The 518,717-nt window shown below is 42.9% G+C and overlaps 15 protein-coding genes and 5 non-coding genes across 44 annotated transcripts; 8 read left to right on the top strand and 12 right to left on the bottom strand.

Moving 5' to 3' along the window:
• The first annotated feature begins 4,159 nt into the window (after nucleotides 1-4,159).
• On the top strand, nucleotides 4,160-9,784 carry LOC116429498 (ras-related and estrogen-regulated growth inhibitor). Its single transcript, XM_031982501.2, has 4 exons — nucleotides 4,160-4,381; nucleotides 5,179-5,401; nucleotides 6,586-6,772; nucleotides 8,977-9,784. The coding sequence occupies exons 1-4, from the start codon at nucleotides 4,177-4,179 to the stop codon at nucleotides 9,157-9,159; spliced, it is 798 nt and encodes a 265-aa protein (XP_031838361.1). The 5' UTR covers nucleotides 4,160-4,176; the 3' UTR covers nucleotides 9,160-9,784.
• LOC116429497 (BBSome complex member BBS2) lies at nucleotides 9,732-14,965 on the bottom strand. Its single transcript, XM_031982500.2, has 11 exons — nucleotides 14,505-14,965; nucleotides 14,293-14,412; nucleotides 14,033-14,221; nucleotides 13,773-13,955; nucleotides 13,478-13,700; nucleotides 12,725-12,936; nucleotides 12,491-12,661; nucleotides 12,004-12,108; nucleotides 10,263-10,575; nucleotides 9,942-10,196; nucleotides 9,732-9,876 (listed from the first exon to the last, which is right to left on the bottom strand). The coding sequence occupies exons 1-11, from the start codon at nucleotides 14,727-14,729 to the stop codon at nucleotides 9,782-9,784; spliced, it is 2,091 nt and encodes a 696-aa protein (XP_031838360.1). The 5' UTR covers nucleotides 14,730-14,965; the 3' UTR covers nucleotides 9,732-9,781.
• A 103-nt stretch (nucleotides 14,966-15,068) lies between these two features.
• On the bottom strand, nucleotides 15,069-16,308 carry EMC10 (ER membrane protein complex subunit 10). Its single transcript, XM_031982503.2, has 4 exons — nucleotides 16,067-16,308; nucleotides 15,730-15,993; nucleotides 15,391-15,657; nucleotides 15,069-15,314 (listed from the first exon to the last, which is right to left on the bottom strand). The coding sequence occupies exons 1-4, from the start codon at nucleotides 16,124-16,126 to the stop codon at nucleotides 15,216-15,218; spliced, it is 690 nt and encodes a 229-aa protein (XP_031838363.1). The 5' UTR covers nucleotides 16,127-16,308; the 3' UTR covers nucleotides 15,069-15,215.
• Nucleotides 16,309-17,490: 1,182 nt separating this feature from the next.
• Fsn (F-box synaptic protein) lies at nucleotides 17,491-21,327 on the top strand. 2 transcript variants are annotated; one of them, XM_031982506.2, is made up of 4 exons: nucleotides 17,491-18,184; nucleotides 18,388-18,661; nucleotides 18,739-18,829; nucleotides 19,052-21,327. In XM_031982506.2, the coding sequence occupies exons 1-4, from the start codon at nucleotides 17,880-17,882 to the stop codon at nucleotides 19,144-19,146; spliced, it is 765 nt and encodes a 254-aa protein (XP_031838366.1). In that variant the 5' UTR covers nucleotides 17,491-17,879; the 3' UTR covers nucleotides 19,147-21,327. The 2 variants fall into 2 exon arrangements, with proteins under 2 accessions (XP_031838366.1, XP_076223368.1); XM_076367253.1 differs by lacking the exon at nucleotides 18,739-18,829.
• Nucleotides 21,328-21,420: 93 nt separating this feature from the next.
• Nucleotides 21,421-25,916, bottom strand: LOC116429500 (transmembrane protein 164). Of its 3 annotated transcripts, XR_004235511.2 has the most exons (7): nucleotides 25,061-25,906; nucleotides 24,435-24,774; nucleotides 24,238-24,354; nucleotides 24,086-24,164; nucleotides 23,903-24,003; nucleotides 23,483-23,827; nucleotides 21,421-23,318 (listed from the first exon to the last, which is right to left on the bottom strand). XR_004235511.2 is itself a non-coding variant. In XM_031982505.2 (6 exons), exons 2-6 carry the CDS (start codon nucleotides 24,750-24,752, stop codon nucleotides 23,540-23,542), a joined length of 903 nt encoding a protein of 300 aa, XP_031838365.1. In that variant the 5' UTR covers nucleotides 24,753-24,774; nucleotides 25,035-25,916; the 3' UTR covers nucleotides 21,421-23,539. The 3 variants fall into 3 exon arrangements, 2 of the variants coding, with proteins under 2 accessions (XP_031838365.1, XP_031838364.1); XM_031982505.2 differs by having other exon boundaries at nucleotides 21,421-23,827; nucleotides 25,035-25,916; XM_031982504.2 differs by having other exon boundaries at nucleotides 21,421-23,827; nucleotides 25,061-25,905.
• Nucleotides 25,917-44,512: 18,596 nt separating this feature from the next.
• ss (aryl hydrocarbon receptor spineless) lies at nucleotides 44,513-217,196 on the top strand. 2 transcript variants are annotated; one of them, XM_076370352.1, is made up of 11 exons: nucleotides 44,513-44,807; nucleotides 114,495-114,685; nucleotides 182,343-182,461; nucleotides 196,568-196,657; nucleotides 208,137-208,346; nucleotides 210,657-210,951; nucleotides 211,023-211,164; nucleotides 211,271-211,738; nucleotides 211,928-212,929; nucleotides 213,414-213,691; nucleotides 213,968-217,196. In XM_076370352.1, exons 1-10 carry the CDS (start codon nucleotides 44,686-44,688, stop codon nucleotides 213,625-213,627), a joined length of 2,853 nt encoding a protein of 950 aa, XP_076226467.1. In that variant the 5' UTR covers nucleotides 44,513-44,685; the 3' UTR covers nucleotides 213,628-213,691; nucleotides 213,968-217,196. The 2 variants fall into 2 exon arrangements, with proteins under 2 accessions (XP_076226467.1, XP_076226472.1); XM_076370357.1 differs by having other exon boundaries at nucleotides 211,928-212,843.
• Nucleotides 72,547-72,618, bottom strand: TRNAD-GUC (transfer RNA aspartic acid (anticodon GUC)). The gene has a single exon. It is a non-coding gene; the product is annotated as a tRNA-Asp (tRNA).
• TRNAM-CAU (transfer RNA methionine (anticodon CAU)) lies at nucleotides 207,002-207,073 on the bottom strand. The gene has a single exon. It is a non-coding gene; the product is annotated as a tRNA-Met (tRNA).
• Nucleotides 207,477-207,548, top strand: TRNAM-CAU (transfer RNA methionine (anticodon CAU)). The gene has a single exon. It is a non-coding gene; the product is annotated as a tRNA-Met (tRNA).
• On the bottom strand, nucleotides 207,881-207,952 carry TRNAM-CAU (transfer RNA methionine (anticodon CAU)). The gene has a single exon. It is a non-coding gene; the product is annotated as a tRNA-Met (tRNA).
• Nucleotides 217,197-217,331: 135 nt separating the features above from the next.
• LOC116429532 (uncharacterized) lies at nucleotides 217,332-225,193 on the bottom strand. Of its 3 annotated transcripts, none has more exons than XM_076370361.1 (11): nucleotides 224,628-225,193; nucleotides 224,333-224,521; nucleotides 223,683-223,939; nucleotides 223,283-223,454; nucleotides 222,935-223,116; nucleotides 222,625-222,861; nucleotides 221,745-221,847; nucleotides 220,582-220,644; nucleotides 220,161-220,255; nucleotides 219,913-220,069; nucleotides 217,332-219,833 (listed from the first exon to the last, which is right to left on the bottom strand). In XM_076370361.1, the coding sequence occupies exons 1-11, from the start codon at nucleotides 224,719-224,721 to the stop codon at nucleotides 219,049-219,051; spliced, it is 2,334 nt and encodes a 777-aa protein (XP_076226476.1). In that variant the 5' UTR covers nucleotides 224,722-225,193; the 3' UTR covers nucleotides 217,332-219,048. The 3 variants fall into 3 exon arrangements, with proteins under 3 accessions (XP_076226476.1, XP_076226474.1, XP_076226485.1); XM_076370359.1 differs by having other exon boundaries at nucleotides 220,582-220,653; XM_076370370.1 differs by lacking the exon at nucleotides 223,683-223,939 and having other exon boundaries at nucleotides 220,582-220,653.
• Nucleotides 225,194-227,678: 2,485 nt separating this feature from the next.
• LOC116429530 (pleckstrin homology domain-containing family G member 5) lies at nucleotides 227,679-360,949 on the top strand. 15 transcript variants are annotated; one of them, XM_076370290.1, is made up of 20 exons: nucleotides 229,008-230,896; nucleotides 231,017-232,234; nucleotides 232,930-233,312; nucleotides 235,569-235,656; nucleotides 236,068-236,149; nucleotides 240,063-240,168; nucleotides 326,220-326,465; nucleotides 340,125-340,228; nucleotides 343,924-344,060; nucleotides 352,409-352,491; nucleotides 355,179-355,458; nucleotides 356,622-356,767; nucleotides 356,844-357,155; nucleotides 357,757-357,906; nucleotides 358,077-358,337; nucleotides 358,652-358,903; nucleotides 358,976-359,196; nucleotides 359,421-359,591; nucleotides 359,669-359,898; nucleotides 360,287-360,528. In XM_076370290.1, the coding sequence occupies exons 2-20, from the start codon at nucleotides 232,075-232,077 to the stop codon at nucleotides 360,526-360,528; spliced, it is 3,654 nt and encodes a 1,217-aa protein (XP_076226405.1). In that variant the 5' UTR covers nucleotides 229,008-230,896; nucleotides 231,017-232,074. The 15 variants fall into 15 exon arrangements, with proteins under 15 accessions (XP_076226457.1, XP_076226449.1, XP_076226405.1 ...); XM_076370294.1 differs by having other exon boundaries at nucleotides 231,340-232,234; XM_076370309.1 differs by having other exon boundaries at nucleotides 229,008-230,038; nucleotides 231,424-232,234.
• Lztr1 (Leucine zipper like transcription regulator 1) lies at nucleotides 356,123-366,230 on the bottom strand. 5 transcript variants are annotated; one of them, XR_012999274.1, is made up of 11 exons: nucleotides 365,928-366,227; nucleotides 365,614-365,847; nucleotides 364,913-365,221; nucleotides 364,701-364,815; nucleotides 364,438-364,604; nucleotides 363,820-364,381; nucleotides 363,311-363,761; nucleotides 363,065-363,243; nucleotides 362,704-362,988; nucleotides 362,445-362,627; nucleotides 356,134-356,568 (listed from the first exon to the last, which is right to left on the bottom strand). XR_012999274.1 is itself a non-coding variant. In XM_031982563.2 (10 exons), the coding sequence occupies exons 2-10, from the start codon at nucleotides 365,718-365,720 to the stop codon at nucleotides 362,508-362,510; spliced, it is 2,295 nt and encodes a 764-aa protein (XP_031838423.1). In that variant the 5' UTR covers nucleotides 365,721-365,847; nucleotides 365,928-366,227; the 3' UTR covers nucleotides 360,943-362,507. The 5 variants fall into 5 exon arrangements, 1 of the variants encoding a protein (XP_031838423.1); XR_012999286.1 differs by lacking the exon at nucleotides 356,134-356,568 and adding an exon at nucleotides 360,642-360,745; XR_012999288.1 differs by having other exon boundaries at nucleotides 356,123-356,568; nucleotides 364,913-365,117; nucleotides 365,614-366,230.
• Nucleotides 366,231-366,662: 432 nt separating this feature from the next.
• On the top strand, nucleotides 366,663-368,300 carry LOC116429482 (uncharacterized). The gene is made up of 4 exons (XM_031982479.2): nucleotides 366,663-367,134; nucleotides 367,318-367,504; nucleotides 367,586-367,767; nucleotides 367,846-368,300. The coding sequence occupies exons 1-4, from the start codon at nucleotides 366,997-366,999 to the stop codon at nucleotides 368,044-368,046; spliced, it is 708 nt and encodes a 235-aa protein (XP_031838339.1). The 5' UTR covers nucleotides 366,663-366,996; the 3' UTR covers nucleotides 368,047-368,300.
• Nucleotides 368,301-368,396: 96 nt separating this feature from the next.
• LOC116429483 (nucleolar protein 16) lies at nucleotides 368,397-369,490 on the bottom strand. Its single transcript, XM_031982480.2, has 3 exons — nucleotides 369,293-369,490; nucleotides 368,896-369,217; nucleotides 368,397-368,823 (listed from the first exon to the last, which is right to left on the bottom strand). The coding sequence occupies exons 1-3, from the start codon at nucleotides 369,391-369,393 to the stop codon at nucleotides 368,698-368,700; spliced, it is 549 nt and encodes a 182-aa protein (XP_031838340.1). The 5' UTR covers nucleotides 369,394-369,490; the 3' UTR covers nucleotides 368,397-368,697.
• Nucleotides 369,491-370,587: 1,097 nt separating this feature from the next.
• LOC116429488 (uncharacterized) lies at nucleotides 370,588-372,403 on the bottom strand. The gene is made up of 3 exons (XM_031982486.2): nucleotides 372,373-372,403; nucleotides 371,072-372,036; nucleotides 370,588-370,915 (listed from the first exon to the last, which is right to left on the bottom strand). Exons 1-3 carry the CDS (start codon nucleotides 372,382-372,384, stop codon nucleotides 370,885-370,887), a joined length of 1,008 nt encoding a protein of 335 aa, XP_031838346.2. The 5' UTR covers nucleotides 372,385-372,403; the 3' UTR covers nucleotides 370,588-370,884.
• Nucleotides 372,404-373,277: 874 nt separating this feature from the next.
• Nucleotides 373,278-374,306, bottom strand: LOC116429490 (uncharacterized). The gene is made up of 2 exons (XM_076366846.1): nucleotides 374,171-374,306; nucleotides 373,278-374,090 (listed from the first exon to the last, which is right to left on the bottom strand). Exon 2 carries the CDS (start codon nucleotides 373,996-373,998, stop codon nucleotides 373,663-373,665), a length of 336 nt encoding a protein of 111 aa, XP_076222961.1. The 5' UTR covers nucleotides 373,999-374,090; nucleotides 374,171-374,306; the 3' UTR covers nucleotides 373,278-373,662.
• A 667-nt stretch (nucleotides 374,307-374,973) lies between these two features.
• Nucleotides 374,974-375,055, bottom strand: TRNAS-GCU (transfer RNA serine (anticodon GCU)). The gene has a single exon. It is a non-coding gene; the product is annotated as a tRNA-Ser (tRNA).
• A 144-nt stretch (nucleotides 375,056-375,199) lies between these two features.
• mal (molybdenum cofactor sulfurase) lies at nucleotides 375,200-378,741 on the top strand. The gene is made up of 7 exons (XM_031982483.2): nucleotides 375,200-375,909; nucleotides 376,006-376,162; nucleotides 376,236-376,895; nucleotides 376,954-377,927; nucleotides 378,005-378,202; nucleotides 378,266-378,483; nucleotides 378,556-378,741. The coding sequence occupies exons 1-7, from the start codon at nucleotides 375,816-375,818 to the stop codon at nucleotides 378,739-378,741; spliced, it is 2,487 nt and encodes an 828-aa protein (XP_031838343.1). The 5' UTR covers nucleotides 375,200-375,815.
• An 862-nt stretch (nucleotides 378,742-379,603) lies between these two features.
• On the top strand, nucleotides 379,604-383,936 carry Rab27 (RAS oncogene family member Rab27). Its single transcript, XM_031982488.2, has 5 exons — nucleotides 379,604-379,748; nucleotides 379,886-379,956; nucleotides 380,219-380,333; nucleotides 380,847-380,959; nucleotides 381,291-383,936. Exons 1-5 carry the CDS (start codon nucleotides 379,605-379,607, stop codon nucleotides 381,472-381,474), a joined length of 627 nt encoding a protein of 208 aa, XP_031838348.1. The 5' UTR covers nucleotide 379,604; the 3' UTR covers nucleotides 381,475-383,936.
• Nucleotides 383,937-518,717: the final 134,781 nt, after the last annotated feature.

The following is a 518,717-nucleotide window of genomic DNA, read 5'->3' on the forward strand; positions in this document are numbered from 1 at the left end:
TATATTTACCCGTTGGATTTCAATTTGAAATGCAACGATATGAGGATCCACGAGGAGAGAGAAAGAACGCGAGACATTCTTCGCGCGGCGATATCGCACCGTGTTAAGAGACTAATGGATTTATCAGCGGAACGTTTTCATTACGTCGTGATTTTCATGTTAACACGTTGCTAAACGTTTCGACGGAGTTGATTCATTACCCGCCGATTACGTTAACGCCTTCGGGAACACTATAACGTGCTTGAATAATTCATCGGTCGACGCGTGTAGGCTCTTGTGTCGACTTGTAACATCATCACGCTTGAATTGCTCTTTCTTTTTTAAATCTTCCACGACACACAGGTCAACTCAAAGAGTCGCTTCTTTTTAAAGATCCTTGGAATTCGATTGGTTAGGTGTCAAAGACTCAAAGCAGCGTTAGAGCTTCGAAGCTATTGAAGCTAGATAAAATTCAAGGACAATCTTCCGAGGAACTTAGAACTTAAAGACTCAACCTTCATATTTCTCATTTACTCAATCGTCCTATTCACAGCTTCAAAACCACTACAACCCATAAACATAGCAGACAATCTCAAAAAATCTTGAAAAACCTCAGCATCCGAATCATTAATCACACCAACTACATCGCATTCGAAAGCCCAAACTCTCCTCTTTGATTCGACACCTAAATCATCGACATCACAAACCCCGTGCATCATTCCCGCCAAAAAGACCATCGGACGCTAGTGAAAGCCGGTCGAGCGGCGCCTGTAAAAATGGCGGCCGGAGCGGACGTCCGCGTGGAAAGTGCGCCGTACCACGGGGAAAGTGTTGCGAAGAGATTGCGGCGGTTGCGATGACTCAACCGCTGTGTGTCAATGTATCCGTACACCCCGGTATCTCGCGAACGTCGCACTTTAACAGTGGAACTACCAGATAAGTCAAAATGACCCATTCCTAAGTTCTTTTACAATTATTGGAAAAACAGATCCTTCTAAGACATTCCTAAAGAAACTGTTCAGTAATACGCAAACTAAGTTACTCGTGATCGAAGTCTCGATAGATGCTCTTAGGGTTTCTATAGAAGAATTTTGAGAAGTCAACTTGAGTGCTGGGTAGTTCTAATGTTTGCACGTTTAAGTACAAATTTTAATGATCCGAAAAACGGAAAACGCAAACGCGATCGGGCCGAGATCAGGTCGGGATACATAACGTGAACACGTGTTTTATAAACAACTGAAGAATATTCAAGAATATTCAAACTGACCGATAGTGTGTATCGAGCCTAAGAGTGCGACAGCGTGCAAGGGGCCGATAAAACCGAAGATCCCGCCCGCCCGCCCGCCTGTCTCTGTGGAGCTCATTACATAAAGTGTGCTGCACGAAACGGCCGTGCGCGGAGAGACGCGTGCCGGTTTCCCGGTCCCGGTGCCTGGTCCCTATCAGGCCCCGTCGGGGTGCATGGCTGCTCGCTGAGACCCGGTTTTATTCCACGGTCCAAGGAGGATGGCCCGCTTATTGCGAAACCGGCCATTAAATGTCTGACCTAACGACACACTGATACCGGAGCATCTGTGATTAGGACCGTGTATAACGACCTTTGCCGAGTTCACGTTCGCTTGGCGCCATTGGCGAACCATCGGCCACCGCACCGGCGGGGAAACGGGGGCAAGGAATTTCGTGCACTCGTGCCCTGCGCGCTGCGGCTGGTGGGTCTTCGGTGCGGTACGCGCCGGCTTTTAACGATAGAACTACCGGTCGAATTGATTTGGTTGAGTTTTCTTGTTACGGGAAGATTGAGGGGTTTCAATTGATTTATAAGTTGGCAGATGTAGCTCTGTAGCTTAGGTATCGATTGTCGGAGCTGGTCGATCTTCTTTGCGGCACGTAGTAGCTTTTAACTGATGGTTAATGGGCTACAGGTTAAACTGATGGTTTTGAGGTTTCTTCTTTACGGAAAGCTTGAGGGATTTGAATTGATAGGATTCTATTTGATTTATGAGTTAGTAGATGTAGCTCTGTAGCTTAGCTATAGATTGTTGGAGTTGGTCGATCTTTGTGACACATGGTAGCTTTTAGTGCTAGAACTACCGGTTAAACTGATCCTTTCGAGGTTTCACGGAAAGTTTGAGGGATTCGAAATGATAGGATTCCAATTGATTTATAAGTCAGTAGCTATAGTTCTGTAGCTTGCGTATCAATTGTCGAAACTGGTAGCTTTTAATACTAGAACTGCCGGTCGAATTTGTTTGAGTTTTCTTATTATGGGAAGATTGAAGATGCATCTATTGAGATGTCGATCGATTCATATTCAGTCACTACATCAGATATATAACTCTGTAATTCACGCATCAATCGTCGCAGCTGATTGATCTTTTAGATTTCTGTAGTTTCCTTTATGAAAACTCTAGGAATACATCTATCGAGATTTCTATTGACTCGTAATTCGGTTGGCGTCTAGCTGAATCGATTTCTTTAGCGATTTCTCACACCTGAATTGCCGGAGTTGATCGATCCACGTTGCGGCACGCTGCGGCCTTCAACACTAGAACTGCCAGACGAATTGATTTTCTACCATTACTTTTTATAGAGTCAGTAAGAATGCAGCTACTGACATTTTCATTCGTTTATAATTCAGTTTGCGTGTCGCTAAATCGATTCGACGGTGAACCATCTCTGTGAATAATTTGACAGAGATGGATCTATGTATCTTCCCGCTAATTATGAAAGAAGAGATCATGAATTAATTTGGCGGCTCTTTTATCTACAATCTCCAGCGTTAATGTTGTCTAGCGTAAATCACGACGATATATCTCGTGTGACGAATACAGGCCTACCGTGTAATATATACACACGCGTAATCCGAGAAACACTCTGGATCGATAAAACGGCCGTTGCAAAACCGGTTACTATAATTGCGATTATCTCGGCGTTACGCAAAATTATTGGCGTACATGGCCTGCTGGTAATTCACGTGGCCGGCGCGATTAATTTTAGCTAATTTATCAGAGTTACCGGTAACGTTGATTAAACTTCCTCGGACAGCGTAATGAGTTAAGAAATTTGGTTAATTCGTTCGACCGTGAAATTGCGCGAACGGTATATTATAATTGAATGTATTTCACGTATCCGTTGTAATTGCAAATTGTTCCAATTACATTTCCTAAGTTTCCAATTTAAACCTCAGAGATTTCACATTCAAATTCAAAAAGGAATATGATAAACGAATATGAAAGAAGCAAATGAAAAAATAACTATCATATACAGTACAAAAGGATTTCATTCAAGATGTCTCGCAGTAAATTAAAACAACATACATAACAAATAAATATCAGAGAAGGGATGTTGAAGATACATATATATTTATTAGATATATATATATATATGTGCATCGTATCTAATAAAAACAATTCTTATAGTCTCTAAAGGAATTAATCTTGAAAATATTTACCCTTAGCACTCCAGATAGTTTTGTGATATGTCAGCAACTCCTGCCAATTTTGATAGTAGTCCTACTGGAAATTAACAATGTTATAACATTTCTTAGACCTTTAATTCCCTTCTCAGTACAAACTTTATATTTGGAAGATCTAATAATCTTAAGATCTCAGATATCATATCATTATGTAATATATTTTAATCCTCGGCACTCCAGGTTGTTTTGTAATCTATCAGCAACTGCAACTAATTTCTATAGTATTTCTAGTGAAAATTAGAAATGCTATAACATTTCTTCGATCTTTTATTTTCCTTCTTAGCACAAAATTTGGATGTGTGGAAAATCGAATAATTTTAGGGTAGTCTTCTTAAAATTCATTAAAATATTTAATATTACTGGTGCAATATTGGAGCATAAGAGTTCAAAGGATTAATTCTACGTTCGAAGACTTTTCAAATTTAATTCTCCTCGATGAGGCTACGCGCGAGAAGCTTCGCCGAGCGTGCTGGAAAAATAAGATGCGACGGAGAAGACGCGGATGCAACGCAGGATGCAAGGGAATTCACTCGCCTGAAAATACTGTATCGCTGCCGGGGACTCACGCACACACCGTTGCGTGTCTAAAAGTATTTCGTTTGAGCAACCCTCGTGGAAAGGACAAACGTCACCGATCGATGTGTTTATCAAACAGAGTGACCGGCGTAGAAAAGGGAGGCTCAGCGCCCGATGGACGTATAATAATGGGTCTATTAAATATCATGGGGTGCAGGAGAGGGTTCATAATCGATGAGCCACCCCGGCGGCAAAACAGTGACTTCGAAGTCATGGAGAGGTTCAGTCCACCAGCGGCGTCTCTGAAGAAACGGATCAGCCCACCGATCGCGTGGAACCTCGGCTTGACCAGCAAGGAGCCGAAATTAATTAAGGTTATCCTGCTGGGACTACAGGGAGTCGGTAAAACTGGTAAACTGGCGACGAATTTTGTAATAACAGCGTAACCCTCGTCTTTCCTTTCGATTTAACGTACTAGTTACCGACGTTACACGTTTGCTATGTGAATTTTGTATTTTGCATGGGCAGAGTTAGGATATTTTTAATTCGTTCAAATTTTGTATTTTGCATGGGGAGGGTGAAGATATTTTTAATTCTTTCAAATTTTGTATTTTGCATGGGGAGGGTAATGTTTCTAATCCTTTCAAATTTTTAATTTGGAAGGGGAGGGTAATGTTTTTAATCCTTTCAAATTTTGTATTTTGCATGGGGAAAGTAAAGATATTTTTAATCCTTTCACATTTTGTATTTTGCATGAGAAGAGTTAAGATATTTTTAATTCTTTCAAGTTTTGTATTTTGAATGGGGAGGGTAAAGATATTTTTAATTCTTTCAAATTTTGTATTTTAAATGGGGAGGGTAAAGATATTTATAATCCTTTCAAATTGTTATAACAAGATGGTATTCTTGTGATAGACGTTTCAATGATCGATATATCCGAATATTTGAAGTATCAGTGAAAAAGTATAGACCTGATTTTGTAACGACTTCGAAAATATCGTTGATCAAATGAAGATGGGTAAATTAGAAGAAGTTGATCCAATACACGTTGCGTTTGATATACTGTCGTTATAGAAACTGTTGAACAAATTCCTGATGGAAGAGTATCTATCGAACTACCATTGAAACAAGCTATTACTTACTAATAACTTAGTAATCAACGCGTTTGTCTGTCGTTTATCTTCTCGGCACGATTGAATAATTCACAGCGCTGGCGGTGAGATTCGCGACAAAGCGGTTCATCGGCGAATACGATTGCACCACCGAGAGGATCTACAAGGTCGACAACTTCCTGGACGCTTCGTGGGAGCTGACCGACCCGCCGGGATTCCTGCCACCCCCGACCGAGTTCAAACTCCGATTAGCCGACGCTATAATCCTCGTCTACTCTGTCTCGGACCGCGTCAGCTTCGACGAAACCTCTCGTCTTCGGTGAGAATGAACTTTAACACTAGAACTACCGAGTATTCACTACAGTTGATATATAATCCTTACAAATATCGTATCGATACATCTGTTTTCAAATTCTTCAGACATCTTTTATAATATTCAAGTAGAACTATTAATTTTCAAAGCCACTTCGTATACTGAATACTTCAAAAACATCAATAACTGTAACTGAGAAAACTAAAACCGTCGCTTTGGGTAATTCTAGTGTTAAAGCAATTACACACACGGTGTACAATTGATGTTTTAACCCTTTGCACTCGAGAGGTGACTCTAGTCACCATTTGATTTGATATAACAAAATTACAAAGCGTTATATATAATATTAACACTAGGTTTACGGAACGCGTCAAATTGACGCATATTGGATTTTAGAAATATTATTTTGTAAATGTTTACACCGATTTTGATTGATGCGATCACACTGACATGCGCGCCAATTACCTACTATCAAATCTCCAGTTTCCACAATCTAAATAAACGAGCATCAATTCTTTTAGGAATAATAGAATGAAGTGTACAATAAATGCCCGTAAACCTAGTGTTAAGTTCTGTATAATGCATCAATATGTGAAATACGTGTATAAAACAGCTTTGTTTCTCAACGTATGTTTTCTAATTCGTTTCAAATGGTGTCGTCTATGTGTCACCGGAAAATGTCGAAGGTTTTCTAGTGAAAAGCTTCGGAGTGTAAAGGGTTAACTATCACCGTTACACCTGTCATTCGAATAGGTTAAACGAATCGCCGAAAGAAAACATCGACAAATGCCACGGATAATTCGGTATCTTTGTTTTGATCGCGGAGGAGACCGACGAATTTCGACAGTCAAGGTCGTTCCCCCTTGGCCGCCAGTCGGCCAAGATAAAAATATTGTGTCTGGCGGCATAATCGTCTCGGCCGGCCGTGAACGAAGACAATACGCGAGCGCTTTCTTTTCTTTCGTACGAAGCGCGAGCACCGAACAGGTCCGAGATCGGTCGGATTCTTTGAAGGAAATAGAACATGGCGGAATAAGATCGTCTGAGGCCTTGTCAGCCAATTAGTTTCGCGTCGGCGATTGCCGAAGGCTGATACACAGCCGATAACACCCTCGCCGGGACGGTATATAGAATTATCGTTCTTGAATGAATGGGTCGTTAATTCCGATAACGGATCGCGTTCCTTCCAGATTTTTGGTCTCGCACGCAAGGAGGACCAGGAAGGTGCCGCCAGTGGTGATCTTAATCGGGAACAAGGCGGACCTGTCCTATACGCCGGGCGAGAGGGTGGTTTCCACCTCGGAGGGCCGGCAAAGGGCCGAGGAGATCGAGGCTCATTCGTTCCACGAGATCTCCGTCAGGGAATCCGTCGAGCAAGTAATTATCTCCGGTCGATATCGATTTACTAACTCCGCTGCGCGATCCTCCGTTTATCTGCAGATTTCAAATACTCTTATTTGATTTTGTATTTATTCACCGAGACGAGAATCAAGCGTAATGAATGGTTTCGGTGATATCGTTGGTAACATGGGCACCGTTCGGTACTTTCCTCAGATTCGAAAGTGACGTTCGAAAGCTTAGAGAAATTTAATAAAACTTGAACATGGTAGAGTTGATCACCTCGCTCTACGGAACATTTTTCTCTAACTTCGCTGCGTTATTCCTCTCGAACTCCCACGAAACGCCTTTCGACTAGATCATTGGTCTACCTTCGAAATAACTATCACGTCTATTTATATCCAGCAGTTTAACAGGCTAGAATTAGAAGAGAAGCTTCCCTTTAACGATCCCTTCAAGGAAACGTAACATTCTTGAAAAAATCCACCTGTAGATCAACCGAACTCCACACAATCCGCACACCGAGACGAAAGATCATCCTTATCCTCTCTTTCATCCTACCTACCAATCATGAAAGAAGAAAACTAGTAAAACTTCCCTCATTGAAGGTTCTGAATTGACCGAACTCCGAAATCCTCTCGCAGAAGCAAGAGACAGCGATAAAAAGGAAAACCACTCGTGCGATCCTCCCCTTTCACGATCGTGAGCACTCTCGATCACTGGGAAACGAGGAAAAGGGCGACGATCGGTCCCGACGAGCGAGAGATTGGGAAAGTGTCCCGAGTCCCTTCGTCCGGATGACGCGGCGGCTGCGTTTCCGTGCCCCGAAATGCGGCCGATTGACGTAGCGCCGCGTCACCGGCTTGAATTGCCCGAAATATTGGAAGCTGACGCGTTGACGCTCGTCACCCGCGACAACTTTCTTTCGTTCTGTTCGCGGAAGTAGGGTAGAAGAGAGGGAGAGAGCGTAGTTCTCCGGTCGGCCGACGCTCAATCGACCGCGCGCGGTCGCGCTCGCGCTCGCGCGCGCTTATTTTTCTATACGATTGTTTACTCCGGCCGGGAAACCGGTCATGGCGTTTACGCGTGATCAAGAAGTCGTAAACAAAATCTGTATCGCGGGCGAGCTGGACGAGAGAGTGATATCGGGCCGACATCGGTGCGTACAATGTGTACGGTGGCTTTTATCGGGGGCCGCGCGCGGCGTGCCGCAATTAAACGTATGTTTCACAATCAATTAGCCCGGGTGACCACCGTAAACCGGTAATCGATAGTCGAAGGTCTCACGGCGATCGTCGTTCAGTGTGTTGATCACGGTGGTCACTGGATTCGAGTCGCTTGAAAATAATTCATTACAATTGATTGGAATGACTGATTTTCAAGTTTGTTTGGTAATGTATGATGTTCTTTGAAAGGAACGTGTTAATGATCGAGATGACCGAGGTCCTGTGGGAGGATCGCGTGAATTGGAGTGGAAAGAGGAATTTTAATATACTGTGGTGGTAATGGTATTAATTTATAAGGTTATAGAGTTACTGTTTCGACAGTTTTTAGTAAGTTTCGTAAAGAGAGGGAGAAACTTAGGCAGAACGTTCCATGGGTCGCGGAGAGTTTAACATGGGAGATGTTCCGGTTTCTCGTGACGTGTCAAATTGTTTCACCTTTCGGTGTTCAACCCTTGTGTTCGAGTGAAGAATTTCGTTTTGGAAAGGAAAGACCTTCGACTCTCGAGCAACGAATGATTTATTTTGACTCAGTGATAACCGTTTCCGTATTTGTTTCCTTGTATGTATTATTCCATTATAGAACAAACTATCCATCCATTTTCTAAGAATTAATTATTTCATGTACTACTTTCGATATTGTTAAACTTGAAATGTTCGTGATCATTCTATTCGTTTGACAATAAACGGTAAATTCGAGAAGTAAAAAGGCAAGCAACGAAACGGATTAATGGACGTTCACTGAAAGATTAATGAGAATATGTTTATATATGAATTAAAAAATGTTTAAATTGGTATATAAATAGTGAGAGGATTCGGTGTGCCTATTGGCAGAGGGACGCGCACGATATCCATACACGTGCCGCTAGCACTTCAGGGGTGGGAAAGAAAAAACGGCACAAGTGATAATGTTCGAACGTAGCCTGCGAAGAAAAATACTCCCGTCATAGTGGCTGAATAGATAATCTCGTTGGTTATGTAACGATAGCAGTAACCGGTCCGATTATTTTTATTCGACAGGTCATGGCCATTTTCACCGACGTCTTCAAACTGTTGACGGAATTGCCGGGCAATTCTGGACAGCAGACGAATTCCTTCAGGGTGAGGGCGTCCACTGACGGCACACTAAACGCACTGAGGCGTCCCTCGCCGGTGCCCCTCAAAAGAAGATTCAGCATCTCCGTGAGAGGAACGATCCACTGATTACTGCACAGAATACTACGTCTTTTGCAGAAGAAACCGAAAATGAATGTTAGATTTAACGAATAACTCGGAAGAATTTTTAAGCTAAAAGAAGAAAACAGCTGTACTTTTCTAGCAGTATCTATATAATTATTTCATAACGAACCGAGCGACTTCAATGGAAGAAACTTGAAGTCGATATTCGCGGAGAGAAGTTAGATGTTTCCATGAAGCTGGATAATTATATCTGTCCCGGTGGCAGTAATGACTGTAATCGCTGCGAAACTGAAAATGGCATCCTACGCGTCGGTAGACGTTTATATAAATCCTTAGTTCTCGAGGAAATTACAGAACTATGTTATACAATGTTTTGCTGGCAGGAGTATTATTTATAGCTGAGCGTCTCGCGAGTCGTGTGAATGTTGTTCGTAGTCCAACCGTTAAAGAGAACCTCGGTTATTTCAATGTCGAATGGTTGAAGAGTTTTGAAAGGACCTATATCCTGTGATAGAATTTATTAAAAATACACTCTCGAGTTTGGTCCCTGGGACAATTAGACTTAACTGTATGTAACGATGGCTGATGTACTCTGTAAAATATCTTACCGTGCTAACGGTAACAATAAAAATCGGTACGTAACGATTTATTCGTGTCTAATCGCCAATAAAAGCGCCTTCGGATTATTGTCCTGGATGGCTGATCTACAGTGAGCCACCGTGTTCGATGCATTCTTGCCGACTAAAATCAAGTCCAGGAACTAAGTAATCCCTCGATTCGCTGAAACGAAGAAAAGAATCGCTCACCTCTTAACCTAGCTGCCCGCTGCACGCCAAGATTCAGCTCCTTCAAGTTCGCTGCCAAATCCCGGTAACTCTTCATTCGGATTTCGTGTTCCTTGATCAGATCCACGTTGACGTTCTTCAACTGCACCAACCTCTTCCTCATTTCCTCGACGTTCTCGAGAATCCTAGCATCTTCCAAGCGAATTATGATGTTCTTCAACAGAGTGGTGTCACTGGCTGCCTCTGCCTGCAGTCTCGCGTCGATCTCCTTCAAATCTGTAACAGGATTTGCTTCGTTCAGCTAAGATTTACGTAATACGAAGCACGACGCTTCGAGCGCACCTTTGACGCGTTCCAAAGCGTCCACGAGCTTTTTCTCTTCGTCTGGGAACGAGACTTCCGAGGACAACTCTCTCAGGCCTAGATACAGGGACAGGGATTGAATAATGTCCCCCGCGAACGTGGAATCTTCCGTTTGAATGGTCACTTTCCCAGTCATGTCGGCTTTGAAACAATGAATTCTATTGTCTCTCATCCCTTTGAGCCACGCTTCAATGCCCCCAGCGTTTAGCCCGTCTTCCTTGAGCTCAAACTCGTTGGGGAGGATCAGGCTCTGGTTCAGCCAGAGGGCGATCCTTTGAGGCCTCTCTGCGAACTGAAAGGACGTTACTTTCGTCGGAGCTCTGACAGTTCACTTCTTAACCCTTTCGCGACGGGTGCCGTGTATATACGGCAGTCACTTATGACTTTACAGCGGCTGACGCTGTCTAGATACGGCAGTCACTTATTGGTTTTTTTATATTATTATTTTATTTCAATAGCGAACTCAAAATAAAGCTATAAATACGTTGGTGGCGAAGTATGGTTCACTTGCGCTTTCGTGAACGACGACAAAGTATGATCAGTCGCGCCGTCGCGAAAATTGGCAAAGTATGGTCAGTCGCACTGTTGCGAAAAGTAGCGAAGAATGGTACAGGTGCGCCGTCGCGAAAGGGTTAAATCCTTTGCACTCGGGAGGACGCTTAATAACTATTTAATTTGAATAGTAGTTTTGATACTTTCACGGCCTGGCGTGTTACATTCATTTCTGGCTTTCGGATGACAGCCGTGTCCACTAGGAATTTATTCCCAACGTTTCGCCAGCATTGCAGCTGGCTTCATCAGGGAGCTAAAGGCACATTGATCCTGATGTGTGCCAAGGAAGAGTCTCTTTAACCCTTTGCACTCGAGAAGTGACTCTCAGTCACCACTTGATTTGATACAGCAAAAGTATAAAGTTGAACATTTAGTATTTTAAATGAATCTTTGTATTGCTGTGTGAAATATTTAAATAAAATAGCTTTGTTGCTTAATTTATCTGTGAATTATCGTTAAATTAGTTTCGTCTGTATCTCATCGAAAAATGTTGAATATTTCCAGTGAAAATCATCCGAGTGCAAAGGGTTAAATACGTACTCTGTTCATGTTCCGGATCAATGGTCACGATATATTTTAATTGGTCAGTTGAAGAATTAAAATAACTGGTGACCATTGATCCGGAACATGAACAGGGTACGTATTTAACACTAAAACTACCGAGCAGTTCAATTGACTTTTTAAAATTTTGCTACAGAAACTCCAAGAGAGCATCTGTTTAGACTTTAATTGATTTACAATTCAATCTGCCTAGTGCTAAATGAATTTCTTTAATAATTTCTCGGAGAAACATTTATTATCTTTCTAATAATTGCACAAAGAAGATTGTTGGGAACAAATTCCTAGTGGACACGACTCTCACCCGAAAGCCAAACATGAATGCACTTAATTTGACGTAGTAAAACTGTAAAATCTGATATTTAATGTTGAACTTTGTACAATGCCTCGGCATGTGAAATATTGGAATGAAACAACTTTGTTCCTCGATGTACTCGTGATTTCCCTTCGAGTTAGTTTCAAAGAATATCATCTACCTCGTCAAAACACGTTAAATATTTCCAGTGAGAAACTTCCGAGTGCAAAGGGTTAACCATTTCACTCAGTCGAGAAGTTTCATCATTCCCTGGATAATTTCGACGTAAATGTTCCCAACGGAACCAACATCTACCTCGGCAATGACGAAATTCTTCTCGAAGTCCTCAGCAACGTGTCCCGGCTTGTCAATGAGTTCGTACATGCAAAATCTGGGCAACTGACGTGTCATCTCGAATACCTGAGTGGAAAAAGGACTCCGGTGAGAAGAATAGATTCAAAAGATGTTATTATTAACTATTAAATATTAACCCATTGCACTCGAGGGCTCCGCTATGGAGACAATGCAAATAATTTTCAGTTCATAACATAAGGACAAAGACAAATCGTAAAAACTATCGTGTATAGGATATTAATCTTACAATTTTTTGTTTTCCATATTTATAACATTTGTATCCACAATCAATTAAAAAAACAGTAACATACAACAACGACTTTCCTTTTAATGCGCGTATCATTCACTTATAAGTGAATATGATCTTTCCACTGAAATTGCTTCGAGTTGCTGGTAATATGAATGAAAAAAGCTTCGAGTGCAAAGGGTTAATATTATTATTATCTACCTGCATCAAATCCGCGCCGCTGGGTCCGACGCACACCTTCACGTGTATGTCCACAGGCGTGTTCTTCGAGGGTCGTAATTCTATCTCTAACTCCCCTTTCGGCCTAGGAGGGTGAACCACTAATGTCTCGCCGTCGAATACACCCTCGGTGAAAACTATCGCGCAATGGATCTGGAATACATTGTTTTGGGTAACAAAGGGAACGTCTTATTGGAATGATGCGTAGTCGTTTACCAATAATCCTGGTCCCGATGCAAGGACAACGCGCGCAGCACCGTTAGACGTCATCAAAGTCACCGCCAGTTTGGTGCTGTGATACATATTTGGAACAGACGCAGCCCTTTGTCTCAGCTCCATCTGCAGAACTTGCTTCTTGGCCAGCAGTTCACGCATAGCTTCTCCAGGCTCTGGGGTATCCATTGTAGAGCCAGAACCATAACCGCGAACTGGAATCAAAAGAAGCTTCGTTTAACCAGTTAAGTGTGGAATTTAGTTTGAAAAATCTCTCCTGGTGCACACAATAAAATCAAATAATGAAGTGTGTACTCGTTAAATGCAGGCCAAATACACTTGAAATATATCCTAACGGAAAACTAAAGCGGAACGAAGAACTACATGTTTGTCTCAAAAAATAAATAATCCATCGTTGAAGAAGTTAGCATCATTAAGAGTTTTAAGATGACGTGTACACTCGTCAAACACAGTTAACTGGTTAACACGTCGAGCCACGAGAATTTCTAGCGTTTTGAATAGTATTACCTATTCTTTAATAACAAAGACAACTGATGAAAATAATTATTAATAATTTTGTATTAAAGTAGTCATATTATGCTATGATCTAGCTACTTATGTTACTAAATATTTTTATTTAAAATCGAGCTTCTTATTGTAATTCTTCAGCAATTTGGAAGCTCATTGACCACTGTGGCAGTCAACTTGTTAATCAACCTTTAATAAATTGGGAGTGTTGAGATTCGCATGCAGTACCTTCACCATTGGTGGATACCACAACTAAGTCAGGCTTGCCGATCCTCCTGTAATCGGCTTCCACGATTCCGGCGATACCAGCGGACAGTTGAATTTTAAAGATCACCTCCCCGTTGTTAGGTGACCTTGCGTCGACCTTGCCATTATTCCAGCCTGTTATTATTTCCGGAATTCCGTCCCCATTCACGTCGAAACTTTTCGTGACTACCACTCTGTGCTTCGACTGAAAAATTCATGAAATCTTGTATTAGTGTTGTGATTGTGTTAGTTATCAATGTTCGTCGATTGAACTCACTTTGACGCGCCACAATCTTTGCGCCATTTCGTAAACGCCCAACGTCCCGTTTCCAACTGAATAAACGAACTTTCTGTTGGGAAGTCCAGTCAGGGTGGTAACTGGAGCAGTTTCTTTAGCTTCCCAGAGCACATTTTCCTCTTTGTACACCTTTATCTCGAAATCCTGTGTACCAGTGATTAGCTGAAAGAGGTGAGATTAACTTTGCACTGACAAGTTTAGGTGGTAAGTTCTGGCAAAGGATGTTCAATAAGATCCACCTCGTTCTCATTATCTCCATCGAAATCAAGGACAGCTAGGGATGTAACAATGCCTTCTACCACTGTCCAGAATATTTCTGTACCTTGTGAATCTAAGATAGCCACTGAACAATTCCCACCAATGATTGCAACTTGTCTGGGAAGCCAGCCCAATTTGCCAATGACAATACATCTAGCACCATCGGACATCTACTTAGAAAAATTGATTAATTTATGATCTGGTTAAACAACTAATCAGAAATTGTGTGCACTCTGTGTACCTCTTTATAGAAAACATCGGAATTATCCTCAATATTAAAGGCAAGAATGTAACTTGCTGTTCCAATTAGAAGAAGGTCTCTATCATCGTCATTAAGACGGCCAGTGCACAACGCTGTGATCTAATGACAGGTATCAAAATATTGATCATTTGAAAATACTACAAGCCTTGTAACATGATAAATTTGTGGTTGACTTTCCAAGGTAATTGTACCTCGGTTCCTATTTGAAGATCCGCTAGTTCTCCGCTCCATGATAATTTTCTATCAGACTGCTCATAGTCATTGCTCTTTATCTGTGGCTGTCTGTGAGGACTGTGGACTAAAATATTACCACCAAACGTTGCCGCTGCTAAGCAAGCGTGGGAACCATCAAATTTGCCACAAGTCACCAGCCCAGGCTCCATGTGCTTCTGAATATTCAGAGAAAATGCTGCCATCCTAGACTAACTGGGCAGGTTGCAAACACTCTAATGCAATGTGCTGAGCCCTGTGACTGAATCATTGGGAGGTGGATTATTGATCCCTTGGTACACCTGTGAACCTCACCTGGTGTATTGAACTATATCTGTTTGTGTATAGTCACAGCAGTTTTCTTTAAACTAGACAGTAAATGCTTGAACAGAATTTTTTCAGTGTTTCCAATGTAATGTTTGTTCTGTATGTAAGAAATAGTTAATTTAGTATTTAATAGAAATTTCAGGCATGGAAATATAAATATATGTCATTTATTTTTGTGAAGATCACATGTAAAGAAATAAAAGTAGATTTAGTTAAGTTAAAGAATTTATTTAGAGGAGCATACAATCATAATCATTGCAATTGCATTTAAGAAAGTACATTGTAAACTTTATAAATAAACTTCTCCCACACAAACACACTTAAAGACACAATGCACACTTGAATGCAACAATACAGTTTTTACATCACTGTCTTTGGGCACTGCCACCTGATGTTCCTGCAGCTTCGGGATTGGTTGCAGCAGATAGAACGATAAAAATAAATGCTAAGAAAATGTACATCCACTGAAATGTAGAAGTAATAATATGTAGCACAAATAAGAATAATATTACACATTCTATTTAACTAAACAAAACTCACATATCTTGAAAGATAAGGTCTATTGTCTTTGGCCTCTCCCCTTTCTCTTGCTTCTCTCTCTCGTTCCAATTTCTGAATATAAGTGGCAGTGTCTGGAACTGGTCCTCCATCGGGGTACTTAACAACTACATTTGTAGTCCACATATTTGTAAATGGATTCTCAGTACTACAGGGACCTGGTGATGTTTGACTAACAACAATTGGTTCGCCACTGCTATCCAACCATACCGTTATAACATCTTCAAGGTCTGAGCCCAGAAGATAACACTACATGCAAAGAAAATAATATAAATAGCATAATAATATAACCAAGAGAACTAAAAACACCAATACACTTACCGCAGGTACAGAAGTTAAGAATGTTATCTCATTTCCTGAAGAGGTTCGAGTTACAGCCTTAAGTCTATATTTGCCATCATGTTTGGCAAGGTTTTTTAACTCATTTATATGAGCTGGTAACAACCCATTTTGTCCTACAACTGAAGCACCACTACGTACACTGGATACTGTGATGTTTCCTCTTTCTATATAAATCGGCTCTGGTTCATCATTAAACGCATGCCACAATCTTAACTGCAACCATCCATCGTAATCTAGTTCGCTCTAGAATTTTACGAAGTACCTTCGTCAAAATAAACATTTTTATCAATAATTATATATCTCAAGTTTTACTAACCCCACAAACCAGTGACGATGAGCTGGCTAATAAACTAATTAAAACATACACCAAATACATTTTTACAATTTTATATTCTTTAGAAAGTAAAAATAAAGTCAGGCCGGTCTCATTTTACAATGTCAACCTTTCTAGACGATTTATTTATCAAATAATGCCAACGGCACAAGTATGTTTTAATACTGCAATACTATAAACACAGACCAGGTATAGGATAGACATAACATGCAATGCAAAATTCTGTCACACGCTCACGGGGGTGTTACCAGTATCCCTTACTATTTTCCTGGCACATCCTGTCATATCGACTGGTTTCGCATGGCAGCGCTATAAGTGATAGGAATTAGAATCAAAAATATTGAAACAAACTTAGGATATGTAGGTACCTAACTCAAGTATGAATATTTGAACAGTTCGCTTCATCGATCCTGAACCCGCTCTATCAGTTGGCGCTACCTAACGGAGACAGCCTAACACTATTTGGCTAACAGTTTGAGCATTCTCACAATAGATAGCGCAATGAACAATTAATAATAACAATTAGATTTTCTATATAAAGAAAACATTTAACTCAGTTCCGAATTCTGAAAAGTAAAAACAAAATCCTAGAGTCAATATTTCTGCTGTTGCTATTGTTCCTGCGTGTCCCCTCGTGAAACCCCATGAAACCCCATGAGAAACACTCACTCAAGAAACCTCTTGAATTAAAAAAGAATAATCGGTAATTTAGAATATGTGACACCAAGCCCCATAAGCTTACAATGTTTATCCTACAATTATGTATATAAACAGTTCTATGTGGTTTTCAATGAAACAGGTAAAAGTAGTTATGGAGAGGGTAACTTCTCGTGAGGGGAGTGTCACTAGACTGTCGACAGGCACCAATTTAACCCGTTGAATGCCATGGGGGTCACCGGTGACCTCCAATCAAATTTAATTACTATAGTTCACTTAATGAAACGATGATTATTTGAAAACATTTCTATGTTATAAATAATGCTATCCAATACGGTGACATTCAACTTGATGAACGTGCAATAATAATAATGCAATTCAATCCAATGATTTCATATTATATCTTTTTTTCTATTATATGTATTTTGCTTTATGAAATTGTGCGGCGTTCAACGTGTTAAACATCCTTGCCTTAACACAGTGGCGGATTTTAATGTAAATATGAGATATATATTACATGTTAATTGAAAGAAGATACCGGAAGCTATACGAGTTTAATAGGTCAGAGTAAAAGACTTCTCGCACCCTTAAAATCGTAATGAACTTTATGGCTCAAGTGTTGCAGTCTGTATATTTTGAATTTCTACAAAGTGAATAATTAAATAAATAAACACAAACCTCACTGTACGAGGAGGAGCATTCAATTCGTCTAGGGATTTCAATTTTTATGGGGACACGGTGGACATCTGTTCAGAATACTTTATTTCCATGAATAACGTCATTAGAATTGATTGAATTATAATTAAGTTAATATTCTTCGAAATGAAAATGTAAAAGTTATTGTTTAATTCGTATAATAACATCTGCAGTACTTTGGAATGAATAATAGTATCCTCATGGGGTCATCGCCATCTCTATTAGGCCTAGAATAGCCTTCAAAGAATTGTTTATTTATCAATTAAAATAACTGAAACGAATGTTAGAAAATGAAAAGTAGGAAAGCATATGCTCTTTTTTATCGACTGTAATAATTTCCATGGAAATCAGCATTTATGTTTGATATGAGACCTACACAGAAGCGCAGAGCGTTGTTTTGCGCGTGTGTGTTTTGCTCGTTTACTCGGTCAGAACCGGCAAAATGGACGATATAGCACTGCGAGCATCTGATCATGTTTTAGAAGCGATTTTTTCTTATTTAGATCTGCACACGCTGAGAAATTGCGCGCTGGTTTGCAAACGATGGAACAGATTTTTAAATGACGAAAACAATGATGCGTGGAGGATACATTGCATTCGAAAGTTGGCCCAGGAAGCCCTCAGCTCCGATATATTGTCATCGGTGCCCACCTACAAATCCAAATTGCGTGCATTTTATCACGCGTGGAATCCCCTTGACTGCTCACGAAATATTTATATTAAATCTAATGGATTCACTATGCACAGGTAGAGTTAAGATCACATAATTAACGTGCATTAACGTGTTAGGTAAATAAAATAGCTGTCATTGACAGTAGAGTAATGAATAGTTATTAATGAGTTCAATGTTGATTACATAGTATTGAATACTTGACGAGTGAGCTTTAAAAGATAAACAATATACTTGGTTTTAGTAACAAGCGCTTGAAAAGGTAACAAATATGTTATAGGAACCCTGTGGCGCAAATCACAGATGCTTGCAGGGGTAAGATTGGTTTCAGACATGGTAGACACGCTTGGGAAATTATTTGGGAAGGACCTTTGGGCACAGTAGCAGTTATAGGAATAGCAACTCGAGAAGCACCATTATTATGCCATGGGTACGTGGCATTAGTGGGGGCTGATGAGCATTCATGGGGATGGAATCTAGTAGATAATCATCTAATACACAATGGAGATGTACAAGGGAATTATCCATTACTTAATAATGCTCCCATGTACCAGGTAAGTTACATTTAGCTAAGAAAATTCATAGAATGTGAAGAGATATACCTTAAGGTGTACAATTTTATAATTAACAGGCTGGGGAAAGGATTAGAGTAATATTAGATTGTGATGATAACACGCTATCTTTTGAAAAAAATTATGAATTTTTGGGAGTGGCATTTAGAGGTACTGTATCACAATATTTGATCTACTTTTAGTATTAAATAGATTAGTTATAGTATAGTCCTTCAGTTAAACGGCAAAAGTATACTTTTAACTGAAACTTCATTCGTAGAATATTTTAGGATATTTGAAGTGTTCCCTTTCTGTTTTGTATGTTTGACAACTATAGTATTTTTAGTAAAGTAGCGCTTCTCAGTAATGTTAATGATGAAATTGTATATATAGGGTTGCCAGATAAAAGATTGTATCCATCTGTATCCGCTGTATATGGAAATACAGAGGTAACTATGGTATACTTAGGACCACCACTAGATGGCTAACACTTTACTTCTAGTAGAGAAATGTCGTCAGAGGTTTTTTCAAGTCTGTTTGGTGAGATCTGGATGCAGGCTTCTCTGCATTATACCAAAATGTCTACTATAAAGTAGAACTAGCACACTAATGAACTGTACAATACTCTTTATGAAAAATGTGTGCCCGTTCATTCAGTCAGTACATTGTAAATAGTATTAGCATTCCATTTAAATTGATAAATCTGTAGCAGGGCTTTATACAATCACAACAGTCAGAAGTTACTCAGCAATGAACATCAATCAATTTTTCCTGGCACTATGCATCTATTACTAGCCTACGCAAAGAAGTTCTATGCATTTTATAAAGTCATTCAGTTCTAACACGTAGGTACTTACGAAAGTATTCATCGATATTTTCATTTAAATAATTTGTCAACGAGAAAGTTCCTTCGCGATGTAGATGCGTGCCGCTCAAATGAAAATAAGTCAGATGAATTTCATTGTTTCTCCAGTCACATAGATTAATTTTAAGTTTACGGCGCATGTACATAGGACTAAGAATTAACAGATTCTTTACTCTTCCACACAGTATTGATATTCATGTTGTTCTTGTATAAATACATGCTTCATATGTATAAATCTCTGGCCAAAGAAATGGCAATTTCAACTTGTTTCCAAGATAGTCACTTGCCATGGCATAACAAGTCTGCCATTCATATTATCTTTATGCCATTCGCGTAATATCGCGATAATTATAAATAGAGTAACTGTGATTTATTTTATTTTTACTAGTGTGCGTATTTTTTTACGATATTCGTGTAGATGTCCGAATTATTTTTTATTTTTCCTAAGGCTGTTAGAAGGATCCGCGAGAAAGGTCGACTTGCCATTCTAGCGAAAATTCGTTACGCTTAATTATTATTTTTTTTTTATTTATTATTAATATTTATACACGTTATAGATTATTACCAGTTTTCTAATATTAAGAACTGATTTTTCAAATGCCGTACAATAGAGCTTAAGTAGTGAAATCGTTTACAATGATTCCACTGAACAGTATACAGGGTGTTCCACTCGAAGTGTTCATAATTACCATTCATTTAATTATGAAAAGCAATGTCTGAAACAGCAACTTCAGTAGTCACCGACATCTCCGTCAAAGTGGAACTTACGTTACACGTTGAAACATCCAAATAGATAATCTTAGAAAATCTATTATGTACCTGTGGAACTCATCTACACGATATCAAGATTTCGTTTCCCTTTTTTTCCCCCTATTACGTGCTGTGTTCCGTGTACGATTCGTTCGTAAGAATTATTTATGATTGTGTGATAAGTGTACAATAACGTACATTTAATGCGAAACCAAAGGTTCTCGATGCTCTTTATGTATTTAACGTTCGTTAGGAAAGTGTTGCGTTGGATTGAGTGTGAAAATTGTAAATCATGTTCTGCAATGTCTGTACTTACAAGATGACATGTCTTAGAGGTGTGCATAACGCGTAATGTACATATTTATTATGGTCATTGTGCTTGTTAAGTGTAGCGTTTGTAAATTACTCTCTCCTCCCCAAACTGTTGTACAGGATTATCAATCAAGGATACAAAGAGAGAAAAAAAGATATATATGTATAAATCTTGTTTGGTATATGTCGGATGAGCTCATCTATTCAAGTAGCAAATGTACCACGGGTCGCGGACTGATTTAGAATTTATACCCATTTCGGAACGACGACAAAACGGAAAGTCAAGTTTCTGTGAAAACATATGAAGATTACATGTGTTGTATAGCGGTGCCTTATTATGATTCTTTTTAACGTAATCTCGATGCGGTTGCGACGCGTACACTAATAGCAATTAAGCGTTACAACTCGAACAACGTCGGCCCGTTGCAAATGTAGATTGTACATGTGAAACAGTTCCAACCATTCGCGTAAAATGCATACATTTTGTAAATATTCGTGTCCGAGCGCGCATACGAGTCATGGGGAATCATACAGCTGCCTGGGAAACCTGTTCCGTACAATCGTTTAGGAGGAGGAGGAGTAAATTAGTCAAAAAATACAATTAAGCTTGGAACACCGGTATGCTGGATATATACTCTCTTATATCGGGGATACGAGTGTTTTGAAAGAAAAGAAAAGAAACAGAAAAAAAAAGGAAAATTGTACATCGCTCTGTAAATAAATTATTTTATTTTAATGCTTTAATGTTTGTATCGTTGCACAATGCATACCACGAAGTTTATGCGAGTGAATACTTCAGGCGGCGGGGAGGAAGAGGCACGTGTCGTGACGAGACTTTCTTTTTCTTTCTTTTTTTATTTGAAACATTTACATGTGAATATTTCGTACAAACGTTCTCCCGTTTCAATCCTTCCCTATCAATCGTCACAATTTCAAATTCATCTATGACTGCTACCGCCGTTGAAACAATACTCTCCGTAGCTTACAAAAATATAACAATAGCAATCTGTTGTAACAGTATGCGATCCCTTAATACTGTGCAACTTGTATAAAGGGTAGGTTGTTATTCGTGGTACAATCGAAAAATTAATGATCTTTCACATAAATGTACCACGTTCCTTTGATTCCTCTTACGCGAACAATCATTGCCTTATCGGTTATAGTACGAATTACTCTCCACCCTGTATAAATATATTTTGAATTGGATGCGAAATCAGGAAAGACTTAAAATCATAATGGTCTAAACTGTAGCCAATGTTGATAAGATCGATACTCTAACGATCGTAATACCTGATAATGGAAATATCCAAGTATCAATGATTCTCTTCAAATCAAATTAGATTCTGCCCATTATGATAACAAATCTTCTATACACTCAAACTGCTGTTCATGCATTTTTCGATCATTCTTCGCAAATTAATAAAGCTACGTTTAGAAAAAGCAATGTATACGCACAGTTCTTTCTGTGTCAAAGTATAATGTATGCTAACTTTCTTGCTACATTTTTTCCATGAGACTGTGATCTACTAAAACACTTACAATACTTAATATTACATCCTTGATACATTTCCTGCAGATTCTACTGTATACTGAATACCGATTCAGCATCTAGTTTGAGTGTTTTCTGTTGCCCAGTTCCGTTTCAATCGCTATTATAAAACTCAATCGAGATTCTAAGTTGGATGTTTTACGAGGCCTTAATTATTATACATACAATCGACGCGTATTGTATTGTTGGTGTATTGCTTGCATTCTTTTATATAGAGATACATATGCTCTGAATTAACAGAATGGTTGTGCAAACGGTGGAAACAATTAAAGCCCAACCATTAATGTTACACTATTCGGTGGAAGCCTATAATCAATTATTCTCTTGCCCCAATTGTTAATTGTAACACGAAATCTTTAGGTGACAAATTGTGTCACTTTTTTTTAATTTTGAAAATAATATTGTATATTTTTTTCAATAGGTAATATTTGTCGAAACAAATATAAGCAAATGTTCCCTATTAGGCCACAGTAATATAAGAACTTAAGATATAAAACAAATAAATTTCAATTAAGAATTCAAATTTGTTTGAATATTGTATTATACCACAGATGTATTTTTATTTGATCCACTTTTTGTCTTGTGTACTTTAATCAATTTGTGATCTAAACTGATTTCTTAATTTATATATTACTATATTAATTTTCATCACATTCATTTATATTTTGGCATAAGACAATATATTCTGACTAAAGAATTTCTGGCAGTCAGAGTAAAAAATTGAGTGAACAATTTCACGGAATGTATCATACAATTCACAGGATAATTGTATTGAACTGTCTTTAAAAAAACATACCATAGGGGAGAAGATCATACCTGAAGCAAATAAGTATATATGTGGAATTTAATAGAAATGGAAAATAGTGAGGTAGGTTCCATAACGATTAAGAAAAATAAAGTACAATCTATGAAAAATCTCATTTGCTACAGGGTTGCACCATTAAAAAATACAAATTTGTAATAGGAAACTGACCCGTAGATACTTCTATTTAAAGACACGGTAGGAATTCGATTTATCGATCTATCGATATATCGAGACTATCAATGTTTCATAAGATGAAACCTTATGCGGTTTAACGTATTACCACCCGGTTATAATACCTAATTAAAAGTTGTTATGCAATTCTTTTCAATTTATAAATGACTAGATATTATTTTTCTTGCAATATGCTTATCTAACACATCTGAAAAAGAATTACAAATACGTTCGTTTCAGAAAAAGATCCTGTATCTTTTACAGGCAGTAATTACACAGTTTATAGACACTCATACAAACACAAAGTAACTTGTGTTTACATAATTACTAATATATAAACAGATCTCATTCTTTTGAATTTTAAGTACTCACTTCATTGTAGTAAAATGTTCGCGGTGGTCACGTTGCTATGTATCGGCGCAAAGTGAACTAGTTCACGTGTGTATGTCCATTACCTGAGGTACTTGAGGTACTTTCACATAATTTTCTGTTTTCTTCGTACTTGTTTCTTTTTTTTGGAAGTGGGTATTCAAGACTTGATTTTACTTTCGTTGGTGGAAATTTAGTTAAAAAGAAATTGGATGTATAGCAAAATAGCTTACATAGTAAAGGACATAATAGTCCTTGATGAACCACTGTCCATAAACGATAATACTGCCCTTCAAAGGGATCTAATACTGCTGGACACAGCATATGGCTCAAATTCACTTGTATGGGCTGTAAAATGACATATGTAATATAATAAAGTACGGTAAATGAGTATATTTGATAAAAAAAAAATATGCTACACACCCAAGAAAGAGCCTGAAGAATCCAGAAATGATACACTAAATTTAAACCATAACTAAAAACCACCCAGCTCATATCAGACAAAGGCTCAACATTGTAAACACCTACAATGAAACATTCAAATATATTTGCAATGTTTGCATATGTATCAATACATTATACAGCTATTATTATGATAATGACTACCTCCAAGCCTTAGCAAATAATATGGTATTACTACCATCAAGCCATGCTGCAAGTAGTACAATGCTTTATCAGCAAATATCTGGAAGAATGCATGCCATTGTCAATATGAATAATTGGAATAATTTTTTCAAAAATACAAAATGCTAACTTACTTTCCTAGATTCTGTCTCTGGAAACAAGTAAGCTAACAGTGGTCCATTCATAAAGTTTAAGTGTATCCTGAAAAGCTTTGTGACAGTTGGGCTAGGAGCAGATGCCAACAAATATAGCTGTATTAGATAAAAAAGAATTATGATTTACGTGTAATCATACTCCTTTACTTTGAAGATACTCTGTTCCTCTATTTTACCTGTACTGCTGTTGTTATGTGACAAGGATTAAACAAATATACAACAGTTCTGCTGGTTAATTTGAAACCGATTTCCATCCCTAATATTAGGGACATCATTATCAACAATAATCGTTTGCCAACTCGGTCATGGTCTGCGTATGACACTTCACTGGGTAATTTCAGACGTTTGTAACCCCACACAAGAAGGCTTACTATCAATATAGACACAAACGATGTTTCAATTATCCTGTGCTCTGGTGTCATATAATATGCACATTCTGGGCCCGAGTTACGTGGTATGGAAGCATTGACACCGTCATAGCTCCATTCAAACATTGTTGGAATTCTGATTATATAACTGGAACAAAGCCAAACATCACAACAACGAAATGCGCAGTTTAAAATTCATATTAATTGCAAGACGAGTTCTCAAAACTTCAACATATCATGGCTGTTCCTGTTGTAATGACAGTTTCTAACAAACTGACGTTCTCATGTTTCATAGTGAACAGTAAATTCAACGTGTCATCACGTGAGAAGCATTGATATGACGTTAATTCCAACAACTCGCCACATTTTAATGGCACATAATACCATATAATTATTGATTCACTTAACAGAAACGTGATCTGCGAGCTACGTACGTGTTTCCTTGAGTTTCTGCGTTCGCAAGGCCCAATCGGAACACGCTGAGATTCAAGAACACTTTAAATTGATATGCAATGTAGACAATAAGGCGCGTTAAGTATAAACATTGTACTTCGAACGTATAATCTCTACGCTACCGGGGACTATAGCCATTCTATAGCATTCTACATTTAATGCAATATGGCCTCAGTTTAGATTAGGGTAGGTAAATGTGACAAAATCAATGTTATACGTGGTCTCTCTAACAGATGGCATTGAAATGTCTATCACTGCACAGAGGGTAACGGGTATTAGCAATTCCCGCAACCCTCAAGGGTATCTTGGATCGGTACAAGAACATTTCCCGTTTCAACTCAAACCAACATTTTTCCCTAACTCAGCATAATTTTCATTTTTTCGCAATTCGCCGACTTTCACCGATAATCTCATAGTCATCAATTATACAGAAACGTACTGTCCGCTGAACAGCAAGAAATAGATATACTTGCATAACTGCCGGGCGACGATCTAAGTCTCAGGTGAGTATTTATAAGTCGCCGAGCTTGCAAGCGAGAGGGAACGTTTAAGAAGAGTGGCTATTAGCAAAGAAGTCACTCAACACTTTCGATGACTGGCAAATCCTTGGGTTGATAAACACGTCAGCTCGTAGATGTCGCGTGGCTGCATGGAATGTTGCTGGAGTATCCTCGGGGGAGCAAGATCACGCAACCGATAAAGCCCGCGCTTACAGTTACTATTAATTAGATTCATGAGTCAGTAGAAAGCCATCCGACCGAGAGGAATAAATCACTGATAGAATCTACAGAATTAATCGATTAGCCGGCCAGCTAAAGCGTTCGGGTATGCTAATGTCGCGGACGGCGCTTAATTAAAATTGGGAACGCGAATTACTCGGACGTTGCACGCGTTATCAGATACGAGATCAGCCTTATCAGATACGAGAAACTTGGTGGGGGTGTCGAGCGACTCGATTTTCTCCGGTCGGCGCGCTGCAAGGCCGATCAAGGTCGCGAACCTTCTCAAAGGGGTACATTTCGATGGAAAGCAACAGGAAACGCATCCGATCAACCGGCAGGACCAGTTCTCTTCCGAAAGCGAAGAGAAACTTGAAATCGATCAACCGGATAGTTAGGGGTGGTCAGATTTTCCGACAGCTCTATCATCGCACGGATGCGTGCGTGGCGATGCAAAGGCGGAGCGCTGCGTATCGCTGTATCGGAGCATTCCGCGTCGTCAGTGGTCGAACGTGTCATGTGTGCCCGCCGTAAAGTGAGCAGCTTGGCACTTGTAGTTGCAGCCTTTAGGTTTGAATAAGGGGAGGAGCCTTGCTGCATTTCCAACGCAATTATCCCCATTCTCCCGCGGCTTCCATTCCTGTTTCGTGCGCCCGTCCCTGTCTATCTAGAGTGCACACAATGCGGCGCCATCTTGGTCGCGTGCATTCCTCCGTTTTCTCGATTTTTTTCCCCCTCCCCTCCGCCCCGCCGCCCCTCGCCGCGCGTCCACCTCCCCCTCGCCGCGGTGTCTCTGTCTTTTTTTTCCTCCCCCTTTTATTCAGACCAGTCCGGATCCGTCGGGAACCAACCATTCGCCTGTCGCAACCGTCCGCTAACTGCCCGCACCCGCTTCTCCGCGATTTCGCTCTTTCTTTCTGTAGGTGTTGACTACGGAGCACCACCTCACACCCGAAGAATGGCTTTCCTGGGCAATCAGGCCGCTACTATTGCGACGACCGCGGCTCCGCCGCGATCTTTTTCATTCTTCGACGCACCCCGGGCTACAATCATTGCTGCCCGCCTCTTAACCGCGCACCCGTGAGATCCGGAGCCGTTGTTCCCTTCGAATGTTGGGAATCCTTTCAGAATCTCGCTTGACGGGTACCGAAGATTGTCAGAGTCTCGTTGAAACCTTGTCGATTCCCCGGTGTAACTGGTATTGTCTGATAATGACTGATATTCTCCGACAGGATCGTGCAATTGCCGGATTATTAAACGCAAGACATTCGCACGCATGCATAGATAGTGCGAGATTCGATTGTAGAATCAAGAGATTATGGAGCATTTTCACGAACATTCATTTTACAGACAAATGCTTGATCAGGTATGCTCCAGACGCTACGCTCTAGCTACCGATGCGAACGATTAACTTATCAATTGTACCTAACCGATGTATCGTGACTAAATTCGTTGGTCACCGTTTCTCACGGAGCTGAACGAGTTGAATTAGCTCTTTACGCAACCACTTGTTTCACGGTGAGATCAGAGGGGAGGAACGCGCGTTTAAGGACACCTCGCGTACGCGACCAGAATCCGTATTCCATGCCAGCGAAATCCTGGAGTGAATCTAGCTAACGGATCTCCGAGCATCGTCGATCGTTAAACAGATTTGCCGTTACGAGGCCGTGTTTCAACGCGATGGCAGTAAACAGTGCTCGGTTTGTCTCGTTATGACTGGAAACCGCTGCGCATGCAATTTCCGCGGGACGACGGACGCCGGAGACAGGATGGAGAGCGGCAAACGCGACGCTAGAGCGTGATAAAATTCTCTTTTTTCCTTTTTTGTTTTTACCTCTCTCTCTCGTTTCATTTTCCTCTATCGGCGGACGCGCGCGCGTATGTGTGCGCGTCCGTGGGAATACGCAGTTGTCACGTTATCGATACCCACGAAAGTGGCATTAACTGGGCTGACGGTTATCGACGGCGGGGGATCACAAGCAAGCCGACGTGTATTATTAAACGCTGTTAACTTTATACACTTGTGACATACGTGCCAGCCTCATTATCACGATTTAAGCACGTCCGCCTATCGCGCCGCAGCGCACGGTGAAATTGCGGCACGTAAAATCGTTTCGCTGGAACCGCGCGCGGTTTAGACAACGGACAATCTTGATCCGCTGAAATGCGACCGCTCGGTTTTCCCTCTTTCTCTCCTTCTGTTTGTCCTTTTTTCTATTTTGTTTCGTTTGTTCCGCGCAGATCGCTCGACGGGATAATGCGAGCGACGAAGGAAGAGGAACGAGGGAAAACATGGTCACGTGAAACAGAGCTCGATGGATTGCGAGGGAAACTGTCCAGCCGACACCGTTGAACTCACGTAACACGGGGTGAACGAATAAAAAAGATTCCGTGTGGATTATCGTTCTATCCGGTTGCGAATTTTACGTAGATTTTGGGAATGGCACTAGGAATCAATCGAAATTCGTTGAAATTGTCTTTGCCGCGAACTGGCAAACGCTATGCAAACGTGGAGAATAGTAGTGTGATAGATTTGACAGCGGTACAGTGAAGAATTCAACAGAATTCAAAATTAGAGGGCAACAGTAACAAATTTTCAGTAGAAAAGTTACAAAGAAGAATTCTTTGGGAAGGTGTGCAGAACCTACCGAAGTTTACGTAGCATATAGCCGTTTGGGCTTTTAAATCGTAGAAGGTATTCCGTTAGTTTGTTAACTTGAATATTCCTTGAAGAATAAACTAATTGAAGTGCATACGATCGCAAAGATCGGATCAGTTATCAGAGGGTTGGCAGGGTGGTAGGCGATGATGGGGCTCGCGTGTAGAATAACTTTCGTTTCGAAACAAAACCCGGGGAACTGGATAGGTTCAAGTAATTTTCAAATAATTACCTGTCCAAGCCGGGTCTAGGAGGCCCGATCCCTCGGCCGTGCGATGAAGGAGAATAAATGTATTCCTTCTGGCTAGCGTGATGGCCTCCACGGCTACCGGCGCGGCGTCCACGGTGAGGAATAATTTTCGATGGCGGCCAATGATTTTCGAGCGTCCAACCGGACCGCTTCGATCCACGATCCTTTATTCATCAGAAATCGGCACAGTGAAAAAATTTCGGGAGCGGTCGGGATGATGGTTGGCCCCCAGACGTCGGGCTGCGCCATTATGGCGTCGCTAGATGACGACGAAACAATGCCCGTGGAACGCGAGAGTTGAAGCTTTCGAGAACCTTGAGCGTAGAAAGTGTGCAAACGTTTAAAAACTTTGGCAACGTTAAAAATTCGTCGAAACTTGACAGAGCTTTACTACGATCGTTGTATCGAATGTATAATTAGGAAATTTCAGGTTTGAACGTTGTTAGAGATACTTTTGCCGAGGAGTAACAGTTGAGACAGTTATAGTTAGCTGGTTGACTGTCGGATTTTCGAAGATTTTCTTTTGAATTTCAACAGGAATTCTCTTGGATTCCTGTCGCACAGTGACGGTTAGGCAGAGGCTATATCTATAACTATTGCGAGTTACTGAATTGTTTGAGAACTAGGGCAGCGTGACATCCGTGACACTAGTCATTAAACGTTGCAGCGTTTTCCAGGCTATTAAAAGAACCCGCTGTTAATTACTGGATTAATCATAATTATTAACGCTGCGCATAGGTACCGACTTACGTACGGCTTGCACACGCCGTCGTATGCAATTCTTTTTCGTCGGTTCATACATTTCTTAGTTCTATAGGCAACGAACGACGGGATTTCTATGACGTTGCAGCGGAAACTTCAACGTCGCATAAGATAAATGCCAGAGGTAACGAGGTAACGATAGAGAAGTTCTGCGAGTAATATCGATCGTTTGCTCTGTGAATTAAGAATGCTCATAATTGCATAGCTAGGTGAACAGCGAGAGTCCGCTAGTAATTCTGTCTGTTGCGAAGTCAATGGGACGTAACACTTCGAAGGCGTAACCCGAGTAGCCGTCGGAAACTCGTTTAACACGGTCTCTGCGCGACAAACGCGTATATTCTAGGTTTATATCTATCGAAGCAATTAAAAGTATAGTTTTTGCTCGGGAGTAACTTACGTGTAGACATTTCTGCGAGAAAAGTAATAGAAGGAGTGCATAAAATCCACTGAAACCACGAAACGAAAGAAACGCTCATTACTATATTATCTATAAATATTCTAAGAACATATTAACTCATTTAACCCGGTCCAAATCATTTCCAAACTCTAACACAAACAAACAGAACTTTACGAAATTCGAGAAACTCAGTACAAAGAAGTTCCAAAGACAAAACTCTAAACGATGATAATAGCAGTTCAAAGTAGAAAGTGCCGATATTACAAATAGACGAATAATCAAAGGTACCTCTATCAACGACGAACCGAATCGAAGAATCCAATAGAATCGATCGTACCTCCATTTCTAAACGTGAAACGTGAAACTCCAGGAACCAGAAGGAAAGAGAACCTCTCGAACGTCCCCGGCAATTAGACACGCCGCCATGATGGCTTTCCACCTGCAATTTCCAGAGAACGATCCTCTCACAGGAAGCGAGATAACGCGGAATAAGGCATGCACCGGCGAACCGCGAGTGCTTACCAGGAATCGGTATAGAATCTCTGTACAGCGGTGGCCTTGAGACCATTTTACTCTCAGGTCCTTTCATCCCAGGCATAACTCGTCGTTCAAGCCCAATTTTCTCATTATCGCACCTCCGTTCTGCAATTCCTCCGGTTCTCCGCACGTCCGGTTTCGCAACGACGACCGCGAGCGGCGCGGCCCGGCGCGGCGGTGCGATGGCGGCCATTACTGCGTTCCCCGAGATCCACGGACCCGTGTATCTCCGGTGTATTCACGTGGCGTGATCTACCAGTAGGAACCGGCCGCGTCGAGGGATGCACGGGAGCGATCATCCTCCATGTCTTGGCCCCCAGTGCAATTACGTTCTCCCGGGCCTGGGCTCGATCGTTAACTCCCATCGCGTTTTCTTTTTCCCTCCTGTTCCCGGGATTGATACGCGGAGGATTACGAACGCGATCGATGACGGAACGTGGCGGACATACGGTGAGATTCAATGAAGACACCGAAGATACTGCGAGCTGATGGAAAGTTTCAATGGCGAGATAAAGTCTTCCGATTGTACCTAACTTGAAGGTAGCTAAAATTATGAGAGTCATGGAAAACTTCGATGTTTGAATCGTCTGTGCTACATCAGTGATATGAATTGATAATCCTGATGCGCAACACTGCTAAAAGAGAGTAAGAAGAGTGTCTCCAGGTGTAGCTAGTTATATTAATAGTAACGCTCTTAATAGAGAGTATATCGTCGAGAAACTTTCAATTGGAAAGCGAGGATCGAGCATTAAACAGGAGAGGAAGCCTAAGAAAGGATGAAACCGATGATTATTCGATAGAGCTCGGCGCAATTATAATACAAGAGAAAATTGGTATCGGCCCGGCGATCGGACCAGGCGAATTAGCCCGGACGTTGAAAGTGATTTCCTTGTCAGGAGCCGAGACAAGCTAGGTCGGACGAAAATCCCGGGGCCCCTAATAAACGCCGTAGGCCGACGTAGACGGCAAACCGATGCGATGCTGGTCTCGTCGCCGCTTTATTGGCCTCGTAGGCCAGCGCACAGGAACCGGCCGAAGTTCCCTGGAAGGAAGCAAAGGCGGCATTGCCAGTCGTCCCCTTTCTGTGATCGTGAAATTGGCCTGTTAAAGCATTACTACGAATCGGCGGAGCAGCGCGCCATTCCATGGAAGCTCGAGTCATCCGCTAATCGTACAGGTCAGCCGGCTTCGTCTCGCCGGGACCCGGCCGAAATCTAATTGAACCCGGCCATCGATCGGCCTCCCAGTTAACCCCATCGCTCTTTATCCCAGAAGAAGGTCCGCCGTTTCAACGATTTTGTTTGGACTTGGTCCACGATGATTCAATGCGAGGGATTTGGGCGAAACGCGCGCAACGGAGAAATAAAGTTCTGTCTTACAAGAAGATGGATGGAACTATAACGGCTTTATTCTAAAACAATCGCAACTGCGTGTTTTTTAAGGTAATGCAAGACACTCGCGTGTCTTTGATACTAGAGCGACTTTCCGAGCGCAACAGGAGAAGGAAACGAATTCTGCAGGTGGCAGGGCGAAAGTGCATACTTCAGGCGAATCCGGAAATGTTGCTACACGTTGGGCAACGGGTGGAAAATATTTTCCAGTTCTGGTGTTGGTTCGGCATCGTACCAGCGAAAGGAAAAATGCAAGAGGCACGCAGCAACGCTTGCGTCAAGAACGAATGCTTTAATTATTGCAAGCAGTGGAGCGCGTTGCGGACCGCTCGGCCATCTTGTTCGCTGCCTGACGCCATCGCAGGGTGTGCCGATTTTTTTGCGCACCTTCGTCCGTCGATCTATCAATCCTTCTCGCATTGGTCACTTCGCATTCCGTATGGTTGCGTTGCACAATGTCCTTATAAATCTACTAATTTTATGGGACACGCGCGTGATCTAAGGAAAGAGGTATTTTCATGTTTATACGCGTCGAGAGGAACGAACTAGCGTTTCCATTCGTTTAAACGCGGTCTTACGAGTATCTTCTAGTATTCCATTAACGAAAACTATTCTTTACGAGCATAGAAATGTCCGTATACCGAGGGAAAAGTGAATTGTTCCGTTGTTACCTGGGGATACCAGAGGAATCTACTTCGATAGGAAGCTTCTCGATGCAATTTACTCCACCAGCGCTTCGAGGTGAAGCAGAGGCGCAATTAGTTACTGGAGCAAACTAGAAAACCGCTATCCGAACAGGAAGAGAAAACCGCCGAATTAACCGAGGCGTTCCGATGGAACCGCGTTCGGCTTTCGTTTCGCGAATTAAATGCAAACCGGCCGCCGGACGTGGAAGCGTTGAAGTCCCTCGCGCAGCCCGCGGAATCTCGCCGCGGAATCTCGCCGCGGAATAATAAAACGACAATTAAACGGTCGCGGTACGTACGAAATGAAATCTCGAATATCGGAATTATGCGCATCGCGTGCAACGCCCATTCGGTTTCTTTTCGTTCGGTGGCTCTTCCCTGCGCCGTGGCGCGCTGCTGCGTTACACGGCGCAAGGGAAAAGGATCGAAGGGATATGAAAAGGAGAGAAGGAAGAGGGGAAAAAAAGGGAGGCGGCTGAAAGAAGAGGAAAATGAGCTGCGTTCCGACGACTCGGTTCCAGCGAATCGATTAGCCGCATTAAAATTTCTTTCGGTGCTTAATACCCACGTTCGCTCGTTGCGGACGTCGGATCGGTTGACTGCGAAATTACGGGACCCGGTTTACGATTACTTTCATGCCCGACGTCTAGGGAACGGTTTTATCGATATATCTTGCGGCGGAACAACAAGCCGTTCGAAGTTTTAACAATCACGCGGAAAGCGGCGGCGAACGTCGTCACCCCCCGCGAGCTTGTCGGAACGTTATTGCTCGGCCTTGCGCCGTGGAAAGGTACGAACCGATAATGGCAGTTACTGAGAAGTATGCTAAAACTTCTTGATAAGGAATATTAACGTCAACGTGCGCGATATTCCGTTTCCTATCTGCACAGAAGATAATCATAGTCGAACTGTTTAGCGACATATGTTAAGCTAAAACAGGGGACGTTCTTAAAACACTCGTTTGTGATATGCTGACCTTAGTATGCTTTTCCTTCAAAATTCAACTGAACTATTTATATAAATTGTTCTACGAAACGAACATAGACTTTTAGGGTGTCGAAGCTAGGAAAGAATATTTCCGATTGTATCTTATACACGCGTCGAGCGAAATATGTCTCATCAATGAGCCTATTGAACTGATCAATCGATCTTTGCAATGAAGCACTCGATCCATTGAAAAGCTACACTTGCCATTCAACTTACCTAAAACTACTTTCAACGCCTCTCCAACAAGCATTACTCTTTTCCGCGCAAGAAACACTTCGAACTGGCGTATTCTAGATGAAGCTATTGTCAGATCCCCCAAAAAATCAGCCAGTGTTCACCAGATCGGAGGCAGGAGAATCACGTGCTCAAATCGAGCAGGGTCCCCGTAGCTAGCCTGTAATTCCGTACGCGATTACCAGCCGCAGACGAATTTCCACGGCATTCAAACGACCAGCCTAGCCGGCGGGAAAAAGGACGAAAAGGAGGAAGAAGGCGGACGATCGTAAAGGAAGCAAGAAATGCCGGCTTCTTTCTCTTCCCTCCTCTTCCCACTTTCGCGGAGAACAGAGGAGAATGCTCGCGATCGTATAGGATGGTCGGCGGTCTCGTCCCGAGGGACAATCGGGAAAGATGTCTAAAAGTAGTCCCGGTGCTGTGAAAGGTAGAACACGAGGACTCGGGGAACGCGGTCGAAACGGGCCGACGAGGCGAGACGGTCGGGGGGACAGTTGCCCGGCAGACCGGCTGTCAATCAACCGCGGGCTAGACTACCAATTTCTTCGCTCATAATTTCTGATAATTTCTTCGGGTCGAAGCGAACTGGCGCGACTGCTGCCGTTGCTGCTGTTGCTGCTGCTGCCGGCCGCTGCTCCCTCATCCCCTCGCCGGCGTCCACGCACCCGGTCCTCCGTCTCTCCTCTCTGATCCACCGCCACGAAAATCATCATAAGAAGGTAATTGCATCGATCACGTGTACCGGGCGGCTTATATTTATCCTTGTTTCATTATAATAACAATGTAACGCTCGCCGTGGCCCCTCCGGGACCGGGGATAATCATCGGTTCGGCGCACCGCTGCCTTGCGCCGGAGTGGATACATTTTTGCGGCCTGCTTTTTGTATTTACTTCACGAGCAATTAGGTAAACGTAATACAGGGCCGACGGTAGCGAGCTTCGTGGATTCGGATTGGTGGACACGCTGGAGGATGGAAGGTAATCTTGAACTTGGTACCATCCCTCTTGCGCCGATGATCATCCTTTGAATTAGCTGAGATCTTTCCGAGTAAACTCAGTAGCAGATCGTGGTACTTTATATTTCAGGGTGTTTCTAAATGAGTATCAGTGCGCTTTTCATTTCGTGTGGATACATTTTTGCGGCCTGCTTTTTGTATTTACTTCACGAGCGATTAGGTAAACGTAATACAGGGCCGACGGTAGCGAGCTTCGTGGATTCGGATTGGCGGACACGCTGGAGGATGGAAGGTAATCTTGAACTTGGTACCGTCCCTCTTGCGCCGATGATCATCCTTTGAATTAGCTGAGATCTTTCGGAGTAAACTCAGTAGCAGATCGTGATATTTTATATTTCAGGGTGTTAAATGAGTATCAGTGCGCTTTGCATTTCAAGTCAAGAGAGTTGCAATGATGGCGCAACGTTTATTATCGAATAGCTTTTCAGATATCGAAGCAGGTTCTGGCTACGAAAATCTGACATATCTACCGATTGTCTGTTCTTTGATCTAAAAGTCGAGTTCAGTTTCGAAGAACCTGTCTCGTTGTTATTCGGTGTTGTCCCCATGGTTCCTGCTAAGTCCCGGTGATTCTTTGAACTCAGGAATTGCCCGTCGCGGCACGGTTTTAGAGGTTCAACGTTCCCCGGTGGCGCAGTACTTGTCCCAATGATCGCATGTCCCCGGCCGAGACCTGGCGTCGAGCATTGCCGCCAATTTGCGGGGATCCACGGTGGCAATGGTTCAACGTTTCGCCGGTCGTGCCGGCTTGCCTTTGACTTCTGATGCGCCGCGGCTCCAGCGACCGAGATCAAAACAATATAGAGCCACGCGCGGCTCCGTGCGAGCCGCTCCAATATAAATAACCGCTGGCAACAGATCCTATCGGGCTAATTATTCTCATTAAAATGGAAAAGTGCGATCGTTGAATTTGAAGGAACTGCCGGCAATTAGATGGCTCGCTACGCGGAGGAGGAGCCTCGAATGCTGTTCCTCTCATTGGTTCACGTCGCTTCCTGCCCGTTGACAATCCGGCGACAGTCCGCGGTACGATCCCGCGCGGAAGATGCTCGAGAAACTTCCAGTCCGCGGGAATCGGCGAGAAGCCGGATGCACGCCCGAAGGAAGAGTTTGAAGAATGTGGCAGGTTCAATGTTTGCTGATGCCCTTTCATTTGCGGTCTGTCGTCTATCACGCACGAAGCGGTGCACGGCCTCAAGACCGGTCCCGGGGAGACCTGCCGGTTCTGCACGCGAAACATAGTTGCACAAGTGTCTTCTCGGGCAGAAAACGCGGATGAACACGGAGTACCAGGCTCCGGCGTCCTCGGTGCACGAACGCAAATTCACGGGGATCCGTCCGAACGGTTTCCGAGGAACTTGATACGCAGAAGTAGCCAGGTATCGTTCCGACATGAGAAAACTCACCGTCGATTCTCGAAACCCCTTCGATCCGCGTTTGCGGAAACACGTATCTAATCGAGTATAAGCTGTTTTCCGATGTACCAACTGGAAAAAGGGACGCCTTCGTGTAACCCCTTCCGTGCAACTGGAGGAACGCTTGGTGATACTTCTGCGAACCTAATGATTTGCAAATGTATCTCAGAAATGATGAAATGCAAACCTTGGCAAAAATGTATGAAAATTACTTCATTTCGAACTTAAATCAGAGACTTTCGAATGTTACATTGATCAAAAATCCTAATAATTTTACTGAAGGAACATGAACGATTGCCATACTTTCCCATAGAACGCTGTTTGATAGCAACAATCTGGTACAAATCTCGGACAATTAAACGAAAATCCCTGAGTCCTCGTAGATCCCCGTATCTCTCGAGATAGTCTATGGGAACATTAACTTGCATAAACGTCCGCGATCTGGCAGACGGAAAGACCCTTTTAGAAAGGGTTTCTTTCTGCAAGAAAGTACGGAAACGCGGTATGCGCCCGATTAGCGCGCACGCGCGGATCCTGGGGGGTTGCTGATGGTAATCGTGGTTCCGCGGGGCGCGGCCACCGTGATAAGCCACGTTTTCTTTCTTTCCCCGTGGCTTTTTTCCTTTGTCCCCCTTTTTTTCTCCATCTTTTTCTATCAGGGCCACGGTGGCTCGCAGCTCGGTGGTTGACTACCCCTGGCCAACCCGTTGCACAAGTAATTATTCATAGCACGCAATTACGAGTGGTGCGCGCGGCGTGTCGCTGGTATCGCGGCATCAATTGCGCCGCCGCTCGCAGCCCTGATTGCGGGTTCACGTCTCAAAACAATGATTTATCTAATTAAGCCTCGGTTTTGCATTGTTAGGCTAGGCTTTTGTTATACGTGCCGCCCATTATCCCCGGCCGTCCATTATTCCCGCGGCACGGAATAACGACAGATCGCCTTTCCGTGTCGCGGAGGAACGCCGCGCGTTCGGAGACACGTGAAAATCGAACTGATTCCCACCCGAACGCGGAACTTTAGCCATCGACGGTACACCATTTTTATTTCGAGTCGAATGCTCTCCTGTAATTTCCCTTCTGCATTTTTGATCGCCGCCGGCGATACAACCTGCAATTATTCCGGTGGAGTTCGCAGCCGAGATTGCGTACTTTATCCGTTGGTAATGCGATAGAATTAACCGGGAGCGCCAGTCGCTTCTCCTGGTAACAGATGGCGCCACGATGGCTCAACGGGGACGGGGCTTTCCCGCGAAAAATGCACTTCGAGGTGGCTGCGCGATTACTTTTACCTGGAACACTTAATTAATGCAGGATCGCCGGCAATTATTATTTATTTTTTCTGGAGTCTTCTTTCGGGTATGTATTCTGTGGTAATGAATGTTAATTAGCGAACGATATATCGTTCACGCTAACATTACCGAGTTAAATCGACTTTTAGAAACTCCAAGGGCGCGTCTACTGAGACCGACACTTGACCTGCCATTTTGCCTGAATTTGAGTGGTAACATTTTTTCCAACTTAAAAATTTATTTTTTTGATGTATCGAACGAACTGAATTTTGTTAGATGTATTAAATATAGGAAGAACAGTAGTAATTGTTATGAAGAATTTTCACCTTTTAGTTTCTGTTTTATTAGGAAAATTGTTTTGATTGTATGGGGGTTGTGTTTATTTGGCAGGCGTGTTAATTGATTTGTAATTCAGTTTGCCTATTGTTAAATCAATTTCGTCGATTGTTTCTCCGAGGAACATCTGTTATCTTTTTAATAATTGCAGACATAGAAAATTAGGGGTAGGTCATTCTCACCCGTCTAGTAGTTTTAGTGTTAATTATTAATGGGAGGACGCTAAGCAACGTTTAAGTTCGTTCAGAAGAATACAACGAACATTCAGATTAGAAATGGAACAACGATATTCAGTTTTCAATTAGAATATGAGATGGAGTGTGTTTAATGATACTGATTAGTTCGGGAGATTGAAATGATTGATTTTTTAACAATGATATTTGTAAAATCGATGATAAAGGATAGTGTTAACTATTCTTAAGTTAGTTGAAGCAACGAAATATAAAAGTGAACCTAAACTCATCCTTAATATTGGATCTTCGTGAAATCTATTCATTTACAGCTGATTTAAAGTGGTTTCAGAGCTTCGGCCGTTCGACTTTCAATTTTATACCGGGAATTAATAGGGATTACACGGTGGCCTCGAATAGTATCGTTTGCGATCGATCGGGAATCGTTTGATTGTTTCGGATTGAATAAGTGGCGAGTCATCACAAAGACCACGAGTAGAATTAATGATTAGTTTCAGAAAAATCGCCCATTGATGGGCCTTCTTTTGTAATGAATGTAACAAGAGACGAAAGTAAACGCTGCCGGAATTCGATTTCGACGATGTGCGCGGGCATTTGAATTTGTGTGTGACTTACGTTTATACGGCTAAATAAATGGACGCCGCTGATGGCAGAAGAATAAAAGATAGATGCAAAGTGTACGGAGAACAAGAGAGATAGGGCGAGCTTAAAAGTAGCGATGGATTTAAGACCACATGTCTGTTAAATTTAGCAGGGACAAGATTCTCGATGGTTAAGTCTTCATGTTAACCCTTTGAACTCTGTAGGCTCCAATATTGCACCAGTTACAATATTAAATATTTTAATGATTCTTAAAGAAACTACCCTAAAATTATTCGATTTTCCACACATCCGAGTTTTGTACTAAGGAAAATAAAAGATCGAAGAAACGTTATAGCATTTCTCATTTTCGCTGTAAATACTATAAAAATTAGCTGCAGTAGCTGATAGATTACAAAACAACCTGGAGTGTTAAGGGTTAAAAGATTTCCGTCCATGAACCTACTTAGATGCTAACATTCTACAATAAATTGTGATCTCGTTTAACAGATGTAGTACACTTCAAATATTCTCGAAGATAAAAACTAAGTCTTTATTCTATCCAAAAATTGGACCGTTCTAAAAGTACAAAATTCGACAAGCAACAGCAAGCCTCAAAGGTTTGATACTTAAAAGATTCTTAACACGTTAAGTGCTGAGAGTGTAGAAAATAATGCGACGTCAACTTCTGTAATTGAATTACGTTATTATCATTGCAGGTTTATCTCGTCGAATGTCACTGCATTAAGTGGTATTACTTATAATATAGAAAAATGTTCAAATAATCATCGTTTAATCGAATGAGGTATAGTAATTCGATTTGGTTGAGGCCATCGGTGACTCCCACGGCATCCAGCATGTTAAAGATCCGAATAACCTCGCTTGAAGTTATTCCAAGAAAAGAATGAAACGCAGATAGGTTTCCGAACGGTCTCGGATTTGAATAAATAAATTTCATCTCGTGTAAATTTGTTCGGGAACTCGTTAGAGAAAGAGAGCCGGTCCGTCCATCGGTAAGCAACGAGAGAATTAAAGATAGTCAGCTGCGGGAGCCGGTGCTTTAGTTGCGTGTAAAGGAGTTCCTCCAACGGTAGCGTCCATGCCTGAAATGCATGCGTGAAATGAGTTCTTAACGCGAATGAGATTTTTCGTAAGAAGGTGTGTAACGTGTTATTAAAACAAGACCGACGCTGTTACGCTTGCCGTCCGCCAGTAAATAAATAAAAAGGCCCGTCATTTCGCTTGAACAATTACGGGCCGCAAAAAAAGGAAATGTGTATCCCTTGAATTAACGTTTTCTTCTTTTTCCTTTGCTGTTGTTGTTGTTGTTGCTCTTTTTTCTTCTTTGCTTTCCCCCTTCATTTATAGCGGCGATACTTCAACTTGTTTGCAGTCCGTTACGAAATAGTGTTCTTTCGATCGTATTCAATATATATGTATATATATCCACATTTTAATGCAAGTCGTTGCAATAAACCGTATAAAAATGTTCGACGGTGTACCAGATCTCTGGCTAATGACGCGTACCAACAATATAACGCAAGAACAAAATATGAGGACGATGGTAATTGCCAGCGTGTAATTCGCAATAGTGAAAAAATGACGACCGGGCAATTACGGGAACGTTTAAAAAAAATTGTTATAGAAAAACCTTGGCAAGTAATAATTAGCACTCGTATGATTGCTATAATTACGGCCGTGCATTATACAGTTAGACGCAGAAAAAGAAACCATTCGGCATGGATATTAGATATGTTTCGACGCATTTTACGTAATGTCGCTGGCGAGCAATTGTCGATTATACATTTCAAACGATGCGCTGGTTTCTGCACTTGAAACAATAGTTCTCGTTCCTTGGCAATATTTCCTTAAATTGCTAGTCTCGATCCAGGAAATAATTGTTATGTTTTAATCACTCGGATTACTGATATTACACACAGGTATTCGCGAACACCGATCGCTACGAATAATGGCAGTGTATCGACGAATGTAATAACAGTAGTTTAAGCTCATCATCTCTCGTAAGTAAACAAATTATTATTTACACGAGAAATCACGTAGAGATTAAGATTGTAAATAGAAAATGGAGACAGTTACTTCAGACCAATTTCAGAAGACATTTGCAAGAACAAAATGGAGGACATCCTATCGTTCCACCATAATCTTCTATTCTATGAAACTAACAGAATAAAAGTATCTAATTCCTAGCACTGATTTTAATATCCCCATCATTTCTTCCTTACATGTAGCTATTTAATCAAATAGCTATTTTCCTAACATCCTCATGGAGAAGTAAAACCAATAGTATATGGCATATGCTCGTGTATAGTGGTTATGTAACAGGAGAACGAATAGTGAGGACAAACGAAAATTATGGGAATTTAATGTCCACGATGATAAACGAAACCTAAGTAGGAGCCAACCAAACAAAAACAAGTTTACAAAGTTACAAATTCCATTAATGGCGTCCGGAGTTCCGAAAGTTAGATTTCCAAACGCGAGTTTTCGGATTCGCGCGATTTATCGCCTAATTGCCCATGGGAACGGGAATGCGCTAGTTATTCGTTCAATTACTTACGAACTTCCCCATACCTGCGATGCCGGATCGCCGAGGGGAATTCGTGTCAAACATATCAAAAGTGGATACGCCTCCGACGATCAGTCGTCGGGACATCCCTGTATGTGTCTCTCGCATGCAACCCCGGTTTCGCGCGTGATAGAATATCACGGCCGGCTCTATGAACGGTTTTCACGTATCGCCCATCGAACTTTGTCGTTCCTCCGGCGACAGCGACACCGGAAACAACGCCGCCGCCTTGTATCGAGGTGATCGTCTGTAACAGGCGAAGATAAAACGACCGTCGAATCGCATGTCACCGAGACGTTCCGATCGGTCGCAATCAATTTCGGCGGATCCGTGGCGATATCGTGTGTTTCACGGTGATCGCCGGGAAAAGTGTGCAACATCGGCTGTCAGCCGTCGATCCCGATCGCGGGATCGGTTTCCGTTCGAACGCCACCTTGATATCAGTGGCATGTCTTCGGACGGTTCTTGGATGGCAGACATTGTTTGTGTCTCGCGATCTGATAACGCTCACGAGGGGGAGAGCCTTCGGATAGAGGCTATAAAGTCCCCGCGAATTTACGGCGGATTGTTTTGTGCAGACACCTTTGATGGGAACTAATGGTGTTTCGAATGTCTTATGAGCGATGTTGGGGGAAAAGAATGTGTAGGTAGGAACGCTCGGAAACGGAAAGAATGATAAAGAAATATAACGTATGATTTCTAGTAAGATGGAATGATAATGTTGCACAATTGCGATTATGGATCTTGAAGTTAGAGTTTGCATCGGACAGTTGTTTTAAACGATCATTACTGGTGCTCGTAAGGATGATTCAGATTGCAGAAATTTATGTATCGCTCTTTGCGAGGGAGATGACTTTCTTTTAATCCTCGGTACCTTGAAGTCCGACGGATGACTCGAGTAGACTGCAATCAAGATTGTATGGATAAAAATGCACCAGGCTTGGAAATTTGTTTCCGGCACTTGGTGCCATATTTGAATCTCGACGGTGTAAGTTCCAATAGCAGAAAGACGGAAGACATCTTCGGCGCAAGGATGCAATTTTCAAACAACTCAGTGACTCAACTGTTGAACACCTGAGGAACGATTCCTAAGTAGCTGATCATCGAAACGAATTCAACTGACGGTTCGTTAGTGTAAAAATATTTGCACTGAACATTAACCACACTAGCCCCATGCTCTACACTTGTCCCAAAACGTCCAACATCGAATGGGCCACAATGAAGCCCTACCGTCAAATCGGCACCATCGACTCCACCAACTGACAGTCCGCAGCCATCGCATACCCGGCAAAGAGATCACCGGATAAACCCCGAGACAAGCCTCGAATTTAACGAGTCAGCCCTCGCCGAGACATTACGAGCATATCGGATAGAACCGACGAAATTCCCATCCCTGTCCGTGTGCACTCTCCAGACCAGGGACCAAAAGGGAGAGAAACGGAAAGGGTCGGAGGAAGAGCCGCAACGATGCGTAGGAGCGGCGAGCGGGTTGAACAAGGATGGGACACCATCGATGGAATAGGTGTAATCGTTTAACGCGCACGATGGTATCTACCCGAGCGGCGCGGGTTGGGCTTGTTAACGCCATGCTGGCAACGGGATTGGCCGGCGCGCTGGGTCGGTGGGCGTGGCGTCGGCAACGGGAGGGGATACCAGGCGAGACCTTTAGGGGTTTTGTTCCCCACCACGCGGCCGGCTGTGTCTGTGTTCTTGGCCCACACACGGAACGCTCGCGTCACAGATCTATCGTTCGTGTGCTATCATAACCGTGGCGGGGCAGGAGAGGTCGGGGGGGCCGGCCGGTTCGCTCCCAGGAGCAATTCCTGGGGTGGAAGGTGGCGGTGGCCGGTCCGACGATCCCTGCGAGGTTACTCCTCTATCGAGGAGGTGAGCCCACCACCACCACCGGCCGCCTTGGCTACCACCACCGATTCGTTCCGATCTATGCCACGGTCTCCTGACTTATGCTACGCCCGGCAGGGCCGCCAGTACACGACACGCTTCTACCAGGCGAGCACACCGGGTGTGTTTTCTCCGTGCTGCTCGCTTGCTCGCTCGCTCGCTCGCTCGCTCGTTCGACTCTCTCTCTCTCTCGGTCTCTCTCTCTCCGCGGACCCCGCGGATCCGCGTCCTTTTTTTCTTCCTCAGCCGCGAGTCGTGTCGCGTACACCGCGTACGGAAAAAGTACCCCCGCAGAGGGCTGGCGAGGGGTGGGGGGAGCGACGAGGACCGAAGGGGGGAGTGAGTGTCGGCGGGCTCAGTTTCCGCGCGCACGTGACGCGATCCGATCCGAGAAGCGCGTTTCGCCCGGACTCGCGATAGATTGATTGTCGGCGCGGTTATTTTTTTCCCCGGTGCGCCCTGGTTTTTGGTTCTCCGTTGGCTACGCGGTTCTGAGAACCACGCTGTGTCACGTGATCGTGATTGTGAACCGTTGGATCCTCGACGAGTGGTCAAGAGGATTGTAGGATAGCTAGCAAGTGAGAGTGCACGAGTTGAGTGATATAAAGGAGGTACAGCCTGGTGAACTCGCCGTGAACGTGACGAGTATGTTGAGCTTACGTGACTTTGGATCGGACGCGACGCCGCGCGAGCCGCGATCCAGGCCCGCCGAGGCTGGATCGTGATCGCCGCTGTGACATTGGACGGGGTGTGCTTTAGAGGAATCGACTGTTTTCCGTGTTCGGGGATTGCTCGGGAAGGGGTGATCTCCCGGTGACAGTGAACTGGTCGCTGAACGATGTGCATCGGTCACGGTGGAGGCTGCCGCTGCCCGTCGCAGTACGAAACTGTCAGCGTGCCCAACGCGATGAGCCGATAATCATCGAGTTACGGCATCGGGGTCACTCCGCTGCGACACTAGTGTCTAACGCATTTGAACGGTGATCGGATCCTGACTATCAACGTTGTAATGCCTATCAGCGACACCCAATGACCCCTGTATGATACCAATCCGGCAACCTTGTGTCCTCAGCGACGCGCTACCGCGAGCAGTTCGATCTTCGATGTGATCGACAGACCGTCTGAACGATACCATCGTCCAACGGGACGCGCCGTTTTAACCGAGTTCCCCGGTTTGCCCGCGAAAAACTCGCGCGAAAGGAAGATCAGAGCTGTTCGTTATCAGGGAACAGCTGTCGCAGCTGCATTGTCCCGACGCCAACCGGGATCGGGAGTCGAAAGCTCGACGCCGGCAGCTGGTCAACCCGTCAGTGACAGACGACGATGACGTAGCGTCGCCGGAAACGAAGGGCGTCACGGTCTGCACGGTGTACGCGCTGGACAGGACCGCCTCGGCGGGGCTGGGGGTGGTCGGGGGTGTCGTCGGTGTCGCTGGCGGTGGCGGAGGAGGCGGCGGAGGGGGCGGAGGAGGAGGAGGAGGGGGAAGTGGCGGCGGCAGCGGGAGCAACGTCGGGGGTGGAGTGCAGGGGGTGGTCGCTGGGATTTGTGGACCAGCGAGCGCGTCCCTCGCGGCGGCGACGGATTACGTGACGGCGGCATGCTATCCCCCGGGATCTCAGCTTACCCTGACCGCCTCTCACCCTCAGCCCCACGTCGTTGATCCCGCGATGACGCCCACCTCGGCGCCGGTGCCGACACCGACCACGGCGTCGGGACCCAACAACCCGGTCGCCATGAGCCAGCTCGGGACCGTTTATGCTACCAAACGGAGACGCCGGAACGGAAAAAGGTTGGTAACGCCCCCTATTAGGCTTGAACTTTCAGCGGACACTGCGTTCACCGGATCTCTATCCATTAACGTGTCTTTTCGTCGCAAGTATTTTGAAGGATTCAGTTAGGGTACCATCAGATTTGGATTATGTGCTATTTTGGTGAACATTGGTAATGCTTTGTGTTAGGCTTGTACTTGAGGTAGACGTTGGGGAATCGTGTTAGTAGAAAGATTTTTGATCTACTTTTATTGTGAATATAGTATTAGAGAAGATGCAATGTTAGTATTGTAGGATGATCAGGTTGTTGCAAGTATTGAGTGGTGAAAGGTATTTTGAAGAAAATAATGAACGCAGGAGAGAGTTCGAAGTACAAGTTCCAGTTGACTGTACGTTACTTCGCGTTTGGAAAATGGTTGAAGGGAAACCGGGGGTGACAGAGGCGCTAATTTGTTGGCCATTGAGGAGTACGATAGCCGCGAAGTATCGTGACGCGGCGCATATACAATTCATGCGGCTAAAGCCGGCGCTAATGGGATCGGCGGAGGGTGGTTGCGCGTAAAGCGCATCCGATGACTGACTTAACATTTCTCGCCACTTCAAAGACACACATTTCATCCGATTCACCGGGCAGACAGCCTATAGACTGCCTTTTTCATGCGAGCCTTATCGATTATGCGCTAACGCGACACGCCATCTATCTATAGATCGTAGATTCGGTACACGTACATGGAATGACCATTATTACTCCGCCAGCTGGAACGTAAGTAAATGGATTTTCGTCTCTGAATAGAAACTGATAAGGATTAGCAGGAAAAAACAAGATGGGTTTAAAAAATACCCGCATAGTTTATTCTCTACAATAGATTCGTTTCATTCGTTGAAGGTTCAAATGACGATCCACTTCAACTGGAAATTGAAAGCCCGTCATAAGTGGATCATGGGATTGTGAGCAATTAAAACGACGTCGATGCCTATTGTACGAAAGCAAAGTGTAGTACACATTATCAATCGATAACAGAGACCATCTTCTTACGGCGTCTTTCGACTTCTTTGCTATCTTTTCCTCTCACCTTTAACGTTACAGAAAGTAAAGGATTCGATCAGCAATGTTAACGTTAACATCCAAGCTGCCTGTGTCAGACACAGAAACAGCGAAAGCAGCATTGGCGAAGTAGAAAACACACGAAAATAGTGAAACAGATAGTCGTGTTAACTCAGTTGGCGCGCGCGTCCACGCCGCGCCGGTGTGCCAGACGCGCATAAATATGGCGGGACACACGATACATACACGTGTGTAACGTTCGATACATCAGGAGAAAGATAGACCGGGGATAACCGGTGCTAAGCTGACAGAGACGGAGTGCGGCACTGATTGCGAGGAAGGGGAGGGCAGCACCTCCGCGAGCGGAGGAATATCCGTCTGAACTTTGCTCGGATCGTTTGCATACGTTACTCGTAATTAGCCGAGATATACTTGAATGAGCGTCAGCTTCTTTTTTCCTTCTTCTCCTTTTGCCCTCCCATCTTTTATCGCTCTCCGCGAGGGAACAGAGACGTTTTAGGGCACGTTTGCAGCGGAGCCGCGGCGCTCGATCTGAGCAGCGATGAGGGCGAAGCGTAGAAACACAAGCTTTTGTTTGATAATGGAAGCATTTACGTTGAAACGACGCGCGGAGGCATGTCTAGCAATTAATCAACGATACGAATAATACATAACTTTGCATACGAATGTTTTCATTAGAAATATTCAATATTTCCTGATGATCTATAGACGATATTTTTTTGTTCACCGACTTAACGAGCATTCGCATGTAAATTAAGGAACAAAATTACTTTGTTTTAATACCTCGCATAGTAACGCGTTATCCTCTTTAACTTCAGCAATTTCCAGTAGATTAGCTATAAACATATCAAAGATATTTTATTTACAATAAGCTTCTTTGTTCGGTACACTACTTTAGCGTCTATTACAGTTCCGTTGTAAACGTATCTTTGTAAAGCGCCCCGCGCGACCGCCATTCTTACGAGTGACCCGGTCGCGAGGCGAGACAACGGAGTAAATGGGATCAGAACCGATTTCCCGCGCGATCGGCGCGATTTGAGAACAGGGAGACCACCGAGCGAGGAAAAGCCGCAGGGAAAATGTTATCGAGCGAGTTTTACAATTATAATTACGATTGTTTATCGACGAACTGCCATGCATATGCATACATACGGAGGGCCGGGTAACGTGCATAAAAAAGACGCGTGACATAATCGACCGATAGGGTAATTTAAACCAACAGCGCAGCTTTATTATAACCGCTCGCCGTTCCCTAGTTTGCGTTCTGCGTTCGTCGATATTTATATTTTGCCCCGTGTTTCCTCGTAAATGTGTCAGCTTTTCAAGACGTGTCGGGTGAAATATTGTTCCCGCGGCTTCCGGTGAGCGAAGGACTTACATCGAGATACAGTTTCTTTCCCGAGTTCGCCGGATTTAGTTCAACATCTATGATATCGAGCTGCGAAGCCAAACTCAACGTGTAAAACACCAAGCTGTGAAGTTACAACGTCTGTGCTGGCGAACTATAAAACTAAATGCAACGTCTACGATAACAAACTACGAGACCAACCACAATGTCTAAAACACCAGCTATTACACCAACGTGCAACCCTTAAAATATTTGACGTTTAACCCCTCGCGGACGAATGTCGACGATTTTCCGAGATGAAACTTTCACTCGAAAATTAAGTCACAAGCAGATGATCCAATTACTCAAACAATACATCACGTAGTTTTCTTTTCCATCATTTAAGCAAGTGATATAATTGAACTTCACCCGCTGAAGGTTTCGTATTTCAAAAGAATCTTCGCAAGGGGTTAAAATATCAAACTATAAGACCAAACTCAGTCTGAAAGGTAGCAAATTATACACCAGACACGATCGACTCGTTTAATCCTCGAATCCCAATACCTTTTACTCGGTCCAAGCAGTTTCATTGTACAATTTACCATCGGCAGTGATTCTGGCAAGGGAATAAAGGTAACAGGGTTGATCCCCTGATCGTTCCTCGATCCCCCAAGGATCCAGGAACGTGTCACGTCCGGCGATCGACGGGTACGTTCGCGGGTACGTGTTAGCGAAGCCTCGACACAGATCGCGGGGATCACGGACGGGCATAATGGAGTTTTAAACGGTGTTTCGAGGTGTACGGGCAACGATTCCCTTCTCGTTCCTTCCCGCCTGTTCCCCTTTGATACGATAAAGAAGAGAGGAAAGAACGAGACAGGCTATCCGGCCGAGAGAGTGGCCCCGGGGCGATCTGTCTGGTTCATTCTCCGCTTCTTCTTCGACTGCTTCAGCTTCCACGGATCTAAGGAGTCCTTCCCTCGGGCCTCGCTGATTCTAGGCGAAAGGATGTTTAAGGATGCGTACGTTCCTTCGGCAAGCGCTCTCAATTTCGGTGTCTCAAAGTCTTGTTCATCGACAGATCAAACTTAGAAACTCTAGCAATAAGATCACTCGAGAATCCGTGTGACACTCGACTGAAATCATTGTTGTACCTTAACAGACATGTTGCATTTAGGTCTCAGTCTTTGTCAGAAGATTCATCGAGTCGATGATTCCGTCAAGTCGGTGCGCCTCAGTTCTGCATCAGTTTATCGGGAAAGTGTAGGTTTCCGATGGACACCATTTGATCGCTAACGATCCGTGGCGAGAGGGCCAGAGCCCGAGTTTCCCAAAAATTCCCGAGGGTTCGGGGAAGAAGGTGGCTCGCGATACACACGGTGCTCGCCGTGGCCTAATGACAGCAACTTCTATAATTTGGAGTTTTTGAGCGAACGGCCAAATTACCGGCGAACCGAGGGATTACTGTTATTACATGCGGCCGCGGACTCAGTCGAAACCTGATTATACTTTAGCCAGTCTCTCTCTCGATCTCGGACTCGTTCGACTGTCAGCTCTTCGCTCTCGTTCCAGTCGGGACCACGGCTCGCCCGGGATATCCTACCGGGCCTCCACGCGATTCCTCAAACGACCCTTCAACCGCGCAACCCACGTTCCGCCGAATTTACCGCTGGACTCCGCCGATGATCATTTTTCTCCGCAGCGTTTGGGTCAAACGCAACGCTGGAGAACGTCGCGTTTTCGAACGTTCACGCGTTCGAGGTTATTGAGGATTGTAGTTCTCGAAATGAGTGAATCGTAATTTCCGATTTTCAAGTAGTTCTCAGAGCTGACGAATTCCGATTCTTTGGTGTGTAATAGGTCTTTAGGTGCTAGTGCTGTTCTCGTAGCTGGCGAATCTCAATTTTCGACTGTGTTATAGTTTTTAGAGTGATATTGCGGCTTTCAAAGCTGGCGAATCCTAATTTTTTAGTGTATAATAGTTTCCAGAGTGATATTGTAGCTAAAAAAGCTGGGGAATCCCAATTTTCGACTGTGCAATAGTTTTCAGAGCGATATTGTATCTCTCAAACCTGGAGAATCTCAATTTTCCACCATGCAACATTTTCTAGTGTGATATTGTAGCTCTCAAAGCTGGGGAATCCCAATTTTCCACCGTGCAATAGTTTACACAGCGATATTGTAGCTCTCAAAGCTGGAGAATCTCAATTTTCCACCGTGCAAAAGTTTCTAGAGCGATATTGTAGCTCTCAAACCTGGAGAATCTCAATTTTCCACCGTGCAATATTTTCTAGTGTGATATTGTAGCTCTCAAAGCTGGGGAATCCCAATTTTCCACCGTGCAATAGTTTACACAGCGATATTGTAGCTCTCAAAGCTGGAGAATCTCAATTTTCCACCGTGCAAAAGTTTCCAGAGCGATATTCTACCTCTCAAAGCTGATAAATCCAAATTTTCCATCATGCAATAGTCTCCAGAATAATATTGTAGCTCTGAAAACCAGCATTACCTAATTCCCGACTGAAAAATAGCTGCCAAGGCGCTCTTTAGATTTCAAGGCAATCGCCTGATACCGAAAACTTTAGCCTCCATCCATCCTGAATGCGTTAAGGCATCCGCAGCCTTTAATCGCAGCCTCGGACGAGATCGACGTTCCACGGATTCTAATCCGCAAAGCGGTGGAAGCTCTTGATTTCACGTTCGCAATGGGCGATCTTTTAATTACGCGGGGCTTAACCGTGGGTCCCACTAACAGACGTTCTGTTCCGAAATTGCCACGAGAGCAACTAAAGAACCATTCGCCGAGAGGTCGATGATTTCTTGATGGACAGCAGCCGTCGTGCCGGGTTTCGGCTGATTAGTTCTTAAGTAATTGCCGCGCATCCTTATGGTCTTCTAACGTGCGTTTATAGCCTTGTAATGAACCTGCTTCCGAGACCTCTGCTCCATTCAGCCGGCCGGGGTATCTCCGGGCCCGAACCTCGCTGCCTTCGAAAATATGCTCGGCTGTCCATTAAGCAGTTCAGCTTCCTTTCTTCTGCGTACGAGCGAGCGAATATGCGCAGCTGATACTAAAAATCTTCGATTTCTATCTATCCAGCTTCGATCTCTCTTCCAATATTAACCCTTCGCGGGCGAAGACTGTTTAAAGTACACAAAGCTTGGAACACACGAAGCTAAATTATTCGAATGCTTAAACAATAAAAAAGGGAACTATTCACTGATCACTTGCTCAAGTAATTAAGACATTCATTTGCAACTTAGTATTCCAAATATGAAAATTTCATCCGAAATGTCGACGTTCGTCCGCAAAGAGTTGAACCCTCTGAAATTTTAAACTTCCCTGAGGGATTCCGCAGTGCACGTTGTCTGTATACAATGAAAGACGACGGATTCGTGATTGGAAACCGGAGAGGTGACAGATTCGTTGTGATTCACAAAGAAATTTCCTTGGTTCTCCTGACGGACTGATTTACATCCTGAAAGCAGAGCGAGACCCGAGTGCCCGACGGTGAACGACGGTTAGATATCGTGCGATCGGGGCAAGATTTAATTCCGTAGCCGAAGGAGGATATCGTTTACCTACTTTCTACGTCGCAGCGAGGCACAAGCTGTAATTTAATAGACTCCCCTCGCGTTAGCCGGCGCCGTGATGCGTTTCGCTCGTGCGAGAGATATGTATAGCCCGAGCCGCGACAAGACCATTATTGCTGGAACACTCATAACTCCCGTAACCGGCCACACCCAACAGATTTAACACCTCGTATCCAATTATAACGATGCCCCGTGTCACGCTTATAATTGGTGCCCCATTACATATTGCCCTATCGCTTCCGACCCCGGCCCTGTGTCCCGTCATCCTTCTATCGGAGTTTCGGCTGTTGTCTCGGGGCCTAACCGTTTTGACGCTTCACTCTGCGGGCTGTCTTACAACTTATCGTCTCGAACGGGATCCTGTCAAACTGTAATTTGCTGACTGAAAGATATAAAATTAACAGAGTGCTACAAAGTATTTCATCTACTCAGAGTATCAGTGTACAAAGCGAAACCATTGTGAAAGCTCGTTGGAGATTCAGACTTATTTATATGGAAGAGATACCGAAAGACACGCGAAATCATTGTAGAAAGTATGGTTTCTATAAGGAGTCGCGATGAAAGGAGAACCACTGAGCGTTCTCAGAATGTTCTAGCAGCGTCAAGTGCGAAGATATCGTGATCACTCGAAAAATGTCTTCAACGAGTCCCATAATCCTCGTGTATCCTTCGTCAAGGCGCAGTTTCGTGCTCCTATCCCCTGAAGATTCGCCTAAAGGCAGACGCCATTGAGAACGAGTTAAGCTGCCAGTGGAAACAAAGTTTCCACGAAAAGGACATAGGTGGTAGACGGCCGAGCTCGTCGATTAAACAATCGGCGGGACGCGCAGTGCATCTTCCACCCGCGACCAGGGCTGCTGGGCCCGTCCGGGGCCCCGGCGGTGGTGAATGGGCCGCACAGCAAGGAATATCCGTCCTCGCGGTTACGGCACTGTGAATAGAGCCATAACGAAGTGGAACGTGCAGGTGAATTTATGCCGCAGGAACGGAGGAGCGCCGGTCTCGCTCCCGCCTTGCCTTTCCCGGCGATGCAAGGCGCAACGAGCGCGGACCAACGGGATGCAAAAAGGCCCAGGGTTTAATTGGAGGCCGGGCGACCGATCGGAGTCGCTCATTAGGCTTTGTTAACACTAGACTCACGGAACGCGTCGATTGAACGCATCGAATTTTATTATTCGGTACACGTTGATTTTGATCGATGCAACTAGAACGCGTACCCTAATCGTTTCAAGTTCTGCCAAGGTCTTGAACATCGACTTTTCTGTAAACTGTAGAAAACATGTTTGTCAAGCTTGTGTTGAAAAGGAGAGTGTAGAAGAGTATTGAACGTTCTGTTTTAGAAATGGCAGTGATATGATTATTGGAATTATTGAAATCGCGGAGGATTGATTAGAATGTTTTGAATATCTTTTGGTGAAACCAGTCGAATGGTATTGGTCAAGGTGGACGTATAAAGATTATCAGCGGAGAGTAGGGTGTGTAGGTGATCGGTGCACAGAGAAAGAAATGGAACCGATGATTCCGTGGCGAAACACAAGCGGCCCTGGGTCGAAACGATGCTCCGATCCGGCTTTGGGCCTGTGCTCGGGGCGAGCTGGCCCGGTACGGCGCTGTGTGTTTAACTATTCAATAATTCATCCCGCCATTCATCACCAGCCAAGTGTAAAATTTATCTTATTTTTATGTATTGGCCCCCTCCAGCTCGCCACCATGTATCAACTTCTTATTAGCCACGATTTGTTTGGCGCGCGGGGCATCCCGACTGCCTCTCCCCTCTCCCGCCGTCAACGGATCCCCGCCAGTGTCCGGGCAACGACAATGACCAGTCCCGCCGAGACTTAAACTGTTCCAACTGCGGCTGGCACCTTTGAACCTTTGAGGATCAATGTCGTCTGCTGTCGACATCGGGCTTTGCTATCAAAAATTTCAAGTTGTACGCAAACAATTTGAAAAACAAGCGAAATAATGCTGTTTCTGAAAGCTTTTCTTCTTCTCTAGTGTTCAGGATTTAGCTGTACAATTCTATAGCTGTACAATAGATTTGATATAGCAAAATTATAGTCTTATGTATAATACTTTGCTTCATAATGCATCGATATCTGAAATATTGGAATAAAATAGCCTTGTTCCTTAACGTACGTTTTCTGGTTTATTAGCTTCAACGTTCTTCACATCTCACTAAGAAATATTGCACGTTTCTAGTGAAGAACTTAGAGTACAAAGGATTAACCCTTTGAGGACGAATGTCATTTTGACGATGTCAGATTTACATTTGGAATGCGAGGTATCAAAGGAGTAATTGGATTATTTAAGTCACAAGATCAGATGATAGGTTTCTTTCCTCTGATACTTAAAAGTGTACAATTTAGCTCTCTCTGCTGAAAGTTTTTGAAAACAATTTCAATAATCAGCAAAATAGTGCTGTTTCTAAAAGCTTTTCTCCTTGTCTAGTATTCAGGATCTAGATATACAATTCAGCTGTCTATAAAACAGCTTTTTAACTCTTTGATGACAAACATTATTTTGACTCTATCAGTTAAAAGTACAGTGTACAATTTAGCTCCTTCTGAAAGTTTTTGATTCCTTGAGCAATCCTCGTTCGCAAAGGATTAACACTAGAGATCCTCCTTCTCGGGAGATTTCGCAAGTGACAGCCTTAACTGGAACAATCGTCGAGTGCTAGATTTGAGTTACTTAACGCAGTCTGGTCGTCTCGGCAGGGCATTCAGTGTTTGTTTCACTCAGCAGGTGTGAAACACGCAGTTTAACACCCACCGGTTCCAGAAAACCGTTCATTAACGATTGTAATGAACGTGGCCGAGTATTTTTCAAACGATCATCGTCTAAACGGCGAGCGCGCTGCCAACGTGACCGTGGAACGCTGTTCCTTAATCGAATGCACGCCTCTTGTATTAAGCGTTGCTCGATCGTACTTCATGTTTACACCGAGTAACTGGCAGGGATTTGCCACCTTCAAGGCTGCGTACTTCGAACGTGTATCCGTGATGTTCAAGCTCTGTTAGCTGGGAAGGTGTGAAAAATAATGAAAAGAGCGGGGAATGGAAAGGAAAAGTTACGGTGAGCACTTCGGTGAGGGCACTTAGCGAATTCTGATGAGAAACAGGGGAATATCCAATGATCTCTAGACTTATTTTGCAAACGTCTCGTTCCTGAAACTAAAACAGCTTTAAAACATCCAAACATTTCAAAAATACCCTATGGACCAGCTTCGCGAACCCTAAACTTACCACTCAAAGTATCTAAACCTCGATACTATCAATCCGCTCTCGTTTCAAAATATTTCGCTTCGTTATAATACACGTGTTCACGCAATAAATCCCGACTTAATCTCCTTCTATTTCCGTTTACGGAAAACAAAAGCTAAGAAAAGGATTCCCAGGCGAAGGGTCTAACAGATAAACCACCGAAAAGTGCAGCCTAGCGTCACTAATGCATTCCCCGAGTCATCGTGCAGAAAGAGAGCCAATAAACCGTGAGCCCGCCACAAGGAAATCACAAAATACGAGGTCAGAACGATTCAGCCGCATTCATTCCGCATCTCCAGACACTTCGGACACGTTCAACTGGCTGGAAGACGTCCTCCCCGAAGTGGTCCTGGTGCAATTACGATCCTCGAGGCTTCTATCCGCGCGGCGAGAAAAACGGACGTCTGAAAAAGCAAATGACAGCCTCTGGTGACGTAATGACAATGAGCTGGCCGCTTCCCGGCACCGGAAGTACCTGCTACGCCGAGGACCCGAGCACCACCGGTCGATGTCATGTGCCATCGTCTTCTTCGGCCCTCGCCTCTCCGTTCCACCCTTTTCTCTCCCTTCTTCCCTCCCCTTCTCCTCCCTCTCTCTCTCTATCTGTGACGAATAAATGACTAAATTGCCGAGGGAACGGGGGCTAATTATCGACCTTCGGCAAAAAGGAGCATCTCCTTCACGGGCGTAACATCACGGGGATCGTTGTCGAGCTGCGTACGCGTCCGGCCAATTTTGAAAGTTCGACTAGCGTGATTACCGGCTTTCGGAACGGAATGATTTCCTTCAAGCTGTCAGGAGGAAGTTTGGCAGAGATCGAGGCCGGGGGGAAATTTAGGCGTGCATACCTACCTTGAAGAGGGAACGTGTGTGTGCCTAACGGCCGATGTTTCGCGAAAAATCGAATTCCGAAGAGTGCGTTCCGAACGGGAGGGAAGCGGAGGACGCGTCAGGAGGACGCAATTCCGCGCGAGTAATCATCGAAAGTACGCGACAACGGTGTTCCACTATTTCGTGTAATTAGCTTCGTCGACGGTATCATTAGTTCGAGCATCGTTGTCGCTCTTCCTTCGCGGTCTTCCATCCGAGTATGTGCATTGTCCTCGTCAGACGGCGCGTTCTGACCTCTTTCTCGACGCTTAGGCGTGGCTGCGTTTTCAACGCGGTGAAATAAAGGCCTTTTTTTAAATAATACATTACTTGCTAGATAGCATGATAGATTATAAGCGAATTCAAACTTCCTTCGATTGTTTCTAGTGATTCTGTGAATTTTTACTATTTGTGAATGACTTACGATACTTGGTTTATATTATTTTTGAGATGGGATCAACTCTTCGTCTCCCTAGGTTCAGTAGCTCTTTCAACCTAAATCATCTTATCTAAAATTAATTTGATCCTAAGTAATTTGAATTTAGCGTCTTTTATGTACTTTCAGCTTGCTGCTCTTTGCAGAGTCTTTCAACTAAATTCGGCAGTTTATTAAGAGAGGTTGACGACCCCTGTCCTAGATGGAATACGTTGTTCAGGACAGGCCGTAACGTACGCGTCAGTTAGTCCGTCATCGTCGTCCGATCCCCGTGATTTCTGCTATCCGCTCGTTTCGCTAGAATTTGCATTCGGGGGGAACGCGAAATTGGGCGGTGCAAAGATAGAGCTAATGCTCGCGGGGCGGACCACCTCGGCCCGTGTAAACACAGGGTAGCCCGACGATGCGTTTCTGGCTTGATCGTCTCTTCCTCGCCGCTGCGTTTGACTTTTCACTCGGAATAAGAGCAACCGCGGGAACCGCGATAGCCGGGGCCGCGAAATTGCGAGCGTTTCCAGTTTTCTCCCTTGAAACGAGCGATTTCCGGTCGAACCGATCCTGCCACTGTCTTGTATTACTCCTGGCGGAAGGTGTTCAATAAAAATCGTTAAAATCGCAGAAGAAATTACACTGCTGTGAGGAAGAGAAAATGGCAGTGTATCAATGTTCGAGAAATAGAATAGAACAATCGATATACGAATGCGAGAAGCGATAAACGAAGAATTAGAGATAGAAAGATAGAATAATTTAAGAATCTTAACTTCGTTACCAGCGTCAGTGAAGTATAAAATGCAAAACTCTTCAATGAAGACAGTCACTGCATGGCCACGCATCGAGATCTCCGGCAACGTAACGTAGAATGGCAGTTCCGTGTCACTTAAAATTCTTCGGCGGCGTGTCCTTTTCCTAGAAACAAAGGGAATCACTTTTCTGAGACAAAGGCGAACGGAACAATGAACAATGTGCCAATATATGTGATCGAGGAAAAAGAACCACGGTGTTCCATCGGCGCAGCCATTGATAGTTCGCGTGACGCGGCTGAACCGGATCCGGGGGCCGATGAATTAAATGTTAAAATCGAAATGACAGTGTATTAAACGCGTTTTACGATAAAGATTCGACGGCGAATGGGGTGGGCGGAATCCCAGCACGGCAGGAATTAATTAATGAAAAGCGACGCGCTACAGATTGGCGTGAAATTGCCGGTTCGGCCGGCCAGAATTCGCGGTAAATACCAATATTCTGTCGCGCGGCCGGAATTTCGAATAAATATGGACACGACGATCAACGTATCATTTCTATGCAAAGTAGCCAGCGGACGCGGTGCCGGGGCTACTTCGGTATTGCCTGCTTAAAGGCCGATTCGCACGTACTTGGATGCGAGCCGCGGCGCGATTTTGTAATTACGCGCCGCGCACTAAACACCGAATAACAATCGAACTATCGCCGGCCCAGTGATTTCGTAATGGCGGCTCGGCCGTCGCGAAATTAGGACCCTACCGTGTGCACGCTGATCAACCGTTGCCTAATGGCCTAGAGGGGTGTCTTGTAAAATTTCTGCGTACCCCGGACTAAACAGAAGAATTAGCCGCAGTCATCTTTGTATCAGTTTCTCGACACTCGATCCTTCTCCGGTAAGAGCATACCGGGATGAACGGACGCTAACGACGGCCATATTGGAAGTCTACGAGGGGCGCTGTAGTCTACGCGTCCGCCATGTTTATTCGCAGCGTTGCTACTGCAACTTCGGCTTTCTGAGTTACAAAATAAGTAGCTTCTTTGATCCTGCTCGCTGAATCATGAATACTTTGCTTAATTGATACTACTACTGTGATCAATTAGCACTGCCACCAATTAACTATTTTTACATTCTCCAATTCCTTTTCAATTCAGTATCAACAATCTGGAAGCAAGACTAGGCTAAAGAATACGAGTAAAACAGTTCAAGACAGGGTTGAAACCTTCAGCACAAGAAACAATCGCAGGACCTTCAATCTAGACCCAAGACTACACTGAAGCGTACGTACAGAACAATTCAAGGCACAAAGGGTTAAAACCTTCAGCACAAGAAAATCGCAGAAACTTCAACTATCTAGATCCAACACTACACTGAAGCGTATGAACAGAAAAATTCAAGGCACAAAGGGTTGAAACCTTCAACAGTCTAGACGCAAGACTACACTGAAGCGTACGAACAGAATAATTCAAGGCACAAAGGGTTAAAACCTTCAGCACAAGAAAATCGCAGAATCTTCAATCTAGACCCAAAACTACACTGAAGCGTACGAACAGAACAATTTAAGACACAAAAGCCTGAAACATTCAACAATCTAGACCCAAGACTACACTGAAGCGTACGAAGAGCACAATTTAAGACACAAAGGGTTGAGATCGTCGCCAGAAGGAAGAGTCGCATCATCAGAGTCCTCTGGCTAGCAGACTTGTCTCCTAGTGTATGTAAATTTGCGGCGCAATCGCTGTTACAAATTCGAGGCGTAGCCTCGGACCATCCCGGGCCCCCAGCCCCGACCCGTAGACGTGTAATCTTCGGAGCTAGCCACTAGGCGGGGTAATAACACGCTCGCGATCGCCGCGGCACCGGTGTATCAAGATGCTAGGGCCCGGCCGGGGCCCGGTCCGTGCACGTAGCGCGAAATCGGTAGCAAGTACCCTAACAGGTGAAGCCACCGCTCCGAGAGAGCGGGAGGCAGCGGAGAGTGAATTTCTGGTGTATCGCATGGCCTCGGCCGAGGGGTGTTAGGGGCCGTTTATTTTAACCGGGCCGGCAGCCCGGCGTATACCGATTATTACGGCATTACCGTAGGTGTGTCGCGAGCCCGCCAGATTGATTGCCAGCCAATCGACCGACCGGGATCGGTGGAAATCTTCGTGGGAGAGATCCCAGTACCTCTCAAAAACTGGCTGAGCCGATTGGGAGGGCTGTCGGGTGTAATCACGGTTCAATGGCTCGAGATTCGACCCTTTGTTTTGTAGAAATTATTCGGGATACAATGCGGAGGATAATAAATGCGAGTTGCTGATAGTGGAACAAAGAAATATGAATAATTGTTAATAATAATATATAATACAGTAGAATTTTCTTGAGCGATACAGTGGAAAGACGGCAGTTAACTCTTTGAACTTTGTGGGATCCAATATTGCACCAGTTATAATAAATATTTTAATGAATCTTGAAGAAACTACCCTAAAATTATTCGATTTTCGTATATCCAAATTTTCTAAGTAGGAAAATAAAAGATCGAAGGAATGTTATAGCATTTCTAATTTTCACTGGGAATACTATAAAAATTAGTTGCAGTTGCTGGTAGATTACAAAACAACCTGGAATGCTAAGGGTTAATCCCTCGGTGTAATAACGCATGGAATATTGAAACGAAATAGCGTTAATTCGCAAGATTTTCCTTTATGGTAATCGTGAATACCATAAATATTTCCTAAACAGATGTATAATAAGGAATATTCTCGAGCGAAGGGTTGAAGTGCAGTACGTTGTTCCTCTAATCCCGACGAGTCGATTAACCTTTTGCGGACGAAGATCATTAAAAGTATAGGAAACCTTCTGCAGATTCTGCTAAATTAAACATTCAATGCTTAAGTCATAGAGAATAATGAAACTATGTACTGATTCCTTACTGTTAATAGCTAAATCATCTGTTTGTAATTTGGTATTCCAAGCATGGAAATTTGATTCCGGCAAAACACCGACGTCCACAAAGGGTTAATTGGATCTTCCGGGTACTAATTAATTTCCAGTAATCCACCACGGCGAAAGAAGTTCGATTACAGAGTATTACCGCAGACGAAGAAATGTACAAGAGAATAGGGGATGAAACCGAAGAAATTTCGCGTTGGGACCGGGAAAACAAGATGGACGCAGCGTTCGAGGGGGAAGAAAGAAGCCCGGTCCTTGAGATCTCGTTAACACGGCCAGGAATTATTTTTCTCGCGTGCCTTTAAAGCATCGCCGCCGTGGAAGGATGAAACGGGAGGGAGGACAAGAGCGAGAGAGGAGGACCAGTGGGAACCGCGGAACCCCGTTCCCGACGATCCCATAATTTCGGAATTCTTCTAAGTGTAAACGCCCACTTGATGTTTTCGAGCATCGTGTAATCGTAAAGAGCTGGCTACAGGACAATATTATGTGTCGTAACGTTCATATAAATTCCCGATGGCTCGGGCCCCGCACGGTTTTCACAATTTTTCTGCTCTTGTTCGTCGTCGTCGTCTTCGTCGTTGTTGTTGTCGTCGTCGTCGTCGTTGTTGTTGTTGTCGTCGTCGTCGTTGCCAGTGCCGCGCCAGCGTTGGCCAGTGCCGGGCGCTGCTCCGCCGATCGGTATTAATTAGCATAATTTCAGGCGTGCCGTCGGTGTGGCAGGTGGGACAGAAAGAGCGAGCCCGTTTCCGGCAGCCGCCGCCGTCACCGGCGACTTGATTTATTTAATAAAATTACAGACGAAAGACGAGACGTGCCGCGAGATCGCGCGTCGATATATTTTTGTTAACCAAATAACCGTAATGGAAATAAATTGGACGTGCATCCTTCTTCACCTCGCCGTCACGTTCGAATTTTTATTCGTTACTCGGTAATGAAATCGAGGTTAATTCGAACAAACGGATATAATAATCGATCGACGTCAACGCGTGCTGTTGGCGCGATTTCCGGTACAGTGAATGAATTTACTGCGCAGGCTCGTGGATTTTTATGGGAACACGAATTTTCGTAAAGGGTAAATACTGAGATTGTGGAAAGAATCGTTGTTATTAATATTGTAATGTTATTATTCGTGTAATAGTGTAGTAGTACTATTGAATCTAGTGTTATATAACTTTCTAGCCGATCGAGATCGCGATAAACGCGTCGGTTGCGTAGAATCAGTCCGGTAATGTAATTATAAAGTATAGAATGAGCGTTTCTCAATGAATCGCGTCGGATAAAATGCTTCGAGGTGGAAAAGGGACGACGGAAGAAGAGAGGGAGGCAACACATTGGATCAACGCTGATTTCGATCGTTTTTTGCCGTCCGGTAGTCGTCGGGCGTTTGAAAAATCGACCGCCTTTAAGAATAATCGGTGGATGTGGTTGCAACATGATAGTCGAGCGGCGGCGTGTACGCGCCAGTTACGCGACCGATCCGGTGTCGCCATTTTAGACATTTTTCCGTCAGGCTTTCTGCTTTTTCACCGCGGCCCCCGCACTTTCCATCCGCTTTCCTAAGCTGCGAGAACAATCCAGGCGAACCTATCGTACAGCTTTTATTCTAAGTAAACACAGGAATCGTCTCGTCTCACCTGAGACACATTTATTAATGTGTCGCCCCTATCTCAGATTATTACCCGGATCACCGCGATAGCGTTACCCGTATACCGTTCGATGACCGCAATTAAATTATAAATTTGTTGTTACTTAATTATCATTTGTCCGAGGAATTTCCATATAATTACTTTATTTATCCTTATAACCGAACCAGTTGGAGGAGACGTGCGGAACGGCGATGTTTTCATATGTTTGCCTGACCAATTAAAAGTGACAGTTATATTTATGGGTGCCAGACGTCATAAGGGTTCGAAGATTTTGGAGGATAAGGTGTTGAGCAAGTTCTGTAACGTTGGAACACAATGGGATATGTTTGGCAGAGAATTACACTTTGATATGTAGATTTAATTTCGAGTTAATCTCTGAATTGATAGAATACATTTCTATAGGATTTCCAAGCTGACAAACGAATCATACGAGAATGATTCGGTAAGGTTCAACCCCTAGAATTCCAATAGACATCTTATACTTCAACCGACCATTGCTTCGATCTTCTATAAAATTATATCCTAGTGTTTCAATGAAAACTATTACCTTCGTTTCTTATTACATCATTCGGTGATTTGTGTAAAAGCAATGCAACTATTCTAACGCGACTAAGTCCATAAGAAAGTCAGACACGTGTATAGGGTTAACGAGAGAATAACAGGCGACGTCTCAGCGATCCGAATATTTACCGAACGATTACCAGCTGTAAATAAACGGAATATATAATACGGTGGTGGCGAGATCGTGCGGCGACATGGTCTACGTGGAACGCACGCGTTCAGGTTCACCGAACGGTCCGATCGGGGACTCGAGTCGAATTCCATCGCGAAAGAGTCGCGTTTCGCGAATCGGAGGAGTACCTTTACCTGGTCTGGAGCCTGTTGCAGGAACTGCAATGACTGCTATACGATCTACATACCAGCTAATAGGTGTAGCTAACCGGAAAAAGAGAGTCACTCGACCATTCGATGTCCGTTTGTTTACATAGACGTGAGTGGCGTGTGCATTTTTATAGGGAGGATCGGATGTCGGGGCGTCGAGTTAAGTTACCGTCGGCCTTTCCTCTCCTTTCTAGCGAAACCCCCACCCGCCGGTTCACCCTTTTCTATCGCATGCCGCACCATTTTATCATTTTCATCCGTTTCGTAGCTATCGAGGTCGAACCGTTCACTTCGAACCGATTCTTTTTTATCAAGGGATCTAACGTTGTGCAGCGACTGCTTCACTTTGGGGCTGAACTTGACCTTTGTGTATAGGGAATTTTATTCTGATTTTTATATTTATAAATTCAATTTTTCCTGTTAATAATTACTGGGGATATAGAGTTTAGAATTTTTGAAGATTAGGAGTTTTGAAGCTTTGAGACATCAAACCTGAGAACTTTCAAGGGTTAGAACTGTAAAAGATTAGAACATTTAGAGCATAGAACTGTCAACGCTCAGAACTCTCAAAGCTTAGAACACACGCAGCTTAGAATATACAAAGCTTAGAACTCTCAAAGCTTAGAACATACAAAGCTTGGAACTCTCAAAGCTTAGAACATACAAAGCTTAGAACTCTCAAAGCTTAGAACATTTAGAGCTTGGAACTCTCAAAGCTTAGAACTCTCAAAGCTTAGAGCATACAAAGCTTAGTACTCTCAAAGCTTAGAACATACAAAGCTTAGAACTCACAAAGCTCAGAAGATTCAGAGCTTAGAACTCTCAAAGCCTACAACAGTCAGAGCTTAGAACCCTCGTAGCTTAGAACATTCAGAGCTTAGAACACTCAGAGCTTAGAACTCTTAAAGCCTACAACACTCAAAGTCTAAAACTCTCTAAGCTTAGAACTGCTCAAACTATCATCATTACCATCTTACCAAATACACCAACAATTAATCGACCATAGCTTCCCTATTACAACACCCCATTTTCATTCATGACCCTTCAATTTACTCATCAGAAGCAGTAAGAAACGCAACGAACGAATGACTTATCGACCTGCTTAACGCTCTAATAAAGTATTAAGAGGCAATCGCGTCGCACAGGGGAGGCTTGAATTCATTAAATGCCCGATAGTTTTCCAACGACTGACCAGAACGTCTGACTTACCGACAAATTGTTCGGTCTGGCCAGTAAAGTAGTTTAAATTACATCCTCGATTACGAAGTCGCAGCGGCCGCGTGGGACGGCGAAAGTCTGCCGGCCTAATCGTGCCTATGGCCGGGAACTTTCCAGCCTTTTGGATTTTTCGTTCCCCGACACTGTGACCGCTCGTGGGAATCGCCGTGTCAACCTGCCGTCGATAATCACGGGTCTGCTCCGACACTAGGCGGTTGTCGTTTGCAGAGGAGCACGGGTCAGTGGCTATACCTACCCCTGCAACCGTGAAAAATTCATGGTCGCGTTTCTACAACGCGTCCACCATTGCGGAGAACTTGGCTAACCCGACGTTTTCATCGAGATTCTTCAACTTGTCCGTTTTCCCCAAACTGTTATCAACAAACTACAAAAACAACAACAAGATACAATGACGAGAATCCTAAGAATAATAAGAACAAACCAAGAAGAATGATATTTTGAAGTAAAAATCTCTTTGACATGGAATTACTCGATACTCAACAGTAATTCTGTATTGATCTACTATTATTCAAACAATGAAATTATTCACTTGCAACTGATTTTAGATATAACCTAATGTTAAGGTGTTACTTCAAAATATTCGAAGCTCTGGACACTCGAAATTTTTAATATTTTATAAAACTTTCTATCGATCGAAACGAAAGCAGTACATTCGAATGAATTACAGGAAAAAGTACGAGGCAGTATTCTTGAAATTTTCAATATTTAATCTTGAAATTTTCAATATTTAAAGAAGACTACTTCATACTTTTTTCTGTAATTCATTCGAATGCAGTGCTTTCGTTTCGATCGATAGAAAGTTTTTCGAAGACCGTTCCTCTTATCATCTGTCATCCTTCAAACGCTGTGACGTATCGGATAGGAGCAACGCTCGATGCTTCACGCGTTCGATGCATACGCCGCTCTTCATTAAATCGATATGCTGCATTGCGCACGTTGTTACACGATTCTGTGCTCTTTACGCTACAACACAATTATTGTGTACGCCGCTCGGTATCACTGGTGCTCGCCACTTACACACGGGCCACCTTACGTTTGCAGTTCTCTTGTGACGCATTGTCGCGTAACATGCGACGCGTTTATTACCGTGTTTCATATATATATATATATATTTATATAAATGTATATTTCTGGTTTACGGCCGATCGAGACACAGCCGCTTACCATTAATTTAACGGAACGATCCACGGATCTGAAAAAACCGTCGTAACACTGATACTACAGGGCAATCACCAATTAGCTTCGATTCTTTTAGAAGATATACATTTATTAAGATTCCAATTGATCTATATTAATTCATTTAACCCTTTTTCCAATAATGATTATAAAATTAACTGTCGGAAATGTCCAACATTCAATTGAGGAAGAATAATTAAACAGAGAAAATAGTTGTAAGTTAAAATTTCAAAAGGTGGCTTTCGACACCTTGTGTAGAAATAGTGTTAACCCTTTGCACTTGAGAGGTGACTCCAATTGATTTGATTTGCAAAATTATAAAGTCTCATATATAATATTAAGTTTCGTATGATGCGTCAATATGTGGAATATTGAAATAAAATAACTTTCCTTCTTAATTTATATATGTTTCCTAATTAATTAATTTCAAAGAACATCGTCTGTATATCATCGCAGAATATTGAATATTTCTAGTGAAAAACTTTCGAGTGCAAAGGGTTAAGAGTTCCTCAAAGCACCTGTATCTTTTCAATAATTACCAATTGATTTGATTTGCAAAATTATAAAGTCTTATATATAATATTAAACTTCGTATGATGCGTCAATATGTGGAATATTGAAATAAAATAACTTTCCTTCTTAATTTATATATGTTTCCTAATTAATTAATTTCAAAGAACATCGTCTGTATATCATCGCAGAATATTGAATATTTCTAGTGAAAAACTTTCGAGTGCAAAGGGTTAAGAGTTCCTCAAAGCAACTGTGTCTTTTCAATAATTACAATGAACGACAAAAGATGAATGATGAGCCTCGAGCCTCATAGTGGTTCCAGTGTTCATATTCGCTGTAATCATTCATTTCACCCCAGATATATAAACTATATTCTCTGTTGAATAATGATTTCGAGTGATCTATCATTAAGAACATTTGGGAATCGCCGAACCAGTACTCATACATTATTCCATCACGATGTTATCGGGGATTACGCAAAGAAATTATTATTCTCCCGAATAATTATAATGAAACTGCAATAACCATAACAAAGGGAAACCGGAAACGCGATTAAACGTAGAATTATGAAACGGATAAACGTTCGGGTTACCGACACGTGTCGAAAAAAAGGAATTCACGAATTCGGTGTTTGCATGTGCGCCCGATCGCTATCTGCCGCGATGTACATCCTTGTAATTGAACTTAATTTATCCGCGGCTTATCGCCGACCAATGAGTCACGACTCAACTCGCGCGCGCGGGTGAGCCGCCGCTCTCTTCGCGGTTTCTTGGCGCCTTACGGGTTCGAACAGTTTTGGAATTAACCCATTAGCGCTAATGAGGGAATCTGAAGTCAATTAAGCACGCTGTGATAATATGGGGCCGATAAGCGAGAAACCGATGAATATGCAAACTATCGCGCGGCCACCTGCCGCATGCCTTCCCGTAGAGAACGAGACACGCGGGCACCTATATACGCAACGTGTTACGTACGCGCGTGCGTACACGCGCAAGAGTGCGCGTAGAAATGGAGCGCACGCGTGTGTGAGCGCGCGGCTCGAATTTTCACCGAAATCGACGTAACGACGAATAAAATACGAGCGGCGAACGCGGGGACCGATGTTAAGGTACGTTTTCAACGGAGCCACGATGATCGATTGACACTAGAACTACCGTAATAGTCAAAATGACTGGTTTCGATTTTTTTGTTCAGTATATATTGATATCTTCGAAGCATTGAATATTCGAAATGATTTTGAAAATGAATAGTTTCATTTGAGTACTGTAATGAATGCATGAAGAAACTGAAAATAATTGTTACAATTTTTATAGGAATTGCGTATTAATCGTATTAAATAGTAGTTCTAGTATTAAGTGATTGATTGACTTGAACTTTCGTGGGCTAAAATGTGAAAGTTCAATGTGATCGTAGTTTCTAAATCAGAAGATACATTCAATTATATCTAATGAAATATTAGATTTACCATTAACACTAGAACTACCGTACCAGTTAAAATGACCGGTTTCGATTTTTTTGTTTAGCAAGTATTGATATCTTCGAAGCATTGAATATTCGATGTGATTTTGAAAATGAATAGTTTCATTTGAATACTATAATGAATGCCTGAAGAAACTGAAAATGATCTATTGTTACAATTTTTATAGGAATTGCATATTAAGAGTATTAAATGATCGGTAGTTCTAGTGTTAATGCGTTGACTGCCACGAGAATTTCGAACGTTTTGTGTAACGATATCCTTTCCTGACAAAGGCGAATGGTATTAGAAATAATTAACACGTTGAATGCCGTGGGGGTCACCGGTGACCCCAGTCAAATCGAATTATTATGGTTCACTTAATTAAACCATGATTATTTGAAAACATTACTATAAATAATGATGACTAATGTGGTGATATTCAGATAGATGAACCTGCAATAATAACAATGCAATTCAATCGAATGATTTAATATCATATTTTTTCCATTTCAAGTATTTTGTACCATGAAATCGTGCACATTCAACGTGTTAATGACTTGGTATGACAGTATACGTGACACTATCATCTAGCTGTCATCTGATCATCAGTTTTCTTATTGTAATTGTATTTAAACAATTTTGAAGCTCCGGTCACTGATGACCACCGTGGCAGTCAACGTGATAACCCCATGCCATAAAATCACGAGTGAGACTCGCGATGAAGATTTCTAGATTAACTTAACAAAATCAAACAAAGATCAAAGCAAAAGACTATTTTGCTATTATCAATGTATTATCCTCAGATGAAATTTCTGCTTGACGTAGAACAGAAAATTTTGCTGCTTTTCTTCGAAATTGTCGGTAGTAAAATGTTACATGAGATTAGTGGAGAAAGTAAATAATACGTTAAGGGGTTAATGCTGTGATAGGAGCAAAATGACTTTCGAGATTGAAGACTTTTGTAATATCAATTTTGCTTGGAACTGTTACCAAGGATCTTTATAATTGCTGACCGTTGTGAAGAAGCTTAATTTCGGATTGAGTGTTTCTGTTAAGATTTAGTAATAACTGCTGTTTTCTGGCCTAAGATTATTAGATTTTCCACACTATAGATTACAAAACCATCTGGACTGCCAAGGGTTAACTCTTTGCACTTCGCGATATTTTTCATTACAAACGTTCATTATTTTCGGACGAAATATTAACCCTTTATACTCGAAACTTTTTCACTTGAAATACTCAATACCTTCCACTTAGATGAAGACAAGATTTCTTCAAATTAATTTATCAAGCAATCACACATAAATTAAGGAGCAAAGCTATTTTCTTTCAATGTTTCACGTATTGATGCAATATACAAAGGTTAATAGTAAATACAAAAGTTTATAATTTTACTGTATCAAATCACCCTGTGCAAAGGATTAACAATATTATTTGCAACTCACATAAAGAAACATCTTGCATAAATTATGGGGCAGAATAGTTCTGTTTCCATATTTCATGTGTTAATACCTTATTCAACATTTTATATTGAATATTTTATTTTATAATTTTGCTGCGTTCAATCAAGTGGCTTGGTTGAAAATCTAATCTTCCTAGAGTCAGTGTCTTAACACTAAACCTACTAGACGGGTCAAAATGACCCACTCCTGATTTCTTCTTTTTGCAATTATTAAAACGATAACTGATGTTTCTCTGAGAAATTATTCAAGAAATTGATTTAACAATACGCACACTGAATTGTAAATCGATTAACCCTTAGCAGTCCTATGTCAAATCAGACTCGACATTCTATTTTATTGCAACCTCTACTTGTTTTAACAATTTTTTCTATACTTATTTGTAGTATCACAATTGTACCATTTAAAGGTAACATTTCAATGACTCCCAAATATTCTGGAATAAATAAATAGAGCGTCATATTAAGCTGTAATTGAACGAACTAACGGCGACGTGAAGCTCAAAGTGAAAAACCAAGAGCACTTCGGACCGCAAAATGTTAAAGTCTCGATAGATCCACCCTTGAAGTTGCTATAGAGATATTTCAAAAATTCAGTTTAACTGCTCAGTAGGTTTAGTGTTAACGGTTACGATTTTGTAATAAATGGAAGCACGATTCATTACGGATGTTGTACTCTTCGATGATCGCAGGAAAAATCAGGAATGGTTCGTTTTGTAGCGTTCGGTAGTACACCGTTGAACGAGAATTATATAAGTATCGCAGCTCTAGCATAAACGAACCGGACAAAGACATTCTGTTATCCGTCCGATCGTCACACAGGTCTTTTAGTTTCTGTCGCAGTCTTGTTGTAAATGTGCCTTTACCTGCGGCCACCTTGTCGAGTATTGAAGGTTTTCGGTCCCGTGGCACGTTCTTACAGGCTACACGGTCCCCTTGATGCCTGTGCAATTAACTTGTTGATGATACCGATGATCGGACAAAGAGATCTTTTAAGGCAGCCGCGATATCGAGTGATTAATAGGTGGTACTGTTAGCTGGTAATGGGGCCGGGCACGATGACACGTTGCGCTGTTGCTCGAAAAAATGGCTTTTTCGCTCGCGTTTAGATTCTCGGTGTGGATTACTTTGGGCTTGACGCTCCGCGTTCGCCGGTGGTTTGATGGTTTTTTAAATGCCAGTGATTAAGGCCTGGTAATTTGTTTACAAATGCTACTGGAAAGCGGTAGAGGTCCGCAGGAGTAAGGTAATCTGTTACTTTTTGAAGAAGTATTGGTAAACTTTGATTTTCGACGTGGAATTTCAGTGATTTGGAAAGCCGCTAATAGGGTTTCGGTGAATGAAATTAAAAGGCAACGCTGGAATGAATTATAACCGTACGTTTCGGAGCTGTTGAGTTTCGAGATATCGATATTATAAAATTTTCATTGAATACCGTTGAGGAATTATAAATCGTAATGACAAGTTGCTCTCGTGGCAACGTTGGGAAATACTGGATGCCTTTTAAACACGAGCGCGTGTCGTTCCAATTAATAATCTTATAAATATTCTTTTATGCATGCCTAATAAACAAGCGGCGTAGATACGAGAGACAAGGATTGCACAATAGAACGGTTTGATACACAGCCGGGGCAAATGGACTTGTCAAGAAACCGTAAATTTAAATCTCGATTTATCTCCGCATGATAATTTATCTATCTCACGTTGGAAAGGTTTGTATTAATATTTATGCCCGAAGATAAGAGGATTATACTCCAAGTAAACGGGGGATCGGTATAAGTTCGAGGGAAATTGAAATATCAAATTAAGATAGAGTTAATCGTAGGATTTGCGGCAACCTGTCCGACAGGGAGAACGAGTTCTCTCGAAGCCGAAGCGTTACGGTAATTATACACAAAGACGCTGAAATGTAAATTCGTCGTTTTCGCTCGATCTGACGAAATTTTGTGAAACCTCCAAATTTTCATTTATCATTTCCCATCTTGTCAAACTTATGATCTTTCCATCTCATATATCTAACCACTTAGAATCTAATATTCAATTATTAAAGCACTAAATGAACACAATAAACAATATCGTTCTACGAGATTCTCTACAATACTAGAAAATCAATCTACATCTAAAAATTAAGAAATCTAAAACATTTCAAAAATTAGATTGTTTAAATCTGGATCTTATATAATGGGTAAATGTGAAGGTCTATAGCAATTAACCCTTAGCACTCCAGGTTGTTTTCTAGTCTATCAGCAACTGCAACCAATTTTTATAGTATTCCTAGCGAAAATGAGAAATGCTATAAGATTTCTTCGATCTTTTATTTTCTTTGTTAGTACAAAATTTGAATGTGTGGAAAATCGAATAATTTTAGGGTAGTTTCTTTAAGATTCATTAAAATATTTAACCCATTGCACTCCAGAAGCTTCTCATTAGAAATACTCAAGATTTTTTAATGAAATACCAACAACATTCTTTCAAACTGAATTAACGAGAAATCGTACATAAATTAAACAGGCTGTTTTATTTTAATATTTCACATGTCGACTGTACAAAGTTTAATATTAAATGTCAAACTCTATAATTTTGCTGTGTCAAATCAATTGGCGACTGAAAGTCACCTCTCGAGTGCAAAGGGTTAATATTATAACTGGAGCAATATTGGAGCCTACAGAGTTCAAAAGGTTAAAGCTTGACATTGTTCCACCGAAGGGACTCCCGAAAAAGAATGAGGTTAGAATTTTCTAGCGGGCCGCCATCTTGATTCGCACGCGAATCCCAAGTCCTCAATGCGACTCCGCTAATCGAGAAGAATTCTAATGATCTCCTCGTCCAGCTGGAATTTCCGTGATTCCCTTTCCGCGTGTTCGTTTCTCTTCCTTCGTTTCTTCGAAATAGAAACACTCGACGGGGAGATATGGAAATCGGGTGAATTTATTCCAAGTTGACGACGACACGCGTCGACCTTGTTTTTGCCACCGAAATTCGCCGGCAACCGTGGAAAATCCTGCTCGTTTTCATTCTCACCGGGTCGCCGTTAACGACACGTGAAACGAGACGATTTTTTCGGCCGAGTCTGGCCACGATTTTTCGTGACGAGCTACGGGATACCCGTGAGCAATCGTTTCGTGACGCTTGCCGATTTGTCTGCGGACTATTAGTGCCGCATTGGAATTTCTTCGTTTGTTCGAGTAATTAGCGGAACGCCCGGTCCACGAGATACATCGACGCATCGCGATATTTAACCCGTTTACCTATGATTTCTTTCTCAACTCTGATCGATACGACTACTTTGTCATTAATAATTTATTGGAAAAAGAGAAAAATTCTAGGCATATGTTACGCCTATATTTCCCTTTTAAGTATAATAGTTGATTACAGAGGAATAATATTTATTTTGATATTTATATTTATTTATGACATTTGTTGAATCATATTCAAAATCTTCATCACGAGTCTCACTCGTAGTTGTAGGACAAGGGGTTAATATCGCGGACCTGATTTAATTAATTCATCCTTTTTGTCTTACTAACCTTCCGACAACGCATGATGGCGATTTAATTATATAATAAGAATCTAGTTTTATCAGTAAGTTTGTATAATCACTTTTTTAGTGTTTCAAGAAACATATAAATTACATTTTGTTCTTAACACTAGAACTACCGAGCATAACACGATTAACCCTTCGCACTCGAGAATATTTTTCTCCATAAATATCCATTATTTTTTATGAAATGTCAATGATATTTTTTGCAATTAACATAAAGAAATACCTTGCATAAATTAAGTGACAGAACTATTTTATTTCGATGTTCCATGTGTTCGTACATTATATAAAATTTACTATTGAATTTTCAATTTTACAATTTTCTTGGGTCAAATCAAATGGCGACTGAAAAGCGCCTCTCGAGTGCAAAGGGTTAATATGTAATCGCTATAAAGATCGTAACAATAGATTGTCTCCAGCTTCTTCAGACATTTGTTATAGTATTCAAATGAAACTATTTTCAAGATCATTTCAAATATTGAATGCTTTAACCTTTCATGGGTCGAATTTTTGTTCATGATTATAACAAAATCTGTGCAGTACAAAATTAATAAATATTCACATGTGAATACGAATTAACAATGTATTCAATAGTTTCAATAATTTCATCAAACGAATATATTTCGTAACTTTCAAGTTATAATGACGTTAAACTTTCACGCCTGAGTGTATAAAAGTTGAAGTTAACTGATTACTTAATTTTATTCACCACTTCGAGTGCAAAATGAAATAAATCAACGAGATGCCAATATACTGATATGTGACTTTAAAGTTACATGGTTAAAATATCAATTTTGAAACAAAAATCGAAACCAGGTATTTGGACTGGTAGTTCTAGTGTTTCTTCACAAGAAAAGTATCCGAATGATCTTCGTGTAAACATGAGATGAGTGCTGGATGTACCTTACTTTAACACTAGGTTTACGGAACGCGTCAATTTTACGCAGATTGAATTTTATAAACATTATTTGGTAAATGTTTCAATCGGTTTTCGTTGATCCAATTACATGAATGTGAATCCTGATTGTCTATTTCTACATCTACAATTTGCAAAATCTACATGAACGAATATCAACTTCCCCAGGAACAATAGAATAAACTGTACAATAAATGCCCGTAAACCTAATGTCAAAAGAGTAAGCAGAAAGAAACTTATTTTAGTGAAGTTGTTTACCATTCAATCGTAAAAACGTCCCAAAAGTTTCCCTTAGCCATCGACATCTGCGAAGGATTTTCGAGGGTGTCTGTTTAGTGTCAAGAATACATGTGCGCTGACCTATGCGGCGCGGCACCGCTGACAATCAGGAAAAGGCAGTCGTGAATGAGCCGTGAAAGAGAGAGGTTCGACAGACCTGACCTGAGTGGCACGCTCGTGCGAGACAGATTTCCGTGTATTTCATTTTTCTTGCGCGTTCACGCGGTATATTATAATTAGATCGCGAACCTTCGTGCGTTTTTAGTGCACCCGATTGCTCTCGTGTGATTTCCTAAAGTGATTTCCATGTTTAAAATACTTCTACTCGTGTTATTCGCTTGTAGACGTATACTTTGATATGATTAATGAAGTATTTGCAAAATAAAATTTGTATTAAGAACGAAAAAAATTATCCTCCCCGGCGGGGAATCGAACCCCGGTCTCCCGCGTGACAGGCGGGGATACTGACCACTATACTACCGAGGATTTTTGAATGTCTAACAATTAAATTCTGCAGAAAATGTATTAACGACGTAGTATACCATTTTTAGTACTTGTATTTTCAAAATTGAACAGTTTTGTATAAAAATTTAATTGTATAGACATTAAAATAAGTCTTTAATTTGATTTACTGATAATTATCAGTTACGAGAATTTGATCGCAAGCATGTTTGAGGTTAAGTTTATAGTATTTCGAATATTTATTCAACTTCCAGTGTTTATAGATTAAATATTCAGAGTAAAATACTGGTGGGAGTATAATTAAACTTAATTAAACTGAAAGTCTATTTTTCCTAAATCTTTTCAATCTTTCAAATTTCATTGCGCATTGGATATTCGAGCTGTAAATTCGAAGATTTACAGGCTAATGTTATTCAGTATGCTGTATGTCATGGATTTTTCGTATTTAGTAATTCTTGGTGACCCTGAAATTTGCCATGGAAGATAATCAAAGGGATAAGAAGGAAAACGGCTCGTATCGAAGCGTATCACGGAAAAGCAAACAAAGCAGCGCTCAAGTTTTTCTCACGATACGTCGCGGGAAGAGAAAATGAAGATATGCACGGAGGAACGCAAATAGTAGAATGTTATTACTCGAGTCATTCATGGTCCCTATATAAGACGTCTGCAAATCACTTGCCAAGGGTCACGTCGTAAATTACGTTACCTCTTGTCCCGGGGTCGGGCGAGTGCTGCACGTGCTATTTTCCTATTGCTAGATTCCTGAAATTCCTCGGAATGTCTAAAAATTTATGTTACCTGATGAATATTAACACAACGGACCGGCTACTTTTCAGAAAACTTAATTGCGCGGATGGCAATTTTCACTGAGGTCAACTTACATCGCATAGAAAAACTCAGACATCATATTGTTGTGTGATATATTTTAAATAGATAATCAATTCGAATTAAATTTGATATTTTCTCAATACTGTGGTAATTAGCGAAGTTGCATAGCTAAGTGTCTTTATATAAAAACGAGATTTCTCATTACCGGCCCGCAATGCGTTAATAACCCACATATTTCATGTACACTAATTTCCATTTCACTCAGCCACTCCTCATTTTTTCTCATTTTCCTAATTTAATTTCTCTGTTGCGAAGATCGATGTGCATCGAAGAAATTTGATACGAGTTGAATTCCTCTTACACGTTTATCTACCAGCCGAATTAATGAGGAGAATGAATGATTAAAAACTGCATCGCTCATACTTAAATGCATGATTGTTGTAATCAGACTGCGAAGATTTGCATGAGTACGTAGTTCCGAGTTGAAAAAAAATTAGTTGGAACTGTGTTTCCTGTATCGGCGATTTTACTGCTCTTGTAATAATGCGCGTGCACTTTAAACTTACATAAAATCTTTATTTTACTGCAAGTTAGGAAACGCTATGAATGCATAAACGTCTGCAGTCCAGATGCAATTTAGCCGCGTTCTTTGCCAATTACACGTTGAAAGTATGTTGCAAGCATCGATGTAGGCGCCATTTGCACGCAGCGAAAAGACGATAAAAAATTGATTCATCTTTGGTATGTTCGAAGCCTCGCTTCAATGAAATCTCTCATGAAAGCTTTTTATCATTCCACGTTATTCACGTGGTTAGCACGAAACGAGATAAATTACTTTGAAACGCGCTTTAACGCGCAGTCGTAACGAATGATACGAGAGTTAGGAAGTTAATGAGACGTTTCTCTTAAATTTTGTTTATACTTCGCGAAGACGATACGGTGCACTTAGTAAAATGTAACTATGAAGACCGCCTGTGAAAGATACGCTGGCAGCGAACGCGTTAACGAACGGAAAATTAATTTACGAGGGGCGCGCGTCGCAATTAACGTCAGGCTCTCGGTCCCGCGGATCCTTCTCATCCGTTTTATGCCTCGCCTTCGGTCACATTTTCGTCCTTTTCGGACGGGAATAGGCGATCGCGCGAACGGCCGACCGGTAGCGGGTAAACAGTATTCCTTATTAATCGTCCAGATGCTTATCGCTGTTTAACGAACGGGTCCCCGAGTAATTAGGCTCCGCCGATGCGCCGTGGTGGGGAACGAGAAGTAACGAGGCACCTGCTCGTTTCCAGTTTCGCGTTAAAACGTCCGCGGCGAAATAAATTGGCAGATTAATAGTAAACGATGCCTCGTTCCTCTCCTGTCGGCCTTCCTTTCTCTATTTCTTTTTCCACATTTTGTCCAGTCAACTTTGATGGACGCCCCAAGATGCTCACCGCCATTGAACATATCATTATTGTGTAACGGACACAAGGAAACCTTTAAACTGGCAAATTGAGGGTTTGAATGTTTGAAAATTTCAAGGTCGAACTGAGACATTTCCATACTTAATCCTTTGCACTCGGAAATTTCTCACTAGAAGTATTTAACATTTTTTCACGAGACAAAGATATTCTTTGAAACTAACTCGAAGGGAAAACAAAAGTGTACCGAGGAACAAAACTATTTTATTCCAATATTTCACGTATCGAGGCATACGAAATTGAATATTAAATATTAAATTTTATAGTTCTACTGCGTCAGATCAAGTGATGACTGAGGGTCACCTCCCGAGTGCAAAGGGTTAACCCCTAGCAGTCTTGTGTCGAGTTAGACTCGAGATTCTATTTTATTGCAACCTCTACCTGTTTTATCAATTTTTTCTATATTTATTTGTATCACAATTGTACCATTTAAAGGTAACATTTCAATGACTCCCAAATATTCTTGAATAAATAAATAGAGCGTCATATTAAGCTGTAATTGAACGAACTGACGTCGACGTGAATCTCGAAGTGAGAAACCAAGTGCACTTCGGACCGCAAAGTAATAATATTAACAATTGTGAACGTACTAAAATTACGGTGCATCTGCATTAAAGAAAGTGGTGACATTTTCGGGGATTGAATTTATTCAGGAAATAACGAATTAATCAGAGCCGATCAGTATTATGGATGAATCAGTATTAACACGATCCAGTATTAAGGACGAATCCCAAGGGATTAGAATAAAACTGCTTCTGAGAAATATTTGCGAATAATTAGGCAACACGAGGAGTCCCCGACGAGTGTTCGGAAGGCAACAAAGAGGGTTGTTTGCAAACTTATGTAAAGGTGTTCGCGAATTGGCACCGAGCGCCGAGCAAACGAACGGGCACGAAGAAAGGGGAGGAGAGTAACGAGTTCATGGCTCGACGGCACGGAAACTTGTTCCTTTTTTCCCGAAAGATCACGCCAACCGCGCCATGTGTTCCCTTGGCCGTTGGCTTTCCTTCCAACGACGCTTTTGTCCCGCGTCATCTGCTCCGAGGAACGTCCGCCGTTCCGCGGCGCAGGAATTTTCATTCCTCCCGGCCGGCCGGCCGGCCGTCCGGCGCCATTTTGCTCCGCGATACCTGGCAGCGTTGACACTCAGAAAACAGCCGGGTTATATATCTTGATCGTCCTAGTTGGAAATCGGCGTCGACGCCACGATAACGTCACCCACGCTCGTTCCCCGCGATTTTTCCAGTCGAAGCGAACGCGGCGGTTTCAAGTTTCGATATTCCCGGTCGACCGCGACGCTGCCCCCCCCCCCCCTTCCCCCATCCGCCCCCGCCCGCCGTTCCCTTTTTCTACTGTTCCCTGTTTTTTAATAAAAATTTATGCGACCGCGCTTTTCGTTCGACTGAACACTCACGCGAGCCGGCTGCGGGCCGCTTATTACGTGAGTTAAAATGTGCCGGCCGTTGATAAAGCGTTTTAAATGCAATCATTAATTTCGCGTCGCTGTTACCGCAATTAGAATTTGCATTTTATAAATATGCGCTCGGCTGTACATTTCCCGCGGCCCGGCTCTCGTTCCCCGATTGGCCGCGAGTTCCTTCGACGTTGATCACGCGGGAAGTCGAACGGATTTCGCTCCCTTTCGGCGCGTTTCCTTCGATTTTCTCCATTCGCGCGAGACCCAGTTGTATATCAAGTTAATAAACACACGGTGTAGACTTCAGAAATGTGAACGGAATAATTATAGGATCCTTCGACACTTTCCTGCTCGAAGTGTTCTCGGTTTTTCGTTTCAAACAGCTGAACGAGCAGTTGAACGAAGCATGTTTCTAATCGAATCTGTCTCGTCACAGGGCCCCAAAGAATCAGCAATGAAACTTATGTCCCGTTTCCATCGAGCAAAATGATCCTTATCGCAGCGGGGAAGTTAAATTAATCTCCAGTGATCGGCAATCAACGTGCCAAGGCGTACCAAGGATCGTACCAAGGATCGTACTCGTGAACCTGTAGTTATCGACTATTGATTACTTCGACTCGTCGGAGAACGCGGTTATCATTCACGGGACGTTCCGATTCCGCGTCTGGTCGATCGACAACGGGAAAAACGTCCGTTCCAGGCGTGATCGTTTATGAAATAGAGGACGACGAAGTGTCGTGGAACGTCATTAACACGTCGCCCGTCGAAACTCCTTCTAATTTACGGTCCGTGGGCTCTGAACGGATTCCTTCGCCGATGATCAGCATCGGGGCCGCTAAACGTTCCCGATGGTAACGGCAGCCGAGTCCGGAGCGGCAGGTACAACCGTGGGATTCGCGCTAAGGATCCTCGTTCGCTCGAAGGACCTGCCCTCTGCACCCTCTTGACTGCCGTTCTCTTCAATCTTCCCTTAATAATTGTTTTTTGCGCTCGTGTTTACGAGGACCGGCCAATGATACGCATTACGCGTGGCGCTGATTGCTCGGCCCGGCATTAGCTTCCTTTTGCCTTCGAACTTCCTTCCACCCGTTACCTTTCCTCCTGCTCCTTCTCCTTTTGCCCCCTGTTCTTTTTTCGTCCTTTCGTTGCTCTACGCTGAGAAATGGACACATTCGTTGTCGAACGGCCGGAGCTGTTTCTATTATCAATTTCCGAGGGACGCCTCGTAGGTGGGCATTCGTTTTATCGTTCCCCGCTCACGTAACTTTTCTGTTATTAATTTTAACCCCTCGTATTAGAGAGTGTGACGACTTCTCACGTTGTATTTAGCGAATATTAAACCTTCACTGGCGAATCTCGACGTTTCAGCGAGATCGGATTTTCAGATTTCGCAAATCAATGATCTAATTACTCGAACAGCAACCAGTACGTAGTTCCTTGTTTTTATTATTTATCCGATCGATATAGAATTTAGCTTCAAAATTGCTTAAATACAATTACAATAAGAAAACTGTCGATTAAAAATACTTAATAACACAAACAGCTAGATGATAGTGTCACACGTGTACTGTCATACCAAGTCATTAACACGTTGAATGCCGCACGATTTTATAGAGCAAAATACACAAAATGAAAAAATATAATATTAAATCATTTGATTGCATTGTTATTATTGCACGTTCATCTAGCTGAATGTCGCCACATTAGGCAGTATTATTTATAATATAGAAATGTTTTCAAACAATCATCGTTTAATTGAATGAACTATAGTAAGTCGATTTGGTTGGTGTCATAGGTGACCCCCATGGCATTGAACGTGTTAACCCTTTGCACTCCGAAGTTTTTCACTAGAAATATTTCAACATTTTCTGATGAGATGAAGACGATATTTTGTAAAACCAACTCGACGAGAAATTCACCTGAATTGACGGACAAAGCAATTTTACGTCAATGTTTCTCAGACTGATGCATTATATTAAGTATAATATTAAATATCAAACTTTATAGCTCCACTGTAGGAAATCAAGTGGTGACTAAGAATCACCTCCCGAGTGCAAAGGGTTAATATTACTCCTTCTATATAATCACCGGTCACAAATGTTTCATACGAAATTTTGTATCTAACTTATTTATTCTGTTATCCGAGGTCTACCGATTTTCTCAGGAATTACCTGACAGGGAGTCCTGTCGGAAGGGGATGTACTTAGGACTCATTTCTCAGTTACTGGATTCCGTGTTCCTCCGACGAATAACTCGCGATAATACCCCATTTGTCTGTGATTCGTTATCGAATACTTTATCAGGATCAGTTTACTTAAGACTGGTTCTCGTGTGCCGGAGTTTGGTCCAGACAAGGGGTTACGGGAATGAGCTATTGAACGTGGACCCCTGGCGGCAGGTGGAATATAGTCAAGAATAACTTCTCGAATTCAATAAAGAAACTGGATTAATGTATCAATTAACAATCGTAACATATCACCAATAATAAAAGAAGCTAGCAGAATATAAACTCCCAGCTTTCAAATGATCCCTCAAACCTTTTCTACACTAACGAATCACAATTACTCAGGACATAAATTCCTTAGCCCACCAGGATCCCCATTGGAGATAGCAGAACAAACAGCTAACCGATCTAGAAATGAATTCCTCTTCATTCGGAAATCAATTCCCTAACAAGGATACTTATCCATGGTCGGTCCAGAAAAACAGCTTCCCAGCGTTGCGATCGGCGCAAAGGGGGCAACAATTACTCCCGAGTGCAAGCAGCAGAGCGGTAACCTGTTTCCAGGAAGCCACGAAATCGGCCGAACGATCCTCGGCGTCGAGCAGAGCGTGGCTCTCGAATCGGGTCGTCGACAGCGGAAAGGTAAACACGGCAAAACAGCCGGCAAGAAAGCAAACGGTGGGCTTTCCTGCTCTCGCAGCCTCTCTCTACCCGCCGTGAAACTAATCGCCGCTCGTTTCACCGATTATCTCTTATTCCCCCGGTTTCGCGTAAGTTTCGAGATGACCCGGGTCGTTTCGGTACCGGTAACTGCCGGACCGGGTGGCTCGCTCGCTCGCCGTGCCTTCTATGAAGCTGTTAGCTCCCCGCAAACGGCCGCGTTACCGGCGCGAACCGGCCCGTCGTGTTTGCGCCCTCTTCTTGCCGACCAGTCCGAGGAATCGCGGAGATTTCTGGCCGAGGGAAAATGGCTGAAAGCGGCTCCTGGAACCGTTCGCCGGATGACTCAATGTTCTCACGTTCTTGGATCCCGCTGGGCAGCTTCATTCGGGAATGAAGCTCTTTCAGACTTTTAGGGGAGATTCCTTGCGTGATTCTTTAACCCCTTGTCCTACGAGTTAGACTCGTGATTTTCAACATGATTCAATAAATATATGTATTATTCTGTTCATTCGAAATTAAAGGAACTGTAATTCCTCTGTAATCAACTATTATACTTAAAAGGAAATATAGACGTAATATATGCTCAGAATTTTTCTCTTTTTCTAATAAATTATGACAAAGTAGCCGTACCGATCAGAGCTTAGAAAGAAATCATAGGCCAAGGGGTTAACATTTTTCGACGAAGATGATATTCCTTGAAACTAACTCGAAGGAAATCACAAGTACATTGAGGAACAAAGCTATTTTATTCGAATATTTCACGTATCAATGCATTATACAACATTAAATATCAGATTTTATAGTTCAACCCCGTGAAATCGAATTACGACTGAGAGTCGCTTTCCGAGTGCAAAGCGAATTGGTACCATTATTACGTTACGCTGTGATCTAGTCACTTACGCTATTGTACATTTTTATTCGACAATCGTATTACATATTACAATTGTTTTCAACCTATCGTGAACAAACTAGAGTCGACAATCGTCTGTAAACCTGTAAAATGGGGATGATAAGGATTAATCCTTAGTACTCCAGATGGTTTTGTAATCTATCAGCAACTGTAACTAATTTTTATGGTACCTCTAGTGAAAATAAAAAATGCTATAATATTCCTTTGATCTTTTACTTTCCTTCTCAGTACAAAATTCGAATGCGTGGATAATCTAATAATTTTAGGGTAGTTTCTTTGATTCATTAAAATATTTGATATTATAACTGGTGCAATATTGAAGCCTACAGAGTTCAAAGGTTTAAAGTAATCAGAGAAAGGTCTCTAAGTTTGCGATGCCTCGTGTTATTCAAATTTCCCGCGGGTAAAGAAAGATGGCGGCTCAGCCCGAAAGACGACAAGAAGGATGGGGGAAACCGTTTCGGGCTGCCGAGGAATCGGAGGCAGGGTAGCCGGTATTCAGATAATATGCTAATTCCTTGACAGGTAAGTAAAGCACGTAGCAGATTAGCCCCCATGCTAACCTCACAATTCAGTCGAATCGGTAATGGTTATGGCCGTTAATGGCTACGTATTTCAAGTCGAGCGACGATCGTTTTACCTATACCCACCGCGCCGGCCTTCTCTTTGTTTGTACTCGGCCAGTCGACGATAGGTAATGCCACCCCTCGGTAGATATTCCATCCTACTAATTCGGTATGCGGTTACGTCTGTTATCTGCTCCTCACCGAAATCTCGTTCCTACCTCAGGTAGCAGAGGAGAAGTCGCGTCGGCGGAGATTCTTCGAGGTCAAGGGCACTTCTTCCGTTGCATTTTTCATCGAGATCTTCGTGAATCTGTTTCGTTTTACTTTACGGAACACGTTGGATCATCAACTGTGTACTGTCGCTTCCTTCCTCCAACAGAGGCTCTAATTTCCTCTAACTTTGTCATCCAGAGTAGAGTGTTATCGGTGCAATAGTCTTTGAAGTATAGAGAAAAGTTCGAAGATTTCAAAGCGTATAGCTAATCTAGATTTATGGTTAGATCTAGGCACTATATTAAAGAAGCACGCAAGAAATATAAAGTAGAATGTTATAAGTGCAATAGTCCAAAAGTATAGTTTTCGAAAATGGGTCTATAAAAGCTTTATGTCTAGAGATGAATAAAGGCACGACCCTTTGCACTCGAGATGTGACTCTCAGTCGCCACTTGATTTGATTTGCAAAATTATAAAGTCTTTTATATAATATTGAACTTTGTATGATGCATCGATACATGAAATATTGAAATAAAATAACTTTCGTTCTTAACCCTTTATGGGTCGAATTTTTGTTCATTATTATAACAAAATCTATGGAGTACAAAATTAATAGATATCCACATATGAATACGAATTAACAATGTATTCAATAGTTTCAATAATTTCATCAAACGAATATATTTTGTAACTTTCAAGTTACAATGACGTTAAACTTTCCTGCCTGAGCGTCTAAAAGTTGAAGTTAACTGATTACTTAATTTTATTCACCGCTTCGAGTGCAAAATGAAATAAATCGACAAGATGCCAATATACTAATACGTGACTTTAAAGTTACATGGGCCTACAGACGGTTAATTTATATATGTTCTTTCATTAATTAGTTTCAATGAACATCGTCTGTATCTCATCGGAGAATTGAATATTTTTAGTGAGAAACTTCCGAGTGCAAACGTTTAACTTTGCCACAACGGAGTAAGTGATAAAACGCCGATGGTTCTCTTAGCAGTGAACGTGTCGTCATTTCTAAGTGAACTGATCGGTAGAATCAATTTTGCAAGGAATTCCACTTTCTCCCGAACTGTCCAAGGATCGATTGCACAAAATCCGTCCGCGGGAACGTTATTCCGGCCGGGTTACGGGTCGACGAATCGGTTCCCCGGTCGAATTGATAGATCGACGTCGGTCAGGCCGCGCGCGGTTTTAAACGTCGACGTAAAATCTGGCGGATCAATAATCCCGATTCGTCCCGGATCATTTTCTGTTTTTAATTACACGTGGGTTAGCCCCGGGGTTAACCCCATTAAAACGCCGCGCGATCCGGCGGGATGCTGCTACCGTGACGTTTTGTTTCGTCCTGTTTCGCCAAAGATCCCATCAGACTCGTTTGCGTTAAAGATTTTTCGTGCGTGCCGCCGGCAACACCGGCAGGAAGCTGCCCGCCGTTCAACAGAACGAAAGGGGAGCGGTTTCTTCTTTTCCAATCGCTGACTAGTCCGCGCGCGATCAATTATTCGCGTGCAAATAGAACGCGTGCAACCGGTGCACACCGTTGACGCGCCGTTCGAAAGTGTTCCTTTGTGATCTGATGAAGTAATTAGCTTAACTCAGGCCTGGCCTCTGTGCTGAGAAGCAATGCAGCATGATTCTCGTCGTTCCCTTGATCCTAACTCGAATTGAAGCGACGCTACAATTCAAATTTCAAACCTACACCTGTTGTTCCATATAAAACTCTTTAGCGACGCAAGGAATAGAAATATAAAGGTCATATTAAGGACAGAATTCAAGACAAAGAACTAGGTTACTCGATCATCCTAACTGAAAGCAAAACGACTCCTAAGAGCACACCTATAATCCAACTGCAGAATAAATGGAAAACGGTGCATCACCGGTTCAGACGGCATAGGTTTTACTGTATTTTTATGTCTCCGTTATAGGAGCGATTCTTGAAATATCGAAAGCCACTGTCCGGGACAGTCTCGTTAGGCGACAAGAGGCGAAATATTGCCAGCCGAAAGAGACAGTGCAAAAGAAAAGAAAGGGCATACGACTCGGGGAAAATGTTAATGATCGCTGTCTCCCGTCCCGGGGAACGTTTAAAGCCGCGGCGAGGAGAACAGCCTTCAGATATTAATTAAACGGCGGCCGAACGAAAAAGCTCGTTCGGGAGAAGCATGAAACGAAGCGAGGAAATTAAACGGGGCCCCGTTCTGCGCGCTGGGCCGGTCCCCGGCAACCACACGGGCCCCGCCGGTGTTCCCCCGTGAGCCGGGCGCACGACGACTTTCTACCAATGCCGCTGGGCCGCGGGATTCGTGGCCGGCCGGTCGGCCGCCGCGCAACAATTATTATTATATCATCCGCGTGTCAGAAAGGTCAAGCGTGCCGCGACTACGTATAGGCATAATATCGGTGTCTATTGAACGCGCGCTGTTTCCTCCGCCCCACGTACGAGCCGATACGTAATTATCTGGCTGACTGGCTCGGACAGATATTTATGGGATCGAGAGCGAAAGATCGAAATCGATTCGCGGACCAGGCAACAACATCTGCCCGGTCACATGTCTCTTACCGGTTGTCTTCGGGGGATGGGATTGACCCTTTGCACTCCGGAGATCACTGTGGATTAGTTGGTACAATGGAATTAAGAACTTACGTTTTCGATAAGTTTCGTAACGTAACATTGATTGTAACGGATTGAGGTATTTAAAAGTAGTTTGGTAGCTAACTGTTGATCGTTCATCAGATTCATTAGGAATGTGGTTTTACACGATGCTATCGATACGTCAATCACTATGATTTCATTTTTACACAGTATTCACTGTTCGTTAGCTACACTACAATTTCAATCACGATTGCAAGGCAAGAGTCTATCTCTCACTGTAGCGAGTTCTAAGAGTGAAACTTTGAAGGGTGGGTTCACCGTTTAAACACGAATCACGAAAAGAATGAGCACCTATCTATCATCTTTGGCTGTTCCGCAACTCGACAAAGTTTCAAATGTAAAGACTGCCTGTAACCCTTCCTACCAGCCGAACAATAGAGCCATCAAATCCTTTATCCTACCGGGTGATCGTCTCTCTGCGTCGAGTCGTTCACTGGTAATCGTAACGCGGATGCGTTCGGCGTCGTCACTGTGCCATCGATTCGTAATCGCCGGAGGAGTTCCCCGTGCCAGCGAACTCCGCAAGTTTCGCGCAATTTCACCCGGCCTCTCTCTCCCTCTCGCTCTCTCTGTATACACAGATTGGCAACACGATACGGGTAAAGTAATCCCGTGGAGGAGTAATCACTGCGTTCCTGACGTATCGATCAACCACCGGATATCCACGGCACGTCCTGCTAGCTGCACCGAGAGAGCGTGCAACGGCGACCGGAGAAAAAGGGATACACACAGGGGGCCGGCGGCGGCCGCCTTCCTCGTCACGAGGAGGCAGCGCGCGCCGTTGCGTGCCTTCGACGCGATGGATTTACGGCAGGCTTCAATATTAGGTCGACACTTGGATATTAGTTCATTCGGGAGTTGCGTGCGCCCGGTAATCGCTGCGCCGCTGTCATTTTATCGAATCGGATCGACGATAATGCCCGGCGATCGTAGCCCGTGGAATCGGCGGGCCGCCACTTGAAATCTTTATTTCCGATGGAGGCCTTCTGCGTCCGACCCGCTGGAAACGCGCTGCATTACTTAATTAACCCTTAGCGCTCCAGGTTGTTTTGTAATCTATCAGCAATCGTAACTAATTTTTATAGTATTCCTAGCGAAAATGAGAAATGCTATAACATTTCTTCGATCTTTTACTTTCCTTCTTAGTACAACATTTGGATGTGTGGAAAATCGAAGAATTTTAGGGTAGTTTCTTTAAGATTCATTCAAATATTTAATATCATAACTGGTGCAATGTTGGAGCCTACAGAGTTCAAAGGGTTAACTCTTCGCGGACGAATGTTGACGTTCCGGCGAGGCGAAAATTTCATATTTGGAAGACTAAATCGCAAACGATTTAATTACTCGAACAACAAGCGATCAGCACTTAGTTTCCTTTTCTATTAATTAAGCAATTGATGTATAATACATTTCAAAGAATCTCCGTCCGCAGGGTTAAAGATGAATACGCGCGAAAGAGAATTTTCCTACTTGTTGGCCTTACTGTTCACTCCTACTTATTCGCATCTTATCTTATATAGTTTCAAGTACGCTTCGATAGTGTTATCGTACATAGTAACTAGTGATTAGTGGATGTTATCTTAACTTCTTCAGATAACGTTAACTCCTCGCGAATAGTTAGCAACGTGTCTGCTAATTACAATGTATGCACACTTATGTATCGATGTTCTTTCACACATCGCTTAATAAGATTCAATCTCTGAACCGAGCAACAGTTAATATAGTTAAACATAGTCAAATCCACTCTTCAAATCATAAAAATACATCATGAACACCCCGACAGAGACAACACCTGTTTCATACACAGTTGCTTAACACTTAACGGACGGGCCACGTAAATTCACGGTTTTATATTGTGATTTCCTAGGACGGGCCAGATTTACGTTGTTGCTTGAATCTTTAGTAGGCTGCATTAGTAAATATACCCGGAAACTGGGAAAGACAGGGTAGATTCGACCCGTCCGTTAAGTGCTAAATCTAGGCAAACCTCGAGCAACCACTCGCAGCGAAGAATCTTGTATTCAAAGCTTCAGCAAATCTTCCTGAAGCTTTGAGTTCGATGTCCAAGTTTACCGATCTACGTTAACACAGAGGGAACTCCCTGTCCAAAGACAATCGTCCAGTAAAGGCCAACCCGACGAAGAGGCGTTTCACTTCCGAGACATCGAACACGGACACGCGAAGACGCGCGTGCACCGGAGACCTTGAACCGATATACAGAAGGAGAGGAGCGGGCTGGCGAGCGAGAGAACGCGGGAACCAAGCGAGCTCGCAGTTGCGCCGCTGATAGGAAGGACAACGGACCGCTGGATCGCATGTCCTTTCGGCGGACGGATTTACGGGTCCCGGACGATACGCGGAGCTTATGCGCCGAACATCGGGGCTCATTCAGTAGCGATGGACGCACGGATAATGGCGTGCCGGCTCCGGAGATGTCGGTTAGGTCAGGTTTTTAACGGTCACGTGATCACGTCATCGTGCGTGCTCCGCCGGACAGAATGGACCACGCGAACCCACCGCCCCGGAACGTCACGAATGCCCGGGAGAGAGATGGATCTTCGTCGCCGGACCGTTTTATTGCCGGTCCGAGACGAACGGTCGCTTAACGGTGATCGGGTCGGATCGCCGGACGAAAAGACTAGGGCCGCTTGGTTGTTCGGGATCTTTCGACAAATTGGAAGACGGTATCGACTGGGTATTGTCTTCGTACCGCTTGAAAACTACAGCGGGACAGTACAGAGGCAGCAGGTGATCTTGGATCGTTGGGTGAAAAGACTAGAGTCGATTGGTTGTTCAGGAGCTTCTGACAAATTGGAAGACAGTATCGCCTGGATATTGTTTGTCTAGCACTTGAAAACTAGGGGGAGAGTACAGAGGCAGGAGGTGATTCTGCGATGTGGTTTGTTTGTAGCTTTGACTGGGTATGAGTAGCAAATTAGTATCGAAAATGAGATGAAGACAGTAATGTGTTAATGCTGGATAGACGTTTGATCTTTTGGATAGCTAGAGCTGTTGAATAGCTCTAGTTTGTTGGGAAGGTAGATTCGGTTGAATGTTGTAATTTATAAGAAGATCTTTGAATCGATCTTGTCTTTAGTTAGTGATTCCTAGCGAATGATAAGTTGCCTTCGGCGTGGACATTCGAGAAGACAGTCGCTCGGTTGAAGCTGCAAACGAGATTAGCTGATCAAACGTATTCGAGTTAAACAGTCTGTGAGGTCGGTGGACGTGGCACCCCAAACGGGGCGATGCTCGATTCACGCCTGGGCTACGTGGATTTGCGCGAGCGGGTTTCCAGCGGTCCTGCCCGTCCAGAATGATCGGTATCGACTTGCCTATCCGATTAAAACTGATCTGTGCAGCAGCGGTGTCGTCTTATGAGGCTAATCCGATCTCGAAAAACGAGCGGATTGCGGCCTGCCGAGGGCAAAACCCACCCTACAGCCAACTAACCAGATCACACGCCTCGGCTGGCATCAGGGGTGTTCAACATTCCGGCTACAATCGGTTAAATATTCGCTGAAACGGAAAGGCTGGATTCAGAGGTCCCCTACCTGGCCATTTCTCGATATCCAATGTCAACGAATAAACATTTTCAACAACATATCCACGAGAATATTATCCTTAACATTCTCGACTTAGATTCTACATCTTCTAGAATCTCTGTTCTAGCTCCAACGAACACGCTTCTCAATCAGGATTTCGCTCGAACTTCTTCGATTCCTTCGAAATCAACTTGCCGAAAGGATCGACGAGCAATAAATGTTGCCAGATTTTCGAAGGTTCAATCTTCACGATGAAAACGGGCTGAGAGGGCCAACGGAAGATAAACCGATGATGAATTGGGCGTGGTTTGCCCACCCCTGGTCACCGGGGATAGGCTGATCGGTAGGTGGCAAACGAGATTACCTTTGATCCCGAATCCAACAAACTCAGTCTGATGCCTGCTAACCGCAGCTCTTCTACCCGTACGCCTCGAATAATCCAATAGTTTTTTACCGTGCCGTACCGAGGCGAGCCGGGCTGCCTTACGCCCGATGCATCCTGAATTTTCCTCGCGGATACGCGCACCGGATTCCGGTAGCCGGCCGGTTTAATGCGCGTCCGCCACCACGGAAGACCGAGAAATGTCGGCTTCTCTCGCGACCTTCTCGATCCCCTTCCGCACCGCGGCTGGATTATTTTGTTGTTGGATTTTAAGACGCTTAATCGGCTGCCGTACCGCCCGCTCGCCCCCGATTTTGGTTCTATCCGGGGGGGACGGTTCTATCTGGCTTCGAAATCGTGGAAGTGTCTCTTGATCCTCCGGCTTTGCTTGATACCCTCCTACCAGCACACTTCCGCCATGTCAGACGGCATTATTTCCGGCTCGCTTATTGTTTACGACTGTGTCGTTAGCCGGTGATTAGAGTATGAGCCCTTGATTAAGCCTTTCTATCCAATAAACGATTCCATCAAAACGTTGCCAGCCTTTATATTAAACTTCCGAACGTTTCTAAGTATACAATCTTCCTATAAATAGTCTACAATCAAACTAATGGATGTCACTAGGAACGCTCGCAGCTTATATACTGTCTTGCCAATAGTTAGGGTGCTAAGCCTTTGAAGTATCATCGATATCTTCGCATAAAGAATATCCTTACTTCATATTAATCTCAAGACGAATGTATAGCTTCCTGTTGAATTGTTTGTATGTACGTTGTCCAGCGATTTCATTCGAAGCAGACGTTCCGCGAGCAGATCGGAAGCCGAAGTCCATTAGCCAGGGAAGCCAGCCGAGCTAACGGGGCTGGTTGTCCTCTTTAGTCGGCGGAAAACGACACCGAATCTGTCCGGTGGATTACACCGGTGTCACAAAGTCCCGCCAGTTTTTCCTCGCAGATTAGGTTGCACCCTTTAACTGGTTTGCATTTCAATCAATGCACTTGCCAGCCGTACAAAAGCTCCTTGCCGCTGCGCGGGCTCTCCAGTCCGCTCGCGATCGCTGCCGCAGCTCTTTTGCCGTCGACGAGGACCTTCTCGTGGATGTGTTCGGTTCGTGCGTCGACGCAGGATAAAATTATCGGTGACTGTGCAGGACAGTGTCTTTTGACTCTTTATTGGTGCATTCTTCTCGTGGATCTTTCGCGGAGATGATCGATTACGTGGGAACAAAATGCTCGGCGATCAGAGCTCGGTGAACAATTTGTGCTCTTCTTTTTACGTGGGGAAGATCTTCGAAAGACACCCACAGCGACCGCAGGGAAGGTAATATTTTCGCCACAGGATGTTCATTGTTGGAATGGCTGAAGAATCTCGGTGCACTTATATCCGCGTGATTCTTTTCTTATATCTACAGATATTTCTGTGATTATTTTATCCACTAGTATCCCCGACTATTTCTCGTTCCCCTCCGCGCTCGCTCGAGGATTCTTCAATCAAACACTATTGCAATACCTCCGGCGACATAAATTCAACCAGACGGTACAGGTATCGCGGGATATTACGGGGTAAATCACTTCGAATCACTTTTACCCATACCTAACTGTGCTTATACGGTCGTCGCTACCCGGAAAATCACTCGGTTAACATAAACTCCCCGAGAAATCGTTAGTTCCTTGAAAGCGTGTTAAAACGACCGGCGGCGGGTCGGAATTGTCATGTAATCAGAAGTAAAAGTTTAATGGAGGCTCGGGGTTCGTCCGAGCATACGGGGAATCTTAAAGACGAGAGTTGTTGCGTGTTCGACACGCTCACCTGCCACCGTTTGGAACAATAATGCTCACAATTTTGTCCGCCGACGGATTTACATTCCCGACGATCTGACATTAGAACTACCGAACCACGAGACCGAGTTATTTACAATTTTTCGAAAATTAGATAGCTCTCTCGAGATTCGACGCTGTTGGCAACAAAACGAGTTAACCACTTGTTCTACAAGTGAGACTCGTGCTGAAGATTTTCAACGTGATTCAACAAGTATATATATTACTCGGTTCACTCGAATTCGAAGTAAATGTTACTCTGTCATCGACTATTATACTTAAAAGGAAATATAGCCATAATTTATTTCCTTAGAATGATTTATAGTAAATTTCATAACAAATTTCCTTAGAATGATTTATAGTAAATTTCATAACAAATTTCCTTAGAATAATATAATAAATTTCATAACAAATTTCTTTAGGCATAAAATATTCCTCAGTATGCATTCCTTAAAATTTGTCTCTTTTTCCAATAAATTATTAACAAAGTATAGATTACAGAAAGAAATCATAGGTCAAGGGGTTAATTCTTCCACGAATATCCAATTTCTTCTACGATTCAAATACTAATAAATTATCGGAAGGAAAGAGTTAAAAGAATTCAGAGTGCAAAGGGTTAATGGGTATATAAAATTGTTCCTCCCGGTTTCCGGCGTACGAGATCCGAGCGAAGGCTCGCCGGGAGGGAATCGATCATAGCTGGAGACCCGAATAAGCCGTTCGGCCGAGATTTCAACGAATCGTGAGCGGGTAATCGCGTGGCGAGAACGATGAAACAGCGGTGTAAGTACACAGCAGGTTGGGGTCATGCCTCGCGGTACCTCTGTCACCTCGGCAGGAACGCCTTCTAAGAAGAGGAAAGATAACCGTGGTCAGTGACAAGTGCGAAGCCATTTCAAGCTGTTCGCGGAGCACCGGACGAGTTTCTTAACCCGTTTAACGTTCGATGCTCGTAATTAACTGCGCACGAATCGCCGGGAGTCACGGGTAGTTCGGGGAGCTGGCGGATGAAGCGACGGAATTGGCCAGGAATGTTGAAAGCTGTTGGCAAGAAGCGTAGATAGTATTTACTGTAGAGAGATTAGAAATCATCGACAGTGTCGACCGAATTGTTCGTTCAAAGTTGAGTCTATATGCCGCATCTAATAAGCTGGCTATCAGTGAAAGTTTTAGAGCTGCTAAATTGAACTTAACAAATATAAATATCTTTAAAATTTTGTTAATATTGCAGCTATCTGTGAGCAAAGACCTTTCCTTGTTAAAAGTCAACAATTAACCCTTTGCACTCGGAAGCTCACTTGAAACATTCAATACTTTGTAATTAGATGTAGAGAAGACTCTTTAACAATAGAACTACCGTACCAGTCAAAATGACTGGTTTCAACGTTCTTATTTCGTAATTATTGATATCTTAAAGCATTGAATATTCGAAATGATCTTGAAAGTAGTTTCACTTGAATACTATAATGGTCTGAAGAAATTGATAATAATCAATTATTACAATTTTTATAGGGATTACATATTAATCATATTAAATGCTCGGTAGTGTTAAAATGAATTTATCAAGAAAGCACACATGAATTAGGAAACAAAGCTGTTTCCTTTGAATATTTCACGTATTGACGCAGTGTACAAAGGTCAGTAAATACCAAGGTTTATAATTTTGCTGTATTAAATCATTTGGCGATTGGGAGTTTCTCGAAAGGGTTAAACGATTGATTAAATGAAACGACGACAGTAAGTTCTAAAAATCAAAGAGATTCGAAGTTTCCTCAAGACTGACGACAAAGGAATCATTTCCATTGGAAGACTAAAATGATCTCGAATCGTACGTTGTTCACCCTCAACCCCTAAGGTTATCTCTTCCCCACGCTACCGTTCGTCAAGGTATCTTTCGGGACACTGTCGCAGGACTCAAGCGTGAACGTGTTTTTCGAAGCTGAGTGAATTCTACGGGGTGGAAGGGAGAGAAAGAAAGGGAGATAGAGGGAGAGATGCCCGCGGCCAGATAGGTGGGAGTAAAAAGAGAGGAGAGAAGAGTCGCGGAGGATCGGCCGCTGGATGCCGCGCCGGTTCGGACAGGACTTGGAAGGATACAAGGTCCTGGTATGCGGCGATATCAACTCATTACCATGCCCGGCGCAGACAGCAGGGTGTGACTTTGCATCCATTAGGATAATTGCTCCTCTAAGTCTCCGGGTGATTTCTTCGCTCGCGCTGATTGCTTTACGCGCCCGTTCAACGCGACGCGCAGATTATTCATCGATTGGCGCCACCTTTTTAACCGCTCCCGTCCGCCCTTATCGCTGTCCACGAATGCCTCCTGCAGGATTCCCGGATTCTGGTTTAGAGGGATCATGGACAACACGGTTCTTTGGTGAAATTTGAAGATCGTTTTAGAATGAGTCTATCATGAATTAGTTCGTCTTTGAGTTTCCAGTTTTCGGTTCAAGAAGTTCCTTTAGTTTTGTGCAACTTCTATGGATATTTCAGCAGTGGATCTATTAGTTCTCTCTAGAGATGATGACACTTCTCACAGTTGATAATTCCGGTTTAGGGGATGGCGCGTTTCGCTCTGTGCATCATGGACAGTACGATTCTATGAAATTTGAAGATCAGCTTGTAGAATTAGTCTATGATGAATTAGTTCGTCTTAGAGTTTTCAGTTTCTATTTGGTTCAAGAATCTACAGCTGATGACACTTCTCACAGTTGATGATTCTGGTGTAGGTGATGACGCGTTTCGCTCTGCGCACCTATGCAACACGATTCTATGAAATTTGAAGATCATTTTAAAATGAGTCTACGACGAATTAGTTCGTCTTAGAGTTTCCAGTTTTTGCTTCAAGAAGTTCCTTTACTTTCATGCAACTTCTACGGACATTTCAACAATATATCCATTCTCTCTACAGCTGACACTCATAATTGCCGCTATCCCTCCACTCCCCTACCATATCAACACACCCCAAGCAAACCTCCCAGCCAACGATCCCCGCGCAACAGCGGTCCGAAAATTTAGTCATCAACGCAAATTTTCCAGAAGCCCGACGCGACGCCATGCGTCCAGCCCGGTGGAACACGAGAAACGGTTCCGTCGGATAATTAATTTCATCCTTAATGAGCCAGCGGGGACGTATGTTAATGCGGGGAGCGTAGGATATTTACATTTACGGTAGCCAGCACGAGCGTGGCCGCCGCTTTCGGACACTCGTACACGATCCACAACTGCACACAGCCCAAGGAAACGGAACAGATAACTCGTACGCGGTCCTCCGCCACCCCCTCCCCCCTCCTCCACTCTACCCGCTAAACGCAGAGCGTAGAGGTCAGAGACGTGTCCAGGACCCGTGGGGATTTCCTGCGGAACGAAGCAGCACGGGAATTAGGACCACTAATCTTTCCTGCTAGCCGAGAGAGCGACGAGAACCGGGCCAACAGCCGACAAATGCGTCTGCCGGGCCCCGGTTTCCACCTTCTTTCCCTCTTCCTTCATCCGAGGTTCTTTTTGCTCGTTCCGAGTGCTGCTGCCGGAGAGAGTTCCTTGTACCTTGTCACGGGAATTCGGTAGCACGGCCCGTCGACTCGGTTCCGCGGCCCCTTTCTGCCTCCTGGCCCCCACCTCCTGGCCCCCTCCTCCCGGCCCCGTTCAGCCGGATCGAGTGATTAAAGACGCCGTTAGAAAGCGTTTAGAGGAGGCCCCGCGTGTCGACTCACCGCTGACTCGTTTGTCAGCCGCCTTCTTCTCGGTCCTCCGATCTGTCCGGGCCGTTTCTGGGCCCCGGGTCTCAGGTGTCTTCCTCCCTGCCCCCGGCTCGCCCGTGAAATCGGTACCCCCTGATGAAGCTGCCGGGACCTGTCAGAACGTTGATTTACAACATGGGGCACCTTGAACAATACCCGCGGCACCTTGCTTCCGATTAAGTTATCGGCTCGAGGAAGGAACCTTCGTTCCGCGTTTGCGACGTCGTACCTCGTGCACGGGTGTCTGGTTGAATTAACTTTGTCCCGGTGGCTCCTGGAGATTCTTTCACTGAGGATACCTTGGCTATGGATATTTTCCCTATAGATCTTTCGGTTGATCGACGAATACTCGCGAAGTGTTAGGATCTTTTGGGAACTTTTAGTGTCTGGTTTAACCCTTTCCGGACGACTGTCATTTTGGCGAGATGAAACGTTTGTATTTGGAAGACAAAGCGAACGGACGATTCTATTAACCCCTTGCGGTACTATTTACTTTCGTTACTAAGCTCGTGTAACATTTTACTATCGGCAGTTTGCAAGAAATGCAACAAAATTTTCTATCCTGCTTGAAGTAGAAACTTCATTTGGAGACGATACGTTGATAAGAGTAAAATAGTTGTTTGCTTTGATTCGTGTGTAATGAACAACATTGGTTGTTGTGAAATTGGTATAGAAATCTTCATCACGAGTCTTACTCGTTATTGTAAGGCAAGGGGTTAATCGAACAGCCAGAGATCAGCATGTAGTTTCCTTGTTCTATTAATTAAGCAATCGATGTATAATTTAGCTTGATCTGATGAAGGTTTTATATATTCCGAGTTTTATATATTCAAAGAGTTAACCCTTTGCACTCGGAAGTTTCTCACTAGAAATATTGAACATTTTTTCACAAGACAAAGATATTCTTTGGAACACGAAGGAAATCACAAATACATTATGAACAATGCTATTTTATTCCAATATTTCACGTATCGAAGCATTATCCACTTGATTTGATGCAGTGAAACTATAAAACTTAATATTTAACCCTTTGCACTTGAAAGGTGATTCTCAGTTACCACTTGATTTGATGCAGCACAACCATGAAGTTGAATGTTCAATATTTTTAATTAAAATTAATAGCTTGGTTTTACAATTTACTCGTGATTTCTCGTTGAATTAATTCAATTAGTTAATTCATTAGTTAGAAAATGTATTCCTAACGAAATACTTCCGAGTGCAAAGGGTTAAATGTCAGACTATATGGTTTTACTGCGTCAAATCAAGTGGTGGCTGAGAGTCATCTACTTCACCAAAACGATTGTGTAGAATTGATTTAGTTTTGAAGGATTTCCAGAGAAATCTCTGACACACGGCGAATCAAAGGAATTCTACTACCCAGCTCGCAGTAGCGATGAGAATGTTCCTGTCGAGTATCTACCTGGCCGTTGGTAGTCTTCCGCTGAATTATTTCCAGCTCGTGTACACTTTGTAAATCTATTACTTAATCAACCGGCCCGCGAGATCCATGCAATTTTCCTGCTAGAGGAAAAAAGGGGAAGTATTCCGCAGACATTTCCCGCTGATTATCGATGTGCGGCCGGTATCTAGGCTTAAAGTGATAATTACCGGGAGAAAATTGCTATCCGTACGAAACGGGAAGGCGATCCCAGAGGCCTCCGCAGAAGGGAATCGGACCGGTTTACCGGGATCGGAGCTAATCCCTGCGCATCGGCGGCACAATAAATTTCATTATCGATTACATCGGGCGCAATTTACGCGTCACCTTAACGGCGTTTTAATGCGTGCAACTTCATCCGGCCGATAACTCCTTGCTGACTAATTCCCTCGTTAACCGAAATTTATTCGCGCCGCTGAGACGCGCCGGCCGGCCGGCCGTCCGGCGAAATTGCTAAAAAGGACCAACGATCGGTGTAATTGGGTATACCGGTGCCGTATCACCTGGCGATTATTCATCTTCCATGCCTATCGCGCCGATGGACTGAGCTATTTCTACCGGCGCTCTAATATGCCGTCCTCTCGCGCGGTCTGCTTAATCTCGCGCGTTTTATAGTGTGTTTTTCGAATGGGGAGGCTTGATCTGATAGCCGTCCGTAGCACTGTAATTTCTTGCCCGCGACGCAGGAACATAGAGAAATGAGCTAGATATTTATTATGACTCCGTGTCTCTTTTCTTTTGGATGGGAACCGCGGTAGATAGAAGACTTTCGTTTAAAAGATGATCGTGCGTGTAAAAGACATTGATATTATCGGCGTTATACCTTCAAGGAACTTCGGCGAGTTTAGACCGTGTCTTATCAATTACAAAATCCTCAGATATCTAAGATTCCAATATTAGAAATACTGATGATACAAGTTACTTAATTAAAGATTGAATCTTTCTAGAATCAATGTTCTTATTCGACTAATTTCTTCTTCACTAATGATCACTTCCAGGAGAAATTGAAAGAACGCCTATTAACCCTTAGCACTCTTGGCGAGTTTAGACAGTGTCTTATCAATTACAAAATGCTCAAGTATCTAAGATTCAAATATTAGAAATACTGATGATACAAGTTACTTAATCCAAAGATTGAATCTTTCTAGAATCAATGTTCTTATTCGACTAATTTCTTCTCAACTAATGATCACTTCCAAGAGAAATTGAAAGAACGCCTATTAACCCTTAGCACTCCAGGTTGTTTTGTAATCTATCAGCAACTGCAACTGATTTTTATAGCATTCCCAACGAAAATTAGAAGTGCTATAAGATTTCTTCGATCTCTTATTTTCCTTCTCAGTACAAAATTCGAATGCGTGGAAAATCGAATAACTTTAGGGTAGTTTCTTTGATTCATTAAAATGTTTATTATAACTGGTGCAATATTGGAGCCTACAGACTTCAAAGGGTTAACTCTTGCAATATCCACGTAATCCAAGGTGCATTGACTTTTCGATTCAATCGCCCAGCTGTACAGGGGTCCCCCATATTTATCAATTACCAAAGACAAACACGTCGATCAATTCTTGTTTGACTTTTCAGCCCCTATCAATTTTCTTCGATGTCATCCAGTAGATAGCAATAAGACGTTCTAGTTTCTAGAGTCAGATCACATGAACACCGGGCCGACTCCACACTCGCACACACACACATGTGCCGAACGTGTTGTACACGCGCGGAGACACACGTCCGTGACACACGCGCGGCATGCGTGTCCCATGCGAGACCGGCACGCCGCCGCTTCGTTCTCGCACCTGTTGACTTCTAACTCGGCCGGCTGATTAACGACTCTCCTTCCTAAATCACGCGGCCTCGCGATTTCTTACCTCGTCACGTGACCGGCCGACACCGCGACACGCTTTTTCGTTTCTCGGGGCCAGCGCGGTTCAGCATCGCTCCAGCCGACCCTACGCTGCAGCCTTTAGCTACCGGCCGAGCAATCGGACAAAGCTTCTCCCAGGCGAGCAAGATAAGTTTCACGGCAGTCCTATCGCAAGATCGCGTCTGCTAAGTGTCAACGGTTGGCAGTTTGTCACCTCGGAATTGAAAACAGTATTTGTGACGCTAGTTTCAAACTACGCGCTTTTATTTTGATATCACGCATTCTTTTCGAACGATTGTTTGGGTAACGTCGAATGCCGCAAGATTTCTAGGAAAATTTCACAAAATGAAAAAAATATAATATGGAATTATTTAATTGAATGCTTTCATTATTATCGCACGTTTATCTCGAATGTCACCGCATTATGTAGCATTCCCGTTTATATCCCTGAATTATAATAATTCGATTTGAATGAGGGTCACCGACGACCCCATGGCATCCAACGCGTTAATAAAAGTCAAATTAACAGGAACCAGAGAATGATTAATCCTTCGCAGTCGAACGCGACTTCGAGCTTCGACGTTCGAATTCCAGAGCTAAAAACGAGCGATTCAATTATTCAACGAACAAGAGTTTGATATACGGCGCCCTTCTTTGCTATCATTTAAGGCTTAAACGCGCAATTGACTTTTTACCGAGAGATCCTTCGGAAGTCGAAGGAATCCGCATCCCCGAGGGATAATCTATTGTCATATACTTCATTTTTCCCCGGGGGGGGAGCGTGATTCATGGCCGAATGAAGCTATAAAACAACTTTATTTCGGAATTCCCACTTTTATTCCCGATTCCTGTACGATTCCCCGCCAATTCTGTTTTTGTCCCGGCCCCGTTTTAATGCTCAGTTTTCAATTATTCTTAATGAAAGACTGGAGGGATACGTTCCCGGCACAGCTGCACGCAGCGCCGACCGCTGGCGAGGCACAAGGAGGAACGGACGAGGAGGGACGGAGAGAAAACGGAGTAGAGGAATCGCGTAATTGTCATCGCGGCGGAGTTGTTCTCGTGGAATCAATGATCGGGCTGCGCTTGTCCAGGTGATGACGACGTGTACCGGCACGACAGGATAATAATTTTAACGCGCGAAAGAGAATACGAGCGGCGTAATAGTTCATCAATCGTCGCGAGAGGGACTCCCTATTGATCGGGACCACACCTGCGTCTAAAAACCACCAGCGATCCGAGGGATCATAAACCGATCGGTGGCTGGCGAACGACCGCCGTTTATTGGCCATTCGACCAGTCTATAAAGCCAGCCACTTCTGCCGTTTACGTTTCGTCAAAAACGCCGTAACCCCGGCCTCCCTGCGCACCGGCTCCGTTTAGAAATGGCCGCTAAGTAGCCGGTACCGATCGAACGACCGAATAAACCCCGCGATCCCCGGGGTTTCGTGAACGGCTCGCTGGCGACCGCGACCCTGCGCAACCGGGCTGTCCCCGTGTCTATTAAATAATCGTGCGACCCTCTTAAGCCGGGCATAAACATTAATTATTCGTCCCGCGGTAATTAATTCGCGATTTAACGCCTGACCCGGTTCAATTTATTCCGCGAGACCGGGGATCGATGGGGACCTCGAGACTCACCGGCCGTTCGTTAACTCGCGAATTCTCGAATAGTTTCGATAACCTCCTCGCCGACCATTCAGTCATGGCGCCTGACGTTTTATAGATCACTCGGTGTGCCATTCGTGGAAATAATCGAAGGCTTCCTCTCCGGAGACAGATACGCGATTAGAAAGATCCTCCCAGGTTTTACGCAGCCACGCTGTCGCAACAGGAAATCAATTTATCCGCGGAGATCGCGGGGAATTCTCGTCTCGCGCCGGGATTCTTTGCGTCACGGTGTAATTCGAGGTTTAACGATCGAAATCTACAATCGTGTAACAGCGCGAGCCTCGGATTTAGACGACAGAGGCGGTTGGATGCGATTAATATTCTGTAAAATATAAACCATCGATGGGAACGATCTGAATATTACCGGCAGGAAATTAGCGGCGAACGTTGTACGCAAGGAACGTTCCGACGTCGGGCAGCCTCTTTCGAAACGGAAGTCGAAGGGGTTCGAACCTGTTCGCCAACGTATCCCCGGTAACACTCGGAACGATCGGAATGTATTTCCGATTACGAATTCGTCCAGTCAGCCTCCGGTGGCGATGAAATCTGACGGACGTCGGGACGCCAGATGAACCATTAGATAATCGACGGTAATTAGCATTTCGAAGGTATCGGACACGTATTTGGTTTTAGCCGCGCGGAACCCCCCTCGCATCTCATTAGGGAGGCAACCGAGGGGCATTGTGCGCGCCGATATGCATACTAAGGATACAAAATATTCATATTAAGACGCGTAAGTGGGCGCGATTTGCATGCGCGGCGTACGCGTTTCTGCGCCGCTCCGCGTCTAATAAGCCTACCGATGCAATTAACAGGCGGCGGAAGTTGGCCGAGCCACCGGCGGCCCCGCCGCGGATCGTTCCGTTCCCCTCCCGGCGCCGCGCCGCCCCTATCCCCACCGGGCCGCTATGAAATTCACTGTGAAATTAATTACCAGAGATTAAACGTTTCCCAGTGATTTAGAAACTCACCGCTATTCCCGGCTTTATGTAACGACTTTAATCATCCCGGCTTAGAGAGCTATCCGATGTTCGACTTTTTATTCCCCCCACCGTGTCGAGTCGGACGCGCTTATTATTGGGAGATGAAACGCCGGACGGGCGTCTGCGAGCTGAAACTATGTAGGCATAAAGGAATCGTCCGTCTGTTCCACTTAATTCCATTTAATTGAACCGTTCATTCACTGAAGTGAAGTCGTGAAGTACTTTCTATCGAGAAGTATGTTTTCGTGGAATTATAGGTACCAAGTGTTTCAGTGACACTGGAGAATGATTAATTAACCCTTCGCGAACGAAGATACTTTGAAACATACAAAACCTTTAGCAGATGGAGCTAAATTGTATATCAACCGCTTACATAATAGAAAAGATAGAAACTACGTGCTAATCTCTTACTGTTTGAGTAATTGAATCATCTGTTTGCGATTTAGTCTTGGAAACATGAACATTTCATCTCGAAATGCCGACATTCGTCAAAGGGTTAAGCCAGAATTCGGAATATTTGGGAAACGATCGTTTCGATCTGCGAACGACTCGTAAATCTCATCCGTCGTCGAGTTTGTCGAGTTACCCGGAGATTTGAAAGTTCCTCTGTGTTCCGAAGCGTTGTGTCCAGCCGAAGAATCCGAGGTTAATCGTGGAACCTTTAGAAATTGAGAAAAAGTTGGTGTACGGTGGAATTTTCGTTACGGTGTCGCGGTAAAACGGTATTTTTGCCGGGCCGCGCCCACCGACAGCCCGATTCGATACGGGATCCGCGCGGCGACGGGTTCCGCGAAACGTCCGCCGCGAATTTATGTTGCGGGGGCCGGGCTAGACAGGCAGGTTATTGCAGAAAATCGAAGATATCGCGGCGAGGGTATATCGCCGCTCAAATCCGCGCAATTAACGAAGATCCCCGCGTGGCTTTCCATTCGACGTCCCACGCCTTCGGGCTTTGTTTACGGCGGCTACCGGCGACGTTATTCCCTCCTCTGATCCCTATCGAAGCCGCATCCTCGCCGCGCGCCGCGCGGACCGACATGGATCTGCGATGGCAACCCTTCAACTGCCAACTGTTAATAAACGAGCGGCCTTGCTGGTATCTTGATTTTTTCGGGAATCTTTCGATCGTTTTTCTGGGACACAGCAGTCGAGCTATTGGACGTTCGCATTGTCTAATTGGAATTAATTTGCAGAATTTCTAAGCGAAGACGATCGCGTTCCTTTACAATTTCGAAAAATGTTCGAGGAATCGACCGATAGAAATCATTTTTAAGCGTTATAATCAATCAAAATGAAAACAGACATACAGAGTGATTGAAAGTGACATATTCAAGGAACAATTAATCCTACGTTAATTAAAAGTCGCAAGCTCCTATTGGGAAGGTTCCACTAAAAGATTCTGTACCTTGTTCTTCGGTGGTACAATTTGGCGAAGCCTGCTTTGTATTCCGCGCGAGCCGTCCCCCCACGAAATTTTTCACGTCGTAGCGGGGCCGCGCGGGCCTAACAAGGCCCAGCATGTCGACGCAATTTTAATTCCAGAAAATCCCTGTCGAGCGACGCCTATAAACAATTTAATTAACCAGCGCGAACGCGTTCGCCGGCGTTGGTACGCGCGGCGGGCAGTGCATAAATCAAAGCTCCTTTATTTGCACGGTTCGACTATTAATGAACCGACGGGGCTGAAACGGCGTCGGTTCAACCCGACGGAGACGACTAAATTAAATGAACATCTAAATCGTCGAATCCCGGGGACCACAAATCTCCCGGCTGCCGAAAACGCAACGGGTGCAGAACTCGAGGGCTCGGACAACTTACCAGGGCCCGGCCGCGGGACGGCCCGGGCCGGGCCCCGGGTCTCGGGCCCGCGCCGCCATAAATTCTCCGGTGAATTCGAAATTCGCTGCACCGGGCCCGTGCGATCACGCGAGAGCAGGTAATGTCGATGGCCGACTGATCGTTCGGGGATCTCTCTTCTCGGATTGCGTGGGACGCCGGGAGATTTCGATGCGTGGAGATTTCTAAGCGGAATCGCGGCCCGATCTGGCCCACCGTGGATCGCCGCTGGATCGTTGCCACTTTGGGTCACAGTTCAGGGGAACGGACGATCGACGCGATTCATCTTGGTCAACCATTCATGGGCCGAATTTTTGTTCATGGTTATAACAAAATCTATGCAGTAGAAAATTAATAAATATCCACATATGAATACGAATTAACAATGTATTCAATAGTTTCAATAATTTCATCAAACGAATATATTTTGTAACTTTCAAGTTACAATGACGTTAAACTTTCACGCCTGAGCGTATAAAAGTTGAAGTTAACTGATTACGTAATTTTATTCACCAGTTCGAGTGCAAAATGAAATAAATCGACCAGATGCCAGTATACGGATATGTGACTTTAAAGTTACATGGGCCTGCAGAGAGTTGACACGTTGAACGTACGATTTCATAGAGAAACATATGAAATTGAAAAAATCGAATATTGAATCATTTGATTGGATTGCATTGTTATTGTACTTTGATCTAGCTGAATGTCAGCGCGTTAGGTAGCGTTATTTAGAATATAGACATGTTTCCAGATAATCATCGTTTAACACTAAACCTACCGAGCAGTTAAATTCACTTTTTGAAGTTCCTTTAACTTCAAGAGTGCATTCATCGAGACTTTAATTGATTGATAATTCAGTATATCCTTTTAATAATTGCAAAAAGAAGAAACCAGGAATGGGTCATTTTGACCCGTCTGGTAGGTTTAATGTTAATTGAGTGAATCATAGTCACCGGACCACGAAATTCATCGTGTTAAAATTGCCTATTGATTCGTTTTTTGCAATTATTATGAAGAGATGCTTCTCTAAGAAATTATTGATATTCATCTAGCGATTCGCAAGCTGAGTTGTGGATTGGAATTTTAACGGTTAACTCTTAGAGTTCTTATTCAGAAATTTTGGAAGTCCGATTGTTCGATTTGTGTTGTTTTTAGTTACAAGAGGAATGATCGTAAATTTGTATGAATTAGGAACGAAGTTTCAACGAAGGGTTCACTTTGTTTACATCACAGCTGATTTGCATAAGGTATAGAGCACCCGTGTCCTATTCGGAGAACATGGAACCAATTTTCTTCTAATTGAGTAGCCAGTGCGCGCCGGTTGCGGGGATTCTGAGAAATCCAATTTCACGGGGCCCAGTTCCCGCGATCCGAAACGGAATAATCCGGCTGGCACTCGAAAAACTGTCTCAGTTCGTACACTCAATTAGTTCCGGCAGTCGTGTAGCATCCAGGCAGAGGTGTTCGTCCTCGCATAATAATTCCGTTTGTCACGCCAGTTACGCGCTCTACATAGCCACGCACTCCCGCGGTACGCCATCTATGCTAAACTAACCTAATATAGCGAAATGAATACATCAACGCCGCTTTTACCCCGGTGCTTTCCAATAAAAGCAACAAGACCTAACGGGAATGTCTCGCTTCTTCTCGATCTAGCAAGCACCGTGCAAAAAGCGATCCATTTCTCGGTGTATCAACGTTTCAACCTAAAACGAAGGTTCCTGGTGGGTCTGCCTCGCTCGCGATTCAAGATGGCGGCGCGTTCATTCGTTCGCGACCGACTTGCGCTGTTTTTCGTGATAAAAGCGATGAATTTTTCAATGAATCAATGTCTAAATTTGAGATAAAGATTTTAGGAGGAGTACTGTTGTTTACGATCCAAAATGGTGGCGTTTTCTGTCGTCGGTATTAATGAACTGAATTTTCTATGCAAAACGCGATGCATTTTTCGGTGAACCAATGTTTAAAGTTTAAATGACGATCCTGGGAGGATCAGTGTTTGCTTATGATCCAAGATGGCGGCGCGTTCAATCACCGGCGCACGGCTTCAGCCGTATTTTTCGCCGGGAAATCGCGAGCTCGTAATGTTAACGGTCCCAAATCGGCGTTACTAAGCTAACGGGAGCAGAAAGGATCGTTCTGGCGCGTGTGTTAGGCGCGTTAACAAACGGGCCCCAGTCACCGTCGGTTAACACCGCGCCGCGGCGCGAGCCCGCGTTCAACCAGAGCGTCGCGGACCCCGTTTCCTCCATCGTACGTCGCGAATTAATTGCCAAGATCGTTCCCGGATTAATTACCAGCTGCGGATCGGGCGGACACGCGGGAACGAGCACGCTCTTTTCTTGCGCATGCAATTTGTCGGCTAAATAGCGTTGTCGACGGCCGATCAGCCTCGGAACGCGACGCTCCTCGACGTGTTGACTGCTACGAGAAGCTCGAACGTTTCATTTATAACATACCCTTTCGTAGCAGGAACAAATAGATATAATTATTAATACGTTGGTGTCACTGAAATTTACTTTACGTTACTGAAATTTCGTCTATGTTGTGAAATATATCTTTCTTTCGATAGTTCTAATAGATTGTAGATAGTAGAATCGCGACTACAATCCGATTGTTGGGAAGTTGACGGAATGTTATTAAAGAATTTGGTAATGACGATATTCGCCGGAGTGTTAGAATAGAAAAGTGAAATAAAAAATGATGAAGGTCTTCTCCCAGGTGAGATACGATGTTCCATAGTAAGCACTTTTAGGCGGAACGGCCTTGAATTCTTGCAACACGCTTCTAACGATGACCAGCATTATTTACTTTCACTATCAACCGCTGTAATCATCTTTCGTTTCACCGAGTTTCATGTCCAGACAGCCTAATGAAAAGCGTAAACCGGTAGTAAATATCTAGAATTGTTCCAGAGGATCGTGCCGCGGGAGAGAAGGAAAAAGTTTGCGGACAAACTCGATCGGCTAACGAACCGATGTTTTCGACGGAGTAGCTTGCCATCTGCATTTGCATTCTGCGCCGCCGAGAAGCTTTCTTTGGAGACCGCTAATTCCGTGCCCGTCCGACATATGGTCAATGATTCGCCACAGGATGTCGAAAGTCACGCCGGCCGCCATCGGTGCGCTCTTTCTGCCCGGCCGCCATTTACGAAATTCGACGTTGACAGGCGAATGCACTTCCGCCCGTTTCCGGTCGAATTTCGTTGCGTGAGACGGCTGGTCTCGCGGAATATTCCTGTATCGCGGCGAGGAATCTCTCCGAGATCGAATAAAGAGAACGGAGGAACGACGGGTAACGAGGATTTGGTTTTGGAAACGCGGACGAGTGTTACCCGAAGTGAAACGTGGAGGGGGACGATGGAATCCCGGTGCATTGGCGGGGAGAAAGATTAATTCAGAGATAATTTTATTATGGAAATGGAGATAAATGTTGTTTGCCGAGGAACGTGAAAGAGAACAAATGAAATCTTGATGGAATAAAGGGTCGGGCGTTATGGTTCAGGGTAAAATTAATTTAGCTACTTCTAGGAGCTTTTAATTCTGTTGTAGCAATTAATGCAGAATGAACGAGGCAGAGAAACGGTGGATAGTGATAATTTTACCTTGGAGATACAGATAAATATTATTCGAAGTGAAATGTGAAAGGGAATAAATGAAATCTTGATGGAATGAGTCGGGCGTTTTGATTCAGAGTAAAATTAATTTAGCTACTTCTAGCTTTTAACTCTGTAGTGGTAATTAATGCAGAATGAAGGAAGAAGAGAAACGGTGGATAGTGATAATTTTGCTTTGGAGGTACAGATAAATATTATTCGAAGTGAAATGTGAAAGGGAACGATGAAATCTCGATGGAATATAGAACAGGGGTTGCTTCGATGGAAATAGAGATTAATTTAGGGGTTTCTAGGAACTTCTAGATCCACCCCAGCAATTAACGTAGAATGTAAAAAAAAAAGAAAGGAGAACGAACACCGACGTTAGAGACAGCGGGTCGCTTCCGGCGGACGTGGAACGAAATTCTAGCTTTTCCATTAAAACACAATTATCGCGGACAGCTACCACCCGGCTGAATCATTATCCCGCGGCGTGGCGAGTCGTAATTCCTTGGCCACGTGACCGATACCGATTTATCGCGCCGCGAGATCTGATCCGATAAGATCAGTCTTCGGTGTCTTTGCCGTCGACCGGTCGCCGTGTGGAAAACCGGCCATGTGAATGGTAATTAATAAACGACTTGGAAGCGACGCGTCGTGAATGAGCGACGACAACGGTTGATGAATTATTACTGGCTCATTATGTTACATTTTCTCGGTTATAAGATACCGGTCGGGGAAACTTGATGAATTTATCCCTGGAGTTGTTCATTAATTACGGCCGGGTCTTGAGTATAATACAGGTACACCTTATTTAAATGGTTCGAACCCTTTACAACTGGGGTGCATATTACACCAACACCAACGTAGTATACACATCCTGTGTTTTAGAGGGTTGCAGCAAGGCGAAACGGTAGCTGATATATTTGAGAATTCTACTGCGAGTCCGTTTAATATCCAATTAACAAGAAATCTTATTAAACGAAATTAAAATTATTGGAAATCGTTTCAATTTCTAAGAGATTTTGCTACCTCTGTCTAGCGTCCACATTACCAATTATTTAAATAATTCCAATGTTATTTACTATATTCCTTGAACACTCCTAATTTTCACAATTAACACCAATATTTAACTCCACTATCCAGAAATCAATAGTAGAAAAATTCAACTTTAGCTAATATATTTTCGAATTCTACCGCGAGTCCCTTTAACATTCAATTAACAAGAACTGTCATTTATAATATTCCTTGAACACTCCTAATTTTCCCAATTACCTCCAATATCTAACTCCACTATCCAGAAATCAATCCCAGAAAAATCCAACTTTCGCTGAAGCAACCCTCGCGAAACTCGCTTCTTGGAAGACACGAGCCACGGTTCAAGGTCGATGGCAGGCATTCCAAGGCATCGCTCACCCCCTAGCCGACCAAGGTGTGTATATCAACCCTCCCAGGAAACTGGTCTAGCATCCCTTCTGCAGTGGAAGCTTCCATTGCTACCCCATGCTGTCTGCCACCCCGGAACTTCGCTGGTAGAGCGTATCTACCCTCGAAAATCCATAGTGGACCCACCCTTCCAGGCGCCTGCGCGTCTCCCTGTTCCGTTCCAACGACCAAGCCGCCCTCCTTCCCCCGGCCGGTCTGCGCGTCTCCTCTCTGGGCTGGAAGGACGTCAACCAAGCAGCCAGCCTGAATGCGGCTAGCCCATCAAAGGGTATCGGAAGGGACGGGACGGATACGCGGACGCTTTTGTCCCGGGTTGTTGGATCCTGGGGTTCGAGAGGGTGGAAGGGAACCGGGGGATGCGGAGAATCACGACCGCCAGGAACAAAATGGCGCGCGAACGACGGAAATGGTTCCTCCTCGCTGACTGGACTCGAAGCTACCGGGAATTCTGATTTCTTTGGAACAAATGTTCCAACCCCTATTTTAACCTTTAGCACTCCAGGTTGTTTTGTAATCTATCAGCAACTGCAACTAATTTTTATAGTATTCCTAGCGGAAATTAGAAATGCTATAATATTTCTTCGATCTTTTATTTTCCTTGTTAGTACAAAATTTGGATCTGTGAAAAATCGAATAATTTTAGGGTAGTTTCTTTGATTCATTAAAATATTTAATATTATAACTGCTGCAATATTGGAGCCTACAGAGCTCAAAGGGCTAATACATTGCGTACAAGTATCGAGAAATCTCGTTTTTATATAGAGATAATTAGCTGTGCAACTTCGCTAATTACAGTATTGAAGAAATATAAAATTTAAATCGAATTGATTATCTATTTGACACTAAAACTACCAGACGGGTCAAATGACCCATGACGTCGTCTTTTTGCAATTATTAGGTAACAACTGTTTCTCTGAGAAATTATTAAAGAAATTCATTTAGCACTACGCAAATTGAATTGTAAATCAATTAAAGTCTGAACAGATGGACTCTTGGAGTTCCTACAGCGAAATTTTCAAAAGTCAATTGAACTGTTCGGTAGTTTTAGTGTTAAAATATATTACATGATAATATGATATCCGAGTTTCTCTATGTATAGTGACATAAGTTGACCTCAGTGAAAATTGCCATTCACAATTCAGTTTTCTGAAAATTAGCCGGTACGCAATGTGTTAACTCTATTTCCACCGAAGGTGTCCAAAGCCACCTTCTGAAATTTTCACTTAAAATCATTTTCCAATATTAGTCGTATATTCTGGATTGTTTTTTCGACTTTTTCAATAACGATTATAAAACTAACGATGGGAAATGTCAAAAATATTAGTCGGTACGCAATGTAATTGCTCAGCTATTAGTTTGCAAGTATTCTCGCTAGTGAATCGTACAATAGTTTTCACTGTTTATAAGCCACGTAGCTTTCGATTTGATAAGAGACACAAGAGTTGCTAAGTGACTTATTATTCCCATGAACACTCGTTCCAACCAAGAATTAACCAAGAGAGTAAACTAGAGGCCAGCAGCTAGACCAGCCTCGACCGAAATTCGGGGACTTGATGGATTCGAGGATGGCGTGTTAGAGCTTCCGACATTTCCACTTTCGCGTCTGGTGTTATTTAATAAAAATTTTGGTCCTAGGATCAACGTAGTCCTCGTACATTGTTAATATCTTGTTTCTGTCGATTGCGCAAGTGGCTGGTTGATTTGTTTCGGTCGTGACGTTGGTTTTGGTGTACGTTTGTGTTGAGGTTAGCGAAATCGGTGTCCCTGTTAAGGGAAAACTGCGATCGAAGGCAGGCTTCGTTGCCAGCCGGGGATGGAAAATTGCCGCGGGAGCCTTGGGGTAACGATCGCGATAACGTAGCCGGCCATTAAACAGCGGCTGAAGTATGCGCGCACATTTCGAGTGCGTAACCGTGTTACGGTTCGCGGAGCCCGACACGCATCTACGCAACCGGTCTAATATTAGCTGGCTGATGGAGACTATTCGGTGGGGTCGAACTACTTGACACGTTGTCACCTGGCCGCACAGGAATCGCGGCTCGCTAGCCGATTTCACTCCACGGTTCTTTTGCACCCTCGAAAATCTTGGTAATCGTTCGCCGCTAGTGAATGTTAACCTTTCGTTTAGGGGATGAAGTAATTTAACACTATTCCTACCGAACGCGTCGAAGGACATCTTTCGAAATTTTAACTTAAAAGTATTTTCATTAGTTGTGTATCGTGAATTGTCCTTTCAACTTTTCCAATAAAGATTATAAAATTAAAACTGAAATGGAAACTGATTGGATTGAGAAAATAATTTTGAGTTAAGACTTCAAAAGGTGTCCTCTGACACCTTCGGTAGAAATAGTGTTAAAAATCTTGCAGATAATTTTTGCGCCAAATTAATGTCAACATTTGTGTCTGTAATGATATTTTCACCATTATATTGTTTTCAACGTTCTTGATATAATAGTAATTGTCCATTAATTATCAATTCCTAGTTTATGATTTATCGAATATTGATATCCATCCCTTATTTTCTCGAGAGTTTAGTAAAATCACTTTCTATATGGAATGTAATTTAACCCCTTGCCGTACAATGACGAGTAAGACTCGCGATGAAGATTTCTAAACTAATTCAACAACAATCGATGTTATTCATTACCCACGGATCAAAGCAAACAACTATTTTGCTATTATCATTGTATTATCTTCAAATAAAATTTCCACTTGAAGTAGAATGGACAATTTTATTGCATTTCTTCCAAATTGTCGATAGTAAAACGGTACACGAGCTTAGTGGCGAAAGTAAATAGTACGTCAAGGGGTTAATAGTGATTCAACAGAGTTTATAACGTCGGAAGGAATACTAAATTACACGGGAATATATCTGCGTCGCAAGTTGCTATTGGAGGGTTTAATAAATTCGGATCTGGTTACTATAAAAGACTATCGATTAGCCGCGTTCAAGGTATTTATTCATACATGTATATATATAGCCGAAAGGTTCGGATAATTCTTAATATCAGTGGATCGCATGTAATCGGTGAAATGCCTAAGTTGTTCATTATCCAAGGTCATCAGCGGCATGTCGGTAGACCGGGCTGACGATCATAAATAAAGGTACCGTTCTACGGCAACTAATTACTAGAAGAATTACGATCCCGTGATTACTTGTTGCGGCGGGCGCGATTAAAATAATTATTCCGACTGCCTTGAGGACTCGCGGACGAAATTCAATAACGTTCGCCGCGGGAAACCGTAATTCCACCGTTTAATGGCAGCCGCTTAAGGGTTGCAGATGAAGCGATTGACACGGAAACTAACGAATCGCCGTTATAAAAATCCAGCTGGAAATTCGTCCACGAAATTCCTTGTAACGGTTACTATAAAAATCACAGTAGGACGCCATTATTTTGGCGTTGCAGCGTTGCCTCGTTTAGTCGAGTCCACCTTTAACCGAGCTTCGTGTTGTCCGCGTTGCTGTTCGGTGGCATCAAGATATTAATTTACTATTTGCAAAAAAAATATCGTATCCACGTCTGGGCAACGAAGAATGGCTTAATTTCATTCGGAAACGAATTAAATATGTGATTGCATCGAATTAAACTGTGCAATATTATATTATAAACGTGTGTTCTCGCGATTTTATTAGACGATTTACGAACACCTATTATCCGGGGGTAGACACGGTGTCTACGTTGCCTCGGGTAACCAAGATTTCATTGCATTTATAAACGATTTGCGAAGGCGATCGTAAAGCTGCTCGAAACGTGCATCTCGTGGAACAGGACGGGCGATGTTGTTGCGAAAAAGGAGGAGAAAAAAAAAGAAGAGGAAAAACAGAGGAAAAAAGGGGAACAATTACGTTATAATTACGGCGTTGTCGCATCGGTTTCATTCTACAACGATTCCCGGCGAACTTGCAGTTTCAGTGTGCATTGAAATGCAGTTTTCTGCCGGGCAAAGTGCACGGTTCGCGGCAGCTTTCTTCCCACGATGGGAGAGAACAAAAGTCGGTTACATAAACGCGCGCGCCGGCTCATTCATTGGCTCCCTTGGCACATTATTCTATGAAATCTATAATTTTTCTTCTTCCTTTTTCTCTTCCAGCCGTACGTCATCGTCGTACAGTCATCGCGATACAGTCATCCGATCTCTGTTCCGCTTACCCTTCGCCGGGACGATCGCGGAGCGCGTAATTATCTTGAGTCATCCGACGAAACGGGTGCAATTTGCAATATTGTTTAGCCGTGAAATCGAAACGGGAAGCACGCGGACCGATGTACTCGCTGGAGTCACTGCGACTCATTCGGTCTGTTAATGATCATGCGACCGTGGATAAATTAATATGCGACCAGCCGGTACCTTGAATCGTGCATTCTAATGAGTGTGATTTCGGATGTGGTTTAACTAGGAAATAGATGAATCGAGGATTGAATTATGTTGTATTGTGTTGTCATCGCGATGAAGTCACTTAATGCCCGCGCTATCAAGTGTCTTGCGTAGAAATTAATCCGCGCGCAATCATCTTCAATCAATGTCCCCGTTGAGTGACCCGGGAACACGATTGAATTATATTATCTCCGTATGGAAATTTAACGTCAGAGTAATTATCTGTCTCTCGATTGAAATCGACTCGGACCGTCCGATCACTCAATCATCCTCAATTTCATAATCCTCTAATGAAGGAATCCATCTCAGTTTCAAGGACACTACTCTTAAAAACAGTTCAAACTCAATCCAACAATCCAATTTTCGAACATCTCGATCCTTTAAGCTTTCTTGAACCATATTCGCTTCACTGATAATCCAAAGCTTCAGATTGATTGTAATCCCATCGAATCCACAGTCCCATTTTCTCCAATCATCCTCAATTTCTTAACCCTCTAATAAAGGAATCCATTTCAGTTTCAAGGACACTACCCTTAAAAACAACTCAAACTCAATTCAACAATCCAATTTTCAAACACCTCGATCTTTTAATCCTTTGCGGACGGAGATTCTTTGAAATATACAAAATCCTCAATAGATGAAGCTAAATTATATATCAATTACTTGAATAATAGAAAAATAGGAAAGTACGTGCTGATCTTTTGCTATTTGAGTAATTAAATCATCTGTTTACGACTTAGTCTTCCAAATACGAAAATTTCATCTAGTCGAAATGTCGATATCCGTCCGCAAAGGGTTAAGCTTCCTCGAACCATATTCGTTTCACTGATAATCCGAAGCTTCAGATTGATTGGAAACCCATGAAATCCACAGTCCTATTTTCTCCAATCATCCTCAATTTCTTAACCCTCTAATAAAAGAATCCATTCCATCTCGGTTTCAAGGACACTAACTTCACAAACAACTCGCACTCAATTCAACAATCCAATTTTCGAACATCTCGATCTTAAGTTTTCTCGAACCATATTCGTTTTACTAATAATCCAAAGCTTCAGATTGATTGGTATCCCATCGAATCCACAGTCCTATTTTCTCCAATCATCCTCAATATCTTAACCCTCTAATAAAGAAATCCATTCCAACCCCATTACAAAGACACTACCCTTAAAATCAACTCAAACTCAATTCAACAATCCAATTTTCGAACTGGATTGGAATCCAATTTTTCCAATTTTTCCATTTTTCTCCAATCAAGTTTGACACATTGTTTAACCTGTCGGTGGTGAACAAAGAGGAACGGGGGCCGGAGAAAGAGGTCGAAGAAAGAGGCTGAGGGGTTGGTGGCAGCCCTAGATGAAACGACCATGCGCGGATTTAAAAACTGGAGCCATAACCGAGCCGGGCACTGCCCACGTGGCACTCCTTACCTCTCTCGTCCTCGTCCCAATAATTAACTGTGTTTTGCACGCGGCGCGGCGGCGCGAGGAACTCGCGCGACGACCAGGAACAAAAGGCCTGGCCGGGCCTCCTAATGGTATCTGAATGAGAGACTATTCCACGAGGACCCTGCTCGTCGCTCCTCGTCCCCGGATAATGGATTCGGTGTCATCTAATAATTAATAGAGTTCTTCTCTCGGCCGCTGCCGCGCAGACGCGCTGCCGCGTCCCGTGTACGGCCCCGGCAATCTCATTCATCACGCTTTCTAACCCCTAAGCATTTTAATTAAGGCCGCGCGAGTTGTTTTTCTCTCTTTCCCGCGGCTAGCTTCGTTTTTTTTTCTCTCTCTCCCTCCCACTTCTTCTTTTCCTTCTTTTTACGTTTTTACACTTTTTCACTGGGCCGTGCCTCCATTTTTCCCGGCCACTCCGAGCGCAGTGCGTTGGGAACTTCGCTCTCTCGTAGAAACTATCGCCGAACGCTTTGTTAGATGGATTTCTTGAGCTTTTAGAGGTTCGGTGATTCTTTCGGACATCGTTGGGTGTTGGAAGGTTAATAACCTGGGAGGAGATAGTCGAATTTTCGTGGGAAACTGCTTTGATCCTTGTGCCACGTGTTTAATAGTACTTTGTATGATTCTCAAATGGAATTTTAGCGACTCTGTTTTGAAACTCTCACTTCAAGTAGATTTATTCGAACTTCATCGTCCTGAATGGCACTAAAGAAATAAATTTGATCCTTGTGCCATATATCTAATAGTACTTCGTATGATCCTCAAATACAATTTTAATGACTCTAGTTATCAAATGATATCAATGTTTTGAAATTTCTGCTTCAAGTAGATTTATTCGAACTTCGTCCTGAATGGCACTAAAGAAATAAATTTGATCCTTGTGCCACGTATTTAATAGTACTTTATATGATCCTCAAATGGAATTTCAACGATTCTACTAATTATCGAATGATACCAATGTTTTGAAACTTTCGAAGATTTATTCGAACTTCATCGTCCCGAATGAAACTAGAGAAATAAATTAATTAGAGCTCGAAGGGAGCGGAATGTTGATGGCTACCGAATAATTCAATGTTTAACGTTGAAATCGTCGAGTCCAGGTTCTCTGGTCGTCGGAACAGCGTAGTTCCGAGCGAAGTTTAATAAAGGGTAACTCGCATGTACTTACTCGGTTGGCGCAACACTGTTCCCGGGTGTAATTCGAGATAAGAACTGGTCCTGGGCCATCGCGACGCGTCCATCTCGTCCGGCGGGACTGCCGGGACAGCGAGCCGACGGGCTGTTAAATATACGTACGTACACGCGTAGGAATAATAATTATTGCTTAAGTACAGGGCTGCGAGTGTTCGCGGCGCGGTGTCTTTGATGGGGAGTTCCGTACTGGTTCGGTATGGGGTCCCATTCCCACAGTACTCGCTTCAATTAAACAAACAGTCCGAGCCTGATCCGTAAATGTTTCGATTTTCCATGTTTCTACCGGCTGCCAATGGCGTCGGGCTCGTCAACGATCAATTAAACGATCAACTCCGCGACGTCGACGTAAATCTTTCAATATTTCTCATAATCAAACGGACCTTACAAACATCTCAATAATTACTGACTGGCGACAGATTACGAATCACGTCTAAATTAAATGAACATCATCGACAAATTATCATTCTATTATCATTCTATTGCTAAATAGAGAGAAACGAAAATTTCAGTTACTGATATTCATGGTTCTGAAGTTACAACTGATTCTGAATTTAACGAATCGCCAGGGACTGTTTCATCGAAGTTACGCCAATGGTCGATCGGGCCTCCACGTGGTACCGCAGTTATCAATTTTTAGCCGTCATAATCGCCGGACAATTCTTGGTTTTTACGTTTACGCGGATGGAAAGCGGCGGAGGGAAGCGAAAACGAAGAGAACGAGGAACGTAATGAATCGAGAGTGAAGAGATAGAGTGAAAAGGAGGGGGATGACGGAACGAACGGAGGAGAGACGGAGACGGAGGGGCAATGGTACAGATGGGCGAAATACTTAGTAATAACTATACTTATCCGAAAGAATCCCGACTGTTGAGTGGGCAAATCGGTCCGCAGGGTTTCTCCGCGTGTCAATCAACCCTCCGACACTGGTCGTCTTTAATTATCGTGGATCGTTCGGTCGCAGGCCGCCTGTTGTTCGAGCCTCGAAGGTGGCCGGCGGTGCTCCGCCGTGGAATTCCTGAAACCAGTCGAACGCGGGGAGGCCGGAACGATTATCTCGATTATTCTGGCTAATTAAGGCGCGGTGATGCATTGTTGCCTCGCTTGCCCACACGGGATATTCTTTCGGTGCCCGCCCGATGTGTCAGATTTGACAGTGGCGCCGTTCGTTTTGGCGTTCCCGGTGGTTTCCGTGATTCTAGACACCTAGAAAATTCAAAGAAGATACTCCTTATATCGGGCAAATTGTTTATAGCAAGATTTATAGTTTGTGATAATTATGTTTGGATTGTAGATGATGTTTCGTTGGTAATCGACAGTTATTTGTTTTCCATGGTGCGAGACGTGGGAAGAGAACAGGCGTTTGGAGGGAATATTTTATGACAATGTTTATAGTTCATTTTTCGAAGAGTATCCCGTGATTCCACGGCGCTGCGTCACGAGACAATTATTTCCCGATGTTTAATTAACAAACGTTATCGTTGACCGCGTCATTACGCGGGGCACGGGTTGGTATTGCGTTTAATCTGACTTCAATTAGTTGATTATCGGAGATCGCGGATGAAAGATTTGTGACGGCTCGGCTTAATGGAAATGAATTTTCCGTTTGTTCCAGTTTAAAACCACCGCAAAAGGATGGCGTGACGAAGTCGAACCCCAGCAAACGACACCGGGAACGACTGAACGCCGAATTAGACACGCTGGCGTCGTTACTTCCGTTCGAGCAGAACATACTCAGCAAACTGGACCGGCTCAGCATCCTCAGACTCAGCGTCAGTTACCTCCGAACGAAAAGCTATTTCCAAGGTACGCTTCACGGTGATTCTATCCGTCGATTTGGATCCTTGTTTGTTTTCTGTCGCAATCCTCTATGCAAATTCTCACGGGCCAAATCAAACACGCAAATGCACATGGGTTTCACGAACTATTACTAATCAGTTTACCCTTAACACGTTGAATGCCGCGCGATTTCATGGTACAAAGTACTTGAAATGGGAAAAATATGATATTAAATCATTTGATTGAATTGCATTGTTATTATTGCCGGTTCATCTAGCTGAATGTCACCACATTAGTTAGCATTATTTATAGTATGGAAATATTTTCAAATAATCATGGTTTAATTGAGTGAACTATAGTAATTCGATTTTGTTGGGGGTCACCGGTGACCCCCATGGCATTCAACGTGTTAAATGCATTCAAATTAGAATTACATGACTACAACAAATTGGAAACAATCAGCAGTTTGGGAGATGTAATAAAAGAATGATGATTTGGAAAGATCAGTAAATATAGGAAAAGAGGTATGGAAATATAATAAAATTAATCAAATCATATAGATATGGAAAAATAAATAATTCATAAGTTCGAGAAAAATCAATAGGATGAAAAGATTACAGTAGCTGAACTCTCGATTCATTTTCAGATACGAGTTTCATATTAACACATCGAATGCTAAATTTCAGCTACTAAAAACGCGAGCGTCGGTGATTATATTGATACATTTTTAAACATCGATCAAACCAAAATTTCTAACTTGCGGAAGAGAATAAGGAATTCGATTTTGTAAATTTTACTTTGGATTTGTGTTATACACATCTAAAATGTTACACGAACGTAGGATTCCCAATTAACACTAGAATTACCGTACCAGTCAAAATGACTGGTTTCGATTGTTTTGTTTGTTATTGATATCTTCGAAGCATTGAATATTCGAAATGATTTTGAAAATGAATAGTTTCATTTGAGAACTATAATGAATGCTTGAAGAAACTGGAAATAATCTATTGTTACAATTTTTATAGGGATTGCATATTAATCGTATTAACCCTTTGCACTCGAGAATATTTTTCTCAACAAATATTCATTATTTTCTGATGAAATGTCAATGATATGTTCTACAACTAACATAAAGGAATACCTTGCATAAATTAAGTAACAGAACTATTTTATTTCGATGTTCCGTGTGTTGACGCATTATATAAAAATTTAATATTGAACTCTAAATTTTATCGTTTTCATGGGTCAAATTAAATGGCGAATGAAAGGATCTCGAGTGCAAAGGGTTAAATCGGTAGTTCTAGTGTTAAATAGACTAAATATCCCGCATTATCGCGGTGACGTGTGTTAATATTAGTAATTGCATTGCACGCGTGATTAACCCTTTGCACTCCGTAGGCTCCTCTCAGTCGCCATTCGATTTGGCACAGAAAAATCATGGAGTATAATATTTAACGTTAAGTGTCGTGTGATGCATTAATATGTGAAATATTAAAATAAAACAGCCTCTTTCTTCAATTTATGTACGATTTCTCGTGAAGCCAGTTTCAAGAAATGTTAACACACTATCGGCGGGTAACATCAAACTTGACTCACACGTATAGCGGGCGAAAATTAGTGAAGTATGAAAAAAGTACACTTTTTAGAAAACATGTAATATCTTCACATCTAATAGTAGGATTTCAATGAAATTCAGAAAATAGGTATCACATAGTATTTCGAACATGTCGATGAAATTTAAAAAAAAATTCAATTTTTAATTTAGCTTCCTATCACTTCATTTAATGTATAACATGGACCAAACAATAATTGTTAATTTTTGAAAGTTTTAAAAGTTCATGTAGTAAGAGAAGAGCTTAATAATGTTTAGGAATATTTTATTATTCAGTTTCTTATACAGTAATTTTATTGACTCTAATATTTTTTTAATGTATGGTATTTTTGAAAACACTCACCCCTATGAAGGGGAATCTGACAAAACTTACACATATAAGAAATTAAACTTTTCTTTTTATGCACTGCACGAGCAGGACATTACAAAATTACGACTGCCCAATATTAGTGACAATGAAAAAAAAGCATTGGTGAGTGTTTCACTAACACTTAGCGTACGTTCTGCATAAAAGGTATTTTAATACCCTTCCCGCCGATAGTGTGTTAACTATATTCCATTGGAAAGTGTTGGGTATTTTTGGTAGAAAACTCTCGGAGTGCAAAAAAAAAAATTATAAATCAGCTGATTCGGCGGTTAGGGGAGAGTACGTTGTCAATGCGCGGTGTTCATTCAGAAAACCGTCTCGCTCTCGGCCCTTTGTATCACCGTGGCCGTTGCACACCGAGATGCATTAGCATCCGACAACATCCTTCGCATCACGCGAATCTCTCGTTACTCTCTCCGCGGAAACAATAAGATTCAAAAACAATGGACAACGTTCTTCCGCGATTCGTCAAACTTCTTCGGAAACCCTCGCCACAACTATTGTAATCCCCCGGCGACCATTGTTGGCGGACGCCGCTGGGAAATTTATGGAATTTTCGTACGGGCGGAACGCGCCGCAGGAAAAACGAATTACCAGGCACACGCTCGTCTGGACGAACGTCTGGAAACGTTTTTTCTGATACCGATCCGAGGCGGTTCGTACCGTAACGAATACAATTGCGATTTAATTGACTTTCCTACGGGTATTACGATACAGCTCGATGGAAGAATCGCTTCCACGTGAGAATAGAGGATCGGTGGAGCAGAGATTGAATGCAATTATGTCTGAAGACGGCACGGTAAGTTAGAGGAAATGTATTTTAACCCTTCGCGATCGGTGGCGCCAACATACCGACGTTTAACGTTTGTTTTTGAAATCGGTATCGGCAATTGTTTTCTGAGTAGTGTCATTTTGCGAGAGGTATTGTGTTTATTATTCTTTACAGAATTCACATTCTAGAAAACACATTGACTTCAACAAATTTTTAACCCTTTGAACTCTGTATGCTCCAATATTACACCAGTAATATTAAATATTTTAATGAATTTTAAGAAAACTACCTTAAGATTATTAGATCTTCCAAATATAATTGTCGTGAATTAAAGGTCTAAGAAATGTTATAACATTGTTAATTTTCAGTAGGACTACTATCAAAATTGGTAAGAGTTGCTGACATATCACAAAACTATGTGGTGTGCTAAGGGTTAATATCGGTATATTTATTATAAAGTATCTATAGAAAAATAACTTTGCTGATAGTAAAAGGTTAAAATTCTCAAGCGATTCTGTAAAGACTCGATACAAATAAATTAGGTAAGCAAGAATATTCGAGCACTTATATTACGGTATCCTACATATCAATAAACCCTAATCGAACTAGCAGAACAATGTATTCCTAAGATGCACATCATTATCCAGAATACAATGATCTACCAGTAAACCGAACAAGGAAGAAGGTACGTAAAAGTCTCAATGAAATAACTACCAATAAAACCTCATTTCGATAATGCTCTATATCCCCGTACAAGAAAACTAGAAATCAGCCTCGAGATACGAGGGAATAGAAAAAGAACGAAGAAACGAACGAAACCGACGAGCGCACACTCGTTATCCCCGGTTAACAAGTCACAGGAACGGAAGAAAGCCGGGAGGAGCCTACGCGGAGGACTAATAATGTTCGCCAATCGATACGCTGAAAATCCGCCGTAAAAAGATAAGCCACCGGCGGGTTATTACGAGAAACTCGCGGCGCTCATTTGCTCGAAGGTTGTAATTTCAGTACAAAGAAGACTTTATAATCCGTTCGTGACGCGGAATCGTAACATCAGCGCGGCCCCCCCATTTGCATTGCTTATTCATAATTAGTCAAGATATCCGAAGCGGAGCTATGACATTTTTAAATTTTTAGGTCAGGCCAGATATCATGCGGGCCCGCGCGTTGCCAGATCGAACTTCGATAATGCCCGCCCCAATTCACCTTTTCGGGCTCCGTGTTTAGCTCGGCCACGATACGTCGTCCGAACGATTTAGTTTTCGCGAGAGTTATCGTCCACGTGACAGCGGATCTCGCCGGGCCGGGCCGGCCCGCCGAAAAGATAAATTCATTTGCATCGGGCTGACCCGTATTCACCGCGCGAGATCATGCCGTGACCGAGGCAGATTATAATATTGAAGGTTAACGCGAATATATTCTCGTTCCCGGGCGGGGGTTGAAAGGTTGTAAAAATCTACCTTGTCGTCGAGTGAACGATCTCGCGGCAGCGGAGAATTTTTTATGGGCTACCTTTCGAATTGATGGCTCGTGCTTCGGCTGCTTCGAGAGGTACAGTGTTTTGTTTTATCCTCTCGGCTTATCTTTTAATTTTATCTTAATACGTATTCATAGTATGTACTTTATTATCGTCCCGGAAGATAACGAATTCATTCTCGCCGGTTTCGAGTACGCGGAACGATGAGCGGAGAATTTGGATATTCGAAAGGTTGCAGGATGTAATTGGTACGCTTGAAACCTTGCTTTTTCTGTTCTGTGAACAGGGGAGATAAGGGATTTTAATTATTTCCCGCGTTCGGTGTTTCGATTACGGATTGGACACACAGTGCATTCGCATATGTTGTACAGAGAAAAGTGCAAGCCGAGTCAGGTGTCCCGCTCCTCCGCGGAACTTTTACCGCCGACAAAAGGAAACTTCTTCCTCCAGGGGAACCACTTCCTCCACATTGTTCGATCTAACGGCACCAACGGCCGAACAAAGTTGCTTCCGCCGGTATTTTCCGCAAGTACAGGAACTGTGCCAAAAGGTTTCCTGTCACGACCGGCGTGCCCCGAGTCTGCCCGCAAATATTTGCCAGCGTTTCCAACTAACTTCCGAGCACATCATATTCCAAACAAACTGCCGCACGGATTTATAACTAAAATTTCACGTTGAAATCTCTGCCTCGCGAACGCTCGTTAAAAATAAATCACATCCTTAACCGCCTAAACAAACACGAATTCAACTACGATTCAAAGAAACCAAGATAAACCTCCAGCTGATAACACTAACAATTCAACTTCCAATATTCACACAAACATTCAACACAAAACTTACAATGAAAATCTCCTTCCAATATATGCAACGATGCTCCATTTTCTATAAACACAGAAATCCACAGATAATCCCAAACAAACGACTACAAGCACTTCCACCAATTATCCCTCCCAGAGCATCTCGAGACGGTCGCAGACAATGCGGGGCTCTCCCTAAAATCGTCAAACAAGAATCTCGCCGATATTCGGTCGGAACGCCGAGTGTTATTCGCAATTAGCTGTAGCAGGGTTGCGCGCGGCGGAGGCCGAGTGGTGGGGCGTGCGAGGGGCCCGCGGGCCCGCTGGTAATGCACAAGAACTCCCAGGTATCGGGGCATCGGGCGACACTCTCCCGGGAGTCTTCGGGAAAGATCTGAGGTCCGACAATGAATACCTATTAAAACGGTGTGAACAATGCCCGGGGCTGGGCCGTGGTCTCGGTCTCAGGATCGCGCCGGTAGCAACAAGAGCGCTAAGTAGAGGGACCGGGCAACCTCTTGTGCCCCGCAGGTGATATACTGCGAGATCCGCGATATCGGGACGTAGGGCCCTCGCCGGGGCCCCGAGGAAGAAACTGGACACAACGCTCGGTTCTCTCTTTCTTTCTCTCTCTCTCTCTCTCTCTCTCTTCCTTTCGTTTCTGTGTCTTGGCAACACTCCGCAGAGCAACGCCACGCCATCCCCCGGGGCTGTGTCTCTCTTTCTCCGCGTTCGCATTCCTGTTCCCGTTTCGCATTCGCATTCCCGTTCGCACCCGAGAACTACGATCCGGATTCGTGTCCATTACCTTGCATACGCCGCGACCCGCTTGTCGTTCACCCGCCCCCGGATTCTGCTGTGGGAGCCGTGCTGTTTCGAGAGGAGGCCTCAACCCTGAGTGCTCTGATTTTGTCGCTGCGTTTCTACCTTGGCTTTGGGAAACGGAGGAATAGTGGGTGGCTTTGTTTTTGGATATTTGGTTTTTTGGATTTGAGGGAGTTTGAGATTTTGGGGATGCTATGTTTGAGGTAAATTAGGGGATCTTGAGATTGGTGATTGTGTTCTGGTATTTAAAGATAGATGACTTGAGTACATAGGTTTGAATTTTGAGGGTGGAATTTTGAGGGTTGAGATTTTGAGATGTTAGTGTGTTTGAGGTAAATTTAGGGATCTTGAGATTGGTGATTATGTCGTGGTATTTAGTGACAGATGTCTTGAATATATATTTATCTTTGAATTTCAAAGAGCATCGGTGCTTACATTAACTTGTTGAATTATGTTTCATACGTTCGTTAAATATAGATTATCGCTGGTAATTTCCCGGAATAAGTAGGAAATCTACATTAGCGGCAATCCCGCGTTCATCTCGTTTGAACTTAAAAGAAACGAAGGAACACTTAATCAATACTGATGATTAATAGTTCCTGTTTCTAAGTCGTAGCGAGTCTAACCTAGTATTAGTTCCAAGGGATTAAAGAAAGAGGAACGATCGATGATGGGCCAAGTGGACCAGTTGATCCGAACGAAGCGGAGCTCGAGCCAGCGAGGAAGAAGCATTCAGGACACTGGTATTATCAGAGTTTCCACGGCGGTGGTGGTCGGGGGAGCCGGGGGAGGGCCAGCGATCGTTCGTGGCCAGGTTCGCAGTACTTAGCGGCGTTAAATCGATAAAAGTGTAGAAGCCGCATTACGAGGGTTTCGTGTGGGCACACTTAGAGGCCGCGCACGTTCGTCGTGAGATTGGAGTTGCAGAAGGCAACTCCAGACCGGGGGAGGAAGATAATGGACGAGAGAAAGAGGAACGTCTGCCCATTATTCCGCAGCGATTCTTCGATTGGCCCCACCTGATTGCGATTGCAGATGAGATTGCACACCCGCGGCCAAGGGAACCCCGCTCCTGGCGCACAGTTGCATAATTCTGACCTGTTCCCTGAAACTTCTCCCGTTTCATCGAAAACGTTCGCCGGCCAGTAATTCGATTGACGAAAATTCCTGTCGAATCCGTTCACGACTGCTCCGTCGTCGTTAATACGTGTGTCGTTAGAGAAATTATTCTCTATTCCCCATGCATGGCTGTGACACTGCAGAATCGACTCTAATTCCAAGTTTCCCTATTCCTAACTCTTCTAGTTTATTATACGACATTCCCGAGATACGAGAAAAATTGTTATTTTAGTGGAAACTTTAAGGCTTGAGAAAGCCGACCACATTCTATTCTGAGCCATTCATTTCTCCTCATTAACCAGTTAACTGTGTTTGACGAGTATACACGTCATCGTAAAGCTTGATACTAATTCTTTCATGAATTCTTTATTTTTCCACATAAACATGTAATCCATCTTTGCTTTGATCTTTCATTAAAATACACTCTACGTCCATTCGTCCTGCGTTCGACGAGTGCCCGCTCCATTTTTCGATTTTATTGCACGAACGAGAGGTATTTCCAACTAAATTCCACAGTTAACTGCTTAGTAAATACAATTCTCTACTTAGGAATTCTAAATTGGAAATGCTTAGAACTGTTGCAAGATGGACCTTTCAACGATTGCTATACGCTAATGAACTATAAAGAATGCGATATTAACGAGGGATTCGGAAACATTAACTCCTTGCCGTACAATGGCGAGTGAGACTCGTGATGAAGATTTCTAAACTAATTTAACAAGAATCAATGTTGTTCATTATCCACGGATCAAAGCAAACAACTATTTTGCTGTTATCATTGTATTATCTTCAAATAAAATTTCCACTTGAAGTAGAATGGACAATTTTATTGCATTTCTTCCAAATTGTCGATAGTAAAATGGTACACGAGCATAGTGGCGAAAATAAATAGTACGACAGCAATCGACCTCAAAGATGACGAGAGTCAGAAGCAAGAAAGTCAAAGTCAAGAGTCGTTCCAGATGAATCAATGAAGTCGCTGAGAAGTCCTGGAAGGTGGTTCATTAAGTTTCCTGGCGGAGTGGCATCGTTTACTTGCCACAAGCTCGGTTCCACAAACTCCACCGACTCTCGGTTCCCGAAAAAAAGGGAGAATAAAAAAAAGGAAACGCGGTCCCCTACGCTCCGCTATGTAAATTAATTAGCCTCTCGGTAAACGCGCTGATTTTTCAGGCAGGCACGTGGTGCGTCCTCGCCTCCGGTTACTCAGCAGAAAGAAGAAGAGGAGGAGGAGGAAGAAAAGGAGAAGAAGGAAGGTGGCGGACGTTGCAGGAGATTCAGATAGCGGATCGTGGGGGTTGCACCTCTTTCGCTTTTTTACTGACGCTTACCGTTCCTCCCGGTCCCCCCTTGGACCCCCATAAAAGGTCCAAACCGACGAGTCCCGGTAATTAACCTTCTCAGCGTCGATCTTATTGCCCTGCGCCTCGTGTTTCCCCGGTTTTTGTCGCGACGATTTCGACGCCGGTTTTTGACGAGCCAATCCCGAACGAAAATCTCGCCCCTCGGTGCAGTTTGATTAATAATTAATTATCGATCGTGCCCGATAAGCTGCCGAGATGGTTTCTTGCGCTCTAAAGTGATACATAGAAACCTCCGCTTCTTATTCGCTTCTTCGAGCGTTGTTGATTTCTCTTAATTGAAAATCGATAGAAAATTATTAGTATATTTTTATGGTGCAACATAATGCATTGCCCTTTACTCGATGCGAAGGGTTGATTAGGATTACTGCAATTGCGATGTTATGGAATTCTCTTTTCGTCGATTTTTCGTCTACTTTAGAGACAGTTCGTAGGCAGTAAGTTTGACGGAGAATTTTTTCCCATGGCGAGTCAAACGAGAATTTACATTTGAAATTTAAAATATGATGGGAGCAGTTACCATTAGGCAGAATGCATCGCGCCCGATTGCGCGCGCGACAGGAAGAGGAGAGACGAATAAGACGGCTGATGGAAATGTTAGTTCAACGCATTAATAATCCCGCGGACTAATTACTGGCCGCGCGAGGGCATCAAATCCTCATTACGCAATTCGTCACCCTCCGACACCTTAATCAAAATCCGCCGCGCGCGGAATAATGGCGGAGTACTTTTCATCGTTGGATCCGCCGCTTTAAGACGCTTTCCAGTGACATCCCGAATATCTCTTTACTTCGTTTCCGATCTGTTATCAAAAGCATTTGCGTTCAACGTTAATTAATTTCTTAATAATCTTCCCTGTCCCTCTTTTATCCAACTATACAAGTCATCCGTATTGAATATTAATTAAAATTTCGATGATCTTCTCCACCGTTCCTCGTCGATCCACTATCGAAACTGCGCGAATCGGGTATTAATTAAAATTTCACTGATCTCCTTGCGATCGAGCCACAATTAACAGTTGCTTGAGACGGATATTAATTAACTAAGAATTTCAACGATCCCGGAGGAACAATATTTCCTCCGCGGCAGTTGCGTCTAAAACGCGGCGGACTGGGGGACGCGGTTCCTCGGCGCGCAGCTTGTAAGTACTTAGCGTCAGCGTACCTTGTAAACGCGCACCATGAACGTTGATGAAGAGATACACATCGATACAGTTACCTCCTCATCATTACGACTCATTTACATTTTTCATTTCGATCTGACACCTGGCGGGGAGGGACACACGGGTATAGCAACGTCGCGTGACGAGAGGCGGGGGGGGAGAAGGACGGCGAGGAAAACGGGAAGACGAAGGCAACGCGGAGCGACCGTAACGAAGTCCGCGAAGTCTGAAGCGGGGGAGGGGGGAGGGGGGGGGACTTCCGGAAAAGAGGAACACGAGGCGGGAGATGATAAAATATAAAAGTTAAACGCTGGAAATTGAAAAGGTTCGTGTTGAAAGGGAACCCGGGGCACAAACGTCAGCCAAATGGAATATAAACGAGGGGAGCCTGATTAATTCGAAACTCGAAACGTACTAACGAAACATGATGATTTATAACCGCGTTGAAACGTGTACAAATTGGTGAACCGCGGATCTCGCGCGTTTACGGCGTCTTTATTACCATAACAGATAAAAGAAGACGAGGGAAATGGAATAACATCCGCGCGTTATCGCGTTGATATTCTCGCCGTCTGATCCGACATTGCTAAACTCTTGTGTTCACGGTATATCGGCGCGACAGAAATAGATAATATAAATAATATAATATACACTCGGCATGGGAATCTTCATTATTCGGTTGAATATTACAAAGCAATTCGAGCGAATGAAATAACACGAAACGAAGATTCGTGACGATAAAGGGATAAAGAGCGAAGTAGTGGAAAGAAGGGAGGAGAGATACAGGAAACGGCTTGATAAAAAGAAGCAAAGGGACCAGCGTGTAAGACGCGAACGCAGCTTGTGGCTGATGGAACGAAGATGGCGGACGGCGAAGGGAAGAGGGAGAGAGACAGACGGACAGGAACGAAGGGAATTGGAGCAAGCGGTAAAGAAAGATTGACAGAACGGAACCCGGTATGCGAGAGGGGTGAAATCAACGAAACGGATCTCGAGCGGGCAGGCAACGGGAACCGGAAGTCGGCAGAGGGATTATACGGAAGATCGTTAATCGATTAAATTCGTCGGCGCGCAGTCGCGCCACCGACCAGTGCAATTATTTAATTTCGCCGATTATCTCCGGCCGCGTCCATTTTTCATGTCATTATCGCGATGCGGCGCTGCCTTTATGATTTCCCTTCGGCCGCGGGGCGACGCGGCGCGGCGCGGCGCGGCGCGAGCGTGAGCGCGATGGGAACCGTGCGTCATTGCGTATGAAGTCATCAGCCTCGGGGCGACGATTGAACCAGGGCCCCGCGGCTTTGAAAAGTGATTTCCATTCCGGTTGTCTCGTGCCGCGCTGCACGTCTTATTTTTATAGACACGCGACGGGAACGTCGTGGCTCCCTTGACCCTGGCTCGTCGTTCGCCAGTGTTTCTGGCTCGCTGATAAATTAACCCCTTTGCGTACTATTTACTTTCGTCACTAAGCTAGCGTGATATTTTACTATCGACAATTTGTAAGAAATAGAGCAAAATTTTCCACTCTACTTCAGGTGGAAATTTGATTTGAAGATAATATATTGATAATAGAAAAATATTTGCTTGCTTTGATCCCTGGGTAATGAACAACGTTGATTCTTGTTAAATTAGTTTAGAAACCTTTATTACGAGTCTCACTCGTCATTGTACGGCAAGGGGTTAACGATCGCGTCACGGAGATCTCTTTTCATTGGATCCTTGGTTTCGTTTCGTGTGATCTTCGTGTGCGGAGATTTGTAAATTAGGGGTAGTTTCGGTGGATTGGAAGATCGATGTTTAGAGATGATTGATTTCTGTTTGGATATTGTGGATATTTGGCTATTTGTTTAGTTTTAAATTGAATTTAGTGATATCGGATTGTAAGACAAGATCCGAACGAATGAACTCTTGTAATTGCTATAGAAAACTAAAAATAAGTTGATTCGACTGTTTGGTTAGCATTAATACGCGTTAGTTGCACAGATATGAAATAAACATTGAGTAAAATACTAATTAAATAGTATTAACCGTTTGAGTGCTGAGGAGCGCTATAACGTTCTTCTTGTGTTGTGCCAAAATTGCGGAGAGCGCGGAGGCGCTTCTGTTTATCAGGATCAAGATCTTTTGAAATAACACAATATTTGTGATCTCATTAGATAACTACTGCTATTAATCCTTTGCACTCGAGAGGTGATTCTCAGTCACCACTTGATTTCATTTGCAAGATTATAAAGTCTTATATATAATATTAAGCTTTGTATGATGCATCAATATATGGACTATTGAAATAAAATAACTTTCCTTCTTAATTTATACACGTTTCCTTGTTAATTACTTTCAAAAAACATCGTTTGTATCTCTTCGAAGAATATTGAATATTTCGAGTGCAAAGGGTTAATTTCTTTGCATACAAACCCAATCACTTCATTTTTGCTAAATATCCACAAAAGTTGTTTATCATCCAAACGGTCAATTAAATAAAAAAAGGTATAATACACCGCATTATTTCTACAAAGCCAATACAGAAACTCATAGCGAATCATCGAAAGAAAGTTTCATTCCATTCAAAGCACAAAATGTTCACCGATCATCGAATTCCCGGAGCTCGAAAGATCCTCGACCCGTTCCCTCGTCGAGATCGATCCGGAACACCAGTAGCGGCCATTAACTGGAGAACGATGCTCGTCGAGCGCGCATCTTTTTCATCCACGCTACGATCGTCCGTGATCAGCCCGCGATCGGCCGTTCCACGCGCCGATCGAGATACCGAAAAAAAGTTCGTTGGGACATCTGCCTGCGACACCCATCAAGCCCTTCCGATGAAATGACGCGGCCGCTGCATTTTTCTGATAGGGAACGGGCCCGGTTCACGGAAGGAATGGCACGCGTGCGATCGGTATCGGGCGTCCGTGCGGCCGGACACTCGGTCCTCCTTTCGGACGGGCAACATCCGATTTGCCTTTAATCGGTTCGACACCGAGCGGCGGACCGGACACGCGATAACTATCGCTCATTAACGTCATTATTAAAAATGCGGCAATTAGACCGGGGCGAATATCGACTTATATGGGGCGGGGAGCCGTGCGCTGTTTTTCGATCGTGCCGGAACACCTTTTCCCGATCCTGCCTCTTTCTTTCGGTAACGTGGATCGGGATCGTTAAGCGCTCGGGGACGTATGTCCACTGGTAGCCCCGGTTTCCTGGGAATGGGGATGATTTTTTGGGGGAAGCTCTCCGTCGACAGTTTTAGTAGTTAATGAAGGTTTTTCGGTTGATACTCGGTGCCCGGCGTTTCGTGCGTGTCTCGTTATCGACAGGTTGTTCGATGGTTATCGTTGATTTCGGAGAGATTCTGCTTCGAGATTAAGCAACTTGTTTAGCAATTGATGCAAGAGTATTCGTGTTTGATGCAGTTTTTGCTTGGAAAGTAGTGTTTAGTAATGTGATCGGTGTAAAGGATATTGTATGATTTTGTTTGATTTTACGGATACTTTGTGCAGCGTACAGTCGAATGTTGAATACGATTAAGATTAACCCTTTGCACTCAGAAGCTTTTCACTAGAGACTCAACACTTTCCTATAAGACGTAGACGACATTATTTGAAACGAACTAATGAGGAAACATATGTAAATTAACCCTTTGCACTCGGGAGGTGACTCAGTCATCACTTGATTTCCTACAGTGGAGCTATAAAGTTTGATGTTTAATATTATACTTCATATAATGCATCAATCTGAGAAATATTGACGTAAAATAGCTTTACTCGTCAATTCGCGTGAATTTCTCGTTGAGTTGGTTTTACAAAATATCGCCTCCATCTCATCAGAATATGTTGAAATATTTCTAGTGAAAAACTTCGGAGTGCAAAGAGTTAAAAAACAGAGCTATCTTATATAGATATTTCATATATCGATGCATTATACGAAACTTAATATTACATATGACACTGTAATTTTTTCTATCGAATGAAGTGGCGATTGAGAGTCACCTCTCGAGTGCAAAGGGTTAATTCACTGAGTAATTGAGAGTGAGAGAGAGTAAAAGAGAGTTCTCTTTTTGTGTTCTATTTACCTAAATCGAGATAAACGCGAGGAATGAGAAAAATGTGAGCACGAGATAGATCAGTGGAACGTGGTAATAGAATATCGTTAATGGCTTCTGATTCGGTGTATCAATGCAGTCTACATTTTATAATCGCCAGAACACGGTATGCACGATAATGGCCGCACCGAACTGTCTCGCCTGTATCAGTTTTATGCTTCCTTATATGATACCTGTAACAATATGATTGTTATTACGATCAGCGATGGTCACGCGAAAGGAAACGGACACGGGGTAACGTGACCACTCTACGGACAGGATAATTCACGCAACGATTAACCGGCTGGATAATCGAACGTAAGGATAATCACGGTTCTGGCGTCTGCGTTTCGTCGTAAAGATCCGTATCTTTGTGCCACGAACTGTTTAGACGGGCCCGCTCTAATGGATTATGATGGATACGTAAGTCGACAGTGGTTAGATACCGAAATGTAATTAAGGTGGAATTGGATGAAATTGTAACGGGAGATTGAATTAGACTAATAACGCTGTCGGAAATAAAAAGAGATATTAGGTTCCTTCGAATCGGTATCGAGCCGATCTGCGTTTCAAACATCGGATTTCAGTGAAAGTTTCACGAATCTGCTAGAGCTTCTTCATGGAATGCAAACTTCATTTACACTTCATCGAAAATTCAACGTTAACACGTTGACTGCCACGTCACCGATAAGGAGCTTCCAAATTACTTGAGAATAATTATAATTAGATAACTAATGTCGAGTGGGAATATTTCATACCGTAAGTTACTAGATAACAGTGTAACGTAAATATTGCGAATAATTAGTAACGGTGGCAGTCAACGTGTCAACACTTGACCCGTTCGCTGCCAGTCACGAATATACTCGTACCAAGAGATTGCCAGTTTGGTACAATCTTGGTTTTTTTTTATTTATATTTATTTATGGTCGCATCAACACTTGGCTCATTAGCGACTAACAGAGAGTTTACAAGTTGTTCATTAGAGTTAATCTACATATGTTACATAGCTAATAATTTTATGATACCGATTTTCAAATGGTATCCCAACAGCTTAAAGTAATCCTAGGTTCCTATTTACTTATATTTTATCATTGTATATTCCGATCACTCTCAAAAATCTTAGACTTTGTTCAATCGTCTCTGGGTTTCCAATAGTTTCTTCCAGTGATGTTCCTATGTTAAATGTTTTCCTTGTTTTAGAAGATTTGTCGCACTTTTGCATGATGTGTTCTACCGTTAAAACAATCTTGGTTGTATTTGAAATGTATCGTAATATAAAGCAAAATAAATTGAACAAATGAAATCAGACATTTTGTGCTAGCAGTGAATGGGTTACTACAAGATTTGTCATTGTTATAAAAGAGTAAGGAGTATTGTATAGAATGCCTAAAATTCTCATGGCAGTGAACGTGTTAACCAACTAATTGGGAGATTTCCCAGTTTTCACATAGCAACGTACTGCCTTTTATTCTGTATATTCCTTTCGTTATTTGGTAAGTCACGAAGTGGGATTATTTGCAATTCATCAAATACTCGTTAAGTATTCCTTTTATTGTCGCCTAAGTGTTAAGCAATACTCTGTAGGCCCATGTAACTTTGAAGTCACGCATCAGTATATCGGCATCTTGTTGATTTATTTCATTTTGCACTCAAAGTGGTGAATGAAATTAAGTAATGAGTTAACTTAAACTTTTATATGCCCCGGCGTGGAAGTTTAACGTCATCGTAACTTGAAGGTTACAAAATATGTTTGTTTCATGGAATTATTGAAACTATTGAATACATTGTTAATTCGTATTCATATGTGGATATTTATTAATTTTGCACTGCATAGATTTTGTTATAATCATGAAGAAAAATTCGGCCCATAGAGGGTTAACTAAAGATCTAACTCAACCCAACTACCTCCTACATTCGATTCAAAGATCCATTTAAATTCAACTAAACGATTCAAGTTTCCCTTTCGATTCAAATCATCCAAACAGAAACTGAATTTCAATCCAAAAGCCATCTCAATCGCAAAACAACCTATCTCCAAGGGAAATAAATTCTCCAGAAAATCCAGCGTTACCCGACGAAACCGAGAAACATCCTAATTATCTTTTCAACGATCAATCTCCGACAAAGTTGCTTCTCCGACCGTGTTCCACATCGTTCCGCCAGAAGCGCGCGGCATAAACGCAGCAGATTGTTCCCCGCATAGTGAATCTGTATAACCAAAGATCCATCCGCGATACCGGGATGATCGAGACGCGTACAGAAAGGTACCGACGCGGAGTCAAAATCGTGGAAAAGGATTTAAATTGACGTCCACCTGCCCGAGTTGCTCAAACACTGATGCCCTCGTACAGCGGCGTTTATGACGGCCGCAGATGGCCTGTGAGCCGCGGCGGTACGAATACAGGCGAAACGAAACGGTCTGTGGACAGGTTACGGGCTTAAAGGCCTGTATACATCACTGCGGGCGGCTGGAACGTCAGCCGCAATCGGACGGGATCATCAAAGGTGGTAGGAAAATCGATTGCCACGTGAACCGGCGTGGCCACTTTTCGCGCAGGGCTCCGGAGCACCTGTCCGCTTAACTACAATCACCGTTCCACCGATCGATCGCCGCTGAGAACTTCGCCTCGATCCCCGCGACAATTAAAAATTAATAAGCGAACCGAACGCCGGAAAAACCGGCCCGATCCTCCGATAATTGTGCCTCGTTAATTTGTTGCAACTTATTCCCACCCGTCTCCGTAATTTCTTGTTAATCGTTTCATGATATAATGACCCGTTAACCGGGGTCTGTTTGATTAAATCCGGTTAATGATCCGGTAGCCCAGTGGGAAGAAAAACGAGGAGCGCCGCAAAAGTGAGGGACAAAAGTATGAGAACCGGGCTCGTGATTAATGGAGAATATTCTCGGCGCGCCGCTGATCTTTATGCAAATTTCCATTCTCATGAGTTAATCGCATGAAAATCGAGGGAAAAATTTCTTTCGCGAAGGCTGCCCGCGATAACGGAATAAAAATGACGGCGAAGCTTTCGATGATTTACACGTCGCGAAGGGTGCGCGCTCGCGGTATTAGCTAATCACGGGGTATGATAAGTTTATTAATGTTGTGTGTTTTGTTGGCTTGAGATCTGAATGATCTTTTTCACTGAAGAGTCGTCATTTCGTTTCATACATCACAATTCTAAAGCTTGATACTCGATCATTCAACGATGTAATGTTCGTACGATGCAATTATTAAATGAAACGTTGAACTACTATAGTTCAATCCCTTCGATCGTATTAAATGATATTTATGTTAATCGCTCGAAATACCATTAATATCTCGCCAGATAAACGATGAATACGTTTAACGAAGGAAAAAACTTTCGAGCGGGTTAACATCGAAGAAAAAGTATCAACATTTTAGTTCCGCCTCCAATCTCACGGAAAGATCTGCGGATTTTCGTCGGTCTCGTTGCTCCCGAATCATTTATCATCGTCCCCTCGGGACTCTCAACAGTGTACCTACCTTCTCAACGAACTTTAATGCGGGAATTAGTATGCACGGCAAACAAACGAAGACGCGTCCCTTTCCCAAGAGAGAAACGCATCCGGTGCGGTGTACGCTCGGAGCAGAAGGGCGACGACGGAGGAGGCGTACGCAACGGCGAAAGCTCACCGAAAGCTGCTCCCGTGACACCGAAACGGAAGATCCATGGAAATTAGCGACCGATGCCCGCCGTCCGCGTTGCACGATGATGAACCCTGATAAGAGCGGCGTAAGGGTGTTATTAGCTGAAAATACGAGGAACACCAGCGAGCAACGGCGAGCAGCACTTTTATGGGGGAAAGGGAATCATAATTGCGAGAGTTTAGCCGTAATGTCGGCAATCATTTTAATTAAGAACAGCTTCCCCGGCCCGGCACCCCGTGCCACCCCTAACCTACCGGCCCCACCACGGTTCCAGCCCCGTTCCGACGTTAATTGGTATATTTTGTATTTTACCGCGGTGTCTTGTGCAATTGCCGCACCTCCCTTTGACCAATAACCTATGATGGCCGCTGCCGTGGGAGATACGGCCCCGACCTTGCCAAGTCGAACAACTGCTTTAGACAATTAGCGCCTTTTACAAGCGATACAGGGTATATTCAGCGTAACCGTACGTGCTTTCCCCTGCTCGTTTCCATGGTGGCCGCGAGACTGTCCTTCCAACGAAACTGGTGGTTACAGTGGTGAGCGGTTATTTAGAGTTTTCGGAAACGCGCTCCTCGGGATCCACATTAAGCAGGACATCGGTTTCTTCTGGCCGAGTCGTGAGAAGTCGGATATTAAGTTAATAATTTAATGATAGAATATTAAGGGAAGTCTCTGGCTTACGGTCGAGGGTAGAAGGAAATGTTCGAGATGAACTTTCTGCATGCTGAAGAAATTATACATGAATTTTGTACCCAAGTTCGGTGATACCTAGTAGAATAATGTGAAAAAAGAACGTCTAAATGTCTACGAAGGATTAAAAAACTCACCCCTTACAAGCACTGCAACTAGAAACACTACGCAGTGCTATTAACACGTTGGCTGTCACGAGAAACATCATTTATTCTTCTGGCAAAGATAAAAAGGAATTATCGATCATTTACTACGATTCTTATGTTACACGTTATCTAGTTATTTACGATATTAACACGTTCGCGGACAGTAGAAATTGTATGCAACCGCAAATATAGAAAAATGCAAATACTGTACTCCGAGGGTTAAAGGGCAGAATAATTTCCAAAAATTAAGGGTGTATAATTAAACATATGATAACGTGGCTTATAGATTTGAATGTTATAGCATTCGTGTCATTCTGCATCATAATGAAAATGAGTGGTATAGCCGTGTTAAACATGTTTATTCGACGTTAGTTGTCTTATAAATTATAATCGTTTTAAAATCATTTTGGTCCCATGATCACTGCGGCACCGAAAGTGTTAACCCCTTGACCTATGATTTCTTTCTCAACTCTGATCGATACGGCTACTTTGTCATTAATAATTTCATAGAAGAAGAGATGTTATGCCTATATTTCCTCTTAAGTATAATAATTGATTACAGAGGAATAATGTTTACTTCAAATTCGAATGAACTGAGTAATCTATATATTTGTTGAATCATGAAAATCTTCACCACGAGTCTCACTCGTTATTGTAGTACCTACGCAGAAATCTCCATCAAGATCGTCATGAATGATCCCAGATTCCTAATAGAAGTTCACGTGGCTATCAATGATCTACTTACATTTCGATCGAAATAGCTTCTCCATTGAAACGCAGCCCAGTTTCTCGTCGTTCCTTACGGATTTCGCCTTGTCGCGGTGTGTCCGAGCGATTTCTTTGGATCGCGGGTCGCACGGTGATTGATAAGCTATCGGGGAACGCAGACCCGTGTCCCGTTTGCCCGTCACGTGAGCCACGTGCGTGCACAGACAAATTTTTCGCCGGGGCCGACGCGGCGTTGCAGCTCGGCTCTCGTTGCAGCTGGATTTTCATATAAAAAATATATTCAGAACTCTCATGGTCGGTGAGCGCGTGCCTGAGAAGATCACTATCCGGGGCCGGCGCTGGTACTCAGCGAGCATGCTAACGACTAACGGGCAACTGGGTTCGTTAAAAAAGAACCCGGCCGATTTCTCCCCCTCGTGTTTCGCCGCGACTGTTCCGGGCGCAACGTTTTCGTTCCTTTCGCGGACGCTTCACGCCTCGCGGTCCGCGGATCCGTCGCCGAGACGCGCCATTTCCGCGGGACGATTGGCTTCATCTCAAATAAGGTTTTGATTGAGCAAGAAGGAAGTTGAGAAACGGTGAACAAACGTGGTGAACAGTGGATTCATTGGATACGAAGCAATCGTTTGAGTGCAATGCAATTTTCAGCAGCGTCTATAAACTGCGAAGGAAGTTCGCGGATTTTAGGGTAGTTAGGTGTAGACGAAAGTTTAGGAAATGTTAAATGGATATATATTTAACCAGTTAACTGTGGAATTTAGCTGGAAAAGCCTCTCGTTCGCGCAATAAAATCGAAACATGGAGCGTGTACTCGTCGAACGCAGGACGAATGCACGTAGAGTATATTTTAATGAAAGAACAAAGCGAAACAGAAGAATTACATGTTTATGTGAAAAAATAAAGAATTCATGAAAGAATTAGTATTATGTCAAACACAGTTAATTGGTTAAATAGATATATAGGTTATTTCAAAGTTTAAACTTGAGTTTTATAGGTTCTTTTACTGACTTCCGAGAGCGTTGCAAGGTTAAGTAAATATTAATATAGCTACTATTTCAACGCAAATATTTTCCAGCGTCCTCTGTATCCACTTCGCGAGATGCTCGGTTGAAAGTTTAAAACTGCACCGCCCGGTACTACCTTGAGAAGCGGTAATTAAGTTATGGTTGACCACACAGGTTGAATTATTCGCATACTTTCAGTTAATAGAGCGGCTACGAGGCTGGACGAAGCTTTCTCGTCAATGACGCGACGATCCTATCGCGAAATGAAAAATCTCCCGTCCCGGAGGCATGTGGAACCGAGACGTCCAGTGACCGTCGCCGCCGGTCATCGGGCTATCAAACATAATTATGGAATTAAGCGTCGAACTATCAGTTTCCTATCGCGGCGCTGGTCTCCTTCCGCGAACAAGATCCACCCGGCGGCCCCTGGTAAACGGTAGCATGCACGGAATACATTTTCATTAACATATTCAGGAAAAAGAGGCTAGTTGCGCGTAATTACAGAGAGCAATGGAAGAAAAACGAGCAGATTCGCCCGGAGAATCCCTTTAACAAGAGGATCCTGCCATCCGTAGCATCGCGAGCAACCAGTCCCTCTCTTTGCGTACGGAAACCGACCGTAGTCAGGGAGAGAAGGAGGCGGTGGGAGAGCGTCCTTAATGATGGACGGAGGAAGTGGTCCAAATAGAGACCAGCCTTGTAATATGGACCATCGCGGCGTTTCCGGTTGCGCGACGCGGAGCGTTTATACCGTGACTCCTTTGTTATCTCGTGTTCCAACATTGTTCTTCTTTTTCACGGCTCTCTGGATTCCAGAGAAGCATTTTAGGCGATCATTCTCTTTACTATCGCACCATCGGGTTCGATCTCTAATAAATATTTCTATTAACCCTTCATAGGTCGAATTTTATTTAGCGACAATAGACAAATATATGCAATATAAAATTAGGAAATAACCTGCAAATACAACTTAACATTCGATAGATTCAGATTATATTAAAATGAATGTATCTTCTGATTTAGAAACTACGATCACGTTGAACTTTCACACCTTAGTCCACGAAAGTTCAAGTCAATCGATCACTTAACACTAGAACTACTATTTAATACGATTAATACGCAATTCCTATAAAAACTGTAACAATAGATTATTTTCAGTTTCTTCAGATATTCATTATAGTAATCAAATGAAACTATTTATTTTCAAAATCATTTCGAATATTCAATGCTTGGAAGATATCAATAACTGCTAAACAAAAAAATCGAAACCTTAATGGTAAATCTAATATTTCATTAGATCCGATGATTGAAATGATTGAAAGGTAAAGTTTCGATGCTCTAATAAATCAATAAAACTAGGTAATATAGGTGCTACGATTGACAATTTCGAATTTGATCGTCTTCTCAGAATATATCTCTCTGATTAGTAGTCATCGATACATTTCTTAGGTCCCGGACGAGATGTTATGGAAATTATAACAGTTCGTAATCTGCTTGCATAGTAATATAATCAATTATAATCTACGAAATAATTCAACGGGCGGACAAATTCAATTTAAATATCTGAAAGAGGAGCTACTTAGCAGCAGCTCGTTCTAATGAAATTTACTTCGCCACGGTCGAGATGGCCGCGCGGCGTATATAAGCCGGCGGTTTCCCTTTTCCGATTCGACAACTCTTTTAGTCCGGAAAAGTTTCCTTCACGGTCCGCGTGGCCCGAGCCGCACACCGGTCGTGTTTCGTAAAAGCAGAAATAATTGCGTTCGTGTAGCTAAACGCCGGTTATCTGTTTTTACGGTGTATGATAGAACGCTTGCTCCAATTAAGGTGTAATATATTTAGGCTCCGTTTGTTTAATATATTACACGCGGTTTTCCGTTGAAAGCGCGCGCGGATCGCGCCGCGTTACGGCCGCCATATTGGCAGTGATTGATCGTCGAAACAGGCGCGCGCGGTCTTTTAACAGAAATTACACGTCCAACACCCGCGAACGAAGAAGGAGAACAGACGAACGAAGAAACGGGAGTAAGGAAGAACGGGAAAAAACAATTTGATTAAAAATGAAAATCGCTATCTTATCCGTTCCAATCGTTCGCTCTGCTTTCCGGTCGCGGGGCATTCGTAAATTTTTCATAGGACCATCGAACCGCTTCGATTACGGTTGTTAATGGTCTTCCTTTTCACGCGGCTGCGTCGATTCGTTCATTAATTAATTGATAATGTCTCGTGTTGCTCGAAAACATCGTTCACGTGCTAACCCAAATTCATCAGGAATATAATTTCGAGGAGAGAAAATTGAAATAAATAATAGACGATGTAGGGGAAAGAGAAAGAAAGAAACTGTTTGGCAAGCCAGCGAAGTTTTCATAAGGATCCTAGCGAGACGAAACGTTTCGGTGTTTAGAAAACCGCGGTAATTAAGTGCGATGCATATGCAGGGGCCGCAAATTACCTTTAATAATAGATGTTCGAACTTTCATCGGGGGCCTATTTATCCGAACGAAAAATCTTGGCAGACTGTCCGGGGCGGGTGTACTCGGAATGATCATCATCAGGCCATGATATAACGCGAGCCGCTGATAATAATTACCAGTTGTTATTACAGTCCAATTCGCTGTTGGGTTACGGATACGCGTCCATTCTAATTACCCGACGCAACGGCTGATTCATATTCATACGCCCCGGTGAAATTTTATGCGCGTGGCGTCTGAGACGGTATAGGCCGCTATCTACTTTATTAGCTGGCGCACACTTCCCGTCGATGCTAATTCACCTATATCAATCTTTGATATGAGACTTTTGCTGGGTTATGACGCAAGGCGAGCGGGCAGTAATCGCTGGCGGGTTTTCAACGAAACCGACGAGACTCCGTCGGACGAAGGCTTCAATTAGGCGCTGGGTTGCACCGCGAATGAACACGTTAAGCATAAGCCGTTGCTACTTCGCCGCTGCGGCGACTTCAGTCGGATCTGTTCCTGAACGACCGTTGAAACTTGTTGCACACAGTGGGAGAAAAATAACGTTAATGCGAGAAGATACGGGTAAGTAGCGAGTAATGAATTCATGAGGCTGGATACCATGGATTAAGAAGGCAGTGGTGCACGTACGAGAAACTTGAATGATCATAGATGACGAGGTAATTAATGAAGTCACTTAATACAAAGGAAGAGGGAGAAATTGCTTTTAAATTTACTTGTCGTTGGACGACGTTCCTCGAATATTCGAAAAGTGTTCAATTCGAATGAATTCAGAGACAACCGTAATTTCTTTGATTTGTGTCTAAAATTGAAGTAAATTCAATATTGAATTTGAAGGATTCCAAAGAGCAAATCGGAAGCTATATTCTAAATTCAATATTGAATTTGAAGGATTCCAGAGAGCAAATCGAAAGCTATATTCTAAATTCAATATGGAATTTGAAGGATTCCAAAGAGCAAATCGAAAGCTGTATTCAAAGCTGTGATAAAAGATCTAAAAAAAAGGACTATACACTAGAGGACTATACACATCAAGAATCGAACAACACCAGTGTGCAAGAGACACAGACAATTGATCAATTCAAGTTCCGTTTATTCAAGATCAGATTTGTCCCGAAGATCGACCGCGGAAAGAGCCGAAAATGGGCAAGTCGAGTGAAAACGGAGTAAACACGGCGCAGCTGCCGTAACTCCATCCGTAACCCGAGAAAGTATCATCGCGATATAAATATGGCCGAGATGCTATCGCCGTAACGTAGTGTACGCGACGACCTTCTAATTCCTCGCGAGGTATGCGCGCACGTGCACACGCACCTACCCGGCCACAGATATCGAGTGTAACGGTGGTATATTAGCCGAGAATTAACGACCGCGGTAATCAGCACTCGCCTCATAGCGTTCGCGGCGTTACACGGCCAAGGTTATTAACACCTTACCCGTCGACCACCCTGGATTTACATCGTTCCCTGCGCCCAGATCCCTCGGCACGATGGATCCCTGGTATCCTCGGGTTTCTAGCTGGTCACTCAGTCAGAGTTACCTTGGAAAACTTTCGAATATCCTCAAACAGAAAGAAAAGCTAAGAGAATTCTACAGAAAACTCCAATCTACGCGATGTCATCAGCAGTCATCTAAACTGATTGATGGATACTATAAGTATCCAAGGTTAACACTTCTCAATTTTCGATTCTAAGTTAGTGCCTCGGAAATGGCAAGGAGAACAATTCGAAGTGAGAGATGTTCACTCGAGGAGTCGAAGATTGGGATTCTATAAAGTATACGAAACCTTCAGCAGATGAAGCTGAATTGCCTAATTGCTTAATTAATATAAAAAGAGGAAACGACGTACCGATCTCTTCCTGTTCGAGTAATCAAATCATTCCTCGACTGAAATATACAAAATCCTCAACAGATGAAGCTAAATTATATATCAATTACTTGAACAATAGAAAAATAAGAAACTATGTGTTGATCTCTTGCTACTCGAGTAATTAAATCATCTGTTTACGACCTAGTTTTCCAAATACGAAACATTCATCTCGAAATGCAGACACTCGTCCGCAAAGAGTTAACCTTCAAAGTGAGCGATGTTTTCGTTGCTATTGCCGACATCGTTGAAGTCGAAGATCGAGAAGTGTTAGCCTTCAAAGTAATCGAGGATTGAAGTCGTAAGGAATTCGTTCGATCGATTGGAGGTTCGACGAACCGTAAAAAGATGTCAACGAGGAGTAGAAGGGGATGATCATTCACGGCTAGCAGGACGTGTCATCATCCGGCCACGAAGTCTTCTTCAGTGTTTCAGTTGGCCGATACTTTCTCGATCTCTCGCCGGTCATACGTGAACTTCTCACGCGAGCAAAGGGCGGGCGGATTGAACGCACGCACGGAACGGAACGGAACGGGCGGCGGCGCACGGCATGGCACGGAGCGGTGTGCACGATCCGAACGGGGCGGAGGAGGATCCATCGGTCGGGATCCACGATACCGAGGGCCACGGCCTCCAGAAGCTCTGCTCGGTGTTCCGTGTGCGGGTACAGCACGCATCACGCCAACACGCCATGCCGCGATCAGCTGGATGCCCGGAAGGCTTCTTGCCACTGCTGACCCAGTGAACGAGACACCTTTGCATGTGCCCGCTCGTTTAACTTCACCCCACATTCGCAGCCGACGCCGGCTTCACGCCAGGGACACGCGCTTTGTTGTCATTCATGCGGATTGATTCACCGTTTCGAGAGGATATCCCGTCCGCGTGCTCAGATTCTCCGCGCCGCGGGAACTGCTGCTTCCGAGGGGTACCTGTTGAGTGGTTCAACCTCTGCCGCTGCGAAGACGCGCCGCGTACGTCTGGCTCTGTTTCGAAGTTGCCGATGACTTGGACGAGATGCGTTTGAACAGTATCGTTCCGTAGAGAATTATTAATCCCTTGCCGTAAAATGACGTGTAAGACTCGCGATGAAGATTTCTAAACTAATTTAACAAGAATCAATGTTGTTCATTACCCACGGATCAAAGCAAGCAACTATTTGGCTATTATCGATGTATTATCTTCAAATGAAATTTCCACCTGAAGTAGACTGGGAAATTTTAAACAGTGTAAAATATTACACGAGCTTAGTAACGAAAGTAAATACTACGCCAAAGGGTTAACCCTTAGCGGACGAAGATTCTTTGAAATATACAAAACCTCCAGCAGATGAAGCTAAATTACATATCGATTGCTTAAATAATGAGAGAAAAGGAAACTACGTACTAATCTCTCGCTGTTTTAGTAACTAAGTCATTCATTTGTCACTTATTGCTTCAACTATGAAAATTCGATCTCTCTGAAATGTCGACATCCGTCCGCAAGGTTAACCCTGATCGGTCAATAGCTTTTCATACGTGATTCTCACCGGGTTGTAGCTGGTTTTGACAGGTTCACTCGTTGTCACGTGACGTGCGACCGGAGTGACGAAGACTGTTGTCACGTGAGAGGTGACTTACGACTGGTAAGGGTTAATAAAGGAGGTTAATGTAGCTGAAGTTCGATCAGATGCGTTTGGAAGGTACCATTCTGTAGAGAATTATTAATAAAACAAGTTAATGCAGCTGAAGTTCGATTAGATGCGTTTGAAAGGTATCGTTCTGTAGAGAATTATTAATAAAGGAAGTTAATGTATCTCGAGTATGAAGTTACTATCTACATTGAGGATGAATTGTTCAGGTCCTGTATTCAATTATGTGGACATGAAATGAGGATCGCTGTATTCCAGATGCTGGGGATCTCGAAACAGGCGTTCCTAAATTCTGAATGTAATATTCAATCTGTACGAAGCGTGCGTACGATAGAAACCTATTACATTCGCCAATTACGGTTAAACCAGTGTCCGTGGATGATAATCACAGTCGTCTAGACCTGTTCTACATAAACATAATTGATTGAAGTATTAATCCCTGTGGTTTAGCGAACGAAAGCGAGTCGGAACGTAATTAGGGGAAACTATATGTGGGATAATTACGTATTTCCTAGGTTAATCACTTAATTGTGCAAGTCGAGAGCGAGTCGATAGCGAGATCTGGTTAACAGGTTAACTGTCACGGTGGTCCCCGATGAGTGGCTCTCGCGAGTCGCTCGAAAAACAAGAACGATCAAACGATCGGCATCGTATAAATGTGTTTAACAACTCGAGCAGGTAAGTAGATAATAGTATAAAGCAAGAACAGCGATATATAATAATCAATAATCGCTGATGATGCCACTGATCTCTTCATACGAAAGTGTGGCAGTCAACGTGTGAACGTTTAATAGATTCTCGGTAATAGATAGACGAAGATAAATCGCCGCGCGAAAGAAAGCAACGAATCGCTGGCAATCATAGCCGAGAAGAATGAGCGCCGCGGTCTCAAAGGAGGGATCGACAATTAGCGAACTCATTGGAATTACATCGCAGCGGGGCGAGCACCGGCCGAGCGTTATCTCGCGTCTCTCCGTGTACGTCGGCGAGGAGATAGCTCGCTCGAGATGGTTAGAGCTGCAAAGCGGCTGTTTGCACGCGTGCTCGTCCGATAGCGATCAATTACGGTGCGTAACGCAACTCTTTTTACACGCCTCTCTGTTATTGTTCCCCGTTGCAGAAACACGCCGCGGCAAAAACCCTCGCAGCGACCGTTTCCGACTACATTCTACGCTCCCCCCGTGGCTACAACATAATTCCCGTTGTATTAGAACTGTTGTTCCGATGATTTATAGTACAATAAAACATTCTGCTACTCTTACTTTCTTCAACAAAGCAAGGGGGATCCTGCCCGCACACCGAAATCCTCTTAATGGTCGTTTCTCGTAATTGAATGGTAATTGCAGTGGGAATGGCGTTGAAGAATCGTTTTTTCTGTTCGTTTCAACAGTATCTTTGTATATCGAGCACAATTAGAAACTAGATTCTTCAGATTTCATTTAGATCAGAGGATCGATCGGCGAGTTTGCGTTCGATTAAGAGTCGATAAGTGTTATTGTGATGTTCATTAGCTGCCGCGGCGCAGCGGAAGAATTCATCAAAGCCACCAATTAGTCGTGTCGTTAACGTGCTCAACGGAGTGCCTGGAAAAATCTCGACAATGCGCCGGCAATTATAATGAACTGCTAAATTACAATGGTTTTCTTCGGATGATTATAATAATTCTCAGCCGGTGAACAAGGGTAACCGCTTCCTTTGATAACCGGACGATATCGGTGTCTTGTTCAGCGGCGTAACGAGAAACTGTTGATAAATCCGAAGACGTTTTGCTAACACCGCCTGTGGATATCTAGATCGGGAAAATTACGCCATACCGGCACAGAACCGCGATGATTCAGTTAATTACCGGTTTATGCAATTAATGTTTTTAATCGGTACCGACTGCGTGTGCCACTGCATTTCATAATGATAATAATGACCGGTGAAAGCGGTGCGCAGCGCCGCGCGCTTTATGCGCAACTTCCGAGATCCCCCGGGTTTCGACACACGATAGTCGTACCGGTTGTAAGCAACGCGTTTAAATATTTGGTCAATGATTGTTTTAATTACAGCCTTCGTAACCCGCAATTCCGGCAAGCTTAGAATTGTTCTGGCTGGTGTTTACGCGTGCTTAAAGATCGCCAGCGTAGAATTCCATTCAATTCAAGGATTTCCGAAACTCCCAACTTCGACGAATCAAGAATTGTTAAACACAAAGTTTCATTGAATCAAAGATCCTCTAATTAACGGTTTGCTCGACTTAGAAATTTCTATAAATTTTTTCTATAAATTGATCGAAGCGACAAATATTTCGTCACAAATTTATCCTATATAAATTTTGGACTCTCGTTTCAAAAATGATCTTTTGAAGTTCCATCCAGTGAATCTTAATTTCATCCCTAATATAAATTACGAACGCTGTACTCTCCCCCAGCGTCCCGCAGAAAATATACCGTTTCCTAGGTAAAGGTGATTCCAGTTCGATTACGAGTAGATAAGATACACAAAAAAAATCGCTAGAAGAAATATTTATTACGGTGGGGCGCGAATGGTAGGGCACGGGCGTGCAGATATTTATGAGCGACGCGGTGCGAAGGGTGGAGCATTTAAATGGGGTCACTCATACATCTCCCTTGCCTTCGACGGCACAAAGAAGTACATAAAATGCACTGAAAACGAAATCGACGAACGAGAGGAATCATTTCGTTTCATCCAGCATGAAATTGGAACAAATTTTACTATGCAGGGATAACCATGAAATGCGTGTTCTTAACTCTTTGTAGGTTATTCCTGGAACACGAAGAAAACCTTTTTTCTCTCTCCCCCTCTCTCTTAAACAATATTAATTCGAAAGAGCTAATTAACCGTTTTCTATCCACGATCAAATTTTATTCTCATTTACAAGTTTTACAAGTTTTCCAGTCGGAGGGCAGAGTTTACGGGCACCGATGAACCGCAACGATAATACAGCAGGATCGAATAAGTCCCTGGAAAATCTGACGTAAGCCTTTTTTGCCAGGACCCGAGCATCATCGAGCAGGATGCAATATTTCTGATTCTTCTCGCAGCGCGTAGACGCGCATCAATCTACAGGATGAGACAGAACCTTTAATCGCTCGTCAAGAGTCGCCCGATTATTTAAAGGCAGAGCTCTTTTGTAACGTCCGACCTGGCCCACTGACTAATAATCGTCATCGATCAACCGGTGACTTCACACGGCGCATTTAATGCGCCGTGATGCCGTCATGATACGCGTACTTTGGATTAGTTCCACGATCAGGGGTCAGGGTCGCGCGCCGGTCCATTCGTACGGGATCTCCGCAGATCACCGGCGCCATCTTGAATTCGCACGAATTTACTCTCTCGCGGCTGATGCGTTTTACTTGATGATCAAAATATTTCATATTCCACCGATCTTGCCACTGACTCGCATCCAGCCTTAAAATTAACCTCATCAACCTCATCCAACAATTTTCTCAAACTTCTCAAATATTAAATCCCCATCATCCAGTTACTCAAATTCAATTTCCACCCTCCGAACTTTACCCAAAGCTCCAACTACTCCATCACCGACCTCGCGGATCATCCCCATTCATCAAGCGCCGATCAGAAACCCAACAAACGAGCAATGCCCATTTCTGCCCTAAAACGATCCTCAATTCCAAACGCTACTTCCGCAACTGTCGTCTAACCGTATCCCTGGCCCCCCTCTCCCCGTGCGGACCGCGATCCCCCCGAAGCGACCGCAGAGCGCAGACCAGTCTGGAAAAAGAAACCACCCCGAGAGCCAGCGAATGGAAAGCAGCTAGCTCGTTCCAGCGAAGTGATTAGCGTCCTTAATGACGGGCGTCGGGGCGCACGTACACACCGGGTCAAACGATGAACGTATAGAAATATAAATATACTGTTTCCCCGGGGCGGCGCCGCGGGTAAAAGAGACCGAGAGCGGCGGCGCGGGGGCTCGAGGGGCGGAGGGGGCAGCGAGCGGCTCCAGGTAACCGCAGGGGTAGCTGAACGGAACACGGGCTGCAGTGCCAGCCCGTGTAACCGACACCAGTCATTCGCCTCCCCTATTTCACCACCATGTTGTGCCACTTGTGCCCCCCGCCACTTGGTGGTCCCTCCGCCCTCCCCCTCTGTAAACCAGACGCAACCCCTGTCCGTGTTGCTGCATGTTTCCCTTTCCGAGTCCTGTCCCAGGCCGCTACCACTGAAAACGATACGCTTGCCTTTTCCTTCGTCTCCGACCGTCGATAGACGTTTAATTGGCCCCCGACAGTCAATGGCCCCGGGGACACTCGCTAATCCGGTGGAAACGCTTGGCGACAGTGAACGCTGGGGTGACATTGTTTGGGGAATTTTTGAGGCGGGAAGCTTGCAAGGGGTTGTTCGGTTGGATAGATTTATTGGCTTGTGTTTTTAAGATTGGGGAGGTTTGACTTTGATTTGATTAATGTCGCCGTGGGAAGTGGAGGTAATGAATAGTTTACGAAGGAAGTAGGCTAATGTAACTTCGCCTCGTGTTTAGGGTTCGCTTGTATTGATATTCTAATTACTGTCGATGTTATTCATAGCATCGGACGTGTTAAGCGTGTTAATCACCGATGACTAACGCTGAGTTACTAGAAAACAATCGTACAATAGAACCGATGTCGAGTGAATATGTTTGACTAAGTTGATAAGTAATAATATTGTAACAGTAAACAAGTAACAGTTTAATTTTCTTCATCGCAAAAGAATAATTATAGAAAAACGTTGAGGATTTCCATGGCGCTTAACGTATTGAACAATCGAAATTTGCGTTCGGTCCTTCATGGTTTTCTCCCGTCACCCCTAAATTCCAGAAAATGTAACCCATTCATCCTCTTTTCTGCCTGGCTACCTAATACCTCTCGCCAATCCAATAGCCAACGCTCCGGCTCGTATATACACACGCGCGTAACTCTAATTAAATATCATTGGTCACGTACGTGGCATTCGATGGTAAACCCAGGAATCAATCACCATAAAGGGAAACGATACACCAAACACGGAGAAAGGGAAGAGACCGGGGCAATTCATTCGAACGAGCCAGCTAGCATGTTCTCCTTTTCACGGGTCATGAACGGGAGAGATAGTCGGGGGAGGCAACCCCCATCGGCTCTTTTTGTCCGACCGTTGCGCTGGCTTGTCCATCCAGACCGACAACATTTCGGCCCCCCTTCGGACAGCCACGGCGAAAACCGTGGAGGCGAAAAGGGACGGCCAGGTGGCGATGCGATGATGCGATCGCGCCATATGCTGCGCCCTCTGGGGGACTCGACGTATACGCGCCTACTAATTAATTCTCAGGCCTTTGTTCTAACACACGCGCGCGTGTACGCGCGCTGTCGGCGGAATTACTTGCGAGGCCTTTCGTTCTTTCGGGTGACGTCGAGCGACACCGCGAACCGCTCGATTCATTTAGTCGAATACAGTCGAATTCGGTTGAATTCTGTCAATGACTCTTCGAACGATGGAAGATACAGTTAATTCGATTGTTGAAAGGTAAATGAAAAGTTGGAAAGTAAACTGTGGATTTCAATAGTTCGATGTTCAGAGTCTTCTATATTAACGAGTATTAATTGATGTTCATGTACCGCTGTTGTTCAAATTGAATTGAATCCTCTGTATTAACAGCGCCGAAAGGGATCATTTGATTACGCGTTATGCGAGGCGGCTCGCCGTTCCGAGCGAGCCAGGCTTATCCGTTGATATTTAAAAGACAGTTTTACACTCGGAGTAATAAAATAACCGAGTAAAGTGTTCATTGATATCCTTTCTTCCCTAAACTGTGAATATTGTGTGCGATCAAAAGACTTTTTTAAGCGGCCGTGTGTATGGAAATGCGCCAGTTAAGAGCTGAGTTTTATGAAAAGTGGATTAATCAGTGCCAGCCCGCGAATTTATGCATTTATGGAATATGCAAATTTAACCTTGTTACGGCCACCAGTTCACGTATACGCTGAACGTGAGGCTGTGGCGTTGGAGTACGCGTATTGGTGGAACATTTTGTACGTTCTTCTCGAATTAAGCTTGCCGTTTCTCAAGTACATTCTTGATTCCCAAAATAAACGAGATCGCATCTCGTTCTCAATCAAATGTTTATGCACCGTGCTCGTTAAATAATACATCTAACAGCTGTAATCAAGAAAACATTGAAAGACGAATAGCATTAGCCGACATCAGAGGTCCGTTAATTATTTACCGATAAAGAATTAACGAATATAACGAGTCGAATGGAACTGTGACGCGTTAAGTTTCGGGATATTGTTTGCGTAGCGCTGGGGAAGATGGGATCTACCGCGATATAAACTTCTCGCCCGAGGTATGGCGGCCGAGATCGGATCTCGTGGATCGTGTGACGTGAATTGCTTACTTCGGCTACTTTGCTCGCCTTAATTTGGGTGTTCCGCGCGAAGATAACACCGCCTCGCGCAATTTACGGGGATCGTTTCGCGAGGCAGCGGCGCGCCGTCGTTTATTGAAAACGCTCGAACTTCGGAACCAGTCACGGATAATTAAGATATTCCTCTCGTTTTAATATAATCTTATCCGGCCGCGTACTTTCTAAATAAGGTCAAAAAGAGCAACCCGAGTCTCGATGAGCAACTTTGAGGCTGCGGATAACGATCTCGATAAAGAAGAAAGCAAACGGAAAAAGTCGAAGCGAGAAATAATACGATTTACCGAAACATTATTGCGGCAGGTGAATGGTATTTTAATGATTTTCGGTATTTAATTCCAACTGAGCCACCTTTTAAACTGTTCATTAAGATCCTTAAGTTTCTAGAGACTTCAATGCTTGGATAAGAGGATCGACGCGAACGCTACCGAGGAACTGTTACAAAACTCGAAAAATCCCAAGTAATGTTAGCAATGATATGTCAGCAAATTGTCTATTATCTTTCTAAAATTGTTCGAGTATCATTCCTATGAGGGTGCTTCAGTAGAGCTCGCAGCGAGGCGAGCGCAGTGTCTTATCGATTACCATCTCGCGGCATGGTGTCAAACTAAATCGCCGGGTATCAAGCTAAAATATGATGATCGTTGGCGAACGGTGCCGCGAAATGGGGCCGGCACGGTAATACGCCATCAGGATTCTTCCTCGAAAACGAGGAACGGATAGAACCGGGCAAAACAGCGCGGAACGAATCAGCCGCGGCCATGACACCGGAGTTCCTTAGACGCTTCTCTGCGATCCGTGGATGATCAGTGTTTGATTCACTGCCAACACGGGAGCCGGGGCTATTCAGGGATAAGATTTTCTTCCTAGAGAACGAAACTCGTGAGAAAGTAGGAATTATGGATCAAGGAATCATCGCGCGAACGCAACGGGCAGCGGCAGCTGAAGAACCGTCGATTACACGGCGTACCGGCGTGCATAATTAATCGGAAAGCCATTTGCGAAGTCTTTAACGGAATGACATATGTTAATTCGCAGTTTCGCGGATCCATTCGACCGCCTTAACGAGGACTAAACGGTTTAACACGCGAGCGGCGCGCGCGACCTATATTCCGTCAGCTGTACTGGGAAGGTATGGCTGCTGGTTATTATTATTAATTTATTATGTGAGACGAGCCTTTCAGAGAGGTAGTTACGGCGGACGAGTAACGATGGGATCTGCGAGACAGGAAATTAAGAGGAATGGGAGCATTATATCGAAAATGGATTACGAGGGTGCAAAGTTCGAGCACCTGTTGATGTACAGAAAGTTTATCGACGGGTTAGACGTGCGATTTGAAAGAATCGGATGGGTATCAGAATCGAATTAAAGAATCGTTCATGCAGGAAACGCGGCTGAAGAGAATCTGGAAGATGATTGAGAATCGTTCGTTAAGGATCGTTCATCTGTTCGGGTTCAATCGTAGCCAGCAGAGTGTGGGCCTTTATGCGTTTATTGCATGCCGTAATGTGCAGAAAGAAACCAACACGATTTCTATTGCATACTTAAGCGAATAAAGCTTGTTATAGGAGAAATGAATTACTATTCAATTCCTGTTCCCGTAAACTGATCCAGTAGAACGCGAATTTGCATAAACATCCGCGCTGTAACGGTCGGCAATAATTCTACACGTAAAAAGTATAATTCTCTAGGTTAGATACACCTCGTTAGCCGAACCTCCCATTAAAAATCGAGCCAATCCAATTTTTCTCACTTGTGTATTCTTCCTGGCAGGTACAGTACATAAATTCACCCTGCATCACTTTCTGCCGCGTCTGCGAAATTCACCTTCGACCTTCGATCGTCTGTTTCGAAATGATCCCTAAGAAATCATGATAAATAATCACTTTCAACACTCCTTCCATCGACAGTCTTCCCAACATCAATGCTAAACAACAAACAAATTCAATAACTCCAATAACAACGTCAATCCTCAAAACACGAGTGACAACGAATTCCCTCGAACATCTTCCTCAGTTCCAAACAACAAATTCTCAACATTTCCCAATTGACAAACTCACCCATCAATAGTTTTGCCAACATCAATGCTAAACAACAAACAAATTCAATAACTCCAATAACAACGTCAATCCTCAAAACACGAGTGACAACGAATTCCCTCGAACATCTTCCTCAGTTTCAACTAACAAATTCTCAACATCTCCCAATTAACAAACTCACCAATCTTCCCTCCTATTTCCCCTAACATAATCAAATCCCTCGACTTCCGGGGCCAGTCCTAATTAAAAGCACGCATCGAGAAAGAAAAAGGGCCGGTGGACAAACTATCGTTAAAGGGACCAATCCCACCGTCCGCGGGTCAGTCGTCTGGACCACGAAACGGCCCCAAGGAAATTCCGTCCGCGCCTCGCGATCGAAGCCGGGCCCGACCGGCCGGGCCCTCCTCCCCGCCTCCTCCCGCCTTTACCCCGATATCTCTCTGCGGTTTCGTTTATTTTAAGTCGGACGGTATTTTTCAAAAGCGATTCGCAGGGCCCGACCGACCGCACGGAAGGTGCAAACATCGGTTCCTTATTCACTTACCGGGGTCCCGGGGGAGGGGCCAAAAAAAGAGCACGGGGAAAGCGCGCGGCGGTAACCGGCTACCGCGCTCTCGGCCAAGAGAGTCTCGGTCGTTTTTCGAGGCTCGTGGTCGACGCATGAAAGCTGAGCCGCCGAACGCGGCTGCCGGGTTACGCTCAAAAATCCCCGCTGTCCCGCACTTCAATACCCCGGGCCGGAGATCCCCCGTCCGTCTGTCCTGTACGTCGGTCCGTGGGTCCGTGAGTCCACTCCCCACCCTTCCGCCGCCACCGTCGCCGCCGCAGGCCCGAAAAACGTCCTGGCGCGTATGTATGCACACGTCGCGCCGCCGAGCCGCCACGCCACGTCACTTTTCGCTGGGCCCAGGTACCTACGTCTCTCGAGCCGACACTCGAGACACGCGCGTTCCCCTTTTTCACTTCTTTCGCCCTTTCTCCCTCTCTCTCACTCTCTAGTTCTGCCTCTTTCCTTCTACTGTCCTCTCTTTGATATTTCCTTCTCTTGCTAGTGACCTTTCTTTCTTCATATTTCTTTCTCCTTCTGTCTACTCTCTTTTTCTTCGTGTTTCTTCCTCCTGTCTGCTGATGTTTCTTCATATTTCTTTCTCTTTCTTCCCACTGACCTCTTTTTCTCCGTGAATCTTTTCCTTTGTACTATTTCTCTCTTCGTCTCTTTTCCTTTCTACTCTCCCCTGTTCCCTGTGTTTCTTCCTTTATCAGTTTCTCCACAATTCAGCCTTTCCATGTTTCTCTCCTTTCTGTCTTTCTTCCTCATTCTTTTCTTGTCCTCTCTTTTCAGTTCTCCATCCCCGCGTAAGAATCTTCTTCCAGTGTTCCTTTTCCTCCCCCACCCTGCTCCTACGAGTCTGTTCTCGCCCCGAACCGATTGGCCAACGACTTCGAAGGTTCGACGTTCGTGGGAAACCGGGGCCCGCGTCGATCGGCCTCGACCCCGTATAGATCGATCGCGGTGCGCCCGCGGAACCGCGATCACGCTCGCTCGCCCGGAAGATCCGCCTGTCAACCCGCTCGAACGTCGCCTACGCTTCTGACCCTCCGCGGCCTCTGCTCTCGATCCTCCGCATCGATTAAAGGGGACTCGCTGGATCGAGGACCGCTTCCGCGGACCTCGGCCACGCGTTTTCGAGAATCTTGAAAGTCGAGTGTGTTCGACGTTTTGGTAAAGGGTTTCGTGAGGGTTGTTTCAGATAGGGACTCCGTTGAAATTGATTTGATTCTGTGGTATTGATTCTACAATTGTTACCTATCATGTATTCAGAATTTCCGGTGCGGACATTGTTAGAATGAGAATACGGGTAGCTCATGTTTAGCAAAATTACAGAGCGCAACAGAGAAAATGGAAAACATTCGATTACCGCTCAGCTTGTCATAACGTTGTTTGTTGCCCAGCCTTTGGGAAAGCTTGGGAACTATAGACCGAGGAAGGAGAATAGGTAGTTCACTGAGCGGCAACCCTCGAGTAATGTATTATTCATTCGAAGCGGTGCTACCTGCCTGTCCCACCCTCTATAATATTTTACTCATTACTAGACAACGGATTTTGTGCATTTATAGCCGTTATATACGTAGATCGAAGCGTTCAATCTAACCGACGATAGAATGTTCCACGAACAACCACGGAAACTCGCTAATCTCTTAGTCAACCGTGTTGCATAAATAAAATGAAATAGAAAGTATTATAGTACAGAGGAATAATCATCTCGCGAACGAAATACACCAATTTCCGATCATTCCTCGAAATCCGTATCAATCAATAATCCACAAATATCGAATTAACCCTTTGCACTCGAGAGGTGAGTCACCGTTTGATTTGATATAACAAAGTTGCATAGTGTTATATCTAGCATTAAGTTTTGTATAATGCATCAATGTGAAATACTTATACAAATGAGCTTTGTCTCTTAACATTAGGTTTACGGAACACGTCAAATTGACGCATATTGGATTTTAAAAATATTATTTTGTAAATGTTTACGCCGATTTTGATTGATGCGATCACACTGACATGTGCTCCAATTACCTACTATCAAATCTCCAGTTTCCACAATCTAAATAAACGAGCATCAATTCCTTTAGAAATAATCGAATGATGTGTACAATAAATGCCCGTAAACCTAGTGTTAATTGACGTATGTTTGCTCATTAGTTCGTTTCAAATAGTCGTCTATGTCTCACTGGAAAGTGTCGAATATTTCAAAGCTTCCGAGTCCAAAGGGTTAACATCTTTATGAAACCGAGCTCGACGCGAGAAGACACTCGAGCAAATTGAAAGGATTTACTCCAGAAAAAGAGGATACCGGTGCAAATAGAATAAAACGAGTCATCCGACAGAAACGAGAAAAGAATTGTTACGTGTAGAATCGAACTGCCTATTCAGCGCGTCGAGAGCGGCGATCATCGAGGAAATTTGATGATGCCCGCGAGGAGCGGATCCGTGGCCGCGCCGCGGGGCCCGCGACGAGGCGCCTTGGATTCTCGGCGAGAAGGAAAGCCTGAAAAACGGGTTGAGGCGACACGGTATCGCGTTTCAGCCTCCTCTTTGTGCTCCCTCGCCGTCGCTTTTCGAGAGTTAACGTCGATAATATTTCTTCGCGCGCCGGATCCCGGCAATAGCCGTGTAAAATGATTCGCTGTAAATCTATCATCTACCTCGGCCGCCGCCTCCATAAGAAGCACCTGGCGTATCTCACAGTATCTGACCGGTGACGGCGGAGAGGGGGGTCAGCGAGGGGAGCAGCGGCAGGCAGGGGGAAAGGGAATTATGTTCTTTCCTCTATACTCGAAAGGGCGCAGCTGCGAATGAAACTCCACGTGTTCCGCTGACAACCTTCGCGATTACTTATTAGCTGCTCGCCCGATCGAACTAATTCGGATGATTAGATTGGGATCTGCTTCACGGTGACGCGCGGATGATCGATACCCTCTTTCGGAGATCTTTCGTTAATATTCGATGACCGATGGGCTGGAAATTCGAAGCGTTCATAGGAGTCTTATGGTGAAAACTATAGATCACTGGAACCTGGTTTTTCTAAATTACTTTGTCAACGCGTTAAGCGCTGCGGAAATCTTGATATATAACTAATTTCGTAGGGAAGATGAGTAGGAATAACTATTAATTGTTTAGCATCATAGTTCTTATGTTACCATTGTCAACTTACGTTATTAAACAGTTTTATTCGACATCAGTTACGTTGCATAATTATTTTTTGGCAATTCAGAAGTGTCGGCGACTGACACGGCATTTAACGTGTGAAAATTTTGACTGCAAAGTCAGTGATTAAGTGATCATACGTGATGCTGAATCTAATATGTTTTACGTACAACTGTTGTTTGTCACGAATTTTGGAAAAGCAGTTACCAAAAGTTAATATTGGAATATATATATCTAATGACCGGGGGTCACCGGTGACCCCCACGCAAATCGAATTACGGTGTCACCATTGCGGTGACATTCAGTTTGACGAACGTGCAATGATAATAATCCAATCCAGTCAAACGATTTAATATTGTATTTCTTCCATTTTCTGTATTTTGCTCTATGAAATCGGCGTTCATGTTAAAGATCGAAATGTTCTCGTGTTACTAGCAGAAAATTGAAAACCAAGTGGTACAATCGAAGAGTCCAGTCGATCGGTTAGCCAGATCCTCGGCGAGCAGAACGCGGCCGCGTGGCGCCCAGGAAAACGAAGCGGGCAACATTTTTCGAAAGGGAATCGCGTTCCTTCCCTGTTTCTCCCGCGGGTAGTACCCTTTCATTAAAGGCTGCGCCTGAAGTGAAACTTCGGGATCACGGCGCGGATGCGAACGAGGCTGGCCCTCGATCCTGCCAAATGAGAGAGGGCACCGTCGGGATTACGTGATTCGCAGCGGCGATTCGCCATCAGTGTCAGTCTAATGAAGGCCTCTAGGTAACACGAGGCTCGACACGGCAGGACGCCGACGACCGTGATCGTCTTTCAGGCCACGCACCCCTTCGAGAGAGGCCCGGGACCGGAATCACCGTGAAACGACCTGTACAACTATGGATCTCGCCGCGAGAGAACGATTGCGCCCGTCAAAGGGGGCCGCGATTAGGATTCCGACGGGAATCGCGGGAATTTTCGAACCGGCGCGCCGCTAGAACCTACTCGCGGGACATTCGTCAAGGGTCCCCGGATCGTTTAGCGCTGCCCCCGCGGCGAGGGTTGGTAGATTGTGGCCGTTGTCGGACATTAACGCACTGATTACTGTTGGTTCTTTGGCCCTTTGAATCGCGAGTGCTGCTTGATCTTGAAAGATTGCGAGTAATCAAGATATTTGGCAGTATTCTTTCCTGCGAAAGTAATTAGGAAGATCGTAGTATTATGTAATTGTGATGGAGTACGATTATCAGTTATATAATTAGATAAGTTAGACAATTTTAGTAAGCTCGAAGACTTAGGTTTGAATCGCGAGTGCTGCTTGATCTTGAAAGATTGCGAGTAATCAAGATATTTGGCAGTATTCTTCCCTGCGAAAGTAATTAGGAAGATCGTAGTATTATGTAACTGTGATGGAGTACGATTATCAATTATATAATTAGATAAGATAGACAATTTTATCAGTAAGCTCGACTTTTAGGTTAGAATCGTGAGTGATCGTGGAATTTAATTTTGCTATTGTATTAAATTGAATGGAATAGGATTGTAAGGGATTTCAGATTAGAGGAGTTAGGTTGATTTTAGAGGAAAGTTTTCTCGAAGTTAGTTACCGACATCACCTGGTCAGTTTTACACCAGCTCGTGTCAATTCCAGTTCGATTAGGGCTCCGCGGGGTTGCCGGCGCAGCTGCAGGAATAAAGGCGACGCTAATCGCTCCTCACCCCGCCGTGATAACCAGCCCGCCGTGTCATTTTCGTTCGTCACACCTTGTGTCCGACTTCGCTCGAACCTCCCTGCTGAATCATCCCGAAGTATTTTGATTTCTGCCGCCCTCGGACGCCGAACGTCTTACTCGTTGCATCTGCTCTATGAATTCCTGATCAAAGGGCTCGCTGAGGAAGCACTATTACGCTACACCACCGACGCGCATGTTTTGCTACGCATAAATAAGAATAATCACAAAGGAACACGCTGCTCCGAGGTTCGATACCGCCACGGTCAATCGAGTAACGAGTTAATAAACAATGAACTCGTTTGAACTTCTATGAGAGAAATATTTGGACACTTTCCGAAGCGATCCCTAACACGTTCGCGGATAGTAGAAATTTTAATGGGCCGCAGAAATAGGAAAAATGCAGATGTACTCCGAGGGTTGAAGTGCATAATAATTTCAAAAAATTAAGACTATAAAGAATTAAATTTCAATGTTATAGCTTTCACGTTCGCAGACATTAGAAATTTTAATGAGCCGCGAAAATAGGAAAAATGCAGATGTACTCCGAGGGTTGAAGTGCATAATAATTTCAAAAAATTAAGGCTATCTAGAATTAAATTTCAATGTTATAGCTTTGACGTTTGCGGACGTGATAAGTGAATGATTGTTCCATTGACAATATTATTCTATTACGCTTAAAGTGATGATCATCTTTTCGCGAAGCATGAAATGTAACGATAAAAAATCTGATCGAAGAATGCAGTTCAAGTTGCAGTCGTCTGTTTTTGTTTATTTTAAAAGAAAAGTTCGCGTCACCAAACAGCTCAATTATTCAGCGGGCCAACGGAAAGGATCTCGCGGGTATCGATCGGGAATGGATGGAACTGGACTCATAAATATGCATCGGCCCGCGGAATTGATTCGGGCGACGCCATGAACGAAATCCCTGGAATCGGCGGAGAAGCGCTGAAAAACGAGGAACAGCCGGAGGCGACGAAATGCGTCACGCTATGAAAATGTTAATTGTTCTGCCGGCCGCACGAACCGAATCTCGCTGCATGCCAGCCGTGCCAACGTTTTTTCCCTAGGACGTTCAAAATAGCAACAATATTCCACTACTCGAAAATGTAATGAATTCAATCTTAAAACCTGAATCTCCCCTTGATACATTGTCGAAGTTTCTTATATTCGTAGACACTTTATGTAACTGGTATTTTAATGTTCAAGTAAAAAATGATTCTATCATGTGCAATTTAATATAACAGATCTTAGAACTCGAATCTCAGCTCGATACATAGTAAAAGTTTCTTATATTCGTAGAATTTTATGTAACTGGTATTTTAATGTTCAAGTAAAAAATGATTCTATCGTGTGCAATTTAATATAACAGATACTTTGTTATGCGTAATATGTTACATTTAGAGCAGAACATTTGCTATCTTTCTCGCGAGAGCATAATGGCAGTCGGTCGCCGAGTAAAAGAAGTACGAGGTGTTAAGAAAGAAACGTTCCGAGGCGATGAACGCGCTGAGAAAGACCGTCATCCCGGCCGAGTCATTAGCCAGAAGTCAGCCGGTCCGATTAATACGAAATGCTTTTATTCCAGCCACTTTGTCCTTGTCCGTCTCCGCGTACCTGGCACGTGTACCTTTCTGGAATCGTAACAGCGTCCCCCACAGGCCGTCGTACCTACGGGATACCGCCCTTTTCGTATAATTGCTTTGTTTATCGTCCCCAATCAGGGCGCCGCTATTAGCATATACGCGGGCCGCGTGTTCCAACGTCAGCTCACCCCTTTCCCTCACCTTTTTCTCCTTATTCCGACGGTGGTCTCCCTTCTTTGTGTTTTGGCTCGGCTTTCGAAACATTTCGGAGCTAATTGCAAAATTGAACTTCCTGTTAAAAAGCAAATTTCCGTTCGAAAACACATGCATCGGTCCATGAAGACGAACAGAAAATTTCATATTGATACATTCCATATAAAGTACATTACAAGAATATCGAATTCCCTATTGACTAACCGAAAACGAAGTATAAAGTAAAATTACTTTCTTGAAATCGAACTTCAGAACAGAATTAGGTCTCCAGCGCAATTGCAGGCTGCATTCGGTTCGTTGGATTGGTGCATTGAGGAAACAATTGAGATCCAAGATAAGTATGCCTATATAGTTAATAACTAGAACCGACCGGGCTCTGCAACGTCGGTTGGAAATAAAAAATGACATCGCGTTCGTGACCCTGACCCATGACCCCGATGTCACCGCGGGGGAAAAAAAAGGGGTATGAAGGTATACGCCGAGCGGAGGTGGATCAAGATATTTTTCTAGTTACCGAAAAGCCGTGTCGCGACGATGACGCGGTCCCGTTGCGGACGCAGGCGCCGTTAAAACACATATGTAATTAACAGATTAACAATATCCGGCGGGTGGCGTGCGCCACGCCAAGAGAAAACGATGGAAGAACGGAGCTTGACATCGCGGGGCGGCGCCATTAGAAATTCGCAACATGTGTTTCAATGTAGCGACAGCGAGGCGGCATGCATCACCTCGCGCTGCCCGCTCGGACCTCTCATGCAATATGAATGACTCCCGGCACACACTGTAATTACCAGCGCATTTCATTAGGGCCATTAAATGATTCGTGGCATGAATACATTTCTGCTAATGTTGATTGGCGTGCCGTCCCGTCCCGTTCGCTTCAATCCCCTAGCCGAATTTCTGACCTCCAACCTCTTCTTGGCGCGCCTTGGTAAAGTATTGATGATTCTTTTATTTTGAACAACTCTAGTTTCAGTACCTCTTGAACTCATTGAACTTTTACGTTGCCAGGACGTTGTTGATCTGTTCTTACCGAAGAAAGGTTAGATACAAATGATTAGCACACTGGTTGGTTCGACTTGATCTTTCCAGGACTAATGCTTCACTTAGAATTCTTAGGACTGTTTGGAAGCTTTTACATGGTTCTTTAACCCCTTCGTCTATGCTTTCTTTTTCAACTTTGCTAGATACGGCCACTTTGTCATAAATAATTTACTGGAAAAAGAGAAAAATTCTAAGCATATGTTACGCCTATGTTTCCTTTGAAGTATAATAGTTGATTACAGAGGAATAATATTTACTTCGAATTCGAATGAACTGAGTAATACATATATTTGTTGAATCACGTTGAAAATCTTCACCACAAGTCTCACTCGTTGTTGTAGGACAAGGGGTTAATCTACTTGAATAAATTGCGAATAGTTGGATATTTAATAGAAGCTGGTTGATGAACTCTAATGACAAATCCCAACTTCAGATAATTCTTAGGCAAGAAATATTCACCCCTCTATTCTATGACACTGCATGCGTCCATCTGCAGCACGATGCGACCACTTAAAGACACAGTCGTCAAAGGGTGAATTAGAATGAAAGAATTTCGAGTAATAAATCAGATTGGTCGGGTAACCGGCTAATTTCGCGTCTGCCGTAATCCCACTTAAGCTATCATTGTCGCTCGGGAAACCGAGCGCTCCCCACGAATCAAACGCGATGATTTATGTGGAACTGTTGGGCCAGCGATTCCTGTCGGTCGGTAGCAGGGGCAATGGGTTAAAAGGTGTCATTAATATCAATCGAGTGCCGCGATTGATCCCTGGCCAAGGCAGAAAGAGAAAGAGAGAAAGGGAGGGAGATAGAGCAGCCCGGCTTGATCCCGCGAAAGGATTTATAGATCTCGTCGTGCGTGGCGGGTGGAACGGGAACCGCTGGTTAAAAATGGCGCTGACCCTTGTCGTTGAGTCTATATTTCTCGGGAATTCCCCCTTTTACGTGGATGCCTGCCACGTGGCGCCGCATGCTCAGCTGATTTCATCGTGCCGCTTTCCCGTAATTCACCGGTCAGTGGAAACTCACCCAACTTGATCCCTTGGGAAAATGTTTCCTGCCTGCCGCCCTATTATCTCAGCGTTCTTTGGGAAATTAAAGATTAAAAATCATTGTACTTATCTTGGACATAATTTCCAATGACTAACGAACTGTAACATGTAACCTCTCTACCTCTAACTTAGAAGATTAACAAGGCAAAAGCTACAATCTCAGAACTCTCCATAATGTCCTAATTAAACAGAAACTTTCCCAATATCGACGAAAATTTAACACACAAACGACTCTATTATCTTTCAAGCACCAACACCTAACCACAACAATCCCAATGCTCTAAGTACCGTAGAATCCCAACGTACACAACATCCACAGCCCAGCGAAGGGGTAGCAGAGCAATAATTCAAGAAATTCGCTAACCGGGCGCTCACTCTTCGCATAGGGGGATGAAACGGCGCGTCTCGCGGTACGATTGCGATCCACCCAACGAATTCGCGACTAATTTGCGAGAGTCACGGTGAAGGGGGTTGGAGAGACAGCAAAAGTCCATGCGCCGTTCCGTGTGCGCCACGCGAAGATTGCCGCTGGCTATGATTCCCGATCAGGAGCCAACGATTAATCATTAAGAACTGACTCGGGGGGAGCATTACCGGCGGGGTCGGGCCGCGGAGGCCCTTGGAATCGTAGATTCAGGGAGGATCGAAGGTAACAATAAGAAGAAGGATACAATGAACACGCCCCGGGTTGGTTTATCGTCCGCGCAGAAGGAAGAAGAAGAAGGCACCGGGGTGGTCGTTTCAGGCCACGGGAGATCGATAAAGTCTGCCACCGAGAAGGTTCACCGCAACCCTCCTCGCAGGTTAACTCTGCCAGTCAATTGTTCTCTAATCGTAAACTTCTGGAACGACTCTCTCTTTCTCCGTCTCTCTCTCTCTCTCTCTCTTTCTCTTCGTTCGCCGTGTACCTGAAAATCGATTACGTCCGCGTCGTGGTTAGAAAACCGACCGGCCGCGCTCAGTTTTCTGTTTCTGTATCGATTACAACCACGATCGAGGGTGGGAATCATCGACGAATACGAAAATCATCCCCTACGAGGCGAAGCGCGGATGATAGGGGAGCGTACGGGAACGCTGCCGCGATAAATCAAGCCGCGTACACGAATCTCGGTGTGCAATTACGGATCCGAAATTACATGATACGGATCGGGTCGAGTTAGTCAGACGACCGAGATTCCTGGAAACCTCCGATAAGCGACTTTTGCATCCTTGAGCGCCGGCAATTGGACAATTTCATCTTTGTTTCGTCCATCGGAGGATGATCGGGTTTCTTTTCGAGTTGGTTCCGATTTTTTCTTTGGACCCGATAGTTACTAGCTCTGAAGATAATAGAATCATAAATGAATCTATCTAGGAGTTCTATCTATCAGCGTTGTTTTAGTTAACCCTTTGAACTCTGTAGGCTCCAATATTGCACCAGTTATAATATGAAATATTTTAATAAATCTTAAAGAAACTACCCTAAAATTATTAGATTTTCCGCACATTCAAATTTTATGCTAATTTTTAATTTTTGCTAGGAATACTAAAAATTAGTTGCAGTTGCTGATAGATTACAAAACAACCTGGAGTGCTAAGGGTTAAATCGTTGGAAGATTCATATTAACCCTTAGCAATCCTATGTCAAATCAGACTCGACATTCCATTTGATTGCAACCTCTACCTATTTTAACAATTTTTTCTATATTTATTTGTATCAGAATTGTACCATGTAAAGGTAACATTTCAAACTCCCAAATATTCTTGAATAAATAAATAGCGTCATATTAAGCTGTAATTGAGTGAACTAACGTCGATGTGAACCTCGAAATGAAAAACCAAGAGCACTTCGGACCGCAAAGGGTTAACTCTGACTGCCACGATCACCGATGACCGGAGCTTCCAAGTTACAAGAAAATAATTATGACTTGGAAGATAATTGATTTCGAATACAAATTTTCCGTAACGTAAATAACTTAATAATAGGGTAATATAAGAATTTTCATATCAAAGAATTAATAATTCTTGCTTTGAAAAGTTCACTTTTCGTAGAAATATTCAGTACTAATTTCGATCTGAAAGGATTTTTACCAGAAATCTGATTGAATATTGTGATGCGAAGAGTTGAGTGGAGAAAAAATCGAGTCTATTAAGCGAGTATTACGGTATAATGGCTCGGCAGGGGCAAGCAGAGTTTCCCTGGGCTCTTCTGCGTCGGACATCGGTATTCCCGAGGAGAATCGAGATAAAAGGGGAAGTCGGCCGAACCAGGGCTCGCAGAAGCGTCCAGGAAAATCGATACATCGGGAGGAGGTACGATTACGCGAGTGACTCAGGCGGTTTCCGGTGGACGCCATGATGGATTTAAGTACTTCCGGCCGGAGGCGCGTGCGCCAGCCTGTCCCGGCTGGAATTATCGAAGCTGCTCTCTACAAGCGGAGATCAGGCCCGATGTTGATGTCGATACGCGACTCGCTCGCTTCTAGGGAAACCGAGTTCTCCCTAGCACGATTCTAGGGACTTTGGTTTATTCGTCCAAAATCTAAGTTGCCGTTGATTACTATCGATGCATATTAAACTGGCAACTACGATTATCAACTCTTTTAGTACCGTAAATATTCCTTTCATTCCTCATTTCTTTGTACTAGGACTTTAGAGTACATACTTTTAGAAAAACAATGTTTATAGTTAACTTCGGAGAATATTCTTTTGGAGGTGATAAAGAAATGGAAGTTAGTGTAGAAGACTGATGAGAGCTTTATCGAATAACCAACAGTTTAGGAAGAATACGAAATTCAAATTTAACCCTTTGAACTCTGTAGGCTCCAATATTGCACCAAGAATAATAGTAGATATTTTAATGAATCTTAAAGAAACTACCCTATAATTATCAGATTTTTCACGCATCCAAATTTTCTATTAAGAAGGGAAATAAAAGGTCTAAAATGTGTTGTAGCATTTTTCATTTTCGTTAGGGATACTATAAAAATTAGTTGCAGTTGCTGATAGACTGCAAAACCATCTGGATTGTTAAGGGTTAATAACGTTTCGCGTATTAACATTAGAACTACCGATTAGTCAAGTTGAGGTCTTCAAACTTTTCTATAGAAACCTTAAGAGCGCATCTATCGAGACTTTGATCACTCAGAACTTGGTTAATTACTAGAAGAGTTTCTATAGGAATTTCTTAGAGAAGGATCTATTACTTTGTCAATAATTGTGAAAGAAGAATTTAGGAATGGATCATTTGGATTCATCTAGTAGTTCTAGTGTTAATAAGCAACGAAGAGTTGGCGACAAGAATATTCCGCGGAACGAACAAACAAGTTCGGTTTAACGGAAATATGCTGTTCTGTTCCAAGCGATGCAAGCAGAAACCAGTGGAGGGTATAAACAATTACCTTCATCAATTAAGAGGCTCGAATAATTGGATAAGAGGTAGGAGCCGAGCAAAAACGATCGATTTTCCGTCCATCGCGAGGGTTTCGACGAAAATGGCGGCGCGGCGTTCCCGGAAACCCCGCGATCGGGCAGCGCGTAATGAAAGAAACATCGTAACCCCGGTGTTCGCCGGTCGATAACGATCGATATCGGTCGCGAAGGGATCAATCAGCCGGCTCATAAAGCGGTCTCGCTGGATTCCCATACAGATGCACGGCAATTGCTCGAAATAAACGGTGGCCCCCGGTTTCGGCAGGGCTCGTCATTATGCAGATGATCTCTCCTCCCTGCCGAGCGCATCCTGCGTTCTACCCTCTGCGAGAACGTTCCACCTCCGTGCATTAATTTTCTAATATCGTGCTCACAGCGCACGGGGATTCGGGAATTCGCGGATCCGGCCGCGGTGTAATTTGCACAGTCCCTGTAGAAAGTTATCGTTCCAGTTTCGCGTAACCGTACCCAACGCTTCTAACGATGTTTCCATTTTTCGGATAAATCTTTCGTAGTTTATTCAATCTACTAACCAAACAGTCGATATTATTAAGTTATCGTTCCACTTTCGCGTGACCGTACCCAACGCTTCTAACGTTTACATTTTTCGGATAAATCATTCGTATTTTATTCAATCTACTAAGCAAACAGGTATTAAAGAACTTTTACTGTTCAATGTTTAATAGAAATCGCAAAGAAAACAACATTACTGAAGTGTATAATTTCACTTCGCGATTTAAAGAATTCGTGATTTAATTTAGGGGAGTGCGAAGAAGCTTTTTATACGATTATAACGATGAATTGAGATCGACGAAGCCTTTAAATCATTCGACGTTGAATAAACCGGAAACCTTAATGCATCAGGAAACACTGATTCCTTGGAATTGGTCTCTGGCCTTAAAAGAGCAGGGAATGATCGAGTTCTGCAACCGAATCTCGCAGCCCGAGGAGGCCAGGTTCAACGTTATCGCGTCTTGTCACCGCGGGGCTCGTGAATCTGAGTCGGGCAGCGGTCTCCAAGCGGATTCCAGCGGGCGGACCGCTCATTAGCATCATAATAACGAGCCCCTATGTCTTTGGGCCCGTATTTACGATGGCGTCCTCCCCAGTTGATGCGTATTGGTGGCGCGTATATATCCGACGCGCGGCGGAGGTGTAAGGTAACATCGCGTTCCTCGATTTCGGACCACCCCGACGCCTCTGAACCACGGAATCGCTGGATTTCTCACGTCTTTGATCAAATAGACGGCGAAACTGGCTAATTTGGAAGCAGTCGCGGCCGATTAAAAGCTTCTCCTCCGTTGAAACGACTCGTAAACTTCGGGGATTATGGCATTGGTTATCTTTATGCACTCGTTTGCTCGTAAAACCTTCCGGATCATAATAAAAAAAACAAGTTTGCACTGTTCTGGAAGACTCTCAAAATTTATGGGTTCCTTGTATATACTACTTTGCACAATGAAGCCTTGTTATTTATTTCATTCCTCGAAATTACTAATTGAATTTTAATCCGAAGGATACTCAACTCGATTGTACTAATATATATCCTACTTGCATCAATTAATACGCGATTATTATTTTCATCGTAATTACTCGCTTTCAGTTATTTTCGTTCATGATTTTTGTATCAAAATCAGCTGATCAATGGATTCGTAATGTGACGCATCGAATGGAATCATAACGTATCTATGTACACTCGTCCAATCCCCAAATGTTCGATCGTGACGTGTTCTCTCTATCAGAATGCGCGGATCATGCCTTTCACATCGGATTTCGCGCATTGAGAAGATTTGCGAATTAGCCGGCTCGCCTCGTTATTTACGGTGAAACCGAACACCGGACAGTGTATTCGACATCGGATACCATAAGTGGATTAGCTGTAGATCCGCGTCCATGCTGAGATCCACCGCGAAAGGTTTCCAGTGTCTTAGAACCCTGAAACATGTTTCTTACCTGCGACCGTCCGTCTCTCGCCTTCCTCTTCCCCCGCGACGCTGTCAGAAGCAATCGAAATCCGTGCTCGGACCGTGAAACACGTTTCCCTTCGGCGTGTTCGGCTTCCGGTTCGCCTATTCAACTGTAACCGAAAAGATTCTGGAGTGAGACAATCGTATCTCATAGAACAATTTACAATTGGTTCGCGGTAACGTAATTATCAACCCTTTACACTTGGAAGTTTTACATTAGGAATATTCAACAGTTCCGAAACTAATGGGAAACCATAGATAAATTAAACGGAACTATTTCATTTCGATGTTCCATAAATATCGATGTGTTGGACGAAGTTTAACATTGTTTATCAGACTTGAGTATTTTGCTATATCGAATCAAGTAATTGAACCTCTCGATTGCAAAGGGTTAAAAGTTCCATTGCAGTAATATAATAATATATTATTATTACTATTATTATATTACTGCAATGGAACTTTTTATTAATATATTATTATTACTATCAATATAAATATATAGAAATAGTTCTAATAATAGTAATAATAAAGAAGTATTATAAGAGTAGTATTATAGTATTATTATTATTATTATTATTAATACTATTAGAAGTATTATAGAAGTAATAATATAGAAGTAAGTAAATTATATCAAATTTTGAAATCAATTTCTCAAAGGGATAGCAACGTCAACGCACGCATAATTATTTTCAAGAACGCCCCTTCTCGTTCGTGTTTTCCCAAAAACATTGATCTCATTTTCCATCCACACTGTAGAGAGTCTACAAATGAACGAAACTGTCCGTGATGTTCTGAATAGCACAAAATATTATTAAATATCCGCCCTTTCGTACGCGGCCAGGTAATAGCGCCATTAATCTTTGTCCGTGCCCTCCCTCCCCCTCTTCCCTCTTTAATACACAATTCGCTACTTTTATGTTAATATTATTGCGAGGGAAATTACCCCGAAACGCATGAAAGTATCTAATAAAAGAGTCCGTGCAGAGAGCAACGGGTAATAAATATATCGTAAACGTTGCAGACGCCCGTGTTCCGTGACATCCAGGCATGATGTGTGTTCGGGGGTTGGCGGAACCAGAATGACCAGGGCCGGCGGGACGAAAAAAAAAGAAGGAGCAGAAAAGGGCGGGGGAAAAATATGTGTAAACGAAGGAGGAGGAGGACGGAAGGGAGAAATATTATTCGTCCGGGGCACATTAATTAATGAAATTTTGAATTTGAGTGGTATCACGGTTTGCCGGCTTCCGGCTTCGCTCGCTAATTGCGGGCTGATTTAGCTCCGCGATAACTCGCAACCCCCTCGTCTCGAGCCACCCCGACGAGCCACGAATAACCACGGACGACCGACGGCCGCGCGTTGGAATAACGATATCTCGGACCACTCGACACGATACCTCGGCTACGCGTTGCAAACAATTCTTCTCATTGGTAAATTTCGACTGTTCGTCACTGATCGACGAATTAGTCTTTCGAAATATTGCTTTTAGAATACTCGAAACTTCGTTCTTCTTTTTATTGAAACGAATAGACAGTGGAATTTCCTGTTTATTCAAACCTTTGCACTCGGAAGCTTTGCACTAGAAATATTTGAACATTTTCTGAGATAAAGAGGATATTTTGTGGAACTCGTAGAGAAATCATATGTACATTGAAGAACAAAGGTATTTTATTTCAATATTTCTCAAATTGATGCGTTATGTAAGGTATTATATTAACCCTTTGCATACATACAATAAAACTATAGAATCTGATATTTAATGTTAAACTTTGTATAGTGCCTTGATACGTGAAATATTAGAATAAAATAGCTTTGTTCCTCAATATACTGGCAATGTCTCTTCGAGTTAATCTCAAAGAATATCGTCTTTGTCTCGTCAAAAAATGTTAAATATTTCCAGTAAGAAACTTCCGAGTGCGAAGGATTAAATATCAGATTTTATAGGTTTACAGTGTGAAATCAAGTGGTGAGAGTCACCTCTCGAGTGTAAAGGATGAATCGTCGACCGTTTGTGGGGTTAAATTCATATTGATTGAAATAGGAATATGAATTTAAATATATTTGACGTGTTTTAGATTGATATACGGTAGAGAGGGAACATAGGATATGAAGAATATTCATTGGAATATATTTTTTAAGAATACGAACGGGCTGTTTAGAATAGATTTGATTTATAATATTTTCTGGTTTGTTATTAATGGTTGAATTTTTATGGGAGGCTTGAGACAGGTATCTAGAGACAGTGTATGATGTTATAAAATTGATGCATTATAGTTTCCTGAGGATGTTCGGATTTTATGGTCGGAGGAAGATGAGACGGTACAGCCTGCGCTAGTGATTTTAATGCTCGCACGAGAAACGTTGTTTCTGTAGCAGAGTTTCTTCTCTTGTTCTGCGGACTGTTCGATAAAGTGTGAGAAGCTTGTTTCATATAAGATTAGGGAGTAATTCCCTGTATACATTGCGCAGAATAAAAACTGCATATCCTTGTAAGGTATATTTAAATAACAAATTCACGGAAACACCTGCACACTTGGGAATATTTCATTGCATTTTTATGCGGTCATTGAATATTAAAGGAACGCGTTTATTAATTTTATGTAGCAGGTATTATTCAATGAAATCTCGGCATGAATCAGAAAATGCACGTTACTTCTAACTGCATAAACGAGCCTAATATTCGCCGTGTTTCAAATTGCCCGCTTAAATTTCATTCACGAGATATTAACTAATGCTCAGCCTCGTTTATGCAGGTCACTACGCTAATGAACGCGCAGATATGATCGTAATGAGTCGCAGAAACAGTAATTTAGAAGTTCGTTAGAAGCCACGAGACAAACCCGCGCGAAATCCGCAGCTGCTCGCACCGCCGCATTAGCAACCGCTCAAGAATCTAAACATCTGTCTAGATTAGCGTCTATTAACCTGCGAACACTTAACTACCTCGGCATTAACATTATTCCGCAGTAAACTCGCGAAACAGACGTTTTCTCATCATATTCTCAGCGCGCATTACGAACTCAATCACAATATTACAAAACCTAGAAACAAAGTAAACCATCTACACTCATCAAAGAATCTCTCGCTGAATTACAATCCGAGGAAAAGAAAAATCACTTTCGTTTCGCTGGAATATCGCTGTTTAATACAGAAACTTCAAGAGTGCATCTATGAAGACTTTAATTGATTTATAATTCAGTTTGCGTATGGCTAAATCAATTTCTTTAATAATTTCTCAGACAAACGTCCTTTATCTTTTTAATGATTTCAAACTGAAGAAATCACGAATGGGTCATTTTGACCCGTCTGGTAGTTTTAGTGTTAACATTCAGAAAAATATGCAAATCGTCGCGATGAAAGACTTTCGCCTTTCGCGGCTCAACCCTTTCGTTGCAATACGCGGTGGCTCGGGGACTCGTTTCCTGATTAGCACGGCTAATTCTGTTATCTCTTCATTCGCGTCAAGCTCGGGCCGGGCCAAGATCCCGCGGGTTTGGGGCATAATGCACGGTTTATCAGGAATGACAGAGTGGGAAAAGAAAATTGCTGCTACCGGCGGGCCTGGGGGTTAATTTGAATTCGGCAGGCCGTCGGCTGCCGGCTCACGTGTATGAACGAGCACGCGAACTCTCAAAGAAGGCAAAAAGTACGCCGGCCGCGCTGCTACTACGAAACTAATTAAATTACAAATTTCATTTGAACTGTGTAATCGAATCATGCCTGCACGAGGTTCTCCGCTCGCCCGTGAACCGCCCGACTCGGCCGAGAGCGAGCGAGAGAGAGGCGGAGCGAGAGAGACACGGGGATCCTTGCTTTCGATTTTTCCTTTTCGGTCCTCGAACCATCGATCCACATCGTCTCGCTTCGACGTTTCCTCGAATCGATCGAAACGTATGATCCCTGCGGATTTACTGGAATCGAGGCCCTCTCGATTTTCGGATCCCGCTTCCGACGAACGAGGCACGATCGATTAATCTCGAACGATTAATTTCGAAGTATCTCGCGATACGTTTCCCTTTTCCTCCGTAGAGTCTTCGATTTACGAGATTCCGTTTGTTTATTTAGTTTCCTACGAGAATAGGTTGTAGAGTGGAAAGTCTCGTTTATCTTGGAATACTCATTGTCCTCGAGTGCTCGAAAAGAAGCAATCGCGACGAAGTGGAGAGACAAGAGAGAACGAATTTCCGATGGTCAATGACTGGTCCATTCGGAAGCAATGTGCCAACACTCGAAAAACTAAGCAAACACTCGTTGATTCGCCGCTCGTGGCGGTTCAATTGAGCCACTGGTAATGTACTTTGCTTGTTCGAGGCACTCGCGCGTCTTTCCGCTTGCTGTTCCCATCCGTTTTCGGTCAAACTTTGTACATTCAGCGACGTGAGTTATTTACCGTATCCACAACAATCGGTAACATTTTGAACTTAACTCTCGTTTTATCGAGTGAAACCTCATCGATCATTCCGTCGAACGATTTCTCGTCATTCCACGGTCTATTCATTTACTCGAAACATTCACTCCTGTAATGAAAATCACTAAAAGGAGCAAAGAAACCTTTCCTCTATCTCAATTCCCTTCCTTTTTCTATAACCGCCTTACCGCTAAGACTACCAAGCTAATACGATCGACGCGCAATCTTCGTAAAAATAGTAACAAAATTCAATTCAATATCTTCGAGTATTCACTACAGTATTCGAGTGAAGTTACTGATTTCTCCAGTGGTTTCTCGTATATTTAATACTTCCGAGATATCAATAATCGCGGGATAAGAGGGCTGAAACCAGCCGTTCCGACTTGTCCGGTAGTTCTGGTTTTAACTAATCAAACGTTTTTCGAAATTGGATATACTGCCCGCTAAATGCTACCTTCGGAACAACCGGCACAATCATCGAACCGCATTCAATTCCCCCGGCGAGGTTCCGACGCGAATCCCACCGGTAACGAGGCAATAACGCGGTTCCCGCGTAAAATCATTTAAACCGCGCGGCGGCCGAGGGGAGTCATGGATCATTGATGGGCCGCGAGCCTGCGGGAATCCGAGGAAACGCCGTCCCCGTCCCCGTCCCGCGGCGGGTTTTACCGCGTGCGTCTAACTAGAATGGATCGCCGTAATTTTTCAGCTAACCGAAACGTCCCGGGGCCGCAAACGAGCCTGACAAAATACGGAAGGTGGGAATACATTATCTCGGCCATTTGTACCGGTCCCCGGTGTTTCCATGTTCCGTGCTCCGTGGCCTCATGATCGCGCTGATGATCCGCCGTTTGTGCTTGTCCGTGACCGCGGCTAGACAAAGGAACTGGGTCCTGAACTGCGACGAGCTCGGTGCGTCCGTCAGGATTTATATTGCTGAGCTACGGGATTAATGAAATAGGAATAGAAGAATGAATCTAGGACATTAACAATGGAAATCTATACATAGAATAGTACAGGTCTCGTGAAAGAGGGATGGAAACTGAGTTCAGTTGAATTTTGGTAAATAAGTCAATTTTAGCAACCCCTTATCTGGTGGTGTCAAACTAGATTCAGTTTCCTTCAATATTAGGAGATTGTTAATAATGATTCTATTTCTGAGAGCGTAATGATGAAAAAGGTCACGAAGGTTTAATCTCTAGTAGATATTTTCGTAATTGATTTTATTACGATAGAGAAGATTAAGCTTGGTAAATAATTCGCCGATAACATTACCTGTTTCATTTCATCCCCAATTCTTTTCACTTTTTCACGAGGGTTTCTACGCCCCCGAACAATCAACGTTCGACTCCGGCTAAACGACGCGAAGGGGAGGATCAGAGCCTCGGGAGAGACATTCGCTGGCCCCGCTAACTGACCGCATTATAATAATTAAGGAAGGAAGAGCAGCGCATGCTGTTCCCCCTTCGCGACTTGTCTCCCGGCTTCAACCCTCGTCTCCTCCGGCCGTCTGTCCTCAATCATCCAGTGCGCGATCTCCTACTCGCGTACCGAACGTTACCTACGTCATCCTCCTGATTTTATCGAATTTAATTAGCAAACGAACCGGCCAGGCAATGACCGTGACTGGCTCACTTGAACGGCTGACCGACCAGCTACCATTAAATTTCGATTAATCCGTCTTCCCTCCCTTCCCTCGTGTGTAATTATTTTGTCCCGTGCGTCGGGAGAGCAGCGAGCGAGCTTTTTTCGTGGCTGCTCGAACGAGGCTCGATTCACTCGCGGGTCGAATTACTTCACCGGAATTCTTCGACCCATTCGGAAGTTGTTTCGCTACTTTGTAGCTAGCCTAATGTCGCCAATTTTCCTCGAAAATCATAATTACGCCTGCAGCTAATTACCATCAAACTGACGAGAAATATAACCTCGAACCATCATAAAACTTATTTTATTATCCCGTTGCTGGTCGAATATTATACAATTCCTTCAGTGTTCCCGTTTGTTATTCCAAATGGTCGAATACTCGAATCCCCGGATTGTTATAAACTCCATTCCACTATGCAGCAGAGGCAACATTGCAGAATTTCAATGGAAACGAGCAGCGCGCCCGCAATTGGCCATCACCGCAAATTGATGAAAGATATCGAAGGAGGAAACGCGATTTTCGAATTCGCCGCAATTTCCTGTTGCATCGTTCCGCTATCCTCAAAAGTGACGTAATCCCACGTTAACTGGAGCTTCGGTGGGGACACGATTTTCCATCCCGCGGGTGACCGCCTATAAAATATGAGAGCATAATGCAGCGGTTACGTAAGCGATCGTATACAGCGTGTTTCATAACACGCGCGCAGTATTCCGCGCGGGTAACGCGCGACGAAAATAGAACGGAGAAGGTAGACGCTCACGTACCGCGCGCTCGCGCGCATCCCGTTCGACCTTGCTCCTAAATTACGAGCGTCGCTGTGCTCCCAGTGACTCTTAATGACCCGATCGCGGACCCACGCGCATTTATAGTTCATAAAAGTCTTTAGGGGACGATAAACTACAAAGTTCAATAAAGCTCGATACAGTTTCGCTTCGTCCTGAATTTACGGTCCCAACGTTTCACTTTAATCGCCGATTTTCTTTGATCCCGCCTCTGCCGGGTCCCTATCGCGCGATAATTAGGGGGAGGGGGGGGGGGGACGATTAAAATCGGAAACGGGACGCTCCCGGAAGCCCGGCCGATGGGACGCCGTGCGCGGAATCCACTGACAAAAATTCGCCGGGTAATTGGCCGCAATTAATTAGGAGGACCGTGGCCGTTACGCGAAATTCGACGCTCACCCGTCTAATGATAGACCGCGTAATGTCGTGTCTTTATCGTTCGCGAGCACGCGTACGAGACTCGCAAAGAAAAAACTCGACCGCAGAGCTATACCTTAATTCTTTCCCCCATTTCTCTCTTCTTTCTCTCTTTCTCCGCCTTTCTCGCGTCATTTTTTTCCGTTCTTATTATTTTGAATGCGAGACCCAGCGAGCGGGAATCGGCGAACAGCGGCTCGCAATTACAGATTTTATCGGCGCCACATCTTCCTTCGCTCGCCGCGCGCTTTCTCGCTCGGAAATAATACACCGCGCGGCCCCGCAACGCAATAATAAACGGAAGCGTCGTTATTTGAACTGAGAAATTAAACCGATCGGCCTCTGGCTCCCGTTTATTAGCGTCTGACACGTACGGGCCCGTTCGGCGAGCGACACCGGTCGCCGGGCACTCTCGACCCGCGGAATTCACGACGATCCGTGAAATCCGCCGCTGTTTAAACCGCCGTTTCGTTGCTGCGGTTTCCGGTCGATCGGGGGAAGTCGACGGTTCTGCCGATGATATACCCTCGGCGAGCTTTTTTTTTCTCTCCTGTACCGGCGGCCGGAACGATCATCACCTGTTACCCGCCGCGTCCAGAACATTAAACGCTCGCTCCCCGAGTGGGGATGCATTAACAAGTAGATCGCCAATATTCGTCGTAAATTGACATTCCCGCGAGCAAACTGCGGCGAAATTGGACGCGATATTGCGATCGAGTTAAGGGTTCGGGCTGATTAAGAGTGAAATGAGTTTGCGTTATGGACACTTGCGCAACGTATGGGTTACTTTGAAAGCAAACGTGTTGAAGCTCCTTGAAGTCAATGATGATTCCTGCGGTTATGGAGTGAAGAGAGTCGAGTATACCGAAAGAGAAATATTCCTAATATTTCGAGTATTTAAACGATAAACGAAAGATCGAGTACTCAGGGAAAAGGAACGATTCGATTGTAAAGGAAATAATCACTTGTATAAAGTTCCGAGTACAATTAAAGGAACCAGCAAAGAGCCTAAAAAAGGCTACCAGCTTAACCTTGAACGAGACACTTCAACGCGTCATCAATCACGGAAATAACCATTGCGCCCAAATAACAGTACCATCAGCAGAAGAAAAACCCGCGAATCTGGATGTCATGTCAAATGGCAATATCACCGCAACAAAGGCCGCGTTTGAAGCTAATGGAAGCCCAGATTAATCTCGGTGAGCTTAATGTCAGCCTATTAACGATGCCCAACCCGTTTCAAGCCGGTTACCGGCCGAAAAATTTAATTCGGTTATGAAACTCATTAGGTAATGTAGAAAACCGACGCGCTGGCCGGCGTCGGTGATAAATGGGGATGTCGTGTCGCCGGGCAGTATACAGTCGGTGCGCTCCCGACAGCTGGGGCCCGGCTACAGGACACCGTGCACCAGCTTAGATAGTGCCCTACAACGGAATGCATTAATACAATTTGCCCTCCTATTTGTGTACAGCTGTACGCCGCTAATTATAATGTGATTTGCCTTTCGGCTCGCCTCCCGGTGCCCCGCCCATCGGCCGCGAATTTCGTCTTCATCCGCTCACGGTTCCCTGATCATAGTCATTCGACGCGTCACCTGAGTTCTAATAGGGGGCCCGGCGACTGCTTCATCCGTGTCTCAGATGGAAGATAGAAGTCAGCTTCGTCCTCTTCGTCCTGCGGTTTCGGGGAAATAGTACTTCCTGCGACTTCGGAAACCCTCGGCCATCCTGCCCCGGGCCTGTTCGCTTATTCGAGTTTATCGCGCCGGCTACTTTGTTCATCGTAATTCGTGGGTCCCCTCTGCCATCGTTTACCGGTGGATCGCTTATTCCTTAATCAGCCGAGAAGCTAATCTGCGGAGAGTATCCTCTTAGCACACTAATCTCGATTGCCAATTCATAAGCGTCCTCTTCGAGCTATTCTCTTAGGAATCTAGACCTGGATCTATTGAACTGGCGACATTGCATCAATCTTATTACGTATTTTTCCAAACGCTCATCTTTTCGAAAGCGATTACTGTTTGAGCAACTTGATTTCCTCGGAAATCAAACATTGGTCGTCTATAGCAGAGAAATAACAGACAGGAGGTTAACCCTTTGCACTCGGAAGTTTCTCACTAGAAATATTTCACATTTTCCAACAAAACAAAGACGATATTCTTTGAAACTAACTCGAAGGGAAATCACAAGTACATTCAGGAACAAAGCTATTTTATTCTCACATTTCAAGTATCCAGGCATTATACAAAGTTCAACATTAAATATCAGATTTTATAGTTTTACTGCGTCGGATCGAATGCTGACTGAGAGTCGCCTCCCGAGTGCAAAGGGTTAACAATACTTAGTGAAACTGATCTACAAAATCTTAATTTCTTTTACAATTATTGGAAAGATCGGATGCTTCCCTGAGATGTTACTAGAGAAATTGGTTCAGTAACATATTGGACTCCAAGTCAGTCGAATTCTAATAGACGTGATCTTTTTCACCGAAAAATTTAGGACTGCGGGTAGTTCCACTGTTAAGGCGGTAGACCTTATCATGTCGGCTCCATGCGGAGAACGATCGCGAAACTGGAAAAGAAATGTGCATCGCGGGCCGCAAGACACTCGATCACAGCCGATGATGATAGTGACGGCCGCGTGCATTAGTGTGCGCGGCCGCGTTTCCGGCCCGGGATTGCGGCTGGAATCACCTTGACACGAGTCCATCGACATTAAGAGCTGCTTTCCAGCGATTCCGTGTCCGCGGGCTCACCCCCCCCCCCCCGGCGTCACCGTGCCCCTGGTCGTCCAGCTCGCTGCCGTACTCCTCCGAAAGAAATTCAATCGGTGTCCGGATTCAATACCGAATTTAATGCTGAAACTCGACACGACCGGGCCGCGCTCGAAATCGCAAATTCGTCTTGTGGCCACCGTGCGAAAACCGTTCAACGATCGTGCTGCGTGGCCGCTTCGCAGCGAGAACCTCGAATATTGCTGTGAGAAGATACGGTGTCCGTCAGTCGATCTTTTCCGTTGGGAGATTGTGATTTTGAGAGTAGCTTTAGATTTGATCGCTTAACGAATACGAGTGTTACTAGTTTGTAAGAAATGTAAAGGACTACTTCGATTTATTTGAAAGCTGCGTCACTAATATAAATGAATCGCAATTTAATTCTAGTTACTCTATTCTATGAAGATCTATATTGTCTACCATAGACAAGTAAACATAGTTGTGCTAAGATTTCGCTAGAATAACCGTGAAAATACGAAAGTTTCTGCGAAATAACGCAAGAACGGTTCAGTGCCAAATTCGGAACGGAATCGAGAAGATAGACGACTAACGTCGCGATAACGCAGCCGCAGTTAACAGGTTAAGATACTCTCATTTCCGTTATCTCCGGATCCGTCGCGGGGGGGAAAAAAGGGAGCTGTACCGGCGAACGCTAACAAACGATTAATTCAACGCGTACGAGCCGAGGGATCGAGCCGGTCGTGCGGCCATTGTTCCCGGAGGAAGATTAAAAAGCGACGGATCGGATAGCATGGGTTTCCATGCGTTTGAGCACCGAACCGCTTGTTTACGGACAAAAGTTCGTCCCTGATGACACACTAGATTGACATTCGCCGGCCATAATGGGCCGCGGATAGGCCGATGCCGGGCCACAGAACTATGTACCAACCGCAATTACAAGTGATTACACGTCGCGGGAGGAAATGTGCGCCCGGCACGGCATGCGCATGTGTCATAAACGCGACTAACGTGCCAATTTGTATCTATTGTTAATTAGCCCGCTAACAGCGAGTTAGCGGACGCTCGCAGCGCGGATAGAGAGGAGGCACGTAGAGAGAGGGAGAGAACGAGGGGGGGGGGGGGGGGACGTAAATTGCGTTACATCGCGGCCAATGTTCCTGTGTTTTATCGTGCGTCACGTTTCGGCAGGTATATCGGTCTTCCAGCTCACTCGTTAGCTACGTATCGGTTCGTTGCAGGTCTAGACGGGGTGGGTTCGCGTGGAATTTTGCATCGATTTGAATACTACTGAATAGGAAGGAAATTGTGCGCGCGATATGTCTTGATTATGTATTACGAAGGCGTATTATCTGGAGTAGTAATTATTTGAAACTTGATTAGGAAAGGTGTATAGAGATAAAACGCAGAGGAGAAAAGTTGGAAAGTTTGTGCGACATTAATTAACCCTCTGCACTCGGAAGTTTTATTAGAAATATTTCACATTTTTTGACGAGATATTCCTTGAAACTAACTCGAAGGGAAATCACAAGTATTGGAGAGCAAATTTATTCTATTTCAATATTTCACGTATCGAGGTATTATACAAAGTTTAACGTTGAATATCAGATTTCATAGTTTCACTGCGTCAAATCAAGTGACCAAGAGTCACATCCTGAGTGCAAATGAGTGATTTATGAAGATTAATGAAGATGGAAACTTTCGATTAATCTAGTAAATTATATCTCAGGATCTGTATTTTATTATACACTCGTTTCGAGTTGATGAATGTTTTAACACTAGGTTTACGGGCATTTATTGTATACTTCATTTTATTATTCCTAAAAGAATTGATGCTCGTTTATTTAGATTGTGGAAACTGGAGATTTGATAGTGGGTAATTGGGGTACATGTCAGTGTGATCGCATCGATAAAAATCGGCGTAAACATTTACAAAATAATATTTCTAAAATCCAATATGCGTCAATTTGACGCGTTCCGTAAACCTAGTGTTAATGAAACTCGAGTAATCGAATGGTAGCAACAGTCGACGTCGAAGTCGGAGAGTTCAAACTTCCGTTTCAACCCCCGCGCTCGCTGAAGAGGGTGGAGAGGCCGAGGATCGAAGGGCCGCGACACCGAGGTCCGAAACGAAATATAAATTTCTACATACGTATGCTTTATTAGAGTTCCTGTCTAAGGATAACAGTCTAGCGCGGGCAGAGGGTCCGTTTCGTTGCGTAATGAGAGATTTTATCGCGGTTACAGGGATAGGGCGGGGCAACCGCACTCATGCATTATCACCCCACTTCTGTCTGACGGATTACTTTATACGGTCACTGTACATACACACGCGCGCACACACGTTGTTCCGCATACACGTAATGTATCTTGGGCGTCGAGCACTAAAGAGCGCTTGCGAAACTACTCTCTTCCTCGGTGTGCTCGTCGCCCCGATAAAAACCGGCCGGTCGGCGTCTGGCCGCCTCCTATCAGATCCGACGCGGGAATATCCCTGTAACGATTCCGCGATGCTCTACGATTTGTCGTTCGCGGCCCGCGACCGAATAATGACCATCGACCTCCACACCGATCGGGACTCGAAAGGAAGTTCACTCGGAAGTTCCGAAGAATTACTTAGGGGATGAAACGTAGTTTTGACCCCTTGCTGTACGACAACGTGCCAGACTCGTGGCGAAGATCTTCAATGTGATTCGGCAAACGAATATTACTCGGTTCGTTCGAAGTCAAAGTACATATTACTCTAACCTAATCAATGATTACACTTAATAGCGAACATAGACAGATGCCTGGAATTTTTCTCTTTCTAATTATTCATGAGAAAGTAGTATCGATTAGAAGTGAAAAAGGAATCATCAAGGGGTTGGGACATCTAACTTGCAAAGCTTCCGTGTAGTCGAGAATACTAATTGAAGAATGTAGATGTTTACCAATAGGATTATCAATACAATTAGCTGCGAATCGAATCCTACTTAATTAACTCCGTAACACTCCCTAATTAGAGGCAACATATCAACAATTCCCATTGCGTATATAACTCTCTGAAGATTCACGAAACAAAGGATTCACACTGGTTAGAATCCTGATCCGAGCGTCCGCCATTTCGGTGGCCAAGCAACCAATACCAAGCAAATTTTCCCCGGGTCGCATCGAATCGGAGCATTAGGCGGCTTAGGAAGGGGCGCGTGATCGATCACCCGGTTTTTTCGATTCCCGTCCGAGGAACGCGTCGCTTCGCGGGCGACACGGGCCGGCTAATCGCACGGCAAGAACGTTCAGCCCCGGCACCGAGATTCCTGCCGAGTCAAACGGGTATGAAAGATTAAGCAGCAGGCACACGCGCACTAATATACTTGTTCCTCGCTGGACGCCGATTGTGTCGCGGAAACGAATGGCCTCCACGATAAGCGAGACGAAGTGCATTTCGTCGGGTCGAGTGCGCGCCCGCTCGTCGCATCGTAGCCGCATTTTTCGATTGCCGCGGGACTTTCTGAAAAAAGAGCCGGCGATCCGCGTTTCGTCGGGTTTTTTGCGGAGAGAGCCCGGTAATCCCTTATCCCGGCCAATTATCGCGTACTCTTCCTCCCCACGCGAACCAATTACCCGCCGCGGCGCGGCGTTCCCTTGCGCCCTGACCTTTCGCTGCCGTACCTCCGCCATACTCTTCTGGCTATTATTTATCCGAGCCGCGGATCTATGGCCGCCGCGAACGTTTTAATTGCGCGCCCCTCCCCACCCCGATCCGGTTGACAACGAACATCCTTTGGCCTCGGGGACTCGGTTCGTTACGGTTGTATCGATTTTAACCCCTAAACAGGCGAATTTCAATGTGTAATTGTTATTCTTTGTATAGTAGGACTTTGATCGATAGTTTCTTTGTAATTAGTACTCGAGTCTATTTAGGTGGCTAAGAATTAACTGTAGATTAGCTTTCTGACCGATCCAAGGATGTTTCTATGCGACAATTGGTCTTTTAACACATTGCGTACCGGCTAATTTTCAGAGAACTGAATTATGCGGATGGCAAATTTTCACTGAGGTCAACTTATATCACTATACATAGAGAAACTCAGATATATTGTTGTAATATATTTTAAATAGATAATCAATTCGAATTAAATTCTATATTTTTTCAATGCCGTGGTAATTAGCGAAGTTGCATAGCTGTCTTTATATAAAAACGAGATTTCTCGTTACCGATACGCAATGTGTTAATCTCCAAAAAATCTATATCTCCAAATTCACTAGTCTATCTAGACAGCTATCAATCTTAGATATCTCTGTTAAAGAATAAAATCTTCGTCGATCCAGTTATTCCATCGGACTATTAATTACTCAAACATCACACCATCCGAATGTCAACTGAAAGGAGATTGCCAGCAGTTTTCTGTCCGATGCACACACAGGAAGGTGACTTGCAGTTATCGTAACCGTTCGCCGCACGTCGACCAGTGTCCCCGATAATTCGGTATTAAACGGCACACGTCCGTCGTCCGTTGACGTAACGGTAAACAGGCCGCGATCCGAAGCGAGACTGACAGGCAAAATTAAAAATCGACTGCAACCGCGCCCACCGTGGCCCGGGCCACGTGGATCGAAACAATCAACCGGCGCGGCGGCACGCGTATCGTCCCGCTGATCGCCGGGGACGCTTCCTAATTGGGACCGCGTCCGACAACGCCGATCCCATTAATCATCGATCGATTATACGCTCAAGGAGATAATCATTTACTTAACCATTCACTTAGACGAGGCCCCGGGACCAGTCAGCCCGCGTAAAACGCAAGTCATCGCCGGGGTGAGGACCTAACGTAGCAGGGAATAGGCTCTGCGCGATGGTAGTCGTTATTTGGATTCGCTAGACGTCTAAATATGACGGTCTGCTGGCTGCGAGAGCAGGTAATTAAGCTGACACGTTGCAACGATGCTTTGCGATGAGTGGAAACAACGGAGTTACTTAAGAGGCGAGGCCTGTATGGGTCTACCGAAGGGTTTAGATGATTATCTGACCCTTAGTTAGCACCTGTAACCAATTACAGAAGCGTAGCATCTTTGGGATCAATACTCTTGGTAGCTTATTCAATTTTTTCATTCTACGAAGGAATCAAGCTTCGAGAGGATGTAGAAGGAGAAGATCGAGTTAATCGAGTCTATAGAAGATTAAAGGAAATTTCCTTTGTATCTTTGGAAGTTATAGATCTCGTGAAATATCATCGATGATATATAGTTTATTAGTTAATGTACTACTTATAGATAATTAAAAGTCACAGAGGAACTTGAATAAATTCATCGAAAATTCGAAACACACGAATGTTCCGGTAATAATAGCTACCGAAACTTAGCCACCGGACACTGAATACGTTGCGCAAAGGCTGATTCACAGGGAATCGTCAGAAGTTGCGCATTTCGAGGTTGCAAGGCATAAATTCCCGTATTTCTTTCGGCGGCCGGAGATTCGCAGGCACGCACAGATTCGAACAATTATGGGAGGCAGGCTCGCCCATCGCGGCGGCTCGCGCGCTCCGATTGGCCTCCGCCCGCTTTTCATTCCGTCGCTTCCGGCCTGTCCCTCGGCCTCCTCGCAAATTGACCTTGCGGGAGGAAACAATTATTATTGCCGATCTCACGGGTGCATCGCGATACCTGAACCTCCGTGTTACGGTGTTACGGATAGCCTGTAAGGCCCGATCCGTATCTGTCGGCAGTTTTTCCCTTTTTGTTCTCCCAGTTGTTGCCGCGTTATTTCCAGCGATTTCCGTGACACTTGCCCGGGCAGAACACCTTTCTTCCGGTGACACACATACCGGCCGACGTGATTCCAGTGACTTTTCTCGTGGGAGCCCGTAAATCTTGTCGAAAACCTGTTGCCGCCGCGGTTTGCCCGTTTCTTTCTTCTTTTCTTATTTTTTTATAAATCATCGTCGTCGGAAGCTGTTCATCATTCGAACACAAGTACGCAACAAACAACGGTAAATAACATTACACTGATATTGATAACAACAACAATGTACAATTAATAGCTTTCGTAAGTTGCCATCTGCGGTATCGCAGTTAAACAGTTATCACATTTAAAATCTTGAATGATACACATATAGATCACCGATGCAATACCTTTAACAACAGTACTGCAGTTGAATCGTCAAAACGAGCTTATCTGTCTCGATGACGTACAATAAACAATCCCACAAACGTGAAAATCATTTCGGAACACTTTACTCGGTGATTTCCCCGATCGCACGGCCGGAAGCAAGAAGTCATCGATTGAGGAAGCATTAGCAACGGTCGTTAGTCGGGTCGAAGGAGGGTAGACCCTTGGTCGGGCATTGAAAATCGAATTGTCGTGACGGTAAATAAAGCACATGCGGTCCGGAGGTTCCGTATCCTGCGGTACGCCGTTATCCCGACGGCCATCCTAATGGGGTCCTGTCCCAGAGGGTCGCGTGGCAGAACGCGGCCCGCTCCACGACATTGCGTGCGACTATTTACGAGTGAACAACCTCCGTCTTGCTCATCCTTCCTGCACGCGTCGTTGAGCCTTACGTTCCTTCTCTCAAACGATCCTCGTTCGTCTCCCAATCGGACCGCGGATCTTCCTTCCTGTTCGATGCAACCTGTTACTACCCTCCTCTGTCCACGTGGCTGCGTTGGTCGCTTTTCAGCGTTCTGCGTCATGATTACAGCGTCAAGCCGATGCAAATTGCACGTTGATCCATGCATTCGGCAATTAGTGTTTCGCAATTGAAATTTCTTATTAATTCGATATCATTGCAGGAGAAATAAAGCTGAAGGGAACAGAAGCTTGCAAAAGAACCAAATTGAAATTTGGAGAATTGATTATATGAAGAGATTATTGCCCTTTCTATTGCTTAATACATTATTCCCAATTTTCCAAACAGCATCTTCCAGTAATGACTCCATTGCAACATCCAATCTCATCGGAACTCCGAACACCACAAGGATAACTACCAATCACAATTAAATTCAACAACCAATGAATTCCACTAGAAGAAAGTAGATCAGCTTCAGAAAGAAACCTAGAAAAACAATTCCCAATCCGATTCCAGTTTCCACAGAAATAGAACAATATATACCAGCCAAGAGCGAGAAAAGGCTGTACCCTATGCCTAGTGACGAAGAAAAGCGTCGAACGTGAATGGTAACTCAGGAAGAATGCAAAACAGGAATTTAGCATCGCCATTACGGCGCTCGGTGTTCCCAGAGCGCTTAGCCCGTCGCAGAGCCTCGTAGGGTTAATAGATCCTCTTAAGGAGACGGAGGAGGATCAGCCGCGTACCTCCGATGACTCCGCCGATGAAAACTGGCCCGAAGGGTCGCGTGGCGCACGCGTGCTTGACAGAGAGTATTGCGTGCAGGTTTTTATGAGCGGCCGTCGGCGTAGTCGCGCATCTTTCATGCACGCATCGATGCCCTTCGACGCTAAATGCTCCACGAGAGGTTGTTCACTTTCGAAACGCATCGCCGGCCGCTCCTGGCCGGGAGAGCCAGAGAGACCCTGCCCCGTCCCGAGAGACCGACTCGCAGGTGGTCTTGTTCTTATTCGTACGGGCGCTGCCACTCGTACGGGTGATACCGAGCGCTTTCACTTCACCTCGGCCTGGAACTCCTGAAATATCGTATTTTATCCGGCCGCGATCGGTTTCTTCGTGTAAATGATACGAAAATCGTGTGCACACCCAGACCCGGCGACGATGCGTGCGCATCGCCCGATGCGTTTCACTCTACGGCGCCTCTTATGTCCCGCGCGATCTCCGATCGCCGCGTTTCCTCGCGATGGATCCGCGATTTCCATGGTGGCCCTAATGCCGAGCGAGATTAGGAATCTTAGGAGCGTTACGCGTCGAACGTTTCGGGGTTTTCCGAGGTGAAACGGGTACTGGACTGCTCGGAGATGTGTTTTTAATCTATAACCACCGACTTGATTGCATGGGGATGATGTGGTATGTTGTGAAAGGTTGAAATTCATGTTTAGAGTGCGTAAAGTAATTGCCGCGAGGGATCTTGATTCCGTGGCTTGTGTTTGGAAACAGCGTTCAGATTGAAATCGAATTAACAGAGCTTGCTACTTTGTAAGCTTGTTCATTACGCGTAATTTATTTGCAAATTTCTATCGGATAAGAGTATCTCGTCCGATCCGAAAAGAAACGAACGAGCGATCTGCAAGACGAAACTACGGAACGGAAAGAGATTACTGGAGAACTTTCGAGGAGATCCGGGAATACGTGACAGGATGTGAGCGACATTTCCTCTTAAGCCCTATAATAATCCGTCGATCTGTTACACCTGCCTTCCTTTCTGTTATGTACGCGCGTCATAATGACAAATACATGGGACCAGCGTCGTCAAACAATAATAATAACTCTTTTAATGAGGCGACGATCACTTCTCTTCCATATTCTGCCGTAAATAACATTCGAAACGAACAACCGACGCATCCCCTTCTTGTCTTTTCGCTGTCGAAACGATATCGCGTACGAAGTACAGCCAATCAACGCTTTATCGATTCGGAAACGTAGTGTTCGCGATAGCGTCGAATTTTTAACTGTGCCAGCGACCGACGCGTCAAGTGTAAACGATCCAACGCAAAAAAGTCACCGTTATTATCAATTGCGATACAGTAACAGCTACCGTTCATAAATCCAAGCTACTCCGCACATAATCTCCTAGCGCCGGCCATCGAGGCGCTCGGCCAGTTAACCGAATCATTCATCAATTTAATGATACCTTTTACGCACGCGTGACGTTCGAAATTTTCTGTTGCAGTGGTGATGCACAAAGACAAGGAGGAGAACTCGCACCACGATTCCCACTACAGGGCGAGGGAGCTGGCCGCGTTCGCGGCGTACGATCATCATCATCTCGACGGCGAAATGTTCCTTCAGGTGAGTGGCCGCGATCAATCATCGAGTTTCCGCGGATCTGCGAAGCCGTTGCCGAACCGTTTTCAACGAAACGGAGTTCCGCGATACGGAAGAGAAAGAGAGAGAGAGAAATCATTAATCGTCTCGTCCATCATTTAAGGGCTGCAAACACGGTTACCTGTGGAATGATAGGTTACGAAATGGGACCAAGTTTTTATTAGCCCCGGTTCATTCATTTAACGACGCACACCTTGATTTTTTGATGGATCGACGGATGAATCAGTGGGTGGCAGGGTAAATAAGAAACACGTTTTGATGAATGACGGTTCATAATTGTAATTGAGTCTAGTTCATATATCGTCGTAATACAAGTTTAAAGAATTTGAGTATTTTTAGGACTTCAAGCTCGATTAGAATTCGAAACTGTCGGATAGCTCTAATAAACTGATATATCCCCCATAGCTCTGCTATTCTGCTATCATGGAAGGCAGAGAATCTTCGCACGATATCCTCGAAACTAACACAACAGGTACTACCGATAACTAACATCTATTTCACGAAGATGTCTCAAGTCACAATCAAACCGCGGAAGTTTCTAAAAGGAAACGCTTATAGAGACGTTTAAGGAAACCAGCATTAGCCCCAGTGCCGTTTTTCTTACAATAAATCCCCAGAAGAGAAACAACCGCTACAGCCATCCGGTAATTACTGTCCACATAAAATTCTACAATAAACGTTGCAAAACGCAAAGTAAATGCTTGTAATCCACTTACAAGTCTCTCATCCAACAATACCGAAGCGGCTACCAAAAGCCTCTATCCTGAAAGGACGATCCTTAGGGTCCAGGTCAGAAGCAACCCCCGTTCCCCTGACCCTGGGCCAGTGATCCTCTCAATCTCCAATTGGCCCGAGCACCGTCTGAATCGAAACAAGACGAGCAAGACTCGGGAAGAGGGTTAGAGGGGTGGGATAAGGAACAGGGCGAAATTAAATCATCGCGAGCGAGAGGAAGAGACAGGAAGAGTCGAAGGAGAGCGAAGCGGGGAGAGATATCCGGCTGATGAACCGGCTATGAAACCGAGGCGTACGAGGTGTCTATTCCTCCAAAGTATGGAAGGGTATATACACGGATTAATGGCGGTGTATCATGCGAGGCTATTACGTTCCCTTTCCTGCGTTTTAGCCGCGCGCACACACCGGCGAAACAGAGGCGAGGGTGAGATCAATCGGCCGAGAGAGGGGCTAGGGGCATGGAGGAGAGCGAGGAGAGGGTTCCGTCGCGGCACGGAGTGGGGGTTTCGAGCGAAGGGAAGGGGGTTACGGTGGAGCGAGGAGTAGAACGGGGGAGGGACGAGCGATACGAAACGGTGTCCGCGATTCCATGCGATCGAACGATTCCTGCCAGCATCTATAACGGCCGGTTATTAATTGCCCCCTCGTTAATTGCGTTACGTAGCTCGTGCCGCGAGCTGATTCCCGGATGGGACGCTCTGACAGCCGGGCGGCCATTTTTGAAGGGTGATTATTGGAGCGCCGTTCCGAAGACAGCTTCAGGATCCGATTTTCCAAGGTGGATTATGATAATTGATAGGGATTCTGTAACGTACGAGAGCCAACGTTCGATTAACGTCCATGTCCTCGGGATGTACGTCTGGTTTGAAGTCGGTGCCTTCAACAACTCGTGCGCGTGTCTCCTTAATGTTCGACTAATTGATCTTTACGCCGCGCCGGTAGTTTATGGAAATTCCGACGATGATCATTCTGCGGAGACCTTCGGGCGAAGGTAGCTTCTTCGACGGAGTTCTTAAAGTAGACACGGCGTGTTACGGTTTTCATTTCATGTTAGTTGATTCACTTGGTATGCTTCATAGAAGTAACGAATGCTGAAAGCTTATTCCTCTTCCATCTTCGACATAGCAGAACCAATTAATAGAAGATATCGCTAGACCTTCAAATTTATTCGACAGATCAGATTTACCAGATCCTCTCGAAATAATCAGACCCAAGCATTGATGTCTTCAATTAACCATTCACGTTCAATTACCTTAAGCTCGAACGACACCAACGCATAACAATAATGAATCCCGAGTGCCGGCCGGTGTCCCACGCGACAGCGAGTGCACGGCCGCGCGAGCAACGAAACAGAATCCGATAAAGGTTTCGTCCGCAGCCGACGCACCTTCAATAATTCCAGCGCCGGTGTAGCTCGCGCGCGCGGCAGGGGTAGCTGGGATTAACCGTTCGGCGGGGACTCGTATTTTCTATAATTCGCGGGAGTTCCTTGAACCTGTCCTTCCGAGGACTTCCCTCGGCCTCCTACGCCTTCCCCTCCGCCGGGCCGCCATCCCCTCCGCGACCCACCTCCTCCTCCCTTGCCGCCGCGATGGCCACGTTATACGGCGTTTTGCCGATCCTCATAAAGTTCACGAAGCCCGACAGTAAATCCGGTTTATGACAAGCCGACCGCCACCACCAGGCACTCTCGAAATTACGGCTGAGCGATCGAATTTTTCTACTCCCCGCTACCCCGAGCTGCCGCCAGCCTACCCCCTTCCTCCCAATTATAGTGTTTTGGTGGCGTGCTTGAGAGGAAGGACACTGGTCCTCGCCATCTTCGTGCGCGAACAGCTGGCCGCGGTGCGAGACTATCTGAATTCAATGTTTCTCGAGTTTCTGTCGATCTCGGAAGAGAAACGGATTGACTCGGGAATCTTTGGTTCGTTGGGATTGCGAATGATGGAACTGTGTTCTGATCGATGATGAGTTTCGAGAAATCTTTGATCGTAGAGGTCCACTGACTTGGAGTTTAGAATTTAGAGATTCAAATGTTTCTATAATCTATGCTCGTATATTTAGGAATTCTTCAAGAGCTTGTTTATTAGAGGAAGTAGCTTATTTTGATAGATTTGCCAATGAAGAACTGGAGGAATTAGTTCCTATCTCCACGAGTCTCGAAACCGGGGATCCATGAATATGTATACATTCAGGAACGAATGTAATCGTCAGAATATATTTACACACGGTTGACGGTAGAGTTTCGTGAGAGCGTCCGCGAGATTAATAAATCATCGTACTCGACGGTGTTACATAGTTGATTCCGCGAGGGATCGGAAGCGGCCAAGGAAGAAAGAAGTTTGTAGATTCGGCGTAACGCCGGGCAGATTTACAGTTTCCCCGGGCGTGGATGCGATTCCCCGGGCGCAGAAATGCACCGAGAGTGTTGGAAAACGCGCAGTAACTGTCTCGCGCGAGGAAACCTTTACAGGAGTAATGTATCCGCATACCGTTGAGAAAATCGTAAGTATCAACCAGGAAAGTATCTGGCCGCACGCTATCTCGGAGGCAGCGGTGATCGCTATCTGCGAAATTGCCTTAAATATTCCGGCGAAAGCGACCGCGGGTGGGGGGGGGGCTCGGTTTCGTTTGCGTATATTACGCCACGGTGTTGTTTGTATTACCTTATTAAATGTTCGGGCCGCGCCGGGCCTGCGGAACAATCGGCAGAAACAGGAACAGTCTTCCTCCGGCTTCCCCGGCGAAGCGAGAAACGGAATTCAAATCTGGCGATTAAATGGAAATTATGCTACTCTTTCGTTTCGTCGATCTGAATCGTCACGCTCGTCCGACGAGATTCTTTATAATATACGATCGCTAAATTAATTGTATTCGCGGCGATACATATCTACGGAGCACGCGCTACTCGAACTGAAATAGTTCCCCGAGTTTTTGCACACGTTCGCGTTTATTCACTTTACTTTTGAATCCATTAGCAATTAGGAGAAAACAGCGGAGTAATTGGAAGAAAAGCGAGTTCGCGTCGAGTACCGTAGATTAGGCGGCCGGCGATCTCCGCGTCGATTACATTTTGACAAAGTCCGGTTTGTGTTATGCTAATATCGGCGCACATTTATTCTCTGTAACGAACCCGACGCGTTTCGTGAAGCCCGGCGTTGATTTCGCGTGGACCGTAATCCGTTTACGTTCGTTTAACAATGCGATATTGGGCGGCCGGTTTCTCGGGCTTCTCGATCGTTTTATCGCGCACCGAACACGGCCGTATCAGCATTAATCAGACCCGGTCCCGTCCTGGAACAGGTTGAAATCGCTGAGATAAACCAATAAAACACACCGCGCGCGCCCCCACCGGCCAACGGGGATTTTTCAATCGGCGAGAAGAACATACTTTTGCCAATCCATTTCTGCCATCTCTTGCAAATTATCACCCCGAGCAAACCGCACGGATACGCGCCCCCCGTCGAGAGTAGCGCGCCTCTCAGCTTTCCTTTATGAAACTCGAACATACTTTTCTTGACACCGCGAACGGTGAATGATGCGCCCCTGGCCAAGCAAAAAACCGAGGAACGAAGGGAAAAAAGGGGCACGAAAAAAGGAACGTCCCGGTTGTTCCTCTTCTTTTCCCCCCGTTTCAGCCTCCTTTCGGGCTGATTAATGGAATCAATGAGTCTACCCCGGGACGATATCGGATACTCGATCCCGCAGGAGGAACTCTCGCTACCACGAAAGATTTATTTTCAACCGTTAACAACTGCGAAGGACTACATTTGTTTCTAAACGAGCTGTCGATGATTGGAATAGTCTCAGTCGATAATTCTTCGGATATAAGTCTACCTTTTGATAACACTTCGAAGACGGTTGTTCAATAGTTTGATAGATAGCTATTACTAGTTATTCTTTGGTACACTAACGACTCAATATTTAATTCTAATTTTATGTGTGAAATATTCATATACTCTCCCAGTCAAACCGCTCTAATTTTCAGTCGTCCAAGTAAATCCAACTTCTCATCGACTTTCAATATCCTACAAAGACGATCCAGTAAAATCATTGCTCTAAACATTCTCCACCTAAGATTATCGCAAACGCGAAATCCTCGGCGCTACGAACACCTCATTGATTCCGAATTGCAACAGACTTTCGCTTGAATTCCATCAATTCAGAACGCTTTACTAAATCAAGCGATGGCGGTGCGGCGCGGCGCATCCTCCGAGTGAATCGATCGCCTCGATCACGGTTCACGGAGCAGGAACGCTTCGCATGATCTGCGGGACCCGTGATCGAAGCGAGACAGGGATCCGGCGAACCTGTCTATTAACTCCGTTATCGATACGAAATTCAGCGAGGCTCCAACCGGAGGCGGTTTCCAGGCTGGTAGCGGAATCGAGCGATTTTTAGCCGGGCTTTGGTACAAATCACGCCTCCCGGTGACGTATCGCAGCGAAAGCAGCCATTTTGCTCTCATATTTTTTATTTAATAGCCAGCAGGCTATCGTGTATCGCATTAATACGCCAGCCACACCGCAGTAGCGGTAAAAGAGGGTCGTGGTCAGGAACAACCCCCGCCACCGGTAACCCGTAATCATAACCGAGCTATTTTTCTTCCCGCTGCCTCTCACTACGCCCGGCTATACTTATACAGCACAGGTTCCAGCGAACTTCCAATTGCCGCCTACATCCCGGGGATCCTGTGGACGATGGTGCACCGTCGCGCGATCAAACTTTCCCTTAGCCTCGGCCGACGTCGACGGAATCCTTTGTTAAACGACTCCCTTAACGTTACGCGCGATCGCGCAGATTAACTCCGCACATTATTTGCGTTAGGTTTTGTGGAAAGTTCTGTTTACTTTCGAATGGAAAGATAATAACAATTTCAATGCATTGATTAATATTCAGAGTATAATGTAATGACGGCGACTTGAGCATTCCATCTATAGAAACTTGAGATCAGATTAGTGGAAACTCTCTGGGAGACTTAATATTTTGATTACCATTGTCCTTAGGTATTGGCATTATCTGCTTCGCAGTTTGATTGGAGCTGCTTTGTGTAATTGTGCTACGAGAAGCGGAGAAGGTAACTTTGTTCGTCTATACTGAGATTTTTGGAAGATTGTACTTTGGTCAGGGAGAAATGGATATTGTGCTGGATTTTTGTTTGGAAGTTTGGAGGTTGGGAGGTTGGGAGAATTAGGGTTGAAGTATTAACCCCTTGAGTAAGGTAGTATTACGGGAAGTATTCCTGGTTCAGGTTTAGAGGGGTTTTACAAATATCCAGAGCGGTATCAAGAAGATTGTGAGTTCAGTAGGAATAGTGTACGACAGGAAGGTTGCGTTTCCTTCGATCTTTTTAACTTGCAGAATGTTTAATCCTTCGAACCGAAGGCGAGCCACTCAGCAGTCCCAGAGTAACTAGATCCCTTATATAAGAAATCCCCAGTGTTTTACGTAACCGAGCGGCTAATCTAAATAAATAACATATGCGAATTCAGACGAGGTTGAGTAAATCGCCGGCCACTTAAGATTCCCTATAAAAGAATTGCTGCGCTGTTCGTCGGTGCGACAAGATAATCGGGGTTCGTTGCCAACCGACACTGCTTTCGTTCGTTCTCGGAATCACTTTTATCCTCAAGGATGAAGCCTGAAGCAGACTTCGCGGATTGTTGAAAGCACCGTTGTTCAGGTTTTCAATCCCGGAGCTCGTCGAATGCAACTCGTTCGAAAGATTTCACGTGATGAACGAGTTGAACGACAGGAAAACAGTCAGGACGAAGTTGAGCAATCAACCGGGAGGCAGAAGGGGCAGACATGCAAGCATCAGCAACAAGTAAGAGCTTGAAGCGTGCAGATCAGCCGCTCAAGACGGCCACGTACTCCACTCGCGGGGAGAAAAATTAAACGGTTCGAGAACGGAGACTCGACGCCAGCGATTGCTCTTCTCGAAACAACGTGGAACCTTTCGGAGTACAAAATTACGTACAATCGTTGTTTTAACATTAAAAATTCTATTACTTCATCTGTACCAATCCACAGATGTACCGAATTGTCTATAATTAAAAGTAGAACGTCGAATGTAGATTATTCCCCAGAGTCTCGTCTCAAAATGAAGGATAAATTGAAGATTTTATTCCATTTAGTGAAGGAATTTAGTAAAAAGTGTTCTGTAATCTGCAGAAAGCATCAGGTTCATGGGTATTTCAACGAAGAATGCGGCGATCCTTTGATAGAACGTTTCACCGGTCATTTGGATTAATAACGATAGAACTGTTCTTGTTAAGTGCGAGTGGATCGAGTAAAGGCCTTTACGTATACATCGCCGAGAACCGTCGGACGTGGTATCGAGATTAATCAAACAAGATAGCGTGCAATCTGTAGCTGCGATCGGAAACCGTCGCGCGAGATGAGTCAAGTGATTCAAGCGGCAGGTGTCAAAGCTCACTGAAGAAAGGCGCGCCACTCAGTAGCAGCTTGCCGGCTAAATGAAGTCTGTTTCGGTGGCTAAAGTGTCCTTAAATCGTCGGGAAGAAGTATACTTGTCGAAGATAATCAGCAGCTTATTATCCGCGGTCTCGTTCATAATTAACCGCACAGCCCGGCTATTAATATTGTCAGTGGAAACATGTTAAATCGCTCGATGTATCATTCCGCTGCGCGGGGAGAGGCAGAAAGGAACCTGACGACACGTTTCACGAACAAAGACCAATTAATGTTCACCAGTTGGTTCCGAAATCCAATGTTCCCCCGCTTCGGCGACAAGACGAATATTCGTCCGCGTTAATTGCTTCGAAGCTAATTTCCTCGATCGTTCGTTAGCCCAGGAACTCTTTGAACCAATTTTTCATTTGTAAAAATACTCGGAACCACTCTGGTATCATTCTCTAATAACATATTATTTGTCAGTGAACAATAAATCCTTCCAATTACAGCGACCGCAATTGATATCCTCGAGTAAATGGAACAAAGAGACCCCTCGATCGAATTTACACAATGTCTCGTATTTTTCGGCACGCGAAAATACCGGGAAACACACTGTCAACCCCATTTCATCCCTCGCGTACGCTTTCAACGAAATATCCCCCGCAATGGAAATAACAGTTTCGAAGGCCTCGCCGCGTTCCCTTGTTTTACATAAATATCGATGACCGGAAGCGAGCGGAACAAAGAAGCCACCGATCGATCCGCCGTGACGTTTAGCGTTGTCCGCCCGACAGAAACGATCGGAGAATCACCGACCGCCTTTTTAATCCCCCGGGACGAACGGTTCGATCTCCATACATTCGAAATAACAGTTTGTGGAGGCCGCGGATCGCGTTCCTTCATAGCAGTAATGGTGGCCAAGACTGATAACCGGAAGTCGGGCGCAAGGGAAAACGAGGCGATCGGCAGAGTGTAGTGAGTCAGTGAGACACGGGCTGAGTCAAAGGTAACTGTAGGTTAGGTGGGTGCATGGGATGGGATGATATGAGGTTAGGTTGGTGGCTGACGGGGCTCGCCTTGGTCTGGCACCGCTAGTCCTTCCCGTATTGATCGCGTGCTCCTTTCCTCCCTTAGATACCACCCCCTTTTGCGCCTTACGTATCGCCAGCCTTCCTCTCTTACCTTGGCGTCGGGACAACGCCGAGACACTCGCCGTGGATCCTTGAATCGCCGACACGATTTCTTAGAAATCATTCGACGCTTTCTAACTGGATCGCTCGCGAGGGTAGTTATCGGAAATTCAGAAAATTATGAAACTGAGTGTGAATAGAACAAGTCGAGTTTAATAGATTGCAATTTTGTTCTTCCTGAATTTCGTTTTCAAGGGGTGGTCTTGTTGATTTATACGCAGTTTCATTTTTTTAATTCTCGGGTTCGGTAACTTCTCTCGCACCTTTGAATATTTTGATCTTCTTCGGTGATTCGCTGAACGCAACTCCGCAAAATGGAAAGCAGGGAAATTCGAATTGAACGCGGAATTATGTATGTACGCAAGGAGCTAATTAAGTGTTTTGGAACTAGCATGGGAAACGTTCGAGAAGTAAATCACTTCGTGATTAACCGAAGATATTTAGGAAATTCAGATTTCTGTAAATAGATTTGGAGCAAGTGGAATTAAATGAGATTCATTTCCTCGGTTTGCGATTCCAGAAGAGTGAAAATAGCATCAGATTTATTATAAATTGTAATACGTTGGATTTCTGAGATTCTTATCGCTCGCGGATGCATGGAAACATTTTACTTAGCCGTGCGCAGTGATAGCAAGGATTCTAGGAGAAACTAAAATCCGAGAGGAAGTTGGCTAGAAATTTCAATGTTGAAGGAGAAAGTGTGCAACGGAGGAAAATGGTTATTAAAAATTACGGACGACCGGTAGGATTAATATCTGAAGCGCTTAATTCTCAATCGAATTCGTTCGAAAACTGTCCGCAGTATTTTACGCGCAGCGTATCACGTCCCGGAGCAATTTCCATTAATCGAAAATCGTTGATCAAAGGGAAGACAAACTCGCCGCGGACGACTCAATCCGTAGTTTAAATTAAAATCGGACGGTCGCCACGAAACGGAGGAAGAAACGAAGCCGAGTGCATCGTCGCTGCGGACAGATGCAGATGTGATTAATCATTCGCGGTCATAAAACACTTTCGAGTGACTTTTGCCTCGCGCCGACTTTCCGGAAGCGCGCCGTCTAGCCATCCGAGCCGACTCAGACGTGAAAAGAGAGGGAAAAAAATATCACGAGATTTTTTTCGTACCGTTTTTGCGACTGTGCTCCCCACCAGCCGCGGCGGGTAATTAATTACAGTCGAGCATGAAACCTTTCAAGGAGGCTATTATCGCGATTATTATTACTTTACGCGTCGTGCCGTACGGATATTTAGGGCCCGCGATTCGTTAACGTTCCGTGGATGCATTTAACGAAGTAAGAATCGCTGATCAGGTTGCGAAGAGATCTATCAAACCGGATACCCGCTCGAATTATAAATTCATTCTTTACTGCAAACACAAGGGACTTATTCCCTGAGAAACTGAGACTTCTTCTTTGTCGTTCTGTAAAAACACGTTGAATGCCGCGCGATTTCACGCAGCAAACTGCACGGAATGAGAAGAAATATGATATTAAATTATTTAATTGAGTTGCATTAATAGTATTGCACGTTTATCTTGCTGAGTGTCACCACGTTGCACAGTATTGTTTATAACAAGGAAATGTTTTCGAGTAATCTACAATTCGACACTCATAGTAATCTGTTAAACAAGCAGCGAACGTTGAACGACAAAAGTATACTTTTCTAGTACGAAGCTATTCGCGTGAACGGTTGAAGTAACAATGTTGTAGAATATTAACAAGACCCGACAAAGTTTTCTCGTGGCGCTCTTCATTTCCGATCCGAGCGACGCTGAACCCGTAAAACGTGGAAAAAAGCACCGAAACACGCGTAGTGTCGCCTAGGCCTCGGTAATAAAGGACTTTTTTTCTCCCCCCGCGACACGATAGTTAAAGCCGTTCTTCATTAACATGTACGCATGTGTAATTAAGTGGCCCATTGAGAGACGTCGTTTGTCCCGGCAGCCCCGTGGAACACGATACACACCGAAGGACTTAATTAGCGAAACGCCAAAAGGCGATACATCGCGAGGATCGCCGCCGGGATCGTTCAAACGTTGAAAGCTGTAAATTCATGAAACGATCGTGTACGTGCCGTGACAGAAAAGACGCTTATCGACGACGTAAGTACGCACGAACGACAAAGTTGCAGCTGGTGAAGCTGTCGAGGCGGATGGGCCTCGCGCCCCTTCGCAATCGCACGCGAAACGTCCGAAAGGATCTTGCTACCTTAGCAATCGTAATTGTTCAATCGCCGAAAATGTCGGAGATCGTGTTGATCAAAAAACCGTCGACTGTTTCCTTTAGGGAGGAGTCCGTTGGAAGTTCTTTCACGTTTGACAAGATTTCTGTCGGGAATTTAAACATTTCACTGACTTGTAGCACCGGTAGCCTTTGCGTTTGATTCGCGAGTTGAATGGTATTGAGTTTAGCATTCAAGTTAGAGAGCATTGAATTAATATTCTAGATGAAATGTATCGAGTTAGGTGATATTCATGCTGGAAAGCAGTAATTTAATAATTTGCACGTCGAGTGGCGATGAATCGGGAACACTCATTTTGGAGTATGTTAGTTTTGGTAACATTCGGCTCGAATAGTGTAGTTGATATTGGAATGCGTTGAACATTAGGTTCGGTGGTGTTAAATTCTACAGGAACCGAACCCTTGAACATTTAATAAGGAATTATCGCTGAGTAATTGCTCCAGATAAGGATGAAGTATTAAACGTTTCACTTGAAATGAGCCACAACCACGTCCTATTCGCATAATAGGTACGAACACGTTGACTCGAACATAGTATCATCCGCGATCATGATAATTGCGAAGCGTTAATGAATTATGTGTTAATTAAATGGCGTTTTAATTGCATCTAGTACTCGTAAACGCAATCTCCGTGGAATAAAGGTCTCGTTCTGTTTGTATTTATGAATTTTCACGCGTAATGCAGAAACTCACGTCGATTATCTGATTTATGTGTGAGCCCAACGCATCGACCATGAGACTCATTAAACTTCATAAGGCTAAACAGGAATAACCGGGATTATTTATAACGTACATCTGATTATCTAATTTCTCACCGGGATTTAGATAACAATCCGTAACCCGCGAGGCATACGAAAAAAAGGTTACAAAAAGACAAATCGTCAGTCCTCATGTGAACGCGACGTTGCCCCGTCCGGTTATTTTCATTTTCCTATACGTTTAAAGAGTGGCTCCCGTGCTCAATTATATCGCAACAGCTGCTGTTATTCCACGTTCACTTTATTGCGAAACAAAATGCTGGAGATTCCTTTCGTTCGTGTTTTATTCATATCTGTATGCAAGCGCACTTGAAAATACTATATCCTCTCGCTGGATAATCAATTATTCTTCCATATATTGCGCGTTAATGTATTCTATAATGCAAATTTATGTGCTATCAACCTTTAACAGAGACATCATTGCGCAATCTCTTTCGTGCAGCAAAGGAACACGAGCGAGTCGACAATGTGTACTCGACAAAGAAGAATAAGAAACCAACGGCGAAGTACCCGATCAAATGTATACAAGTGAAGAAATCTTGTTCAACAGCAGATTCTGTTGCATCGTGTCAGAAGATATTCTAAGCTCCGATTCCGAGCAAAAGCGTTAACGATGTGCACGAGCGCGAAAACGAATTAGAAGGAAAATTGCACGTGGTTGAGCCAAAGGGGCACCGGCATCGAGAGCTGTAATTCTGATCCTAGTTATTTCTAGGATCTGCATACTGACCACGGCCCGTGTCCGTGCCCCTGACTTCCAGTTGCATGAGCGAAGAAAATGGAAAGATTTCGTGCGTGAAGTATTATTGGCGACCCGCTAATACACGAGAGTCAAGGTGAGGATGAAGGGGTATTAGAAGTTCACGCTTGGACGGAACACGCGAGTACTCGCAACCGGCACGCGACTGATTTACCGGTCAGCTCACGCGAAAAATAAAAATCCCTCGAATTTTCTTCCTTCCTTTATCTGTCCTCGATCATCCTGCGCCGGGAACGACAGACGTTAAAAGTCTTTTAACATTTTATTAAGACCTCGATCTTAATTGCGTTCGTTACGTTTAACGTTCCGATAGGATCCTCTTACCTCGCGGCGATCAAACTGTTCGGAAACTAACAAATTACTTCCTTTATTCAATCTTTTATGAAATCGTTGTATGTACATATTTGAAATTGATTTAGAGGTTTAGATATTTCACTGTTTCTATGAATAAGATTTAGCGAAGATCGTTTGTGTATTAAACGAAGTTTATTTCTTTCTAAAGTGTTCGCGGCGGAAATAAAATTAGCGGAAGATTGTTTAAATTGGAATAAATCCATTGAACTCGCTTTACGTTCACAGTACCTTTTAATTTTCTGTTCGATTCCGTCAGTTCGAGAAAACAATTTTCTAAAGAATCATCCCGTTCCAGTGTTCAAATGCAATCGCTTCGATTCCTGACGATCCCTGGGGCTCGAGGGGGGTTGTTTTATAGAAATGGCCATGTCGGCCATTCCGAGGGCCAAGAGTGGGGGGAATGGCAACGAGAAAATCCTATTACAACTTATATTCGGGACACGGCGGTCTCGACAGAGGCTCGGGGAGAGACTCACCCTCCGCGCGGATCCGTATTGACGCGAACGCCGAGAGAAACCCACCCTCCGGATTAACCAATCAAATCGCAGCATCCGTCGCGCATGCGATCACTTCGATATCCGTCCCCCAGGTCAATCGGTTATGGTGTCCAGGGATAGGCGTCTCCTTTTAGAAGCAGACGGTCGTTAGATTCTTTTAAAATTAAGGGTTGACGATCGTAAATAATCCTTCAAAACTTACACTTTCATATCCGCAATAGAAAATTACTAGAAACTTGAAAGTTTAAAAGCTTCCACTGTTTTTCAGATTGTTAAGAAATTTGAGAATTTTGAAATTCGTGTATAGATTCGGTCGATAGGGGTTGAGTACCTTATTTTCGAAGTTCCTTTCTTCACGTTTAAAGTAGAAAGTGCTTGGAAGTTTGGGAGATTTGGATAAATATAGAACCGAAACTTCTGCTAAAGGAATGATAGATGTATATAGAATAATTGGTAAGGGTTGATGGATGTGGATGGCATTTAAAGTTCATTCTTTCATGCGCAAACGGAAGGAATCGCCGAAAATTTGACAGGAACGTTGCCGGAATGGAAGGACATATCGGTGCAGAAGCGGGGCGCTCTTCATATTTCAGAACAATAAAGGCTGTCTGGCGTGCCAGGCACGGGCACCTACGGCAACGGGTCGAAATAAAACAAAACAATACAGGTTCAGCCCATCGCAACAAAGCGAGTAGACGAGGCTTAAACGGCTCCCCGTGTCGACGGTATAGCTCTCGGCCGTTTAAACTGGGACGGATATTTCGGGCTTCGATACGTACGTTCGAGTTTCAGGCACGTTTTCGTATTCGAAACCCGGTATATCGGGACGTCGATAAATGGGAAAACTTTCCGGAACGTTTTCAGCCGGCCGCAGCCCCGCGTTTTCGGAAAGGAAACGAGCTAACGCCTGCACTTTCTGGGTTATCGCGGGCTGGAATTTTTTGGGGCGTTATCCCCTTTTGAAACTTGAGTTATAGAGGATTCAGATAACCAACTGTTGGTAGCGAAAAGAATGACTGTTTCAAATCATCAATTTTCTAATCGAGGTTTAATTTAATTTAAATATTATTTGGGAATCGAGATCGATCTACGTTACGACTTATAATTTTTCTGTTACAGGCGCTAAACGGGTTCCTGCTCATCCTCACTTGCGACGGGGAGGTGTTCTTCGCTACTCACAGCATAGAAAGTTACCTTGGCTTCCATCAGGTAGAAACTATTTAATAATTTACTAAGTAATGATCCTTGATAAATCTTTACTACTTCAGACCGTCTCAAACGTTGTCAAACATTCTTCAACTCCGTCAAACCTTATCAAACACATGAATTATTCTTTCGAGAAGAATATTAAATATTACAGAACACTTTGAACGCTTAATAGAATGCCTGGACTATCAATTTTTCCATGCGAACGTGATTGAAATTGTTTGATAGTATATGAGACGACAAGACGTCGATCGCGTGTTCCTTGAGCTCAAGGAAACGACGTATTTATACGATATTCCACCCCCATTCTCACATTATTCCATAATTCTGAGCACAGTATCTGCACCCTCGGTGTTGGTTTATCTTCACTCGACTTGTGTCCACACCCAACACTCGCAGGTCACGCCAGGCCCGTCAACTTCGTTCTACGTGTCACGTTTACGCAGGTATCATCCCCTTGACTGAGGAAACTCGCCCTGCTCCCTTGGCCGGATAACGGACGTACATTTTTCAAAAGTACCGAACGATCATCGGGGGTTGAACCTCTTCGCCGGCCACTGTCCACGTCCCATCCCGTGACCCGTCCTCCTACGTGTCGCGAATTACTTTGTTTCAATCCCCGTCTGTAATTCTGTCGAAATTCAGGGAGTGTTTTTGGTGCTTATTCCGACACCAAGGGGAAGAAACTGGGCGACGCCTCGTTTTCCGGGGAATGGGACAGCCCCTTTGATGGGGTTGAATCCATAACTTCCGTCGCTCTTGATTTGCTACTTTCTTCATTAATATTGTTCCTAACTTTTACTTTGTTCAATAGAATAGGAGTAGGTGAATTTCGAATTTCAACCCCTTTCGAAATATGGTTTAGCCTATCTTCATATTTATTAGTATACATCTTCCAAGTATATTATTGTATACTATTACTTCAAACGTAAATATTTAATGAATCAGTTAACTATAATATAAGCTGTTATTGTTATTCATATAAAAGTATTCCCAGTTACTTTTCTCCAATTTCTTCGGCGTGATTGGTCTGACGTTCAACAAAGTGAACGATAAAACACTCGACTCGACGACGCCATTAGCGAAAGACCCGTGGGACGAAGAAAAGCACACGGTTCTGAGCGATCGCCCCGCGAAATTTGTTTACAAGAAACGCGACATTGTAACGCGTTTCCCTTTGCGGGATCATCGAATCGGAAAATCATCATCCGTCGTTTCCTGCAATTACATCTTGTTCACAAAGGCGTTCGCGTGCGTTCCCGGCGAACAGTCATCGTGTGCGTTGGGAAATCATCATCCGTCATTTTATTCCTTTCTCCCCGCTGCCCCCTGCCCCTTACTCTTTCCCGCCCCTGACCCCTCGATGTCTGTGCTCCGCGTCCAACCGTCCTGTCCTTCGCCATTTTCTTCTGGCAATATTGTCGCAAACTCGCGTGCGTGGTTGCGTGCGCGAGGATCGCATTTCGGTGTGTTCACCGGGGGTTGAACGATATCGTTCTGTTCCGGATAGCGAGGCGAATGGCTTTTTCTCCGGTTAATCCGCCACTTTCATGATTTCATGCTTGAAACGCTGGTCTCCCGCTGGGAAAGCTACCGCCGAAGAATTTTGACGTGTGCTCGCCGTGGAAAATTGGCTGATTTATTAGCGATTACAGATAATATCGACGTTTTTATCGGGCTTTCGTAACTGCCAGACATCTCTGCGTAAATATGCTATCTCGACTTTCATGTTCCTTTGTTTAATGTACGTTGCAAGGGCCGTTATTCGTGAAACGATCGCGAGATAGCGTCAAAAAAATAGCAAATTAAGCACGTTTGAAACGAAAAGTTTGAACGCGTAATATTGCCGGTATCGTTACTTTGTCTGGAGAACTGCAGAAATTCCTGACCCCGTTGAACTTTTAATTAGTGGCAGCGGTGCCGGAGACCACGGGACTTTTTTTTCCATAATGAAGGTGGTGTTTAAAGAACGTTAAACCTCATTAAATCTTATTTCAGATACCACGCCTATCTTAATTCCCTCTCTCCCCCTTATTTTCCTTTTTCCTTTTACGTCGCGTTTCGCCTCTCGATCGCATTTAACGGGTAATTTGTTTATATAAGCTGGGAGGGGAGAAGGTAGCCGGTTGGCCGGCAAGAATAATTCCTACGGTGGACTTTGCGCTAGCATTCATTGAGATGTAACCGGGCACGCAAACGGTTCACACACACGTCACGATACCCGGGCAACGATGATTTTTCGTCCCGATTAGGGTATATTTAAGAGGAACGAAGTGTATCGTGTCTAATAAGCGACGCAGTGATTTCCCCGGCGGTCGGGAGTTTTCGTCTCGCCTTCTTAACCCCTCGCGCGACCGGTTTTTATGGCGCTCATTACTGAAACTTAATAAAACGCACCGATGCTACAAAGAAACTCACTGTTCGCCCTGGACACGTTTGCAACTTCTTATCATACAGAGAACTCTAATAAAATATCCCACGCAACATACAACAAATTCGCACAACAACAATATATTCCTAACAGTTTCAGTCATATAATCATCAAATTCTTGTTACACAAAGACACCAAGTAGCTCCCAAACGTCCATATCTTCTTTACAACAATATACTCCTAACAAACACCTCGATCCAACATCAACAAACTTAGCACCCGTCATCTACGAAAACATCATCCAAGAACAGGAGTTGAACGCTTGACGGCTTCTCCATTCGACGAACAGTAAAAAATGGGGTTGTACGCGTCCCCGTGTCCATTGATACGCGACGAGGCACGCAAACGCGTGCACCCGGGTGCACGCATCGAGAGGGGACCTGCGCGCGGGGGCGAGTGCGATGAGAGTAGCCCAATGATTTCCCGACTCGATGACCGTGTATCCGAGCCGACGTAATCGCGGGGCGTTTCGGATGACGCGATTACACGGCGTTGTAGCCCCGCAGAAAGCGCGCGCCACCGTCTACCCGGGCCCCAACCCCCACCCCCGTCGCCGAACGACGGAAAAACCGCGTAATGACAGCGTCGGGCCGCCAATGTTCCTCGCGGTAATTCACGAGCCGAGACTCTGGGTCTCTTTTAGTTCGGTATCTCACGCGAGGAACGAACGGTGCCGCGGCGAAGGGGGTTGCGGCGGGCGCGAGGAAAAAAAGCGGCGGCGCAACGGTGGAGGCAAGGGGGTTGGAGCCGGTCGCAATTGTTCACGGAGTTGGCACGCGGCTTAATTGGCCTGATAGAGTCGATTCAATGCTCAACGAGGCTTTATGCGGCCCGTGACCCGCGCCAGGATAAAAGTAATAACTTAACCGAAAGGTCATAGGGTGCTTATCGCTCGCGGGACCGGCCGCGGACGAATGAAATTTTGACGGAGGAAGGAAGGAAGGAATCTGGAGGAATTCATGACGGCCGGCGACGATTAAAACCGCGGCTAACCGACTTTCTTTCGCGTTTCAGTATTTGGGGGGCCGGAAGGGTCGGAGGTCGAGGGGCAACGTCATGAGCACGCGGCGTTCTTTGATAAAAAGAAACAGCTTTTTGTTTGTTGCTCGGGGAACGGAAGCCTATGCTGCTGCACTGCGAATCGTTCTTCGTGCGTTGTAAAGAATTAGAGACTCGAGGGATGTTGATAGCGAATGCATTATTTGGTTGGCAGTTTTCATAGTGAATGAACAAATCGACTGATTGGTGTAAGCATCCTTCGTGGAAACGAGTGACTGCAGTTGGGAACCGTGTAATGGCCGCTATAAGTTAATAAGCGTTTTCTTCGATTGATTTTGTAATCTTCGTGCGATCATCGGCTACGGTAGCAATTCGGTTACATTGAAAAGTTAATGAATTACTCTATAAAATGGCGGCATAAGTGCTGGGGTAGAAACTGCGTGCTTTTGAAACAATGGTTCTATAGACGAGCTATAAGATAATATTACTGGTGTGCATGAATATTCGAATGCATCGTGTCACCGGGAACAAGAGGATTTATTAGTCCGAAATGAGCCGTGGTACTGGGTAATCGAGCTTCTCCAAGGGTTCGGTAATAAAGTTCCATAGAATATAACGGAAACTTCCATTAATCCGTTTTAAATCCTCTATAAAACCCAATCATCCCCTTATCACTGCGTCGCAACGCGTTTCCACCGATCACGGCGCATTTCACGATGCATTTCTCGCCGCAATCTCTCGATCTTCGAACACAGCCGACCGAAACAAGGATCCAACGAAAGGATCGAGCGGCCTAAGGGCAGATCCCCCTCCCCTCGGGAATCAATTGACCGCGTTAAGTTTAAATACAGCCAGGCTGGTTCGCACGCGCTGAATTATGTGGCACATTTTGACAATTAATAGCCGCTAATGAAGACGCGATCCGGCTGGCCCGGAGCACTCTTCGTATCTTTCACGGTCCCGGCCCCACCCCCCGGACCCTTAACCCCGTTGGATACAAAGAGGATACCAAGCGAGGGGGTGGAAGGGCGCGTCATAACTCTCCGGCGTAATTGAGAGCTCAAGTTTCGGTATCGGCGCGCGTTCCGGCCTCGCATTATCGCACACGCCGCTCGTATCCGCGCAAAAACGCGCGCGTGTTCGTGCTCGGGCCCCGTAAGGAGGTTTCCATGCGAGCGAGCGCGGCCCCAAGCCGGGTAGGGGGCGGCGGACGCGCCACGGCTTTCGATAATTAATGCGGCCCGCGAATTAATTATTATTAGCCGGCTGATTTGTTTCAATTTGTAGAGGGTCCTTTGATCGCGCCGAATCGTGTTTCCGTCGATTTCACCCGGCGTCCCGGCTGATTTATCACCACCGGGCCCGGCGCGGCGCGGCGGACGCGCGAGCGTCGGGATTTACGTGAACGCGATCGACTCGCAATCCGTTCCGTCGCGTCCGTCGTATCTACCCGTCTCTTGTGGGTCCGTGACGCGGTGTAGGCGGTGCTTTACGGGATAGGGTCGGCTACGTATTCTTTTTTTTCCTTTTCCGACACCTCGTGACTTCTATTTTCGCCTAATTGGTCTGGGACGCGCTTGATAATGCCGATTTGCTCGATGATATTGGTGTAGTACGCGATTGAGGTTGCATGGGGAACTATTGGAAGTTCAAAGTATTTTAGGTTTAACAGAGAACAGGATATGTCTAGGAAAGGTACGTTCCAAGATGTATCTAGAACTTAGTTTTACTCTGTCGTTGATTGCTTTAGACACGACAACCGAACACTTTTACGGCGATCATGGGTCGATCCTAAAAAATCGTATCACCGTCGGAATGCTCCGTCGTCGTCGATGAACGTCAGGGAAAGGTGGATAAAAAGTCAAAGCCGGGGGACGAGGGAAAAGGAGTCTAAGCCGACGAAGTGAAGGAACAGGACGAGCAGACAGGACAGGGGGGGCAGCAAGGGGTGGGTGAAAAAAAAGAAAATAGAGCAAAGGAAGGCGAGGCCTTTCGCATTCTTCGCAGGAATGTAAATCAAGTCTGCCAAGGGAGCGGGACCGCTTCGATGCCGGCGGGGGTGCGCTAGCGTCTCCACTAAATAATTACAAGCTCTTAATTAACGACGAGGGCCGATCGTAAAGCCATCCACGACTCGGCCGCTCCGTCCCGCGGATGCATGTTTCGAGATTATTTAAACGAGCAATGGTAACAAACGTTACCGGACCTTACCGGCAAACCGCCCGTCGTTGGTAACTGGCCAAAGGTGGTTCCAGGGGAAAAATAAATGTGAGCGGACCGCGGGGGGAAAAATAAAAGACCGGGCGGAATCGGGGTGGCGGCGGGACGGGAGGGATGGAGGAAGGCGGCGAGGAAGAGCACAGGGTGGGGTCAACGAATTTTTGCACGCCGCGCCGATCCTCGCCGAACGACGGACAAAAACCGCGCGTACCTCGATAAAACTGTATAAACAAGTCACTGGCTGGACTATAAAAAACTCACTTTCACATTTTTTGCAACCTTTTACGTAATACGCCCCCCGAGAGCGCGGACCGCTCATGAGACGGTTGACGCCATTTTTATACGTCGACGGTGCTAGAGACGTTCTCCGCTGCGTGCGAGATGCAGTTTTATAGATCTGCGACTGGTGGAATTACGAAAGTTCGAACAAGCGGTCGTGTATTTTTGTAACTACGCCTGAAAAAGGTAAATGTTCTACATATGTGCGAGGTGTGGCTATCGTGATAATAGAACCGTACCTTGTGTGACTCACGCTGCAAAAATAAGCCGGAGACATGAATAAATATTTCCCTCTAGCGGTCACCTATTCATAGACAAGAATTACTAATGTCTATAGCACCTAGTCTATTGGGAACGCAAAAACATTACTCAAACCCCACCCAATGGTACAGCGGTAATCAGATACTCAAAGAAAATGTTCACAACCCCTTTCTCTAAGTTCCTGGATTATTTTGCACAACGTATTCCTTAAATTCTTACTAGATCGTCACCTTAATCTAACCCAGACCTTCGGTGGTCTAACACCATTCAGTGGAAACTGAGCGAAACTCGTCTACACCTGGATACGCGATCGAGAACCCAAGGAATGATCGGATCCGCGACGCGGCGCGACACGGGTACAGCGAGGAGGCGTCGATATAATTCTATAAATCACGCTAGGAGGGAATAAATCACGTATTAATGAAAATTACACGTACGGCCGTGCGAGCAGGCCGTGGAGGCTTGATATACGCGTGGACCAGCCGCGGACGGGAATAAAATTGGCCCGAGCCATGTTGGCGGGGCAGAATAAAGGGCAACGCGGAGCAATTACACGTCCACTGTGTCCCAATGAAGTATGGGCCCACGGGGCCCGGCTGCTCGATTACCACGGAAATCGTGTGTATAACCCTTTAATTAAAATTAGAGCAAACGGAACGCGCAGCGGGGTTGCGGACTAGACCGGCCGGGGAAACCCGGTGCCCGGTTGAATTCAACGGACCCCGTCGAGCAATGGGGCCTTCACCGAGACACCGAGCGCTGCCCAGGCCCGATACGCCCAGCGACTCCTCTCTGCGTTCCTATATTTATTGAGAGATCGAGTTTTATGGGCGTCGAGCGGTCCGCGCCCGCCGGACCGACGGGCCCCGAACCCGTGTTCCTCGTGTTTCCTTAGCTCTTGCTCGATTTTTCGACCGACCCGCGCCCAGGTAATGAGCTTTCCGCGGCGTTCACGGTGTTTCCGCGTTTGATGAATGTCCTCTACCTCGCCGAGATTCTATTGACTCCTCAGGAAAGTGTTTCTGAACTTTTTGTTGGCTGTTTTGCAGGCGAATGTAGGTGTTCTATTTAAGGGAAGCTTGATTGAATTATGGATCTTGGATTATTTGTTACATTGTTCTTTAACTTTGTAGTTTCCAGCAAGTACTCGCGTTGTCCTTGAGATTAATGAGATGGAAATATTTATGATAACTCGTATCTGAAGGTAAATTCTCCCGAATTTTTGCAAAATTTTGTAGCTTTTTTGTTGGCTGTTTTACAGGAGAATATAGATGTTCTATTTAAGGGAAGCTTGATTGATTTATGGAACTTGCATTATTGGTTACAATGTTCCTTAACTTTGTAGTTTCCAGCGAGTACTCGCGTTGTCCTTGAGCTAAATGAGATGGAAATATTCTATAATAACGCGTGTATCTGAAAGTAAATTTCCTCAACTTTTTGCAAAATTTTGCAACCATTTTTTATTCTGCAATTTAGCAAACATAGAATATTCAGTGATGGTAACATTGATCTTAACATTATTGACCATTACTGCATAATGCACGTGTAGCATTATCAAAGTCGCATAATTGAAAGTTTTAATAATGCGACATCGAAAATGTTAAGTTATTTATGCAGCTACCTAACCTAAATTTCTAATGCTCATTAAAGGTGCCCGCAACTTTTGCATATTGCAAAGATAAGGTTATGATAAAGCAGTCCTGGAGCTGTAACATTTTATTAAAAACCGACTGAAAAATATTAAAACATACCTTGAACTGGTTCGCAGGTATACTCTCGAAGTTCTGTTATAGCAATTTGCAGGTGTTCACTGTAGTTTAATTCGTTCTTCGCGCTGCGACGATTAAGTGCACGAACGCGCTCCGGTTGTTCCTCATACATATGGTCTTCTGGGACTGCTGACTACACACAAACATTCAATTGTTTCAAATTTCGAACGTGTTTACATAAAACGAGTCGAAAACTTACCTTACGTACCGGTGACAAGCTGATTTTTGCCGAACAGAAGGACACAGAATCCGCTTCCCTCCTTTCGCGCAGACATATTGGTTTTCTGGTCACGTGACGCAACGGCGCGAACGAAACTTCGAGAGTGGCCCCTTCGAACCAATTACAGATGCGTCATTATTGTCTTCGACAGCTGCATCTCAATAAAACATTCAAATTCCTCGTTTCTTTTATATTATTTGTACCAATTATTAAACTGTTATTTTCTACATAAGTTCAATATTCATTTTTACATTAGAAATAATTAATTAATTTATTCCCTAACTTCTCCAGCATTTTCCGTTACAGTTAACGAAAATGGTGGGAAGACGTTTGAAATTTGAACCATGTCTATTGAGGTTCCTATAAATTTCGATGATCCGAATGAAATTTAATTGAGGATATCACTGAAGCTATAGTATATTCGATGACTTTCTTTTACGTTTAAGCGCGGACGTTTCTAGGAATCCCGACGATTCGCGCGAAAATAGAAAAATCCCTACTAAACCAGCCTCAGCATCCCATTATCGTTGAGCGTAATATCGTAACACATGGATGGTGTGAGTAACATGGAAGTCGTGAGATCCGTGCGCCGCGGACACGAACGAACAGTACGAGAAGGCGCAGCTACACTGTTTCGCCTATCGGAAATGCAGCGTACCTCGAAAGCTACCGTTCCCTTCTATCGCGTGATTTATTATATTATTCCCGGTTACCGAGCCTCGGCCACTATAACCAGTTAATGTCCCGACGCGACAATTCCGCAGCTCCGCCGTGAAAACTCTATTCGTTCTTGTTTCTAACCAGCGTCGTGCAGCGTTGATCATTAGCTAAGGATCTGTAATTTAACACAGCAGTCTTAACCGACTAGCGGTAACCAGTAAGTACCTGTTAATGTCGCATTTAACGAGCTACTAATTTTTATCGGCGGTACCAGAAAAACTCCTAGAATTTTTGAACTATATCTAGCTAAACTTCAATTACCCTGATAAAACTTATCAAACTATCACGAAGATTGATAAACATCTCCACTCTTGTACAAGACACAAAGCTTTCATTGTTTCGCGCTTTCTCGCCAAGAAACCAGATTGAACCGTCGAAGCTGGGAACGAGCCTCTTCCCATATTCCCGCGAAAAAATGGCAACCCCCTCGCCGTTCGGCAGATAAGTCACCGCTCCGTGGCGTCGTAAAGCGGCGGACTTCCTATTTCTACGAGGGTACACGTTCCAGCGGTCCGTATCATTTCCACCGGCTGATTTATTACATTATTCCAAGCGTCGAAGGCCGGACAACCGTGGCCTCGGAACAACCAGACCTGTTAATTCGATCTATTTTCTAGCCTCGCGTACGGGGGGGTTGCGTTCGCGAAACGATCGACCGATCGGAGAGTCATACGCGCGCTGAACGGCGAACGGGACGAGGGAAGGAGGGGAGGAGAGGACTGCGCTCCTTTTGTTCGTCTCTTCGGGACCGAGGAACGAGGAAACTATGGGTTTCTCGTGCACACGGGCTCATCGTCCGTCGCTGCTAGGCCGGATTAATTATGCGCGATAAAGTGCGTCGGACACGTGTAGCTACATGTGCCGTATGCGCGCCTATGTCGCCGTCGCGACGTCACGACCGATCAGATATTTCCTGAAATAATGCCACGCTGCCTCTGTCCCGTCCCCTTCCCCGCGATCCCCCAGCCCTCGCCCCCGCGAACCCTGCCCGCCATTCCGGGGCAGTTCAAACTGGCCGGCGTATTGCGTTCGGGGGTGCCAAGTTCCTTGATTCGTTTGCACGAGGGTGAGACAACCGACGGCGAATATGTACGGCACTCTTGATCGCTGATTCTTGGAGGGATTGTTTCCGATGAGTCACATTTCCCGAGAAATTTCGGCTTTAATTGATGTACGGATGATGGATATTTCGCTTCGAAAGGGAATGTATTAAAGTTAAAGTAGCGGCAGGTGAGAGGGAGTTATAGGTTGAAGGTGGAAAAGAGAATTGGCAGTGAGATCAATACGGAGTGAAAGAGAATTGGGAATATTGAATGTTATTATTAATATGTGTAATTTTGCAGGTTGTACTTTAAAAAATAGGGTAGCGTAGCATCTTAGGGAGGTGATAGGTAATGGAGCAATGGAAAAAGTTGCAAAAAAATGAATTCAGATGAATTCATCATCCTTAGCAGAGCGTGGTTTCGATCCACGGACCTCTGGGTTATGGGCCCAGCACGCTTCCACTGCGCCACTCTGCTGTTGTGATTACAGATTTTTAAAATTTCTAGACATTTAATTTGGAAATAAGAGTAAATCAATACTATCTGATTGTTATAATGAAGGTATATATTTTATTTAATAGGGTATAAGGAAATTTCTAATGGAATAAGGAGAAACTTTCCTTCATTTCTTGATTACGTTTCAATGGTTAAATATTTTTGTAAACAACGTCATAAGACACGTGGTTCAGTTCAAGATTTCATTCTTATTCGAGGAAGATTAATATATTAAGAAAAATAAAGCAATAATATGCGTTTGCATACATTACCTTTTAAATTAAGAATATGTATTGCATGCAGTGTTACAAAGAATAAATGAATAAATAATTAATTATTTTCCACCTAATCACGTGACAAATTATTTGGGAAAGGTTCCCAACGAAGCAGAGTGGCGCAGTGGAAGCGTGCTGGGCCCATAACCCAGAGGTCCGTGGATCGAAACCACGCTCTGCTAGTTGATTTCTTTTTTATTTAATTTTTGCACATATTATAGCTGAAAACTTGCTACCAGAACCTTGCACTCGCTTATCTATCGATTTGCGATAGTAGGAAATAATTATTTTGCAATTTATTAAACGTGCAACTTGAATATATAACCCAACACACCACCAAACAGGACACACCACCCCTTTTTACCTTCTGCAAAAGAAAAATGCTATTTATAAAGCCGCGATTAATATTTGCATACATAAAATATTCATGAATGTTGAAACAAATATGTGAGTCGTTGCTTAATTCAGTCCACAGCAAAATGACTGATAAAAAAGAAAAATGAAATTCACCACTTAGCAGAGCGTGGTTTCGATCCACGGACCTCTGGGTTATGGGCCCAGCACGCTTCCACTGCGCCACTCTGCTTGTTGTACTGAGATGCAAAAAATTTCGCCATGTTTCTAAATTTTTTTTATTCGCAAAAATTGATTAACAGTCACTCCACTCATTCCATGTTTACTTAGTTACATTTAGAGCTTACAGAAATTCATTCGCGAGCTCTCCACCACAAATTATCATCTAATCAAATTTCAATGTTCCCTTGTTACAGTCCGACATCGTGCACCAAAGTGTCTACGAGCTGGTACACAGCGAAGATCGAGAAGAATTGCAAAGACAGTTGATGTGGAACTCTTTTCTACCAGCGGAGAGCGCGAGCCTGCCCCTTCACGACGCCCTTTCACCCCAGCACAGTCATCTTCTGGAACGCAGTTTCACCGTCCGCTTCCGGTGTCTGTTGGACAATACATCTGGCTTTTTGGTAAACGAAAGAAAGAATCAGAGACTATCCTCTTTTATCGCCGCGTTCCAGCGATCGTAATAGTCTTCCGAGCGACGATTATTTCTAGTATAGTTGATACCGTTTTGAATTGAATATCCTGGTCCGGCCTCCGCGATCAATTAACCTGCGATGCACAGCGGAAACGCCGGTATATGCAAATGCATCCTACAGATACTTAAATAATCGGAATACAAGTCCTGCTGGCTGTTTGGCAGCGTGCGCTACAACGGAAGCAACAAGAGCGTAGCCGCGATGCATCGCGGCCGCGCTCGCCGGGGACTTCTTCACGCTCGGCATACAAAACAGTAATTAATAATTTCACTGTCGTAAAGGAAAAGAGAGAAGCGGCCTGAGCGGCTCCTCCGCCCGTCTGTTTCCTTCTGTCCCGGGTAATTGCTTTTTTCCAGTCGCGCCTCGGATCGTCCTGTTCTTTGTCCTTTCCTGTTCGACTTCTCCTACCGGTCGCAAAAAGAAGAAGTTATTATGCCGGCGAATATAATGTGTCCGAGCGCGGGCCGCTCCCAAAAAAAGCAAATCAAGTCCCGGATTTTTATTAGCTGCCTACGCAACTAATAACCGTTCGCGCATTATAAATCTTCCTTAAGTATCAGCCAATTGGTACAATATATTAGTTCTTTTTTTTCGAGGCCAGCCAATCTAAAGGCTACAAACTTTTTTACGAATCGGCTGTAATAGTCTCCGCGAGCTTTCCGAATCCCCTTTCTTTACCTTCCCCGAGATATCTTATTCCACGTCGGTTCGATCGGACGGTCGGTCGCATTTTCTCTCGGTGTCGGTCTCGTTTCCCGCCAAAAACCGAGCCGATCCCTCGATCCATGGAACGTCTCGCATGCCGCGACGCAGTTCCGTGCAACATTCCACGAGTACGCAACTTTCCTTCATTCATTGAAACACACGGTCACGCGATCGCGGATGATACTTTGACCCGCGGAGGAGTTTTCGTGCTGCTGTCTTCCGTGCGTTCGGCATCCCGTGAAAACCGCCCCACGCCCCGTCGCCGCGCACCCCGCCCCGTAACCATCTGGAACGCTCGATCGAGCGTCGCACGGTACGTCGTCGCGGCCTATCGATCGGATTTTTACGACATCAAATTTTCATAATTGCCACCGGGAGTCGTATTTAACCCCGTGGCTCGCGATAATGGAACTTAATTGCGGGGGAAAAGGGTGGTTTTTCCCCGTCCGGCTGTAATTACCGCGTTTTTTCTCTCTCCGGTATCTGCCCGATGGAATTACGGAGCCTTTTTCTTGGCGGAAGTTCCATTAAACTCCGCGTGTTTGTGTATTTTTTCAAGCCCTCATCTCGCGTAAGATTGCGACTCCTGTGCTGCGTCGAATACGGCCGCTGCGCTCTCGGATCGAGAATGATCTGGAAAACCGTTGAGACGGGAGACCGATCGAGTCGCGCGCGTTAAATTCCTCGTGCGAGTGTCCTCGGTCTATTAATCTTCTTGTTCTTGCAATCTTCGATTGTAATTACTACTAGAATATCTCGTCGTTCAAAAAATATCTTTAACGAACGTAAAATGATTTTTCAACGGGAATTTCAAGGAACGGAGCCATTAAGAAACAAATTCTTTCGGTTAATGTAGTAGAAGAGAAATAACATATTTTCAATATTTTGTAACCGGAGGGGTATCCCTCGGTTTTTCTCGAGTTAAACGAGACTCTTCCCCGGTAATGCCGAAGTTCCGCGACGCATTAACTCTCCTTTGAAGCGGAGGCGAGAAGAAAACGCCATCAGCCAGGGAAGAGGATCCGCGGGGCTAAGGTGTCGAGGATGATCTCGCGCGGATTACGGTAAAAACGGAGGACGTCCGTGTTGGCGCGAGGGACGCCGGCTCGAGCCGGTGTCGTTCTCGCCGTAAAGCTTTTACGATTACAGTTTCATTTTCATAAACGTCAGAGCCGGCGGTCTTTTTGCGCGGTTGCCCGTGGCCCGTTCGTGTCCCTCGCTGCCCGTGCTCGTCGTTGCCCTTTATAGCTGTTCGGCTGTCTTTGTTCCGTTAACTTCTGTATTCGCTGGCTGTTTGCCGTAAGATAATTAGTGTTTTGCTGGGACGCGGCTCGCCGGCGCAAAGGCCGGACCTGGTTTTGCCCGGGATTTGATTTACGCGTGTTTTCGTGGACGATGGACGACAAGTACCATCGATGGACAGGTCCGAAGATCTGCCCGGCCGTATTTTTCGTGGCTTTCGGATATCTTTTTCGATTCTGCGTACCGTTACTCGCGCATCGTTGATCACGGCACGTTGACTCCCGGTTCCAGCGTTTGGACATCAGGGGACGGGTCAAGATTCTCCACGGCCAAAACAGGAAAACGGAGGAGCCGCCGCTGGCTCTGTTCGCCCTCTGCACACCGTTCGGACCGCCGTCCCTGCTCGAGGTCCCGCAAAAGGACGTGATGTTCAAGAGCAAACACAAGCTGGATCTCGCACTAGTCTCCATGGATCAGCGAGGGAAGATGCTGCTGGGATACTCTGACGCTGAGCTCGCGAACCTCGGTGGATACGATCTAGTCCATTACGACGACTTGGCTTACGTCGCGAGCGCCCATCAAGAACGTGAGAATTCTTCTATGTTGAACGCGTTGATGACACGGGAAACCATGCGCTGACTCTTGTTTTATTTTCAGTGCTGAAGACTGGAGCTTCGGGAATGATAGCGTACAGATTCCAGAAGAAGGACGGCGGGTGGCAATGGTTGCAGACTAGTTCTAGATTGGTCTACAAAAATTCGAAGCCTGACTTCGTCATCAGCACACACAGACCGCTCATGTGAGTGATTCGCTTTGAAAGTTTCATATATTAAGTGTAGAGCTATAAGACGATACTGTAATGATTAACGGAGCATTTGATGCATTAATTTATTCTTTTCCCACAGGGAAGAAGAAGGCAGGGATCTCTTAGGGAAGCGAACGATGGACTTCAAAGTGAGCTACTTGGACGCCGGATTGACCAACAGCTATTTTTCTGATAGCGACAGCCTGACCGGGTCCGTGATGACGCCGACGCTTCCGACCCAGCCGACGTCTCAACGAGTGAACAGGCGGTACAAGACGCAGTTAAGGGACTTCCTGTCGACCTGTCGGAACAAACGTACCAAACTTTCCGCGCAATCGTCGGTCTCGCCGCCGGTCACGCCCACGGTGCCGTCCGTGGACTATCTCGCGGCGGACACGAGCGCCGCGGCCGCGGTCGCAGCCGCGTACAGCAACTTGAACACGATGTACCCGACCCCGTATGCGCCTACAGCTGTCGCGGCCAGCACTGATCCCTCGTTGACAACGTACATTGGCCACACGGGCAATTATCATCAGACTCTATATCCGGCAACCGCGTTGGACAATAGGTAGTCATCCAATTGCTTAATCATCGCTGACCGCGTAGTAACGTTCTTATGTTACGCTACCCTACCAACTATACCGCTTAAAATAATACAGAATTTCATATAATTTCATTCCTTGCGCATGAAATATTGGTCAGAAGATAAAATAGAATAAACAGAGTCCCTATTAACCAAGCAAATCCTTTTTCCTAGGTACTTAACCGCTGCGACGGAGAATCTGTTCCAATACAGGCCCCTAGGCTCCTACTACCCAGAATACCACACGGGTACCGCGTACAACGGCTTCATCGACGTCTCCCTGCCCACCTACGAGACGCACCAACTGACCAGCAAAGCGGAGGACAAGCTGTACTGTCAGCAGCTAGGCGAGTCACCGAAGTACAGCTACGTCGAGACGAGACACCCCAGCAGCGTCAGCGGATCCCCGTACGCGGCGAGTCCAGTCGCGAGCGCGTCCACGATGCACACAGCTACCACGGACATCAACATCGTCCGAGCCGGTAGCAGACACTCTTTAGAGGGTGGAGCGTCGTCCAGCAATTCCGCTGGGAGCTCACCGGTGACCGGACCAACGAACGGCGTGCTCACCCCTAAAATAGAGGACGTGAAGCCGGAAGTGTACGGGAACGAGGCACCTAGGCAGACTGTCCTGATGTGGGGCGCGCCTCCTTCGCGCACACCACCGAGGAACAATGGTAGCTACAGCCCGCCGACGCCGCATTCGACCCACTCGTCCACCCACTCCACGAACGCGCCTGCTGGTGATCCCCTAAAGTCCCTAGCAGAGATGAACTCCATAAACGGAGAGTGCAAATGGAGGCAACCTTCGCCTAGCGAGCCGCAGACCACTGCGCCCAGTTCGCCTAGGACTAAGACGCAACCTCAACATCAGCATCACCAACAACAACAACAGCAGCAGCAACAGCAACAACAGCAGCAGCAGCAGCAACAACAGCAACAGCAGCAACAACATCAGCAGTACCCGGTGACCACGTCACAGTATCAAGCAGCAGCGGCAGCCGCGGCTGCAGCCGCAGCTGCAGCAGCCAGCACTATCGGATACGCGCACTCTCATCCGGGCCATGGGCACGGGGAAGCGGGCTCCGAGGTATGGCAAGGAGTGCAACACCATCACCACTACCAGTACTATCCCTACCACCATCACCACCCCGCACCACCAAGGCACGCGCCCCAGTGAGTGTCACTGCTGCCTCACAAGTTTTTTGAACGTTCGGTGTTATATTGTAATGTTAGGAGGTCCCGGGAAAGGGTTCGTTCGCGTTCGTATACGCGGTTAATTAGTACGGATCGTATCTTCGTCGCCGGGCGATTCTCGATTGGGCATGCATGGTAGGAGTAATGCACGAATGTTCTTTAGACCGGCCGTTCGCGTACGGATCTCTGTGTGTTTTGCATGTCCACTTTATGATTTCTCTCGGACGGTTTGCCCGCGTCGATTGTTCGGTCCCGAGGTTTTAGCGCATTTTAATTTTCTATCACTGCACATTTGTTAAGCGTTACGGCGATCAACGGGATTGGCGGAACGTTGAACGAAGGGTGAATTAATTTTGTGGCGATACTTTTAGAAACGAGATGATTAAGCGTACCGCAATGACAGGACTGAACCGAGGGCTCGGAAGGGGTTGCGAATAACGGGTGAACGTACTTTCGGTTGCAGCACGCCCCCGTCAGCTGTGGGAACGGGGACGGGAGTCGGCATGGGCATCGGCCAGGACAGCAACACCAACAACAGCAACGTCTTGTACCACCCACAGCACCACCACCCCCAGCACCAGCACGTAGTGGGATCATCAGCGGGGGGAATGGGCCCAACTGTCCCACAGATACCAAACCGGACGCCGGGAGTCCTTTGCTGTCCATCTCTGAGGTGACTAACACCCTGCTCAACCAATAGTCTCTACGTGACCTCCGCATCGCTCCGTTTTAGTGATCAAGGTAATTTTCTTTGTCTAATTTTCAGTAGACTTCATCTTGTTTAGCTAGGCCATGTCTATGGAAATCTTTTATCTGTGAGTTTTAAAACAAGTCACGAAAGTATCAGCTAATATAGAGACTTCTATGAAAACCTGTCTAACGCTTCCACTGTCGTGCAAGAAATAACTATGTGTTTGAAAGGCTAGAGATAGGTAGGAATTATTGGAATTTGTAGACACTTTGTATGTACTTTGATGAAAGGAACTTAAGTATGATTATCGTGTTGACTTGTTCCAGGTAGCTCAGAGAAGTTAGTTTCACCGAGGCGGATCGCAAAACGCGTGACTGTACCATACAGATAATATTGGTTAAACTGTTTAGAGTATTCTCTCTCGTATAGTGCTGTAACATACTCATTACAGTTAATGTAACCGGCGTTGCTGCGACGTACGTGTACGTATGCCTGATTATGTTAATTCGTCCGTATTGTTAAGTTGCACAGGAAAGTTCTTCGGGGGACGTGCAGTTTGAGATATCTTGATCGTTGATACGCGTGAAAGGTGATGATTACGGGATCCTTCGATCGTACACATTCCGTGGATCGACCGATCGAGCACGAAGAAGAAAAAAAAAAAAAGAATGGAGGAAAAACAGAATTAACGTTCGCATCGGCGTAAAATGTTTCCCGTGCGCGTGAAAGTTATCCGATCGATTAAACGCAATGAAGCAACCTATGTGTGTGCCCGGTTTAATTAAAAAAGTGAAACCTAAATTCCATCGAGGAGCACAAAATTAATCGCCTCGAGACAGAACCAGAATCTAGGCCTCGCGATCGAGCTTGTAAAAATAATTGACGATGTCGAAAGGCGACCCAGAATTTAGTTTTAATTACGCCTGTGTATGCATTGTGTGATCGTGATATACGTACTACAATTATCTCCTTATTTCTCCGTTAACCCTTCGCGGTTTAAATATGTTTTTCATTTCTTCATGGTTCGGTGCATATAAATTAAAATCTGAGAATAAATACCACAAGATTCGAGTGAAACTCGAAGGACCCCGAAGGGTTAATTGTATCTTCGAAGGTATGCACATGGATTCTGTGATATGTGATTAAGTAATCGAGAATTTCATACGCGTCTTCTTAAAAAGAAAAACGAATTTCGATCCCCAGATCACAGTTTATACGTTTGTCTTTTTCAAAGGAGGGAATGGCGTTGCGTGTTCCCTTGAGCGGGCCAAGATGAATTCAGACGAAACGCTCGATTCGGTCGAACTCTCTCTCTCTCTCTCTCTCTCTCTCTTTCTTTCTCCCCCCTCCCACAGTCTTGCCAATGCGTTTCTGTTAATAAGTTTGTAATTTTTGTACTTAATTAATTTATACGCTATTTATGTACATGTGTAGTTGACGTTTAGCGAAGCTAGACGAGCCTTCCATAATTTTAATAGAACGCGTATCTATCATTTCGCGAACGTGAACATCTGCGCTCGGGGAAACGGGACAGCACAGAGAAACACAAAACGGGAAGGAAAAAGGAAGTTGTCGACGACGAAAACGAGAACCTATCGACCGTCGAATTTTACCGTGTCGCATGGTCGATCTGAGTGATTTCAATGCTTCGAATCTTCATCTTGGGGGGGGGGGGGGGCAGGGAGGCAAGAAAGGGGAACGCGCTTTTGATTTTGCGTCGCAGTTATATACATATCAGAATGGGAAATAGGAAATAGGACGACGCAGAGTCGTCCCCCTTTCTACTGCACTCTTGATATATATAAAAGAAAAGAAGATTATATATATAAAGATTATATATATATATATACATAAATATATATATTGTATTATTTGCTAGTAGAAACGTTTAAATCTTACGGATAGCATGGTAATGATTTCTAGGGCTACCAGCGACATCGTTTTTCCTTCGGATCCACGCGTCTTTTCGATCTTTCAACTACGATTATTCTCTACTTTACCTACTTCATGTCGTTATAGTGTTATACAATATACGAAACTATTTTGCTATGATTATTTGTAAACATTCAGTCCGCTGATTGGCTTTGCGATGAACGCGTTGAGACTTATTATTGGCATGGTTCTTTACAGATGAATCGACACATTGTTACATCATTTCCACCTCCCTTTTTCTTTGGTATCTGAAGAAGTGATGTTAATGCCAATAATAGCGAGAAGAAATAGCTATTATACGTCCAGATAATTATCTTGAATTATTGATCTGTTATCGGTAAGTTCTTCATCCGAGTCAATCATTGCGAGCATCAAATAGGAGATGAAGAAACTGTCATTAATAAGTCTTGACAATCCACATTGTAAATTCACATCTCTGTAACAGCTTGAAACTACGTTTCTTTGCAATATCGTATGAAGATCTACTATTATAAGTAATTGAGTCTAGTCCATACATAAAGCGAATTAATGATATCCACTATGCTTAAATTGTAACAATGTTCTCACTGGCAACCCACCCTGGTGACAATCTTGCTTGATAAATTAATTACCTCTCAACTGTACACACTTATCTATAAATACGTCTACACAAGGAACTGCATCCCTTACGTCATTTATTAACTTGTAAATCACATAGGCCTCTATGTAAGATTTTCTTATAAAAATGCAAAATTGGATGTGTCTTCGTTATGCGAAAAATAAAATTATTCTAAAATACTTCTTTGGTAAATCAGAGCATTTTTGATAAAATAAATTTATACTTGCAATGGGATTAAAATGAGGCCTAATTCTGTGATTTCAGGGTTGATAACTGACTACCCCCTATCATTTGATCACAGTGGTGAGAATATTTTAACATTTTAAGCATACATGTATATTTACTGTATATTTAAAGTAAGGTATCTCCTAATGAGCATAGATAAGATTAGTCTATATAATAGACTCCCCATAGCTACCCACATAGATCAAAATACGTACCTTATTTTATAGTAACCGGTATCTGCAGATAATATGCAAATTATGACTCTATCAGGTTGAATTATTCCGGTGAAAATTATATCAGAATGCCTGCTTCAGTGAAGATGATTGTCAGACTTGAGACCAATCTTTGTTGTTTACTTACATAATAATGATAAATGAGATGATATACTGCACATATCACAGGCGAGGATTTAAATAAATATAAGATAAATGTGTATGTAACAGTGATATTTTCTTGGTAAGTTTTGAAGATAATTTTATGTATATTAATTTTAAATTCTTAATCCTTTCACTGACACATATGAATTAATAAATGTCCTCCTGGAATTGGATGCCCTAAAATTTTTCCACGAGACCGTCACGAGAAATGTTAATGGTTTGGGAATCTTAAATTAAAGAATAAACATTTTCATCGATTTTTAAGGAGTTTTATTAAAGGTTTATTATTTTTTACAAATATTTATTATGCACTATAAAATATTTCAAGCTTGTAAGTATTTTTATAGAAAATACTAGGTAGGAGTAGAAGAATTCTTATTTATTTTAATTTATTAATTGTTACAAATTTAGTTTAATACAAAACTAGTCAGGTCTGTTTCTGAGTAACTTATATTTATTGAAAATAAATAAACTTAACCAGGAATCATGGTAGTTTTGGTCAGTGAAAGAGGATTGAGAATAAAAAGTAAGAGAGAAAAAAAAATTCGAAAAAAGGTGTCTAATACAAAGAAGAATGTTTATACAAAGAAAATATCCCGCTACAAAATTAGTATTACAAAGGAATATCATTAAAGTGACATATCTACCGCTTTCTCCCCATAAAAAAGAGTTGCTCAAGCAGGAAAAAAAGAAAGATTTACAAATGTTTTGCAGATACCTGTACACCATTGTTTATAAACTTAACTAAAAACTATCGCGACATCACTCTTCGAAATCACGTGCCCTGGCGCGTCGCATTCTGTTCTGCGGATATTCTTTTATATATCCAAAATGTATCGAAGTGACCGTTAACGATATCATGCCAAACCAAACTTTGACTCTCGATCACTCCATCCATTTATCTCCGATACGTTCTATAGAATCTAATTACTATTAACACTACTACTAAAGCTAAGCTCTACAAAAACGAAATTTTAAAACTGTATCAAATGTTTATATGAAATAAATTATGATAATGCAATAGAACGACTACTATTTTCTTCCCGTCGTATCATTGCGAAAGAAGAGAGAAAAAGGAAAACGAAGGAAGAAATATATAAGAGATAAGAAGACAAATAAGAAATAGAACTAGGAGGGAAAATGAAGATCATCCTCAAAACAACAATGGTGAGCTTACCTTCGCGAAACTGATCATGCAGGGTGAAGACATTTCATTCTATCACGTTCGGTTATGATTTCTTTTTTTTCTTTTTTTTTCTTTTATTTATTTCAATTAAAAATGACTCATTACACTTATCATAGCAATGTGTATGTAAGGCCCGTACTTACAATACATTGAAATTGTCGGTTCAAAAGTGTTTCAAACGTATGTTAATACATGTATTGTAAACCAATAGGTAAACCTCTCGTATGCAAAGAGTGGATGGGGTTTCAAAACGTTCATTGGTTTAGTAACGGTTTTCGTTCCAACATGGCGGACAACGGTACATAAAAGACGGATCGAAACGATCCTCGCGGTTCTAATGAAAACGCGTCTGGGGAAAAGAAGATCGAATTGATCCGGGCATTATCCGATAGAAAACTCGTTTTGTACCTCGTCAGTTTCGTTTACAGATAATTAGTACTTTTCGCAATTAAGCTTCCGAGCGTTTAGTCGATTAACAAAAAGGTCGGCAAACTTATTAGTCTGGAAGGAATTCGAAGTTACGTGTACGCGTGATCTAAGCTAAGGAGCTTTCGTGTAAGAACGAAGACGTGATTATAAAATAAAGGTGCCGAAATCCAATTGGAATGGTAAACGAAAGAGGTTCGGTAACGCAGTAAGTTTCTAATCGATCCCTTTAACCGAGTTAAATTCGGATTAGGTTTTGAACCATTGTAAGGAGAGAAAAATGATCGGGTTCACAACACAAAATAGCACTATGGAGGTAAAAATCTGGCGTGTTGTCTTGTTATAATTACAAAACTGTCTTGAAGACTATTACAAGTTAAGGACCCTAATAGATTGGAAAAAGAGCGAGCCGCTAATCTGATCCGGCATGGTTAACGCGCAATAACACACGCACGGAAATTTTCAAGTAAGACAATCACAATTTCCTAGAACCGTCGCTCCGTGTTTCTCGTGTACACTTTCTATCTATGTAGAACAAAATTGTATCTTTCCTCTCTTTTGTATCGTCTCTTTGTTCCGTAATTCTGTACGAATATCTCGAAAAGTTATTATAATATGAATGTATATACAACCTTGGCTAGAAAGTTGGGGCGGGTGTCAGGTTCAATTCCTGTACCGATGCGACGATGATTTCTTACCGTCCCGGTGGTTCGACTGCCTTGATCTTGATCGTGACTTTCTATGATCCCTAGATCTAGATCGAGACCTCCTCTTGCTCCTGGAAACGTAAGACTCAGAACGTTTTCGTTCCTTCGAGCGTGACCGTGATCTGTCTCTGGCCCTGGATCGTGATCTACTTCGTCTCTTATCCCTGGCCCGGGATTTGCTCCGTCTGATCGAGTACGACCGACTTCGTCTTCTCCCGCGTGAATGGGAACGGGACTTCCTCTTTCCCCTGGAACGCGACCGCGACCGTTTCTTCGTGGTCGAGACGGATCTAGATCTACGACAGCTCCTCGAGCGGGATCTACGACGTTTACGGTTTCTCGATCTCGATCTGTGCTTCTTGCCGGACCTATAATTGCTCGAAGACCTTGAACGATACTCTTTACGTGAAGGCTTTATCGATCTGGACCTGGACTTCCGTTTCCGGCCGCGCTCGGAAGAACGGGACCTGGACTTTCTGCCTCTCGATCTACTTCTACTCTTCGACCTCCTCTTCCGATAGTCACGCTCACGGGCTTTGCTTGCACGTTTCTTCTTCAACGAGTTACGACTCGAGTCAGAGCTCGTCGACTCGGAACTGCTAGACTCAGAGTCGGCTGACCCCGACGGAGTATCGGCCTTCGCCGTGTCAGGCGGTGCAATTTGTTGCTGTGGACTTTGTCCGCCGCTCGATAAAGTTTCAGACGCTTCTCTTTGATTATTTATCGTTTCTTTTTCATCAACTAAAGTAGTGATGTTATGGTGTTACGCTTAATGATGCATTTTTTACGGCCTTACGTTCTATTATATTTCGAAACATACCTGTCTCCTTGCAGCTTGTATTACCAGTATGATTTTCCTGTTGCTTATTATAATGATCCTCGTAACGTTGCTCTTCCCTCTCATCCTCCTCCGCCAGACGCGCCTCGATTTCCTCCTCCGTCTTTTTGAACGCTTGTTGCCGCCGTCTTAATGTTTCCTGTGGAAATAATCGATCGACGAACAATCAAGTTTTGCACGGTGCACTCTACGTTTACCATCAAAATTACTTGTGACTTTGGACAACGTACTATGAGTTCCTCGTCGCTGTCATTGTTTTGAGCCTGGACGTGTTCGCTCTGCTCCTCCTCAGACTCGCTGTTGCTGTCGCCATAGATGCCCAGACCTACATGAAACGAACGGATTATTACCCCATATCACAGCAGACCGGGCTTCGTTTCGTTCAATGTAAAGACATACGCTCGAGCACTAATTATGCTGCTGCTATGATCGAAGAATGTTCTGTAAGACATCTTCGTTTCACGATATACTTATAAGCGAGCATGGCTACAGAGAGCGGTAAACGCACGGATGCATTGTTTCGGTTTTTTTTTCGGTTTTTCGTTTTCTTTTCTTTTTTTTTTTATTTTCTATATACAACTGACTGGCATTGTACATGACCGGTTCCTAGGATCACCGTGCGTTGAAGATTGTAAAGATATAGGGACTTACCAAGCTTACGAGTGATCTGAGCAAGAGGGGCCATGTTGTTGAGGGATGCGACGGGGGTCTCTCCTGCAGGGACTTACAATACACACGCATTTAGTACCCAATGGCTAAGTGCTATCATCAGAATACCCCCCAAAATTAAATGGTACTGATCATCGTCATCATCATCATCATCGTCATCATCAGTGATAGACGCAAGGAGAGTCGAGATCCTGCATCATTCCTTATACACCTTATGAAATTAACGAATCCATTTTGAACTACAAAACTGAAACTGCTTTAGACTGACGTTAGTAGACAGACATTTGAACAATCAGTTAAGCGCGAGAATAAAGTGGCTCGACATAAAAATTTGAATATCGTATAATAAAAACAAATCAAGGCATGTTGTGATTTTTTTTAAAGCAAAGCGAAAACTCTGTTCAAGTAAAAAAAAAACAATCGAAAGGATAGTGAAATAGTATCTTTGGAAAAAAAAAGAACGACTTCGTATTTGAAGAGTTCAAACATGCGATATTTGTCTGTTTTCTCGAGTGTGTACAGTTCGATCGGAGTGTTTTCATTGAACTAATCGATAGACATTGACGCGTGTTTAAGGAATCGAGAACATTTTCAATTGATGTATTTGAAACGTATTTGCCCTTTACAAATATTTCTTAACGAGAATGTTTTTATTGCGCTAGTTACATCGAGTTTCATCGCACAATTCTTCGCCGTCGTCTCTTTTCCTCACGACCAGCAATTACTTAATTAAATCGGCACAGTTTATCAAAACGACTATGATCGAATAGAGTCTTAGATCTTCGAGAGAAAAAAAAAAGGAAAAACGTTCAGCTACATTTAAAAAAGAAAAAAATCTGGCACGCGTCAGAGCCGCGACAAAAATCCGAAAAAACTTCAATGCAAAAAAAAAGAAGAGATAAGTATCACTTATAATACATGTACGAATCCTGGAAAATAAAGTAGGATATCCTGAAATCATCGAATAAGTAACTCTATGAATTGAAGAATCTCTGTTTAATGTTTAAAAGCTTATATTACAGAAATGGGCAAATAAAATTCACCGCAACACTGCACGAGACTCGTGTGAATCAGATTTTCTGTGCACTGATCAGCGAAAGTATGAAATATCAATTTGTTAGTTGTATCGTGTGTATCTGGGGTACCTTTGGCACGTGCGCGGCTCCAAACCTCTCTGCATATAGAACCGATTTCTTCGTTCGTTACTTCCAGAAGAATTTCCGTTAAGGATCTCCGAACCTTCAACATCTGCTGACCAAAGTTACGTTACAGGGAACTTCACAATACCTATTTTTCAGTAGGGACCCGCTAAATGCTCGGGAGTTTTCCCTCCATATTTTTTTTTACCACCCTTCGATCGTTAGTGGTTACTCTGTCCACAGCGATACATACACGGAAATTTCGCTAGAAATTCGTTAAAACTGTGCTATTAGACACAGGCAAGATCTAATGGTTTACGTCATGCTCATTTATCAAGATTCTGTCCAAGTACCACCGATCCCTCGAGCATTTACCGAGTCCCTACGTCAGAATGTTTCGAGGGTCGGTCAATAAGTAAGTTACCACCCCCACCCCTCTAGCTTCTGTTCCAAAAAAGATATTTGCGCCAGTAGATGGCAACACTAGTGCAACAGTGCTGATGCTCGGGGTAAGTTTTCAGACCATTCGCATTGGTTATTTATATTTTACGTTATATTAATCATGGAACATCGTGTAAAAAGTGCATCCAAATTTCAGATACATGCGGTTATTCAATTTTTATAATATTAGGCTGAACAAAAAGTCCTGAATCGTCAGTCAGTCATTAAGTGGCGTAAAACATTCAAATAAGAGCGGGAAAGGGTTATCAATGAGTACCGTGATAGAAATAATCTCAACATGTTGATAAAAGATTGATAAACGTAAGTACACATTGACGGTGAACAGGGTTCTTTTTTATTTATTCGTTTTGTTTTTTTTTTGGAGGATCAGGGTATAGGTAACTTACTTATTGACCGACTCACGTATTTCCGGACGAGCACTCACCACGTCTTGCAGAATATCTTCTCTCGATCGCTTGGGAGTACTTATTGTAGCATTGGAAGGTGTGGTTGGACTCCTGTCGGTATGCGCGTGAGCATCCGGCGAGTCTGCATCTCGAAATCGGGACTTCCGCGGTCGGAGAAGGATGTCGGGGGTGCGCTCGAAATTCTTCTCAGCCACTTGCTGACCACGCGATCCCTCGTCAACCTCCTGCTCCGTTTCCTTCTCGGAATCAGAATCCTACACCCCAACAAACCAAGTGTGTGAACACCGATCGCTCACTCAGAATCGCGAGCATCAGAGAGGCACCTACAAATTTGCTTTTAGATGGATTCAGAACTGCCCGAGCTTCGTCTTCGGCCTGTTTCCGGGCCTCCAGCTCCTGCTTCCGAAGAATTTCTTGCCTCTCCCTCTCGACAGCTTTCTGCTTCTCTTTCTCCATTTTTTCTAAACCCTCCCTAATCCATGCAGGTAATTGCCTACGTTTTGCTGCATCTAAAGTAAGAACATTCTTGCCTTATGATCAGTTATCATGGAAATTTCATGATACGATGAGGACTCAAAGACATATTGTTAAGTCTTATCGTTAATGTATATTATCAGTCAAAATATACTGGGGAGATTTAATAATGTGCAATTGAATATTGGATAACGATATTACCTATGGTTGTAGTTGTATCCTCTTCAGGTGTCTTTTCTCTGTCTTCTCTACACCTTACATTATCTATAGGCCTCATATGGGGTGCTCTATTTGTATGTCTAACTCCTTTCATAAAAGGGGGTGGCTGAGGTGGTATTGTAGCAGGTGGTTCTCCTGACCAGTAGCTACTGACCTAAACATAAGACACTCATTATCCGTAAACTTCAAATATCACCCAGATTCCATTACAGTATAGATTAGATTTTTGGTTATCGATTAAGATGACGAAAATAAAATAAGGATAAAATCAAAAAATAATTGAAGATTGTGAGAAATATCTATTTTTTTCCTTTATTATACCTACGAAAGCAGGGAAGAGTGAGGGTTTAGGGATATTTTATATTAGAAATACAATTTTAACCTGACTATAAGGTTGTGTTGGAGGTACTGAATTATAAGAATACAACGCCGGTGCTGCTGGAGGTGGCACATTAAATTCAGATGTTGTTGATATGGTTGGAGCAGGTGGAATAACTGGTACTGTAGGAATTCCCATAGGTTTCCCATCAGAACCTATAGAAACACCAGGAGGAGGTACACCAGTCCACTCCCAAGTACCTGCACCAGAACCAGAGCTGTTCCAATGGCCCCATTGATTCCATTGGGTCCAAGATTCAGCTGGTATTAAAGAATAAATATTGTAAAATAGTTTCATAAACATAAATTAAATTACTTATCTCTCTGGAACTAAGGTTACAAACAAAACAACACATCATACATGTAGAAATATAGGGTGTCCATTAATTTTTAACATATGAAGTACCACATGTATAAAATTAAAATATACTTATATAAGGCTTATAACATAAAAAATAAATATAATACAAACAATATAAATTGCTTATTAAAAATTCATTAAATCCTGGAGTTTGAACCTTATCAATGAATACCAACAATGAGCCAATCATGCATACATATGTATATCTATGCTCCATTACCTGTGAACGTAATATTTGAGAATATCTGTCATAGCATTTAGCTCTATCTTACGACACTTTTTTTTTCTGTTACCTGATCCACTGATTGTAGGTGCAGGCGGTGCTGGAGGTATATCATCATCTTTTGTGTCCATGTCCATTGGTGCTTCACCGCTACCATCAGTTCCAGAACATATAGGATTAATAGCAGGCGGTGGTGGTGCCGGTGGCACTACAGTCTCTTTCATTTTGATCCATTGCTGAGCTAATGCGGCCCAGTCAACTGAATAGCGATCATGAGTTTCGTGGGTCAATTAGAAGTTGTAGAATGATGGAAAGAAATGAATTGCATGCGCATCGCATACTGAAATACTTCTTACTCCATTTACCTTGATCGTTACTCATGTTCTGATAAGCAGAAGGGTTTAGGGCCCATTGGGTAGGGTAATCCTTTCCCTCAAACATATCCCCACTCATTTTCATCTATTAATGCCCTGGTGTTCCACAATTATTGGGGAATCAAGGCGCATTAACCTTGTACGTGAATAATGCAAGCATTGGTGTTTAATATACGCTTAAAGGTCTGTTGTGAAGATCCTATCGACTACATGATGAAAAAACACTTAGATTTCATTTCTTTTTGCCACTTTCACTGCACCGATCGATGTTTTATTACGGTTCGGGGCGCCCTATCGCGATATATGTTACTATATGTAATGTACACTGCAATCACGAACACGATTCACGGAAGTTCCGTTGCGTTTCAAGCAGCGTGGTTCAAAACGTGATCAATTCCCGTTTCACTCACGCAATTCTACATTTTTCGCGTACGTTTTTACTTGCACAACGTCCGAAAGAACTGCCAAACTACTTTACCGGAAAATATTACAATTCTAACATCGTTGGCCGCGAGGTGTCACATCTTGCGTGAAGGCGGATTTTCATTACTGCTAACGATCGCAGCGCCACCAGTCGATGCTGTCGGACAGGGTGAACCAAAGTGTTTGTAAAGTTGAAAGAAGAAAACTTTCCTCGTGAGAAATCATTGGAAAATCGAAGGGAAACAAAGGTTTATTTAATTCAATAACGTTTACAATAGACTATTCGCAAAATATATAATATATAATCAATGAATCGTTACTTTACAGACTTATCTTCTCATCTCTACCGGAACTAAGTTGAATCACTGGAACGTGGGAGGGAAGAATAAATGTTCCTCGTGTTTTGTAATCGTTTGCAACCTCAGGTAATTAACATTTTCAACATTCCTTTGATTACAACACAATATTGCATCACAATTACTGTCCATATACACTATCTATCTTTCTCTTTTATATTTACTATCCATAAGTTGCATTTATTATATTACAATGAACACGTGTATTTCAATCGTAACATTATAATATTTTAATATATAGAATTCACAAATTAATTAAAATTAATATTAACATTTCTATCACTGATTCGTATAAGAATATATTCAAAATATCTGAATCAAATTTAGAACCAAAACGGTTATCTCACACTTCATACTCTACCGCGAGAGTACGCCGCCATTGTGATTTTTCAATCCATTCGAAAATATATCTTTTCCGATAATGTTTTACTATATAATCAATTACATAATTAATTCGCACAAATTTCAGTTAATTCCAATTAAATTCCAATTAAATTCCAATTAAATTCCAATTAAATTACATTTTTTTAGCTTTTTCTCTTAACAAGAAGAATTTTTTTCATTGTCAATAATTTTAACCCAGCAGATTTTCAATTATTTACAAATATTCCCTTATTTTTTAAATAGAATTCATTTATCATTCTTTTTTAGACAGATATGTAATAAATACCACGTTGTTTTCGCCTTTTCTGTAATTTAGTGCCATAAATTTACCGCTTAATTCCGCGGTTTAAACGCAATGAATTAAAATCGCGATAATCTAATTCGGGGTTGAAATCGCGTTACCGTGGGTAGCGGGGGCGAATCGGTGGGGTTTACCTGGTGGGGATGAATGTACCACTCTGTGTCAGGTGTACCGGCATGCGGCCGGCTACAGTCCTGTCAAAAACACCGCTGATTCACGGGCTTTCGGGGCATTTTGGCTGATAAAGTTCTCTCGGGCGCTCGTTGATCGAGAACTACGTTAATTCCACCTGCCTGATTAAATAAACTCTTTTACAAGACTCTCTCACAGTTCAAGAACGTTTCCTTTCATAACAAGTCGTTACAATCTTGATTAACTTAGTGCCATTTATTATATACGTCCATTCACAAAAGAAACCTCGCGCTATTGTATTTACGGTACGAAAAAATTTGTGGTCTATTTGATTTCATCCGCAATTAAATAAGTTTCCAGTTTTCCTCGGCCTTTCAAGTTACTAAATCCATTGAATTTTTCATCAGACACTGAAAACCGCCGAGCCGCGACGCGCGTCTCGCCGTTTGGTCAACGATGTAATCCGTGTTTTGTGAAAACGGGGAACCAGTGACCATTGTTAGCGTGCTACGGTAAGTACTTCGCATTGTTTACTGCATTGTCTCCTTAATTACCGAATATTTTTGCCGGTACGGCTGTGCCCTGCCAATTAATGTCCCCGTTATCGCTTGCACCATGACCTCGCCGAACATTGTGCCGCCGGGATTTAATTTTGCCCCGTGAAATGCAACGAATTTCTAAAGCAGGGTTGTCGACTTAATAAAGACGCCGCCGAATTGCGCTCCACACGCCCGCCCCCGGCATTCACGGAACCACTCACAATGCCACCAATTTGTTCGCTTTTCCCCTTTAATGAACCGGCATTGCGGCCGGCGAAACATTTAAAAGTGGACCGGTTGGTGGTCCGTCTGTGTTCCGATTTAATTCGATCGAGTCGGCTGTGCACGCGATTGGTACGCGGCGAACGTTTCTCGACGTGTGAAAATTTTTACTTATTAAGCGTCCAGTGTTCACGGATCACTGGGGAACACTTTTAATACACATATGGATCAACCAATAAAATTTTCTTGGCACTGCTACGGTGAACAGTTGTTCAAAACTTTCAGTTACAATCATCGAAGATATTATTCCCAGTTGGGAGATTATAAACGAGTTAAGAGATCGAGGATTCCGAGATAACTTATAATATAGGATAGTCAGGCTATTCTTGTTTTAAACAATAGGAACCATCGAAGAATACTATCTGGCAATCGTCGCAATGAAATCGGCACGGTCCCACTAGGGAACAGAAGAAATTTAGGTTAAACGTTTATCGATTCGCGGGAACGGTTCGGTGGAACGGCGATTCATGCGCTCGGACTCTTTGGCGGACACCTGAGCGAGTCCTTAACTGGCGAAGGATGTCAAGGAAACGACGAAACTTGCCTAGTAGGCAAGCACGATCCGCTCGACCGATTTAGCGGCGGCAGAGCCAGCGGCTGGCCGATCCGCGAGGTCGAATGCAAATGCCGGAAATTGCCGGTCCCGGGGCCACGCGTCCGCCGAATCTTCCGTTCGCTCTGCGGCGCAAAGGTCGTACGCGAGTTCACAGTCTTCCTTACATACGAGGCACGGCGTATCGATCCGCTCACTTTCGCGACCTAGAAATAGACAATTCGTATCGACATTTTCGCACGTGTGGCTGTAGGATGCGTTCCCAAGTCCCGCGGCCGAGCCAGGTTCCTCGCGCGGGCCGCGTCATAAACTTTATCGCGTCTCGGGGTAATGTCGCCCTGCCACTTCCGGTTCCCGTAAACATACATCAAGCCGAGGGAACGAATCGACCGTGGTAGTAAACGAAATTTAATCCTGACTTTATGAACGGTTAACGAGACGCTTGCCTGGTTCTCATGTTCGCAGTAAGTAATTTATTACGAGCGGCGTTCAGATTAGATTTAGCCAATCGTTCAAAAGATACGGATGATCTTTCAACGATTATTCGACCGTTTCTTTTCTTTCTTTTTCGCTTGCAAACGAACGATCGTGGAGAGGATCGTTTGTATTTAAATTCAAGCGATGCTTCTCGCTTGCGAAACATTAATTCGCGTATTTGGTCGTAAAACAACCATTACCGGAGAGGTCTCGCTATATTTGACGAAAGTTACTTCAAGGCTTCGAAACGTTGAATATGCCCGCGTGTTCCTTCGTGAAACGTTGATAAACCGACGACAGTTTATAACCGTCCCGTAGCTGCATTAGTTCCATAACTTTTTGCGACGACCCACAGCTACACGTGAACGGCCCCCGAACGTTCGAACGCGTTATCAATTTCTTTACGAGTATTACAAACATCCAGGGACATCTTACGAGAATCTCGAACGAAAAATTACGAACAATGCCTCTCGCCGGGCGCGTTGTTCCCGGGAAAATCAATTTTCGAACTGTGTCGTCCGCTTGGCTGCCGATAACGACTCACCATTTAAAACTTACTCTCCTGAAAGATGAGCCGCGACGCGAAAAGATTGCACAATTTTCCAGCTTTCGGTGCTTTTAGAAAAATTCTAGTCAACCTACTGCCTCGATTCCTACCGAGGAACAAGCAATAGTCTACTTAAACCTATATTGCTGTATCTTCTGTCAATAGGGATTTCCCTTATACTTTTCTGTCAATACGGACACATATCCTCCTTATATTTCTCTCCCGACAAGGATACGTATCGACATCGCATTTTCCATGAACAAGGATATTTAGAACGCGAATTCCAACGAGATATCGATCAGTATCATCGTTCCAAGATACGCTGACACGTGCACAATAGATAGAGCGCTTCCCGGCTAAAGAATATGTTAATCGACGGAAAATCCGCTGGAATGGAGAATGACGTTCGATGTAATTGAGCACCACTGATGCAACGCATTTTTCCTTCGCCGATCGACGGTTTCTTTCTCGATCGGTCGGCTCGCTTCGCCGAACGCGCGGCTGCCGTCTCTTTCCCTCTCTTGCGTCCCCCACCACGGTCGTGCAGCGAAACGCTTACTACCTCGTCTCACCTGTCTTCTTAATTTCTCGGCGACGCGCGTCTGCGATTTTCGCGCTCGCGTTACGCACCGATCGCGGCAGCTACCGAGCACGCGCGCGCGCTCGCCAATATCCGTGTTATCTCGGATCGGCCAGCGTGTCCCGTCCCGAAAATCGACCGCTCGATCCGCCGAACTCGAGCTACATACAGTACTTTCGCGGCGTAACCGAGCCGAATTCGTGGCAATCGTGTTTTCGGCGTTATCGCGCTGATAAGCCTCGCGAAAGTGTGCTGTGCTCCTCCGATAAGTGGACCTAACCCAGACTCATCCGCGTTTCCAATACTACATATCGTTTCACGATGGACGAATCGCGGGGGTCATTCTTCGTGGACACGGTCAACCGACGTGTCCTTCCGTAGCCGCTCGACGAAACTGCGAGGACGAGGAAACTGACCGCAAAGGAGAAACTGGACGGGTTTAATTCAAACGTCGAGTGAACGGTTACATCGTACCGAGTAAATTAAGCGTGTATCTTTGGTAATGTTGTCAGCTGTTAGGTCCCCGAAGGCTCCCCGGATCGACGAACTTTCCTGACTTCGTATTCGAACGAAGCTTAGCTTCTTCCTTGCCGAAAGGTTCGTCGGTAGCTTTCGAAACTGACAGTCGAAACAGCACTTCACCGTGTTGCATCTTGCATCATACTATTTCGCGGTGCTCCCGCGTTGATCGAGCGCTCCGCGCAGTCCCATATTGTGCTTGTCGAGCTAGCCACCGCTGCGAACCCACTTCCTATTAGCTCGAAAACAAGATTACTCAGCAATGAACGGTGGATCCCGCGTGGCGTGACGTCACGCGGCGATTATTCGGTAGGTGTGTTATCAGCGGGCGAGCTGATTCTCGGGAGCATCGCGGGAGAGGCGGTGATCTCTCGGTGAGTCGATACGCGTGGATCGTTGTCACGTGATAGGGCCGATTACGAGGGACCTACGAAATCGCCAGTCCGATTCTCGGTAGCCATAAGGAACGGTGCCGTGAGCGGCGCTCGGTATTGACCAGGCTTATCGGCGATAGTTTTTAAAGATTCCTTCCGGGCTCTAATCAGCCTGAACTTCGCGCCACCTTGAAGGCGAACGTTATCGGCGCATTCACGAACGTGGCAACCGCGTTACGTGGTTCGCGTTGCATCGATTTAACTGGCGCGTGTTTCGAGGCCTGCAATCGGGAACGCTGGTCTACTGTTTTGATAGCTGCGGACTAGACGAGGCTCGTCTTTGATCAGCTTTCGGGGAGAATAATTATTTGCACACGTTGCTCTCCATTGATCGACCCTCTGTTACCATTATCCGTCTTTCGTCGCGTCGTTAGAATTATTTTCGTGCACGTGGATGTTTATGTTTTTTTTTTTCATCCTTCTCGCAGTAATACCTAAGACCGAATTTTATTTGATTCGTACTTTCGCGCCGCTATCAAGGTGCAAACATACTGTTGATCGTTGCAATCCTCGTGAATTGTCGATAATGCCGCGATACGCTCTTCGTTTAACGATAACAGTAATTGCCGATGACGTAGCGCAACAATAAATACGCGACGGTCCGTTTCAACTACGTTTACCGTTGAAACGCTCGTCGCCTATTCCGCGTTGTCCGTTACGATTATGATAGAACGCAACGCGTTCTCCGGGAACGATTTTACGTGGAGAATCCATCGGATATTCTCGAAAAAAGGTAACGAAAACCTTCGATTCCCCGCGATAACTTCTATATAGTTAATTCATGTCACGATGATAAGAACAAAAGAGCGATAAGGAAAAAAAACATGCTGATACAGGCTAAGTGCGCTTCTAGCTGCAACTCGTGACAAAGGCGAGTCTCTTGGAAACAGAAGTTGTGTAACACCGTGTTTACAAACTTGAAACATTGAGTACACATAAACCACGCAACCGTAAAGATATCAAATGTACAATAGTAATCCTCGATCTTAATTAAATCGTGATCAGGTACGACACACTCGCAGAAGTGACCGGGCACATAAATTACTGCCGCGAAAACGAAGGAAAACGCCCGTCGAATTAATCAAATTTATCGGTAGAGAAAAAAGTGGGCCTCGCGAAACGGCGAGCATCAATCAAACAATTTCCAACGAAAACAAGTTCAGTGTTCCATTGTAGTCATCAACCCCGAGCTGTAAAAGCATCCCCCGCAGGATAGAGAGAAACGAGGGACCAATTCACAAGTGCCGAATGAAATTCCAGGCCATCAATCCTCCGCCGATAAATTACAAGCGGCGCTGGTCCGCGCCCGGAACGATCGGCCCACATCTTCCAGTCTAACCGACGGCCATTAATTGCTGGAAAGTGCTCGCGATCGTCGCATAGTTGTCGTAGTTTATCCGGCCCTTCGAATCGAACCGATTCGGCCGCTTCATAACGCGGTCGCCGCGTCCGGGCGGCGCGGTGCGGCGCGGCGCGGACAATCGCGGTGATTAGCGGCTCGCAACGGACACCGAACGAATTCCACGCGAGAAATTCACAATAACCGCCGTCAACCCCGCGGCGAAAAGCGATTTAATTGTCCGCTGGAACGCGTTAGCCGGGTAATGCGCCGGCTCGCTTATTGACGGTTCATCCGCAGTGCTTTAAACGCCTCGCGTGATTGCCGTTACACGTGATACGCCGGGGTCGTTTATCTCTCGCGGTGCTGACCTCGCCGAAATGTGGCCAATTCCACCCCGGGCCAGATCCCTGTGAAGAGGACTGGCGGAGGATTCGTCGGGGAATCTAATCGGCTGACGCGGTGAACTGTGCTTTTCCTTTTTTTTCTCTCTCTTCTTCTTTCTCCTCCTCCTCCGCCTCCTTCTCCTGCTCCTCCGCCGTTCGTTTCTATTTTTTCGTCGGCTTGGCACGATGACAACGCTGAAGAAGGACGAGAAGAGGGCGTCGAAAAAGTCGGCGAAGACGAGCAGCCAGAAAGCCCCCGTTCGTAACCCGAGGACCACGGCGAAACTGAAGCAGCAGCCGCATCACCACCACCACCTTGTAAAAACCGAATCGAACGCCGAACCAGGTAGAACATCCAGGCCAGACGAGTTTCTTGGCCAGCGGATGCAATGGTGCAATGTTGTGTAAACTGCGATATATACAGTGCGCGGATTCGTTGAATTATTTTGTACCACGGGGATAGTCGATCGGAAGAATGCCATCGTGGATTAGAACGTACGGGCCGACACGTGAGAGATAGTGCGGAGAGATGGAGAAAGTTATCGTGTGTGTACATAGTATTCCCTCTCTAATGGCACGTTGAATGGGACCGGAGACGCGTATTTAGAGAGCATTGATCTCGATTTTGTTCTGTTTCAATTGTACTTTTTATTTTCGTTCATTTGCCAGTAGTTGGATTAGAATCTTTTCTGTTGATACTTTATTGTAATGTCACTGGATACTGGATTTTATGAAGCTGTTACAGAGAGGGAATACTCTATTTTTATGATTTAAATTTTCTTCTGAACATTCAGTTGGATTTGTTCAAAATTACATTTTATTTGCACCTGATTTGTATTAAGTTGGCTAAGAAGTTTTCTCGGGTTTCTTTTTAAGTTTCTTTCTTTAAGCATCGGTTCCGGTCCGGTATCGTTGATCAAGTATTACTACAATAATTATTTGAACATTGTATTAGCATTGAATAGAAAATTGCATATGCAATTTCCGAGAAAGAAAACTCTTCAGGCCAGTGCACAGCTTCGAAGGGCTATTTTCTTTCAGGAGATCCGGAAAATGATTCGGTGAGCCTCAAAGTTGAGGAGGGCCAGCAGGCGGAGGGCGCTGCGAAGAAAGGCGGGAAATTCGAACGCAAGAGCTCGTTCCGTCGGAAAATCGGGTCGCTGATAAGAAGCAGTGCCGAGTTACCGGCAGCGATAAACCGCGGCCTGCAGCCGATTAAGCGTAGCTTGAGCTTCAGCAAAGACTTGAACCGGCTGCACGAGCCGTCAAAGCCGTCGCGGATTGGCAGCGTGCTATGGTATAACAGTCTGGTGTCTTTGGCAGAGGATGAATGCCTGGATGAGACTCCGCCAAGGAAGGAGCACAGCTTCCCTCCACCGAAGGCTCAGGTCACCAGGACGCAAAGTCTCATCGACACAACTAGCGTAAGATTTAAAATCAGATTTGGTCGACCTTTGCCATCTCTACATTGAGATTAGTGTGATCAATAGATTATAGATTTAATACAGATTAAATGAATTTGTAATTTACAAACTGTCGTGTTAACCCTTTGCACTCGAGGGGCGACTCTCAGTTGCCATTTAATTGAAAGCAACAAAATTGTAAACTGAAAAATTCAATATAAAATGTCGAATCAGGTATTAACAAATGAAACGTAGAAATAAAACAACTCTGCCCCATAATTTATGCAATATGTTTCTTTATGTAAGTTGCAAATGATATTGTTAATATTTCGTCAGAAAATAATGAATGCTTGTAATGAAAAATATCGTCGAGTGCAAAGGGTTAACCCTTAGCACTGCAGGTTGTTTTGTAATCTATCAGGAACTGAAAAGAATTTGCAAAGAATTTTTATAGTATTCCTAGCGAAAATTAGAAATGCTATAACATTTCTTCGATCTTTTATTTTCCTTCTTAGTATACAACTTGGATGTGCGGAAAATTGAATGACTTTAGGGTAGTTTCTTTAAGATATATTAAAATATTTAATACTATAACTGGTGCAATATTGGAGCCTACAGAGTTCAGAGGGTTAAAATTTTAAATAATTCTTAGTTTAGAAGTTTATTCTTTTTCTGCTTTTGTTGATTACATCATTAAGATGTAGGGTTCGTTTAAGAATGAATAAAAATAGTCTGTTGATTTCGTTTGTGCAGTCATAATTGTTATGTGTTTAATATTGTCTTAGTAAATTGTTCTCGATATTTGGAAAATTGAAAAGCAGATGGTTATTTTTATGGGACGTTAGGTACATCCCATGATATATTCACCGGTTCGTAGGATTGCTTAGTTCCACTAACCAGTTACTAGTTACGCAATGTTCAGTCCGGTAATTAAGTCTTAATGAGCGTTCCCATCGAATTTGAATAGGATTTTAAATGAATTTGAAATGGAAATCGGGTTGATGGGGAGGCTCGGCGAGCAAGCCGGATTTGCATTTGTATTTGATATAAAATCCGCCGGGGAGCTCGCTGATGAAGCTGTCGTGACTAGAGAATGCGGTTAGCATCCCCAATTCTTGATAGACGTATTTGCGCGATCGGATTTGATTAATTTAGACTCGAGATAACAATTTACTTTCGTTTAACGTCGAAGGAAGCTGCGCGTCGATTGATTTCTCTGTACAAAGTGACGTCGAAATGGAACGAGAAATTCTTTCAATTTTACAAACCGATAACTTACCCTCCCTCGATCATCGAACTAAATAAAAATTCTACAGTTACTAGAAATCTATATGAAACACACTAAAAGCACTCTAACTAATTGATCAATGATCCGTTCGATTCGCTGTCGCGCGTTCATCCAAATTCTCCCAATACACTCGAACTTTCGTCCACGCGAACTGTCCCATTTAACAGACCGATAATAATATTTTCCCGTCGCGTCGATGGGGTGTGTCCAAATCGTATCGATAAGGCTGGTCACCGAGGAAAGATAAATTATTGTTCGATACATTTGAAACACCCTCCGCCGATACAGGACGATTGACTTCCTCCTAAGCAAATCACTATAAATCTACTGATCGCTAACTGAACTATACTTCAAACATGAACCATTAACTACCAACGCGTCTGTAATAAATGAACAACAGAAACAACAAGTTTCCAATTAAATTAGAACTCGCTCTTTTATCGCATCGAAGTTTCTTCTCGACCGTTCAAACTTAATTTCAATCGAGAAGTAATCTTTCACTGACCAATAATTCCCTTAGAATTTGTAGCCGGAGTCGTAGATATTCCACCGGCAGAGATTCGAACACGAACGCGGCCAGGCAATAAAAAATATTGAGAAACAATCGAACCGCTCGCGCGTCTTATTTCCAGCGTGCAATCGGATCCGAATGCGGGAGGCGCATTAAGGGGATGAAAATATCCGGTAATGGAGGCTAGTACGGCAACGGGGAAAAAATATCTGCCCCGGCCACGCTAGAAAAAGGTCGATTAGCTCGGTCGATTTTAAATAGAAGCGTTCTTCAAGTTCCCGGTAAATCCTGGCCTCACTCGATTCTCTCACGGAAGAGGGGCCCCTCCGTCTTGTCAGCCGTGCATCTTTTATCGTGGCCAAGACGGAACGGGGCGAAACCGGCGCCGGCTCGCAGTATATCTTCCCGTGGTTCCTTAATTTTCATGTGCGTTCGAGCGTCGCGATCGATTGTAAAAGAAATTGCGTTTCCCCGGCAGGTCAGGACTCCACGGCGACGGGTGAACGAGCTGCTGATCAAAACCGCCCCTTACGGCCGGCACAGCGACCACTATGACTCCACAATAGGTAAATATATCCTCGCGGTATATATTCCTTTCCTTCTCAACGACGATCTCAGATATTTATCAATAAAGAAAATTCCAGTTTGAAAAGTGAGAAAAATAATGAAATGAAAGTAAATGTCGTATAGAATAAAGATGTAAAGAAGAGAGGTTAAGAGGTTTGAATGAATAAACGAGAGAAGATTAGATAGGTAATATTCTGTAAAATAGCAATATTTAATGATCAAGTGACGTTGACTCGAAGTTTCGAATTATTTAAGCTGAATCAATTTCATCCGCAGCTTTTTTTAAAGAGACCTTTAACGTCATCTTCTTATCGCTGGTACGCCCGCTTCAGCCGGCTTTGCCGGGAGTTAACGAGTGTCACGGTACCTTTGTACCCTCGTTTCAACGAAGCTTGATTTTCACGTTGCAGATTTAAGTAATCCACCCTGCGAGGCGAGCAGCCTGCCCGCCCTTGCCATCGCGGATGATCCCGGCAACGAGCAGAAGTACCTGTAAGTAACGAAACGATCGATATTTTCCTCTAATTAACCCGGAGAAACAAATTCTTTATTCGAAACATACACTGTATCTCTAACAAATTTCATTCCGCGCGTCAATTAACCGATTCCGAAAATATCCGAAAGGTGGTGAAACACGTGTTCCTATGGAATTGCTTCCCGAGATGGTTCTCGATCGCAGGAAATCGCATCTCGGCTTCATTATTCGCGGCACACGTTACGGAATTAGTAGCTGGTGCCTGGCGGACCCTGTTATCAACAGTTTCCAGTTAATTAAAGTCGCTTTTCTAACGTGCCGAGTGCCGGCGTTCCTTTTGTTTAAAGGAAACCGAGCAAATTGCTCCTTCGAACGGCTTGATTTACGGTGCTCCGCGAGCGGGAATCCCGTAACTCCTGTTTCGACGTACACACACCTCGTACAGAGAAACCGCGCCGCCGAGCCGCGCGCGCCGGGGGGCTTGCACATGCATCAGCGGTAAAATACGAAAGGGTGCAGTCTTACCGAAACCATTAATCCCCGGGGAGACGCTTTCGCTGACGAAAAAGGGGATGGTGCCGACGTTGACCTAACTGTTGGTCGATACTATGTTCCAAAAGGAAACTTCGGCTCGTCGCTTCCCTGGGTTATTTACTGGGTGTTTACCTGCAAACTGAACCAGTTGAAACTTCAACACCATTAAATTTCCTTCTCCAATGATACTTATCTTTCTCTATCGTTACACAATCTCATCTGTCTATATAATAATATTTTCACTCAATACATTTCTTCAAATTCATTCCGAATATTTTCACTCACTTTCGAAATTCGTCACCATTACATACAGTTTAATCCTACGCCGAGTTACTATCAACAAGTCAGCCTTACACGTCGCCTCCAATGCAGCGGCTGACAAATCAAATTGCCAAGTTTTTAATTTAGAAGGACAGATCTTCCCCCGCATAATTCCGAGTTTGTACAGCGCAATTATTTCATCAGTCTGCAAGTTCTGCCAGTTCCCCGGCCGAGTTGGTTCCCGTGAGCCTTAACAAGCCTCCGATGCAGTTTCGCCGGCATGCTCCGATCTCCTTTCGCGCTTTCCTTCCAGAGTTTTGTTTCGCCGAAGATGCATGGGCCTTTCTTTGGGCGGCTCGGCCCCGCGCCGAAGTAGTCGTTCGTTACCGCTTTGAATCACCTTGTACTACAAAAGCGTAAGTTTACGTGCCACGTACGTAATTGGTTCGACCCAGTTGCTAACAATCCCGAGAAGTACCCTAGCCGGCGCTAGCCCTGAGCAATTCCGGTTATTCTTTCTCGTGGATGGAAGCGAAAGGAACGCGCTGCACACGATGAACACTCACCCCTGGCCGCCTCACCCCCGCCGCCGGCCCATCTTCATCGTATTCTTCTTTTAAAGCCAGACTAAACTGTAATGAAAGCCCGACGATGATGCCGATTGGGCTTCCCGGTAATGAATGGCGACGCAGACCGAAGACATTGTGTCCACGTGTACCGTCCGCTGATCGACTTAAAAGGAGTTGTGCAATTTCCTCCGCTGCCATACAAGATTCTCGCCAGACGTGATGTTTCAGTTGGTCAATTAATTACTTTAATTACCGGCTACTTCGCACGGACCTTAAGGATTAGTATTTGCCTATTGTCTTCGTGATTTCATCGACGAATCGCGAGATTTACATGAATAATCACTTTTATTTCTGCGTGACATGTCGATCTAAACCATACACGGTTCAACTGACGCAACAAGCAATTAACAGAAACTTTGGAAACACGTCACTAATAAAATCTCAGTTTTCCAGTGAAATTTCCCTGGCAAGATTGACTTTATCAAACATTAGGTCAAGAGTATTAACAAATCGAATATCAACGCTATACTGTATCCTTCAAAGGCAGTACGCGCAGCTTTCAATCAGGCCAGCGCAGAGAAAGAGTAAGGATTCTCAAACGCAAAGGGGAAAGAAAGTCAACCAGTCGTTTTGAAATCAGTGGATCATTCCAGACCCCGCAGATACAAGGGATCGCGGGCTTTCAATTCACGTTCGATCCGAGTATTTTAAGAAACCCAGCAGTTCCTCGTCGCGCTAGCGCGCGTAGGATCCTGCGGCACATAGTTAATATCCGTTGAAAGGATTCGGAAGGATGAGCAAACTCGAGGAACAGCTACCCCCTACCCAATTTCGGTAATGCCTACGCGGTTCCGTGTGTAGCGGGAAAAATAAAGAGAGAAATGAAGAAAGGGAGCGGAGAGCACACACGAGTCCCGCAGGAGCCACGGCCAATGCAAGTGAAAGAGGACAAAATCAATGGAGAACCGTTTCGCCGGGAAAAAAAAAGTAGTTGTGTGCTCGGTTCTGGTTGACGCGTCCCTTCAATCCGCGACGCATCGACGAGCGAAGAAAATGGCAGAGCGGAAACAAGAGGAAATCCGTCCCTCGCGGAATCCCTTTCCCCGCTCGTTCCTTCGTGCTTATCTCTCGGCGAGATTAAAACACTCAGGGAAGGTTAAATACGAGGTATCCTGGGATTATTTCCTCGCTGCCGTATACACACAGCCTCCGTCCTCTTTCCCTTCGACGAGGAAAAAGAAAAAAAGAAGCGGGTTTGAAACGTCAGGGTCTGCCTTCGCTCGTTCCTTTTTCCCGTCTTCCTCCCTCTCTGTCGCATCTGTGCTTTTCTCCTCTTCCCTTTGCACTTGTTGAAGCGAATGAAGCTTTTCATTCGGGCAGGCTTTAATTATTACATTTGAGATTAATTATTATTGTACGTATTGAACTGTGACGCGAATCATTTCTGATCATTGAGATTCGAATCTTTGAATGGAATTCGGAAAATAGAATTATTACGGAGAACGTGAATAGTGGGAAAATATTGCAATTCGGACATTTTGTGTTATGAAATTTGTTATGTACAGTTTAATTTATTTTGCGATGCAGCGAAGTGTTATTCATCATGGTTACGCGAGTTTGCGATGAATTCTAATTAAATCCTTGGAATTAGAGTATTTTGTATACATAAATGGATTGATTTACGTCGCTGTCTAATAGAAAACGACGTGACGGAGGTTCCGCGTTGACAATTAATCCCCATTCGCCGAAGACCACGGCCAGGACGTGTCCGGTATTTCGTGATTTGTTAAATTCGCCTCGAATTTGCGGACCGTATAATTTACTCGTCGGCCATTAATCATCCGCGAAGTTCATCAGGCCGTGCGGCCGTTCGCGAGAGCTCGCTTATTCGCTCGCGCGAGCGACAATATCGGAAACCATTTCATTTTCAATTTATTCACCATCATCCGTTATATATCGCGGCCGGGACGATTTTCGAAATGAAAAAGCGCTCCCGATCGCCGCGATGATAAATTATACCGGATTCCTTGGCTTGATAAATCACGCGGCCGCTCCTTAATGAAGCGCCAAAATAATCCGTTTTATAATAGATTCTTAATTAACGTTCGCCCGCGTCTTGTTCCGATTTCGTTCTCCTGCCGGCGTTCTCTTCAACTTCGCCGCGAATTCGAATCGAAAGCTCTTTAAACTTCGGCAAAGGGTACTAAAATATTCTCGAAGTCTGTCGAGTTAACGACTTATCGAAGATATTGGTTCAAGCTCGCTCACGTATCTTCGAAGATTAGATTTTAATTATCTTTACTGTACACAGGTGAAACTCGAAGGAGACTTTGCGAAGTTCTCGTTCGTTGATCTTGTTTATAGAAATAGACAAGTTTGGGAATTAATAGACCGAAATTTAGAAATTGTTTCATTAACACAGATGCTTATATTTCGTTTGATACGAAAAATTTCGATAGAATGATACATATAAAATTTGTCAACAATCAACGAACCGTTCTCAGTTCTTCCATCCATATTTATAGCATGTTTGTCGTATATTTAACGGGTGAACTTTTTGTTCCAGTCGCGAAGGCGAGCAACAGGTCAGGAACAAATGGATGAACCTGAAAGCCGCGGTTCGAAATTTGTCTCAGCTACATGTCGGACATACTACAGCGAAGCATCACTCGGTAAGTGACTGGCGAACAGTTTAATTAGTTTCGAGGGTTATCGTGAACTCGGTTCCGTTCCGTTCGACGATCCTGCGAAACCAGAACCGCGAACAAGCATGGCAGCCATAGGAGTTGCATTATTGCAAAAATATCCTTATTTTTAATTGAACTCTAACACGAACAGTGACAGTCTCCATTATCTAGCATTAAAGGTTTCATTCATAAAATATATAATTTTGCATACAGAATCACCAGGAATTTAAAGCAAATCTATTTCCATTTTTGTACGAATCTAAATTGCAAGTGCATACGACGATGCAATTTCATTAGTCACTACTATAGCCGCTATTAATGGAACCAGCCTATTCCCAATTTTCGCGCACACGCTCGTAAATTGGAACTCCGAGTTCCTGATCGTCCTGCGATATCGCACGAGCGTACGATGACTTAATAAGTCTCCGTTAAAGGGTAATCAATTAAGGTCACCGTAGGTTATGGCAGTTGATCAGCGGCTGTACGCGAACTTCGACTTTATAAAATAAGCCGAAGCGTCGAGTATCCCCCACGGAGTGATCGTAAAGCGATCGTACGAAATCCCGCGGATAAAGTATTTATTTTTTATCGGACATACATTGCTACGCGAAAGTATCGGGAAACATTTCCCGGGCAAAATGAAAAGTTAAACTGCAAAAGTGACCCGCCGTTTTATTGGAACGCTTCGAACTACCCCTGTCTGGGGAATACGCGAAGTTCCTAAAACATTGCTACGTCCACCGCAAACTTCCAGCTCGAATTTTATCGAGTATTTACGTAATACACTCGGAAGGAAGGTAAATATTATCGTGTTTACACAGAGGAGCGAACGCAAACGAGCGGGTTTAAAAGCGAATTAAAAAAAGCATCCCATTAAAGTGAAGCTTCACGTATGATTTATGGCACTCGACGGTATTGTTCCGCAGCTGTAATTACAGTCAACATCGGATAATCAATTTCCCGACACGTGCGCGTCCAATTTTCGGCGAAAACCCCCGTTGAAACCGTTTTATCACTTTCAATCAGTTAAAACCATTAAACCTTGGTATGCGTTGTTTAATTTCCATCGAATTATTAAATTCCGCCGTTACGCTTGCGCTCGCGTTCGCGCTCGCGGACGCGGCGCAACGGATTATTTATCTTATCGCCGAATTTGTATGCTGTCGAACACACTGTCGCGCGTATGAAAGGGAGAAAAGGTGATCCACTCGTCGCAAAGGAGTCTTTTTGAAGAGCCACTGCGGCCCCGAGGCAAGGTTGTCTCGGTCATAATTAATATTCAAAAGGTTTCCCGTAGTATCGCGGCCTGATAGACGATCTCCTGGAACGTGATAAAGAGTGGGTATTAAGCGTGACTTATAACGTTTGCGGGAACGTTGAAAAATCCCGCCGCCCCGGATCCCTTTGACTAGTGGTGCACGTCCCGCGGCGAACAATCCGCGTTTTCATGCGGCCCGGCCGCAAAAGAGCCCTCTCGCCATAGGCATCGGTCTTTGAGCGCGAGCCAAATGATACGTCTTCTGCCGCGCACGCGTCCTGCCCTCTATTAAAGCTAAAACTAGGGAATAGTGCAATCGACTATTTTGTATTTCTCTGTGCTGGCTAGAAGAACGTGTCATCGTTTCGATTGACTTATTTCCTGGCGTACAGATTAATTGGAAATAATAAATCACATTGATAAATTAGAAGTTAGTAAGTAGATATAATAAGTGAAAATAAAGAATCCAAAGTGAGTAACTGGGAAATAGTAAATAAACATAGTAAATTAGAAGTTAGTAAATCAGGTATAATAAATCAAAGTTAGAATAACACAAGTAATAACATCAGTAAATCAAAAGAATTCCAACTTTGTATTAAGAATTTCTTAATAAAATCAACCTAATTTTTACTTGAAACTCTGAAACTCTGAAATTGATTATTTCGAATGTTACGCGACGTCGAATCGCCTCGTTTTCTGCTCATTATTCCCGGTTGTCCCGCGTTTCAAGAATTTCTTTACTGTAACCGAAAACGAGATAGGAGAAAATAAATACGGTCCGCGGGTTGGATTTCTCTTTGAAGTTTTTCACGTACGGAGTCACTTTCGGACATGTTTGAAGGCGCTCGTTGACCGTGTTCTCCGTTTCTGAAAATTCCAACGGAGCAACGACAAGAGGCACTAGACAGTCCACGGAGCGTCACGAATTCCAGAGGAAGGTTCTTATCAGCGAGTCTCCGGTGTCAATTCGTTTGATCGAACACCTTACGCCGGGGTAGCGAGAGCCCTCGCGCGGTCGCGCCTTCACCGGATGATGTATTACGATGACTGTGGTCGGTGGATTCGATATTGGTCGATGTTCTTCTAAAATCGAGTGGTACGATACGTTCCGTACAGCGGCGAGAAGTTGAAACCTGCTGATAGATTGTGGATGAAATAAAAATACCGAACGTGTCGTACCGGAATTGGGTGCTGTAATTGAGATTGGATCGTCAAGTTCCGTGTTCCTTTTCCGAGTCCATATAGATCAACTCTCCAGGTTAATGTTGAAACGTCTATTCAAACAGTGCAGTTCGTTTCTTTAAAAACAGTTCAAGTAATTCTATGGTTCGTTCCTATCACTCGAAAACAGGTCGGCTGAAGATATAGGAATGCATTTATCATTGTCCCATCGTTCCATCTTCATTTCCCTATTACATTTCCCATTGCCAGTCACCTGTTTTACAACTCCATTTCATAAACTATTACCATTCGTACCTGCTAAATATATTCGACACGCACAGAATATGCAAAACGGGGGACACAGTTTTACAAGCGATCGACGACGAAGTAATCTTCCATCCGCATCGTTCTCATAAAAATATGCATGACTTCCCCTTCGAACGCGTCTCTACAGTCATCAGAAAGAAGGACTCAGCCGCCGAGGCTAAAAGTTTCACACCGAGGCGACAGAATTACGTTCGTCAATCGTTAGCGACTTCTCGTTGCATGCCACCCCCGCACCGTCCGTTCCGCCGTTACAGGCGAGAGTTACCCCCGTTTCTCGATACCGTAAACACGAACAGGTTTCTAAAGATTAGCGCGACGGAGCACTTAACGTCGAGCGGACAGGTATACAGATTTATTGTTCGCAGCCGGTCGCCCGGGCGCGGGCTGCAAATCCGCCCCGATTTTTCCGCGAATCCTGAATGATGCTCGACAACGTAAATAACGCCGCGCGCGCGCTCGCGCGCCCGCCGGTGAATCATTAAATCCGTCGGCCGAGGAACACGGAGGCAAGAGGTTGCTTTTACGAAGAGGCGTTCGAGCGTCGTCGATTTCAACCCTCCCCCGCGCTGCACCGCCAACCCTGTGCGCGTTATTTTTTTGGGAGGGGGTTCGACCGGACAATGGAGACGCGGATCGATGAAGGAATTAATGGCCGTTCTCCTTTAATGTGAAACTCTCATCTCCGTTTCAACTGATCCGCCTCCTCCCTTCGTTTTGCTTCTTTTCCCCTTCTACCTCTTGTCTTTTATCTCTTTTGTTTATAACTATGCAACCGAACGAAATAAGACAGAGGAAACGAGATACTTTAAGGAAAGAATAGTCTCTTTAATATTTTCATTTTCCTTCTATTCTTTGTATCTATCTATATACTTCTTTCTGTTTATTTTACTTATATCTAAATAACTGTAAGAAATACAGTAAGAAAAGAAAGATCAGTTTTTTAGAATTTCCTTATCCTCGCTCCCCTTTTTTCCTCATTTTCTTCATTTCCCAATTAATTCTGTCTCCTTTTTTCTGAACTCTGCTGATGCCTAAATAACTGAAAGGGATAAAATAACATAAGAAAGATCATTTTTTTAGGCATTTCTTTACCCTCGATCTCTTATTTTCCCTATTTTCTTCATTTCTCAGTTAATCCTATCTCCGTATTTTTTTCTGAACTCTGCTTATGCCTAAATAACTGAAGGAGATGCAATAACAACAGAAAGATCATTCTTTTAGAATTTCCTTATCCTCGCACCTCTATTTTCCCTATTTTCTTCATTTCTCAGTTAATTCTATCCTCTTTTTTTCTGTTTACTCTGCTGATACCTAAATAACTGGAAGAGATGCAATAATAAAAGAAAGATAATTTTTTTAGAATTTCCTTATTGTCGCTCTCCTATTTTTTTCTATTTTCTTCATTTTTCAGTTAATTCTATCTCCGTATTTTCTGTTTACTCTGCTCATGCCTAAATAACTGGAAGAGATACAATAGAAGAAAGATAATTTTCTTTAGACAATCACTTTTCCTCTTCGTTTTCACCCTTTTCCCTTTGTTTCTCCATTAATATATTTATTGCTCTTTCTGTCCTCCTTTATTTCTTCGTTTCCCTCGGCATCCGCCCACCGACGGCACTCCCAGCCAAGCTCGGCCATTTTCTCCCTTTTGTTCTCGCCTCCACGCTTCCTTCTGACCCACCCGGCAACTCGTTTTCGGTGCGAGCTGTCTGTTTCGTTCGAACGATTTTTATTTTCATCCCTCGGATTCAATCTGTGCACAGCACCGTGTTGCTTATCGGGCTCCCAGTCCGACAGGATCGAACACAGCGTTCCCGGATCGCCCGCTGACGCTCGAATTAACGTTTTGTGAGCGGCTAACTGTCCGCGAACGATGGAACAACGGCCCCCCGCGTGTCCCCCCTTCCGGGAATCCGAATGGTGAACTTTTTAATCGCGCCACTTGTTCGCCGATTCCCGCTCTGGGGATTTATTATCGGCGTTCCTGCGCCGCGGACACCGTTTCTCGGCGAATAACTTGCTGGATAGCGGTGCTTTGCCAGTTACTTGGCGTGACTAACTGCCGGCCGAAAGCGTGAAAGGCGATAACGGCGTCCTGGGAGCTTTGAAACCCGTGAGAAGAATTTTGTTGGTCCGTAAATGTCCATTAGAGAATTAAAGTGTGCCGAACGACTTGTCAATCTCAATTTGTTGCTCTGTAAACGTCCCATTAGATTTCAAAGACCTATTAAATGATTTATAAATTATAATTCGTTGCCTCGTAAGCTGATTTTAGATTTTAAAAATGTACCGATAGATTCATCGATTACAATTTTTGTAAATCTTATATCTTAATTTTTAAAATTTGCTGGACGACTAATCTGTCATGCAAGAATGAATGAATTCTCTTTAAATTCAGTTTGAAATCTTCCAACGAAGTGCTCGGTATAAAGCGAGTGAAACGCACTCCTCGCAGGAAAATTTAAAGATAACTCGACATTTCTGAATTATTACGTCTGGAATAAAGACACGGAATTCATTTGAATGGAATGAAGAAACGGGGCTGGCCTACGTTCGTTGAAACTCTGTCTGAAAAATTTTAATATCCCCCGGAACTTTCTCTTGAATGTAATTAAACGCGTCTACAGACTAACGACAGTGATCCAGTGTAACTATAATTTTCTTGAGCAGCGGAGAGGGATACGTTCGATTCAAACTTCCAGCCGATGGTTAGCAGACATACGTGTCTCGCCGACGTTGAAGTTTTTAATTAAAAAATTTCTACTTGATCCGGAACTCGAGCCGATGACTAGTTAAAGTTGACCGTAGTTGTTATTTATACTTTAATGAAATAAGTTTCCCGCGGGAGTAACTGCGCGCGGAGAAGAATGTTCCGGAAGTTTGTATAAACGATGTCTCCCGCCGCATCCCCTCGTTCCCTTTTTTCACACGTGCGACGATAGGTCGAATCGCGAGTCGGCGATAAGTCGCGGCGACGTATTTCACTGTGATACACGATTATGATTTCCTCGATTCGCCCGCTTTTCCCAAAGTTCGAGGCTCGCCTTAGGCGTTCGTGCAGTTATTACGCTGTTTGATCGGCCCGTCTGTCGACGTGCATCGAATATCGATCGCTCGAAACATTATTCCAACTTGGAAATTTTCCTTGAGAATTCCCCTTTCACGTTTCTCTAAGTTTCCTGGTAATATCTCCCCGAGAAATACGAATGATAAAGTTTGCGACGAGGAAGAATAAAGTTTTCAAATGTTTTTCCGTTATCATTCGAAATATTGTTTCGAATTCACCGCCGCAAAGCGACCGCGATGAATCCATTATACCCCTTGAATAATACATAATAGCGATATCCGTGTAATCCGCTATCATAATACGTAAGATCTAACGTTTCAACTTAATTCCCCGTACAACCCGATCCAGTTTAATCCACGGATGGTTATATTATACATAGGAATGAAATATATAGTGCAATATGGCGGTCGCGGGGGTTGGGAACAACCGGAGGAGACATTAGAATTTCATACCAGCGAATTTGCAGTCGGTATCGACATTATTTCTCGATACTTTGAGCAAAATAATGTCGCACACGCATTAACAATAATAAAATACGAGGACATTAACAGATGCGACAGATAAATTAGATATAAGATACATCATTCATACAATATTCACAAGTAAATTCTATATCTTCCTGTTCTCGTATCAACTATCCAACAATTAGTATTTCAATTCTTACGTTAAAATTACATCTGAATAATTTCAAATACCATTGGAAATTTTCTTCTGAAATAATTCACTGAACTTGTTTCCCACTTTCGGCGATGCCTTTTTTCTACCACGGTGAAAGTTGAACCAGCCACGGACACCTCTCACTATTCCGCGTTTCAGGACCGCGCACTTCACCGACCGAGCACAGTTTAAGTGAGAAAGATGAGGGTGAAAGGGGGAGAAAAGTAGGATCTAGAGTAAAAGGAAAGTACGATCGCTATAGAGGGCTGAGTGGCCGCCGGAATGAGATGTCACGCGAGCGGGGTGGGAGGGCAGAATATGTTGTTTATTTCCTGCGCACACCTCGCCCTTCTTTTCCCCTCCTGATTTCTGGGCTTTCCCCGGGAACGAAATGTCGAACACTGGTAAGCACTTATATGTCCTGTCGTTCCTCGCTTTTATTTCATCATTCTTGTAACCCCGCGCGTTCGCACTTCATTTCTCCGGATTTTACATCCGTCTGGGAAACTTCTTCTCACGCAGTAAACTGTCCCGTGAAAATTTTGATTGTTTTTTTATGTCCGTAGATAAATAGAAACATCCCTTTCGCAGATTTCTATTTTATTCCGTTCCCTTCTGCCGTAGAGAAGTGTACTGAAGATTCATAATTAACGACCCTCTTCTTTTCCGGTGGGTACGAAAACGTTCGTTTCCACGATGTTTCCATGAAAAATTCGTGGAGTTATTTTTTGATTATAGCGGCGCAACAACTTGAACGTTATTCACGGGAAATCTGCGTTATTGAATCACGGGAATTAGGATTTAGCAAATTGACGCAGCTTCGTGCACGGGTATTTCTTTTAGGAAACGCTATCTCCCGAACAACGAACGGCGCGTCAAACTTTCCGACGTGCACGCGCAATTCACCGGGGATGCAGGATTGAATGGCTCGAAGAATTTTAATGCTTGAAATGCGCAGTTTAATTACGCCACTCGTTAGTACAAGAACCTTGCGGAAAATTATTAGTTAACCCAACTCGAGCGGGTATTAACAGATTCCCCGTGGCAGACTTTTCCGCGGCCTTGGCGTTTAATGAGTGAAATATGAAAACCCAGGGATCGTTGATTTGCAATGTAGATTAAATATTGATTCCGGAACCAAAGGGAAGGCACGGCGTCCCTTCATCCTCGCAAGGTTGTCGGCTTGAAAGCCAACCCCCGAGAAAATCTTCAAAAACATCAATCCGTTCACAAAACCAACATCCAAAGGCTCAGTCGTCTTTCTACGACGAACAAAAGAATTTTTTCCAAAACTATAATAAAAAAGAATCTTCGATCCAACAACCCAGAATATTTCTCTCGTACCTTTCTACCACCAAGAAAAGAATCTTCTCCACAACTATAATAAAAGAAAAGCCTTCGATCCAACAGCGGAGAATATTTCCCTCATATTGGCCTAGTCGACGAAGTCCGAGACATTTTTCCAACCCCCTCGAATCTCATGAAATATTTCCACGGAAATCTTATCCACCCCGAAACAGAAACCCACGTAGAAAATATCCTCATCAGCGGGTCGTTATTCTCAACAGTATCGGGGTTGGAAGGCGCGGCTTAATTGAAACTGAAACTCGTGGGAAACCGAGTGCCACAGTTTTCACCCCCCGCGCGGCCGAAAAGCGAGGCGATCCGGCGAACCAGCCACGCGATCGCCGATAGCGTCGTCCTCCGCGACCTTCGCAGCCAATTTCTGCGACTCTTGTTCTCTCCGAGGGGCGGCGAAAGTTAGAACAAATGAGAGGGAGAGGGAGAGGGTAAAAAAGGAGAAGTGTAATAACGAAAAGCGAGTTAGGGAAACGAGGAGCGAGTGAGAAAGAGAAAGAAACGAAGATAGTACTGAGAGTAAGAAAGTAGAGAAAAGAAGTAAGAGTGAGTAAAAGAGAAAGAGAAATACAGCGGATAACAAATGAAACAGAAAGAGAACAGAAACAAGCGAAGGCGACGCGAAGTGGAAGAAAGATAGACAATGAAAGTGACGAAGAGAGCCGGCAGAAAAGAAGAAGCTGCTCGGTGGTAGAAGTCTGAGGGAGAGCGCGTGGAGGGACGCTCGTGTCCGCGCAGTTTCGAGCCACCCCCGTCGCTGGTGGATCGGCGCGAGGCAACTAGGGAAACGGCGGCAGTAGGGAGGGGGTCGGTTCGGTCGAGTTTCGAAATGACGGAGAACGGATTTTCCCTCTAGTAGGACGCGCGACCTCAGCCCGGTAAGATCGACGCCGCCCTCGCCCCCGAGACAAACACGAAAACGCGGTGAATGCAGGAGCCGACGGACGAGCGCGACCACGATTCCGCTACGGGCTGAAACGCTGTCGACGAACGAACGAACGAAGGACCAACGAGAACAACGAGAGAAACCATTGTTCCCCGGACGTGTGCGCCGACCTTTGAAACAAAGCGAAAGAAAGGGAAAAAGGGGTTGACCGTTTTTCCCCGATCCACGGGGATAACAAAGAAATTTCCTCCCGGCCGAACGGTGAGCGGTAGAAATAGAGTTAAGAAAACCTCTCGACCGTAATCGATCGAGATCGAGAGAGAGGGCCGATTGGAGGGAATCGCTCGGTTCTTTTTATTTCGCGAGGGAGACCGCTCTGCCCAAGAACGGACATGACTACGATCGTTTCTTACGCGACCACCGACGGCGGTTGATTCTATTGTCGAGCGCCGGGGACAGTCGAGAATGACCAGTGGGCAGCCGAGATGAGAAGGAAAAAGAGCACGGGAGAAGATCGAAGGATCGTGGACTGCTGATGATTTTACACGAACGCGCGTATGTTTCATTCGTACGTATACATGAATTGAAGGAGGGGACGCGAAGTGGTGAACAACGTTTCGAGAGGGGCGGAACTTTCGATTGAGAAGTAAGGGAAGGGTGGAGGAGAAACGAGAGGAAAAGGTCGGGAGAGAGATAAAGAGAAAGAGAGAGAGAAAGAAAGAGACACACGCACATGGTCGGTTTTATGTAGGAGGACCTAAGAGAGGCGGTAGCAACGCGGGCGATGGCGTCGCCGATAAAAGTTGAAGGTAAATCTTGATTTCGTCTGACACTGATCTAGGGTACCCGCCACGATGGAAAATCGAGTCACCTTTGAGACGCGGCCGGCTTTTGTCCGGCAGAGAGCCGGGCTCGTGTGTATGCGACCACGATGCGCCGGGTGCCGCGCCGCGATTTCGTTCAATCGCGGAATTCCCGATCTAGCCGAACGTTTAACTTAGCTTTGATGGTGGAATCGCGACAATCAGACCTCGGAATTTATACTCTCTCATTGTAGACGATTTTCTGTGAGTTCTTGTTGGAATGCTCGAGCTCCATCTTTATGGAGGGTTCGCGTTGAATCTGGCGAAAGGATTGTTTACTTGGTAACTTTCTATATCTTTGTTTATTCGATTGGCAATCCTATTTTAGTATATCGTTTGTATTAAGTTGTATTCAAGTTAATATCAAGCTCTGTTATTTGTTTCATTCACCGTTTTAAGCAATGGAGATCGGAAATCACTCTAACAGCAGGTTAACGAAGTCCCCTCAGATTTCTACATCGTTAGAATTCAGCAAATCCTTGATACAGCTACTAGACTCTTTAATTCCAGTACACTTTAACTAATGCATAAAGGTGCAGCAGCAACGGCACGGGTCTCTCGCATTTCCAATTCCGATTTCTAGATCTTCTTTGGAGTCAGAGAATCATTTTAACAAGATTCCTGCGATTCATAGCCGAGGAAACGTTCGAACTTTAAAAACGTCCGTTTCCCTTTATCTAAAAGGGATGGAAGCCGTAATCCGTTGAAGTGGGCGCAATAAAGTAGTCGATTCCGATTGGGAATGCCTCGTTAAATATTTCCCGCGTTCGGGGAGGCATTTGTTTGTCCGCGCGGTGTATTTTTAATAATTCAACAGCCAGGAGAACTCGCATAGGATTTACACGGAGACCAACGACCCTATTTTCCCAGCAGCCAACGGGTTTCCCTTCGGCGACGTGTCCAACGGGGAAATCTTATTTTCCGCGGCGCAATCGAATCTCATTTTTATTGCTGCGTTAAGCATAGAAGCTCACGGGGAGCTCCATCATTCCTCGGAACCGGGGTCCTTCCTATTTTTGCGCCGCCGGCGCGGAAATAAAAGTCTCGTATCGGCCAGCCAGCTGGAATCCCATCTTGTCGGACGAGATACGCGTTGCCGCGCACGAATCGACGCGAGAAACACCGCCGATTCCCGTTGATCTCGATCCAAACGCACAGCGCGGCCAAACGACCGATTTCTGAACAAAACTCAATAACTCAAAAAGTACGAGTGATACAAACAAATGCTTCAGACAAAGATTGTAAGCTATAGAGTTGAGCATATGGTGGTCATATTGTTTATTTACATTACGGGGATGTTATGAAGCTTTTTAAGTGACAATGGATATTTCACATTTCGATTCTAACGTTGTATGAATAGAGAAACGGAATTTATTTGCGTAACAATTTTATTTTTGTAATGAATATCATTTTGCGTAGCAGGGAATATTTAGCAATACATTGGTAACTTACAATTTTTGTTATGGGAGTATTCGAATTTTGGGTTTTGTTCCATGGTGTGGCAGCACGACGACGAGTTAACTAGTTAATTATATTTGACGAGTATGTCACCTTGAGAGCCAAGTTAAACTGCTAATGATAGTATTATGATACTAATGATATTAGTACTAATAGTAAAATAATGAATAATGAAATGATTGGTAACAATACTAATCATTTCAAGGATAAATAGTTTATTTTTTCAAATTTTATCTAATTTTTATTTATTTTGCTTCGATTTTTCGTTTCAATGTACATTAGATTAATTTTCCCCGTACGCACAGTCGTCATCGGTCGATTTTATCACCCATCCCATGAGAAATTCTCGAAACTGAATTCCACTGTTAATCGGTTAAACGGTCGCCGATGGATTTTTTTCACCGGCTGGCGAACGCACGCTGGCAGTTCCATGAAGTTTCCAGCTTGCTGGGAACAGATAAGGCTGCCGGACTTTAACTTGTCAAGGACATCTTGCTACATGCACGTAAACTTTATCTGTTGCTCCCCTTTCGCCTCTGATCTCATTTGATCTGACAGTTCGATTTAAACAGTTACCTTCCATTCGTATTTTCTTTCTCTTTTTTTTAGCCTGAAAAGATTTTAATTAATTACTTACCGTAACCTTTACCTTTTCTTGATTACACGACTTATCCTTGCAGCGTATTAATGCGAGAAAGAATTTCTCAAGATTTAGAAAATTTCCCTTAGACATCGAACAAACTGTATATTCTACAGAGTAAGCGAAATTGAATTGAAGATGATGAAACGAACGGTATGAATGACGTGGAGATCAACCGAGGGAATTATAGGGAACGTAAACCATAAAGGCATGTACAGTCAGACCGGGCAAACAATATTCCTACGCAATATGAAGCATTCATAGCCTTCGAGTCAGTTATAAAGTAGTGGGAAGCGTAAAGGGAAAGTAACCCTACGAGTACATAAAAGAAACGTGCGGTTTCGCCGCGGAAAGCCATGGAAAAACTGGATACGAACGGGACGAAGACGATTAAACCGCTGTGGTTCGTGTGTCTTTCGATTATCGTATGGTGGGGGCATTAATTACATCGCGTAATCGATATCTCGTCGTGATCGCAGTTGAATAACCGAAACCGCAGGCGAAATAGTCCGATCAGATCATCATTTCCGGCGCAACTGCGGCGAGAGTTCACCGAAAGCTGAACTAAAAAGCATTTTACACCCTCGGTCACGTTCAGGGTAGATCGCAAGGTTCGGTTGGTAAATATTTGTCTTGCAAATCAGCTTGTTCCCGATTCAAATTCAATTCATAAGTCTCGAACCAGCTAACTTGCACGCCGGGCCAATTTATGGCGTTCACTATGGATCGCAGCTATCCCAGCATCCCATTCGCTTAACAACGAAGTAGGTTAAATGAGTTCCCACTAACGAAGACGCGGTACTTACTTGGATATTTAATCTTGATATCCGAGTAACATCGTAGGAACGGTTTAACCTTCCGTTAGCTAATTTTTATTTGTCGCTTGATATCCTACCACGAGCTTCTAATGGATCGCCGCGTTGCTTAATAGTCTCCGCTATTTTTCTTCTAAGAACAGCAGGAAACCCGGAGGATTAAACCTCTGGTATTAGATTCTCGAAAGCAAACGACGAATTAGCCGTTAATGGTACACCCACGCGTACATCGGTACTAACATTCATTAGTCATTAAAATCACGTGACCGAATGGAATTAGATGAGTAGAAACGAACTGCGACTTAATCCTCTCGATTCACGTTTACAAATTGCTACGTAAACCCCTAAAATCAGTTAATAACTCGTAAAAACAATGAAACCCAATGAACATTCAGCACGCCGCGTTTATCATTCTGCGACGCTGTCGCGCGGGCTAATGAGGCTGCCGCGAAATTAACTGAAACTCTCGGCGTGGCCAAAAAAATTCGCCATTCCATATGCATCAGCTCACCGTTTTCCGCTTCCGTTAATTACGCGCTGTGTAATTTCCTCATAATTTCCCTCCTCTGTGCACGGTGAAATTAAAGCGTATTCCGGAGACGTTTGAACAATGCGCTCGAACGGGACGGACTAAACCAGAGAAAACAACAATCACTAGAGAAGGAAGCGAAGGTTCGCGCTGTGTTCGAACGATTATTTTGAATAAAATACGAGTACAAAGTAAACGGTATCTCTTCGGAGACGAGGTCGTTCCTTATCGCGACGTTTTCAAAGTAACTGGGCAAGGTTCCCGCATAAAGCGGCCATTTTTACGGTGAAGCGCCGCTTCAAGCGGGCCATTCATTCGCCATGGACTTTAGTTCCCGCGCGAACTAGCGTGTCCGATACCGTTTCGCTCGATCACACGGGCCGGCAGGCCGGTTTGGCAGACGTTTCGTGCCTGTTCGCTGGTTCCGCTATCAATTTCGCGGCGACTCGGTCCTGCGGTATTCTATATACCCTTTGTAAGCTTCCATTTTGGCGGATCGCGGCCCTCTGGCCTTCCGGATAATCAATAACCGTGACGCTTCTGCGATATTCTCATTTTCTCTAATCCGTCGTGGACCTCTTTGCCGCGTTTCGGTTTTTCTTCAGGTCGGAAACAAGTTGCGGATATTCTGAGCTATTATTGCTAATACTGCTTGCTATTGCTGATATTTCTAATACTTATTATTGCTATCACTATTAGACAAATGAATCATTTTTCTGTGTAATTCTATTTTCTGTTATTGAAGAAGTTCGCTGCTGATTATTGATATTTCATTATATTGATAGCAATTATTCACAGGGATATCTACAGTTGACAGATTCGATTAGTTCCTAAAAATAGAAAGAATTATCTCGAATCTCTGCGAGTGCTTGCAACTAAATTTTCATTTATTAACTCAGAATTACCATAAGCGAACCTATCATTTCACGAGGCATATTTGTTGCCATGGCATCGCCAATGAGGAGCAAATGTTAATTACGATTACCCATAATCGTAATCTCAGCGTAAGAGCACTTCACGAACAACCTTCCCCCTTCCGATTGATTTCCACGGCTGCAGATAATTTCACGCGAAATCCTGTTCCAAATGTTTACCAAATCTACGATAATAAATTCGCGAAGCTGCAGCGGCACGCGTCGCAACTGATATTAAGAGGATTCGCCGTTCAATTAAAATTGAATTGGGGTATCGCGTTTTATTCGGCAGCTTGCAAATATCATCTAGACACCGTGTGTGCTTATCGATCGATCGAAGCTCGCGGTGCAGAACGCGATCATCCTGTTATCCAATTTTCCTTGGATCGATCGAAAATTGTCTCGCAGATCGAGGCGCGCCGGGAATCCCGGCAGGAATGCTCGCTTGCGCGGCTCGAATTAAAATATTAAAACTGTGCGCGGGGTTCATCGTATTGCTTTTCCCCTGGAATTTTTCAATTAGGGCAGGTATCGTGGGCGGACGAAATTACGGGGCTCCTTGAAGTCCATGTTTTATTTGTTAATGCGCAGATTTCGTTAACACGTCGCGCTGCAGCGGCGCGTGAAACTCATCGCGAAGACTTCAAAGTTTCGAACAAAGTTCAACGAACATCAATATCGTTCGGTTCCTTTGAGCTCCAATGAATTTCATCATGAACTGGCGTGGTTCTCAGTTTTCCTGTACGTTTGTCGTATAAAAATATAGAAACGCATAATCTAGTTTTCTTGAACTATTCTCAGATTCAAAAATATCCTTGACAAAATGGGAACGCGAATATATTAGGAAACGTGAAATAAATTAGTGCTGAATAAATGAAGCTATTGGGTTAAACAGACACCAAAAATATAGCAGAGTTAATTATTATGATTCTAAAAGTAGGATAGAACCTGAAGTGTAGGTTTATTAAGCGCAGCTTTGAAAAGTATTGTAGAGCGAGGGGTTAACGAAACTACGACAATTAATCGACCGTGCTGCGAGAAAGGCGTCGCGCGAAGTTGACAATTTTGGGGGCGGGGGTAGCATAATTAATTATTGATGCGCAGCTTGTTCACGGGTCGACCACGCGCCGCGCAAACTTCCGAACGCTCCGACTTTGTCAACTATTACACGGACGAGCGATTATTACTGGGAAATGAGCGTTTCGGATATTGAACGGGCAAAAAGTTCCCAGCGAGCCCGGAGTCTACTCGTGTAACAGTTGTAATCGTCGAATACATTAGTTGATCGAGCTCCCGTTGCGAGTCTGACAATTTTACCTGCGCTGAATTGGTCCCCGCTGATTAAAAGTTAATACAATGCTTCCTGTTTTAACGAACGTTCACGTCCCTTAATTCGAGTCGAACGTTTTCGTAATTGCTAGATTCATTTGGAGGGAAGATGAATTTGTAATACCCTTCGATACAATAATTGCTTTGTGTTTTGCGCTTAATTTAATTGATGTTCGTCGCGTTAGAAATACGTTGGTCGCGAACGAATTAATATTTGCGCGTTATTGGGATTGTTGTTAAGAAGGGAAGGAGATGGTAAGACTGCGAGCACGATAAATCAACACATAGAATTAGGGCGGAATAAAAGTCAATATAAAAACGCAATTCGGCAGCCGTAATCGACTTTAACGGCGTCGCCTCGAAAATCCCGGATGAATGTAACGAGTCTAGACGGCGCATAAAATTTAACGAGTTTTAATAAAGACGGACATTCAGTGCGGTCATTAATATTTCGCGCGGCAACTTTGACAATGATTTAATGAGCACCGTCGAGGAGAATCTGGCTGTTTGTGCACGCATCTTCCATCAAACTTTTATTAAGGGATTCATAAAAAGAACGATTCCTCGAAGTACGAAGAAACGCGAAACTTTCCGAAACTGGTACGAGGAATACTTCCAGAACTAATGAATCGGTTTATCCGAAGTTATTTTCGATACAATTATCCGGAACTCATCACAGAATTTTTTTTAACACAATATTCGTCTAAGTTCCTGCTGTTTAAAGGAGAAGTTAATTAGAAATTGCTAACGAAATCAGAAGGTTTCTAATGGTAATAATAATTACTTCAGTGAATGTAATTGAGCGGACGAAATAAATTCGTAAAAATAGAATTCGATCTCTGATCTCTAGCTTTATGTAACTCGCTAATAAACCGGAAGTAGTCTGCTAGAATTGCAGCGAAAACTGCGCCGGTCCCGCGTGATGTTCGTTCGAACTTTGTTTTCGCAATGCACACAGAAACGCGACCGGAAAACCTCGTGAAATGTCAGTCCAGTTTCTGTTTATTCTACGGTGTGTATCAAGACAAGTTATTACGACTTGACCACGCTATGAAAATACGGAAGTCCCCAGTTTCACGGCACGGTTTAATAACGCCTGGGCCGCCAAGCATTATTCTAAATAACGGTCCGTTCCGATGTGTCAAATTTGGACTACGTTACGCCATTATCCGGTACTTCCGGTCGGGCTGGCCCGACTCCCACAGGATCCTTTAATATTTGATTCCTGCCGAGGACCGTACGGTTATCACGAGTTCCTCCGCAAGAGCCCGATGAATAATTCCTGTGACACAATCAAATCGCTCGGTTTTCGAAGAACCGTGGGAAAAGCGGCCGCGAGAAAGTTCTATTAACCCCGAATGTCGAGTCGATCTTCGATCGGACGAGAATGACGGTAGAAAATATCTTATCAAGAACAGAATTTATTTTTCTTGCGAGCAGACAGGGATAGAGAAACTGGGGAATGTGGTTTGAATGTTTGAGATATTTCAGATTTGAATATTTGAATTTTCGGACGGTTGAGTCTTTGAGTCTTTGAGTTTTTGAGTCTTTGAGTCTCTGAGTCTCTGAGTCTATGAGTCTTTGAGTCTTTGAATCTTTGAATCTTTGAATCTTTGAATCTTTGAATCTCCGAATCTGAATCTTTGAATCTTTGAATCTCTGAATCTGAATCTTTGAATCTTCGAATCTCTGAATCTGAATCTTTGAACCTTCGAATCGCTGGATTCAATTGATTAATACATCGATCGTTGCGACGATCATATCTGTTGACACTGAAAAATAAAATACTTCTGTTCCTAATAAAATGTAAAAGGAAATTTATCTGATCAAAAGTGGCAGAGTGATTAATCTGTTAATGTATTGCGTTTATTGGATGTTACACATTGTTTTAGGTCAACAGCATTGGCATGGGTATTTCGGGTGGCAGTGTACACGATTTGCCTCGTGCCAATTCATTTGTCTTCTGCTGAATGTACATTCTACCGATCGATTACGCGAATAAATATGAGTTACATCGACGAAGTAATGTGTTCGTTACGCAAGCAAATATTTTCGAACGGCAAATAAAAGCTGTTACTGTGTCATTTCTATACGTGATATTTATTTGGTACACTGCAAAGATAAATACAATCGTACATTTCAATGTGGGTCATATGAAAATCCGCGATCCATATTTTTACAATCCACAGAACCGTGGTAACAAACCTTTCTACGCCATTTAACCCTTCACATTAAGCATAAAACTCGCCAGCCTTTTTCTTTCGAATCGTTAACTTTATTCACACGTTGCAGAACAGAAACTATCTCCCCCTTAGAAATCAATTCTTAAAAGTCACTCATCAAACCGTCATTCACATTATGGTTCCTCGAATTCAACGATTCATACCAAAATTTTCAAAATTTTCAAAATTCATCCAACTTCCCCAACACGATACACAACTCTCATCCAACATCCGTTCAAATCACTTACCTCCAGATTTCACTCAACAGCTACATTAAGAAATAAAGTACGACGTGAATCTTCAAAATTAACCCTTTGCACTCGACAATATTTTTCATTAACACTAGGTTTACGGACGTTTATTGTCCGGTTTATTCTATCGTTCCTAGAAAAATTTATGTTCGACCATTTAGATCTTGGAAATTAGGGATTTAAAATTAGGTTATTACGATACGTATTCTTGTAACTGCATCAACCAAAACTGACATAAACGTTTGCCAAGTAATGTTTATAAAATTCAGTATGCGTCAAACTGTCGCACTCCGTAAACCTAGTGTTAAAGATATTCATTACTTTCTGACTAAATATTAACGATATTTTTCGCAACTAACACAATTCATTATCTTCTATAAATTAAGAAACAGAACTATTTTACTTCGATGTTTTATGTGTTGATACATTACACAAGGTTTAATATTGAATTGAAAATTTCATAAGTTTGCTGCATCGAATCAGATGGCGTAAGGCGCCCCTCGAGTGCAAAGAGTTGAAATCCTTTATCAACTAAAATACATCCTCCAGTGTCTTCAACGTTCAAATAAGTACCTTATCATCCTCAGTAGATAATATTCTTCAAGTATCGTTCTTCTCCCGCGAAATAACGTATAGATCAAATAACCGAACCGCGCGCGGTCTTTCCGCAGAGTAGCCTAAAGCCTGGCCGGGTCGTAAATAATTTCCGCGGCGCGCGATTTTTTCATTTGGCAAACGCCGGCCGGCGGTTTCTGTCTCGGTTTATGTGGAGAAACGAGCGGCGCAGCCCGCGACTTTATTTAAAGCGCGCAATACACGTCGCTGAAGTTCCAGCCACGGCCGGATGAATCATGAAACCGGCGGGATAAGGCGACGAGGCTTCCTTGTAACCGATTCGACGAAACGAAACCCTCCGCTGTCTACGTGCATTATTCCGCCCCGACGTGGAAATTCGCCGACAATGTAATCCCACTTCGGCGCATTACGGGAATCCTTTTCTCGGTCCTGCACCGGAATACTGTCTCCATTCCGTATCGCTGGTGACTCGCCTGGCTGCCGGGAACTTTGACCCAGTGAGCGTCACTCGAATCGTTTCGAATAAATATTTATCTAAGGTAATTAGCTGGTTCAACTTTTGTCACTGTAACGTCTCCTTTCGGATAATATTTACTCGTCACTCGCTCGAATTTCATTTAATCGTTTACTCGGGAAATTGGAGGAAGTCATCTTCGTCGGATCCAGCGATTTATTTCATACGGTTCGAGTCACTCGAATACCCTGTAATTGCTCGAATGGAATCATTATATTTATCGGAACAATTAGGACCAATTCGTTTAATTTAATCACTCGTCTTTTATTGCGTTGCTATACCGTCTGAATACTATACAGTTATCAGCGGTGAATTATTCTACGTTCATACGAGTGAACGGAATAATTCATCTTCGGTTAATCTGTTAATCCATCTTTGATCGCGACGCAATAAATTTCACGTGATTTTTGTCTACAACCGCTCATGAATATTTGATCGTTGGCTCGGCGAGCGCCGGCGGTCCGTATCGCGAATTGTGGAAGGTAACTGTTTACGTAATGGAAATTAATACACAGTCTAATGAAACGGTAAGCTATGAATATCGCAAGCGATCAAATATTTTCGAAGGAAATCCTCTGATTCACTTCGGTCCCTCTCAACCTTCTAACCAGCCCGCGGAGCGGCGGATATTATATGAAAATAGGCAACGCGAGAAATGAATTTCGCGAAACAGTCTCTTTTTATTCGGCCGCGCGGTCGCCAGAAGTGCTTTGACTTTGACTGCACGCCGTACGATGAGCGAGTTAATAAAAGTTAAGTCGATTTTCACCGTAATATAAGTTCGTGCCCCAATTTACGCAACAGGAATTGCGGTTATCCGCCGCGCAGATAGGAAAAATGAACGCTTAACCGTGAACGATTTCAGGATTTTCTAGATTCCGGAATTTCAATTTCACCGTGTGTGTGTGTGTGTGTGTGTGTGTGTGTATGCATATCTATATATAAATATACATTTGTCACACGTGCATTTCGTCAGAAAGAGGATAGACTGCCAAATGAATGGGACGATAAAAAAGGAAAGATGTCGAAACCCGGTTTCTCGTTTTTCTAATAACGCAACTTCGCGAACGCAGAGCTTTTATTTTAATGAAGCCCGCGTAAATTACGGGAACCGTGTTTCATAAATAAATGCGTCCCTCTTCGTTTTTCCTTTTCCCCGTCTTTTTCCCCCTTTCTTTTTTGTTATATTTCCACTGACATCGCGCGTCGGTCCCGTCAGGCGACCGCCGAACGAACCAACCCGAGAATTGTCCATTTAAAAGTATCCCGCGCCGCTGTTTACATCGGGGGCTCGAACTTGTTTCTCGATGTGTTTGAACAACCAGACGCGATTTTCGACCTGGATTTTATCTCGATACAGTTATCGTCCATTAAAATCGGGTTACTCTCGGCGTGGCTGTTCCTCTCTCCGAATAACAGGGAACACAATTAGCCACGGGAACCTTTTATATTCCACTCGCCGACGGTTGAGCAGTAGAATTTTCAAATAAATAAATTAACCCTTTGCACTCGAAAGTTTTTCACTAGAAATATTCAATATGCGATGAGATACAGACGATGTTCTTTGGAATTAATTAACCCTTAGCAGTCCTATGTCGGTTCAGACTCGATATTCTATTTTATTGCGACCTCTACCTGTTTTAACAATTTTTCTATATTTATTTGTAGTATCACAATTGTACCTTTTAAAGGTAACATTTCAAGGACTCCCGAATATTCTTGAATAAATAAATAGAGCGTCATATTAAGTTGTAATTGAATGAACTAACGTCGTGAACCTCAAAGTGAGAAACCAATAGCATTTCGGACCGCAAAGGGTTAATGAGGAAACATATATAAATTAAGAAGGAATGTTGTTTTATTTCAATATTCCACATATCGATGCATCATACAAAGCTTAATGTTATATACAAGACTTTATAATTTTGCAAATCGAATCAAGTGACTGAGAGTCACCTCTCGAGTGCAAAGGGTCAACAGATGTTCTTTCGCTAATAACACAATTGAAAGTAAAACAGGATTACTAACAGTTTTAATAATAATACTAAGGTAATCGAGAATTTTATTAAAATTGAAATTACCAAGAATTTTCTATGAAGTCGTTCGAAAGAGGAAATTTATTAAATTTTCATTTGATGTAACTGATACGTTGAGAGTTTCGTTAATAAGTTTTCCGTGGGTAATTCGCGAAAACCGCGCGAGATATTTCGCCGAATCTTTCTGCTCCCGTGCCGATATCCGGTGAAATGCTCGATCAAATTTCCCACCGCGCGGCTGTCGCTGAAAATCGCGCTGCTCGCGCGAAAATACAGGCATCAGCGATTTCCCCCTCTTCCGCGGAATAAATGCGCAACGAGCGATCGGACGCGTTCGTTAATTTCTTTTTTTTTCCGCCCGAGCTCTCGCGGGGACGCAGTTATTCGATTACGACCGGGGGGGATCAATTATCCAAACTGGATCGGGGTCACATTAATCGGATAATTGAATGTTTGGCTGATTGAAGCTCGGTCCTCGGTGAAGACATTTATCGGATCTTCGAGAGAGAGAGAGAGAGATGTCGGGAGAAGAGGATCCGGCTGTAACACCGCGGAAATCATCTTCGTGCTATTTTTTCTCTTTCCACGTGCATCATGGAGAACCGTAGTAGGTCATTGGGGAAGATAGATTAGTCGAGGTAATTGTTCTGTGATTTTATTATAGAGCGATATAGAGTTTGTTTGTAGTTCAGTGATTTTATCTAGTGATCTAGATTTGATTGTCTAGTGGTCGAGTGGTTTTGTTACATAGCGATCTAGATTCTATTAACCAGTGATCTAGTGATACTGGAATCTAGTTATTTACTGATACTGTTGTCTAGAAATTTAGGTTTTATTTACTAGCGATACAGTGATATTATTATCTCGTGATTTGTTGGGGATAAAGGAAATTTATAGTGAACGTGGTTTCGATGTTTCTGCTTACATTAAGACCACTATCCCTCGATTTCCGGTGTGACTCACGTGTCTATCCGGGGTGATCGCGATTATCGAGGATGGTCTTCCAAGGAAACGAAGGGAATTTGACTGGCAATAACAGGTTAATTGAGAAATCCCCCGCCCTTGGACGTGCCTTTCGTCGGAGGTGGAATTAGATTTGGAAGACGATGATCGATTGCCGTGACTCAACCCCCCGGTGGAACACACTAGTACGATAATCGATATTCGAAGCACGTGGCATTAAAATACTTGCTCAGATTACGAAATTCAAGTCGAATCTACAATTAATTACCACCGACTCTGTTGATTTTATCGTGATTGCCCATATTCAATATCTCTCACTCCGTGATTTCATTTCACATTACGAATTGTCATTGTTTACAAGATATTTTAGCAAACTAATCGAGGAAGAACGAATAATTTAGGCAAACAATAATTGTTGATATACCATACGAATACACTTCGCCTTTTCACGACAGACTTTTCTAAAAATTTAATTTCACAACGTCAATCATCAGGCGCGTCGATTAACTAAAAACAATGCGCCGTGCTTTATTTCAAAGAATCCAGAGAACCCTTGAAAATATTTTCCACTTTATTTACGCCGAGCAACTTCGCGAAGCTCCAACGTTCTTCCGATCTCGTTCCTCTTCGGTCTATACGATTTTATTAAATGATCGCATTACTGCAGCCCTAAATGGAAACAGCAACCGCCGCTTTCCAGGCTTCGCTTCTTCGAGAATATTTCCCGGCAGTTGCGCCCCGGTTATTTCCCCCCGTATTCCAACAATGAGAAACTTCCCCCGAGCGAACGGGCAACTTGTAAAATTAGCAAACTGAAAAGATCGGGGAATGGGTGAAAAATGGGGGTGGCTAGAATGGGAGGAGAGGAGCAGCGATGAAAATCAAAGCGATGTCGACGCGACAGAGAAGCCTAGAGACGTTCCTAAATTGAATTTTTTTAACTGTTAGAGCCAGAAAGTACCCATCTATGACTGCAACTACCGCATAATGCGGCGCCTCAAAGGACACGAACGATTTCACGATATTTTTGGCGTGGCGCATAAAAGCGTTCTCTTTCATATCCAATCACGTCGCCATTAACCTTTCTCTACCGTGAATAAAATTGCTCAAGAAATATGCGTCAATCGAACAATAAATTAATCAGCTTCCTGAAAATTCCATTTCTATCCATTTGTTAAGGCCACTTATAGCCTTCCCGTTTCGTCTGAGTCCTTAGATCACCGTAGCTTTAGACTCGTATACATCTTATCTTTCCTTAAAAGTTGTTTGTACATTCGTTTGATTTCTTTAACAATAACAGCCTTCGTCTCGTCGCGACTTGCAACCGTCTTTACGGTATTACGAGAAGGGTCCGTGGCAGCCATAATCCATGAACCCACAAGGCCCGCGATTCTTACTGCAGCTTTTCCTTGTCTATTGTCCACATCTGGCGTCCAGTCACCAGCATTTCTAACTCTCTAGTCCGTCTGTTTTAGCATGTGTTATTAAGACCAAAGCGTTTCTTGCTTTTTATCTGCCACGGTCGAGGATTGCGAACGGGACGAATTAGTAACATTAGCAACTAGAAAGACCCAAGAAGGGAGGGAACTTTGTCTCCCTTCCACAACCCTCTACACTTAAAAAACCAACCAGAACGTCTTTACCCCCGCTAAGACGACTCTACTGAGGCATCGTCGAAGACGATTCTGGGAGGTTCAGGTAGTACAATATCACAGATAGTACAATATCACAAGGTAACAAGTCACAGCAAGAACCAAGTCTACCTTAGCACCTACTCATTTCCTAAGTTTTGTTCCCGATCATTCGGTCCTTCGAGAAATATAAGTTTATAAGTCGGCACACCACGTGCAAACGCCTACAAAGCTCGAACACCCTTGCGGTATTCACGAGTACCTAACACCATTCATTTTATTTAATTAGCAACTGCACGACTGCGCAAATTTCCAAAGAATATTCCCCAAATATTCATTCCCTCGTATTCAAACCTACAATCGAATATCGTTGAACTAATGTCAGAAACTAAAACAAGAATCATAATCCAAATGGATCCGGGCACTCGATGCTCAAAAAAACTCCATCCTCGAAGGGTTAACGACTCCGCATCCTAAAAAGCATCCTCGACGAAGATGTTCGCGGCTCTGGCGTGGCTTGTTTGCCAACGGAACGCTACACCGCTGGCGAAAATCCACGAAAACGATCTTCCCGAGAGGTAAGCTCTGTTCCGACGGCTGGATAAAAAGAGAGGAAAAAAAGGAGACGGGAAAACGAGGAAAACGGAAAGGAAAAAGCGTGGAGTATATCGAGATTCGTTCTCGCCCGGCCAGTGGTTCGGTCTCCTAATCGATCAACGTCGCGGCATCATCCCTTAATGATTCCACAGCGGGAACGCACGAGGAATGTACGCGATACACTCGTCGCCAGTTTTTCCGCTAAACCTGGAGTCTCGTTTCATTTAAATATTCATGAGGATCCTCCTGTTTCCCGTTCTTTCCGTCGCTCCAGTGGTTCTCATCGGAGAGGAAACGCGTATCCTTCGGATTAATTGTTTTTCTTTGTTCGACACACCTTGGCTCGAGCTCCCCCTAAGAATAATTGATGGTTCTTCGCATTCGTTGCTCCTTGGCATACGGATTCTCCGGATCACCCGGCTCGGGGAATGATTTTTTAATAGTGACTCCGCAGCAACGCGGTCCTCGGAGTCCCGAATACTCTTCGAGTTCGGTTCCTTCGATGGACGGAGGGAAGTTTCGCGAGTCACGCTCATGTTTCAAAGATTTTCAATCGGCTTCGAACGGTCCTGCTTTTCCCCGTGGCTGGTTTGCTGTAGCGGAAAGGTCGTACATCTTTAATTCTGTTTCTTTTCGCCGCCACCAGCGGAGAACCTCGCAGCTGGAACGTTGAATAATCTCTTGATAGGGAGTTTGAATAGCAAAAAGCCGAGGCTTTGCACCTTACAGCTTTTGATCCTCTCGTGAGCAACGTAAATGCATAAGTGAAGCTTGTATAATCAACGCTTCGCTGTTCTTAGACGCAACAGTAATTCTCCACGCTAGAAACTCCAAACGTAGCAGTTGTATTTACGTTGTCTCGCTTTCTATGTCATTACCAATGCAGTTCAATAAACTTCATTTGCCAATTTCGCTTCAAATCAATCATACACAGCAACAGATATCTAAAAAGGTCCCAATCGTAAGCTTTTGCCAAGATAAACCTCCATCGCGGATTTTCCACGTAAAAAATTGCAGTCGTAGACTAATTGTCGACAGCTCGCTTCCGCGTGGGACGTAAATACAAAGTCATTTAAATTCCACGCGTTTCTTTGGATGTTGGGCAAACGACTGGCTGGCGAGAGGAACGAGGTAGGAAGTGAATTGAACAGCGAGTCGCCGACAATGGACCGCGTTAGCTTGTTGTAAGTTCCTAAACGGGATAAATTGCTCTCCACCTGTCGGCCGAACAGGGTTTTCGCTTAACAGAATCGTGTCCCCGTCCTCCATGCTCGATGGGTCGGTGTCTCGCGCGAAATTGACTTTAAAATTTCTCCCCCCATCGGCGGACGCTTATTAACTCTGCCCAGATACACCCTGTAAGCGGATTACGGTGTCGTTCCGAGGGACGCTGCGAAGGAGCCGCCGGGAATCGCTTTAAAATTCCGTTTGTGCGAGCCTCGATCGTCCCGCGGGGTGTAAATTAGGGGTTGGAGCGTCGGATTCGAGGGACTCGGCCGTTTCGCAGCCCCCTTGCGGTATAATTAAACGAATTCAGCCGGGACGAGCCGCGGATCGATGGGAAAAATACGTGATCGTAAATTCAGGAGCCGGGAATCAGCGGAGATTCGGCGGTGATTTATTTTTCTCGGGTATAATGAACATCCGCTAATAAATTAAACTGTGATCGTGTTCGTTGCTCTCCCGATCGCTCTCGTTCCCCTTGACTAGCGTGCGCGCGGGCACTCGTGGTCGAGGAATCAGCCGATTAACAGATTAAACAGTTGATTGGTTGCCTCGTTAACCGTCATTGATGGGCTACGGATGTTTATCGGATACAAAATGAATGCGCGAAGTATGCGCAACTTGCAGGGAATATCGGTAGGCACATTGTGTGAACCCTTTCTCGGAGGTTTTTCACCGAAAATATTCGGTATCCGATGAAATTGACATTTTTTCAAACTGATTTACAGAGGAATTGTACATTAATATTATTGTACGTTAAGGATTATACATGTATTATACATTAAGGATTATTTTACGTGATACTGACGTTAAATACTTTACTACTAGAAGCCTCGCTGATAATTCCACGTCAAACATGGTTCTTCCACTTTGGAACTTTGAATCGAGATCGACTAACTTCGAGCATAGAGTAATACAATATCGGCTGCTCTCTATAATTCCTCGTCTCTATTTTGAAGCCCATGAAATAGACATTTTTCCAAAGTGATTTACAGAGAAATTATACATAAATTAACAAGTTGTGCGATTTAATATGGAATATTAGACTTTATAATTTCAGTGTATCAAAGAAGGTAGTGATAAAGGATTATTGTACGTGATACTGAAGTTGAATACTTTACTACTAGAAGCCTCGCTGATAATTCCATATCAAACATGGTTCTTCCACTTCGGAACTTTGAATCGAGATCGAATAACTTCGAGCATAGAGTAATACAATATCGACTGCTATAATTCCTCGTCTCTATTTTGAAGCCCACTTAGCTACCTTGCACTGGACTATTAAATCGCGAAATAACCTTATCTCGATCAAAGACCGGCACTATTGCTCGAGCAATCCATAAAAGTTTAGTCCTCAGAGAACAGGAAGCTATCAAGCTGCCACGAATTCCTGCGGTCCGCGTCTTCCGCGGTTCTCTGTGAGCTCGGACCGATATTATCTTCGGGATATAGATCACCGCGACTCCATTGAACACGGATACAAAGAAAAAACGCTGATCGATAACGGAGGGCTCGCTATTCGAAGACGATCGCGCGGCGGAAACACGTAAACGTTCGTGGAACTTGTTGATCGCGCGGGCTTAACGCGAGAAACTGACGGCCGCGCGTGTACGTGAGGGTCCGAGCGAGCGTGTAGTACAAGAGGGACGCCGTGGAAATTTCAATATTTGGAAAAGTCGTCGTGCGAGTCGCTCGGGAGGGCAGTGAGCACACAGTTCGCTCGAGTTCGGCGCAGCCGGCACGGTTCGTTTATCAATTTCACGGGGAATCCGAATCGATAGGATCCCGTCAGTCGATGCGTTTCGCAATTAACAGGAATCCACTGGTTACCGCCACCGATATCTCGGTCTGCCCTGTTTCCGCGCGTAATCTGGAGCAGTGTTTCTTAACCCCTTATCCTACAACGAGTTAGACTCGTGGTGAAGATTTTCAACGTGATTCAACAGTTCATTCGACTTCAAAGTAAATATTATTTCCCTGTAATCAACTGTTATACTTAAAAGGAAATATAGGCATAACATATGCTTAGAAATTTTTCTCTTTTTCCAATACATTATAAATAACAAAGCAGCTGAGAAATATATCATAGGCCAAAGGGTTAAAAGTGCCGCGTGGGTCATTGATAACCTGAATCGTTCGCAAACAAATCTAGTATGTAAGATGAGTGATGTCTAATGAGAATGCTTCACAACGACGTTGATAATATTGTAATATAATCATCGCGAAGCGGAATTAATTGTTCCCAATTACTAACAACAAACACAGATATTTGAATTTTTACAATTTTATTCGCACAAATTACTGCAGTTCATATAACTGAACGGTAAATGTTCGAAAATATTCCCATACGATACGTAACACAAAACGGTGACTCCCAGCAAGAAACATATGCGAAGAATAATGAAGCAACTCGCGTGAATAATTTCATATTACATTTCTCGCATTACACCCGTTTCCTCTCGCGAAGACGTCCCACGCGCGGCGCGTTGTGAACCACTGAATCAGAAAGCCGCGACCCGGGAAATTGAAGATCGGAACAGTTCACGCTCCGTATAAAACACCGTATCCCGGGAATCCGTGTATTATTGACTCCGCGGTGCACCGATGTCCGCGATATCGCCGGCTAGTATCACTTGCGGACGAGAGTGGCTCGTGAAAGGCGGCGAATCTCTGAATATTGTATCCCGCGTCGCCGCCGAAGCCGCCGTAAACTGCGTCGGCAGCTGTAAAAATCGTTTTACTGTTAATCCCGTCGCGCCGACTACGCGCGCGGAGATTCGACGTCCCGGGACCCGCCTCGCTCCGTTCGCGCGTTAAATCCTGCAATGGACAGGCTCGAAGCAGCGTACAACGATCGTCATAAGTTAGAACGATGATCGTAAACCTTTTTACCGTTAATTCCGAGCGAACAGGTGGCGCTGGTAATTCGAGAAAGCAGTCGGCTTGTCTCGTTTGCGTTCCCCAGCGTTTGCCCGCGTCGAGGGAAACACGCGATGCTCCGAGGGGAAACGTTAAGCTATGCTTCCCACGGAAGCGAGCTCGTAATTTAGAGAGAACGGAGGCTGTAAAAATGTTGCATTATTAATTCCGCAAACGTACGAGATATTTCTAGGAACTCCGGTTCGCGGGCGGCCGAGATCTTTCCTTCTCTCCCGCAGCCGCGAAAACGTAGGAAACGTTGTTGTACGCGTGCTATGCGGCACGGGGCGGAATCGCGTAGCTTCCACGTTGCGAAAACAATGCGACGAGACACGCGGATAAGAGGCGGGTCACGGATGCCGAGAGTATTCCGTCTTATTCCGCTGCAAAGTCGGCTGCGTCCGTGCGCCGGCTGCCGACTACCGCATTAGAACGCGGGATAACGCGTGCGCCGGCGAGAACTGCTCGAGTTACGAATTAAGAATGGTTTTATTAGCAGCCGCGGGACGGAATTTCAATGAAGTTTTAATTGGGTTTGTTGTCGGGCAACGGAAATGTCGCTTCTTTCCGCGAGCTCTTTCAGCCGTGTGTAGCAGGTTTCTCATCGATTTAAGGATTTCTTTTTATTCTGGATTGCACTGCGATGGTAAATGCGTATTGGTTACTGATGTAGGACGATTAAGGATGTATTCTGGGTATTTTGGTGTAAAGGTTTTCATTACTTAAGTGACTTTTACGAAGATCTTCGTGTAACTATCTTACCTTCGATGCAGACTTGTTTAATTTAAATACGATAGGTACATAAATTAAGCAGAGTTTTTTATATGAGTTTCTAGATGGATCAAACTGGCGAATTTTTCGAAGATGGATTGCATTAGTTTAATGAAATGCACGATTTCAGGGGACACTGTTTCGGAAGTAATTTTTTGCAGTAAACCCTGCCACGCATTTCGTTCGATGCTTTCACGAGTAACGAGTACTTACAGTTTCCCGGAACTTTCAATGAAGTATTTAGTAGGGAGCTCGCGGAGAAGATTACAGAAAGATTCGCGTAGAATTACCCACCGCGGGGGTGTTTAAAAAATTCTCCCACTTGCCGTGATTACTCTCCAGGGTCCGTTTCTATCCGGAGCAAGTGCTCTTTAATTCGAATGAACCTTTAATTACCGCGAACCTTCAAACTTCTGCCGCGGATCTTTAATATTCATCGCGATTACTAATTTATTTTTCCAGAAAGAAAACCGAAATAACCGGAAGTCCGACGCGCTCCGGCTTCCCGCGATAATTGCGATTTAATCAGCTGATCTGATTTCTTTTCCATAATTCACGGTAACGAGCGGATAAATTGGAAGTTCGAAAGATTATCGAGGTCGCTTATCGGATCGATTTAATTCTTCCTAATTCCCCGGCACATCTGCCGATTATTAGAACTGTCATCAGTGTCCATTCCCGTCGAGAGCGAGTGCTCTTTAATGGAAATTAATTAGCCGCTACTTCCATCCCTATATAATTCCCGGTGTCGAGTAGCTCGATTTAGATTCGCGACGATTTGTGGGGCCGCCGGCAGGTATCGGTTTAATTCCCGCTGATTCCGCGAAACATCCGCCGGTTATTAAAACCGTTAACCAGCCTTTTTCCCATCTACCTTATTAAGGATCAACGGGGATTAAAAGCGTTCAGGAACAAGGCATCCGCGTCGCTAATTGCCGGATAATGACGCGACGAATCGTTCGCCGGCGAATTTTCCGTTAGCCGGGGATCCACGCTGGGAATCTCTCGAGTGCGACCCCTCTTCCGTGTCCCTTAATGAAACCTTAATTAGGGGTCCTGCTGTTCGAAGACAGATTATATAACGGTGACGACCGAATCCACGGTTGGATTGAATCAGCTGCTCGATTAATTAGCCTTCTCGCGGCTCTCCTTAAAACGAAGCTCGGGATATAGCCTTTCTCCGACGTGACGGAATTCGAGGGACTGTTATCGGTCTCGATGCACATTTCGATAGAGAAGTAGAAACGAATTCTCTAACAGTGGAGAAGGAGAATGAGTTCTTCGTTGGATGTCCGCAGGATGTTCCCATGATCTAGAGATCTGTTTGCATTGCGTTCAGGCGTGAAACGAGGCTAGTCTAGATTAGAAACGCTTGTTTCAATCTCGAAATATTATTATTTAATCTCGCGTCTTGCATCCAATTAGTCTGATCTCCAAGAACCACAAATATTTGATTCAATTACTTTAAGAGCTACGAGATCTATTATTGAGCTCGTATATTTGAGAATGGTGAATGTCAATAATATTACTTTTATAATTTAATATGTATTATATAATTAAATACAAATTATAATTAAATCTTCAAATCCTATAATCCTACTGGAAATTCACTAGTATTTCTAACTCCTGTACTTCTCTACCTAATTTTTCCACGATATTCTTACGGTAGTTTTTATAAATAATTCTACCGAAGTCCTACGACGCTCGTAGAATGAAGTCTCCGTTATTTTCGGCTCTCCTTTCAACTACTTTTCTATATTTCAGCGAGTCGCCTGAAAAGCGCGGTAAATCAATTTTGAGAATGTAAATGCGAGAAGCAACGGACCGAATTTCCCGACGGTTCTCAGGGAGCCGATGAAAAGCACAGTCCGAGGGGGGGGGGGGGGTATTAGTCATTGAATGAGGTCGTATGTGTGACGCGTACCAAGCGTACCGTCATCGGTGGCCCGTGTACTTGAGCAAATAATTTCTTTAGTGTTGCGCCACGTTGCGCAGTCAGCGACGGTCAACAGATCGATCTTTCTCGTGGCCGATTCGAGGAAACTCACCGTTCCGTGGCTACGGAGTATCACGCTGATAGCGATCTGGTTCGATTCCAAGTAAGATCAAAGGGAGGCACCGGGAAATTTAAATGTACCGACCCAGAACACGTACCAGACGGATGATCCCCGGTAAAAACCGATCGTGATACACGACCGATCAATTTACAATGAACCGTATCGTATCTCCAGACGGCTCTCGGTTCCTTAACGCTTCGATTGCCACTCGTTTCGATTGGCAACGCTGGGAAGGATATCTTTTCCATAGTTTTACTCCTTTCTGTTTATGTTGTTCGTTTCAATATCTTTCGATACTTTTACCTCTTCTATTTATTTCTGTAGGTTTAATATCTTTTGACATTTCAATATTTATTTCTTAATCCGTTGGCGTACTATTTACTTTCGTTACTTAGCTCGTGTAATATTTTACTATCGACAATTTGTAAGAAATACAGAAACTTTTTCATTCTACTTCAGGTGGAAATTTTATTTGAAGATCATACATTGATAATAGCGAGATAGTTGTTTGCTTTGATCCGTGGGTAATGAACAACATTGATTCCTGTTAAAGTAGTTTAGAAATCTTCATCGCGAGTCTCGCTCGTCATTGTACGGCAAAGGGTTAACACTGGAACTACTGAGGATTTACCCTTTGCGGACGAATATCGGCATTTTGCTGAGGTCAAACTTTCATGTTTGGAATACCAAGTTGTAAACGAATGATTTAATTATTCGAACAGGAAGGAATCAGTACACAGTTTTCTTATTCTCTATGATTTAAGTATTCAGCGTTTAATTTAGCAGAATCTGCGAAAGGTTCTGTGTACTAAAAACAATCTTCGTCCGCAAAGGGTTAATACGATTCATGTGTAATCCCTATAAAAATTGTGACAATAGATTATTTTCTGTTTTCTCGGATATTCGTTGTATTCAATCGAAACGATTTACGAAATCATTTCGGACATTCGACACTGTCGAGATATCGATAATTGCGAAACAAGATCAGTCATTGTTACTGATACGATAGTGCTAGTGTTAATATTTTTATTCATTTCTTAACTTTTCTAAATCTATCTTCTGATATTTCAGTTCTTTTATAAATATTCAATTTCTAGCGATACGATACACTTTGTTTGGATAAACCGAAGACAATAGAGCCAAAGAAACGCGGCAAAGCCGCGGCGTCAGTTAAGTAATAGAATTTAATTGGTACAAAGGATCGGCCCTAGCGGCGTCCGGCAAACTGAAGTCGCGAGTACCATAGAACGGCGGTTAGAGCTATAAAGTAGATCCCTTGACAGCGGAAGATATACGAACGTAATAAAGTACAATTGCCCTTGCGAGTATTGGAATAAGCTTCAGAAGCAATTTAGGCCGTATGAATTCCGGATACATAGAGCAGAACGCGGGAATAATGAAAACGCAGAAGAACAGCGAGCCCGCGACGAAATAGCCGGAGGATCCCGTTAAATTTCAGCTTCCGGCGGGAGGGCAGATTACGGGAGACAGAGGGAATTTGGTAGGGAAATGGGGAAAGAAGTCGGGCTCGGTGGGCAAACAGAACGCCGCGTCGGAGGGGCAGCGTTAATTTCACGTTGAATAAGAGAATCACGAGCTCGTCAAATTTGTCGAAAAAGCGAAATTATTTCGCCCCTCTGTTCTCGCCACTATCCTCATTTCATTAGCCTTTCTCTGCTACGCAATTACAATATATTTATCGCTCGCCCTCGCTGTTTCGTTCGCCATTTTCAGCGATCATCGCTTCAGTTCTAATTAGAATAATACACATTCCTTCTCGGTAAACCGAATTAAAATGAGAATCATTGCAATTGTTGTATCAAATTATCTTCGCGGTCCTTCTCAAAATTTATTATACTATTAATTTACTTATATATTTCCAGTTAATGTTCTCTTTGCTCCATTATGCATCAGTTTCTCTCTATCGCTCCTCTTTCCCCAAATATTTCCCTTATCCTCAAAATTCTTAAAATTTACATACCATATATTTACTCACATATTTCCATTTCGATCTTAATGTCCTACAAACTAGTTAATGCTCTCCTTGCTTCATTATGCATCAGTTCCTCTCTATCGCTCTTCTTCCCCAAATATTTCCGTTATCCTGAAAAATCTATCAATCTCGCGAATGATGCAATGCATACCGAGTTTCCAAATTCGTTCGCCGTCTACCCAGGTCCTCGGAATTCTCTCGAGCTCGAAAAACGTCAGGAACCCGAGTAGAACGCGGCCGTGCCGCTTGTGTTTACGTTTTCGCGGTGCTTTAAAGCTGGCCCAGATAAAATCGCTTGCTCGATTTGTTCTTCCGCCCGGGTTCATTCGAATCGGCCCGCGGGGAATTGTTGAATCGAGCCTTAATCAATACCGGAAGAGCCCGAACTTTTCATTCGGCGAGGTTTATTCGCCGACGGCGAAAAAATCGTGCCCAGCAGCTCGGGGAACGAGCCGCATACAAACTACTCAATAATGCACCAGCCGTCTCGGCCCGAGAGCTCGAATTTGAACCCGATGATCTCGATCCGTCTATATTCCAGCCGTATCGCCCTGGTAAATAAATAAAACGGCCGGATTAGACGCCTGCCAGCGTTCTCTCGACTCTCGCGCCTTATTACGCTCTCGGACAAGCTGGGACTCACAATGGAATTGGAATAGTATCGGGCCTCGCGTGAAAACATATTGGAAATTGGATGTGAGGTACGCTGCTGTTTCGTTGTCGGATCGAGCAGAGATTCGATATATTTTCCCGTGGATCACTGTTTGATTCTGCTACTTTCACTGCTGCGTTGCGTGGTATTGTTCTGTTGAAGCTTCAGCTTTCTTCGTTGTAGGATGTAAGGATTGAAGGGTTTAAAGATGTCTAACCTTTCGCGGACGGATGTCGGCAACTCGTGAACAAATGTTTTAATCAGTCGAATAGCAAGAGATAGGAACGTAGTTTCCTTTTAACCCTTTGCACTCGAAAGGTGACTCTCAGTCACCATTTGATTCAATATAATAAAATTAAGTGTTACATAAAATATTTCGTATGATGCATCAATATGTGAAACATTTATATAAAATAGCTTTGTTTCTTAATTTACGTATGATTTCTCATAACTTCGCTTCAAATAGTGTCGTCTATGTCTCTTCAGAAAGTGTCGAATATTTCTAGTGCAAAGCTTTCGAGTGCACAGGGTTAATTCTATTAATTAAGCAGTTAACATGTAATTTAGCTTCATATGTTGAAGATTTTGTATGTTTCGAAGAATCTTCGTCAGCAAAGGGTTAAGTCTGATAAGTATTCTTTCTCATGTTAAGTGGAAGAGGCAAGCGATGGTCAGACTTAGCAATCGAAGTAGATAAATCTTTCAGCACATCATTTTCAAGATTTCTGTGACAAATGTTGAGTTTTCGATCAGTTGGAAGGTTATGTTGCTAGCTTAAGTAACAATCGAGATGTAACTCGTCTAATTTGGAGGTATCGTAGGTGTAACCCAATTATTTTCTCTCGTTCTTCAGTCTCAGTGAAATTAAAGTTTGTTCATACATCGGAAACTCGAAAGATTCTTCGAGCAAACGCTAATCCACCTCTTTTCTCTATTCAGAATATTAAACTCCGCGGACTCGAGGTAATTTAGGACACTAGAAACTTCTCGAAAGTCACGGTGAAACACCGGGCACCGCAAAAAGAGGAGGAATCGTTAGTCACCTCTCACAGCTTCGACGACACCTTCATTATACATTCGTGTCCCAGTTGGTCGTAATTTTTTTCGACAAAGCATTTTCAACATGGGCGTCTAGTAGAACTTCGCGGGAGAGCCAGTCTTATGAAAACCCCGCGAAATTCCCTAGACCCGCCGCGAACGCGGCCTAAACTCTCTCCCTGAATAATTAAAAGGATGAAAAGCTTTCGTCGGAAACGGTCGCGCTGCGAGCGAGGCAGTGATACTTTCGGGTCAACAACTTCTTGCTACCGCGCGTCTCAGATTCACGTTTGCATCTAGTTAATGTCTTCAAAGGAACCATCTAGAAAACGTCTCTCCCAACACATTGCCGAGCAACGAGAAAATCTCTGATTTCCGTTGATAACGCGTTATCCTTCGATTTCTTTACTTTCTTCCTTCTTTTCTTACTTTCCTTGCAGCCAAGTTATAAAAACCAAAGACTCACTGCTACTGAATTCTTACTACAACCGTTGAAATCGTTTTCTATGCGCTACGAGAACGTTCCTCCGAGAAGCTTACGATATATCGACGAAAAACGCGCGTTAACCAAGACTCGATTTTCCACCGTTGATTGCCCAATCAACTTCCACCACCAGAACGTCGTCCACTGACTCGATCCCTTGGTTGCGCAGATGCCAGGCAACGAAAACTGCGCCGCGTGTCCCGCGAAAACTGAGGACCATCGAAAAACCAATCAACGAGGAGCGTGCAAACAATAGCCGAAGGAGGATCGCTCTAAAGATACCTTCTCTTTAGCGCGTTCGCTGCTAAGACGATCCTCGAACGAGAAACAGGGAACTCTCCAGCGTTTATAGGATCCCCGACCTTCCATTAGAAGTCAATTCGACGAGGACACGAGGGTCGGGAATGGTTTAATGGAAATAATCGTCCCCCGACTCTCGTCGAGCGAAAGATTGCGAAGTTTCGCGGAGTCTGCCGAGTCTAGCCGGGTTGTCGGATGTTTCGCGGATTCTCGAAAGTTCCGTGGAATCGGCGGCGATCGAACGCTGTTACGAGGGAATTCCGCGAGTAGAGAACGATAGAAGATCGCGACCACGTTAAGAATCGGAAGCATTCGGTGGGTATCTGCGATCTCGCCGGGGCGTTCTGATGATTCCTGTAGCCGGCAGTCGGTCCAAAGAAGACTCGCCTATGCGGAGATCGAGATCAAGCGAGATCGACGAAATTGCCGCGGCTGTATCGAGACGAAAGCGTCCCCGGCTTCCATTAGGCAAATGCTGGCGTCGTCTCTGAGACGTACCCGCCGTTTTCGCTACCCTGGAAAAGTCGATTCTCCGTGTGCGACGATCCGCTCGATACGTGACTTCTCGTTGAATCAACTGAAACGTACGTGGTTCGAGTATCGATAGAAAGCTGACTGCCGCAGGATTAAGAGGAGATTAAGAGAGAAACCTAGAGGTTCCAGCTAAGAGAAAGTTGAAAGAAAGAGACTAATAAAAGCCAGGACGCAACTGGAATCTGAGATTTATCGGGGTTGATTAGCGGTGCTGCAGGCGGTTTTACGATCCCCGCAGACTTCCCGGCCCGATGCGCGTGCACCCGAACTTCCCGAAGACAATAAGAAATCGGATTTCCTAGCAGTAACCCAGAAACTGTTATCTTGGGTCAAGAGGCCGGCGGACACGCGACAGGGAAGCCGATACATCGATCGCGGCCGCCGTTCCAACGGTAACTCGAGCCATGCTCCGCGAGAACAACGAGCGAGAAAACGCTTCCACGGGGCGGGAAGTTTGAAAATCCTAATTGCCGGGAAACGGTGCCAAGAGTAACGAGCTTCCGGCTGCACCGCGGGCAACGCTCGCACTGATAGTTCCCTCGGGGTACCTGAAACCGTGGGAACTCGCAGATGCTTGTACGATTTGCGTAACGAACATTCCGGATTATTTCTAAAGAAAAATACCCTAACGACTCGGAGAACACCGAATAATACTCGTTCGTTCCGTAGTTTTAATGAATTTCCGAATTCTCACGTTCTCGGATTAATCGTTCGGATGTTAAGAGAAACTGGAGGAATACTTGCATCCGGTTAACTGACTTGAGATGCTTAGAGATTAAGGAAAAAAGGAATCTATAAAAGTAGCATAAGAACTCGAAGAACGCAATATCCTTCCACGAAATCACAAGATAATACTCGTTCGTCGCCTAGTTTCGATAAGTTTCCAAACCTTTTCACCTTCCTCGATCGATCACACAAACGCCAAGATAAACTGGAGGATCAAAGAGTACCTGTATCCGATCAGCCGGTTCGGGAGCCTGGAAAATCGGGAAGATAGCGAGGAATCGGACGGGATCGGACGGTTCGGGGACAGTCTGCGCAGGATAGCGCGCAGGTTGAGCATCAGTAGCGGAATCGGACGCCACGCGATTGGTTCGTTCGGCGACGGTGGTGGGGCAACCGGGCCCGGCGCTGGGGGACCGGTGGAGGGGCTCACCGGCGCTGAGGGTACGGACAGTGATGGGCATTAGAATCCCAGTTCCGAAGCAATACGATCTTCTCGGCGCTGCCCAAATTCGAATCACTTTGATTAGGATCTGCTATCATCAATCCTCTGAATGTCTCGAAGTCTTGATTTCGAATCTCGTATACTTCGAAACATTTCAAGCTTAGCGACTTCCAAGTCATCCAAGAGAACTTCCAAGTTACCCTATTCAAAGAGATTCGAAAGTCTCACAAGTATTAGATGTAGAAATCAATTCGATGCCTTTCTCCTCGGAAGTACTCGAAAGTTCCCGATATTCTCCACGATTCCCTGTTGCCTTCGGAACTGTACAATCTGAAGATGAAACTGAACAACGTTTAAAAAGTTAACCCTTTGTACTCTAGTTTCTCACTAGAGATATTTAACATTTTCTTAACAGATGTAGACGATATTTGAAACTAACTCGAAAGGAGATCATAAGTACATTAACCAGTTAACTGTGGAATTTAATTGGGAAAACTTCTGGTTCCACGCAATAAAATCGAAAAATGGAGCGTGTACTCATCGAACGCAGGACGAATGCACGTAGAGTATATTTTAATGAAAGATCAAAGCGAAACAAAGAATTACATGTTTTTGTGGAAAGATAAAGAATTCATCGCTGAAAGAATTAGTATCATGTCGAGCTTTATCACGTGTATACTCGTCAAACACAGTTAACTGGTTAAGGAACAAAGCTATTTCATTCCAACATTTCACATACCGAAGCATTATACCAAGTTCGACATTAACCGTTTGAGTGCTGAGGAGCGCTATAGCGCTCTTCTTGTGTTGTGCCAAAATTGTGGAGACGGCGGAGGCACTTCTGTTTATCAGTATCAATTATAATTTACTCACTACGTTTTTCAAGAAAAATCAAAGTAACTTTATTTGAATAAATGTTATTTTTTAACATTGTTTTGTAAGAACAATATTTGTGATCTCATTCGATAACTACTCCTATTAATTTTTTTGCATACACACCCAATCACTTCCGTATTTTTGGTAAATATCCACAAAAGTTGTTTAGCATCCAAACGGTTAAATATCAGGTTCTATAGTTTTACCACGTCAAATCAACTGACCGAGAGTCAGCTGTCGAGTGCAAAAGGTTGACTTGCAACCGATCGAAGAACAAGGCGCCGAATTGATTTGCACGTCGGATACACGTTCGAAACGATTCGAAGTCTCGATGACCCATCACTAGGTACGGATCCCGTCAACGGTTGCCTAGGTGGGCCGCAGCCGGTGGTGGGGGCTAGGGGCAGCGGCACGGTGTTCTCGTCCGCTGGCACACCTAGCCGCGGTGGTGCCCTAAGTCGACGGCCGAGCCGCGAGTTAAGCCCCTCGAAGTCGTCTGAGGGCCAGGATGCGCCCACCCACGGGGGCGGGGGTGGTGGCGGTGTCGGCGCCGCATCCGGTGCTGGCGCAGCCGGTTCCGGACAGGATTGGCGAAGGCTAGTCGGCAGCATCAGGCGGAAAGTGCGCCGGAAGTGCACCCACAGCAGCGCGAGCATCTCCGAGACCGGTCTGCAAGAGACCAACCGTAACCAAGATGACTTTCTCAAGGCCGCCATGAGAATATTCCTGGTGGTGTCGCCACCGATGGGCCGCGTTCAGGTAACCCTAACCCCCTAACATTCTTCTCTTCACGGTTTAGACGATGGCGAACCTATGGTCCGCGGATCGGACACCGACCACGCAGGCTTTTTAAATCACGCGTTGATTTTTATAAACTTATCATTGTCGTTGTCGTATATTTATGAAAGACGTCGACAGTTTTTTGCTGTTCACTTGCAGAAGTAAAAGTTGTAAGACAAAAAGGAAACGTAAACTTTTTAGAGGACTGCAAAAGTGAGAAAAAAGAGTAGTTTTTAACTATTCTCTCCTTCCCCTTTCCAAGTGACCCTAGTACTAAAAAAAATAATGAACAAAATTTGACCTACTTCTCAAGGTTCGTCGTCACTGGTTTATGAGATATTGTAGGGTGAGGCAGCATCTGGCCCATGGAAACTGGGGAAATTTAGGCGTGCCTTTTTTCTGTTGATCTCCTGTTTCTTTTCGTGTATCCTTTATCTCTATCTCTCGACACTGCCCGGAGATAAAGCTTTGATCCCTGTTTTATCTTCTGGATACCTTTAACCCTTTTAGTGCCGGACGACGATATGTCGTCGTTGGCGACACTTGCGAAGAGTGCCAGCGACGATATATCGTTGCGCATCCAATAGCGCCTTACTATTCGCATTGCGGGAGAACTCTATCTCAAAATACATTTATAAAACGTTATAAATGGTTTAATTTCATTGCAAGAATTCTTTTTGAATTATGTAAATATCACTTTTAGTTCGGTTTTTATGAGCTTTTTCACAGGCACCCGTTTTTCGCCCGGCACTAAACGAGTTAACCCCTTGCCGTAGTTTCGTAAGTAACAAAAATGTTCGCAAAAGAAACCGAAACGGTGGAGACGTGTTACTGAAACTTAAAACAAATGACATCTTGCGACAACCTGCGACCCGAGATTGAGACCACGAGGTCGACTCGTGACATTCATGTTTGGTTCGAACTTTTGAATGCGAGTCAGACTTGTGATACTTGTGTTTGATATGACACGACTACGAGTCTGACTCGCAATGTTTACGTTTGCCCGAAACTCTCATCGCGAGTCAGACTCGTTAACACGATGGATGTCATGGGGGTCGCCGGTGACCCCAACCAAATCGAGTTAGTATAATTCATTCGATTAACCCTTTGCACTCTAAAGCTTTTCATTGGAAATATGCAACACATTCTGATAGGATACAGACGATCTTCTTTGAAACTAATTAATGAGAAGACATATATGAATTAAGAAGGAAAGTTATTTTATTTCAATATTCCACGTATTGATGCATTATTCAAAGCTTAATATTATATATAAGACTTTATAATTTTGCTGTATCAAATCAAGTGGTGACTGAGAGTCACCTCTCGAGTGTAAAGGGTTAAGCTATGATTGTTTGAAAAATTGTCTATATTATAAGTAATGCTAGACATTCGACAACATAAACCTGTAATAATAATAACGTAATCCAATTACGTTGATGCTACATTATTATCATTTTGCATATTTTTCTCAGCTAAATCCTGCGGCACTCAACGTATTAAAGTACGGCAAGGGCTTAATAGGAATATTACGAATGTTGTTAGTAATCTAGTTTTCCCACGTATCTTTGTTTCATCTATCTAGTTCCTTTGCACGTTGAAAGCAGCATATACTAGGAGATTATCTTTTAAATCGAACGACGACGAATCGATCGAACAGTATCAAAAAATGAATTACATTATTTGCTTGAATACATTCAAGGTTCGAATTGCAAGTAGCCGAGATTCGACCGGAGTTCATGAATTTCGCATGAAGAAGATCCGCCGCAAGAGTATGAGTATAAGCGAATAGTTCCGATTATACTGATTGACTGTGCACTTCTTTAAATCCTTGCCTTCTGAAATTCAATCGCTCCTACATTCTCCCACGAGAGAAGTTTCTTTTTCCTTTTTAATCCGTTATCAGGCTGGCGCGATGTGCTTTGGCTTCGTTCCCGCGGTTATTAATTCGTTACGTAGCCGGCTATTAGCGGATAAAGTGTTACCGGCTGGCACACGTGTTCCGACCCCGAAATAGCCCGGCGTAAGGCCTAAGGATCCTCGAAACTTTCTGCACAGTCATCCGACGGCGACCTAGTTCCGCGGAAACGTCACGGAAGTCTGGCACTTCCAGCTGATCAGAGGGACAGATAATTGCCCCGGGAAATCGTGATCCGAATGGAATTGTTTTTCGATTAAGCCGAACTCCTGGAAATTCGCGATCAATTTGCACAACGTCAGAATCCATTGTCTGCCGCGCGTCCCTCGTTTCCTGGAGCTAAGTGACCCCCGCCGAAACGCCCCGACGGCGGACGTCTCCGTAAAACTCTCCTCGATCGATCCGATGAACGCTCCCATCAAAACTGACGACCCTATGAAACGCATGCAGCATAAAGGAATAGGATATATATCATCGTCGGAATTTATTCTCCTCTCGTGTCGCTTCATTTATTCAGCGGTGTCAAAACTTCCTTACGGTTTAACTGTGGAAGATACTCCTGCGATATGATCAAAGAATATTTATGGGGCAACACGACTTCCTTACCGATGCTTAAGTATATTTGAATTTGAATTTATTTCAACTTTCAAGTATAGTTAAACATGGAAGACAAATTCTCTGTATTATACGTATCTGTCGCAATTAATTGGTTCGGAATCTGCTACCTAGTCCGATTACATTAATTATATTAATATATTGCCGGCTAATATTTTGGACATTTCCTACAGTTAGTTTTATAATCGTTATTGGAAAAGTCGAAAAGACAATCCAGAATACGATTAATCTTGGAAAATGATTTTAAGTGAAAATTTCAGAAGGTGGCTTTCGACACTTTCGATAGAAATAGAGTTAACACATTGTTGACCGGCTAATTTTCAGAAAACTGAATTGTATGGCAATTTTCATTGAGGTCAACTTATATCACTATACATAGAGAAACTCAGATATCATATTGTTATGTAATATATTTTAAATAGATAATCAATTCGAATTAAATTTTGTATTTTTTCAATGCCGTGGTAATTAGCGAAGTTGCATAGCTAAGTGTTACCGGTACGCAGTGTATTAATATAATTAATGTACTACTTGCGCTGGAAATGAATTCAGAGATTTGGCAATGTCTCGCGCGATGAATTTTATTTTTACCTACTTTACGCTGATTATACACCAATGTTGTTTGTTAATCATTCTGTATAGAGTGATACATTTAGAAACAATCTAATAGGCATAATGCAACAAGACTGCCAATGTGTGAAAGATATAATTGAGAATTTTGTTAATACCCAACATTTGCTTGAAAGACACACCAAGCATTACGATTAGCATTTCCTCTTTCCGAATCCAGAGGAATATTTCCACATCTCATTTATATTCGTCAGTCACTGTCAGCATAATTTCGCGGTGGCCGTCAGGCGAGAACGATTATCGCCACGGTGGCAATTAAATCGTTATCGAAGGTGTTTCGTTGAAAGGCGTGTATTAAGCGAAGCAAACGCGAGCGGTGACTGACGACCTGAAAACCGATCATCCATTAGTCGAATCGATCGACCTGTCTGACAGGATGACCGAGCCGGTTATTCTTCCCGAGCAACAAAGGTTATCGTCGCCGTTCGTCGCGGCGAGCGCGTCCAGCCATTCAGAAACCGAGGATCATCCTCGCGACACGGCCCATCGTTGCGGTTGCTAGGAACCTCGTGAAACGGGATCCTTAAGCTGCCCGCCCGCTTGAGTGCAACTATCGAGAATGAAACTTCGGTGATTCACTGAGATACAAGTGCCTCTCATTTCCGTCCTCGGGAATAAATGCCACGGGAGTTTGTTTCCGAGTGAGTGGAGACGTTGGGCTACTCTCGGTAATGACTCTCGTGTGGACACATAGCATTAGAGAACTGTAGCTCGACGAAGGACACTTTTAACTTGCTCTCAGGCTAAATTGTTTTTCAATTTCGCGCTTGACTCTGTCGATTCGTGCATTAAATATTCGAGTTATTGAGAAAATAACTACTTAGGCGCCTTAGTATTATTGTCAGTAGAGTATTATTATCCAGTCAAATATAAATGAATATTGGAATAGATATGAAATATCCCAAACGAGAAACACTTTAGATTAAGTATTCTAGCTATTAATAAAATAATGAAGTAATTAGGTACCTTACAGTATTATTGTCACTAGAGTATAATTATCCAATCAAATATAAACGAATAGTAGAACGGATATGAAATATCCCAAACGAGAAACACTTTAGGTTAACTATTCTAGCTATTAATAAAATAATGAACTAATTAGGTACCTTAAAATGTTACTATCACTAGAGTATAATTATCCAATCAAATATAAACGAATGTTAAGACAAATATGAAATACCTCAAACAAGAAACGTTTTAGATTACCCACTCTAGCTATTAATAAAACAATTAACTGATTAAACACCTTAAAATACTATTATCACCAGAATACCTAACACCTTAAAATACTATTATCACCAATCAATTATAAACGAATATTACAAATACAAAACAAACGAGAAACGTACCATAAAGTAAAAACAAATTGAGACTACAGAATAAACAAAAGCGTAAAACGTAAAATCAGTTTGAAACACAGGCGAGCACTCGAATAAAAAATTCAACGTTGCTCTTTTCTGGGGTGCGCGACCCTCGTCCCGTGGGGATAGGCGTGTCATTAATCCATCGTGTTCGTAATTCAGCCGTTGGAAATTATCGCGAACACGGCGCGGACCATTACTCTGCTGGGACTTTGTTTTTCCAGTCCCGTCGGCGCGGCACACACGCGGTGTCGATTCAAATTGATTTTTCAGCCGCCATTAGCGACCGCCGGTTTTCGGGGCAGGATCCACGATCCGGGGGGAAAGATGGGGGGCAGAATTTACGGCGGCACGGTGTGCTGCAAATATTTAAACGAACCGACGCGCGGTTGCAATTAGTAACGTTTTGCCACGAGCGCAGCGGTACAACTTCGATTCCCTCGGCTACCCCTTTTTATATCGATTTCACCTACGAGGAATAAGTTACGAGTATCTTTCGCGGAACGCGTGAATCATTCATCGATGGAGCGCCTTGCTTTCTGGTTCTTAACGAGAATTTATTAATTACAGACGGAGAATTGTAGATGTGACGATATGTCTTTGACGAAAGCGATTTATAACTATTATCTGGTTGTTAACTCTTAGCACTGCAGGTTGTTTTGTAATCTATCAGCAACTGCAACTAATTTTTATAGTATTCCCAAAATGAGAAATGCTATAACATTTCTGCGATGTATTTTCCTTCTCAGTGCAAAATTTGAATGTGTGGAAAATCGAATAATTTTAGGGTAGTTTCTTTAAGATTTATTAAAATATTTAATATAACTGGTGCAATATTGGAGCTTACAGAATTCAAAGGGTTAACTCTCGGAGAATTGAATTCGCATTTTTCCTATTTTTACAGCTCATCAAAATTCTTGCTGTCCGCAATAATTTTAGGGTAGTTTCTTTAAGATTCATTTAAATATTTAATATTATAACTGGTGCAATGTTGGAGCCTACAGAGTTCAAAGGGTTAATATTATTAACCCTTAACGGTCGTAAATCACCTCGCACGTGACAACAGTACTTTGTACATATATACATTAAAAACTTACAAATAATTATTTGAAACTCATATGTTCGTAATTATTAAAAATTTTTCTTATAGGATAAGGGTTAATAACATGTAGTTGAAACACGTGTTTTGGAATTGACGTAAATATTCGGCACCCTTAATATTTAATAATAAGTATTTTAGTTCCCCCAACCCTTTGCACTTCAGTTCTTCACTGGAAACACTCAATATTTTCTAACGAGCTCCAGGTGACATTTCCTAAAGTTAACTTAACAAGAAATCGCACGTACATTGAGGAAGAAACCTATTTTCTTCCAATATTTCATATATTAATGCATTATACAAAGTTTAATATTAAACATCAAACTTTACAATTTTGCTGTGTCAAATCATTCGACTGATAGACGCCTACAAAGTGCAAAGAGTTAATGATGCTTTATTGTAACGTTAGATTGATGGACGTTTGGTTTGAATTTTAGTACAATAACGACAGACAGAAAAACTCGAGTGGGACTGTTAGATGAAATTCACTGTCCCAGTTTGATTTGTGTAATTTTAAAGCGTTTTCGACGAATATTCGATCGCTATCGAGCGTAATTTTTCTAGTAACAAATCCGCGGCTGATTGCTCGCGATTTCATGCAGAGGCTAACACGATTTTATTAATCGCGGTTGTTGAATATTTATAACCGCGACGGGCCGAACTGGTTCCGATATCGCAACAAAGAAGTGTTCGAAAACGCGAGTGTATTGTCGTCGAATGGGGGATTTACAGCGAAAAGCGACTATAATTTCATTCTTGTCTGAAGTATAGCTCACGAGTGCGCATTAGGATTACCCTTATGCTTGATGCATATATGTATGCCAGTACATGCAACGTCCATTATTCTCTTTTCCTCACTAAACCGCGAATAAAGTGTTATGGGCGGTACGAGGGAAGAGAACGTGATTGTTGATGCAAAAATAATTCGAGGAGGTGGAATAAAATTTCTACGGTTCGTTTCCGTGGGAATTGAATTTTAATATTCATCGTGCACGCGGCCTGTTTGGTTAATACTTGGACTGTCTCGACATTAGACGCTGTTTCTATTATAAAAATACTTGCGGACAGTACAATCCACAAATTGTAAAATTGCTTTCCTCATCGAATTTGATTTATTTACCCTTTGCGGACGAATGTCGACATTCCGGCGTGATAAAATTTTCATATTTCGAAGACTAAGACAAAAAAATGGTTTAATTACTCGAATAGCAAGAGATCACGCAGTTTCCTTTTGTTCTATCAATTATACAACTGATATATAATTTAGCTTCATCTATTGAAGGTTTGGTACATTTCAAATCTTCGTCCGCAAAGGGTTAAGTCTGAAGTATTCTTTTCCATGTTAAGTGGAAGAGGCAAGTGATGGTCAGACTTAGCGATTGAAGCAGATAAATTTTTCAGCACGTCATTTTCAAGATTCCTGTGACAAATGTTGAGTTTTCGATCAGTTGGAAGGTTATGTTAATTTTACAAATTATTAATTTTAAAAGTTAGTTCACATATTCGTAATAAATAAAACATCAAAATTATTATCTTATTGATAATACCGCTCACCAATAAAATAAAATTTCAAATGTTCCATAGAAATCGAACAAAGTATGGTCACAAATGAAATTAAAACTGTAACGGACTAAATGATCATTTCCGGATAAGAATTTCCGATGGACATTACACAATGAGATATAATTTCCAACGGTGGTATTGTCGAGCAAAGTATTCCGTGAAATTCAGATTACGTTCGCCGACACGAGCGAACTGCACAAAAGTTTCCATCGAAAGAAATGAGAAAACTTTGCCCGGTCCCTAATATAAAGAAGCATTTCCATGTAGGAATATGAATGACAGTAACAACCCCTTTCCGATGGAGTCGCGAGTGTATTGTCGTCGTGCCCGGCGCTGCAAGCGAAATTCCAAATTGCATAATAAGGGAATCTCGCCTTCGAAACGCTCGGAGGAATTTATGAAAGCTGCCTTCCGTTGAAGAGGAGGCATCGTTGAGGCACTCGTGACAGTTGCGCCGGATATGCGTTCAGATTAGCCAATTCTCGTGTTCATTGGTGCTCTAAGTTTCCGCAAGGCAGACGGATTGAACGTAATCCAGCGTAAGTTTGAATTACACGTGCATCGGACAGCATTACTGTTGCGCGTAAGACGGAATTCAATGGTTCCCCCGGAATCATCCCCGTCGCTCCTCGAATTAATTCCTTTCTTCGCGGGAACAACGATAAGAAACTTTCCATTAAAAGGTTACCCCGTTTTATCGCTGAATTATGGGAGCGCAGTGTTTCATTCGTTACAGGCTGCGAAAGGTTAAAGGTTGCTCTTCGGAATTTACAACAGAGTGAATTTGAAATGCGGAAGAGGCATCAGGCAGCGAGCAGTTTTCAGTTGGATGCATCCGCGAACACGATACCGTCCTGGAAACTATAGTTAGGTAACTTAGATCCTTACAACGCCGTTCGACGGAGGGAATTTCTCAAATTTCCCTCTGTAAATAGGCGACAAGTAATTTATAACGAGCATTGCATGAAAATTCGTTACGCGTGGAGAAAGATAAAATCGAAATCAACTCAATCTAACAAAGGAAACAATAATAAATCCACTTCGAACTATTCTACTATAAACTAACCATCGCACCGATGAAAATCATTACCGAACATTTAAATGTAACGCGGTAGAAGCGTTTACCTTCCGTCTCAAAGCACCGAAACTCAACGTACTCTCCAAACACGTCAATCAGGCTGCATCGCAGCTCCCATAAATCATCCATCGACGTCGACTAATTAAAACGTGCCTCACTGTGCCACGGAAGCTGGTGCTCCGTAAGTTTCTTCGACGTATCCCTCGCAATTATCAGAAATTCCCCGATTGCTCTGGTCCTTTGAGGCTCGAGGAAATACGTAGTTCGAGTCGAAACGAGCGCTGACCGCAGAAGACAGATTGAAATTCTGGTGCCAGTGCATCGTTTCGCTGGGTAGGCCGCGAGTGGGCGTCGCGTCACGGCGAAAATCGATAAGGCCGGGAGATAAGAGCTGATCGAAAAAGATTTTCGAAACCGCGTCTCGATTATGAAGTCCCGCCGGGGGGTTTCGAGAAGATGGCGGACGGGGTGAGGGAACGGGGCGATGCCACCGATAATCTTTGGCCGGCTGCCAGCCATCTTGGAACGCGGAGGAAAGCTCCGGCAGGCGTCTATTCCCGTCGAACGTTATCGACGACGCCAGCCTACCGGAAAGTACCGTCGGCCCTGTCGAAACACACCAGATAAGTGTGCCCATCAGCGACACGTTCCGAGGATATCATCCTCGAGAGGGCCGTCCTTTTTTGGTAATTATATTCCCTCGAGTTTCTTAACTGGATCCTCTTAGGTCACTTAACCCTTTGCACTCGAAAGTTTTTCGTCAGAGATATTTCGCGATAGACGGTGTTCATTGAAACTGACTTGAAGGGAAGTCTATGAGGGAAGCGTAAATGAAGGAATAATTAGATTTCAATATTTCGAAAGTTTTCGTTGAAGATACTCAATATTTTGTGATAATCTGTGTTCATTGAAACTGACTTGAAGGGAAGTCGCGTAAATGAAGGAGTAATTAGATTTCAATATTTCGAAAGTTTTTCATTGGAGATACTCAATATTTTGTGATAAATTGTATTCATTGAAACTGAGTTGAAGGAAAATCGCGTAAATGAAGGAATAATTACATTTCAATGTTAACCCTTTGCACTCGAAAGTTTTTCGTTGGAGATATTTTGTGATAGACGGTGTTTATTGAAACTGACTTGAAGAGGAATTGCGCAAATGAAGGAGTAATTACATTTCAATATTAACCCTTTGCACTCGAGAGTTTTCCGTTGGAGATATTTTGCGATAGACGGTGTTCATTGAAACTCACTTGAAGGGAAATCGCGTAAATGATGAAATAATTACATTTCAATATTGGCCCTTTGCATTCGAAAGTTTTTCGTTGGAGATACTCAATATTTTGCGATAGACGGTGTTCATTGAAACTGACTTGAAGGGAAGTCGCGAAAATGAAGGAATAATTACATTGCATAATTACGTAATTGCCTTACAGTCGCCACATGATTCGACGCAGCAAATTCATAAAATTTTCAATTCAATATTAAACCTTGTGCAATGTATCAACACATAAAACATCGAAGTAAAATAGTTCTGTCTCTTAATTTATAGAAGATAATCAATTGTGTTGCGAAAAATATCATTAATACTCAGTCAGAAAGTAATATTTTTAATGAAAAATATTGTCGAGTGCAAAGGGTTAATTGGAAGGGTGTACTAGCAATGGGATAAATCAAGAGAATAATTGACATACAATCATTTTAATGTTGATGTTACGTATCAAATCATCAGGGGTAAACGTTTCAAGTAAATGATATTGAGTTTTAACAGTTAATTACAAGTTTATCGTCTTTAGACGTGAATTCAGATAATGGTTTGATTTAGTAGTACTTGTATTTCACGAATAAAGGGAAGAAATACAAAAGAGGAATTAAGATAGTAGAGATTGTCTGATTTAATGGTGATTACGATGGAATGTAATGTTACTAAATAATAGTAATGCTTGTAATAAATGCTGTTATGATTCTTTGTGGATGGAATGAGGGTTCAAAGAGAATTCATTCTACAGAGCCGGCTTTTTGATAGCGTTAAGCGTTGCGAATGTTGCTCGACGCGGGGATTTGCAGCTGCTTTGCGTGAGAAGCATTTCGCCGGGTAATTGGACAGTGATTTAATAAATAATACAGTACAAACGTGTTCCGAGGGAACAAAGGGGACAAGATTCCGTCTGGTCCGAACGGAATTCGACTGTTCTACCGGCTGTCAGTGTTTTGAATGTATCTGGGTCACTCGCGCTGCATGTCCACTAGAAGTCTAACACGTAACGGAATTCGCAATTAGCGGCGCACGTGAACGGCAATAAAGATGTTCCGCATAAATACGTGGACTTATAAATATTTCAGATACGTATTAACCGGCAGCCGGAAAATTATATAATTGAAATCACCGGATTTCGGGCTTATCCGCCGCGGCGCTCCAACTGATTCCATTGGATACGATTGAACGGGTTCCATCGGGGAATCTCCAACCGTGTCATAATTGTTAATCATATTTACAAGGTAATCCCTATAAATTATTCATTCGAGCGTACGAATTAACTGGCTTTCTCGTGTTGCATCTCCCAGTTACTATAAATCCTTTTCATTCACTTTCTAATTGTTATTAAAAGACCTCCCGTGTTTTATTATACAATTGAAACATTTGTTGTTATGGTATATTATACAGGAAAGTGTAATTTTAGGATTTTCTATCATTTCTTATATTTATCAGCGTTGTCCTGCTGTTGTTAGGATAGATAACTCCCTGTATATGTAATCCTGATCGCTTATCCAGAACAATAAAGATCGCGAGAATTGTTATTAATTACGAAATGGCATCATACGCATCGTGCTCGCCGAGGCAAACGGGAACACGGTTTTCGGTAAAATATTGACATGATTTAGAATAGCCATTAACAAGGGATTGTGTATTGCGTAACGTTATAATGTGATTGCGAGGCTGGCCTCACAATGCGCAGTCGAACCAATCGGACAGTCGACTCATCATTAATTAGCTTCCGTCGAAATAATTTGCTGGTACAGTGGCAGGTTCGATCGATTTTAACGCGGTCAACTTCGAGGAATTGTTGCTTCGCTTTCGCATTCTCTCGCGCGATCGTAGAACGCGCGTCTATAGTGGTCAATCCTGTTGCTCGAACAACGCGGCGATGGAAATAATGCTGTCCACTCGATTCTTCGCGAACAAAATTTCATTTCCCTCGTGCGAACGGCGATCTAGAAGAACGCGGTCGACGCGAGTGAATTCAGTTAGATAATTGAGTGTAATTGAAGCCATTAATTAGCACGCGACCGTCCGCGGAAGACCACACACTCTAATTACCACTCTCCATCATGCTTTTTCTAACAGCAAACACAGGTTCTCCAGGATATAGCGGCTCTAATTATTTCGATCGAAGTTAAAGACTTTAGTGACTAATTATGAAATATTGTACAGTTCTCGATTTTCTACCTCATTCGTTTGATACTGTTCCATGTGTTCAGAGAAGCAAGCAGCTTGAAATAGAAGTTTCAAATTCATCCCCATGTGACATATAACGAGGCTGTACTTTAAATAATACCACCATATTTTTCATTCTCTCTTCGATCGACAATCTCAATTTTTTCTGTAATAAAAATACATTGGTATTTCCTACTTCAATCGTGAGAACATGTAGTGAGGTAATACCGTACTTAAATACTCACCACATTATCCAATAAAAGATCCCCTGAATCAGTTCCGAATCAGTTCAAAACACTTTTCAACGAAACATCAAAATACCTTATACCAAACAAAGGAACATGTAACGAGGGAATACCGTACTTAAATACTCACAACATTATCCAATCGAAGATCTCCTAAACCAATTCCGAATCAATTCAGAACACTTTCCAACGAAACATCAGAGTACCTTATACCAAACAAAGGAACATGTAACTAGGGAATACCGTACTTAATTAGTCATCACATTATTCAATAAAAGATTCCCTGGATCAATTCCGAATCAATTTAAAACACTTTCCAAGGAAACCTCAGAATACCTTGTGCCAAACAAAGGAACATTCAAAGAGGCAATACCGTGCTCGTCTCGGCCACAGTGTCTCCACAGCGGCGGTCTCAATCGTTCCCTCCCGCAAAGAAGCGTCACGCCGACGGAACTTTGAAATTCCTCCCCGGCGGCGATCGATAATTCACGCGCGGCCGGCCGGGTTCACCGCGTTACAACGTGTTACAAGGCGTCGCCGGGTCGCTGGCACCGCGTCGGAACGGGACACCATTAATCAGAGGCGTCGGATACTTCGTTATTCCCCCGGACGCGCGGCAGAAGTGTGCCAGCGGAAAGTTCGCGCCGGCTGACAATCGATCAAGCTGTAACTCGAGAAGAATGTTGTCCGGCCGTGGAATTGATCATCGCGGGACGCTCGCGCGCGGGAACCGGCGTTGAAACAGAAACTTCGGGCGCCCGGCTGCCAACTTTGCTACCCTTTTTTCCGGCGTTCTCGCGCGTCTTTGAATATTTCACGTGAAACGCGGAGACGTTCGAGGGGAGAGAGCCACCGCCGTGCTCTCTGGACCAGAGTCTCGTGATCAATTTGCTATGACAGCGGGCCGGGGCCACCGGAGAAAGGAGAGGGCGAGGAATAAATTCGGTCAAGGGTGGCTTTATTGCCTCTACCATGGAGGAGGACGACCGACCTGGGGGAGCATCTTTGAAGAAACATCGATATGAATCGCTTTCGCGAAACTACCTGGCCGCTCGAGGGGAAAACTTTATATCGCGTGCGCTGGCAGCTGGGGAGACCGACGTGGCTTCCAACCCTTTGCACTCGGCCGTTTCATTGGAAATATTCATCGGTTTTTAATGTAGATTTAACACGGATAATTTAGGTGATATCTTGTTAGGATCGCTTCGAAGGCAGACGACGCGTGAATTAAGAAACTGATTTTTATGCTTCTTATATTGACGCATTGTAGATGTATTAACTCTTTGCGGACGAACGTCGGCATTTCGGAGAGATGAAGTGTTCATATTTGGAAGACTAAGTCGCAGAGAAATGATTTACTTACTCTGACAGCAAGACAACAGCTCGTAGTTTCCTTTTTTCCTATCAGTTAAGTAATTGATATTTAATTTGACTTCATTTGTTGAAGACTTCGTAGATTTCAAAGCATCTTCGTCCGCAAAGGGTTAACTCTTTGCACTCGAGAGGTGACTCTCAGTCGCCAGTTGATTCGATACAACAAAACTATCAAGGTGAATATTTAGTATTTCAAATGGAACTTTGCCCTGCTACGTGAAATACTGAAACGAAACACCGTTGCTTAATTTATCTATAAATTATTGTTCAATTAGTTTCACACTATCGTCTGTATTTCGTCAGAAAATGTTGAATATTTCCATTGAAAAACTTTAGGGTTAACCCTTTGCACTCGAGAGACACCTTTCACTCGCCATTCGATTTAACCCAAAGAAATTGTAAAATTCAAAATTCAGTATTAAATTTTCTATAATCTGCCAACGCATGGAACATCGAAATAAAATAGTTTCGTCACTGAATTTATAAAAGGTGTTTCTTTATATTAATTGTAAAAAATACCATTGATGTTTCATCAGGAAATAAGGAATATTTGTTGCGAAAAATATTCTCGAGTCCAAAGGGTTAATTTCCTTATTTATTCTTTCATAATAATAGGAAGCATATAAATGCTTCTCCAAGAAATGATTAAAATAGTTGATTGATTAATCTTAATTAACGAAATTCTAGGGTTTCTATAAAAGAATGTTTCAAAATCAGTTCAACTGCTCGACAGTTCTAATGTCAACAAAATTCTAAAATCTTGCTATTACTGAATTACCCAACGCCCGCCGAGTGCAAAGGGTTAATGTACCAGTTGAACGAGAAAAAGAACAAGAAAAGCCTCTGTACTCTTCCTGATTAGAAGTGGCCAGCACTGAAGTGGTCACTCGACGTCTGCGCGAGACCTCGGATTGGATTCGGTGCTTAACCCTTTTAGGAAGGGTGGTTCGATACCTTGAGTAGGGATTGTTTTGACGATTGCCAATGCAAATGTTGCTTCCTATTTATGGAAAACAGAGGTTCGATATCTCGAGTGGTATACCTGATTTCGAATTTCTTCCGACTGCAAAGTCGATTCGTATATAAAACAGACTCCGATACAGTTCTAATACGCTATCAATTTCTTGATTGAACTCCCTATCGATTCTCTTCATCTCCTTTATCAAATCAAAATCTCAATGAAATCGAACGCTCAGTTATACAAACTCATTTCTGTGCCTGTTAAACGATCTCCCAAGCGAGAGTATTCGGTTACACGAGGCAATAATCCCCCGTGGTGACGGGATTCCGCGAGTTTATCCCCGGCAGTCTACGAAAATCATCTTCCATCGGTGGCGTCGAATTCCCGGATCCTCCGGAGCCCCGGATATTGTATCCTGTCAACGTTACAGCTCGATAATTGCGAACGATACGAGAGCGGATTAGTCGCCGGTAAGCTCGGAGCCTGATCGTTGCGGCCGGCCGCGGATCCACGGGAGCAGGGGACGCGAAGAAAATATTTTTCGCCCTCGTTCATTTTCCTCGCACTCCGCTCGACTAATATCGCCGACGAGGGGTACGTCGATATAACGGTAATCCGGTTAAACAGCCTAACCCTCGGAAGAAAGGACGGATGACGACGGGGACGGCGAGCGTAGCCGCCTTTCATCCCTCTTCCCGTCGACGTCCGCCACCGTCGAACGATTTTCATCCGCCGATATCGCCGGCGACGCCGGCAAGATTGGAAGCGTTGGGAAGCGGAACAGGTGACGAGTCAATCTTGACTGTGTCTAGGCAAATACCGGTTTTCGACGGAGCGTCATGGACACCGCGGCGTCTCCGTGTGAAACCGACTAGTTCAAACCTTCGTGACTTTGGCAAACTTCCCGCCTGCTCGATAGAGTCGCTCGGGAAGATACGGAAAATTATTATGTTTCGGTTTTCGGATATACTGGGAAGAGAATTTTCCATTTGTCGGATTTCTTGGGAAGATCCGTGCGTGATTTTATCTTATGCGCGTTCTATTTGGAGATTGGCTTCTTGGGATTCGATGTGGGTTCAGAGATTTATAGCGAAGCAGTTCGCGTTTAATAATTTAACCCTCTACAGGTTGAATTTTTGATCATGAATATAACAAAATCTATGCAGTGTAAAATTAATAAATATCCACGTATGAATACGAATTAACGTATTATACTCATCCTCATCAAGTTACGATGACGTTAAACTTTCACGCATATAAAAGTTCAAGTCAACTGATTACTTAATATTATTCGCCACTTTGAGTGCAAAATGAAATAAATCAACAATTAACAACATATGTGTAGGAGAAAGAGAATTTTATTTGAAAGAGTATGATTTTTTCATGACAACTCACAATAAAACAATAACCAAATCAAGCAACGCTATTTATACACTCAGATGCTCTTGTCTCGCTCGCACACTTTCTAGAACATTCTTTCATTACCATGCATTAACTTTACGTATATTTGGAATATTCTAGGTTCATAAAAAACGAACATTATTAACATAAAAATCATAGAGAAAATCGATATAGTCTAGAATATTCCAATGCTTTAACATTCATTCCAAACGCGCTCACAGTCGCGTCATTCATCAATTGTACACACATTCAAATACATCCATTCCCACATATGTGAGAGGTAGTTGTTGATGTAATAGACTGGTTGAATATTCATTGGAAAGTGTAAGAAATTGTCGAGGAAGGTAATTATGGAGGACGAATGGAGGAGTAGAATAAGAATCTTGAATACTGCGAACCCTTTTACGGTTTTCTTGTTGCGACCGTTCGATATCCAATGATCACGATCACGGGGAAAGATAGGAAGACGAATAAGGGAGGTTGGAAAGTTGCGCGGAGGAAAGTTGCAAATTTACGGACCATTTCTGCCGAAGCATCGAAACTTTCGCATCCGGCCGAGTTCTCGTTAGGGTATTCATTCTTTTCAGCGATGGAAAAGTTCTGCTCCGATATCGTTTAATTATTCAGTGGAAGATCCTCCATTATACAGTCTTTATACTCTAGGAAAAGATTGCCCTGGCGACAATAACAAGCCTAGCACTGATTGTTACGCGAGAAATCGTCGAGAGGTTCATTCCCAATGGAATCTTGAAGGTGTTGATAGATTTCTCAGCGCCGACGATGATGCTTGAAATGAAAATTCTGCGAAACAATCGTTCCGAGACACCTCCGAACTTCAGTTAAGAGATGCATCTGCGAGGGACACTGCAAATAAGATTCATGAATATTCCTCGAGACGCCTCTCAAGAAAGTAGTCGATCATTAAATTTGATCAACCTCTCAAGAAAGCTTCCGAAACGTCTGACTCGTTCAGATTCTACTACTTGTAGATTTTATCGCACCTAAATTGTCATATTCACGATTATCTTTCAAAATAGAAACATCTCGATTTAAGTATCACACCGCGTGTTACGCGCCCAAAAATGACAGTAGGACACTCACCGACGCTGTCGCGTGAGATGGGGAATTATCATCTGTTTCTTAAACACTAACTTCAGAAGCATCGGTTCTCTTTGTAGAAGATATTCGGAGAATTTTCGAATTCTCTAAGTAATGCGACTACAATCTGTTTCCTTGTGATAACCGGTTCTAGTGATCGAGTACTTCTGAAACGGAGCTAATTTAGAACAGGGTGTTACGCACCCAAAAATAACAGAACACTCACCGTCGCTGTCGCGTGAGAAACAAAAGAAAGAGCCTCTACCCCGGGAGGCCAATCAGTATGCGTGTCCGGCAAAGTCGCACTGATTGGCCGATTGGTAGATGCTCCTTTTTATGCCGACTTTTTTTCCTTGATCGTCAGTTAACAACATTGGCTCGCGTAATCAACGACCACCCAGTCTCAACAACTGACGTAGAAACAAGCATCCAAAGTCAACCTCTGTGTTGATGAAATTGTTAGAATCACTATATTACTTCAACATTGTACTTTTAACCCTTTGCACTCGAGAGGCGCCTTTCAGTCGCCACTGGATTCGACCCAACAAAATGATAAAATTTCAGATTCAATATTAAATTTTATATAGTGTATCAACACACGGAACATCGAAATAAAATAGTTCTGTCGCTTAATTCATACAAGGTATTTCTTTATATCAGTTGTAAAGTATCATTGATATTTTATCAAAAAATAATGAATATTTGCTGAGAAAAATATTCTCGAGTGCAAAGGGTTAAGTGTGAAATTATATTATTTTTGGTGAAACTGAACAAACCAGTTCAACAACCTTATCACCCTATCACTGTAAGAAGTCGTAGGGTCCGAGCGTGAATCGCGAAGTCGAAACCAGAAGCAACGACTAATCCCGTCGCGGACGCGCTCGCGAACACCGCGCAATTAGACATAATTAAAAAACTATTCCCAAATGGTAAAACATAAATTACTCGGACACTGTAGATCGTCCTTTCTATAAAACATCGGAAACAGAACGTCAGTGAATTCACAGAAATGTTCCGAGAAGAGTGCGCTGAAAAATATTCGACGGCCGATTAATCACAGAGCACCACCACTGACGCATCACCGATACTCCGGTAGAGCGATGTATTTAGAAGAAATCTCTCTGGTGAAATTCGCAGGAAAAACGAGCAAACGCGATGAATGAAAGGAGCAACGGAAAAATTGGCCGGGGACAGAGTGCGGTGGCAGGCCATTAGCGTTCCGCCGTCTTAATGGTAACGGCTGACGTTAAGTACTAGCTGCCTACCAGCGGCATTCGGTTCGTCCCCTATTTTCCTCTCTTTTCCCGCCGTAAAAACCGTCGCGCTGCACGCACAAACAATAGCGAAAGGGACAATATGGCTGTCGCAGCCACGCGGAAGCGCGGGACGATGAAACACAGCGAGAGAGCCGGCACAGAGGAGCCTCGCCGTAGCCGGGAGCCGCGCGCGGGCCAGAATTTTCATTAACTTCTCGGAAAATTTGACACTCGCGCAACTTTCTTCGACTCCTCGCGGAATTCCGTCTTATCTCACTTCCCGGCTACATTGGCCGGCGACAGTTCCGAATGAAAATATCCCCGGAATTCCTCGTTCCCGCTGTTACCTCTTGCCAGATGAAAAGTGAAGTTAAGTTGCTGCAGCGCGGAAGATTCGTAACGCTGTTCGTTTCTTTGGGACTGGGCTGGGTATGACATATCGTAGGTTCCGACTACTGCAGTGTTGTAAATTTAAATGTATCAGTCTACTTGAAAATTGTTGTGTTTAATAAATAATGACTTTAAATTAAAAGAAGCAATGTTGGTACCTAATTTCAAAAATAATTTACTGTTAGTATCACAAATTATTAGACCCAATAGAAATATGATTTTACTTAGAGATAAGCTACGTAATCTAACCAGTTTCCTGAAAATTCGAGTATAACGTCGTTGATGTCCGACTAATGGTAAGACTACTCTACTGAAATCTTCAGAATTTCGACTTAACCTTAATCCTCTATGGGCCGAATTTTTGTTCATGATTATAACAAAATATACGCAGTGCAAAATTAATAAATATTCACATATGAATACGAATTAACAACGTATTCAATAGTTTCAATAATTTCATCAAACAAATATATTTTGTAACTTTCAAGTTACAACGACGTTAAACTTTCACGCCTGGGTATATAAAAGTTTAAGTTAACTGATTACTTAATTTCATACGCCACTTTCAGTGCAAAATGAAATAAATCAACAAGATGCCAATATACTGATATGTTACTTCAAAGTTACATGTGCCTACAGAGGGTTAACTTGCTATATTCTGTGACGAATGTTTTGAACTGAATTTGAACCCTAAGTACTATTCATTTCTTGAATATAAATTATTACTTTTCTATCAATCGCTCAGCTTTGGATTAAACGTAGACACAAGTCCAAATTTTGTCTTTTCCTAATAAATTATTAACGATAAAATAGTCGTATCGATTATAATTCCGAAATAAATCCAAGGCAAGTGATAAAAGTGAAACTGGAACTTCGAAACTCCGCAGCTGATTTAAGTGCACAGACGTCATCAATTCATATTCGGTAGTCGGGCGAGATCTGCATTGTCTGATTAATCGTATAGTTCGATCACTAGGCGCACCCGTAGTATAAATAGCGTTCAGTGATACAAATCGGAACACGATCGGCCAAGAAACGCAACACGGCCCGGGAGCGTGGCTAGCTGTCGTACAAGAGCGATGACAACAATTATGGCAGATTTATGAACTCGCTGCGCCGTTACTCACCGTGTCAGGAGTTAGCAAGTTGCCGGGGCAATGGTATAAATCAACGACGGTGGCTACATACTAAGGAGAGGCCGTCATGCTTGAACCCCTGGCTCCGAGGCAGACGGGGAAGGAGAAACGGAACGCGTGGAAGGCTTTAAGCTGTAGAGGCACTCGAGGCTCCCGCGGACTTAACCGTAATTAAACGACGCGGATCCACCGCAGACGGTCCACCTGCTGTACCGAGACTCTGTCTTGTTTACCAGGGCCAACCGCGCGATATTTATTTGGCGATTATTAAACCCTGCCGTTAATATCCTTCGTATGAAACTGTTATAAGAATGGATATTACAGTTTTCTTGGTAATATTATTGACATGTTATAATTATGGATACTACAATTTTTTTTTGGTAATATTATTGACATGTTATAATTATGGATTATATAATTATGTTAGAATTATCACAGTTTTCTTGGTAATATTATTGACATGTTGTAATTATGGATATTACAATTTTCTTGTTAATATTATTGACATGTTATAATTACGGATATCACAGTTTTCTTAGTAATATTATTGACATGTTATAATTATGGATATCAAAGTTGTCTTGGTAATATTATTAGCATGTTATAATTATGGATACTACAGTTTTCTTGGTAATATTATTAGCATGTTATAATTATGGGCATCACAGTCTTCTTGGTAATATTATTATCATGTTATAATTATGGATACTACAGTTTCCATAATATTGAAAATGTTATGTAATATTACTAATAATATAGGTTACTAATATTACATTTGATAATATTACTATCACGTAACATAAACTATTACTAACATCAACAACATCAAATAACCCCGTATCAACCTCTATAAACCGAGGACACCTTCCACAGAAATGTAAATCGAACACCCACGATATCACTTGCACTCCAGCCGCTAAAACTACTCGCGGAATGACCCACGAAAAAGTTAAAGGTCACATTCGAATGAGAGCGCGTCGCAGAAGTGCCGCGGGTAACTAGAAAAAGGTGGGAACGGGAAAAACGGAGCGGTATCTCTGAACGAGCAAAAACCATCGGGAACACATCGTTATCGTTTGGCCCGCCGTTAACTGTCAAATAAAGCGTATCGCGAGACAAACTTGCTACTGGGAACGACGAAACCTTTAACGGCCGGCCGGCTGGTACTCGTCCTTTGCCTAGAATTTACTTCATTGCGGATCATTAGCGTGTCGCGGCGCAGTTTGCGCTAGCCGTACGCTCGCCGAAATTCCTCGCGATAAAGTCCGCCCTCGCTTGGCCGTTTATCGGCGAGCCGCGGACGTTATCGCGACGGTCCACGGGTCCCGTTATTGCATATTAGCTGACCCGGGAACCTTCGCGGGGGATTGTTTGCCCCGCCCGGACCCTCTTCCCGTTTTAATTTTCACGATCCTCGGGGCGGATCAAGCGGCCCAGTCTGCTCGCCGCGACGGTCTGACAACGCACGTGCTTATTCCGCTGTTCCGTGTCTCGCGCGTGTCCAATATTGTGACCCGCGTCGTTCTCCGGAGGCTTACCCGCCTAATCCGTGTCAGACCGTGACAGTTACGCGAGCTGACCCACATTTTCCGATTCCCGATGATAACACCGCTGGACGAGGAATTTTATTGTCCCGGTAATATGCTCATTTCTGTGGAACGATGTTGCATTGTTTTATGGTTCCGTGATAATACGTTCGTCGTTCGACTCGTGATTGATGTGGACGGTATAGATGTAGGGCTTTAGATGATCTATGTCGGAGCTGACCAATTTTCTTCGCAGACATGTTTATATGTGTTATACAACTCGAGCACCTCTTCGACTTTCTTACGTTCACCTTGCCGTACAATGACGAGCGAGACTCACGATGAAGATTTCTAGACTAATTTAACCCTTAGCACTCCAGATGGTTTTGTAATTTATCAGCGACTGTAACTATTTTTATGGTACCTCTAGTGAAAATGAGACATGCTGTGACATTCCGTCGATATTTTATTTCTCTTTTCAGTACGAAATTTGGATGCGTGGAAAATTTAATAATTTTAGAGTAGTTTCTTTGATTCGTTAAAATATTTGATATTATAACTGGTGCAATAGTGGAGCCAACGGAGTTCAAAGGGTTAACACTAGAACTACTGAGCATTTCATACGATTGATATGTAATCTCTATGAAAATTGTAACAATAGCTTATTGTCAGTTTTTTAGACACTCGTTATAGTATTCAAATGAAGCTATTTATTTTTAAGATCATTTCAAGATCATTGAATGCTTTTAACACTTAGGCGACTAAAAAGAACTATAACTAGAGCCTCCTCCATTACCTCCAATTGAACTCATTCAATTGATTCAGTTAAAATCTGTATTTTGTGAAAACAAGAACGGTATTTGATGAATTGTAAATAATCCCACTTCAAGACTTACGAAGTAACAAAAGAAAAGATAAACAAAATAGAAGGCGATACGTTGCTAAGTGAAAAGTGGGAGATCTCCCCATTCGGTTGGCTAAGTGTTAAGATATTAATCATTGCGAAATGAAAAGATCAAAACCCTGGTACGGTAGTTCTAGTGTTAACAACCGATGTTATTCATTACCCACGGATCAAAACAGCTATTTTGCTATTATCGTTGTATTATCTTCAAATAAAATTTCCACTTGAAGCAGAATAGACAGTTTTATTGCATTTCTTCCAAATTGTCGATAGTAGAATGGTACATGTTCTTAATGGCGAAAGTAAATAGTCAAGGGGTTAACGGTTGTGGTAGGAAAATAGGGATAGGAGCAATGTCTGCTTCGCTTAGAAGAGGAAAAGGAATAACTCAATCTCGCAATTGAATTAATTAATTTACGTGAGTGCAAGAGGCACACGTTTTCGAAGCACTTAAAAAGAATAAATAGGCGCAAGGATGCAATGCGCCACTTGTAATCATCTAGTGTGCCAGGTTTGACGCATGCGCCACGGTTTGGCCACCTCTGATCTATGCGATTTTTCGAGGATCGATCGTTGAGTTGTTAACACGTTGACTGACGCGTCACCGATGACCGGAGCTTCCGAATTAGATAATAATCATAATCTTTATGATTAATCTTTAGTTATCTCGTAAGATAACTGATGTCGAATCAGAATGCTCACTAGCGTAATTAAGATAATAGTGCAAACTTGTCTGCAAAGATGTCTTTCGTGGCAGTCAACGTGTTAATTAACGATTTCTAATTTCGCCTAGGACTTCAACTGTGAAAGGTCTATATCATCTTCCAGGGATTTAATCGTGGATTCATTAGTGTCGGTAGCTTGTCATTGATTTCAATCCAGCGCAATCTTAATCAACGAGCGACCAGTAATGTCTGACTTCTCAATGATAAGTAGCCCAAGAATAATTAACCGTTCAAACTTAAGCAACACGTGACCCATCAATGACCAATCCTTAATTTATTAGTATCCCATCATTCCCTTGCCGAATTCAAATCTAATACAGACTCTAGTACTCGAGTGTCCCATCGGTCATCAATTCCTAATCCAATAACAAGCCGCCTAGCTGAAGCTATCCACTTAGAAACCAATGACCTATAAACACTCGTGCCTCAATGGCGTTCCATCCAACCACGCGCAACTTACGTCGACGCAATGAAACAACCGAACGCAAACGTCGTCGAGCCGCATGTTCGCTAAACAAACTACCATCGCTTGAACAATGGTCGTTGATCAACGACCGGTCAGAAATCATTTAACCGTCTGCACGGTCGGTCGTTAAGCGACGCCTATTATCGCCCGCGGAAAAGCGTTCCGGGGCGTAAATAACGGCGACACCGTTACATAGTTAAGGTTAATTTCCAGTGGAACGGACCTTTATCTCGGTAATCGTACGTAATTAACGCGTGATGCGCGTGCGATAAATTATTCACCGCGCCGCGCACGCTATCCCCGGCGCCGGCGAGCGGCGCGCGTCAGATCTTAGCTGGCAGGGCTGTTACGAGGAGTGTGGCCTGAATAAAAAATACCGGCGGCTCGATGCCGCCGTGTAAATTGGCTTACTTACCGTCAACCCCCCCCCCCCCCTCTCGTCCCGATGTAACCCGGCTATCATTACGCGACCGTGCGGAACATCTAAATTGCGATCGCCAGCAGCCTCGAACATGATGGAACGTTCCGTGCATGAAAGAGCGTGAAATTTATATTTTCCTTTATAATGCGCGCGAATCGTGCGTTCCATTTACTCCGAATGAAAAATGTGTTTCCCCTCTCGCGACGCGACGCGTGCGTTCCACGGGGTAAACAATATTTATCGCCCCGCGGGACGCGATAACGTGAATTAAACATCGCTGCGTTTCAAACGGTAGATTGTAATTTGTGGATGGGAAGTGTGGAACGTGGAATCGTTGGTTCATGGTGGTGAAGTTGCAACGGAAGGGAAGATTGTAGTATACTTTAATCAAGTATATTTAACCAAGAAGATTGTAGTATACTTTGAACTGACCAAGACCTAACCAAGACCTAGCCAAACTTTGTAAGGCCGGGCGAACATTCGTTGAAAAATAAAGCACTTTGTATCTATACTTTCCTTCGATACAAGATTGTAAATGATTGTGGATTGAAATCGAAATTTATGAGAAGAAATCATTGATAATGAAATGATTGACACTAGAACTACCGTAACAGTCGAAATAACTGGTTCAGATATTTTTGTTCGATCAGTAATATCTTTGAAGCATTGAACGTTCGAAAAGATTTTGAAAATACTTTCGCTTGAGTACTATAATGAACGTCTGAAGAAACTGAGAATAATCTATTGTTACAATTTTTATAGGGATTGCATATTAATCATACTAACCCTAATCGTACCACGTATTTTTATAACGAACTATACCACGGTGTCTCTCAGTCACTTATGATAATAAGAGGAATGATTAAAATATTGTTTCTGTTTATAGGGCTAAATTTTAAAAACCTAAAAACACTTTCGGAAATGCAAAATAATAATAAAAAAATTTCAGTGAAACGTTCAAATGTGACTCAAAGTCACATCGTGATCAGATTAGGGTTAATACAGATATTGATGTAAATAAATCAGTGTGATGCTATACAATTAACTAGGCATTAGTGTAACGTCAACCAGTTAATTAGGTGTTAGTCGGATATTGTCCGGTTAACTAGGTATTACTGCAATATTACCCAGTTAACCAGGTATCAGTGTAACAACTGTAACGCGAAACACTGCTAATTATTTGTAGCAGCGAGAGGTTAACCAATATTTCACGGCACACTCGAAATTCTCGTGCAACACTGTGCTCGCGTAAAATTCCGAAAAGTTCAGGCTTCCGCGTTACCGATACCGGCAGTTCTCGCAGTTTAATTAGCGCCAGATGACCTCGATATAAAGGTGCGCGGATGCGCGGCCGCGGCAAGCTTGCAAACAATAGTTTTCAATGCCCGACACCGTGGAATTGTTAATTTAGTGCGCGACCTGATTATTACCGTTTCACCGTTTAACGGACAATTGACAATTAAGCCTTCCATAATCGGGGGAATAACGCGCGCTCGCGCGCGGCAACTTTCCTGATTAAAGGTTAACGAGTTCTCGCCCCTCTGTAATTACACGAAATGTTCGTTAAAATAATTTCCCATCATTCTTGAACGATCGCCTCGCCGGCGGGGAAGATTTCCGACGGGAATTTTCTACGAACTTCGGGGGAGAGTTAAGCGAATTTTACGCGAAGCATATTTCAAACATGGAATATATGATCCAAGTTGAAGCAAGCCCGACAATAGATACTCCGCTTCCACTCGCTCTCGTGGTATTGTTACCGCAGTGGTACAAATCAATCATATCCGGCTCTGCCTCTAACGCACACGTTATTTCGCAAAGTGTTTCGAGCGGAAAGTTTCCGGCCCCGATAGAACGTATCTGCTTGCGCATTGGGGACGCCTACAATGCTCGTTCTATAGGAAATCAGAGCTTAGAAATGGAGTTCCCCGTAATTGCACTGGAAATCGATATCCTTAATGCCATCGCTTTCGCGTTATTATTTACACTATTAAACGCGGGCGCGAATGTTACCCCCATATGTGTATTTTAGGGATTTTCTGTTTGAGTTTAATCTAGATACCGTGGAAACAGGAATGGAAAAATCAAATTTTCTTTGTTTGAATTTAATCTTTTTATTGACAATTTCATTGTCGATGAATGTGATTATGCCAGTATTAACACTGAAACTGCCGAGGATTTAATACGACTGATATGTAATCCCTATAAAAATTCTAACAGTAGATTATTTTAGATTTCTTCAGACATTCATTATAGTATTCACGTCGGAGCTATTTATTTTCAAGATCATTTCGAATATTCATTGCTTTTAAGATATCAATAATTGTGAAACAACACAATCGAAAAGTGCCAGCGTCGCTCTATGACTCTTTGTTTTAGATAAATGTAATCGTCAATGAAATTTTTCATATTTGGTATTTACTGTTATGGAAAATAGAGTCGCAACGATATGGAATGAAATTTTTCATATTTCCTATTGCATTTACTTTCGATAGCAGTAAATACAAAATATGAAAAATTCCATTGATGATTACATTTATCACAAATAAAGTCACAGAGCGACGCTGGCACTTTTGGGACAACTATTAGCGTCGCTCACAGCGACGTAGCCACTCTAAGGGTTAAAACTGATACAAAATTATGAGCGTTCGTCGACAATGAAATTTTGAATAAAAAGATTTCATCCGAATAAAGGAAATTAAAGAAAATAAAGAAAATTAAAAAAATAAAGGAAATATGAAAGATTCCGTAACGATTACATTTATCACAAATAAAAAGTCACAGTTTGCCACTCTAAGGGTTAACCATTTGAACTCTGTATGCTCCAATATTGCACCAATTACAATATTAAATATTTGCCTGAATCTTAAAGAAACTACCCTAAAATTATTCGATTTTCCACACATCCAAATTTCGTACTAACAAGTAAAATAAAATATCAACGAAACATTACAGCATTTCTAATTTTCGGTAGGAATACTATAAAAATTAGTTGCAGTTGATAGATTACAAAACAACCTGGAGTGCTAAGAGTTAATATCCTGTGAAATGCAGTTTTCTGTTGTAATCGTTTGTTTTGACCTGTTCATGCCATGAAAAAACGTACATAAATTCAACTTATGTGTTATCTATACTGTTACGTCAATTTTGTTTAATGTAGTATTGAAGAATAAACAAATAATTGTGTCTATAAAAATTAGTTGCAGTTGCTGATAGATTACAAAGCAACCTGAACTGCTAAGGGTTAATACTGCTGCAAAATTATGAATGATTCCGTAACGATAACATTTATCAAAAATAAAAAGTCCTCGAAACTGACACTGTCACTCCAAGGGTCAATACCTCGATAGTATCTCGATACACTCGACAATCCAATAAATCCACGATCGCAAGCGATCGTCGGACCCTGAAAAAACCTCTTTCTAAACAAAGTTCTCCGTTCGACGATCAAAAAACTTATCTCTCCTTCGAGTACCGATCGCCCGCAGCTTCCGAACCGACAAAAAAGAGACCTCGTTTCCATTCGAGACCGCTGGGAAGGTCCTCGAATTTTTCTGCGAGCAGAGGAAGCGGTCCGTAATATTTTTCGATCCTCGGGCGTTCTCTCGTCCGGCCGAGGGACCCTCGTCCGTAACAAGTTTCTCCGTTTTCCGGGGAACCGCGACAGCGACTGGATTTGCAGATTTATCGAAGAGGCCGGCGAACAGGGGGGGGATACGGGGAGACGGGGGAATGGAAGTGGACGAAGTCTCCGAGGACCGTCCCCTCCAATCCGGGAAATTTTATTTGTCGCGGAAATCGAGCCGCCGGACGACCAGTTCCGCGGAACGGAAACAACTCGCTGGGATTCCTGACATTCGCGGCTGGTAATTTTCTAATTAACCACTGAACACGTTCCGCGCCACGTGTACCACATATGGTACACGCCAATGTTCGTAAGAAAATATTTTTAATGGATATATGGTCAAGGTCGGCGGTATACGTTACAAAGCAGTGAAAACATAAAGAAACAATATCAAAATATATAAAAATGATCAGAAACTTGAGTGTAACTTATTATTTTATTGAAAAACTCAATGCAGTTCATAAGCAAAATATAACCGAAGTTTATATTAGAGATCAGATGTTCATATTTGGAAGACTAAGTCGAAAACAAATGATTTGATTACTCGAATAGCAAGAGATCAGCACGTAGTTTCCTATTTTTTCACTGTTCAAGCAATTGATATATAATTAAAGGGTTAAAACGCAAGATGGTAGTCGTGTTTTTGACGATAAATTATTCATTTTTCCAGATAAATGTGTAATTCTTCTTGGTTTTGCTTTAGTTATACGCTTTATTATTTGATTTTATTGAGCGCACAATCAGAGGTTCTGCAAACTAAATTCCACAGTTTACTGGTTAAGGGTGGCGCAATTAAACTGAGATTAATGAGAGCAGGATCGCCCGAGGTATAATTGCCATAGAGGAAAGAAACTCCGTCGCGGGACATACACCGAAGTATGTCGACACCGAAGTCGATCGGAAGCGTATTGTGAAATATCAATAGTACAAATGTGTCTTTTGTTGATCTTTTTAGAAGTTTCGTTTGGGAATTTAAAACTTTGCACTCGAGAGGTGATCCTTTATCGTTTTATCGTATAGAAATAAAATTTGACACTGCAGATTAAATTTCGTGTATTTGTATACTTTAGTTCATGATTATCGTTTATGTATCGATATTTCACTAGGAAGTTAGAAGTATTTCTAGTAGAATGCCTTTTGAATTGGAAAAGCTAATTTCTATTACTTTAAGGATGCATTTTTGCGAAATATTTTATTTAAAGTTCATTTATAAAATTTTATTGTGTATCTACATCATAGTACTTTCGCACAAATGCATAACAAATTTTGTGTAATCGCTATAATAATAATTGAGCAATATAATGATGATTTAAGTATAATTCAATATTAATAATACAAACGTGTCTTCTGCTGGGTTTTTAGAAGTTTCGTTTAAGAATTTAAACTTCGTCATTATTCACTGTATCGTATAGGAATACTAAAGTTTCATTGCACATAATATTTTGTACACATTACAACGAAACAGATGTGTACTTCAATTCATGATTATAACTTATGTACAAATATTTAACTAGTGAAATGTCTTTAGAGTGCAAAGGGTTAATTTATTTACTTTCAGAGCGCATTGTTGAATTGATTTCGCAGTGAAAAAATATGTTTCCGAGGAACCGCAGGATATATTGCCCCAGTATCGCTGCGATGTGTTAGCTCATCGGTCAAAGCCAGATAACTGGGAAAAAGATTAAAAAATATGAGCGTACACGCTTCGATTCGGTTCGATCAGATCCCCCGAAAATCAACCCCTTTGGAAAGGGAACGAGGGAGAAGTGGGGACACGGGCCTTAATACATCATGCCTCGGCCGAACATATATTCATGCTGCCCTCGTGTCAACCGTGAATCGCCGTGGAACTCGTGTCCGCGTGGCTTGATAAATGGACGATCCCCGCCCCCGTCGAGCCGTCGAATAAAATAAATAAACGAAAAAAGGGGTTGCCCCGATAACCGCGGCTGCTCCGCGGAGAGAGCAGTTTTCTATCTGTCCTCTGCGGTCGCTTCGGTTCTTCGACGCGTATACTACCCTCGTTAATTCACAAAATCGCAGCGATTCACCCCTTCGTTGCAATCTTTTAGCTGTCAATATTCAATGAGAATTAGTACATTAATTCGAATATCACGAGATTAACCCTTTGCACTCGAGAGGTGACTGTCGGTCACCATTTGATTTGATATAAAATTATAAAGTGTTATATATAATATTCAGTTTTGTACAATGCATCAATATGTGTGTTCCATCCAATACGGAAGACAATAATAAAAGATTGTCGAAGTTTCGTTTATGACATGGAAGGGACAGACAGTTAATTCTAGTGTTCATTCTTTTTTAATACTTTTGAGTTTTAGTTACTATAATCGACATGTTTACCGTCGCGATAGCAAACATTTATTTTTAACACGTTAAGCGCCATGTCAGTCACTGGTGACTGACGCTTCTGAATGACTAAAAAACAATCGTAACATACAAGACGACCGATGTAAAATAAAAATGTTTAATAAGGCAACTAAGCTGATAATAGTGTAACGCAAACGTTGCAACGCCAAACAATTCATAATTATTCCTACTTTCATTTGCTACAAAAGACAAACTCTATGGGAAAACGCTTAAGATTTTCGTGGCGCGTAACGTGTTAATCAATTTAGATACATACAATAGGCATAGAATTTTGAAAGTTTCTTTCACATTTTTAAATAAACCCTTTGCTCCCGCTTCAATAATGTGAAGTATTTATATAAAATAGCTTTGTCTCTTAATTTACGTATGATTTCTCATAACTTCGCTTCAAATAGTGTCGTCTATGTCTCTTCAGAAAGTGTCGAAGGGTTAATTCTATTAATTAAGCAGTTGATATGTAATATAGCTTCATATGTGGAGGTTTTGTATGTTTCGAAGAATCTTCGTCTGCAAAGGATTAAGTCTGATAAGTATTCTTTTTCATGTTAAGTGGAAGAGGCAAGTGATGGTCAGACTCAGCGATCGAAGTAGATAAACCTTTCAGCACGCCATTTACAAGATTCCTGTGACAAATGTTGTGTTTTCGATCAGTTGGAAGGTTATGTTGCTAGCTTAAATTACAATCGAGATGTAACTCGACTAATTTGGAGGTATCATAGGAGTAACCCAATTATTTTCTCTCTACTGCTCCTCCTTCAGTCTCAGTGAAATTAAAGTTTGTTCATACATCGGAAACTCGAAAGATTCTTCACTAGAGACACTTTCCGATGAAACGTAGACATTGTTTCCGAGTGCAAAGGGTTAATTTATATATATTAATATTTTTTATTATTATAAATTGAGGAATAGGGGAGATACGAAAATTAGCTTCATTTTATTATTATTTTAACAATATTTTTTTACCTTTTTTAATTTTTATTTTAGATTTATGTTATTCTTATAATATTATAACAATTTATTATTTTGAAATATTAAAATTAAAATATTTATATTCTTATATATTTTTATTTTTTATATTTACTTTTTTTACTAAAATTCCTATATTTATTTTGCATTCTTGATTATTAAAAGCTCATGTTGAAGCTCCTGTAATTCGATCAATAATTTCAGGTATGATATTTATATATATCACATCAGAAATCGAAAGTTCGCACAACCTCTCATCCCTCCGTCTCGATAAAACTTCAATCATCTCGTTCCTTCATTACACACAGAGAATTCAGCTGATACGCTCCTAGTTGGCAGAATCAATCAAGAGATGAATCAAAATTCCAATAAACCTGGTAAACAAAGGGACGCACTGTTCAACCCCCACGCATCGATATTATCCTTTACAATAAATCCCCGCGTTAGAATAAATCGACAAACAAACGAATCCGTAATAAATGTCCACGTTGCAGTATAAATTCCCAAACAGACGAACTTTCTCTCGTATATCAAGATCATCCGCCAACGAAGTTAACTGTCAATCTGACCTCCGTCCGCCCCTTTTCACCCTTCACCTCGAAGTAAAAAGTATCTTCGTCGCAGACGAGTTTCTCAATCTTCATCCCCTCAGTGGTGAGGGGGTGAGTTTCCACGGGACGAGCGAGAAGACCGCGTAAATGGAATTCCCTTGGCCCGTCTACGGCTGTCATTTATTATCCACTAATGACCAACGCGTTTCGTTCGTTCGAGGAACGAAGGGCCGGTAATTGTATCGGTACCTCGGGCAGGTGGAGAACGCCGCCGAGCGATAAATGATATGTACCCGCGCGGGGTCGACGGGGGCGTAATTTCGCAGACAGGGCTCGGCGGCGCGCCGCTGATTAATAGCTCGGCCGTTTTGTAACGTTTGCCGCGCGGTTTCTCGTATTTCCGATCGACCCCGCCGATCTGCGGGCTTTCCGAGCTGCCGAGCAAATCGACGGTGTTAACCCTTTCGCGACGGCGAACCTGTACCATTCTTCGCTACTTTTCGCAACAGTGCGACTGACCATACTTTGCCACTTTTCGCGACGGCGCGACTGACCGTACTTTGTCGTCGTTCGCGAAAGCGCAAGTGAACCATACTTCGCCACCAATGTATCTATAGCTTTATTTTGAGTTCGCTATTGAAATAAAATAATAATATAAAAAGACCAATAAGTGACTGCCGTATCTAGACGGCGTCAGCCGCTGTAAAGTAATAAACGACTACCGTATATAAGCAGCGTCAGCCTTTGTGGACTAAAAAGTGGCTGCCGCATATACACGGCGTCAGCCGCTGTGATGCACCAGGTGACTGCCGCATATACACGGCACACGTCGCGAAAGGGTTAATTCTCTTTGTACTCGAGAGGTGACTCTCACTTGCCACTTGATTTCATGCAGTAAAATTATAAAATTTTGTATTTAATATTATACCACGTATAATAATGCATCAATTTGAGAAATAATGAAATACAATAGCTTTGTTCCTCAATGTACTGTAATTTCTCTTCGAGTTAGATTTAGAAAGTATCGTCTTTATCTCATCAGAAACTGTTCAAATATTTCTAGTGAGAAACTTCCGAGTGTAAAGGGTTAACCTTACTTCCAAAGATATTCGAGGAAATATTGCCGACGTCTTCTGTAGGTTCTTTTGTAATCGGAAAAACGATTCTCTCTTTTCCTTTAACTCTTTGCGTTATAATTTATTTCTCAACTGTACCCGATGAAACAAATTTATCGTTAATAATTTAATAGAAACAAGGAAGAATTTTGTATTTATTCTGTTTCTACGTTCACTACAAATATTAACCCTTTGCGGACGAGGATTCTTTGAAATATACAAAATATTCAACATATGAAGCTAAATTATATATCAGTTGCTTAATTGATAGAAAAAAGGAAGACTACGTGCTGATCTCTTGTTGTTAGACTAATTAGATTATTTATCCACGACTTCAAATTTGACTCTTCCAAATTTGAATATTTCATCTCACTGAAGTGCCGACATCCGTCCGCAAAGGGTTAAAAATTGATAATACCCAAGTAATATTTAATTTATGTTAAACATAAATAATGGATTGTTTCATCTTGCATCGCAAAGTGGCGAATAAAATTGAGTAATTAATTAACTCAAACTTTTATACGCGTGAAAGTCCAACGTCATTGTAATTTCATAATTACAAGGTACATTCGTTTTAATACAATTACTGAAACTATTGAACATTAATTTGTATTTAGAAATTGATATTCGTTAATTTCATGAAATATACACTTTGTCATAGTCACGAAAAAAAGACTCGTTCTATACAATTGAATTAAATTAGTGAATTAATTACTGGATATGTCGGTCGCAGGAATCGTAAAGTAAGATATAGGACAGTCGGAAATTTAATTAGTGTACCCCTGTGATTTCTATACAAAGGATAATGGAAAGTCAGTTCGGGTACTCGGTTGTTCTAGTTAATATTTCGTGTATCTTTATGTCGGTGATAATAGTGATTACTATTAATTAACCCATTCGAGACCGATTGCACACCGTGTGCACAATTGATTTCCGAGGCTAAAAGACTGGTTGCACACCGTGTGTGCAATAATCATAATAATGAGCATTTGCCAGTTGTTCTGAGTAAAGTAGTCGTCGAGATAAGACTTTTTTTGAATTAATAGTATCTGTAAAGTATAGAAAAACAAAGTAAACATACTCATCAACAATAAGAAAATTGAGTTCTCATGACTATCGTCTAGAGATTTTAAAAAACTTAATTGGAAGACACCGTGACAGAATTTCACTCCTGGGGGCCGTGTTCGAAAAAAATCGCCGTCTCGAATGGGTGAACTGTGTTTGACGAGTATACACGTCATCGTAAAGCTTGACACGATACTAATTCGTTCAGTGAATTCTTTATTTTTTCACGTAAACATGTAGTTCTTCTTTGTTTCGCTTTGATCTTTCATTAACACGTTGACTGCCATGGGGTCACCGGTGACCCCGCCCATATTCAGTCACTGTAATTCTCTCAATTAAACGATGATTATATGAAAACATTCCTATATTGTAAATAACGCTACCTAATGCGGGGACGTTCAGCAAAACAAACCTGCGATAATAACAACGCAATTCAATCAAATGATTTAATATTGTATTTTTTCCATTTCAAGTATTTTGTACCATGAAACTGTGCGGCATTCAACGTGTTAAATATGTTTTATTTAACCAGTTAACTGTGTTTGACGAGTATACACGTCATCGTAAAGCTTCGCACGATACTAATTCTTTCACCGATGAATTGTTTAATTTTTCATATAAACATATAATTCTTCTTCGTTTCGCTTTAATCTTTCATTAAAATATACTCTACGCGCATTCGTCCTGCGTTCGACGAGTACACGCTCCATTTTTCGATTTTATTGCGCGGAACGAGAGATATTTCCGACTAAATTTCACAGTTAACTGGTTAAAATTCGAAATGATATCAATCTTTTCAGCGACGAATTAGTTATTTCTTCAGATACACATGCAATTCTTTTTCGTTTTGCTTTAGTTTATCGTCAGAATATATTACAGATATGTTTGCAATGCGTTTGGCGAGTGTACAATTCATTGCTCGACCTTATGGAGTGTACAATGGAAGATTTTTCAAACTAAATTCCATTATTGCGCGGAACCAGAGGTTTTTCTAATATTTAATAAATTCCACAGTTAACTGGTTAATGATAATATTGTTACAAGCAGCTACGAATAATTACTGTTAGTTCCCCTACATCGATATATAAAAGACAACTTTGAATCGCAATTTATATTCCTGAACGTGGGATTTGCGTTCGGGTCAGAATGGACCCGGCCTTCGGCAGGAGGATGATAAAAAGCGATGAGAGAGCAGGCGGAACGAAAGCTGAGCGAGAAGCTTCGCCGACCGGGAAATCGGTTTGAAAAGTTCCCGAGAATCCGATTTCGTTCACGTGTCTGACCATTGCTCGCCTCTTCTACTGGTTTTCCCCTCCAAAAACGCAGCGCGACGGCAGGTATAGGGATTTGCGACATGAAGCTTTTGTCGAGAACATAAATTCGGAAGATCCGCTGGGATATGTCGCCCTGGGACACACAATACCGCTGACATGTCACACCGATTCTCAACGTTTCTGTTTTTGGTATTTTCCTTTTTTTTCCCTTTTTTCCATTTTGTTTTCCCCCCACGTTTGTAACGCAATCTATTTTTCATCGCCTCTGCTATCTGTTTCCTGTTCTGTGACACGTTTCGCTGGGTGAACCGGTGACCTGATGTTTATAAATATTCGATAAAAAGAAACTGCATGGAATATGTCTTCTGCCTGCTTCATACAAATATTTTCATTCAATATCTACTTAAACAAATTATTTCAATAAAATGCAATACTTTAATAACAGCTTCCAATATCTTTCACGCTCTCTTTTATTATTTACTATTTCTATTCTTCCATTTACCATTATCTTTCTACTTATTTTCTGTTATTCCAATAAAAATTCAATAAAAAGAAACTGCATGGAATATATCTTCTGCCTGCTTCATACAAATATCTTCATTGAACATCTACTTAAATACAAATTTCAATAAAATACAATACTTTAATGACAGCTTGCAATATCTTTCACGCTCTCTTTCTATTTTCTGTTATTTCCTCTAATTATTTTCCGTTGTGTCAATGAAAATTAAAGGAGCTTATATTTCCTCTGGCTGTCTTCCAGAAATATTGTAATCCTTCCTAAATGAAGTTATTTCGCAGGGGACAATATTTATTTTATGAACCGTCAAGCATAATGGAACGCACGCACAAAAATACCGTTCGGTCGGGCTATATAATTCCACGAAATTACGAGCGACACATATTTCTCCCTAGGCGCTCAATAGGCGGAAGCCCGGGCTCTAACGCGCGGAGGCGTAAATCACCGAAAGAACAAGTGCACAAAGGACCGTGTTTGTGCAAGAACCAGCCGGCGCGCGCGATTTAATTTCCATTCTGTCCTTTTTTGCTGAAACGCCGATGCAACTGCGCCAAACGAGCAACAACGAATAAGGTGAATTATATCGATACACCGCGGCAAGACCAGGTGACCGCGTTGTGTATAAATAAAAATGTTCCCCGTATGGGGAGCTGTGTTCAATTTATGTCGGCGCGCGTAAATATTTCGGTTTGCGCGTAAAAACCCAGCCCCATCTCCCCGGGGAGCTGCTCAATATGGAATTGCATGCTTGCAAAACGGTTCGCGTTTATACAAGTGATTTTACAATATCAACAGCCGATGCAGACTGCATTCGGAGAATTGGAGGCTAAGAGGTTTGAGGAAATAATGCGAGGTCACTTGGGAAAATTTGTTCGGAATTGGAAATACTAAGGAGTAAGTGGGAGAAGGTCTTGGAAGATTGAAGATTAGAAGTTTTGGAGAAATAATGTGAGAATACTTGGATAACTTTGTTGGTCATTTGAGATGTTAGAAAATAATAGAGAAAGTAATAGAAACGTTGAATATTCAGAGTTCCATGAAAATTATATGAGAATGCTTGAGGAAAATAATTTTTCAAGAGATTTATTGTGACAAGTTTTGGAGAAATAATATGAGAGTACTCGGATAACGTTATTGGTAATTTGAAATATTATAAAATAATAGATGAAGGGATCGAAAAATTAAATATTCAAAGTTCTATAAAAATAATATGAGAATGCTTAAAGAAAATGATTTTCCAACAGTCTTATTGTGACAAGTTTTCTAAAGATAATATGAGAGTACTCGAATAACTTTGTTGCTCATTTGAAACATTAGAAATCAGAAAAAGTGATCCAAAAATTGAATATTCAAAGTTCCATGAAAATAATACGAGAATACTCGAGGAATATGATTTTCCACCAGATTTATCGTGACAAGTTTCATTAAAATAATATGAGAGTACTCGAATAACTTTGTTGCTCATTTGAAACATTAGAAATCATAAAAAGTGATCGAGAAATTAAATATTCAAAGTTCCATGAAAATAATATGAGAATGTTCGAGGAATATGATTTTCCACCAGATTTATCGTGACAAGTTTCATTAAAATGTTACAGAGGGACTGAAGGGAAATAATTTCATTCGATTTATGAACGGATTTAAAGTATCCTCGTCAGAGTGCCAGGAATTCTATAAAACTGTAACTCCGCCCGCATTGATCCGCAAATCTGTCCGACAACAGATGGTCCTTTTTCACTGGCACTCGTACGTCTACCGCGAAGTCCGTACCTTCGTCATGTGTCAGCGTTATAGATCGCATCAGCCGTCCGTGTAACATGGCGTGCGGTAATTTCTGCTTCATAACTTTCATCGGTGCCTCTGAAAACTGTCCACATAAAATTCTCATTGAAACTTCACGAACCGGAATAACGTGCATATAATATTTCACATAGTATTCCATCGTTTACATACAACTATTCTTTAAAAACTACATTAACACGTTCACTGCCGAATAAACACTAAAACTCTCGTGCAAGTGGAACAGTTTCCTTAACACATTGTTGACCTGCAATTTTACACAGAAGCTATTTAACCCTTTGCGCTTGGAAGTTTTTCAGTAGAAATATTTGAACATCGTCTGATGAGATAAAGACGACATCGTTTGAAACTAATTTAACAATATTTTATTTAAATATTTCACATTGCAATACAAAGTTTCATTTAAAGTAGTAAATATTCAACTTCATAGTTTTGCTGTATCAAATCAAGTGGTGACTTAGAGTCACCTTCCAAGTGCAAAGGGTTAACCCTTTGCGGACGAAGATTCTCTAGAGTATACAAGACCTTTTGTAGATTCCGCTATATCACACATCGAATGCCTAAATAACATAGAATAAGGAAATTATGTACTGGTTTCTCACTGTTTGAGTAGTTGAATCATTTGTTTGCTACTTAATATTACAAACATGAATGTTAGATCTCAACAAAGCGTCGACATTTGTCCGCAAAGTGTTAATGTCACCGGTTCCGTAATTAACACTGGGTTTGTGAGTACTCATTGTGCAGTTTATTCTATTGTTCCTAGAAAAGTTGATATTCGTTTATTTAGATTTTGAAAATTATGGATTTAAAAATGGATAATTGGAATACATATTCAAACCTGTCGAAACATTTACTAAATCTTTATAAAATTCAATGTGCGTCAAATTGACGCGTTCCGTAAACCTAGCGTTAAATACAAAACTGAAACGATCTCAATAAAGCTTCAATATACTTTATTTATTTATACATAATGAACTGAAATGAAACTTTGGACGTACCTGTTATATAACTTCGAATATTTCGTTTTTGCAATGTCTTATATTGTCCTATGTTTTGAAAATTGAAATGGCTGACGCAAGTGGAGATACGAGTTAAATCACAACCGGTCAACATCATCAAAAAGTCACGATTCTTCGTTACAATGGCAGTCATTTCTATATTTATCTAACAAAATTCGGCTCACTCTATATGCCACCAAGAAAATTAATTTTTAACTTGTATGAAACACTCACCCGAATTCGACGTAGCAAAGTGTCAAAGGAAGAACACAATCTCCGGACAGAACAATCATCGATGACAATTACCAACACAATAACCCTCGACTCTCCTCCAGAGTAGCGTTATCAAAGGTTAATTTGCACACAAACGTAAACTGCGTCGTCCGTAATCCAGTTGAGCAAACAGATTGTGTTTACTTCGCAAGTAGAATATCGCGATGCTGATCAGACGACCGGAGGAAAATGTCGGCGGATGTTTCGATGGGAAGCTAGATTACTCCGCCCTTTGAAGCCACTTGACCTACTTCAAAATTATTTGTAAAGTGCTGGAATAGCTATGATTAATCGACCCGAGCCTCGGGAGTGATGTCCGCCTGTCCCATGGGATTTTTCACTGCGAGAATGTCCCACGAAATTTTCGAAACGTCTGCGACAGCTTCGAGTTCAGCTTTCTATACATCGTCCTCGCGAGAGGACCATGTATCACGTGTTCCTTCGCTTGCTTTCACGTGTCCCTTTCAAAGATGCTTTACACGGTCGAGTTTAACCCTCAGTCGGGCGCAACTGATCCAACAGGCACAGCCAATGTTTGTTGTTTCGATTTTTGCTTTTACATTCTGCAGCGACCTATAATGTGCAGTACGCATTTGAACATTGTGCGTGTCGCAGCACTTTGTGTCTCTTAGGCACACTGCGCCCGATTGCAATGGAACCATTATATATCTATGATTAGATTGGTAACATTGGTGATTACATTAACAATCTGTTAGGTACTCGTGGCTACCGTATGGTGATCGAGCTTTGTAGGCGTTTGCACGTGGTGTGCCGACTTATAAACTTATACTTCTCGAAGGACCACCCAAATGATCGGGAACAAAACTTACAAGATGAGTAGGAGCTGAAGTAGACTTGGTTCTTGTGACTTGTTACGTTGTAATGTACTATGGGTGATCTAAATTCCTACTCGTTGAACCTCCCAGAATCGTCTTCGACGATGCCTCGGCAGAGTCGTCTTAGCGAGGGTGAAGACGTTCTGGTTGGTTTTTTAAGTGTAGAGGCTTGTGGAAGGGAGACAAAGCTCCCTCCCTTCTTGGGTCTTCCTAGTTGCTAATGTCACTAACTAATTCGTCCCGTTTGCAATCCTCGGCCGTGGCAGGTAAAAAACAAGAAACGCTTTGGCCATAATAACACATGCTAAAACAGACGGACTAGAGAGTTAGAAATGCTGGTGACTGGACGCCAGATGTGGAAAATAGACAAGGAAAAGCTGCAGTAAGAATCGCGGGCCTTATGGGTTCAGGGATTCATGGCTGTCACGGTCCCTTCTCGTAATACCGTAAGGACGGTTGCAAGTCGCGACGGGACGAAGACTCTTATTGTTAAAGAAATTAACGAATGTACAAATAATTCTTAAAGAAAGATAAAATGTATACAATCTGAAGCTACGGTGATTTAAAGGCCCGAACGAAACGGGAAGGCTACGAGTGGCCTTAACACATTATATGTCTATGATTACATTAGTAACATTAGTGATTACATTTACAATAAAAACTGAAACGATTTTGTAATTGTGAAAATGTAGAAGATAAAGAAGAAACTTTGGAAACTTCCAACAAGAGGAAAAGGTGCATTACATGCACTACGGACAGCGGACGACGTCGCTTATCAAGATACGAGTGCAGCAAGTGTAAACGTGCATTATGTATGGAACATGCTACTTTTTGTTGTAACAAATGCTCAGAAATTGCTTTCGCCAATGTCGTAGAGCAAATGGAATAATAAACATATTTTTATTTAACCCACTATGGGCCGATTTTTTTCGTGACTGTAACAAAATTTATGCAGTACGAAATTAATAGGTATCAACTTATAAATACAAATTGACGATGTATTTAACAGACTTAGTAATCTTATTAAAACGAGTATATTTTATGATTTTACAGTTACAATGATGTTAACGTGTACGTCTGTATTAATGAAAGTTTAAGTTGATTAATTATTTCATTTTCATTAGTCATTTTGTGGTAAAAAGTTAGATAAATCAATGTAATCGAGTATATTGATGTGTGACTTCAAAGTCGCAGGGACCTGTAGAGGGTTAAGTAAAAAGTTTGTTTTTGTAAAAGTTGCCTATTACGCACAATGCGCCCGATCCTGTTCTTACATTGCGCCTGACCGAGGTTAAAAGAAAAAATCGCGGTAAAATGTGAATACAGCCGATGAAATATGAGAACGGCGCAGCGAGAATTTCGCTCACGGAAAACGTTACGTTGTCCGAGCTGCTTGATTTATCAGGAGACAGCCAGTCGCGGCAGTAACTAACGCAGCCCGTCCATGATCGTGGATTAATTCATGGCGAATCTGACGTACTTCCAGGGAACATTTCTCATGCTCGAGGAATATTGCCGAGTCGTTTAGCAACAGTCTGCTAGACGTGTTCTGTAATTCTTTCTCGTCTTCGAACGTACAACTCAACGTCCTTCGCGATCTCAGATTGTCCGTTATCTTCCGCGAATGAAATTATGAAACTGCTAATCCCCTTACTGTCGTTCTCAATTATTCTCCGACGCAATAGTGTACTGTAGGATTTTCCCAGATGAGTGAATTAGTCGAACAGCGAGAGATCAGCACGTAGTTTTCTTCTTTTCTATCAATTATGCAATTGATACATAAAATCGAATGATTTTAGGGTAGTTTCTTTAAGTGGTGCAATATTGGAGTCTACATAATTTAAAGGGTTAACCCTTTGCACTCGAAGGGTGCCTCTCAGTCACCATTCGATTGTTGCATCAAAATTGTAAAATTCCGTATTTAACATTAAGTCTTGAGTAATCTGTCGATACGTGAAATGTGGAAATAAAATACCATTGTTCCCCTTATTTTGTGAATAGATTCCTCGTTAAGTTTTAAAAAATGTCATCTATATCTCATCAAAATAAATAGGATATTTCCAGCGACAAATTTTTGGAGTGCAAAGGATTAAAATAAAGTATTCTTCACATTTTTGTGATTGTCACCCAGTGAGTGTATCTCTTCTTTCTATTCCCTACGGCAACACGTGGGATTTTTAATAAATTAATCCTACCCTTTGGTATAAAAGTTGATCTAACTATAATTACTAACAGAGCGCCCTGTAATCAGATAATTACATTCCAGTTTATTTAGCAATGCAAACTCCTACCACTCCGCCGTTCAAACGGCCGTTCGAGCCGCTTGTTTGCTCATAAATTTGTTAACACTACTTGTCCGATTAAACAGCCGCTCGCACTACTTGTCTGACTAAACACAGTCTCGCGCTCCTTTCCGAGTTTTCCTGATAACACGCGCGATCAAAGTACCCGCGAAATCTCTCGTCGATTCGTGCTATCTGTCCGATTAAACACGCTCTCGCTACTTGCCCGACTAAACACGAGCCCGCACCCCTTAATATATCACAGCGCGGAAATGTCCGGCGATTTTTCCTCCTCGAAAAATCGCTCCGTCGCGCGGCCAATCCCGAGTAACGATGCAAATCGTCCCGCCTCTATTTTGAATCAATAACGCGCGAAACAGTTGCTCCAATTAATCGTTGACATAGTTTATCATCGTCAGTTGCACAAGGCGACCGGAGCCGTATCGGAAACGAACGAAAAAAATTATCTCCCGGCCGGCGCGGTCCACGGATTCCCGAGTTCCATTCGGCGACACGGCTTTCAACTTTCACCCCGACCCGAATTCGTTTTATCGTGTTTTAGCGCAGCCGAATCCCGCGTTTCTCGACAGATGGACATAATTTTTTATTTCATCTCATATTCGACTGGTTTGACCGCGCGCACGGTTTTGCGCTTTTTTCCACCCCCTCGTTACGTACTCGCACGTTCCGCCGCGGATCCGGCCGGATACGTCATATTCCGAATGGTCCGGCGTCGTCTCATAAAATTCGGATTACCTCGAATCTACATCGTTTCATTTTATTTTACGCGCGTGCCGCTCCAGCGATGAGCAGCCGACATCGAAGGGGCATTATCTAAAAATCCAGGCTGCGTAATAATCGCGTCGCAGTGTAAATCTGGATACCGATTTCTAGGAGACTTCAGTGTTGAAGTTCGTTGAATTGCATTGAATTTTTTGCACTTGGAATACTAAGCTGACGTGTCATTTAGCACTAACTATACCAGAATTTTTCATAGCGTGACTAGTTAAATAACTGGCTACAAAATAGAGGTGAACGAATTAGATGATAGATTTCTTTTGGTGGAGACAGACGATAGGAACGATGACAATTGAGAAAGCAAGTAATCGGATATTTTAATTGTGATCGAAATATATAATATTAATAATATTTTAAATATATAATAATATTTCAACCCTTTGGGAACGAAGATTCTCTGAACTATACAAAACCTTTCGTAGATTCTGCCAAATCACGCATCGAATGCCGAATTAATATGGAATAAGGCAATTATGTACTGGTTTTTTGCTGTTTGAGCAGTTGAATCATTTGTTTGCAACTTAGTGTTACAAACATGAAAGTTCGATCTGGGTAAAGTGTCGACATTCGTCCGCAAAGGGTTAATAATGATTTTAATTGTTAATTGTTCAGGAAATGTAAGATTAGTGCATAGTTTCCTTGTTTATAGTTTTTAGATATTGAGTTTGTTACTTAGGATTCTCTGATAAAAGTTTCGAATACTTCGATGTATCTTTCTCTTCGCCCTCGTCCGCAAAGTTCATAGTCGTTGACTCAATACAATTAAAGGACAGAACTGTTTTATTTCGATGTTCCTGTGTCGATTCATTACACAAATTCATTACACAGAACTGTCTCATATTAATTAAGGCACAGAACTATTTTATTTCGATGTTCCTATGTCGACTCATTCCAACCTTTAACCCTTTGCACTCGAACGGCACCTTTCAATCGCCGTTTGATTTGACCGAACGAAATGATCAAATTTAGAATTCAATATTAAATTTTATATAATGTATCGACACATGGAACATCGAAATAAACTAGTTCTCTCACTGAATTTGTACAAGGTATTTCCTTATATAGAATTGTAAAAAATACCATTGATATTTAATAAGAAAATAATGAATATTCGCTGAGAAAAATATTCTCGAGTGTAGAGGGTTAATATTGAATTGGAAATTTTCTAATTTTGCTGCAAATCGAGTGGCCACTAAAGGACGCCTCTCGAGTGCAAAGGGTTAATAAAATAGTTTCCCGAGGTATCAGAAAAATGTCTACCTCTTTCTGACACGACCAAGGTATAGCATAACGAGAGCATATAAAACGCAACAATGTCTAGTAGCACTTGAAACGTTCCCAAAGCACTCGAGTCTAGGTCCCTCTGGGGAATATCGACGCCACTTTGCCCGGTCCAATGATCAGCATCGTTTCGCCGCCCATTTTCAAATTGAAAACGACTCGGCGCTGGCCGAGCTATCCGCGTTTCCAGTCGAACGAAATCAATATCAGCTTGTAACGGCACAAAACCATTAGCGTCTTTCCAACACACCTTGCTGGAAGAACCCCAGCGACTAGACGAAGATTGATTCATCGTTGATTCCCTTAAAACACTTTGAATTCCCTAGCGACTGCCTTACTCTTGCTAACCATAACGTGTTATCATATAACATACCATAACTTCGAGATAAATATCGCACCCCATAGTCCAAGATGTCATTACAAAGAGAAAGCTTCAGTCTACGAAATTATGGTAGTTGCGAGATAAAAAAATTCTTTTCCAGAAAAGATTCCTCAAAGCTATTACAGACATTCGAATAATCAAATTGTTTTGTAAAAACGTATATCTACAAAAAAATATAAAATTTGATTCGAATTAATTATCTATTTAAAATATATTACATAACAATACGATATATGAGTTTTTTTAGCTATGCAACTTCGCTAATTACAACAGCATTGAAAAAATATAAGATTTAATTCGAATTGATTATCTGTTTAAAATATATTACATAAGTTGACCTCAATGAAAATTGCTATACAATTCAGTTTTCTGAAAATTAGCCGGTCCGCAGTTAACACTGTTTCCACCGAAGCTGTCAAAAGCCAGCTTTGGAAATTTCAACTTTCAACCAGTTATCTCTGTTTAACGAGTATACATGTCATCTTAACCAGTTAACCCTTTGAACTCTGTAGGCTGCAATATTGCACCAGTTATAATATTAAATATTTGAATGAATCTTAAAGAAACTACCCTAAAATTATTAGATTTTCCACACATCCCAATTTTGCACTAAGAAGGAAAATAGATCGAAGAAATGTTATAGTATTTCTCATTTTCGCTAGGAATAAAAATTAGTTGCAGTTGTTGATAGATTACAAAACAACCTGGAGTGCTAAGGGTTAACTGTGTTTGACGAGTATACACGTGATAAAGCTTACCATGATACTAATTCTTTCATGAATTCTTTATTTTTTCATATAAACATGTACTTCTATGTTTCACTTCGATCTTTCATTAAAATATACTCCGCGTGCACGTGTTAACACAGGAAACGGTTGATTGCAGGAACCGTGCTGAAGCTGCACGAATAAATGAACGAAAGAGTTAGGTGACAACATGGGAGGATATTCCAGGTAGATCGAGATAACGAAGAGTCTCGGGAGGGATGATGATCGATACCGGCGAACCGGTCGATCGCCACTGACCCAGTTGCCCGACACGAGATCTCCCGACGAATATATTTCTTGGCTAGGCCCGGCCACGACCCGATTGCACCAGACCCCTAATTGCGAAACAATTTTTAGCGAAACCGCACTTTACGCGGCGCACTCCCCCCCCCCCCCTGTTTCCGGGCCGTTTTCCAAATTCACCGGTTAAAGCATCTTGACCCGGATCCCCGCCGAACGAGATTACACGCCTCCCTCGGCCCTCATTATAATTACGGCAGGGCGATACTTCTATCGCTATTCAGTTTGTGCTCGTCCGATCATATATTGACTCGTTCTACTTGTTTAATGGTACAATAACAGGCTGCCGCTGTCTAGCTCGACGAGTAATGGTTCCAGTTAACCTGCTATCGGAGGAGCTTCGTTCTGTGCCGACGTTGCAACGACCTTGTCTTGTTGCCTGACTATGCGTGGACTTGTTCTACTTCGACGAGCCTGTTATACCGTGTTTTCTGTGAATACCTAGCATTTGGTTGTGGTTTAATTATAAGTTTCTCGTTAGAATTCCTCTTGCTTGACTATACGTTCACTTATTCTACTTTCGAGCTGATGTAACTCTGCATTGTTGTTTTATTTTCAGGATCATTAATGCAAGTGTATTCTAGAAGTTCTGTCTTATCTCACTGTCCAGTTGATATTTTCACTTGTTCAATGATTGACTTATACTTCATTAAAGATATTGCAATATAGTATTTTATTTTCTATAACCACTCATTGAATTTTCTTATAATTATGAATATATTATTAGAAGTCGGTTTGTCTGTTCGTATATTGATCTATGATCTTGATATAGACGACATAGCACGTGTCACGGTTTAGAACTTCTTCCTGTCCACCGTACTATTGACCCTTTCACTAGCCAGGCTATGCGTGGACTTATTCTACTTGGCGAACTACGTTACCGTGTAGTGTACTCCTCTAACTGGATAAGGATCTCCTTCGCTCGCCTGACAACTCATTGTTACATTCCACTTGACCTGTGTCTGAATATATGTAGCATATTCCACTGTAGCTCGATGAGATATGTCAGACCTCGGGGGACGTATCAGATGCTAGCGAATTATTACATTTGGTGTTGTACATTCGCTGAACTTTATTCTTCAGCGTTTCCTATCTATTGTTCCCGTTTCTATGACTCGGGTCAGAGGTCACCGAGGCCAAGAATACCCTGTCCTTTAGACTTTAGCCACAGTGACAGGTGTTAACCCTAATCAGACAGCGATGTGACTTTGAGTGACATTTGAACTTTTCACTTAAATTCTTTGATTATTTCATACTGCATTTCCACAAGTTTCTTGGGGCTTTGTAAATTTGGGCTCTATAAACAAGAACAATAATAATTTAATCATTCCTTTTATTCTCATAAGTGACTGCGAGTCACGTGGTATGATTCGTGATAAAAACACGTGGTACGATTAGGGTTAAGAAGAACTAAAACTAAAAAAATGTTACAATAGTATAGTGTTACTATAGTATAAATAATGAAAAGGTGGGTCTTGAGTAATCGAGAACTAGGAATAAATATATGTATTTCACACTAGAAATACCATACCAGTCAAAATGACTGGTTTCGACTTTTTTTGTTTAGCAATTACTGATATCCTCGAAGCATTGAATATTCGGAATGATTTTGAAAATAAATAGTTTCATTTGAGTACTATAATGAATGTCTGAAGAAACTGAAAATAATCTATTGTTACAGTTTCTATAGGAATTGCATATTAATCGTATTAAATGCTCGGTAGTTCTAGTGTTAATAAAATAAAGCTAAAACTATGGTCAAAATATAAAATATGGAAACAACACGGACAACGCGTAAAAACAACTCAATGCCACGGAGGACAACACACGACTCTCTCCCCGCAACTCTCTTACAGGCATTCTCTCCCAAAAATCATCATCTCCCCCACAAGTATTCTCACTCGCACTCATCACAAACACTCGGAAGCACCCCTGGTAAGCTGGCCCTGTAATCTTGGGTCCGCGACGTTGCGCGGGCCACTTTCCCTCGACCGTTTCACCTGTCCTTCGCTCACACTCATTCTTACATTCACTCTTCTTAACCCTTTGCACTCGAAAGTTTTTCACTGGAAATATTCAACATTTTTCGACAAGATACAGACGACACTGTTCGAAACTAATTTAACGATCATTCACAGATAAATTAAACGACCAAGTAATTTTATTCAAATATTTCCTATAGCAATACAAAGTTTCATTTAAAATACTAAATATTCAATTCTATAGTTTCGCTGTATCAAATCAAGTGGTGACTGAAATTTTCTAATTTTGCTGCAAATCGAGTGTAACTACAATTGTTAGTTATAATCTAAGTTCTTTGCGATAGCTTGGACTCACGTGATGTTGCTTTTGTTGCAGGTGCGTTCGAGGTCGTTGACCCAGCTGGACGCTCTAGGCAGCAGCATGCTGGACACGGGGGAGCACCATCTGGGGAGTGGTCCCCCGCAACAGCAACCCCATCAGCTTCACCACCATTACCAGCCGCAACAGTTACAGCACCACCCCCAAAACGTAGAAAGTAATCCGCGTTTTTTGGTGCCCAGCGCGGCGTCCATCGAGAGCACGCATCAGAACCGCACCAGGCACAAACTCTCACGGTCACAGGTTAGTGCGTTAATGAACAATCTAAAATAATTACTCGGTGTATGCATACCCATTTACAGCGAATTCAGAGCTACCTCAATTAACGCTGATACGATGTAACACAGTACTAGTTAGCGAAAACTGGTGATTGAATATGAAATGACAAATTAAAGTGAATTGCAATTATTTGACATATGACATCAGTTAACGCTGTTTCGTTCAACACGTCGAATGCCGTGGGGTCACCGGTGACCCTAATCAAAGCGAATTATTATAGTTCACTCAATTAAACGATGATTATTTGAAAACATTCCTATATTACAAATAATGCTACCTTAAAGTGCAATAATAATGCAATTCAATCGAATGATTCGATATTGCATTTTTTCCATTTCAAATATTTTTTTCTATGAAATGGAAACGAATGACGTTCTGGTGATCCCTTGGTTTATAATGTGAAATGACGGTCGGGGGAAAGATTTAAATTTGAATCTAACACGTTGAATGTCATGGGTCATCGGTGACCTTCAACCAAATCGAATTACTGTAGATCATTCAATCAAGTGATGATTATTTAAAAACATTTCTATATTCTAAATAATGCTACCTAACGTGGTGACATTCAGCTAGCTCAAAGTGCAATAATAATGCAATTCGATCGAATGATTCGATACTTGATTTTTTCCATTTCATGTACAATATTTTTCTCTAAGAAATCGTAAGGTATTCAACGTGTTAACTCGTTGTTTCCTACGAATGTATCGTGAGCGTTGATCGAGGTACCACCGTACATGACGTGTCATTGTCATTCGCCCCAATTTTCGGATTTTCGTGCATCCGAATATTACTACCAGCCGTAATTCATCGCCGAATGTTTTCACAACGGCACAATGGAGCATAAGGGACAAAGAAATCCGTTCTAATTCGCGGTTGCAACAATTAAAAGCTGGCCTAATTTCGGTAGGAGCCGACGGTGCTTATGTAACCTTTACATTCCCGGGCTGTTGTCGGATCAATAACGGCAAACAATCCCGCACGTGCCGGTAAAGAAATTAATCTTGCCGTCTGGCTATGAGGATACCTATATCACTCGCGAAGAAAGTGGAGCAACTAGACGAAAGTTCGGCCGAGATCGATTCGCCGGCTGAATTAATAAAATTCTTTCGTTTCATAGGTATCACCGTTGAACCGCGTGGTTAGACCTGCGAACGTTTATCTGTAATTTCGCGGGGACACCGTGAAACTTTCGCTTTCCCACGAACTCCGTGACACAGATTGCGTAACCGTGGCACGATCACTGATGAACTCGACCGTCTCCTTTCTCTAACGCAGCTAGAGTCTCTGACAGCTTCTTTCGATCCAATCATCTTCTTATTACCTCGAAAATAGTTTAACATTAGAAAAAAATAGGATAATACTATTGCGTTATATTTTAAAACATTCAAATATCTACAGCTGAAAAACTCCAACTTCTTTTGATCCAATCAGCTCATTACCTCGAAAATAGTTCATCATTAGGAAAGAATAGAATAAAACTATTATATTTACAAAATTCAATCGCTTCGAAAATAGTTCAGCATTAGAAAAGAATACGATAAAACTATTGTATTACATTTACAGCTGAAAAACTCCAACTTCTTTCGATCCAATCATCTCATTACCTCGAAAATAGTTCATCATTAGAAAAGAATAGAATAAAACTATTACACGTACAAAATTCAAATATCCACAGTTTAAAAACTCAAAAAATAATGCCCCTTCTCCTCAACTTCCTCCGCAAAAATAATACACTTATTCCCAAACAATCCTATAATCACTACCAACTATCATCTTCCGACATCTACAACAACAATACCAACAATTACAACAATATTCCCTCTTAATCACCGCTTCAACCCGACAAAAATCCTTCAACGCGAAACTCCGTTCTCCGATCGGAATCCTATCGCCTCGTTACCAGAGGACGTTTAAACGAATTTTTCGCCGGTGGACAGTCCGGTCGCTGGAAAGCTCGCGTCGCGGAGCTTTCGCAGCCGGATATCTATGTCGGCCGAAGGAATTACGGGGGAAAGCTACCCTCGCGCGGAGTGGCAGGTGTTTGGCGACGATTGGTCGTTTAGCAATTCAAATGGCAGGTTGCAGGGACGGAGCACTCGTTACGCCGTCGCGGGCTCCGATGTAAATGAGACAATAAAATGTCCACCGTCGCGTCGCGTCGTTCCCCGTGACCCACGTAATACCGACGATTACGAGACGTTTGCGTTCACGACGGAATTAATTACCGCGAGCCCCGCCCTTCGGCAACCTGATTTCATTTTTTCTTTCCCACCCTCGACCGGGCCAGGGATCGCTTGATTTCGTTTACCGGCCGTTAGTTTCAATCTTCCCACCCCCTCGCCGGACGGTTTTCTTTGCCGTCGCTTGTACAGGGTGTCAGGTAACCGAAGGACAGGCTGCGGAAGGGTGACTCGACCGGCGAAAACATTTTCGTGACCCGAACCAGCCCCCGACTGACCAGTATTTATCGTTTCCACTTTTTGTTAGCATGAAACAGGCGTTCGCGAGGTAAATTCTCATCGCCGGCTCGATCGGAAATGAAACTTTATGCGAACAAATATTAAACGCACGGATTTTACGGCGTTCCCGTATATACCACTTGTCTGACGATTTACGGTCTTGTACCACTTGCCGCGAGCTGCACTTCTGGCGAGTAGTGCTTTGGCTCTTTGGAAATCGTTGTTCGACTGCGATTAAATGGAATGTGGTTTATACTGTTTGTCTGATTAGAGGTACGTTCGTACTACTTGCAATCCTACATTTTTCTCTCGTTTATAATAGTGTAGCATCAACTTATACAATTGAATTACGTTATTATTATTGCAGGTTTATCTTGTCGAATGCCACTGCATTAGCTAGCATTATTTATAATATAGAGAATTTTTCAAATAATCATAGCTTAACCCTTTGCACTCGAGAGGTGATCCTCAGTCACCTCTTGATTTGATTTGCAACATTATAAATTCTTATATAATATTAAGCTTTGTATATGGATGGAATATTCGAATAAAATAACTATCCTTCTTAATTTATATATGTTTCCTTATTAATTAGTTTCAAAGAATATCGTCTGTACATCTTCGGAGAATAGTGAATGTTTCTAGTGAACTTTCGAGTAAAGGGTTAACTCATTATATCACAAAAGAAAGAAAAGATACATTTTATGAATGCAATAATTCCTTAGTTATATAGATTTTTAATTTCGTATACATTTCGAACCATTATTTTGACGCAATTGAAACGTCTATATCAAATGTTAATGTCCCGTCTCAAACTTATTCTCCAAACTTACTCCATCTTCGACGCGTTCAAGATTTGTCTGCGCGAATTCCGCCACCCTGTATATCCCCCGTACCATCCGCTCCTCCACGTTTTCGCAATAACCGGCAACTATTCTCCCGCGGAAATCCGACCGGGTTTATTACCCAAGAAATTGGAAAAGTGGATTATCCGACTTGCTGTAACTGCGTTCGGAGGGCGATGATTTCTTTATTTAAGAGGGACACGCCGAGAATTCTTTCTTGCGGCGCCGGCACCGATAACAAGTTTCCCCGTTGCGTCTCGCCGATAAAGGATCCGTTTCTCGCGCTCCGAGGAATCCTTAAAGGACCGAACCGAACGTTTTCCGCCGCGCCTCCGCGAATACGTGTATCCCATCTCGCATTCCCTCGTCACGCGGAATGTTGCATCTGCTCCGCGAGTTGTCCGAGGCATTCCTACGGCTTCTATCGGCGGAAATGTACAGCTAAATCCTCGGGTTTATTTGAGGATCGAGTCCTGCGCAAATATACCAGCATAACCGACGGATAACCTAGTTTTCTTTTTTATTCTACACGCTTTTAACAGTCCGTGTACGTTTGACGCAGCGCCCGGGAAGATTGATGCAGCGCGTATATCTCCGATTCAATTTCAAGTAAATATCATTTCGAAGATTCATAAGGATATTCTGTATCCATCCCCAGTTATTTCGATCCGAACCCTCGGCTGAGAGATATTCCTTAACCCTTTGCACTCCACGTTGTTTTCTAATCTATCGGTAACTGCGACTAATTTTTATTCCTAGCGAAAATGAGGAATGCTATAACATTTCTTCGATCTATTTTCCATGTTAATACAAAATTTGCATGTGTGGAAAATCGAATAATTTTAGAGTAGTTTCTTTAAGATTCATTGAAATATTTAATATTATAACTGGTGCAATATTGAAGCCTACAGAGTTCAAAGGGTTAATTAGAAAATAATAAATATATTAATTAATCCTTAAGCCTTAGCACTCTAGGTTGTTTTGTATCCTATCAGCAACTGCAACTAATTTTTATTCCTAGTGGAAATGAGATATGCTATAACATTTCTTCGATCTATTTTCCTTCTCAGTGCAAAATTTGGATGTGTGGAAAATCGAATAATTTTAGGGTAGTTTCTTCAAGATTCATTAAAATATTTAATATTATAACCGGTGCAATATTGGAGCCCACAGAGTTCAAAGGGTAAACCTTTTGCACTCGGAAGGTGCCTCTCAGTCACTCGATTGGTGCATCGAAATTGTAAAATTTCGTATTTAACATTAAGTCTCGAGTAATCTGTCGATACGTGAAATTTAACGATTCCTCGTTAAGTTTTAAAAAATGTCATCTATATTTCATAAAAGTAAATTGAATATTTCCAGTGACAAATTTTTGGAGTGCAAACGGTTAAAATATACTCCACTCGCATTCGTCCTGCGTTCGACAAGTACACGCTACATTTTTCAATTTTATTGCGCGCAGAGGTTTTTCCAACTAAATTCCACAGTTAACTGTTTAATGATAGTATTGTTACAAGTAGTTACGAATAATTACTGTTAGCTCTCTTACATCGATATATAAAAGACAACATTGAATTGCAATTTATATTCCCAAACGTGGGAAAGATTTAGGTTCGGGTCAGAATGGACCCAACATTCGGCAGGATGATGTTAAGGAGCGAGCAAAGAGCAGGCAGAACGAAAGCTGAGCGAGAATCTTCGCGAATCGGGAAATGATACACGTGGCACTGAACGTGTTAACGATAAATAGTTCAAATAAGTGCAACTGCGAAATTAAATCATAGGGCAAGAGGTTAATACGTCGGCTGCCACGAGAGTTTCAAGCGTTTCGCATCGTTATACTTATTCTCGCATAACAAATGCTATCAGAAATCATTGTTACTAATCTGTTATCATAGTACTCGTATCGCGCTGTTATCTGGCTACTTTCAGGTTACCAAATATTGTTTGATAACGTATACAGCTATTCTGAACCGTGTGTCTCTTAAAAATATTTAGTTACAAAAATTACCGTGTACATGTGGTACGCGTGGCACTGAACGTGATTTCAACTGACTCGCATTGCTGTTCAACTATTACCGAATCTCTCACTGATTTCTCAAAGCAGAAGCTCCATAGCAGGTTATTTCGACCCATGAGCCAGTTCGAGCGCTGATATAGGTTACACCTCGAACACGCGATAGAATCATTGATATATTTCTAACCGGCACAATTTCTATGGAAATCGCGGCGCACGGTACAGGCGGCAGAAACATCGTTCCGAATTGAAGTGCGGTGTTCCAGGATAAGCATCTGATACGAACTCGTGCGGCCCCCGATCTATTAACAGAAATTTACATTCGGATATCCCGGCGCGACTTTAGAATGTCATTCTTCGAAACGACGACGAGCTTTTCACGGGGAAATGAGATTCGCCGATGCGAACGGCCTCCCTTTTTTTCCTCCCGACGCGGCAAACACGACGTTCGCGTACCGCTTTAGCGTTGAATAAAAAAATCTGCGACACCGTCGCGCTAAATGCAGCCTGATTCTCCCCCGTCGCCTGGCCGGCAACGGAATTGAAAATACAATTACACGGCGAACGCCTCCGCCCCTCGGATATTATGTTCCGGTACGTTCGGCTCGAGGGAAACTGCGAGGAGGACGACGTCCTCTCCTCGACCCTCTCCTCGCTATTATTAAGTATTGCGGAATGTCATCAAAGAAAGTGCCTCCGAACCCTTCGTTCGACCAAGGACAATGGACAACCGAGGCTTTCGGGGGTAAGCAACGTTCAATGGGAAAGTCAGCGCAGCGCAAAGTTATCGGCGTCGTTGCAGCTGGCATCGTCAGGTGTCGAAAATGCATTAACATGTTGCGCCGATTTTCAGGTGTTCGATTCGGTGGTGGGATTGTGTAGTTTAAAATTCAATGTTACGTCTGGGGTAGTTTGGTATGTGTTGTATTGGAGTGAAATGGTTCTGTGATTTTGGGTATGGGTGTGGATTCGTTGCTGGAATATTTGTAAAGGATATTGTCGAGTGGAAAGGGTTAACATTGTAAATATAATATTGGTTATAGTAGTAACACGTTGAATGCCGCGCGATTTCGTGGTATAAAATACTTGAAATGGAAAGAATATTGAATCATTTGATTGAATTGTATTGTTATTATTGCAGGTTTATATAGCTGAATGTCACTACGTTACTTAGCAGTATTTATAATATAGAAATGTTTTCAAATAATCATGGTTTAATTGAGTGAACTAGTTATTCGATATAGTAGCTCTAATTGTTTAGTTTTACAGTTGAAATTTGAAGAGTGCTGTAGATGGAGTACAGAGGAAATTCTGTTGATGTTATTAACACTGAAACTACCGAGCATTTAATATGATTGATAAGATTAACATGTAATTCCTATAAAAATTGTAATAGATTATTCTCGGTTTCTTCACTACTAAGCTATTTATTTTCAAAATCATTGCGAATATCCAATGCTTCTAAGACATCAGTAATCCCGAGAGAAACTTGAAGAACTTTGACACTAGAACTACAGTAACAGTTATTTTAAGTGGTTTAAGTTTCTCTTTGTATAAGTTTCAATTGATTATCTATTTAACACTAAAACTACCAGACGGGTCAAATGACCCATGCCTGATGTCTTCTTTTCGCAATTATTAGAAAAGTAACAAATGTTTCTCCGAGAAGTTATTAAAGAAATTTATTTAGCACTACGCAAATTGAATTGTAAATCAATTAAAGTCTGAACAGATGTACTCTTGGAATTGCTGTAGCGAAATTTTCAAAAGTCAATTGAACGGCTCGGTAGTTTTAGTGTTAAAATATATTACATAACAATATGATATCTGAGTTTTTCTATGTATAGTGATATAAGTGACCTACTGTCAAAGTTCTTCATGATTTCAATATCTCGCAAGAAACACCTTCCTCGAAAGCGAAGGAACACTCTTAAAGTCACGAAAAACACTAAGAAGAAATCCTGAAACGACTGTAACCTCTCAGATCGTGAAAGGATCGCATCTATTATAAGGACAATAGAGCCAGCTTAGATCTTATGCAAACGGCCTGAGCAGCCGCCGCTCGTTTACGATAATCTCCCGCGGAATTATCGGCGAGCTGAATGTTCGAGAGGGTCGAGGGCGGTCTGCGGCAGGAATTGAAACGTTTAAGTCGCCGTTGACTTCCGACGGTTTCCGGTGGAATTCGATTCCGACGGGAAATCGAGCCGGCAGACGTCGCGTCCCCGCTAAGACTCTTCCGTTTTCAATTACGAGAAACACAGCAGTGGAACATTCTACTTGTGCTGAGTGTGTTCCGAACGTTGAATGCGCTGGACAGGATTTCAATTTTATCAGCCGCCTCTGTTGTTCTGCGTTATGGCTTGTTTGTGTGTGTGTGTGTGGGTATAGGGGTGGATGTGTGCACTTTGGAAGCTGTTTCAAGGAATGCTACTTGTCTGATCGGATTTCGAGATTTCCTACTTGCCCGACTGGAGATTGAGACATCTCGGTGGTCGGATAAGAGGATAGAAAAATTTTATTCGTTCTCGAGTTTTGCCTCTCGTGCCTGATAAGTTTCGATTTATACTACTTGTTCTACAGAGTAACCTGCTTGCTTAGCGATTAAAAGTAGAACCGAGTACCTTAACCCTTTGCGGACGAACGTCGACATTTTGGCGAGGTCAGATGTTCACATTTGCAACACTAAGTCGCAAACAAATGATTTAATTACTAAAACAGTTGGAAGTCAGTACGTAGTTTCCCTTTTCCAATTATCTAAGCAATCGATACGTAATTTCGCTTAAACCGCTGACGATTTTCTACATTTTAAAGAATCTTCGTCTGCAAAGGGTTAAACCTTTTGAAAATGTCTTTATAAAAGTTATATGTGAATTTATTGGTTTTCAATTGATTTATATTTCAGTTTAGGTATTACTTCTGTAATATAGCTTCTTTAATCATTTCTTAACCTAAACTGTGGAATTTCGTTTGAAAAATCTCTAACTTCGCAGTAAAATAAAAAAATGATGTGCGTACTGGTCAAACGCAGGAGGAACGTAGGATATATTTTAATGAAAAACAAAAGCGAAGACGAATTACATATTTATCTAAAGAAATAAAGAATTTATCGTTGAAAGGATTAGTATCGTTTGAAGATTTAAGATGACGTGTATACTAAAAGGTATAGAAATTTTCACTTAAAATCATTTTTGCAATATTAGTCGTACATTCTGGATTGTCTTTTCGACTTTTCCAATAACGTAAATCTACGTGGCCTGTCCTTGGAAGTCACAATGGAGAAACATAAATTTACGTGATCCGTCCATTAAGTGTTAATGGGGCCGGCAACGGGGGAAATTGACAGTTGACTGTGTCGAAATGTCTGTCCTAGCCCTAAACGCGTCCCGTTTTCTGGCGCGGCCGATAATACAGGTTGACCATAATGTAACCGACCCAATTTGGCAACTATGTTCGCGATGATTTAGTACATTATAGGATGGATTTCTGGGATAACCAACTTGGGAGTCGTAGTTGGTTTGACATGGAGTGCAATCCGAGGGATGAGAATTATGGAGCGTAACTCGGTTGACGAGTGAATGAAAATTGTGAGTAGTGCAACTGTCGTATAATCAGACAAGTATGATAATTGAATTTATTAGAATGAACAGAATTAAATTGAAAGAGCCAATGCTAGTGCGAACACGAGTTAACTCTTGACCGGTCAACAATGCGTTAAACTTTCCTCGGAATGTTATCGCCGATCGATCCGCGTATCGAACTCCGAGTTCCGCAGGAAACTTTGAATACGCGGAAACAAAGAAACGCGGAATTCGTACGTTCGGCACGGGCGCGTATTTATTTTTATGGGCGAGGTCGAGTCCGAGGGACGGGACCCCATGGGGGTCGCCTGAAACCGACCCCTAGCCAGCCGCGTAATCGATACCCGTGCGAACGACACCGTGACGGACCGCGATTATCGATTCGGCGGGTTTAAGTTTCGGACACGGCCGAGGACGTTGCCGCTCGTCCCTGTCGCCGCTCAAATTCGACGGCGACACGCGTCACGGGCGTCGATCCGCTTGAAATTACGAGACAATCCCGAGAGCAGGAGGATTCGATGGGAATCGGATTATTAATAACCACGGATGCGAAGGGAACCGAATTGTTGTCCTTTGGCGGGGAATATTTGTGTAGTCGATTGGTTCGATGAAATGTATCGAATCAAATTATTTAATAATTATGAAATTATTATAATTATTATTATCATTTTATTATTATTATTATTATTATTATTTTATTATTGTTATTATTATTTATTATTATTATGATTATTTTCTTTGTTTGAAAATTGGCATATTTGGATATGGAATTATGAAATTATATTGAGGACCGATGGTTTTCTCTAAGTTCCGACAACTTCGATTATTGTTTAACCCCTTGTCCTACAACGAGTTAGACTCGTGATGAAGATTTTCAACATGACTCAACAAATATATGTATTACTCAGCTCATTCGAAATCAAAGTAAATATTATTCCAGAGAATATTAGACCAGAGATGAGAAATATATTATAGGTCAAAGGGTTAACCCTTTGCGCTCGAAAGATGACTCTCAGTCACCACTCGATTTGATACAGCAAAACTGTGAAGTAGAATATTTAGTATTCGAAATTAAACATTGTATTACTATGTGAAATATTTAACTAAAATAGCTTTGTTGTTAATTTATCTGTGAATTATCGTTAAATTAGTTTCAAACAATGTCGCCTGTATCTCGTCAAGAAATGTTGAATATTTCCAGTGAGAAACTTTCGAATGCAAAGGGTTAACCCTCTGCACTCGGAGGGCAAGCAATTTAATTCGACAATGAAACTATAAATGTAATGTTCAACTTTGTATAATGCCCCGTGAAATATTGAGACAGATAGCTTTGTTCTTTAATGAAATTGATTTCCCTTCGAGTTTCAAAGAATATTCAAAAACTATTAAATATTTCTAGTGAGAAACTACCGAGTAAAAGACTGAAACAATTACAGTATCCTTAATATTGATATTTAAAGTAATAATAGGAGTATTACACTATCTATTAATTTCTAATTATTATATTATTATCTGATAACAATCTTCTTTGAGTCACAAGTGTCGATCGTGACTATAAAATTCCAAATATCCTCTGACATCGTTCGAAACTCAAGTGCATTGCTCCCCGAACGTCTGCCGAAACGTTTACATCCGTTATGAAAAATTGAATGGCAGCCAAGCTAAAGTTAGTCGGCCCTTGTGAAGTTTATACGGTCCGTAGGTTTCATTAATGCTTCAGGAACAAACGCGTAATTCACGGCGCGCCGAGATCGTAAATAGTAAGCAAGAAACTTACGGCTATAAATTGCATTAGCTGACCCATATCGAGTTTGGCAGTACTCCGAATATTTTTTTCCACTCCGGTGGGTGAATTTTCGGGTAGTTACCTTGTTTCGAGTGGCACGTTAAGAAATTATGGTTATAACAGAAGTGATGTCGTTTGCGAGCTGACTATACGGCGCCACACCGCTCGCCTTGTTACGGCCGCGGCTATTCTACTGGGCCGGCCACTTACGGACCTACTCTACTTGTCCGCCCATATATATGGGATTCTACTGGCAAATGGGTATAGTTCCGCTTCCCTATTGTTCCCGACAGCATAGACTATGTACGACAGTTGCTGAAACTGCTCTATGCGACTCGCAATTTATAACTTCTCGAAGGCAGATCATTGTGGCGAATTGAAATTATTTTAACAGGTTGAATGCCGCACGATTTCATGGAAAATACACAAAATGGGAAAAATCAAATATTAAATCATTCGACTGAATTACTATTTCACGATTTCATGGAAAATACACAAAATGGGAAAATCAAATATTAAATCATTCGACTGATTACTATTTCACGATTTCATAGAAAATACACAAAATGGGAAAATCAAATATTAAATCATTCGATTGAATTACTATTTCACGATTTCATGGAAAATACACAAAATGGGAAAATCAAATATTATATCATTCGATTGAATTACTATAATTGCACGTCTATCTAGCTGAACGTCACCTCGTTAGGTAGCATTATTGATAATACAGAAATATTTTCGAATAATCATCGTTTAATTCAGCGAACTAAAGTCGATTTGATTGAGGGTCACCGGTGACCCCCATGGCATTCATGTTAAATAATCGAAAGGAACAGGGGTTGAATTGAAACCCTTTTCATAACACTTTATCAAATTTTATTCAAAAATTACAATATAATTACTATACACTAGACATCAGTTATATCAAATTGATTATTACAAAATAATTATTAGAAATATCAATTGACTTATTAACCCCTGTCATACGAGTGAGACTCGTGATGAAGATTTATTTAACAAAAATCATTGTTCATTGCTTACGGATCAAAGCAAAAAACTAGTTCACTATTACCAATGTATTAAATTAAAATTCTTAAAGCAAAATTGAAAATGTTGCTTCTCTTCCAAATTGCCGATAGTAATTGTTACTTAGTAGAGTAAATACTAAAGTTACATAGACGAGTGAGACTGGTGAAGATTTATTTAACAAAAATCATTGTTCATTGCTTACGGATCAAAGCAAAAAACTATTTTACTATTACCAATCTATTATCTTAAATTAAATTTCTTAAAGCAGAATGGAAAATTGTTTCTCTTCCAAATTGCCGATAGTAATTGTTACTTAGTAGAGAAATAATACGTCGAGATAGTTAATAACTATCTAATTAAACAAATATAAAGTAATATAATTCTCAATCTCCCCAACTACTTCAAAATCCTCTAACCACTCTTCTCCAGCAAATTAATTAAAATTTTCTCATTAGACTATCGCGAACCAAGGTTATCGATGTACGGCGAGGATCGCCGTAGAATCTCGAAAGTTCAAGGAGAGAACACTGGTAACAGGTTGAAGACGATGGAAAAAACACGGGGCGCAATAAAACCGGAGATTGTAAAACTAAGTGACAGTCAAAGAGCCGTTCCGAACGGACGTGATCCGTTCGGATTGCGCGACGTGACTCGTTCATAAATGAAGATCGCCTCGCGCTTTATCGTCAGTCATTGTCGCCGAGCGCTGCCGTTTCGAACGCGATACGTCGTTATCGACAGCGAATCTCGCGCATTCCAACTAATTACTCGGCGCGCGTTTTATCAAAAGCGAAACACTCGTCGCCCTTCGAAACGGCTGACGCAAAGTCGCGCTCGGCGAGGCGTTCTTATCGCGGCGGGTTATCGCGATGTAATTATTCTTTACAATTTCGCCGCGGTCGTTGCGTATTCGCGATTTCTTGGGGTACAGACCGCGCCCATTAACGCTGATGGATCTTAATGGAGCTCTCGGCTTTTTTCCGATGGCTCGCGGAACCTTTATAGATTACGCGGATTTCCCTTCGACCGCAGCTTCTGTGAACGGCCGTGTAAGAAACCGTGCTCGCGTGAGTGTTCAAGGCCTGTTACAATATTCATTTCGCGGTCGGGCGAATTGAAAGCAAGACGATCTTAACGTAATTTCCGGCTGTTTTGCATCACAGAGGAATATTACGTCGGGCTTCGTGGAAACCGACGCTGATTCCTCTTTATTCGTTGTGTTACCTTCGGCTGTTACCGAGGTACATAACTGTGTGAGTGTTTAATTACTAACATTGCGTTAATTCTTAACGAACTGGAATGTATGTTTGATCAACTTATATCGTATATAAAATATTCAAATATATTATTGGTGCTTGGTGAATCTTTTAATAATTTGAAAATCATCAGTTCTAATAGTATAATATTATAGTATAGTATAAATACTATTAGAACTGATGATTTTCAAATTATTAAAAGGTTTATCAAGTAACAGTAAGATATTTGAATATTTTATATATAAGTTGGTTTCATTGAAAATTGTATATCATATAAGTTGATCCATTGAAAATTGTATATGATGTAAGTTGATCCATTGAAAATTGTATATGATGTAAGTTGATCTCATTGAAAATTGTATATGATATAAGTTAAGCTCATTGAAAATTTTATAAGTTGATCTCATTGAAAATTGTATATGATATAAGTTGATCTCATTAAACAAAATATTAATGATAATCAGCAGAGCTACGAAGGTATCTGTATAAAATCGAGATGCCTCGTTTCCGGTGCGCAATATGTTAACCTTGATCATCGCGCATTTTATCTTATTATCTGAACAAACGCACGATTCTCAGACATTTATCTCGCTGACATCTTTCATTGAGAAGAATGGAAGGAACACTTTAGATAATTCTTGTTCCAGGTATCTAGCAGCGAGTACTTCAGCGTCAGCTTCGATCTACCAGAGGAATTTGGCTCCCTGGACCGGGACGAGTTCCTACCCGCCTCGAAAGGGACCTGTTTGGCGTAAGTGTAACAAACCGTGTCAATAATTTCCACGAGCTATTATTACCACCAATATCTCTCGACCGTATTTCCAATTAGCGTACAGCAACCTCTATAAACAGTGAACTGCAACTGAAATCCCCATCAAAAAACGTCATTTAGAAGTGTAGTATCTAGAATTCTTAGCGTAGGTTAAGGTATTTTTAACCTTTTGCACTCGAGAGGTCACAGTCACCACTTGATTTGATACAGCAGAATTATAAAATTGAATATTTAGTATTTCAAATGAAACTTTGTATTGCTATGGGAAATATTTAAATAAAATTACTTTGTCGTTTAATTTATCTGTGAATGATCGTTAAATTAGTTTCGAACAGTGTCGTCTGTATCTTGTCGAAAAATGTTAAATATTTCCAGTGAAAAACTTTCGAGTGCAAAGGGTTAAGAAGAGTGAATGTAAGAATGAGTGTGAATGAAGGACATGTAAAACCGTCGAGGGAAAGTGGCCTGCGCAACGTCGCGGACCCAAGATTGCAGGGCCAGCTTTCCAGGGGTGCATCCGAGTGTTTGTGATGAGTGCGAGTGAGAATGCTTGTGGGGGAGATGATGATTTTTGGGAGAGCCTGTAAGAGAGTTGCGGGAAGAGTCGTGTGATGGCCTCCGTGGCACTGAGTTGTACTTTTTACGTGTTGTCCGTGTTGTTTCCATATTTTATATTTTGACCATAGTTTTAGCTTTATTTCATTAACACTAGAACTACCGAGCATTTAATACGATTAATATGCAATTCCTATAAAAACTGTAACAATAGATTATTTTCAGTTTCTTCAGACATTCATTATAGTACTCAAATGAAACTATTTATTTTCAAAATCATTTCGTATATTCAATGCTTCGAAGATATCAATAATTGCTAAACAAAAAAAAACGAAACCAGTCATTTTGACTGGTACGTAGTTCTAGCGTCAAATACATATATTTATTCCTGGCTCTCGATTACTCGAGATCCACCCTTTCGTTATTCACACTATAGTAACACTATAGAAGTTTAACAATTGTGAGCTTTATGAAACAACGCTCGTCTTCTTCTTAAACTGGGTCGTTCACATATAATTGGTAGCTCATAAGTTGTTTATCGGTGACTCGATCGTCACGAATAATTGAACGACGGATCCTAAAGGTTCATGGCAGTCGACGGGGACTCGTAACGCTGGGAAATTTCATTCGAAACGATTTACGTGGTAGCAAATAGCTGCCGCGTCTGGTAATGTCGCGGAATTCCGCGGCGAGCAAGATGAAAGCCGCGAATTTCACCGATGGCCTTCGCAGAAAGGAGCCACGCTCCACCGAGCACTTTGAGACACTTGCCGCGCGGTCGCATAATAATTGCTTCTAAATAATCACGCTACACCGTCTGCGCAAACATGCTTCCTTATTCTCTGCGCGGGAATACATATTCCATTAACGAACAATCGTAACACAGAAAAATTCTATCGTTTAATTGCTAATTCTTCGTTAATGCAACATTTTAGATATATGTAACACGAATCCAAAGTAAAGTTACAAATTCCTTATTCACTTCGTAAGTTAGAAATTTCGGTTTGATTGACGTTTAAAAATCTATCAATATAATCACCGACGCTCGCGTCTTTAACCCTTGGCACTCGGGAGTTCCTCATTAAAAATATTTAACATTTCTTACAAGACGAAGACGATATTCTTTGAGACTAACTCAAAGGGAAATCACAAGTACATTGAGGAACAAAGCTATTTTGTTCCAATATTTCATATATTGAATCATTGTACAAAGGTAAACATCACATATCAGATTTTATACTTTTACTGTGTCAAATCGAGTGGTGATTAAGAGTCACCATCTGATCTGACACAGTAAAATTATAAACATTGATATTTAATGATGAACTTTGTATAATGTCTCAATACGTGAAATCTCGTAATAAAATAGCATCGTTCTTCAATGTACTTGTGATTCTCCTTCGAGTTAGGTTCAAAGAATATAGTCTTTGTCTCGTGAAGAAATGTTACGCGTTTCTAGCGAGAAACTTCCGAGTGCAAAGGGTTAATAGCTGAAATTAACGTACAATATGTTAAATACCTCTGAGACACTTGCCACCGTCCCTACACAAGCAAATAAACCTTTCTCGTAACAAGTTTCTCAGTATCATGCGATACGGCTCCCATATGATCCACCGAAAATTATTTCCAACTCCGCCAGCAACCGCAAACAATCCCCAAAGCTGCAACCCACTATCAAATATTCCCGACCAACGAAACAGGAAAAACCCATTATCGGAACCCCGTCGAAAATATCAGCGTACTTACAGACGGAACAGTACATATGTACACGAGTCTCTGTATCAAACTGCAGAAATTTCGACTGGAATTCGATGAAAGTTCAACGGTGTTTACCAAAGCTCGCGTGCTTTCCGCGCGTCTTGTTTTCGCGTGTTTGCTCGCAGGACGGGCATGGAGGCTGTCTTCGGCCGGTGTCGCCAGAAACGCAGCACGGAATTATGGAATATTAACTGTTCGGGAACGGGGTCGCGGCGGAGTATTCCAGACAACGCGCTTTCAGCGGCCGGGAAACTCGCTCGCGCGGCGACCGCGGTAGTTTCGCTCAATAATGTAGACGACTCGGCGGCTTCGGTGTTTATTCGATAAGAGCGGAGCTCCAAGGGCCGATTCCGACACTGAGACACGGGACACGCCGGATTCGCCTCGAAATGCCGAGATAACTGGGCTTTTCGTTCGTGGACCGTTCTGAGAAGAGTTCGATGCAAGTTGATACGGGATCATCGAATTTTCGCGCGATGAGGTTAGATTGAGTTTGAAAATTGGCGGAGGGAATGTTTGATGGTTATTATGAAGTATTTTATAATTGGAATTGAGAGTTGATGAGGATCATGATGGATTAGTGAATTAAAGTGTTGAGGGAATTGAATGTTGTGGTTGCTTTGGAGAATAATTTGGATTTTCATTGTTTTCTGTATTGGGTGAATCAAGAAATAGAGATTTGGGAGTTGAATGCAATAATGGATTAGAGTGAATTAAAGCGTCGAGAGAATTCGAAGTTGTAATAATTACTTTGGAAAATGTTAGCTTTGGACTTTCATTGTTTTCTGTACTGGGTGAATCGCGAAATAGGGGTTTGTGAGATTGAATGCAATCGAGAAGGTTGATAATGAGAACACTAATGGATTAGAGTGAATTAAAGCGTTGAGAGAATTTAGAGTTGCGGTAGTTGCTTTGGGAAATGTTAGCTTTGGATTTTCATTGTTTTCTGTATTGGGTGAACCGCGAAATAGGGGTTTGTGAGATTGTATGCAATCGAGAAGGTTGATAATGAGAATACTAATGGATTAGAGTGGATTAAAGCGTTGAGAGAATTCAGAGTTGCGGTAGTTGCTTTGGATTTTCACTATTTTCTGTATTGGACGAATCAGAAATCAGAGATTTGTGAAACTTAATGCAATCGAGAAAGTTGATAATGAGAATAATAATGGATTACAGTGAATTAAAGCATCGAGAGAATTCAAAGTTTTAATTACTTTGGAAAATAGCTCTGAATTTTCATTATCTTCTGTACTGAACAAACGAAAAGCTAAACATTCGTGAAATTTAACAAATTGCTAACACATCTTATGAATTATTGTAAAACATAATATCCATAATCATAAGATTCCCGTTTGTTCCAGGGAGGCGTTGAATACCAGTTGCGAGAAACGCGGTATCGACTTATCGCGCATCGAAGTGTACGAGGGTTTCTCGGCGCCGTTGCCAATCCAAACGACGGACACGTCGAGTCTCGGCGGGAAACACCTGAGAATAACAGGTATTTATGTAACCGATAACCTTACGTCTGAACCTGTCGGGCCAGTATACGCGAACCGCCGAAACACCCCGAAAAATGGGTCACCGTTCGAAACATTCCGGAACACGTAACCTCTACGAGCGTTCCCTCGTGTAATCGGATCAAAAATAACTTGTTATCAGAAAACTTCGCCAATTAACTTCAGAAACATTTGCATTCCCGCTCTCGTATCTCCGTTCCGCGGAGCAATCGAAACTCGAAGCCAACATTTGCCAGCGTTTGTAGCGTCGGATACCGGAAACGCCGCGAAGCAGTCCATGATTCATGGGAAACTGATAACTAGATAGGATCAAGCTTGTTCCGGCCGAAACCGACGTAATCGACTTCCTGCCGACACGCAATCATCTTTCGAACACGGAAATGATGAGTCGGATAATGGAGAACGGAGCTGCGCTCGTTTCCAAGCGGATCGAATGATCCTGTTAACTCCTTGCTTTCTAATATCAGAATCACGGTGAAGATTTAACCCTTTGCACTCGAGAGATGACTCAAACTCAGCAATTGATTTCATACAGTAAAACTATAAAATTTGATATTTAATATTGTACTACGTACCGTGCAATTTGAGAAATTAATTTCACAAGATACCGTCTTTATCTCATCATCGAATATTAAAATATTTCTAGTGAAAAACTGGTGCAGAGGGTTAGAACAGAGTTTGACATATACGTTGAAATTTCCCAGGTCGTTTTTGGAACTTTTCTTATATTTAAAGTCTGTATTGTATAAGAAAAGTTCCAAAAATGACCTGGGAAATTTTAATAACAATATACAATACAAATTTTAATAACAAAGATACTCTAAAATCATCAACACCATCATTTTATAAATATTTTTCTACAAAGAAATAATTCATGCTTCAACGTTTTCGTCAAATATTATTCAATGCTGTTGCATTCAAATGGAATATTATTCTCTCGTTCTCAAGGATTATATTCTATAACAAACATAAACATAGAATATAAATTCGCTGAAAAAGCAGAATTCTGGTAAAAAATTCGAAAGATTAAACGATGATTATTTGAAAACTTTTCTACATTACAATACCACCTAATGCAGTGACATTCAACGAGATAAACCTGCAATATTAATAATTCAATTACATAAGTTGACATTACATTATCTTCATTTTATATTTCTCTCGGCAAAATCGTGCAACACTCAACGTGTTGAACAGTTCTCGCTTCTTATTAACCCTTTGCACTCCATAGGCGCCTCTCAGTCGCCAATTGATTTGACACAGCAAAATTATAGAGTTTGACATTTAATATTAAACTTTGTACAATGCACCGACATGTAACATAAAATAAAACAGCCTCTTTCTTTAATTTATGTGCGATTTCTCGTTAAGTCTGTTCGTAAGAATGTCGTTGGTATTTGATTAAAAAATGTTGAGTATTTCTAATGAAAAACTTCTGGAGTGCAAAGGGTTAACACTAGGTTTACGGAACGCGTCAAATTGACGCACATTGGATTTTAGAAATATTATTTTGTAAATGTTTACGCCGATTTTGATTGGTGCGATCACACTGATATGTACCCCAATTACCTACTATCAAATCTCCAGTTTCCACAATCTATATAAACGAGCATCAATTCTTTTAGGAATAACAGAATGAAGTGTACAATAAATGCCCGTAAACCTAGTGTTAACGGAGTAATTGTACTGATCGTAATTGAGAAAGAAACCATAGAGCAACGGGTTAACACGTTGACTGCACGAGAAGTATCAGTGTTTTATGTATTTATCCTTTCTACAGCAAAGATACAAAGCAAAAATGATTAATACCTTGACACGAACACTCTTATCTTACTCTATCATCTAGTAATCTATGTTACGGAAAATTAGTATTCGAAATCAATTATCTTCCGAGTTATAATTATTTTCCTGTCATTTGAAGGCTGCAGTCATCGGTGACCGCCGTGGCAGTCAAAGTGTTAACCGTCGAATGGCGAGGTTCACGGTCCGGTCAAAGATCGACGATCGTCAAAGGAAATTGAAGTCGATGCGAGGTTGACAGGACCGTGTGCCGGCGCGGCCATTTTGATCGATACCGCCGAGAGTCGTAAGCACACCGATCGCGTTCGGCTGTGTGCGCCGCCGGTGATAAATTTACACACGGGAGTCCGCGACGGTAAATGGATTTCTCGGGAGAGCGTGCTTTTGATCGGACACCGGCTCACGGCTGAGCATAATCGAATCGTACTACTTAAACCGCGTGCTCGGTGAGCCGACGCGTACGCGTGAAATTCGTTGTCCGGCTGGAATCGAATTTGCCGCGCGTTGAAATCGACCTTGAAGCTGATGTTCGTCAGGAACAAGATTGAACTTGACATACAATTCATTTAGAAATTTATTCAAGTTCAGAGGAGCTTGTATTCTAATTTTCCTGCATGATTATTGGAAGTCGAGACTGTAACAAGTGAGACCCAACTAAGGCATAATCTTCGAATAATTAACCCAAAGCAGATTTAACTCTCGACTGTGCTCTAATTGAATCCAGCAGGAGTTGGTGGATTATAGTGTTACCGTTGTAGGATTTCTACGGGATGATTTCAGCGGAATCAATACCAAACCTATTGTCATCGTACATGCGTCAGCTTACACGTGTGCTTGTTAGCCGGACTACACGATATCTCGAATTTTCGAACTTCGAGTCTTAGTATCTCCATGTATGATCATTACAGGATGCAACTAGTGAAATTATAGTTTGAGAAAGGTTCACTCGAACCTATGGTTGAATTCAACTGAAAACAAGGATCACTATGTCAACACTAGGTTTACGAAACGCGTCAAATTGACACATTGGATTTTAGAAATATTATTTTGTAAATGTTTACATCGATTTTGATTGATGCGATCACACTGACATGTACCTCAATTACCTACTATCAAATCACCAGTTTCCATAATCTAAATAAACGAGCATCAATTCTTTTAGGAATAATAGAATGATGTGTACAATAAATGCCCGTAAACCTAGCGTTAATGTTAGTGTTCACGATTCCGGATGAAGGCGAATCTATCCAGACGCGTTCCCGGCCCGATTCGCGTCGTCGTTGTTGAAAGCAAATGGCGCCGATATGAATCTTGAACTCCGAAATTGCTTTGTCACTCCGGCTGACCATATCGGGGTCATGGTACTTAAAGTTCCGGCCACGAAAGCCGTTCCGCGGTGAAGTTTTCGTTTCCTATTGACGCAATTCAAGCGAGTCCAGCGATGAGCTTAGTTCCCGTTTGTCTTGCCTGGGCTGTTGACGATTTCGCGGCAATATACCACGGTAAACACCGACGGCGGTTGGGCTGTTTAACCCCGAATAATTGGAGATGTTTGGCGGCGTTTCTTGCGGGGCCAGCGTAACGCGGAATGTTTGTCAATACCGCTTACGGAAATCTGGAATTGGCAACCTATACAAGGTCCCAAAATGTCGAGAGAAAATTGTTTGTTCGATCTGGACGAAACTAATTGTTATACTTAATCAACGGGATAATTAGTAGATTAAACATTCATGAAATAATAGAAGAAGAATATTTCCTATAATTTTTCATTTTGCTATAGATAAATTGTTATGAGTTCTGAGGTCCTACGCGCTCAAGAATTACACCTCTCAAAACCAAATTTTTTTGTTTAATTTAGACAAAGTTAATCGTCATCCTCAATGAACGGAACAATTAATAAAGTAAACATTCACAAAATAATAGAAACAGAATCTTTTCTACGATTCTCAATTCTACAACAGAAAAATTGTTGATTGTACACGGTTCATTGCATATTCCGCGCCCTGAGATCTCGCGCTCAGAAATTACACGTCTCAATTAATTCATAGGTTCACACGGTGCCGGTCTATATTCTACGTACTGCGTGCGCTCGATTAAATTCCGCCCGCGATAATCTAGGTCATGCAAAGGTGATGCTTATGACATTACATGAAATACGTGACTTATCGTGTCAGAAGACCTTCCGCCGTAAAAGCATAAATCACCGATAAGCATCTTCAAATACGAGCCTCGGTCATCGTCTGGTCTGCGCGTGATCGGGCCAGACTACTTAAATCTCGCGACGGAATCTTGTCTCCTGCTCTTGACAATATAATTTAGATAAAGTGACCGAAGTTCGTTCAACTAATTACTACTCCCGCGTATTGCGTATTCTCGCTTGATTCGGTGATCCGGCCTGATCATGACTGGCACACGCTACTCGTCGAACGCGATAAAATCGTCTGGACTCCCGTTTTAATGGAATCAAAATCCTGTCGTATCTCGCGCACCATAAACTCGATATTTATCGACGCTCGCTTTGCCTGTCATTTTGTTTGTCGCGTATAAATAACGGCTGCAATTAAAGAAAGGGAAAAACAGGCGGCCGCCCTTGCAAATATCAATCCATCGGGAACACTGTAATCTCCGAGCCATAAACGCGTCAGTTGCTCGCTAATCCCGGAGCAGATTTTAACCGGCGCCCCCCGTAGCGCGGCAAAAAACGGCCCGCAACCGGTCCCCGTCCGCGTCGACGTTCGCCTGACACGGGAAAATCGATTTCGGAAACGACGCCGATTTATGTCTGCCTGTACCAGACTGTTCCAGTCGATATCGCGACCTGGAATCAGTCTGATGGTCTCTGTAACGGAGAATATACCTCGAAGAACCGATTGCTGGTTGTGCGAAGCTTAACGCTAGAACTACCAAACAGTTAACTCATTTGTATACGAAAAAGTGGAAAATTGTTCCTCACCCTCACAAATGTTTCAACTGCATCAAAATGGAAATGGTTAGAAATGTATAAAAAATTAAGAACCTATATAGCTACACGGTAATTATTGCACTCATATTATGTATCTTTCCTTTTTTTCTCTGATATACAAATTACACAACAGTGGCGCGCATATATGCGCTTATGATGCAAATAGGTTAAACTGACTTTTCCAAGTTTCTTTATAAAATAACTGTGTTTATTAAGATTTCAAGCGGTTTGTATTTCAGTGTAGGTAGTACTACATCAGCTTCTTTAGTGATTTCTCAGAGAAACCTGTACCTTCTTAGTAATTGTATAAAAAGGAATCAGGAATCATCTGGTAGTTCTAGTGTTAATACTGTTTAATTAATATAGTAATCTCAGGAAGATCGCGGTTCTGTTGATCTAAAAATCATTATTACGCTTTCAAACGTAATCGTGTATACTTCTGTCTATTGATAGATGTTTCATCTGTTTTCTTTGAATCGAGAATCTTTTAAGAATAATAAGCTTGATTAATACTTTAAAAAAATGAAAATCAAAGTTCATTGTTAACCGTTTGAGTGCTGAGTCTTCTTGTGTTGTGCAATTATAATTTTCTTACTGTGTTTTTCAAGAAATAAATCAGAGTAAATTTATCTGAATAAATGTTATTTTTTGATATTTTCTTGTAATAACACAATATTTGTGATCTCATAATTTTTTTGCATACACACCCAATCACTTACGCATTTTTGGTAAATATCCACAAAAGTTGTTTATCATCCAAACGGTTAAGGTAAATTGTAATCTCATAACGCCTTTAGTAATCGTGTGAAACTTTGATCGTTATCTTGCCAAAGATCTCGAAGCCTTGCATAGTTCATTCCGCAAAGTTCCAGGCTATAATAATTCGATTGCGGTTTATCGTCGAGTAACGGGAATCAGCGCGAAGCAATTTGGATGGTAATGCTAATGGGAACAGCCAATTTACAACGGTGCGCGAGGATCGCGGTCTAAACGGGGAATAAAAATATGGTGGGCCATGTGCACGCGAATGAACGCGAGCCGAACGGCGCCTGCGGAGGGCTGTAATTCCGTGAGTTCATTAATTCCCGCTGCGCCCTTGGAGAAACGGGCACAAACTGAAAGCGAAAGAACCGCGCGGCCCGCCTTCGTGTACACGTGCTGCTTGAACGCCGCAAACACGGTCTTACCCTCATTCAAGAACGTTATTAAATGTCTGAAAGGCTAGCAGCTGCCTGTCATCGCGCAACAGGGCACATTCTACCTGATTAATTGGCAACTGCAACGCTCGAGAGGGTTCCTCTACAAGAAAAAGCTTCCTCTTTCTGATAAAAACATCTACAGCCTATTGGGAAAGCCTCGTGAATATTTTTCCTCGATTGTTTCCTTGGCAATGAGTAATTTCAATTCGAAACCTTCGAAACTATCTAGATCTATGGCATTAACCTTTTGCACTGGAAAGACGTACTACGAGATTTTGTTCTAAAATTTTGTATTATGGGTATTAGATCGTTTTAACACATTGAACGCCGGCTAAATTTCAGCTACTAGAAACGGGAGTGTCGGTGATTATATTAATATATATTTAACCATCAATCAAACCGAAATTTGTAACTTGCGAAAAAGAATAAGGAATTCGATTTTGTTATTCTAATTTGGATTTGTGTTATATTTAAACTGTTACATTAATGTAGAACTAGCAATTAAACGGTAGACTATAAATCCCACGTTATCGCGGGGCCGGCGCGTAACGTGTTAAAATAGATCATTCTATACAGAATTATTAATAAACAAAATTAGTGTAAAGTAGATAAGAAGAAAATTATTCCTACGAGACGTTGCCAAATCTTCAAATTGGTTTCCAGCGAGAGGTTAACCCTTTGACGAAGGTTTTTAGAAATGTACAAAACCTTCAATGGAAGCTAAATTATCTATCAATCGCTTAATTAATAAAAAAAAAGAAACTACGTGCTGATCTGTAGCTGTTCGAGTAATTAAATCACTTGTCTCCGACTTGGTCTTCCAAATATGAACATTTCATCTCGCCGAAATGTCGACATTCGTCCGCGAAGGGTTAAAGATATCCGAACTTTTCGCGAGTTCATAGTATCAATTGTCGATCTAAAGGTTACTCATTGAGCAACAGCTAAAAAAAGCACCGAAATATTCGGCAGGCGAGTCTATTCGTTGAATAAAATATAGAACTAGACTTGTGTACACGTTCGCAGACCCGCCCCGATTTCACGCGACCCTAAAAATAAAGGATTTTGGACGTGCTTGACCTCGGGGCCGCAAGGGATTCTGACGCAAAACGTTTGATCCGTGGAACGGGAGCTCACGCAACAGTTTAATGTGCAGTATTTTAGATGGTTATCAGGCTTTAATAGCCCCTCCTTACACCGGGTTAAAGCGTTCCCGCCCCGGAGCCACGTTCGAGCCTCGTACCCCGAAAAAAACCGGCATCAGATAGGAGAAAGCTCGCGCGTAAGTGGAATACGTCGGTTCCCGCTCAGACACGCCACGCCAGACCGTCACGAACGTCGATGCCAGGAACAAACCTGTTATGATGCGTTTACAGCAACCGGACTGAATGCCCTTTCACTCGGTCCGACGGAATTGACGTTGAAATGAACATTCGTACGTTCTTGGTAAATAATTGGATCATTGTAGAAACAATTGTTTCGCTCTACTTCATTTTTCTGTCTCTTTACTGTTCTATACTTTCACTTAACGCGTTCGCGAACGACAAGAATTTTGATGAGCTGTGAAAATAGGAAAATGCAATTCTCCGAGAGTTAACCCTTTGAACTCTGTAGGCAATATTGCACCAGTTGTAATATTGAATGTTTTAATGAATCGAAGGAACTACCCTGAAATTATTAGATTTTACACATCCAAATTTTGTACTGAGAAGGAAAATACATCGAAGAAATGCTATAGCATTTTTCATTTTCACTAGGAATACTATAAAAATTAGTTGCAGTTGTTGATAAATTACAGTACCATCTGCTAAGGGTTAAAATGCGTGACGATTTCAAGAAATTAAGGCTATGTAGAATTGAATGGGTAATAATGTGGCTTAGAAATTTGAATGTTATAGCATCTAAGTCATTTCGCATCACAATAAAGTAATATTGTTACGCTATAATTGCCAGTTATTCTACGATTTCATTCCTTCGTAATATAGAGCAGTAGCATGTGATTGCTTAAATAAATCAAAAAATTAATAGAAAATAATTCCATCTTCCGTCTACTCTAGTTTTACATTACATTACATCGTTCGGTTGCTTTAAACGCGCCATTGTCGAGGCTGCACCTAATTCTCGCAGGCTTGTTTATCAGTCGCAAATATAAATCACGTGATATCGGTAATCTTTCGGGAACGCTTCAGCTTTCCTTTGTTCGCCGTCGAACGGAAATAAACGTGAGCGTCGCGGAAAGGGAACGAACGATCCCGGCAATTCCCGTCGAGATAATTCACTGGTCCGCGGAAGAACTTTCTTCCTCGGGAACAGCGATATTTCAATCTCGGGTTTCGTCGTGCCGCCATATTCCTTTTGTCTGTTCCAGTCAAAGACGCCGAGAAATCGAATTCAAGGCAGACGGGTCAGAAGGCCGGCCAAAGCGTTTCCCTGAGGAAAACAACGAGCGGGGTAAGATTCTTCGTGTTTCATTATTTCGAACGAGTTTTCGAGTTATCGTTCAACAAGTATCGTCAATAGTTCTCGCGCTCTTTCGTCGTTTTCGCTGTCCAGTTTGATTTTGAAAGGGGTATTCGTAACTTTCCTGAAACTTTCGTTAGCTACCTTTGATAGCTTGTTCCGTGGATTTTGGTATTCGGTACACTTGCGAGTGCATTAAATATAAAACGGTGATTTATCTTAGCATCAGTTTATTGAAATTCTACGGAAGAAAGTTTCTGTTTAACTGCAGTTCCTTCGTATTGCTGCCGAGAATTCATTTTCTTATGAAATTTCACGAAGTAAATGCGACAGCCTTCAAAGCCTAAAGGTTTAATATTTCAATCCATTTACGTGTAATTCATGTTCGAGTAAACACCTTGCATAAGCGAAGACGTTGCACCGATTTGACGGTCCACACAAAAAGATGAAAAATCTCTCCCTAGTGGAACGTCAGTCAAACCGTCGGACGTGCTTCCAGTTCCCATCCCTCATCCCCAGGACCCAGTGTCACATTACTAGACTGCGGATTTTGTGCATTTATCATTTTCAATCTTCAAGAAGCCGGTGTGGAAAGGTCGCTAAGGAAATTGAATCCTTACACGGAAACGAACCTTCTTCATTTTTCTCCTATTAATATTCGACATGCATAATAGATGTAGATTCACAGAAAAATGAAGATCACTCGCTTCGCTAACGAATCATCAAGAGAAAAATAATTCTGCTGATTGCAGTTTTAAAAAAACTGTATTTCTATTGAGGTGCAACAAAACTAAGAATAGATCAAACAAATATTTTTTAATATACAAACAATCCAACAAAAATCTACATCAGCATGAAGATTCGCATTGTCTTTATTTTCAATCTATATTAATCTTCCCTCGGAATTCTAATTAGCACGGATGCGACTTGACCTTAAATAATTGCAAGAATAATTCATTTCCATTGAAGTGCACCAAATAAACCAAGCAAATATTCTTTAATATACGAACAAGCCAGCATAAAGATTCGCATTGTCTTTATTTTCAATCTATACTAATCTTCCCTCGGAATTCTAATTAGCACGGATGTGACTTGACCTTAAATAATTGCAAGAGTAATTTATTTCCATTGAAGTAGACCAAATAAACCAAGCAAATATTTTTTAATATACGAACAATCCAGCATAAAGATGCGCATTGTCTTTATTTTCAATCTATACTGATCTTCCCTCGGAATTCTAATTAGCACGGATGCGACTTGATCTTAATCGCTCCGTTCCCGGATACCTCGACCTCGGTGTCTCTTCTATAGAACGTTTTCCGGCGGGATACGGTATCACGAGCCGAGCCTGGCTGATTGTCCGCGAACGCGCTGACACACATCATCCGCCGCCTGATCTTCGATCGGTGATTCCCGCGGGGACGGGCCTGGATAATCGCGGACAATACCGCGACACCGTTCGTTCCCGAACCTTGACCCACCAGAAGACAAATTACGAAACGATCCGTCAGGTGCGAACAATGTCGCGGAGAAAGACGATCGATACTGATCCTTCTATTACGCTGTCGTCCGGAATTCTAATGAGTTGTCTGGGAACGATAAGCGCGGCTTCATCGCCGATCTTCCACCTAATTGCTGTCCCATTGATCTATTATCCTGACGGTGGAGCTCGGCACTACGGTATGCGCGAAGCTTGACTGATGATTGTCTTCAATTTGACATCGAGCCCGCCGAATCCCTTCGTCATCGTTACGTCTTCGTGGGAATGTGGACTTTGATGAGATAATCTAAGGACTTGGGATCAATGAGACTTTATTAACGCTTCGCTGTTGACAATATTTTTCGTTATAAATATTTATCATGTTCTGTTGAAGTATTGATGATACTGTTAGCAAGTAACAAAGGATCTTACATAAATTAAGGGTTGGAAATAATTTATCTCTAAGGTTCATGTGTTGATACCTAATACAAAATTGAATATTTAGTGTTCATAATTTCGGTGCATCGAATCAAATAGCGAATGAAAGTCGCAAAAAGAGTGAAAAGGGTCAACAGGTTCACTATCATGAGAATTTTTAGCATTCTATACAACGTTCTTTCACTTCGTTTTGCTTTGTATTATGATGTTAAGATTGAGAGGGAATGAGTAAGAGTTTGATAAGATTCAAGAAAGTTTCAAGGTTACGGAGAAATGCTTAAAATTCGTGGTCCAGTCCTGTAGGATCCTCTCGTTCCAACCTGTGTCTTAAACGTCTAGTCAAAAGTCATCTTAAACATCATTCGATCTGAAAGTATAATATCCATCTAACGATCACCTCTAATTTCCAAGGAAATCATTAATCTCACTGTCCGCATCAATATAAAGTTCCCTTAGTTGAAACACCTAGCATGTAAAGAACGTTTCAGATTGAATCCCTGATGTAGTGTGATAAATCGTAGCGTGTACTCTTGGACTTTTTTAATTTAGAGAGTTAGGTCGCTAAGATTGTCCCGTTGAATGACGTCTACGGGGAGGGTCATTAATAGGGACAGCGATCTAATTACTTGGAGGTGAACGTCTAATCCTCATTCCGCTGCGAACCTGTGGTATTCGTGCCACGTCCTCATTTAATCCTTACGAGTTCAGGGAATTAGGTCCGCCGACAATCGGCAAAGTTTATGAAACTTGTGGCCCGCAGAGTTATCGGGGTCGAAGCGGTCTCGGTTTCTTCAGCGTCTCGACGGAAGACTCGAGCGTCGACTCCGAGGTTAGTAGCAGCACGACGATCACGTCTGGTCGGAGTTCCGCTGGGGCTGCGGGATTCAAGACCAGCAAGCAACGCTGGAGCGGGTTCTTCATGAACACGAAGGGCAACAAGCTCGACCTTCTCACCACACACCTGGACGAGTACAATAAACACGGGGTGCCGAAACTGACGGACGTTCAACTGCCGTACGAACTCACTCTTAACGAAGATGGTGCGTAATTCTTCTATCTCGAGAATCAACTCTTCTGCGATTGCAGTTAACTGAAGATTAACGCTAGCAGTGCTTACAACCGACATACACTCAACACATTGCATGCGGGCCATTTTGTTCATTTCAACTTATGTCAGTTATATTCAATTTATTTATTATTCAACATATTTTCAAGAGTTCCGCCCTTAACGAAGATGGTGCGTAATTCTTCTATCTCGAGAATCAACTCTTCTGTGATTGCAGTTAGCTGAAGATTAACCCTTTGCGGGCGAATATGCTTTGAAATCTACAAAGTCTTCAACGAATGAAGTTAAATTAAATATCAGTTACTTAATTAATAGGAGAAAAGGAAACTGCGAGCTGATCTCTTGCTGTCAGAGTAATTAAATCATTTCTCTAGTCTTCCAAATACGAACACTTCATCTTTCCGAAATGTCAACGTTCTTCCACAAAGGGTTAACCCTATCAGTGCTAACAATCGGCATCCACTTAACACATTGCGGGCCATTTTGTTCATTTCAACTTATATCAGTTACATTCAATTTATTTATCATTCAACATATTTTCGGGAGTTCCCATTGCAAGTAGGAATACGTTCAATCATACGCAAAAGGAATCAATCTACTGTTGTGAAAAATTTTTATGAAGATATACAAGTATTTATTTAATACTTTAGTACTACGGTACATGAGAATAGTACTTTTACGTTTTTGCATATAGTGTGTTAATGAGCTGCAGATATCAATATTCGCTGTTTATATTATTGCATCGTAAAGTAAAGAGTAAAGTAGTATTAATAACACAATAAGAGTATAGTAAAGTAGAAACGATTGAATTCTGCGAAGGTTAAGTCGAAGGATGGGTTCAAGTCACTGTTCACAAGAAACAAGAACGCTTCTGTACAACAATCTTATATTAACGTTCAATAAATTATTTTACAATGCAAAACTGTTAAACGTACATATGTATAATCAATCGATCACTGATGCAACATCGCATCCTTAGTACCTGGGATCGGTACCCATTCTGTAGCGTAGATTCGGTGTGATTTCAGCCCATTCATAGAACGTACGATACCGCTGCTGTGTCGCTACCTCAGCAAGCAGCAACCTGTGAAACAGAATATACAAACATATTACTGATAACTATTCATCCCTTCGCAGCCTTGTATAACTTAGAGGAAGACTGGCGCGACATCGTTCAAAATGCGGACCAACTGTCGGAGAAGCAGCAGCAACAGCAGACTGCTTTGTGGGAGTTAGCGCAAACAGAGCTGGCGTACATTAAGACCTTAAAGGTCGTGACCGACGTGAGTGATGAATTTCTCAGAATCCTATTAAAGATCGAGCTCGACTATCGCTAATCCTGCTTGTCGATCGTTCCAGCTGTTCATGGCGTGCCTGTGCAGCCTGCAGACCTCGAATATCCTGACCGAGGTCGACAGGACCAAGCTCTTCAGCAACATTCCCGAAATCTACGCCGCGAACCGATATTTCTGTACCGAGTACGTTCTGATGATGGTGAACTCGTCGAGGTCTACGGGACTACCGCTCGACCCTGGCCACCTTCTGCAAGGTTTCGAGACGTTCGAGCAAACGTTCGCGCCTTACACCAGATACTGCACCGAGCAGAGCAGGTGTCAGCAATACTGTAGAGACCGGCTCAACGATAATCAACTGTTCGCGGTCTATCTGATGGTGAGTCAACGCATCGTACACCGGTTAAATTTCAGCTACTAGAAACGCGAGCGTCGGTGATTATATTGATATATCTTCGAACATCGATCATACTGAAATTTCTACCTTTCGGAAACGAAGGAATTCGATTTTCTTTAAATCTCAACTACTAGAAACGCGAGCGTCGGTGATTATATTGATATATCTTCGAACATCAATCAAACTGAAATTTCTAACTTTCGGAAACGAAGGAACTCGATTTTCTAATTTTACTTTGGATTTGTATTATACATCTAAAATGTTACATTAATATGGGACTAGCAATTACACGATAGACTAGAAATCCCCCGTTATCGCGGGGCCGACGTGGAACGCGTTAAGAATTCAAATATGTATGATTGAATTAATCGAATTCGAAAAGAGAAGGGTCTAGAGACAAAAATTGTCCATTCGATATCACTGGTTAACAATTTCTACGGTCAACGATGTAACGTGATCTAGTAGAGAGATAGCACGAGCTTTCCCGATCCTAACTTTCCGCGTCTGCGCGTTCGAGTCTCAATCTCGGTCCACTGAAGTATAGATCGATCGCATCCTTTAACCTGATTACGTTCTCCGCCAGTGGTGCGAAACACAGAAGGATTGCAATCGGCTGAAACTACTTGACATACTGGTGAAACCTATGCAGAGGCTGACCAAATACTCGCTCCTCCTCAAGGCCGTTCAGAAGAACACGGAGGACGAAGATCAACGGGCGGAATTGATACACATGGTGAGCTTTAGTTTAATCTCTACTGAGATTACAGAAAGTTTCCTTTTGTTGTATTTTCTCTTGCTATTCTAGTTGTACAAAGGCTTTGTCAGAATTATTAGTCATTAGAATTCGTACGACGAATCACATTTTCTACATAAAGAGAAGGAACTACGAGCAAAATCTTCTAGATCAAATCCGTGGACGACTTCGTGGCGTCCGTGAACGCCGCCCTGAAGAGGAGCGAAGAGACAGCGCGACTGAACAACGCAGCGTCGCGCATAGAGAGCTACGATGTGGTCGAGTCCCGCGACGAGGAACTGGAGAAACTGATTCAAATCCACAGCAGATTTGACATCGCCAATGTGCCGATACCCGGCTGCCCCAAAGACACCCTCAGAGTGCTCCTCCGCGAGGGTGACTTGAAACTGAGAGACGCAGCGAGCAGTAAGGTACTAAAGCTAAAGCTTCTTGTCTAACTCTGTAAACCCCACCGATGGATTCCTGTATCTGCTTAGTCAGAAGAGCTCGCAAGATAAACTCCTAACGATCACAAACACCGGGTAATCCCCATCTTCCTTACAATCCTCATTTCAGCTGATGCGATGAAAGCAATGAAGCATCTAGAGATACAGGCGAAGCTCTGGTAGTCCAATGATCAACCCAATCCAGCTACCTCGTCCGATGGAACATATTAATTAATTAGGGTTCCTAGGAGACTGGAAACTATCAGAAATTACTTGACCCACTGATTAACTGTCGACAGATGGAAGTGCGCGTTATGCTGTTAACCGACATGCTATTGATCTGCAAACCGTTGACCAAGAAACCCTCCTCCGGCGGCTCGTCGGGATCAGTCGGTTGCGCGTTGAAGATCATAAGGCAACCGTACGTAATCGACCGCATCCGGATACACGAGCTGAAGGAGCCATCCAGCCTGGGGTTGGTCTATCTGAACGAGTACGAGGCAGCGTCGGCTGCTCTCGTTCTCAGCGCCGGTGAATCGAAACTGGCCAAGGTATCTCGGCTTTCCTTTGGCCATGGGTAACATGAAATATTCGAGAATTCATCGATTGATATTCCTATGCAGTCTTGGATGGAATCCATAAGGAAAGCTCAGCAGCAATTTGCGCTGATGAAGGTGCCGCCGCTCGGTAACACGCTCAACTTGAGCCTAGGAACGGTTAGCCGGCAGCCTAGCACGTACCTAGGTGACGTGGACTTCGACGGGGAGGAGTGTGAACCGATTTTGAAAACGCCTAGGGGAAGTAGCAGGGCGTCACGTGTTAGCAGCCTTGCCCACAGTCACAGGTTTGACGCAGTGAATCCTTTAAGCACTTCGTCTATGCGAAACTTGTAAAGAATCTTAAGCTCTTCGATGTCTAGGCTATGTAGAAAGGAGATCAATGATTCTCTTGTTATTAGTTCTTAACGCAATTGCCTAAATAACCGCCAATAGGCGAAGTGTTACTTATCTAGTGCCAGTCTAGGTTACCCGGAAGGTATTCTTAATTAAACTCTAAAACAACTTCCAGTGGAAGCATAGAGATGGAAGGAGTCTCTCCAGGAAGCAGTAGCTTCCTGCCCAGCTATAACCCAAGTAGGAACGTCAGCGTGGAGACCAGCGAGATGCCGCACGGGTCGAGCGTGTCCTCCGAGGAAGGTGGCGAGAGTTCAGGACACAATCACAGACCGTTGCAGATCAGGTAAACACGCTTATAACGGACAGCTGAGAAACAGTTTCAGCCAGCAATCTGACCGAGAATTTTCAACGTTATTTTAGTCCTAACAAATTTGATAATAGACGGTATCTGCTGAGTAAGTCGCCGACGCCGAACACACTGAGCGTCCAAGTACCAGCGTATTCTAGCTTGGGCCAATCGCTGCCAAACCTGACGCTAGCTACCTCGCCGCAAACATCGACAGTATCACCGACACCGCCAAACTCGCTTCTAATCGTTCCCCAAATAACAAAGAGCAAGGACACTTTGCTTTCGCCTGGGCACCGAGGTAGCAATTACCCACGCGGGAATTTATCTTCTTCCACTGTTAACCTCTCTAGAAGTATCATTTGACAATAAAACACCGGCGAAACGAACAGCACTGTGCATGCCTGACAGAGTTACTGGATAGGTTGAGCGCGGCATGTCCCTTAAATCAATGGATCAATCGTGACAGTGACATTCCCGTGTCACTGTGAGTCCGATGACTCCTTGATCCAATCGCCGCAGTCAATCTATCAATAAACGTATCTCCGTTGATCCTCTATCCCGAAGTAATTCCTATCGAAATCCACTTGAGACACCTACGATACCGAATGATACAAGATGCACGGCTTGATGTTAGTGAATAAAGAGAACAGATTAGGCTGAAGGTATGCTCACGTAAAATGTACCATCAGGTATCTCGTATCCGCCGCCGTCGCCCCCGAGGGGGGCACTAAGAAGAGCGTTCGCGATTCCGCAGTCGCGAAACCCGCCTCTCGTTAAAACGAGACACATAAGCTCGTCTGTGACACAAACGTTGCCACCTACGATGAACCTGGACACGGAGGCCATTGACGAGAGGCGTAGAAGGCTGGAACCTTCGCACAGGATGCCATCGGCGAGCAGCATCGCGGAGGAAAAGGTTAAAAAGCTTTGATCCGAGATCAAAGTCTATCCTCTATTTCGAAATTAATGCCGGTAGTTCTTTACGATCAGTCTCCTCGAGTCAGACCTCGATAGTTGCCGGTCGAATTCAGTGTGCGTCCGACGTGATCCGATTGATAACGGTTTCCGTAAATCGGATCCTTCGGGTGATATTAATTCCCGTGCAACGTCCTGCATGTCGCATGAAATGTCTCGGTGTTTGGTGTCCCCTATAGAACACAAAGCAGAGATCTTGCTATCGGATAGTACGATTTTTCGTTTTAGAAATGACAAGAGCTGGCGTACAAGAGTAACCTACCGAAAAGGTAAATTGCTACGGACCATCAGCCGTTTGATAAGGGTGTACGTGATACGTCGTGTTTCGAAACGTGAATGGTTGCATTCTGTTGCCTGTATGCAAGTGCTGCACACACTTTCATGCAGGCTCGGAAAACGGAAGGGGAAATATAAATAAAATTGAGTAAGCGAAACGTCTCGTACTCCCTGTGCCTACGATAAGAATCGAGCAATTTTACAATCGGTGAGTAAACAGTGTATCTATCCCGCTGGCCGCGAATCGATTCCCATCTACGATGATCCTCGTTTCTCTTCTTCTTCCAGATTGGGGCCATTCGAAATCAACGTGAAGTTTGTACCACGACCGTATCATAGTAACTTATTTGATTAGTCGTGTAACATCTAGATCTCATTTTGTAATTAACCGACGCGGCGGCTCGGACCGCGCGCGTTTAAATATTACCCTAGTTCATTTAGAGTTCTAAGTCGACGAGGAGAACAAGGAAAAGGCCTACCTAGCGTAACTACTATGTATCGTGATTTAAGTTTAGATGACTAATTAATAGTTGGAGTTCAAGACGCCTCTAGCGAAGATTTTAAACTTAAAAACTAAACAAGAAGAAAAAAAGACATTGAAAAACGAAGGGAAAAAAAATTATTCAACACAACAAACCGAGTTCGTGATTTAACAAAAAAATAAATAAATAAATAAAATAAAGCATCGATCGTTTAGAAGAGAGGACACACGTACTTAGGGAATTCACACTTTTTCTCGTAGAGAAGACAGTTGCGCGCTAAATCCCTCGTACAAACAAAAGCTTCGATTAAACTGTACCGAGCGTGGGAGGACACGAGAGAAGCATCGGGAGAGGAACGCGTTTACTTTAAGTACAAATTCGATTTCGCAATACTTTTGTTGAAGAGACTGAACCGAAGGAGTTGGGCCGTCGACGAGTATTCACCCAACTAGAGACAACAATACGTAGACGTGAAACAAGAGCAATGATTTTATACGAGCTCCCCATGTAAAGTTTCTTTCAACCCTTGCCCCCACTTCCCCCCTTGAATTTGCGCAGCCTGCATTAAGCTTAAAAGTGTTATCTATCGTAAAAGAAAAAAATATCGATTGTGCGTCAAGTTCAAAATATAGTACATAATTTATTAATCGGTTGTTCAATTTCAGTACCCGCTCATTTCCCACCGATCCTAAATCATTGAGAATCGCTACAGTGAAAGTTGGTTTGATAATGTTTTACAGCCTATTTTATTAATACCTTGCACCTTACGATTAAGATTATATATATTACATAAAGAATTTTCTGTATCTTTATATATAAATATTATTTCTAATTATACTGCAATTAAATCCTCTATTAGAAGCCTAAAATTAAACGCTATCGATGACTTATTTGTTTTATCGAATTATATATATATCGGTCGATTCCTCGATCATGGGGAATCCCCGGAGTCGAATGTGGGGGAGGTAAGGTTAGTACAGGATAATGCAGGTTATTCACCGGTTCACATGCGCGCCTGTTGTTTCAAACTCTTCAAACATTCGTCTACCATGTACCCGTGTCCCAGAAGGTAAAAGATATTAAATGTTGTTAAGATACTGTACTGAATACTTACTTGGAAACTAGAAGGCAAAGACAAGTCGAAATAAAGTGGAAGACGTTGCGAGGCAGGGAACTGTCAGCAATCATTAGCCATGTCCTGACAGGTTCGTGCTTCGCTACGTTCGTCAGCCAAGGCTTCGATAATATCCAACAAAAGTTCTTTGCTTAATTGTCGCAATTTCGGTAACCTTGCAACCTGCAATCCGATAAGGTTATGGCTATCGGTATACGGTAGCGATACGAGAATCTTTAAGTATTCAAATGAAATGTACCTCAGTAAAATGGCGTACTATGAGGTCCAATGCGTATTTCTTCATGTCAATGGCCTGCATCCTATCAGCAGCTTCCAAGATCTGAATAACATTCTCAAAACTGATGTTCATTTCAAGATTTTGTTTGCAAAAGGCTTGCAGCCGATTATTTGTAAAACCATAGAAAATAGGTGCAGTAAATAAGTATAAAGAGTCTTCAGGTGGCATAGATACATCTGCGTAATAGATATATCTCAACAGAGAATCAAAAGATTCAGGAGAAGGAATCATTTCGCCTATTTGTATCTGCCAGAGAAATATGCGTTACATTGGAGCATATTTAATTATGGGCTGAATGTGTAATTAATAATCAATTACTTACATTCACCATATTATTTTCTGGCATGAAGGAACGAAACATACTTTCAAAGTAACTACACCGTGCTGCAAGGATTGCCTTATGGGCAGGAATGGGCATACCATCTAACATTAACGTTATATCACAGAATTCTGAGCCAACACTCTTCAAAAATGCCTTCATATCTTGTTCCAATGTTGTGCCTAAAGCAACAGAATAAAAAAGATTGGTTAAACGTTTCTTTCCCAAAGCAAGAATAAGAAATCTTACCTGTGCCAAGATCATCCTGCTTACAAAAGTTCCTTGACTGTGGCATCTGTCTCCGTCTAATGATTTCCACCATTAATGGCTGATCCAATGTCTCAAACTCCTGACTCATAACAATCTGATTGTAATTACTCTCTTTAACGACGAAACTTAGACAAAACTCCTTTATAAAATACAATTTCAAGTGAGCAGCGTTGTGCAACGCTTCCAGGACATTCGCGTGACTTATAGTTGCCTTCAGATAGTAAACACATAATTGTTCCAGTCGTTCCATATTAAATTGTACCGCCAAACGATAGACGTCCATCATAAGGAGTACAATCCGATTGCTCAGTGGATCTTCGACGCGATTACTCGATCCATCTTCGCTCCTCTTTGTTGGGTCAATACGGTCGGTATATATGTAGTTCAGAACCATCTCGAATGCTTCTGGCACTGCATCTTTCAACCTCACCTTTAACAATGCTATGTGAAGCAAGAACACTTATTGCCGGTCACTTAAAGATACTTACCTCCAATAAGGGCAAATCCTTAATAGGCACATCTGTGGTTCCAAACACATCTTCTAAGTGCTTATCTCTCTTCTCTCGCGCTTGTCTGATTCGAGTCCTGAGAAACTGTGATCGGGCTGCTACCATGGCTATGTGAGCAGGTATCTTTGTCTCCATTTCTCCCACGACAAATTCGACATCGCAGAAGAGACGTCCACTCAATAATCTCCCAAAATCATCGTGTAACGTACACTTTGGGTAAGAGGAAAATTGGAATCTATATGTTTCACCTGATCGGACATTGTTATCAACTGTTCCACCGAATATGAACATTGCTTCCCCTATCACCGCTGCAGCATGGAACAAACGACCAGACGGAACCTGACTATCAGCAGATGGAAGAATAATGTTCCACGTTTGCGTATCGAGGTCGTAACAATGAAGATCATTTGGCAATGTGGAATCAGCTGCACCACCAAATACATAAAGATGCCTATCGAAACTGACCATGGTATGACCATAGCGTCGTGCGGGTGGTGGTGGTGCACCGCGAAGAATATGTTCCGTTGAAATACGAGTCCACCTGATGACATTTATTATGTAAAGTTACATATCACAAGGATGAAAGATGAAACTCACCGTTTTTCTCGGAAATGGAATTGGAAGAGACTGTTAGTGATCTTGGCTCCACTCTGGCCGCTAAAGACAAACATAGATTCTCGAGCTACTGCAACAGGGAAATTGCAACATGTAGGTGGACAATCGCCTGATTGAACAACTTCTTCCCATACTCTTGGCTCTCCAGGCTAAAAAAGAATTAAAAAACGATAAGAGAAATCTTCGAGATATAAAGGATAGACTCAAAACGTCGCAACTGTTTGCGCGAGAATTGGCAAACTTACCAATAATGATATAGTCCACATATCATTTAATCTTGCATTTCCATCATAGCCAGCAAATATCCATAATTTATTGTCATATATAGCAGCTCCATGGGCAGATCTAGCTACAGGTGTTCTAAAAAAAGATTTTTACTTTATACTTAGAACTTAGGGGTGACTGAGAAGTAAGATGTTTTATGACATAGAAAGTAAATGAAATAAATGAAACATACTTCCCAATAAATTTCCATTCTGTCCATTGGCAAGTTTGGAATCGATATTCGAACAAGTCATTCTTATTGGTAAGATTTGAATTGGAATGTATGTCCCCAGTGTAACCACCAAATACAAACATAGAAGAATCATGCACAACTGCTGAATGATGATAACGTGGAGCAGGAGGAGCTCCTGCAGCCAATGCACGTCCCCAGGATTTCTCTTTCACATCAAATCGTAACAAATCATTCAACATTCTTTTACCATTATCACCGCCGAAAACATATATTGCATCTTTGTATGCTACAACAGTGTGTTTGCTACGCCTGTGTATAATACAATGAATGGTAAAATTTGGTGTAATGCATTTATAAAGCACTTTCTAATAATACAATTGATGCAAGGAAGAAAAGGATAAAAAGAGGAAAATAGATCACCAATTATATGTGACTAGTATTGTAATTACTTTTATCATTTATTTATAATCTTCAATTGATAAATACAAAGAAACTGTCTTTGAAACAAAGTTACAAAAATAAGTAAAGAAACTGGAATATGCTGGACACGACCAAAACACAGATGCACAATTATGGAATAAAAATGCTGTAACAAAATTATTCTTTGCACAAATGACGTTATAAAAAATTAAGAAAAATTTAAACTAATCAAACAGGAGTGAGGCTTATAAGAAATAATGGGCTTAATTAAAATACACTACCTGGCGCCAACGAATTCGTCACATTCCGGCATTCGTTGCCACCGATGGACAGTCTCAAAAGGTCCAAAATCAAGGGTCAAGCACTCTGCAGTCGCAACGTTATTCATATTTACTTATTTCAAAGTAATGCAGTTATTTTAGAGAATTCATATTTAACCTATAAAGACTGGACCTAACCGCTCTTCGTAATATACGAACGAGTAATGCATTTTATAATAACGGGTCTGAAAAGACCTGAAATCATGAATTTTATATAAATACAGAAAAGAAAATATTTTTCCACCACTCACAGGTCAGAAAAATTATTCACTGACCACAAAACTGTCAAAAACATGTGCGATCGTAACGGTTTTTCGAAACATCGATGTATAACAAAAAAATTATGATTTCTTGAAATTATATACAATTTCGAATTCTATATCCCAAACGTGATCAACAATTAACACAATTAATTTTTAATATCATATTTTACTAAACTACACTTAACAGTACATGATACTGTAGATCTGCACCTGTACAGGATGCACCAGAGTGCGTTCAAATTTCAGAGTATATGTAAATTATAACAATATCAGAATAATAATATATTAAGTAGAGGTAAATGGGTAATAAATTAAACTCATGATATATTCATTATTTTACGTGTATTTTTGAAAACCTAGGTACAAATGCATAGATACATTTGGAGGTGATCTCAAGTGAGCTTATAACGAATAAGAACGGGCGAATAATGGCGCTTAAATTGTGACCATACGAAAAGTATAAAAGTTCGTTTATATTTTGTCAAGTAATAAACATATTTTATTAAAGAATGATCTAATTTATCACGGTTTTAAACACCAAATGTCATCGTTTCGTGTTAATTCATCATACATTGACTCAATAGGCAGATCTTATCAAACTACTACCCAGTGTCAGTATAGCTTAATGTTCAGTAATACTTTAAAGCAACCCTTGATAAGAGAGGGGTGAGATAAGATTGAGTTCTTAACGTGGATGGAGTTTACAATGTAGAATTTAAACTGGAACATCCTGTATGTTTGCTAATTCAAAGGATACACGGGAAGGTCGATTTTATGTGTAGCCTCTGTATGTGTGTATATCTTATCAGTAGTACCACGTTGATAAATGATAATAAAGTTGGCGCGTTGATAGAGAAATTTATTGTAAATTGTTACAATTCACGTGATTATATTTTACTGAATATATTTTCATGAAACTTTGTAGTATTCAATTGAAATATATGTATATACATTGCTTAAATGATGTCGAAAGGCATGGTGAGGTGTTTACGCGTGCTATAACGTGCTAACACGAGAAACTGAGTCTGAGAAAGTGGTCCACATTCGGTGTTTCTCTAAGCAGAAATTTTTATGAGTAACAATGGTACGAATTGTATTTCGAAACGGCCAGAAGTTTCTTTGGATTGGCAGTGCCTGTATCGGTACATACATCGCGTACCGATACTGGAAAAAACGGGAGCTTCTGACAATAGACGAAGGTTTTGAAGAGGTGTCCAAGGTTAGAGCTTCACTCTTGATTTGTTCGGGTTTCTGAACAATTTGAAAGAGGATAACTTCAATCATGTCCTGTTTCGTTTTGTTTAGATATTTTCTTAATTATTCAGTAAACATCAGCAAAGGAAACAATGACATGGAACTGAACATGAACATGATACTAGTGACTGTTATTTTATGTTTATAGATTGATGACACTCATGAAAAAAGAGTGGTTGTTTTGGGTTTAGATGGAGCTGGAAAGACTTCTATTATAAATCAAATTTGTGTTGCAAATGGTGATGAAAGTTGTTATACTGTTCCTCCGAAACCCACACAGGGTTCCTCTGTATATAGAATAAAACATGGATCTTTTTGTTATAATATTTGGGACAGTATGTATATTGTTTTAATTCTGTCTCTCACCAAAGTTTAGTTTAAGGTTGTTATAAAGATAAGTTTAATTTTGTTATCAGTTGGAGGCACAGAAGCTGCTAGAAAATATTGGGCAGCCTTTCTACAAGACACAGATCTTTTATTATTTGTAGTAGATGCATCTGATACAGACAAATTATCTTTGGCTGCTTTCACCCTTAAACAATTATTAGATGATGCAAGAATGGACAATGTACCAATCTTAGTAATTGCTAATAAGCAGGTAAATTTTAATGGAAGAAAAAAAAAGGATTTATGCAATGATGTATATAATGCCTAATATATTTATATGTGAAATTAGGATTGTTCTAATGCTCTAAGGCCAGAGGAAGTAAAAAAAGCTTTAGACTTGTTAAGTATCTCTCCACAAAAGCACAAAGTAGAAATAATGGGATGTCAAACAAGACCTTTACCTGAGAAGTCAACAGAAACAACAGAATACAACTGGCACCATGAGTCTATGGATGCTGTTAGGAAAAAAATATTCTCTATGGCAACTTAAACTTAAGAGAATTTCTCAATTGCTTATTTGATGTGTTGAAAAGTACTTTATACGTAAAGAAGAGAACAAATAGGTTAAGAAAATAAAGTAGAAGAGGCATTGTGTTCAAGGAAGCACAGTGCACTCGATTTTTTCACAGATTAAACTGATTATAAACAATTTGTCCAAATGAAATTAAACAAAATCTCTTGCAACTATAAAAAAAGGAATATAAAAATAAAAATATACAAGTTTTAAATATTGCTCATTATAGTGTATTCATAATCATGCAACTTTGTTGTACTTTTTATATTGGTCTTTTCAATATATATTTATTTAATAAATTATTTATTTATTTTACAAGGCTATAATAAACATTGTCATATTTTTTATTTTAATTATATACAATGCAAATTATACACTGACTTTGTAATTGATATACAAAGTGTTAAATGTTTAGAAATGATACAAATGAGAATATAGATCTATTTTAATTATCAATGTATAGTATTGTATAAACGATATAAAAAGTATTTACCTTCACTTTAAAACAAATGTTTTAACCTTTTTCTTGACACAGTTCTTGCATATACTTACATCACAATTTTCACATATCTATTTTTTTACACAAAAATACTTCAAACAGGTTTAACTAAGCACAATGAAAACTACTCATTGAGTGTTTTTACTTTGAAGGTACTCGTTATATTGCTCAGGAATACGCTTGAACATTTTAATTTTAGCACGTATCTGTTTCCACGTCAATTGATCATAGTTCTTCTTATCCCGTACCATTGCCTAGAAAAATAAGAGGAATAAGAAACAATTTCTTCTATTAGAAATAAATTTTTATAAAAAAAGATACAATACCTTGTAATCTTCTCCATATTTATCCATAAGATATGTAAGGAAATATATTTGACTATTTGGCAACCTCAACATCTTTTGCCTTGGAGCTTTGGCCTCAGCTTCTAATTCTTTAGCAACATGACCCTTTGTAGGTTCCATTTCTACATCTTCCCCTTGATCCGACATATCTTCAGGGTCAACAACTTTACTCTTAGCATCTTCAATAATTTCTTTTTTACTATTTGGAATTTTTATAGCTTCATTTGCATCATATGCTAGTCCCATTTGCTTCAAATTAGTTCTAGTGGACATCGTTACTTCCCATGAATCTTTTAACTGAGGGCTATAAACAAAGACTTAACTTTAGGTTGAATAAAAATAATGTCAAAACATGATACTTGTTGGTTATAATACCCACCATTGTATATTAGGTAATTTCCTTAACTTATTCCTTAGTCTTTTGCGATTTACATTCATGCGGAACTTCTTCCTACGTTTCACCTTTCTAATTTTTGTCATTTTGGTGGTTCTAAGCTCCCACGTGCTTTTCTAAAACAGACGCCGAATTTATTCGTTCAAACTCTCGTCTGAATATTGTACAGAATCAATATCTTCCTACAGGTTAGGCACTACACAGAACCAATACCCTATGTGGAAATAATTCACCAAATCATGGATGACGACCCTAGAATCTGTACTATCGACGAATATGTACGAATGAATAATTGAGAAATCGCATCATTTCCTGGTAACTGAAAGAGAAAATGATGTGTTTCCGTTATGAAATGTTTTAAACAAAAGTAGACACCTTAAACAGTTAGAAGCAACACAATAGGGAACATGTATTCAGTTACTGAAAGGTGATTGTTTTGTGAAGACGATTTGCATCGAACTTATCCTAAATTTCGTAAGAATTGACCAATTGTCAGTTGTTCATTGTATGCAAATCATCTTCTTGACCTCAAAGAACAAATTCCTTACAATTACTATGTGTAAGAACGTCTTTTCATGAGGCATAATGAATTTCGAGCACGTCGGCGATTGTGTTAGACTGCCCCCATTGTTATTCATGAATCGTGATTGATGAAAGGTAGTCTTTTGTTATGATTTTCCGTTAAAATCCTACTTTACGAAACTTGTTTAGTTTCTTATCTGAGGTAACCTCCGCCATCTTGTTTTCCGTACGGAACATACCAATGATGACGCATAAGTGGTGGAATCGCGGTTATTTTTTTCCTAAAGATGCAAACGAGTTACCAAACTCGACTAAAATGCGTTTTCCTTCTCAACTTTAGTGAATCTCGAATAAATTATGCTTTTATTTACCGTAAAAGGAATTTAATAGCTGCAATATAAATGTGAGATGAGTTATACAGACTTTTTCTGATGTTTACGACTTGTCGGTACAAAGTCTACAGTTTTAAACAATATTAAATAGTTTTTGCCATTTTTCACACTACTGCTATGTAATAAATATTAAACAGTTATTAATCAAATATTACAACAATTCAAAGGAACCAAGAGAGAGTTATTTATGCTGATTTTAGGAAACAAATGAAATGCGTGGTGTAGACTTGATCATGAATCGAATAAAAATTTACTTCTACTTGTATATTTTGCAGATGTAAATCAATATCGATGAACTTAACACACATGGGTGAACAGAGGCAGTAAAATCAAGTTTAATTAAAAAATTAAGATTTATTTGTCGTTGATTTGAGTGCACATATAAAATTTTAACAAGTGGTGTCTCGATTCGGATAAACAATCATAGGGAACGTGTTAGACGCATACGCGTACGCTCAACAATCACCTATATCTACACATGTATACAAAAACACCTAACTGTATGCGCAATTCGTGCAATACAATTAAATAGATCTAAAGTGGGGAGGAGTCGCGAAACATTTGGAGATTCTATGCACACAGATCAGTGCAGTCCGCTCCATTAACCTTTCCATTTCAAAGTACTAATATCCCCAGTAGGCATTCCGCATTACAGCCAAAGGTTCATCGAGTACCTCGACAAAGTGAACTAATGCTGAAAGCGAAACCAGTCTGTTTAATTCCTAAAGGATACCAACTAGATACTCGATTCGAATTGACCGAGCACACTGACAAATCAGCTGAGCATGAACTCAGTGATCCGGAAATACTGGAAAGGCTAAACGGAGACGATCAAGAATACCGAATTTACCAGGAGTAGCTAGTACCGAGACCACTGAACTCGGTGTGCACCAAGGGAGCGGCGTGTTCGTAGGTTTTGGAGTAGATGTGGGCCTGAGGAGCGTAGTCGATGATGGGTGCAGACTTGGCAAGAAGAGGAGCAGCATAGGTCTTGGCCAAAAGAGGAGCAGAGGCCAGAGGAGCACCATAGGCTGAAGCAGCATAAGCTGGAGCAGCATAGGCTGGGGCAGCGTAGGCTGAAGCAGCGTACGCTGGGGCAGCGAGGGATGCACTGTAGGCTGGTGCAGATGCGAGGAGTGCGCTCTTGGCGATGATGGGAGCGTGGGCAGCGTATTCGTAGCTCTTGGCGAGGATGGGAGTGGGAGCAGCGTACTCGTAGCTCTTGGTCAGAAGAGGAGAAGCAGGTGCGAGGTAGGACTTGGTCAGAAGGGGTGCAGCCGGTGCAGCGTAGGTCTTGGCCAGCAGAGGAGAGGGTGCGAGGTAGGACTTGGCGATCAGAGGTGCTGGAGCGGCGTAGGTCTTAGTCAAGAGAGGAGCAACTGGAGCAGCGGCATAGGTCTTGGTCAACAATGGCGCAGCTGGGGCAGCGTAAGCCGGGGCGGCGTAAGTCTTGGCGACGAGTGGAGCAGCAGCAGCGTAACTATACGGGGCAGCGTAGGTCTTGGCGATCAGTGGTGCGGCGGTCGGCGCAAGATAGGCAGGGGCAGCGATGGCGGCCTTCACGATGGGAGTATGGTGGATGTCGTAGTTCAACAGAGCATCGTTACTGATGCTGTGGCTGCTCACACGGACGGACGAGTGGGCGCTATCCTCGGCCCTAGAGTACGAGGAGATCACATTCTGGCCGGCGTAACCCTTCTGGGTCGATTCCTGGCTGAAACCCACGCTGCTCAGGTCTCCGGACGCCGTGGCGATATCATACGCCGCTGGTCCTCCAGCACGGACTACTGCCAAGCAGGCTGCGAGTACTACGAACTGAAAGGAAATTTTCTGTATTATTTTATGCATCGTGTTACAATAGTTTGATAAGATCACAGGAATAATGTGAGAGACTCGAATTCAGTCGTAGGAAAGACTGGAAACTTTAATTGGAGGAGGTCGAACGCAGATCGAGGTAATGATTCAGAGAAACTCGTCCGAAGGGAAAAGTTCGGGCTAATTGGAATCGTTAGAAGTTTTGCCAAGGATTTCTAATGTCCCTTTGGATGGCACAGAGAGCTCCTTCTCCGTTACGTCGGAGGTTCTTTGTTCTCTTGACGAGAGACGCCGTAACTCTGAGGGTGCGCGGTCTTCCGCAGCGCGGATGCTTACCTTGAATGCCATTTTGCTTTCGCTTGAAAGAGTTGCTCGGCTCTGACCAAAACCGGGGCCAGGCCCACTATTTATATGCGAGTAAGGTTGCAAGGGGGATCAATCGAATTTTGGGTGCCACTGTTCCCGATGCGATTGGACACGCCTGATCGGGGGAGAGGGAAACTGTACCGTGCGGGCTTTTTTTCTGTTGTGGAATCATTAATGGGAGCAGGATAGAAAGCGCGAAGTTGGAGGAGGATAGTCAAAGTAAAGAGGACATGGACGAATTCCAGGCGTGGTCCCGACGTAATTAAGATCGCCGATTCGCCGGGTGTACGTAAGGAACGATTGCCTCGTGTTTGCGGCATCATTAAAACGCAATCGATAATTAACGGTTTATATTTCAATCGGAGGGAACCTTAATTAGTCCGTACAGGTCGCTTGTTATTCCATAAAGACTAGCTTGGAAGCTACTGGTTCTCGCCTTATGACGTCAATCATTTTGGATCAATTACTTTTTGTCCCAATGATGTCATAAATATTCGATATATTTGTGTGAACCTCGCAACAAGGATTTCAATAAATATAAATATTTCTCGTAACTATCATTTACCACTGGATAATATTTAGCTAAGAATGTAAGTTTAGGGAAAGCATGTTTATATATTTCATAGTTTCGCGAAACAGCAGTAATTGTCAATTAATGTGTTCACCGATTATGTCACTCGACCACGAAACCCATCGGGCAGCGCACCCCACCGCCCGGCAAGGCGTCAACCTTTTCCTCGCAACCTTCGCTTATCCCGAACTGCGAAAGGGAGCAATTACTACGTCACGCGGGTAACGCGTTCCTGTTTTTCTTGTTTTATGTCCTTCCCTTCGTTTATGTAACGCGATACATACACCAATGCCGGACCGTGATATTGTAAGACCAGTCAAGGACGCACTTTCTCCGAATTGTGGCACTGACATATAAAGCCATATATGTTGTCTGCACCGGTTTCGCGTAACCGTCGCACCGGCCCGTGTGTGTTGGTGATCTGGTTACATTATTAGACAAAAGCGGCTGTCGCGTTGTCCGCCCCGCGGCGTTTAGCTACCATAGAGACTCGTAGGCGAGACCGTGGTCAACCCTGAAGCGATCTACAATGGCGTAACCTTGTGTCCCGATTCAAATCTCGCCTGTAAAACGGTCTTTCATAGGGAAAGAGACTTTCTACTTCTCCGACGTGTCCACTCGCCTGTCCGTTGTCATGCGTTTCCATATCTAAAAATAGAGGACAGCCGGACAGTAAATAGGTCCCTCGATTATTGAAAAAGAAATCCTTCGCTATAGCTCACTGATCTCAATCGTCCTTTCCTCCGCGTCTCAGTCGTTTGCTCTATATGTTGATCAGGCTGGTTGTCCACGGGGATGTTACTTTGCTGGTTCTCCCTTGAACTGCTCTGCAACAACTCTCTCCTCTGCTTCGTCGCCCATTTCTTGATCTTCTTCTTGAATCTTGTCTCTAGTCCAATGTCCCTCAACGAGAAATCCGAGAAGACATTGTCGATTTTGAAAATGTCCGGGTCGCAGGTGTGTTCTAAATTGATGTCTTCCACGGTCAACGGTTGAATCTGATGCTGTTCGGTCTCATCTAACATCCGCGTGTCTTGTACCGATTTTTCGTCCACTTCGTCGGACTCGCTGGATTCTATCGATGACGTTTCGTTTTCTTTCGACGTTGATGGGATTTCTATTCCGGGATAAGGACCTTTGGGAATATAAATTGCATTTCTCTAAACGATTCGTTTACTTATTTCCTTTCGTCCGTACAGGATTGCTTCAAAGCTGATGAACTTCCCTTGGCGCTTCCGTTTTTGCTCTTCTCCATATGAACGATCTCGGTTGAACCGTAACCCTTAATGGACTTATAGCGAACGTATAGGTTTTTTAGGGTCTTGGAGTCGCGATGTGACAAGGATTTGCTTTTAATGAGACGCTCCGTCATCTGGAGGAACTCTGCTGTTGGGGAGTAGTCTCTCGAACAGCACAGCAACTCGTCGTGGTCTACATAGATGTAATGAATATCGTGTACAAAATAGTGCATTTAAAAGTAATGTGCTCCTCGAACATTCCAGGTCGTTTAAACTCGCCTGGTATATATTTAGGCTGAAACATAACCGACTCATTGCGAATTAGTTCGTAAGACCTCGTGGGCGATGCATTTTCGCTGCCCCATGTGTCTGGTATCGGAGGTCTTCCCATTTTAGTATTTCGCATTATCCTTGCCAATTACCACGATAAATCTCTCTCGTTTTACATATTCGATAGGCTCTTCATATTTAATCAAAATATGAAGTCAAAACTACACGTCTATATGAACTTCCATCCTAACCTTCTTCCACATTCTCTTGTCACGGTTTTATCAATTTGATCGACGATCGTGATTACGAAAATATTCCATAAATTAATCACAGTTCGCTGAAACCGCGTTCACCGGTTTATTGATCCGCAATAAATTCAACTTAGATGCAGAAAATTTTTGTCTATAAAAACAATGTGATAAATTTTATAGAAAAATAATGAGTAACACAACAATTCGATAAAATGAAGGGAAAAAATGGCAAAACAGAAGCCGACGAGGATGGGATTCGAACCCACGCGTGTAGAACACATTGGATTAGCAGTCCAACGCCTTAACCACTCGGCCACCTCGTCGGATATGAAAGTACTTTCTAAAAGTTCATGATTTGCTCTCGATTGCCAAATTTTCGCGTCAAATCACCTCTCACTTTCCGTTTATTCGCGAACGATTCTACTCTCTATCGGCTCGGTAAATCGCGAAATGCATTCGCGCGTTTCTTCCATATGCACGCGTGTCAATCGATTCTTCACCGAGACTCGTTCTATTATGCAATCGTACTATATAAACGCGTGTGTATTCTGTCTCCATTATCAATTGATAGCGTATCGTCTCTCTAAATGTCGTAATATTTACAAAGAAACTGCATGACAAGCAAAAAACAGGTTTACGATTCATATCACGAATCGAAATCGCTTAATAGCCTCGCGTTTTGGCCACAGTATCAAACTTAATAATCCCCCCGTGAATATTATCTCGCTCATTTATTTCCTACCATTTTCTAAAACTATTATCACATGTTTTCTTCTCCTACGTCCCGTAAACAGTGTTTATAACGAGGAGGATGTTGCAAGCCACTCGTGATGATTACTGGGCATTAAATATAGATAGAGTATTGTAGCCGCTGACACAAGTTAAATTAAGTGAATCATAATCCTCCGTCGGGGGTCTCGGAAGCCGCAGAAACGAGGAGCGCAATAGCTGCAATTCCTATTAGGTAACCACGCGAACGGTTCGCCGAGTATTTCTATGTCCCGTTTCGATGCACAGTCATAGTATAGGCATCGTACATATAACATTGAACATTACGAACGACGTCTTGCCACTTTCGTCGTCATGGAAGGTACCATAAATATAACAACATCGTATACGTCCGTCTACGACAGTAAAACCGCGGAGATTCTCGAAAACAATTTCTCGAGGATTAATGGTATTTACCCCTTTTTATTAACTTAACGTCCGTCCGTTCCGGATTTAAGGAATGCTGGAAAACGATGGACGTGTTTTGAATTTCTTTTGATTCCAGAGGAATGTTATTTAGACCACGCAGGAGCAACTTTATACTCGGACTCGCAGATAGAAAATATTACCGCCGATTTGCATAACACGCTTTATGCGAATCCGCACTCCGTGGGAACGGCGAGCAATATGACTCAGGATGTCATAGAACGAACGAGATATCTGTAAGGCGTCTAGCTTCATCGAAGTATGTGCATACCGATGTATGCGCATGCTAATCAATTTTTTTTCTTACAGGATATTAAATCATTTTCACACGTCCTCGGATGATTATACCGTGATATTTACATCCGGCGCGACTGGATCTTTGAAGATTGTAGCTGATACATTTCTGTTTGCCGAAGAGGCGACAAATGATGCACAGACAGGGCATTTTGTTTATACACAGGATAATCATACGTCAGTACTTGGTATGAGAGAGGTCGTTGCTCAAAGAGGAGCAAAAGTGACTTGCTTGAAGCATGATGAGGCTTTTGATATTTTCAAGTCTCCTATGACCTCTTTGAGCCCCTCACAACAGGAGGGTAAAAGTAATTCACTGTTTGTGTACCCTGCACAATGCAATTTCTCAGGACTTAAATATCCTCTGAAGTGGATTAATTATACGCATAATGGGGTTTTGTCAAACATAACTTCTGACACATCCACTAAGTGGTATGTCCTACTTGATGCTGCTGCCTTTGTACCCACAAATGACCTTGATTTGTCTGTTTACAAGCCAGACTTTATATGTGTGTCTTTCTATAAATTGTTTGGATATCCTACTGGAATTGGTGCATTATTAGTAAAGAATTCAAGTGGGAATGTATTACACAAGGTTTATTACGGTGGTGGCACTGTAGATGTTTCACTGAGTTCTGAGATGTTCCATGTCAAGCGTCAAAACTTGCATCAAAGGTATTAATTTGTGCTGTTCGCGACATGAAATGTCTTATTCAATTGATTATGTTTATAGGTTTGAAGATGGCACTGTACCATATCTCTCTATAGCATCATTGAGACATGGTTTAGATATATTGTCATCTATTACCATGCAGAAGATCTCCAAGCATGTTTTCTCACTTGCACAATTTGTACATAATTCCTTGTTGACACTTCATCACAATAATGGAAAACCAGTTGTAAAACTTTATTCTGATACAACTTATGAAGACTGTGATTTGCAGGGAGGTATTGTCACATTTAATCTTATACGTTCGAGTGGAGAATATATAGGGTATATGGAAGTTTTAAATATGGCAGCTCTATTTAAAATACATCTTAGAGTAGGGTGTTTCTGTAATCCTGGTGCATGTCAAAGACATTTAGCATTATCAAATAAAGAAGTTCTTCAGAACTATGATGAAGGATATGTCTGTGGAGGTGCTGCAGACATAATAAATGGCAGACCAACAGGGGCTGTAAGAATTTCATTTGGATATATGTCTACATTTAATGATGTACAGACTCTGCTGTTTATGATCAAAGAATGTTTTGTAGATAAACCAGAAATATATAAAGTTCCAGAGTGGCGGCAGAATTACAAAACAACTTTACACAAGAAATATTTTCAACAAAATATCAATAAACAATACACAGATTACATAAAACACAATGGTACCAATGGAGTTACTAGTACATTACAAAGTATCAAGGAGTCTGTGATTCATTTTATGAATAGCAATCAATTCTTCAGTCCAAGAGAAGACAGTAGTGCAACTAAAAAGAAATGCACTTTAGAACAACTATACATATATCCAATAAAGTCATGTGGTGCTTATAAAGTAACAGGATCTTGGAAATTAAACTCTAAAGGTTTACAGTATGACAGAGAATGGATGATTATTACATCTTCTGGTACTTGTTTAACACAAAAGCATCTTATCAATTTGTGTCTGCTAAAGCCAACTATATTGACAGAAAAAAGGATTATGGAACTAAATTATCCAGGTGTAAAGTCTAATTCTTGCACACATTAATTATCTTGTCACTTTAACGTTTAGCATAATAATTGCTATGCATTTTAGGAATGCCTACAATAAATGTCCCATTAGATAATACCTTTGCAAAAAGTATAGAGGGAACTTTATGTCAAAGTAGAGTTTGTGGGCATAAAGTAGAAGGCATAGATTGTGGTGCAGACATATCTGAGTGGTTAAGTTTGGCCCTAGGTTTACCAAATTTAAGGCTTATACGGCAAAATAATAGTGAGAGTAAAAAAAAAGGTATAATAAGTTAACAATATTAATTTGCAAACAATAGCATTATTTAATTGAATTTTTTTTAAGCACAAGATAATAAACCTGAACTATCATACTCTAGTCAAGCTCAATATCTATTGATAAACAAAGCAAGTGTATCATGGTTAAGTAACAAAGTAGTTGATACAGAAGTTCAAAAAAGCACAATTATACATAGGTTTAGAGGAAATATGATTGTAAGTGGCTGTGAAGCTTTTGAAGAAATTCAATGGAAACATGTATCCATTGGACAAAATAATTTTATGGTATGTGCAATATAGAATTGATTTAAATATAAAGTATGCAGTTTTAAATTATTAATAATTTATTCCATTTAGGTAATGGGACCTTGTACTCGGTGTCAGATGATATGTATTGATCAAATGACTGGTACAAAAACTATAGAACCATTACGTACACTTGCTGAACAATTTCATGGAAAATTAAGGTTTGGTATTTATTTGACCAAAGAATCTCAAGAAGATGGAATCGTTACTATTGGGGACATTGTTTCTATTTCATGATGTTCTATATGATTCAAGAATATAGTACTTTCCTCATAACATGTCATATGTATGTCATAGTACACTAGTAGCGCAATTTATCCCATGCACATAAACCATTCATTATTGTATTTTCACCATTTTCTATCCTTTTTGTACTTATTTAGGAACTTAAGATTTAAGGTTGTGGTAACACTGGACGCGGTACTAAAATGTACTATACTATGTGACATGTATTTCATTTTAGATGGAATTAGTATAAAGTAGAATTTTAGAAGTAAATTCTAGTTATCTAAGAAGTACAAATATTGTAAAAGGCTTTTGTAAATATAAGATATATCAAAAGGTATCCAATTATGTTTTATACGCGTATAAGTAGAATTATGCGATTACCAATGATAAGTTCGCTTAACGAGTCGCCATTTTGTTTCCAGACCGGAGATTTCTTTACATTTTCACCATTAGTTTGGTAGGATTGCAGATATATCTAAATACTCGCTACCGTGGCATTCTTCTATGCACACCTGTCGCACACCATTGTGAACGAAGTTCAGTGTAGTTCGTGAATTTAGAACGGTGCGTTGATTTTTACCCGACTGTTGCATTATATCTTCCCTTGTAAAGGCGTTCCTCTTTAAGACAACAGACGGTGCCATATACCGGGTGTTTCATTTTGTAACGCGCGAATCTTTTGAAAATTGTATACGCAGGCAACAGGTGTCTAATGTCGCACATGTTTCTTGTACTTAAACAATGAAAATGCAAAATTTTCTTCCGAGAAAGGAGTGTTTTTTAAGTCATGTTTAAAGGGCTTTTTAATATCTCGAGGGGAAGTACCATTTTTGATAAGAACGTCCGACAGTTTGAATTATCGATTCTCGAAAATGGAATACGATTATTTAATTAAGTTCTTGGCCCTTGGGAACTCCGGAGTTGGCAAGACGAGTTTGCTTTACCAATATACCGATGGCACGTTTGAGTCTCGTTTTATGTCTACCGTTGGTATTGATTTTAAGGAAAAACGGGTGGTAAGTTATTCATTTGAAACTTAAAAATTTATAAATTATATGCAGGACTACACAGGCATATCTTAAAGTTCATATATGTAAATAATCTTAAGACACATATGTTATTACTGACAAGTTAGGGTGATTATCTATTGTAGATATACCAGACAGCAAATGGTAGAACACAGCGTGTGCATTTGCAGCTGTGGGATACAGCTGGCCAAGAGCGGTAATGGTTTTTATAATTACTTACATAAAATCATCTTACATAGTTCTATTTTAGTAGTAGTAGTAATCTTTAATAACAACTGCCATTAATTATAAGCTTTTAACACTTCAATTCATATTAGAAATAGTTAAGTTGTATGGATTAATGCGCATATATTGGTGTATGTCCTTGAAAGCTGTTATTAATATTTTCCCTAGCATAGATAATGAACGGGATAATTATTGTACTTACTTACAAGTGCTTTCATGCTATTAATATTTAGGTTCAGAAGTTTAACAACTGCATTTTACCGGGATTCCATGGGATTTCTTTTAATTTTTGATCTGACCAATGAGCTCTCATTCCTTGAAGTAAGAAATTGGCTGGAACAACTTAGGGTACTAATCATTTATTAATAATGTAGTTGTTAACATTTTATCTTGTGTGGAGTAGTTATATCGAACGATAATTTGGGTTGACATATTAGTAGAGCGTATAATTGTATTTAGTTATTAACAATATGTAGTATAGTTAATTTTTTTTACTGCATGATGCATGATATATTTCTGAGTTACAATGTAACTTACTGGTGCATGGGACCATAAATACTTTCAAATAATTAAAATCATTCACACCCACTATAAATCTCTCATATGACACAAAAAATAATAAACCCTATTTCCTGATAGAACAAAAAAATAAAAGAACCATATGCAAATCCGTATATCTTTACTGTATCCGCAAATACAATAAATGTACTTCACTTAAAAAAATAAACATGCACAATAATATATCACTTAATTTACAATGCAAAAATTCCTTACCAATCATTCTCAACTCAAACTGTCGTTCGATCGAATAATTCTAAGAAAAGAATTGTAACATTAATAAAGTCATCTATACACGCATAGACCCACGGATACTGCGATGATCCGGACATAATTCTCTGCGGAAATAAGTCTGATTTGGAAGACAAGCGGGTCGTCAGCGAAGAGAAGGCACGGGAGTTAGCAGAGAAGCACGGGTAAATAATTCAGTGAGATTCCCCTTTGGAGAAACGTCCTGACTTCAGTCTGAACGAAATCAATCGGTCGCTCACGACCATTGTTAACTATACCTCTACCACATTCCCAACTATATTCGCTCCATATCTCTCCTTGTTATCTAAACCGGACATACGTGTTCCCGGCCACTCACAAACAGCAACGGAAACTGCCCTGATATGAAAATGTGAATCGTGACTGCCGCGTTTGTAGCGCGCGATTCCACAAGTCTGCACACGTGATTCTTTATCAGGACATTTCTCCAAAGGAGACACTGAAAGCCCCTGGCTCTGACCAGATTGTACTCCCCAGTTTGGTCTACCTGGAAACCAGTGCAGCGACTGGGCAAAACGTGGCGCACGCCGTGGAGGTGCTTCTGGACCGGGTGATGCGTCGCATGGAGACCACTGTAGACAAATCATTGCTGCCTCATCAGAAAGTATTGCGCTGCCACGAGCGCGACACACCACCGCCCAGCACATCATGCTACTGCTGACAGTGTCCTTACACGTAGTTGAGCGAACCGTTGCTACCGACATCAAGATGAAAATGTTCGGCGGCTTCAGTGTTCGTTCAGCTAAAGGCAATTCAACCGATGAATCTTATACTTGAATCTCCTAGCGTTCGAAGAGTTGAAAAGGGGTACTAAGCTAGATACCCATCGTACATTCAAACGTTTGGGTGCACCAAGTTGATCAGATCTGATTGAAGTCCTAGTAATTGCCGCGGGCAACGTTCATTGGTGCATCAGACGTTTACGATTGTACGCCGATCGAAGTTTTCCGGTTTCGTTCTCGAACGAAGCTTAACGAATTGTTTCGTGCATTGCACATCCATGCGTCGTTCTACTTACGATGTTCCACGTATCCACGCACGTACTGTCGTCTTCCATTGCCGCTTCCCTCTGGTACAGGACTGTTCTTGACGCATGTTGTCTTTCATCCTTCGCGGTACCGCGATTCGCCTGTTACTGTTGGTCGCACAACGTGTTCAATATACATTGTAATACATACATATTTACATGCGTATCGGTCTGACTTCGTTCGCCAAAGATTGTGATACGGTGGCTATGACTCGGGACAGGGTGTCGGTGATTTTTCGACTATGTATCTAACGTGTTGTTGCGCCGAGAGGTATTTTCATGCAGAACAATCGTGTACAAAAAGTATCGACTATTTTATGTACAATTACAGTTAGCCGAACAGGATAGTATTTTGAACGTCCGTTCTTGGAAGCTGTCGGAGGGAAGACTCTTCTTTTGTCAACCGCTTTGTCGATCATCCCTTGATGACAGCTTCAAGCTAGCTTCAGGTTGTGATGGTTGTTTCACCCTGCGATGCAACGTGATCTTCCAAAGCATCGCGAGGGGGTCACCAAAAACGTCGCGACAGTATTTTTGATGCTGTTATTGTGTCTAATCGAAGTTCATACATCTAGCCGTAAGTGTCCTATCGTCGGAAAACAATCAAACTGTGCGGCTCCGTTACCTCTTCACGCGAAACCTGTTTGTACTGTCGTTATACTGAGTATTTGATGATATATATATATATATATATATATATATATATTAATCGTGGATACGGTACAGTTACATGCCGAGGATCCTACACGTTATTCATCTTGACTTTTATACGTGTGTTGTGTGTTCAAGTCGAAGAAATGATTCTAGGAGAGATTACAGATGCTGGGAAGTCTATGTCCAAACTATACAGTAAATCTTTTATCAGATCTTCTAATGGAAAAACATTGTACGTCAATTGAAAATCCATTTTTCAATTAGCTTCGAGGAAAATAGATATATCACGGACTTCTACTCCCTAGCATTTGAACTTCTCGCATTACGAAGACTATGTGTTACTTCATCCAATTTTTACAAGGTGTTACAGTTTATCAAGTACAGTTTATATATATATAATTGTTGAGTGTATACAAAACGATATAGTAACTCGCTAGATGTTTTCTATCAGAGATTGAGGTTACGAAAATGGTGGCACGTCGAGTGGAATCAACTATTTCCAACGGGACGCTTCGTTCAGTACAACTATAAATCAGGGTAGTTAAAGTTTTCAATTAATATTGTCATCTGTACCGAGAGAATCTCTTAAAACTGATTAATCTTCCGAACGAATGGAGACGGTTATAGCCTCGGCGCATATTTATTTATAACCATTTGACAAAAGTATCTTTATCGACTAACTGTTGCGCGATACTGTTCGTGGCTATGTCTATGCTTTAAGGATTATCGTAAATCGTTCAGCTGCTGTCTCTTCGTTGTCAATGATCATTAAACAATCGCGATTCAGATGCCAAACACGATTAATTCCGGTTACCGTCATTCAATAGGAATTTAGGGGATGAAGATACTTAGCTTCGGTTTCTGAATGTTCTCAGCTCCATCCCCTCCGCCTATTTCGAGGCGCGAAAAATCATTTTCCCGGACCTGCAGATGGCAGGTGTTCCTTTCGCAGTTCCTATTATTCCTTCCGAGAGGCTCGCGGCCAAATGCAAACCGATCGAGCGCCGGCGAGGAGGAAAAGTCTGGAAAATGGCTCGAGCATCGGGAAGGGCGATGAAACTTGGTTTCATCAATAACTCGAGCGGGTTGAAAAGTGCAGGCCGCTTGAGCCCGAGTTTCCGCGGGGAAAACTTCCTTTATGGAAGTTCGATCGGAGTTTCTGACCACCTCCGCCCGGTTATTAGCCGGCTATTTATACACACCGGTGTTATTGTTTACGAGTACGTCTGCCTTTAAGCCCGACCAGCGTTAGCTACCCGCGGGCGAAATTTATTTTTACTGCGAAACTTCGATTCTCTCCGAACTAAGGTCTACGATCATTGTTCAACAGAATGACCCTCCGACTGTCGTCGGGCAGCTTTCGCAAACTGTGCCGTACGTTCAGCATATTTCTGTATGTACTTAACACGATATCGAGTAATAAAGAGCAAGAATTAAATGTACTCTGCCCTAGCTACCCTTAATCCTAATTCTTTGATCTTCACTAGTGTACTCTCCGTTGCACAGGAGATTCTCAGCAGGGAGCAGGTCTAACTGGTTAGCTTTCATCCTTCTTCGTTTTTTCTACTAACCCTTTGCGGACGAAGACTCTAAAGTACACAAAGCTTGCAACATTTGAAGCTAAATTATACATCGAATGCTTAACACTAGAACTACCGAGGATTTAATACGACTGATATGTAATCCCCATAAAAATTCTAACAATAGCTATTTATTTTCAAGATCATTTCGAATATTTAATGCTCTTAAGATATCAGTAATTGTGAGACAAAACAATCGAAATCAGTCATTTTGACTGGTACGTAGTTCTAGTGTTCATATGTGAACTATACACTGATCACTTACTATTCAAGTAATTAAGTCATTCGTTTGCAACTCAATATTTCAAATATGAACACTTCATCTGATCGAAATGTCGACATTCGTCCGCAAAGGGTTAATTCGCTATTCGTCAATAATGCACGTAACCAATGAAAACTATAAACGAAACACATAGCAAACGACCCAGCTTGTCAGGGGTTCTATGCAACAAAGAGTACTCGTTCTCTAGACCTAATACTATATCGACGCTGCATCCCCAAACGTTCTTCGATATTTAGACCACGCTTTGCCACGGTGAACGCACGTTGGCAATAGAGCGATTAGGCTTTCCTAGCTTTGTCTCCGACGCGCCGTTGATACCGGTAACGACCACTTTGAGACCGGCAGTTAGGGTCCTCCCTCTGTGCCGTAGTAATTATTACTCCGAGGTCCCTCAAGTTCACTTGATGGAGGCTAGACAAAGCGATAGGGCCGTTCAAAGCGCGCGATCCAGGACTATCAAAAGGATGCTATTTATCCGACCGTGGTTGGTTCACCGACCGGTTCCTCTTTCCACCGCGTTCGCCGGCCCCGCGCCGCTGTTTCCGGCTGCGTCTTCATTCACTCGTCTCGCGGCGCGCACAAAATTCAACCCAAGGTGCTGGGAACTCGAGTTTCCTCGAAGGCCTGGTGTCAAGAACTGTTGACCGGAAGTTACCGCGAGACGCTAGGGTTCTTGGCCTGTACAGCTCTCGGCGTTCGCTGCATTTTGCGGGGAATACTCCGGTGCCGGAGACATTTCAATTATTCGAATTGTTCGCGTCGTTGTCGCAGATATACGCGGTACTCGTGTAAAAATGATTAAACCTTGGGTTTAATTGTTTTAGAGATCTAATTGCGGAAGGGCGTTCAGTTCAGTGTCGAGTAATGGCTTTACGTGGATTTGTTAGGCAAAGTTCAACTTCAACGAATGAAATGGAAAGGAATCGTTATAGCGATCAAACGGCTAGGAGTAATAGACTTATCGGTGAATTAGATTTTCGATTTGTTGGATCAATCGATCATTTCGCGCAAGTTTCTGCGCAACGGAGTAGTGGGAGTCGAGTGGTCTATAAAAGAACGAGGGCACGCGGAATTCCTCAGTTCGCTCTGGGTCTCTGAATCCGGTGGAGCTTCCTGCTTGTATGACACAATTCTTTCTATTTGATTTTGTTCATAATAATCAAGAGTTAATAGATGCATGGTGCTCTCACTTCCCTTTCTCCTTTTCTTCCACTCAATTTGACGTCAACAAGTTCTTTTTACATCAGAGTATATATATGTAGATGTTTCCTATAATATGTCTTTAATAGAATATGGTGTCATCTAATTCTTTTGTAGAAATCAATGTTGCAAGATAATTTAGAATTGATTATCCCCGAGATCGAATGCAAACATTGCGAATTCGGTAGTGCTAATGGAGCATTGTCATCCCAGAAAATTGGACCACTAAAATGCACCGAACTATCGGTCCACGCGAGCATCTCGATGCCCGAAGCACCTAATGGATAAGTTCAGATCTGATTACACGGATCGATCGGGGAATCCCGCACACGTGGCTGTTTCAGATTCCCTGACACGGAATCCCGCGGTCGTCAGGAAAAGGGAAACAATTTCAGTTAGATATTGGTCCGGCGGATAAAGCGAAATTACACAGCGGCCATCGTAACAGAACTCCCGTTTTCTAGGTCAGTGGCGTCTTCCCGCTGATTCATAACTTCCGGTTGATACCGTATCGCGGACGGGGAACAGCCGAGGACAGCAACTAAGACGCATCGGTCTTAAACCTAATCTCTGTACAAATTGCAAGGGAAAACTTCCACAATGTTACCGAAATTCGGAAACTTATCATGAACTTTGCTCCTTAGATCATCCCGACGTTTTTAATGCCGTTTCGCGTTCTATTATCGGGGCAATACTCTGGACAGCGTATAAGACGAATAACTTGTACATCATTTTCATCTGTTTCTAATACTCAGTGATTTCCTTCGAATAATTTAGCTTCAGAGACACGCGGACTGTTCGGATTGCTTTTTGGAAGTGACAGACAGTTGCAGCAATAATGAAACAGTTTATCGTATTGTCCCTGTTAACGTAGGAGTTGAAGCATGAGGATAGTAGGAACGAAAGTTAGCTGTAGCTTTGTCTAATGCCGAGACCGCCGTTATCGTTATGCGTTTTTATTAATATCGCAGAGAAAGGAGTAGGATAATATAATGAAAAAGACCGAGGAGTGTCTCTGACTTGTAACGGGTAAACAGAGATAACCATCCTGACAGTGATGGCTACCACACTGAGTCTGTAGCAGACAAACAAACATAACCACCCTGACAGTGATGACTACCACATTGGGTCATACCGTGACAAATCCTGCCCTACCTAATATTTTCTAAAACAACATAAGCAATTGACTCATAGACAGCTTAAAACCCTCCCCTGAGAACATATGTATATAAGTACCCTGAAAAGACACAATAAAGTCAGTATTGTAGGAAACGCTAACTACGTCGGATCTCTGTTCATTTCGATTGGACTACGAGAGCCATTCGCGAGATAGTCATTCTCCAGGGACCATGAGTATTCCCCGTAACACTTTCTAGTCTGTTCTTCGTCTGACGTACCTCCACTGTCGTTCTGTTTCCTTGGTAATATTCGGGAGGAACAAGTAGGATAGCATGATTGCAGCAGGTGGCAGTGTTTTCTATCTTCGTCTAAGCCTTTCTCGCTCTTCGGTACCTCCGCAGCCATCCTGCACTCCTAATACAAGGAGCCATTTTTCGTCGAGAACGTTCATCCACGCTTCGCAACGAAACTCGACTGAACGCACACCGAAAAAACCTCCTCCATTGTTACGCGGACCGGCACAATGGCGTTGGCAAACATTTTGTTAACGCGTTAGCCGGTATTCGAGACAATGGAACGATATTCCAAAGGTTTAATTACCCCTCTCGTTAAGGCGATCTTAAAACTAATTGTTCCGAAGTCGACGGGAATTGAATGGGAATTATTTTCCGATCTATCAACCTGAAACAATGTGTGCCGCGCAGATTATAGTATTGGCAGAAGGAAATGGTAAACAACGTTACCGTTGAAAGCACTCGATCGATCGTAATAGTCATTCGATCAAGGAGTTAACGTTCCATGTTCGTTGAAAATCGACGTTGGATATTTCTTGCTTGGCCGGGAGAAAACAATTACATATTTGCGTACAATATTCGACTCGCTTCTACTGGCTATCATTTTCTCACTTAGGACTAAACCCTTCGCTGTCATTAACAAAATTACTAACTACGATCGCACCGAGAAAGCTTCAATAGGAAGACATTAATCACGAAAGCAATCCTTTCTCGATTGCCCCAATTTACACCCGAAGTTCTCTAATTATTACTGAAATCAACAGGAACATCCCAAATAAACATTAATCACAGCAAATCACTAACAAGAATCACACCTAGTCTGAAACACCATCAAACACGTTTACTTTATTCCAGTAAACCCATCGAACATTCAAATCTCCTCGAATTCCGATGACTCCGGACACGTTCCGCACTCGATTCCAGCCCTCCAGGGAGGAACCCAGCGGGTAGCGTCGAGTAGCGAGTATCGCCGCGCCTTTATTACACTTTTTATCGTCTTCCCAGCGGGAGGAGCGACGATCAGGTCAGCCTGTAAACGTAGTATCACCTGTAAGCGCGAACGGTTCCCGGGAAACGTTCCCATTGTCCCACGGAATCCTGGCACGGATTCGTCGGAAGGAAGAAAGGGTGGCGGTCGGTCGCATCCGGAAGCAGGGAGCCGAGTTTCCGCCGTTTACGGTTCCCCGGGCTGCCCTAAAACAAAGCGGAAGTGGAATAAGAAGTGGCCGGAGTTTTCTCGCGGTCCCGCGTTCGCGGATCGTGAGACTTTTTCCGAGATCGTTTCGCGGGCTCTGAAAGGACCGCCGATAAGGATAACGATCCCGGCGGAGACGTGACGTTAATTGGAAGAGGGCCGGCTTCTATAGATCCCCGCCGTCCCCCGATCTCACGGAGAGCCTTGGGCCACCTGGCCCCCATCGCGGAGACGAGGAATCTTTAATTGGTTTCTACGAGACAAGAATAATTTCTGCTCGCCACACCCCGCCCCTGTCCGCATTACCTCGTTATCCCAGCCCGACGCGTTCCCGGAGATTAAAACTGATTGCCATCGCGCCGGGATGGGAGATTTCGGCGTCGTAGTCTTTCCGGCAACGTTCCTCGAAGATTCTAGCATCATCCACCAGCGGGGACCTTGTTTAATGGTCTAGGTAGGTCAGTTCGACTGTTTCGAGCAGATTAACCCTCGGAAACTAGACCTTCTTGGCGATTGGAAGGCGAACTTAGGGTCCATTTTGATTAAGACTGGTGTCCTGTCGATGGGTAGAAGGTTTCTCATTGAATTTGCGGGTTGTTTTCGATTGTTTTGTAGTCTGTTTATCTAAGCGACTACCAGAAGTTACTTTTCGATCGCTATTCTTGTTGCTTGTCTAACGCGAGCGGGTTCAAAACGGACGCTGAAAATGGAGGTCCGAGGAATGAAGGATCTTGTGATTTTATTTCGCTGGATAGACGAAACAACGTTTCGCCGAGGATATTCGATTTCGTGGGAACGTCCCGTTCTGGCTCGAATAATAATTCTCCGGCTCGTTTACATTCGATTTGCATTAGCGAACAATGCGCTCTGCCGGCGCGGTGGACTGGCGACGCGCGCTCGAAATTTTCCGACTGAGAAATCAGCCGATCGTCCCGGCGCGGGTGTGACGATATTTAAATCCCCGGCATTCGACAGCCACCGGAAGTATCGGGACGGGGAAAAAAGTGTGTCCGCGAGCTTTTGTCCGGGCGAATGAAAAATGACCGGGACCGACGCGTATAAAAATTCTGCCATTTGCATATCGCCGCCGATAGGAAATCGTTCAGCATCGATGGGGAAACATATTTTTTTCTGACTGACGTCTGGACTGATTCGCTCCGATCAAGCTCGCCGTTGAGAATCGCTTTCGCACGCTTACGGGGCGGTCGAAGGAATTCTCGTTCGGTCGATCGGAACCGTTTCAACCGGGAATTCAAGATCGCTGCAAGGTCAGTGCAAGCGCGGTACGCGACGAAATAAAGCGATCGCCTTGGGGAATATACGAGCGATAACGTCGCGTGTAAAAATTTCCCGTCCGCGTAAAAACCGCTCTTCCTTTTGAAACGTTACCAATTCCGCTAACGGCGAAGGAAACTTTCTGTCAAACGAATCCGCTAGACGAACGCGGATCGAGATTCCACCGGGAATATTACATATCGCGAATATCCGTGAAGCTCGCAATTTCGATAAAACGTTCGCCGATCGTCGATGGGTCTCGCGGCCGGATCTCTTCGAGTACGCCCGGCGCGAATGTTCCTGGCGCCATCAGAAACCCATAAATGGAAATCAACTGGGGACTCGAGTAGGCGGATCGCGGCGGAATTTCCCTGGATGTCCCAATCGGCAAACCGGTTGTCGCGCGCGACATCAGCTCGTCGCCGATTTATCGGAGCTCCTTCGCGCGGAGTTCCTCGCGACTCGTCGTGCCCGTTCGGGACGTTAATCGGCATTTCGCGCGAAACCCGAACCGATCGAGACGCGTCTCGGCGCGCACCACCTGGCGCGCGTTCGTTAATCCCCATTCGCGGGAAAGTTCGTCAATTCTCGCGTATTTTGAATTCGAATCAGCGCCGGCCGCCGGTATTACGGTCGAGTTTTTAATTAAACCGTGCGCACGGGAAATTTGTTTCGCGACCGGGAGCACCGTTGAAAAATGGTATTTCGCTGGGAACCGTGTTTCCCCTTCGCCGGGGAAAAAAGCGAAGGACAGAAGAAAAACGCGCGGGTCCTGTCGATTTTTGTCGGATGCGTTTGACGTTCCGTCATTAATCGTTTTACAAAAACGTGTTCCGGGTATCGATTGTAACACGCTGTCCGGCCCAATTAAACGCGGATAACGCGACTCCCGATGAAGAGCCAGCCGAGACCTTTTGATCGCGGGCGAGTTACTGTCGGACGTCTTCGAAGAGAGTGATTGCGATTCGGTAAACGACAGACGGAGACAGGAATCAATGGGTCAACAGCTCTCGAAGCAATTAGGCACGGTTGGTGTCAGAGTACAGTCAGAAGGCGATCGGTCGATCGGTTCTGAAGCAATTCCGCGAACGATGCTTTGGTTCCTCGTTGAGAAATCCATTGGAGATAGTGTCTTTGGGGCAATTCAGATTTCGTTGATTGCATTTTCAATGTACGTTGCTTGGAATGGCACTAATTCAGCGTGGACAAGACGTTTTACTCTCATTGATGTCAGAATTCGGTTAGAGGATACTGTATTGTTTAGTTCTGAAGAAATTTTGGGATGGATTCTCTGATTTTCATAGAAATCGATCAAAGATAGTGTCCTTGATGTAACTAAGATTCAGCTGATTACATTTTCAACGAAATGTTAGTTGAAATGCTAGCAATTTAGCATGCAGGGGATTTCTTATTCGTACTTTAATCTGGACAATCAGATCAGTCCTCCCAGGAAGAAGAATCTCGTCGCAGGACGAGCTGGAAAATAAAGGATTGTCATCTCCCCGTTCGGATGGATATCAGGGGATTCTTTTAGCGTCCCAGGCTTGTCCAACCCGCCTGCGGAATTCTTCTCTGTCGCGGGCCACAGTTTCTCACACGGAGCCAGTTTCTCATGCCCCGGAATCCCCGGTGAAACAATCGAGTGTATCGCATTGTCCCCGGAGACAGAAGGGAATGAACATCAACCGAGCAGAAACGTACGAGCCACGGAGCCGGAATTCTTCTCTTCGAGGGCAGCCGTGGCCTCGTCTAAACATCGATCCTCCACTCGATCGTACAACGTGGAATCGTTGCGGCTAGATCGTTTCACGATTCAAGGATCAGATGAAATTACGGGTCGCTTCGGTGAGTGGAAAGTGAAATAGAGCACTGGGTTCGATGATTTAGCGAAGGATGCAAAGTGTCAGTTTTCTATGTTTCTAATTAGATTTAAATATAAGATTGCATCCTTAGTCTCAATAGATACAAAAACCAACAGACTTAACACTGAAACTGCCAGACAAATTATTCCTGATTTCTTTTTTTTAATTATTAAAAAGATAATAGATATTTTCCTGAGGTTATCAACTCCTTGGCCTATGATTTCTTTCTCAACTCTGATCGATACGACCACGTCATTAATAATTTATTGGAAAAAGAGAAAAATTCTAAGCATGTGTTATGCCTATATTTCCTTTTAAGTAGAATAGTTGATTACGGAGGAATAATATTTACTTTGCACTCGAATGAACTGAGTAATATATTTATTTGTTGAATCATGTTGAAAATCTCCACCACAAGTCTCACTCGTTGTAGAACAAGGGGTTAAAGAACTTTAACAGTACGCAAACTGAATTATAAAGTAAAGATTCAATAGAAGCACTCTTCAAGTTCCCGTAGAGAAATTTCCAAAAATCAATTTAACTGCTAGGTAATTTTAGCGTTAAACTATAACTAGAAGAATCAAACTCCACATCTGAATTCCTACAACTAACGATCCACGTCTCTATAACTTCACACACCTCGATCGCAAAGATTCAAATCCGAGCGCACAATGAAAAGAAACCAAGTCCACGCTACAGATCCTCCAAATCCACCAGCGTTTGTCATTACCTTCTCGAGAGCACCCGACCATTGAAGAAAACCGATCCCAAAAAAGAGTCTCCACAGAGAGGATCATCAGCGCGCGGTGCTCGATGAAAAATAAAATGTCGACAAATCACCGGCGACGGGGGTTGAAGAGGAGCAAATGTCGGGGAGGCATCGATCGCGACTTAACGAGGTCGCGGCCGTATCTATCGTCGAGATCAAGACGTCATTCAGAGAGTCGAGGGTGGACTATTCGGGGGTTCGAATAGCTCCTTAAGGGGGCCTGGGCGGCCGTTGGATGGCGTGGGGATCGAACGATCGATGGGGCGAACATTTTAATTTCGCGGGAATCATATTCACGAGTTGGATCGGAACGAGTTCTGGCAACCGGGTAGACGGCCGGCCGGCCGAACGGCATGCCAGACCGCTGCTAGATGGGAACTGCAATTCCATTTGTCCCATTTCAAAGTGAAATAGCTTATAATGTCGAAATAAAACGTTCCCGGCCCGCCTCTCCGCCCCCTTCCGCTCGAGTACTTCACGACCGCCTAAAGTCACGTGGCAACGGGCCGAAGGGGGGAAGGATATTCTCGGGCCGAAGATAGCCCTGGGATATGGAAATCTCCCAGTGCCGCCTGTCCAGATCCCCTGGCACGGTAATTCGATTTCGGATCGCATATTCTTCGGCGGATCTTAACGACGCGACCTCGTTCGTTACGGGATCCCACGCGCTGTCACGATTTTGCCACCGCACCGACTCGCCGGCTGTGAGTTATTGTACGGCTTCTTGGCCGCAGTCGTGGGAGCTGAGGACGACTATCCTCTGAACCGAGATTCGCTGGATAACACTTTTCTTCTCCAGCATTTTGAATTTGGAATAGTCGGGCTCGGTTTTGTTATGACTTTTAACGAGGGTAAGTCGGAAATAATGTAAGAGTTGTGGAATAATGGAGTAGTAATAGTGACAGGGTAGTAAACAACAACAATAAAAGAATAATACAATATTTTAACAATGATTCTGTAGCCTTTCGCACGTGAATCTTTCCACCATTTAATAATAGATTCGTTTATTTTTGAATCAACGACTGAATACTGAAATCAATGAAACGCGAAATCACACGCAACTAAAGTGCAACTGTAGATTCGCATAGTTCTACCTTCAGTGTATTGTCAGCATGCCTGCGGCATGCTTCTACTGCAACGCCAAACTTCGGTACTTCCTATGAGCATCACTTCAATTGCGAAAGTCTGAATCTACAATATATATTACAGAAAGTAGAATATAGTATCCAAGAAATGTCAAATATTTCGTCCTAACTTTCCACTAGAGAAGTCTAAAGAACCTCTAAAAAATCTCGCGCTATTGAAGACCTATCGATTCACACTCCGCGCGATTATTCCCCGGGAGCCGCATTCCGCGCAGGGTTCCCCGTTATGGCCAAGGTCCCCAAGCATCCGCGAACTTTTAAATTCCTCGGCGAACTCCGAGAACTTCCAGGGTCCCGCGAAACGGTCCGATTCACTGAAACTTCCCGCGGTTGAGCCCCGTGTTTCGTTGTTCCCCGTCTGCCCCTGCGGCTCGCGTTTCGTTTATTCAATGTGCCGGTTAATTCGGCGATTCATGGACGGGCCGGGTAGCAGCGGAGATTACGGCGTGGCTCGGGATACAGGTAAAAAGCGGACAGCTCGCCGGACAGCCATTATAATCCATCGCAAAGTGGACGCGTTGCGGTCGACCTTATTTCAAGCCCGGCTTCCGTTCGCGCCACTTCCCGCGCCGTTAAAATGGTAAACGTCTCGCGCGCCGGGGCGAAGTGCGAATTCAACTGTTCGACCCCGCAACCCTTTCCCATCGTCTATCTCGCATGAGAACTCCACTGAAAGCGGCGGCGCCCGCAAAAAGCCCGAGTTGTCGGGGTTCGACCGCAATCCGGAAACGTCCGGCCGGCACATCAGCTTCTGGCCGCTCGAGAAGTGACACTGCGCGATTCGTTAATGACCCGTGATATTTTCGCGAGAGAATTTCCCTCCTTTGAAACCCAAGCCCGGCCGGCCGGCCGGCCGCGTTTCCAGTTCATACGACTCGTCCATCGAATCGCCATTAATTAGATTCCCCGACGCTAATTTCCATTTCTCTTCAACGTCATCGTCGAATCCGGTGAAAGAGGAGGCGGGCGTCGGTTCCCTGTCACTCGCACGAGGCGAACTTTTACGACGGTCGACTGCCACCCCCCCTACCCCCGCGGCAGTCATCGACGTCCTCCATTTTTGCGACGTTTCGCGCTTCAGCTCCAGAGACGCGAAAATTGCGACTTAATTAAGCAAGAAATCTTTCGACGAGGAACTCCCGCACCGTCTCGCAGCCTAATTACCGCGATTCAATTGCAAATCTCGAACCCTTCTCAACGTCGACACGCCGCCGAGGGTACCTGTCGGCTTTCATTCTTTCCCCGCGTGCCTTTGATTCCGGCCGGAGGTTAGGAACGAGCGTTGACTCGATATCATCGATAGATCGCGATGTCTTGTCGTTCTTCGATAATTTCATTATTCCATTCAAACACAGGGAGAGTACCGTTTCTATGTCTATCGATTGAACTCATCTACGAGACTCGCCCTTGCTGTACGTTCATTTTTCACCGATCCAATTGCTTCTTTATTAAACTGATTGTTCGAACACATCGTTCCTCCGCTTCTTCGGAATCGCGCACCGATACCACACGGCGATTGTTTCTCGCTCGCGTGTCCGGGCTTCTACGTTCGAGACCCCGATACTCTCCGTATCTCCAGCCATTTCCCGTCTTAAAATCTCCCCGGAAGAGGATGGAGGATACCGGGAAACAAAAGCGGGCCGAGGCGATGGGCATTGATCATTTATCGATTGTTTACCCCGCGTCGTTCGTTTCGGTTTCTTATCCGAGCCACCCGCTTTCCCCGCGCCGAACCTAATTTCCTCGGCCGTCTATCCGGCCATTCTCCGCGCGGAAAATAATCTCGCGGACACTGGTGTTAGTTGTTCAACACCGATCCGATACAGCCGAGCGGCCGCGTGTACGTGTACCGTCGAACGATTCAGCTGGGAGTATGTGCTTTATCTCGAATTAGCGGCGCGACCGACAAGTGTTCCCTTTGTAACCCGGCAAACTATGCGCAACGCCCGCGCCTCCCTCCCCCCCCCCTCCGCCGGCCATAACTGGGATTCAGATTAAGGTAAATTCCCTTTTAGCCGAAGCTTAAAACCGTTTACGGATAAATTGCTGTGCTCCGGCCCGCAGCGAGCTACATGTTAATAGTATTTAGCAATGGCGCGTCGCGCGTGGGACACTCCGGGGTGCGAGGCGGTCGGATTAGTATTCTTTGTTGTGTCATAAGCTCGCTCCTTATGGATGGTTCGTCGGGATTTTTCATTTATTTGTATGTTTATCGGATCAGCGAAAAGATAGCTGCAAAGTTGCAACGAAAATACGGTGATATAGGAATGAGGAAACGCGGTTACAATGACGACAGGGTGAAATAAAACGGAACGTTCCCTTCCTTTAAGTTGCTGAGTAATGACGAGTGAGACTGGTGAAGATTTGTAGAGTAATTTAGCGACCAATGTTGTTACTCATGGGTCAAAGCAAACTGTTTTGTCGTTATCGATGTATTATCTTCAAATGAGATTTCCGCTTGAAGTAGAATGGACAATTTTGTTGCATTTCTTTCAGATTGTCGATGGTAAAATATTAGCAGCGGAAGTAAATAGCATATCAAAAGGTCAACAATGGCGATTTATTTAGAGAACTGTTGTTCGAAGCGAGCAACATCCGCTTCAAAACCAACAAGTTATTTCCAACGGTAAGAAACGCCAGAGTTGCGGTATTTCTATGTTTGAAATCGCGTTCCCGAGGAGAGCGCGTTTGAAAATTTCCGGTGGAACACGCTGGAATTGGATTTTTTCGCGGGATCAAAAAATTTTTCGTGTTAGAATGTTCGCCGAGACTTTGTTGTTTCTACCGGCTGCATTTAATTACGAGTTTCGTAAGTGTTCGCGTTTCATTCCTCCGAGAACAAGGAATTCATTGAAATAATTGTGTTCCATATTTCCAACTAACTTCCAACTAAAGTCACTAATTGTACATTCCAGACTCCAAAACCGAGAAAAATGCTGGCAGAACGTGCAGGTACAATCTTTGGACTTCCATTCATCAATCGGAATACGAAAAATACAGTGTTAAGGCCATTCATAGCCATCCCGTTTCCTTCGGGCCTTTAAATCACCGTGACTTTAGGTTTGTATATATTTTATCTTTAAGAGTTATTTGTATATTCGTTACATTTCTTTAACCATAAGAGCCTTCGTCCCGTCGCGACTTGCAACCGTCCTTACGGTATTACGAGAAGGGACCAGAGGGAACCCAGATTATCCTCCAAGTACCTGCCGTTAAGGCCTACCAAGGAGGGCCCCCATGGGCGTGGGATTGAGATTAAGCTCAATCAGCTGAGGCCGAAGCCTTACCAGCGTTGCTTCCCGGGGATGACGAGTCCCATGGAAGTAGACTGTTGGTAGCGCCGAGTTACCTTTCCAAAAACTCTACCAGATTTCCTGTCTGGTCCAGGAGCAGGTGGGACGCTGCTCACGCGCCGAGACCCTCGATAGGTCTCTGCCCAGCATGTAGGCTGCAACCACTGCCACTACGAATCCAACACCAATTGCACCGGCCGAGAGGACCCGGGGACAAGCACCCATGGTCACTCTCTGTGAGGGGACAAGGGGACTAGGCACCCTTCGTACGCCCTCATGGGCAACCGGAGCGCCCGTAGTACCAATCCAATCGCAGGTCTATTGGTAGGACCTGTTCGGCTTCTTACATACATGAATAAGCTGTGCCTGCCATATCAAGGTGTCTCGTCCACACCAAGGGTTGGTTAGACCCTAGCTAAGGAGCCCGGGGGCGCCACTCCCCGAACCGTGATCGCCACACGGCCCCTGGGGCATACGAGAAGGGACCGTGGCATCCATGAATCCATGAACCCATAAGGCCCGCGATTCTTACTGCAGCTTTTCCTTGTCTGTTGTTCACATCCGGCGTCCAGCCACCAGCATTTCTAACTCTCTAGTCCGTCTGTTTTAGCATGTATTATTAAGGCCAAAGCGTTTCTTGCTTTTTACCTGCCACGGTCGAGGATTGCAAACGAGACGAATTAATTAGTAACATTAACAACTAGGAAGACCCAAGAAGGGAGGGAACTCTGTCTCCCTTCCACAACCCTTTACACTTAAAAAACCAACCAGAACGTCTTCACCCCCGTTAAGATGACTCTGCCGAGGCATCGTCAAAGACGATTCTGGGAGGTTCAGACAGTAGGAAGTCAGATCACAGATAGTACATCACAACGTAACAAGTCACAAGAACCAAGTCTACGTTAGCTCCTACTCATTTTTTAAGTTTTGTTCGCGATCATTCGGGTAGTCCTTCGAGAAGTATAAGTTTATAAGTCTGCACACCACGTGCAAACGCTTACAAAGCTCGATCACCATTACGGTAGCCACGAGTACCTAACATACAGGTAACGTCGCATTTGTCTCGCTTGATTGCTGGAAAAGATTCACGGATGCTCGTGGACCGTTCATAAATCGCGGGCTGTTTCTTTGGCGCAGAGATTGAACTGCCGTGGGAATGAGTTCCGAGGACATTCCGTCACGGCCTCACCGCGGCCGCGTCACGTAGGCTGCGGAACGGTTTTAAAGACAGAAAGAACGTTTGCCTGCAAGACGATCATAAATCACCGGGCCCCGGTAATCGTATTCAATCGCGCGCCTCTCTTGAATTCTCGATATCCGCGCGGTCGAACATGCCACCAAGAAACGAATCGCTCGCGCGCGTCTGAAATCTTAACCGGCCGAGGAAAAAAGAAAGCCGAAAGAAAGAGGCGGGACGAGCGCGGCAGGCAGCGAGTTTCTTCGGCCCGGAATCGTTAAACGTCGATTAAATGAACGGCTCGTTTCCGGGAGGCAAGCCGGGCACACGTTCGCGGCGGCAGATTGCAGCCGTGGAACAAGTTGCAAGTCTCGTTACCAATTCGGATTTCAAGTTTCCCGGGGGAACAACGAGCGAGCTTTGATAATGATTCAGTTTTCCGTCCACGGTAGGTTCGAGTTTAGATTCGATGAGGTTTGCAAGAGTTTCATTTTTCTTTGGTTTATTGAATTCTGATGGGACTTCGATTGATGTTGTTGTTACGTATGTGGTATTAATGGAATTTAACACGTTGAATGCCATGAGGGTCACCGGTCAACCAAATCGAATTACTATAGTTCACTCGATTAAAGCATGATTATTTGAAAACATTTCTATATTATAAATAATACTAACTAATGTGGTGACATTCAGCTAGATGAACCTGCGATAGTAACAATGCGATTCAATCAAATGATTTAATATTATATTTTCTCCATTTCAAGTATTTTGTACTATGAAATCGTGCGGCATTCAACGTGTTAAATATGTTTTATTTAAACAGTTAATTGTTTGACGAGTCATTGTAAAACTTGACATGATACTGATTCTTTCAGCGATGAATTCTTTATTTTTTCACATAAACATGTAATTCTTCGTTGTTTCGCTGTGATCTTTTATTAAAATGTACTCTACGTACATTCGTCCTGCGTTCGACAAGTACACGCTCCATTTTTCGATTTTATTGCGCGCAGAACGAGAGGTTTTTCCAATTAAATTCCACAGTTAACTGGTTAAAAAAGACATAGGAGTAGATAATTGAATAAAATACAAATATATAGAAACGATATAGCAGTGTACAGGTCTTTTCTCTTCTCAGGTCAACGCAACTCTTTCCAAAATCTCTCGCCATCCGCATTTAAAAATCATTCTCTCCCCCACAATCATTCTTCTTACTCACACTTCCAACAAATTCTTAAGCACACCCTACTCTCACCACCACGCATTCATCATCTTTGACTACGCATCCCTCGGGAAAACCCACCAACCCTTGGGCCTGGTCTCCATGAGTCCCTTTCTCTCTTATGTTCCTCAAAATGATCTCATACAGTGAAACTATGAGATTTGATATTTAATATTATACTTCGTATGCATCAATTTGAAAAATATTGAAATAAAACAGCATTGTTCTCTAACATACGTGTGATTTCTCTTCGAGTTTCACGAAATATCGTCTTTATCTCATTAGGAATCGTTAAAATACTTCTAGTGAAACATTTTCGAGTAAATGGTTAACCCATCGTCCTACGATTTACTTCTCGCAACGATCGAACTACTTTGCTATTAATGATTTATCAAGGAACGCAATGGTTGCATATATATGAATTTCAAAAATTTCATTTTGCTCGTTTCAGTGTCAACTACCTAGTTGAATCTGATATACACATATAGAACTATATTCTTCAAACTATCAAGCTCGCGAGGAACAACTATTATTCATCGTTCTCAACTGAAAAACCCGGAGAGTTTATCTTTAGAAAGTCCGTACATTCCCCAGCATTTTTCTTCCTAGCTAACCAATATACTGCGATATTATGCGATTCCTCCGAGGAAGGAATCCTTCGATGCTCTAGTTTATAGCCGGATTTTTTCCCCTTTGTTCACGCCGGAACGCACCGTCGGTCGGGATCGTCTTTCTGATAAGTATACGGGTCCTCCGCGGAGAACCTCTCGGCGAGCCCGTGGTCCTTCGTTTCCCCCGCTCGATGCCCAGCCATGTGGAGAAACGGGGAAATTTTGGCAGTCTCCGGTGCGCATAAAGTGCGCCGGTAAAAACGCTTCCGTCGGGACCATATTTCACCGATACTACTTATTCCGCGGGTCGCGTACCATCGTTCTCCGCGAACCCGTTCCCGAATTCGGCGCGCGGAAATTATATGCGGGATTCACGCCAGACTCGCGATTCTGCCCATTCCCGATCGCCGGCGCTCCTTCCATCCGCCCTTTTCATCCGCGGATTAATGTCTGTGACGCACCCAACAAGGATTCGGGCACTCATCGCTATTATAGCCATAGAACCATAAAAAAGGACCCGTTTAACCCTTTGCGGACGAATGTCATTTCGGCGAGATCAGATGTTCATTTTGGAAGACTAAGTCGCGAACAAATGATTTAATTAGTGAAACAGCAAGAGAGCAGCACGTAGTTTCTTGTTTTCCTATTAATTAAGTGACTGATATTTAATTTAACTTCATTTGTTGAAGACTTCGTACATTTCAAAGTATCTTTGTGCGCAACTTCGGACCTAGGTCATTTTTTAAAGAAATAAAGGGAAAATCTCTGAACCAGACGTAAAAATCACGCTGATTGGTCGCTCGGTCGAAGTTCAATTTTAGTACAAATATGCCGCATTTTTTCTTCCTGTTGACAACATCAACTGGTACCAACAACTCGAACCAGCATCAGCTTTGTACGACAATCTTAGAAACAGTGTCAACCAAAATCATCTTTTGTATTTTTAAATATTCAGTTAAAAGTGTTTTGAAATGTCCAAAATCCCGTGGCACGCGAATCCAAAGAATTTGCGATAATTTCGGGGTATTGGATGACATGTAGGTACCAGCCGTTGAAGGTTCATCGGGGTTTGATCAGTGATCGGAGCGTTGGATGCCGAGGAAAATTTTGTCCGACCGCAAGGGCTTCCTCGAATTCCTGTTGACGGCTCGTTACTGCACCGCTAACTCTGTTACGGGAGATGTAACTTTTCGTTTGATTGTTTGGGATTCCGGAACGTTATTGGGCGAATTCGCGCCACCGGGAACACGTTTCGTTACCCGACCACCGGGGTAATTCACTTATCTGGACTGGCTTAATTGTACCCGTTGCTTTCCATCCCTTTTGACTGTTAACGATCCAGCATTGAACGACGATAACTCTTAATAAACGGTTTGTTAACGTTACACTAATACATCCCCTGTATGGAAGCTTTAATGCTTCCACGGCCTGGATTATTACTAACAACATCAACAGGGATACAGGATATCAACTGAATCCCATTTGCCACTCCCTCCTCTCGTTTTTTTTAATTGTTCAGCTGACCAATTAAAATAGCTGGTGACCGTTGACCCGGAACATGAACAGGGTACCTATTTAACACTAAAACCACCGAGCTCAATTGACTTTTGAAAATTTCGCTATAGAAACTCCAAGAGTGCATCTGTTCAGACTTTGATTTGCAATTCAATTTGCGCAGTGCTAAATGAATTTCTTTAATAATTTCTCGGAGAAACATTTGTTACCTTTTTATGGGTCATTTGACCCGTCTGGTAGTTTTAGTGTTAATCCTTTGCACTCGAGAGGTGACTCTCAGTCACCACTTTATTTGACACAGCAAAACTATACAGTGGAATATTTAGTATTTGAAATTAGACTTTGTACTGCTATGTGAAATATTTGAATAAAACAGCTTTGTTGCTTAATTTATCTGTGAATTATCGTTAAATTGGTTTTAAACCATGTCGACTGTATCTCGTCGGAAAATGTTTAAATATTCCTAGTGAAATGCTTCCCACTGCAAAGGGTTAGTAAACGAGTTAAACATACAAACCTTTCCTCCCGTTAGCATGTCCATCGAGAAACATCGATTCAACGCCATCTTGTAAAGCTCGACCGCCTCGAGGGCGTTCGGGAAAAAATTCCGTTCCCCTCAAAATTTTCCATTTCGCTGAAACGTTCGTTCCACCGCCCGTTCCCCGTCGACAGCAATTACATTCCGGGGGGAGGGGCGCGGGCGATTGAAACTTGTAAACTCACCATGCCGGCGGACGATGGTAAATTCGCAATTTGTCCGGCTTCGTTCGCGTGGCTTTGCGCCGCGGCGCGCGACGCGTGCAACCGCACGCAACTTTTTAGTCGGCTTTTGTAAACGCGCCCCGTGTAAACAACAGCTCTTCCGATTTATATTGCTTTTTTTAATGTCCCCTTATCGGTTCGCTGCCTTTTCCCCCCGGGCAGCGATGTCAGTTTTCGGATCCGCGCGTTCCGTTGATGATAGATTCACTTTCCCGCGGTCGAGGATACGTTTATACGACTGCGCCGTGACCATTTCGATCAGCACGACCGTGTCGCGTCTTTATCGCGCCCTCTTGGCACTGCTTGATTCCATAAAACGCGAATGAATACTGGAGATTCCATAGAAACTTCGCGTTACGTGTTTATTCCTGTTTCATGAGAGTTGGAGGGGAAAGAAATGAAGTTCGCTGGAAGTTAACATTGAAACTAAACGGATTTAATGATCCATTTTTTATTGCTTCTTTTTGTAACTGAAAAGGTGATTGACGTTTTTATGAGAAGTGATTAAAGGTATTGATTTAGCATTACGCAAGTTGAATTGCACGTTAACACGATGCCATGGAGGTCACCGGTGACCTCAATTACAATTTCTTCAATTAAATATCGCATTACTATAATTTCTTCAATTACATATCGCAGTACTAGAATTTCTTCAATTAAATATCGCATTACTAGAATTTCTTCAAGTAAATATCGAATTACTATAATTTCTTCATTTAAATATCGAATTACTATAATTTCAATTAAACGATGATCATTTGGAAACTTTTCTATTTCACTAGTAATACTACCCAATGCAGTGACATTCAACAAGATAAACCTGCAACAATAATAACGCGTTTCAATTACACAATTTGATATTAGATTATTTTCATTCTGTATATTTTTCTCGACAAAATCGCGCAGCACTCGTGTTAATTAAAGCTTCAGCACTCTTGGAGTTTCTATATACTAATTTCAGAAAGTCAATTAAACCGATCAATAAATTCATCAATTGGTCAATTCTGACAATTCAATTTGTCAATTCAATTTGTCAATTTAAACTGTCAAATTAACCGAGTATTAATGCAGTCTTCATCTACCACGTTTCTTTTTCATTCGTAAATCGTTGGTACCGAGAGCCGATCGAAAGTTGTTTAGCGAGTGTTCGTTTCGCGCGTGGATATCGCGAGAAGAACTTGAGGGGAAAAGCGATCGTCGGAGTAGTAACAATAAGATGGAAAGGAGCGATCCGCGTTGTAATACGAGCGTCAAGCGCAGAGAAGCCCGAATCCCACGGCGGAGCAGGTACCCAGCTCGATTGTGAATTTCGTTTCGATTTGTCACTGTCTCGCGGCTTCGTCGAACGCTCGAAAGAAGTTGGACTCTCGAGTGGCGACGTCAGGTGAAATGCTTCTCGACGTCCCTCGCCGAATTCCTGCATTCCACTAGAACCTTCAGCTCTGCTCTCCATATTTCTTTATTCCATTATTCTATTTACTTCCATTTAAGCTCTCCATTGTCTTGACCTTCCTTTAATTTTCAAGTTAAACGAAAACTTTCCGATCAAGATTATTTTCAAAATTAAAAAATTCCGGGGACTCCCTGAAATCGGATAATTACTCGAGTTCTCCTTGTCTACGAAAGAAAACGATAGACTAGAGGAAGAATTAACTTGCACAATTAGAGATATAATTTTCCTCTGCCTTAATCTTGCTCTTGACAAACCGTTGTCTTCGCATTCTCGTCGCTCTACTTATCCCTATATTTTTCCGTAGATTTTCTACTCCATTATCCCCCATCAACTTCTTGCGACTACACTTTCATACCTTCCCACACTCCGTTTCCCCTGTGCTGGCATCTGTAACGTTCCCCGCAATGTTTTCAGCTTCTAATGTCTTTCCCCAGAAGCCAACCCCCAACCTACGTGTACTTCGCCGGTTAATCCTTCACGAACCGCGCTGTTCATCGCTTCACGGTTTCCAGCTTCCCTTTCCTCCTCGCGACAATTCTTTATACTCCCTCCCATGTCATTTGTGTCTAACACACTCGTATCTCGCGATTCGGGTTTCCAATTCCTCCAAAGAGTACCCTAACGCTACATCGAACATCCCTGTTACGCGGCCAATAATGACAGTAAGACACTCACCGTCGCTGTCGCGTGAGAAACAAAAGGAGCCTCTACCCCGAGCGATCAATCGGTATGCGTGTCCGGCAAAATTGCACTGATTGGCCGCTCGGTAGATGCTCCTTTTTCCTATAAATATACCGACTTTTTTTCCTTGAGCGTCAGTCAACAATATCGGCTCGCGTAATCAACAACCACCCAGTCTCAACAACAAACGTAGAAACAAGCATCCAAAATCACCCTTTGTGTTGATGAAATTGTTAGAATCACTGTATTATTTCTACATTGTACTTTTAAGTGTGAAATTATATTTTTTTGGTAAAAGTAAACAAACCAATTCAACAACCTCAGTACCTTATTATCAATACCCAAAATTTAGGCAAGATTTGAATTAAATAAGAAACACAGTTTTTTTCCTTTAAATTGTTATTTTTTTTATTGAATCGTAAAGATACACAGGATGGGGTTAGGTTAGGCTTTTGTCGAAATTTTTCGTGACCATTTTGCATAAATGTGGCTGAATTTCGTTAATGTAGCGTTCGATTTCCCTCTTCAATGCATGCGTGCTGGCGGGCTTATTGGCATTGACCTTTGACTTCAAATAACCCCATAAAAAGAAATCCAATGGTGTTAAATCACTCGATCTAGGAGGGAAATTCTTATCACCGAAACGAGAGTGTTGTTTCACGGGCTGTATGGCATGTGGCACCATCTTGTTGAAATCACATGTCGTCCACATCCATATCATTCAATTTAGGCAGAAAGAACTGTGCTATCATGTCGCGGTATCGAGCACTAGTAACACATTCACTGCTTGACCAGCTTCGTTTTCGAAAAAGTATGGTCCAATGATGCCTCCAGCCCAAAATCCGCACCAAACAGTGACACATTGAGGATGCATTTGTTTTTCGACAATCACATGTGGGTTCTCTGAACTCCAAATGCGACAATTTTTACGATTAACCCTTAGCACTCCAGGTTGTTTTGTAATTTATCAGCAACTACAACTAATTTTTATAGTATTCCTAGCGAAAATGAGAAATGCTATAACATTTCCTCGATCTTTTAGTTTCTACAGAGCCTACAGAGTTCAAAGGGTTAACAAAGCCGTCAAACTGAAAATGTGCTTCATCGCTGAAAATGACTTTGTTCGAAAAATCGGCATCCACTTGTTGCTGTTCAACACGTTGTTCCATCGGGAAACGCTCCATTGTTACTAACCCTAAACTATCAGCTGTCAAATGGTTTTTCCAATAGCCTTGCAAACACTGTACCGCACGAATGGCGGCAAATTCAAATCTTGCCTAAATTTTGGGACACCCTTTACAAGCGAGTCGATTCTCGCGGAAGTGTCATTGCCCGAAAAGTAACGGTCCCTCAAAGCGAGCAGCCATTCGAAGATTAACGATCTAAGAATCCTCGGGGAATCCTTTGATGCACCAGCCCGAATCGCAAAACTTCCGGCCGCGGAACTGGCTGGGATAAAGCCTTTCCCCGGGCGAGGCGCTTTCAATCAGGGAGCGACCGCAAATCGGCCGGTCGAAATAACCGTAAATGAAACGTTCCGCCGGGCGGAAAGCGGCGGCCGGTGTCCATCTTGGTATTGGACAGCGGCCCGTCGAAGTTCAGAGTCTGGAAATTTCCTTCGGGATCGAAACGCGGCGCAACGTTGCATCGCGGGGCGTGTTTACACGGGGAAATCGGGACGGCCGGGCTGTAAGGCGCACCGCAAAACCGCCGGCCCAACGACCGCCGGGATACCTTATCTCATCTAGCCACTGTTAAATTATCCAGACCGGGAACGAGTCCCTGCTCCCTCGTCGCGGCGCCCCGAACTCGCGCGGAACACCGGATACCGGATGTCGGAGCAACGAGGACGGCGAAACGTGTTTTGGGAAAGCTCGCGCGGCAAGGCGCAAGACGCGGGGATAACGGAGGGTCGTTGGGATTTGCGGACGTTGCTCGGGCTGATCGGATCCGATGCCCTTTTGTTCGGTTGCTAGCTTTTCCGGCGGACTGCTGGAGTGCTTCGGTAATTGCTTGCGAGGTAACCGGGTCTATGGAGCGAAGGATAAAGAATGGAGTGCGTACATTTGCATACGTTGTTTGGTAGATTGGATGTTCTTTTGTTCGCAAACGCTTTTTGTTTAGTGCTGGAGTGCCTCGGTAATTGACCCCTTGGAAGGGTGGGAAAAATTTATTGGCTCGGTTGTTTGGGTAGGTGGGGGTATTGTAGGTGAACGTTTCGGTGGTAGTAAGATTGTGATGGTATTGCGATAGGAATAATGATATTGTAGCAGTGGTATTACTAAAAGAACTTTTACACGTTGTCAAACAATGTCCAACGTCGACTCAAATATTCTAGAAGACAACATTCCAATTAAGAAGCTTTCATTAGTTAGTAATACTTTTCAAATTCCGTTTCATCCATCGTCTCAAACCTTCATAAACGATTGAAATAAATAGAACTGTTTCAGAGCTTCTCAAAAAATTGAAACAAATAGAAATGTTTCAAATCTTCTCAAATATTTGAAACAAATTTATCTATTATAGACCTTTTCAAGCAATTGAAACAAATAGAACCGTTTCAGACCTTCTAAAACAATTGAAACGAATATAACTATTTCAAATCTTCTCAAACAATTTAAACAATCAGAACTATTTCAAACTTTCTCAATCTTCGTGTTTCAACCTTCTCAAACAATTGAAACAAACAGACCTGTTCCAATCTTTCTCAAACAACTGAAACAAACAGAACTGTTTCAAACCTTCTCAATCTTCGTGTTTCAATCCATCTCAAACAATTGAAACAAATAGAACTATTTCAAACCTTTCGAAACAATTGAAACAAACAAAACTATTTCAAGCCTTCTCAATCTTCATACATTCAATCCATCTCAAACAATTGAAACAAACAAAACTGTTTCAAACCTTTTCAATCTTCGCGTTTCAAACCTCACACAGCGCACTGAAATGTATAATCGCGACAACCATGCAGAATCAACCAAAGAATGAAATTACAACGCGAAAGGTGCTCCGGGAATCCCGATAATGTCAGAAGCCCTTGGCGCGGGGGCGGGACTCGTGAAATATCGGCGAAGGGCCACGTGCTTTACCTCCGAATATATCAGTCGCGACTACTTACGGGACCTGTTCCGCGGATCCCGTAACTCTTCGGCCCATCTCCCGGCTGTTCAGACGGGACGGGAGTTTTTAGCGCGGGCCACGATTCACGAGCGCACCCCCACCCCTCTCGATCGGTGGATGCGGGAAAATCCTGTTCCAACAAATGTGCAGTTCTCGTGCTGACGGCGAGCGGAACGGATCGAGACGGAATATCCTTTTTCGGCGAGGTGGGGTGCAATTAACCCCCTCGCCTACCCTTACGCCACGGTCGTTCCTCTTTTTCCACTTCGCGCTACGAATCTCGAGCGATCAGGGCTGTTTCACGTTTCGAGTCGTAATTTTAGCTGCAATTAAGCAGCAAGCTGGGCTTTCGCTCCCATCGGACGGGAAATTTCGTTGCCGATATATTTCGAGGGAGACACATTCGGTCGCCTTTTCAATCGGTGGATCTTGTATATTTTCTTATTAACCGTTTGCAACCTGAACGAAGGTATTTATGTTGTATATATATTAAACCTTCTGGGAAAGTAAAAGGAATTTCGAGGAATCTTGCGATATTCGATCGCTATTAACAATGTACTAGTAATTAATGACGTTAAAGATGTTAATGATAACATTATTGATACTTATAATATTAATATTAGTGTTATTAATACTCTCAACTATTAACCCTTTGAACTCTGCAGGATCCAATATTGCACCAGTTATAATATTAAATATTTTAATGAATCTCAAAGAAACTACCCTAAAATTATTAAGTTTTCCACACATCCAAATTTTGCACTGAGAAGGAAAATAGATCGAAGAAATGTTATAGCATTTCTTTTCGCTAGGAATACCATAAAAATTAGTTGCAGTTGCTGATAGATTACAAAACAACCTGGAGTGGGTTAAACCTTACTATAAAGATTGAATATTCACTACAGAAAGATATTTAATTTAAACTCGAGAAGAGATTGTAATTTTTGTATCTGTCAACATACCGCTGATCACCGCTCCTGAATAACTCGAAAACAATCGCAACGCGGGATAACTGTCGAATGAAACTGTTTAATAACGTAAATTGATACTCACAAGGATTGTAAATAATTATAGTGTCACTATAGTATAGATAATGAAAAGGTGGATCTTGAGTAATCGAGAGCTAGGAATAAATACATGTATTTAATAAAATATGGAAACAACACGGACAACACGTAAAAAGTACAACTCAATGCCACGGAGGCCAACGCACGACTCTGCTCTCGCAACTCTCTTACAGACATTCTCTCCCAAAAATCATTCTCTCCCCCACAAGCATTCTTCTCACTCGCACTCACCACAAAGACTCGGATGCACCCTTGGAAAGCTGGCCCTGCAATCTTGGGTCCGCGATGTTGTGCAGTCCACTTTCCCTCGACCGTTTTACAGCCTGTCTTTCGCTCACACTCGTTCTTACATTCACTCTTAAAAATACCTTAACCTACGTTAAAAATTCTAGATATTACATAATCAATAATTGTCCCTGCTTTTCTTCGCTACAAAAGAATAACTGTACACAGAAACACTCAAGATTTTCATGCCGCTTAACGTGTTAGTTCCAATCTCGAAACTGGATCACGAGTCCCAGCGAGCGTCGCGAGGCGAGCGAATAACATTTCGCGAAACGTCAGATTCCCGGATAAAACACATCTAAAATTCGTCTCGCCAATTGCTCCTTATCTGCGGTTAATGTAAATTCACGCGGCCGTCGCTGCCGTATTTCTTCGCGGTGTTCATGATGCATGGTCCGCGTCGCGCCGAATAAATAAAGATTACGGCCGGCGGAATTGAAATGCAAATGATGTTTTATCGGGACACGCGGGGAGGGAATCTATGAAAGTGACGATGCACGCGTATCGCAGCTGGAACGAAGATACGAATGTTGATCGGTCGTTCATTTCTCACCTGTCCGATAGATTAAATTATTGATCCTCCGATTGCTGGGCCGGAGGCCGGTGGGGAGGGGCCGGGGTTGGCCGGCTCGCGTAACAAATTGCGTGACACGTTGGCTTGACTGGCCCCGATACTAATGATTCTAACAAGCGGACTCATATTTGCCTGTAAACAGTATGCAAATCCGCGCAGCAGGGGCGGGCCGGATAATCCGGCGAGCGAGGAACAGAAACATTAACCGGGGCCATTCATAAATATGCAGGCATTAATTACCGGGCCGTGAATGAGAGGGTGGCGCCGTCAAAAGTATCGATTCCGGAGGCCTCGTTACGCGGCGAGCTCATAAAGAGAGAAAGACAGGGGGAGAGAGAGAGAGAGTACACTCTTCGGGCTTTTCAAACACGCTCCCCTTGTCCGGGGATTCTGCGGATTATCCGAAAGTCATTGGCCCGCGACGAGTCATTGAAACGCCTTTCTTTCGAACGTAAGTCCGACCACGAGACTTCGGGCGGACTACTTCCGTCGCGGGCAGATTGAAAGGGCGCGGGTGAAAGGGCGCTTTAAATAAGGACCGTGGACTGATAAACTGATGAACGAGATTTTATTTGAGTTTCTTGGGTATTTGTAACTGTCGGTGAATAGGGTTTCGATGGTTTCGGTGTTTGGTTGTTGGGAATGGATTTCTGGAATTGATCTCGTCGGAGATGTTGGAGTGGTTTAAGGAGTTTTCGTTAACTGGTAATACTTCTCACATTTCGTTTCATACGTCTCAAACCTTCTTAGACGATTGAAATAAATAGAACTGTTTCGGACCTGATCAAAGAATTGAAAGAAATAGAAGTATTTCAGAGCTTGCCAATATTCGTGTTTCAAACCTTCTCAAACAATTGAAGCAAATAGAACTGTTTCAAACCTTCTCAAATATTTGAAATAAATTTATCTATTTCAGACCTTCCCAAAGAATTGAAACCAATAGAACTGTTTCAAACCTTCTCAAACAACTGAAACAAATAGAACTGTTTCCAACCTTCTCAAACAATTGAAACTGTTTCAAATCTTCTCAAACACTTGAGAACACTAGAACTCCGATCAAAGATATTGGAGTAGCTAATTGCATCTTTGATGTAATTGAATTCGACTGATGAGAGGAGTTAATATTATTGATAAATTAGTATATTTTATACTGTAGTAATTTATAAGATTTCAACCACTTCTATTTCTTTTACCCATTGTTTCTTATCATTTACTTTTTACAAATTCCCTATTCGTCCCAGCAAAATCGTAACGCTACTCTGAGAATCGTCCGCTGTAAAGGGAACACAGCGAAATTGACGAGAGTAATCTTTTATTATTCCCCCGCGCGAATTCTGCAATATCGCTGCAGCCCGCGCTGCTGCAACGACAGGAGCAGCGTGTCTCGACGACAGCGAGCGGCGATCAAAACTGTTAAACCGGGATTACCCGCGACAATTATTGCTCGCAACTTCTATCCGACACTTATGAACCCGGCCGGGATCACGCCGGTGAAATACGGCGAATATAAATTGAGTGGGCGGGTAAACAAAAGCGTTACGGAGGGAAGCGATGCCCCGTTGTTAACGCTCGCGAGCACGACGCGCGGGTAAACGGTAATTCTGTTCCTGTAAATACCGCCTTAATGAACCGTAATAATTCACCCCGGACGCGAAGAACCGACATCGTTTTCTTGTACCTTCCGGTAAAAAGGGTGGTCGCTTGTTTACGCATAAAAATACGAAATCGCCGCTCTGTCCGGGCGAGCTCCGCGGTTGAACGGGCTCCGTCTTCCGCGCATGAATATTGCAAATTCCAAGAAATTCCCGGAGATCGAATCGGCGCGCGGCTGTTGAAGATAAATTTATGCAACGGAAATATGCATAAAGAATCCTCGAAGGCACCGACGGAGACCCGGCTCGTTCTCGCGTGGCGAAATTGTTTAATGGAAGATCCCGGAATGTACCGCGTACGCGCTGCACTTATTTTACATTCATTTGCACTTAAATAGTTTCAGTTCCCAAAGCGTCCCCACAATGCTTGATTTGTACTACTGATACAAGCTAATTTACCGCGATTATTATTCAAGAGAACCCCGAGCAAGATATTGCGCCGGTAATATATTTCCATCGCAATGAATGACGGCTTACCGACTTTCACGCTGCTTTTCCTGCGTGGATGAGTTATGGCTGGTTTCTACTACTGATAAAGTAACGACGATACGTGTGATTCTATTGTGCAACTGAAATCACGAAGGAAATTGCAATCAACTGATTTTGAATTCAATCTATGGTGACGGATACATTGTTATCGTGGCTTGTATGCATTTATCATTGAGCTGTGCTACTGGCTCTGAAATTTTCGTTTAAGATGGTTTAACGCTTTGCGGACGAATATTCTTTGAAATGTACTTAACCAACAGATACAGTTACATTATACATTAATTGCTTAAATAATAGCAAAAATAGAAACTAGACGCTAATCTCTTGCTGTCCGAGTAATTAGATCATTTGTCTGCGACTTAATCTTCCAAATATGAACGTTTCATGTTGTCGAAATTGCGACATTCGTCCGCAAAGGGTTAACTGGTTAACAGAAATTAGCTTCATTAACACTATAGCTACCGTACCAGTCAAAATATTTCGATTTGTTTGTTTAGCAATTATTGATATCTTCGAAGCATTGAATATTCGAAATGAGTTTGAAAATAGATAGTTTCATTTCAGTACAATAATGAATGCCTGAAGAAACTGAAAATAATCTATTGTTATAATTTTTTATAGGAATTCCATATTAATCGTATTAAATGCTCGGTAGTTCTAGTGTTAAATCCTACAAAATGGCTCAATTAACGTCTAAACAAAACATACTGTTAAAACATCTATAACCAACAATATTCAAGAGCCTCGACTCACACTATTAGCGCAAGCAGGTCACGCCTCCGCGCGATCTTCTCGCGGTCCCATCAAATAATACTTAACAACGGGATCTTAGCGCTGCTCGGACTTAATTTAAGCTTGATTTACCGTGCCGATTTAGCTGGCGGGCCATCGCACGTAACGTTTGCGCTGCTAGTCACGCGTCGGAGCTTCGAATAACATTTAAACGTACAACGCGGAGGCCGCAACTGGGCCGGCAGCGTGAACCGCGCCTAAGAGGTCGTTCGCGCGGCTCAATTTCGGGAGGGAGGAAAATTTCCATTCGTCGTCGGAGATTTATGCCAGCGCGCAGACACGGAATCGTTGCGTACAGCTCTGTGTCGCCTGTGTTCCAGGAAGGCCGAAGAATTTCAGGAAAAATGAACACCCGCCCGCTTTCACCGTGAAATTATCCAGCTGGCCTCCTTTCTCAAATGGATTTCATGGCGCGGGGTTCGATCGAGCACCTGCGCGTTTGTCCGCACGGGAAAAGTTCGACAATATTATTATGGAATTTAATACTCCACTAATGACGCACGAATATTCTAGACAGAGGGATAGAATATTAACGAAACGGATGTCTCCCGGATCCCGTCAAATACAAAATAATGAAAAACTCGGTTCAACATGGAATCGTATAGTTATATTTGCATTGAAGCTTTGCACTTCAACGGAATTCGCTCTCAGTAATAATAGAAATATTCCAATATTCAAATTCTTACTATCCCCGCTTAATTCCATCTCCGACAATGTTATAGTGTTACTATGTTATAGATAATGAAAGAGTGGATCTTGAGTAATCGAGAACTAGGAATAAATATATGTATTTAACACTAGAACTACCGCACCAGTCAAAATGACTGGTTTCGATCTTTTGTTTAGCAATTATTCATATCTTCGAAGCACTGAACATTCGGAATGATTTTGAAAATAAAGAGTTTCATTTGAGTACTATAATGAATGTCTGAGGAAACTGAAAATAATCTATTGTTACAGTTTTTATACGAACTGCATATTAATCGTATTAAATGCTCGGTAGTTCTAGTGTTAATAAAATAAACCTGAAACTATGGTCAAAATATAAAATATGGAAACAACACGGAGGCCAACATACGACTCTGCTCTTGCAACTCTTGTCGCGTCGCGAAATCGCTTTAAGAAGGCTATTGACGAAAAAACCTCCTGCGAGGCACATTAGAGCCCTGGGTATTTTTACCATAGCAGGAATAAAAGCCCGAGGAACCGTTACTTCACTAATTTAGTCGCAGTTGCTTCGGCACGTTTTGTCAGTTTTGTAGATTTACCATAGTTTTAACCTGACATCTGTTTGCCAGAAGTCGAGGCGATCGTTGGTTTTATTACTCGCTATGGTCAGTGACAAGAACGCTCGGGACCCTTGCGTAGGCTACCCGCCTCTAGGATCACTGCTTCAGGGGAAGTTAGTCCCAGTCGAAGGAATTTGTTTGTACGCGCCCACTACCTTGGAAGACTACGAATCAGGCAGACTTACAATTTTGCACACGCCTACCCAAAGGTTTATAAAATCCCATGCAAGATACGAAGACGATAGATGTACAAGATAGATTCAAGCTAGACAAAGGAGACGAGTATATAGACGTCGTTGTAGACACTCGCCGCTGACGAGTATTACCGAATTCTCTTAGTAAACAGCAAGTTATTTCCACTGAAGTAAATATTTATACAGTCCACTTCTAATCAGTCGCATAAAGTTAAGTCGGTGTGCGACGTACAGGTTTCACTATTAAAATTTCGAAATAGAAAACGTGTACTCGACAACTCTCTTACAGACATTCTCCCAAAAATCATTCTCCCCCCCCCCCACAAGCATTCTCGCTCGCACTCATCATAAACACTCGGATGCACCCCTTTCCCTCGACCGTTTTACAGCCTATCCTTCGCTCGCACTCATTCTTATATTCACTCTAAAAAATACCTTAACCTACGCTAAAAATTCTAGATACTACAATATTATTCACAATCTAACCCACCATAAATAATTCACGAACAAGAAACCGCGTAAACTCAGAATCATTCCACTCGAACAGCCCAATTCATCCAATTAAGCTCCAACACCTCCCCCATCGATTCAGCTGCTCAAAAACCGCGCCCTTTGAATCAACCTCCGAACATTTTGTTTCCAGGCAGCGAGCCCTCGAACTCGAGTCCTCTCGAGGTTCCCTCACCCCTCGAAACACCGACAAAGGGGCGTGTTCCCGTCGAGCGACGGAGGCGCCGCTCAAAAGTCGTCAAAGGCGATATCGCTTTAAACCGGGTCTGCCGGCATAAATACCTTCGGTTCTGCATCGACTTCGCATTTGTCCGGCCATAACCGTGCCCCATTACGTCCCTCCCCCGGCAAACCGCCCCTTGCTCCCTCCCCCGCAGGAAGAAACCCTTAGCATCACCAGCGGGATCGCGGCCGCACCCACGCGCACGGTTTCTGTAATCGCTTGGAGAGTCCGGTGTCGGCGATAAATCTCGTTTCTGGCTCGGTTCCCCTCGTACAGCGGTCCACTTCGGGTGGGGCGGGCAGACGTCGCGGAATCGTGACAACCGCTGGCCCCCGGCCGCGATTATTATTTTAATGGCGGCTTAATTCAGCCGGCGGACAAAGGGCTGGCCACGGAATCGGTCGGCTATCAGTTACCGGCGCGTCGATAGCAGTGGGTCAAATATATATTCGAAATATATCCTCGCCTGTAACGCCGTTCTCCGTTTCTCTCTCCCTCTGTCTGTCTGTCTTTCTGTGTCTCTCGCTCCCATACTTGCCAGTGCACATGGATATATATCGAGGAGGGACCAACGTCGGTCCATTGTCCGGATGTTCGCCCTGTCCCGTTATATTGCAGACTCACCCCCACGGTACTGTGTATGTACATCTCATATACAGACACGTCATCCGCGATTTACTCGCGGAGCACGGGTAGGGAGACGTTGCAGGGCAGGGCGTGCTTGGGACGTTCGATGGGGTTCTGCTCGGGGATTCAGAGTTGATCGGAGTCCTTTTTTTGGGATTAATAGCCCGCGATTGGTAAGTTTGTTCTTGGAGAGGATGTTTAGTTTGGGTTGTGGAATTGCGGGTGGTTTTGGTGACGTTTATGGTGATCAGGTTGAGTGTTTAATCACTTGCGGTGGCGACGAATTCAGAAACTCGGCAGGATCTCGTACGAGGAATTTTGTCTTCACCTACTATATACAGATATGTACACTAATTCTGTGTATTAGTAATTTTGTACAAAGTGGTAGATTTTAAAACAACCTGGAATATGTAATCCAATAAGGCTATCGACGTGTACAATATGTCCTCGGCAATTTTGGAACAAAAACGTCACGATGTGCATGGCACGTCTTTTCAGCGCAAGCGGTTAACACTGAAACTACCGAGCTCAATTGACTTTTGAAAATTTTGCTATAGAAACTCCAAGAGCGCATCTGTTCAGACTTTGATTTGCAATTCAATTTGCGTAGTGCTCAGTGAATTTCTTTAATAATTTCTCAGGGAAACATTTGTTACCTAGTAATTGCGAAATGAAAACATCAAGCATGTCATTTGACCTGTCTGGTAGTTTTAGTGTTCAATAGATAATCAATTCGAATTAAATTTTTATGTAGAAATGGGTGCATTGCAATGTGAACTGATAATGTGGTGAATGATAATGTGATAATGTGGTAAGAGTGATTGATTATATATTTCATAATTTGAACACTTCGGGACCGGATCAAGTGGAACGGGTTCGATATGTGGTAGGCACTTGAAAAAGCTTCCCTGATAGTCGAATGAATGGGGATGATCGATATGTTCGTGGGGGTGTAGAAGATGTCTACATTCTAGGCAGTCGAGTATTGCGCGAGAGATGTGTGTGTATTAGGAGCAACCAAGTGGAAGATGTCTACGTTCCGTCGGGCAAGAAAAAGAGATTTCTGTGTACGCGGATAAGTAGAACCTGGTTCAAATGGGGGAGTAGAAAATGCTTGAATATGGGCATGGAAGTGTGAGGAGATAAGTATCGGAGATAGGAGTTATCTCAGGTCTGGGGGTAAGCAAGTAGAAATAGTTCAGATTTGAAGGAACAAGTAGAACGCTTTAGGTATATACACAAGTCAATAATGCTAGCTTATAAGTTGAACCTTAGACCAGCAGGCAGGCAAGTGGAAATAATTGAAATGTAATTGAATAAGAAGGAAATTCCTGAGTTGTGACAGGTCAGTAGATTATGCCCGTATTGAATCAGACCAGTTGTAGATATCAAAAGAATGTATAACAGAGACAAGTAAACCCTAGCTAAATTTGAAGGAATAAGTAGAACAACTCAAGCATTAGCCAGGCATGTACTTAATCCCCTTGTACCTAACACCATTAATACTAGAACTAAGCACTTAAACCGTTTTCAATTAGTTTATACTTCAGTTTAGGTATTACTAAATTATTTAATCATTTCTTCAAGAAGCATCTGTACGTTTGTCATTTTAAAAAAAGAAAGTAGGAATTGGTGATTTTGACCCACCTGGTAATTCTACTATTAATTAATCAAGTAGTACAGCTCAGTATAATATGAAACATGCTCTCTAACTCTTTGAATTAATAACTTACACCCCACTCAATAAGTAGAATACTTCGTCCCCGATTAGACAAGTGTCATTTTTAAAGAAGAAATTAGGAATTGGTCATTTCAACCCACTTGGTAGTTCTACTGTTAATCAGTCAAGTAGTACAGCTCAATATAATCTCAAGCAACCTCTCTAACTCTTTGAATTAATAACTTACACCCCACTCAACAAGTAAAATATTTCGTCCCCGATTAGACAAGTGTCATTTTTAAAGAAGAAATTAGGAATTGGTCATTTCAACCCACTTGGTAGTTCTACTGTTAATCAGTCAAGTAGTACAGCTCAATATAATCTCAAGCAACCTCTCTAACTCTTTGAATTAATAACTTACACCTCACTCAACAAGTAGAATACTTCATCCCTGATCAGACAAGTGACCTAACGAAGCGTCATCTGTCGGAACGGCAGCTAATTCATTGGGAATACCTAACGGCGCCATGTTGTTCGGTTGATGTCGATCATTTTTAACATTCGTTAGCCGGTTCCCATTCAGCGGAACCGTTTCCTATCAGCGGGAATGAATCACGCGGGCCCGTGGGGCTTTTGTCCGCGAGCCCTGTCGCCTGACGCGTTTCCTGGAACCAGCCGCCGGAAACGAGGGCCGGCGACGTTTTATTGCGTCGACGAGATTTTTCGCAGCTCCGACTCTCCCCCACCCCCCTACCGCCCATCCTCTCGCTTTCTCCGTGTCAATAATTCACCGACCACTTTATCAAAACCTCGTCGAAATCGGCCGCGATAAACCGCCGCCGAGTTTCGGTCGCGTCGATCAGCTCTCAGGGGTCGAGTCGCAGGGGGTGTAACAAACACGAGGCGTGGAAGGGGCGACGCGGACCTTCGTTCGCTGCCAGCTAGCACGCTAGCATCGATTTAATTCATTAACCTCCTCGTGGGAACCGCGAGCACTGTTTCGGCCTCGGCACGCTCGGAAAAAGGGGTGGAAAACGTTCGCCGGCGCAGCGACTTGTGGCAGATCCTAGTTGCTAATCGTGCTTGCTTTATCGATCATCGAGACGCGACGGGGAGGTGTAATGCTTAACCCTTAGAACTCCAGGTTGTTTTGTAATCTATCAGCAACTGCAACTAATTTTTATAGTATTGTATGGTATGTGAGAGATTAAGGCGTGAATGAAAAATGTTTATAACCAAGCGATAGGAGTGTAGGGCATGCGAGAGATTAGGGTGCAAATGAAAAGTGTTTATGACTGAGCGATAAAGATCGAGTGACTGAGAAGAATGTTTAGGACCGAGTGACAGAGCTCGAGAGATTGAGGTATGAATGAAGAGTGTTTTGGGGATCGAATGTTTAAAGACTGTGTGAGTGAGAGGGTGAGTGCAAGAGAAGATTAATTGGGAATGAAATAAGATGCGTGAAGGCAGCGAGAGAGGGCAGTCGGGGACAAGGGTTGGAGGAGTCAAGAAGTATTAAAAGTGTATTAAAATCGAGAGAGTATTGCTTATTACACTTTTCCTACACAGTACACACATTGAAAATCCTACAGTATTCCTGGCGAAAATGAGAAATGCTCTAACATTTCTTGTCTTGTATTTTCCTTCTTAGTACAGATTGGATGTGTGGAAAATCTAATAATTTTAGAGTAGTTTCTTTAAGATTCATTAAAATATTTAATATTGATGCAATATTGGAGCATACAGAGTTCAAAGGGTTAACCTTTCGTCATACTGTTACGAGGGAGACTTATGATGAAGATTTACAAATTAACACCTTCACTGTCACGGAAAACAGCGGTGTAATAAAGATAAATAGGAATTATTAATTATTTTACTAGTTATATACGTCATTGAATACTTTTATTTGACGTCAGTTGGCTTATGAATTACAATTGTTTCCAAGTCATCTCGAAGCTCCACGAGTGACCACCGTGGCAGTCGACGTGTTAATTTAATAGAAGTCAATGTTGCTCATTCCCTACGGATCAAAGGGAAACAATTATCTTATTATTAATTTATTACCTTCAAATGAAATTTCTACTTGAAGTAGAGTAGATTTTGTTGCATTTCTTCCAAATTGTCAATAGTAGAATGTTACATGAGTTTGGCGAAAGTAAATATGGCACGGGGTTAACAGTGTACCAGAGTTGGTTACATTTCGATGTAACAACGTTATCAATAAATTCATTTCAAAGATACCTCATTACGGAATAATTAATAGAACACAGTTTAACGAAAGAATTCCGAGGAATTGATTAAATGGATATTAATTCGCGTTGCTGACAGTGTTTACCCTATTTCGTCCGACATATTTATCAACGATGTAAACACGTGTAATTGGTAGTCCAGTAATGACATATTATTTGCGATACTCAATCATCGCGTAATTGATATCCACGCAAAAGCGCGATCTAATATCCACGCGATCCACATTAGTAATCTAACCGGCGATAATCCGAAACGCGTCGAATATTAGTGAATAGGGGTCCACTAAATCGTGTCGTGACGTTTAAACGTCACCCATTCAAACGTCCCCGGCAACTTACGGTACTCAACAGGCGCCAATAATTATCCCGCAGAACATTCAAAACCGAATTGCTCAAACATCTCGTCAAGGCATCCCATAAAACACCAACCTACAATTCATACATCCCCAATCCATCGATGTCCATAAAAGAATTTATCACCGAAATCCAATCCCTCAGCACTACTCCACAACAACGCATACTTCAAACTTAAAAAAAAGAAACACAACGAACGCTGCATCGTAAAGTAAACGCAGCTGCTTTAATACCAGCGTTCTCCTCGGAAGAAATGAAAAATTTTCCGGGCAGGGCGTGTCGCGTTGTCCGCAGAACACGGCTGGTTACCGCGTAACAATGATAACGGTAATAAACGTTTCCCGGAGAGAAACCGGGAAAAGAGAGAGCGAGAGAGCGAGCGAGAGCGAGTAGGGGTATCAGCGTGCGAGTTTTCGTGCAGCATCTGCGCGTCGGAATAGGAGATAAATTCGCGGGATCGATAACGAAACTCCTCCGTGCCGCGGAAGGAAGCCGGAATTTGGGACGCGGAATATCAGAATCCGATGCTCCGCCGGTGTACAATGGCGCGGAGGCGCGTCGCGCCGAACCGATGAGCCGAACACACCGGGAATATCGATATAGGCACGGAAAGTTGCGTTCAACTGTCGGAATTTGCCCGTTGACAAGAAGCTTTCGATATGGCGCTTAATGGCGCCCGGCGTCGCGACTCGCGCAAACCGGCCGGCGCGGCGGCGCAACTTTCGGGGACGTACTGTTGTTACGCTCGAAAGTTTCGCCGGAGTTTGTCAGTATCGGGGTTCAATGAGCCGTATCACCTAATTGCGCCGCGCAACGATCGGATTCTACGCGCCCATAATGCAGCCGGCCGCAATCGGCATCCTTCCCTGCCGGCGGTCAGCTTTTTCGTCGGGATCTCTCCTACGTCTGATTAATCATGGACGTTACTACTGGTACCTATCGCCCGGGATTTTTGCTGCCACGAGCACGGGTCTTTTCACGCGAATTGAACGGCGGATATTAGGTTGGTAACAGCTCGGGGTGTAGGTACAATTCGAGTTGCATTTTGCTAAGTCGAATTAGCAGAGCCATTTTAGTTGTGACGCGTTCGTTTTATAATTGAGTGAAAGGGGTTTAACACTTAACGCTCGACGATACGTGTGATTCTGTTATGCAACTGAAATCATGAAGGAAATTGTAATCAATTTTGAATTCAATCTATAGTGGTAGATACATTGTTATCGTGTCTTGTATGCGTTTATCATTGAGCTGTACTACTGGCTCTGAAATTTTCGTTTAAGATGGTTTAATGCTTTGCGGACGAAGATTCTTTGAAATATACAAAACTTTCAGCAGACGAAGCTAAATTATATACCAATTGCTTAAATAATAGGATTCTCTGAAGTATCGGAAACCTTTCGCAGAGGAAGCTGAATTGTATATCAAATTCCTAAATATTGAAAGAAGATCACTGATCTCTTGTTATTTGAACGAATCAATTGTTCGTAAAACTTCGTATTTTAAATATGAAAGCTTAGTCGCCAAAATGACTTTAATAATAAAAGAACCAGAAAGTACGTGCTGATCTCTTGCTGTTTGAATAATTAAATCATTCGTTGGAGACTTAGTCTTCGAAACATCATTTCGTCTCGCCGAAATGTCGACATTCGTCTGCAAAGGGTTAACACTTTGACTACTACGTCGAATTCGGGTGACAGCGTCTTGTATGGCAAAATGAAAATGAATTTTCTCGGTGGCGTATCGAATGAACCGATTGCTGTTAGATGTAATAAATATAGAAATGACTTTAGTATAATTGTTATGAAGGGTCTTGACGTTTTGCTGTCTGTTGTATTGAGAAAATTGTTCCGCTTGCATGAGAGTTTTAGTGTTTATTTGGCAGTCAACGTGTTAACGAAAGTTTGAGAGGTTCCGGGAAGCTTTTAATTTCTGGGGAATGCGAGTATGGTTTGTAGAGTTTGGGTTTGTTTGAAGTTGTAGAATGTGTATCGAATAGAGAGAACGTCATTGAAATTACAGAGTTTTTGTAGTGGTTTCTGCGGTGAAGTGGAAAGGAATGATGGAACTTCGGGGATTATAAGTTTTTCGAGTTGTAGGTTCAAGTGAATCTTAATAGAAATGATAAAGAGATTCAAGTGAGTAGTGAGAAAGATTCATTGGATGATCTGAGTTCTCTTGAATAGATAGCAGTAACTATTCAATATAATATAGAATAGGTTTTCCAAGTTGTAGGTTCAAGTGTATCACGAATCTCGATAGAAACGATAAAGAGATTGAAATGAGTAATGGGAAAGATTCATTGGATGACCTGAATTCTCTTGAACAGACAGCAATAATTTTTTCAATATAATATACAATAGATTTTTCGAGTTGTAGGTTCAAGTGAACCTTAATAGAAATGATAAAGAAATTCAAATGAGTAATGGAAAAGATTCATTGGAAAATAATCTGAATTCCCTTGAACAGGTGGCAATAACTTAATAATTATTCAATGTAAGTTGCGGGAGGGGAGGATTAATATTGTTCTACATTTCGCGGGTTCATCGTACTCCATTTACCCCCTTCACTGTCTGTTACACCGTTCGTCCTTCCCTCGTTTCCGTTTCCCGCGACTAAAGGTGCTCAACGGATTCATTAATGATTCACCGGAGATCTCGGTTATTAAAATTAGCGAGAGCTGGTTCGAATCTCATCGTGGTAACCCCTTGGCCCCCTTTTTTCTCACGGGTTCCCCGTACCTTCTCCTTCTCCCTTCGTGCTCCAGTTTCGTTCTTTGACCCTCTTCGACGATGTAAACCGACTCCGCGTGTCCTATACGAGAGTCACTTCCATTTGCGATTCGGGGACTTAGAAAGTTCGCGCGAGGAAGCTCCTCTTCGTCATTGGTCGGTGACAACGTGACTTACCACTTACTGTACCATTTATGGTGCACGCGGGAACATTTGTTATCAGGTATAAGGAAGTAATATCAAAATATATGGAAAATCAGGGAATGTGTCAATATAACGAAATATATTATTTAAAAGATCAGTGCATTTTATAAGCAAGATACAACCGAAATTTCCGGTGGCACGGAATGTATTAATAATTGCAAGAGGAAAAAATCAGGAATGAATGAGTCAATTTAACTGATATTAAATTTTATAAGCGTTATTTAGTAAATGGACCGTTTATTTTGAAAGTGGTATAAGTCCATTTAAAAAAAAAAATGAGACTAATACAATACACCTATTTTATTTCTTGTTATTATTTATAAACAAAATTGGATTAATACAAAATATATTTTAAGTGATATGTAATTTTTCATAATTTAAGTTAAATAATTTTTAAAATTGACTGATTATGAAAATGGTGTAACTCCATTTGAACCCTGTGAATATATATTACTTTAGTTAAATTCTAAAGGAAATTCATATAATCAAATTACATTCTGATAAATTGGTAGAAATATTGCAAGACTTGACATAATCAATCTATATTTTTTAATAGACACATGCGCTAACCTTCAATTTTCTCGAAACAACAGAAAATGGACTTGCACCACTTTCATAAACGGTCCAAATGTTTGGGTCGACTTTTCATAACGCAGTTATGTAAATATACATCACAATTGTCTACTCTTAAACCTCTAATTTCTATGATCTAAACGAACGGATAACGATTTCTCTAAGAACAATAGAACAAACTGTACAGTGAATGCCAGTCTGTGGAAAAGGTATTAATACCCTTCCCGCCGATAGTGTGTTAACTGGTTAAATATCATATTTTATAGTTTCACTGCGTCGAATCAAGTGGTGACTGAGAGTCACCTCCCGAGTGCGAAGGGTTAAAAATATTTTCTCGCGAACATTGGCGTGTACCACGCGCGGTACACGTGGCACGGAACGCGTTAAAAAACTGTCTGGAGCTATGGAGTTCAGCCGCCGGAAGCGCGGACACGTTTCCGGGCTCGGCCAGTGAAAGGAGGTTCGTCCGGCAAGGGTTGACACGCTCGCGGCGCTCTTTATCGCGGCGGCCGGCTATCTGCGTGTCAAGGGCGGCCCGGGAAAGAAAAAGTTCGATTACGCGGACAATGTTGGTGTCATTCGAACCGGTCGAGATAAGAGGGCCGGCCCCGTACAACGCGTGTTGTCCGTGCGCGGGGGTGGACCCAGCCCCGAGGGGCGCGACACGGCCCGCCATTGTGCGAGCCAACGGCCGAGCCAGGTTTTGTGTCCTCGAATTCTTGGGTTAGGGGACACGTGGTCTGGCGACGCGTGAATGGGGTTCAGGGGTGGATAATTTGACGCCGGGATAAGGGATAATGCGAAATTGCGATCGAATTTATGGCTAGTGGATGTAGAATTTCTTAACGTTCAACCTGCCGCACCTTTTTCGAAGTCTCTTTGTTCGGAGGAGGAGAGAATGATTTTTAAGTGCGGATGCCGAGAGATTTGGAAGAGAGTTGCGTTGACCTGAGAAGAGAGAAGACCTGTAACTGCGAGCTGTATCACCTCTATTTATTTGTATTTTATTCAATTATCTATTCCTATGTTTTGCTTTAAATAAAGAATTCATCGCTGGAGGAATCAGTATCATGTCAAGCTTTACGATGACGTGTATATTCGTGAAACACAGTTAACTGGTTAAATAAAACATATTTAACACGTTTAACCCGGCGCATTTTTTCAAAGTCTCTTTGTTCGGAGGATACAGAATGATAAGTTATTTATTCATCTGGCAACGCTTGTTTACGTCAGTACTTTCCACGTTAGCAGTAACAATCAGAGTCCGAGTAGTTATGTGAGTTCATAAAAATACTGTTGAGCTGGGTGGGTGCAGGGCTACTCGTCCGCGACATAATTATGTGCAGAACGTTCTTTTTACAGTTCTATTTACAATTATATACAAATGTTGTACAATGTAGTATTTGGTTCGATACGTCCTTTCTTGTTCACGTTCGCTCGAAGACTACTTGCTTGTCTTCGTTTACTCTGATCAACTCATTAGCGACCAGTTTATTTCAACCGCCTTCAGATCCTGCGTGCTGGAGGGACGAGTTTGATACATCGCAATTTCGTCAGTTTGATGTATCGCAACAATACTATGGTGAAGGTAAAAATGCAGCAAAGAAGTAGCATGTAGAAAAATGTTTTATTTGTGTGGACCATCGGTGGTCCACGCCGGGTTGAACGTGTTAAAATTGTTGCTGTGTTGAGGAATCTTTGGGTATTCGGTTGTCGGTTGAACTCTGTAATTGAAACACTGAAATAGTAGAATTATAAGTGTAATGGTAATTCAATGTAGAAGAAATGGAATGGTAGGAATATAATGAGAATTATAGCACTTGGCAATTCAAATATAATCAAACGTCTAGTGAAATAAGTTCTTAGAGAATTCGAGAGAATTAACAATTAATTAAAATGACAGAAACATAGTGGAAGTTGTTAGAATGCTTAGCAATTGACACGTAATGTTTAGTGAAATAAGTACTCAAAAACTCGAGGGAATTAACAATTAACACGAAATGAAGGAAAGGTAAGGAAGCTTGCTACAATGCTTGGTAATTGAGGTACAATCAAACGTCTAGTGGAACTAGTACTTAGAGAATTTGAGAGAATTAACAATTAATTGAAATGACAGAAACATAACGAACATTGCTACAATGCTTAGCAATCGAGATATAATAAAACGTCCAGTAAAACCAATACACACGACAACCCAGGGGAATCAGCAATTCCCCAGCTCCCCGTCGTTCTCAACAAAACGTGAAACCGAAGAAATTCCAAGGTGTATCGACAGCCAGTGTTACTTTCTTACATCCGCAGCACGGAGAAGAAAGGAATATTTACGGTGCAGCTCGTCGGAACGATTATTCCCGATGCGGCGATCCATTTCCGCGTGGCGAGAGCCGCTAAGCGCGCGGAAGAGAAATTAAATTTCCGAAGGGAAAGACGGAGTTAGGATTAATTGTCGCCCCGAAAGAACGACGCGGCGCGCTCACCCCTTTTTGCGCTCGATCGCCGCCTGTCATTTGCAACGAGCGTCGAAGAAAGTCTCGGCCCGGGGGCGAAGGGTAGAACGGGACCCCGAAGGAACCGGCGACGGCTGAAAGGGGTTTGCATAAATTCATTTCTACGGAATCCTTTCGTGGTACACGCTGATTCGCCGATTATACGGGAGGATTTCGGGAAGGGGAGGATTATGATCGATGAAAGGGAGGCTGTGCGAAACGGGCGACGGTATGCATAAATTCGACGGAATCGGCGTGAGCGGGTGATTCCGCTTGTTTGACGGAAACGTGTGCAATAAGTAATTAGATATATGGAAACGTGTGCGGGAGTAATGCGGACGAGTTTTCGGCTGTTTGAGGTCCGCCGGCGAGCTCGCCGTAATATTTAAGTTAAACATTATCGAGCGCACGTTGACGGGACTTTTTGCGGGAACGATTTGGCGAACTGCTGATTGGATTCGGGCAAGAGCCGTTCGTATAGCGGAGAATGTGTACCTTGTGTTATACAAGATATATACAAATTGACTTTAGACTATACAAACCAGGTTGCCAAAGTGGATAACTTGGATTCAGTCGGCCAGAATTGCCAGGAAGGCCGGCGGTAGCCATTTGACTTAGCAGTGATGGGACTCCAGTGCGAGGTCTCATAGGAACCAAGGCTACATCAGGCTGACCGATGGGAAGGTCGGGATACTTTTGGTCGAAACTGACTTTAGACTATACAAACCAGGTTTCCAAAGTGGAAAACTTGGATTCCGTTGGCTAGAATTGCCAGGAAGGTCGGGGGTAGCCATTTGACTTAGCAGTGATGGGACTCCAGGGCGAGGTCTCATAGGAACCAAGGCTACATCCGGCTGACCGATGGGAAGGTCCGGACCCTTTTGGCCGAAATTGACTTTAGACTATACAAACCAGGTTTCCAAAGTGGAAAACTTGGATTCCGTCGGCCAGAATTGCCAGGAAGGTCGGGGGTAGCCATTTCACTTAGCAGTGATGGGACTCCAGGACGATGTCTCATAGGGACCAAGGCTACATCCGGCTGACCGATGGAAAGGTCGGGATACTTTTGGTCGAAAATGACTTTAGACTGTTCAATCCAGGTTTCCAAAGTGGATAACTTGGATTCAGTCGGCCAGAATTGCCAGGAAGGCCGGCGGTAGCCATTTGACTTAGCAGTGATGGGACTCCAGGACGAGGTTTCATAGGAACCAAGGCCACATCCGGCTGACCGATGGGAAGGTCCGGACCCTTTTGGCCGAAATAGACTTTAGACTATATAATCCAGGTTTCCAATGTGGAAAACTTGGATTCCGTCGGCCAGAATTGCCAGGAAGGCCGGGGGTAGCCATTTAACTTAGCAGTGATGGGACTCCAGGGCGAGGTCTCATAGGAACCAAGGCTACATCCGGCTGACCGATGGGAAGGTCGGGATACTTTTGGTCGAAATTGACTTTAGACTATACAATCCAGGTTTCCAAAGTGGAAAACTTGGATTCCGTCGGCCAGAATTGCCAGGAAGGTTGGTGGTAGCTATTTGACTTAGCAGTGATGGGACTCCAGGACGAGGTCTCAAAGGAACCAAGGCTACATCCGGTTGACCGATGGGAAGGTCGGGATACTTTTGGTCGAAATTGACTTTAGACTATACAATCCAGGTTTCCAAAGTGGAAAACTTGGATTCCGTAGGCCAGAATTGTCAGGAAGGCCGGGGGTAGCCATTTGACTTAGCAGTGATGGGACTCCAGGACGATGTCTCAGAGGGACCAAGGCTACATCCGGCTGACCGATGGAAAGGTCGGGATACTTTTGGTCGAAATTGACTTGAGACTGTTCAATCCAGGTTTCCAAAGTGGATAACTTGGATTCAGTCGGCCAGAATTGCCAGGAAGGCCGGCGGTAGCCATTTCACTTAGCAGTGATGGGACTCCAGGACGAGGTTTCATAGGAACCAAGGCCACGTCCGGCTGACCGATGGGAAAGTCGGGATACTTTTGGTCGAAATTGACTTTAGACTATTCAATCCAGGTTTCCAAAGTGGAAAACTTGGATTCTGTGGGCCAGAATTGTCAGGAAGGCCGGGGGTGGCCATTTGACTTAGAAGTCATGGGACTCCATGGCGAGGTCTCATAGGAACCAAGGCTACATCCGGCTGACCGATGGGAAGGTCCGGACCCTTTTGGCCGAAATTGACTTTAGACTATATAATCCAGGTTTCCAATGTGGAAAACTTGGATTCCGTCGGCCAGAATTGCCAGGAAGGCCGGGGGTAGCCATTTAACTTAGCAGTGATGGGACTCCAGGGCGAGGTTTCATAGGAACCAAGGCTACATCCGGCTGACCGATGGGACGGTCGGGATACTTTTGGTCGAAATTGACTTTAGACTATACAATCCAGGTTTCCAAAGTGGAAAACTTGGATTCCGTCGGCCAGAATTGCCAGGAAGGTCGGTGGTAGCCATTTGACTTAGCAGTGATGGGACTCCAGGACGAGGTCTCAAAGGAACCAAGGCTACATCCGGTTGACCGATGGGAAGGTCGGGATACTTTTGGTCGAAATTGACTTTAGACTATACAATCCAGGTTTCCAAAGTGGAAAACTTGGATTCCGTAGGCCAGAATTGCCAGGAAGGTCGGTGGTAGCCATTTGACTTAGCAGTGATGGGACTCCAGGACGAGGTCTCAAAGGAACCAAGGCTACATCCGGTTGACCGATGGGAAGGTCGGGATACTTTTGGTCGAAATTGACTTTAGACTATACAATCCAGGTTTCCAAAGTGGAAAACTTGGATTCCGTAGGCCAGAATTGTCAGGAAGGCCGGGGGTAGCCATTTGACTTAGCAGTGATAGAACTCCAGGGCGATGTCTCATAGGGACTAAGGCTACATCCGGCTGACCGATGGGAAGGTCGGGATACTTTTGGTCGAAATTGACTTTAGACTATTCAATCCAGGTTTCGAAAGTGCAAAACTTGGATTCCGTCGGCCAGAATTGCCAGGAAGGCCGGGGCTAGCCATTTGACTTAGCAGTGATGGGACTCCAGGGCGAGGTCTCATAGGGACTAAGGCTACATCCGGCTGACCGATGGGAAGGTCGGGATACTTTTGGTCGAAATTGACTTTAGACTATAAAAACCAGGTTTACAAAGTGTAAAACTTGGATTCCGTCGGCCAGAATTCCCAGGAAGGTCGGGGGTAGCCATTTGACTTAGCAGTGATGGGACTCCAGGGCGAGGTCTCATAGGAACCAAGGCTACATCCGGCAGACCGATGGGAAGGCCGGGATAGTTTTGGTCGAAATTGACTTTAGACTATACAAACCAGGTTTACAAAGTGTAAAACTTGGATTCCGTCGGCCAGAATTGCCAGGAAAGTCGGGGGTAGCCATTTGACTTAGCAGTGATGGGACTCCAGGGCGAGGTCTCATAGGGACCAAGGCTACATCCGGCTGACCGATGGGAAGGTCGGGATACTTTTGATCGAAATTGACTTTAGACTATACAATCCAGGTTTCCAAAGTGGAAAACTTGGATTCCGTCCGGCAGAATTGCCAGGAAGGTCGGCGGTAGCCATTTCACTTAGCAGTGATGGGACTCCAGGGCGAGGTCTCATAGGGACCAAGGCTACATCCGGCTGACCGATGGGAAGGTCGGGATACTTTTGGTCGAGATTGACTTTAGACTATACAAACCAGGTTTACAAAGTGTAAAACTTGGATTCCTTCGGCCAGAATTGCCAGGAAGGTCGGGGGTAGCCATTTGACTTAGCAGTGATGGGACTCCAGGGCGAGGTCTCATCGGGACCAAGGCTACATCCGGCTGACCGATGGGAAGGTCGGGATAGTTTTGGTCGAAATTGACTTTAGACTATACAATCCAGGTTTCCAAAGTTGAAAACTTGGATTCCGTCGGCCGGAATTGCCAGGAAGTTCGGCGGTAGCCATTTGACTTAGCAGTGATGGGACTCCAGGACGAGGTCTCATAGGGACTAAGGCTACATCCGGCTGACCGATGGGAAGGTCGGGATACTTTTGGTCGAAATTGACTTTAGACTATAAAAACCAGGTTTACAAAGTGTAAAACTTGGATTCCGTCGGCCAGAATTCCCAGGAAGGTCGGGGGTAGCCATTTGACTTAGCAGTGATGGGACTCCAGGGCGAGGTCTCATAGGAACCAAGGCTACATCCGGCTGACCGATGGGAAGGCCGGGATAGTTTTGGTCGAAATTGACTTTAGACTATACAAACCAGGTTTACGAAGTGTAAAACTTGGATTCCTTCGGCCAGAATTGCCAGGAAGGTCAGGGGTAGCCATTTGACTTAGCAGTGATGGGACTCCAGGGCGAGGTCTCATTGGAACCAAGGCTACATCCGGCTGACCGATGGGAAGGCCGGGATAGTTTTGGTCGAAATTGACTTTAGACTATACAAACCAGGTTTACAAAGTGTAAAATTTGGATTCCGTCGGCCAGAATTGCCAGGAAAGTCGGGGGTAGCCATTTGACTTAGCAGTGATGGGACTCCAGGACGAGGTCTCAAAGGAACCAAGGCTACATCCGGTTGACCGATGGGAAGGTCGGGATACTTTTGGTCGAAATTGACTTTAGACTATACAATCCAGGTTTCCAAAGTGGAAAACTTGGATTCCGTAGGCCAGAATTGCCAGGAAGGTCGGTGGTAGCCATTTGACTTAGCAGTGATGGGACTCCAGGACGAGGTCTCAAAGGAACCAAGGCTACATCCGGTTGACCGATGGGAAGGTCGGGATACTTTTGGTCGAAATTGACTTTAGACTATACAATCCAGGTTTCCAAAGTGGAAAACTTGGATTCCGTAGGCCAGAATTGTCAGGAAGGCCGGGGGTAGCCATTTGACTTAGCAGTGATAGAACTCCAGGGCGATGTCTCATAGGGACTAAGGCTACATCCGGCTGACCGATGGGAAGGTCGGGATACTTTTGGTCGAAATTGACTTTAGACTATTCAATCCAGGTTTCGAAAGTGCAAAACTTGGATTCCGTCGGCCAGAATTGCCAGGAAGGCCGGGGCTAGCCATTTGACTTAGCAGTGATGGGACTCCAGGGCGAGGTCTCATAGGGACTAAGGCTACATCCGGCTGACCGATGGGAAGGTCGGGATACTTTTGGTCGAAATTGACTTTAGACTATAAAAACCAGGTTTACAAAGTGTAAAACTTGGATTCCGTCGGCCAGAATTCCCAGGAAGGTCGGGGGTAGCCATTTGACTTAGCAGTGATGGGACTCCAGGGCGAGGTCTCATAGGAACCAAGGCTACATCCGGCAGACCGATGGGAAGGCCGGGATAGTTTTGGTCGAAATTGACTTTAGACTATACAAACCAGGTTTACAAAGTGTAAAACTTGGATTCCGTCGGCCAGAATTGCCAGGAAAGTCGGGGGTAGCCATTTGACTTAGCAGTGATGGGACTCCAGGGCGAGGTCTCATAGGGACCAAGGCTACATCCGGCTGACCGATGGGAAGGTCGGGATACTTTTGATCGAAATTGACTTTAGACTATACAATCCAGGTTTCCAAAGTGGAAAACTTGGATTCCGTCCGGCAGAATTGCCAGGAAGGTCGGCGGTAGCCATTTCACTTAGCAGTGATGGGACTCCAGGGCGAGGTCTCATAGGGACCAAGGCTACATCCGGCTGACCGATGGGAAGGTCGGGATACTTTTGGTCGAGATTGACTTTAGACTATACAAACCAGGTTTACAAAGTGTAAAACTTGGATTCCTTCGGCCAGAATTGCCAGGAAGGTCGGGGGTAGCCATTTGACTTAGCAGTGATGGGACTCCAGGGCGAGGTCTCATCGGGACCAAGGCTACATCCGGCTGACCGATGGGAAGGTCGGGATAGTTTTGGTCGAAATTGACTTTAGACTATACAATCCAGGTTTCCAAAGTTGAAAACTTGGATTCCGTCGGCCGGAATTGCCAGGAAGTTCGGCGGTAGCCATTTGACTTAGCAGTGATGGGACTCCAGGACGAGGTCTCATAGGGACTAAGGCTACATCCGGCTGACCGATGGGAAGGTCGGGATACTTTTGGTCGAAATTGACTTTAGACTATAAAAACCAGGTTTACAAAGTGTAAAACTTGGATTCCGTCGGCCAGAATTCCCAGGAAGGTCGGGGGTAGCCATTTGACTTAGCAGTGATGGGACTCCAGGGCGAGGTCTCATAGGAACCAAGGCTACATCCGGCTGACCGATGGGAAGGCCGGGATAGTTTTGGTCGAAATTGACTTTAGACTATACAATCCAGGTTTCAAAAGTGGAAAACTTGGATTCCGTCGGCCAGAATTGTCAGGAAGGCTGGGGATAGCCATTTGACTTAGCAGTGATGGGACTCCAGGGCGAGGTCTCATAGGGACTAAGGCTACATCCGGCTGACCGATGGGAAGGTCGGGATACTTTTGATCGAAATTGACTTTAGACTATACAATCCAGGTTTACGAAGTGTAAAACTTGGATTCCTTCGGCCAGAATTGCCAGGAAGGTCAGGGGTAACCATTTGACTTAGCAGTGATGGGACTCCAGGGCGAGGTCTCATAGGGACCAAGGCTACATCCGGCTGACCGATGGGAAGGTCGGGATACTTTTGGCCGAAATTGACTTTAGACTATACAATCCATGTTTGCAAAGTGGAAAACTTGGATTCCGTCGGCCAGAATTGCCTGGAAGGTCGGGGGTAGCCATTTGACTTAGCAGTGGTGGGACTCCAGGGCGAGGTCTCATAGGAACCAAGGCTACTTCCGGCTGACCGATGGGAAGGTCGGGATAGTTTTGGTCGAAATTGACTTTAGACTATACAATTCAGGTTTCAAAAGTGGAAAACTTGGATTCCGTCGGCCAGAATTGTCAGGAAGGCTGGGGATAGCCATTTGACTTAGCAGTGATGGGACTCCAGGACGAGGTCTCATAGGGACTAAGGCTACATCCGGCTGACCGATGGGAAGGTCGGGATAGTTTTGGTCGAAATTGACTTTAGACTATACAATCCAGGTTTACGAAGTGTAAAACTTGGATTCCTTCGGCCGGAATTGCCAGGAAAGTCGGGGGTAGCCATTTGACTTAGCAGTGATGGGACTCCAGGGCGAGGTCTCATAGGGACCAAGGCTACATCCGGCTGACCGATGGGAAGGTCGGGATACTTTTGATCGAAATTGACTTTAGACTATACAATCCAGGTTTCCAAAGTGGAAAACTTGGATTCCGTCCGGCAGAATTGCCAGGAAGGTCGGCGGTAGCCATTTCACTTAGCAGTGATGGGACTCCAGGGCGAGGTCTCATAGGGACCAAGGCTACATCCGGCTGACCGATGGGAAGGTCGGGATACTTTTGGTCGAGATTGACTTTAGACTATACAAACCAGGTTTACAAAGTGTAAAACTTGGATTCCTTCGGCCAGAATTGCCAGGAAGGTCAGGGGTAGCCATTTGACTTAGCAGTGATGGGTCTCCAGGGCGAGGTCTCATAGGGACCAAGGCTACATCCGGCTGACCGATGGGAAGGTCGGGATACTTTTGGCCGAAATTGACTTTAGACTATACAATCCATCTTTGCAAAGTGGAAAACTTGGATTCCGTCGGCCAGAATTGCCTGGAAGGTCGGGGGTAGCCATTTGAGTTAGCAGTGGTGGGACTCCAGGGCGAGGTCTCATAGGAACCAATGCTACTTCCGGCTGACCGATGGGAAGGTCGGGGTAGTTTTGGTCGAAATTGACTTTAGACTATACAATCCAGGTTTCAAAAGTGGAAAACTTGGATTCCGTCGGCCAGAATTGTCAGGAAGGCTGGGGATAGCCATTTGACTTAGCAGTGATGGGACTCCAGGGCGAGGTCTCATAGGGACTAAGGCTACATCCGGCTGACCGATGGGAAGGTCGGGATACTTTTGATCGAAATTGACTTTAGACTATACAATCCAGGTTTACGAAGTGTAAAACTTGGATTCCTTCGGCCAGAATTGCCAGGAAGGTCAGGGGTAGCCATTTGACTTAGCAGTGATGGGACTCCAGGGCGAGGTCTCATAGGGACCAAGGCTACATCCGGCTGACCGATGGGAAGGTCGGGATACTTTTGGCCGAAATTGACTTTAGACTATACAATCCATGTTTGCAAAGTGGAAAACTTGGATTCCGTTGGCCAGAATTGCCTGGAAGGTCGGGGGTAGCCATTTGACTTAGCAGTGGTGGGACTCCAGGACGATGTCTCATAGGGACTAAGGCTACATCCGGCTCACCGATGGGAAGGTCGGGATACTTTTGGTCGAAATTGACTTTAGACTATACAAACCAGGTTTACGAAGTGTAAAACTTGGATTCCTTCGGCCAGAATTGCCAGGAAGGTCAGGGGTAGCCATTTGACTTAGCAGTGATGGGACTCCAGGGCGAGGTCTCATCGGGACCAAGGCTACATCCGGCTGACCGATGGGAAGGCCGGGATAGTTTTGGTCGAAATTGACTTTAGACTATACAAACCAGGTTTACAAAGTGTAAAACTTGGATTCCGTCGGCCAGAATTGCCAGGAAAGTCGGGGGTAGCCATTTGACTTAGCAGTGATGGGACTCCAGGGCGAGGTCTCATAGGGACCAAGGCTACATCCGGCTGACCGATGGGAAGGTCGGGATACTTTTGGTCGAAATTGACTTTAGACTATACAAACCAGGTTTACGAAGTGTAAAACTTGGATTCCTTCGGCCAGAATTGCCAGGAAGGTCAGGGGTAGCCATTTGACTTAGCAGTGATGGGACTCCAGGGCGAGGTCTCATAGGGACCATGGCTACATCCGGCTGACCGATGGGAAGGTCGGGATACTTTTGGTCGAAATTGACTTTAGACTATACAATCCAGGTTTCCAAAGTGGAAAACTTGGATTCCGTCCGGCAGAATTGCCAGGAAGGTCGGCGGTAGCCATTTCACTTAGCAGTGATGGGACTCCAGGGCGAGGTCTCATAGGGACCAAGGCTACATCCGGCTGACCGATGGGAAGGTCGGGATACTTTTGGTCGAGATTGACTTTAGACTATACAAACCAGGTTTACAAAGTGTAAAACTTGGATTCCTTCGGCCAGAATTGCCAGGAAGGTCGGGGGTAGCCATTTCACTTAGCAGTGATGGGACTCCAGGGCGAGGTCTCATAGGGACCAAGGCTACATCCGGCTGACCGATGGGAAGGTCGGGATACTTTTGGTCGAGATTGACTTTAGACTATACAAACCAGGTTTACAAAGTGTAAAACTTGGATTCCTTCGGCCAGAATTGCCAGGAAGGTCGGGGGTAGCCATTTGACTTAGCAGTGATGGGACTCCAGGGCGAGGTCTCATCGGGACGAAGGCTACATCCGGCTGACCGATGGGAAGGTCGGGATAGTTTTGGTCGAAATTGACTTTAGACTATACAATCCAGGTTTCCAAAGTTGAAAACTTGGATTCCGTCGGCCGGAATTGCCAGGAAGGCCGGGGGTGGCCATTTGACTTAGCAGTGATGGGACTCCAGGGCGAGGTCTCATAGGAACCAAGGCTACATCCGGCTGACCGATGGGAAGGCCGGGATAGTTTTGGTCGAAATTGACTTTAGACTATACAAACCAGGTTTACGAAGTGTAAAACTTGGATTCCTTCGGCCAGAATTGCCAGGAAGGTCAGGGGTAGCCATTTGACTTAGCAGTGATGGGACTCCAGGGCGAGGTCTCATAGGAACCAAGGCTACATCCGGCTGACCGATGGGAAGGCCGGGATAGTTTTGGTCGAAAGTGACTTTAGACTATACAAACCAGGTTTACGAAGTGTAAAACTTGGATTCCTTCGGCCAGAATTGCCAGGAAGGTCAGGGGTAGCCATTTGACTTAGCAGTGATGGGACTCCAGGGCGAGGTCTCATAGGAACCAAGGCTACATCCGGCTGACCGATGGGAAGGCCGGGATAGTTTTGGTCGAAATTGACTTTAGACTATACAAACCAGGTTTACAAAGTGTAAAATTTGGATTCCGTCGGCCAGAATTGCCAGGAAAGTCGGGGGTAGCCATTTGACTTAGCAGTGATGGGACTCCAGGGCGAGGTCTCATAGGGACCAAGGCTACATCCGGCTGACCGATGGGAAGGTCGGGATACTTTTGGCCGAAATTGACTTTAGACTATACAATCCATGTTTGCAAAGTGGAAAACTTGGATTCCGTCGGCCAGAATTGCCTGGAAGGTCGGGGGTAGCCATTTGAGTTAGCAGTGGTGGGACTCCAGGGCGAGGTCTCATAGGAACCAAGGCTACTTCCGGCTGACCGATGGGAAGGTCGGGATAGTTTTGGTCGAAATTGACTTTAGACTATACAATCCAGGTTTCAAAAGTGGAAAACTTGGATTCCGTCGGCCAGAATTGTCAGGAAGGCTGGGGATAGCCATTTGACTTAGCAGTGATGGGACTCCAGGGCGAGGTCTCATAGGGACTAAGGCTACATCCGGCTGACCGATGGGAAGGTCGGGATACTTTTGATCGAAATTGACTTTAGACTATACAATCCAGGTTTACGAAGTGTAAAACTTGGATTCCTTCGGCCAGAATTGCCAGGAAGGTCAGGGGTAGCCATTTGACTTAGCAGTGATGGGACTCCAGGGCGAGGTCTCATAGGGACTAAGGCTACATCCGGCTCACCGATGGGAAGGTCGGGATACTTTTGGTCGAAATTGACTTTAGACTATACAAACCAGGTTTACGAAGTGTAAAACTTGGATTCCTTCGGCCAGAATTGCCTGGAAGGTCGGGGGTAGCCATTTGACTTAGCAGTGGTGGGACTCCAGGACGATGTCTCATAGGGACTAAGGCTACATCCGGCTGACCGATGGGAAGGTCGGGATACTTTTGGTCGAAATTGACTTTAGACTATACAATCCAGGTTTCCAAAGTGGAAAACTTGGATTCCGTCGGCCAGAATTGCCAGGATGGCCGGGGGTAGCCATTTGACTTAGCAGTGATGGGACTCCAGGGCGAGGTCTCATAGGGACCAAGGCTACATCCGGCTGACCGATGGGAAGGTCGGGATACTTTTGGTCGAAATTGACTTTAGACTATACAAACCAGGTTTACGAAGTGTAAAACTTGGATTCCTTCGGCCAGAATTGCCAGGAAGGTCAGGGGTAACCATTTGACTTAGCAGTGATGGGACTCCAGCACGAGGTCTCATAGGGACCAAGGCTACATCCGGCTGACCGATGGGAAGGTCGGGATACTTTTGGCCGAAATTGACTTTAGACTATACAATCCATGTTTGCAAAGTGGAAAACTTGGATTCCGTCGGCCAGAATTGCCTGGAAGGTCGGGGGTAGCCATTTGACTTAGCAGTGGTGGGACTCCAGGGCGAGGTCTCATAGGAACCAAGGCTACTTCCGGCTGACCGATGGGAAGGTCGGGATAGTTTTGGTCGAAATTGACTTTAGACTATACAATCCAGGTTTCAAAAGTGGAAAACTTGGATTCCGTCGGCCAGAATTGTCAGGAAGGCTGGGGATAGCCATTTGACTTAGCAGTGATGGGACTCCAGGACGAGGTCTCATAGGGACTAAGGCTACATCCGGCTGACCGATGGGAAGGTCGGGATAGTTTTGGTCGAAATTGACTTTAGACTATACAATCCAGGTTTACGAAGTGTAAAACTTGGATTCCTTCGGCCGGAATTGCCAGGAAAGTCGGGGGTAGCCATTTGACTTAGCAGTGATGGGACTCCAGGGCGAGGTCTCATAGGGACCAAGGCTACATCCGGCTGACCGATGGGAAGGTCGGGATACTTTTGATCGAAATTGACTTTAGACTATACAATCCAGGTTTCCAAAGTGGAAAACTTGGATTCCGTCCGGCAGAATTGCCAGGAAGGTCGGCGGTAGCCATTTCACTTAGCAGTGATGGGACTCCAGGGCGAGGTCTCATAGGGACCAAGGCTACATCCGGCTGACCGATGGGAAGGTCGGGATACTTTTGGTCGAGATTGACTTTAGACTATACAAACCAGGTTTACAAAGTGTAAAACTTGGATTCCTTCGGCCAGAATTGCCAGGAAGGTCAGGGGTAGCCATTTGACTTAGCAGTGATGGGACTCCAGGGCGAGGTCTCATAGGGACCAAGGCTACATCCGGCTGACCGATGGGAAGGTCGGGATACTTTTGGCCGAAATTGACTTTAGACTATACAATCCATCTTTGCAAAGTGGAAAACTTGGATTCCGTCGGCCAGAATTGCCTGGAAGGTCGGGGGTAGCCATTTGAGTTAGCAGTGGTGGGACTCCAGGGCGAGGTCTCATAGGAACCAAGGCTACTTCCGGCTGACCGATGGGAAGGTCGGGGTAGTTTTGGTCGAAATTGACTTTAGACTATACAATCCAGGTTTCAAAAGTGGAAAACTTGGATTCCGTCGGCCAGAATTGCCAGGAAGGTCAGGGGTAGCCATTTGACTTAGCAGTGATGGGACTCCAGGGCGAGGTCTCATAGGGACCAAGGCTACATCCGGCTGACCGATGGGAAGGTCGGGATACTTTTGGTCGAAATTGACTTTAGACTATACAAACCAGGTTTACGAAGTGTAAAACTTGGATTCCTTCGGCCAGAATTGCCAGGAAGGTCAGGGGTAGCCATTTGACTTAGCGGTGATGGGACTCCAGGGCGAGGTCTCATAGGGACCATGGCTACATCCGGCTGACCGATGGGAAGGTCGGGATACTTTTGGTCGAAATTGACTTTAGACTATACAATCCAGGTTTCCAAAGTGGAAAACTTGGATTCCGTCCGGCAGAATTGCCAGGAAGGTCGGCGGTAGCCATTTCACTTAGCAGTGATGGGACTCCAGGGCGAGGTCTCATCGGGACCAAGGCTACATCCGGCTGACCGATGGGAAGGTCGGGATAGTTTTGGTCGAAATTGACTTTAGACTATACAATCCAGGTTTCCAAAGTTGAAAACTTGGATTCCGTCGGCCGGAATTGCCAGGAAGTTCGGCGGTAGCCATTTGACTTAGCAGTGATGGGACTCCAGGGCGAGGTCTCATAGGGACCAAGGCTACATCCGGCTGACCGATGGGAAGGTCGGGATACTTTTGGTCGAAATTGACTTTAGACTATAAAAACCAGGTTTACAAAGTGTAAAACTTGGATTCCGTCGGCCGGAATTGCCAGGAAGGCCGGGGGTGGCCATTTGACTTAGCAGTGATGGGACTCCAGGGCGAGGTCTCATAGGAACCAAGGCTACATCCGGCTGACCGATGGGAAGGTCGGGATACTTTTGGTCGAAACTGACTTTAGACTATACAAACCAGGTTTACGAAGTGTAAAACTTGGATTTCTTCGGCCAGAATTGCCAGGAAAGTCAGGGATAGCCATTTGACTTAGCAGTGATAGGACTCCAGGGCGAGGTCTCATAGGAACCAAGGCTACATCCGGCTGACCGATGGGAAGGCCGGGATAGTTTTGGTCGAAATTGACTTTAGACTATACAAACCAGGTTTACGAAGTGTAAAACTTGGATTCCTTCGGCCAGAATTGCCAGGAAGGTCAGGGGTAGCCATTTGACTTAGCAGTGATGGGACTCATAGGGACCAAGGCTACATCCGGCTGACCGATGGGAAGGTCGGGATACTTTTGGTCGAGATTGACTTTAGACTATACAAACCAGGTTTACAAAGTGTAAAACTTGGATTCCTTCGGCCAGAATTGCCAGGAAGGTCGGGGGTAGCCATTTGACTTAGCAGTGATGGGACTCCAGGGCGAGGTCTCATCGGGACCAAGGCTACATCCGGCTGACCGATGGGAAGGTCGGGATAGTTTTGGTCGAAATTGACTTTAGACTATACAATCCAGGTTTCCAAAGTTGAAAACTTGGATTCCGTCGGCCGGAATTGCCAGGAAGTTCGGCGGTAGCCATTTGACTTAGCAGTGATGGGACTCCAGGACGAGGTCTCATAGGGACTGAGGCTACATCCGGCTGACCGATGGGAAGGTCGGGATACTTTTGGTCGAAATTGACTTTAGACTATAAAAACCAGGTTTACAAAGTGTAAAACTTGGATTCCGTCGGCCGGAATTGCCAGGAAGGTCAGGGGTAGCCATTTGACTTAGCAGTGATGGGACTCCAGGGCGAGGTCTCATAGGGACCAAGGCTACATCCGGCTGACCGATGGGAAGGTCGGGATACTTTTGGTCGAAACTGACTTTAGACTATACAAACCAGGTTTACGAAGTGTAAAACTTGGATTTCTTCGGCCAGAATTGCCAGGAAGGTCAGGGATAGCCATTTGACTTAGCAGTGATAGGACTCCAGGGCGAGGTCTCATAGGAACCAAGGCTACATCCGGCTGACCGATGGGAAGGCCGGGATAGTTTTGGTCGAAATTGACTTTAGACTATACAAACCAGGTTTACGAAGTGTAAAACTTGGATTCCTTCGGCCAGAATTGCCAGGAAGGTCAGGGGTAGCCATTTGACTTAGCAGTGATGGGACTCCAGGGCGAGGTCTCATAGGGACCAAGGCTACATCCGGCTGACCGATGGGAAGGTCGGGATACTTTTGGCCGAAATTGACTTTAGACTATACAATCCATGTTTGCAAAGTGGAAAACTTGGATTCCGTCGGCCAGAATTGCCTGGAAGGTCGGGGGTAGCCATTTGACTTAGCAGTGGTGGGACTCCAGTACGATGTCTCATAGGGACTAAGGCTACATCCGGCTGACCGATGGGAAGGTCGGGATACTTTTGGTCGAAATTGACTTTAGACTATACAATCCAGGTTTCCAAAGTGGAAAACTTGGATTCCGTCGGCCAGAATTGCCAGGATGGCCGGGGGTAGCCATTTGACTTAGCAGTGATGGGACTCCAGGGCGAGGTCTCATAGGGACCAAGGCTACATCCGGCTGACCGATGGGAAGGTCGGGATACTTTTGGTCGAAATTGACTTTAGACTATACAAACCAGGTTTACGAAGTGTAAAACTTGGATTCCTTCGGCCAGAATTGCCAGGAAGGTCAGGGGTAACCATTTGACTTAGCAGTGATGGGACTCCAGGGCGAGGTCTCATAGGGACCAAGGCTACATCCGGCTGACCGATGGGAAGGTCGGGATACTTTTGGCCGAAATTGACTTTAGACTATACAATCCATGTTTGCAAAGTGGAAAACTTGGATTCCGTCGGCTAGAATTGCCTGGAAGGTCGGGGGTAGCCATTTGACTTAGCAGTGGTGGGACTCCAGGGCGAGGTCTCATAGGAACCAAGGCTACTTCCGGCTGAACGATGGGAAGGTCGGGATAGTTTTGGTCGAAATTGACTTTAGACTATACAATCCAGGTTTCAAAAGTGGAAAACTTGGATTCCGTCGGCCAGAATTGTCAGGAAGGCTGGGGATAGCCATTTGACTTAGCAGTGATGGGACTCCAGGACGAGGTCTCATAGGGACTAAGGCTACATCCGGCTGACCGATGGGAAGGTCGGGATAGTTTTGGTCGAAATTGACTTTAGACTATACAATCCAGGTTTACGAAGTGTAAAACTTGGATTCCTTCGGCCGGAATTGCCAGGAAAGTCGGGGGTAGCCATTTGACTTAGCAGTGATGGGACTCCAGGGCGAGGTCTCATAGGGACCAAGGCTACATCCGGCTGACCGATGGGAAGGTCGGGATACTTTTGATCGAAATTGACTTTAGACTATACAATCCAGGTTTCCAAAGTGGAAAACTTGGATTCCGTCCGGCAGAATTGCCAGGAAGGTCGGCGGTAGCCATTTCACTTAGCAGTGATGGGACTCCAGGGCGAGGTCTCATAGGGACCAAGGCTACATCCGGCTGACCGATGGGAAGGTCGGGATACTTTTGGTCGAGATTGACTTTAGACTATACAAACCAGGTTTACAAAGTGTAAAACTTGGATTCCTTCGGCCAGAATTGCCAGGAAGGTCGGGGGTAGCCATTTGACTTAGCAGTGATGGGACTCCAGGGCGAGGTCTCATAGGGACCAAGGCTACATCCGGCTGACCGATGGGAAGGTCGGGATACTTTTGGTCGAAATTGACTTTAGACTATAAAAACCAGGTTTACAAAGTGTAAAACTTGGATTCCGTCGGCCGGAATTGCCAGGAAGGCCGGGGGTGGCCATTTGACTTAGCAGTGATGGGACTCCAGGGCGAGGTCTCATAGGAACCAAGGGTACATCCGGCTGACCGATGGGAAGGTCGGGATACTTTTGGTCGAAACTGACTTTAGACTATACAAACCAGGTTTACGAAGTGTAAAACTTGGATTCCGTCGGCCAGAATTGCCTGGAAGGTCGGGGGTAGCCATTTGACTTAGCAGTGGTGGGACTCTAGTACGATGTCTCATAGGGACTAAGGCTACATCCGGCTGACCGATGGGAAGGTCGGGATACTTTTGGTCGAAATTGACTTTAGACTATACAATCCAGGTTTCCAAAGTGGAAAACTTGGATTCCGTCGGCCAGAATTGCCAGGATGGCCGGGGGTAGCCATTTGACTTAGCAGTGATGGGACTCCAGGGCGAGGTCTCATAGGGACCAAGGCTACATCCGGCTGACCGATGGGAAGGTCGGGATACTTTTGGTCGAATTTGACTTTAGACTATACAAACCAGGTTTACGAAGTGTAAAACTTGGATTCCTTCGGCCAGAATTGCCAGGAAGGTCAGGGGTAACCATTTGACTTAGCAGTGATGGGACTCCAGGGCGAGGTCTCATAGGGACCAAGGCTACATCCGGCTGACCGATGGGAAGGTCGGGATACTTTTGGCCGAAATTGACTTTAGACTATACAATCCATGTTTGCAAAGTGGAAAACTTGGATTCCGTCGGCCAGAATTGCCTGGAAGGTCGGGGGTAGCCATTTGACTTAGCAGTGGTGGGACTCCAGGGCGAGGTCTCATAGGAACCAAGGCTACTTCCGGCTGAACGATGGGAAGGTCGGGATACTTTTGATCGAAATTGACTTTAGACTATACAATCCAGGTTTCCAAAGTGGAAAACTTGGATTCCGTCCGGCAGAATTGCCAGGAAGGTCGGCGGTAGCCATTTCACTTAGCAGTGATGGGACTCCAGGGCGAGGTCTCATAGGGACCAAGGCTACATCCGGCTGACCGATGGGAAGGTCGGGATACTTTTGGTCGAGATTGACTTTAGACTATACAAACCAGGTTTACAAAGTGTAAAACTTGGATTCCTTCGGCCAGAATTGCCAGGAAGTTCGGCGGTAGCCATTTGACTTAGCAGTGATGGGACTCCAGGACGAGGTCTCATAGGGACTAAGGCTACATCCGGCTGACCGATGGGAAGGTCGGGATACTTTTGGTCGAAATTGACTTTAGACTATAAAAACCAGGTTTACAAAGTGTAAAACTTGGATTCCGTCGGCCGGAATTGCCAGGAAGGCCGGGGGTGGCCATTTGACTTAGCAGTGATGGGACTCCAGGGCGAGGTCTCATAGGAACCAAGGCTACATCCGGCTGACCGATGGGAAGGTCGGGATACTTTTGGTCGAAACTGACTTTAGACTATACAAACCAGGTTTACGAAGTGTAAAACTTGGATTCCTTCGGCCAGAATTGCCAGGAAGGTCAGGGGTAGCCATTTGACTTAGCAGTGATAGGACTCCAGGGCGAGGTCTCATAGGAACCAAGGCTACATCCGGCTGATCGATGGGAAGGCCGGGATAGTTTTGGTCGAAATTGACTTTAGACTATACAAACCAGGTTTACAAAGTGTAAAACTTGGATTCCGTCGGCCAGAATTGCCAGGAAAGTCGGGGGTAGCCATTTGACTTAGCAGTGATGGGACTCCAGGGCGAGGTCTCATAGGGACCAAGGCTACATCCGGCTGACCGATGGGAAGGTCGGGATACTTTTGGCCGAAATTGACTTTAGACTATACAATCCATGTTTGCAAAGTTGAAAACTTGGATTCCGTCGGCCGGAATTGCCAGGAAGGCCGGGGGTGGCCATTTGACTTAGCAGTGATGGGACTCCAGGGCGAGGTCTCATAGGAACCAAGGCTACATCCGGCTGACCGATGGGAAGGTCGGGATACTTTTGGTCGAAACTGACTTTAGACTATACAAACCAGGTTTCAAAAGTGGAAAACTTGGATTCCGTCGGCCAGAATTGTCAGGAAAGTCGGGGGTAGCCATTTGACTTAGCAGTGATGGGACTCCAGGGCGAGGTCTCATAGGGACTAAGGCTACATCCGGCTGACCGATGGGAAGGTCGGGATACTTTTGATCGAAATTGACTTTAGACTATACAATCCAGGTTTACGAAGTGTAAAACTTGGATTCCTTCGGCCAGAATTGCCAGGAAGGTCAGGGGTAGCCATTTGACTTAGCAGTGATGGGACTCTAGGGCGAGGTCTCATAGGGACCAAGGCTACATCCGGCTGACCGATGGGAAGGTCGGGATACTTTTGGTCGAAATTGACTTTAGACTATACAAACCAGGTTTACGAAGTGTAAAACTTGGATTCGGTCTGCCAGAATTGCCAGGAAGGTCAGGGGTAGCCATTTGACTTAGCAGTGATGGGACTCCAGGGCGAGGTCTCATAGGGACCAAGGCTACATCCGGCTGACCGATGGGAAGGTCGGGATACTTTTGGTCGAAACTGACTTTAGACTATACAAACCAGGTTTACGAAGTGTAAAACTTGGATTCCGTCGGCCAGAATTCCCAGGAAGGTCGGGGGTAGCCATTTGACTTAGCAGTGATGGGACTCCAGGGCGAGGTCTCATAGGAACCAAGGCTACATCCGGCTGACCGATGGGAAGGCCGGGATAGTTTTGGTCGAAATTGACTTTAGACTATACAAACCAGGTTTACAAAGCGTAAAACTTGGATTCCGTCGGCCAGAATTGCCAGGAAAGTCGGGGGTAGCCATTTGACTTAGCAGTGATGGGACTCCAGGGCGAGGTCTCATAGGGACCAAGGCTACATCCGGCTGACCGATGGGAAGGTCGGGATACTTTTGGTCGAAATTGACTTTAGACTATACAAACCAGGTTTACGAAGTGTAAAACTTGGATTCCGTCTGCCAGAATTGCCAGGAAGGTCAGGGGTAGCCATTTGACTTAGCAGTGATGGGACTCCAGGGCGAGGTCTCATAGGGACCAAGGCTACATCCGGCTGACCGATGGGAAGGTCGGGATACTTTTGGTCGAAATTGACTTTAGACTATACAATCCAGGTTTCCAAAGTGGAAAACTTGGATTCCTTCGGCCAGAATTGCCAGGAAGGTCAGGGGTAACCATTTGACTTAGCAGTGATGGGACTCCAGGGCGAGGTCTCATAGGGACCAAGGCTACATCCGGCTGACCGATGGGAAGGTCGGGATACTTTTGATCGAAATTGACTTTAGACTATACAATCCAGGTTTCCAAAGTTGAAAACTTGGATTCCGTCGGCCGGAATTGCCAGGAAGTTCGGCGGTAGCCATTTGACTTAGCAGTGATGGGACTCCAGGGCGAGGTCTCATAGGGACCAAGGCTACATCCGGCTGACCGATGGGAAGGTCGGGATACTTTTGGTCGAAATTGACTTTAGACTATACAAACCAGGTTTACAAAGTGTAAAACTTGGATTCCGTCGGCCAGAATTGCCAGGAAAGTCGGGGGTAGCCATTTGACTTAGCAGTGATGGGACTCCAGGGCGAGGTCTCATAGGGACTAAGGCTACATCCGGCTGACCGATGGGAAGGTCGGGATACTTTTGGTCGAAATTGACTTTAGACTATACAATCCAGGTTTCCAAAGTGGAAAACTTGGATTCCGTCGGCCAGAATTGCCAGGATGGCCGGGGGTAGCCATTTGACTTAGCAGTGATGGGACTCCAGGGCGAGGTCTCATAGGGACCAAGGCTACATCCGGCTGACCGATGGGAAGGTCGGGATACTTTTGGTCGAAATTGACTTTAGACTATACAAACCAGGTTTACGAAGTGTAAAACTTGGATTCCTTCGGCCAGAATTGCCAGGAAGGTCAGGGGTGGCCATTTGACTTAGCAGTGATGGGACTCCAGGGCGAGGTCTCATAGGGACCAAGGCTACATCCGGCTGACCGATGGGAAGGTCGGGATACTTTTGGTCGAAACTGACTATAGACTATACAAACCAGGTTTACGAAGTGTAAAACCCGGATTCCTTCGGCCAGAATTGCCAGGAAGGTCAGGGGTAGCCATTTGACTTAGCAGTGATAGGACTCCAGGGCGAGGTCTCATAGGAACCAAGGCTACATCCGGCTGACCGATGGGAAGGCCGGGATAGTTTTGGTCGAGATTGACTTTAGACTATACAAACCAGGTTTACAAAGTGTAAAACTTGGATTCCTTCGGCCAGAATTGCCAGGAAGTTCGGCGGTAGCCATTTGACTTAGCAGTGATGGGACTCCAGGACGAGGTCTCATAGGGACTAAGGCTACATCCGGCTGACCGATGGGAAGGTCGGGATACTTTTGGTCGAAATTGACTTTAGACTATAAAAACCAGGTTTACAAAGTGTAAAACTTGGATTCCGTAGGCCAGAATTGTCAGGAAGGCCGGGGGTAGCCATTTGACTTAGCAGTGATAGAACTCCAGGGCGATGTCTCATAGGGACCAAGGCTACATCCGGCTGACCGATGGGATGGTCGGGATACTTTTGGTCGAAATTGACTTTAGACTATTCAATCCAGGTTTCCAAAGTGCAAAACTTGGATTCCGTCGGCCAGAATTGCCAGGAAGGCCGGGGCTAGCCATTTGACTTAGCAGTGATGGGACTCCAGGGCGAGGTCTCATAGGGACTAAGGCTACATCCGGCTGACCGATGGGAAGGTCGGGATACTTTTGGTCGAAATTGACTTTAGACTATACAATCCAGGTTTCCAAAGTGGAAAACTTGGATTCCGTCGGCCAGAATTGCCAGGAAGGCCGGGGGTAGCCATTTGACTTAGCAGTGATGGGACTCCAGGGCGAGGTCTCATAGGAACCAAGGCTACTTCCGGCTGACCGATGGGAAGGTCGGGATAGTTTTGGTCGAAATTGACTTTAGACTATACAATCCAGGTTTCCAAAGTGGAAAACTTGGATTCCGTCGGCCAGAATTGTCAGGAAGGCCGGGGATAGCCATTTGACTTAGCAGTGATGGGACTCCAGGGCGAGGTCTCATAGGAACCAAGGCTACATCCGGCTGACCGATGGGAAGGCCGGGATAGTTTTGGTCGAAATTGACTTTAGACTATACAAACCAGGTTTACAAAGTGTAAAACTTGGATTCCGTCGGCCAGAATTGCCAGGAAAGTCGGGGGTAGCCATTTGACTTAGCAGTGATGGGACTCCAGGGCGAGGTCTCATAGGGACCAAGGCTACATCAGGCTGACCGATGGGAAGGTCGGGATACTTTTGGTCGAAATTGACTTTAGACTATACAAACCAGGTTTACGAAGTGTAAAACTTGGATTCCTTCGGCCAGAATTGCCAGGAAGGTCAGGGGTAGCCATTTGACTTAGCAGTGATGGGACTCCAGGGCGAGGTCTCATAGGGACCAAGGCTACATCCGGCTGACCGATGGGAAGGTCGGGATACTTTTGGTCGAGATTGACTTTAGACTATACAAACCAGGTTTACAAAGTGTAAAACTTGGATTCCTTCGGCCAGAATTGCCAGGAAGGTCGGGGGTAGCCATTTCACTTAGCAGTGATGGGACTCCAGGGCGAGGTCTCATAGGGACCAAGGCTACATCCGGCTGACCGATGGGAAGGTCGGGATACTTTTGGTCGAGATTGACTTTAGACTATACAAACCAGGTTTACAAAGTGTAAAACTTGGATTCCTTCGGCCAGAATTGCCAGGAAGGTCGGGGGTAGCCATTTGACTTAGCAGTGATGGGACTCCAGGGCGAGGTCTCATCGGGACCAAGGCTACATCCGGCTGACCGATGGGAAGGTCGGGATAGTTTTGGTCGAAATTGACTTTAGACTATACAATCCAGGTTTCCAAAGTTGAAAACTTGGATTCCGTCGGCCGGAATTGCCAGGAAGTTCGGCGGTAGCCATTTGACTTAGCAGTGATGGGACTCCAGGGCGAGGTCTCATAGGGACCAAGGCTACATCCGGCTGACCGATGGGAAGGTCGGGATACTTTTGGTCGAAATTGACTTTAGACTATAAAAACCAGGTTTACAAAGTGTAAAACTTGGATTCCGTCGGCCGGAATTGCCAGGAAGGCCGGGGGTGGCCATTTGACTTAGCAGTGATGGGACTCCAGGGCGAGGTCTCATAGGAACCAAGGCTACATCCGGCTGACCGATGGGAAGGTCGGGATACTTTTGGTCGAAACTGACTTTAGACTATACAAACCAGGTTTACGAAGTGTAAAACTTGGATTTCTTCGGCCAGAATTGCCAGGAAGGTCAGGGATAGCCATTTGACTTAGCAGTGATAGGACTCCAGGGCGAGGTCTCATAGGAACCAAGGCTACATCCGGCTGACCGATGGGAAGGCCGGGATAGTTTTGGTCGAAATTGACTTTAGACTATACAAACCAGGTTTACGAAGTGTAAAACTTGGATTCCTTCGGCCAGAATTGCCAGGAAGGTCAGGGGTAGCCATTTGACTTAGCAGTGATGGGACTCCAGGGCGAGGTCTCATAGGGACCAAGGCTACATCCGGCTGACCGATGGGAAGGTCGGGATACTTTTGGCCGAAATTGACTTTAGACTATACAATCCATGTTTGCAAAGTGGAAAACTTGGATTCCGTCGGCCAGAATTGCCTGGAAGGTCGGGGGTAGCCATTTGACTTAGCAGTGGTGGGACTCCAGTACGATGTCTCATAGGGACTAAGGCTACATCCGGCTGACCGATGGGAAGGTCGGGATACTTTTGGTCGAAATTGACTTTAGACTATACAATCCAGGTTTCCAAAGTGGAAAACTTGGATTCCGTCGGCCAGAATTGCCAGGATGGCCGGGGGTAGCCATTTGACTTAGCAGTGATGGGACTACAGGACGAGGTCTCATAGGGACTAAGGCTACATCCGGCTGACCGATGGGAAGGTCGGGATAGTTTTGGTCGAAATTGACTTTAGACTATACAATCCAGGTTTACGAAGTGTAAAACTTGGATTCCTTCGGCCGGAATTGCCAGGAAAGTCGGGGGTAGCCATTTGACTTAGCAGTGATGGGACTCCAGGGCGAGGTCTCATAGGGACCAAGGCTACATCCGGCTGACCGATGGGAAGGTCGGGATACTTTTGATCGAAATTGACTTTAGACTATACAATCCAGGTTTCCAAAGTGGAAAACTTGGATTCCGTCCGGCAGAATTGCCAGGAAGGTCGGCGGTAGCCATTTCACTTAGCAGTGATGGGACTCCAGGGCGAGGTCTCATAGGGACCAAGGCTACATCCGGCTGACCGATGGGAAGGTCGGGATACTTTTGGTCGAGATTGACTTTAGACTATACAAACCAGGTTTACAAAGTGTAAAACTTGGATTCCTTCGGCCAGAATTGCCAGGAAGGTCGGGGGTAGCCATTTGACTTAGCAGTGATGGGACTCCAGGGCGAGGTCTCATCGGGACCAAGGCTACATCCGGCTGACCGATGGGAAGGTCGGGATAGTTTTGGTCGAAATTGACTTTAGACTATACAATCCAGGTTTCCAAAGTTGAAAACTTGGATTCCGTCGGCCGGAATTGCCAGGAAGTTCGGCGGTAGCCATTTGACTTAGCAGTGATGGGACTCCAGGACGAGGTCTCATAGGGACTAAGGCTACATCCGGCTGACCGATGGGAAGGTCGGGATACTTTTGGTCGAAATTGACTTTAGACTATAAAAACCAGGTTTACAAAGTGTAAAACTTGGATTCCGTCGGCCAGAATTGCCAGGAAGGTCAGGGGTAGCCATTTGACTTAGCAGTGATGGGACTCCAGGGCGAGGTCTCATAGGGACCAAGGCTACATCAGGCTGACCGATGGGAAGGTCGGGATACTTTTGGTCGAAATTGACTTTAGACTATACAATCCAGGTTTCCAAAGTGGAAAACTTGGATTCCGTCGGCCAGAATTGCCAGGAAGGCCGGGGGTAGCCATTTGACTTAGCAGTGATGGGACTCCAGGGCGAGGTCTCATAGGAACCAAGGCTACTTCCGGCTGACCGATGGGAAGGTCGGGATAGTTTTGGTCGAAATTGACTTTAGACTATACAATCCAGGTTTCCAAAGTGGAAAACTTGGATTCCGTCGGCCAGAATTGTCAGGAAGGCCGGGGATAGCCATTTGACTTAGCAGTGATGGGACTCCAGGGCGAGGTCTCATAGGAACCAAGGCTACATCCGGCTGACCGATGGGAAGGCCGGGATAGTTTTGGTCGAAATTGACTTTAGACTATACAAACCAGGTTTACAAAGTGTAAAACTTGGATTCCGTCGGCCAGAATTGCCAGGAAAGTCGGGGGTAGCCATTTGACTTAGCAGTGATGGGACTCCAGGGCGAGGTCTCATAGGGACCAAGGCTACATCAGGCTGACCGATGGGAAGGTCGGGATACTTTTGGTCGAAATTGACTTTAGACTATACAAACCAGGTTTACGAAGTGTAAAACTTGGATTCCTTCGGCCAGAATTGCCAGGAAGGTCAGGGGTAGCCATTTGACTTAGCAGTGATGGGACTCCAGGGCGAGGTCTCATAGGGACCAAGGCTACATCCGGCTGACCGATGGGAAGGTCGGGATACTTTTGGTCGAAATTGACTTTAGACTATACAATCCATGTTTGCAAAGTGGAAAACTTGGATTCCGTCGGCCAGAATTGCCTGGAAGGTCGGGGGTAGCCATTTGACTTAGCAGTGGTGGGACTCCAGGACGATGTCTCATAGGGACTAAGGCTACATCCGGCTGACCGATGGGAAGGTCGGGATACTTTTGGTCGAAATTGACTTTAGACTATACAATCCAGGTTTCCAAAGTGGAAAACTTGGATTCCGTCGGCCAGAATTGCCAGGAAGGCCGGGGGTAGCCATTTGACTTAGCAGTGATGGGACTCCAGGGCGAGGTCTCATAGGAACCAAGGCTACTTCCGGCTGACCGATGGGAAGGTCGGGATAGTTTTGGTCGAAATTGACTTTAGACTATACAATCCAGGTTTCCAAAGTGGAAAACTTGGATTCCGTCGGCCAGAATTGTCAGGAAGGCCGGGGATAGCCATTTGACTTAGCAGTGATGGGACTCCATGGCGAGGTCTCATAGCGACCAAGGCTACATCCGATATATATAAATAATTTATTAGGGAAAGAAGAAATTTTAATATTTATTTGTCCACATTTACTCAGAAGGTTAACGATTCATAATAGAAGATTAACATTCAACTTTCACTGAAACAATGTAAACAACGCATAGATTCGTCAAATATAAAATTTTCGTCACGAGCCTGATTGTAGGTCAAGGGGTTAACAAAATATCAGTGTTCGAAAGAAACGAAGAAAAAAAGGTAGAAAATTTCAATCAAATTGCATATATGAAGTACTATTTTAGTATCTTAACCCTTGCCCTATGCTATTTCTAAGCTATGATCGATACAACTACTTCATGGTTAATAACTTATTAGGAAAATTCGTCAAATTTAAAATTTTCGTCACGAGCCCGATTATATGTCAAGAGGTTAACAAAATTGTGGGAGAAAGAGGATTTTATTTGAAACAGTATAATTATTTCTTGACAACTCACAATAAAACACTAAATAAATCGAATAACGCACACACTATTTATATACTCAGATGCTCTTGCCTCGCTCACAGATTTTCTACAACATTCTTTCATTACCATGCATTAACTTCACATATATTTGGAATATTCTAGATTCATAAAAAAAAGCGAACATTATTAACATACAGAGAAAATCAATATAATCTAGAATATTCTAATGCTTTGAACATTCATTCAAACCGCGCTCACAGACACAGTCGCGTCATTCATCTATTGTACACACATTCATCAGTCATCAATATATCTATTCACACACTCAAATACATCCATTCCCACACATCAAAATTGTAAAATTTCATATTTAACATTAAGTCTCGAGTAATCTGTCGATACGTGAACTGTGGAAATAAAATACCATTGTTCCCCTTATTTTGTGAATAGATTCCTCGTTACCCCTCTGTGGGCCCATGTAACTTTGAAGTCACATATCAGTATATTGGCATCTTGTTGATTTATTTCATTTTGCACTCAAAGTGGCGAATAAAATTAAGTAATCAGTTAACTTAAACTTTTATATGCCCAGGCGTGAAAGTTTAACGTCATTGTAACTTGAATGTTACAAAATATATTCGTTTGATGAAATTACTGAAACTATTGAATGTATTGTTAATTCGTATTCATATGTGGATATTTATTAATTTTACACTGCACAGATTTTGTTATAATCATGAACAAAAATTCGGCCTATAGAGGGTTAAGTTAGTTTTAAAAAATGTCATCTATATCTCGTAAAAATAAATTGAATATTTCTAGTGACGAATTATTGGAGTGCGAGGGATTAATATTAAACTTTGTGAAATATTAAAATAAAACAGCCTCTTCCTTTAATTTATGTAGGACTTCTCGTTAAGTCAGTTTGAAAGAATGTCGTTGGTATTTCATTAAAAAATGTTGAGTATTTCTAATGAGAAACTTCTGGAGTGCAAAGGGTTAAATAATTGAATTAGTTGCTTGGAAATGTTGATTCTAGGCATGAAAATCTGATGTCGATACGGGGATGCTTGTTACTGAAGGGTTGACGCTGTTAATTTTTTGATAGGCAGTTTATAACTGTATGAAGGCGAGTAGTAGAGATTCGCGTGTAGGCAGACAAGTAATGGAGGTCCATATGCAGCCAGAGAAGTAGAGGAGATAAGTGTGTAGATAGACAAGTAGGGACAGTCTGCGTGTATGCAGACAAGCAAAGGGAGTCTGTACATAGGTAGACGGTAGAGGAATTCCGCGTGTGAACGGACAAGGAGAAGAGATAAATATATAGGCAGACGTAAAGGAGGTCTACGTTTAGGCTGACAAGTAGAGGACGTCGATATCTAGACAGACAAGTAGATAATAAAGATGGAAAGTCGGGCAAGTAGACAGCGTCAGCTTATAGTCAGACAAGTTGATTTACGAGTAAAGTGAAGTGAGTAGTAAGGGTCAATATGTATCTTCATCAATACAGAAGACCTTGTCTGTTTAGACTGCGTCTGTTAAGACTTCGATCGATTTACAATTCAGTTCGAGCATGGTTATCAGGATCATTAATTATTTCTGAGCGAAACATCTGTTATTATTTTGATAATTTTGACCTGCCTGGTAGTTCTAGTGTTAAAGCAATACTGCTGAGTGAAATTATATAGAAATAATTCGTTATATTATTCATTAGTTAATTGTTATCATTATATTACTATTATCATGTTATCATTACCATTACATTACCATTATCATATTATCATTATCATTACATTACTATTTTCTTATTACCATTATCATTACATTACTATTATCATATTATCATTATCATTACATTACTATTATCATATTACCATTATCATTATCATTAGTATTATCATATTATCATTATCATACCATTATTACTACTACATTATAAAACGAAACATTACATTACCGAAATATCCTCATAGATGCACAAGTAAAAGCAACATTGCAAAATGAAATTACACAAAAATAATACATTATATTCAATTATCATATTATCATTACACCATTACTATCATATCATAAAACGAAGCGTTACATTACAAAATATCCTCATAGATGCACAAGTAAAAGCATCATTACAAATTGAAATTATAAAAAAATAATTCATTATATTCAATTATCATATTATCATCGTACCATTACCATCGCATCATAAAACGAAACGTTACATCACGAAATATTCTCACAGACGCACAAGTAGAAATTCCCTGCGCGATCAGACAAGCCGAATAATTCCTCGCGGCGGCAGTATCGAATTAAACCGGCGCATAAAGGAACCACTACACGTCCGGGCCGTGTAAACTGGCTGTCAATAAACCGGCGGTTTCACAATGCCGGTTTTTCCTCGGGCCGATCGTATCGCAAGTTATCACCCGGTCCGAAAAAACCGACGTTAATGGCCGGCTAGCGCAAAACTACCCCTCGGTTCGTTAGTCGTCGGTCGTTCCGCTGAAAATCTGGTCGTTTATTGCACCCTCTTAGACGCAACGAACCCGAACCGACTGCAATGCTCCCGGCGAAACTTCCCTTCTTTCCCGTTCCGCCGTCGAAACTTCTCGGATCCCGACCACTCCCGAGTCCCTCCCGACACTTCTACACTCGTCGCCGTTTTCGATACGCGCGCGCCGCGGAACGCGACGGGACAGCGAAACTATTAGCTCCTTTATTCCGACGGACAGCGCCGAACTTCCTCTTTATTTGCCGTGTCAACGTAACGCGCGATTCAGCTCGAAAGGAATTCCCATCGGCCGCGACTCATCGCTACGGACGGGGCAACAATTCTTCGGAGACGTCAGCGAAGCTTTGACTTCAAAGTTGTTCCTCCTTAACGCAGCGAAACTTGATCCTTTGATTATACAGATTCCACTTTGAAGCGTACCTTAACGGATTAAATCGTCTTGTTAACTTTCCTCGCGAACTTAACCCTCCGGACGAGGATTTTTGGAAGTATCGAAAACCTTTTGCAGAGGAAGCTAAATTGTAAATTCCTAAATAACGAAAGAAGTTCACTGATCTCTTGTTATTTGAACGAATCAATTGTTCGTACAGCTTCGTATTCTAAATATGAAAGCTTAGTCGCCAAAATGACTTTAATAATAGAAGAACCAGAAAGTACGAGCTAATCTCTTGCTGTTTGCATAATTTAATCATTCGTTGACGACTTAGTCTTCGAAACGTCATTCCATCTCGCCGAAATGTCGACATTCGTCCGAAAAGGGATAACACTTTGACTACTACCTCGCCAGAAAATGAATTTTCTCGGTGGTGTATCAAATGAACCGATTGGTGTTAGATGTAATAAATATAGAAATGACACTAGTGCCATTGTTGCGAAGAATCTTGACTTTTTGCTGTCTGTTCTATTGAGAAAACTGTTCCGCTAGCATGAGAGTTTTAGTGTTTATTTGGCAGTCAATGTGTTCACGAAATTTTGAGAGTATAAAGTATGGTTCGTAGCGGTTGGGTTTGTTTGAAGTTGTAGAATGTGTATCGAATATCACGTCATTCAAATTAGAGAGTTTTTGTAGTGGTTTCTGCGGTGAAGTGGAAAGGAATGATGGAACTTCGGGGATTATAAGTTTTTCGAGTTGTAGGTTGAAGTGTATCGCGAATCTTAATGGAAATGATGAAGAGATTCAAATGAGTAATGGAAAAGATTCATTGGATGATCTGAATTCTCTTGAACAGATAGCAATAACTTTTCAATATAATATACAATAGGTTTTTCGAGTTGTAGGTTCAAGTGAATCTCGATAGAAATAATGAAGAGATTCAAACGAGTAATGGAAAAGATTCATTGGATGATCTGAATTCTCTTGAGCAGATAGGAATAACTTTTTCAATATAAAATACAATAGGTTTTCCGCGTTGTAGGTTCAAGTATATCACAAATCTTAATAGAAATGATAAAGAGATTCAACTTCTAAAGACACAACTTCGTATTCTAAATATGAAAGCTCAGTCGTTAAAATGACATTCATCAAAGCTTAATGCTCCGTATCTTGAATCATTCCTCCCTTTCTGTTCATTCTTATTTTCATCCCCAGTATCTGAAGACTGTCAGGGACGGTGTGAACATCTGCGAGTATAAATGGTATGTTAATTAAATGATACAACGGAGAATGTCAAGCACGAACACTTTGAAAGCAAACGAATGAAATGAGATTGAAAACTAAACCAGGTTCGTCAAGGAGATTGAAAGTTTTTAATAACAGTGAAACTTTAATCTGCGTTGAATGTACACAGAAGTTTCGATGATGCATCGTTTCTTTTCAGCTGCCGAGGAAACAGTGTATCAGAGGCTAGAGTCGAAGGAAAAAAGCTCGGGGAAGCTGGCAGCAAATTGTACGATATACAGAATGAGTGACTCGTTGAGGGAATCTCCCGATAGACGCGTTCACGGTTTAATGCCACCGTCCCGGCCATTACGGTATCGGGTTTTATCGTCGGTGTCTCGAAGTTTTCACGATTATGCGTTCGCTGCCGGAAGATGTTCGCCTGAAATGCCGGCTGATAGGCTTTAGTGTTAGGGGAGGTTAAAGGTGGGCGGAAGCGGGCGGTCGGAATACGTGAGAACAGTGTCGTGACTTTTACGATCGGCCGGATGAAGTGGTAAAACCGACTGCCGCGTCGTCGCGTCGATTTTACGACGATAAACCCTTATCTGATAGAGACGCCGTGACGTGATCTAGCTGGCTTCTTACCAGGTGTACCCGACAAATCGTCGAATTACCAGCTGTAAATGCTGTTCGATTGCTGGAATTATTAAACTAGTTGGATCCGTCCGGTGTCTGACTATGTACGTGCCTTTTTCACTTATTCTATTGTGGCGGCCTGAAAGCTGTCTTACGCCACTGGTTGTTTCTTTTTCACTTTCTACCGTTATAACTGTTCCTCCGCGTGAGTCTGCTTCGTACGATCGTACATTTGGCGATCGGACTCGCGCGGGCCTGCGGGATTTTCCAAAGGTTTTCCAGGTCTCGCTTGGAACTGCCCGGAACTCCACCAAGTCAACAACATTCCAACATATCCTCTATCACTCTCAAGCAGCGCGCAGTGTCAGACAAGTTTTCTGACTAGAATTTCTAAATAGAATCCAAATATAAAATAATTTTTAGCTACTTTTGAACTACAATGATTCTCTCCAACAAAACTGTCATTCCAAGTTTTAAATTTCCAGCACAACCAGCTTCTAAATTTATTCAACCTATATTCCTCAACTGATCATCATATCCACCTGCCATACCAATGATTTATTGAACCTCCACCAAGTCAACAACATTCCAACGTATCCTCTATCATTCAGTTACTTTCCAGCTACAAACATTCTTCATAACCAGCTTCTAAATTTATTCAATCTACATTCCTCAATTAATCACCACATCAAACTGCCATACTCATTTAATAAACCTCCACCAAGTCAACAACATTCCAACATATCCTCCACCATTCTCAACAGTCCCAAAAGAAAAAAGATTCTGAATCCAATCACTACCTCAGTTAACAGAATGTTCCTTCATCCCATCCGCGGCTCGGCGCGCACTGTCAGACACGTTCTCCGTTCCCGTAACCGTACGTTTCGGTTCCCGTCGAAGGCGCGTGGCATTTTCAAATCCGTCGCGGAACCGTGCCGTATTTGCATTTCGTTCGGAAGCCCTGATTTCGATCCCCCGCCTCCGTTCCCGTCTAACTTCGCCTTCCGGCGGCAGCTCGCCACGTGTGAACTCGACAATCAACATACTTCTTCAGTTCTTCGTCGGATCCCGCGGCGAACGTGATGCAGCCTGACCTAGAAACCAGGAGACGCGATAAAGTTGACAGAACACATACACGCACGCCTGCACCGGGCGCCAAGTGGTTAGTTTTTCAGCCGAACGAGCACGGAAAATCGTCGAGCTTCCTGCACCGTAATCAGTTGTAACGGGGGCTGGTTCCGGGCGCAAACGTGGCAGGGCCGAGCCTCGAGTTTTGCATAACCTTCCTCGCGATCGGCCGAGCCGTTTACCGCGTCACCGGCACCCACCGAATCATCCTGGGATCAAGCTTTTATAAAAGTCCAAGCGTGGATGCTTCTTAGCGTGATTTCTTCTTTATTTTTGCCTCTACGCGGTGGAAACGGTTGAGTAAGCTTCTGTAATAGAGTGATGATGATTTGAGATCGATGTGAAAGGGGAATGTTTGCGAGTTTTAACACTCACTGGCTCTGTTCACTAGCAACTAGTCGAATAGCTGACTAGAAAATTGAGATAAATTAGATGATCAGTTTTTCCTTGTGGGAACAGAGACAAGAGGAAGGATGAATACTGAAAAATCGATTAATCGGAGGATATTATTGATTTAAATATTATATATTTATTATAAACCTATGGAAAAATAACATTGAAAATATATACTTACTGTAATGTCACCAGAAAAATGTGCTGTAAGAAATTTAGATGAAGAAATTAGATGATCAATTTTTCCTTGTGGGAAGGGAAACGAGAGGAAGCATGAATATTGAAAAATCGATTAATCGGAGAATATTATTGATTTAAATATTATATATTTATTATAAACCTATGGAAAAATAACTTTGAAAATATATATATATGCCATTAGTTGGTAATGAAAAATGTAGTGTAAAGGGTTAAACAAAATTAGTATGCATCGACTATCTAAAGCAAGTAAAAACATTCGCAAGACGAATTCTCTGAATTAATTTCCAGCGCAAGAGTTCAAGTGATTGAATTCTGAAATTGAGTAATGCAAGGTGCAACAAGGAACACGATAACGTGGAATGTAACTAAAATAGAAAATAGAGAATAGTGTAAATGAATATAAAAATTGATTTAGTATGTAGACATTTATTGCGTCAATCAAGCATTATTCCCTGTTATTGCCGATTAATTCACTATCTCGCGTTTCACAGATTTTTAACAGAGTAAACGCATCGAATTTCCGTTTTGATTACCATAGACGGGTTACGGGAGTGCAATCAGGTAGATGTAATGCGTGTACGTTCCCGGAAATTTCATGTACGCCGCGTACAGCTCGAAGAAGTGATGTTTCATCGAATACGCCCCCCTCCACTGCAATAATATTTCAATAATTTTCAATCTACGGAGGTGAGTCGGCGGGAACGCGTGGGGTACAGCAGGAAAATACCTGATTCTGCAATTTTATGTTTCTACCCCGGGCTCGCGATGAAATTGTGTTTCCCGTCGATATTAAATTCTATGGTAAATATTTTTGTCCGCCGGTTGCTAAATGTTGCGTTCCCAAGGGGAGGATACATCACCGTTGTAAGTTTGCCGATGGAATATCGATGGGATCGATTCCTGAAAGGGAATTTCGGAATTCAACAGTGGCTACGGTTTTTAGAACCGCGTGACGCGCGCCTGGCGGTGCGCGTCCGTTTTACTTACCGGCTGAACCGAAGAAAATTGAATGCGAGATTCTATCACGTGCGCCGTCGCGTGATCGAATCTCTAATGTCTGGCTACACCGTGTACCAATTCTACTTGGGAATCCAGTTAACTGTTCTACGCTGTTCAGGTCACGGTTGCATTAATGTCTCGTGATTCGACTGTACCGGGGTTGGATCGGAGCTGTTATCCAGTTCTGTAACAAACATTGTAGGGACACAATCTTTATTAATGTTGCAAACTAATCGTGTAGTTGAAGAATAGAATTAGTAATGATTGCAGTAGTCAAACGTATGATGTCTGATCACTGTACCTATTCTACTTGTAGTCTCAGTCACAATAGAAACTATATCTAAAATCAAATATCACACAGTAATAAATAATAGTAACAACTCAACAGATGAATAATCAAACAACAGAATTACCAATGATTGCAATAGTCAGCCATATAACGTCTGATCACTACACGTATTCTACTTACAGTCCCAATAAGAACATAAACCATATCTATAATTAAATATTTCACAATAATAAGTAACAGTAACAACTCAATAGATGAATAATCAAACAAAAGAATTACCAATGATTGCAATAGTCAACCGTGTAACGTCTGATCACTACACCTATTCCACTTACACTCCCAATCACAACAGAAACTATATATAAAATCACATATCACACAATAATAAACAATAGTAACTACTCAACAGATGCGTAATCAAACAACAGAATCACCAATGATTGCAATAGTCAATCAAATAACATCTGATCACTGCACCTATTCCACTTACACTCCCAATCACAACAGAAACTATATCTAAAATCAAATACCACAAAATAATAAACAATAGTAACTACTCAACAGACATCTCCCATTTAAACAAACAGCCCCTATCACAGTGAAACCACCCCACGAAGAAAGTATCAAATCTCGACTATCCGAGCGTCAGATATTAAACACGAGTCCCAGATCAAACATCGTGCGGCATTAACCGTGATTCCTCTGCCGCGACGGTGCAGCAGGGTTAATTGCAGCCACCGGCGTTCCACGGGACTCGTGCACAGAGGCGGGTCACGCGACCGGCCCGGAAACACGATGCCGTCTTCATAATCCAGCACCGGCACCGCCCGCAATGTGGGCGGCACGAGCGGGACGCGGGAAGGGGAGGACGTAGCCCGTTTCGGTTCCGCGATTGTGCTCGTGAGGTAACGATGAGCGCACGTTTTGAATGTCAACTAAGCCCTTTCGGCTACCTTTAAGCTGGGGAATCCCCATGCGGGTTACGGGAACGGCCCGAAACGCATCGCATTTTCCCGTGGCCCGTTCCGCCACGGGATCTCAGTTCGGTTCGGGCTGATCCGATTAGATTTGAACCGAACACGAATATTGTCAGCGAGTTAGGCACGGATTAGGCTGCTATCCGGGACTGTAATGGATTTTGCTTAGCCCGCTCGGCCGGATGAGATATAAGTATGATCGTGTAACGCGCGGCAGTTGCTATTGACACGATTAAACCGAATGTGTCCCTTGTTGCGCGTGATCGCAGCGAGTTTAACCGTTTGGGTGTCGAACAACTTCTGTGGATATTTAGCAAAAATGCCGAAGTGATTGGGTGTGTATGGAAAAAAATTAATAAGAGTAGTTATCTGATGAGATCACAGATATTGTGTTATTACAAGAAAATATCGAAAAATAACATTTATTCGAATAAATTTACTTTGATTTATTTCTTGAAAAACATAGTATAGTGTTACTATAGTATAGATAATGAAAAGGTGGATCTTGAGTAATCGAGAGCTAGGAATAAATATATGTATTTAACACTAGAACTATTGTACCAGTCAAAATGACTGGTTTTGATCTTTTGTTTAGCAATTATTGATATTGATAAATAGGAATTATTAATTATTGGCTATTATTCTTACGTCACAATGTTATCTAGTCATTTGTCATTGAATATGTTTATTCGACGTCAGTTGTCTTATGAATTACAATTGTTCGAGTCGTCTCAAGCTCCACCAGTGATAATGGTAATCAACGTATTAATTTAACAACAGTTAATGTTCATTTCCCACGGATCAAAGCGAACAACTATTTTACTATTATCAATGTACCTTCGACTGAAATTTCCTGTTAAAGTAGATCAGAGAATTCCGTTACGTCTCTTCTAAATTGTTGGGATGTCGGACCAATACGATCGGACAGAAAAATAGCTTTAAAGGAATGGAGAGCAGGAATTGTTACCGTTGTTAACGTCCTAATGGATTGGTAGCTTGTATCTTCGCGAATTTCCTTAATTCCGCGCTTCTACGATTGTTGTTGGTAACCCGAAGCCCCGCGTAAAATGATATTCGTGTTGCGTTCCGGTTGAATGCAACCGAGCTGATTAAGCGGGGGCAATTTTTCCCGGCGTAAATTCCGAAGAATTACCGTCAGTTCTCCGGTCCCAGGCGTCGTGCGCGGGATCCGTCACAGTCAAACGCACGATAACGAAGAATTAAGCATTCGTCCCGAAAGCGCCGGAAGAATCCGCCACCGGGTGCCGGCGTAATTTCGATGGTTCCGCTTGTTTCGCGGAGATTACACGGTGCCACGCGGGACCTATTCATCTTACTTAATACGCGATGGTAGCTACATCACGCGGAAACAAAGAAACCGGGAGGAGGGAAAAGTGGCGGAGAATAACGAGCGAGGCGCTCGAAAGGATTCTCGACAAGGTATCAGGCCATCGAGCATTGTCGCGGCGAACCGAATAAATGCGAATTTAAATACCAGAACTTCCCCGCGGCGCCGCGCGAACGTTTCCTCGATTTCTGTTGGAACTTTCGTGTTTCTACCGAATCAACAGGAAAATCGTTCCCATGAAAATCGAAGGATTCTATGAAAAAAGGATACATGATAATTGTAATTAACACATTGTATGCCGGGTAAATTTCAGTTACTAAAAACGCGAGCGTCGGTAATTATATTTATATATTTTTTAACATCAATCAAACCGAAGTTTGTAACTTACGAGAAAGAATAAGAAACTTGATGTTGTAATTTTACTTCAGATTTGTGTTATATATATCTAAAATTTTAGATTAATGTGGGACTAGCGATTAAACGATAGACTAAAAATTTCGCATTATTGAGGGGCCGGCACGCTATGTGTTAAGAATGATGGAAATAATAATTTGTCGTTAGTATAAGGCGATATTAACAGCACTCCAGGTTGTTTTGTAATCGATCAGCAACTGTAACTAATTTTTATAGTATTCCTAGCGAAAAGAAATGCTATAAGATTTCTTCGATCTTTTATTTTCCTTCAATAATATTATTATTAATATCTTTAATATCATTAATTACTAGTATGACGTTATATGATAATTGTAATTAAGAATGATAGAAATAAAAATTTATCGTTAGTGCGATTAAATCGAATACATTCTTAATAGTTGAGAGCATTAATAGCACTAATATTAATATTAGAAGTACCAATAATATTATTATTGATATCTTCAACATCCTTAATTACTAGTATAATGTTATATGATAATCCTAATTAAGAGTGATGGAAACAATTTGTCGTTAGTACCAATCGAATGCATTCTTAATAGTTCAGAGTATTAATAGCACTAATATTATAAGTATCAGTAATATTATTATTAATATCTTCAACATCATTAATTACTATAATGTTAACAGCGATCGATTATCGCAAGATTCCTCGAAGTTCCTTTTACTTTCCCAGAAACAAACCGCTTTCCCCGGTCCCAAGGCGAAAAATTAGGACACCCGCCTCCGCGGCAGCTGTCGCTGCGTTATCCTTTGAAACATCGCCGAAACTCAGTGACAAACTGTCCGTCGAACAGCCGCGACTGCGATAAGGAGTTCTCCCCGAGGCTCGGCTCACTAAGCCGAGTTCCCGCGCGAATTTTCCGCCGTTAAACTTCCCTAACGGCCAAAGTCAATGACGATTGAAACTCCCCGGGCCAAGGACGGAAAGCTCCTTATCGAGGATTTGTCTGATTTTAATGCACGCCAACGGCAGCCCTGCAATATCTCAACGCGACGTTCGCCCCCGCGGGAGACCGGCGAAACTTTCGCGCGTTTTTTCATCGGAACTCGGAATTCCGCGGGGGAATTTCGCCGTTTTCACGTTTTGCCTTCTCGCGTCGTGCCGGAGGAACGAAACCGGAACACTTTGTTTGCACTGAAACCGTAGGCGTTTGGAAATAAAACTCTTCCTAAAGAGCACGCTATAATTTATCGTTCTATAATGAAGAAAAAGAAACAACGACGAGCAAATAGATAAAAACGTTTCTACTTTCGCATGTTCCGGGAGTAGATGAAATGTAACGCCTTTGCGGTGGAGGTGGACAATACTAACAAAATACAAATAAAATGCAACAGAAACTATGCACAAATTCAACAAACAAGAACACGATTAAATCTCGCCAATTATTCGACGAAATAAATCCTTATCGATGAATTAACACGTACCGTGTCGCGTCATGAACATGAATTCTCATTGAAAAACGAGGAACTTTTTAAAAATTCATTGCAGAATCAAATATAAGCACCTCAATATCATGTATACTGCGTTTATTCAATTTTATTTCTTAAGAAACGAGAGTCTTAACACATTGCGCTCCGGCGATAATGCGGGATTTTTAGTCTATCGTTTAATTGCTAATCCTACGTTCGTGTAACATTTTAGATGTGTATAATACAAATCCAAAGTAAAATTACAAAATTGAATTCCTTATTCTTTCTCGTAAGTTAGAAATTTCGGCTTGATTGATGTTAAAAACGTATCAGTATAATCACCGACGCTCGCGTTCTTATTAGCTGAAATTTAATTTAATTATTAGTTAAATCCTTATAGTAAAGATGTTTATTTAACCAAAAAAAATGTTCCCCTGGCCGAACATTGCAAGCCGAACTTTTCTCCATTTCCCTGCAAGTTTGACTTTGAATGACCTTGAGACATAAGTCGCTGAATTCGCCTTAAAACACACTATTTGATGGTGGATAAAAAAACGTATCATTCCATTTAAGAAAGAAAAATTGACCTTCACCTTACCATGGAATGTTCACCAGGAAAAATAAAAGTTCCACCGTATAATGTCCTCCTCGTTATTGAACAACTTTCGTCTGAAATATTTTCGGAGATATTCGACTGTAACGCTTTATAATTTCCACCCTGTATATATCCATATGACTGGTTAAATATATACATAGGTATGCATGGCTACAACTTATAAAATGATAAACGAATAGTTAGGTACACAAACGAATAAATAAAAACATGTGTAGACAAATAAACAAATAAGTAAATAAATAAAACAAAATACAAAGACGAATAAATATAAAGTACAGGTATAAATAAAAGATAGATGAGTAGATGAAATAAATAGATACATAAATGGTTAACGAAACGGACGGATATATAAATAAATAGATAAATAAATAAAAGAGTCAGTATCTAAATTAGCTACAGGAATATCCAAAAAGCTCGCAAAAATATCTATCACCAAAAAATTGAAACGGACGGATATATAAGTAGATAAATAAATAAAAGAGTCAGCATCTAAATCAGCTACAGGAATATCGAAAAGGCTCGTGCAAAAATATCCATCACCAAAAAATTGAAACGGACGGGTATATAATGTACGCTTGTGGGGGAGAGAATGATTTTTGGGAGAGAATGTCTGTAAGAGAGTGGCGAGAGCAGAGTCGTGTTTTGGCCTCCGTGGCCATTGAGTTGTATTTTTTACGTGTTGCCCGTGTTGTTTCCATATTTTATTAAATACATATATTTATTCCTAGTTCTCGATTACTTAAGATCCACTCTTTCACTATCTATAATATAGTAATCACTATAATAACTAAATAGATAAGTAAATAAAAGAGTAAGTAGCTAAATCAGCTACAGGAATATCTAAAAGACTCGTACAAAAACATCGATCGCCAAAAAATCGAATGCACGAGAAGCTGGCTGGTAGCATTCTCCGCTTCTACTCTATCGAACAGAGAAACCCCACGGATCGAGTGTCTCCGCGCGGCGACGGCATTTCCCTGGCCTACTCTCGCGAAGGAGCGGGCTCTAGACGGCGGGAAACGGTTTCCTCGCAGACGCCGCCGTCGTCGAGTGGCAGTTAAGTAAATGGGATCGATTGTGACAAGGGCGGCCGCCACCGATCGCGTCCAACTTTTCGAGCGAATTGCCGCTAAGAGATGAAGTGGCGCCTGGAGAGCGTTCCCGTCCCCGAACGGGGACACGTGGATCCTCCAGCCGAAGAATAAGAGGAGAAAGGGCGAGAGAAGGACGGATGACGGAGAGGAAAAGGGTCTCCGATTCGGTTCGAACCCACTCGTGGGACCGTCTGGTTTCTTTCGTAGCTGGTCCAGCCTCTTTTGCGAATTCCCGTCCCCGATACACGCTCCACGATGATCAATGGAGCCTGGATAGTGGCAGTTTGCCTTCCCTTTCGAGTTTGGACCCGGTCCAAGATGCTCGTTAAATATTTATCGGGCTTCTAAGCGTTGCTTTTTCGAATGTCGCCCACCCCCCGCGCCCTGTGGATCCCGCGGCTTGTTAAGACACGGACACCTTCGCTGGACCGGGAGTTATGAGGAATGTCGGGGACAGGCCAGGATTAATGGAGATTGAAGAGTCTGGGTTCGGATCGTGGGAGATATTGTAGAATTTTGGAGATGGGTGCTGGGTAGACGAATGTGAGAAAGATTTATGGTCATAGGGGGGGATTTTTTTGGATGTTTGGTTTAGAAGGTGGGTGAAGTTTGAGTAACTGGGAGGTGAGTGAGACTTAGACTTAAGTGGGTGAGTAGAACTTAGATCTAAGTAGGTGAGTGGGAGTTAGACTTAAGTAGGTGCCTGGAACTTAGACCTAAGTAGGTCACTGGTACTTAGACCTAAGTAGCTGACTAGAACTTAGACTCAAGTAGCAAGTGACTAGAGCTTAGACTTAAGTAGGTGACTAGAACTTAGACTTAAGTAGGCGACTAGAACTTAAACCTAAGTTTATGACTGGATCATAGACTTAAGTAGGTGACTAGAACTTAGACCTAAGTAGGTGACTAGAACTTAGACCTAAGTAGATCACTGGAACTTAGACCTAAGTAGATCACTGGAACTTAGACTTAAGTAGATGACTAAAACATAGACTTAGGTAGGTGACTAGAACATAGACCTAAGTAGATCACTGGAACTTAGATCTAAGTAGGTGATTAGGACTTAGACCTAAATAGAAGGTGACTAGAACTTAGATCTAAGTAGAAGATGCCTACCACTTAGATCTACCTAGAAAGTGACTAGAATTTAAACCTAAGCAGTTGACTATAACTTAAATACATCAACTAAATTCTAATGAAGATTCAACCGACCTAACAACCTACCTAGTTCCAACATAAACCCATAATCCTACTCATCTCTATCATAACCAATAAACTCAACTAATCTCACAATTGGACCTACAGATCCAAGAATACATGAAACCCAGCGCAAACTTCGTCATAATCCCATCATAATCCAAATCTAATAACCATAATCCAGTCTGAGACCAGACCCAACAACCTAGAACTTTCCAAGAACATAACCCAGACCGTGGCAAGGTCAGTCAGCCATTTCCAGAAGTATTCCAGCACGCAGAAGCAATCGCAGTAATAAATCTACGACGAGGACCGCGGAAGGGCGTCGGTCGTGAAACCGGCAGCTCGACGCCGTCTCCTAACCCGTGAAATAATAAAAGTATATCATCGGGAAAGGTTCTTCCATTGTCGCTTCGCGATGCGTGCGGCATGAATCACCGGGACCGAAGGGCGTCGTTTAAAACGGCATCGGGGAAGAATTCGGAGTGGACACGGCTCGTCGCGGGGCGGAGGAACGCGGATGGCGCGCGAGCCGTCGAGAAATATGGCGAGCGGGTTCACGCATAAAATAGGGGAAAACGTCTGTTACCGGCGATCCGGTCCTTTAGTGTCGCGCCGTAAAAGATATTGATACTTCTCGGCGTCGTCCCGGAGACACGACGCGGCCGATGAACGCGTGATTTTGTAAATGGAACGAGCCTCACGCTACTTCGTCCTCTACCGCGTGCTTTATAAAGCAAGGAGCTCCCCTTTTTTTACGAGTTCATTGTCTACTTTAGGAATTTCGGTGTGTTATCGGTTGAGCGTCGGGTGCTCAAGCTATGTCCTCTTACGAATTAACGTTGGAGGACGCGTTGAAATTGTGTCGTGGTGTAATGACGATATTGATATGATATTATATGATACCGATACGATACGATGAGTTACGATGAGTTACGATACGATACGATAGGATACGATGAGTTACGATACGATACGATTTCTAAATGCATCGATAGTTTCGATGAAATATACGTAGATTATTGGAGGTTTAACCCTTTGCGGACAAATGTCGACACTTTACCGAGGTCAAATTTTCATGTTTGTGATACTAAGTTGCGAACAAATGATTCAACTACTCAAACAGCAAGAAACCAGTACAAAATTACCTTATTCCGTATTATTTAGGCATTCGATGTGTGACTTGGCAGAATCTAAAAAAGGTTTTGTATAGTTCAGAGAATCTTCGACCGCAAAGGGTTAACAGTGAAGGGTTAGATTAACTTTTTGAAATTTGTTTATAGGAACTTCAAGAGTCTGTTGAGATTTTGATTGATTTCAGTTCGTGTTGGTGAATCAATTTCTTTAATAACTGCTCGGAGAGATGTCTAATGTTTTTGATGATTGTAGAAAAGGACATCAGGAATGGGTCATTTTGACCTGATTGCTAGTTTTAGCGGTGGAGAATTGCTTGGTATGGGAAAATGAGTTTACCAGGTTATCTATGATTGTAGATAAAGAAACATAGCATATCACTATGACAATTGATTAAGCACGACGCTACGGTTGATCGAATAGAGGTTAATTAGAGTCGGGAGGTATTCAAGTGAAATAGTCAACGATAAAGCAGACGCGTCCAGTGTTCGCCAACGTGCTAAAGGTCCTTTGAGAAGAACATTTGGTACTAGTTGCTTTGCTGATAGAAATGAATATTTTCTCGTAAAGGCAATAATTATGATTAAGATACTGTACGACTCGGAAAGTATAATCATCCTATGCAACTGAGATTATTGAAATTCTTTAGTATTTTCTCGTGAAGGCAATAATTATGATTAAGGAACCATACTTAACGACTCGAACAGTATAATCATTCCTACGCAACTGAGATTGTTTAAATTCTCTTGTATTGTTTTCTAAGGACAATAATTATGATTAAGACACTATACTTAACGACTTCCATAGTCTATAATCATTCCTATGCAACTGAGATTATCGAAATTCTTTTGTGTTTTCTCGTGAAGGCAATAATTATGATTAAGGAATCATACTTAACGACTCGAACAGTATAATCATTCCTATACACCTGAGATTGTTTAAATTCTTTTGTACTGTTTTCTAAGGGCAATAATTATGATTAAGGAACCATACTTAACGACTCGAACAGTATAATCATTCCTATGGAACTGAGATAGTTTAAATTCTTTTGTATTTTCTCGTGAACACAATAATTATGATTAACATACTTAACGACTTAAACAGTATAATCATTCCCATGCAACTGAGATTATCGAAATTCTTTAGTACAATCTCCACAGTTCTTCGCAGTAGGAAACATAATACTCGTTTATTTTCAGCAACAAATGTTAACGCAGCGTGACAGCATTTTAACACGGCAGTAAGTTGTTGCCTTCGGTTAACCTTCCCACTGCTTTGAGAAACCATTATCGGCGCGGAACACCCAGCCGCGGCGCAATTACGAAGTTCCCCGGGCCTTTGTGATTCAATTCGTTAATTTCTCTCTGCGATTCCTCCGCGAGTGGAATCTTGGGGGCCCTTTGAAACGTTCGAGCCGGTGAAGTTTCTTCGGAAGATTTCGACTGCTTTGGGAAAGAAGTTTCTTCTCTCTGCGAGCGAACGTGCGGATCATACCTTTAGAGTGTAAACGGAGCGACCATGGTAATACCAACGACGAGAACTCGTTGAATATCCTTTAACGATCCCGTCCCGAGGATTAATAAGTAGACAGCGGATATTGTGCATTCACGATAAATATGAATGCATGGAATATAAAGTGGAAAAGTGTCCCTCAGAATTTTAGGATTCCCTTAATTCACTTTCAAGTTATTCAGCTCCTTAAGTTATTAACACTAGAACTACCGAGAATTTAATACGATTAATATGCAATTCCTATGAAAATTGTAACAACAGATTATTTTCAGTTTCTTCAGACATTCATTATAGCACTCAAATGAAACTATTTATTTTCAAAATTATTCCGAATATTCAATGCTTCGAAGATATCAATAATTGCTAAACAAAAAAATCGAAATCAGTCATTTTGACTGGTACGGTAGTTCTATTGTTAAGGTACGCTGAAAATTTTTCCAAAAATCGCTCTCAGTGACCCTATTTTTACAAAATAGATAAATGCAACGGGGAATATGAAAAATTCCATTGATACATTTATCAAAAATAGCACTGGCATTTTTTGGACAAATTTTCTCTAAGGATTAAATGAAGAAATCTGTGTCTATCAATAGTATTAACCGTTTGAGTCCCAAGCGGCGCGATGGCTCTCCTCTGTTACATTGTTCGAAAGTTCCAGTATATCGGTTTGTAGAATCAGATGAAGCTTATTTATTCCTTTTCCTTCTAATTATTCATTTTTATTTTCCTTATTGCCCGCCTAAAACTGGACAAATCTACCGATCGCGCTATTTAACACGTTGAATGCCGCACGATTTCATGGTATAAAATACTTGAAATGAAAAAAATATAATATTAAATCATTTGATTGAATTGCATTGTTATTATTGCAGGTTCATGTAGCTGAATGTCACCACATTAGTTAGCATTATTTATAATATAGAAATGTTTTCAAATAATCATGGTTTAATTGAGTGAACTATAGTAATTCGATTTGATCGGGGGTCACCGGTGACCCCTGTGGCATTCAACGTGTTAAAATTTGTCTTTGTAAAAATAGAAAAGCGTAATTCAGTTTCTAAATCGAAGGGAAAGAAGCGCGATCGCACCGCTTGGTATTTTTCGACCGGGTTTCTGCGAAAACCCGTGGGACTCAAACGGTTAAGTTCCTTGAGTCACTTCGGAGAATGTTTATTTGCCACAAATGCCGGTTGTTTATTAATAAACGCAGATTAAACCGTTCCGCTTTGATATCGAGTCGAGCCTAGTCACGGCTGATATGTTTACGCGATCGTTCGACCGATTTCTCGATCGCGGAATCGCGTCGCTCGCGGATTTATGCCCAATTTAGCGAAGTTTGGAGCTGTTAGGGGACGCGAGAGCCATCGATACGATAGAATTAGCGTCGGATACGGATTTAAATGGAAATCTAATTTCAAGGATTGGATTACCCCGGTGGATGCGGCGCTCACCGTTGATCGCGCGCCGCGTTAAACATCAAAGTATGGATCACGGACGCGCTCGGCCGCCCAACACCGTATTTACAGCCGGGTTCCCGGTGGTTCCCCGAATGATAGAGGGCTCCATGAAATATGCAAAACCGGCCCGTAAATTATTCCACGCAATTTTCGATGCTTTCGTACCGGTGGAACGGACACGCCGGACACGCTTCTTAATAACCCGACTCATGCCCGTACACGTATCCATTGCTTTTAATCGATCTACGAGCTTGTAAACACGCGGGAAAATTCGCTGGAAGGCTCTCATTTTCAACTCCATATACATAAGCGCCCTTTCCCTGCAAATTTTGGCTAATTAATGACTGTATTCACGAAGAATTTCATGGGATTTTCTGTTGAAAGCTTGTTGAAATTCTATCTTGTTAAGCGGAGTCCCTCTAATTAGTCCAAATTATAGAAGAGATTGGAGTCTCGGTAGCTTTAATATGTTATTAAGATTTGAAGGATTTAGGGTTAGTTCTAGCTAAACGCGATCGAAGGATCTTAAAATAAACTGGTGGTGTCACGTTATGTACCTACATCTAATCTAGTGTTAAGTTCTTATTAACACTTAAGGACTAGTCAAATCTACCCTGTCTTTTCTAGTTTCCGGGTATATTTAGGGTATATTTATTTACCTATATTTTGGGTATATTTAGGGTATATTTATTTACCTATATTTTGGGTATATCTCTTGTTTTCTCACTTTGAGGTTCATGTCGACGTTAATTCATTCAATTACAGCTTAATACGACGCTCTATTTATTTATTCAAGAATATTTGGAAGTCATTGAAAGGTTACCTTTAAATAGTACAACTGTGATACTAGAAATAAATATGAAAAAAATTGTTAAAACAGGTAGAGATTGCAATAAAATAGAATGTCGAGTCTGACTCGACATAGGACTGCTGAGTGTTAAGATGAACAAGTTAAGTTCAATCACAGCTGGAATCACGGTCGATTAACATCACAATGATCGTATAATGCTCATCATGTTCCGTCTGATGCATCCATCGATGTACAATGGAGATTAGAATTACTGTTCGAACTATTTGTAGGGTATGCGAGAGATTAACTCTTTGCACTCGAGAGATGACTGTCAGTCACCACTTGATTCGATACAACAAAACTATCAAGTCGAATATTTAATATTTCAAATGGAACTTCGCACTGTTACGTGAAATATCGAAATGAAACTCCTTCGTTGCTTAATTCATCTATGAATTATCGTTAAATTAGTGTCAAACTTTCGCCTATATCTCGTCAGAAAATGTTGAATTTCCATTGAAAAACTTTCGAGTGCAAAGGGTTAAGGTGTGAATGAAGAATGTTTATAACCAGGCGATAGGAGCGTAGGGCATGTCAGAGATTAGGGTGCAACTGGAAAGTGTTCATGTTTATGAAACGAACTAATTAGAAAACATACGTAACTTAAGAAACAAAGCTATTTTATATAAACATTTCACATATCGATGCATTATACAGAACTTAATATTATATATAACACTTTGCAATTTTGTTATATCGAATAAAATAGTGACTCTCACTCACCACTTGATTTCATACACTAAAACTATAAAATTCGATACTTAATATTGAAGTTCGTATAACGTATCAATTTGAGAAATATCCATACAAAATATTTTTGTCCTTCAATGTAAGTATGATTTCTCCTCGAGTTTGTTTCACAACATATCCTCTCTCTATCTCATTAGACAATCTTAAAATATTTCCAACGAAAAACTTCCGAGTGCAAAGGGTTAAAAGTGTATTAACCCTTTGCGGACGAATGTCGACGTTTCGCCGAGATCAAACTTTCATATCTCGAATACCGAGTTGCGAAGGAATGATTTAATAACTCAAACATCAAGGGATCAATGCATACTTTCCTTTTTTTCTATTAAGTATCCGTTGTGTAATTTGGCCGAATCTGCCGAAGGTTTCGTGTTCTTTGAAGAATCTTCGTCCGCAAAGGGTTGAAACCCAGATAGTATTGCTCTTTACACCTCTCCTACACAGCACACACATTGAAAATCCTACATGTTCGACAGATAGTTTACCCCAGAATTTCACTAGGAATCCAAAAAGAACGTCCGAGTCGGTCAGTCCAGACGTCCCGAGTAACGATCATTCAGCACGCTCGAGGAAGGATAGTTCCCGGCGTCGTTACGGGGCTTCCCCTACACGGCTGCCAGGTCGCGGAGAATTGAAGACCCAGACGGGAAAGCAAAAAACCAGGCGAGGCCGTTTAACACCACCGGCCGTGGTGCATTTTCTTGGCCGAGCCGATAATGGTGTTTCTTGTTTACGCGGAATCCGCGGCCGGCATCCATTTCCGTGGAACGGTAGCGTATCCGGGGCGGCGTTATTTTCGGCGGAATATTTCGCGGTGATAAATCTGTTTGGTTAAATGGCGCAGCGGAGTCCGGCTCTTCGCTCTGCTGGGACATTTACAGACCGGGCGATTCGATTTCCAGCTTTGTACGCTGATTCGATTGTCACTGGTCGAACGTTTTCAGTTTTATTTTCTTGCAACGATCAGCAGCTTCTTTTATTGAACGGTATAGACTGATATTTGACGGTGTTTTACTTAACATTAATATTTACACAGAAACTACCGTAGTCAAGCGTTTGTAAATTTTCCTGCTGGAAGTCTGAGTAAATTGACCGAATGAAAATTTCAAATATCAAATTTTAAACTTCCAAATTCAAATATCAAACTTCCAATGTGAAACAAATTTTTGAATTGCGAAGTTCAACATCTAGAAATCATTCATGGACAGTCAACGCGTTAAAGGGGTGCAGAATGGTTTCCAACGATATCAGAAGCTGACATTCCACCCATAATCATCAAACAATCAAATCGACGTTTGTGAATTGTCCTGTTGAAAGTCTATGTTACGAACCGAATGAAAATTTCAAATTTCAAACCTTTAATTCCAAAGTTTTTGAATTTTAGAGCTTAGTATCCCAAATTTTTGAATTTTAGAACTTAATATCCCAAATTTTTTAATTTTAGAGGTTAATATCCCACATTTTTTAATTTTAGAGCTTAATGTCTCAAATTTTTTAATTTTAGGGCTTAATATCCCAAATTTTTGAATTTTAGAGCTTAATATCCCAAATTTTGTAATTTGAATACTTAATATCTCGAAATCCTTCGCGGCAGTCAACGCGTTAAAGGGAATACAGAATGGTTTCCAACGATATCAGAAACTGACATTTCCACCATAATCACCAAACAATCAAGCCGACGTTCGTAAATTCTCCCGTTAGACGTGCAAGTCAAATGAACGGAATGCAAATCTGAAATTTCAAACTTCCAATCCGGAAACTCCTGAATTTCAAAACTCAATACCTCATCTTTCGCGTTAGTGACCGCGTTAAAGGGTATACGGAACGGTTTCCAACGATATCAGCAGCAGCCACGAAACGCGACGTGAAACTATGGCAACACCATGAAACAAAGTCCAATGAATTACGTATAAATTGGTTCCCCGTGGCCGAGCGTTCGCGCCGCGAATGCTAATTCGTTCGCCGCCGCGTTCTTCGTCGATCCGTTCCACCGGCGGCGCGTCGTTCACCGGAGTTTCTCGAGTGAATTGAACGCTCTGCCGTGCAAATATTCCATCTAAGGAACAGCTGGGCGCCGCGAAAATTTAATGAAACAACACGTAACACCGTCCGGTTCCTTTCTGTTAATCCCTTGCCCTGCAACAACGAGTGAGACTCGTGGTGAAGATTTTCAACAGGATTCAACAAATATATATATTACTTCGTTCATTCGATTTCAAAGTAAATATTATTCCTCTGTAATCAACTATTACACTTAAAAGGAAATATAGGCGTAACATGTGCTTAGAATTTTTCTCTTTTTCCAATAAATTATTGTTGAGGCGGGAGCAAAGGGTTTATTTAAAAATGCGAAAGAAACTTTCTTTACATGCCCCGCTCCACTCGCTGAATTAACGGCCAGTGGATATTGAAATGTTTAAGATGGATGTCTTAAGAATTGCTACTTTATAACCAATACCTTAATTTATTATAAAAATGTGAACAGTACGTTTAGTGTGTGATGTGTGTGTAAGGACTGACGTCCTTTTGAATATGTCTTGACTGCCCCACTGTATAGTGAGGAGTGACGAAGTGTCTTCTCGTCACTGACGTCGACACCTCGTTTTGCATTGAGTATGAGTCGTCCTTTTGCTTTTACACCAATCGGCGCAGGTTGAAACCTGTCTGTAAGGATCGATGTACACATGGTTGGCCGACCCTTTGGAAATCCCGAGTTTATGACCTGGTCGGCTATTAAGACGAAAGAGACAAACTTCTATGCCTATTGTATGCATCTAAATTAACTAAAAATAAATGTTTGCTATCGCGACGGTAAACATGTCGATTATAGTAACTAAAACTCAAAAGTATTAAAAAAGAATGAATACTAAACTTAACTGTCTGTCCCGTCCATGTCAAGAACGAAACTTCGAGAATCTTTTATTATTGTCCTCCATATCGGACGGAACAATTATTAATGACAAAGTAGCCGTATCGATCAGAGTTGAGAAAGAAATCACAGGCCAAGGGGTTAAAAGCTCTGTCTCTGTCTGCCACGCCGCCGACTTTTTCGCCGTCCGCCGCCGCTGCCGGTCACCGTGACCGCGCGTCGCTGTTTCAATTCAATTTTGAGAGCACTCGGCCCGCTCGAATTTGCCGCGCGCCACGCCGCGCCGCGCCGCGACGCGACGCTTCGACCACGTGAAATTCGCATCGCGCGTTGCCAGCCGCTTTTCAGAATACCCCGACGCGCTGACCGGTGACAAACGAATCGGAATAACGGACGGCAGGACTCGGGTCGTTGATGATCACAGGATTATCGGTGTTCTTCGTCGAGCACCCTTCGTTAATAACGAGCTCGTCGCGTCGGAAATTAATTAAAGCGAATGGGATGTTTAGGAACGTGTAGTGTAGATTGTATCTTATAAATCTATGGTATGCGTGGTGCTTAATATATAAACTGACCATTTGACAAATTCAATTTGTTTTCTATATGATTTGTGTTGCAAGCTGAATCATGTTCATTTTTTTGGATATATGATTACTGTTCAGTGATAGGAACATGTGGTGTTTATAATGATTGTAGGAACCAGTGTTTAGTATTTAGACAAAAGATAAAGTCACGGTTGAATGTTAATTAAATATTAAATAGAATATTTTATTTAAACTGTTTCCTTCGCGACTCGCAATAAAGTGATACTAAATCAAACCACGAGCATAATACATACACTGCATGATGCTCATCTCTTTTTCATTACCATGCATTAACGTCACCTTTGGAATATTCTAGATGCATTAAAAACGAACATCATTAACCTAATATATCAGTATTATAGAAAATCAATTTGGTCAAGATCATTTCAATGCCTTGAACATTTAATACGCGCGCATACGCGATACATCAATTCCCGCAATATTAACACATTGCGTACCGGCTAATTTTCAGAAAACTGAATTGTGCGGATGGTAATTTTCACTGAGATCAACTTATATCACTATACACAGAAAACTCAGATATCATATTGTTATGTAATATATTTTAACACTAAAACTACCGAGCAGTTCAATTGACCTTTTAAAATTTCGCTGTAGAAAGTCCAAGAGTGCATCTGTTCAGACTTTAATTGCTTTACAATTCAATTTGCGTAGTGCTAAATAATAATTTCTCAGAGAAACATTCTACCTTTCTAATAATTGTAAAAAGAAGACATCATGGGTCATTTCATCTGTCTGGTAGTTTTAGCGTTAAATAGATAATCAATTTGAAATTTTATATTTCTTCAATGCTGTAATTAGCGAAGTCGCATAGCTAAGTGTCTATATAAAAACGAGATTTCTCGTTACCGGTGTTAACACTAACTGTACCAAGTGAAATGACTGGGTTTAAAAGCTTTCTTTCATTTGTTTAACTGTATATTAATTCTTACATTATCCGATTAACCAGTTTTTCAATATTTATATTTCCTGTTGTTTCTGTTTCTAATAAAAAAATTGATCATCCACCGTTTACCTTTATTTTGTAGCAAGTTATTTAGTTACAGTAGGAAAAGTGTTAGTGTTGATACTGATATTTCATGAATACCGGTGTTAATCGTTTCTAATTAATAGTTTTCTATATGGTAATAATAACACATCGTTATCAGTGTGCAGAACATTGAACATTAAACCAGTGGTGTACGATAATTAAAGTTATTTAGTTACAGTAGGAAAAGTGTCAGTGTTGATTACGGTTTAATTAGATCAACAGATAATCCGCAGATCATTGTAATTAGAAACGAGTCACCGTTTCTTCTGGATAGTTCAACGCAAAATGTCACGTTTCAGAATATTTCCGCCATAGACGCTTGCCACGAGCAAAGGAATCCATGTTCGGTGGCTCAGGTGACCGTCTTTATTTTCAGGAATCGGATGGAAAACAGTCTGATCTATTTTCAGGCCACTAGGGAACGAAGCAACTCCCTCCGCGTTCCGCGCGGAACACGCTGACTTGTTCCGTCCTGCGTCTCCTTCTCCCCAGTCTCTTAGGAACAATGTAATCCTTTTCAATTTCACAAAGAACAAAGTAACTCTCCCCCGGCGCACAAAGAACGAAGCAACAAGCTTTCATTCTCCTATGAGGAACGAGAGTAAACCCAGTTCGCCGGGGCTCGCGGAACAAAATGACCCATTTTCTTCTTGCTCGCCGGGAAGCAGGTATCCTTCCGTTACTGAAACGGAACGGAGTGACTCGGCTCGCTTCGGGACCGAGGAATGACCTAACCGCTTCGACCCGGCAAGAAATTCAGGTGGATCCTGATGTCTCTCCGCGATGAACAAAGAGATTCCAGCTTCTCAGGAATCTTGAGATGTTTTCCACGGAAAGAAATGGAATAACGAGGACTTATAATAGATAAAAAGGATTGTTTTTGTATTCACACTGTCGTGAGACGTGCGTGATAGTGTATTCTGTCAGGGTATTGCCATTTAGACGCCATCTTCCTCGTCGTTTCTCATTTGTAGCGTAATAGAGATGATTCACTCACAGATTGGACAAGATGAACATTGCTACTACTTTATTTCATTTCCTGTGAAAAAGCAGTAGCAATGATCCTTTCCAATCTGTAAGTGAATCTCTATTACACTGCAAACGAGAGAAATAACGAAGATGGCGTCTAAATTGCCCACTGATCTCAGGAATACAGCTTACTATAATTAATAACTTAACTTATTACTCCAATAATCTCTGCAACATTGTCTAACAATTCTCGAAGCAATAATCACAATCTCAAATCAAATATCTCGAGTTGACATAATCTAAAAATTTCCTTCCGAACTATTTCCCAGCAACCAATTAGAGTTGCACAACACTATCGCTTGAACGTCGGCCCCGCAATAATGCGGATTTCTGGATTTCCATTTCTGGATTTGACGAATATGCAATTAAAATGTACTATTTTACGAAAATGTATAATGTTTTGAATATTTTTTTTGGCTACTCATTGATCAGATACAAGCGGCCGATACGTTGCCGGCGCTCAGGCTTTAAATGTCTCTTAAGTCGCCGGCGCTCAATGTGTTAATTCATCTCGCGCACAGAAGTATCGTTGAAAGGTTCATTAGCTAAAACATCAAAAGAGAGATGCGTTTACACAGACGCGTGACCGCGTCGAAATGTCTTGTTCCCGGAAATGTACGGCAGCGGTTCGCGCGATGGCGTTTAGGATCGCGGCGATAGAATCTGAAATAATGGTCGTTGGGGACAAACGAAATCACGACGACAGTTCCGCTGGTCGGATATGATTTAGCGGGCCGCGTCGCGAATGGATTTTCGTGTCGGACGGTAGCCGACTAGCGCGGCGTTTCGCTGTGTAACCAAACAGAAAGGAGCCGTGTTCGCTTCGCCTGCAAAGTGCGTCCCCGGGATTCATTTGTTAATCTGATTCGCCGATCCGCGACCAGAATTATTCCCGTACAGAGGACGGGGAAAGTTTTTAAGCCCGGTCGCGCCGGAACAGCGACGCCTCGCGCGTTCAACGCGAGCAACAACCGTATAATTGCAACGCAAAGGCGAGAGGCGCCGCGTCTCTCTAGGTATCACCGCCGCGGAATCTTCTAAAGAGGATTTCTCGGATTCGGAACAGTTCGCTCCCGGCGCCGTCGCGTCTCGCTTCTTTAATTGGTAATTACGTAATTAGCATGATTAATCGTGGTCGTGCCGGATTTATAAAGAAAATTTTTATTTAGCATTCTAACGGTGGATTTGTTTGATTGTATTTTGTATTATTTTATCGTCACTAATTATGTTAATTTATTGTTTCTATATTATGTGATATTATTGTTACATTCGATGTATCAGGAAAAATTGTTGCGGCACAGGGGAATTAATTAATATTCGATGGGTAATACAATGAAGTACCGTTGATCAGTTGCAGAACACGGTTGTTTGGGAATGATAATTTTGATAATAGGTTTATTCAGGAAATTAATGTATTACATGACGCCCCCCTCCTCCCGCAATAGAAAATTAACCAATTGCCCGGCAGTATTAATGAATTAATGAGTGCGTGTCTCCTGTGGATTGTATCATTACCACGCGTTCGAATTGCTGACAGCTCCGCGAACAATGAGATAATTATCCCGGCTCTGTAACCGTAATTAAAGATATTGTTTTATGGAAAACAATATATAATTTAAACTGTCCTTGCAATGAATGCCCTCGCGATATCGCGGTGTGTCTTATTGAAAGAAATTAGTTATTTACGAGATACCAATTTTCATTGGTCACACATGGATTTATAGAATTTCCGCTTCGAACGAGATTTATCCGGAAAATTTCATTCGTAACGCGGTAATAGGAATTATTAACCCTTAGCACTCCAGATGGTACTGTAGTCTATCAGCAACTGCAACTAATTTTTATAGTATCTCTAGTGAAAATGAAAAACGCTATAACATTCCTTCGATCTTTTATTTTCCTTCTCAGTAGAAAATTTGGATGTGTGGAAAATCTAATAATTTTAGGGTAGTTTCTTTGATTCATTAAAATATTCAATATTATAACTGGTGCAATATTGGAGCCCACAGAGTTCAAAGGGTTAACAATCGAGCGAGGGAACTTCTTGAACGAAACTAAGGTTTCATACTCGTCTCATTTATTTAATAAGAACGTTTGTTTGCGCGGCGAACTTCGAACTGACGTAATTTCCGTGTCAATATCACCGTCTAAGTTTCATTTAGTTGCCCCGCCGTCGAACGTAGCGAAGTTTCGGCGATTCTTGACCCGCCACTCCCGGCTCCGCCGGTTGAAAGTTCAACGGTGCCAGTTTTGTGACGCTGAAACGATAAAGTTCCATCCACGGAACTTAAGGATCGTCGTGTGTCCCCGCTCACAGTCACCCCGGCCAATGTAATTTACAACGTGACCCTCTCGGAATGACTTTCAGATATGCTTTACCGCAGTCACGCTCTGCCTGTACATTTTAAGATGTCGTAAAAAATCGAGTTTCCGCATCGCTCCGGGGCCTCCGCCTCTTCGAGCTGCGCGGAAACCGCGCCAGGACTTCGTGGAGGGCTAATACGTCTTGGTCAAGCTTATACGTCTCTCCGTGAACTTTCCGCAAATGTCACGGGGAAGGTCGTCACCTCCTGTTTTCGTTTCAATGAAACTTTTTTCAGGTTTGCAGGAATCGTCTACTTGGAAACCAATAAGTTTTATATACTTGACGCATGGAATATTATATATATATATATATATATTTTGTTAACGTCTTTATAATGTAAAACAATGCCAGACAATATTAAACATTACGTATTGGAAGAATATTTTAGTTATATTTAGGTCGTTAATTTCTATTCAAATTTCAATGAAACTTTTTTCTAGATTTGCAAGGATGGTCCACTTGGAAACCAATAAGTTTTATATACTTGACATATAGAATACTATCAATTTTCTCAACGTTTCTTACAATACAAAACAATGTCTATAGAATAGTAAACATTACATATCAAAAGAATATTCCAGTTAGAACATCTACTTAGTTCTCACTCAACAATAAAAGCACTTACATTTCTCAATGTACAATTCAATGAATCGAGTTATATCTAAGTGTCCAACATTTATACGAAACCCTCGATTCCTCAAAATATCAATATCAAAGACCAGACTACTAACAAGCTAATAAAGACACTACCAAATTCACTATCTCCCAAGAGTCCACAGAATCTCGTAAACCGATAATTTCAAACGCTGAGAATCTCGACATAAGCGCGTAAGAAAATAAATATTAGTCAAGGATTTTTCAATTTCTGACAACGGTGGTCACCCCGGATTGCCCGGGAATTGTTCAGGCTCACGAGAACGGAAACGGACGAGTTGCCCAGGGACGAGACTTCGAGCAGAAGAATTTCTTCCCGCACGGTGGAACCTCGTTCCCCAGTTGCCGTTATTTTCCACAGTGGACTGCTTTCCTATCGTTCCTTCGAGCGACCACTATAAACTCCACGGACCCCTCCGCCATAAAGAAATTGATGAAAGGGAGGCTTGACCCTGCGACTCGTCAGATACCCGATTCTCCGATGAAAATTCAACTCTCACCGATCGTGTACCATTCTTGTCCGTCCTTTTCTCCGCGCGACGATAAAGAAAGGTGTTCGTGGTCGTAGAACGTACGATACTATTATAGTGTTAATATAATATAAACAATAAAATATATGCATTTAACCCTTCGCGAACGAAGATTCTTTGAAATATACAAAATATTCAGCAGATGAAGCTAAATTATATATCAATTACTTAAATGATAGGAAAAACAGAAACTACGTGCTGAACTCTTGGTGTTTGAGTAATTAAATTATTTGTTTATGACTTAATCTTCGAAACATGAAAACTTCATCTCGCCGAAATGTCAACGTTCGTCCGCAAAGGGTTAATAAAATAAAGCTAAAACTATGGTCAAAATATAAAATATGGGAAAAACACGGACAACACGTAAAAAGTACAACTCAATGCCACGGAGGCCAACACACGACTCTTCCCGCAACTCTCTTACAAGCATTCTTCTCACTCGCGTTCATCACAAACACTCGGATGCATCCCTCGAAAGCTGGCCCTGCAATCTTGGGTCCGCGACGTTGTGCAGGCCACTTTCCCTCGACTGTTTTACAACCTGTCCTTCACTCACACTCATTCTTACATTCACTCTTCTTAACCACTTGCGCTGGAAAGACGCGCTATGCACGTCGTGACGTTTTTGTTCCAAATTTGCCGACGACATATCGTACACGTCGATAGCCTTATTGGATTACATATTCCAGGTTGCTTTAAAATCTACCACTTTGTACAAAATTACTAATACACAAAATTAGTGTACATATCTGTATATAATTGCTGAAGACAAAATTCTTCGCGCGAGATCCTGCCAAGTTTCTGAATTCGTTGCCACCGCAAGTGGTTAAAAATACCTTAACACGTTGACTGCCGCACGATTTTGCCGAGACAAATATAGAAAATGAAAATAATGTAACATCAACTTATGCCATTGAATTACGCTGTTATTATTACAGATTTGAATTGTTGAATGTCAGTGCATTAAGTTGTATTACTTATAATATAGAAAAGTTTTCAAATAATCATCGTTTAATCGAATGAATAATAGTAATTCGATTTGGTTGAGCTCACCGGTAACCTCCATGGCATTCAACGTGTTAACCTGCGCTAAGAATTCTATACAAAAGGCGTTTATTTTTCAAGAAATGTTCCCCCGTCCTTACAAAGTTTGGTTAGGCCTTGGTTAGGTATAGCCATTTTACTTTTGTTGTATGTTACAAAACTGGAACGTCCCTCGTTACGTACCAGGCTGAAAAGCTTAGGTTAGCTAAGAATTCTACTACACTATCGACGTACCATCGAAAGTAATCGATAATTTCGTGGCCCGTCGTAAAAACGGCTCGATACAGGGAGAGCATGAACGTCCAACGATACTCTAGCGTACCGAAAGCCAGCTCGCAATCCCCGTAGGGATCAATGGGATTTTCGGCCGTTTAAATCGTTTTACAGTCCACACGAAAAACGCATATTTACTGTTTCCCCGGCGTTGGTAAGCCTGTCGTTTTTCCCCGGTGGGATTCCCCCGTGTTCCGATATTGTTCTGCGCGGACTCTGTAAAACAATGGGAAATATCTCCCTTGTCCCGTTCAAGGATGAAAATATTAATAACGTTCTCTTTATTTTATGCGCCATGGCTAGAAATATTTGCGACAAAACGCGCGGCGCTCGAGAAATGGCGGCGCAAACGTTGAACAGACGTGCGTGCACGGTGTTCCTCTGTCAACCCGGATACGGAAATAAGCAAGTAAGAACGTCGTTTTTATTTCGCGCGGCAAGAGAAGTGTGTGTAACGGAGAGTAGTCAGCCGGAAGAGTAGTGAAATAAAAATAAAGGAAAACGGACGGCGGGCTGGAATAAATATAAGATGCAAGAGAAGGAAGGGATGTGGAGCGAATAAGCAAATGAATGAGATAGAACCGAGCCAATTTTCTCGGTGAAGCGGAGAACGGAGGGGAAGGAGAATCAAGAAAGCATATACATAATAAAAACTGCGCAATGTAAACTCGTGTATAATAATAAATACTGAATAAACCGGAATACGGAGTTTGAAAGATCTTACAGATCTGCAGGTTTCTCAACTTTTTGACGCTTGAAACGTGTCAGGCTTTGCTCGAAGTAGTAAAAAGTGTATCGCGTTTGATAATTGAGATGATTGAAGTATGTATTGTTAGAAAAAGAAGGTAAATTGTTTTTCCGTGGAAACGAAGAGAATTGATTGGTAGATCGGACAGTTTACTTGCCGTAAACGTCGTACGGTACGAAATATGGATTTAAACGAAGCTAAATTGGAGAGGTTCCAGTCGATCGGATCGATGGAGAACGGTCGTCGAAGTCGAAACGATATGCAGTCGCAGTTGCATAATCTCCGTTCGATTTCGAGGTATTAACAGGCCGCCGATACCATAGTATTTATTGCTCGGCTGATTGGCAACGGGCTCGTTCTCATTACCGATGCAGCCGGCCGTGTTTACTCATAATTATTCCGTCAGAGCGATCTGTTTATTTTTTAAAATCACTGCGCGCGTCGGCCGGATCCACGGCCGAATTATTGAAACACCGGGAACAACTCGTTAATCAGACAGCGGCCGCGTATCGATATCGATGCGGACGCGATTTTACCAATGTTTATGCATTAATTAATGGTACGCGGCCTCCGATCGCGCGGTCCACGACGAAAGAAACTCTTCGTTAACTGGTTTTATTTGCTCTTATCTTTGTGTCACTACCGTTGCCCGATGTAGCCAGGACACACCGATTGCATTGAATTTCCCGACGATCTCGTTCGCGGTTCCTGTTGGTTCCATTGCAGTTTCCGCCTCGTAGAAAGGCATTACTAGAATTTAGGTCCTTGATGATGGATGTCGGAGAGTTTCAAACGAGGAGGTGTAAAAGGAAATGACTAGAAATGACTAACAAAGATTTTCTATTATGTATATTGCTGTTACGGTCTCTTATTAAATTTCGATGGAAAATGAGGTTTCTGGGTGAAAGTTTTACTTGACGTTTAGTGTAAAGTAGAATAATTGGTGATGGAAGAATAATACTTAAAATTATTTTTCGATTATGTATATTGCTGTTACGGTTTCTTATTAAATTTCGATGGAAAAAGAGATTTCTGGATGAAAGTACTTAACGTTTAGTGTAGAATAATATCGATGATGGAAGAATAATACTTAATTATTTTCCTCGTTTAGTCCTGTTTTCTAAATTAATCCTTTGCACTGGGAAGTTTTTCACTAGAAATATTTGAATATTTTCTGATGAGATAAAGACGATATTTTGTGAAACTAACTCGAAGAGGAATCACACGTGCATTGAGGAACAAAGCTGTTTTATTTCAATATTTCCAAATTGGTGCGTTATACGAGGTATAACATTAAATATAAAATTTTATAGTTCCACTGTATGAAATCAAGTGGTGAGTGAGAGTCACAAAGGGTTAACTTTCCAACTTTTCCAGTATCAATTGTAAAATGAACTATAGGAAATATCCAAAATTCAATTTGGGACAAACGACTAAACTAAGAAAATAATTTTAATCGAAAATTTCCGAGTTTAGTCCCATATTCTAAATTGACTTTCCGACTTCTCCAGTGACAACCATGAAATTAATTATAAAAAACCTTCAAAATTCAATCGACAAACGACTGAAGAAAAGTCGTTTCTCCAAAATTCAATCGACAAACGACTAAACTAAGAGAATAATTTTAGTTAAAAATTTTCAGAGCTCTCTTTCGAAACCATCGGTAGAAACAGCGTTAAGACGTAAGGACCTCGAGGATTTTTCTTGCAGCGTTCCGGGTTTTTCTTCGATGCGAAGCGGCAGAAATTTCACCGATACGCCGACAGTGGCATCGGGAAATCGAGTCGCGAGATATTGCATCAGCTCTCTCCCGGCCCTTGTAACAGGTGAACTCTTGCACTGTTCCACGATCCGCGGGAACAGTCGGTGTTACAGCTGATCTGGGATTTCCCAGGCAAACGCGTCGGTCGGTGGAGAGGCTCCCACGGTTTGTACGTATCGCCGCCATTATCGGCGAACACGGCGAACTTTCTGGATTTCTCTAACCTTACTACGGGCCGGATGCGTTACCGAGGAATAACAATGACAAGTGGCCCGGTGCCGGCCGTGAATATTTATGAGCCACTTTATAGAACGTTTCGACGGTTGTTACGCGACACGCCGACGTTTGAGCTGGAATAATAATGTTCGTGTACGGCTGCAACGCGGTCCGACTTCTGGGACGCTTTTAACGGTCCGGCGACTGAGCTCACGTCCCGGTGTTCAATCTTTGAATTTATGGTATTTAAATGCGGGATTTAGTACGGTTTTGCGTGAGAGTTCTATAAGAAACTGTTGATCAATGGGCTTAAAAAGAAGAGCAATTGCTCGGTCGTATCGGTTTTATCATTAGATTTTCGTTGCTGCGAGAAGGGAATTCTGACGATATTTAACCCGTAGCTTATAAACGGGCAATTCAAGTTTCCTTTTATATACAGTAATTAAAAACTCGTATATTCTTTGTATACTCTCCCAGTAAAATACAGGATAGTAGATCGATCGAAATCGACGACCGATAATCGATATTCTCGTCAACCAAACTTTTGTATCCGCGCGTTCGTGCTTTACTTCTACCTCAATGTTCTGAGATGATTTTAGTAGATAATCTTTGGTCACCCAAAAAACTGTCTATCAACACGATCGTGCCGGTTGTTATTTATTTTTTCTGAACGACGAAGGCCGTACGTCGTAACACGTTTTTAATAATAGTAATAATAATAACAGTATTAATAATAATTAGCACTCCATGTACCGTCACAGATCCGGCTCGAAGGACCAACAAATGTTGCGTAGTAGATCCGGTTCGAGGTACCGAAAAATGCGACGTCGCACGTACACGAATACTAACGCGGATTAAATTCCTCGGCTGGGGTTGTAAATCCCAGCTTTAACTTTAGGTCTCGTTAATACTCGCGACGCGTCGATTTACGAATTTCTTCAGAAATCGACTGATTCAATTCTGATCTCCGACTGGTTGAGATCAGATCACTAGTTGCAGTTGTCCCGAACGATGGACTGACTACTGTTTGAATGAATGAATGATATCTCGTTACTCCGAACGATTGAGTATCTGAGATATTGTCACTCCGAACGATTGAGCGACTTATGTGTCCCGAACGATGGACTGAACGTTGAATAATGAGAAAAAATCTCTGTGTCGTCACTCCGAACGATTGAGCGACTTATGTGTCCCGAACGATGGACTGAACGTTGAATGAGTGAAAATTCCGAGATGATCGAAAAAACCTTGAGATTGTCACTCCGAACGATTGAGCGAAAAAACCTGTGTGTCGTCACTCCGAACGATTGAGCGACTTATGTGTCCCGAACGATGGACTGAACGTTGTATGAGCGTAAATTCTCTGAGATGATCGAAAAAACCTCGTGTGTCGTCACTCCGAACGATTGAGCGACTTATGTGTCCCGAACGATGGACTGAACGTTGTATAAGCGAAAATTCCTTTGAGATATGTCACTCCGAACGATTGAGTGAAAAAAAAACCTCTTGAGATATGTCACTCCGAACGATTGAATGAAAAAACCTATCGAGTGCGATCCTGTAGGTGTTTTTATACGACACCTACAGGTTTTGTGTCGAGTGCGCTGATTGGGAAATGGAAAATACCCAATCAGCACATAATTCCAAAAATCGGGGGCGTCTTGGACGACGCCCCTTGGCCAGCCCTCTTGGTGCAAGGGTGAGGGCAATGGCCACGTGCGAGGGATCCTCGAAGATTTGCCGATGCCTTGGAAATTTCCTCCAAGTTGACGCATGGCTAGCGGAACCGTTACGAACGAGGTTCGCGTCGACCCTTCGGAAATTCCCGGTTTATGATATGGTCGGTTGTCTGTACGAACGACAAAAATTCCAAAACTATTGTCTGGAGATGCGCGGATTAACTAAATGATTTTCTCATGGTTTAGGGTGCGATTGCCCCTTGTAACTAAAATAAATAAACTGAGTTCGAAAAAGGCTAATCCCGAAAGTAAATTTGTTGGCACGTCCATATCATAAACGAACCTTCGAGGATTTTCTCCGTTTTGTTCCGCGTCGGACGGAACACTCCAGGTTGTTTTGTAATCTATCAGTAACTGCAACTAATTTTCATAGTATTCCTAGCGAAAATGAGAACTGCCATAACATTTCTTCGATCTTTTAATTTCCTTCTTAGCACAAAATTTAGGTATGTGGAAAATTTAACAATTTAAGGGTAGTTTCTTTAAGATTCATTAAAATATTTAATATTATAACTAGTGCCATATTGAAGCCTACAGAGTTCAAAAGATTAACGTTTCTATATAGTCTGAGATAATATCGTTCGAGAACGTCTGAGATTTAACAAAACTCTAAACCCGGTAATAGCGGTCCATCAGACCAATTTAAAACTCCATTCAATTTCAATCGAAGAAGCAGTGACTGTTCGATCGTTAGGAGATCGCTATAAAATTCCTTGATAAGAATGGCTCTAACGATCGTTTCACTCCGCAAATGGGAACCATTCGAGCCATAAAACAGATACATCCCGCCGTCTGCCGGCAAATAGAACGCTCCTTCCGTTAACGCCGAAAATCCTATGATTTTTATCCAAAGTCGCGTATCCCTCGAACTGTTTCACGCTCGGGGCGAATAAATTCATAATCCAATAAAACTTCAATCCGTCCCCGTCGACGAAAATAACTTCCACCGTCGAACGGGAAACTTCCGAGCGAGCAGACAGCACGAGGCTGAAGCATCGCCGTCGCGATTACTGTTATTTCCGAGTAAACGAATAGGAAAACTTCTACAGCTTCCGCGGGATTCGTTCCACGGCGAAGATAGAAGCTCCAATATGTCATATCCTGTATCCTAGTCGCGTTCGGAGCCTCAACAATCATTCTGTGCCATTGATCACGGGCTGCGGGAATTTTCGGCTGTTGGTTAAGCGGACGTCCCTTTTCGCTGACGGGGAAAACAGGGGAAATAAAGAAACGCGTGCACGCGCCGCGTCGCGTCGGGATCAAAGGGGGCTTCCGGATTTTCGCTGGCAGCAGAAATGTTTTTCGAAATGCGCCGGCCCCCCGCCCCTAACGCCATTGTGCTCATTATCGGTGTACCGATGCGCTCGCACGCGTTCACGCGCGCACCGAGCTGCAAACCCGGCGCAATTAATCGACGATTCAATCCGAAATCCAGAGGCTTTTTACCCGCCACGCGATTCGACGGGCTTTTTTCTCACGGAAGAAAATCACTGCGGAACATTGTATCCCATAGTATTCGCGATAAACTGCGCGAGCCTGTCCCGACCCTTTTCACTTTGCCAATTATCAGGCCAGACATGAAATTTGACGCTGTTGCCGTCCGTTTTTAGCGGGCTCGCTCTAATTTAACTCGTAAAAAGTTTAATTAGTTGTCGCCGGGCAACGTGAAAGGGTCTTTCTGTTTTTTTTTGCAACCGGTTAATGACGATGGGAAGTGAAAGTTCGCGAATTTAAGGCTGAAATTGTATTGTACCTGGTTGGAGAGGATTGTACGTTGGGCATGACGCGGTGAACGTTTCAGTTGAGAACAATGTGAAAGGTTATAATTCGTTCGGATTTATTCCTTTGAGATTCGCCGGCGGTTGAAGCCTCTTTAAAAGTAAATTTGAGGGGCGCCCGTTCGGAGGTTTTTAATGCTCGCGCGTTACAACGTTTCGTTTTTTTCCGGTGTCCTCTTCTCCTTTTTTTCTGAAATAACAAACTCCGTCGGATAATTTGTCGCTGTCCGCCGTACGGGGCTGAATGGATGAACGCACTCTTTCACGTAACCTAACTTTAGTTTACGAGTGTTCCTGAAGAGGAACGCCGAACGTACGGTTCGGCCTCGCAAACACGTCTGGCCGTTTCCCGTGTTTTCGTGCTTTCGGGAAAATGTCCGCGTATTTTTACTGCTCGCCGGAATTGCGCGACGAGGCCGCGCGATCTCGCTAACGCGCGCGCCGCGCCGCAGCGCGGTTTAATGATGTAGTGAAATTTTATCTGGACCCTGGGCAAAAGGAAGACGATCGCACGGTTACTGCGACAAAGGGAATCATATGAAGCACGAATGAAAGCTTAATTATTAACGCCGGACAGTTTCTACTTTGCAATTATTGAAATTACGAGAATGTCTCTGCGAGAGATTGTCAAAGAGATCTCTGCGTTCGTACGATCGTTAAAAATCCTCCAACTCTCGAGCACTTTTCTGATGTTAATAAGACATCGTCGAGGAATCACTATAATTAGCGTGAACGTTCCAATTAAACAACCCGAGATCCCGAAGATAACTTCGATTCATTTAAATTCCGACGATTGCGCCATGATTTCAGCAACACCCCGTGCATTCCACGATGATACCAAATATTCTAAGAAATGTCTTGCTCGCGGACCGTTCTACGGGCTGTTTCGTCGCGCGGAACAGAGCTCGCGGACGTTAATTAACTCGAAAATGAAATTAAGACCGTGCCGTCTTCCGTTCGGTCGGACGACGGAGGGGGTCTCGCGTTCCCGTCAGGCGCGGAGCACCGTCTACGTCACAAAGACGACGTCAAAACGAGCCATTTGTCTCCCGGCCGGACGAACAAGTGCCTCCTCCCGTCCAGCGTGCTCGTTAATTTGCTCGTTTAATTTGTCGTTGTTAATTCTCCGGCTTAATTCCCCGAGCATGGGGATCCACGCTCCCGTTAAATTCCGGTCCCGCGAATCGAGCGGTTTCCGCGTCAAGATTCCCGCCGCAGCTAGACGCTGCTTGTTTTCCTCCCGATGCGGAGTCGCGAAATTTTCAGAGGACCGATGCCGCTGTTGGTTTAATTAGGGCTTAGCGGTCCTCGCCGATGTTGCCTCTTGTTCCTCACATATTTCCAACCCTCGCTGAGTTACCTTCGTTAATTGGGCAGCGATTCAGGCCGAAATTCCGACGTCCGTTCACATCGGTTGAGAATTATGATTGATTCAGGATTTTAGAAAGATACTATATTTTGATTGATATTTGAGCACTATGTAACTGATCTTTAGCTTCCGGTAGTGGGAATGAGTATGTATTCTGCTGCTTCGATGGAAGCTTTTGTAAGATCTCTAAATTCTAGAGGTTAGTGTATTGAGAATTTCAATGTTTAGTAGTAGATTTTCAGATAATATTAAATGATTTTAGAAAGATACTATACTTTGATTAATATTGGAGCACCATATAACTGATCTTTAGCTTCCGATAGTGGGAATGATTATGTATTCTGCAGCTTCGATGGAAGCTTTTGTAAGATCTCTAAATTCTAGATGTTAGTATATTGAGAATTTCAAAGTTTAGAAGCAGATTTTTCAGATAAAATTGAATGATGCTTTGAAAACTGAACTATGCATTTCGCGCACCATAAAATACAGAGATCCTTAGGTTACCTCGAACTCCTTCGTTCCTTTAATATGAAAACCGATGTAACATCTGGTTCTGTAAATGGATAGTATTCTACGAGCGGGATCGAAGTCTAGCAATTGGGATTCTCCTCGAGTTAGCTGTTACCGAACGAAGAAAGACAAAGAGGAGCCTCTTCGAGAACTCAACGTCCGCGGTATCGATCGTGCTATCGCGTCGCGTCACTGTTTTCTCTCGGTCGGCGGAGCGAATGGCGCGAACCGTGCTAGTTCTCATCAAGTACGGCTGATAGAGTTTCTCCACGATAAAAAAAAGGGGGGGGGGAAGAGAGGCCGGCAAAAAACTAACCAAAAGAAGGACCGGGGAAAGAAAGGAAAAGATAGAATACAGAGGAACAAAGGAAAGGTGGCCGAAGGTTAATGAACTTGCTCGCTTCGGATATCGCTAATAAATACTCGCCACCTTTTACATCCGTTCCCTTTTTAAATATTCAAATTTACACCGGCAGCCCATTACCGCGAATAAAAGTTCCCATAATTATAGGGAGCAGCAGAAACCGCCACAGAGTTCGGTGAAAGGAGGAATCAATTTTAGAAATGGATGAGGCGAGGATCCGCACTCTACTTTCTCCGAGTCGGCTGCTTTATTAGCCGTCCCTTTGTCGAGCAAGGATCGATGGTTTTTAACACGTTGAATGCCGTACGACTTTGAAGTGTGGAATATGCGAAATGAAAGGGCAAAGTATTAAATTATTTAATTGAATTGCGTTCTTATCATCTCCAGTTTGTCTTTCCGTGTCACATTGACTAGCGTTATTCGCGATATAGGAATGTTTGAAATTAATCATCGTTTAACACGTTCACGCCGGCGTGTAGCACCGGTGATACACAGCTAATTTACAACATTAAAGGAAACCAATGTTAATAAGTAAATTATTTATCAAATTGCTTATTAAAATTTACCCAAAATTAGCAACTGTAGTCAGAAAACTATAAACGTGACAAAAGAATGCACTTTAACATTATTTTTGCAAATATTGTTATTATTATGATCTATGATTGAACACATACAAACATATCCTGACGTGAATGTGTTAATACTAAAACTACAGGTCAGATTGATACAATCTAGAATTCTCATTTTCAAGTATTTAACACTAGAACTATCGGATGTGTCAAATTCACCCGTTCCTACGTTCTTCTTTCTCAATTATTAAAAAGACAACAGATGCTTCTCTGTGGAACTAAAGAAATTGACTTAGTAATACCCAAATTGAATCATACGTCAATTGAAATCTTAGTAGCCGTATTCTTCGAGTTCCCATAGACAAATTTGAAAATGTCGATTTGATTGCTCAGTTCTTCTAATGTTAAATTATTAAGGCGAAAGATTTTCAATTAAATTTGTGTACCTGCATAGACAAGATTACGAGATGTTTCGAATCTCACGAAACGATTGTTCCAATTTTTACACGAAGTTAGAGATAAATTATTCTAATTGCTCGGTTTTACTGTTAATTGAGAGGATTGCGGTATTTGAATTTGGTCGGCGGTGACCCCCATGGCAGTCAACGTTTTAACACTATTCCTACCGCGACCAGTCAAATGACTTTTTAAAATTTCGATTAGAATTTCCTATAGACAACGTAATTGAATCGCCTTTACACTTCACGACTTTTCCTGAAATGTATGTATAAAACATTTTTCAATATTCACGCCTTTTTTTATTGTTTATTTTCTGAGAAAAATTTGTCTGTCTTACCTATCACGACCAGTCATCTGACCGGTAGAACGATTTATATCTTTTTGTAATAGTATTCTTTCAAAGACTCAATTCTGAAGCTATAAAGTCGTTACAAACGGAAGGTAACGCAGTTGTGGCATGATTTTAGCCAAAAAGTGCCTTTCAGGGACTGCTTTACGGTACTTCCAAGTGTTTACAGTTCTCGGTCGTCTATCGGCCTCGGTAAAATCGGTAAAATCTAAATATCGGAGATGGCCATAACAGGTATTTTTCAATATCCTAGATTTAGCCGGGATAAATGCATGGATTTTATATTAAGAATCCACGGGAGAAGAGATTTCGAGGCAGGAATTTTTATTTCAATTGGCAGAAGAACTTGCCATCGAATATGAAAAAGAACTAGAGTTAGGCAAAGAAAATCAAGCATCACCCGTCACAAATACAAGTACGGGTTCACGCGAACAGAAACCATGCCAAATAAGATATTGCACAAACAATAAAACTAACAAGATCTGTCTAAAATGTAAAAAGATCGACAAACCTATTTGTAAAAAATGCGGTGAAAACGAATAAAATGTAAATTATATACTTCTAAATAAAACTAACTATATTAGTATACTGTCAAATTAGCTATTATCTTCATTCTATATTAAAAAATACAAGATGTGCTAAAGACCAGTCATTTGACTGGTCGCGGTAGGAATAGTGTTAATTGACTTCGCGTTGCCCCGTTCGGCCAGGGTTCTCACTCCTGAAGCGTCTGAATGGTGCGAAACCTGGACAGATAAGCAACGTGTCGAGGCTCTTTGACGTCGCTTCCGCGCGGACATGCATTTTCGCCCGTGGCCGACATACCGAAAGACTCTTTCCCACTTCACAAAGGAATCCCGGTTCGAACTGGCGCGCACACGGGCGCGGCGCGCATTCACACACGGCCGTCGCAGCGAGAAAGAATTTCCTTCTTGACAAGCGCGTTCGCGGGTTGCACGGTCCTCTTTCGACCGAGCCGCAAATTCTTAACAAAAGCTTCCTTTGCTTCGCGGCGGCCGCAAGCTTCGAACGATAAGGGAAGCTGGCCAGGTTGCGCGGCGCGCGCCCGCCCCCGGTGTCCCAGACCGACATCGCTGCTACCAGCGATCGATTCTGTCGATGCACTGCGCTGCTTATTGTCGAGTTTGTTTGGAAATTCGAAATATTCCTTTGCTTGCTTATGGCGCTCCTGCTGCTTCTTTCCCATGTAACGTTTACGTATAACGATGTTCCGCGCGATCACGCGCTCGTTGGGTTGTTAAACCTTTGCACTCGAGAGGTGACTCTTAGTTACCATTTGATTTGATATAACAAAATTACAAAGTGTTGTGTATAGTATTAAAATAGCTTTGTTTCTTAATTTACGGATGTTTTCTCGTTAGTTCGTTTCAAATACTATGTCTCGTCGAAAGTGTCGAATGTTTCTTATGAAAAGCTTCCGAGTGAATAAGGTTAACACTAAACCTACCGGCACTTTTGCTATCGATCATATTTTTGCGAAAGGAATAGTGGTGATTGTTGATGTAATACGGAAACAATACATTAACTTTTGCACAATAAGAAAAAGATTACGTATTTTTATTTGATTTTAAGAACGGAAAACTATAGATGCATTTTTTGTTGGAAGTTGGGGGAATTTGACCGGGCGTGGTACGTTTAGTGTTAATTTTGATAGATGTGTGACAGATGGTTTTTGGAAATGATAGAGAAGTTAGTAATTCTGCGTGTGATTTGATTTAGAATATTCTCTTTCTCCTAGTGTTTGATAAACTTGATCTTTGAAGTTAAGTTAAACGGTTTTTGAAGTTGCAATGGAAACGACAGAGCAAGGTGTGACAGTTGGCTTTTGGAAATGATAGAGAAATTAATGACTCTGCGTGTGATGTGATTTAGATTTATCGATTCCCGAGTCGCGCAATGATAATATTGTTTATATGAATAGAATATTTTCTTTCTCTTATAGTATTGAACGACAAATTGGAATTTTCAGGTGAAGTTAAACGGTTTTTGAAGTTGCAACGAAAACGACAGAGCAAGAGATTGAAGATTCGGTTGCTTACTTATGCACCGCGATATATTTTTCCCAAAGAGGCGCGTTAATCCCGCGGGAAATCTTGTGTACACACACGGGCGACCGGTTCGTTTTAATTGCGCCCCGTTCCCGCGTTTCCGGCGAGGAATCGTAATTTATTTCGAGCACCGACCGACTCGAAGACACTTGCATTTCCGGGCAACAAGCGTCCCGGAAGTTTGATCGCTCGCGTCGCAAGTTTTCGCGATTAATTAATTACAGTCGCAATCAATTCGGGCGCCGACGATCGACGCCGGTCCCTCGAACTTCGCCCGAGATATGAAGGGGGTCCTAACGATTGTTCGGGAATTAAAATTACCGGCTGCCTTCGAGGAGATAGATAAGGGGCTTGAAGTTCACGGAACGCCGGGAGCCGAGGGGACAAGTGTACGACAGAACTTGGGAAGGTGAGTTGCGCGATTAAACGGAAACGGTTTCAGTAAGAATACCGGCGCCATTACCAAATTCCAGGTATTTTACGAAAGTTCGTCAAATCGTGACTTCTTTTCACGAACACAGTCGACGGAGTTACGTCAACGGAATACAGTTGCAATCGATGTTCCACGTAATTTAGATATTGCAATTTCTACAGCCGCTAATATAGTATTGTAACTATTAACCCTTTGCACTCGGAAGTATTTCGTTAGAAATACTTAAAACTTTCTAACTAGACGAAGATGACATTTTTTAAAATTAACTCAAAGAGAAATCACAAGAAAATTGAGAAACAAAGCTCTTTTATTCCAATAATTCACTCACCGATGCATTGTACACGGTTCAATGTTAAATATCAAATTTTATAATTTTACTTCACCAAATCAGTGCAAAGGGTTAACACATTGCGTACCGGCTACTCTTCGTAAAACTGAATTGTTCGGATGGAAATTTTCAGTGAGAACTTATATTGCTATACGTACAAAAACTCAGATACTGTTATGCAATGTATTTTAAATAAATAATCAATTTGAATCAAATTTCATATTTTTCTAAGTACTATGGTAATTAGCAAAATTGCATAGCTAAGTGTCTATATAAAAACGAGATTTCTCGTTGCCAGTAGGCAATGTGTTAATATCACTGATTAATATAGTATCATTAATATTACTAATATCGCTGAACAGTATTACTAATATATTATTTCTGTATCCACCAGATGACCCATTTCGAGAGTTCAATATTTCCAGTTTATTACAGACGCAAGCATACAGAACGACTAAATAGCAGATTGGAAAATTCTCAATTGACCGGAAACTCGGGAGCCATCGGCGGAAGGGAGACCACTCGAAATCGAAGATACACCATACGCAAACTTTCCTCGAGCGCTCTTTCGAGTGCTTACAAAAGCTCGCCTCGAATTTATATTAATACCGCTGGCAGTACGGAATTACTCCGCGGGACATGATTCGAACAACTTTCTTCCACTTTGCCGGAATTGATAACTCGGTTAGAGTCCATCTTCGCCGGCGCCGGTGCGCCCGACCGTCCTAGTTCAAAGTTCATATTATTGACTTTGTGAATTAACGAAGGACACTTCGTTACGAGCACGCTTCGTTGTCCCGCGGCGCATGCACTCCGCGAAGTTAAACCCAGCTACGAAGTGCACACAGTGCGCAACGGTATATTCGACCAAATGAAAATCCACGGGGGCGTTACGTACGAAATTTTCTAGCCGCGATGATAAATATCCGTGCTTGTTTGGTACACAGCGCGGCAGGTTATTAGATGTGCCGACAGGTATTCGGTCGTTTCAAAAACGCGAGCCGCCGCGAGCCGGGACGGGCTGCTTCGTATTCAGCGGGCGTCCAGCCTCGAACCTCTTACTTCGGAAAATTCTGTAACGAAAGGCAGCCGGCTATTTGCTCGCCGCTTCGTTTCTCCGTTCCCTGCGTCATCCTCTTTCTCCTCTTTCTCCGCAGAGGTGTGTCCACGCCAGCCGGCGTAAAAATAAAATAAACAGGCGGCCGGCATTGGCCGGGATGGGAGCCGCTACAACGAAATTGCCGCTTTTCCGGCCGGAACAGGCGGGGAAAGGCGAGAAGAGGAAACCGGTCGGGAAAAAAGGAGAAGGCGAGACGAGAAAAGAGAAGCGAGAGGAGAAAACCACGAGGAATCAAGGGTTATAGGACACTCGGCGCAGATGTGGCGACGCAGCGACGTCGAAACCAACCTTTTCCGGATGATGAAGTTCCAGTAATTAACGTCCGACGATAATCTGAACGGTTCCGCGATAAACTGACCGGGCATCGCGAAATTCGACTCCGTTCGGCCGGATCCGACCGAGTATCGCACACCGTATTTCGTATTTATTGGGTTTCCCGGCTGGGAATAGGTTATGTAATGTAACCGGCGCGCTCGGCTTCGGGCTACTTCCGGTTTTAGATTGAAAGGAAGATATATAGAATAGCGAATGAATGGTAATTCATCCTTTCCCTGTTTACTTTTCGCCTTCGTGATTTATTTCATATATCCCGGGACCTGGGAAACGCGATCTTCCTTCGCGTTTCGCGGGCTTTTCGATGGAACAAGATGGCCGACGCCGTAAAAATGGCTTCCTAAATATACTGTCGTCCTAGCTGTAGGCTTAACGCATCGAACAATGAAGTATTCATGAATACTATTAAGTTCCTCTGTTTAAAGTTCACTGCTACAAGAGTAAACCATTGACTGATTCATTATCCGAACACTATCGCCTCGTAATTAACGCGATCGCGATAACCTCCACCTCAAATTACACCGTAACGAGGAACATCCACGTTTCAGTCATTTCTCCTCCATTATCCACCGTGTTCCGATTCACCCGGCAATCCCCCAATTAGTCCGATTAATCGAGGCGCCACTCATATATCGCATTTCAACGGTACTTCCGTTATAAAACAACGCTACGCGTTTCGTCGCTTCGCTCCCGTCTCCGTTACGATGAGACATCGTCGCGACGTACCTTAACGCTCGAACGATGCCCATCTTAAATCGAAAATATAAGACAAGAAGGAGGGAATAGGAAGACCGGAAACCTCGTAGCGCGACTTCCGTTATCCGGACGGACGAATCTGGGCCCCTGGCCGAAGCGCAGTCGATTAAAAAACCTCCTGCGGGATTCTTGCAGCAGTCAGCGGTTCCGCCGCAACAATTCGACGGACGTTTAAAACGCGCACGGTCAACGATCCGGTGTGTACGGCCGGCCATCTATCTCCGTATCCATTACGGTCGACTGCGTCGAGTACAACGGGAGACGGGGAGTAAAGAACCGGAACGTTCCGCCTTTCGGCGTCCATCTTTTTCCCTCTTTTTAATCGCGTGCCCCGAATCCGAGCCGCGAGATTTGGCCCCCGTCACATTTCCAGTCGGCCGGCCACGCTCGCGATTCGATTTGCAGAATCTTTCTGGAGGCTGCCGCGTCCGCTGCACGTCGGCCACCGGTGACCAACAATGCACCGCCGCGACCCAGATTCCTGGGAACTTCTCCGAAGCTGCTTCCCATTCGCGCGGAACGTCGATTCCGGACCGGAAACGGGACACGCCGACGGCCCGGAGGAAATTGGTTCGCGGTCCACGAAGATGTTTATTCGTCGAATTTATTCGATCGAACAACGCCGGCTGCTTCCTTCGCGTTCATTCGTGACCTTCTTTTCCTGCGCGGAAATTGTGACGATAAACTTCGGGTCGAAGGTTCGTCTCGATTACCTCGGTTCCTTCCGAATGTTACAAACTTCTTTAGAATATTTTTGGAAATGACGGAACCGGAGATAAAACGACTGTTTTGTTTTCAGCGAGCTGCGAATGTTAAGATTTCGTTAGAGGTAATGATAACATGATTAATTTTCAAGCGGTGAGTATGGTCAGCGGAACGTGTTGGCTGTGGGCGATGGATTTTATAATGAAATATGTAATTAAGAAAATGTTGATGGAAGGATAATGGGAAATTCGGGATTACGGAAAAATTGAGCGTTCAAGTGACGAGTGTAATAGCAGTTCCGTTCAATTAACGGGATTTTGAATACACTTTCGTATGAAATTCCGATCGAGGTCGTATAAAAATATGTTTCACGTTTAATGGTGATTTCCAGTCCTCATCGTTGGCGATTAATTGCGAAGCTGCAAATTGAAAAAATGAAGATTATTTGCGGGTAATGAACGACAGTTCCCATCGGGTCATATGCGCGCGTGTTTCCAGCGGAACGTCATGGTTTTACGGGGAATAAATGCGTCCGATAAACTGGATATGATTTCCCATGGAGCGACGGGGAAATTTTCGATTGCATAAATTGCGCCGGGAAACGGCGCACCTGGAAACGTTACATTACGTCGTCGCTTGTTATAATTTACGGACGCGTTCGTCAAAATTATGCGACGGCAACGCTCGCGGGGTTACGCTCCGAAGATTGAGCGTCGGCAATTTATGCCGGACGCGTCCCTCCCCCCGTTCAACGTTAAATAAAATCAGGTTTATTTTAACGCGCATCAACCGGCTCTGGTCCCGTTAATTCCGCGTTCCAACCATTTTTGTATTTATTGCTCGGTTAAAGGCACGATCTGCAATCAAAACTTCGCCCGCGGAAATTGTACTTCGCCCGCAGTCGTTTTTAACGGTGAAATACTGCCTCGGTTCGCCTTATCGCCAGCTGGAAATGTGTTTTGGCGAGTTCCGTCCGTTGATGTTTCCTATCTTCATCAGATACAACCGCTATTACACCATTTTTTCCTTCTTTACCTCTAATTATAACACACTCTATCTATACCCTAGAAAAATTAATTAACTCGTATGCTTTCCCTATCATTCGACTGTCGACATTTCAGCAAAATCGGATGTTCATATTTGGAAAACTAAGTCGCAAACAAATGATTTAATTAGTCAGATAGCAAGGGATCAGCACGTAGTTTCCGTTTTCCTATTAATTAAGCAATCGATGTATAATTTAACTTCATCTGCCGAAGGTTTTGGACATTTTAAAGAATCTTTGTCCGCAAAGGGTTAATTCGGAAACTATCACTTCTACTAAACCTGCGAAAATCCGATGTCAATCTTCACCTATAATAATAGAATCAGTAACATCAATAATATCAATTCGAAACATGTGATCTTGTGAGTTTGTTAGCCTAAAACAATACCTCATCAATCTCATTCACTGCTTAATCACTGGTAAATAGTTAGTACGTTTCAATCAATCATTTTACACTAGATACTAGAAACAGAAATGAACAACTTAACATCGCGGTAAACATGTTGCACTATTTAATTACTTACATTAAACATTTCAACGAATTTCCTTATTGTAATTGGCTTCGAGCGATTTGGAAGCTTTCGCAGTAATCCTATATTTTACATAATGAAAATGAAATTAATCCTATGGATATTGTCATTAGAAATGATACACTACGAAATTATATTTAGGAACTCAATGTCTCATTTTCGTTTTTCTAATATTCTCTTCAGAAGATTCATTGAACCGAAGAAAATATATGTAGTATCGTAGTTTTAAGGCAGGGAGACTGTGAAATTTAGTTGGAAAAACCTTTAGTTCTGCGCGCAATAAAATCGAAAAATGCAGCCTGTACTCGTCGAACGCAGGACGAATGCACGTAGAGTATATTTTAATGAAAGATCAAACCGAAACAAAGAAGAATTACATGCTTGTGTGAAAAAATAAATAATTAATCTCTGAAAGAATTAGTATTCTGTCAAGCTTTACGACGACGTGTATACTCGTCAAACACAGTTAATTATATGTGGTATTAATGGAATTCAAACATGTTTTATTTAACCAGTCAACATGATACTACTCAATTATATGTGGTATTAATGGAATTTAAATATGTTATAACCAGTTGAGTACACCGCTGTCGAAATAAGCGCTAGCAGCGAGCGCGTTAATCAGCCGCGAAGCCAGTTTGGAAGCTGCGTTGTCCACGGCGAATAAATCCGTGAAGCAAGGTGCGCCGGTGAAAGACGTCGGTTCATAAACCGTTGGATCAAATAGGGGCAACTTTCGTATCGGGAATGCTCTTGAAGCTGGCCGAGCCGCATTAAGAGTGAAGCACAATCCGCATCGTCGGCGAAGTCGTCGAAACTTCGGCTCACCCCTTCCTCCTTTCTTTCTTTCTTTCTCGTTCGGCGGCGGTTGCACGGGGCGGAAGATTAAATCCACCGCGCAGGAATTGAAACAGCGACCCCGTGGCCCGGAAACTTACTAATTGATATTCACCTGGCCCCGTAAAAATCCCGGGCAGACGTGGAATCCGTTTGAAAGCGGGCAGGCTAATTTCGCGGGTCGAGTCTCGGCACGGAAAATTACAGTTTAATTCGCGGTCCCGCGATATCGAAGCGAGGAGATGGCCACGGAACTCCCATTACCTTAATACCGAATCGCCTGAACCTCTGTTAGGCACCACCGACGAAATTACTACGAAGCTTACGCGCAACACGCTGTCGGAGCTACCGGAATCAGCGCCGAGACCTTAAGATCCGGTTCGATCGCCTATCTCGTCACTTTTGCATCGCCGGGTTATTGGATATTTCTTCCTTGCACTTGAAAAATATATAGAATTAGAAGCATTGAACTTGAAATTTTCGACTTTCATGTATAGTGTTACTATAGTGTAAATAATGAAAGGGTGGATCTTGAGTAATCGAGAGCTAGGAATAAATATATGTGTTTAACACTAGAACTACCGTAGCAGTCAGAATGACTGGTTTCGATTTTCTTGTTTAGCAATTATTGATATCTTCGAAGCATTGAATATTCGGAATGATTTTGAAAATAGTTTCATTTGAGTACTATAAATAATGAAAGGGTGGATCTTGAGTAATCGAGAGCTAGGAATAAATATATGTATTTAACACTAGAACTACCGTATCAGTCAAAATGAATGAATTTGAAATTTTCGACTTTCATGTTTCATTGATTTTAGCGTATGGCAGCTATTTGCCGTAGCTTATGGTCTCTTCGGATCAATGCGTTTTTTGAGGCGCATCCATTTATGGAACAATGGTGGGTGCTGCATTATTGAATTCATGTCTACTATATTCCGTAAACAGGCCCCTAATTAGCGCTATTATAATTTGGACGCGCCCCAATATTGAAAATTCAAGTTTGGTCTACGCTTGGACGAAGATCGCGAGAGCTTGATTTGAGAAATTAGGTCGGAGACTTATCGATAGCTTCAGATCTGCTTGGTGTTAGTTTGAACATTTCAGCGATAATAAAGGGTGTTATATAGGAGATAGTTGGAAGAGATTAACTCTATAAAATATAGATCAATTGATTATACACTGGTTCCTAGACGAAGCTTCAACTGTTCGTTTAATGCTCAATGCCTAGAATTTCCCAATCAATACGAAACTAAACAGAATCCCTACCGAAACAAATACTAGAATTCCACAAAACTCCTTCCTACAACTGAAACTATCATTCCCAATCACCTCCAACTTCCCGAAAACCCACCGAAGCTCTATCAACCTGATCCGCTCCAAATATTTCACGTCTCGAAGAGGAATTCTAAACTCTTACCTTGCATCATCCCTCTTGAATAACGCTTCAAGCCCACTGTCCACACTCCCGAAAAGGGTGCCATAAAAGGTCTATTTTGTTGTTTATGGGGATTGAAAGGAAAGAAAAGTGTTCCGGCACGGTTTATTTGGTTAAGACACATATCATAAAAAAACGGCAGCTCAACCACCTACCACCTACCTACCTCCACTACAAGTAATGTGGGCGTAGGTCAAAAAACGGTAATTAGGACTTCTGATTTGTCACTAAGGATACCGCCCCATATCAGTATTTTTATATATATAGAGAGACATTGAGAGACATACCAGACAGACATATAATCACAAGTTCATTACTAATCACGCTGTACTCACTGGACAACATACACACTTTAACTTTGTATACACATACACATTCCTTTCACTCAATATTCAGCAAATACAGTCCACTTTCGAACGAGAAAAGGAGAAGCCTTTTTTCATCACAACTATTTCACACAAGGTTAATTCGGCGTGTGAAAGTGTTACGCCACGTCCACTAATACTGCCTGGACAGCGTGCACGAATAGAAAGGTCTATGTTGATCGTTGCAGTCCTCGTTCGGCATTCGTATCAGCGTTCTCGCAGCGACTCTACATCCTCGCGTCTAAAATACAACGCTGCAGTCTAAGGAGCAAACAGAAAATGCTCGCAGTCATCATGTTTCGAACGTCAGAAGCTCCCTCGGAAGTCCCGTCGCGTCGAATACCGTTCCGGGATCCGCGTCGATCCAAGATCAGCCGTCGCGATACCGCGCCGCGACAGTCGAAACAATATTCCGGCTGTTGTCGGCCGCTCGAGGGAACAAGCTGGCTCCGAGCGAACGGCGTGGCGCGTCGAGCGAAGGGGAATTGGTGGCTGCCGGGAATCCGTATCGGCGCGGGGGAGAAATGCGCGCCGGCGAAATGGGAAAGCGAAGAGCCTGGCCGGAATATCTCGCCGCGGAAAGAAGTTGAACGGCAGGCGTTTACGATCACGGCCGGGCGAGACAGACACGTGTCGTTTTACGTAATCTCGCCGCGCCCGGGATTCTCTTTGTGCCCGGCACAAAGCCGACCCACACCGCCCCCACGCCCACGCGCCGCGTCCCGGCAAATGCTCGACTTTGCATGCGCCGTCTGCTTCCCCGAACGCGTCGTTACGGAACCGGAAATGTTTGTTCGAGGCTCATTGAATTTCCTGCACGGCAAAGGTCTCGGTTCCTCTGCGCGCGGCACGCGGCGCCCGCCTCGTATCGTTCGCCGCAGGCGTAAATATTCTTTCGGTTCCGGTTACTTTCCGCTGGGTCCTGTTGGCTTGCGCTGCTTTCGCGATCGGGTTGTTTGGGAGTCTTTCTCTGGTTTACGTTTGAAGATTCGATGAGTAGTTTGATATTTCAACCTCTTGTCTTGTAATAACGTGTTGGACTCGTGATGAAAATTTTAATAGGCTGAATACTGCAGGATTTTATTGAGAAAATAACCAAATCGAAGAGATAGATTAAGGTGGGGTGGAGTAGCGCATAAACGGGCTCTTAGTTGCTGTAGTTTTTAAGGACAACATATTTGAATGTAAAAAGTATTTTGTAGCAAACATGTCAATAGTTATACTCTTGCCTCGTAGCATATGATATAAGGCTTCATATCGGTTTTAATGGTCGGTTATGCACATGCCCCATTTTCGGGAAAGTGCACAGTTGTTGGATTGTTTACAATTTCCTTAAAAAATTAAAATGTACAAGTGTATCAGTATAGTCAATGTTAATTAAAGCATATGAATTCAAGTATTCGTTGATTTCAATAAATGTTAAAGTATTATAAAACAAATTAAAGATATATGGGTTGAAAGTCAAACTTACTAAAAACTGGGGTGCATTTACCCCACTCCACCTTAATTCATTTGATTGAGTTGCATTATATTTGCATGTTTATCTAACTGAATGTCATCGCATTAGGCAGCATTGTTTGTGATATGGAAATCTATTCGAATAATCATAGTTTAACTGAGTGAAGTATAATAATACGATTCAACGTGTTAGAATTGGGGAAACATGAATATTACTCAATTGTTTTGAATTTAAATTGAATATTATTCTTTTGTTATCAATTATTATATTGTAGGGGAAATGTAGATGTAGAATATGTGTAAAATTTTCCTGTTTTCAACAGATTGTAACTAAAAGTTGTATCGATCACAGTTGGAAAATAGATCATAGAGCAAGGGGTTAATTATCATAGTAATTTTTCGAAATGAGAGGAGTCGCGTAGCGCAAATTCGGATGACATTGGTTAAACTGTTAATTATTACTACGCGAGGATGATAATTTTCCGTATAATTGGACGTGCGAATATTCAAATATGTATTACGTGTAGGACAGTCCTAAATGAAACGTTTAGCGCGTTCATTTCATCCCGCGGCGAGCCAGCAACTTTACGATTCAGCAAAGAATGCTCCAGGGCACGGGGCGTTTACGTTATTGAACGTAAACACATGGAGTAATGGGACACTGTTGCGGGACAACGTTACACGCTGTTCCGGGAGTCCCTGATATTACGAATTTTAGGATTCGGATGGTTCCTAGACGAACCGTGTCCTGCTTGGAGAATTTCGTGGCAAACTGACGTCGATTGCCGAATAAAATCGCGTGCAATCTTGCGAACGCCATTCTGAGAGTACTGTCGAAACAGAATATTTGAATTTCACAATTTTTAATTCTACAACAAATTTACTTATGAATATTCAAACATTCTCACTGTCGCGTCGTCGACAATAATTCGCTTCGATAAAAGAAATGAGACTTGAATCAATGAAAGATACAAAATGTTCCTTGACGCTAAGGGGATTGAAGAATTTCTGAAACGAACACTACGATGCATTCGCGTTTATGTATTCTAATAATGTTGAACAGACGGATTCGCCTCGGCAGGAATTCGACGTGCCTTTGACCAGCGTTGGACGTGTTGAATATTCCGAAGTACTTGACCGTACATCCGACAGGATTCTTGAGAAAGTAATTGAAATGGAAAGGCAGTGCGCAGAGGGAAGTCGAACAAAGGCTTCGGACGGATAAATTCAGTATCCACCGGGCGAATAAACGGCAAATCAGAGACGCGATGACAAGCGAGCTGGCTGCCGAGCATCCGGAGTAAGGACAGGTTAAGCCACTTCGCGTCTAAATCAAAGGAGGTCACAGATTGCGCTTCTCATTGCGTCTCCCTCGTATATTAAACGGAAAGGAGATTTTTACGCTGAAACTGACACTGTTGTGTCAATGTTTCAAACATTCTGTACGATTCCTTATTAATCTGACGTTAAACATTGGATATTGTTCTGCATTATACTTTGTTTCTTCGTTAAACACTCGGGAGTCTTTTAATACTTGATTTTTATGTTTCAAACATTCTATAGGATTTCTTAGTAATCTTACGTTAAACATTGGATATTGTGCTGCATTATACTTTGTTCCTTCGTTAAACTCGGGAGTTCTTTAATACTTGATTTCTATGTTTCAAACATTCTATACGATTCCTTATTAATCTGACGTTAAACATTGAATATTGTTCTGCATTATACTTTGTTTCTTCGTTAAACACTCGGGAGTTTTTTTATACTTGATTTCTATGTTTCAAACATTCTATACGATTCCTTATTAATCTTACGTTAAACATTGGATATTATCGTGTGTTATATTTTATTACTTCCAGTAAATACTCGAGAATCCTTCAATACTCGATTGAAACTTTGCTCAATATTTTATACGATTAAAGCGCGACGTGATAATGCCGGTAAAAACTGGCGTGACAGATTATCGGAGAACGGGATTCTTGACTCAGGTGTCAAGGAGACACCCTCGATTTATTATAATTAATTAAATTCCGAACGTAATTTCAATACTTCGGAAGTAGTGGCGCTGTATAATGTCGGACGGCTTCGAGAGTCTATTAATCCTTTTAGAGGAGTAGTGTCTGCTAATCCTGTCCCTGCGGTCGTTAATTGATAAAAAGTGCTGCCGGTAGCCGAATTCACCCAGCCGCTGCGGTTTTTTTTTTATTCCACCGAAATCCCGGACACGTACAATCTCCCCGCTAGAAAATCGAGAGGTCGACCTCGCAGGAAATTGATCTATGTTTCCGATATTTTCCGTCTCTTCTGTTAATGCACCACTGAAACGTCTCTACCAATAATTACGTTGCTGTTAAGTGGCATTTTCCGATATCAAAATCCTAAACTCTATTATTTACCGAAGAAATAAGTACAAGCTACGAAATAACACGCGTCATTTTAAATTAAACAATTTCTGCAAGTGACCAAATCGAATTACTATAATTCAGTCGATTGGACGACGATTATTCTCAAACATTTTTATATTATTAATAATCGCAGTTAATGCGCTGACATTCGGCAAGGTAAACGTGCAATAAGAATAAAACTTTCCGATGAAATAGTTTGATATAGTTTCTCCAGTTTGTGTATTTCGTTACCTATAATCGTCATTATTCTAAGGTAATTTAGTTTCTAAAAATGTCAAACAAAAATCATGTTATCTAGTGCTATAGAAATATTAACCCTTTGCACTCGGAAGTTTTTCACTAGAAATATTTGAAAATTTTCTGATGAGATACAGACGATATTTCGTGAAACTAACTCGAAGAGGAATCACGTACATTGAGGAACAAAGCTATTTTATTTCAATATTTCCAAATTGATACGTTACGAGGTATAATATTAAATATCAAATTTCACAGTTTCACTGTATGAAATGTTAAAAAAAATTAAATCAATACAGGTCTCATTAACCCTAATCGAACCACGATGTGATGAGTCGCATTTGAACTTACTTAAATTTCTTGATTATTTAAAATTGCATTTCCAGTTTTTTAGGCATTTAAAATTTGGGCCCTATAAACAAGAACAATAAAATTTTAATTATTCCTTTTATTCTTGTTCACAAGCGCGTCCACGACGAGGTTAGTCGTTGATTCTGTTTTCAACTTCGCGATTCGCGCTCGGACCCTACGACTTCTTACAGTGATAGGGTAATAAGGTTGTTGAACTAGTTTGATTAGTTTCACCAAAAAAAAATATAATTTCACACCTAAAAGTACAATGTTGAAGTAATGCAGTGATTCTAACAATTTCATCAACACAGAGGTTGATTTTGGATGCTTGTTTCTACGTTTATTGTTGAGACTGGGTGGTTGTTGATTACGCGTGCCGATGTTAACTGATGCTTAAGGAAAAAAAGTCGGCATATTTATAGGAAAAAGGAACATCTGCCGAGCGGCCAATCAGTGCGACTTTGCCGGACACGCAAAGTGACACTCTCATAAGTGACTGAGAGTTTCATGTTATGATTCGTTATAAAAACACGTGGCGCGATTAGGGTTAATAAAAATATTACCAAAAGCTGCTCAACACGAAGTAACCAGATCGATCCAACGCGAAGTCTTTGAAACACTCAAAAGCTTTTTTCGCAAGGAGCGTCGACAAAGGGTGAAAAAGAAGACGGGATAAAAGGTAACAAAACAAGGTTCCCCCTTGATGAACACGAGAAGATACAGAATCTAGGTCTAATCGTCGGCACATGACCGGAAGCTGTCTCCCAGTACGTGCCCTATAAAAGCGAGATTCGTCAATGGATCACGGGGCCATTGTATACAGGCATACTCTCTCTTTCATCCCGGCGGAGAACTGGCGCGTGACCCAAATCCCAAATACTTCCTCGGGGTTTTGTCGCGAGCCCCCGTGCACGGGTTCGGGAGGGGCGCTCCGCTGTCTGCCATGGAACGTGCCACCTCCCATCGTCTCATCCACCTCTTAAAAAAGAAAGCACAACAATAGCAGGCCCACGGAAACGGCGTCTGAGTGTCTTCCGTGCATAAAAGGGGGTTGGTCTCGTTAAAGTCTGTTGTTCGAGATATTGGCTCGTCGACGCGTTAACATTGAAACTATTAAAACTATCAATCCCTTAACCCTTGAAATGCTGAGTGGGGTCCTATAGGGAGCCCAGAAAGTATTTTTCCTTGATAATTTTGTAAGTAATTTTTTGTGATTTTTCATATTTTATGTATTTTCTCTTTTTTCATCGTCAAGTATTGTGGATTTATTATCAACCCCTTAAGTCTTAAAATGCTGAGTGGGGTCCTATAGGGAGCCCAGAAAGTATTTTTTCTTAATAATTTTGTAAGTAACTTTTTGTAATTTTTCATGTTTTATGTGTTTTCTCTTTTTTCATCGTCAAGTATTGTGGATGATTTGTCTATTCTAAAAACAAAATAATGGTAATGTTAATCTACATCTACGGTTAGTCCGAGTAACAATTGACAATAAATATATTTCGTTTGAATTCAAGCTAATGAAGATTCTACGTTTATTAATTTCGGTTTGAGATCTTGACGAGTTTGATACAATTGTATGGCAAGTGGTTAATGCCGTATCAATGAAAATAATTAGTTTCGATTCGTTTGTTTCTCAATTATTAGTACCATGGAAGCATTGAATATTCGAAATGATCTTGAAAATCAATAGTTTCACATAAATATTATAACGAATACCCGGAGTTTGGAATGAAAATGGTCGAAGTATTATATTTCATGGTATCTCCATAAAATGATGGGGCGGCGTTAAAAAGATGAAACGACTATCCACGACATTTCAAACATTTCCCCTCGGAGCATAACATTGAATATTGGTTATTAAAGATTCATGGAAGCGCGTTCGGAAGATTGACTGGAAATAATTCAACGCGACAGTGGTCCGCGTTTTCCATAACTCGGAGACGCAGGAGACGTATCCGTCGCGGCTCGTTGTTTCTTGGCCCGCATGCGCCGGCCTCGTTACGAATGTGGACACAGGGAAGAAGATTAGAATGCGGGAATGAAATTCTCTTGTTAAAAATTAAATTTGCAGTTCAATTCCCCGGTATCGTCCGCGGCGCGCCGGAAAATATGAGCAGCGATAATCCTGATGGCACTTTTTTCATTGTTCCCCCCATTTTTTTTTCGTCCGCGCGGATCAACGCGATTATTTTATTCCAATTATTTCTTCGTTTGCAAATGCACCGAGCGGACGCTGTCGCGCCGCGTAATTTCGTATAATACGTCAGCACACGGTAGTTTTGATTAATAAATAGATAGTTTGATAATTCGACAAATTGATAGCTGGATAATTCGTTAATATGACGATTTAATAACTTGATAATTTGATATTCTCGTAGTTTGATAACTTGACACTGGCATCATTTGATAACTCGATAATTTCATTACTCGGGAATTCCAAGCATCGATGCTTCAATTCAGATCTCCGTCCACGGAAAAAAAGAAATAACGAATCGCATAATTCTCGACGCGACGCGAGTATTTCAGTCCTCAGGATTCTCCTCGCGCGCAATTATCGCTGCCCGCCGCGGGCCCGCAAATTTTCTGCCCGATTACGCGCGATTATACACTAGAAACCCGACGCTACCGTATTTTCGCAATCACGGCTACTGTTGCCGGGTATTTCCATTTCAATGGAAATCATCGATATTGTTATTGCGCCGGGGTGACGTATTTTCGGTGTGTCGCTTATGAAAATGGATTAAATGCACTTTCCGCGCGGCTAGAATTATTCCGGCGGGTTTTGCGCGCCGACTGCGAAACGTGAACGCGCGCCGGCATACGGGAGCACGGCCAAATATCGGGGCCAGGAGGGCTTGCGGGGTGGGATTCGCGGGGGAAAAAAAGAGAGCCCGCTACGTGGAAAATTTCCTTGATGCACCGCCGAATATCGGGACACCGGCCGGTTACCAAGGTTCACCGTTCTGTTTATTTTATCGTGTATTTACACATGCCTGTCTGCGATAAATTCATTAAATTCCTAGCCCGCAGCCAGTGCAGCGGCAGAATCTTTTAAATATCGCATGGTCCGACTTCCCGGTGTTTATGTGTTTGCGGCGTACGCCACACTGCGATGCATAATAATAATAAGTCTGCTTTAACCGGCGTAAACTGACTTCCGCGAATCTGTTATTCATCTGAGTTAATAAAAATATTACGGAACAATACAGCGGTTTCAATATTTCACTAAACTGCAATAAGAAGTTACGATCATACACGAATGTCCCAAATACAATAAACATCGCGATGAAGTTATACTTACAATAGTTTCAACGCGAAATATTTCTAATCTATACAACCTCTAAAACGAAGCTACATCTATCTTAGTTACTCGTGGCTACAGCAATGGTGATCGAGCTTTGTAGGCGTTTGCACGTGATGTGCCGACTTATAAACTTATAGTTCTCGAAGAACCACCCGAATGATTGGGAACAAAACTTAGGAAATGAGTAGGTGCTAAGGTAAACTTGGTTCTTGTGACTTGTTACGTTGTGATATTGTAGTATCTGTAATCTGACTTCTTACTGTCTGAACCTCCCAGAATCGTCATCGACGATGCCTCGGCAGAGTCGTCTTAGCGGGGGTGAAGACGTTCTGGTTGGTTTTTTAAGTGTAGAGGGTTGTGGAAGGGAGACAAAGTTCCCTCCCTTCTTGGGTCTTCTTAGTTGCTAATGTTACTAACTAATTCGTCCCGTTCGCAATCCTCGAATATTCGCAATCCTTAACAACAAATATTCAACTGCACGTTTTATATTTTATCAGCTGAAATATCGCTAAAGTTCACTCTTATCCCCTTGCCCTACAACAACGAATGAGACTCGTGGTGAAGATTTTCAATATGATTCAATGAATACATATATTGCTCAGTTCATTCGAGTTCAAAGTAAACATTATTCTTCTGTAATCAATTGTTATACTTTAAAGGAAATATAGGTATGACATATGCTTAGAAGTTTTCTCTTTTTCTAATAAATTATTAATGATAAAGTAGCCGTATCGATCAGAGTTGAGAAAGAAATCATAGGCCAACGGGTTAAAAAAAGATAAAATGTATACAAATCTAAAGCTACGGTGATCTAAGGACCCGGACGAAACGGGAAGGCTACAGTGGCCTTAACCTCTGCCGTATTATTTACTTTTGCTACTAAGCTCGTGCGAAATGTTTCTATCAGCAGTTTAGAAAAAACGCAAAGAAATTGCCCACTGCACTTTATGTACAAATTTTCTTTCAAGATAATATATTGATAATAACAAAATAGCTTTTTGCTTTGATTCATGTGCATTGAACAGTATTCATGTTTATTAAACTAATCCCGAAATCTTCATCACGAGTCTCACTCATTGTACAAGGGGTTAACAATCTACATCGATCAATTTCCAATTGAATCAGACCCCTGTAATTCTACGAATTCAACGCATCCTCGATTCAATCCTCGAATGACTCCAGAATTAACTGGAAGTAACAAAGCGCGTTGTCCCGAAGGCAGAAAAATGCGGCAGCCAGCGAATAGAGTGATCATTGGCAACGTTATTATCAGATGGGAAGCGTGTGTCTTCATTGTCGGCTGTCCCGGGGACGTCCGTTTACATCGCATCGGAATGAGCCCGGATAACGGGTATATTGGCGGCGCGTATAATGGAGTTATTGTAACGAGTGGCCGCTGCGCGGTGCCGCGTTATTCGTCGTTATTCGCCGAGGGGGAGGGCCGCGGCAGTCGTCGTAACGCACGGGAATGTCAACGGGACTGGCCGGCGTTAATCGGCGCCCCGGCCGGGGCACCATTTTATTGAATTATATTAATCCATTATAATACGCGGCGGCGAATTTATCGGCGAGCCTGGCTGCCGGGCATTATTCTAACGAGATCGGGGCCGACCGTAAAATTAGACTATCGAAACGTTCGGCAGCAGTTATCGGGCGTACCGGCGATTACGCGTTCCGAAGAGCGCGATTAACGTTATCGATGTTTGACGTATTGTCGGGTGGGGAAGGTGGGGGGGATTACGATGCTCGGCGAACATTACATTACACCGGAACTTCGGTCAATCGTGATCACCGGTCGACGTTTAATCGCGATCCCGGGATCGGCCCGTCCGCGGCACGAAGGAATTTCCGCGAAGAGTATCAATTTAGACGGACACCGACACGCCGCCCGAATATTGCCTTTCGCTGGGAACCAGCCCGCCCCCCGCCCACCCCTGGTGGGGAGGGATACTGACGAGGCAGCCGCGAATTATCTGATTTCGATTTTGATCGACGCGGAACGGTAACGCGTGCCTTTTTATTGGTGCATGCGGAATGAGCCGATGGAACTGTTCGAGAAACGCCGCTGAATTCTGTCGGCGAGAGGAAGTTGCCTCGGGCCTGGGGAACGAGGATCGAGATATGTATATAGCTCTGGTTATGGGGGATATGGTTTCTTCAGGCTTTTTTTCTAGGTTGATGGAGGTTTTGGGAGAAGGTGTAAGATCTATACTGTATTAACTCTTTGCACTTCGAGCAATTTTTAACCCTTTGCACTCGAGAGGTTCTCATTTGAAATATCCAATATGTTCTAATTAGATGCGGACGAGATACTTTGAAATGAATTTATTAAGGAATCACGTATGAATTAGGGAACTAAAGCTATTTTCTTTCAATATTTTACGTATCGATGCAGCATACAGAGAGTAATGGTGAATACCAAAGTTTGTAATGTTGCTGAATCAAATCGTCTGGCGACTGGGAGTCTCCTTTCGAGTGCAAAGGGTTAATATAACCTTTCAGCAACTCCGAATCAGTTGTAATATGAACTAACAGCTACGAGCGTGCCTCTGTAAAAGATTTAAGACCCTGCTTTGTCATTAACCAGTTAACTATGGAATTTAGTTGGAAAAACCTCTCGTTCTGCACGCAATATAATGAAAAAATGGGGCGTGTACACATCGAACGCAGGACGAATGGACGTAGAGTATATTTTAATGAATGATCAAAGCGAAACAAAGAAGGATTACATGTTTATGTGAAGAAATAAAGAATTAATCGCTGAAAGAATTGGTATCGTGTCAAGCTATACGATGACGTGTATACTCGTCAAACACAGTTAATTGGTTAAAAAAGCGTATACATTTTAAAGTTATGTTTGAAGATGAAGTTATAAACTTATCTTACAATGTCGCCGCAGTTTGCACAGAGTGCAAAGAGTTAAAATTGTCCCAAATAGGATAGGTGGCAGGAGAACATTCAGTAGGACAACAGAATATAAACAAAGTGAGGAATGCGAGCGAGAGTAGTGCGGTTTTGTGTCATACACACATATTCTAATAGATAAATAAAACTGTGGAGTTCTTTTTTATTTTGCATAAACCTTATAGTGGAATGAAGGATTCTTCGTGGAGTCGTGTTGGTTCGCTCGAGAAGATACTTAACACTAGGTTTACGGGCATTTATTGTACACTTCATTCTATTATTCCTAAAAGAATTGATACTCGTTTATTTAGATTGTGGAAACTGGAGATTTGATAGTAGGTGATTGGGGTCAGTGTGATCGCATCAATCAAAATCGGCGTAAACATTTACAAAATAATATTTCTAAAATCCAATATGCGTCAATTTGACGCGTTCTGTAAACCTAGTGTTAAATGCTAAGTATCTTAACCCCTTGCACTCGACAGTATTTTTCATTAAAAATATTCATTACTTTCTGACTAAATATTAACGATATTCTTCGCAACTAACACAATTGATTATCTTCTATAAATTAAGAGACAGAACTATTTTACTTCAATGTTTTATGTGTTAATACACTACACAAGGTTTAATATAGAATTGAAAATTTTATAAGTTTGCTGCGTCGAATCAGGTGGCGATTGTAAGGCGCCCCTCGAGTGCAAGAGTAAGCGAATCCTGTCATTCGAATGTTATAGATGTGAAGAGGGTGACATTTATGAGTTCGTAATGAGCAGCAAACCGGAAGTATTTCAAGTTTAATTGCCAGAGTGCCGTGACAGATGAGCGGAAAGGGATTCGCAGAAGCGATGTTTAACGCGTTGATTGTAAATATTACGATAACAACAGTGATAAAAGTAATAATATGATTTCTGCTGATACGCGGCATTGTTACGTAAAGGGTTAATGATCGTTTTAATTTGATCTGTAATATTGTATGATAACGGCGATAATAGGAGAACGAAGTGAACTCGGACATAACGATGAAACAACGTTCATAAAGAGGACCGGAACACCGACGCCAAATGTTTCCCAAGAGCAGCCGTATCGAAGTGAAACTTCGCAGTTTTTCTGTTCGCTGTTATTAGCTTACGATCCCGCAAAACGACAAACGCGCGAGAACCGAGCCGATTCCGCGTCGATGCGCCGAAACGCCGGTGCACAGCTGGCGTCGATCGATCGTCCGAGATTTTAGCCGTCGTAAAACCAACTCACCGTCGAAATTATTTGCCGTTGGTTGTTTACGATTAAATTCATTTTGTTTGGTTACCGTGGCGCTCGCTCGCTCGCTCGCGTAAAAACACTGGGACGGCACAATACCTAAATCGGCGGGCGCGTGTTTGATTTCTGCGATCGAGCCGCTCGCGCTCGAGTCACGAGCCGTGTTTATGTCCCTCTAGATAGTGAATAAATATTAATTATCCGTTATTGGCCGGGGACCGTGTACCGTCGGCTCGAGTGCTCGGGGCTTTATGAAAATAACGCGCGCCGCATTAATTTCCGCGGGCCTCTTGCGCCACATTCGGTCACGCGTTTAATTTTCCAGCCCATTACCCGCGCACTTCTTTACAAGCGTCTTTTGTCGTCGCCCTGTTCCCTTATAAAAAGACAAAGAGCTTGCAGCGACGCGCTAATTAGAACGAGGGTGACGAATAACAATGAAATTATTAACTGGAACGTAGGCGATAAACAGTAACGAAACGATTAACCCTTTGCGAACGTCGACATTTCAGCGAGATCGGATTTTCATATTTGGAACAGTACGCGGCGAATGATCTAATTAGTCAAACAGCAAGAGACTAGTATGTAGTTTCCTTATTTTTATTATTTATGCGATTGATATAGAATTTAGCTTCATCTGTTAACCAGTTAAGTGTGTTTGACGAGTATACACGTCATCTTAAAACTCTTAACTGCTAACTTTTTCAACGATGGATTATTTATTTCTCGAGACAAACATGTAATTCTTCTTTGTTTCGCTTTAGTTTTTCGTTAGGATACATTTTAAGTGCATTTGACTTGCATTTAACGAGTATACACTTCATTATTTGATTTTATTGCGCGCAAGGAGAGATTTTCCAAACTAAATTCCACACTTAACTGGTTAAAGATTTTGTACATTTCAAACAATCTTCGTTCGGAAAAGGTTAATTAGAATTAAATAATAAATAGCATCGAAATCGTTCGTTCGAACGAGAACGACGACGTTGTTAATCAAGACTAAGAACAATTAGATTAAGTACACGATAACAAAACTCATTAATTAGAAGGAAAATCATGTATAACGTTTCTAATTGGAGAAAATGAGGTTGTCGAGGAAGAATAGCTTGCACCGCGAGGAAACCAAAGATAGAAACGATTACGGGCAACCAAGAAGCATCCTTTTACTTAAAAATCGTCACGAACATTCCGGACAGGCCAATAGAAAGGGTTCCAATTATCGGACGTGTGCGCGGGCTATTTACACGTACACGGGTTGCTTGCTTTTCAGCAAAGAAAATTGAGGAAACAGTGGTAGCTCCGGGGAGATGCTGGCAAAACCGGGTAGCGGGGATGCTCGGGAAGATGAGAAAAAGGAGTTGAACAAGGGAAAAGATAGAGAAATAGAGACAGAGAGAGAGAGAGAGAGAGAGAGAGAGAGAGAGAGAGAGAGAGAGAGAGAGAGAGAAACGAGAGAGATGGGGATGATATTGTAGGTCGGCTCGTGCGGGACTCGGATACAGAGTCTAATACAATTGCTTCTGTAGCAAGTTCTTCCTCCCGTATATACAAGGTGTCCGAAATCGTAATGCAACCAAGGAAAATGTCAATCTACATAGAACTCAATAAAGATACAAAATCTATAACATCTTCGAAAACCTTTGAACGTCCAATGATATTTAACCCTCTGCACTCGGAAGTTTTTCATTAGAAATATTTTAACATTTTCTGAGATAAAGGCGATATTTTGTGAAACTAACTCGGAAAGAAATCATATGTACGTTGAGGAACAAAGCTATTTTGTGCGAAAGTTTTCAAATTGATGAGTTATATAAGGTACGATATTAAATATTAAATTTTATAGTTTCACTGTAGAAAATCAGGTGGTGAGTGAGAGTCACCACGCGCAAAGGGTTAAAATTGATATTTTAAAAAAGTAAACACGGTAAGTCGGTCGATTTCTATTGAATGATACGACAATAAACATAATAAATAAATATAATATAACATATAATTCACGATAACCGCAATAAATACAACAAAATATGCAAATATTTGCATTCGCCATACAGGCGCTATTGTATATCTTCCATTGAATAATACAACAATAAACATAATAAATAAATATAATAGAAAATATAATACACGATAACTGTAATAAATCTAACAAAATATTATTAAAATATTTGCCTTCGCCATAAAGGCGCTATTGTATATCTTCCATTGAATAATACAACAATAAAAATAATAAATAAATATAACATATAATACACGATAACCATAGTAAATACAACAAAATATTACTCTACATTCTCTACCTAGCTTCTCACGTAGAATAAGTTTCATCTCGGCAGCACCACGATTTCGGAAACATCCTGTATACTCACGTGTGCGAGTGTGAGGGAGAAAGAGAGAGGAGAGTGCAAGTTTATAGACTGCGTCCGGCACGGAGACTGCGCCTTTTCTCTCTCCGTCGAGCCTGTTCACGAGCGGCCGGTATCTTGCTAGGAGTGCAGTTACACTGCACGCTCTAACGGCGTGCTGCGCTCCTTATTAATAGGTGCACTTGGAAACTGCGCCGAGGCCGGCCCGATTCACGGAGCGAAAGGTTAACAATGGGCCTGCGAGGCTGCAGCCCTGCGTGCGCCCGGAACACGGCCGAGGGGCTCAATGGCCGCGACCATTATTTATAACGCATCGTTTCAGCCGAGAAATGGCCACTGGCCGCGAGTAAATCGTTCTATCGTTTATTAACGCCGTTGTGCCCTGTGTTTTCGTGTTTCTCGATCTTCTCGCACCCCCTGCGAGGTTTTTAGGCGCAGTGAATAATGAAAGGCGACGAGAGAGCTGAGTCTTGGGATTTTGCGGACACTATAGTTGTAGCTGTTATGCTCGTGGAAATATTTAGATACATACATTGGTTACATTTTTTTTAGATTTGGAATTTCTAATGATAGTGTTTCGCTTAATTCCTAGTATAATTTAATCAATAGCTGGAAAGATACAAATTGAAGTAGCTTGTAGAACAAGAGGACTAAGGATTTCGATGGTTTCAATAGTTGAATATCTAAAAAATGATAAGTCATTTGTACCTGAAGAGCCACAAATAATTAAGTTTATAAACAAGAGGACTAAGGACTTCGGTTGTTTCAATAGTTGAATGTCTAAAATTTGATAAGTTATATGTATCTGAAGAGCTAAAAAGTTGAATATCTAAAATTTGGTAAGTCATTTGTACCTGAAAAGCTAGAAATAATTGTAGTTTACAGACAAAAGGACTAAATACTTCGAAGGTTTCAATAGTTGAATGTCTAAAATTTGGTAAGTCATTTGTACCTGGAAAGCTACAAATAATTGTAGTTTATAAACAAAAGGACTAAGGATTTCGATGGTTTCAATAGTTCAATATCTAAAATTTGATAAGTTATATGTATCTAAAGAGCTAAACAGTTGAATATCTAAAATTTGGTAAGTCATTTGTACCTGAAAAGCTACAAATAATTAGTTTATAAACAAAAGGACTAAGGATTTCGATGGTTTCAATAGTTCAATATCTAGAATTTGTTAAGTTATTTTAGATACCTTCATCAAGAAAGCTGATCGCAAGCAACGCGTGTTTTAAAAGTATTAAGGATACAGACGCTAGAGAAACTGTCCTTGTAGTTTCATAAATCTTCCTCAGACCAGCCATCGACTTCCATTCATTATACTATTCGAAGATGGTAGTTGTTGTTAACCCCGGCGAGGTGCAAGGTGCGCCGAAGGAGTCTCACATTTTAAGTGCAGCTATTAATAAGAAGCTACACCCATGGGTCCAAGTACGGCGCAGCCATGAGAGGTCCGTAGGTGTGTTAAAACGAATGGGATTCCCGCAGGGGTAAACTACATTACACTGCGGGGTGGAAAGGATTTGCTGGCCTTTGACAGAAATTAGTGTCCTCTTTTTCATTCTTCTCCTCATTGATCATCGAACACGTCTCCCACGTGTGAGTACATTGTGTGCTCGACTGTAACGCCGAAGATGGAATGATTAGACGATACTGAAAGTACTTTACAGAACAAATACAAATAAAGTAAATTAAACAAAGGAGGTGTAAGTAGAATAATAATTTCAAGAAAGAATTTGAACACCAGAACTACCGAGCTTTTAATACGATTAATATGCAATTATAAAAATTGTAATAGATTATTTTCAGTTTCTTCAGACATTCATTATAGTACTCAAACGAAACTATTTATTTTCAAAATCATTTCGAATATTCAACGCTTCGATGATATCAGTAATTGCTAAACAAACAAATCGGAACCAGTCATTTCGACTGGAACGGTAGTTCTAGTGTTAAAACCTTTACATTTTACTCAATGTACTATGGACACTGTTACAATTTTGTAGAATCCCCTCAAATTGGCGTTGTTTCTAAAAACTACCATCCCCATTTTCATCACCCATAACGCAAATTGCTTACATTTTACGAAAAATTGTTCCACCATCAGACGTCCAGGGGAGACCGTGTCGCGAAGTGACATACTTTAAATTAATTTTAATTATGAGTGCGTCAGCATGCCGGTAACTACTTTCATTTTACGGCCAGAGAATTAACGTGAAATGAGAAAGTTGCACGGGATTTCCAACTTCCCGCGGACCGGGGCCGCGTTTCTTTTCCAAAAACGATACGTCTGCCAGACATTATTTCAATCTACGATAGTTCCACGAGAGCCGTAGGTGGACGGCGTATGGCAGCCGGCTGTACTCGCCGAGTTAATTGCGCTTCGTAATTGCGAGCCGAGCCCCAGGGGGCTATTAATGTACAGGTTTTGCCGGGATCTTTTCTCGCGGGGCTTTGAATTCACCGCGGCTTTCATGCTAATCCTATATACCGTCGTTCCTACGTCGGAACAGCTCGCGGATAATTCAATCCGACAATGCTTCGGCCGGCGCCTTTCGAAAAATCCAATCACAAAACTTTCGATCCGCCGGATCGCCGGCGACGGACAATGGGAACTTCAGAAAATTTTTGAAGTTATATTCCCTGCCGCCCTAACGAGCGGGAATATTCACTTTAATTGATGCTAATTCAATCCCTGGGATTCATGGGGGTATAATTTAATCGCTTTTGAAGCGTCTTCCACAATGTGTCTATCTTGCTTTCAACGAGCTTTGAAACAAATCAATTTTTTAATACGAGCAGAGATATGATCGAAGACAAACCTATTGCCAATTTGTCTGCTACATGATAGATAAAATAGAATGAATGTATAATGGTTTGTTGAATCAGAATTGAAACTAGTTACTTTAAATCATTAGAGAAATATTGCCTTGCCCTACAACGAGTGAGACTCGCGGTGAAGATTTTCAACATGATTCAACAAAT

Source organism: Nomia melanderi, chromosome 1 (assembly GCF_051020985.1).
Source record: "Nomia melanderi isolate GNS246 chromosome 1, iyNomMela1, whole genome shotgun sequence".
In the NCBI taxonomy this organism is placed as follows: Eukaryota; Metazoa; Arthropoda; class Insecta; order Hymenoptera; family Halictidae; genus Nomia; species Nomia melanderi.

What these genes read in the sequence shown, in the direction of transcription:
- LOC116429482 (XM_031982479.2), top strand. Translation starts at nt 366,997, where the DNA reads ATGGTACGAATTGTATTTCGAAACGGCCAGAAGTTTCTTTGGATTGGC. An exon ending in GTTTTGAAGAGGTGTCCAAG is followed by an intron (nt 367,135 to 367,317) that starts GTTAGAGCTTCA and finishes TTATGTTTATAG; the next exon opens with ATTGATGACACTCATGAAAA. An exon ending in TTGTTATAATATTTGGGACA is followed by an intron (nt 367,505 to 367,585) that starts GTATGTATATTG and finishes TTTTGTTATCAG; the next exon opens with TTGGAGGCACAGAAGCTGCT.
- LOC116429488 (XM_031982486.2), bottom strand. An exon ending in CTCGGTACTAGCTACTCCTG is followed by an intron (nt 370,916 to 371,071) that starts GTAAATTCGGTA and finishes TTTCGCTTTCAG; the next exon opens with CATTAGTTCACTTTGTCGAG.
- LOC116429500 (XM_031982505.2), bottom strand. Translation starts at nt 24,752, where the DNA reads ATGTTTGAATGGAGCTATGACGGTGTCAATGCTTCCATACCACGTAAC. An exon ending in ACATAACAACAGCAGTACAG is followed by an intron (nt 24,355 to 24,434) that starts GTAAAATAGAGG and finishes TATCTAATACAG; the next exon opens with CTATATTTGTTGGCATCTGC. An exon ending in CAGAGACAGAATCTAGGAAA is followed by an intron (nt 24,165 to 24,237) that starts GTAAGTTAGCAT and finishes GCATTCTTCCAG; the next exon opens with ATATTTGCTGATAAAGCATT.
- LOC116429498 (XM_031982501.2), top strand. Translation starts at nt 4,177, where the DNA reads ATGGGGTGCAGGAGAGGGTTCATAATCGATGAGCCACCCCGGCGGCAA. An exon ending in ACAGGGAGTCGGTAAAACTG is followed by an intron (nt 4,382 to 5,178) that starts GTAAACTGGCGA and finishes AATAATTCACAG; the next exon opens with CGCTGGCGGTGAGATTCGCG. An exon ending in GACGAAACCTCTCGTCTTCG is followed by an intron (nt 5,402 to 6,585) that starts GTGAGAATGAAC and finishes CGTTCCTTCCAG; the next exon opens with ATTTTTGGTCTCGCACGCAA.
- Fsn (XM_031982506.2), top strand. Translation starts at nt 17,880, where the DNA reads ATGGACGATATAGCACTGCGAGCATCTGATCATGTTTTAGAAGCGATT. An exon ending in ATAATGCTCCCATGTACCAG is followed by an intron (nt 18,662 to 18,738) that starts GTAAGTTACATT and finishes TATAATTAACAG; the next exon opens with GCTGGGGAAAGGATTAGAGT. An exon ending in TTTGGGAGTGGCATTTAGAG is followed by an intron (nt 18,830 to 19,051) that starts GTACTGTATCAC and finishes TTGTATATATAG; the next exon opens with GGTTGCCAGATAAAAGATTG.
- ss (XM_076370352.1), top strand. Translation starts at nt 44,686, where the DNA reads ATGACGCCCACCTCGGCGCCGGTGCCGACACCGACCACGGCGTCGGGA. An exon ending in AGACGCCGGAACGGAAAAAG is followed by an intron (nt 44,808 to 114,494) that starts GTTGGTAACGCC and finishes CGTTTGTTCCAG; the next exon opens with TTTAAAACCACCGCAAAAGG. An exon ending in GTTACCTTGGCTTCCATCAG is followed by an intron (nt 196,658 to 208,136) that starts GTAGAAACTATT and finishes CCCTTGTTACAG; the next exon opens with TCCGACATCGTGCACCAAAG.
- Lztr1 (XM_031982563.2), bottom strand. Translation starts at nt 365,720, where the DNA reads ATGAATAACGTTGCGACTGCAGAGTGCTTGACCCTTGATTTTGGACCT. An exon ending in TTCCATTTCCGAGAAAAACG is followed by an intron (nt 364,382 to 364,437) that starts GTGAGTTTCATC and finishes AAATGTCATCAG; the next exon opens with GTGGACTCGTATTTCAACGG. An exon ending in AGGATTTGCCCTTATTGGAG is followed by an intron (nt 363,762 to 363,819) that starts GTAAGTATCTTT and finishes GCATTGTTAAAG; the next exon opens with GTGAGGTTGAAAGATGCAGT.
- LOC116429532 (XM_076370359.1), bottom strand. Translation starts at nt 224,721, where the DNA reads ATGAAAATGAGTGGGGATATGTTTGAGGGAAAGGATTACCCTACCCAA. An exon ending in ATCCATCTAAAAGCAAATTT is followed by an intron (nt 222,862 to 222,934) that starts GTAGGTGCCTCT and finishes GTTGGGGTGTAG; the next exon opens with GATTCTGATTCCGAGAAGGA. An exon ending in TACAAGCTGCAAGGAGACAG is followed by an intron (nt 219,834 to 219,912) that starts GTATGTTTCGAA and finishes TCACTACTTTAG; the next exon opens with TTGATGAAAAAGAAACGATA.
- LOC116429483 (XM_031982480.2), bottom strand. Translation starts at nt 369,393, where the DNA reads ATGACAAAAATTAGAAAGGTGAAACGTAGGAAGAAGTTCCGCATGAAT. An exon ending in AAATTACCTAATATACAATG is followed by an intron (nt 369,218 to 369,292) that starts GTGGGTATTATA and finishes CTTTGTTTATAG; the next exon opens with CCCTCAGTTAAAAGATTCAT. An exon ending in AATATGGAGAAGATTACAAG is followed by an intron (nt 368,824 to 368,895) that starts GTATTGTATCTT and finishes TTATTTTTCTAG; the next exon opens with GCAATGGTACGGGATAAGAA.
- mal (XM_031982483.2), top strand. Translation starts at nt 375,816, where the DNA reads ATGGAAGGTACCATAAATATAACAACATCGTATACGTCCGTCTACGAC. An exon ending in ATAGAACGAACGAGATATCT is followed by an intron (nt 376,163 to 376,235) that starts GTAAGGCGTCTA and finishes TTTTTCTTACAG; the next exon opens with GATATTAAATCATTTTCACA. An exon ending in TAGTGAGAGTAAAAAAAAAG is followed by an intron (nt 378,203 to 378,265) that starts GTATAATAAGTT and finishes ATTTTTTTTAAG; the next exon opens with CACAAGATAATAAACCTGAA.
- LOC116429490 (XM_076366846.1), bottom strand. Translation starts at nt 373,998, where the DNA reads ATGTTAGATGAGACCGAACAGCATCAGATTCAACCGTTGACCGTGGAA.
- LOC116429497 (XM_031982500.2), bottom strand. Translation starts at nt 14,729, where the DNA reads ATGGCAGCATTTTCTCTGAATATTCAGAAGCACATGGAGCCTGGGCTG. An exon ending in AAAGATTGTGGCGCGTCAAA is followed by an intron (nt 13,701 to 13,772) that starts GTGAGTTCAATC and finishes TGAATTTTTCAG; the next exon opens with TCGAAGCACAGAGTGGTAGT. An exon ending in GCGGCGCGGATTTGATGCAG is followed by an intron (nt 12,109 to 12,490) that starts GTAGATAATAAT and finishes TTTTCCACTCAG; the next exon opens with GTATTCGAGATGACACGTCA.
- EMC10 (XM_031982503.2), bottom strand. Translation starts at nt 16,126, where the DNA reads ATGTATTTGGTGTATGTTTTAATTAGTTTATTAGCCAGCTCATCGTCA. An exon ending in TCTTAACTTCTGTACCTGCG is followed by an intron (nt 15,658 to 15,729) that starts GTAAGTGTATTG and finishes CTTTGCATGTAG; the next exon opens with TGTTATCTTCTGGGCTCAGA. An exon ending in GACCTTATCTTTCAAGATAT is followed by an intron (nt 15,315 to 15,390) that starts GTGAGTTTTGTT and finishes TCTACATTTCAG; the next exon opens with TGGATGTACATTTTCTTAGC.
- Rab27 (XM_031982488.2), top strand. Translation starts at nt 379,605, where the DNA reads ATGGAATACGATTATTTAATTAAGTTCTTGGCCCTTGGGAACTCCGGA. An exon ending in GATACAGCTGGCCAAGAGCG is followed by an intron (nt 379,957 to 380,218) that starts GTAATGGTTTTT and finishes ATTAATATTTAG; the next exon opens with GTTCAGAAGTTTAACAACTG. An exon ending in ATTGGCTGGAACAACTTAGG is followed by an intron (nt 380,334 to 380,846) that starts GTACTAATCATT and finishes ATACACGCATAG; the next exon opens with ACCCACGGATACTGCGATGA.
- LOC116429530 (XM_076370286.1), top strand. Translation starts at nt 232,075, where the DNA reads ATGACAACGCTGAAGAAGGACGAGAAGAGGGCGTCGAAAAAGTCGGCG. An exon ending in TGAGGAAAACAACGAGCGGG is followed by an intron (nt 352,492 to 355,178) that starts GTAAGATTCTTC and finishes TGTGGCCCGCAG; the next exon opens with AGTTATCGGGGTCGAAGCGG. An exon ending in AGCCTTGCCCACAGTCACAG is followed by an intron (nt 359,197 to 359,420) that starts GTTTGACGCAGT and finishes AACAACTTCCAG; the next exon opens with TGGAAGCATAGAGATGGAAG.